Source organism: Copadichromis virginalis, linkage group LG22 (genome assembly GCF_057382275.1).
Source record: "Copadichromis virginalis isolate Kocher_CV1m ecotype Utaka linkage group LG22, C_Virginalis_male_GT1.1, whole genome shotgun sequence".
NCBI lineage: Eukaryota > Metazoa > Chordata > Actinopteri > Cichliformes > Cichlidae > Copadichromis > Copadichromis virginalis.
Genome location: NC_140638.1, coordinates 3,502,247 through 4,011,153, shown reverse-complemented (window position 1 = coordinate 4,011,153; position 508,907 = coordinate 3,502,247). Strand labels below are relative to the sequence as shown.

Here is a 508,907-nt window from a genome sequence, read left to right as displayed (position 1 = left end):
GTTCTTTTTCCAACATCTTGTCTTTCAAAGCTCAGAGATGTAAACTTTTTAAACTGTGTGGGTCCAAGTGGAGGGATCACATTTTAGTCATTCAGTGATTCAAAGAATATGACCTTTTAATATTCTTTCAGATGTTTTCTGACTCTAAATATTCTTTTCTCATTTCTTAGGTTTTTCTAATTTACAATTAAAACATTTTCAGCTTTTTTCCAACTTCTTCTTCTGTGTAACCTTCAGCTTTTAGCAGTTCAGCACTGTTGTTTTCAGGTTAAATTCAGGTTGTTTTTTTTTTATTTTTTATCTCATTCAAAATTTTTAACTCAAAATTCAGCAATTAATTCATTTCAGTCCATACATTCAGATTCAAGCATTCACACTGCAGTTTCTTCAGAAAATGCACTTTCTAGTTAGTGTGAATGCTTGAAAAGCATTCACAGTATTGTTCTTCTAATCTTTATTCTATTTTATTCTGTATTCCGTACGTTTTTTGTACTCCTACTCCTTCAAAACCGTTCAACTTAGAAAAACCATTCAAACACCATTAGATTCCTCTTCTTTTGGACATGACTGCTTCTATTTTTCTCATTTTTAACATTTATATTTTTAATTTTATTCAACTTTATTCAACAAAAATTTCCCAAAATTTCCCATGTATTTCAATGGGGAGACCCTTCAAATCCTCATTCAACTTACTCATTTTTAAACTCTTACTACTTCCACATACATTGACATAGAGCCACCATTCAAACTTTAAAACGAAGACAAGACATTCAACTATTCAACTTGTATTTATCTTTTCAATATCTATTATACTTTTTCTTCAGTTCCAGTTTAAGTTTCATGATGTTTTTTCACCCGTTTCAGAGTTTATAATGGGTGTGTATGGGACGGAATGTTGGGGCTAGAGTGAGGCAGCTCAACTGCTAGAGTGAGAGGAGCAAAAAAATTAATCTTAAAATATTTTTTAAAACTGCTGCTGTGTCCGCAGCGTTTGCTCTACAGGTATGATTTTACCCTCAAAACGTAGCCATGGCTGTCCTCTTTCATCCAATGTGTTTACTATTGTCCTAGGTGTTATGGTTCTTTCATAAATGTCACCAATGCACAGCCTCCTCCCTCCAACTCTTCCATAGACTCTAATGTTAAAATGGCTCAGAAGGTTCGTTTGAAAATCAGAAGAGCATGGTGTCTTTCCACTGTCACCACGTCCATATAATAAGCTCCACAGGCATGAAAACTGAGAATTAGGTAGACTAGACATGGCTGTCGCTCACGGTGAAAGAATTTTGTCAATACGACTTTTACTTTTCATTTGGGAACGATTTGTTTCGGCCTGACTTTTCTGTTCATTTTAAGCAGCAAAAGTGAGGCGCATGTCTGTGTACGTGTGTATGGAGCCATTGGGTGCGGTCACTATAGCAACCAGGCTCACACCTGCCTGCTTAACGAGCTCTCTCTGCCACTCTGCCAAGATTCATCTTAAACACTTCTCTTTCAACTGCTGCTGTGTCCACAGTGTTAAAGCCATCATTTTACCCTCAAAACGTCGCCATCGTTGTTCTCTTTCCAACATCTTGTCTTTCAAAGCTCAGACATTTAAACTTTTTAAACTGTGTGGATCCAAGTGGAGGGATCACATTTTAGTCATTCAGTGATTCAAAGAATATGACCTTTTAATATTCTTTCAGATGTTTTCTGACTCTAAATGTTCTTTTCTCATTTCTTAGGTTTTTCTAATTTGCAATTAAAACATTTTCAGCTTTTTTCCAACTTCTTCTTCTGTGTATCCTTCAGCTTTTAGCAGTTCAGCACTTTTGTTTTCAGGTTAAATTTGGGTTTTTTTTGTTTTTTTTTAATCTCATTCAATATTTTTAACTCAAAATTCAGTAATTAATTCATTTCAGTGCATACATTCAGATTCAAGCATTCACACTGCAGTTTCTTCAGAAAATGCATTTTCTAGTTATATTTTATTCTGTATTCCGTACGTTTTTTGAAAGCCTACTCCTTCAAAACCGTTCAACTTAGAAAAACCATTCAAACATCGTTAGATTCCTATTATTTTGGACAACATTGCTTCTATTTTTCTCATTTTTAACATTTATATTTTTAATTTTATTCAACTTTATTCAACAAAAATTTCCCATGTATTTCAATGGGGAGACCCTTCAAATTCTCATTCAACTTACTCATTTTTAAACTCTTACTACTTCAACATACGTTGACATAGAGCCACCATTCAAACTTTAAAACGAAGACAAGACATTCAACTATTCAACTTGTATTTATCTTTTCAATATCTATTATACTTTTTCTTCAGTTCCAGTTTAAGTTTCATGATGTTTTTTCACCCGTTTCAGAGTTTATAATGGGTGTGTATGGGACGGAATGTTGGGGCTAGAGTGAGGCAGCTCAACTGCTAGAGTGAGAGGAGCAAAAAAATTAATCTTAAAATATTTTTTAAAACTGCTGCTGTGTCCGCAGCGTTTGCTCTACAGGTATGATTTTACCCTCAAAACGTAGCCATGGCTGTCCTCTTTCATCCAATGTGTTTACTATTGTACTAGGTGTTATGGTTCTTTCATAAATGTCACCAATGCACAGCCTCCTCCCTCCAACTCTTCCATAGACTCTAATGTTAAAATGGCTCAGAAGGTTCGTTTGAAAATCAGAAGAGCATGGTGTCTTTCCACTGTCACCACGTCCATATAATAAACTCCACAGACATGAAAACTGAGAATTTGGTAGACTAGACATTGCTGTCGCTCACAGTGAAAGAATTTTGTCAATACGACTTTTACTTTTCATTTGGGAACGATTTGTTTCGGCCTGACTTTTCTGTTCATTTTAAGCAGCAAAAGTGAGGCGCATGTCTGTGTACGTGTGTATGGAGCCATTGGGTGCGGTCACTATAGCAACCAGGCTCACACCTGCCTGCTTAACGAGCTCTGCCTGCCACTGTACCAAGATTCATCTTAAGCACTTCTCTTTCAACTGCTGCTGTGTCCACAGTGTTACAGCCATCATTTTACCCTCAAATTGTCGCCATTATTGTTCTCTTTCCAACACTGTATCTTTCAAAGCTCAGGCATTTAAACTTTTTAAACTGTGTGGATCAAAGTGGAGGGATCACATTTGAGTCATTCAGTGATTCAAAGAATATGACCTTTTAATATTCATTCAGATGTTTTCTGACTCTAAATGTTCTTTTCTCATTTCTTAGGGTTTTCTAATTTACATTTAAAACATTTTCAGTTTTTTTCCAACTCCTTCTTCTGTGTAACCTTCAGCTTTTAGCAGTTCAGCACCTTTGTTTTCAGGTTAAATTCGGGTTTTTTTTGTTTTTTTTAAATCTCATTCAATATTTTTAACTCAAAATTCAGCAATTAATTCATTTCAGTGCATACATTCAGATTCAAGCATTCACACTGCAGTTTCTTCAGAAAATGCACTTTCTAGTTATTATTAGTGTGAATGCTTGAAAAGCATTCACAGTATTGTTCTTCTAATCTTTATTAGTGTGAATGCTTGAAAAGCATTCACAGTATTGTTCTTCTAATCTTTATTATTATATTTTATTATTATTATCTATTCCGTACGTTTTTTGAAAGCCAACTCCTTCAAAACCGTTCAACTTAGAAAAACCATTCAAACACCGTTAGATTCCTATTCTTTTGGACAACATTGCTTCTATTTTTCTCATTTTTAACATTTATATTTTTAATTTTATTCAACTTTTTTCAACAAAAATTTATAATGTATTTCAATGGGGAGACCCTTCAAATTCTCATTCAACTTCATCCTCTTTAAACTGTATCTACTTCCACATACATTGACATAGAGCCACCATTCAAACTTTAAAACGAAGACAAGACATTCAACTATTCAACTTGTATTTATCTTTTCAATATCTATTATACTTTTTCTTCAGTTCCAGTTTAAGTTTCATGATGTTTTTTCACCCGTTTCAGAGTTTATAATGGGTGTGTATGGGACGGAATGTTGGGGCTAGAGTGAGGCAGCTCAACTGCTAGAGTGAGAGGAGCAAAAAAATTAATCTTAAAATCTTTTTTAAAACTGCTGCTGTGTCCGCAGCGTTTGCTCTACAGGTATGATTTTACCCTCAAAATGTAGCCATCGCTGTCCTCTTTCATCCAATGTGTTTACTATTGTACTAGGTGTTATGGTTCTTTCATAAATGTCACCAATGCACAGCCTCCTCCCTCCAACTCTTCCATAGACTCTAATGTTAAAATCGCTCAGAAGGTTGGTTTGAAAATCAGAAGAGCATGGTGTCTTTCCACTGTCACCATGTCCATATAATAAACTCCACAGGCATGAAAACTGAGAATTCAGTAGACTAGAAGCTGCTGTCGCTCACGGTGAAAGAATTTTGTCAATACGACTTTTACTTTTCATTTGGGAACGATTTGTTTCGGCCTGACTTTTCTGTTCATTTTAAGCAGCAAAAGTGAGGCGCATGTCTGTGTACGTGTGTATGGAGCCATTGGGTGCGGTCACTATAGCAACCAGGCTCACACCTGCCTGCTTAACGAGCTCTGCCTGCCACTGTACCAAGATTCATCTTAAGCACTTCTCTTTCAACTGCTGCTGTGTCCACAGTGTTAAAGCCATCATTTTACCCTCAAATTGTCGCCATTATTGTTCTCTTTCCAACATCTTGTCTTTCAAAGCTCAGGCATTTAAACTTTTTAAACCGTGTGGATCAAAGTGGAGGGATCACATTTTCTTCATTCAGTGATTCAAAGAATATGACCTTTTAATATTCATTCAGATGTTTTCTGACTCTAAATGTTCTTTTCTCATTTCTTAGGGTTTTCTAATTTACATTTAAAGCATTTTCAGCTTTTTTCCAACTTCTTCTTCTGTGTAACCTTCAGCTTTTAGCAGTTCAGCACCTTTGTTTTCAGGTTAAATTTGATTTTTTGATTTTTTTTTAATTTCATTCAATATTTTTAACTCAAAATTCAGCAATTAATTCATTTCAGTGCATACATTCAGATTCAAGCATTCACACTGCAGTTTCTTCAGAAAATGCACTTTCTAGTTATTAGTGTGAATGCTTGAAAAGCATTCACAGTATTGTTCTTCTAATCTTTATTATTATTATATTTTATTATTTTTCCGTACGTTTTTTGAAAGCCTACTCCTTCAAAACCGTTCAACTTAGAAAAACCATTCAAACACCGTTAGATTCCTATTCTTTTGGACAACATTGCTTCTATTTTTCTCATTTTTAACATTTATATTTTTAATTTTATTCAACTTTATTCAACAAAAATTTATAATGTATTTCAATGGGGAGACCCTTCAAATCCTCATTCAACTTACTCATTTTTAAACTCTTACTACTTCCACATACATTGACATAAAGCCACCATTCAAACTTTAAAACGAAGACAAGACATTCAACTATTCAACTTGTATTTATCTTTTCAATATCTATTATACTTTTTCTTCAGTTCCAGTTTAAGTTTCATGATGTTTTTTCACCCGTTTCAGAGTTTATAATGGGTGTGTATGGGACGGAATGTTGGGGCTAGAGTGAGGCAGCTCAACTGCTAGAGTGAGAGGAGCAAAAAAATTAATCTTAAAATCTTTTTTAAAACTGCTGCTGTGTCCGCAGCGTTTACTCTACAGGTATGATTTTACCCTCAAAACGTAGCCATGGCTGTCCTCTTTCATCCAATGTGTTTACTATTGTCCTAGGTGTTATGGTTCTTTCATAAATGTCACCAATGCACAGCCTCCTCCCTCCAACTCTTCCATAGACTCTAATGTTAAAATGGCTCAGAAGGTTCGTTTGAAAATCAGAAGAGCATGGTGTCTTTACACTGTCACCACGTCCATATAATAAGCTCCACAGGCATGAAAACTGAGAATTAGGTAGACTAGACATGGCTGTCGCTCACGGTGAAAGAATTTTGTCAGTACGACATGTACTTTTCATTTGGGAACGATTTGTTTCGGCCTGACTTTTCTGTTCATTTTAAGCAGCAAAAGTGAGGTGCATGTCTGTGTCGTGTGTATGGAGCCATTGGGTGCGGTCACTATAGCAACCAGGCTCACACCTGCCTGCTTAACGAGCTCTGCCTGCCACTCTGCCAAAATTCATCTTAAACACTTCTCTTTCAACTGCTGCTGTGTCCACAGTGTTAAAGCCATCATTTTACCCTCAAAACGTCGCCATCGTTGTTCTTTTTCCAACATCTTGTCTTTCAAAGCTCAGACATTTAAACTTTTTAAACTGTGTGGATCCAAGTGGAGGGATCACATTTTAGTCATTCAGTGATTCAAAGAATATGACCTTTTAATATTCTTTCAGATGTTTTCTGACTCTAAATGTTCTTTTCTCATTTCTTAGGTTTTTCTAATTTACAATTAAAACATTTTCAGCTTTTTTCCAACTTCTTCTTCTGTGTAACCTTCAGCTTTTAGCAGTTCAGCACTTTTGTTTTCAGGTTAAATTCGGGTTTTTTTTTTTAATCTCATTCAAAATTTTTAACTTAAATTCAGTAATTATTTCATTTCAATGCATACATTCAGATTCAAGCATTCACACTGCAGTTTCTTCAGAAAATGCACTTTCTAGTTATATTTTATCTATTCCGTACGTTTTTTGAAAGCCTACTCCTTCAAAACCGTTCAACTTAGAAAAACCATTCAAACATCGTTAGATTCCTATTATTTTGGACATGATTGCTTGTATTTTTCTCATTTTTAACATTTATATTTTTAATTTTATTCAACTTTATTCAACAAAAATTTCCCATGTATTTCAATGGGGAGACCCTTCAAATTCTCATTCAACTTACTAATTTTTAAACTCTTACTACTTCAACATACGTTCACATAGAGCCACCATTCAAACTTTAAAACGAAGACAAGACATTCAACTATTCAACTTGTATTTATCTTTTCAATATCTATTATACTTTTTCTTCAGTTCCAGTTTAAGTTTCATGATGTTTTTTCACCCGTTTCAGAGTTTATAATGGGTGTGTATGGGACGGAATGTTGGGGCTAGAGTGAGGCAGCTCAACTGCTAGAGTGAGAGGAGCAAAAAAATTAATCTTAAAATCTTTTTTAAAACTGCTGCTGTGTCCACAGCGTTTGCTCTACAGGTATGATTTTACCCTCAAAACGTAGCCATGGCTGTCCTCTTTCATCCAATGTGTTTACTATTGTCCTAGGTGTTATGGTTCTTTCATAAATGTCACCAATGCACAGCCTCCTCCCTCCAACTGTTCCATAGACTCTAATGTTAAAATGGCTCAGAAGGTTCGTTTGAAAATCAGAAGAGCATGGTGTCTTTCCACTGTCACCATGTCCATATAATAAACTCCACAGACATGAAAACTGAGAATTTGGTAGACTAGACATTGCTGTCGCTCACGGTGAAAGAATTTTGTCAATACGACTTTTACTTTTCATTTGGGAACGATTTGTTTCGGCCTGACTTTTCTGTTCATTTTAAGCAGCAAAAGTGAGGTGCATGTCTGTGTGCGTGTGTATGGAGCCATTGGGTGCAGTCACTATAGCAACCAGGCTCACACCTGCCTGCTTAACGAGCTCTCTCTGCCACTCTGCCAAAATTCATCTTAAACACTTCTCTTTCAACTGCTGCTGTGTCCACAGTGTTAAAGCCATCATTTTACCCTCAAAACGTCGCCATCGTTGTTCTTTTTCCAACATCTTGTCTTTCAAAGCTCAGAGATGTAAACTTTTTAAACTGTGTGGGTCCAAGTGGAGGGATCACATTTTAGTCATTCAGTGATTCAAAGAATATGACCTTTTAATATTCTTTCAGATGTTTTCTGACTCTAAATGTTCTTTTCTCATTTCTTAGGTTTTTCTAATTTACAATTAAAACATTTTCAGCTTTTTTCCAACTTCTTCTTCTGTGTAACCTTCAGCTTTTAGCAGTTCAGCACTTTTGTTTTCAGGTTAAATTCAGGTTGTTGTTGTTTTTTTTTTTATCTCATTCAAAATTTTTAACTCAAAATTCAGCAATTAATTCATTTCAGTCCATACATTCAGATTCAAGCATTCACACTGCAGTTTCTTCAGAAAATGCACTTTCTAGTTAGTGTGAATGCTTGAAAAGCATTCACAGTATTGTTATTCGAATCTTTATTATTATTATTATTATTATTATATTTTATCTATTCCGTACGTTTTTTGTAATCCTATAACTTCAAAACCGTTCAACTTAGAAAAACCATTCAAACACCGTTAGATTCCTATTCTTTTGGACAACACTGCTTCTATTTTTCATATTTTTAACATTTATATTTTTAATTTTATTCAACTTTATTCAACAAAAATTTATAATGTATTTCAATGGGGAGACCCTTCAAATCCTCATTCAACTTACTCATTTTTAAACTCTTACTACTTCCACATACATTGACATAGAGCCACCATTCAAACTTTAAAACGAAGACAAGACATTCAACTATTCAACTTGTATTTATCTTTTCAATATCTATTATACTTTTTCTTCAGTTCCAGTTTAAGTTTCATGATGTTTTTTCACCCGTTTCAGAGTTTATAATGGGTGTGTATGGGACGGAATGTTGGGGCTAGAGTGAGGCAGCTCAACTGCTAGAGTGAGAGGAGCAAAAAAATTAATCTTAAAATATTTTTTAAAACTGCTGCTGTGTCCGCAGCGTTTGCTCTACAGGTATGATTTTACCCTCAAAACGTAGCCATGGCTGTCCTCTTTCATCCAATGTGTTTACTATTGTACTAGGTGTTATGGTTCTTTCATAAATGTCACCAATGCACAGCCTCCTCCCTCCAACTCTTCCATAGACTCTAATGTTAAAATGGCTCAGAAGGTTCGTTTGAAAATCAGAAGAGCATGGTGTCTTTCCACTGTCACCACGTCCATATAATAAACTCCACAGGCATGAAAACTGAGAATTCAGTACACTAGAAGCTGCTGTCGCTCACGGTGAAAGAATTTCGTCAATACGACCTATACTTTTCATTTGGGAACGATTTGTTTCGCCCTGACTTTTCTGTTCATTTTAAGGAGCAAAAGTGAGGCGCATGTCTGTGTACGTGTGTATGGAGCCATTGGGTGCGGTCACTATAGCAACCAGGCTCACACCTGCCTGCTTAACGAGCTCTGCCTGCCACTCTGCCAAGATTCATCTTAAACACTTCTCTTTCAACTGCTGCTGTGTCCACAGTGTTAAAGCCATCATTTTACCCTCAAAACGTCGCCATCGTTGTTCTCTTTCCAACACCGTGTCTTTTAAAGCTCACACTTTTAAATTTTTTAAACTGTGTGGATCAAAGTGGAGGGATCACATTTTAGTCATTCAGTGATTCAAAGAATATGAACTTTTAATATTCATTCAGATGTTTTCTGACTCTAAATGTTCTTTTCTCATTTCTTAGGTTTTTCTAATTTACAATTAAAACATTTTCAGCTTTTTTCCAACTTCTTCTTCTGTGTAACCTTCAGCTTTTAGCAGTTCAGCACTTTTGTTTTCAGGTTAAATTCGGGGTTTTTTTCTTTATCTCATTCAATATTTTTAACTCAAAATTCAGCAATTAATTCATTTCAGTGCATACATTCAGATTCAAGCATTCACACTGCAGTTTCTTCAGAAAATGCACTTTCTAGTTCTATTTTATTATTATCTATTCCGTACGTTTTTTGAAAGCCTACTCCTTCAAAACCGTTCAACTTAGAAAAACCATTCAAACACCGTTAGATTCCTATTCTTTTGGACAACACTGCTTCTATTTTTCTCATTTTTAACATTTATATTTTTAATTTTATTCAACTTTATTCAACAAAAATTTCCCATGTATTTCAATGGGGAGACCCTTCAAATTCTCATTCAACTTCCTCCTCTTTAAACTGTATCTACTTCAACATACATTGACATAGAGCCACCATTCAAACTTTAAAACGAAGACAAGACATTCAACTATTCAACTTGTATTTATCTTTTCAATATCTATTATACTTTTTCTTCAGTTCCAGTTTAAGTTTCATGATGTTTTTTCACCCGTTTCAGAGTTTATAATGGGTGTGTATGGGACGGAATGTTGGGGCTAGAGTGAGGCAGCTCAACTGCTAGAGTGAGAGGAGCAAAAAAATTAATCTTAAAATCTTTTTTAAAACTGCTGCTGTATCCACAGCGTTTGCTCTACAGGTATGATTTTACCCTCAAAACGTAGCCATCGCTGTCCTCTTTCATCCAATGTGTTTACTATTGTACTAGGTGTTATGGTTCTTTCATAAATGTCACCAATGCACAGCCTCCTCCCTCCAACTCTTCCATAGACTCTAATGTTAAAATGGCTCAGAAGGTTCGTTTGAAAATCAGAAGAGCATGGTGTCTTTCCACTGTCACCACGTCCATATAATAAGCTCCACGGGCATGAAAACTGAGAATTAGGTAGACTGGACATTACTGCCGCTCACGGTGAAAGAATTTCGTCAATACGACCTATACTTTTAATTTGGGAACGATTTGTTTCGGCCTGACTTTTCTGTTCATTTTAAGCAGCAAAAGTGAGGTGCATGTCTGTGTGCGTGTGTATGGAGCCATTGGGTGCAGTCACTATAGCAACCAGGCTCACACCTGCCTGCTTAACGAGCTCTCTCTCACTCTGCCAAGTGGAGGGATCACATTTTAGTCATTCAGTGATTCAAAGAATATGACCTTTTAATATTCTTTCAGATGTTTTCTGACTCTAAATGTTCTTTTCTCATTTCTTAGGTTTTTCTAATTTACAATTAAAACATTTTCAGCTTTTTTTTCCAACTTCTTCTTCTGTGTAACCTTCAGCTTTTAGCAGTTCAGCACTTTTGTTTTCAAGTTAAATTCGGGGTTTTTTTTTGTTTTTTTTTATCTCATTCAAGATTTTTAACTTAAATTCAGTAATTAATTCATTTCAGTGCATACATTCAGATTCAAGCATTCACACTGCAGTTTCTTCAGAAAATGCACTTTCTAGTTTATACTGTATTTATGCTTTCACTGAATCCACAGTTGTAGTTGCTGTTTTTAAAGTGCTTTACAAATAAAGTTTTCTTGGGAAGCAGTTTGCTCAAAGATCGTGAAGCAGACTGTTGGAAGGGCAGACAGCTGTTTAACCAACCAGAGCAGAGGCCACTTGTGCTGCCATGGTGAAGATCCTCTTCTCTGTCATGTCACAAGAAGGCTGTAAACCTGAGTTATCCTTCAGTGGGAGAAAGGTGTAAATGTGTCAGACTCGTTACATTCAGAAAGTAGACATGTTACTATAAACAATCAGTCTTAGTGAGTATTCACTTTGAAAGCTCTGAGATCTTTCCTCTCTCTTTATGGATGTTCATAATTAGCTCCTATCCTAAACCGTACACCACTAGACGAGGACAGACTGTAACTGTCAGGTTATTCAAATCTTTTCAGAAACAGCTTACGTTGCACTATACTGCCCCTCACAGGCAGATGGCTGTAATTACTTCAGTCACCATTAAGTTTAGAGTTCATAAGCTAAACATTATCCTTCTATATAATATGTGATTAATATTGTATTTATCCCGTTTACTATGTTTAGTTGGTATAGTGTTTTTTATGTTTAACCTCAAAAGGTTTTCAGCCAAACTCTTGGGTTGAATGATGTATTTTACCATTAAACTGTGACTTAATTTATTTTTCTTGTTTTGTTGCTCAATTAGCAATTTTAAACTTGAGAAACCATTACATTATAATTTGGAACTAAATACTATGTTATTGTTTTATATTTAATTGTGTTATTGATCCTTTTACTTTGCATGCACTGTGGCAATTCTTGTTACTGCACTGTAAACTTTACTCCCAGAGCATGCTCAGCGTCATGAATAACTAATAGGTTGCACTACCTGTCTGCATCTCCACAGGAAGCCCAGCAGGTCTCTCTGCTGTAGCTCTTCCACCACCATGACTAAAGGGGACTGCGCTGACATAACGCCGAGCAGCACAGGTATGAAGGGATGCGGCCCCAATCCAGACACAAAGGAAGCAAACCCCAAAAACTTCTGTTTCTCACTGCTGGTGGCTGTTTCTGGGAAAAATAAATATTTGATAACAGAGTTAGACTTAACATTTCCAGTTACTGTCAATAATTGATCATTTTTGACTTTGAAAAGCATTTTGGACACAAAAAACGGAAAACACTTGTTTGTAAGCCATTTTGCAGGTATACTTTGCAAAACCAAAACTTGGTTCAAGCAGCTCAGTTTACCTTTCAGCACCCTCAGCACGACGTTCTTGTTGTCCGTGCGTGCTCTGTAGAAGTTGACTGTGTCATTAGGGTGGATGGAGAAAGTCTGCGGCAGTGCAGCAACCTGGCTGAAGGCTTCATGATGCCTTTCTGTGGACCTCTGTGGTGCTACAGCCATCGTTGGCCTGACATTCTGCCGCACTTGTGTAACAGACATTGGCAGCTCTTCATGTTCCAGTGGGTTGATGCCAGGGGGCGCTGTTTAAGGAAAGAACAGTGGACATTAAGCAGATGTGCATGTAAAGATGAAAAAAGTTAAAATATTGATTAAATGTGCACAAAGAGACTTCTGCATGCTGGCTCACCATCAATGCCCTGCAGATGAGATCTGTGATGTTGGTGCTTGGTGCGATGACTGTGGTGGTGGTTGGTGCTATGCTGTTGCTGGTGATGCCTCTCTGTCTGTCTGTGTGATGAGCTGTGGTAGTGCTGGGCCGTTCTGACCCGTGTCCGATTACGATCACAACAATACCTCAGTATAAACAGGGGCACTAAGGTGACCAGGGTGCCGAAGAGCAGCAGCGCGGGGACGATAATAACTTCCACCTGATATTCTTTTATCGCTTAGAGGGAAACACAGGAGTTCATGTGTAAATTTCAGGTCAGATATGCACTTGTTTATTAGACTTGCAGTTTCCTCGTTGCACTGTAGAAGAGGGTGTGCAGGTTTATTTTTGCTGTTAAGCGCAGGGCATGTTAACAGGTTAAGTATGTTGGCTGTTACACCTCCTGCTGATAGAAAAGTCTACCTAGACAGTGCATCATTTTCCATTTACGCCTACGTGAAATGTTGGTATTCAGCTAAACAAGACTGTAATTTGACGAAGCGGCTTTCACCATCGATCTGTCTATTTTAAAGATAGAAGCTTGGGAAGTGGAAAACAAAGCTTGGGCGCTTCATTTATCCCTGATATGATAACGAGGTTACATTATTTCAGGGCATGCAGGCATAGAGTAATGTGATTGTTGTGTTTTGGCTTTGCTTTCTATTGCTGGCCTAACTGGCTGATAACCAGCACAGTTTCCCACAGATCTGGATTCTTTAGTGGGGTCAAGCAGGTATTGTGGGAAAGGCAGGACCTTTCCCACAATACCTGTTCATTCCCAGTATGATAAAAATAAACCTTTTTATGAATTTGCTGCTGGCAGCAGCAGTCATGGTTCTAGTCTGCAGCCTCGGTGAGTCTGGTGTAGAATCTTGTGAATCAATTCTCCACCTGCTTTAAGTTGTTGTTCAGCAGACCTCCAGAGCACAACCAGGACTAATTGTCACTGATCTAGCAGATATGAAAACCTAACAGTGGAGGAGCCAGGGTCAGCTGAACTAAAGTAATACAATTTTCACAATCAGAGTGTGGCGATTGTTCACCTCGATGACATCATCCTGCTATATTGGTATTGATACACCATAGATGGCAAGTGAAGTGTAAAAGGCAAGTCTCCTGCTATACTGTCCCATCGGGCTGTGGTTAGATAGTAAAACTGGTTTTGACTAACTGGAATGAGTCACTCTGGCATCTGGAAAGTTCAAAGAGCATGCATTCTTTGAGTCCATGCATTTTGATTAGAGCTAATGAACTAATTATTTTTGATAGCTGTGAGAAATTCAACTCGTTATTGAGCTAGTTGATTGCATCAGATCTTTAATTTTAGCTCTGGCTCCACTCCCTTCCTTTTTAACTCACATATAACATCAATACAGTGATCGTTAACTGTAGTAATCATTAATCCATCACAGTTGATGTTGAAATCTTGAGCTTAAGCCTTGTTTGTTTTTTCTTGTACTACAATAGATCTGCAGAGCTTTCAAAAGCCCTGCCCTTTTTTTTTTTTATGTTGTTTGGCATTCATGTATTAGATTTGGGGGCTCAGCCTTCCACTGATGTTTTCACTGTTTAAGCTCTACCTGCTTTTTCCACCTGCTTTAACCTTTAACCCACGTTGTTAGAAAGAGCAAACTGGAATGTAAAACTACTGGTACATATAGTCTCTATTACATTCTTAGGTGTGGTGAGAGCCTTACAGAGTACCATAAATCATTTCCTGTCATTTTCATTTTTTTTTTTTTCTTTTTTTTTTTCTGTATGTTTGTATTTTGTTCCTTGTTTAGGCTCTGTTTCCTGAGTTGCCCTGTTGTGTTGTTCCCTGAGTGCTTTTCCTTTGTGACTCTCACCCCCTGTGCGCCCCTCTGTGTATTTATGAGCCCTCGTCTCCCTTTGTGGTTGTTCCATGTTTCCCCAGTCCGTTATGTCTGTGTTTTCCCCGCGCTCTCTCTCCTCCTGTCTGAACCTCTGTACTTCCTGTTTTACTTTGCCCGTCTCCTGCCAGTGTGGTGTTCACTCCTGCCGTGTCTTGTTATGATTATCAGTGTCACCTGTGTTCCCCGTGTGCTCCCACTTCCCTCGTTAACCCTCTGTGTATTTATGTCTGCGTCTTCCTCGGTTCTGTGTCGTGTTCTCCCTCATTGCTGTGTGGATTCCCTGTGTCTCCCTACGAGTGTTAGTTTATTGAGTCCCAGTTTAGTTGAGTTCTGTATTTCCTATGTTCTGCCTGTCAGCAATAAAGCTGCTTTTTTTTTTTTTTTTTTTTTTTTTTTTTGGGTTTCTTAGATACTGAGTTTCAGGTTTCAACTCAATCAAGTACAAGCTAAGCTGTTAAGTTGGTGTCATTATAGTCAAAAGTTCATAATAAACAAGATGTCTGGAGTAGAATAATTTGTAAGGTCGCATAAGCTTAATAGAAGCGTCTATGTGATCGCCCGAGAGAAGAACTGAAAGGTCCAGGTGGGAGAGATTGTTCAAGGAGGAAGCAAAGGAAAGGAATAAGTAGGATTAGAGCACTTACTGCACAGGGTGTCGTTCGATGCACACACAGTAACGTTTGTAGAGCTGGATGATGACATGCTGGAGAGGGAAAGCAGAACACAGATCAACGTTACTATGAGCTAGATATCCCTGCTCAGCAGCAACCTGAAATCCTCACACCTTACACAGTCACTCAGCTAGTGACTGTATGAACAGTGAAGTTCAGTCCAGCAGGACACACACCCACAGACATACAGACTGTTAGTGATCAACGTTAGCAAATCAATTCAATATTGACTTTGGCCTTTTATTCCATCTAGATTCACATAACAAATATTAGCAGTGACCTTTTAATCTGGACTAACAGAGCAAATATACCAGGGTGTGCTTGGTGAACGTGTGGTGCTGACCAGCTATTGGTTACAACAATAATGGAGAGAGCAGATGTCATTATAGCCATCAACTAGCAGTGACCCGAAACCCATAAAAGCCTCGTGACGTACAGCAGCCGGTTCAACTAATTCAATCACACAGGTGATATAAAAAACGTCTTTAATTTGAAATGGTAAATGGCCTGTACTTGTATAGTGCTTTACTAGTCCCTAAGGACCCCAAAGTGCTTTACACAACAAGTCATCCACCCATTCACACACACATTCACACACTGGTGATGGCAGCTACATTGTAGCCACAGCCACGCTGAACATTTTTATTAAAACCAGAGTTTTTCAAATATTATTCATCTGAAGGTGGCTCTGTACATCATCGTCATCTTTATTTATAAAGCACTTTAAAAGAAACCACAACTGATGCAAAGTGCTGTCCATTGGAACTAAATAATGAAATTATTTAAGGTACAAATAAAAACTAAATAAAGGAAAAAAGTAAAATAACTAATTAGTTAATAATTCATTTAATTACAAGAAACCGTGTCCCGCTGAGGCCAAAAGCCAAAGAATAAAAATGGGTTTTAAAACGTGTTTTAAAACTTGACAGTGAAGGAAAAAATGGGAAAACAAATACTGATGTAAAGCACAACACTAAAGAGGAAATGGGAGATCTGAATGAAAACATTTGCAGCATATGTCTCTGCAAATGTCTCCCATGCACGTTTGACTGCGCGTATTTGCATGTGATGGCTGTTCATTCCCAGTACGATTACAGTGCTATTGGGTCATAAATGGGGGATTCAGACACACACTTCTACAACCTTTTTCTTCTCAGGGAAGCACACTCTCCTGTTTGTTTAATTTGTTTAGCAAATATAGACATGAGTGTTTCACACTTGGCGCCTGATGTTCAGGTGATCACAAGAAGAGCATCATTATTTACTCACAGATGCGATAAAGTCATTAAGCAAATAAAACCTAATCACATGACTCGGGGATTAAAGTCACTCAGGTCACGATATTGGAAACAAAGACTTTTTTCTGCAGATGCTTAAAACAGGTTATTCCAAAAACAACCTCGTTCAACAAGTTTGAATAATCCTGTTTGTAGCAGATGAACAAAAATCAGCTTATCTTAAATTGCTTAAAAGTTCAACAGTTGTCTGTAATTATGGTTGTTGTTATATAAATTTATGAAATTAGTCTCATGGTTTTCTCAGTAGTGCCATAAAACAGACTTTTGAACACTGCTGAGACTGTTTTTAGATTGCTGACCTTAACTTAACGCTGCAGTTTTGTTTCTGGTTTGGTTTCTATCTGCAAACTATTGGATCAATAGTTTCCAATGTGTGGTTGGGGGGTCCGTGGCATCACTTGGTAACCAGAAAAGCTTTGTTCATGAGTCTTAAGCTGTCAGAGAAGACTGCGCCATACAAATCATCTGATAGTTACTTTGTTTTCTTTCGAAGAAGCACAAAAATAGTCAAAGGAGCTTGCAAAGAAAAGCGTCTGGACTTCTTTAAGTTGCTTGAAGACGTTTCACCTCTCATCCGAGAAGCTTCTTCAGTTCTAAGGTCAAATGGTGGAGAGTCCCAGATTTAAACCTCCTTTCACACCTTGGCTCAGGCGATTAGAGGATCATCAGGGGGTCCTTTTGTCCCTCTGTGGGGGGATACTCCCACTCATAGTGCGGCACTCAATCGTGATATGTATGAAGTTATTAACATCTCAAATGAGTTGTACAGTATGACTTGTTAATATAAACCAGTACTTCATGTCACCATATTGAATGTATTTCTGAATGGAGAGGATTGTTTGAGAAGTTTCCTTTAAAGTCTTCTAAGTCAAATAATGTTTGTTAAAAATAACACGCGTGCCTACCTTTTTCTTTTCAGTCATTCAAACAGCAGTTTCAGCACCACAGGCTGCCGTGGTGAAGCAATGGGATCAAAACCATCAACTGCGACTGATCTAAAGGTACGTGTGCTTGTTCAGGTTCTGTAAATGAAATGTCATCCTCATCCATCAGAGCTTATTACTGACTGACTGCTGCTGTGACACATGCACGCACACACCCTTACAGAGACACACTGGTATGTGGTAAGCATTTTTAAAAGGCAGAACATGCATGCACACATATGCGTGCACGCACAGTCTCTGTAACTTGTGTCAGTGTCACTAAACCAGTTTGTCTGCATTGTTCTGTCATAGTCACACACTATGACAAAACCAAAACACGCCTGCACGCACAACAAAAGGCTCTGCCATCTCTCTATACACACATGCACAGTGAGAACAAACAGGAAAAATTTAAGACACACACACACATATGTGCAAATGCTAGTGCACAAAATTAAGGCATCAGAACACGTAGCCGGTGTACTAAATTTACAGTGATGTGAAACTTCTTGTTCAGTCTTCAATTTAAAAGGAAAGAGAAATCAAGCCTCAAATTAAAAATCTGACCACTGTTTAATATCATTTCATTTTATTTAGTATGTTAGTCTGACACATATATATTTGAATCATACCTGCTGGTTGACTCTCTGGTGCTGTGTACATATCAGATTCTGGATGCTTCTTGTATCCAAAGCATGTAGTTTTGTCCTTAGTCTCATATAAGCTACGAAACAAATACAAATCCTCCGTTTTCATGGTTTCCTGATGTATGGAGAGAAATCCACACACAGACACATTTCCATTGAAGACATCAGTGAAGGTAGGATCTGTGTTTCAGTTCTCTCACTTGTGACTTTTCTCCAGTCTTTCTCTCTCGGTCTCTCTGCCTCAGGTTAGCCACACCCACCACCGACACTTTTTCTTTCTCAGCTTTATCACCTGCACATAGTCTGCAGTCAGTGTTGTATTTGTTTTTGAGTGTCACTGCTCATGTTTTCTCTCTGTGTATGTGTGTATGTGTTAGCTGGGTGGATTTATTAGCTGACAAACTTGGAGTTTTCCAGTGGGTGGAAATGCGTAATAATTTTTATTCCATCAGCTGCAGAAAAACTGGACTACATAGCAAACAGTCTGTTTAATTGCAGACTTGGCCTGCAGTTAAATGTAGTAGTTGTTGAATATACACAGACAGTGAAAGCTCAAACAGTGCACCTGTCCAACTATCGTAGCTGAATAAATAATGATTCCTCCACTATACTGCAGTACTGAGATTTATTTACATATTAAACAGGCAACTCTCAACTTGATCACACCTTTCCACTCTGTTTGGAAAGGTGTGATCAAGGGTGGTTAGTTTGCACTTGTTAAAGCAGCTGTGTCTGTCCCATATGATGTGTGGTCCAAGCACAAAACACAGCAGAGCTTTCTCACCAGTGCTTCTGCGGGACTAATGCAAAGATGCACACTGGGGAGTTAATTTAACCCTTCCAACACAAATCCTGGTTTAGCAGCTGTAATTAGAGTGTATAGGTGGACTATTCTGGTATTAATTAGTGACATTTCCTCTTTGTTTTTCTTTAGGCCTACACTTCAGATGAAACAAAAAGATGAGCAAAGTAAACCACATGCAGATCCATTTTGAAGAGGCCTGAAGTCTCAGTAGGAACAAACATATCCAAGGCACACTCGAATATTTGTAGCTTTTGTGTGAAAGCCTGTGTGAAGTGTCATTGTAGTGGCCTTGCTATTGAAGGCCACAGGTTTAATCCTTCTTGATTTTCCACTTTTACCTTCCTTTAGGAGCACGGTGAAACTGCCGTGGCTGTTTTGGTTTCAACCATCATGGAAATCTCTCCTGGTGCTCTCACTGCTGTCTCTGGTTTCAACCTGCACAAGTTCATCAGGGCAACACAGAGGTAACCAGCACTACATATTGTGTGCCACACCTCAGCGTATGTTGTTGCTGTTTAGGCTTTTTATGTTTAAGACACAAGCAAAGATTTTATGTTTTGCTTGAGTTGTTTAAAGGTTTCTGATTGTGTTGTTCTGTGTTTCTTTTAGCTGCTTCTGTTCTGAGAAAGAACTTTTGATATTGTTTACATTTCTGAGGTTTTGCTTAATCATGATTATTGTTCTGTTAGGCAGCCCATCTGTTGCTTCAGTCACTATTTCTTTGTTTTCCACCTCTAGTATGCATTGGAATTCTGCAAATGTGTGTTTGAAAGCAGATTACTTCACTGTCTGAAGCTTGATTTGTACCACAGCATTAAATATTACACCCCACATGCTGTAACCTCTGCTGTAGCCTGACATACACGCTCCAAGAAAAGCAGCTACATGTACACAAAACAGATTATTATGTACACCTGATTATTACAAGGGTAATGCCCCTGCATCCATTTTCTTAATTGCTTATCCAAGTTAGGGTCCCGGGAGGCCTGGAGTTCTTGTTGTCATAGAGCTGGACAGGTTGGCAGTGCGTCACAGGGATCATCCAGAGAGAAATTATAGCAGCAATGGCTAATATTTTTAAAAATTTAGACATACACTCATCTGCACTTTTAGGTGCACCTTGCTAGTACTGCATTAGACCCCCATTTACCTTCAGAACTGCATCAGTTTTCCACAGCATAGATCATGTGAATCTCCGATGTGTTTTCCAGTCTCCTATTGTCCAGTTTTGGTGAGCCTATATGAATTGTATGAGTTTCCTGTTCTTAGCTGACAGGAATGGTACCGTGTGGTCTGCAGCTGTAGCTGTGCTCCCTGGTTAAATACCTGCTTACCTTTGTTGTAACAAATGGTTATTTGAGCTCCTGTTGCTCTCCTGTAAAGTTGAACCAGTCTGGGCATGTTTTCTGACATCAGCAGGGTATTTTTCACCCAGAGCTGGTCATCTTTACGTCACTGCCTGAATGCACTGAGTTGCTGCCATGAAACTCACAGTTTAGATATTTGCATTGACAATCAAGTTTACAGGCATGTCTAACAAACTCACTTGTCCCTCATTTTCATTCTAACAGGTCTTTGAGCCAGTTTTTCTTTCTTTTAAAGCATTTCATTTGTAAAGAAACAAATTCCCAGTGTTTATTTCCTCATTCCAGTTTGAATAACCCAGTTTCATGTGTGACTGGAGAGCAGAGCAAACCAGTTCAGCCATTATAAGTATCTACAGCAGCTTCCTCGTGCAAAACTGGTCCCTTGTGCATACACTGATCTTTTTAGTTCAAATTTGGCTTTGTGTAATGTAAGCATCTGGACCTTTCACAGAAAATATAGCAGAAAATAAGGAAAAGCATGGTGGGAAAAAGTGCATTGTTTTTCTTCTGATGTAATGGACAGGCTGTAAAACAACCTTTTTTTGCGCCACGGACCGGTTTATGCCCGACAATATTTTCACGGACCGGCCTTTAAGGTGTCGCGGAAAAATACAACAAAATAAAACTAGTACAGGTACCAAAAAAAAGAAGATTTATTCATAACACACGTGAAAAGACCCAGGAAGACCGAGTTAAAGATAAAAACGATAACAAAATAACGCTGAAAACCGATAAAAACCCTGAAAACCAGACATTTCACACCTGAGCCTCAACTCTCGCGGCCCGGTACCAAACGACTCACGGACCGGTCCGAGGCCCGGGGGCTGGGGACCGCTGCTCTACAGGGATCAGCCATAAACCATGCTGGACTGTGGTTACTGCTGATTAACACATGAGACAATTTATCTTTCCAGATTCTTTGAGAAGTTCTCTTTTGGTCCCTTCCTGCTGAAAGGATTCATTTTGAATTTCTGTGCTTAAACAGTCTACATGTAAGGAGCTAACAGACTGAAGAGTTTTGCTTTTTTTTTTTTGTCTGAGTTTTGAAAAGACACGTTGTTATTGTGCATGTTTTCACAGAATTTGCATAACAACGAAACAAATTAAACTATTTAGCATTCACCACCTGTTCTTTAGCACTGAAAACACAAAGCGCTGACCTCTAACACTGATAATCAGACTTAAACTACCTAGGCAGTCAAAATTAGCAGCTAGCTAATTAGTGGCATGTTTTAAAAACTGCATCTTATTTAAAAAAAAAACAAACAAACAGATCTCTTAATACTGTTGGATGGATTAGTAACATCTTAACCCAAGGTTGAATAACCAGGATTCCCCTCCAAAGAAACGCTGAGCTTCTCCCTTTTCATGACCTGGTTGACCTGCAGCTCTTTAAATATTGAGCAACAACTAGTTCAGTTAGTATATTATTCACTTGGTATTTAGTCTGTCTCATTAAATCTGAGTTCATTTTACAGATAGCTTGGAGTACTGCAGGGGTAACCCCAGCTGGAACTATTTGTGTTTGTGTGTGCGGTGTGAATCCATGCCTTTCAGTGTATGTGTGTATGTGCGTGTTTGTGTGTAAGCGCGTCCTGGCTGTGCGTCCACAGCAGTACTGGTATTGCTGAGACAGACGGTGAGCGGGTAGGTTTATTTTTGGGTCAGTGACAGTGTGTCAATGGCTGCAGATGCGTCGGAAAGGAAAGCTCTTAGATACAAGCAAACCCTGGTCAGTGTCCCTTCTCTTTCATTTCTCTTTCGCTCTCTGTCTGTCTCTGTCCTTGTGCCATGTCTACACCAGCCTTGATGTTTCATATCTAGCATGCGTCTGCAGTTTTGTTGCGGGAGTCCTGCATAACGCACCTGTATCGTCCACACTAATCTGCGTCCTTGTGAATGAACAGCATGTGACAAGGTGATGTGTAACAGCAGTATCAAACACACGGGCGTGCAAACAGGTGCTCTGATGCTGTGCAGCTCCTTCGCCCCTGTGACGCTGTCTCGCTACTTGTTTCCTACCGTCTCTGCTGGCCACCTGTTTGCTACCCTCTCTGTGCCTCGCTTCTTAAGCCCTGCTTGGTCTTTGCACATGTGGGACAGGCTTCTGTGACAAGTGCATGACTCTGCATGTCAACAGTTTCTGTGTATTAGGGGGTTTTGTGCGTGTACATGTGTGTGTCCCAGGTGGTTTTCCATATGTTTCCAAAGAGGGGAAACCTGACCATGCATTTCCAGCATTCATGTAGCTGCTCGTGTCTTTTGGGACAAAGCAGTGTGAAGAGCGTCTCTCAACATCTGGCGGGTTTTCATTACAGCTTTGAGAGGTTCTGTTACACAACTCTGAATCGTCTTTTTCTTGTTGTTGAGTTGTTTAGGAGACCAGAGAACTGGAAACATTTTTGTTTGTTGTTTTTTTGTTGGTGTTTTTCTTTTCTTAATATCTGATTGTTCACTGTTAGCTTGTAATTTCTATTGAATAAATGTTTTTTTACATCTACAATAATAAGCAAAAGTTTAGTTTTTTGAGGTGGATCAGTGACGCTCTATATTTTTATTGTGTGACTTTAGTAGAGTGGCTGTCATTGATTCATAGCTGATTCATTGATTCATGTCATGGGTCTTGGCCTTGCTGTAGCTCATCAGTTCATCCCCTGTCTGAACCAAGCTGTTCGAGCTCCCTTCCCTCTTTTTGTAGGACATCTTTCTTATGAATAGCTTCCTCGTGCAAAACTGGTCCCTTGTGCATACACTGATCTTTTTAGTTCAAATTTGGCTTTGTGTAATGTAAGCATCTGGACCTTTCACAGAAAATATGGCAGAAAATAAGGAAAAGCATGGTGGGAAAAAGTGCATTGCTTTTCTTCTGATGTAACGGACAGGATGTAAAACAACCTTTTTTGCGCCACCGACCGGTTTATGTCCGACAACATTTTCACAGACCGGCCTTTAAGATATCGCGGATAAATACAACAAAATAAAACTAGTACCGCTACAAAAAAAAGAAAAAGATTTATTCATAACACACGTGAAAAGACCCAGGAAAACCGAGTTAACGATAAAAATGATAACAGAATGATGATAAAAACCCTGAAAACCATAAATTTCAGCCTCAAGGCCCATCCATGGCCCCGGACCATGGACAGCTACTGTAAAAGATAGTTATGGTTTAATTGAAACATTTATTCTAAATGATTTCTGATTTTTAATGAAATTGAATATTATAATGATAAGAAAAGTTAGAAACCCTGGTACACAACTGGGAAACAGAAATCTCCCATGCTGTTACTGACACATACATGCCACATTATACTGGTTTGTGAAGCGAGTGGTACACATGAGTGTATTTCAGTGTGTTAAGAAGAGAAATGTTAAACTCTTTTTGGCTTTAGTTGCCAGGATAACAGTTTTAACAGTCTTTTAAACATCATAAATGTTCATTAGGTAACAAACAGTGGAACATAAGAGTGATGACTGCTGACAATATGCCTTTGTACACATATCCGTATACTGAAAATTGTTATTATGAATCCATGAATTCAATTTCATGCTGTATTAGATGGAAATGAACATTCTTTGCTTTCATAAATAATGACTCCTTTAAGTGACATCACAAGTTTTAGAGGTAGCTTGTTTTTTTTACTTTACACTGCTGAATATTTAAAGCCTATCAAATTAGGATTGAAATCCCCACACTCTCAGACCTTTCTGAAGGTCTATTTTATTTATACTTTCTGTATTTTTACTTTGTGTACTTGTAAGATACTCGTCCGTGAAGCTGCCTTTGATTGCAGTGCTGTCTTTTTAATCTCCTGAGTCATTTTCCTGCTTAAATCATGGTTAGTTAAAAGCAAATAAAAAATATATATTAAAAAATCACTCTGACAGACTAAGCCATACAGCAGCCCTCCTCAGTGGTGTTGAGAGCCTGGAATGTGAAGGCTGGTGATCAGAGTGACCTATAGAATTTAATGGCTGTTGAAATCGTACGCCTACGAGTACCTGAGAGAGTGCAAAGTTATCTAATCTGTCGTGTGTGTGTGTTTGTGCTTTTGGATACTATGCATGCTGTGGTAACATCTTTCCCATTTCTTATGTGTCCTTTTTTAAATTTGATAATAAAAAAACTCTGACAGCAATTTCTTACAATCAGGACACGTGGCCAGAGAGCTGGCAGTCATGCAAAGAATGCGTGGAGTTAAACCGGCCTCTATTTTAGAAACGCTTCATATGCGTCGGCTTTGACTGCACATGACGACATATAGTGGCTTAACTCACATTGTTATATAAATCCCTCTCTGTACAGAGCGATACCTGCTCATGATGTGACATAATTCAGTTGGGAAAAATATTAGTAAATTATCCAAAAAGAACAAAAAAAACCTCTATCTTCCAGAGCAGTGTGGTTAGAGACAGAAAATGTATCAGATTTATGGTTTCCTGATTTTCTTTTTTCTGTTCTGTTTATGAAATGCACAGAAAATATGAACATTTCATTGAGTTTCTTTTGCAATATTTGTATAGATAATCAGTGGTTAGCACTGTTGTGTCACAGGAAGAAGATCCTGCTCCATCTCTGCTCCTCCATCTGGCCTGGTTTTCCTGTGTGTAGTCTGCATGGGTGGGTTCTCTCTGGGTTCTCCAGCTTCCTCCCACAGTCCAGTTCTAAATTGGATATAGGTGTGAATCTGAGTGTGAATGGTTGTCTATCTCTGTGTTAGCCCTACGGCAGGCTGATAACCTGCCCAGGGTGTGCCACGCCTCTCGCCACGTGACAGCCCGTCCACCATATGATAGGTGGCCCAGTTCCAGTCTGTCCTGGCTGGCCCTACCAACTCCTTATTATAAGAAGTTAAGTTGCCACTGTCCAGCTGTAGGTACTTCATGCCAACAAGCACAACAACAGATCAAAAACCCATTTAAAACATTTGCCAAGTTAAGAGGTCAGTCTGACTAAAAAAGCCTGGACACTGTGTGCATATATGGTGATGACCTGTCAATCACAAAGTAACCACACAGGTTTGGCATGGCATTCTCTATAAATGTTATATAATTTGAAAAATAATATAGAATTTCTTAAATGAGCCTCAAAACTAACCACCGAGCCCATGAGCTCATTAGGAAAGTGTTTACTGAGGTCATAAATCAGTGCAGAAGTAGTGTTGTTTCTCTATTGATTGTTATGAAAACGGACGTCTTTTCTTAATAAGAGTCGCTCCCTGTTGGCTGTTTGAAATATTGCATTTTTTTGGCAATTGTCCCACTTTTCAGACCCAGAGGTACGTCTGTCTTTGATATACTGAGTGTTTTGGAGCAGTTTTAATCCCTTCATACTTCCTTTCGATGTATTCCCAAAGCGAACAGGACCCAGTTAGAAGAACACAGAGTAAATGAATGTGAGACATGGGAAAAACCGTGGAATACGATGAGGCATTGAAATGTACGATGGTAGGAGAGAGGTGTGGGAAATGTAATGAGGAATATTGGATCACACTGGTCCTAAATTTAGCCCAGAGTAGTGTTTCAGCGGCAAAGAGAGAGAGAGTGGTGAAGAAAGGAATAAGAGTAGGGTGCAGTGAAGGAAGGGGGCACAAGTGATTAGTGCAGAGTAGAGTTTCAGTGGTCAAGAGGAAAACAGGAAAGAGGTAAAGGGGACAGTGTCAGATTTCTGACAACATACAGTACTGCGCACAAGTCTTGAACCACACCTCATGTCTTTGATTCTTGCTTCCAAGCAGCCAGACGTTCGTGGAATTTTTAAAAGTAAGTAAAGAGCAGTAATTCTCCGGGATTTCTTAAGGTCTTTCAAACTTTGTCTTTGGACGTTGGCTGCTTTTTCATTAGTCCTTTTACTTTTCTTACTCCAGTTAATCGCTTAACACTGGCCTATTTAAGCACTTAAGGGATGAATGAATGTTGTGTCAACACATAACAGACAACTTAGCAAAGAAACAATTTTAGTTGGTCAGTTGAGCCAAAGCCTCATAAATCATCTCAGGCTCTCAAGAAGGAAAGAGAAGAAGGAAAGTAAAAGGAAAGGCTAAGGATGCCAAGTTATAAATAAAGAACATTTTAAGGCCTTCATTTCTATTGATTGCATACTGCCAAGTGTGAATCTACTGCCACAAGGTGTCAGCAGCAGCAGCAACATTGTAGCAGCAGTGACACAGCAGAAGTCAAATCTGGCCCAAGTAGAATTTTCCCTGAAAATTGGATGTAAAAGTAACTGCTTAACACTGTTTTTTAACAGGCCGTGTTGAAGGATAAAGGCAGTCATACCAACTATTGGCTTTCATGCTGGTTGGAATTCTACAACCTCCGTTTTTGCCGTGTATACTCTTTTTACTCTTTTTCCAACTTTATTTGCCTCTTATCCATTTTCCTAGCAAAATACAAGAAATGAAGTGTGACTCAAAAACTTTGCACATCATTAGTATGTGTGAGATTTGAATCTCTTAAATTCAGAATGTTTTTTATTGTTTGTCATCCTAATAACCAATTTGTCCACATTTTTTCTGTTATAGTATTGATTCAACAATTTTAATTCAGGATTCCTTCGCGCCATCTGTTTGCATGTTATGGAAATTATGAGAAACTTCTTATGTAGAATGCACAAAGCATCTTTTTGTAATGTGCTTTTGTATTTTAAAAGCTTGTTTCACCCAATTTTACTGCTGCTTAGATTAAAAGAGTGCTACACGTGTGATCCTTTTAACTTTTATCACATGAGCTCTGAGTCAGGACGTCCGTGCCTTGCTCTGTTGTTTGAGCCTGTGCTGTGTGCAGGCATTCAGTTGTAGTACTTTGTGTGTTATGCTGCTCAGGTTTCACCATGCATTGACTGCCATCTATGCACACAAACACACACAGACACACAGCATGTCCAGCGCCTTATGTGCACGTGTGTCTGTGTATCTAAATCCATCCATCCGTCAGTCGGCCTGTCCGTGAACCTGCTAAATCAGAAGGCGTTGAAAGGATCACACGTGGACGTGATATAAGCGACAACTTACCAGCTTGTCACTTATATTCCTGGGTTGCTATTGTCTGCTGTTCATGTACCAAAGCACATATGAGGCTCGGTCCTGTATTTGTGGGGCAGTGCTGGAGTTTTTTATGGTTCAAGTGTAAATGGGTAAATGAGCTGGAATCTCTGTATCCACTCTGCCTTTTGTATCTATGGAGTGACAATGAAATTTAAAGAATACACAACCTCTGTGACTGTGGTGACGACTAGGCCTGATCCACCTGTCAGGGAGGTTTGTACACATTTGCATCACATTTGCACCGTAACAGAGTGAAACCATGGTAAAGGTTTCACACTCAGATTACATTAAGTGAAGTCAAACTTTACATTCAACTACTAGTTTTAGTAAATTGTTACATTGTGATTTAATACTATATAAAAAAACTAGTAAAAATACTTTTTATTTGCAGCTGTATGATGTAAATATATGACATCAGAGAATATGATGAGCGTATTGACTGTGCACCAAAGCATTTTTTGTCAGTATGCAGTTACACTAAGGTGGCTACACTATGTGTCGTTGAGTTTATGTGACTCTGTTTGTTGCATTTACAGTTTAGTATTTTTGCTTTCCTTGCAGCTGCATTACTTCTGTGTTTTAACTACAAAAAATCTTTTCTTTATTTTGTCTGTCCTTTCATTGAAGTGAGATTCCCACAGAGAGACTGAATGCACCTTCCCTCTGTTTGGTTTTGCAGCAGATGACATTTTACAATAGTTAGCGATTGAAAACAGAGGCGGAGTTCTCAGTACAGCACTCCAAACTAGTCCTAAACAGTTCGGCTATGTGAGAAAGAATAAATTGAGAATTGTGATAGCAGCTTTTGCAGCGTTCAAACTCATCCCGTGTACATTGAAAATGTAGTTTAGATACAGATATAATATTTGTTGGTAGCACTTGAGACAGGACAGACTTTGAACACATGTAAAAGAATTTCACACATGTGCATATCAAAATATTTGAATATAAACACATTTTACTTCTAGTGGGTTATTTTTTTTATGCTTAATCAAATGATGAGCTGCTAGTCTGTCTCCCATTGATCTTCTTTTGTCTGCAATTATTGTGTAATTTCCCAGCAGAAGAACCATAATCTAGCTCATTTAAAACAACATATTTATGTATTAAGTATGCTTGGGCAATTCAATAACATTTTCACCATCAATTCAGCAGCTCTGCTTCGAACGTGTGTGTGTGTGTGTGTGTGTGTGTGTGTGTGTGTGTGTGTGTGTGTGTGTGTGTGTGTGTGTGTGTGTGTGTGTGTGTGTGTGTGTGTGTGTGTGTGTGTGTGTGTGTGTGTGTGTGTGTGGTGCAGAATCTCTGTCAGTATCTTTATACAACCCTGCACAGGATGTACTTGGCCAATCACAAGCAGTATATTTATCCAGACTTATGAACCAAATGTATAGGCTGGTATAGGAGTGACAAGCCAGACTGAGTAGTTAGAAGAACGTTCCTCGCACTTTGATTTAACTCATCAATCTCACAAAAGCAGAGGTGTCCTAGTTTCCCCAGCATTTAAGTGCATCGTGCATTAATGAATCTGTGTGGAGCTGAACTGTGGACACATTTAATAACCTGAAATGAAGAAAATGATCACAAATATTTTTAGGCATTAATGACATTAATTAAATCTGAGTTTGTGTCCATAGATCAGGCATTACATTATATTTGCCACCACTTTGAGTCCCGTCGGGTCTTTATTGAAGTGAAACCCAGACACTTGTAAATGCGACAGAGGAGAATTAATCTCTTCCCCAGATGTCCCGGACAGTTTTCATGGAGTCTGTCCAGCGGTGATAAATCTAGAGGCAGAGTCCATGTTTCCGTTTCCATTAGAGCCGTTTGGCTCAACACGTGGTCCTGTCTAATTTTAAAGTGAACCCTTCTTTGCCAGGCTGCCAAAAGGAAAACACTCCTCATTCTCACTGTCTCAGGAACTACCTGTGCATGTTCATGTCTGATGGAGTCATGAAAAGACAAAAAATTGTTAACTGATCATTTGGCAGCTCTATGGGGAGTACCAAGAAAACCAAGGAGGCTCCGGCAGACGGGAGGCCACACGCCTGCTGACTGAGAGGCAGATCAAGAAACATGGGACCCACCACCGCAGCCACGCCAGGACACGGCACGGACATGGGCGCCGTGGCCAAAACGGATACCACAGCCGCCATCAATACAGCTACTACAGCAGGCAACGGAACAGGCGTCAGTCCAATATGGAGACCGATGCTGCTGAGGAGCAAACAGCTGAGCCCGACCTCGCGTCCTCTGTGAAGAAGAAGCGCTCCTACTCCAAGTGTAGAGGTGAGATGAGGCAAAAGTGAAGACAGAAAATGATGCTGTGTGAGTGCCACGTTTAGAGCTTCTGGGATGTGTTGGTTTCTGCAGACTGCATAGCACGAGTGCAGCGATTCCTTGTGACCAGGTTGGGAGAGGACTGGATCTTCCTGGTTCTCCTGGGCATCACAATGGCACTGGTCAGCTGGACAATGGACTACGCCAGTGCAAAGAGTCTACAAGGTAGGACTGTGAAGCAAAAACACGAGTCAGGTGTTTGTGCAAGAAGCACTTTTCTTTCTGTCCTCTTTTAATATCTAACCATTTCCCTTCCTCCCTCTCCTTCTATCCATGTAATTTGGTTCTTTTACTTCTTCTTTTAATTTACTTTGTTTTTGCTTTTTTCTGCCTCTACACTCGTTTTCTTTTCCTCCTTAAATTTCCTCCTGCATCAGCCTATAAGTGGATTCACGGGGAGCTGAGGGGGAACATCCCCCTGCAGTACCTGGCCTGGGTATCCTATCCCCTGATGTTTATCCTCTTCTCCTCCCTCTTCTGTCACCTGGTTTCCCCTCAAGCTATTGGTCTGTACCCCTGTCTTTCTCATGCTTCTGTGTGTTTGTCTACCGTAACGTGTAATCCATAGATTTAAAAGTGCATTTCAAATTTAGTCTGCACTCTTAAATACTGGGACAGGATCAGACATTTAGGTTCTTATTGGTTATGAAATTAAGAAAAAAATAGGGAACTGAAGCTGAGGGAGAACATCTCCAACTCATTTTCTCTGCAGCCATTAAACAACCGATCAACAAAATAGTTTTTCATTCATCTAAACTATGCAATTTTTCACACTTTCAGCCCTTTATGATGCTTGTTTACCAACAGCAGCTTTACAGAGGAAAGTTTTTGCATTGCTATTGTTTTCTGTCTGTTTTCGTTCTCACGGTGTCACACAGTACTGCTGTTTTGTTGTCTCACAGATAGACACAAGGTTTTCCTTTGGTTTGGTGCCTTGGGACATATGGATGTTTGTAAAAGATCTCTCACATTTGTGTGCAGTCAATATTGTGCTTCATATGGTTAATACTGTGGATTTGATTTGATGTCTAAACCTAAACAGCAGGTACAATGAAGAAAAAGAAAGAATCCACCAAGTGAAACAAAGCACAACAAACACACAACATAAATGAACCACAGTCTCCTGGCTGGCAAACTTTTGACGCTTTCTCCAACCTGCAAATGTGGAATTATTTTGTAACTTTTTCCCTCAAGCATCACTAACTAATTGCAAAGGAAAACTTGTAATTATTTCTGCAAGCAGCATTTGACATAAAATGCCACTTGCAGAAATGTTTGATGCCCTGAATGAAAATTAATTGAGAATTTGCAACAAATTATTCAGAAAACAGCAGCACCAAAGCCATCTGAGACAAGTGTAAGGTTAGGAAAGTGTGTCGAGTCATAAAAGGTTCAGAACAGTTATTATTATTTTGTTATATAACCCTTCTGTTCTAGGTTCTGGTATACCAGAGTTGAAGACCATCCTGAGAGGTGTGGTACTAAAGGAGTATTTGACTCTGAAGGCGTTCATCGCCAAAGTCATTGGTCTGACGGCTGCTCTGGGCAGCGGCATGCCTGTAGGCAAAGAGGTGGGTCAGCCCAGATAAATGAAAAAGCTTCTCGCGGGCTGTTTCATTTCATCGAACCATTGCATTGTTTTATTTGATTAACCTTTTTCTTTTTATGCTCCATTCCTGCACTCAGGGCCCGTTTGTTCACATTGCCAGCATCTGTGCAGCAGTTCTCAGCAGGTTCATGTCCTTTTTTTCAGGAGTTTATCAGGTAAGCTGATGTCAGGAAACACTCGAATTTCCCTCTGATTGAATATTCCTTATTTATATGTTGTTTCAATGCTGACTCCTCCTCCTCTCTGGATCAGTAGAATCCATACTGTTACACAGACATCCTGACGGTCGGTTGTGCTGTCGGGGTGGGCTGCTGCTTCGGTACTCCGCTTGGAGGTACACATCCTTTTCCCTGTGCTCCTCTGCTCTCTTTGTCTGACTCATATCCCTCAGGAGTGCATGTAAGACAGTCAGACCTCTGCTTTGGGTATTTTCATCACAGTCTGGTGCACACAGGAAACCGAAATTCAGAGTCAAAAACGGAAAATATCAGAATTCTTATGTTCATCTACAGTCAGTTTTCCATATTGCAGAGGTTTTAAATGTAGATTAGTGTGATGATGGAAGTACACATCTGATACATGACTAATTCTCTGCTCTTTTTTTCTTCCTCCACCAGGTGTGCTCTTCAGCATAGAGGTAACATCTACATACTTTGCTGTAAGAAACTACTGGAGAGGATACTTTGCTGCTACATTTAGTGCCTTCATATTCAGAGTGTTATCCGTGTTTAATAAAGATGCAGGTATGTGTGCAAATATATATATACTACTTTCCAAGACATGAGCTAGAGGGAGCCCTCTCTCCACGAAGCAAAGTGTCATGTCTTTATATGGACACTGACAATATGTGTGTACTGTAGTTACAGCACTCTCCCTCCACTAGATGGCGATCTCCTCCTTCATGTAGCAGCAGAGTGTTTCAGTGCCTCGCTCGCGTCTCCGTGGATGTTTAACCAATCATTTTGCTGTACAAACACATTCCTGTGACTTTGCAGTACACCACATATTAGCTTTGTGTTTGTATGTCACAGTAAATGTGTTATCTGCTATTAGTCTAAGTACTAAAATAACCACAAGCTCCAGTTCATTATTTAAATGAATTGAAATGAAAGCCGAGGGTATAAATTTGGGCACTTTTTCTTTTTCTTCCAGTAACCATCACGGCTCTGTTCAGGACAAACTTTCGTATGGATTTCCCTTTTGATCTGCAGGAGCTGCCAGCATTTGCCATCATTGGGTGAGCAAAGAGAAAGCAAACACACACACCCCCCGGCAAACTCGTTAGGTACACCTGTTCTTTGTGAAGGCATATGTCCAACTCACCAGTATTTGGACAGAAAGTGCATCAGAACAAGGAAAAGCGTGATTTAAGCGACTCTGATTGTGGCATAATTGCTGGTCTGAATATTTCATAAACTGCTGATCTACTGGGATTTTCCCCACATAGCCATCTGCAGGGGTTACTGAGAAATGTCCAAAAAAGAGAAAATATGTAGAGGTCAGAGGAGAATGGTCACTCTGCTTCAACCTGACAGGCAGCAGTAAATTAAACAAACACTCGTGACATGCAGAAGAGCTCACCCTGACAGTGTTTGAAAAAGTTTGGCTGCAGCAGCAGAAGACCAGACTAGATGCTGCTTATGTCAGCCAATAAACTCACACAGGCTCATCAAGACTGGAAAAATGTTGCCTGGCCTGATTTGTCTCGATTTCTGCTGCAACATTCAGATGTCAGGATCATAATTTGGCATAAAAAACATGGATCCATCCTGCATTGTATGATTGGCTGCTGGTGGTGTAATAGTGTGGGGGATATTTTCTCAGCACACTTTGGGGCCCATGTCTGTCTCTTTATGATCACATAGTGTCCATCTTCTGATGGCTGCTCCTAGCAGAATAATATGTCGTGTTTCAAAGCTCGAGTAATCTCAAACAGATTTCTAAAAGATGACAATGAGTTCAGCCACCAGATTTCAATCTAATAGGACATCATGGACGTGCAGCTGACAAATCTGCAGTAACTCTGTGACATCATGTCAATGTGGACCAAAATCTCTCTCGAAACATTTCCAACATGTTATTGAATCTATGCCATGAAGAATTAAGGCAGTTCTGAAGGGAAAAGGTGGCCCAACCTGGTACTAGCAAGATGCAACTAATGAAGTAGTGAGTAGAGTATGCATGTCTTGATGCATGCTCAATCATCCAGGTATTTAAATCGTAAAAGGTTGATTCTGTTCATCTGGACGTAGTGTTTTCAGTTCCAGATGAACAGAATCAACCTTTTGGGATGAGAGTATATATGTTTGACCATTTTCACTCTGCATGTCCAAACATGTCCTCAGGGACCAGACTGAAAATGGAGTAAATCAGTTGAATAATAAAAATGTAGTTGCAGCTGTTATGTTATGATTTCCTCTACTCGATGAGTATTTACACAGAGTTTGCTACAGTTAGGTTGACATGAGAAAATGAAGGTGATTGCTAGTTACGCAGTCATAACCAGTTACTTGCTGAGGGGCTGCTGATTTGTTTGAGGCTACTGTGCTTCGTGTGCTGAGCAGTAAAGACGAAGCACCACAACCTTGAACCAGGTGAAGTGTCTTTCATAGATGGGAACGCCAGCGCTCTTTACAGTTATTACAACCAAAACCATCCAGTATAAAAAACCACAGCAAACCATCTGCTCAGAAAAAGCCTAAACATGAAACAGAAACGTCATTTTTCCCTGACATTCATTTTGAAGCTTTTACTACTTTTTAAATTGTAAGTGCAGTGTTGTTCTACACCAGTGATGTCCAACTCCAGTCCCTCAAGGGCCGGTGTCCTGAAACTTTTCCACGTGTCCCTGTTACAACACACCTGAATAAAATTAGTAGGCGTTAACAAGACTCTATAGAACTTGACTGCAGGTAATCCAACCATTTGGATTCAGCTGTGTTGGAATAGGGATGCATCTAAAAGCTGCAGGACAGTAGCTCTCGAGGACTGGAGTTGGACGCCTCTGTTCTACACGATAGAAACTGCATTATAAAGTAAGCAAAATCACCTTTTCCCCCACTGGCCAATGAAACTTCCAGTAGTGCCCAATGTAACGTCAGACACTGGACAAATGTCTTGAGACTATGCTGATATGTATGACAGCAACATGTATATAATAAATGACTTAAGGCTGTAATTAATGAGTGTCCGACTTTCTCGTTGGTACAGGATCTTCTGCGGGTTCTTCGGCGCGTTCTTCGTCTACCTCAACAGACAGGTGGTGCTGTTTATGAGAAGACCCAATGCCATGACCCGCTTCCTGACTAAACAGTGAGCCTCTCTTTGCTGTGGCAGCTTTTAATTTACTTTAGCCCATGCTGCCTGTGCCTTACTGTGGGTATTTTAATTACTTTAATGCACAGGTATAATCAGGGTAATTACTGGTGCTTGTTTCGTTCACAGAGCTTTGACTTTCCTTTTGTTTTCCCTCCCAGCCGACTGCTTTTTCCCGCTGTGGTAACGCTGATAATCGCCACCTTGACCTTTCCACCTGGATTTGGACAGTTCATGGCAGGAGAGGTCAGTTTATAGCTTGTTGTCCTGTTTATTATGTAAGCACTATAGAATATTGAATAATTGATTTACATGCTAATTTATTTATTTTAGTAATCATTTGTTTTTACATCAAGAACACAAAGTTTTGGTGTCCAGTAACCATCCTCATGTAGTCGTATACGTATCGTAACCTGAAAGCTTAATCTGAGCTTCTTTGGCCTGAAGTCCACAGAAAGCCGACACCAGTGGTCTCTTAGATCTTCGGTTTCCTTTGGTGCAAAGCATCATCACAGTCCAGTAGCCATGATAAATGTGAGCCTGCTGTGTCCCCTCCACTGATGTCACATCACACAAGTTTTGGGATTTGAAGTTCAGTATTTACAAACCGTGACCTCTGAGTGCCGCAGGGTGCTCCTAACATGAACACTTAGTTTGAGCACTAATGAGAGACAAACCAGCGAACTTTAATCATGCAGTGTAATTAGACTCCAAAGATGAATTCAGTTAAGTTTGTAAAAGGCTGAAAAGTTTTCAGATATATAGAAGTTTATTCACTGGTTGCTTGAAGCCAAATTTCTCTCACTGTTTAGCAAAGTCGTGCAGAAGGCTGGAAAATAATGAGACACCCGAATGCACACATAAGCAAAACAGAGCCTGAGGGCTTGAACTGGCCTGTGGAACAACTCAATCCGACCCCCGATGACCTAAAAGAAAAAGTAAACAAACCACAACCCGTTCATGTTACTGAATATTAAGGAGGATGACTGTAGTGAGTCTATACTGCTTTCTAATTTGATTTCAACATAGGACACGGGTGTGAAAACGAGTGCGTTTCCTGTGATGAGAAATATGACAAGAAAGTAAAAGTTGATTCTCATCTTATTGCATATTTTTCCACTTGGATTCATGGAGTTTGGTGTATTTCTGCTCTCTGTGTATCAATTGGCTCTTTGCTTACTTTATCTAACGCTACGTCCACACGTACACAAGCATCTTTTTCTATGCGTTTGGACCTTTCGTCCACACGTAAATGGCGTTTTGGGTCACTGAAAACTGAGATTTTTAAAAACCACGTTATTGTTTACATGAGATGAATTTCTGCAATGGCGGATAGAGACAAAATACTGTTGCTGTTAATCTGACTATCTGCAGTTTTTACATGCTTACATATAAACATGCAGTTACTGTCCGTCCATTTACAAAGACAGAGGCGTCAGAGTGAACTTCTACATTAAACACAGACGCTCTTAAAACCCAAATCCCGACGCCAACGTCGGCGTTGGTTTTGAATAAATGTAATTTTTTTAAAAATTGAATGTATGCATGCTGTATGCATTTTGTTCATGCCTAAGTTGTGAGTCTCCACCAGCCATATTTCACAGTGCTGTGACTTATGATTATGAGTCACTCAGAGTGACGTGAAATTTTCAGTTTGTCTGGCCAAGAGACCCAGTGAGACAAAATCCAAAATACTGTCTTTAGTTATTAACACTTTAAATGATGAAAGCACTTGAAAAGTAACACAAAATTAGCTGCCTTTCCAGAAAAACTACTACTTATCAGAAGTACTCAAGGTTTTGTGAGTGCCTGTTTACTCTTTCCCTCACAGGCTTCTAGTCTTCTGATTGGCCAACATTACTTCACGGTTAGGATTTGGCATGTTCTTGACATCCTTTGACTTCATGTTTTGTGTTTACATGTGGACAGAGATGTTTTCAAAACTGTACGTGTGGACAGGATTTTATTTTATTTTATTTTTTTAAACAAAAACAGAAAATCTCAGTTTTCAAAAATAGCCGTGTACGTGTGGATGTAGCCTAAGTCAGCATGACTCACTGAGGCAGAAAATGCTACCCATCCCCTCCCGAATGTTTTTAATAATTGATATAAAAATTTGGCATATCAGTTTTTAGCCCTGTTGTAAGGTTAACTTTGAAGCACGAGCCACACAGTATGATCTAGTAATATAATGTGAATAACTGTAGTATTATGTTGTGTTTCTTTTGGAAAGCTGTGTCAGTGTTTACGGCTCTTCACTCAACAAAGTCTTGGAGCCCAGGCTTTCAAAGTTCCCCGGCATGGAAAGAGACACCGCGGCCGTCAAACAATAAATATTTTAACATAGATGTTAATGCTCCACTTATGTGTGGCAACAGTTGACAAAATTGGTTGATTTATAGAAATAACAAAGAAAAAAAATCAAGTTTTTCTGATACCCAAAGACTTACTGAGAATGCACCAAACTAACTCAACCTACTCAATAATAAACCAACTCCTGTGTTTTGTGAAGTAAAATTCATGTTTTTCTGTTATACTCGGTCCTTTTCTTCCATGTCTATTTTCATCTCGTACTTAAGCCTCCTGACTCGACCCATGTTCTCCTTCTGCTGATCTCCTTTCTCTCATTTCCTGCCTGCTTGGCAGTTTGTTGACCACGGTGGAGAAATGTATGTCTGCATCTGTTTCCATTTTCATGGGAAAATATGAACTAAGACTCTTCAAGACTTTTGCACAACACTGTCTATTCTGTTTTACCATTTTAGCCTTAAAAACTTGTTTTCCTTATACATCAGAATATTGCACATATCCCTATGTGCAATATTCTGAACATCTTCGCCATATTAATGCACATCTGTGGCCCTGCTGTGTGCAAATGGATTTTCAAGGTAAGAAAAAAGATCAACAGCTCACCCACCCAGAGCTAAAAGCTAATCATGTGTTTCACACGCGCTCAGAATAGACCACTTAGTGTGAACCAGGTATGTGTTTTAATGCATATGTCAGTCAGTAACACCCCAACATGATTCACACACTCGTTGTAGAAATGCGTCACACCTTTTTAATGAAGACACACTGTGGGTTTTAACACAGGCGATGCCTAAATTTTAATCATTTCTCCTCAGGAAAAAGATTAAGTTGGTGAACAGGTCCATGTTTGACAGACACCTCTTCTTTTCCTCAAAGACTTTATCCACACCCTTTGGGGAATGAAATCCTTCCAATCCAACGTGGCAGCTCGGTGCAAAGTGACAGAAGAAGCAACTCACTGAGAGGAGATTAAATGCTACAAGGGTTGTGAACCAGACATGAACCCGCAACTTCAAAAAGCAGCAGGAAAGCCTTTTACATCCGAGCCCTGCAGAGGCCCACAGCAGCCTTTCACAGAACCTCAACAGTTCCACTCACACTTGAAACGGTGGATTTCAGGGACCACGATTCGAGCCGAACTCAAGCAGGAAATAGAAAAGTAGAGAAATCAAAATGACGTTGGTGCTGTTTCTCCCCCCGCAGTGGCGTTATGCAGATGCGGGAGGCGCTGCGTTTTGTTCCTGTGAGCAGTTTCAGAGGCATCTATGCAAATGTGGAGCAAAAACGGTTGAAGTGAATTAGTCATTCATGAGTCATCAGAAGTGAATGACTCATTGGACACGGCCACCCATACCCGTCTGCTTCCAGCCTTCTGGATGACTTCCTGCCTGTTTATCTCAATTGACTTTCTTCCTCACTTCACTTTTTTTCCTCCCTTTTTCCCTCTTAAACTTCTTCCTCTTCTTCCGTGTCCATTTCCTTCTTATCCCTCATCCTCCTTTTAAATTTCACTCCGCCTTTAACCATATTTCCTCCTTCCCTTGCTCTCCTTTCCTCTCTCCCTTCACCGTTTCCTCCTTGTTTTTATTTTTATTTTCACTTTTTATTGCTATAACTTCCCCCTATATCCCTCTCCTTTTTGACTTTCTCATTAATTTTCAATAATTTTCTCATCCTGTTCTTTTTTTGCTTTACCTTCTCCCCTTGTTTTGTGTAGACGACCTCTTACATATCTTCCCTGTGTTCTAATCCTCTATTTCTTTGGAAAAAACGAGTTTTGTCACACTTTGAAAATGAAAAGTGTGAGGGTACTTTTTATTTCACAGATTTGTGAATGCATTGTTACGTTTGACTGACTCCTGTAAATAAAAAAAACTATAGATGGTGTAATGAAATTGGTCACATTTACTGTAATATGTAAAATGAGCAGGCAGAGTGCTAACACTTGCAATCTTGGTTAGCAAGCTGCACTCATGAACTGCATGGGTGCAAAGGACAAACGCACATATAACACACAAGTAACCATCAAATAAAATACTTGAAGTTTATACAGAATATAGTTTGCAGTGTGTGCCACACGAAAAGTCATCATATTTGTTAGACAGTTGGAGGTTGTCTAAAAAATGAAGGTTGTTACTTGGTGAAAATGATTGACAGGAGGTCCGATTATCAGCTGATTTAACAGCTGATCAAAAGAAGAAAGCTTTGTTAGCCACGCCTGCTGTTTTTCAAGCCAAATTTTAAGTTTGGCAAAAAATGGTTAAAGTATAACCGTCTCTGCTGTCGGTTGAAACCACTGCCTGGAAATGATTATGAATCAACTTCAGGGTGTGTCAAAGGTTTTTATTTTATTTTCACAATAATAAACTAATTTAAATCATTTTCCTAAACTTATCTAATTTTTATGTTATGGTTAATTTTGAGCAGATATCACATTTTCACCTTGATGCAGGTTTGGCTTCACATTTTATTTAAAGTGCCTTTAAAAAGATCTTAAATGTAAATCAGGTACATTTGTAGATATTCTGCTTTTCTCCTCCTGCACCAGTTTCCCCTCTGTCCATCTGTCTCAGAGTTTGTCCCTTCTGCCTCTCCTCACCTCATTTCCCCCTCTGTCCTCTTTCTTTCCAGCTGATGCCCAGAGAGTGCATCAACTCTCTGTTTGACAACTTCACATGGACAAAGATTTCAGGGTCTCCTCCACCGGTCGGTCTGGGCCGCTCTGCTGCCTGGCTGCACCCTAATGTCAGCGTCTTTGTCATTCTGGTGCTCTTCTTCCTCATGAAGGTTTGTGACTGCTAGGAAATTTTGTTTTGTCATCCTTTCTGTGTATTTGTGCGAAGTTGCGTTATGCATCTGCATGTTTATGTGAGATTGTTTGCGACACCGTGTGTGTGTTTGTGTTGGAAGGCAGGCTCCGACTGACGTCAGCATTTTCGTCATCCTCCTCCTCTTCATTAGGGACATTTGTTGCAGGTCACTCATGTTGTGTGTTGGTGAAGGGGACATCTGTGTTTGTCGTCTTCCTTTTCTTCCTGTTCAAGGTCAACAGAGCTGGCAGGCTGCCAACACTTCTAGCTTTCTTAGGTTTTCTTTAGCGCAGCCACACACACACACACACACACACACACACACACACACACACACACACACACACACACACACACACACACACACACACTCAAATCCCAGAGCTTCAGAATTCCCACTGTCTTCTTAGCTGTTTGCTTAAATATTTTATGAGCATAGATGTGTGTGTAAATCCGTTCTAGGTGCTTGGATGACAATGAATCAGCGAAAAAGTTGATGAAACGCTGTAAAAAAAATCCCAGTTTGCACAAAGGTGGGCAAATGTGCACTAGAACATGACAAACAACCCAAATAAATCCTAATAAAGAAGAAACCTGTGATACAGACCAAGGTAAAGTCCTTTCAAAATAACATCAGACGTCTAACAGTTCAAAGGAGCCAAGCAGAGTGATAGGTCGTATAAAATCATGAAATTCAGACAATTAACTGATACAAAGAAACCCTTTGTCTATAAAGCTTGGGGACAATGACTGGTGCAAAAACCAGTGAACAAAGGATAAAAAGATGAACCTGACAGCCGTCTATTGGCCTTGAATACAGATGGCTGTCTGGTTAAAGATCTTATGCAGACTTTGAAATGATCGTTTAATGTCCAAGGCCATCTTTTCAGATTGCTCCCAAGTGCAGAAACTGCTCTCACCCATACAAATTAATGGGCGAAGTCATTAACATCCAGACAATGTCAGAGTAGAGGACAGCAGTCAGAAGGAATTTTGACAACAACCAGACAGGGTCCGAACAGGGTTGAGAATAATTGTGAAAATTATACGTGATCTGAAATCTGAACTGACTCTGGTGTCGTTATCGTCTTCACAAATGATGTTTGGGAGAACAAAGTTGAAGCATTTTCCAGAGTTGTTCTTTCTGGACTGAAAAGTCTGTTCGCAATCAATATATACTTTACTGGTGTTAAAGTGGAGTGTGGACCCTAAATGCAGACGTAGCACATGAACAGACAGACTGTAACTCAAAATGAAGACAATTCAAGTCCAAAAGGCAACTTAATCAAAAAGTCAGGGAAAACACAAAAGCAAACTAACCAGAAACATCACGAGACAGGAAAACTAAAGCGCTGCCAAAGGATAAAAGGACTGGCTGGGCTTACTGTATGTACACACTGAGGATAATGAGAGTTGGAAACAGCTGAGGAAAACACATGAGTGCAAACAGTCTGGGAAAATGAGATGATGGCAAGCAAAACTCAACACAAGGCATGTGAACAAATAACTATCAGTGAAATAAAACGTGATAACTAAATGATGAAACCAGCGACACGAATGAACTTAATACAAGGGAGCTGATACTAAAACACAAAACTAACAATATAAACAAAACTATAACCAGGAACTAAGGAGAGGGAGACATTAAGCAAATGACACGACAAACGGAGAGTTATCAGAAGACGTTAAAAAAACCCTGTAAGGTTCATAAACTCAACATGCTGAGTCAATGACCCAGAACCAAGACAGCTGGTGCATTGATGTACAAGGGCTTGAAACTTACATGTTATTTATACATTTAAAATGTCTCATGAAATAAAATGGACCTAAAATACAATGTAATCTTCAGAGGACACTCGTGATAATGACCTATACCTTTTTCACACCTGTGTGACGCTCGTTATTAATAGTGGGTGAACAACCACCTAAAGCACAACCCCCGTAGGGTTTAAATCCCTGGGACTCCCTCTTGGTTTCAGAAGCCTCTTGGACGAGAGGTGAAACATCTTCAGAGTCTTTTAAGAAGTTCAGCTGCTCTCTTTTCAAGCTCTTACGACTACCATGACCTGGATGACTGAGAATCTACGCAGATATCAGAGCACACAAATTTCTATTTAACTCTGGGCATTTCCAAACAAATCTTTAAAAAAAAAACCTGCAATGCTGTTCTTCCTTTTGAAATGCTGTGACCAGAGCTTCCAAAGTCACGTAATGCTTGCTTTTTTATAAAATAAAAAAAAGCCCAGACAGACAAAGTCTGGTCTCTAAATACTCCTGAGTCATGACCAGCCTACAGTCTGTTGGCTGGTGCAGAAAATGGTGCCAAGCTGTCGATGCCTCCTGTTTGGTGAAAATCTGTGACTTCTCAACAGCTCAGGCACACAGCAGTGTGAAAGCACATTACCATTTCACTAAATACAAAGTACAAACTGCTACATGGAAGTCAGTTCATGTTTGTCTTGGTGATGTGTTATTATGCTATATGTTTCTGTCCACTTAAAACCACAAATATGTTCCTGTTTGCTTATTTTTCTTCAAAATTACGAAGCTTTTTCATGTGAGTCCAGCTGGAGGCAAACGATTATAAAGCCTGCATCTTAAACATCAACACTTGCTGTCACTGATGCTTAAAAATCAATCCAAATAAATAGTATACAGAATGTTTTGTAGCTCTATACATTTCACCATTTAAATTAGATTAAGTTTTCTTCAGGAAATTAGGTTAAATTTCCAAGATGACTCCAAAGAAAAGGTATTCTCACCTGTTTCTCTTTGAAGAGCCTCGATCTGTTTTTCTGTCTAAAGTCAAATTAGGCAGTAATGTTGTACAGATAATTGTATCAACAGGATATTAGAGGCTGTCACTCAGCATCATTCACTGCATTGGTTCAGTTATGGTGTTTCTCATTGGAGCAGAGCGGCCCCCTGCAGTGCAAACTTAATTCAGCCAAAACTGAGAGCAGCTGCCTGGTGAAACTCCCAACACACACACACACAGAGGTTTTTTTCCGGCTGCTGTCAGCTTTTCTCCACTACACACTCAAAATCTGCCTTCCTCTTTTGTCCTTTACCTGATTTGACTTTCCGTCGTTGTCTATATAAAAAGCTCCGTGAATGTTAAATTTAAATGCACATGTGAGCGTTGCAAAAGTTACTTGTGACAATAAATAAATGAGCGTAATCAGCTGTATCTTCAGTGAGTCCCTCATCCTGCATAGTTGTTCTCCAGCAGCTCAGAGTTCAGCTGCTTTTGCTAAATGAAGCAGGTTCTCCAAGTTCTGGTTAGAGAAACACTCCAGGTTGTAATGAATATCCAGAAAAGAGCAAGAAATTCTCTCATTTTCCAAGAGAGTGTTCGACAATTAAACATAACCATCATAACAATAACCTAGGCCAATGGGTGGGTCACGGTGGCAGCATCCTAAGCAGAGAAGCCCAGACCTCCCTCTTCCCGGCAACTTCCTCCCAGGGAAACACCAGTGCATTCCCAGCCTAGAGATACAATCTCTCCAGCATGTCCAGGGTCTGCCCCAGGGCCTCCTCCCCGTGGGACACCTCATCTAGGGGGTGCCCGGAGGCATCCTAGTCAGATCCCCGAACCACCTCAACTGGCTCCTTTGGATTTGGAGGAGCAGTGGCTCTACTCTGAGCCCATCTCAGATGGCCGAACTCCTCACCCTATCTCTAAGGGAGAGCCCAGCCACCCTTCAAAGAAACCCCATTTCCGGCACTTGTATCCACAGTCTCGTTCTTTCAGTCACTACCCACAGCTCGTGACCATAGGTAAGGGTAGGGATGCAGATCAGCTGGTGAATCGAGAGCTTCGCTTCTACACTCAGCTCTCTCTTCTCCATAATGGACCGGTACAGCGTCTGCATCGGGCAGCCGCAGCACCAATCCATCTGTCGATCGCCTGCTCCCTTCTCCCCACACTCGTGAACCACCCTTTTTCGGCTGAAAACCATGGCCTCAGATTTGGCGGTGCTGATTGTCTCAAACTGGGCTGCAAACCAGTCCAGTGTGAGCTGGAGGCTGTCACCTGATGAAGCCAACAGAACCACATCATTTGTGAAAAACAGAGATGAGATTCTGAGACCAAACAAGTGGAAGCCTTCTACCACTTGCCTACATCTAGAAATTCTGTCCAAAACAGTTATGAACTGTGACAAAGGGCAGCCCTGGCAGAGTCCAACACCTACCGGAAACTCATCCAAATCACTGAATTCCGGTGTTCCAGTCACTTCCACGGACACGGGTGTATAAAATTAAGCACCTAGGCATCCAGACTGCATCTACAAACATGGGTTGCTTTCAAGAGCTCACTGAATTATAGAATGGTACCGTGACAGGATACCAGCTGTGCAAGTCCAGTCATGAAATTTCCTCATTTCTAAATATTCCACAATCATCTGTTAGTGGTATTATGACAAAGTGAAAGGATTTCGAATCACAGAAACTCAGCCAGAAAGTGATAGGCTACGTAAAACCACGCGATTAAAAACTATGCATAGAAATGTGATATCACTCGATATCACTGCACATGCATTGACTCACATATCCTGCTTTATCCTCCTTGCTGACTCAACTGAGAATCTTAATTACAACAATTTTAACTTCTTGCAACAACAGAGGTCACCCCCTGCTGGCTTTTAGAAAGAATGCAGGCGTAAAACGCTTCACATGTTATCTGAAAAATGGACATCTTTTATATACAGTCTATGGTAGCACCTGTCTCTGAAGTTTTTTACTTAAATCTCTTTACATTGCTCTGTACTTCTTTCCCTTTTCTCCACTCCACTCTGTATTGGCCTCTCTGAAACACTGAAGCAAACAGAGTGTTTCAACTCCCATTTATCTCGGGATTTGTGACACTGATGAAGGAGCGAGTGCTGGGTGACACTGTGTTTGTATGTGTGAGACTCTCTTTGTGTGAGTTTCTGATTGATTGTGTTTGACTGTCAGGATTAAAAGAGAGCAGAAGACCGAGCGCAGTCTCCTCTGTCATCAGGATAGCAGCCACCCTGTGAAAGACGTGCTAATGAGTTTTTATCTTGTTCCACAGTAATTAAGTTATCAAACGATGATGACAAATTATGTGTAGAATTGGTAATCTGGATGGTTAAAATGGTAATGTAGTGTTTCCCACCAATCCATTTGAATGAAAAAGACAAAGCTTAGCATCTGGTGCCTGGAACAGACAGACTTTCACCCCCGCACACCAAAAATCCAGGCCTTGTCTGAAGGTATTCATTATCACTGATGAGCTCTCAGCACCCGAGTAGAAAGCATATTATTAGGAAAGCTATTTTGGAGTTACTTTCTGATGAATACAGAAATTATTTGGACGCGAACTGTGCAAATGACATTTGAAGGGTGAGTTTAGCTTTAGTTCACCCTGCAGAGGACCGTGATCTTTTCACGCACACGTCGAGTTGGCAGCCACCCAGTGCAGCTACGTCACTATCTACTGCAGCTTCACTGGAGCAGCTGTTGATTAAGTGCCTTGCTCAAGGACACCCAAAGGTGATTGGGTCCCCTTCCTCACAGCATACATGTATACACGCTTTCAAGATTGGCCACTTCTGTAACACAGCAAGCGAATGCCAAATTGGATATTTGAGACAACAAGAGCTAAAAAGGTGCAAAGATGTTCTCCTGTTGCTATGCACCCAACATGTTGGTAGCAGTCTAATTAGTATTAGATGGATGTGCTGCACTGACAAAGGAGATGTATTGAAAATGAAAACAAAAACAAAAAAAAGACCTCATGTGTTTTCTTTTGAACTTGAAGGTTTAGAATTAAATTGTGTGTTTTGTCTGATTGTCTTGTTCAGCTTTTCAAACTCTGAATAGTGCTTCTCATGCTAATAGCTAACGTAATCAAACTTGGTTAGCAAGCTGCATTTATATACTGTACACATGCATCAGAAAAACACATAGCCTACCTGCTAATTAGCGCTAACAGATAAAATACGGAAACTGCCTTCACTGAAACTGAGCTACATACTTCTTAAATGGTAAATTTAAATGCACAATAAGCCATATTACACTCAACAAAAATATAAACGCAACACCTTTGTTACTGCTCCCATTCCCCATGGGATGGACGTAGAGACCTAAAATTCATTCCAGATACACAATATAACCATCCCTCCCAAACAGTGGTCACAAATCAGTCCAAATGTGTGGTAGTGGGCACATCTGCCATATTGAGATAATCCATCCCACCTCACAGGTGTGCCACATCAGGATGCTGATCTGACATCATGAGTAGTGCACAGGTGTACCTCAGACTGCCCACAACAAAAGGCCACCCTGGAATGTGCAGTTTTTTGCGCTATTGGGGGTCTGGGGACCCAGAACCGGTCAGTATCTGGTGTGACCACCATTTGCCTGATGCAGTGCAACACATCGTCGCATGGAGTCCATCAGATTGTCAATTGTGGCCTGTGGAATGTTGGTCCACTCCACTTCAATGGCTGTGCGAGGTTGTTGGATATTCGTGGGAACTGGTACACGCTGTCGTATACGCCGGTCAAGCACATCCCGAACATGCTCAATGGGTGACATGTCTGGTGAGTATGCTGGCCATGCAAGAACATTCTCAGCTGCCATCTGCCCTGAACAATGTGAACCATGATTCATCCGTGAAGCGCACACCTCTCCAACGTGTCAGACGCCATCGAATGTGAGCATTTGCCCACACAAGTCTGTTACGGCGACGAGCTGGAGTCAGGTCAAGACCCCGATGAGGACGACGGGCATGCAGTTGAGCGTCCCTGAGACGGTTTCTGACAGTTTGTGCAGAAATTGTTTGGTTGTGCAAACCAATTGTTCCAGCAGCTGTCTGGGTGGCTGGTCTCAGACGATCTTGGAGGTGAACCTGCTGGATGTGGAGGTCCTGGGCTGGTGTGGTTACACGAGGTCTGCGGTTGTGAGGCCGGTTGGATGTGCTGCCATATTCTCTGAAACGCCTGTGGAGACGGCTTATGGTTGAGAAGTGAACATTCAATGCACGGGCGACAGATCTGGTTGACATTCCTGCTGTCAGCATGCCAGTTGCACGCTCCCTCATTGCTTGTGGCATCTGTGGCATTTTGCTGTGAGACAAAACTGCACATTCCAGGGTGGCCTTTTGTTGTGGGCAGTCTGAGGTACACCTGTGCACTACTCATGATGTCAGATCAGCATCCTGATGTGGCACACCTGTGAGGTGGGATGGATTATCTCAATATGGCAGATGTGCCCACTACCACACATTTGGACTGATTTGTGACCACTGTTTGGGAGGGATGGTTATATTGTGTATCTGGATTGAATTTTAGGTCTCTACGTCCATCCCATGGGGAATGGGAGCAGTAACAAAGGTGTTGCGTTTATATTTTTGTTGAGTGTATTATACCAACAGCACAAACATGATCCAAAACTACAGTTCATTGACTTTAATGAGTACAGGTGAGGCTAATCACAATGTCACACATTCGTACCCTGATGGATGCATTGGGAGAAACTTGGGGTTAAGCGTCCAAACATACTTCATGGGTATGACATGCAGACTAGAGGAGCCGGGGATCAAATCCCTGACCTTCAAATAGGTAAACGATCTATTCTAACTCCTGAGCCACAACTGCCACAGGTCACAACTGTGGCTGTAAACATATTTATTTCTCTGTAAAGTTTGTAATTTTAGGTATTTTAACATGAAAGTGTAGATTCTAGATCAACGCGATCCTGAGCATCGAGTGGCTGGGTGGAGGAATTTTAGTTTTTGGCACTTTGCATTGGTGTCATTTGGGTTAAAGCACATTATTAAGTTGTGTTAATATGTTCTCAAAAGAATGTCACCGAATGTCTTCTGTAACCAGCTTTTAGAAAAGAATGATTTTAGCACATGCACATAATGTGCAGTATTTCACACGCAATTATTCCTACAAAGGAAAACAAAACTAATGAACCAAAGAAAGTTAAAAATAGACGCACACATGCATCATATGTGCTAAAAATTAAATAGCTATTCATTCCCAGTGTTGTTTTCTGCTCCAAATCAAACTTCAGCCCAATACCACAGTTCGGATTCATATCACTAAGTTATTATGTCCTTGGAGGCTTTATTGTCCAAATGTCAGGCACACACTCATTTCATGAATCCAGTATAGTGTTGTAGGCAGATATGTGAGTTTCCAGTGTGAAAGCAGAGTGCCCTAACATGACTTAAACGTGGTTCACAAGCCAGTATTTCTCCACAGGTGGAGGTGGAGACACCGATAAGAGGCTGAACTGTAAGAAAGTTAAGTCTCATCTGGTTTCTATTGGTTGCAATCGTCAGCTCTGAGTTTTTGGCTAAAAAGGGTTTCATGTTGTCTCTCCTGCAGTTCTGGATGTCTGCTGTGGCCACCACCATGCCCATCCCATCCGGAGCTTTCATGCCGGTCTTCATCCTAGGTGAGTGTTTTGAAGCTTTGCGTTGGTTTAAGTCTTCATCCTCTTTGGTTGTCACTATAAATACTGACTCTGTAAACAGTACAGTTCAGAAACCTTTATCTAAACTTTAATGATTCACATGCTTCGTCAGTGACGTGATGATAATTAATGTATTTTATTTTTAAACTATATTTACTTTTAGCCCCACTTTCGTCCTATAGGAGCTGCATTTGGCAGGCTGGTAGGGGAGATCATGGCCACTCTGTTTCCTCATGGGATCGTGTTTGATGGCATCCTTTACCGCATCATCCCTGGAGGGTACGCAGTCATCGGTTAGTTTCTTGTTTCTCCTCATAGCTTTTCTCCACATGTTTACTCTTTAATCACAGCTATGATCCACCTTAGCAACTAGCCTATTTTTTAGCTTCACATATAAGTCTTACTGTCAAACTGTCCTCATCTTTTTCCCCCTTAACTGTCAGCTTCCTGTGCCCTCAGCTTGTCGGGCGTGTTCCACCCTCTTCCTCTTTCTGTACTGTCACTTCCCTCGTCTTCTTTCTCCTTCAGCTTCTCCTTCTGTCAGCCTCTCTCGTCCTCCAGTCGTCACTCATTGTCAACTTGTCCTCCCCACCTAATCCGCTACCCCACCCCCATTCTTGTCATCTTCTCCCTCCATCCATCCCAACTCCTCTTCCTCCTTTCCATCAGAGCATGTGGTCGCTGTGCTCTGACAGTTAAATGTCACCCTGGGTTTGCTCTGCTGTCCTCACCTCAACAGCTGACCCAGAAATGTGGCCTTTTCTTCAATCCTCGCTCCCATTGGCCTACAAAAGCCCGTCCTTAATTTCTCTCCTCCTTTTCTACCTTTTTTAACCTCTTCTTCTCTTTTATCCTTCTCTCGGTAGCCTCCCAGTATCTCCTTACATTGCTTCTCATTAATCTACTCTTGTGCAGCATGGTTTCCTCTTCCTTCCACTGATTTTCCTTTTCTCCCTCATTCTTGATTTTCTTTTTTCTCTTAATTTTATTTTATTTTGAGTCTGTTCCTATCTGCTCCCATCCTATTCTGCTCTGCTTTTCCAGTCTTCCTTGTCTTCTACTTTCCATCAGTATACTTTTACTCTTCCTCCTTCCTGTTACTCTGTGATCCATCTCTTCCTACTGTATCTTGTACTGTCTTTCCTTTGGCACGTCTCCCTTCCCCCACCCTCATCATCCCATCCCGTTTCTCTGGCAGGAGCAGCAGCGTTGACTGGGGCTGTGACTCACACAGTGTCCACGGCGGTTATCTGCTTCGAGCTGACAGGTCAGATCTCCCACATCCTGCCCATGATGGTGGCAGTAATCCTGGCCAACATGGTGGCCCAGGGCCTGCAGCCCTCCCTCTACGACTCCATCATCCAAGTCAAGAAGCTCCCGTACCTGCCGGAGCTTGGCTTCGGACACATGAGGTCTGTTTTCTTTTTACAAGCCAGTTGTGGGAACGATGTCAACAAATTTAATATGATGCCCTCCATAACTCCAGCTGGCAGGGAAATAAATGGTGTAATTGTTGGTGGATAAAAAAACATTAAGAATTACATTTCTGCATAATTAATAAATGTTTGCAAGAAAATAAAAGAAAGTGACAAAAAGAGGTTTCCAGTTTACCCCTTCAGATGAGGAAACCGTACAATTATAAAGGACCCTCAGCATGCAGAGATGCCATGCAGCTGAAACATGTAATTTGTGCCTCTTGGTAACGATGAAGGGTAATTTTCTTGTACAGTGCTTTCTAAAATTGTGTAGCAGTTCCATCTTTGTGTATCTGTTTCACAGCCAATACAACATCTTTGTAGAGGACATCATGGTGAGGACGGTGAAGTTTATGTCGTCTCAGTCCACATACCGAGAAGTCAAACTCCTGCTGGACTCCACTTCACTCAAATCGATCCCCCTGGTCGACTCAAAAGGTAAACAGACCGATGAAGCGCCTTCCTTGCTATTTCGACTGGGGATTATAGAGATCAGGGTTCGGCAACCTTTAACACCCAAAGAGCCATTTGGACCCAGTTTCCACAGAAAGGAAAACACTGGGAGCTGGAAATACTTTTTGACATCTAAAATGAAGATAACACTGTATATATTGTTTGTTTGTTTTTACCTTTATGCTTTCTATAAACAACTATAGTGTGTTGCGTATGAAATCCACAAAATGCTACAGAGAAAATTAAATTTTATTTATGTAATGGACACAAACATTTTAAACTCTTAAAAAATTATAACAAAAAAAAGAAACATGCCGAGTTGAAGGTCTCTTTTAAATGAATATAAAGCTAAACTTAAATTATCCATTTACCAAATAAAAAATGTTGTGAGCTGTCATCCTTATGTCGCCTTTGGGCTTTCGGAGACTGTAGCCGAACCTTGACCTGAATTTAAAAAATAAACTGGAAAAAATGCTACTAAACAATGAAAAATAAATATTTGCATAAATATTTATTTTACCTGATTAATGTGTGTAGCGGAGCGTGGTCTGCGGTGCCGCTGCAAGGAGGCGGATGCACCTGAGCGGCATCCGAAATCATGCCTCGTGCTCTCTCTGCTGTTGTGTTGTTGTTGTTGGTACGTGTCAGGCTGTGAGCTGGAAAGCTAAAGCCAACTGCATGTGTGCAGCAACTGTGTGTGAAAAGTGGTCAATAAAGAGATGCTGAAAAGCGTGTTCATGCAAACATCGTCGGGTCTGCCGTAGTATGTTTACAATGGGACTTCTGCTCCTGAACCTCTGCGCACAGCGTCTGCAAATCGGGGCTGTACGAGTCACTTTCAGCTTTACGCAGGACTGTCGTTGGTGAGGCGTGAGCTGTGTTTGTTTTTAACATAGTTCATGGTGGAGAACAGCTGCTCACATACGTATGTGGATCAACAATCCACAAATCATGCATGCTGGTAGGCTTCTCACTCTTGTCAGAAGTAAATGCAAATGAATCTGCCCCGGCATCAACAAATGTTCTGTTTTCTTCAGATATTTTTCTTTTCTTACATTTCTCCATACTTGGCCTACCTGGGGTTGAAAGTCTCAATAAATGCACAACGTTTTGGAGGGCGTACCAGCTTCCGTGAGTGTGACGCTTATTTTGAGCAACAAAAAATAATAAAATATAATTTTATTTTAATATTTCAAGATAAATCAATAATTTTCCAGTCTCGAACTGCAAGTTGAAAAAAAGAACTAACACAAGTAAAACACACTTCTGTTAAATAGTTATAATTTATTTTCCCAAGCCACGCGGAGCCGCAGTTTAATGTTGGGCCACGGGTTGCCGACCCCTGATGTAGATAAAATAGAACTGGATTGGATGAGTGGATGAGCCAACAAAGTGTCTCACAGAAATTTGTTTGGTAATTGAAAGAACACAAAGAGTTGCTGCTATCACATTAAATACAACAGTATCAAATATAGGTATTTAAATAAGAGTACTTTGCATTTTTAATGGATTTTATAGGAATCATAAGGCATCGTGATATTAATAAAATTAACATTTGTTTCTCTGCTTCCAGATTCTATGATCTTATTGGGCAGCATTGACAGGGTGGAGCTTCTGGCTCTCTGTGATTGGTGGTTGTCACCAGAAAGAAGGCTCCTGATGCAGGTGAGGACAGTCACAGGGCAACCACCAACTTAACAACCACCAAAATTTGTATCTGGGACATAAATTGTTCACCTTACACCTAAATCCAGAATGAAGAATTTCAAACAAGCCGTGCAGATCTGGTAAAACTGCCCACAGGGTGGGTTTTTGCTACTTTCCATAGTTTTAAAGAGAAACACAAGTAAAGTTTTCTCAGTTTTACTTCAAGCTGAATAACAATGATGCATTTAAATGATGCAGAACATGTAAATGATTGTTATAAATACCTTGTGGAGCGCTGCTGTGTACAAGCACGATTTCATGTATAAACACAGGAGCTAACATCCTGTGGATTTACTGGGTTTTTTTTGAAGCACTTTGCTCCCTAAAGCAGATGTATAATTTATAACTAGTGTACAAACATGGTTGTTAATGCAATAATTCCATTAACGTTTTACCGAAATTACATAATGTTGAGTTTACAGCATGACATTGTCAGTGAATTAGCTGCTCGAGCGCCTCTCGAGTTCAGCTGAAGCTCTGTGTATTCATGCAGAGGCAGAGCCTGAAGCCAGACATTAAAATAACAAGTGTTTACAATTGTTATTGATTTGGGGCACTGAAAAGTCAGCTGGTACTGAGCAGAGTGAAATCTAAAACTGGAAAACATTATGGAAATTATGAAACATTCTAGTAATCGCTGTGTTTTTTTATGTGATGGTGTTAAAAATCTCTCTGCTCGTTTTTCTTGATATAAAAATGAACATTTTTGGAGAAGATTTTTCCCATGAAATCACCAATAGTACCAATCTGTGGTCTACCAATCTAAGCCAAGTGATTCCCACTGAAGAACTTTATAATGATGTTTGATATTATCACACTATTATTAATGTATTATTATTACACTATTCAGCATTATTAAGTGTTTCATTCATGCAGACATGTTTATCCTCTGTTACTGTCACACTATGTAAAGCTATCACTGCAGTGCTACCACATCACTGCTATTAACAATCATAATTATAAACATAAGATACCTTAATAATGCTTACTAGTGTGACATTAGTATGTAGTCCTAAAATTATTTCTGATGTTGATAAATATCTTAAAACAGAAATTAAATATACTCAGTCAGATGCTGGAAAGGAAAAAACATGGAGACTGAACCTTGACTGTGTAAAAGATATTGATTTTGTAGTGAGTGGAAGACCTTCTGTACAGTAATGATTCACCTTAAAAGCCCACAAGGAGAACTCCGTGTCTTGGATTTGCTAACCCATTCAAACGGGTGAGGTAACAGGACTTAAAATAAAGAGCAGGTGCTAAAACAACATCGACGTTAAGCAGTTAGATTAGATTTAGTCTGACGCAGGTACAGCACCGCTCTGTTTTAATGTGTTTGTCTGGATGTGAGTTCAGGGTCGCTGCCTACAGGAGCAGAACCAGTCTCAGAAGCACAGCTGGGAGTCCTTCGCCTTCGTAGATGAGGAAGAGGAGGAGGAGGAGGAGGAGGAAGAGGAGGAGGGAGAGAAGGTGGGCGTTTCATTTAATATATTCATAGGGATTATTCCTTTATTGTGTATGGGTTTTCTCTCTGTAGCTGCTTTCCTCAGTTTTAATTTGTTTAACGTTTAAGTGAAAGATTGACCCCAGTCATAGATTTATGCCAATTGTATTCAGCGTAAATATATGCAATGCAAATTCCTCTGTGTTACAGTTTTCCTTCCAAATTTAACTGAAGCTATCAGCAGAATGTGAAAAAGCAACGACTTTGACTTAATGTCCCAAACATCTGTGCACTGTGCTGAAGGAATATCAACTGAATGTGAATTTAGTTCCATAAGATGGTGCAGAGAGTAAATGTAACTTTTATTTTAATCAGGCAAGTGATTAAAAACTCGATTATGTTCAATGGCTTTTGGGAAGATGCACGACCTTTTGAGCTCATTTGTTTAGGTCTAAAAGAATATAAGGAGTTAAAAGACCAACATCCGAAAATATTTCAGAGCATCCAGAGGTAAAACGCTGCCCCCTGGTGGTGAGGAATGAAGTTATTATTAATTAGATTTTGCACTTACAAAAAGTACCTTTAAAATATTGCTGCTTGTCCCTTGCATTAAATCCTAGTTTAACCTTTACCACTTGGTCTGCAGGTTCTTTATTAATGCTAATTTCCTTAATAACACGTGGCCGTCGTCTGCAGGGTAGTCCAGTCCAGGAGGAGAGGAACGGTCCCCTGCCTCCTCAGAAGCCCCAGGAGCCTTCCTCAAACCACACTGCTCCTGCTCCTGGTGAGTTGAGAGGATTACATATTTATGAGAAAACATAAATATTTAATATTGGCAGAGGTGTAGTAGTCATACATTATCTCTAAACATGACTGTGTATAAATTTCTCACCCTTACAGCTGCTTCAGAGGAGGAATATATTACCGTACGCCGAATATTAAAAAAGGATGAACAATTTCTTCACCTTTTTTGTCTGTTATTATTGTAATAATGTTATTCTTATTTGTAATGGTGGTCTGGGTAAAGCAAAGCAGCACACGTCCAAACATTTTAACACATCGTGTATTCGGAGGGTGATTCTTTCGCTGTTGCCCAAGTTTCTGTTCAAGTTCAGCATAGGGTTAAAGGTCAATTTTATCTAGACAGAAATCAGATTGCAGAAGACAATTACAATTCCTGATCTCTCTTCCTTAGCTCGGTTACACCCGTGGAGTTGTGCGGCATGGAGGCGAGGCTGGGGAATGAAAGCCTTATGGCTCCTGTCACAGTAATATTGATTCTTTCAGACAAGTTTTGCTCACTAGGATGATGTAATGGGATTTATTCTTCGCTATGTCTCCCCTTCTTCTCCTTGAAAAAAAAAATCTCCTCTGATATGACTAAGCATTTAGTCACATCCCAGATGGTGTATGAGGCTCACCAGGTTCTCATATCTGCTGAGCAGATTACTGCCCAGAGGACACAAACACGTCTTATTGGTGCTCGTGAAGTATGAAAAGGGGGACCCATCAGAATTAATCAAATCATAAGGAACAATGTGATGTTACACAACGTGTAAACAGCAGTGGCAGCATTAATGCTAATCCAAACACACAGGGGTCAGGAGGAACGGCCCTCTGAGCCGTTTTTAGCAATAAAGCAGTTTAAACAAATTAAAGACATCACGCAGGGACTGAGCTTCTTACTCTTATAACACTCACAAAGATGGTCACACTTTGAATTGTTCATGTCATATTTATTTGGGAGGCTGAATTAGGACTGAAGCTGGTCTTTGCACTGATCATAGACAGTACAAAAGCTGCAATTTTGGGAAATCCGAAGTAAGAACTTCAGTTTAACACACAGTTCAAAATGGTAGCTCCATTTCTGCATCTCACAGGCACATTCGAATAAAAGTTTAATTATCCCACTTGGGAGGATTTATTCAGGAGTCTTCAGAAAACAAAGAGGTGAACGCACAGCAACAAACACCGTCGAGCTAAATGTGAAATGAAATGAAAAACATCTATAATAATAATAATAGATGACTGGAGAAATTGTTATAAATAATATTTACTTCAAATTGAAATTGAAAAGGCGGTGCAGGTTTTAGTCGTGGAACTGCTGACAGAGTGAGTCGTTTAACACAACTGTTAATACATGAAGCCAAAATATGTGTTGCTTTTAGATTTGTTGGTTTAAAAAAAGAGTTTACATCATTTGTTAAACAGATTTCAGCTTTTAATGGTGCTTTTTGAGCCTTTTATCTGTCTTTAAACTGGAGCTGTTATGCTCAGCTTCCCTTTTTTATTTTTAAACTATAATAAAGGTGTTTTGTATGTTTTACAGTTTAAAATAATAATTTTCTGCTGGGATGTTTGCATCCCCTCAGTTCCCCCACTTCATGCAGCAGACAGGTGGGATATATTAGAGATATCCCTGTTGGACATAAAACAGATCCATATTTTTTCTTCTGGTTATCCAGTTTAGTGTCACAGCGGGTTTTTTCCTGTCCCACCTGTCCAGGGTGAGAAGTGGGATACAGCTGTCACAGAGAGACAGACAATTATTCACACCTACGGTTAATTTACAATCTAATAACCACCTAGCCCCACTTATGTCTTTGGACTGTGGGAGGAAGCTGGAGTACCCCGAGAGGACACATGTAGAGTAATGGACGTCGTTAAGGATGCCATCAAACAGGGTGGCTTTGATCTCTCCTCCAGTCTGCCACACAGTCTCTCACTGACATGATCGAGTCAAAAGTAGGAAAAACAGTGTTTAACACAGTCTGAAGCTTTCAGGTCAAATGGATTACTTACAAATAATGACCTCATTGTTTGAACTGACCATGTTTAATATAAGCATCCATAATTTTAACTGTGTGTATGTATATATGGCAAACAATTACAAAAAAAGCATAAAAAGTCCACTTAATTTTAGTTGGCTGAGAGAAGAGAAGCGGTAAAGAAGATGAATTCAAGATAGGGAAAATGCAATGCATATATATTCTAAAGCATTTTGCAGATGACTCACGTGAGAAGAAATGCACAGGCTTGAAGTTGTCCTTTAGGAGTTGACTGCACTTCAGCACAACAGTATAATCTTTGCAAAGAGTCTGTTTGCTTAGTGAACAGAAGTCTGTGCATTATTCCTGTTGTTTCCAGTAATTTGATACATAAAAATATACTTTATGCATTAAAACGCAACTTAAAATGTGTTTTTTGCAGCTTGCAAAACCCTGAATGCAAATTTGTTAAGTTCACGAGAAAGGCTTGTTTACAGAAAGATAGCTGTGTTTGATCATTAAATAACTCAAGGCAAGCCTAGCTTTACCTGTAACATATTTATTTTCTCCATCACATGTTGGTGAGACTCCCGATGGTGACAAACCAGAAGACTCCCCACTAAACTCAATCATGCCCTGCAGCAATAAATATGTTCTTCTAGCTTTTTAAAGGTTAAAGTTAAACCTGTCTACTCTTTTTGTTAGGTTACCAAATTGACTTCAACATGTTCATTGCTGCCCTCAACAGATGTCAAATGTTTGGAATTAATAACTTTGCAACCCAAACAGCAGTGAGCGAAGGTTTGGCAGCTTGTTCACTCCAAGTATCCAGATGGTGTCTGTGCCTATTGTGGCACAGCAAACTGCTCAGTAGCCCATCAAACATAACAAGAGACAGACAATGTCCCAGTGAAATGGTTTCCAGGCAACAACGAGGTTTTTTTTCCCTGCAGTCTCTAAAAGTCTCCATTTACTCTTGAGTTATTTTCTCCAAAGCTGCATTTGTATAATTTATTGACCTTTTACCCACTGAGTCTCCTTCTCCACTCCTCCCTCAGAAAAAGGTTCTCTGCAGTCTGTGAGGAAAACACTCAGGAATATCTTCACCTCTAAGAGCAGGCAGACAGAGGGCCAGTCTCAGGTGTGTCTGCACGTCTCATTGCATGTCTAGTGCGTGTGCTCTCATGCATCATCTGCATTAAATATGCTTCACATCTCCACTCTGTATGTCACGTCTTTGTAGGGTGGGATGGTTTTCTACAATAATTAATTCGTGCATTGCTCTCGGTCTCATGTTTTGTCCTTTCTGCTTAAAAGACATGATAGATACAATCAAACAAAGGAGAAAAGATTAAATTCTGTTTAAATATGCAGTAATTAAACCCCTCTTTCACGCAGGGCTATTAGACAAGGCATGACACCTTAATTCAATGCAGTATCATCTCTGTTGTCACATGGAAACCACTTAAGAGAAATGTGAGTGGCTATTTTTCTTTTTACTGCAAAGGCAAGAACAGTCATGTGAACCTCTGAGAGCAGGCAGACACGTTCAGGTGTGTCTGCACTTCTTATTGCACACTTCAGCAGTTTGTAAAACCAGCTTTACCAGTAATAACTTTTTCTGCATGACTTTATCAGCCTCTCACATTGCTGTGGAGGAGTTTTTGCCCATTATTCTTTAGAACATGGTGCCAGTTCAATGAGGCCATGCACAGCTCTCTCCACTGCATGTCAGTTAGGTTGTGGTCTGGACTTTGACTGGGCTGTTGCAGCACCTCAATTCTTTCCTTTTTTGTAGATTTGCCGGTCAGTGTCGGCTCATTGTCCTGTTGCATGACCCAATTTCCTGGCAACCTTTCCAAACAGGCCATGCTTGTTCAGGCTTTTGTGCTGTCATGCACTGTAACATTCAACATGCTAACTGAGGCCTGTAGAGTCTGGGGTGTTTGCTCAGATGTCGGCTCCTGGGAGGATTGCGGCTTTGTGTTAAAGCACACCTGAATGCCCCTAGACGTGCAAACAGTCAAAACTTATTTATATTAGATGATGATTTGTGTTGGAGTCACAACTCAACAATAGTAATATATTATATATTACTCATTAATTTTTTTTAAAGTAATGCAGTATGTTACTTAATTAGACACCAGAAAAAGTGACCCACTACATTCCGTAACATGACATGAATCGCATTTTCACAAAGTTACCAGTTAACGATATAAACCTGAGGCTACAGTTCCACACACTGACAAAAATCCCTTTTTTAAAATAGATTTTTCAAATGCAAAGTTGAAAACCATCCAAAGGGACTTAAAGCTACTGCCGCAGTGATTCTACTGTACAAACATGCACAGTAAAAACAATGGAGGCTACAATGCTGCAAGCATGGCTGCTCATCACTGCCTTTGTTACCTACTGAAGTTGATGTGATCATTGTTTAGTACAATAATGCATTATGTAACTGCATTACTGATTACAGTAACATGTTACTTTTGAGCACATTACACCCAACAGTGCTGATGTTTAATAAATCTAGTTCATCAGATTAGCTGCACCTCACTGTTACTTACCCTCTTAATTCCTATGGAAGCAGTTAGGGTGTCTTTATTTTTCACTGAACTATATATGTAGACATGAGGGGAGAATCTCCTTTCTCTGCTGTCTTTCCCCGAACCCTGAAATCTCTTGTATTATATGGCGTCCCATCCCTGATCCTGGTTCTGCCAGAGGTCTTTTACAGACTTCTGCTGACTTCTTTTTTGCCTGATGTAGAGTATTGCCTGCTTGTCACATAAATAAAGCCAAAATGAATTAAATCCCAGCATCTTTGTATGTTTCTACATGTCTGTGTATTTAATGCCTTTGTAAGCCTCTGCGCTCTTTCCTCCAGCCAGCTAATTATTAAGCTGTGTCAGGAGTGTAATTTTCCCATGTGTCGCGAACCATTCAACGCTTTCTCTAAAAGAAAAATTCCTGAAACCACATCTTCCAGGCGAATGGAAGATCCAGTCTGCTTTCTATTCAGGCAGATGCATGCTTATCTGATTGACAGAAGCACATGAATTCACGTCTCATCCACAGGAAAACTCACTGAAGTCGAGCATCTTTCTCTCGCTCGCTCTCATGGAAATGCAGATGCTGGTGGCAGAGTCATTATATTCAGCTTGGTGGTGATCTTGGCTCGCAAGGAAGGCAGTACATGCAAGAATGAAAACCACCCTGGAAATAAGCATATGCTTGTGAACTGGCAAGATTAGAATTTGATTTGTGTTGTGCCCACTGCTGTGGCTGGTGAATTACCAGTCTGACTCTCTATTATGTTTTTGGATTCAATCCTGTTCCTCGGTGGGGATTGTTTTTACATCAGCCACACTTCTACAACCATGAATATCAAATAGGCACACAGTGGGATGCTGCTACCAGCAATCAAGCCAAGCTGAGGCTGGATTCTCTCTGTGACCCAGGTATTGTTTATTTTACCAACTGCCGAGTGCAGGTAACCAAACAATGACCTTTAGGACAACATCTGGCAGGTGTAATAATATTAGCATGCTGCTAATCCTTGAATAAAACAATAGTTATACTTTCAGTGATAAACTATAGACTGTATCTAAAAGACGGATCTAGCCACAGTGCGGCGATTAGCATTCTGAAGCCTCAGCTTTAGCTTCAGGGCTGTTGCCATCTTGTAGAAGAGAAGTTTAGCTCCAGCCGCCTTGAATTTGTATCAGTGAGCAGGCCTCGCATTTCTGATTGGGAGACGTGCTTATTTATTGTAATGCAAAGAATTGCATAGATTTTATATGTAATTACATAGCACAAAAACATCACTTGGTGTTTTGTGTCTATGCACCATAAGACAACCAAAGCTGTGATTCTCCTGATATCGCTGACAAACCACAGCTGGAGGTTTTTGGTGCAACTTTGCTTTGATGTAGACAGACAAAATATGAGGTTAGCTTAGCGAAAAGTGGGCAAAATCATAGTTCAACTTACTCCATCTTAGTCCATCTCTTCGTTCTGGCTGTTAGGGTTAAAAAAAAAACTTGTCTTCAAAATTGGTGATAAAGCACCAACTCCACAAACAAGGTGGGGAGTTGTTGTTTAGTGCAGGTCAAACCCAGCAGCTGATGCAGCTCCAGCCCTTCAGTCAAAGCAGTCCTGCTGCTAATAAGTCAGTGACATTTAAACAAAATTCATCTGTCATACAGTTGTAGTGAAGTGAGAATTAAAAACGGACACCAAATGACTTCCCAGAGCTCGTGACGATGGTGAGGGCAGGACGGTAGACTGAATGCTAAATCGAGAGCTCCACTTTTATGCTCTTGTCAATCTCACGCTCCACTCTCCCCACACTCGTGAACAAGACCCCGAAGTAGTAACTCGTTCCTGACCTGGAGTGGGCACTCCACCCTCTTCCAGCTAAGGACCATGGCCTCAGATTTGTCTTTCCTATTGCTTTACACTGAGCTGCAAACCACTCCAGGGTGACCTCCATGCAATTTTGCGTAGGCGTGTCAACCAAGATAGCTCTACAACATCCAAAGCCTTCAGGAACGCAGGGAAACTCTTATCTACCCCAGGGGCCCTGCCACCAAGGAGTTGTTTAACTGCCTCGGTGACCTCGTCCCCAGTGATAGGCGAGTTGTTCCCCTATCCCCCAGACCCCGTTTCCTCTACACAAGATGTGTCAGTGGGATTAAGGATCCTCAAAGTGTTCCTTCTACCACTTGACTATATCTTCAGTTGAGGTCCCAGTAACACTGTATGCAGTTTGAGTAGAGCACCACTCCCCCCCCCCCCCCCCCCCGAGACATCTGATGTTTACCAGAATAACTTTGAGGCTAATCAAAAGGTTTTTTTTCCCCATGGTTTCACCACACTGCTACCACATCCAAATTATTGTGTCAGCCACTGCCAGAGCTGCTCTCCACTTGTCCTGCCAGTACCTTTCTGCTCCCTCTGAAATCACACAAGGCAACGGAGCGCATTTAGAGTCCTCCTTCAGTACAAAATCCATCCACAGACATGCAAACGCACGTTGAAGCACCCAAAACTGGATGTTTTGATTGTTCCTGTTGCAGAGTGTGTCTCCAGGATCACATTTTGCCACAATAACACACCCACAGAATCATATTGTTTCCACAAGGTGAAAGCAATATTAGCTCTGCGATCGCAGCTAGTAATAAATTCAGTTTCACAAAACAGGTCGCAGCAGGTGTTGGCCTGAATTTCACCTGCTGCATTCATTTAACTCACAAAGCTGCTGATGTGCTGTGGGAGTGAAACACGAACACAGGAAACTGGATGACAGAAGCCTGAAAACAAAGAGACAGACAGAAATCTAATGTGAGACTGTATAGAGTTCAATACATTCATTTTAAGAGTTATGAGTAGTTTGAAATGTGTGTTTGCCTAATATTCATGGTATGAAACAGGTTTTCTTTCAGTTGCTGGTAGTTTCCTCCCCTAATGTAAGATTCAGATGAGCTTCTAGAGTTAGAAGTATCACCACGACCTGTTTCAGAGGACAGGGTGTTTTTATAAAATCACTCCAAATCATTTCTCTTCTTTTCCCTGTTTTTTCGTCTCCAGGAGCCTTGTCCTCCTCCGCTGTCAGACACAATGACACCAGAAGAGGTACAGTAATGAAGGATTTGCATAATTTTACAGAATAGTCTGCTGAATAATTTTAAGCATGCTATTTGAATGCTTACTCATAGAGCAAGTGCTGAGTCACAAGACATTATCCCACAAAGTGGGAGCAATAATCTTTGACAGCAGGTTTTTGTATTTGCAAGTGATGCAAGAACCACACAGGCTTCCTGGGGTCATTAAAAGCTCAAATATTAAAAAGTGTTTAAAAAGTCTTATTTGTACTACAGTACAGTAGCAATTGGCCAATAAGATTAATCTTAAAATCAGGGGGTTTTTTTTAGGTTGTTGTTGTTTTACTGTTACTTTATCTGTGTTTCTGTCTTCGGTACAGGTTAACACAATGGGGTCTAACTCCTCCATGAATAAAAAATAAAAAAATAAAAATCACTTTTTGGTATTAAAAAATGTAAAACGCAAAACTATTTCAGAGGAAAACTTTTGATTGTTGTCTCTCCATAGCATTCAGGTCCACAAAAAAGTCTCAAAGTCTCCAAAACACACACAAACTGCTCCACTTTCCTCCTCCTGCCACTCGAGCACCTTAAATGCTCATTAAGCTTCAGTGTTTGCTGGCAGGGAGCCTGCAGGGACAAACAAGTATATTATGTTTTGCACATTGATTTGATTTTATAAAGCCCAGTAGGCTTACAAGACTCCAGTAACAGCAAAACAGAGCCAGATAGTAACACAGATAAAGAATCCAACCTGTCTAAAAGCAGCTTTAAAGATGATAAAACAGCCTTTCTTTCTGTCTGTGCACCAAAACATTTCTGAATTCATTAAACATAAAGTATATATAAACTCATCAGAATAACGGGAATTATGGAGATCAAAGAGTACAACCGAACATGTTTGATTCCTTTTTATATTTACAGGTTAATTACCTTAATGTTTATGTTTTGTGATGTATATTAAGAGCTCTATAACCCACTGGAGACTTCCTCCAAAGAAAAGTCCATTTAAATTTAACAGGAGGCTCCACAGTCTGATTATTTCACCATCTTGCTTTATTGATGACGGTGATATGGGAATCCATCCTATTCTGTATAGATTATACTGTTTTACGTCTTTAACACAGTACCACTGTGGGGTCATTCAATCAGGACAGCTACATGGATCATACAGCTGTAATTGGATTACAAAGATCGTTACATATTTTTAACAACAGACCCCAGTGGTCTCCCAGAAGTAAATAAAATCAATCTTTATAAGCCCCAGTAGACCTCATCCAAATGCCAAATAACAGCAGTGCGACTACACATAAAAGAACAAGTAGCCATAAAAATATTAAGCTTCATAAATAAAATTAAGTCTATGAGGAACATCAGCTAAGACTGCAGCTTATGTCTAAATCTTAAAAATACCAATTCCCGGTTGCTGAGGGTCATTTTAGCTGCATTGGTCTCCAAGACGGTAATACGCTGGCAGAAGCTCTACATAAATACGAACTATAGAGCAAATGACTTATTTTACCTGAGCAGCAGTTTAAAATCCAGAGATACTCACTTTACAACCATGTGTGTCCAAGAAAAGCATCAAATAACCTTTTGAAGGGAAAGCTGAACTTTTCAGATGTTGCATGCCGAACATGTAGTTATTGCTTGTTCGTGAAAGCATAAAGCAAACATATGACTTTAAATTGTTTTGTCTCATATTTTATTCATTCATGTATTAAAAACACTGTGCAGAAACCTCCCACAGTCAAAATTCAGTGGAAGTGAAAAACCGAATGTACCTTCATGTGTGGAAATGTCACCAAAGAGCAAGAAAAACTGGTTGAAAATGTGCAAGGAGAGAAGTGAAAATCAAAAATGAAGAGCGTCACTTTGACGGGAACTGACACGAGATTAAAATGTAAAATGTGGGCCTGAGTTCATTAGTTCTGACTTACTGTCTCTGCCAGCATATATCAAGTTGCTTTAGACTTATTACCATATGACTGATGCAGGCAAATCTCTATTAGCTTTCGAATCCATCTCAAATGTAGGTCAGCGGTGTTACAGATCTGTGTCACGTTTGAGGGGAAGACACTGAATTGGGGCACTTTTAAACTGTAGTGTGAGCACAGGCTGAATTTTAAATGAGACATCAAAACAGCATCGTGCCCTCCAGTCCTGTTCTGTCTGCCGCTCCGCTTTTACTCTTCCTGGCACTTTCCCAAACTGCCCCATAACACAGGCCTGTATATTCTACAAGACTGCTGCTGCTGTCACGGCAGGCTGAGGTTCGTAGGTAAAATCCATAGAGAGGCTAAAAGGTGTCAGACATCCTAAATCTCAGAGGGGTTACCGGTGACATGCAAGGACGCAACGCAGGCTTTCAAGGTTTTTTACTGCTCAGACTTCTCCGCGGTGGTAGCTAATTAATTGCTCCATCCTGCAGCCACACACAGACTGTGAAACACACACCTAGACTTTTACCTAGAGATAGAGCTCATGATTTATGCAACAGTTCTTATTGTTGCCAGATATATTTAAACACATGTGCATGACTCATAGCGAAAACACATCCGACTGTTTCCCCTCTAGTTGAACTCGTATGTTTGAATAGGTGCATTTTTCCCGTCAGCAGAGGGAATGTGAACTAACCACAGCAGATTCACCTCTGTGACCTTGGTTTTATTTGTGGCTGCAGATTAAAGCGTGGGAAGAGGAAGAGATGGACAAGCCGATGGAAATCGATGAGATACGAGTGGACCCTTCCCCTTTTCAGCTGGTGGAGAGAACATCGTTACACAAGGTTGGTGGACAACATGTATGTGTGAATCGCAGTTTGATAGTCTTTTTGAGACCACCTTGTTTTCGACAAGGTGGTGGATGTTGTACATTAAAAATGTTATTAACGTTTGGAGAAAGACGCGTTTTAAACTGCTAAAAAGTCATTCTACTGTTTAAGTCATCTCTATGTCTACCGGAGCATCACTTCTCGTGCTCCTGGTATTCTGTGATTGTTCAGTATAAATCCTTTTCTTACCTCAATGTGCGTCTGCGATCCATCCTGGAATTTCACTTTAAGGAAGAGAACAAAGTAGCAGGAGCCAAACATGAGCAAAGACTCAGTCGATTCTCTTTTCATTGCACCCTGAGTGAATGCTCAGTGGGTAATAGTTCAGGCAGTTTGCACTTTTTGTTCTCACCTGGACGTTTACATGATAGCGCACAACCCATGACATTTCAAAACAGCAACTGTGTTACTGACTTGATTGTCAAACTCTGTGCTTGGACACTCCAAACTCTTTGCAGCCAGAGACAGAGCTTGCATGTCCAGCGATGACTGATCAGAGATGAATAAGGGAAGGAGTTTGAAGTGGTGTTCAACAAAATGGGCAGAGTCATCGAATGCAACAACAAAAGCCTTGTTTTTAAAAACATTGCTTGAAATCACCATCAGTGGTCATAAACGCCAAAGAATGACCACATGAAAGCAATGCTGAAGCAACACGTGGTATTACAACAGTAATTCAATAAAACCCTTTTTTACTTCAAGGTGGTTTTAAAAACACTTCACTGTAATATCAACTTCCAAACACTTTCCATACATACTGACATCTCTTTATTAAATTAAAATAACAACATTGACCAACATAATTGTGATTATGATGTTTTTCTATTATCAAGGACTCGTCTGCTGCACTCTCAGCAGCAGTTTTCTTTTTCAGTGTCTTTGATGTTCCCAGTATTATAAGAAATATGAAATCAAATGACCATGTTGTCAACCTCCTCTGTTTTCCAGTCCTATGGCACCTCTATAAAACACTGAGATCCTTCTTACACATTCAGAAACATCATTTCATACACCATTTACTGCATTTTGTCTCAATGAATGCACATTTTTCTTTATAGGAGGTACTGTCTCCAAAGCTTGTTTCCTAAAACAACCATTGAAACCATTGAAATACTGGGGAAAAGCTGTTACTCAGCATGTCAGGGTCCCCCAGAAATCTTGCTGTTAGACATCATATGGCAAATTACTGCAGTACTAACTGTAACCTGTTAACAGTAAATATAATCTACAGTCATAAAGTAGCTGATTTATTGTTGTTTACTGTGAGTTTTGTGGTATTTAACTGTAGAAATTACAGAAAACTAACAAGAAAAATAATTTTTTTCTTAGAAACAGAGACAAAGTTGCTTTATTTTCATTTTATTAATCATTGTCACACAGTCTGCATTTATTCCAAAATGTACAGTTGCCTTGAAGAAGAGTTCATGTATTTTATCACATGCATTATGCAAGCAAATATCCATATAAATGTAATTCAGCCCCACGGGCAGTGGCAGTCTTTTGTTGGTGTTCTCACTCTCAGCTGCTAAGTTGTTTACTTCTGTTACATCTCATTCAGCTGAAGATGTGGATAACCTTGACAGGGGAGTAATGGCACATGAAAAACACTTAGTGAGGACGGTTTTTTATTCACACAATGTCGTCTGAATAAATAGAGATGGACACGACAGTTTTTCATTTTTGACCGAGAACAGAATCTTGTTTCCTGAGGTGCTGTTATATAAACCCAACATTTATATGTGGGAGCTGGAAAGTGTGGTTCCTGGTGCAAACACTGAAACGTGTTTCGTGCTCTAAATCTAAAAATGATTTAGAGCAGGCTGCCTCATCTTGTCAGCCTGCTCTAAATCATTTTTTGTTCTACTCTTGTCTCTTTTGTAATGTCGCAGTGAGGGGGTATCCCTAATGTGGTTATCTCAGTCATAAAAGCCCCGCCCACATGCTATTCAAACCTTCTGTTTGTTGGTGGCAGCCAATCATTGGCAGGATCTTGGTATTATTAATATGTATAAATTAATTCTTATTTATATAATACGGAGTTAGTAAGGTACCGTTCGATCTACGTCCCTACTCTCACCTATGGTCACGCGCTGTGGGTAGTGACCGGAAGAGCGAGATACAAGAAGCAGAAATGGGCTTCCTCTGAAGGGTGGCTGGCCTCTCCCTTTAGAGATAGGGTGAGAAGTTCAGCAGGAGGGCCTCAGAGTAGAGCCGCTGCTCCTCCACATCGAAAGGAGCCAGTTGAGGAGGTTCAGGCATCTGAAAAGGACGCCTCCTGGTTGAGGTGTTCCAGGCATGTCCCACCGGGAGGAGGCCCCGGGGCAGACCCAGGACACGCTGGAGAGATTATATCTCTCGGCTGGCCTCGGAAGGCCTTGGTGTTCCCCCAGACAAGCTGGAGGAGGTGGCTGGGGAGAGGGAGGTCTGGGCTTCTCTGCTTGGGCTGCTGACCCCGCGACCCGGCTCCAGATAAGTGGAATAAGATAGATGGAGTTAGTGAGGTAGTGTGCAAGAGTCTTGAGCTATTCCTCATTTTTTTGCCAAGAAAATACAAACTTTTGTGAAACACGCACACATAAATGGAACTGCAGAATATGAGACCTGTTTCCAGTGATTTTCAGTGCAGTTCTTCTGTAATCTGGCAAACCTCAGCCTTCCCTCCCGGTTTCACTTCCATAAGAATGGCTTCTTGACAGTAACCTTTCTCTGAGAACAGTGATGTGCCTTCACTGAACAGGATCAACTGAGCGGTCAGATGCATCCCTCCGACCCCACATCAGGTCTTTGTTGGATTTTTTTTCCCTCTTTCATAAGGACATGACTCACATGTACTGATTTTGTGCTGCAGATAGTTTTTTCATAGATTCAACTAAAGAAATAATGTTTTATATTAAAGATCTAAGTTGCCTCTTATGTGTGGTCACAACACTGCTTCATCCCTTGAGTTGGAATCTTTTTTTGTTTTTGCTTGAATGATTGGAGAGATGTCTCGGGACTTTTTACCCAGCACTGTTAGTTTATGCTCAGTATTATCGTGTTTGCGCACAGCACACACAGCAAGTGTGACTTTGCTTTGTCTCCTGTTCTGACTTCTTCTATTCCCATTATAACTGTGAGTCTGTGAAGCGAAGTTTCGATACCTGTTGTTTAGGAAGCTCCAGGCAGTGAAGTGAAAATGATTTTTTAAAAAATAAAGCGATCCACCATGGAGCTGTTGCAGAGGGAGAAATCTATTCATAGAGACCAAAAGCCTGTTGTGTACCAAGCTGTAAACATGCTGTGTAATGCTATTAAGTCAGTCATTTTTAATTTTGTCGCTGTGCCAATCTGGAAATTGCCGGTCTGTTTTAGGTTTGGCAAGAATTTAGTCAAATGAGAAAATATCAGCCAGCCAAGCCTGAAACCACAGCTCTAAAAGCTCTTACACTGCCTAATCAATATGCACTCCATAATGAGTTACAGCAGTTTAATATAGGTTTAATATGAACTCTGGATATTCCCGTTTATCTTATTTGCTTTGATGGCTTTTCATTCAGTAATTTCCTGCAGCTTTTGCTGTATTTTTGTTTTGAACAGTGACGTTTTCATTTGTCTCGTTGCAGTTAAAATGTCCCCGTACAGCTGAATGCAGCCCGAGCATGTCCGAGCTGCCCCAGTCGGGGATTTACATAAAATCTCTTGTAAATCTATGTATTTCTAATCATTTCCTGCCTTGTACAATCTCTGTGACCTGCTCACGTCCTTATTATGATTTTCAGATGTTTGCAGCATAGTGAAGCGTGTAAACACCTTGTACCATTCCCGTTGGTTTCATTGTCATGGTAATATTTGTAATATTCTGCTTATTCATGCGCAAAAGGGGGCCTTGTGATGGAGGTGTGCCGATGCATACAAAGAGCTCATCCCAAAGTGTGACCTTGGCTGGGTCGTGAACACAATAGTTTGTGCTTACAAACACGCTCAAGGACTTTCTCTTCCGGTGGTTCACCTGGAGCCTCGAGACATTCTGTCTGCGTGACTTTGTGTTTGGAGCAGAAAGCAAAAAGTTTGTGTAATTTCACAAGTGACCTTTTCCCCCTGTCTCCACAGACCCACACCTTATTCTCACTGCTTGGCTTAAGTCATGCTTATGTGACCAGTACTGGCAAACTGGTGGGGGTGGTGGCACTAAAAGAGGTAAGAAACGTTACTTTATTTCACCCTGCAGTTCGTTTTTCTTCCAGAAATGGACATTTACATTCCTGTGTGTGCTGTGAACAGCAGTATTTTTAGGTTATTTGTCTAACAGACAGACAAACTAATGCTGGCTTTATATACTTGCTAGGAAAAGAAGGTGAGAGCATATTACCCCGTTTTAAAGTCTCTACATTAATGTAAGGATGCACAGATAACTTTTTTTCCATTTGTCTTTGTATATTTGAAGAAACTAAGTACTCCAATATTTAAAAAAGAAGAAGAAAGAGACTGACAATCTGTCTTTTACAGTCTGGAGAAAAAAAGGCCTTCACAGCACTCTGTCAAATAGTAAGCACACCTTTAATGCTTTCATAGGATTTAAGAGTGTAAGTAGCAGTCAGGTGCTGCTAATTAAATGCTCTTTATTAATGGCAATGCTCAGAGAAGTTGCAAAGAACCCCAAGAGCTACATCTGAAACGCTACAGGCCTCCGTTAGCATGTTAAATGTTAAAGTTCATGACAGCACAACAAAGAGTTTCCAGGAAAAAAAAGCCTCTTCTCTCTACAAAGAACATGGCAGCACAGCGTAGGTTTCAAAGTCGCATTTCAACAACAACAGTGACCTGTGGAATAATGTCCTTTGGACAGACAAAACCAAAGTGGAGACATTTGGCCATAATGCACAGAGTCGTGTTTGGAGAGAGCAAAGCTTCATCATAAAGGACTCAGGTCAGGCTGTAGCGCTGCGGTGCAGGAGTGATGAGTCGGGCTTGTTTTGCAGACACAGGACCCAGGACACTGCAGTCACTGAGTCGACCATGAACTCATCTGTACACCAAAGTAATCCAGAGTCAGACATGAGGCCAGCTGCCCAACAGCTAAAGCCCAAACTACCCACAGCAACCAATAATCAATCATTTTAATAACAATACATAAACACAGGATTGAAGCTAAACTGTAAACTGCAGATGTTCATGTAAAAGCTACAAGTAATCAGCCTCCAGTAAGCACACCGCTCCTTTTCACCAAATATTTTTTATGTTGTTGCTTCATTTTGATTTTGGTAGCTCTCTGCAGACTATTGCATTGGGAGTAAAAGACAAGTTAACCTGCTCTCGACGATAATCAAGCTATAAAAACGTAAAAACGTAAAAAGCCAGACTTTAGAAAAGGTCTGCATCCTACAGAGCCAAATTAAAATGTGGGACGCAAGGTAAATATGCTGTGCAGTCCCAGATAAGCAGGAACATCTGGTCACCCTATAAGCAGTAAGTGTTGTAGTTAATCACAGAGTAAGAGTGTTTGTGCGCTCTGTTGGAGTCATGTTAAGTAGCAATAGAGACCTTTAAAAATTAGCTTAATCGTGCCTTTTATTAAATGCTAGAAAGGTTGGTTTATTGTTTATAAAGATGCATGAGACAGAGCTTCATCTAATGAATAAATAGCTCAGACCAAACGGGCATAAAGAGTAAGCGTTGAACTGGATTAAAATTAACATCCTCCTCCTTTTATATAATCAGGGATTAAATGGTATTCCCCTTAAAATGAGTGCAAATGAACACACTTGTACTTGTATGAGGCGTTGCTGAAGGCAAACAAAAAGGTTGGGCACTGCTGGTCTGGATCTCAGCAGCACAGCCACAGCATGGCTAAAGCAGCCAGACCACAACCAGCTAATGGAAAAACTCTGAAACTATCTGAAGGTCTCCAGAACTGAAACCTAAGCATTAAATGAAATTAACTTTCCTGATCCAAGTCCAAAAAAAGCTCCTTTTTTAATACACTCAACCTTTGGAAGTCTTCTCTTGTTTGTCTTTAATTTGGAGGAAAAAAATCCAATTTGTTTTTGCTCCTAATTTCCTTGGAGTCTCGTAAAGCTTTTTGAATTATGTGTGAGCATAATCAATAAGCTCTCTGTAAGTTTTGGGCTCCTGTCTTTATCCATAATGGTCTCTGACTCATGCTCCTGTGTCGCCTCATTTTCTTTAACTTTTCTTTCCTCCATCTGTGTAATTGCTCACCACTGACTCTGTCTAATCCCTGCTTGCTTTCCTTCATTTCGTCTTTACATTTTCACCATTCATGTATGAATTCCGCTCATTTCTTCTTGTTTTTAATTCTTCCCCTCACTCTTCAAACCCTGCCTCTCCTTCTTACTCTTCTTCTTCTTCCTCTTTCTCTTTCTCTTCTTCTTCTTTCTCTTCCTTTTTCTCTTCTTCTTCTTTCTCTTTCTCTTCTTCTTCTTTCTCTTCCCTTTTCTCTTCTTCTTCTTCCTCCTCCAGCTCCAAAAGGCCATCGAGGGCTCCACACGCTCTGGTGTCCGGCTCCGCCCTCCTCTGGCCAGTTTTCGTGATATCAGCAACCACAACTCGGTCTCTAAACCTCCACCTCCATCTCCCAACGCCCCTTCCTCTCCTCCCTCACCTGAAATTGTTGCTCAGGCTCCTCCCCTCTCTCCCCCCTCCCCCTCTCAACACCACCACCATCACAGCCATGAGAATGAAACAGAGGTGTTGATCGAGGGTGTGCCGAGGGAGGTGGAGGAAAGCACCAGTAGCGCTTCGGGGAGCGGCAGCAGCACGGTGGCCTGCAGCTCGGCCAGCAGGAGCTGCAGCTGCAACAGCAACCTCACCCTCCCTCCTTCTTCTACTCCTCCCCCAGTCCCCTCTTCCTCCACTCCTCCTCCCTCTCCTCCTCTCTCCTCCATCCGCCTCTCCACCCTACAGAGACTCTTTGAGGAAGAGGAAGACAGCGATGATGAGCCTATGGTTTAGCTTACACAAGAGTGATGCTTTTTTTTTTATAATGGAAAACTTTTATAATAGTTTGAGTTTATTTCTTCTGTTCTTAATACATTTCTCCGGTCTTTGTACTTCCATTTACCTCTTTTTATGTTACTGGTACAGCTTCCACACACTGGTTTCACAGACCATCACCTGTTTGGTGCAAAAAACACCTTAAACTGCAATATTCATCTAGTTCCTTTGTATCAGGTGCGATTAGAAAGTTCGTGGTCTCCGCCCACAAAAGAAAAAAACAAACACTGACTTAAATATGGCTGATCTTTCCTACAAGATCAGGTCACTGTGCACTTCTGAACCTCCAGTGTGCCTGTGCTCCGTCTGGAAAGCCCCCTGGAAGCTGTGGTACGACTGCACATACACGTTTGTAATTTCAAAATGCATGTGAAGAGCGCTCATCCCCTTCTCTGTCACAATGACCCAACTTTAACATAAGGATCATCACTGGTGATAACGACCTGTTCATTTTTATACAGAGGTCTATTTTTTCTTCAGTTTAAATCAAATGCTCCCTTTACCAGTAAAGCATGGCTGAGGCTTCTCTTTGTCTGCACCAGCACCCTGCAGTAACATCCAGTTACAGCAGGCCTGTGGGGATAGTTTGCTTCCCTTGTGAGACGAGCTTTATGGTCACAAACACCCCCTAGTTGTTCTTGTGGGGACCTGGATTTTGGTTCCCACAAGTATTGTAAACTTGCAATTTTTGGTCCCCACAAAGATATGAATACACACTCACTCACACATGCACAGAGACCTCTCCAAGTGAAAAAAGTTAAATGTAAGATGCTTATTATTTTAAAGAATAACTCTGGTTAATAATCGAGAATATAACATTGGCCAAAATGACCGTGATTATAATTTTTGCTGTAATAAAACAGGAGCTCCACACGGCGATCTAAAAACAAGCAAACAGTGGATGTGTGTCCAGAGATGTAAAGTGAGGCGACATCGAAGCTGAAATCAACCAAATTAAAGTCGCGTATGTTGTTTTCTTTTTGTGGGCGGATTCGTTGAGCGCTCTGATTGCCACGCGTAAGCTCTGAAGCTCTGTACGTCTGTAACGTTTGCTCGTTTTGTTTTAATTTCTGCTCATTTTCTTTCTCTTGTTGTTTCACACTTTGATTTTCATGGGTTAAATTGTAGATGCTGCCAAGTCCACAAAGTCAGGTATCTAACTGTGATATGCTCTTTTTGAATATTTGATAATGACGGTTTTAGCACTCTTAAACTTATTTCGGAGATCCAGTAATATCACTGGTTAAGGTCAAATAACCCACCTGTTCAGCTGCTAGACATGTTGAATGGCCCTGTGATGAACTGGTAACTGTCCATAGGCTCCAGCCCTTCCACTAACCTAAACTGGAGAAGCGGTTAATAAAATGGATGGATGGACATTACTGTAGATTGATAAAACACTGCTACCATTTCTACTGTCTGAATCCAGACTGCGATTGATTAACTGTGCCTCTGTCACAGCTGTTTCCAACACCACACACTTTACTGTATGTTCTGTGGGGTTATTTTGACTGTAACGCTCTCTGCTCAGCTGAATCCGAATAATCAATCAAAAGCTTTGCTTCCCAAACAAGAGGTGAACCCGGTGAACTGCCGCACAGTTGTCCTGTGTTAGCCAATCGCTTAAGTCTTAAAAAAGGTAGGATTTTATCAGATGAGAGCAGAGGGTATTGATTTATTTTAACTGGCAACGAACCGTGTGGGTAGCAGAAAACTAATGGAGCTGCTCAGTCCACTGTGGAAGATTGGCCAAAGCCCCACAACGACCTCCAAATTGTGCGGCGACCTTGTGGATGCAGCCTCGGAGCTCATCTCATCACAGTTAAGTTGATAGATGGTGCGGCTGGAGGCGGCTGACGACAGCAAAACCTCGCCGTGCAGATCCTCAAGATTCTCCTTTTCTCCTCAAAAAGGAAGCCTTGCAGATTTAACCCTAATCACTTTAATAATTCTAAATGGGATTATCAGAAAAATCTACTGAAGCTCAGAAGCTCATTCTAATATGATGATAGCCAAGGTTCTCTGACAGGGAAGGAGACATGTACAGATGTGTTGCCAGAGAAACGTTTCCCAGTTAATGCTGTTAAAGATGCTAAAAATAGCTTCTTTTTTAAAGCTGTTGTGATGGTTATTATAAGAAGCAAAGCTGCTCATGTAACATTTTCAAAGAATAAAAGTCAAGAAATTTAATGACTATTTAACCTTAATGTCTTCCTGAGCTTTTGCCTTCTAGGCAGCTGCCTCTGTAGATGGTTCAGGTGTCTGGTTCATATATAAGCTTCAGTTAATCACATACAACTGAAAACAGGCCTGCTTAATACAAGCAGCATCTGGTACCTCCACGTCAGAAATGCAATTCTTCAACTGTTTTGTGGTTTCAACACAACAGCAGGAACAAAAACCAAACGCTTTGCAAAAAGAGGCTTTGAGCTGTGAAGTTTGGAGTTGGGTGAAAATCACAATCTCAGTGTCCGTGGTCTGTCAGCATCAGGGTATTAAAAAATAAAGAAGAATCAGGCAGTATGTATCGGTGGGCTTCCACCAGGTCTGCTGGAGGGATAACACAGCACTGTCCTCCCACAGTACCACATACTGTGTGTCACAGTCATGCTCACCTCTCACACAGACTGCAGACACTCTGCTGCTGCTGCAAGAGAAGAAAAGGGGATGACTTAGAGTGAAGAGGAAAAGAGTTAGATCACAACACTCGTCTGGTGGTTATATCTGTCTTATTTTTACAGTTGGTAAAACATCTCGATGCTTCAGGTCAAGAGAGGAGAGGGTGGGGATGTTTGATGGGGTAAGAGGTGTGACGTGATAGTCAAATGGTTTGGCTTCGTGTGGAGTTTTTGAACATGATCTTTGGTTATTTTTTTGACAGCACTATTGTCTGTTGACTAAGCCTAAGTGGAAATGTGGACCCTCAGGTATATAGCAGGGGATATCCAAGCTAAGATTTTATGAATACATTACTTTAGTATAGTTTATTTTTAAACAAATGACTAAAAAGCTAAAAAAGAAACAAATCTAACTCGAACATGATTGCTAGAAGCACTCGACTACATGCGTCTGTTACCTACAGATTCATCTGCAGATATCTTTATCTGTTTGTTGAGATTGTTTGCTAATGTCAAACACAACACATAATGGGACTTCATAACCAAACATGTAAAATAAATGGTCTCTAAATGACCAGATTTTCTCCCCGTCATGAACAAAGGGTGGGAACCTCAGCCATTGCATCCATGCACCGTTTCTCCATTTCTCCTTCATCTCTCTCTCTTATACGGTCTTCTTATTAACTCCTGGTATCAGTTTCTCAGGTGTTGCCTTAAAAGTCTTTAAACCTTCAGATTTGACAAAACATTTCTTTATGTCTGTTTCTTGGGTGTGGAGGGACATCGGTGCAGGTCTCAGTGTTTATTTGTGGTTGTGATTAATGTAGTATTTATTTCTGTTTTAGTCATTATCTTCAACTTTATAAACTGTGAACAACTTAGCTAAATAAAGTTTTATTTGAATGCTTTACTGTGTTTGAATTTGGTTTATTTATCCAGGTCAGGCTTGTTGCTAAGAAAGGTCTGAAGGCAAAAGTGGGGCCACCTTGGTTCTAGCAAGGTGTACTTAATAAAGTGGCCAGCTAGCAGTTGTAGCTTATCTAAAGCATCGATAGATTGGCAGACAGGCTGTGGTGCTAGTAATTACAGGATCCAGTGTAGTGAAGTGACTGCCGTCTGTTTCATCATTGTTTTATTTCCATGTCTGCATAAAATGAAATCCTTTCTGTGAATTACTCTTTGTGATGGAGTTGTTTTTAAGTGTCTTGTTATCATTAAAAAGTTGAAATGACAGGTAAAATTACGCTACGACAGGATCTTTACGACCTTGTCTGTCACCATGACAGACGAGAAAGTCGAGTGCGACCTCTGCCCGGCACCATCGCTGCTTGCAGCTAAATTATTAAACTTTACTTTATTCTGACAAGATGACAGGATTTTATTTTTCTACTTTAATTGCTTTTTATCTCGTGTTATTTGCAAAGAGTAAGTGTCACTTTGATACGAGACTTTGAAAGAATTTTTTAGGCTTTCAATTAGTCTTTTTTGGAAGATGCCTGACTCATTTTAGAAGAAACCTTTTCTGGGTGGCGTGGACTGTGCAGAAATTATTTTGAAAGACCGAGTAATTATTCAGCACGACGGACACCTCGTGCAGTTAAATCTGACAAAAACTCTATATTAGGTTTCATAGCTTTAATAACCTTGTGGCCCTCGTTTCTTTGTCAGTCAGGTGACACCCTTTCGAGCGTGCAATCATTTGGCGTTTTGGGCGCTAGAACGATTTACAGGATGAGATCTCAAAGAGGACAAACAGAGGACAGATGATTATCAGAGCAATTAGGGGCATCAGGGTCTTAATCACAGGAGGGTAAGACTGAATCGTTCTCAGTAGCTCTGTCTCAAAGAGACGATGTGAAAAAATAACGCATAATTACATTGATTTGCATTGATTTTATCAGTGGCAGCTGGTCCATGGAGGCAGAGGAGGTTGTTCCTCTTTGGGGGGTTTTGAAATAAAGATGAGGTCAATGCAAGAGGGGAAAAGGATTGAAATAAATCCTTCCCAAAACTCAGCATCATTTATAAAATACATTTTGTCTCTTTCATGCTGACCCGCCCCAACAACCATTCGCACTCACATCACATCCACACCTATAAGCAATATAAATTAATAATTTAATCTAATCCCGACTAACTAAATGTCTTTGGACTGTGGGAGGAAGCCAGAGGGAACATGCAAACCCCACACACAAACACCCCGGCTGTGGGGGAATCAAACTCTGGACCTTCACGCTGTGAGGCAACTGTGCTAACCACCGTGCTGACCAATGTTTCTCAGGTAATGTCTTGATGCACGCTCAATCATCCAGGTAAGTAAATCCCAAAACATTGATTCTGTTCATCTGGACATTTTCAGTGGGAGGAACGTTTCCTCATTCATCCAACTGACTTCCTCAGTCTCAGCTGACTGCAGGTTTCCCCAATCTTATAAACAGTACATTTGTACAAACACTGAATGAATTCAGTTTGCTAGGTTTCTCAAGTAACATTTAAGATTCATCATGAGCTGATGATTCATCTGTTGTGAAATTAAACCCTCAGAACGGCTCCCAAAAAGCTTAAAATGATAAAAGGACTTGAACATACAAGGACACTCTTCTACCTCCCAACGATAATGGAGTCCTCACATGAAGGAGGCTGTTGATTGTGATCAGAGCAGCTGAAGTGTTTTTATGGAACTGCTGGCGACAAGAACGCTGCCACAGGTCAGTAAAGAAACTGCACACTGCTGCTTGAAACACAGCAAGATATTCAAGTATTCAGGCCTTTGCTTTCTCTGACTTGCTTAATATATAATGGGCTCATATAAAAGCTCATTTAAGACAACCTATTTAAACTACCTTACTTTGTAACACATTCCTAACCCAACCTGATGCCTATTCTTTTTTGTACTGGCGATCTTGCTGCTATATCTCCCCAGTAGGGCCAAAAAAATCAAATGCTTTGCATTAATGTAAAACTGTCTTTAAAAGCTGCTGTTAAACACCTGTAATTACATGTTTGTTACAGGTATAAAGACGATGCAGTGCCAAGTTTGAGACGAAAAGGCATAGACACAGATTTTTGCAGGTGACCTTATTGCATATGTATTTATAAGAGCACAAATATTTCAGAGGCGAGAATTCAATGAAGTTAGATACATTTGATTTTTGTAATATTATTTAATGGCAAAAAGGCACTTATTTTCTTATTTTGTGCCAGATGTGGGGCAGCATGGTGGCACGGTGGTTAGCACTGTTGCCGTACAGCAAGAAGGTCCTGAGTTCAATTCCACCTGTGTGGAGTTTGCATGTTCTCCCCGTGTTTGCGTGGGTTCCCTCCAGGTACTCCGGCTTCCTCCCACCGTCCAAAGACATGCAGCTTGTGGGGATAGGTTAATTGGATAATCCAAATTGCCACTATGTGTGAATGTGTGAGTGAAAGTGAGTGCGAATGGTTGTCTGTCCCTGTGTGTTGGCCCTGCGACAGACTGGCGACCTGTCCAGGGTGTACCCCGCCTCTCGCCCTATGACAGCTGGGATAGGCTCCAGCGCCCCCCGCGACCCTGAAAAGGATGAGCAGAAGCGAATGGATGGATGGATGGATGTGCCAGATGTGGGTGTGATAGGTGCTGCTAAGAGTTCAGTTGGAGTGATAGAGGCAGATGTTGGAAACACGTTTTTTGGGATGGCCTAATGCACGGGGCTGTAGACGAGTTAATTTTTAAAGTGAGCAAAGCATTTTGCAGTGTTTCAAGTTTTAGTGTCTTGTGAATTGCAAATAAAGAAAACCGCAGAAAGCACAAAAGCTTTTGTGCATCTTTATTCAGCACAAATCACATTTATGCATTTTGCTCTGTATGCCTCTCTAGTATTAGATCTATTACATAACTTATAGAGAAGTCTGGCAAAATACGGCTAATAATGTGACTCAGAGTTGAATTGTTGAGTTGAGTCTTGGCATATGTTGTGTAGCCATCACTGAATTTAATGGGGATTTTGTAAAAAGAGGTTTGTTTATTGCCCTCAGGTAGCTGAGTCAGATTATTTTCTCTGACTTTGAATAGCTGCAACATCACATGGCATGCAGGGAAAAAAATGTCTGTATTTAACGCACATGGAACAAAAGGAGTAATTTATTAATTCCTGGATTAGTCGGGATCATGGGGTAATTTCTGCACCGTGTTATTCCTCTACACATCCTATAGCCCGGCTGTTATACACAGACTTATACACAGTCCAAAGACAGCCCTTATACTAGAACATATCAATTCACCTTCCCCTCCTGCTCCCACATTACTTCATTTGCTGCTTCTGGAGAGAAACACATGCGTAAAGCTTGTGCTCGTTCACTCTCACTTCCTAATGGATCACCTGCAAACATCCCTTATGATCACTGAGACGTCACTTTTATTTGTCCCGCCTAGTAACTCTGGCCAAATATAAATTCCTGCACATGGCAAAAATAAAGGAGTCCCTATTGAATCATCAAAAATACTTTCTACATGATAACTTTACAAGTGTAACTGTGGTTGTGGTAATCAAATGTAACTGCATTACTGGTAGATACAATAAATGGCAGTTAAAGGAAGAGTTATAGGAAGGTGTTTTACTACAATAAAAGCCATAAAATGAAACTAAAAACTAAGACATAATTCAAATGTTTCAACAATGTTTAGCTCTAGAGTGCAGCGCCCACAGTCAAACGACAGACTCTCAAAGGAGATTCTGAGAGCTTGTATTTCAGTTAGTGATTATTTATTTGACAGTGAGTTGATTCCTTGTGATATTCCAGTCTGTTTTTACTTCAGGGTTTTCTAGTAATGTCCTCTTCTAGTTTGGGTTCATGCGTTCATTGTTACTCCAGTGTGTTGAGCTTTATTTTGACCTTTTTTTAATTTGAAGTCTGTTTTCGTGGCTTCCTGATTCCTGATTAGATGGTTGCTGCTCTAGCGTTAGTTTTGAATTCTTCATCTGTGTTAAGCGTCAGCTCCTAGTTTGAGTTGGATGTTTGTGTGTTTGGTTCTCTTGGTGTTCTCGTGTTTGATCCTCCTCATGTCTCATTTTGTGGTTAATTGCCTTTCATGCGTTGGGTAAGCAGCCGATAAATGGCTCACTTTTCCATCATGTCTGCCTTCGTGTCCTGCATAAACCTTGACAGCTCTCCCCTGTTTAGAAAGTTGCTCATTAAGGCAAAGAGGTAACACATTATCTTAATGAAGGCATCACAGGAGAAAAAACGTTTTTGGCACAGAACAGCACAGAGAGGAATTTGTTTCCCAGAATATATATTTTACACACAAACAAAGCTACATTCATACAAACATACATACAGTGTTACATTCATACAAATACATATCGGTTTATTTGATTTTTTCCCTTTTATTATAAAAAGCAATTTGATATATTATTACTTTGTATTACTGTGTTATACTGTTAGGGCTAGTTCACTGTTAAAAAGCATGCACGTTCTTTTGGTTGTGTCCAGAGCAAGTGTTTGCAAATAACTCCAAGTGCATGCCTCAGGTTGCCATGAGTTCTAGATTACGCCGTCTTTACCTCATCAAGACATCTCAGCCGTCAGTCAAACCTAAACACATTAATTAGCCAATCAAACTGCTCTCTGACCAGGTATTTCTGGCCTTGAAGGGGTGTTTATTTTTGCATACAAAAGCCTATTTCTGATGCTGAAAGCATCTTGAAACAGCCACTCTGAATTATTTGCAAACCCTGATTGTGCCCATGTTTGTTGTATTGCGCTGAATTTATAAATAGGCCCTTAACTTTTTTCTTCTTATCCTTTCTTTTAATTTTCCCCCATCCCTCTGTTGCCAGTTTGGCTTTCAGTCCTGGTTCTTTGTTCCAGTCAGTCCAAACTGTTTATTGAATACATCTTTATTCTCAAACAGCTTGTTTCAGCAGTCACTGAATTCAAGTCTCTCTTCTGCCTTAAATTAAAGTTAATTAGTCTCATATATGTGATATTCCAGATTTCCCATACTAGACTGGTGGTAGGGGTGTCTCCTTGGCCATAGTGTACATTACATCCCACATTCTCATCGAAAAAAAAGTCGCATTTCCTCGGCCTCAAAGTAGGTAAATATTTGGGAGAGGGAGGGGTTGGGATAATAGCTTGACTGATTATTGAAGTATTAATTTCCAGTTTTTGACAGTGTTTCGTCCAAATGACTCAGTTGGTTGCAACAACAACAATGGAGCCCTCGTCTGCCTCTTCATCTTTCTCTTCCAATGACTGGACGACGCAGGGCGTGACGTCAAAGGGTATCCTCTCTGCGACGGGTTCGGTGGTCTGTGCTGGTAGTCCTGGGCTTGAACCTCTGGTCGAAGGGGCATCTTCCCTCAGCGGGGAGGGCGTCAAAGAGCACGGCTCTGGCTCCAAAGTTAATGTTACCTCTTCTACCTGTGAAGGCAGGAAGTAGAGATTTTTAAGGACATTTGTTCTGTATCGCAGGTGAGTGAAGCTCTGTTATTCATTCTTGTAAGGTGCTTACATGTTGTTCTTACAGATAAGAGCCAATTTTTGAAATAATTGTGCTCTCTAAAATGTTAGTCATGTGTCTGATTTGGGGCAGTAGAACCAATAGAGCTTGCCCGGTTAAGATGCCACCATCCCTTCACCCAAGGGTTTGTCAAGTGGCATTACGCAGGCTTCATTTAGGCATACTGGCCGTCGTGAAGTTTTGGAACAATGGGTGGTTATAATTAGTCAAGTGCTTAGTTATAAATATTTATAAGCAAAAGATTTGACTTTCACTCACCAAAACTACAGCACAGATTTCTAAAACAGTCACTTTTCATGCTGAACTGTGCAAGCAATAAAATTGTCATATAATTTCATTAATAAAAAAACACAACAAACATGGTCAAGAAGTTCAGTTCGGTGACTCGGATAATCTGAAATAATAATAATAGTTATGAAAGATGAAACTGGTTATGGAGACCAAAACTGTTCATGATTTTTTATTGTGCACAGGGTCTATGGAAATTTGACAAAACTGCAGTTCATCACATGGCCACTTGACTCAATCCCCATAGGTTTCCATATTAAATATTCAGCTTTTTAGCATAAAAATGTAAAACACAGTTTTGGTCTCCATGGATACTTTCCTGTTTGAAACAGCTGGGTTATCTTTTTTTTAATAAATTGTCTCTTGGAGATTGTCAAAGCTTGGCTGCTTTGTTTCCAGGCGGCTGGTAGGTGTGTCTGTGTGATGCAACACGCAGTTTAAGACTGCAGCTTGTTAACTAGTTGATAACCTAGTACTCCACCATGACCACAAATATTAAAAAAAGGTATGGGCTGCTCTTTTATGTACAATATTACTGTTTTAAAATGGGATTGACTTACCTTTACACCCAAGCTGCAGTTTTTAATAATAACGTTTTCCTGATTCTTCAGCGTTTTTAGTACAGTGTATTGTTTCTAACTCACCTTTGTTAGCTCCTCCTCTTCCTCTTCACGCTGTTCAGGGAAGTCTTCAGACTCAGGCTCTGGCTCTTCTCCGACCGTCTCCACCACGCCTCCGACCATGTCAGCCATCTGTGCATTCAAGTGTCCAACGATCTCCACCTGCAACCAGTTAAATTTGACTGAAGCGCTTGTTGAACGGAATTTAAACTGGAAAGGGATTCAACAGGTTAGTGGCATTTTCACACGTAATTTAAACTGACATCCGTCCTTCACTTGGGCTCCAGAAGTCCCTGATAACAGGTAAAATAAAAAGACAAATAAAACAGAAGACGAACAGGAGATGGCCCGACCCAGCATGGTTTTCATCTGCAGGTGGTCGGAGCAAAAGAACATACACTTTAGCTGGGTGCAACAGATACAGATGCCGATTCCAAACGCTGAAACTTGCGGACCTTGTGGCATGCCACTCTGACGACCAGGCTGATTTACACATCTCTTTCAAAACTCATCAAATCCACTTCAGGCAGTCATGCTGAGTGCTCCATGCAGACCTCCAGCCTGTCTCCTACCTTGCAGACTTTCCTGGCAGTTCATCTTTCACTGCTCTACAGATGTGTGCTAAATAGGCCTGCTGATATAAACAAAGCCAGATTCATAAAACAAAGAATTAGCAGAGAAAACACAAAAATATATCAGCATTCAACCTTTATCTTTAATCGAGACCAAACATCATAAACCGTAGCTTCCAGCAGAAACTAGACATGCTGTCACGGCTATGATGACTGCATTGTCTCAGTCACTCTGTAATAGTGACAGGAGACAGAGTCCTATCCTTGCAACTGCATATATAGTCACGCACCCTTGTGTCCTTGCAAACTGTCATAGCCGCTCTGTCAGAACATATTAAACCACCATCGAGTCTGCAAGCTCTGTAATCCGAGCATTTGGATTCAGCAGGCGAGCGCCTACCTGATGTGCCTCAACCTGTGCTGCTCCCCACAGGTCAGCTAGCCGAGGGTGAGTGGGTGGACCGAGGCTGTGGATGGTGCTATTGGGCGTGGCTTGGAGTGAATGGGAGGCACTGTGTAGCCTGTGCTCCATAGACTGTAAAGGGAAGCAAGAATAAAAACAGAATATTCAGGATTTGGCCGTTAATATGTAACCCCGATCAACAATCTCTTGGCTTGTGGCCGCTTATTTTTTAAACTTTTGTTTTTCTCTGGAACAATAAAATTGCCTCCCACTAGGAATCTAAAAACACCCACAACCAACTGCTCCTGACATTTGAATAATGGACGGCGTAGTGCTGTAACGCGCACATATCGCCAAACAAAAGACGAGGCCGCTTTTTTCTTCCAACATTTATCCCAAGGGCTTTTGCAGGAGGTGGAGGACACATACTCTAGTATTTTTTTTTCCACTCTCTTCTAGTTTGGCTTCTACTTTTAAAATCTCTCTAAATTATGAGGTTGCTGCAGGGAACGGTGAGGAAATGCCTTGACTGGAAGATTTTATTCTAAATGTAACACGTTCAATAGTCTCCTTCTCCGGGGAAGGCATATAATACACACGGTAAAGCTAACAAGCTCATTTCCATTGTGGTCTCGGATCAGTACACCTTTTCTAAGACACAGTCCCTGACCTTTTCAAGTATGTATTTCATAACTCGCAGTTATTTAATGAGCTCTGAGAATGCACCCAATGCAAGAGCAGCCAACAAAGTCTCGGGGTGTCACAGTTCACCGTGACTCACTTCGTTTGCAGAAAACCTTCCAGCAGACTGAGAGCTGAAAGTCAGCAGCTGATTTCAACAATATTCAAACTGTCTGCACAAAATGAACCCATAAGAAACTTAAACAAGGTCAGCAAGCGCACATGTTGTGGGAGCAGAAACATGTGGTGTATAGATTTAATAGGACAGCAGACCTAAGGCTGTGTGCATGCATGATTTATACTGGACTGTGTTAGTGTAACAGTTATCTGTGAAGGTGCTTTGAATCTGCTGAGTGGTATTTGTGTTTTCCATTTTAAGAAGCTGCTGCCATCAACACTGCAAAATCTCACCAAACAAGGTGGAAACCTTTCCTTCATGTTGAGAAAGTTAAAGTTCAGCCATCATGGACTTTTTCCCCTAAAGCAGAGGTGTCCAACATAAGGCCCGGGGACCAGAACCAGGCTTAAATCCAGCCCACTGGACATCTTTGGAAAATGTAAAGGAGGGTATTATAATAAGGAGGGCTGTATTTTTATCAGTTTTACAGCTTCACCTTCTGATAAAGACCTCCCCCATGGCCTTTTTTACTACACCAAAGTAACAAGTAAAATATAACAGAAATTTCTATATTATAGAAATTATAATAATTATTATATTTTTTATTTTGATTCATTAATTATGAATTACTAATTTAATTGTGACTGTAGGAGAGTCTAAGTAAAGGCCATAACCCTTTCTATAATTTTCCACATTTGTTTATTTGTCCTGACTATAATTCACTTCTTTCACTTCTTCTTCTATCTTTCTTATATCAAATGGATTGAATGTGTAGTTAAAGATCCTTACACAGACAGAAAAGAATGATTTGGTTCGGCCCACTTAAGATGTAAGTGGGGTGTACGTGCCCCATGATGTAAAAAGAGTTTGATATAAGTATACACAAAGGACAAATTCAGCCTCTAGGTCTGAAAAGTAATCAGAACCTACATCCTTTCTAATGGCCACCAGGGGGCGACCTCTCTAAGTCTGTCTGTAAATAAGTCTTTGGGAAAACGTCTGTACTTGTTGCTTCATGTGTGACCTCAGTAGATGTTTTTTGGATGGGTTTATGTTATGAATTACTACTTTTAAATCTTATTTAATATAACATGTAATTATTTTGTTATGTTATAAACTAGGGTACAAGCAAAGACGTGGCTAACTTGTGATTTACGAGTTATTACCGTATGAGCATTAAATATCCTCTGTTTGTTGTTTTTGTCTGTCCCACACCTTTGTTAAATCTATTTTCAGAAACCCAAGCTGGTGATGATCCTAACACTAAGCTTCAGGCCTCAATCAGCAATGCAGAAACCAGTTGGTGAATAAACAGTGGATACATCCATTTCTTTGATAGAAATTTATCCCTGGTGCCGACATGTCTGATGCATCTGCCGCTGTGTTTATATGAAAAACAGTGCAAGGCTTTATAAAAATCACTTTCACAGACCTGCTGCTGTTGTTGGTACTGCAGAAACTGTTGCTGCTGGTAGTGATGAAGCTGTTGGAGATGTTGGAGTTGACTCTGCTGCTGCAGGGCGAGTTGAACCTGGTGCTGCTGAATGTAACTTCCTACTGTCCCCTCGTACCCCTCACCAGGTGTGCCTCCTGCTCCATTGCTGCCACCTGCAACAACCACAAGACACCCAGTGTGCAGTGCTCAGTGACACAGTCTGGTGCTTAAAGCCTGTAAGAGAGGATGATAAATCATCACCGGCAGCCATGATGTAGGAGCCTGCAGCAGGCGATGCCACGCCCGAGGGCTGGCTGGTGATTGGGTCCCAGGCGTCAGAAGACGACAGGCAGTACAGGCCCTGCGAGACGTAGGTGTGAGGCCAGACATCCGCAGAGGAGTGATGGAGCACCTGGTCTGTACAGGGAAGCACAGACAGATGGTAGGCGTTGTAGAGGAAAACACAGACAGAGAAGACGCTGCTAGGGTGGAGAGGCAGGGGTAAACCAAGTCATGGGCAGAGAAAAATCAAGACGTAGCTGGAGGAGCGGAGCTGGAACGTTCTGTAATTTGTCTTTTTAGTTTGCAAAAGTTTAGGAGTTGGATTAATATGGAAACTTCAATCAGTTTAGATTCAGAGGTTTTACCAAACTATTAACTGTCGCATACTTTTTGGATAAAATGTTACCTATTCTGAGATTTGAAAGCCACAAAAATTAAAAATACCCTAAATTACATTATTTTAGAATAAAAAACAAACAAATTCAGATCTTTCATTTCTCTGAGCTAACTGACATTAAACTGAGATTAAAGCACCTGAGCTGGCGTTTCTACCATAGCTTTGAATGCACAGAGAAAGTTGCAATAAGCAAGCAGCGTGCTCTGAGTGCTAATTACAGCTTAATTATTATCCATGATTACAAACTGTAGTTATGAGGATTTTTGTGTGTGGATGTGTTTAAAAGCTGTTATGGTTATAAGTGGTTATATAATAAATCCTAACAGTTCCAGAATGTTCTTGCTTCTTTCACTTTCAATAAAATATAATCATTATAATTAATAATCATATTATAATTTTGGCTGTTATGTTTTCATGTCTTAGATATACTGGGTCTGGTTTTATTTTAAAACCTAATAATTACTCTCCCTGCACTCTGAAACATTTATTAATGATTAATCATCCATTTATTAAAGTCAGACAGGAGAAAAAGATCTGTAGTTCAGAATTTGTTGCAGATACATTTGGTCAAAATTCACCCAAACTGTACTGTAAAGGTAAACAATGAAATGTTCTTCTTAAACATATGATGGAAATCAACAGATGACTGTTTCTCTTCACTTTGTGACAAACAAAGCACGAAAAAATACTTTTGATAACTCCGCAGCAATATCAGAACCACGCTGTTTTTAATTGCAAACCTTGTTGTGATCTCTTATGGATACTATTTCCTTTCTAATGAACTAAATCTAAATCAGAAGATCTAATATTACACCTCAGCCATTAGTGTTTATCTAGGCTGATATAAAACAGGGTTAAACCTGACCTCAGCCAAAAGAAACATATGGTAATAACTTTAATAGCAGTATGATTAGCTTATCTACAGAGCAGAGCCATGGAGGGATGCAGCGCTGTGGAGGAGAAACATGCCCTCAGTCCTAATGTGGATATGAAGTAGCTGTGTAACCGTTGTTGTGTGTGTATCCCTTGCACGTGTGTGTATGTTGATGTTGCATGCTAGATAAAGCACTGAGCAGAGCCCATATGGTGGTGTTAATGAGAGCGGGGCTAAGTCCTTGTGCTAACCTACAGGCTCCCTCAGGGCTTGGACAGTGCTCTGCTTTACTAAACACCAGTCAGAACAAACATTTACCTGCACAGAGAGTTTACAGTGTTACTCTGTATGCAGGTAAATGTTAAAGCGTACACATTAGTTTTACTTTATCTTAGAATGGGAAGAAAAATATGGGAGTATTTCTTGTTTTGCTTTGATTTTTATGAGGATACACAGCCATTCCTGTGAGGCCAGAATGTGTTTGAAACAAATATCTTATCACCCGAGGCTCAAATCAGGATATGAGTTTGCCAACATTTTTCTTTAATAAAACCTTGTGCAAAATTTAAATCGTCTCAACTTTCATCCAGTCTGTTTCTGCCTTTGATGCACGCAGCTCTTTTGGGCTACAGACATGAAGCCCTAACAGAATGTGCTCTGGTATTTCAGCACTGGCAGGCTGTCATCTGAATTTGTCATTTGGAAGTTATTGAGTAAGTGCCCGGTCAGAGTGAAAGGCAGACATGTGCAGCTGTGAGCCTGCCCTCCAAAAGTCCTTTACCCCTGCTTTGGAGACAAACTGACAGGACTCTTTTTTTTTTTTTTACAACTCACATTGGAGTAAAACCCGGAGTTCACTGTGTGGTCCAAAGACGTGAGTTTGAGACCTGTTTGAATCTCTTGCACAAAGTGAGTCCGTGTTTTACTTTAACAGCGTTCAGGTTTTAGACACAGTGAGTTAATTTATCACAAATCTCTGTCTCACATTTAACTCTTAGATCCTCTCAGTAGTTCCACATATTGTGTCATCAACATAATTAATCTCTATTGTGTTGATGGCACCAAATGTAGCACCATAGCACCTAATTTACAAGGACCGGGCTTGACATCTAAGACTTAACTGGTCACTCTGCTGTGGCTCACAGCGACCGAACAGTGGGACAAAACAAACGCTAAACCGAGTCACCAAATGGGCCGGCTGGTGATGCACTGACCTCTGCTGGTGATGCTCTCTTGGTTGACCTCACTCAGGTGGGCGACGCTGCCCTGGTTGGAGCCGGCTCCCATGCTCTCCCCGTCCATCGAGTTCCAACCAAACAGAGTCGCCTCAGAAATTGCAAACTGTTGCATGATACCTGAAGATGGAGATAAACAATGCATGTAGCAAGAATGAAAAAATCCCCCGACTCGCTAAAACATCATGAACGTGAAGCAAATCCCAGTCCCTGCTCTGGTACCACATACACATGTTAATTAATGATACAACAACAGTCATTAATATGGATAAACAGCAGGTTTGTGTTGGATTGGAGGAGAATACTGAGGGTTTATTAGACTCATTTTCAAAGAAAGTGCATCACCCTGTTTTTTCTCTGAAAGTGCTGCAGTCATCAATTACCAGCGACAGCTCAGCTAAATATTACCTAAAAATCTGATCAATGTTTCATTTTCTGAAACAACACAAGGTCGTCTAATAACATTTCAGACTTCGTTTTGTTTTAATAAATAGCTGCAATGTTCTGAAAGTGACTGCCAAGTATTTGTTATAAGTTTATTAAATCTTTTGTATTCATGTAATTCTAGCCATTAATCAGCATGAGATGAACAAATTTGTAGGATAGATTGATTGTGAATAAAATATGGACACACAGTTATGGTCTCTGAAAAAATTGGAAAGGATGCAAGTTGGCTTCACTTTCCAGACTCTTTATATCCTGTTTACTGACTTTTTTTTTTTAAACAATTTGCCATTTGTTATTTATGTTTACTAAAAAGTCTACCTTTAGTCTTATATACATAATGACAACCTGCTCATGCAACAGACAACCAAGAAGTCATCCAGTTATTGAGCAACACTTTCAACCTCTGGTTGCACGTCACAAGTGCAAGGTAGTTGCAGAGGTTGTCACCAGACAATGGTGGTCTGACTTGGACTCACTGCAGTTTCTTTCAGAAAGATTAGTGATGATTTGCAAACGCAGGCACTTCAGCAACTCAGTCTGCGCTGAGCAAAACTCATCTACGATGCAGCTTTTTGCAATATAGGACTCAACTCAGCTGTTTGTCCTCGTGGTTGTATTCTGGGTATATTTCTAACAAAAGCAAGATTTCTAAGCTCCTCCTTTCCTCACAGCAAGAAGGTCCCGAGTTCATTTCCACCATCAGGCTGGGTTTTCTGTGTGGAGTTTGCATGTTCACAGGTGTGAATGTGAGTGCGAATGGTTGTCTGTCTCTATGTGTTAGCCCTGCGACAGCCTGGCAACCTGTCCAGGGTGTATCCTGCCTCTCGCCCTAAGTCACCTGGGATAGTCTCCAGCCCCCCCACGACCCTGAACAGGATAAATGGAAGAGAATGGATGGATGCACTAATTAATCATTTTCAATATTATCATAAATAGATTGCAAGCTTGACTCCATTTAATCACAAACTGATAACATACTGATTGCGAGTAATCACAGAGCCGCTGTCTGTCTGTGAATCAACCACTTCAAAGGCGACAAGATTGCAAAATCATTGCACAAGTTTCCTCAATGCGACTGAAGCATTAGTGTAGCATATTTGCAAATTCAGCACTCAGGTGTGTCCTCACCTGCAGCAAAGCGAGCCTCCTTCTCGCCATCGCTAAGGTCACTGTAAGCGTCGTTCTCCATCCTCCTCTCCTTTTCCCTCTGAAGGTTGGTATGGCCCGCTCCCCCTAGCGGCCCCGCAGATGGTTTGCCCCAGCTCTGCCACTCTATCATGTGGGCCACTCGACCCTGGGCCATGGCGGTGGGCTTGGTCACCTTGTCCTTCATGGAGCGAGTCACACCTACAGGAGGTATGAGGGCGGCAGGAGGGGCAGACCAGCAACACACACGTACAACACACACCACACACACACACACACAAAAACTCTGTCAAAACTACTTCTGGCCCCTGCAGTTGACTACACCTCCATCTGAGGCTCATGTGGGGGTTGGGGTGGGGGTAGGAGTAGAATGATAATGAGAAATGTGAGGGTCTGTTTAACACTTGAGATGATGATAGGAAATGTTAGCTCAGTAATAAATGAATTTGTGATTGAACGTGATTTTATGACAACAACATGGCACCTATTTAATTTCATTAATCTATAAAAACGCATTCAGTAGTATGCTAGGATCATCAGAATGAGCATGGATGTATTTGTGGGTGAACTGGTGTTTCATTATTTCCAAAGAAGCTCTGCTGACTGCAGTAATATTCAGTCCTTTGGACAGCTTCTAGTCACACCGGCCATGTTTCAGAAGCATTTAGTCTGCACGGGTCTTTTTGTTATTATAATAAGCCTTCCTCAAGAGGAACATGCTAATATTTATCTCTCTGTGGACCACATTAAACTCTGACCTTTAAACCACTGCTGCCTTTGATTTTCTGTGTGTGGACCTGAGGATATCAGCTGTCAGCAGTCAACTCGTTTTAAATGTGTCACCTCGGTTATTACCCCAGTACTAATCACCACAACGAGCGTGACAGTCACTCCTCGGCTTCTATAGTGAGACAAATTGTTTAAGATAATAATGATACGTGCTGCGATAGTACAAGATGTTTGATTCAGTATGAGACTTTGTTTGGCATGTGAGTACTCCCCACGGAGACCCAGATGTGTACTCATACTGGTCAAAAAGTTGAGTGTAGACACTCAGTGTGGTGGAGAAACTTCTAGCAACCACTCACCAACCGTTCAGGTTATACACATTTTTCAACCTGTGGTTGCCATGGTGAGGGGATCAGCCAAAAGAAGAAGCAATCACTGACCAGTCTACAGGCCAGTGCAGCCAGGATCTAAGCAGAAGATTTGAACCAGAGCTGTGTGCCCTCACAGATCCTAAAACACTAATATTTTTTTCCATTTTTTTTTATTTGTCTTTTGTAAAACTGAAACATGGCTCTTAAAAGCCATAACTCCACAAATACGTTGTAACTTGACTGATAATATGGGAGAAGCCAGCATATCAATGTGACACAAATTGAAAATATTTTAAAATTAATAATTGCAAGATGGTTTATTAGCTATTAGCCCTAGCATAAAAATAAATATACATTTTTGTATCATATAACTCTCTATCATCTTTATTCACTGCTGAATCTTCGTTTGTATGCACAGCAAACCATGCTTAATCTTTGGTCAGGTGATTGCCAGGAATGATGAGGTCAGAGGTCATCGTGGTTGCCCATGTGCTTGTTAAATTTTGCTCATTTTAACAAAGAACAAAGGATGTCGAGTGAAATGCTGACGAACCCACATTAATAATTACAAGAATTGCTCATCTTCTTGTAAACAGAATGAATGAGGTTCATTAGAATTTACGTGATTAAAAATGTTTTACGGAGCCGAAGAGAGGCAGAAGAAATAGTCCCTCGGTGTAAACAGAACAGGGAGAAGTGTCCACCGGCAAATCTCTGTCCAATTAAGATGCAAATATAGGCTCCAAACTGGGGACATATTCACTGACTCAAATGGGTACGGAGACACTGATCGATTAAAAAATTAAATTAAAATCCAGCAGGCATGAATAAACAAAGAGCGAGCTTTGGAAATTGCTCCCCCGGTCCATGGGGCAAGTAACAGGCTGGGCTAAAAATAGAAACACTTTTCCTCTTAGACAAAGCCAGCCAATCTCATTTGAAAATCAAACAGTCCCTGCAGAGCCTAATTGGGGATGGAAATAGGTGGAAAGAATGGGGATGAAGGATGAGGGAGGGTGTTGGGGTCTTGGCTATTCAAAGGCTCAAAAATATAACACTATACACTGTTAAAAGATAGCTGCAGATGTATTTAAAGTGCACCAGACACAACAGAAAATACATTTTTTACATAAACACTCTGAGATGCTGCACTCAGACAAAAAAGAGCACTACAGTTTGAAGCACAGAGCAAGAGAGAGCACGAAAGAGGCACCGGCCACTTGTAGTCACGACACTGCACAACAGAGTCACAAATATCGGGCCACACCACCAACACCACCACCAGCAGCAGCACTGCCACGGTACAAATACACTACATTTACCAACACACCTGTGGAGATGCTTCAGTAAGTAATTAAAGTAAGTATTCTTACTTACTTTAGTTTCTTTGAAATCAAAGATCTGATTGAATTTCCATCAATGACTCTGAAATGTGTCCCGTCATTGACGTCTGCTGTTGATATCAGTGGAAGAGAGAGGAAAGTAGGGAGTGATATAGGAAGGGGCACCCACAGGGGCGGCCATGTTGGTTCCAAGCTCCTCCTCCTCCTTCGCCTGCTCTAGAGTGAAGTTGTTTGTTAAGTCAGAGTTTCATTTACAAAGTCCATTGCCGTTTATGGCAATTTGAAAAGATAATTAAACATGTTTTCTTCGAGGGTGTCAGATGATTCTTTGGCCTGCAAGCAGTGCAGAAACCAAGTGATGGAAGAAGCAGAGTGGAGATTTTATCAAGCAAACAGATCTCAGAGGCTGCCCTGGAGGTAAAAACATGTCCGTTTGTTATGTTAAACCAAGGTTCAACTTAACAAAGAGCATTTGACATGTAAGATGTGTAACTGTAAGTTCTGTGGTTTCAGTTTGTGAGGCTCTTGTGTTTTTCATATTCGGTCTAATGAAAGCACAACTTCTTCACCCTGAAGTCCTCCTAAACTCCTTTGTTCACAGGCTACCGAGGTGCCATGAAAAATGTTCCTTCTTCCCATTAAAGGTTAAAAACTACCTGATTTCCATTTGGCCCATATCCCTTTCAAGGTCTTCTCCGGGTGCATCTATGGACTGCTGCCAGCACTGCTAATAATTTTTAGAGATCTCCTTGAAAGTCTTGCTCTGACCACCCTCACAAGTGGTTCTTACCTTGGGGTTCTTTCTATAACATCCGAGGATATTTATCTTACAATATAAAGCACTTTACATGACTATTGTTGCTATATATGAAAAAATGAAAGTAAATTGAACTGAATTTTGGTTAAGATGGAAACACATCAGACACGTGGGGCAGGTTTTCATTACGTCAATGTAATGAAAACACTCCTTTCTGAACCATGAATGGGCAGGAAATGGGATGTACCACAGTTTTTGGTTGTTTGATGCTAATCGTCTTAGAACTTTTCAGGATAACTCTGATCCCGGTTGATGAGCACGCTTCTGTTTTTTCTAACTTGATGGACGATTTTTGAGGAGCTTGGACATCATGAGCTCATCTACTGATATTTGATGTTTGGACCCTTAACATGGAAGCCGGGTTGATGCTTGGTCTGTGTGTTTGAGGTCTGTGGTAAAACTGCAGATGCACACATGCAGACGGTCAGAGCGTGACTTCCATCAAGCAATCCCAAAATTAAGCTGTGCCGTTGACATGTTCACAGGGAGACATCCTTAAAAGGAAGACTGACCGAATCTAAATGCGCTCAAATATTATAGTTATTTGGATTTTGGATAGTAAGCCAACTGTTCTTCTTTGGTGTTGGTGTTGTTTACAAAAAGCTTTAATAATCACAGGTTGATGGGGGCATATGCTAACTACCACTGATGGTTCAGGAGGGGTTGTCTACACTGTATTAGGACGTAAGAAATTATTTACTGTTCAGAAGTTCTTTGATCAGTCAAACGACTCTTTTCACTGCATTTTTGCATTTGTTATCAAATTGCATGGGCAGAGCTTTTCCAGATTTTATTTCCAGACTACTCTTTCTATTTTGTAGTTTATTATAACTGAAAGGTCAGCCTGCACCTTCTGTCTAAACCAGTGTGACTGCCACCGCTTTATCACCCTCTGAGAAAAGTTTGCAGAAGGGAAAAAAAAACCCACTCTGCAAAGAGGAATGAATGGTTTGGTTGCCTTAAATAAAGGGCAACACAAAGATTTAAAGTTAAGTCAAAGTAATTACCAATTAGAAGAGAAAAATGACAAGAGATTACACAGTCCATTTAGCCTCATTTATACTGGTGATTCCCATTAAACCAAACCACACACTGATCATTTGGCTGCTGCACTAATGTGTCACCAACCAATCATCTGAATAACACGCAAGAAGAAACCAAAAATTATCTTTTGCACAGCAGGGAAAGGAGATGCAGCCCCTGCCAGAGCTCAACAACAACTTCACTCTTGATCCACCGTGGAGCATGTGGAGGCAACATGGGGGCTGTTTTACCATCTAGCAGCACAGACACACACCTGACACACCTGACAGAGAGGACTTAGCCAGGGCACCGATCCCATAGGTGTTGGTGGGCTTCCTCTTGAGACGAGGCAGAATGGAAGTAGTGTCCTCCATGGACAACTAAAGAGAGAGGAGAGGTAAATGTGGTATTGGTGCAGCACAGGGGTGGACAGAAGGAGGAGGAGAGATAATAGAACCAGAACAGGTGAGAGAGATAAATGCAAGAAAGGAAAAAAAAGGGAATAAAAGAAATTGAGGTGAAGAGGGCAGACGATACAAGACTCAGAAAACAGTCTGATGGAGTGAGAAAGAGAAGAGAGGTTGTAGCAGAGGAGATAAGATAGAAGGGTTAATTATTTGAGCACTTTGTAAATGGCTTACAGGGATCGTTGAAGAGAAGAGAATTATTGATATTCTGTGTCTCAAAGGAAAAATTAATGATAAAGTGTTGATTTAAAACCAAATTAAAAGGGTAGCAGTCTATTGTGAGCTCAGCAGCTATTATTTGACATAAAACCATCCTGAAAAATGTGATATTGAACAGATATTGAAGGCAGAGTGTTGTCGCATTACAAAGATTACCTGTAGCGCATTTTGCTGTGACTCCATTGTTGGATATTACTCACTGTATCGTCTATCACCGTGAATGTTACCAACCCAAATATGCTCAGCTGTTTCTGCATTTTACCAGGAAAACGTTGGAGGCTTGTTGTGAATACATGAAGTCGTGAGACTGACACCAACAACCGCTCCTCAATTTACAAAATCAGGTCATACAATTAGTGTCAAACACCACTCTGTTGGATATCAGATGCCGTATATGTCGTATCGTATCTACAGAAATCCTGAACACTGAGCAGTAACCTTTTTTCAGGTTTAAAACTCTGTGAGAGAGTGAGTTGCACGTTTTGTAAGTCGAGGAATGGTGGTTTGTGTTTTTTGGGAGCTTTGCATTTTGCATTTGTTTTGTTTTCATAAACTTTATATCTACGCTTTCTGGGTGTAACCAGACCCGATCCTTACTAAACCTTTGGTTTTCTCAAGCTGCAACAGTGCTTGTGTTTTTTTTTCACCCAGCAAAGACTACATGTTAAAGATGGCGTCTAGCTCAACTGCTACAATGGCACGCTCTCAAATCATTGGTTAAAGGTGTGGTAAGATTCAGCCAGGCACCGAGTGGTTCTTGGGGGCCTGGAGCCCTGGGACCCTGATCTCTGCTCGCACCGGCCTCTCGCGGCTTCGACTGCCCTTTGCCTCCGGTCCTTTGGGAGTCCCACACCTTAGCCGTGGGTGCCCCACTTAAGGCCTCACTCCTTCTCCTGCTGGGATGGGCGTGCAGATTTCACCAGGATGTGTGGCCTTGGGTCTTCAGTATTCGTGGCTGCCAATGGCCCGGTTCTCCCGGATCCATCTCTGTCTTTCTCTGACTCCTTAGGGGCTGTTATTACGACTTCCCACCCTCATTTTTAAGTGCATTTCATCACAGAGACACACACTCTCTCTTTCACCCTCTCACACACACACACACACATTTTTTTTCTCTTGCCTGTCCTCCCTTAAACATCGTCATACTGTATACCAAATATAATAGAAATAACACGAATAGAAATGATGAAATAAACAGATAAACCCTGAACAAGAGGAGCCTTGTACACAACAGTTCATTCAGCTCATTATTCTGCCCCACAGGACGGGATTTGTTTTTCCTCCTTTGTGCCATATAGCCCACATTCACACTTACAAGCCGCATCTTAAGATTTCTCCAGTATTTAGTCAATAAAATAATGTGTAGAAATAATAATATGTTGATTTCAAGCTATGATCATTCAATGTTTCTTTTGACATTTATTGACAGGAGAGTAGAGCACGCAGGGAAGCAAAGAGAGAGCGAACAGGAAAGAGCAGACTCAAACCGAGGCCCCTGCAGTAACCTTTTCATCTGTGGGTGTTCTTGACTCAACCCTCACGTATCTTTGTGTTCTGATATAAGAGGAAATCACATTGTTGGCGCTATATTTTTACGCTGATTTGAGATTTGTCTCAGGGATGTAAACTACAAGTTTATTTAATCAGGAAGTGAAATTATTTAGATTAGGAATCCTGAGCCGTGATAGGCTGAATTAAACGGGCTTATTTGAAAAAAAAAAAACCCACAAGCAAGAACGGAGGAGAACATCCAAAATTCACAGAGAAATCAGCTGTAGTATTGTTAACATCCAAAACATCCCCAAACCTTGTCACCACCGCCACTGTTATAGGAACTTTCTGCTGAACTGCCAATCAAAAGATGTGCAGACAACCCAGCTTAGCCAAGACCAGAACAATTGACATGGATAACTACCAGCACAAACAAAAGATGCATGTTTGGTTTTCGGAGTAAACGGTCCATTAAAGTGAGATGTTTTGTCTTTTATGAATCAACCAGAAGGTCCCCAAAGGAGAATAATTTAAAGTGAAATTTCAAACATAAGTCAACAACAACATACTAATAATGAGAACCTAGATGCTGTTCCTCTCCTTTACACTTAAATAGCTGAATGTTGAACAGTTTTCAAAGCTATAGTTATTCCATAAAAACACTCATGTGTACAGTAAACTTGTGTTACTTCCCGGCAGCAGAGCTCCTGGCAAACAAAGCCAAAAATTAATGAACTCAGAGACTGAGCCCGGCTCTTAATGAGGCCCTCCCAGCGGCTAATTACAGTAAGAAATAATAGGGAAGCACATGGACTCTGTTACACGGGAGGATTTTGTGAGAGATATGATGTAATATTTTGAGTTAAGGTGTATGACTCACAATAAAAAGGCAAACTGATATGATCTGGTCCCTCTGTGGTGTGCAAGTGGAGCATCATCCACACGCTCCTACTTTAAACTGCCTGCATGCACCAGTAACATTATATGGTGTTGTTGCTGGGCAGCCAGAGAGTCAACAGGCATACAGATGAAACTATTACAGCAATCTTCTTCCATTAGTCGTGTATCTGCTTGACTCTGTTTCTCCTCAAATATAATAAACCACAGGTGGACGCCTATTTTGCAACTAAAACCATTGTTCTCCATTAAAATCCTCCTCCAGTCCTTCCAGCAAAGCACAGCCATAGCTTAACCAATATGGCAGAGAAGTGTTTTAATGTGCATTAATCAGCATTTGGTTTTATTTGTAAGGTTAAAAGGGTCACATATTCATATTCATATGCTACATAACTTTGCCGCCCCCTTTCGCTTATGGTTTTTCATTCACTGCATTGTTCAGGCTCACAGCAGGCACCCTCAGCTGCTCTCTACTGCTTTGATTAAACCACTGCAATCACTCCACTCTGTACTGCCAAACAACAGATTGGAGCTGATGGAATATTGAAGAGTGTATGGAGCCAGGATAGGAGCTTAAAGGATCCCGAACTTTAAGATGTATGAACTGACGTTCTTTGCTAACAGCAGAAACAACTTTCTAAAGCAGTAATATGCAAAAGACCCTAGCCTCATTAGCCTGTTTCATGAGCTTTTAATATGCCTTCATATGATCTTAAAATCACTCTACACTAACATTCAGAATGTGGTTTCCTATTAATATGCCATAAACCAGAACAGAGTTCACACAAACACAAACTTTCGTCTTTTTGGAGAGTTTTAAAATGTACTTAAAACAAAATGTACTCTGAAGTAGCTGAATAATGTTTCCCAATTTCCAAATAGCTGAACATTGAAGCTTTCATGCAATGGTGTGTACTCCCTTCATCCTTATTGGTGAAGCTGACAGATGAGAATGTGTGACGGATGTGTTCCTTAGACCTGAGATTATGATGCATTTTTCCCTCATCAGTTTGGCAGCACTGGTGTTTTCCTACTGTATTTAGTTTGTGTTCTTCTTTAAAGGGAGTAGTACACTCCAGTCACCCAGTTCTTAAAAGAAATATAGTCGAGTTTCAGTATAAAGCTCCTTTGCTCTCAGCTAAACAGATTAATTGGTTTTCGCTCTGCAAAGTTGTCTTCATGTATGCAAGTATGATCCGTTAGCATTCTCCCAATAAACTCAAGTGAAGTAACACAATGTGCCACTGGGACTCAGGATGTTGGGTACTGAAAATATGTATGCCTACATAATACACTGTGATATAAAAGTATTTACTGTGTATTTTACATTTTTGTACTGTTCATTTTTGTACATATGCATAGTTAGATTGTTAAAATACACACATGTATCATAATTTCACAGATATTTGTCCGTTATTTGAAAGATTGAACTGTTAAATTCAAATGTAATGCTATGGAAATATATATATATAAATGATTCGTATAAACTTTTTTTAAATCAAATAATAATAATTATTATTATTGTTATTTAGGGCGATCGTGGCTCAAGAGTTGGCAGTTCGCCTTGTAATCAGAAGGTTGCCTGTTCGAGCCCCGGCTCGGACACTCTCGGTCCGTGTGTCCTTGGGCAAGACACTTCACCTAAAGTGCTTTGAGGGTCTCAAAAAGCGCGATATGAATGCAATCCATTATTATTTAAAGCAACTGTTAACTGTATATTTCTGTACATTTAAGTATTATTATTCATATTGCCGCATTCATTGACCTTGTTTATAAGTAATTTCATTGTTTAATCACATTAAAATGTTCCTAATTTAATGTTTAAAAGCACTTGAAAAAGGCAAAATCCCATGTAAAATTAGGGCAACAAACTGTATTGTCATTACTGAAAATAACCATATTTTCATGAGAAAGTTATTTTCTGTTATTTTCTGGTATTATTTTGGCGCCACAGCTGCCGGAATATTACTTTTCTTAGGATTTTTTTTTACGGTGTGTAAGTTACTTGCACAATCATGTGATTCCTAATTAATGATCCCATTAATCGTTGCTTGTACTCCTCTCATGCAGCAGGGACTCCCACTACTCTTTTCATTTAGTTGGAGCTAAGTCACTGTTCTACAAAGGGTTTACACATTTGTATGCAGCCTTCAGTTTTTTATCGGTCTGAAACAGCCATAAATTTTGCAGCGATGAAATTCATTAGCCCCATAATGATTTATGTATTTGTTTGCTATATATCTACATATATGAAAAAGTCTAAATGACTGCCATTAACATTTGCAACATTTAAGATCAATTAACACTTACATGGAGGAAGTTTAAAAAAGAAAACACAGGCATTTCTTAGTGACTCCAAACTTTTAACAAGTAACTTTCAAATAACTGGTGCTGTTGCAAAAAGCTGTTTTTATTATTCCCTACATCACTTTACTAAAGTGCCACACCAGTTTATCACTTTAAATAACAGTAAACAAAAACCTCCTTTGTCGGCTGTGTTGCCGATTCATCCAGGATTCTTACTCCCATCTTAAAATCAGTCGGTGCTTTACATCAGAAATGTCTCTGGACCGTTGTTGCATAAAACCCAAAATATGTCTACGCAAGATTATTTTCCTCCAGTCAGCTCCAAGTTGAACAAATGCACATGGTGCAAACAAATTCTGCTGAAGGTACATAAACAGTTGATCCACCTTATCATCCATTGCTTTCAGTTAAAAAAGAAAAAATGACTTGTGCAAAGGCTTCAGCTGTGCATAAGATAAGCTTATTACAGCCTGTTATCTGTGACTCTGTATATATATATATGCAGTATATAAGATAAGATAAGATAAGATAAGATAGAACTTTATTAATCCCTCGGGTGGGTTCCTCTGGGAAATTCGATTTCCAAAAAGCACAGCAACGACCGAAGTTACAGTTACAGAATTGTTATATATATATATATATATATACACACACACACACACACACACACACATATATAAATACAGAGACAAATATAAATAAAATATACAAAGGGGATAAATAGAATAAATAGGAATAAAAAATAAAAATACAAGTGAATTGCACATTTCAAGTATTGAGTCTATTGCACTGTTGACTATTTACAAAAAGTATTGCACAAGGTATTGTACAGTGAGGTGAAGAGGCACTACAGCTTAGTTGTTGTTCCCCCCTCCTTTGTCCTCCTGTTTCCCCTCCCTCTCCCCTCCAGAGAGGAGTTAAACAGTTTGATGGCGTGTGGGACAAAGGAGTTTTTAAGTCTGTTAGTTCTTGTCTTGGGGAGAAGCAACCTGGGAGAAGCAACCTGTCACTGAACAGACTCTTCTGATTGTTTACAGTACAGTAGATTAGCAGAGAGCTAAGAGTGGAGACGGATGGGGGAGTTTACTGGGAGGGAAATAAAAACTAGGGGATAAGAGAGAGGCAGTGGGAGTGAGAGATAAGAAAGTAAGAAAGAGTGGCAGGAAAAGGTGGAAGGATAAACGAGTGGGATGTCAACTTATGTACTCCAAGTCAAAGCTCAGGTAGTCGGTTAAGTGATGGAAAGGGAATTGACAGGTAGAGGAGATTTGAGGAGAGAAAGGAGATTTAAACGAGGAGACTTACATTGATTCCTTCCCAGGAAAACTCGGCACGGCCATGCTGGGGAAGGAGGGAGAGAAGGGCGGAGGAAAGACGGAGGACAGAGGGGGGAGAAAAGTACAAGAAGGTGTAGCAAAGGAGGGAAGAGAAAAAGGCAGATTAAAAGAGGAGGATGTCAGATATAAAAAGTGCTATTAATTCTGAATTTGAATATTTACATTTTGGATGTGAGGCTTTCGTATTTCATTTTTAAATGCACCAAATTATATATGTTTGTTGCTCTTGTAAAATGAAGATTCACATTTATTTTGAAGGTCAGAAAGGACTAAAGCTCAAAAGGTCATTTTAGTTTTTTATTTTCTGGATGTCAGGACCATATGTGGTTGGACTCTGGCTATATTTCTAGAGAACTGGAAGGTTGCTGAGTGCAAATGTAATCTTTGAATGTGAATTTGTGTTAAATGGGAATTTTTGTCTACATAGACAGTAACACATAGGTGATTTTCTTTGATTTATCACAGTTTATTGCTGTAATACCACAAACAGATTGGATGTAATTGCCAACTTGACTCTATTAAAATGCCAGCTGATCTTCATCTTCATCTCATGGCAACATTTGTAGCGGATTTTAGTGATAGTGTTGCTCGACAATCTCATTTTGCAGCAAAAAGATAAATAAATAGCTGAAGTGAGATAACTGTATCTTATTGGATACAACAGATATTGACAAAGTTTAACTTTAATATCTGAATTTGCTTTCAAGATCAGATTCCTGTTAACCTCAAATCCACGACGAACTGTTGCAGATTAATATTTTCCTTAAACCAGTCTGCTCGGTCCGGACTGTGTTTGTGAAACATACGCTGGAACCCACAAACTGAACTACATGGCTCTTTATGTGAGTCATACAGTGAACATTACTACAACAGTCTAATCTCACAAGACTTAAAAGGCTTTATTTTAATCAGCTGAGTCAGACTTTAGAGAGGAACAAGTAGACGAGCGGGAGGAGAAAGTGCAATCGCGTGTGAGTGTGGCGCTGTGAATGCGATCAGCTGCACTCGCCCTCTTCACTTATACACGCTGCATTGAATGTTTAGGTAACCAATGGAACCCACCGAGGAGTGACACTGTTGCTGGGGGCAACAGCAAATCTGATGGGTGGCCAGACCAAAGTGCCATGTCCTCACATGCACACACACGGATGCAATCATGCACATTCATCACACTGTACAGCAGACACAAAGAGTGAAAGAGGAACACGTTGAAACTGTGGTTGCTCCGGAGGATTCAAGTCGACAGCTGTCAAAAGGATTTTTTTCTTTTCCTTTTTTTTATTTGTTTTTACGTCAGACTCTTTGTCACGGTGCCCTGAAGAGTTTCTCCACTGGCACTCCGAGCTTGTTATCGCAGTTGTACCGTTCAAAGCCACATATCAGACCGCAGGAGAGGTGAAACGGAAAATGCCCTAAACTTTATGTCAAAGTAAATGCCAAACTTTATCTTCTGCTCCCCACACTGCAGCCGCCGCTGCATCAACACAGGTTTTTAACATTTACATTAAACATAAACTAGAATTTATATGATTCATGGAAAGAGTAGCTGGTTATGCTGCACACTGATCCTTGTATTATTTTCACACAGCACAGAAATTTTACACGTAGATGTTCACAGAGTTTTTAAATATAGATATTTGAAATGTAAATATGTATCCTCATCATCTAGATCATCCAGGTACTCTGACAATTGGGTCTATAATGATCTACTAATGGCATCTGATGCAGGAAATTGTTCCGTGATCATTTTGCTAGATCTTAGCGCAGCCTTCGATACCATCGACCACAAAATCCTACTCAACAGGCTGAAGGTTCTGGCTGGTGTATCTGGCACTGCCTTAGACTGGTTTTCTTCCTACTTATCAGACAGGACTTTTTCTGTTAGGACTGATAGGTTCTCCTCTAACACTGCTGCCCTAACCTGCGGGGTTCCACAGGGTTCAGTTTTGGGTCCATTATTATTTTCTTTTTATATGCTTCCTTTAGCTGGCATTATTCAGTCTTTTAGTGACCTGTCTTATCATTTCTATGCCGATGACATTCAGCTGTATATGTCCTTTAAGCCTCATCAGCTGTCCACCCTAGTCCAGGCTTTAACTCAAATCTCTGATTGGCTTTCTAACAGTTACCTTGTTTTAAACATGAATAAGACAGAGACCATGATCATAGCTCCTCCTGATCTATATTCTAAAATCAGTCAGGTTCTTGCCCCTTTCTGTTCTTCTGCTAAATAAATATTCAAAGTCTTGGAGTAATATTTGACTCTTCTCTGGGCCTTGACTCACACGTGAAATCTCTGTCTCGTTCCTGTTTCTTTCATTTAAGGAACATTTCTAAACTGCGACATATGGTCTCCTTAGCTGAACTGGAAAAAATTGTCCATGCATTTGTGTCATCGCGTTTAGATTATTGTAATTCCCTGTTTACCAGCTTGGATAAATCATCTCTTTCTCGCCTCCAAGCTATACAAAACGCAGCAGCCAAAACAAACTACAAAACTAACTCGCTCTAGCAAGCGAACTCACATCACTCCTATTTTATGTTCTTTACATTGGCTCCCAATAGATTTTAGAATTCGTTTTAAAATTATTGTTTTAACGTACAGAGCACTAAATGCATACATTTGACTGCTCAGTACTCGTGTAATAATGTAACAACAACACATGTTTTAGGATATTTTGCATCATTTGAAAGTCCTATTAAACACCATCTTACTACTTACATGAATAAATTGTGCTGCCTCTCCTCTAATTTCAGTGGAATTAGTGCTCCATACCAATCAAGGATAGACTACACTCATCATGGAACTTAACATCTTAAAATCAGCCAAGTCATTGATGACAAAAAACAGGATGGTCATTAACCTGGATAAGTCGTTTAAGAGGTTAACTACACGCCTGTAAGCTTCCTGACTGTATCTTTGATAGTTATGACGTTGTTGTCTTGACAATATCTGTCAACAGAAATTAACATAGCCACCATCTGCGGTAGTTCTCGCTGCAGTAGTTGTCAACAGGATTGTATTCTGCCACAGCGAGACACAGACAGACTCACAAGGTGAAAACGATACCCCCCATCCTGCCAGTGTCAGTAATATGGCTGGTGGACACTCATATTTGAAGATGGCAATAAAAAGGAATAAAAATGGAAAGCAGTGCACCAGCGGTAATAAAATATTAAAGCGCCCGGCCTCTACTTTATTCATGCTTTAATCAGCAGCTGCTGCGCACAGAAACTCTTTAGCTCTACATCTCCATGAATGAGTGTGAATGTGACTCTCACTTGGTTTTAAGCCCTTACTGCTCTGATTAACATTTTTCATCTGGTGTCAAATACTGACGACGGTTAGCAAATTGAAACCACGGGCGAGCAGAAACAGAATTACTACTGGCTCCTTTCACTTCCTCAGCAGATCTATATTCACATCAGATGTTTATTTTCATGACAGGAGAATGAGGAATAAGAATAATCCTTTTCTAACAAAGCAGCTTCTGAGACGGCAGAGGGATTTAACAAAGACGGTCGTGTTAGCGGGTGATTCATTCAGATGCAAGCACACCTTGCTCAGTGTTAGATGTGAGCAATAAATATGCTAATAAGTTACATTTGTTAACCTTCCCGTTGATTAGAAACTCATTTTCCTGGACAAACATGTTAGTTTGGGGTGTTAATCACTAAAACTTTGCGTAAAGCCAACACAGCTGACAGATTACACCGATCTAATTGAATAATGCTTCGTTTAATCTCAAATGCTAATGAACGCGCTCGGCAGTGCGTCGCTCACAGAGCCGAGGCAACAAAGAAGGTATCATATCGCTGTAATCACTGTGTTAGTGTATTAGAGTATTAGCCAGATGAGAATATACACGAAAACAGCAAAATATCTGCGGTTTCTGTTTAGGAAATATTCGGTTAATAGTTGATTCAGTGATGGGACGCGCTGATCCAACTGACTCTACCTCTCCATGCTGAATACTAACCTGACATCACTTTCACTCTCTGAGACTGAAAATCTTATTATTTCATAACCTTGTAAAATAAAATGTAGCAGAAAGTGAAGCAAATAGATGGGCTTCATAATCAGTTTATAGTCAAAGACAGTTGAACATCTGCTGGACTCACAACTCAACTAAATGTCATACACTAAACAGAAATAAATTTAAAAAAAACCTGTCATCTGGTATTTTACACCTGTGTCGTTTTTACATGGATTCCAGCTAAATGATCACTTTGAGTATAAGTATCATTATTTTGGTCTTTTCAGTATCTTATCAGTATTTTTAGTCTTTTTAACCATATCTCGACACAAACAGTACTAGTGACTGACTGACCCAGTTTAGCCCCCAAAATAATGTTAGTGGACATAATGAATAAGTCTTTATTTAATCTCAAACAGTAATAAACACACTCAGCAACAAGAAGCTTACAAATTCAAGGCAAAGAAGAAGATATCGTCTAATTGTAATCTTAATAAATGTATGACTAACACTCATGAGAGAATACGTTCAACAGCAGCATGAACCGCTTCTGTTTTAGGAAATGTTTTGTTAGCGGCTAATGTATTCAGTGTTAAAGGCCCATTGAGTCACTTATGACCTCTGTCAGCTTCTGTTTGCATCCTGCAGGAAATCATGCAACTGTGAAAAAAGCCATCTCCTCTTTAACTGAAGCACATGCCCATATTAGTACAACAATGCAAACTCAAGCTATAAGACTTTGCACCCACGTTGATAATTCACAATTATCTGTCCTCTAAGCTTAAAGCCAATCAGCGATTCATAGATGCTTTCAGTATTTACGCTTTTATAACTTTCTTTATCCTTTAATGTGCTATTTGCTGGTACTCGTAACTCCTAAAAATGAGAGCCGGGCTTATCTTTAGCCTAAACTGCTGGTTAATCTTTGAGCATCCTGCTCCAGATCTCCTCCCCGCAGCGCTAAACACACTTAGTTATTCTTCCTGAATCACAGTTCATTTGTAAAATTATTATTTCCCATCCTGCTTCTGCTCTCTGTAGACTACATCTGGGTTCTTATGGGACAATTATACCTAGTGCAAACAGCTCCGTACCGTTTATACCAGCTATGAGGGCACGAGTACTCGCTGAGTATTGAACTGAATACTAGTTGTCACCACGCAGACAAAACCTCTACATCAGTACACACACATATGAGGTGTAACTGGTTCTTTACACTCAGTGAGACCTACTGACCGTAGGACCAGCTGACAAATATCTGCTAAGAAAATGTTTACGCTCATCTTTTATTGGTTTGGGGTGGAGCCTTACTCGCGGATAAGGAAGATATGGCTTTTCAAAACTGAGAAACCCAAAGTTACCCCTCAGATCTGCAGTGTAGCGTGTTAATAAAAAAATTAATGAAGCTCTTTTCAAGAGGTCAGACAGGAAGAAAGAAATACAACAAGTCTTATTCTCAAATTCTGGGCCTTTGAATAAGTTACTGCTTTCACAATAAGGTTATTAGTTAGAAATCACCGGTCTTCAGTATTTGCCAAACAATTCTAGGCATTTACACCAATGAGCAACACCAACAAAGTACTGAGTGGTGATGTGACCACACTGTTTATCTTGTGATAAAGTTGTGTTCTGCCTGCAAATGTAGGTCCTGGAAATACTGTGTAGGTTACTTTGACAGTCCAGCCCTTCCTCTCCAATTCCAGCCGATTGCCAAAGCAGGAAAAACAGCTGAGAAATGGCTCAGAGAACATGACCTTATCGTGGTTAGGGAGTTTGGAGCCTTGTTTGTAAAGTCTTTATCTTACACTTTAGTTACTTGTACTTGTAGAGTTTTTCTTAATCAGCCAGTTTCTTATCTGCACCTCGGCCTATATTCTCCCAAATTTCCCTTTGTTCTCTGGTGCATCGTGTGTTTCCCAGCTGTCAACCTTTAATTACTTATAAACCTGTTTTTCTTTATTAACCTCACGACTTCCATCTTCCTGATTGCCTGACTCTTTTTGCTTCGTCATTTTGACCGAAAGTTTTGGACTTTGTTGACTTTTTACTTCAGGCATCTGCATGTACGGCCTCTTCTCCATACATTCCCAAACAGGAGGATCCTCTGAATCTAATTCTGGTGTCTCGACATCAGAAAGCACAGAACAGTCCTGGAGGCCGCAGCCTCACCTGTACCATCATAGTCAGGTGGTGTTAGGGATGTAGTTTTCTGATCTAAAGGCATGTTGTACTTGTAGGCAGAGGAGTCCTGTGCACTGACTGCTAATGTCAGCATAGCTTAACTTACATGCTGACTTGGCATAGTTGCAATTGTCACACCATGACCATCTGCATTTAGTGTGATGACGTGCTGACATTTGCTAATTAACACTAAACACAATGTTTGATGGTGCTAGATGAGTTTTCATCTTGAGGAGGGCATTTAACTTTATTTTATAACAATCTATCCAGTTGTTGTTAAGACATTTCACTCAAATTTGAATACGGCTGATGTTTAAATCTATGCAACAACTGGTTCACTTTCAGTCTGAATGTCTCACATGTAACAGAAGAAAGCAGGAGCCTTGAAATCTTAAAGTATTAGCCTCTGAATTATTCAAGGTTCAAGGTCGGACAATCTAATTAATAACTGTGAGTATAAGTTTGAACTATAAATTTACAATAATCAAAGTCTCTCTGTTATTGGACATTTCAGAGTTCGGAGTCATAAAGAACGCCTCAGTGTGTGAAGGTGGAGGTTCAACCAAAGGCAAAAAAGGTCTAATCATCAGTACGTGTGTATGTGTGTATGTTGTATTCAAATCGACTCTGTATTTGTATCTCTGCTGAGCTCCAGCTCAGTAGCGCATTTCCCTGAACTGGAGCGAGACGTGTGTGAGCAATGTGTGAGCTGAAACTAAAATCCCTTCAAACACGATAACGGTGAACGTCTCTCAATAAACTGACATTCTCAGCTCAACTGTTGAGTAAATCAGCGCTTTATGCTGCAGTCCTGCTTCATGGCTTTTTCCCTGAAGGACACAGTTTATTCAATAATAACTACCTCCTATCCAGCTGTCAATTTTCTACATCTATTCATCCTCCAGGGTCACAGTTAGTCCAAGTCTATCCTGACACGAGCTGCATCAGACAAAGATATGGCTACTTGATAATTGGGGTTATTTTCTTCTTTCTTGAAATATAATCAGAGGTGCACACATCCATCACTCAAGTAGAAGTACAGATACATGTGTTAGAAAATACTCTGGTAAAAGCTGAAGTACTGACTCACATTAAAGTGAAAAAGTTCAGACATATACTCAAAGTACAAAAGTAAACGGCAGTTCTTTGGAGGTCACTTCTACCAGCTATTTGTGTGCGAGGCTAACTGAACCTCATGTTGTATAAATAGAATAATACATCTTTCTCCATCTCTGAGAGTGAACTGTGCACTGACCTTTCATTTGTCTCCCTGGGAAATACAGAAACTGCACAGAAACAGTTTGTGTGTTTGCTGATATCTGCTGGAAAGTTGCCTTTTTAATTACCTGCCACTTAGAAAATGTTACTACATTTACACTTGCCGAAGCACCGCAACCAAAACTGATTGACATCTACACCTTGGCCTGCGTATAGTGGCCCGAGTGTAGTGCAATAAATGATGCATAAATGATATGTTTGTGGCCTCTTTCATTTTACATCAGTAGCATTGATAACGGAGTATAATATCATTCTTTCCAACTGCTTTGACATAATTAATAACTCCGCTCAGATGTGTTGAACCTAAAGTAATGAAGCTGTTTTGAAGAGAAATATTTTGATATTTGTGCTCAAATGTAGGGAGTACAAGTTAAAGAAAAACAGTTATCCTTCTTTCTTTCTTTTACTGCCCTTTGAACTTCTCAGCTATTAACGATTTGCCTTTTCTCATTTAACTTGATCCATGACTCACTATGATGCTTTTACTTGGGAGGGACAGAAAAAATATTTTAAATAATACAGTTGAGGATGTAATTAAAACTTTGGATGGCATTTGGGTTAAAGGGGTTAAAGCAGCTCAGTGGGTGCATAACAGTGAGTCACAAACAGAACCTAATGGTGCATAATTAAATCCGGAGATCGGGCTTGTACTACGTGTCATTTCAAAATCAGAGCCGTGGGATCATCTTTCTAAAAGACGAGCTAATCTTCTTTAATTCTGGTTTCAAATGATGTGAAAATGCAGTTTCAGAAGCTTTTTTCGGTTTTACATTCCAATGGGAAACATTACAGTCGGTACAGATCTTCCAGCAGTTTTCAAGAAACTTGTTTTAAATCACAAACTAATGAAGACAAAATAGGTCCTGTGACTGCAGCTGAAACTCCGTCTGATCTGTTTGTGTTTTCCATCCTGTGACTCAGATTCTGGAAGGCTTATATCCTCGGAGGAGATCTGGTCGGAGCACTCGGTATTGATCAGACAGGCTGATGTTTCAACTAATGCGCCTTTCACCGAGCCTAATGCTGCAGGGATGTTTTCTGCACTTTTGTATTTAATGTGCAATGTGAGTCCAGCATGATGAGCTCATTCCTTTGATTTTCATGTTCACTGGTTTGTGCTGTAAAGTTTTAGTTTATCTATGATCCTAACCTCACCTGTAGCCACAAGCTGTGGGTTTCACTGATACATGCACTTAAAATGAGTGACTGTCTGAGCTTTCACTCGGAGCTTTATTTAGATTTATTTTATCTTAGATTTATTGCATTCTCATTAAACCTCCACCTGTGGTCAAAGGAATGAGGCAAGTTGTGTAAAGCCTTGAGTGCTAAGATAGAATAGAAATATGCTATATAAGAACCAGTCCATTTACCATTTCAGACATGTCCAACTGGGAGGAGACAGCAGGAAATGCTGAAGAGCCGTGCTGTAATAGCCGTGCCTGCACATGTTTGAACCCAAAAATCCAGCTTGTTTGGCTACAGTGATCAGATGCCATGCTTGGGTAGAGTTAAATAAATCGCGCCCTGGTCTGCTTGAAAAGCTGGACCTCAGATGTACTCAGGTACATCACACAGTGTGATCACTGTCCTCACTCCAATGCTGCCTTCATGAAACTCACTTTAACCTGTGACACAGGGCAGCGTGTCACTGCTTCCCCAATTAAGTCCCAAAATGCATACAATTGTGAAGAGAACTGTGCAAGAGCACATCTCAAAAGAGAGAGTGTGAGAGAGAGGCTGAGATGCTGAGACAAACTCTCGGGCCCAGATCAGTGAGCAGTGTGAGTACAGGGGAATTTAGAGGCGGGGCAACTGTGTTTGAGCACAGTATACAGTGAATCAGTGCTTAGTGCGAGCACTAATGTCTGGCTTGGAAACACCCCTTTATTTCCCCAGAAGGAGGAGGGGGCTGGTGAGAAGGAGGTGTGGGCACCTGACCCAGATAAGCAGCAGATGATGGATGGATAATTAAGAACAGAGTAGATCAGATCAGCAGTGCCACTGGCTCATCTAATAGGGTAAGAATTATGAGTTCAGTTGGGCACCTTTTATAAAAAAGGACTTCAAATGCTTTTCTGACCGCAGCATCCTGAGTGACAGCTACAGCTACCTCGGGTGCCACTAATTAAACGTGATGGACAGAAAACCTCCTCTGGGCTACTGTTTGGAAGCACTAAACATTTTGGCCATTTTGGTCATTGCTTATCAAAGGATGGTACGATATTAATAACTTGTTCACCACGCTCTAACTGGCAGAGTTTTATCATCTGTTTTACAGTAGATGGTACCAAGTATTTGTTTTTAAATTGAAAGTGTTTAAGACCATAAATTAATCTGAGAAGTGTTTAGTGAGGTGAAATGAGATGTAGGCTCATTTTTCCATACAACTGCAACCAGACGCAGTCTCCCCCTGCAAACCGCTAGAAGGAATTCAAGCTATAGACATTTCTGCATTAGCTTTGCTGCAGGCCTGTTCCTTTTCTCATTTTTCGCTTTATACATGCTCCCCTCGTCTCTTAGTCCCTTCAACCAGAGCAGGGCATAGGAGACGGGGGAGGAGTTACAAGGAGAAAGGAGCCGAGGAGACAGGCTTTTAACTATGAGACAGACTTGCTTTGGAGCTCATTTTATTGCCATATCAATAAATTATGACATTTAGCACAGCTGCATTATCTGCTCTGCTTTGTTACAGCCTACATCTGTATTTATTGATGTCTGATGTCATACGAGCGTAACAGTGTTCATGACAGCTTTTATATTTAGTGCTGCTTTTAATTAAATTTACAGCGCCGTCTGAAAAGATACATTTTTTTTTAAATCACACAAACGTTCAAGAGCAGAAAGTTTCATCATGGATGTGACCACCTTAAATAACTGAAACATCTTATCAAACGAAGGACTAACTGCTCATAGATCGCTCCGAGTGCCGCTGTTTGGATAATCCAAAGATTTTGCAGGCGTCTTCTAGAGGTAATAAATCTGCAAAGAATATACCTGTGTATCTTCGATCCTCTGTCCTCCAGATGCATTTTAGGAATTGGGACATCCTTGAACATGTGGGGTGATTGTGGCTCAAGAGTTGGGAGTTCGCCTTGTAATCGGAAGGTTGCCGGTTCGAGCCCCGGCTTGGACAGTCTCGATCTTTGTGTCCTTGGGCAAGACACTTCACCCGCTGCCTACTGGTGGTGGTCAGAGGGCCCGGTGGCGCCAGTGTCCGGCAGCCTTGTGATGGTGGTCAGTGCGCCCCAGGGTGGCTGTGGCTACAATGTAGCTTGCCATCACCAGTGTGTGAATGGGTGGATGACTGGATATGTAAAGCGCTTTGGGGTCCTTAGGGACTAGTAAAGCGCTATATAAATACAGGCCATTTATGTAGACAAGTTCAAGATGTACTGAGATTATTTTTGATCAGAAGCAGAAGGGAGGAGGACAGAGGAGACTAGGAGGCAGAAAATAAAGCAATGAGAACATTCTGTTAACTTCCAAATTTCTATTTAGATCAAGCCATGAGATCATTGTCGATGTTTCGATCTTCACGGCCTGAATTCTTCTGTTTTACTTGCATTTGAATCTAGTTGAATAGGATTTATTCTGTCTGTCAGTCTGTAGCGTTTGGTTTGTCGCACTTGGTCAAGAACTCCCTGTTTCTGAGTCTGAATCATCTCTCCGAGCTCCTCATCTCTCTCCACCTGCTGGCCTCTGTGCAGGCCAATAAATTACACAGAGGAGTCGTGTTTATGGAGGTAAACAACTCAAAGGCTGCTGCGGGATCAGAGCTCAATGCAAACAGCACTTGATCAAAACTGAATTCTGTTTCTGATGCCGTGACCGCTGAATAACAACTATGCCTTGCAATGCCAATGTTCCAGGTGCTTCTCACGGTGGCAGGCGGGTGCAACCCATGCATTTATACACGCTGATGTAACAGGCTTGCAGGATGCATTTCTATCACAGCCATGTTGTTGGCTGGTCTGATGTATTCCTGCATAAAACCAGTGTTTTTGTGCTCGTTCTTGATGTTCTGTTGACAGCAACAGGAAATAATGTTTTTTTTTTATTTTATTTTAAAACAACAAGCAAAGTTATTTTAAGCAATTTGGGAAACTACGTTGAATTTTTATGTAAATGTCCATTGTGTAAGTTTCCTTTAATAGTGGCTCAGTAGTTTATGGTTTACACATTCACCTAGTATGTAAAAGATCTCTGGTTCAATCCCAGAAGGCGACACAAGTCTTTTGTGGCGTTTTTCAGGAAGAGCATCTGGTTTATAAAACAGCTCCATGCTGTGGTGACCCATGGTGAAAAAGGGAGCAGGTTAATGTAGCTTGCTTTATTGAAATTTCCTTTTACACCAGTGGCTATGTGATGCACACAGATACAGACTTCTGCAACCTTTGTGGAGATTTAACCTTCTCCTGCCATGTTAACTGCTCTTTAATTCTCACTTTTTAAAAAGAAATAAATTTCACTGATATGTCAGGATAAAAAAAAGACAAGAAATGTGGAGTAAACTGAGTGTGGCATCTATTTAATGGATTTATCATAAAGTTATGTGAACATCTATGTTCATGTTACTGAATATGTTATGTTCTAGTGGCTCTGAGTTTGTTTTACATGCAGCTTCTGATTTCTTGTTTTATTTTAGCTCCTCTTTCCTGTCCAGTCCGTCTCCGTCTCGTCTCCGTGTTTGTTCACCTCCAGTCTCCACAGTCGTGCCCCCGTGTCTGTCTGGTCTCTCTGTGTTCTGTCACCGTGACCGTCTGTGTTCCCCGTCTTGTCTAGTTAATACATCTGCAGTCCTGGTCCCATGTCCATCTCAGTGTTTCATCAGTCTGTCTGTTTAGTCAAGTGTCAGGGTGCTCGGTCTGTGACCCAGCATTTTGAGCTTATTTTGTATTTTTGATTTCTTAGGTTATATTTGAATATGTTAAGTTCTTATGTTACTTTTAATTAAGGTTTAGTATAATCTATGTTATCATCAAGGTCCATTTAGTTTTGAGTTTTTATCTGTTTTGTCCTCTATGTTTAACTTTCAGTTTTGCCCGTGCTTTCGTCTCCCTTATCTGTTCTCATGTGTCTCTCCTCATGTTTCGCGTCTCCCCAGTTTGTCACGTGTCTCATGTCTGTGTGTTCTATGTTGTCAAGCTCTTGTTGTCATGTCCCATTATGTTTCCTGTTTTATTTTGAAGAGTCCCGCTGTGGCATCATGTTCATTTGTGTCAGCTGTGTTTCCCCAGGTGTTTCCACTTCCCTCATTATCCTTTTGTGTACTTAAGTCCTCTGTCTCGCTCTGTTCATTGTCAGGTCATCTGTTTAGCTCATCTGAAGCATTCGGTTTCTCAGGTTCGTGGTTTATGTTTGTATGTAGAGTTTTCCATGTCTAGATTTAGCTTTCCCAGTTCAGGTTATAATTTAGTTTTCACCATTGTCATTTTGTTTCTACGTCTTTCTGGTTTCTGCTTTTGGGTACGCTCCTCAAACACACCAACCAACCCGGCTGTGACAGTCAAGTCCACGTGTCTGAGTCTCAGTGTGCGTTACATCTTGTTTTATTTTGTTAGTAGTCTGTCCTGTTAATCAGATTTAGTTCACCTGTGTTCCCTGGTGTGTTCCAACTCCCTGATTATCTCATGTGTGTACTTAAGCCTCTAGTTTTCTTCACTTTCTAGTTGCAGTCCCCCCTCATGCTCTAGTTAAATAAATCTGCCATTTCCCAGCCAATGAAGCTGTGCTTTGAGTTCACGTTTGTCACGATTCCTGCATTTGAGTCCACTTCCTGCCTGCTACACTGTCCCGTGACAGTTTCATACCAGAATGCTGATCGTATCCATGACTGTTCAGTTATACAAGTCTGAAAATGCTGGGAATGTTTTGTTGTAAAAGCTCAAAGCTTCTGTAAGTGTACATCACTTCAAACAGGGAGAAAGCAACAGGGAACAGGCTTTAAGGGTTAGAAAAGTTACCTGGACTAACTATTACTATAACAGCACTTAAAAGACAAAGTGACAGCAGCACATACATAAAGCATCAATCACTGATGGAACAACAAAAAGGACGGACGTCTCTGTTTTGTCTCCCTTTCTTACTCTTTCTGCTCCTCTCAATCTCTCCAGGGTCCACAGCTGAGAAGTGATACATGGCTCAGTAATAGCCTGAACCCAGGGGACAGCAGCTCTGTGGCCTTGGTAAGAGACTATCAACACTGGCACACCTTCACACCCGGTCACACACAGACAGTCAGAGAGTGCCGGCGTACACACAGGAGTACACACAGGTTTGACTAATAGTAGCTCCTGCAGGCTGTGACACCACCATTTTCTCCCAACAGAGCATCCCTTTTCCTTTTTCATGATGTTGTGACACGTGCAGGAGTTGAAATTAATATTCCTTTTGTCTGCTTTCCAAAGTCTCTGAAACAGCATTTAAACTGGGGACGTACGTCTGTGTAGCTTCTCACTCATCCGGGTCAGTCCTGAGAGCTTAGAAAGGAGAACACTTGCATTTACAGGACAAAGGACAGTCTTTTGAGGATGTCAGTGTTCACATTTTGGACAGAGAAGACAGATGACCTCCTTTACTCCTCTTTCACACCATCTATGTCCACTGTGAATGAGCATCATTGAACAGAGGCAGTGACTTACAACATCTGTTATAAGCCACTGACAATGCAGTCTTGAAATCCCTTCCAAGGTGCTTCAATCACCACTTACACTTTGCCCAGGTGACCTCAACACATCACACGATGGGGTGGACATCACCCCTGGAGATGGTCTAAACCTACACCTTTTTCACACCTTAGCTCATGTGATGAGTCACAGAATCAATAGTGGGTCATTGACATTAAGGATCACCTTAAACAAAGACAACCCGACTTGGAATAAAATACCCAGGACTCTCCACCATTTGTTTTTAGAACTGAAGAAGCCTCTACCACGAGAGATTACATCTTCTAAAACATAAGCAATCCCATTATTCTTTTTTAAATCCTCAAGACTACACTAGGGATGACTCAAAATGTTGGGGTGTCCCTTGTGTTTGATTGACCTGTCCTTTAGACAAGGAACAGAAAACGGACTCCTCAACTTGTCTAAAAGACAGAAAAACCTTCAGAAGACATTTAAAAATGTTAAATCGATGAAGTTAAAAAATGTCCAAACAAATACTGGGTATTTTAGGGGCTATACGAAACTGTTAATCACATTCTCCGTTAACCAAATCGTGCTTTGAACATCGCAGAAATATGCAGCTTTTAGTGTCACCAGTGCACCGAGAGTCAGATTAGTTTCTAGAGTTTAGCAGTTTGTTCCATATCATACATCCTGATGCAGAAGAAACAGAACCTGGTTACATGTAGCGTTGGTTATATTTGACATGCAGCCTTTTTTTTTCAGTGTGGTGTGTTTTCTTTTCTTTTTCTTTTTTTTCTTTCCCCACCTCTGCTCATTTATGACTTTCGTTAATGGAGACAGTGAGTGACACTACCCGGGGTGGAGCCATCTGTCAGGGATGCAGACTCAGGTAGTGGTCAGCGGCCGTGTAACACCCAATAACTGCTATTTTACATTAATAAAATATGAGTAATACATTTAACAAGTACTATCGCTGGCACCGACCAGCAAAGGCTGCAGTCTTTAAATGACTAGTGGACATCCTCAGTCCACTAGTCGTTGCTGGTTCAGGTTCAGATGGCTCGTTTGGTCACTACACTGTAATGAAGCCCATTAGTTTTGGTCACACCTGTGGCTGTTTGGCAGTACACTGTATGCAATGATTACAGTATGTTTTCATTCACTAAAGTAAAGGAAGTGTTGGTATATGTTGCTTGTTTGCTGTAGAACAGGTGTAAGAGTAAGGTGGAGACATTCAGCTTCATCTTCTGGTGAGATTTTGTTCAAGTGACACATGGAGACAGACAACTATTCACACCTCTGCCAATTTAGAGGCACTAATTAATCTGAACTACAGTCTGAGGCAGGAAGGTGGAGCACCAGCAGAGTCAGACTGAAAATGAAACCCAGAAAAGCCTCGGCTGTCTGGAGGTTTCAGACCCAGTTTATAGGTCAGCAAAGCTGATCAATTAATAATAAAATACTGAGATGAATTATGAAATTTAAATGACATGTCACGTGTGCCTCAGCCACTTGGTCACTCCACCTTTTTTAATGTTTCAGTGACTCTCTGAAGTCTGTGACTCACAGTGATGGTGCCAAACCAACACAGCAGACACACTACTGGGGCGTTTTTGCCTTGACTCTGGTTTTTAGCAGTAAAATTAATAATCAGTTGAATTGAGGGCAGATTACTGACTCAGCCAGATGAGACCATCCCACTGTCCATGAAAGAAATCCTTGGCAGGCTTGCATGTTTGTTAGAAAGAATCGTGTCCAGATGCACTGACCGACATATTAAAAGGCTTGTGCTCTTAATTAAAATGTTTATTCACTTATTTACAGCGATACACAAAACAGGATTATGGACATAAAAGAGTGTTTTTTGCTTTATTCAGCTTTCTTTAGTGCTCTGATTTTGTCTTGTGGTATATATACTGGGAGTCACAGATTTGGGTGTTTTATCCTAATCTGCTCACTGAGTCTGGCATCATTTTCAGGTCCAAATGCTTGTTGAGTTTTTAGAAACTTAGCTTAAAGACGAGCGACACATAAGCAGTGTAGATAAAAAGCTGGAGAGGCCAAAACAACACCTCAATAGTTTTTGGAGTGCTTGTGTTAAAAAAAGAAAGCACTGTAGAAGGTAGAGATGATGGGTCTTATCCAAACTAGCAGACTGGAAACGGGGTCGATTATTATCACCTAACAAGCTTTGAGCCTCTGGGCTCAGGCTGCGATGGAGGCTTCAGAGTTGGGGTAGGTTCACTTCTTACAGATTCATTTTCACATTTCAGCACCAACTCGGTACATTTGAGGATATAATTCAGGCTTCACAGAGCTCCCTGTGGTGCCACCAAACTCTTTTCTTACTTTTGATAATGCGGGGGAGGAGGATGCCCCAAAAAGGAGTGCTTTCCCTTTAACTCAGGTAAATTCCCATGTACTGAAACAGACTGTCTGAACACTTTACGCTCAATACACTGCAAACACACACACACACACACACACACACACACACACACACACACACACACACACACACACACGCAAATACAGTGCTGTAAGAAAGTATTTGCCCCGTTCTGAATTTCTTATTTGTTTGCATATTTCTCACACTTAGATGTTTCAGATCATCAAACAACTTTATGATAACCAGAGTAAAAATATAATGCAGTTTTTAAATGATGATTTCATTTATTAGGGCAAAAGCTACCAAATCTACCAGGTCCTATGTGAAAGTAATTGCTGCCTGTTGTTATATCTTGAATTAACTGCAATTAACCACATTTTTCAGAAACAAGACTTAAATTTCACCAGGTGCACCCCGGCCTGATTACTGTCAGTTTAATCAATAAATCACATAAATAGAACCTGTCTCACAAAGTGAAGTAGGCTAAAGATTACACTCTGCAGGGGATGCAAACAGCTGGAAATGGCCAACGGCCGAGTAGCCATTCCTGACTTATTTGATGTCTGCAGGCATAGTTGAGACTTCATCACAAAAAACAGGAGGCATACAGACATCCATCCGGACCCTGGTGCTGACTCTCTAATGAAATTTATACCACTGGGACCCAAGCAGACCCTAGAAGTCTCAGAAAATATGATCCCAACTTTACTATCTCAAAAAGCAGCACATCATGTTACATCCACGAAAGAAACTAAGTAACTGACATATATCATCCTGAAATGGGTTACAAAGCCGTTTTTAATGCTTTAGCACTCCAGCAAACCACAGTAAGAACCATTATCCACAAACGGAGAAAACTTGGAACAGCAGTGAACCTTTCCAGGCTTCCCAAGCAGATTTACTCCAAGAGGGTCACAAAAGAAACCAGAACAAAACCTAAACAACTGCAGGTCTCACTCATTTAAGGTTAGAGTTCATGATTCAATAGTAACAAATAGACTGAGCATGAATAGTGTCCATGGGAGAGTTCAGAGGAGAAAACCACAGCTGGCCAAAAGGAAAACATGAAGAGTTCTGGTAAACTTTTCTGTGGACTGAAGGTTTGAGTCCTGTTACATCTGGTGTAGGATTAACACAGCATTTCATAAAAAGAACATAACAACATGGAGGCGGTAGTGTCATGGTCTGGGGCTGCTTTACGGCTTTCAGGACCTGGATGAATTTATGGAACCATTAATTTTGCTCTCTAACAGAAACATCTGAAGGAGAATGTCTGGCCATGAGTTTGTGCCCTGAAGCTCGATAGCACTCGTGCTATACAGCAGGACAGTGATGCAAAACACACCAACAAGTGGCCTAGACAAAGTCTGGTCTTAAATCTGATTTGGCGTGACCTTAAACAGGCTTTAAAATCCACAGTCTGCCTCAATTAAAGCAATTCTACAAAGAACTGTGTCAGAATTCATCCTGAGTGATGGGAAAGACTCATTGTCAGTTACTGCACTGCAGTCCGTACTGCCAAGGTTGAAACAACCAGTTTTTAGTTTTCGGGGGTAAGTTTGGATAACTTTGCAAAACTGCATTTTTTTCATTTATCCAGCTTATTGTTGTCCAATATCAGAAGTTGTGTGATCTGAAACATTTAAGTGTGACTCATATGCCAAAAATGAAGAGATCAGGAAGAGGGCAAACATTTTTTTTGCAGCACCACGTATCTTTGGGGGCGGGTCTTTAACATTTCTAAGGGCTACACTGTGTAACAACAGGAGACAGTTCTGGATGAGTAACAGCGCTTCTTTCTCACCTCCATAATATTTGAGGGGCCAAAAATCAACACTCATGCTACCACTCTCACGCTGGAGAGCGCTCAGATGTAACAGGAGAGCTGAGGACGCCAGCACCAGAGTGTCTTTTGCATTCTGTCACAGAGGCTTTCAGCAAAATGGAAAAATAGATTGAGGTGTGCAGCAAATGGTGCAGGCATTAATTTTTTTTTTTTTTTTTAAGAGATAATAGCACTTTACCTGATCCCCATCTTTCCGTACCGGCACGGCATCCGCTGCTGGAGAGGCAGAGAGGGAGAGAAAATGAGATGAATTTAAGATTTCATTATCAGGTGCTTCAGTAGTTACAGGTATGATGCCACATGCAGAAAACAGGAATCGGTTTAAGCTGTCTGTGATAGGAGAAGGTGAGACAGGAAGATACAGTGAGGGAGAAACACTGACAGCAAGAGGGAGAAGCAGATAACAGTATGTCACACTGAAGCCGCCTTCGGCCTGCTCGCTGTGGAGGAATGACAACGGCGTCCAGTATTTCTCTCTCACACACACTCGAGCACAAACACACCGAGCTAAAATTAGATTAATTATCCACGCCAAGCTTTGGCACGCAGAGGGCACAACGAGTGTGAGTCATAGAGGCCAGAGATGACTCTGAAATATCTGAGGGTGATAACAGTGGATGCTTATTATTGCCAGTAAAGTTAATAATTTAGTGCTAATAAAATAGAAAACAGGGACCACTGTTCTCTGGTGGAGCAGAGTAGAGAGACTGTGATGACAGCTGACTCACCACTCGTCTTGCTTTCCTTGATGACCTTGAGCATGACCTTAATGCTAAATTAAGTTATCCAATGAATCTGTCAGTGTAGCAGCTCATGCTAGCACTCTGTGTGAGAGCTAGCAACAAACGAAACAATGATGAGACACAACAGGCTGCCCTGCATTATTTTTGCTACATTACTGGATGTACTGTGCACCAGAGCAGCATTAATACCCCGGGGTACTGTGCAAAAGTCTTGAGCCACCCCTTCATTCTTAAATTTTTCTATAAAAATGGGAAATAGGTGCAATTATACACGGGAATACAGTGCATAAGGCAAAAGGACAGTTTTTTATGAGCTTGAAAATTAATAGTCTGAACTCTTTTCTGTTCATCTGGACTTAACGTTTTCAGTGGAAGAAAACATTAAGTCCAGATGAACAGAATCGACTTTCTGGGATTTCCTTACCTGGATGATTGAGCGTGCATCAAGACAAGATCTTTTAGATATGATTTCTTGTCATTTCAGGAATCATTTTCCAGGCTTCTTGAAGGACATCCAAAGCTGTGTTTTGGATGTCGGCTGCTTTTTAATGCACTGGCAGTGTGTTTGGGATCAGCGTCATGCTGAAAAATAAAGCTGTTGCCAGTCAGATGCTTTTCAGATTGTAATGCATGGTGGAAATCTGAGAAAAGAAATCTGATAGCGCTTTACTGTCATTCACAATGACAATAAATTGAATCAGAATTTTTACATTTGGATCAATCACTCTATAAAACCTGCTGCCACTGATTTTCCACCCAGTTCTTGTGTAGTTTACCTCGGCCTTTTCTCTCTGGTCTCCAGCCTTAAGAATGACATCTTGACAGTAACCATTTCTGATCATACTTCTGTGAACAGTAGAAGAGCTAAGTGCCTCTTTCAGATCCTGTGGTAAGTATTTTTCTCCCCCCCCCCCCCCTTTTTTTTCTCTCTTAGACCTGCCAATTCCTCCTCCAGTTGTCCAGTTTACCCACATAGTTTTAACGACACACTGCGCACCATGCCAGGATATGCCAAGTTTTCAGCTGTCTGAGAATGAACTTGTTGGTGCAAACATACCATTTTATGATTGTCAAACTGTATTATCGTTGGCATTTTTTATATATTTAACTAAAGAAATGGGAAGAAATTGTGCTGTTTTAACAGGCTGCCATAACAAAATGCCAAAAGCTAAAACTTTAAATTGCTTCTTTGCTCCTTTGTGAAGTCTGTAGACATAACACTGATGTATGCCTTGAGATAGATTCCTTTTTGTGTGCTTAAATGACTCATAGGTCAGTGTCAAGTGGCCTAACAAAAAAACGAAAGCATTTCTCTGAAAATGGTCAAGTCCGAGGACTGGACTGAGGCTTCAAAGACTAACTGGAAGCAAAATATGATGAAAGGATGGCTCAAGACTTCTGCACAGTACTGCAGGTGCCTGAAGTTGTATATGTAGTGTGCCAGCTCAGAGATTACAGTAAGCAGGCAGTAGAAAATGCCACAGTAATTTGCATCCAATGGCAGATTTATACCAAGTGTCAACATTCTGCAGTAATGAATTATTTTTCTGTAAATCGAGGAGTGTTTACTACATTAAACTGCATGACTTTATTCAGATTTGGTGCTTGAATTAGACTTTTCCCACCAAATTTATTAATGTTTATTAATGCATTGCACTGTATATTAACGATGCCAGAGAAATGTTAAAGCATGTTACTGAAAACCAGGTAAAAAATGAGGCGCTTGTGTTACGCTTGTACTGCTCATCCATCTCATCAGCCATCGTGCTTGATTACATTTTCCCTGATATCGGTTTTCCATCACCTTTTATATGTTGATGAAACCTTTTCGCATTCCTGACATCGCCCAAATTTTGGTGGAAAAAAGTCAAACAAGAATGGAATAAGTGCATCTTCAGTGGCAAACACGGCGCAGTTCTCTACTCTATAATTGCCAAGGAAATTCCAGACAACATGCACGAATGCTTCCAAGCTGCTGGTTCAGTGGGCTTCAGCTCCTTTTGAGTTCATTGTCAAGCATCAGGTCATAGATTTCAGGACCAAGAAAGACACCTTCCTTAATTATTGGTTAATTAAATGTATTTCTTAAAAACTGAAGCACATCACGTTTCCGTCAGGCTATAATAGCTGTCCAATACTTCATAAATAACAAAACAGGATGTTCTAGATGAAAATGGTTTTTAGATTTTGAGTCAGTAAAATTTGTTCCAGGTGCAGGTGAAAGAATCCCAGGAGCAAAGTGCTTGTTAACCAGTGTTACTGGATAATAAAATTAAATAGTTAGATCCTGAATACAGCATAAAGCTGTTCAGTATTTCAGGTCAATATAATAAACCAAATCATTCTCAGCAGATTGTATTGATACAAAAAAGAGTGAAAACCGGGCTACAGACACAGAGGGCTGAACAGAGACTTCTTGAGCTCTAAATCATGTTAACAGGAATATGAATGGCTCTTTCCAGTAAGCTGTCCTTGATGCTCCTGTTATGATTCAGGAGCCTTGGGAGGGCTGTCAGCTAATGTGGTTCACCTGGTCATCCTGTGCCCTGAAGATCGTAAAAGCTTGTCTCTAAGCTCATTCTCTGTCTCAGCACCAGCTGGCATCAAGCTTTTAGCTCATTTATTTATTTATTTTATATTCAAGCACAAAAGTGCATACATTTAATTATATATTCAGCAACCAACATGCTAATAAAAAATAATACAATCATATATTTTATGAAAGGGATGTGCATACATGTGCTATGCTAACCTTAATAAATGACCTTGGTCTTATTTCTTGTGTGAACACTGTGGCAGTCGCTGAGTCAGTTTGTCGCAGTATGTTTCACGTAGCAAGCATCACATCCTAAATATGTAAACAAAAACAGGATATGAGTCATAAGCAGGGAACTGAAGTGCACGGAAAAGTCTTCTTTTCTTCCTTCTTGGAAGCACCATCTTTTATTGCAGCATTAAGATGATTGAGAAGCAAATCTCTGTCCAGTATATCACTGAGTGCCAGCGCTAAAATTAGATTAATTATCCACGCCGTGCCTTGGCGCAGGAGGGCGTGACCTGTATGAGTCAGTGATGCCTGGGATATTGAAGGATATTAGAATTAAGTGGCACTGAAAGGAGGGGGCTCCCCCTTGTTAACACAGATTATAACCTACATCTGTAATATCTTTTGGTAGAAAGAACTGAGATAAAATCACTGTTTGATCCAAAGGGCTGCAGGAGGACTAAAATACTTCAAGTCAAGTGCTATGAAATTAGTCCAACTTCAGCTAGCAGAAGTCAGGATGAGAGTGCTTATGAAGAAAATTGCCTAAGTTGTTGAATATCAATCTGAGGAGTAATCCTGGGCGTTGTACATTCATCATTAGAACAGTTCATTGCCTAAACCTTCAAAATCCTCCTTTAGCGCATCACCTCTCTCTCGTCTCCTTGCGAAAGGCTGGTTGAAGTGGATTTAACGGCTGCAATCAATAAGGCAGATTGGACTCACTTATCAGGCTACGCTGCTCAAAGAGCCGACATTTCTTATGTATCGCATTCTGAACATATGGCCCAACATGCACACCGATGCTGTCTGCATTGATTTTAAACTCTCTCCCTGGTCCCGCCTCACTGGTCCCAAGCACGACAGTGTCTAAAAATACCTCAGCCTCCATAACTTCAATGGAGACCTAAGTTGTCTCTCCAAGGAGTACCAACAAAGACCAAAGGTGTAGGGAGGGTGTAGCTTTTTGCTCTTGTTCAGGGGTGGACAACACAGATGTTACACTTTATGTCAAGGGACAAGAAGGTGATAAAAGCAATTGATTCAGTTACAAAAGACCCTAGTGCTCACCAAGCTCCACTTGGAGGAAAAAGGTGTTTCTAATTATTTTTATTCCAAAACACAGATGTTTCATGGAAGTGTAGATGTGCCAAAAACTGCATTAATTGTACTGGACAGCAGGGGGCGACTCCTGTGGTTACAGAAAGATTTCCAGTTGCGCAGACATCCATAGGAAAATGATCGCCGTTTCTGTTTTCTGTTGGGATCTTAGCAAACACTTTCCTGATGACTTTATGATCTCAGTTTCTAGTTTCATGTCTTACTGAATCAAGCATGATGTTTATTTTGTGAATTGTGGTCTCCATCAGTCCCAGAAGGATGTTAAAGCAGAATATGGTTTAACACATGTAACTGGCAAGTTGTTTGCTGTGCGAACAACAATCTGTCCCTCACATAGAAACTATCCATCCATTCTCTTCCACTTATCCTTTTCAGGGCGGTGGCGGCGGGAGGGGGACAGGTCACCAGTCTGTCGCAGGGCTAACACGTAGACACAGACAACCATTCACACTCACATTAACACCTGCAGGCCATTTAGTGTTTCCCATTAACCCTTCCCTACTAACTTTAATTGGTCCCTCGCTATGACGCGGTTCACCTTTCACGGCCTTCCTGTGTGCAGTTTTATTTTGTTTGTTTTTTACAGCGCATTGTGTTCTGCATCCTGATTGGCTGTAGACCACTGTCAATCAATCTCCTCCTTGCTGTGTCTCCTGTACAGTACAGAATGCGTTCAGCTTGTCAAATTTACATAAATCTTCAATCGCTCGCAGTGTGACTCTGAAGTGCTGCACTGTATGTTTGTAAGTTTTCTCCCCAAGAAACAACAATGTCGACGAAACGTTTTGCACCGTCAAAGGGACCTGCGATAGCGCCCAAAAGGCAGAGGAAGATGTTAACCGTTGCACAAAAAGTTGGACTTCTGGACATGCTAAAGGAAGGTAGAAGTTATGTTTTTTTTCTGACCATAAGGCGCATTAAGCGAACAAAACAGTCATATAAGTCAAACTTTACTCAACTCATTCTTCTTGCTTCCTCTATTTCCATAGTATTGATTCATTAATGTTGAATTCCCTCACAGCTGCTCTATTCCCATGTTCTGGACCTGAAAACAGAGTTTGATCTTTGGTTTCATTCTGTAATACTGGACTTATTTTTTACAAAGGTTTGAACTTTGAGAGTTTAAACAAGAGAGGAAAGTGTGAAAATGTTCATGCCTGTCTGAGAAAAGTGTATAAAGTGTGTAGTGAGGGGTTTTACAGCCTTAAAACATCTATAATAATTGGAAAAAATAAAGTTGGCTACTTCGCGGATTTCACCTATCGAGGGTTATTTTTAGAACGTAACTCCCGCGATAAACGAGGGACCGCTGTATTTGTTTAGAAATGTCTCTTAATAAAGTGTGGAGCTAGAGCTAGAGTCAGTCCCATAGGGTGAGAATCCAGGCTCTCCAATTCACCATTCAACAGCATTACTAATAATTACTGATAAAAATGTGATAATGTTCTAAATTATTACTAATAAAACAAGATGAAGACTAAAGGTTTGTGTCTTAAACAAAGAGAAGTCATGTTGATTCAGTATTACTTCACCTCACCTGCAGTGGCTCCATGCACAGCTACTGATGCCCAAGTTTAGAACCACTGATTTAAACACATCAAGCTGTTAATGCAGCAGGCCTTCACACACTCTGTGATTGTGCAAACATCAAAGCTCACTGAAATGTGGTGCACATCCACTAAACCAGTAAACAGAGCGAAATAGGCTGCGCGCATTCATTCTCTGTAGGATTCCAGATAATCACCTCTCAAGACTAGCGGGAAATCAGACAGCATGGAGCAGACTGAGAAACGGGCTCCACACACAGTTTCAACTTGGAAGAGGATGAAAATTTAATATTGTAAAAAATGTAAGTTATCTAAATACTCTGTAGGTACAATACACTGTAATGTAGCTGATCAAACATCAGCTCACCAAGTCCTGTGTTGTTGACAGAATTAATGTGATCAGATTTTATTAAAACATCTTTCTTATGTAAACAAAATAACACTGACTTTGCAGCAAGTTGACCCACACCCACGCATGTACTCTGACATGTACTCTGACCCACACAATGCAAACTTGTTCCTTAAAGACATTTCTTAGTCTTAGGCACATTTCCACCAGAAGAATAAATTGACTTTTTCAACTTTGTTAGACACGTTTGCTCTCTCTCTCTCTCTCTCTGTTAATGAAAGGCATGCAGTCTTAGTCATGACTCTGCTTCTCTGTGAGTACATTTGAGATGCAGCCCTGGGGATCCTGGAGGCCATTTACTCCACACAACACAACCACACACACACACACACACACGCACATACAAATTCACACACACACAGCAGAGACCTCAGGAGCTGATGGAGCTCCCTGCTGGAGAAGTGGTGGAGGAAGGAGAGAGTGAGGAGAAAGGCACAAAGGGAAGCTGAAGACTCAGAGAGTCTGACAGGAGGAAACGTTGAGAGCTCAGGACATCAGGGGATTAGGTATGTTGGGTAATAACACAGACTCATGGCGGATCTTGAAATATTCATGACATTTAATCTATTAAGTTGTGTTTCTGGACAGGAATTTTAAGTAGTCCAGTCTCATACTTAGTTATTGGTCATGTCTGTGGTTACAAAGTAAAGTTTAGTCTCTCTTTAAGGCCAGAAAAAATCCACAGTAAACAGTTGGAGGCTGTGACATTAATCAGTCCACTCATTCAGAGACCACAGTCCCTGAGGGGACAAGATATTTTCACTATACATACATTTGATTATTCATTATCATTCAGGATAGTTTAGGTTAGGTTCAGGGAGATGCTTCTGTTGTGTGGAGAAAAAAAAAACGTGTCTAGTTGTGTCCAAGGACATAAACTACTAGACTGCTGTAACCATTTAATGTTTTACCGCTTGGCTGTAGGGAGACAGCAGCAGGGCTGCTGGGAAGATGGACAAAAGGTAAACAGAAGAAGAGCCAGAGGAAAATATGGGAATGAAAGGAAGAAAGAAGAGCAGGGAAAACGTCATGTCAGCAGGTGGTTGTTGTGGCAAAACACAAAGAAATCTCTGTTATTTAACCTCCTAAGACCAAACTCCTTCATGGCATGCATTTTTAATTTCTCTTTGCTATTTGGGCTTTATACTGTCGACAGAACACTATAAAGTCACGCTTGAGTAATGATGTGCAAAACTGTTTATTTGGTGTCTGAACACAGCAGCATTTTTCCTGAGTACAAAAACAAAATGAGAAACAACAATTGTGCCCCTTTGAGCAATATGGCTCATTTGAAAGAGCAAAATTTAGTATTGTGGTCTAGACAACCCAAAATGTGATGTCCCCATATGTGGACGCCAGGTCCAAGGAGGTTAATGTTACTGACACCATCACATCTGTACAAACCTGAGAACCTGCAGTTTTCATCTAATACCAAATAACCAAAATTAAAGATCCCCTGTAACATACAATCATTGAAATAATGCACACATTTATATTTTCAGTGAGAAAGAAAACTGCACTCATGAAAGTGAGACTGCGAGATAATCTGTGGAATAAATCAAAGCCGTCACTATAATGCAAGGCCCACACTGGCATACTGTGAAATAATAACAGCTGCTTGGACTAATATGTGTAAGTCGGAACAGCTGGCGGCATCAGTGATCACTCTGGTGCCATTTGATGGACATTTACCCAGAGTTCCCTGCAATACCAGGAGGGACTGCAGCGTACATCGCAGTCATTAGTGTCAGTCAGTGTCAGACGACTTAATGACCATTAACACTTCAACTTCTTTTTTAGCATCTGTAGTGCTGAATCATTTTTAAGAAACAAGGTCTGTGTCCTTACAAGCACGTGCTGTTTTAAAAGAGTGAACATAGCCTCATAGCCTGGGAAGTGAAAGTGGTTTAAACCTGCAGGTTCCTTTAACGGCCAGCAGGGGGCAACACCTGTGACTCTAAAAAGAAGACGCATTGTATAGAAGTCCACGGGGGAAACAGCCTGTTTTCACTTGATTTATTCTGTCAACAAATGTTTGTCTCATGTTTGTGGTCCGGGGGCCCGTTCTTCGTACCTCGCTAAGTAGGTTAGCCGGATTAGATTGTTGACGATTTCGCGTGATCCTGGATCAGTCGGTTCCCCGAAGCTCATCCGGGACTTGCTGTCATAGCAACAGAGCCGTAAGCGTAAACCTGGGGCGAGTTCTTCGTACGTCGCTTACTACATCCAAGATCAAATGACACATCCAAGATCAAATCATCGCGCTAACCGTGAGCTCGCTAATCCGGTTCCCCGAACACACCTGCTGTTGACGATTACTACAGCTGGACGCAGGAATGTGACATCACTGGGTGTCGTAAAAGGGGCTACGCATCGATAGTAGAAACATTGATCGGCAACCCGCTGATTGGTCGGCGAAAATGTCCAAGGGGCGTGCACGGTATTTTCCGGCAGCAGAGCAAGAACTCATGAGTGAGGGATTTCAGGAGTTTCAGAGTTTAATTAAAACGCAAGAGAACACTGCAAAGGCTGCAAAAGCAAGGAGAGAGGGCTGGCAGAAAGTTGCTGACAAATCAAACTCGTAGGTAATTTAATAATAATAATAATAATAATGGATTGGGTTTATATAGCGCTTTCCAAGGCACCCAAAGCGCTTTACGATACCACTATTCATTCACTCCCACATTCACACACTGGTGGAGGCAGCTACGGTTGTAGCCAGGCTGCCATATCGCGCCATCGGCCCCTCTGGCCAACACCAGTAGGCGGTAGGGTAGATCTATCATATGACACTATATTGTCCAATATCATATGGCATTATATTATATTATATTATAATATGTTATATTATATCCCCTTTCACATTAGAGCCACAACAGGACCCACAAGAACATGGGAACAAGTAAAAGTGGAATACAGGAGTATTCTACAGAATGGTAATATTTATCTCTTAGATTGCTTTGCGTCTCTTGGCAAGGTAATACTGGCCTGTAATACTCTGTTAGTTTGTTCATAACAGCAACCAAGAAAAGGGCAGAGGAAAAAAAGACAGGTGGTGGTCCTGCACCCCCTCGTCAACAAGTTGGTTAAGTAAATAATACCCTCACGGGAATATCGATATCTCTCTATGAGCACACTGTCGCGCTGAGCTAAAGGATCCTGTCTGTCCCGCAATATACGCTGAATTCTGAGGACTCTCCTTATCAATCTTGCACCTTCCGCAATGGGTTGGTCGCGTATACGGACAGGACATGGCTGCGACAGGCTTCCCAAATCCACCTTCGCTTTTATAGCCGTGGTCTCTCATCTTGATTACACGAAGTAATTTACAATTACTACTCTGAAATATGAATTACATCTGTAATAATCACATACATGTAATAGAATGTTAATAGTACATTTCCCTTTTTTAGGAAATGACCTGTATGTATCTGTGTGACATCAATAAAAGGATCAAGTGCTGCATTATCTTTAGTTACATTGATAATATTTATTTATGGTGAAACAGTGGAAAAATATCGCTGTTGCTTTCGTATAAATGAAGCGGACATACCTGCGTGGCCGCGATCTAATCCTGTTTACATAAAGTAAACCTGCTCCCGAGCAGGTTTACGCTTACGGCTCTGTTGCTATGACAGCAAGTCCCGGATGAGCTTCGGGGAACCGACTGATCCAGGATCACGCGAAATCGTCAACAATCTAATCCGGCTAACCTACTTAGCGAGGTACGAAGAACGGGCCCCTGCTCGGGAGCAGGTTTACTTTATGTAAACAGGATTAGATCGCGGCCACGCAGGTATGTCCGCTTCATTTATACGAAAGCAACAGCGATATTTTTCCACTGTTTCACCATAAATAAATAACATCAATGTAACTAAAGATAATGCAGCACTTGATCCTTTTATTGATGTCACACAGATACATACAGGTCATTTCCTAAAAAAGGGAAATGAACTATTAACATTCTATTACATGTATGTGATTATTACAGATGTAATTCATATTTCAGAGTAGTAATTGTAAATTACTTCGTGTAATCAAGATGAGAGACCACGGCTATAAAAGCGAAGGTGGATTTGGGAAGCCTGTCGCAGCCGTGTCCTGTCCGTATACGCGACCAACCCATTGCGGAAGGTGCAAGATTGATAAGGAGAGTCCTCAGAATTCAGCGTATATTGCGGGATAGACAGGATCCTTTAGCTCAGCGCGACAGTGTGCTCATAGAGAGATATCGATTTTCCCGTGAGGGTATTATTTACTTAACCAACTTGTTGACGAGGGGGTGCAGGACCACCACCTGTCTTTTTTTCCTCTGCCCTTTTCTTGGTTGCTGTTATGAACAAACTAACAGAGTATTACAGGCCAGTATTACCTTGCCAAGAGACGCAAAGCAATCTAAGAGATAAATATTACCATTCTGTAGAATACTCCTGTATTCCACTTTTACTTGTTCCCATGTTCTTGTGGGTCCTGTTGTGGCTCTAATGTGAAAGGGGATATAATATAACATATTATAATATAATATAATGCCATATGATATTGGACAATATAGTGTCATATGATAGATCTACCCTACCGCCTACTGGTGTTGGCCAGAGGGGCCGATGGCGCGATATGGCAGCCTGGCTTCTGTCAGTCTGCCCCAGGGCAGCTGTGGCTACAACCGTAGCTGCCTCCACCAGTGTGTGAATGTGGGAGTGAATGAATAGTGGTATCGTAAAGCGCTTTGGGTGCCTTGGAAAGCGCTATATAAATCCAATCCATTATTATTATTATTATTAAATTACCTACGAGTTTGATTTGTCAGCAACTTTCTGCCAGCCCTCTCTCCTTGCTTTTGCAGCCTTTGCAGTGTTCTCTTGCGTTTTAATTAAACTCTGAAACTCCTGAAATCCCTCACTCATGAGTTCTTGCTCTGCTGCCGGAAAATACCGAGCACGCCCCTTCGACATTTTCGCCGACCAATCAGCGGGTTGCCGATCAATGTTTCTACTATCGATGCGTAGCCCCTTTTACGACACCCAGTGATGTCACATTCCTGCGTCCAGCTGTAGTAATCGTCAACAGCAGGTGTGTTCGGGGAACCGGATTAGCGAGCTCACGGTTAGCGCGATGATTTGATCTTGGATGTGTCATTTGATCTTGGATGTAGTAAGCGACGTACGAAGAACGGGCCCCGGGTCACTGGTTTCAAGCCGGATTTATTACAACATGATGTTTCTTTAATAAATTGTGGACCCATTCAGAGAAAAATAAATGAAAAAGCAGGGCATAACCAGCAGTGGCTACCTTGTGATTGATAAGTGACTTATGCTCTCCGTTTGTCTAGCCAAATGTGGACACTTCTGTCTCCAGAAACTGAGATGGCAACAGGAAAAATATTGCAGACTGACGGTAGCACGGAGCAGGTATTCTATCTTCTCTTGAAAATGTTTAATCAGCAGCAAATAATTCTAATATGATAACACAGCTGGTGCATTTCATTCAGCATCTAGCGGGTGAACCATGATGGTGGTGAAATTACAGTTAGAAGAGTAAATGTTGAATTAAAGGGGAGAAAACTTTCAGCAGCACGCAGCGCTGCTCACTCGCTCAGCTGTTCTGGGTCTGATGTTAGCGGGCACTGAGAAATCGATTTCTGAACACAGAGAGAGAACAAGGCAGTGTGGCAATCAGAGAAAGAACGAGTTGGAGCTGCTGTAGCTGTTTTATTTAGATCGCAAACAAACTTTGAAGTGAAACATCATCATTACAAACACTGGTTCTCCTTTCTGTGAAACACCTCATGTATCTGAATCTATAGGATAACTAAAGCAGAAGAAATGCTATGCAGTCTCTCTCCATCAAAGGTGACTTTAACCAACTCTAAATACGACCACTACTTGTATAAATGCAGGTGCTGATGTGAAATCCCACCAAGAACGCACAACATTTGAATGAGACCAGACTGATATTAACGCTAGATGAAACTCAGACAACAAAAAGCCACTTTAGCTCATTGTTTTCCTGCTCCTGCCCATTTCCATCATCTACTTGGTGACTAAGAGGCAAACTAAAGAGTCATTTATCTCAGGACCCTGTTTTCTTCGCCATAACAACAGTATAAAGCTGTAAGCATCTCTACATGTCATTACAAAGGATTTGGTGGGTTTGCCATCACTTGCGAGAAAAAGTGCTGGCATATTTGAATCTATAAACCCTTCTCTGTCTAAGCTACAGAATTACCAGCGACGTGGCTTAGACACTCTGCAGAACGATCCAGACATCAGCACGGTTGTATCGACTGAAAGAAAATGATGAAGCCGGCATGTTATTTTACTGAAAAGCTGGTATTCGTATGTCATGCTGTATATTCTGCATGTTAAGCTGTATTTGTTGCAGCTTTTTCATATTTATAAATAGCTGCTACCAGGTTTCTTCTGTATATTAGATTATTCTCACTGACACTTCCTGATGTCATGGATTTTAAAAATGTTTCAACAAACAGCACCTCTGACGTTGATACATGTGCCCATTGTCATCATTTATGTAAAACTTATTGTGACGCGTCTAATGATTATTTCTGCCGTTGGTTAATCTGCTGTGTATTTTCTCTATTACTCAGCTGATCTCTTAAAATATCAGACACAAGTGAAGCATAGCCGCTGAACTTTCAGTTTACAAACGCAACACAGAGTTGAAATGCTGAATTTAAGCAGTGTTTACAAAACTGTTACCGGTCATCAGAATGATCAAACTGCAGATTCATTTTCTGTTGACTCTCTGACGTATAATCAGGCTCCCAAATTCTAATTTATTCTGCTCAAACTCGAAATCTTAACCGCTGTGCTGCAGTAGATCCACCCAACAAACAGGCGTTGAATCCATTTGTGTAATTATGTAACTGGTTTTACTAAAACAGCGAGGCAATGGATGCTAAATCTTTTGCCGAGCATTGTACTTGGTAATTAACCTGACTCCGAGTCTGATTATGAATTACACAGTGTGGAGCTGCAGCGTGATGTTTGCTTGTTAGCCTGTGAAACATGCAGCCCGGCGCCTCTGAGGTTTGGTACAGTATGTGTGAGGCTACTGACCTTTGAGGAAAAGGTTGTTTCTGTTTGTGCACGTACCCAAACTCTGCAGCGGAGTCGAACAAAAGCAAATAACCATCAGATACAAAACGAGCCGCCTTCTTCTTCATGACCTTTGGTGTCGTTCATAGATTTGTGTTACAGCAGCTACCACCATTGATGAACCCCCATAGCTGCTGTTCTTCATATCTAGAAAGGCCATGTTTTTGTTAACTGTGATAATCAGTTTTGTTTTAATTAGGAAATAATCAGCAGTGGATAATTAGGATTGGAAAACAATATTCATTCGTTTGCATTTGTTACAAGTCACACAAATAGCAGGGGAGTAAATAAGCGTGTAGATGAGAAGAAAACAATTAAACTGAACTTTTAAAAGATTGTTATTTTTAAACAAACGATTCACAGATGAATAAAAACAATCCATTTACAGCTTATATTTCCTGCCCTGCAAAGCAGCTCTTTTTGTTTGTTGTTTGTTCATTTATACTGAATCTTGAAGTCCTTACAAAGCTCCTGCTGCTTGTTCCTCAGGCTATTCTTCTGTAGTCTGAAGATTACAAAGGCATCGGTGTAGATGTTGATGCTGCTGTGCCTAATCTGTTTGGCAACAAAGCAGGTCTCAAGGAAATGAATCGGAGACGTCAGTGGATGACAGAGAAGTGCCGTCTGCCAAAAGCTCTACTGCAGCTGCACGCTTCATTTAGCCAAGAACAGTTTTTACTTCAGTCAATCTGCTGCAGTCTTGGCAGCACATTTCTGTTCTTTTTTTTTTACTTTTAAACTAATGAAATATGCTCATATGAAAGAGGGAGGCAGAGAGATATTTAGGCCATTTTATTTAATTAGTCTTCAAAGCTGCAGCAGAACAGATTTTTATCCAGAAATATACCCAATAAATCAGCAGTAAATAACTGAAGAGGAGAGACAGCTGATCGGGAAACCCCGGCGCCGCTCGCTGCAGGTACAATTCAAAGAAAACTGGGATTTAAATGCAAACGTTCAAATTGTCTTTAATTTCTCTGCAGAAAACAAACTATAACATATCTCCATGTGAGACTATTATGCCAAGAACATGCCAACAAATAACTACACGTGCCAATGAAACCACTTGCAGGTGATTCATTGCAAAGACACCTGCTAAATGTCTAAAGCAGGATATTGTATATTAGGTAGCAAGTAAACAGGCGGTCCTTGAAGTTGAAGTACTGGAAGCAGGTAACTGGCTGTGGACTAGAGAACTAAGCAAGTGCATTTATACTATGAATTGGTTAGTACTCACTAAAACAAGACTAAGGAAGCCACAAAAGTGAAAGTGGTGCTCATGGTGGTCACGGCCACTCAAGGCTCACTTATGCGAAAGGGGAGCAAACATGGTAATGAATCCCCAATGCATGGCCAGAAAGCATCTGCAGTGAACACATGACCATCAGGTTTTTCTTTTATATCACATGGAAGGCCACGTGAGTGTGCATTAGTTGCCTTTGGAAGAGAAGAGAAGCCAGGAAAGGCATCACCACAGGTAATGGTCTGCTGGAAAACACTGGGTCCAAGCTTTCTTTGACATCTGCCAGCTATCTAAACATTAGTGCAGCCCACATAGACCCTTTCGTTCCAATAATATGATGCCAGTGCCCTCTTTCAGCACAATAATGAGTCCTGCCTCACCATAAACATAGCTCAACAATAGATTGAGGAACAAAGATTTCTTAATGGTGTCACATCTAGTTGGTACAAGGCTTCTCTGACCTTTTTGTGATGATGGATGATGTGCAAGATAATGTTAGCCCTCCACAATAACCTCTGATTTCTGTTATGTGCAACAGTGAAACACAAAAGGATTATGGTCAGTGTAAACAAAGAGTGGAGAACCAAATAAAGAGATGTTCGATCTCTGTGTCAAAGGCACCAGTGATCTAGCTTTAGCACATAGGCTGCTGAATCCCCCCTCAATGCAATCCTGAACACAAGAACAGAGAAAGAAATCAGGTTTATTAACGTTACTGTCAGAACAAAAACAGTGTGTTACGTCAGAAAGGGGGAGTTTGAAGACTTTGTGCTATGGATGATTTGAGCACTCAATCTCTTTCTGCTCCAAAGAACTTTCAGTACCATTCAAACAGCATGCTGCTTGATTGGGACATACATCAATGTCATGTCCTAATACAGTGTGTGTGTTGGCACATTTGAACATTGATGGCACATCTTTGAGTGTCAGTGTGTTTTCTGCTCAGCAGTGAACCAGAATATGTCCATCATTATTGATCAACACGTAACCAACAACAGCAGACAACCAAAACTAAAGCAACGCAACCTATTTCACCTCTTTACTGTGCGTGACAACTTACAACCTCAGTAGTTTCATCTGCAAACGCTGAGATTTATGTTTCCTGTCTAGAGTACAAATGACAAAGTCATTCAATATCACTCGGTTTTCTTTTGATAGCACAAAGGTACTTAGTCTCAAGGCTGGAAACAACACAGACTCTTAGACTGATGGTTTTCCATTAACCGTTTTGCTACTCTGGAAGCATCATGGTGCTCAAACAGCAACTTCATAGAACATAACTGTGAGCAGACACCAAGAACCCCTGTGGGCACATGGGCTTGTTGGTCTAGGAGTGTTTTTAAACCTAGGGTTCGAGAGGTCCTGGGTTCAAATCCCAGATGAGCCCACACTTCTGACATACCCCACTGAAATGTGATGTAGTACATAACATATTCTGTTGCCCAGTCTTTGCTATAAAGAGCCCCTAAAAGCAAAGATATGGAACTAAACTCAGCATTGTTTCTGTTTTTCCAGTATCAGTTAGAGAAAAAACACTGTATACTGTTCTTGCTGTCCTTTAGGGTTGTCTTTGTGTATAAAAATCAATGAGTGCAGCTTTAACGTCACCATTTAAAAGAAGAAAAAAACTGAGATGGTGAAAAACCACCGAGGGAGGAGAAGATGAAGAGAGTGAAGGGGTGGATTTATGCTACAAAATGGTTTAACTGCTCCATGAGGACTAATGAAGCTAAATTGCACCACAGGGACACAGGTGGGAGAGGAAAGCGTGGGAGCAGGGAGGGCTGATGTAGGACTTCACGGCACAGCCCGGGAGACGTTACAATAAACACAAAGATCACTTAACGGAGGATTTTCTCAATAGTCTCTAAAAGGCCAACACTTTGCAAAAGTTTATGATATAAATGACTCTTTAATTAGACCAACAAACCATGGAGGGTGCATTTTATAAGCCTATCACCTCAGCTTACACACGCTTGTCACTTAACAGGTGAAGCACAGCAGCTTTACTGTGCAAGGACTGTGTGTGTTTCTTACCTGCACATAGAAATGTTTTTGAACTTGGATGCACACACGGCATCACCCACACATAAAACAGGTCACTTAACAGGTTTAACCTTGTAGCTTCCAACTGGCCATTAGAGGACACTTGGTTGTGTGGATGAACTCTCTGATGTATTTATTTCTGTGTTATGTCAAGGATTTTCTTCATGCCCGTTAGCCGTCTCTCTAATAACTTGTCACAAAGGTCAGATAAATTTAATTTGGTATCCATTCACTTCATGATGTTTTCTAGTCTCGCAGTCTCCTCCTGAGGATGCCCCTTGAGCCTGATATTAGGCAAAGTTGTCAACTCATACACAGAGTTTCCTTCCTCAGTCTGACATTGCCTCCACTCTGACTGATACCCATGGGAGATGGGAAGAATATATTGTCTTGTATCTAATGTCGTCTTAGGTTAACATTGACTGTAGGAATGCCAACATACTGACTTTTAAGACTAAAAGCAGTTCAGCATTCTTCTCAATCTGTACAGCAGCAGTGCTTCAGGCCCAGTGAAAACAAACAAGCACAAGACGATTAAAATCACTGTGACAGCATACCGCGTGACATGAGAGTTAGCCCATGGTGCTAGTAAGTACCCAAATAGCCAATATAGAATTGAGTTTTTACATATCTAAGTATAGAAAGCAAGAAAGGAGGGAAGCAAGGCTTGGCAAGTGTGAAATCTGAAATGTGCTCTTGGAACAATAAAGGCAACATTGAATCTTGATGTAATCACAGAAGCTATCGGTCTAATATCCCTAAAGTGGAATGAGAGAGAGTAAAGAGAAGGAATCGCTGTAATTTATGGAAAATAGAAAGAAAAGGAGGAAGAACAAGGGAAGGTCAGGCTTAAGTGTCACCAGGAAGTCAGGGGTGGGAGAGAAGGCAGAAAGGGAACAAAAAGGTAAGAGTAATGTGAAGGTGACCAACCGGGCAGAAAAGAGGACACTACACTTGAACACAAATACACACAAGCACAGACTCTAGCACACACACATACACAATCTGTCTAAGGAAGGTAGGTATTGTGAGACCGGGCAACAATAGGTCCTGACAGCTCTCTCTGGCAGACCATCGCCTGTCTCCTGCTATCGCTCTGGGTATTGTGTGTGTGTGTGTGTGTGTGTGTGTGTGTGTGTGTGTGTGTGTGTGTGTGTGTGTGTGTGTGTGAGGTGACACACGGACTGTGACAATGATCCGAAGTGAAGTCTGGAGTCTGACTCACCTCCGCTTCAGTGGCGGACGCTCTGAGCCGACACCAAACACTGAGGGAGTCCTGCTCACTACAGCTCGTCGGTCGGGGTAATACCTTCATCCATCCATCCGTTCATTCTTCTGTCTGACTCCGTGTGTGCGTGCGTGCATGTTTAGTATTTCATTAGACGTCTGGGCCACCCCAAATTCCCAGAGGACCTGGAGGTTTCCATGATGCCTCTCATAAGGACAAACCTCACAAACCTCACCTTACATGTAGTAAATATAACGTCGTGTATTAAAAACAGCCAGTGGTTATTTTCTGTACATTTAAAACGCATTAGTTGTACTTGTTTCATGTATTTATGACTGACAAAAAAACATTCCATTTCATTTAGTACTAAAATTATTTCGTCGATATCTGATTTAAACATTTGACATAAATATTTTTTGTGGTCTTTTTTTTTATTTACATTTTCTCCATGCAAGCGCTTGGAAAAAATACATAAACATCTCATCTTTATTTAAAGCTGGTGATAAAATATAATAACCTAGAAGGTCATCCATGATACAAGGGCGTGCAGGTAACAGATGCAGGTGTGTTATCCACAGATGGTACAGGACGGACATAGTCACTGTGATGTCACCCATTGGTTAGTGAAGTTATGAAGCCTTGATAATTCTCACCATTACCTTCTCTCTTTTTATTAAACTAGATGTGACGAGTAACACGTGGGATACATGCTTATTAACAGCTTTCCAATCACACGTTCTTAGCCGAGAGTGTATCATGGATAAATAAAATCTACAAAATGTACCTAATGTTATTCACTATCAACCTAAATAATCATCAGGAAAGTCTATGTTTTCCCCGTAGACGTCTACAGGAGTGGAAGTAGCGGTCACAGGAGGCGCCCCCTGCTGGGCTTTAAAAGAATTTAGGTTTAAGGTATTTCCACATTGGCTTCCTTTTCTGACCTGGAAACTCCATCCATCGTTTTTACTGCATGAACAGACAATAAATCACATTAATAACAGTGCTACTGTATCTATGTTGCCAAAATGAGTCCTAAAAATCTAAAGATTTGGTTAGTTTTTGTTTATTTCTTGTTCATTTTCTTCCAGAGTGCAAAACTATCGAGATTAAGAAGAGAGTGTCTTGGGCCTACAACAATAGAAAGAAACTGAGAGACGTTGCATGTTCATAGGCTACCAACATGTCAGTCAAGGTAAAGCATAGCCAGGTTTATGATCCCCCTGAACACTGACTGGGTCCGGTGGAGTCAGCCCCTGCTGGTCATTAGAGAAAACGCAGATTATGAATCACCTGGGAAGACCATATATGATAGATAGTGTTGCAGTCCACCACCTCTGTGACAGCAATGATCCATGACTTAATTCACACCTTGGTTTATTTGCCTCCATTTCAAGTTCTTAAGACTACCATGACCTCGATGACTGAGAACCTGGACAGCCACCTGTGCATCACCTGTACTGGACACACCTTGGTGTGAGGAGTATGCTTTAAACTGAGCTCTCTGGTCTCTTTTAAGGGTTGTGGATTCTGCACTTGTAGACTGTAAAATATTTATTTCTTCTTTTATTACTTCTGAGATGTTTTTGCTTGATTTCGATTGCTTTATCCTCATGAGATTTCAACGGTGTCCCAGCTGCTGTAAGCAGTGCTCGCTTGAAACGTAGACTGCATAAATCTGCAGCTGATCAGTTATTGTGTTTGACAGCAGCCTTGTTTTTACAGCCAGAGACTCGTTTTAAAGGCTTGCGTGATAATCTCAGGTCATTGTAGGTCTCTGTCCTCTTGGAGCTTTTAAATTATTCTGTGTGAGATGCTCAGTGATGTCGTCACAGTGAGTAACACACAAGTGTGCGTCCAGTTACAAGAGCGCAATCCAATTTTATCTTTTACAATCTTCTTAGCCACTAAAGACAATTTCACACACAAGAATGAACTTAGAGTAAATTTGTCTTCATAAGTTGAGCCCACTTTTCCTTAAACTCTTAAAACTAGCATCTCAAATTTATCCAAGAAAGCAGTTTAAGGCAATTCAAGGTCCAGGCCGGTGCCTGAGCAGTTTGGGAGGTTTTATGAAACAAAGACGTGCTTTCTGGTGTTAACTGTAACAAAGAGAACTCAGGGAACTTGTTTTAGTTGTGTTGGTTGTTTGTGTTCCCAGATTTAATGGTGCCATTTCAAGGAAAGCAGGAGTTTTTTTCCTAAATTGGAAATTTCTTTTTGGCAGATGGCTACACACATCAGCAAGATGATAAGAGTAACTTCATACTCACCATCTAATGAACAGTGTTTGACTAAATTAATTCACAGCTAGGGTTTGTGCTGTGGTGGCTCTCAGCAAGAAGGTTTTATTTTATTTAACCTTTATTTAACCGTACGTAACACAATAGGCCACTAGGGTACACTCAGGTCAGAGTGACAAAAATGTTGTCATCAGACATTGAGCCTGAGGATCTGTGCAGATTTCTGCATGCCTGCTAGTTTTTAGTGAATGTGCCGACTCATCCGTGCAGAGTTTGCATTACAATGCACCGATTACACGTGAGCACCTCATGTGCTCTTCTCTGAATCTTATTTCATGAGAATTCTGTTCTACAAAGTTCAGAAAAAATCCTGCATACCCAAAAACAGAATCATCAAGAAGACTGCAAATCATGCCAGTTGTCTATAAGTGTTAACAGAGATGTAGGGAGCTTGCTCAGTATGACTTTGTGCATTAAAATATACCCGTCCTGGTATCTCCTTAGACTTAATGAAGGTCAAGAAACCAGATTGCAAAGTACGCAGTGATGTAAAGAGCTGCAGCAGAAAGAGTCTAGACAACAAAGTGTGGAAGAGGCATGCATGCAAATAATATCCCCATAATCAAAAACCTTTAAGGATGCAGCTGTTCTTCCTGAGCCTGCGTGGGTTCACCCAGAGTGCTCGTTGGTCGTAGATGTGAATCTTTGGCCCTGTGACGTACACCCCCTCTCACCCAATGTCAGTCGGAGTAGGTTCAACACCCTCCTGCAGACCTGAACTGGAGATGTGGTTGTTACTTCAAAATACATGGACATTTCACCCTGACTCTCCATGAAATTTCTCTGTGAAGAAAAAACCCTGGAAAGTTCTTTCCTATTTCAACTTCCATGTCTACAAAGCCAGGTTTGTAAAGAAATGGCTTCCCCACCATATAAACTGAACTGCCACGCTCTACAACTGTCCACATGGCTTGGATGAGCTGAAACTTAAAATGTGGGGCTATCACCCTACATAATGTTCACCCTGAAACCCATTGTTTTTGTGCTACACCTGTGTCTGATCACCTACCTCACTGTGAGGCCCTGCTTGCAATCTAAGCATCTGTGCCTGCACGGAGTGTTGAAATGTGTTCTTTGTTTATCCTTTATTGGAAAACGTAATCTTTTTTCTCTTTTCCTGAGGAATTACCTCAGTAGGAAGCTGAAACGGTTATACCAGCAGATCTAGTCACACTATAACTTAGATCAGATGTAGATAATGTGATCTAAACGTTGTCCGGATTTCAGGATGTATTTCTCTTTCTCTCTCTGCCTTACAGCTCAGATGATCCTGGGAAATCCGTCAATCACATTATTGACTGGTCACCTCATTCCATGTATCTGTCACCCTTTGACTCGGCAGCAAGATCACACAATCCATCAAATGTGTGCATTTGTGTTTTTCTATGCACACACACACACACTGCTTAGTGCACAGAGCATTCGTCAGTCCGTCTGTCAACAGTGGTATCAAAAAGTCAATATTTTTAGTGTAGGGAGGGATGAGGGCTTTCCTGTGTAAGGTGATACCTCAAACACACCTGACAGAAGAACAAACACAAGGGAGTGTTTGACAGTTTAAAGACCTCTTTGTGTTCATTCACAGGTTCATAATTTTATTTTCAGGGTCCAATGGAAGGTTTAATGTCCACAAAACACATCACGTTTGCCTTTGCGCATCACCTCTCTTCACCCCTTGTGACTTTAGTGCCCCACTTCCAAAAAGCCCACTCTGCTGTGACGGGTTAGCTGCCAGCAAATCCCAGAGGTCAACCATTCACGTTTGAGCCAGAATCTGAAGTCACCGTTACACAATGCAACATGCTTTCATGCAGTGAAACACAATTACTTCCCAGGTCACTAGTGTTCACATCCGTACCATCTGGGGATGTTAACACAAAGTTAACAAAGATGCACTATTGTGCTGTTGTGTGGCACAAAACACACGTCCTTGTTCTTGTTTCCAATCATTCTTAAAGTTTGAACAATATCTGATTACTTAATTTCTGCATTACATTTTCCACACAGTTCTGGGTTTATTTTGATTAATACTCGAGTCTGACTAATTAAAGACATTTACTCACCAACTCAACAAGCACTGCATATTTACAGAACTTAAAAATATCCTTTTTATAGGAGACTTCATTAAAGTTTGAGTATAATTCAAAGAAAAAAATAAAAACAGGTGATTGTGGAAGTTGCAGCGTAATAAAGAGCGGAGGCAGACAGAAAACACACCAAAAAGAGGAATGACAGTCTGGATCTGGAAACAGGGCAGCCAATATGATTAGCAGACCTTGTTAGGGTACCTGTGTTCCAGTTTATCTTGTATTCCTAACTACCAGCAATAAACCAGCTGAGTTTTTTTAAGTTCATCTTTGCCTCTGCGAGTCTGCGTTTGGGGTCCTTTCTACCAGCCACACAGCAGACGTGACAGACCTACAGAAACCTTCTAACAGTTTGTACTTCCTCTAAATAACCTTCTGAACCTATAAGTGATAAACAGGCCAGACAATATGACCAAGGGAGACACTCCGTGCTATCAAAGTATGTGGAGAGCCAACAGATAAGCTTTAGTGCTTTTCTTGATGGTGTTTTTTGCATAAAAGGACAATGTGTGCTGGGACAGACTCCAGCCTAAACCTGTGACCTTGGCGAGGGGTAAGTGGGTTGATGCAATTAATTAAGAAATGTCTGAGGACGCTTTTGGCTGCTGAAGTCTGCAGTCTGTAAATCTGATCTCTCCTTTACATGTGTGCTGGGATCTCTGTGATATGTATAAATTATGTTTAAATTACATAATTTGAGCTTTAATCACGTTTCTACTGCAGTAAAATTAAATATTTTCTCAATGCAGGTCAAACTGACTCCTTTAATGTGCATAAAACTGCAGCGACAAGGGGGGCCGTGAACGTGAGTGGTGCGCAGTCTACTGACGTCACCTTTTTTGGCATTGAAATTCAAGCTGTTGTCTCTGGATGCCATTTATAAGTTGCTTTTAGTTCCTTTCCAAGCTGCTCGTCACATCTAAAATTCATCTGGCATGGCAGCTTCAGGCTTCCGTGTTGAGGACCGGGAGCAGGAATGTAGCCACTGTGATGCAGATTTAGTTGAGAAAACTGAGAAACGGGCGAGTCAGAAAAAGGCATCACCTTCGTTTTCCATTAGTGGCCTGAATCGATTTAGCTAAAAATAAAACCAGCAGGACTCCACTGTGATCCCACTGCATTCACAGATGACCGCACAGGCCAAGTGTCACATCAGATGCCACTTGCATTATCCAACCTGGGTGTATTTATGTGGAAATCGAGCTGCTGTCTGCCAAACACCGAGTCTGCTCTCTACTCTCGGTCAGAGCGTCTTCCTCTGTCGTTGTTTGCTGCCAGATGAAACAAAGAAACGAAAGCAGAGCAACGGATCACATAACATCTCAGGTTGCACCAGCGTGGACAAACAGAAGACTGTAAATGTATAGATTCCAGGATTAATGTTCCTGTAATATTGATATACACAATGGAAATGTGACGGTAAATCTGTTATATGATCACTGCACATCAAGCTACACTTCATGAAACTTTGTGGAGAAGAGGCCCGCAGACAACAGAAGAACCCTTTGAACTTCAGAGTCGAAGGATCCTTTCTTTACAACTGCAAAACAAGACAGCGGCCTTTGCAGAGAGGTGCGGTCCCTGATTGCCACGGTAGTTATCAAATTTCCAGACCGACATGCCATTAAATGTTTCTAATTCCGCAGCAAACCTCAGTAACACTACAATGTTGCTGCTCACTGAGCCGACCAATGCTCCATCGTGGCCATGCTGAAGCAGTAAAATCTGTTAATTAAGGGCTTCACAGTGGAAACGTGAGCAAAATATTCATGATGCTCACTCAGAGGTGACTCGGTCTCTGAAATCTCCACATTTTTGTTTCCACAGCTCTGCTCATTAAAAGTGTGCAAAGTGGAGTCTTTCTAATGAATTGAACTCCTTACTAATAATGCTGATCTCTGTGAACTAATTGTGGATATGAATATGAAAGCCAGCGTACCCTTTGTCGTCTACTCCTGAGTTCTGTTGACCAATCACGTTTGACATGCTGATAAAAAGTCCACGTGCAAAGAAAAAGAGAGAGAGATTCCAAGTTTGGCCTTATAGAAGTTAGTTTTAATTAACTTATCCACTGATTGGTGGCTTCATCTTTCTACAATGAGAGAATGTTTGTATATACGTCAACCTGTATCTCCTCAAACTGAACTAAACTTTGCACAGACATCGTTACACATGCACCGATTATTAGCATCTATATGTTTAAAAAGAAAAAGAAAACATTTATTATAAAGTTCCCAGTTCTTTTGATTTTGGTAGTTGTCATCCCCCTCTGACAACTTTTGTGTTTATCTCACGTTCAGCGTACGTTGCCAACTTAACAGTCTTTAAAAAAACTTTCCTATGGAATTTTATGGAATGAAGAATCTGAAAAACCACTGCAGGCCTGGTTTGCAATTATAAAATATAATTATAATTTATATAATTAGATTTAAATTGTATACCAATAGTCTAAATATGCAAATTAAAAACAACTAAAGCTTTGAAATAAATGTAGTGCAGCCTCCTTGTGCCCTCCTTTAGGCTCACCCCTGCATGCTGCTGGTCTCACTGCTAGAGAGAAAAAGAGAGAGAGGACGGGTGCATCAAAGTCTACAAGAAATCTATGAAACTTAAAGATATTAAACACGCTTTAATCTGAGCAAACCGGCAATGCACAGCAGCAGCTAAGAAGACTCTTCTTTACCTTTGTGCTTGCTGATGTGGTTGTGTCATAAAGGACTCTTACTGGCTTTTTACTCACAAAGCTTTCACGGTAACTTGCGCTTCTGTTGCTGACTCTTAAAAACATCATCTTTGACTGTGTTCGCAGGCATGGTACCACCTCCACATTTTATAGTGTGCATGCATCTGCTTTTAGTCAAATGTGAATGAAATCCCGTACTGTCCAGCCCTGCACAACCAGAGTCTTCATCCTACTGTTTTACGGGCCACTAACACGAGTCTCTTTTTTGTTATTAGCCTCATAATGTAAAAACAAGCTGCCAACAAAGAAAAAACATCTGATAACCTTTAGCTACAGTTTAGCTTTTATAATTAGCATTTTGAAAACGATCCACTTTTGGAAACAATGACAGTGATAAAATCTTGGCCCGGATGGAGGCTATTGGCTCCAGACAGTGGAGTAGTTAATGGGTTCCCAAATCGAACCTAATTTAACTGATTCTTGCTCCCTTTGTTAAGTCTGACTGAATGACCAAAGCAGGTAAAGCAGTTTCAGAGCAATGCAGTTCAAAAACATCAACAAAAGAAATTAGATATTGGACTTGAGCTGGGTTTTAAATATTGGACTATGATCATTTCCCCCCTTTTTTCTAACTTCCAAGTAACAGAAGTACAAACAGTAAATGTACTAACTGCACACACACGAGCTGTAAGCCAGCTGGCACTGCATGCTGATAGGAAGAGTGTTGCCGTGTGTGGAGTCTCAGCCTCAAACTACGGCTGCCAACTCTGGCACTTTCATGCACCAGCTCACACTCACAGTAAGTATGAGGGAACTGCAAAGCCACTCCATAATGGAAAACCACAGATCCATGGATTATATAGATCTCCTCGAAGTGCATCATCTGGCATGCATCTGCACTTCATTTCAGCACTGACAGAGGACACCTTTCACATATTTCCAGTTCTGCCCATTAACATTTTTTTTTTTTAAATCCTGCATCAAAATGTTAATTGGAAAACATGCAAACCTAAAACTTTCTAAGGCTCTGCCCCTCTCTCTCTTTAGTTTACCCAGGTTTCACGCTGCCTTTGGCCACTTTTTAACAACCTCCTCGAACTCACGACATGTGTTTGAAAGGTTCAGAGCATTTCTAAACTGTTCTGAGACCCGAGGAGGGGACATCTGACACAAAGAGACACCTTTCTTTCATCACCGTTCGAAAACAAAGATGACTCACAACCAAACTTTGTCCTCCTACCTACCATTAAGTTCCAGTTTAAGGGGCACTGTTGTGACAGGGGAGGAGATCCAGCATGAATCAAATGAGCAGATCTAAAAATGACAGGAGCACTGGGAGTGGTCTGGAGCTTCTCAAGGGGAAAACCTTGAAGGGATTAGTGCCAGATTTACGTCAAATTTAGTTTTGTTATTTTTCATGCCCCAGGTGATTGAATCCTATGTGGCTTTCTGAAAACCTTCACAAAATTGTGGAATCACCTCACTTCTGTTTTCTTTGTATAAAAAAACAGCTATTTTTTTTTTCTTTAATAGTTATCCTGGCATCATAACCATCAAACAAAATGAATTCTGTTTAATTAATGGATTTCCCGTTGCTAATTTGTGCTTCATCATTAAAGATCACTTTCATCCAAACACAGCACACAAGCTTGTCTTGGTTCTCTTTAGCTCATTGTTACCTTGATTTTTTTTTTGTTTAACTATTAGTGTTGGTTTGAATTTGGCTTTCCTGACCGTGAATCTGAATTTCAGCTAGTTTGTTGCAGTTCTGTCACAAACTCTGATTCCTGTTTCTGCACTTTTCTTTTGCTGTTTATTTTCTTTTGCTGTCTATTTTTCAGGTCATATTTATTCAGGCTTTATGTCCAGACTCTTTGCCCATGTGTTTTGCTTTTATAACCTTCTCACTTTGTTTTCATGCAATGAATATTTTAGGCAAAGCTTATGAGAAACAACTGAAATCTTTTCTCGGATTTTCTACCTGAAAGATTTGTATAATCCTTTGAGTTGTTTCAGCTGGCAGCCCTCTTGTTGGGGCCATGCTTTCCTTCAATCAGCCAGGTGCAGCCACTCATTGAGGCCTGCAAACACTTTCTTTTATTTGCAAACCTTTTTGGATATTTAGCTTTGTCCTGGTACTAGTTTGCATATTACAAGGTGATCCAGTATATTATATGTCCCTCTACTTGATATAATTACATTTTTTTGGATGTTTCCTGAAGCCAGAATGTTGAGCTATTAAACAAAAAAAATGTCTTATATCTGTGGTTTGATTATTTGCTACAAAGTAAAACAGGTGATGTCTTGATGCATTCTCAATCATCCAGCAAAGTAAATCTCCAAAAGTTGATTCTGTTCATCTTGACATAGCGTTTTCAGTGGGACTAATGTAATGCTAAATTAGTGTTGCTTTGTCTGTGCAGGTATTGTTCAGTGGGTTTAGGAAAGCTTCCAGCAGAAAACAGATGCTTCCATTTTTTGCTTGTAAGAGCAAAAATTACTGCAGGACGGGTGAAAAGAAGAATGGCTTTAAAAGTTAAAGAGTTTTTAGACGTGATACTTTGACATGCCACATCAAAGTGTTTATCTGTACATACATACTGTGACAGAAAAGCACCAACATAAAATCTGAAATTTTTGCAATGCTCAAAACAACAAGTGCCAAGTGCTGATCTGCCTCAATGTGATGGTGACCAGCACCTGTGATATTCAGTTTCCTGCATCCAGCTCCAAGTGCACTTCACTGTCAGTGCAATTATTGTAAACAAGAAAGCAGTAACAGTGAAATGCATCCAGCCTTAAACCGTCTCTGTTCTGCTCTGCCTTTTGTCAGCCTCTGGTCTGGATTTAGGTGGAGAGCTGCTGGTTCAAGAAAGAAACCGCTCTGAGCTGTTCCTCCCATCAAAAAGGCTCAGGCTCATTTCTCATGATGGCAGATGGTGGACAAATTGAAAGGTGAAAAATAACCAACATGTTTGATCTGTTCTGGAAGGTAGAAGGTGAACGTAACATGTCTGCTTTTGCCACTTTCACTTTGAATTTCGAGGCATTAGCAGTAATTTGATGCTGCTCAGAGGCAACTCTCTTCCACACATTTGCTGTAAATGTATCCTAAACTACAAGCCAAAGCATCAGCCAACACTCAGTCCCATTTACAACTTCAAAAACTGGCATTTGCCGTCCAAAATGGGTCCACGACTCAGTTGCTGCTCTTTGTAGCTGGAAATCAGACGTGTGAGTAAACATTTATTCAGTGTTATGCTGCGGTGATGAAAGTGGTTTATCAAACTCTTACCTCGAACAAATGTCCTGATTGACAAAGTCTTTTAACTGCACCTTAAAGATACCTTAAAGCACCTCCTCTTCAAGGAAACCACATTTTAATCCTTCCATTGTTACCTATTTTAAGAGTATTTCTAAACCATTACACCTCCACCACCAGACTGCTCCGCTGATATGGGACAGAATGGACCCATTTTTCTTGCCAAATTCAAACATCACAGCAGAAATTGAGATTAATCAGATCAGGCAACATTTTTCAAACTCTAGTCTCTGTTTCCTGTTCTTAGTTAACAGGAGAGGCATCTGATATGCTCTTCTGCTGCTATAGCAACCACTTCAACTTCCTATCACCACTGGCCATTTTCCTCTGACCTCTGAATTTCTCTTTTTTTAGACTAGTCTCTGTAAACCTAGCTGGCTGTGTGGGAAAATTCCAGTACATCAGTAGTTTCTGAAAAAGTCAGATCAGCCCACCTGACAACAACAATCATGTCACATGAAATCACCTGTCTTCTCCATCCTGATGCTAAATTTAAACCCCCAGAGGTCATTTTGACCATGTGTGTCTAAATGCACTCAGTCATGTGATTAACTTTGCATTAACAAATAGCTGAACAGTTGTTAGATGCACCTAACCTAGAGTGGATGTCCAAAATATGACGCATGGACTGAAGAAGGTCATGATATTGATGCTTTTCTAGACTTTAGCTGCATGTAGTGGCATTAACGTAGAGCAACATGTTAGAAATACTAATTAATTTGAATTTCTCTTTTGGATTGTGTTTCATAGCTTCTCTGCATAGTGAATTTTTTTATTTAGGAGGGCGCCAGTAATGTGAAGGCTCAGCAATTTGGAGCCCAAACAAAAGATAACGTTGTATTTCCTTTACATCGGTTTTCTTCCATCTAAGACAGAGAGGCATTGTGTTAAAATTGTTCCTGTTTTTCCCCAAACTGCTATTTTAGGGTCTAAACTAGAGTCTAATGCTTACAGAGGTTGATTGAGTTATTTAGCTGACTTTGTTTGTCATTGGAAAAATCCCTGAAAATAAGGGCTCAGCACAAAAGTGATTTTTATTCCTTTTAAAGATTTTTCCACAGCCTTGATTCCATCATCTGCCATGCAAAGCTTGGTTTGAAAGTCTCTCTTCAAGGCTTAAATTAAAAATTTAGTAAAACATTTCCTTAAACCAGTGTATTTAGCCTTACACTACTAACCCAGTTTGCTGCTTTTGATTTAGTTTTCCATGTAAAGTGGTCTTAAATCTACTGTGGTGACAATTTATGGATGTGAAGCGCATCAGCCAGACGACGCCTCGATCCTCTGATGCGAGATCGATTTTATTAGTGCGAGTTTCTGCAGAACGTCTTTCTGGGCCTGATTGGAGAGTTTGGATATAGAGATCCTGCAGTATGCCTGAGAGCCTTTCTGTGTGACTGTCCTGCTGTCTGAGTGATGACTGTTAAACATCAGCTCTAGTGTTGCTGGAGGATAATTGAGTGTAATGACAGGCGGTGATGCTTTGGTTAAATGGCACTCTGCAGGAAACACACAGCTGAGTGATGAAAGGCTTAAGCACGATGATACTGCGGCCTCATGTCTTATTTTCTTTTCTGCAGATCACCTGACAGAAGCTCAGAGTCAAGGGTGAAAAGTGAATGTGACACAAAGGAACACGGAGAGCAAGCTGTTGACCCATATTTACTGTAACATTTTCCCTCCTCTCCCTCCCTCCGTCTCTGATTGACCTCCCTCTTTTACCCCGGATCTATTTTTAGCAGCCGCCGCTCTCACTCAGGCCGAATATAAGAATAGATGTTCCTCACAAGTAACGCAGCAGGAAATATTCTGCAGGCAATAATTTGGAGGGAGGGGAGGGCTGTCCAATCACCCTGACCGATTTAACAAGCTCTGTCATGCAGCGTGTCTCTTCTAGGTCCCATCACTTTTCATTCAACCCTCCAGTCTGATTTTTAGAAGCATTCTGATCCTTTAAAGAAAATAAATAATGTGATACGACAGTAAAACTATCCTGATGGTGTTCATCATGGGGCTCTTAGAAGACTGTTTTTGCCTGCTTTGATGCATCGTTTGTTTTTGTTTTTTTTTGTTGTTTTTTTGTTGTCCTCTGTGGGCTGCATCATTATTATTACTATTATTATACACTGTAATACATATTAGGTGGTAAGCATCGTTGGGCAACCTTATTTTTTAAAGTTAACTTGTTGCATTGCAAGATTCCTGCCATTAAAAACTAATCAGCCACATTATAACATTAACTACTAAGAAGGTAACTAATTAGAGCACTTTCAAATGATCAAAAATAAGCAAAAGTTCACATTTACAGTCAGAGAAATACAGTTTTCATGGAGTTCTGTGCAGTTCTGTGAAAGCTAAGTCCACCCTTACTGCCTCCAAAGGAAAGAAGAGGGTATATAGCAGCCTGGTGCTGCTAATTAAATGCACTAAATTAACTGATCATCAGTGAGTGTGAGCACCTCTATAAAAGCAGACATATTGGCAGCGTGTTCGTCTGGAGTATTTAGGTGTGTGATAACACAATGCTACAATCGTCCCAGCAAATCCAATCCAAGGTCAGACCATGCAATGCTCAGAGAAACTGTAGAAAACCCAAGAACTACATTTCACACTCCACAGGCTAAAGTTAGTTAAATTCATGACCATACAATTAGAAAAAGACTGAAAAAATGTGGCTTGTTTCAAAGGGCTGTCAGGAGAAAGCCTCTTATCTCTAATAACAACAATGCTGCTCAATTAAGGATTGCAAAGCTACATCCGAACAGAGCACAAGACAAAGGGACAAAGCTCTTTGGACAGACGGAGACTGAACCAAAGTGCTGATGTTTAGTCATAATGTAAAGCACCACAACTGGAGAAAAACAAAACACACAATTCAGCACAAACATCTCAGGTCAGGTTGTCAGCAGTTGTGCTTATTTTGCAGCCACAGGACCTGGGCAGCTCACAGTGACTGAGTCAACCATTAACTGCTGTGTGTACCAGAGTAGTGAGGCCATCTGTATGACAGCTAAAACTTGGCTGAAACTAAATCAGCACAATGATCCCGAGCAAAGCAGAAAATATGCAACAGAATGGCTGAAAAAGTAAAGAATCAAGGTGTTGTGCTGACCCAGTCAAAGTCCAGACTGCAACCTCATTGAAATGCTGTAGCAGGACCTTAAGAGCTCATAAATGAATGTCCACACACCTCAATGAACCGAAGCACCGCTGTAAAGAAGAGTGGACTACGTTCTAAGAGACTGAAAGTCAAACAGAAAACAATTGCTTCAAGCCATTACTGCTATAAGTAATAGTGCAAGCTCCTGAATGATGTGATGCACTTAGAAATATGACTAGTTTGATGATGAACTGGTGCCTGTGTAACATTTTTCAGGCATCTGTCTAGTGGGGAAAAACTGTACCCTACTCTGAGTGACAAAGAATAATTAATTCAAAAGTAGTGCATGCAGATCTCAGAATATAAATGGAATGGAATAGTAACAGTGAGCAAAGGAAGGGGAGTTCATTGTATATCTGACAGTGGACTCATTTCTGTGCATGTTCTGCAGGACCGCAGTGCAGCATTCAATAGTGTTGACCACAATATCTTATTAGAGAGATTAGCAAATCCCATAGTTATTAAAGGTACTGTTCTGCAGTGTTTTGAATCATATTTATCTAAAAGATTTGGGGAGTGCAAATCACACACTAAGGTTAACTGTGGAGTTCCACAGGGTTCTGTGCTGGGACCAGTTCTGTTTGCAGTATACATGCTTTTCTCGGGGAGTGTGCAGATGATATTCAGCTTTATGTATGTAGGAAGCCAGATGTAAACTGTCTTACTGAATTTGCGCAAGATCTCTACAATGAGACGCATCCCCACTAAGAGCAATGCCTAATAAATTAGTTAATGACTTTATATTTTCTAGGGTGAACTACTGTAATTCATTATTATCAGGCAATGATGCAACAAAAATACTGACAGGAACCAGAAAGAACCACATTTCTCCTTTATTAGCTTCTCTTTGTTGGCTCCCTGGCTTCTTCCTGTTACAAGGGCTTTTTTCCTTCCTACTGTCACCGAGTGCTTACTTGTAAAGGGTTGTTGATTGTGAAGCGCCTCAAGTGCCTTGAGGTAACGCTCGTTTTGATTTGGCACTACATTAAAAAATAATTGAATTGAATATCTAAGTAACTGTGCAGCAAACTGTGCGTACTGAGTCATGGCCAATTGTGCCCCAGTAGAACTTTACATCTACCAACATGTGCAGGGGTACTGTGGTGGTAAGACCAAACCTAAGAAGCAGCAGAAATTAAAATGTCAAAGTCTGAGCTATTGCTTGTTCTGCGCTGGTAAACAATGACAAGGACACAGAAGTGCAATAACAATAACAGTGTTTTTTATTCTGCAAAGAAGCAGCTTTGCTTTCTCTTTTTGATGTACTCAGCAGCTGTGAGCCTCCACCTTTTCCTTCAGTTCTTCAGCGCGCTCGTCCCAACAATGCCGCCACTGTGTCCCTGATCAAGGTCACACAATATTCATCCACAGAAGTTGTTTTATGTCTGTCTCATTGTAGTTTTCCTAGATTAACTCTTTGTTTTAGACTGACTTCCAAAACCTAGTTCCTGTTCAGAGACAGACACCTAATACTTGCAGAGTTGGAAACAAAATTAAATCCCATTAAAGTGGAGATACAGTGAAAGCAAAAATTTCTAAAAACTCTGTTATTGTCAGTGTAGGTTTAGCTCTGATACTTTGCTAAGATATTTTTGGTCTCATTTATCCTCTGCGAACAGTCCCACTTTTTATTGCTTTGTCTCCCCTGCGTGCAGACAGTCAGCTCCAGACCTCACTCTCAGCTCACTCCTCACAGCGTCTGGAGCACACATTTCCAAAAATGAAAATATCAACTGGAGTTAGATAACGTGGCCGGCGCATAGCTAGCATAATGTGCTTTGATCTACTTCTGACACAGCAAATAATAGAGAGAGAAGAAGAGGAAGGGAGGGAGAGAGAATCAGCCAGAGGAGATAAGAAAAAAAAAACCTAACCACAAAGGGGAACACACCCACTTATGAGACCAAATAAACGCTCCAGGATATTATTTTGGATCTTCACACCACAAGCTTCTGCTCTTCTTCCTTATCATTCCTCACCCACTACAGTCCCTGCCCCAGTCCCTCGCCATCCTTTACCGGCTCTGCTCAATGACAACCAAAGGTCAAATTTTCCTTTATTTAAGTCCTCCAGCACCCTCCATTTGTTTTCATAAAGGAGCTGATGAGGCTGTGATAGTGTAGATAGAGGGAGGGGATCATGGCTCTGGTACAATGTGTGTGTCATCACATATGAGCATGTGAAGGCAGGACACAACAGCTGGATGCTGCACATAATGGGAAATGACAATACACATGCAGAGAGGTGACCACACTTTTCTTTATCAGCAGTTTGGGATATCTTGGGTTGTGGTATTTGTAGTGGAGAGAGACTTTAGTGGCACTGGCATGTGGGAATTTTCACAGAAAGCACCACCTCCTAAACTACAAATGACCACACTACTGCTGCGTGTCTATGCTGTGCTGAAAGTCCTGTATCTGCCTGAACATGTTCACCTTGCACTCCTTCCTGACTGACTTACAATTTAGTTTTAAACTGGCACTGAACATTTAAATGTACAATGAGCACATTTGTACTCTTGTCTCTTTGTAGACCAGTTCCAGACCTTAGGAGCAAGAGCGCTTTCTTTTAACGTTTTAAACACTGAATTTAAAATTTGATTATTGAAGGTTTAGCCGAAATTCACTCTGAGAGACTTATAGTGTCGCATTGGCTACAAACCACCAAAACATTTTCAGCCAGTAGAAGGAGGTTATGTCATTGACATAGCTGTAAGTTCTAGTTAGCTAACTGCACGCCCATAACCATCTATAGGGTTCAAGTACCAATGAACCCAAAAAACATTAGCGTCACTAAGGAAGTGGGTAAGTTTGTTCTCTCTTGTGCTGTTTTAATTTCAAGAACACTGGAAAATTGCTAATTTACGATAAGCCAACAATTCCTGGCTAACAGCATCTGATACCAACACTGTGAAACTGAGATAATATTCCAAATGATTTTGATGCAATGATACAAACGAGTCCAAAAAATCGGAAACTGGAGCAAGAAAATTAAAAGTAACAAGAAGGAAGAGTAGCGCACTCTGGAATGATAGTGTAGGGGGCGCTCTAAGCAAAGAAATGGTTTTCCTTTTTTTCCTTGTGATTTCTGGGCAAAAATGTAAAAAGGTGAATCCAGGCTGTTAGAGCCTAAACCTTTGGAAGGGAAAGATCAATGCATAAGGTCAACAGGGGTCCTCACAATGGTGTGTGTGCGCGTGTGTGTAGCATTGACTTCACAGAAATGACCTACATGAGCTGAGCGTTCAGGCGCACACCTGAGTGCGCCGAGCCCGGTTCTGACTCATCCTGCAAGAGTCAATCTCGGAGCTTCCTGTTCATAACTCTCACCGTGTGTGTGTGTGTGTGTGTGTGTGTGTGTGTGTGTGTGTGTGTGTGTGTGTGAGAGAGAGAGAGAGAGAGAGAGAGAGAGAGAGAGAGAGAGAGAGAGAGAGAGAGAGAGAGAGAAACCCGGTATCCACTGCCTGCGTCTTCAATTTATTACGTCGCAGCATGACGCACAGAAGAGGGAGAGTCAAGAGGAGAGGATGGATGGAGGGAGGGAGGGATGGATGGAAGAATGGAAGGAAGGAAAGAAAAGAAGGGGTGAGTAAGAGGGGAAAGTGGAAGAAGGGAGGAGGGGGGAGAGGGGGATTTTGTCAGACACCCAGCATGCAATGACCTTAGTCTTGTGTCAAGGCGGAGGTCTCTCTCTCTCTCTCATCTCTCATACACACACACACACACACACACACACACACACACACACACACACACACACACTGTCTGCATGCCCAGTGTCATCCATGTGGAGACGAAAAACGTCAAAGCGCATCTTATTCCGCTCACATCTCTGCTGCCTGTCTGTCCTGCCTCTCCCCTCACACACACACACACACACACACACACACACACACACGCACACACGCACACGCACTGAGATGCGATAGTAATCCCTACAGTAAACTGTGCAGACACTACACCCTGAAAACAGACACCTTTATGGGCACGAAAAGAGCAGAAGACCACCGAAGCGCTGCAACTTCCTGCGGGATAATTAGCGATAAGTAAACCTGGAAAATCACACATGTGTGTCTGTTTCATCTCATTTCTCTTCTTTTAAATTCTCCACATGCATGCATCCATCCATCTCGCCACATGGCGGGATATAAAGAAGCGTGTCCTTACTGATTGTCCGGGATCCTATGCAGCCCATGTTGTCTTACAGAGGCTCGTTCAGCTCGGGGAAAATAAAATCCATCCGTCCAGCAGGCATTTCTCCCCGGGTCTCTTTCTCTGCGCGTTCCCCCTCTCCTCCGTTCTCCTCTCTGTCTTCTTCACTGTCCTCCTCTCCTCCGTATGTGAGAAGCAGAGAGGGTGTGTATGTGCGTGTCATCCGACTCTCTCTCTCTCTCTCTCTCTCTCTCTCTCTCTCTCTCCGCCGTACCGTCGTCACACACTCCGGTTTCCCCCAGTCACTGCTGATGTTGCTCTATCGCTCTCCCTCGCTTTGTCGCTGGCACGCACACACTAACGCGGACACGAACACATTGTCTTACATGGAAAGACAAACACAGTCATGCAGAAACATGGATGTGCACACACGTAAAGGACGGGCAGCAGAAGTTTCTTCGGTGCTCTTATTTCCGTAAAGGTTACAAAGAACTTTCATCCAGATTTTACATATTTAGTCGCCACTACCAATGCAATGCAACACTCCCATTCCGGGAAAGACCCCAGAGCATGAGTCATGAGGGACACCCTCATAGCCTAAAAGTAGGACGCAGATCTGATCTGATCGGGATATTTTGCATATGTTGAGACCCAAACTCAACCAAAGAACTGCACCTTCTACTTCAGTGATTTTCATCAACAAAATATCTCTGAAATGTGTTTATTGGTTCTCTTTATTTCTTTAATTTGGCCAAAATTTTTACTTTTGCTTCAGTGTGTAAAGGTTTGAGAGGTCATATGTGAAGGTCAAGGTCAGTATGTGTTTTTGGCCATAACTCAAGAATTATGACAAAATCTCCTACAAATACCTAACAGGATCAAATGAAGCCATGCCCGGCGTTTTGTCTGTTTGTCTGTGGTTTTTTATGTCCTGAAAAAAAAAAAACATTTGTGGCCAATTTTAAATGGCAGCCTGAGGAACAAAAGAAAGGTTGACATTTAAAAAAATCTAGTCATTACTCAAATCAAAGAAGTCAGACCTGATTAGAATTTGGCAGATTTCCCCTTCAACGGCATTTCCTGTTGCATCTCCAGACTGCTTTCAGTGTGTTTGCTATTTTTAGATCTCTCCATGAAAGCCTATTATGACCATGTGTACTTGTGATTTCAACTATAGCCCACTAAATGTCATGGTCGGACGGTCCTTCCCGGAGCGACCTGTCTGTGTGTGTATGTGTGTGCTTCTCTCTCTCTCCTCCTCCACCCAGTGGCTGACACACCTGCACCTAATTTGCCATCCAGCTGTCACTGATCATCCTCGTTGTGGACTGAGGTACTTAACTATGTGTCTGGATGGCAGTCAACGCTGGATTGTACTGGAGGCTCGGTAGTAAAGAGTGTTTTCTTACTTTTAACATAGCCTTAGCCGGCTACCCGTCTCACCTGTAGCTGTCGTCACTTGTTTATAGGAGGAAGTGATACGGAGCAGAAGGTTGGAGAGAAGGAGTCCGCTGGATTAAGCCCTCGGAGGAGAAACACACTCAGATAATCACTTGGGAGACTCACCTGCACACCACTGGGAATTTGGAGATGATCACCGTTGGATTTTTGTACTTCGCTTTGTGACTGTTTTGAGCACTGTAAATAAACGCACTGTTTGCTTCGCATCCAGAGCTCCGCGACTGAGTCTGTATTTCCCCCATTACCCGTGACAGAACAATCCAGCCAGCTATGGACTCAGCGGACTCAACCCCCGTCCAGCGCGAGCTCGCGCTTCAAGCTGAACGGTTGGAGCGGCATGAACAGATGCTGCAGCATGTTGCCAAGGAGCAGTCCGCGCTACTACAGGTGGTATCTGAACTGAAAGGTATGTTGCTTGCTACACCTAGGGCACCCATTCAACCACCAGAGCCCAGTACACCACCACAACCACCAGTGGAGCTTCTAAATATAGCGGCGGCCTGTCCCCTTCCCCCATCTCCGCCTCAGCGAGAACACACGTTCCCTATACCTGAAAAATTCAGTGGAGAGTTGGACAAGAGCCGGGGGTTTTTGGCTCAATGCTCTCTGATTTTTAGGCAGCAGACTCGAGCTTATGCCTCTGATATCGCCAAGATCACCCTCATGGTGGAGCTCATGACTAGACGAGCGCTACTCTGGGCTCTAGCAGTCCTGAGCGCCAAATCCTCCATCTCATATAGTGATTTTTTGAGCAAATTTCGGTGTGTGTTTGACAAAGGCTCTAACCCTGACAGTGCTGCTCATCGCATGTTTACTTTAAAGCAGGGCCGGCGAAGCGTGGCAGACTTCTCCGTGGACTTTTGGATCCTGGCCGAGGAGACGGGTTGGGAGGAAAAGGCGCTCCGAGGAGCATTCCTAAACAGCTTAAACGAGAATGTCAAACGTGAGTTGGCCACTAAAGAGCTTCCTAAATCGTTAAGTGCCCTGGTTAACATGTGTATCAGTCTAGACGACCATATGCGGGAGTTTGGCAGGCGGACTGGAGATGGGCGACGGTCAGTAGGGGTCGTAGGAGTTTCGACTGGACTCCCCTCTCTCGAGTGGAGAGAGGAGGGAACGGACTCACCTGCTGACGAGGAGCAACCCATGCAGCTCGGACGGACTAAATTCACCCGGAGCAGAAGACAACTGGTGGGTGAGTGTTTTGTGTGCGGGAAGAAGGGGCATTTCGCGGACTCCTGTCCCTCACGGCTAAAAGACTCAGCCCGTCAGTAAAGGTGGGGATACTGACGGGTGCGCCGGTGAATACATTCCTCCACCTCAGCTGCCCTGCTAAATTATGGTTTCTTTCCCGCACCCATTCTTGTGATGCACTAATAGACTCAGGAGCTGAACAAAGTTTTTTGGATGAGGCTTTGGCCCACAAGATGGGTTTGCCTGTTGTTCCTCTCCCGGAAACACTCCAGGTGTCAGCGCTTAATGGCAGGCCTTTAGCCGCTGTCACTCACCGCACTCAAGAAATCACACTCACTCTCTCCGGCAACCACACTGAACAGATGTTCCTGTTTCTCTTCAAGGCACCTGACACACCCTTAGTTTTGGGATTCCCCTGGCTCCAGCGACACAATCCACAGATTGATTGGGCCAAGGGATGTATCGTAGGGTGGAGCACCCGTTGCCATGAGCAGTGTTTACGCTCTGCTGTGCCGGGTTGCATGTCAGACGATCTTGCATGGGGTTCGGTGAGTGATTCTGGCCTAATGAGGGGGAGGAGGCACTCCGACCATGGGACCTGCTCTGCTGCTGCTGTGCTTGTCGTATCAACATCAGCTTGCCAGCCGATGCCCGCTTAGGTCGCCCTCTCGCCTCGACTTGTCAACCGTGCCAGCCGAATATCATGATCTAGGTCGAGTCTTTAGCAAAGACGGGGCCCAATCGCTGCCCCCCCCATCGTCCGTACGACTGCGGGATTGATTTGCTCTCAGGCGCCCCTTTGCCCACTAGCCGACTCTACAGTATCTCGAAACCTGAGCGCGAGTCTATGGAGCGCTACATCACAGACTCCCTGGCAGCAGGCATCATCCGTCCCTCCACCTCTCCCTTGGGTGCAGGCTTCTTTTTTGTTAAAAAGAAAGATGCGTCCCTACGCCCCTGCATTGACTATCGGGGACTGAACAAGATCACTATCAAAAACAAATATCCTCTACCTCTGCTCACCTCAGCTTTTGAACTCCTTCAAGGAGCCACCCATTTCACCAAACTTGATCTCCGCAATGCTTATCACCTGGTCCGCATCCGCGAGGGGGACGAGTGGAAGACGGCCTTCAACACCCATCTGGGCCACTTCGAGTACCTGGTAATGCCGTTCGGACTCACTAACGCCCCTGCCATTTTCCAAGCCCTGGTAAATGACGTCCTACGAGATTTTTTAAACCACTTCGTGTTCGTCTACCTTGATGACATTCTGATTTTCTCCAGGTCCGGAGCTGAGCATGTTAAGCATGTGAGACTGGTGTTGCACCGCCTGCTGGAGAATCGGCTGTTTTGTAAAGCGGAGAAATGTGAGTTTCATGCCTCAACTGTCTCTTTTCTGGGTTTCATCATTGAACAGGGCCGGTTGCGAGCAGACCCGGCTAAGGTCAAAGCTGTGTTGGAGTGGCCTGTGCCCGGCACTCGGAAGAAGTTGCAAAGTTTTCTGGGATTCAGCAACTTCTACAGACGCTTCATCCGGGACTTCGGTAAGGTGGCATTGCCTCTTACCCAACTCACGTCGCCCAAACAGCCGTACCAGTGGTCTCCAGCGGCTCAGCAAGCATTCGACCGTCTCAAGAGCTTGTTTGCCTCGGCCCCCATCCTGGCCCAGGCTGACCTCGCCCTGCCGTTTGTGGTGGAGGTGGACGCTTCTGATTCTGGAGTTGGGGCGGTTCTCTCTCAGCGCAAGGCAGGTAAATTACACCCCTGTGCCTTTTTCTCCCGTCGGCTCACTCAGGCTGAAAGGAATTATGACGTGGGCGACCGGGAGCTTCTTGCCATCAAGTTGGCGCTGGAGGAGTGGCGGCACTGGTTGGAGGGGAGCGAACATCCTGTTATCGTGTGGACGGACCACAAGAACCTCGCCTACCTCCAAGCGGCTAAGCGCCTGAATGCCCGACAGGCCAGGTGGGCACTGTTTTTTGCACGGTTTAACCTAACCATCACCTACAGGCCCGGGTCCCGGAATACGAAGCCAGACCCCTTGTCGCGCCAGTTCGCGCCAGACACGGACCCTGAGGAGAAGGAGAAACCCATTCTGCCAGCCTCATGCATCGTGGGGACCCTCACCTGGGAGATAGAAAGGGTGGTACAAGATGCTCAGCGACAAGAACCCGACCCCGGCACCGGTCCAGCAGGTAGATTGTACGTTCCCTCAGCGGTCAGGGGTAAGGTCATCCACTGGGCACACACCGCACGGTTTACCTGCCATCCGGGCAGGAACCGAACTGTCACCTTCTTACAAAGGCTGTTTTGGTGGCCCTCTCTCTCTCAGGACGTCTGGGAGTATGTGGCCGCATGTCCTGTGTGCGCCCGAAATAAGACGTCCAACTCCCCTCCATCGGGACTCCTCAGACCACTGCCTGTCCCCAGCCGGCCGTGGTCGCACGTCGCTCTGGACTTCATCACTGGCCTCCCTCCGTCCTCTGGTAAAACTGTTATACTCACCATCGTTGACCGTTTTTCTAAGGCTGCCCATTTTGTTGCCCTTACCAAACTTCCCACCGCTCTAGAGACTGCCCAGCTCTTGACCCAACATGTTTTCCGCCTTCACGGCATTCCTCTGGACATTGTTTCTGACCGTGGGCCCCAGTTCACCTCGCGGGTATGGAAGATGTTTTGTACCGAGCTGGGGGTCCAGGTCAGCCTGTCCTCTGGGTTCCACCTGCAGACTAATGGGCAGACTGAGCGAGCGAACCAGGAGCTGGAGGCCATGCTGCGCTGCGTCGTTTCCTCCAACCAGTCGTCATGGAGTGAGCAGTTGGCGTGGGCCGAATACGCCCATAACTCTAGCACGTCGGCCGCTACGGGTGTCTCTCCCTTCGAGGCGTCCCTGGGGTATCAACCCCCGCTCCTCTGCATCACGGAGGGAGAGGTGGCCGTGCCTTCCGTGCAACATCACATGAGGCGCTGTCGACGGATCTGGCGGGCAACTCGAGCGGCACTGCTGCGTACGAGCGCTCAAAACAAGAGACTGGCTGACCGCCGCCGCGTCCCTACACCGGCCTATCGGGTGGGCCAGCAGGTGTGGCTTTCCTCTAAGAACATCACTCTGCGGACTGAGTCCAAGAAGCTGGCTCCCCGGTTCCTTGGACCCTTTTCTGTGCAAGCCATCCTGAATCCAGTGACTGTCCGACTGGCCCTCCCGCGCAACATGAAGGTACACGACGTGTTTCATGTTTCTCAAATTAGGCCGGTCCGGACCAGCCCGTTGTGCCCGCCTCCCGGGCCCCCGCCACCCGCCCTGGATATCGCTGGCGCTCCGGCGTATTCCATTACTCGCATAATGGATGCCAGGCGCCGCGGTAGGGGCTTCCAGTTTTTGGTGGATTGGGCGGGGTACGGTCCGGAAGAGCGTTCCTGGGTGCCGCGGTCTGCGGTTCTCGACCACGCTATGGTGAGAGAGTTCCGCCGTCGGCACCCTGACAAGTTTCGTGGGTCGCCCGGGGGCTCCCGTTAGAGGGGGGGTACTGTCATGGTCGGACGGTCCTTCCCGGAGCGACCTGTCTGTGTGTGTATGTGTGTGCTTCTCTCTCTCTCCTCCTCCACCCAGTGGCTGACACACCTGCACCTAATTTGCCATCCAGCTGTCACTGATCATCCTCGTTGTGGACTGAGGTACTTAACTATGTGTCTGGATGGCAGTCGACGCTGGATTGTACTGGAGGCTCGGTAGTAAAGAGTGTTTTCTTACTTTTAACATAGCCTTAGCCGGCTACCCGTCTCACCTGTAGCTGTCGTCACTTGTTTATAGGAGGAAGTGATACGGAGCAGAAGGTTGGAGAGAAGGAGTCCGCTGGATTAAGCCCTCGGAGGAGAAACACACTCAGATAATCACTTGGGAGACTCACCTGCACACCACTGGGAATTTGGAGATGATCACCGTTGGATTTTTGTACTTCGCTTTGTGACTGTTTTGAGCACTGTAAATAAACGCACTGTTTGCTTCGCATCCAGAGCTCCGCGACTGAGTCTGTATTTCCCCCATTACCCGTGACACTAAACTTGTACAGAGAGCAAACATCAGCTTCTCTTTTAAAACTGGCCCGACCTTCAGCAGTTTCCATTTTGACAAGTTCACTATTTGCAAGTCCAAATACAGCAAAAACTACAAATGTAAATGTGCTGTTGTGGACTTTCTTTGCCACAACACCAGTTTCCTTTACAACATGCCCAGCTCACTGGATTGGTTTCCTGAGTCTTCAACATAAAATAGAAAAACAAGTCTAAATGTTGTCAGAGAGCTTTAACGATAACTAAGTAGGCTCTCTACTGTCACCTTGCACAAAAACACGTTACTTCGTTTATTGCACTGATACAGCAGCAGAACAAAGCTGCTCTCTTTGGCAAATATGCTTCTTTAAATCTAAAAGCCATCCACCAGACAGAAATGAATATTTAGCTCAAATGATTCCCACACGTGCAGTTTTTCTTCACAACAGTGTTGACAAAGAAGAGTTTCAGCTACAGAGTGTCATAACATTGGAACCAAATCTGACCAAAACAACATTTGCATAATGAAAGTATCCCAGAATAAGCCTGAGAGTCTTTGCTGTCGGCCGCTGTGATGCTAAGTTTGGCAAACGTTACTGTTTCACTTTGTCCACACAACCTTTCAGTGTGAGAATCATTTGGTGCTTTGAAGTATACTTTTCAAAAACATAATTATATAGTAATGTTTATCAGTGGAGTCATTAAGCCATTGTCTATGAAATGATATGATCCATAAATTAAAATGATGAGTAAATAAGCTGTGACTCCAATCATTTTGACATTTCTTCACAGCAAACATTTTAAATGTCAAGAAAAAAAATGCCATAAAGTAATTAATGACATTAAAGATGAGTGTTTTACATTTAGGGGAGTCGGGTAAACTAAGAATCTCTATGAGTTCTAAGTTAGCTGTCAGAGCTTCTGCATTGGTGTAAAAAAGCAGTCTGTCTTTATCTGAAAAATATGACAAATAAAAGATGTTTAAACATATTCAGCTAAGAGTTTTAACGTGACCAGTAAAATGATAAGCATGGGGTTGTACTGCAATATCCTCACATCTTCAACTCCATAATCAGCAGAGAATTGATGGTGTTATTAAAGGGCGATCGTGTGATTAGGGGCTTCAAACGTTAGTCGATCTTGATAAACTGCCTTGTTGAAGTAAACATGTTTATAGCAGTGAAACACACATTTGATCTCTCCTAAAACATTCCCTCTTCTTAACAACTGTATGGTGGGTGGAATTTTTATAGCTCATTTATTTTCCAGAGCCTTAAGTTAGGGGGTGACCACTTTGACTGACCACTGTCAGCATGCTAGGCTTCACCAGTCACTTCCTGTTTTAATTGGATACAGATATCAGTTTAAAATCCTCACTCTTACTTTTATGTCTCTACAAGGAGAGGCCCCCATTTATATCATCGAGCTTCTTCACCCTTACTCTCCAAACCGGATCCTTAGATCCACTGATAGCGATCTTCTGACTATTCCATGGACCCGTTTAAAAAAAAAAGAGGGGGGGGGGGGGGGGGGCGGTCGTGAAGCCCATGAAGCATTTTTGATGCAATTATCTGCATGATGTTACATCTTGCTGTGTGGTACAGACATCCAGGAAGTTTGTGGTTCAGTCCTGTTGAATGAAACTTGAGTATTTAATTAGTTAGCTGATAATTAGCAGTAAGAAGCAATGTGTGCATGTGCATTGCACCTGTACAGGTTATGGATGCAGCTCGATAACCAAGCATGTAACTTTCTCATGCAAATGTGGTCATTTCAGGCTCCACAAAACTATGATTCCATTGACCAGAGCAATGGTTGAATTTTTCCCTGTTGCCACTGAACACATCTGTTGTCAGGAAAACGCACATGACATATTTTTCTGATTTTTTTCCATGAGTGGATCACTTAAGTGCAAATCTCTGTGTTTAACTTTGAGAACCTGAGACCAAAACTGTTCATATTTTGCTGCACTCACAGCCCATGAGCTGTACATCTTTTCATGGCTTTATCTGCACCTTTCAGCTACTAATCCACTCATATTAAACCTGTCTGCTCAGCTCTGACAGCGACATCCTTACTCATCGTTTGCACCCAGACGCCCGCCCATGAACCATCTGATGCACATTTCTTTCACCATCATCGTTGCTGGTAGGTCTGGAAGTTTTCATTCCACTTGGCTAAAGGTGAACAAGTGTTGATACGAGCGGCATCTCATGCATGTAATGTGCATCACGCTGCAGCCTGTTTCGGTTGTCCTGTTTGGGCTTTCCTCCCACTCCCTCATCTGTCTCTCACTAACAATGCAGTACAGTTGTTCCCCTCCTCCAAACATCTCTGCCCTGCCTCCCTTGCTGCCTCTCCCACAATATGAATATGAAAACACGCGGTGATTCAGCTAAGCAGTGCAGCAGGCGAGGAAGGACGGGGCGCTCTGGACTCTATTAACTCAGATCTCCATTTCAGACGGATAACAGAACTCGACTCTCTGAACTCAACACTCAATAGATATCTGACCGAGCTGGGGGATTGGAAAAATAGAGTTCAAAATATGTTATACTGTGACAATAAACTCACATTTTATGCAGGAAAAAGCATTTTGAAGCTACTGAGCAAGCATTTCTGTCATCTCTCTTAACACTGATGCATATCATCAGACATCAGAAGAATATATTTAAGCTTTATAGGATCATTTATCTTTATTGCAGCTTTGCAGTTTTGTTTCGTAGCATGTGCCATCATTCATAGCCTTTCACCTCTGTGTTGGGTGGACCTGTTCTTTGATCAGTCCTGTTTCCTTTTGCTTGATGTAACTGGATGAAAGCATCAAAACCACCTGAAGAAACGACAGCTGACGTTATCGTGATTAGTGACAGGCCTTAAAATCTCACGTTGTTGTGTTTGAGTTTTGGTTCCTGTGTATTTATCTACTTTAGTTCCTCATGTTTCTTATTCTTGTTTCTATCGTTCCCTTCTATCCCGTCTTCTTCTGTCTCACTTACAGTCACTTCCTGTTTTAATTTTCTGCATCTTAAGTAGCTCTACTTCCTGTCTCTGGCTTCTGTCGCTTGTCTTCTTTAATTCCCTAATTCTTTTCACCTACGTCTGTATCTCATTCAGCTCATTTTGTATATCGTCTACCTCTCTGACTGTGTTTGTCAGATCCTGGTTTGTGTTAGGCTTGATTTTTGTTTTTTCTACCACTTTTATAAACAGATCATCTTTGCCAGAGTAAAGATTGACTTCATTTCTTCATTCAGTTTCTCTGCAGATGGATCCTCTTTTGAACAAAAACATGACAGCAGAGTATAAAAGCTGATATTCAGTACTGTACATCATTGCCTTGTATTTTGTTTCCAAGGATCTAGGCATTCTTTAAAAATGTTTAAAGTGGTCGTCAGAAACAGTTCTCAAGGTTTTTCTGAAGATTTGCCAAAGTTCTTCTTTGGACATCAGCTGCTTTTGGACCTATTTTAATGCCATGTCAGTTCTTGTACTTGTTCATTTTCAGAGGAATGTGTTTTAGACCCAGCGCTAAAGTCAGTGGCCAATAAATAACTCAATCATAAAAAGCACCCTCACTCAAGTATTAGTATTTAGTATTTATTTATTTATTGTCATTGTCAAGAACAATGAAATTGCGTTTGGGGCTTCCATACAACCCAAAAAAAAGAAGAAAATAATAAATACCCCTTAAAACCCAAGTGTACATATTTAACCCAGTGTGACTCCAATGCAATAAGACAATCCTTAGCAATAATGTTCGTAGAAAGGGATGAACAAACATTGGATATCTTAGCATGGTGTGCAAAGTGTCTTTGAAAGGATGAGGAAACTAGACAAGTACAAAACTACAGTTGGATTTTAATCCACCATGCGATATTTTGTGGCAGCATGGTGGCACGGTGATTAGCAGTGTTGCCTCATATCAAAAAGCTCCTGAGTTTGATTCCCACCACCTGGCCAGGTGGAGTTTGCGTGGGTTCTCTTCCTTCCTCAGACATGCAGTTAGTGGGGTTAGGTTAATTGGAGACTGGTGATCAGTTATGGATCGAAACAGAACCAATACTAGTGAGAATCCAAAGAAAAGCTTTGAATTTCCTTTTAAAAAGCTGGAGAACTTTTCCAGAACACTACTTAAAGAAAGCCTGTCTCAGATAGTTCAGACTTTGTTGAAGATTAAAGGTGCTCATACTAAATATGGACTTGTTAGAATTGAACAGAACTCTGTTCGTACCTTATATACTATAATTTTCATGTATGTATCACATTTCAACAAATTCCTGCACTTGTTTCCCATTTTTCATAGTAAAATATAAAGAAACGAGGGGTGGCTCAAGACTTTTGCACAGTGCTGTATAAGGCCCTGAAAGCACTCATACTCACAGGGAGCTAGTCAGAGTCAAACAATACTCTGAAACTGTCGAACACAGAATGAGTCATTCTGCTTTTACCTTCAGCTTTCATAGCTGAAAATAAAATGAATGGGACACTGGTGGGAAGTGACGTCTGTGCCCTGAGCTTTGCCAGATGTGCCCTGAAATTAAAAAGAATAAAAATATCAAGTCCAAAGTTCAGCATTGCATGTAAAAACATGGTTTCGGGAAGCTGGGTGCTGCACGTACTGTAGTGAGGAGACTCGTGGTCTGATGATATTTGCAAATGCTCCCGTTTACTCTGATCAGAGGAGAAATGTTGACTCATATCAGCAAATTGAAAGTTGTCTTTGGCGGAGAGATGCAGAGCATATGGGAGGTTTTCTGTTGAGAATTATTAACAGTCATGGGTAGAAATGAAGAGATGAATGGGAATTAGATGGAAGGGGAGCAACATAGAAAGAGCAAAAAAGGGAGGTGAAACCCAAGCAACTGTGGATGCTTTCCAAATAAAAACTCGCCTGAGAGAGTGAAGTGATGGAGGGATGAAAGAGAGGAGGAGGGCGAAGTCTGAGTCATGCTGAGAGATGAGGAGAAAGAATTCAAGCAGAGAAAATTTATGGGGAATATGAGCTTCTGTAGGAATAGAAAAAAAACTTCAGATGGGTAAAAAAAGTAAGAGACGGAGGAAAAGGGGTTATTAGTATTCTGGCTGAGAGAGGAGAAGGGAAGACAAGAAGGAGGTAGAGGAGGAGCAATGAGAGACGGGTGAGGTGACGGTGCAAAAGGAGCAGAAAATTAATGGGAACTGACAAGAAGGAGAAATGTTATGTGTCTACATAAAGACAAACAGTGCTAACTATTTATAGCTGGGAGTGTGTTACTGAGTGTGCATGATACTTAATTGTACAGCTGGTTGTGTGTGTGTGTGTGTGTGTGTGTGTGTGTGTGTGTGTGTGTGTGTGTGTGTGTGTGTGTGTGTGTGTGTGTGTGTGTGTGAGGGAGAGTGAGGGACGTATGAGCACAAAAGAAAGTGATGAAAGGCTTTTCAGAGGACAATAGTTGTTAAATTGCTTTTTAGCACCAAAACAAATGGAAGAAAACCACATGACGGAAACGTGTTGAAGCGGAGTCCAGTTGTTTTCTCTGTTTTTTCCAGTCCTGCAGGCCAGATGTCCCCACAGTAGTAAAAATGTCCTGCTCATTTCCAGCACTTTCATAGTCCTCATCTTATGCTGCTGCTCAGTTTGTCTTATGTCTGAAACAAACTGTTACTGGCTCCTTGCCTTTTAAGACAGCTTTATTCTGATTGGCTTCCCTTCACAAACACAGGATCTGATGACCTTATTAGGAATGTCTTTTCTCTGTGACATCACAGAGTGCCAGGAGTAGAAAAAAATTATAATTTGGAGTGTAAACCAGGTCTTTTTATCAGTCTGAGCTCCTCCTCCCCTGAGCTCTTTAATCAAGGGACATTATACATGTTACCTAATGCTCTTACTCTCTGTCTTTTGTTGCCTTTTGTTATTGTTGGAGTCAACTTGTTAAATGTTGTCATTGTGTTTCTTAAATTTGTAAAGTCTTAGTTTCAAACTATAGGATCAAAGATATTCCTTTGTCTCTGACCACCTCTCCAGCCACTCTGGTGCTGGGGGAGGTTTTATTTTAAGCACATCCTATCTGAAAGATCTGTTTCTTGTGTGGAAAGCTTCCTGCTTTTATGATCCTTTTGGTGAGCAGGAGATCACACAAAGGCAACCCCAAACACATTCTCACGTACACAAAACACACACATTCTTGCACATGCATAGACGTGCACACACCTACACACATAGTGCCTTCTTTTAGAACCATAGGGGGGTTTACGAGGGGAGGTGCTTGTGTAAACTGTTTTCAATCAGGCTCAGGGAGGGGCCACCATCCTCCATGACTGGTTTGGGGTGAGGGGAGTTTCAGCTGCTTGTTTAAAAGTTGGTGGATAAACTGTTTTGGGTTTCTGAAGTGGACACAGTTTGAGGACCCGTGCTTTAACCAAACGCTCTTCTGATTGGCTGACTCCTCATTTATGTCACACATGTCTTCTCTGCCAGGAACAAGCTATTGTAGCTCCTCCCCCTTTAAATCAACTTATGAGCGGTTCACCCAGAAAGCCAGTAAAGGCGTCCTGGCCATCCGAGAGGCCAACAACAAACGTAAGCACATGCATGCATATACCTGTTCAGGTATATGCATGCATGTACTGCAACAGTGTTTTTTAAGCACAAAAAAATATTGTGCTGTATTGCTAGTGGTGTGATAATTGCTATACCTATTTAAGAAGCGAAACAGTTTTTTCCCTGTGTGTCTTACTTTACTATGCAAATTCTGACTTTTAAGGTGCCTGGAGCGCAGCATGACACCTTAAAGGTGGTCACCGTGGAGCTGGTCAATGGCCCACCCTGTCATCATGTGAGTCTTTGGGATCATATGAGCAAAGATGTGAAGTGAGGGGAAAAGTCCAGCTGGCTTTAACTCAACCACTAAAATTACTGAGAACTCACAGAGAGAAAATATCCATTTTAGCAAATTTCATCAAAAGATCAAAGTGTCTATTTCTGGCTACCAGCTCCATCCTATCTGTAAAAATCAAATGACAAAATGAGGATCATTAATCAAACACCACAAATATATGCATGTGCAAGAGTTCAAGGTCTGATCAAAAATGTGATTTGATTTGTTCCCACTTCATGAAAGTCTCCGAACCAATTCAAATCAAGACAAGTAAATAAATGAATACATGTTCAGATTAGGTTGATGCACTTTTTCCCTTTTACCTAAAACTAAACAAAAAATAATAATAATAAAAATACAGCCACTTCTTTTGGATGGAAGAAGAAATAAAAAAAAGAATATATGTGAGTAACAAAAGTAATTTATTTTCTATCTAAAAGTAGCTCAGCTCCAACCAGATTTCTGTCTGTTGGTTTCTTTTTGGTAATAATGTTTTTTGCAGAACATCAGGCTGTCTTACTATGATCAGAATTCATGCAGTCGCCTCTGGCTGGTTTTTGGAGTTGCTAAGATTAGCTTGGGAATTAGCTTAAGGTTAGAGGTTTTTGAGGGAAAGGTCGGGGCGGCTCGTCTTCAGAAGATGTGTTTAGATGAAGGCAGCAGTGTGGCTGTCTGCTGAGTAATCCTGTCCTTGGCAGCTGGAGAGGAGGACTTACTCCTTAAATACTCACCCTGACTGCTTAAAGAGCTTCAACACACGGGGTTTCCTCTGCGGGGCGGGAGGGGCTCATCAGCTGAATATGTGGCTTTACAAACCTGTTGCAGTGCAGTAAATATAGAGCACACCCTTCATAAGAGCAAAATGAGTTTGCTCTGTTCATTTATTTTTACAAATATCACCTAAAACAGTCTAAACGATCATAAAAGAGTTACAAATCAAAGAAGGGGACACAAATGCAGGATGTTCAAGTAAAATCCAAACATTTCATGTTTACCATCAAATTCTCCCTGCTGGCACTGTCCTGGAGAATTGGATGAACCCAGAATCTCAGTTTCTAAGTTATCAAGTATTTTTATTTTCACTTGTCCTGGTAATATGAGCAGCATTCACTCTAGTTTAGCTTCATTTTGAGTCCTGAGTACCGTTTCTGCTCATTTCCAGTGCCGTTTATTGTTTTTCCTCTCATAACAAAGATAATTATGGCCTCTGTAGTAGCTTTAGCATTTGCACATCCTATAAAGTTACCCTAAAGGTTTCTGCTTTAATTCAACCTTGACACCTCAGCATCATTCTCTGTGATATGAATGACGATTACACAGTCACATACTAACACACACACACAAGGCCCAGCAGCAGGTTATAGGCTTCACAGAGCTCACAGTAAATGCCACAACGATTGATCCCATACTTGAGTCCGGCAGAATCGATACTCTTTGTTTTCAGCTCACAGTGTCGTCCCCGCTGCTCGGCTCCCCGCTGCCGCCAAAAGGCCTCCGAAGCAGCGTTTGGGCTGCTCGTCAGGCTTCAGAAACCTAAACAAAACGGCTCCAGAGGGTCGAGTTCACCGGCTCTGTGCTGAGCGGGGAACCAAAGTGATGTAAACGAAAGTGCGAAAGCATCCAGCTGAGGAGAAAAAAGTAGAATCCTCCATTCCCGGCTGTTTCCGTGTCTGGCAAGGGTTTCATCTGGATAAGGTCCCATTAGTCAAGCACACCTGAAGCCTTCACTATGTAATCTATTCTTTTTCATGTTTTATGTGCCATACTCTGAAGTACATTTAAGATATTTAAAGTGATATTTTGTATTTAATGAGAATTTTGAAGGTGCAAGCATTTCATGATATTTCCTTTCTTGTATCTTGTATCTGTCCTATAGTCACCACTGTCTAGAAAAGACAAGTTTTAGGCAAATGTAGAGAAGAAGTAACTCCAGGAGGTGTTTTTTTGTAGTCAAAGTCATTGTACTTCTGGCACAGCAATGAATCTGAGGTATATACATTATCTGTAATACCTCAGATTGCTTCCTCTTTCTTTGGGTTTAGCTAAATCACTGTTAGTAGCTGCAACACTGTTAGCAGCTGAGTGGTGCAAAGCTCAGAGAGCAGCGCTCCCCTGCTGTTCTCTCATCTGACTGACACTGTGACTCTGAAATAAAAGCTGCAGATATTAAATTATCAGCTCTACTCCTCCTCACTTTGCTCAACACTCAGGCGTCAGAGGCAGAAAACGGCTCCGAAAATTTAACTATCTGCTCGAAACACATGTTGTTCACCATCTGGCTAAATAAATTAGCTTTCTTTCTCCCATTTGCGGCACACAGAAAGCCATAATATATGATGATAAAGAACATGTGGCCACGTCCAGGTTAGTGCCTCCTGTTAGGAGGGGTGAGGCCGATAGCACACAGCCTTCAGCCACAACTGCCTGTGCTGGCACACTTTTCAGCTAATGCATCTCCGCCCCTGACTCCAGTATCAAGGTGGATGAGTGTGAAAAAAATATAAATAACCCTATAAAGTTGTTATGAAGGGCGAAGCAGTCCACAGACACCAGCACTGTTTTTGTACACTCAGAAAAATTATGGTTCTTAAATGGTTCTTCAGATGTCTTCATGGTTCTTTAAAGAACCATCATACGTCAAAGAACCTTTTTATTTTGTGGATGGTTCTTCAGCTATTACAAATGGTTCTTTAAAGAACAAAAGGTTCTTCATCCTTAGCAATCTAAGTTTGATGGTGTAAATGGCATAAATATTTATTCACTATAATGAGGCTGTGAATTATACTGTGTGTTTTCTTTGTGTGCATGTGTGTGCGAAGGGGGAGGGCGGGATACCTGGCAATTACCCTTTAAGAGAAGATGGTAGGAAGCTGAATATTCAAATAAAAGTTAGAAATATTTGCAAACAGTAGACACAATACACACATTCAAATACTGTACTTTAGTTTTAAATTTTAATAAAGCATTACTATTTTCTACTCCAAGGCATTGCTTTTGAGATTATTATATATTTTTGAAAATATAGCATAATGATAATACTAGTTATTGTAAACTTTACAAACCACCCAGCAGTATGTAAAGTCAAATTATAAAATACAAGTAAATAACAATTGCAGAACAGAATGTCAGTGTAATGAACACACACTTCGTTTTGACAAAGCGCACTGCTTAGGTAAATGATCTGAGTAGTTGTTCATCACTGAGCAATTTGTTGATGTTTCGAGCCAAATAAATGACAGGGAGAGAGAGAGTGACGTCAGAACACGTCATACTATAACCTCCCGGGAGCGGACGGAGGGGTCCGTCGTTGGGATGCGCATGCGCAGACAGAGTGTGCGAGCGGCGGGCCTTGACCTTTCGGGAAAAAAAACCTCACGGACGGTGACAGCGAAACGGATAACAGTCTTCAGTACCTGCTGGACTTTGAAGCTGTGGATTCTGGGACTGTTAGAAAAGGTAAAACATTTTCATTAAAACCTTATTACTGTTTTGTTTTTGTTACTCGTCATTGTAGCTTGCTGTTAATGTTGTGCTAACAGTAGCGATTAGCTAGATACGTTAGCCGTTGATGTCAGCGCAATTTAGTATCCAACTGTTTTCCTAACAAAACCACTGTTATAATTAAGTGAAGCTGCTCCCAGCTAATTTGAACCTTTGGCTTCTAAAATATGTGGTTCAATTGCGTACTGCGTACATAACCTAATGTCAGCTAGACCGAAATTAAAATGTAATATATTGTTAAAGTCACTAAAATGGCGCCTGAAGCCTGTTGTGACGTGAGCTCTGTGTCTGCTCTAGAAACTCTGAAATTCTGTAGATCTGAGCCGTACATTAAATACTCACATGAACCTGTACTTTGAATTCTGTATGAGCTGTATAAAATGCAGCTATGCATAAGAGTTTTGAATGAATAATTCGATTAGATTAGATAACTCTTTATTGTCTAATCAAATTATATAGAAATGAATAGAAATGTGACATGAGAAGGTGTGTCTTTGACTGTTCCTGCATAACTTAGTTTCGGACTAGTTGACAAGTTATGCTCCGGTCATTTGATGTTGACAAGTTATGCTCCAGTCATTTGATGTTTCCAAGATAGATGTTCTTTTGTAATATAGTTAATTTTTTTTTATATTTCATTTATCCACCATCATACATACAAGCTAAGAAGAGGTCGTTATACTAACAAGAGGTATCAACGCTGGGCCAAAGTTCAGCACATGGTTAAAGTTTGTAATCCAGCCAGGGTGTAAATATCACTCAGCAGCCAGAGCTGAAGCAGGTAGCATCAACAGATAAATCTACTCTACCCGGCTTAAATCACAAGAGCACCTCTGACCAAAAAGCTGTAGATTTTTCTTGTTTGCACAAATTAATCCAGATTCACATTAATTGTGTTCACAGCTCCAACAAAATGAGGAAGAGGAGGGGGAGAAACACAATTAGGTTGAATTACAATTGGATGGAAGGCGAGGACAAGGAGAAGGAAGCTTAGGATGAGGAGGAAGAGAAGCAGCAGGAGCATCTTTAGGGCTCCCTATGATGAGGTTTGTTTCATTAATATGGTCCTCTCACAAAGAAAGATGACTTGTTTTAGTTCACCTACTTCCTGTATTAAATAGTGATGTGCAAAATGTTGTGAAAAACCATAGAGCAGGCACGTATAGTGCATCTGCAGGTAAATGAACATCAAATCTCTAAGACAGACTGAAATCTGTATATTTATCACCCTTATGATAAAACCCACGTCAGCCATTGGTTTATGGACTTTGTATTTTGAAGCCTCAACATTTGCTTTATTGCTGTTGCTATGTTGGGACCATATTAGGATGAGGGATCAGAATCTGGAGTCATGCACACTATTGTTTCATTTAGTGTGTATTCATAAGATTCGTACAGCAGATCCAAGTTGTGCCTTGAAAACAGGAAAGTCGTCTGCATAGAGGAGAACTGTAATAGCAGGCTTTTACAAAGTGAGGCTTTGTGCACTCGTTTTACTTCTGTCACCCTGTTTTGATGCAGATTTCACTTGAAATCAGGCAAGAACTGGACTTATTTTTTATAATGTGTTCTTGTGAATTAATTGTGTATCGCATATGTTTGATTTGACTTTCTGCAAGACAACAGTCGTCCACTGGCCAAAAAAGTTTTCCAAATACCTCCACGTGATCTAGCCTGGATTTAGAAAAGAATAGCACAAAAAATCTGCACCTCCTGCTTCAGATGAAATTTGTGTTTCTGTGTTCAGAGGCAGCGGTGAGAGGGGAGACCTCGGCTCATCCAGCTGGAGAGCCTGACCAGGAGGAGTCGAACATTAACTCAGCTCTTCCAGGGCACCCTGCAGACTTGGCTGTTGGCAACAACGAGGGATGACGTGAACGCCAAACAGGAGTCCATCACAGGTCAACTGCAGGTATGCGAGTCAGACCTTCTGAGGAGGGTTTCACTTCTCTCTCTTCTTTATAATTGACTCTTTTCTCTCTCTTTCAGCTCCTTGTCTCAGAGTGGGAGGGGTTTGAAGCACAAAGGGAGGAACTTGTCGTTTGGTTGGCTGATATGGATGTCTGCCTGAGTGAGGTTGACCAGCTGACAGGAAACACCAGTGAAAAACTGAAACAACTGCAGGTGTGGGCTTGTTTTGATATGACATATATTTGATATGAAACATACGTCAGAGACATTGTCCTAAACTGGACTAACAAAGGACCATGAGTACAACATGAAATGTACATTACATAGCGTAAGGCTGAAGTTCATTGATCATTTTAATCATAAACTTGTTGAAATATTTTTACTGAACATGCAAACATCTGCTGATGAAAATGTGTTGATTTATTGGTCTGTTATGAAGCTATTGCTATTTCTAATGTGTTTTATCACTTTCTGATGTTTTATTAATTAAACAATACATGTATTATTTGTTGTGTTATCTGTAGCTATAGTATTTATATATATTTATTTATAGTATAGCAAATATATTTAATTATTACTGTTTAAAACACTAATATGTGACATGTATTAGTAGTGATGTTGTGCTGAGGGTTAAAATGCCTTTTTGTCTTTTGGTAACTACAAAATGACAATAAACCATTAATATATGTCTATGCTGTGCTAGTATTTATTTTGCCCTACTCAAATTCAATTTATGATGCATTTTATTTTGAAAGATTTAAAATGGTTTTTTTAAAGAACCACTCAAAAAAGGTTCTTTAAAATGGTTCTTTTAAAGAACCATTTGAAGGACCTTTTTAAAAATGGTTCTTTAAAGAACCATTTTTAAAAAGGTTCTTTGAAAAACCATTAAAGGTGCCCCAAAGAACCATTTCTTGATGGTTCTTTGGGGCACCTTTAAAGGTTCTTCAATGAACCACTGAAAGAAATGGTTCTTCAAAGAACCATTGTTTGAAAGGTTCTTTGTGGCACCAAAAAAGGTTCTTCTATGGCATCAGTCTAAAGAACCACTTTTGGTTCCAGTTGGCACCTTTATTTTTCTGAGTGTAGGAGGCTGCTAAGATGTTTATTTCTGCTGGAAAGTTGGTCATTTTAACAGGAGAGTGAGTGGGGCTTGACTCCCTTTTGAACAGAGCCTCTAGTGGCCAACTGAGGAACTTCTGTTAATGAAGCTTAAGCGTTGCTCAATAAGGATGATCTGTAATCACTCATCTTCCTGCTTTCCTAGGTGCTTAGTTTACATCACTAACACTTTCCCACAACGTCTCAGTCCTGACATCTAGTCCAATCATCTTCTTGACTTCTTGTCTTTGGGCCAATCGGCCTCTCCTCTGCATGGCTAAAATCTGTGCTCTCTATCGTCCTCCGCCATGTCCACCTCACCCAAGTCACTGAGAGCGCCATCCAAACCTCAGTCTTCATCTTCATCACCAGTCTCCAGACTCAGGGGGTCCTGTCCTCAGTCCTGTCACTGCTGGGATTCCTTTCTGTCATGGTGGATCATCTGAGTTAAATCAATTTCTCTGTCTCAATAAATCTAGTTCAATTCTTCCAAATCATCTCTCGTTATTAAACTTTCAAACTGGCTTCATGTATTTTTCAGCCCCAAAGATTGCTGCTTGGGTAATAACAGAGAGACATCCCAGTGATCTGAATATGCCCCAGGAGCAAGTGCTTAGCGATGATGAGGAAGAGGAAGGACTCCCCACTGGAAGAAATTTAAATATTTATATTGATGTAGATATTGAAAGATTGTCCCACAAACAAGGTCATCATTTTTCCTTTTCCTAATGACTTACCTGATTAATTAAAGGTTTTACCCTCTCCACCTTCTTGTAGTGCAAAGTGGCACTACACTACACTACACTACACTACACTACACTAACAGATTTTGGGGGGAATAGAAAGTCACAGAGATTGTGTCTTTAGATCATTTTATGTTTTATAACAATTTAAAACAAGCACCAATTATCTGCTGTACCAGTCACAAGCCAGTATTGTTTTAACCTACACTTTGTCTCTTTTTTGTCATCATTCCAAAACAAAGGCCCATTTGTTGTCTCACTGCTTCAAATTTAGTTTTTGGAGTGTAAGCTAATAAACTGGGCGAATGAATTATGAATGAAAAATCCCACACAGCCCACACCAGCCTTTGCCAGCAGCATCCATCCCATCTCATTTACCTCTCCTCTCACCTGGTTTCCTGCCAGTTATCCAAGCATCCTCTCCGCAGAGCTGATTAGAGGCCCCTTCCTGTAAAAGAGGACAACACAAGGACGACGCGCTCATCGTCTGCCAGCACAGCTCTTAGATTTTAGCCGGTCTGGCCGAAGCAGAGGCTGCAGCTCGATGAAGATGGATGGTCTAATCCATCGTGCGGAGAAAAGGTGGGTTAAAGTGGTGGCTTGCAAAACTGTCTGTCACACGTTTAATGAGCTAATCACGCACTGCTCCAAGCTTGTGCTTATGATCTGCAAGTCAGCTGTTATTTCACTTTATTTATCTTTGTGTGTGCATGTTTGTTTCTCCTCAGCTGAAACCTAAAAATGTGTTTCCTTTCTTCTAAGCAAAAGGCTGTGCTGATTATTAGGCATGAAAAATGATTTAGATTTGCTCCAGAAACTTACAAGATTGCTGTTTAAGTCTCATTTTTTCAATATCAATCAATATTTTTATATAAACTGTGAATCACAGGACATGTGAAACTGTTATTGATGAGCCGGTCCTGCAGTTCTGTGCAGGTTTATAGTGATTTATGTTGCTTTTCTCTAAACTGCTTTTTTCTTTTTCTGCTTACAGATTCTCAAAGCCCTGTTCTGTGGAACCGGGTACAGAAAACCCTCCAAGCATGACCTGCTAAGGACAAAATAACTGACAGGCAAATTTAGAGATTATATCTGGTAAACCTGGTGGAATATTTAGAATATTTGTATTTGTATAGAGCTTTACTAGTCCCTAAGGACCCCAAAGCGCTTTACACATCCAGTCATCCACCCATTCACACACACATTCTGACAGAGGCATGGCTGCCGAACACTGGCGCCACCGGGCCCTCTGACCACCACCAGTAGGCAACAGGTGAAGTGTCTTGCCCAAGGACACAACGACCGAGACTGTCCAAGCCGGGGCTCGAACCGGCAACCTTCCGATTACAAGACGAACTCCCAACTCGTGAGCTACGATCGCCCAAAGTAGAGTTAAAAGAAAGATAATCTTTTATATTCATTCCACATTCATCAAGTAGCATAAATGGCATTTTGTGAATGGATGACATCTAAATGAGTGATCACGCTGCTCTGTGACTGACGAGTGTATAAATAACCGAGTGTTTGTGAAAGAAATGCAAGTAAAAAAACAAAAGTTAACTGAAATCATGTCTAAAAGTTGTTATTAAAAGGTGATTTTATCTTGTTTTTTGTAGGATTAATTGCCTGTCAAAACCAGAGACGAGAGTGGGTAAATGTCATAAAAGTCAAGATAAAATCTACAGTTTCACTCAATGCAAGTTTAACAAACTCAAACTATTACACAACAATCAGCTAATCTGGCAGTAATCAAAGTAACAGGTGCCTTTTTGTACATGAAACGCCAGATTTTCATTCTGCTTTGCAAAGAAACTGTGTGCTGCTGGAATCAGCCATCAGCAGACGCGTACACTGCAGCCATAAAGGACGGACACATACAGAAAACAATACTCTGGTAGTCTCCGGTGTTTAAGCGATGCTGAGCTGCTACTAAGGGATCCAAAGTGTGCCATGACAACATCGCCTCCACCATCACGTGCCTGAAATGTTTGAGCTTTCAAGCTCATCAGACCAGGCACTGAATTTCCAATTTTCTGTTGTTCTGTTTTCAGTTATTGTTCAGGTGAAGCTGTGTGAAAACATTTTCACCCAAACACTCACTGCATATTTTCTCTTTTTCTAACAATTCTCCATAACAAGATGGTTGCGACGGAAAATCTGTGTAGATCAGCAGTTTGTGAAATGCTCAGAGCTTCCAGTCAACTCTGAATGTTTCATGGTTGCTGCAACATTCAGAGTCACACAAGTTACCTTTTTCCCCCAATTAGATATTTGTATTAATGAGCAGTTGAACAGGTGTACCTAATGAAGAGACTGGTGAGTATAAGCATCAGAGAATAACAGCTCCTAACAACAGGTTGGAATTTGTTTCTTTAAATTACCCTGAACTACTTTCACCGTGTTTAACTGTTCTAACCTTAGACGTATCTAAGCTGTCTGCCACTCGGACTGCAAATGCTAAATCCAAAGTAAGATGATATTTCTGCAACATGCTGGTTTTCTTTACAAGGAGCTGTCATATTGTCCATATTTTTCTACAGTGGATGCTTCATCATGTCTTCCGTTTATAATTAGGGCTGGATGGCTTCTCCAGTCTGCAAGTTGAAGCTTTTTTGGCAAAATAATGAGCCCCGAATTGTCCCCAATGGTCCATCAGATTATATGTGTGTGTGATAGTTAGAAAGCTAAAAAAAAAAGCACTTTATAAGAAGCCTTTATAAGCTTGTAGCAGCAGTTTGAAAGCTCAGAATACAACAAACTGCTACATTTATTTAGTTCCTCATGCCACAACTGTCAGCTGATGTTGGTGTGCTTGTGTGGTCTACTCAGTTTGTTTGCTTTAAATTTAAAAGAAAAATTATTTAAAAACTTGTCAGTCAGAAACAGAAGTTTCCAGCGGAGCTCTTAAAGTTTTGTACTTTAAACCACATCTCAGAATCTGTCTGTGCGGTGAGGTTTACTCAGATGTCCTGTTGGCTTCAGCCGACCTTTTTTCCGGTAAAGAAGTAACTTTGAATTCAAGTTAATTGAAACATTTTGATTCTTCATCATTTTGTTGAACTAATGAACCCATTTGTTTTAGCTTTTTAACATTTCAAACATTTGGTTTCATACACTTTAGTCATGTGACCAGAAAGTAAAGATAAAAGCTAAAAAGTAGTATAAATAAATAACAATTATTTTTTATCAGGAAGGTTTGACTTGAGCTGGTTGCATGTGGTCTCACTAGAGGGCGCCAAACAGCAGTGAAAGAGAGGACCGTTGATTTATGTGAGACTGGAAATGTTTTTGTCTCCTTGCTCGTCCACTAAAGTTTCAATTCTAGAGTCTAGAAGAGGAAAGCCTTCCCTCCTCGATTCCTTCTCTGTCTCTTTTCTCTTTCTCATCACCGGTGTGTGTATTGATCATTGTCTCCTCGCTGGCTCACATCTGTTCATAAACCTCCTCGTCCCTCTTTTTTTGTCTCTGCTCTGTAGTTTGTGAAATTAGATCATCTCGTTTTATTCACAGGCTTCAATTTGTCTTGATTGGGATTTTTAAAAAACATCTACAGGCCAAATCCTTTTTTTTTCTTGAACTAATAGATCATTTATTTATCATTATAAAAATTGATCTATTTGATGTAGCCCGCCTGTCATACAAATCTTCTCCGTCTGGTCAGTTAAAAGCAGCACGGTGTGCTTTGCTGTGCATATTCTCACGATGGTTTTCTCTGTGGCTTTTCTGGTCTTCCCATCACACACCTGCACTTGTTCTTAGGAGGAGCTTTTCTGTCCCCTTTATTATTTTCACTGGACACCAGCTGCTCCAGTTTTCCCCCCAGAGGATTTTATCATGTACCTATGAAGATGATGCAATTGCAGAGCAACAAAGATCAGCAGTGCCTCGTTCTGACAGACGTCTGCTGCTGTTAGAGAAGGAGCTTGATAATGTCTGACACGTCTTACTGGAGTACTGGAGTGGAGTTGCTGGCCCTGGAAATGTAACCATGCACCGAAGAGTCATTTAAAATTCAAACGCTGTTGTTTCTACCTGCAGAGCCTCAAACGTGGCTCTCTGTCCTGGTAACAGTGAGGGAGGAGCCTGCAGTCGTTAATAAATAGGTGACACTTCATGTGTGTTTAAGGCCATCAGATAAGAATCTGAATCGGTTTTAATTTACAAGCCAGTTCCAAAAAGCAGAAACACAATTCAGTGATCTGCAAGCCCTTTTTAGCCAGAGGTGTAGATTTCAGTGAGGAGCAGGGGAAACATCCCCGCTCCTTCCCCACGATAAAAACACTAAAGAATCAAAAGACTCAGAAAAAATGTTAATGAGTATTTGTAACATGACAGCTCTTCATTAGAGTTCTGAGAGTTTAAAGTTGATCCATTAACACATTAAAGGCTACTTAGTCTATTAATTTCTGACACTGTCCCAGTTCAAGGAAATAAGGAAATCTGTTTAGTTTGCTGCCAAATCAAAGTGAAATTCATTGTAATCACTCAATATTTTTGGTGACAAATAACCAACACAAAGATCAGTTTTCTCACAGCTGTCATTCCAACATGTTACAGAAAACTGATCAAGGACCCATTTAGGATCAAGCATAAAAACTAAATAAATGTAAATTCCTGCGACCATGCAATGCATACTCACGTCACGTCTTCTCCATGTGGTGTTAGTAAGGTGCAGCTTAACAAGGAGCATACACACAATCCTTCAGCAGAGAATCTACACCACACTCAGATTTCATTGTAAATAAAACGTGGCACTTCCAACTGATTTTTAAATCAGTGCTCTGAACATGACCAGGTAATACTTTCAGCGTTTAGTTTCCATGGTGATCTAATCAGATTAAAAAGGAGACACCTTTGGGAAGCAGAGGACTGTGACTCCAAACTCAACTTGGCTGACTTCCCTCGCTTTGAAGAAGTACACCCTTCATAAACAAGAAACTACAGGAAATCTTGAAGGAAAGAATAGCAGCAAATAATTTATATCTTTTTTTCTTACAGAGAAGCTGAATTTGTCCATAAATTACTTCTGATTGATACTTTCAGGATTCATGAAAGCCCACACTCGCTTGATGTACCTAAGTGAAAGTATGTCTTCTTCTTCTTCCTCCTCTGCCTCCATCTCACCGTAGCATCCTCTTCTGTCGTATCCACCCTCTGCATGTCCTCCTTCACTACACCCATGAATCTCCTCTGAGGTCTTCCTTTTTTCCTCCTGCCTGGCAGCTTCATATTCAGCATTATTTGTCTGTTGTCCTCTCTCTTCTGCTCACACAGCTTTGTCTCCCTTACTTTGACTCCAAACCAGAGAAAATCATCTGGCTGTAGTGCAAACCAGTATTATAACTATTATCTCAGTCTGTTTTACTAAACAACTGAAGAATAGAAGAAAACATTTTTCCTATTAAACAGGAAGTCTAAATAGCGGGAGCTGTTGATTATATTAGAAGCTCTCAGGATGATTGTTTAGCTCCTGTCATCAGTAGATCCGTGTTTCCTTCTGCAGAGTGATACAGTTGCCATGAAACTGCTCACAACAAGGCCGAGATTTCTGGAAAGAGACATCACTGCTCATTTTTTAAGCATACTTTTGGTGCTTTGAGACAAAATGTAATTTTATTAAAGGAAACAGAGAACTATATCTTTACAGCCAATTATTCCAAAACTGGGCAACTTATAACAAAGTATCTTTAAGGATGAAAAAAACTAAATGCAAAAAGATGACCCGTCACTTTAAACTGGATACCAGAGATCGTGGTTCAGGAGAAGCAATTAGCAGTTTTAAGCTAAAATCTCTGTTCCCAGCATTTTTGTAGACATTATCACTTGCATGTGTTATAAGGCTCTAAGAGTAAAGCCTTAATGCCACATCACTCCGTGTGCCTGAATGAAAGCGCAGGCTGTGTGTTTGTTGTTCTGGAGGCTCAGCGGGTTTAATCGCCCACTCTCGTTCTTTGGGTTTAAATCTGCTTCTTGACCTTTGCACTGCCTCTTTCTCCTTCCTTCTACACCCACAGACACATCCATTCTTTAATAAAAAAGGGGAAATGTTATAAATGTCATCAGCTTAAAATGAAATCATTAAAGGTCACTCATACAAACACTTTGAGCCTCCTGCAACTTCGAGTCAGCTGCTCGGTGGGAAAGGATGAAGAAACAGCAGAAGGTCATGAAGATGATTTCAAACTTTCTTCATGTATTATTTTTAATGTGTTCTGCTCCTGATGCTCCCGATGTTCTGCATTCCTTCTGCCTTTTGTTGACTGTCATTTTCTTTATTTAAGTTTCTGTCATAGCAAATTCAAATACTGATGCACGGTATAGCAGAATACTTTTCTGAATGCGTTTGGGTAGAAGGTTTTAATCTCAGCTCCGATGGAAATGAAGCCAGAGAACGGGGCAGTGAGAAGATCGAGAGGAAGAGCAGCTCATTTCAGGAGCTTTGACTTCCTCTGGAAATGCAGTGACATAGTCTGTGAATTTTAGACAATGTTTGTACAGTCTGTGCAGCAGAAAGACAAATATCAGACAGGAGCAAGCGAGACTTGAATTATTAACCAGCTGTCTAACCACTGGGGTTGTCATAGCAACCAGGTTTCCTTTCTTTTTTCCTAGATAAGGCATGGCTGTGTTGGATCATGGGGCTTATCTGAGCAGCTAGAATGCACCCCTAACCAAAGACAAAGCATTTATCAGGCTCTGCATTACATTCAGTGCAGATATGTGCACAGTTACACCATCACGCACACAAAGGACGCACATTTATCTCACCTGGGCTCTGCTTTTGAGAGCTGTCCGGGCTTCATTCAAACATACAAACCAACCTTCAGTCCCTTTTTGTTTCAGAGACGTTCTTGCTAACCCTCTGGTGTGTCTGACCCCGAACAGAGGTGCCCAGCTCACCTAAATGTCACACTCTTTAACATACTGTCTATATGAAGAGAGTTCAGAACAGGATGCCATATTTATAGGCTGACCTTTATATGTTACCCTCCACTGACTGACCTGTAGAGCTGTATGTTCTTTGATCCGCAGGGCTAGATTGTTCTTTTGCTTTGTGAGTACTAAAATACACCCATGCAGTCTGTATAGAGATACGGTATCTGGATAATTATCTACCTTTCATTTATTATTGGTTTCAAAATGTGTTCTTTTTTCTTGAAGATGTGGTCATGCTGCATAGATTGCATTTGTACCTTCTAATATCTGATCAAAGTATGAACTATGTTCTTGGACTTAATGTTCTAGGCCAAGCAGTAATACCAGGTATGAATGGGGTGCAAATGTCACAGGTTTGGATGCATGTATTTGGTGATGTTTGTGGTTTAGACTGAAAGTGTTAAGTCTTATTTATTACAACATGATTTGACTTTATAAATTATGGTCCCTTTGAGAAGAAAACAGATGATAAACCAGGCAAATCTTTATGATGTGTGAAAACTCTCCACACATCATGTCAAGTTTCAAAACACCAAAATCTCAGGGTCAAAACGTGCAGGCTGAGGCTTCAAAAGAAGAGCTTGAAAATCAAAATGCAACCTCATGACAGCTACGTTCATCTTTTATATACAGTCTGTGCATTTGTAAAACACAACAGTATTGTGTGTGCATTCATAGCCTCAAAAGTCTTATACCTGCGGGTTTCTGTCGGTTACCAAAATCTATTTAAAACTTCGGTGAGCCACGCTGAGTGACATTCCTTCATTACTCCATCGTGCTGCTGAAAATACTCACAGGACCACCATATGTGGATTCCAACCATACCGTGTCTTCTTGTTTGATTAACATTAGATGAAACTTACAGTGATAAGCCGTATCAGATTACTCAGCCTCGTTATTACTCATTATTATTCTATTTTTACAAGGGGAACTTCATTTGTAACATGTTTTCAAAGCTTTAAAATAAATATCCAGCCATTCTCTTCTGCTTATCCAATTCAGGGTCGTGGGAGATAATAATATTTTTGGATGAATTAATTTTCCATATGATCCAATTCTCTGGTTGCTGAATATAACCGTTTAGATTTTCTGGCTGAAGTGGAAAGCTTAGGACCAGATGTGTCAAACATACAGCCCAAGGGCCAGAATAGACCAACAAAAGGATCAGATCTGGCCCAGTGGACGGGTTTGCAAAACATTCAAATCTAAGCCAGCATCGGCATCATTTTTGGAGTTTTTGTCTCTTATTTTTTACAAAAATCTGAGCGACACCTGTAAGCCAAGACGACATCCCGATGCAGTTCTGCAGCATTTTTCTAATGATAGTAGACTGACAGAAAGAGGAAAACTGGCACTGTTGAGACTATACTCAGTTTTCCTAAGCCATCTCAGGCTGCTAATCATCTATTTTATGGTACATTACATATGAATGTTTTCAGAGAGTACATGCACATTTTTACACTTAAAAGAAAATATATTTCAATTTCTATATGTTTTTATAGGTTGGACTGTTTTTTCTGAGTCTCCCCACTTGAGATCAAGTTGAACTGTAGGTGGTCCATGAACTAAAATGAGTTTGAAACTCCTGGGGTAGAGATTTATTTGGTCACCAGCACATTTGGTGACCAAATTAACGCGACTGCTGTTAAAGTTCAGAGGCTCTGCCACCCCTGTAGTTTTTGCTACGAACACACAAGCCTGCATTCAGAGATTTGTTGGGGGAATTCAAAAAATCATTGTGATTATTTCCCTGTAAGTTTCACTGTAATATTTCTTCATTTAAATACATAAAACTAAGCTTCAGTGGGATTAGCACTAGACTGACTATGAAAGTTGCCCTCCTGTCTGTGTGTGATATGCTTCACGTAGTGGTGGAAACCCGAACATCACATGACCGGCAGGATCATCCTGTGACTGAGCCTGGACAGGGCAGCAGTGGGGGGGTGTCCTAGGTCTGACTTTGGACCGAGGACCAGATTAACACATCAGTGCTCTCACCTTCCTCATTAAACTCTCTTATGTAATTTTTGACAGTTGTCTTTTTAATAAAAATAGATTCTTTGTGCTTGCTGAAAATAACACAGCTACAGAGATGGATTTATACCCAACTGATCACAGATTTCTGACAGTACTAAAAGGTAAATCACATTTCAGTTTTATAACATTGAGAAATCCGTTTTGGTAATTGTGATTTCAGTTGATTAACCTATTATTTAATTTAATGTATGATATAAATAAATTACACACAATCATCAATAAATTGTGAGTAAATCTTTGATTAAATTAGAAGAAAAACGTTTTTGCTAGAAAATGATGGTGGCCTGGAGCAACAAAGCAAAAGCCTTTCACCATTTGAAAGGATGTTATTCCAGATTTTCTGCAACATGAAGTAACAAGATGTCGTTATTCATGATATCAGATTTTCATTTCATGAGTCTGATTGTAAAATAGAAAAATAAATACAGTAACATAAAATTGACATTGGCAACATCATTGCAATGCCTGCAGAAATTATGGGGGAAATAATGATAATATTAAAGCTGTTAATGAAATCTGCGATTTTGTGTGTTGTTTGCTGTCCTTTTGGGCAAACGAATCAAATGCAAAACAATTGTAAGTGGATGTTTTGTTATTTATGTTATTATTATTCCCATGATATTGGTATTTCCTTCCTAAAATTCCCAGTTGCCACAACATGGTTTTGTTCTTGTGTTTTCCTGTGGAGCTCCTTCCAGGAACTATTCTGAAGAGTGGCGTTTAATTCTAATTATGCCATTACAGATTGCACATTTGCACTGTGGTTCTGTTGTATAGCGACCTCTCAGACTGAGCAAAGACCGCACAAAAAAACGACGCTCTTAATTAAACTCGTTCGCAGCTTCACGTGACCTTTAAAGTTGGGCCACTGAGGAAGGGGGCGTGGCCCGGGAGGACAGCTCATATAAATGGCGTGCCTCGAAACTTCTTTCCCGCTCTCGCTTCTTCTCCGAAGGACGTTCGTATCCCAGTGTTCTCTCAGGTAAGGGTTTGGTTTCCCGCATTTGTTGCCTTTGTTTAGTGGTTGAGCTTTGACAGTTTTACCTGCTGCTCAGAGTAACAGGTGAACGAAACACACAGAAAGTAGCGTTTTTATTACACGGTTTCTGCTTCCTGTAAAGTTTTGTTTTGAGTTTTTTGAAACGTTAATCTTTTAATTCTTGAATGTGCATCTTTTTTTTTTCTTCTTGTATAAGTGAATTAAAGGCTAAACTGTTTCCTCCCTCTCAGTGAGGTGTAGACCACATCAGGCACAATGGTGAAGATTGGAGTCAATGGGTAAGTTTCTACACCTGTCATTGTGCAGGTGTCCTGGCAGAGGTTTCCTTCTCATCGGCTTAATTAACAATCACTACCCCATGTGTTGCAAAGGGGTGTTTGGTTTGATGCTAGTAAAACTTGAGTAGGTGCAACTAAGTCTTGCATTTTATTTGTATATCTTTTAATAAAGTTCAAAGCAGGCATTTCAGTATACCCCGGATAAGATTCTTGGATTTCTTTGGATGCTTGATTTGTATCCAGGTATTTTAACTTCATCCCCTGTTGTCTGAATGCTGTATTGACACAAGTGTTTATGTCAAAGGTTGAAAGTGTTTCTAAAATTTAGATCAGTGGGCAATTTAATTGAATTGTAGGGCCTTCGATTTGGTTTTCCTCTAGTGACATGTTGTCCTCTTGTGGTTTTACTTATTGGCTCATGAAGTAAAGATTTAATCAAGTGGCAAAAGCAGTTTAAACTTAACACCTTGTTGGAAATGTGCTAAACCAATGCCTTATGGAGGCCAAAATACAAACTGATTGCCAATGTTTGAAAGCTGAAACGGCAACTTGTCAAGATGGTAAAAGGGCAACTTGTTAAATGAACATAAATTAAACAAGGCTTGAAATCTAGAAATGCCAGACACTTAAAGGTGTCTAAATATTTAGCTGCCTCACAGAGGACTGCTGGAGTGCTGCCTGAGCATCATCTGAACCCTAAAAGCAGGACAGGACTGCGGTCTGGACCTGTCTATTCTCTGGTTATTTATAGTCTGGTGGTGTCACAGTTGGCGTCCGCTCTTCAACAACGCCCTTCTGTCAGTATCGCTGCTCTCTTCAGCTGTCACATTCCTCTTCATTCTCCCCTCATCTAATTTTAACTCCTTAACCTTTCCACTGGAGATCAGTGATCGGCCGACTCTGTGTGGACACTGCTCAGACTCGGAGATCACAGCTGAAACATTTTCTCTTCCTCTTGTGAAGCAGCAGCAGCTGCTGCTGCAGAGCCGCAGGGTGATTTGGCTCCCTGATTTTGGACACGTACCTCACAATGAGGCTCAGAAACAGAAGATGGGCTCCAGTCCATTTTGGCCTTCTGGCTGCTCAGCAGCTTTCCAAAACAAAGGAAATCTGCATGCCTGTGGCTCTTCCCCCTCCTGTCAAACTTTGTCAATGATGGCAGCGCCTGACAAAGAGTTTGAGAGGATAACTTGAGGGTTTCTGCACCTGACAATTAAAATGATTCACTAATGAGACAGTAGTGAAGCTGCTTGTGTTTAAAGCTGCTAGAATTGCCAAATTTCATAAGTGTCCCCCAATGGTACAACATTAGTGTTTTGTTCTTGACCCCTTACTAACTTTAAGGATATGTACACTACTGACTTTGCCACAAACTAGACTGTGCAAGCAGCCTCCATGGCAGCATGCTGTCATCCCACCTGAAGTTAAACTTGCTAACATTTTACTGTGCTAGTGATTTCTAATATCAGTTAAATGTGAAACTGTTACATCTGACTTGTGATAATTTTATATTTGACAAAAGTAAGAACTTTATATTCAGTAATTACTTTACATTTAACTCTAAATTTCATGAGGTGAATGGCTTTAAGAGAACACCAGTTGATGAACATGGACTTTATCTGATATGAGCAGGTTCCTACAGATATGAATTTTCAAATTGCTCCCCTTAAGACTTTCCTTCCTGTTTTGCTATTGTCCAGATTTCCTCTTACTCAACCCATAAAGTTCTCTAGCAGTTTCAAAGGAGTCTCAGCTTCCTGATACATCAAAGCTGATAGTCGTTTTGTGTGCATGTTGTATATTTGTCTCCTGTTGCAGGATACAGTTGCAAACAAACTATGTAATGTGACTCGTGTGAACTGAAGGCATGCAGTGTTGCATGACAAAACTCTGGTGCTCAATAGTTCATGCCACAACTCACTGTCTTCAGCTTGATCTAAAGCCAAAGCTAGTGGTGGCCTCAACCCTGAATTTACTATCGGCTTCCCTCTGACACAGTAGTTGGTATGCTCGTCCATAATGGCAACGTTTAACTTCTGCAGGCTTTTAGCAACTTCTTTAGGAGAGTTGCATGTTGCTTCCAGATCAGTTTACATGAAGAAACATGTTTCACCACATCTTTAGAAATCTTGAATTGAGCAGCCTTGTTTGCTCTGATAGAAGCTGAAATACAATAGAGCCTAAATGCAGTATTATTGAAAGGCCATGAATACAATCAAATTCCAACTATGTGCTTTTGGTTCATCCACATATGAAATCCCACTTTAAGTTTGTTCAGAACTTAAACTTGATGAGGAAAATTTTGCCATCTTGGACAAATTTTTTTTTTTTTTTTTTTTTTTTTTTTTTTTTTTAGTTGCGTTTTGTTTTTTTTGTATGCCTCCAAATCTACTTGGAGGCAGCAATTCACAAGAATGGCCTAATCTGTTTGGGTAACCCACAAGCAACTGTTGTACTCAAACACCTCCACACACTCAATTCTGAAGCACTAACTCAACTTGTCACAAAACATGAAAAAGTTAGAGACAAATGTTTGGGTGATTTAAAAACTTGTCTTTGTAGCATATCTTGATTTCTCTCGGAAACTCTTACTTCACAACCCTCTTTATCTCCATTACTATAACGTGCTCTGAACTTTCGACCCTCATGCTTCCTTAGTTCCACACTCTTCAATCTGCCTCACTGACAATGCCCATATTGGGCCTAAACAGGCTATCAGCTGCTGGTGCCAGCCACTGTTATCTTCAGTCAAGGTTGGCAGGCCTTGCATGGCAAAGCCATCCTCTGCAGTGACTCAGATTAAACCTGCTGGTCAGACAGGAAATGAATAAAGTGGACATAGTTGCAATTTAAAAACTTGGGCCTGGAACCTGATATTTTAATTGGACTATGCAGACATTACAAGGGTCTTCAGTTTGAATTCAACAAAATATTTCATCCTTACTGTCTCACAACAACCTAGTCGTTCTTGCTCCCTTTCATCTGTACTGATTCTTTAGTCTGACCTGCATTTCAGATTTGGACGTATTGGTCGTTTGGTGACTCGTGCTGCTGTTGCTGGTGGTAAGGTTGAGGTTGTAGCCATCAATGATCCCTTCATTGACCTGGAATACATGGTGAGAGGATGAGTTTCTTCTGCTCTATAAATTGATGGTACTTAACAAGCCTGTTTGCGTTTCCTACATTACTAAACAGAATCAAAGTTCTTAAATGAAACATTTTAAGCAAAGACTGCATTGTCAAGGACACCAGGAAGTTTTAGAGACCTCATGTTGACTTCTCTTAAGAAATGGCAGGTTTTGTTGCATTTTTAATGGTCACCTCTTAATGCAGGCCTACATGTTCAAGTACGACTCCACTCACGGCACTTGGAAGCACGGAGAGGTGAAGACTGAGGGTGGCAAGCTGGTCATCGGTAACATGCACATCATGGTCTTCCAAGAGTACGTAACTGTCACATGTGCACTTTGTCCAGCAAGTTTGCCTCAGATTGAATAACTAACTTCTCTGAACTGCATAGGAGGGACCCCGCCAACATCAAGTGGGGTGATGCTGGTGTGGACTATGTTGTAGAGTCCACTGGTGTCTTTACCACCATTGAGAAGGCTTCTGTAAGTTGGCTGCTGTTGTGCTTTCTCACCTGTCTAAAGTGCAGTTTCACCCTGAAGATGACTGGATTGTTTCACATGTTGAAGGAACAGTTTTCATCATCCTGACCTGTATCTCTAAATTAATGCAATCTTTTTGGAATCTAGTTTGCATAATCTTGGAGCTTCCTGAAGCATCAGTGATTGTACAATCAGTCTTAAGCTCTATTTTGATTTGTTAGGCTCATCTGAAGGGTGGAGCTAAGAGGGTGGTGATCTCTGCTCCCAGTGCTGATGCACCAATGTTTGTAATGGGTGTCAACCACGAAAAATACAACAACTCATTGACGGTTGTCAGGTGAGTGTTGGTACTGAGTGCTTACAGATGCCGTGCGTGCGTGTGCGTGCGTGATTCTATAATGGCTGTTTGGACAGCTGGCTGCAGATGTCTAGATGGCTTCTTAAAGTTTGTTTGGTGTAGCATCTCTGCACTTAAGCTGTCATACATTAAGTTGACATGTGCTTTCTCCATAGCAATGCTTCCTGCACCACCAACTGCCTGGCTCCCCTCGCCAAGGTCGTACACGACAATTTTGGCATCGTGGAAGGTCTCATGGTAAAGAACTGATACTGCTTCTTTTGAGTGAATCTCTTATAACCAGAAGATTTTAGGAACTTTAAGAGCAGTCGGCCAACAAACTGTACAATGCGTTCAGCAACAACTTCATTTAGTTACATGTTGCTAGTACTCGCATATGTATACATTGCACTTTTTTTTTTTTTTTTTTTTTTTTTTTTTTCCCCCCCTCATTGTATTTTGTCTTTTGCACCTTTGTGGTCCAGCTACCCAATTTCGCTGTGCAAAAACTGCACAATGCCAATAAAAAGCTCAAAGTCTCCTCAGTTTGACATTCTGGGGAGGGTCATTCTTTGTGGCAGACTCACCAAATTTTAGTCACTGATGCTGGAGACTGATGGCCCTTCACAAACATCACATGATCAGAAAGCTTGGATACTGGGTGTCTATATCAGGGTCCTGCTTTCCAGTAGTTCTCTTGTCACAAAGTGTTTCTGCTGCATCAAGTAAATGTGGTCCCTCTACAACATCAACAAAGCTACTTGCCTCTGAAATTCTGTTTAACTTGTCCGACAGCTGCTCAGATTAGCTCACATTGTTGGGACGATCTGATTCTGCCTCTGAATAACCTTTACCTGCTCTTTCAGAGCACAGTCCACGCTGTCACTGCCACACAGAAGACTGTTGACGGGCCCTCTGGTAAAATGTGGAGAGATGGCCGTGGTGCCTCCCAGAACATCATCCCTGCCTCCACTGGAGCCGCCAAGGCTGTTGGCAAGGTCATCCCTGAGCTGAACGGGTACTTTTCCTCTAATTCTCCATTTTAAAATGGCACATGTGTCTTCCTGAAAAGGATCAGGACGGTGTAATGACTAAAACTATCAGCAAAATGCCCTGAGCTTTGAATGTTTGTTACAGTAAACTGACAGGTATGGCTTTCCGTGTGCCCACCCCCAACGTGTCTGTCGTCGACCTTACTGTCCGACTGGAGAAGCCTGTAAGCGTCTCATAATTGACATAAAGCTGATTCATGTTCCCTTATCTAGAGTTTGCATTTGTCTAATCTGAGGATTATAATTTCTCATCTCAGGCAAAGTATGAAGACATAAAGAAAACTATCAAAGCTGCTGCTGAGGGACCCATGAAGGGAATTCTGGGATACACAGAGGACCAGGTACAAAACACCCACATCTGAAACACCAGGCTACATTATACTCTTAAAAGGGGAGAATGAGACTGTTTCACTTGTGGCCACACAGGAGTCACTAGGTGGCAGCATTTGTCTAACTAGCTTTACAGATGTGCTCGAGGACTGGCACACTAACAGAACAACTACACTTGCACTCTTTCTGTTCAGGTTGTGTCCACAGACTTCAACAGTGACCCTCACTCGTCAATCTTTGACGCTGGAGCTGGCATTGCACTCAACGACAACTTTGTCAAGCTGGTTTCATGGTGAGACTCGATGAACATGTCTCTAGTATGAAACTGCATTTATTAAACTCAGTTGACCAAAGCTTGTTTGCTGCATTTAAATGAATTGATTACTACAAATGGAAATCTGAATCTCATGTAGTATGAAATGAGTAAAAATGTAATAGACTGGTATTCCTAGTCACCGAGTTTACACCTAGTGCCCCAAGAAGACAAACTTCTGTGATTTAAACAGTTAGCCATTATGCACTAAAGCCTGCAGCTTTCCCATCTTCATTCACGTTTCCACTGTTGAACCTTCTGCTCTCATTTTTGTACCTGCAGGTACGATAATGAGTTTGGCTACAGCAACCGTGTGTGTGACCTGCTCGTGCACATGTTCTCTAAGGAGTGAAATCCTGATTCATCATTCCTTCACCTGGATGTCACAGCATCTGCAGAAAGGACAAACTGAATAACCTGACCAATGGGGAGAGAAAATGTATTGTCCTGCTTAAAATAAGCTTGTCCCCTGTTCTGTCAGAAGTGATGTTTGTACAGATTCTTTGCAGTATTGTTACTAATCTTGTGGCTCCTTTGCACTTGAAAATAAAGAACACAATTCATGAGAAATGTGTAGTTTCTTTTCCAAAAGGAAAAACGAAGCAGGGAGAAACTTTGCTGCCTATGCAAACTTCATGGATATTTGAAGCCTTATTTCAGATCATGTTTACATTCGGTGTAAGAGCTTTCAGCATTAACCCTGGTATAAGGCATTTAAAGCACATTGTGATATGCAATTTAAATTGTATATAGTTTAGAATGGACAGGTGTAGCATTAGACCTGTCCAGACTGGCTTCTTCATACAAATCCAGCCCTTCAATGACATCTAGTCTGTAAAAGTCACTTTTGTGACTATGGAAACACCTGACATGTGTAATGAGTGTAGTTGACAAACGCTGGTTGTAACTGAACGTGAGCTGGCTCTATAATGTGCTTAGTTTTCTCCATGTCACCAAAGTGGTTTTGCATAAAGTTGAAATGCATTTGTAGTCTGACTGCTGGAAGGTCGTTAATGCATCTGGAGTTGTTCAAACTGTCTAGTTTCTATAAGTGTCATCTCTGTAAACAAGTGCGCAGATTGGCGCTAGCTTTCTCTCAGATTTGTGCTTGTTAAACTATTTTAAAAGGAATTTTGGCTAATTGAGGAGCTCTAAACTTCGGTTGTTGGTATTTATACCAAAATGCTTTCATTTACGTTTAAGTAGATTCTCCTTTAGTCCGGTTATTACTGTAGTTGAAACGTCTTGGTGTCCTGCTTTCAGAATGAGTACGGTAAGCTGCAGCCGCAGTCACTCGCTTGTTTATTCCTGGTCTGTGTCGCACCGCTGATTCACTGACTTCGCCTGATTACCTGGAGCCACAGTCGGCGTTTACACCTCGGACTGTAGGTACGTTGCATAAATGTTCATAAAGGCAAAGTAATATTTATTTAGCGTGATGGGGTTTTTTTCCCCTCCAGTGCTTGAATTAAGAGAAATCACGTTTTGGTAGTGCGCATCGCGGCTCTATCTCGCTTTAGAAATTAGTCCTGCCTAAAAGTTTACCGTAATTCTGCTGCAGGGTGCAGTGGTGTATCTGCTTTTACGAGTTTTATGCTCCATTGTGCGCGCACAGCTTTACTGCAGTGCTCGTTTTGGATTTGATCATTTTGCTGCCATTTTGGGCCCTTAAAGCATCATTTTAAAACGCATCCTCTGACTTTCAGCGCACAGCTCCTCCGCATAAAGAGGGTCATCGGGTGTAATCGAGAAGAGGCTGCTGGGCCAAGTTCCACTTTGGGATCATAAATATATTAAATTGCCTCTCCGAGTGAATCTATAAAAGTCTGGGTTCATGCCGGATTTCGAGCACTTCAGATTTTCCTACTCTAGTATGAATCCGGTCCTGGAGGAGAGCGGTTTCCTGGCACCGCAGCAGCAACATCCCCAAATGCCGAGCCAAACAGATTCCGCCATCCCAGACCCGGGCTACTTCCTGGGGGACCACGGCAGGTTCGGGCTTGATGGGTTGTCCGGGCTGGACCTGGGCGCTCTGCCACCGTCGGGCCTCGCCTACCTGCACCTGAGCAGCCCCTTGCACCGCGTCCCCCCGGCGGCCACGGCTCTGCGCAACGACCTGGGCTCCAACATCAGCGTGCTGAAGACCCTGAACCTGCGCTTCCGCTGCTTTCTGGCCAAAGTGCACGAGCTGGAGCGCAGGAACAAGGTGCTGGAGAAGCAGCTGCAGCAGGCTTTGGAAGGCAACAGCGGGGGCGATGGACACCAGAAGCCCCTCACCAAAGACATAGGAGTCCAGACCGGATTCATCGGGCCTATCCCTCCAAGGCCGGGTTTCATCCCGCTCCTCAACGCCAACAATTCTGCCTACCTGCCCGGAGGCCTCCTTTCCCCCACCTTGAACCCCCCTCCTCTGTTTGACAACAAATACCTGAGCACGGATTCAAACTCCAACCTCACCACCTCCGGCTTCTCCATCAGCCCGGCTCTGAGTCCCATGGACCCAACCAAAACCATCACCAACATCAACGAGAAGTACTCCACCCACACCGGGACAAACACCTCCAACGCTCCCCCACCTCCCCCTCCTCCGCCACCTCGCTTCCTCCCCGGGACGATCTGGTCTTTCAACCACACCCGCCGCTTTGGCACCGGGAGGGAGTCGTGCGTCACGGGGCCCGGGGTCTCCTGGACGCACCCGGACGGCGTTGGAGTCCAGATCGACACCATCACGCCGGAGATCAGGGCTCTGTACAACGTGCTGGCTAAAGTGAAGAGAGAAAGGGATGAATATAAAAGGAGGTAAGGGGCGCTGGGTGATAAGATGCTTTACCTGTGATGTGGAGTTTTCACCATGGTGTGTGTGTGTGTGTGTGTGTGCTCGCGTGAGTGTGCGTGCACAGGTGGCTGATTACAGGTGGTTTATGACATCATGGGTCTGATTTTTGTCTTGGAGATTAAGGATTCGGCTGCTTAGACATTCAGAGATTTCTTCTGCATCACTGAGCATATCGTCAGGTTCCAAACAGTCCAGTTGGGCCAGCAACTGCAGATCAACTTCTCTATTATACTTGTCTAATAGACCTTGGCCATGGGGTCAGTGGTTCTGTTGAACTCTTAGTTAAATAATAGCTGTAATTCACAAAATAATAAAAAAAAAATAAAACTGTGTTATAAAACAATAGCTCATTTTTTTAATGTATTTTTTAATCTTAATAAAATTAAAGAAAAATAACAATTTGCTTTAAATTTACAATTGCAGCAACAGATTTGTATAAAATAATAATGCAATTTGGTCACACAAAAGAAGCAGTGATTCAGGTAATAGAAATTATTTATGCAGCACCTTTGAAGCTGAGTTTACAAAGTACTTCAAACCATCAAAAGTGATATTCCCAGAAATAGCAGCGTAATAATGAAAGTTGCAGTTTGCTTCAAAACCTCAAACCTTTGGCTCCATGTCAGTGCGTGGTGCAAGTTTCAGTTTCAGTAGGTCTACACCCAAGAGCTACAGTGAAAGAACAAACTTACAGTGAAGCTGAGTGAAAATAACAAGAAAATAGGAATGCAAAATGCAAAATACACATTTTCCTTAACAAATAAAAGATATCAAACATTGCAATAACATCAGGCAGTTAGTAAAACAACAAAAAGCCCAGAAGACACAATATGAACAAAGAACTAGTTTATAAAAATATGTTTTCAGATGTGATTTAAATCAACTTTTTTCTTTTTCATGTTGCTGTGGTTCATGTGTGTCTTTCTTCACTGACAAATGCACTCACTGATATTCAGCATTCAGTAAAAGGTGACTCAGTTTCTACAACCACAGTTTCTAAAAAATGACACTGTGTAAAATGTAAATAAAAACAGTGCTTTGCAGATATCAAAAACACACATGAATGGAGAAAAATATCAAAGGTTTAAACTGAGAAAATTTAGCATATCAAGAAAAATATTAGATCATTTTGAATTTGATGGCAGCACAACGTCTCAAAAACGTTCAGGGAGGGTTGTGTTTACCCCTCTGCTGTCTGTGAACTGAGGAGACCAGCTGCTGGACGGTTTGGAGAGGAATGCTGTCCTGTTCTTGTCACAGGATTCTAGCTGCTCAACAGTCCTGGGTCGTCTTTATCCTATTTTCCATTTTATGATGGTCCACATGTTTTCATTGGTGAAGGTCGTTCAACCTCGGGCTTTTTTACCGCAGAGCCATGCTGTTGTATTTAATGCAGATTTAGTATTGTCTTCCTGAAATATCCAAGACCTTCCCTGGGGAAAAATGAATAGGGGCACATGTTACTCTAAAACCTGTATATACCTTTCAGCATCGATGGTGCCTTTCCAAAGGGGCAAGCTGCCAGTGCCTTATCGGCACTAATGCACCCCCATACTGTCAGAGATGCAGACAAAGATTCTGAGTGCCAGGCTGGATGGTCTCTCTTGTCTTTAGTTTGCAGACACAGCATCCATGCTTTCCAAATAGAATTCCACATTTGGATTGTTTTGCTTTACTTCAGTCCATGTTAAATGAGCTTTGACCCAAAGACGGCAGCAGTGTTTCTGGATGTGTCTTTCTCTGTACATGACAGAGATTTAACCCAGATTGAACTGTGCTCACAGGTAGTGATTTCTGGGAGTGTACCTGAGCCCCTGCTGTGATTTCCATCACAGAATTAATGTCTGCTTTTAACGCAGTGCCACTCAATGACCCAAAGATCCAGCATCCAGTCCACATTTTAAGCCTTGCCCATTGTGCACGGAGATTTCCAAATTCTTTTGATGATATGATTTACTGTCACTTGATGTGAGATTTCCATATTAAAACAGAAACACAACAAAGTATAAGATAACATACGGTTTATTGAAAGTTGAGAAATTCCTGATAGTTTTTGTCTGTTTAGCTGAGGGTAAAAAAACAGAAGGATGTAGTAAAAGATGAAAGCATCACTCTGAGTGTTTCAGGGTCATCTGACTCCTTTTCTCAGAATCATATCGACCTGAAACCACAAAATATTGATGACGGGCCGCAGCAGCAGCACCTGCCCTCTGATACCAAGAAAACACCAATGCTGCTCATCTTTAATTCAAAGTAAATAAGACATCATTTGAAGCCCTTTTGTTAGGAGGAAAAGAAACTCATCATCGATGTAAAACTGATTACATTTCTACTACTAAACAAAGCTAAGTATTGGTTTCCAAATACAGATAAAAGCACCACTGATATCTTAGATGAAAAATAGTGAAAAGGTACAGCTGAGTAAGAAAATGGCCGACCCGATCACCAAGCTGGCTCCTGTTCCTCTCTGCAGTGATTGATTGGTCAGAAAAACATGAAACCTGATAGTTATTATATTTAAGTGCAGTCATAAGTCACCCTGCGAGGATGGGCGCTGCCATTAATGTCTCTGGCTGTACGGGGTCAGCGAGGGCGATGCTGCTGATCAATGAGCAGGGCTGCTTTACAGGATGTTTTTAGTCGGTCGCTTTTTAAAAGTGCTGCAAAACTCCGCAGAAACACTGTTTGAGTCATAAAATCTGAAAGTGCTTTGCCTTCATTTGTCAGCTGTTTATTTCTCTGGATTAATCAGTGAACTCTGGTGCCAGTAACTGCTTTATTTTGAGGACTACTTGGATCTTTTTATGAGCTTTATCACAATTTACATGTAATTTTACGACATCTTATTTTTCATTACCCTGGGGAAATATGTAGTTGGTGCAGAGCAGGGTGCTTCAACACTACCTGCGTTTTTGCTAATCTTCTGCAGTCGTGGTTTCTTTTAGGCAGTAGATTTGTTGTACAGCTCGCAGAAAAAACAGTTTCACTGCTGACCTGTTCCCCTCTTAAAGACATTGAAACACTATTTTGCACCGCTGCTTTATGCTGAAAAAGCACTGACCTCACTGCTTTGTGCATCAGCCTGCTGAGGCAGGAGGCCTCGGCATGACAGACCTTCAGTCACATCGATTTCACTCAACAGCAGTGACTCCCTGACCTGTGATGTTCAGATACTGCTGAGCTTTTAGTTTTTGCACTGCACTAAATTACATTAAATTCTTGTCTTTTTAAGACCTTTGAGAGTGACGTGCAGATAGAAACGATTTAAAAATTTGCGGGCACCAGTTTGAATCATTTTAACATGTTTTCAGTCATTTTGTCATGACAGGATAGATGATTACTGCAGTGTCCTTAAGCATTCGCTACTCTGGAGCACAATAAAGTAAAAGGTTAGGTGAGAGCTCAAACGTTTAATGAAGTAAATGAAAGTGAAACTCAGAAAGCAGCAAGTTCATCAACAAAAATCTGACATTAATGGTTTATAGACATATTAAACACGACGTGCTTGGTTTGGGTATTAATGTGGGACTGCCACTCCTGAGATACTTGAAAAGACACTTTGTTGCCACATTTAAGTGCAGTGGAACTTAAATGCAACATTTTTCAGTGTGCTGGGTTAACGTTGCAAAGGGGAATAATTTAACCCAAACCACGGTTAGCTGTTTAAATTTAGCGAGTAGATTTTGGTGTTCAGAACTAAAAACCTCATTGTCAAAGATGTAACCTAACCTGATAGCTTTTGGTACCGGAGCCTCGCCAGTAAGGAAAAGCAAAAGTAAATCAATCAAAGAAAAACAAAATCCTAAACCCTTCCATCCTCCTAATCAGGACTTTTATTTGTGTGCAGGGAGCTAACGAGGGTTTTTATATATTATTTTACAAATGTTCTTTGCAAGTTTAATTATCTACCATGGAGAGGCCTTTAAAAGCCTGAATCGATGCAGCTCTGACGGACAAATGTGAAAGTCTTTCTTTTATTTATTTCCTTGCTGGCAAAACTGTGTCGCAGTTACATGGGTTGAGCATAGAAACACCAAAATTCACTCAAAAAGCAAAATTACAAATACATAACAATATTCTTCCTGAGCTGACTGATTTTCTTTCCAGTGAGGATAAAGGTCTTCAGTTTCCCTTTCATGTGACACGTTCAGCTTCATGTGTGTCTGCAGGGACACGCTGTCTGGGGACAAGTTGAAGATGAGCTGTTGTTTTTCTCTCTCATGAGTCATCCCCTCCTTTCTTTCTTTCTTTCCTCCTCCTGTTTGATCCTTTTTTTTCTATCCCCCCTCCTCCTCCTCCTCCTCCTCCTCCTCCTCCTCCTCCTCCTCCCTGCCGGGTCTTGTTTTGGTACCTGCAATGCAGCACCGGCCTGTGACTGCCAGCAGTGATGTCACTCCACCTGACACCTCCCTCTCTTCCTTCTCTCCATTTTATCTTTTTACCCTCTGCTTCCCTCTCAGCGTGTGGCATCTTATTACATTTCTCCATTTCTAAATGCTCTCACTCTGCCCGGTCTTCCTCTTTGAGTCTCTCTGTCCTCGCTGACTCCTCATCCCTCTCTGCACTCCCCACCTCCCCACCCAGTGTGTCCGAGGCGAGCTTCTGCAGCGTCAGAGAGGCGCTGACATCAACATCTTTGTCGTCATCATTAGCTCGTCTCCAAACTACACAGCTGCAAAATGCTCGGGTTTCTTTCTCCGACGTTCTGCTTTTTGCAAACATTAATAATGATTAATAGAAGTTAAAAGTATGCAGACACGTATGGATGGCTGAGCGTGCCATTTAATAAGCACAGCATTAATTCTACTCCCCGTATCTGGGAAGTTATCCAATCAGATGTTGAGTAAACTCTAAGGGTTAAAACAATAAAGCTGACTGTGTGCAAGTGCCAATAACTGCACTTCCTCTACTGTCCACTTGAGGCTGACTGCAAGAGTGAAGTTCAAACAGGAAGTCTATGAATGCAGCTGTACAGTTTATGAATGGAGCTGGCAAATCATGCTTTAGCCCTCCACCATCGTGTCCCAATCTCTGGCTCCAACAAACGAAATCCAACATGGTGGTAACCCAAATGGCAGTCTTGAGTCTTTAAAACGTGCGGTCCAGAAGCACTGGTGACATTATAGAGGCTGCATATGAGGGCAGTTTATTTGACACCGGGTTGGGAGGTTTTTCTCCCAAACAGCGTTACTGAGATGATGTGAGCTGATGTGCTTTCACTGGTCAGACCAGATCAAACATCTGCAGATTTTCAGCCACATATTGCACATAAATACACACTGACACTGTTGTGTTATCTCCTCTGGCATTAATCGCTCACTCTGTAACAGAGAGCAGTCAGTGACTCATACTTTTTTGTGTGCTGGAGGAGAGCGAGATAGCATCACCTTGCATACAGACGCAGGTTTCCTGATAGTGTCATGTCTTCACTCTTTACTCCTTGAGAGCCTGTTAGGTTTAACCCTTGAAGCAGTTTTCTGCTCTAAGCAGTTTCTGTTTATTTCAGCCTGCTTATTGAACAACATGACTGGATGTGCATTCAAACTTTTTCAGGGTGGACGCTGCCTGTGCAGCCATCATTGTGCACATACTGTTCTCATGGCCGTCAAATCACGTCTTTGTTGACGTGTCAGAACCTCATCATTAAAGGTACAGGAAGGTCGTCACATGCATCTTTAAAGGGGAAAGATTTAAGGAAGAGTGTGTGTCACTGTTTATCTCCCTTTAACTGTTATAAGTTGCACTCACTGGTCACTTTATTAGGTATACTGGTACCTTTCCTAGTACTGGGTTGGACCCTGTTTTGCCTTCGTTTTCATGGCATAGATTCAACAAGGTGCTTGAAATATTCCTCAACGGTTTATAAACCGTAGTGGGAAATTCCCAGTGGGTCAGCCGTTTCTAAAATACTCAGACCAACTGGCACCGACAGCGATGCCACGTTCCAAGTCACTTAAATCACCTTTCCTCCTTATACTGCTTTTTCCTTTGAAATTCAGGGCATCGTCTTGATAATGTCTGCATGCCCAAATGCATTGGCTGATTAGAGCTGAACTAAAGAGGGTGCTGATGAGTTTATAACTGTATGTGAGGTGCAAACGTCCCGTTTTTTCAGGAAAAGTTGCTCATTTAAATGTGTACTAGGTAGTTTTTTTAGGTTTTTGTGAACCTGTTGTAGGTGTTGTCACACTTTATAAGGAGATCCACTGTGTGATGATGAGATGGTAAAAAGAGGTCAGGAGATTGTAGGTCGAGCAGTTTGCTTTTCCACAGGCTGTAGGTCAGTTTAGCATAGTTTTTAGTTTTTAGATGTCAGCATGTTTAAGGTGGTCAGAGTAAATCCGATGTTTGCCACTTTTGACAAGGATGTTTTTGTGATTTTTTTTTTTTTTTTGTCACAAGCTTTGTGTAACTTCTCATTTTTCTCTTTGTCTCTTTGAAATTGGAACAGTTTTAAAATCACTTTGTTGGTGAGCTTGATTTTGCTCCAGGTGCCGTTCACCTTGATTAATATTTAGCAGCTTTGCTGTGTGATGCTGCAGCCATGGTGATTTTACTTTTTGGCTTCTGCATCTATAAATAAATGACAGAGCTGCAGTTTGCTGTTTACTGAGGTGTTTTCTGCCCGTGTGTCACTGATGCTCTCTCTAAGGACAGAACAACGACCTCTGCAGATGTAACTTCAGTGTGAGGATGGTGAAATTCACATTCACAGTATTGCCCAGCTCTGATGAAGGTCGGCAGCTAAAACCTCATTGGAGATAAAGATCACAGTCTCACTTAAAGGAAATCAGTATTAAATGGTTCTGAGCCTTTCAGTCGATATTGGCTCGCTCTGAGAACAAGTCGGTTTCAGGTGGTTTGATCAAACGAGCTGTGTCGTTACTGCAGAGGGCTTTTCAAATTCTTTGACGTCACATCTGAGTGCAGCACAGTGGCCTGGGCTCATTCTTAAAAAGTAAACGGTAAACGGTTTACGAAGCGTCTGCATCACCCAGCAGTTAGGACGTCAGCGCAGGTACACCGGCTGCTGTGTCTTTAATCAGTCAAACACACCGACCACCAGCAGCCTCACTGCAGAGCTGCGTGTTAGGACTGGCAAACAGACGAGAGCGAGGACAGCAGCTCGCTCTCTCTGGTTTTCATATCTGAGCATCTCTGTCACACTGACTCGTGTCGTTGCAGCTGAAACACACCAGCTGCTTCATAGTTAATATTCAGGCTTTGAGTTGGCTTGTTGGTGCCTCTCCAGAGCACCTGTTGTCATTGTCATTGGCACCAAAGCAGATCGAATGGACTCACAATGGTTTATGCTTCCTTTTTTTTTTTTTTTTTTTTTTTTGGCCTGTCCCGTTTGGCTCTTTTGCATCAGAATTGTTGTCTAAAGGCAAAGAAAGATGCCCAACGGATTTACTTTACCAAACTGACCATCCCAGCCTTGCCGTAATGGTCCATTTGATTCACCTTTTATTGTTTATTTTATTTTCACTTACTGAATACGGGACAGACTTGACTGGGGGAAAGAAGGGGAGAAAGAAAGAGGGAAAGAGAAACAGCTGAGAAGAGGGACGGGGGAGAAGGGCAAAAGACAAAAACCAACAGAACGGGCAGAGAAAAAAAAATGCATATATCAATCACCTGGATCACCTGCTGAGAAAGAAAAAAGAAAGCAAGCAGAAGAGAACAAGAGTAATAGAATAAACAACATCACAATGATATATGGGAATATGACAGTAAATACTAAATGTTAAACATTATTGTGCAGCACATAAGATCAACAGAACACAGTGTGCTTTGAGGTAGGAGCCAAAAAGGGTGTAGTTTGTGGGTGTGATCACCCGTGTGTACACCTGTGAGCATGGACGCGCTTGTTTTTTGTTTTTTTAAAAGGTTCCTTCATGTAATAATCTGCTAGAGGGTGTGGGGGGGGCCACAGCCCCGTCCTCCAGGGCGTGAAGCAGGTGTGGAGGAGATCAAAACTCCAGACATCCAGAGGCCCCCAGAACACAAGAGACCAAGGAAGACCAACAGAGGGGCAGCTGCGCCACTGTCCCGGAAAGAGCTGAGGAGAGTCCCAGATGAGGGCTCACTCAGCAGCCGCGGAGCAGAAGCCAGGGGGAGTTGCAGTGACGCGCCCGTGAGCTCCGCCGGCAGCCAGCTGCGCCTGAGTGACCGAGCCCCAGGCCGAGAGGCCGGGGGCACCCCACCTCCGAAGTGGCCCGAGCGAGCCCCAGGCTCCAGGCCCCGATAAGCGGCCGCCAAGGAGTGAGCCGGTGTGTACCTGGACGCCCATCCCCGGACACAAAGAACCACCAACGCACCGATGTCTGAGGGAGTCCGCCACTGGCAGGGGAAGTGGTGGTGGGGGGAGATAGGCCTCCAAACCTTGGAGGGCCTGAGATGTCCCCAGAGAGGTGGCGCCTGACACCCAACCTGACATATAGACACAGACATACAGGCACACACAGATACAAACATCCATTCCCACCCTCATGCTCTCATATGCACTTACTCCACACTCAACCAACGTGGAGACAGACATAAAGAGACGTTGTACACACGATCACACTCCCCAAGCGTACTCTACAAACCGGGTCTAGGTGCCCCCGCCCCTGGAGGGGGGAACTGCACCCAGACCCAGGTGGTGTTTCCCTTTTCCCTGCGGTGGGGAGAGGCAGACCGCCCCGACTCCGCAGCAGCAGGAAGGCTCCACACTCCAGACCGCAGTCGGACGGCCAACTCCTCCTCCTAGCCCCCCTGCTCCAGCAGGTCGCAGAGAACGGGGGTGAGAGAAGACTCCAAACCTCCCTCCACCCGCTCATTGTAATGTTGATGGATGTGTGTTCTAAGGTGCATTTAAAACCCAGGAGGGCATGGAGCTACCTGCCAGAGAGCAGCAGGTAAGCGCATGGTCCCTCCTGCTAGCCCTCAATGTCTACGTGTATTTAAAATTGAGAGGTGGGCAACGATGCCAGGGGTGGGGTGTACACCCTGATGGTACTTTGGACTCCGTGTATCGTGCCCACCCCCAAGATCCTATATGTATGTGTAATGAGAGTGTGAGTAATGTGAATGTCTAAGTTGTGGGATAAAATTGAGGCAGAGGCAGCCAGAAGGGGACAATGGTTAAATGGTTTATGCTTCCTGACAGTGCAGAATAATAACCCTGGAGTTTAACTGACTTTGTGTTGCACTGATGGTGTGTTCTCTTGATCAGCTGTTCAGGAAGTCATGTGATACATGTGACTGCAGAGATTTTACCCCAGTTTAAACTTTCATGATCTAAAACAGATTAGACCATATGTCCTGCTATCGTATATCAGCTTTATCTAATCCACTGATCGGTCCACATCCAGAAGGGTTTCTTGTCACAGTTATTTTTGAGGTCTTCAGAAGCTTCCTCTGATCTCATGTTACTTTACATATGTGAGGAATGAGTGCAAAGACATCCGATCAATACTATACATTAAGCTTTAGTGTCGTATCAGGAGAGATGGTTGAATATTATTGAATATACCCTCTAGCAGATCATTACGTGAAGGAACCTTTTAAAAACAAGCGCGTCCATGCTCACAGGTGTACACACAGGTGCTCACACACACAAACTACACCCTTTTTGGCTCCTACCTCAAAGCACACTGTGCGCTGTCATTATTACGTGCTGCACAATAATGTTTAATATTTAGTATTTCCTGTTATATTCACATAGATCATCGTGATGTTGTTTATTGTATTGCTCTCATTTTCTTCTGCTTGTTTTCTTTTTTCTTTCTCAACAGATGATCCAGGTGATTGATATATGTATATTTTTTATTTTATTTATTTATTTATTTTTTTGTCTGCTTATTTAGTTGGTTTTTGTTTCTTTGCCCTTTATCCCCATCCCTCTTCTCTGCTGTTTTTTCCCCTCTTCCTTTCTCCCTTTTCTTTTCCTCATTCAAGTCTGTCCCGTATCTAGCAAGTGAAAATAAAAAAATAAATAAAATAAACAATAAAAGGTGAATCAAATAGACCATTACGGCAAGGCTGGGATGGTCAATTTGGTAAAGTAAATCTGTTGGGCATCTTTCTTCGCCTTTAGACAATAATTCTGATGGCAAAAGAACCAAACGGGACAGGCAAAAAAAGAAAGAAAGAAAAAAAAACAGAAAAAAAATATATATATATTATTGAATATAATCTGATTTTGTCTGACTTTATTACATGGTGGTGCTAATAGTAAGACAAACCATTTTTCTTTTAATATCATCCTGAGGTCGTATTTATATGAGGCAGAAGAGGCATCGCACCACAACACAGGAACCAGATATGAGCCGGTCGTCCTGCTCTCTGTTTGTAGTGACTGCAGCGTGCTCTTCATGCCTTCATGCTCCAAATGCACACTTCTTGGTTTCTCCTTATGTAACACATGCTGAGTAATGACAGCGGTGGAGCTGGGAGGGGCCATGATGCTGCACAGTGTGGGTCTGTGTCAGGTGATCATGAAGGTTTTTGCCTTAAAGCTGCAGACATGAAGATAAAGAAGCGAAAATTCATCGCCTGTTTCAATCCATCTGAAAAAATCTCCACGGTAACCTGACAGACTAATTATTGTGACGTCAGCTAACACACACACAAAATCAAACTGTATTTCCCAAAGAAGTCACCAGCTGCAGTTGAAGGTGGTGGAGGTGGAGTAAGTTGAGTCAGGAGATGAGAGACTGCGATCAGGGGCAGGCGAACGCCACCAAGGAGCCCAGTGTGAGAGTGAGCTGTCGACTGAGTGCTCAGTACTACTCATGAGGACGTTTAGTGCAAATGAGTTTTCTCCAAAGAGTGTCTGAGTTCAGTCTTAGAGATCAGGCGAGGAGCTCAGGTAGAGCTGCTCATCATCAGCTAAGGTGGCTCAGTCTTCTGACTGTGGGACACAGTAGGCGGAGTTAAACTCTGTAGGAAAGTGTTGCTTAAACTAAACAGCTGATGGCCGTGGTAATGCTTTGTGGAGTATGAATGCACTCACTTTTTTTTCTAGTGTTATTGCATTTTATTTTGTCACACGTAAACGTGTCTGTCTGCTTCAGAGAGTTTCTGTGCTTCACTCTGTGTGAGACGTCTGCTCTGCTTGTGTTTGCAGATGGGAGGAAGAGTACACAGCCAGAATGGACCTGCAGGAGAAGGTGGCTGAACTCGAGGAGGTAAAATTGACATAAAAATATTAGCTTGTGTTCAGATTAAATGTTTCTCATTTTAAAAGTGTTTGGTTTTACCGACACAGTCAGCTTCTCATCATGAACTCGGGTCTGATGATAGTCAGCTTTTTGAAGCTGAAGCATCAGCACATCAGTGCAAATTTAGCTCGTGTCATTTTCATGAAGCTGGTAAAACTGTTTTTACATACTTCTCTCTGATCCTTAAAGTAAGACGTGTGTCCTTCGGTAAACTTTGTCCTCTCAGTTGGGGATAGTTCAGTTTACCTGGAGCACACCTAATATTAGTGAGCAGCTCGAGAGCGGGGCCTGGGCTGTGTGAGTTGGAAATACAGCATCAAGCTGGACCACTATTTCTATTTCTGTTTTGAAAATGCACAGAGCAGAGAAAACAGCTGTTCCAGGGTTTTTACAAATCCTTAAAAAGTTCTTAGATATGTAACCTCAGATGTTTTAAATGTTCTAACACTTCATCAGATATACAGATATTTTTAGTGCTTAGAGTTTGCATTCACAGAACATATAACCTGCTCAAACTTTAAATAAAAAGAGGAGAACAAGGAGATAGGAGGAAATGTGGGTTTAAAACGTATGGGTCCAAGAAAAAGCACCAGGAATGGGATGGGATTGAGATGAGCTGAAAAAACATTTCAAGTTTTTGATTGAGGTTGAAGAAAACATCACGTGTGGACATAAAGACCTCACGGATGTCTTACACTTGCATACCTGTGCAGAGCTGATTGATCTGACCCACAGATGTTTGTGTTCGTAGGACCTGCAGGAGAGCGAGGTGTGTCAGGACGAGCTGGCTCTGAGGGTGAAGCGGCTGAAAGAGGAGCTCGTTCTCTTCAAAGGACTCGTCAGCAACGTGAGTCTGCTACAGCTTTATAAAAAGAAATGAGTCACAACTTCATCCATTTAGTTTTTAGGCATTAATTACATCTAATTACATGTGTCGGCCTGGGACTGTGCACATAAGCTCGATTGGTCCATATCCTGACAAAGGTTTTTTTTTTTAAATGGTGAAATGCTCTTTTTTCCCTTTTATAGACAGAGAAAAAATACACAGAAAAAACATGATATTGTTAGCTTTGTGTTTATTTACCAGAACAAGAGGAAATATGACTAAAATGAAAACTTTTCTGTCTTTGGGTCAGAACCTGTCAGATCTGGACACTAAAATCCAGGAAAAGGCCATGAAGGTGGACATGGATATCTGCCGCCGGATTGACATCACCGCCCGCCTCTGTGACGTTGCCCAGCAGAGGAACTGCGAGGACATGAATCACATCTTCCAGGTAGATCCACAGCCACAAAATGTCCTGAACCACAGTCTGCTGCAACTTTCAAACCAACCCGTCTCCACGCAGCAGGTGCCCACGCCGCCCTCCACTTTGAGCCGCCGGGTCAGAAAACACAGCGGGCAGTCATTGAAGGGCGGGGACGGAGACGAGCTCAGCGTGTCGGAGAGCGAGGGAGGTGGGGCCAAAAGCGAGGATTCATGCAGCACGTCGGCCAATCAGATTAATGAGCAGATGCAGAAGATGCTGAACCAGCTGTAGGTGTTTTTTGTTCTTTATTTAACGTCTGAAACTTTCAGAAATGATGCTTAAACAGCTTGTGTGTGTGTGTGCGTGTGCGTGTGCGTGTGCGCGTGTGTGCGTGTGTGCGCGCGTGTGTGTGTGTGCGCGTGTGCGTGTGTGCGCGTGTGTGCGCGTGTGTGCGCGTGCGTGTGCGTGCGTTTTCGTGTGCGTGTGTAGGAGGGAGTGTGAGTTTGAGGATGACTGTGACAGTCTGGCCTGGGAGGAAACTGAAGAAACTCTTCTCCTGTGGGAAGATTTTCCAGGATACACACTAGGAGTGGAACCACAAGGAGAGGTACGCGCACACACACACACGGGCATTGACAGGATTTAACTTGATTAAATGCTCCTTGCTTTCTACCCTTGACAGACAACCAAGCACAGTGTGATAATACTGTATGTAATACGGGATATAATACATGTTGTGTATCTGATAGTATTTAGCTTAAATGAGAAAACATCTGCACATTTCATGCTTTTCCATATAAAAGAGTTAAACCTGGAAGTGTTGAAACACTGCAGCAAACGTGTGTGCTGCGGGCGGTCTATCCTTCAAGCTCGGGTGCTCTACCAGAGGCCTGGAGGTCCTGCTGCAGTATCTTAGCTGTTCCTAGGATTGCGCTCTTCTAGACAGAGATCTCAGATGTAGTTCCTGGGATCTGCTGGAGCCACTCACCTAGCTGCACTGCATTTAGTGCACCAGTTACCACTGGGACCTTCCCCTCCACATCTTCTCTGAGCCCTTGGTACTTTTCTAGCTTCTCGTGTTCCTTGGTTTTGATGTTGCTGTCATTCGCTATCAGTATGGCCGTGTATCTTCTGCTTCTCCACCACCACTGTGTCCGGTTGGTTAGCCACCACCATTTTGTCCGTCTGTATCTGGAAGTCCCACAGGATCTTAGCTCAGTCATTCTCCACCACCCTGGGGTGTCTCGCATTTTGACTTCAGTACTTTCAACCCATACTCAGCACAGATGTTTCTGTATACTATGCCAGCCACTTGGTTATGGCATTCCATATACGCCCTGCCTGGTAGCATCTCCAGTCTCCCTCTCCATGCTGATGGTGGTTAGTCTCTGCAGGTATCGTCTGTAGTGCTGCATTCACATCATCTAGTAGAGCTTCTGAGGGTACTTCATGTAGTCTTGGTCACCGGCTACTGGAGGATCCAGCTTTCAAGCTTCACACACTAAACAATCCTTCTTCCATCAGGGACCCAATCTCGGGTGGGGTGGGGGTGATGATATCTCCCCCTGACCCCTTGCCGTAACATGTGTGTTGTAGTCTCTAGCCATAAAAGCACCTACAGCTCAGTTCTCATCAGGGTGCCCTGGTTCCTCAACACCTGATGCGGACCTTGTTGATCCATTATGACTTCATAGTTATCTCTCTGCAGTAGGCTTGCTTAGCATGGGGGGACCCTTACTGGATACAGATGCCTCAGGTGGGAATTAGACTTGTAACTCCCGCTCCCAAGGCATGTAGTCATACTACTACTATGCTATCCAGCTGTCTGTGTGTGTTAGAATTTATCTAAAAATAAAACATTTTTTATAAAATATGAGCAGTAGCATCCTGAAAAGTTGGATTATGGATTAAAGACACTGCAGCATCATGCTGTCTAACAGAAGGTGTTCGGTGTTTCCTGTCAGCAGCAGTGTTATTTTGTCCCACTTGGATGACCTGACCTGGTGGACGAGCTGTTTTTAGTCTGCAGCCGCGTCAGAGTCCATCCTGCTGACCTGTAAGCTGCTTTTAACCAGATAAACTAAACAAGGTTAATGACCCGCTTAGTTAGGAAACAAGGAAACTAAACAGAGCTGCAGAGCTCATCTTCACACATTTAATTCAATGAATCCTCTTTAATTCAGTGTATTTATTAAGTGTGCCTATGCCAAAAGGCACACTTATTACTATTCGTCGGATTTATTATTATTATTATTTTCCTTTTTCCTTTTGTGCGGCTGGGTCTGGACTAGTATGCTATGACTTTTGGTGTTTATGACTGTTATAGTTTTTTAAATATTTAGATTTTAGTGCAAATTTTGGCCCATTTCTAGGCCCATGAGAAAGATTCAACTTTTGGCCCCATAGAAACAGATTTCAAACTTCATTTGTGGTGTGTTGGCTCTCTCTAGTGGTATGTCGGGAGTGGTACGGCCTGTCTACCCGTATTTGGATTACCGTAATGACGACAATATCAACGGCGCGCACAGCGTCGCTGCTTTCAGGAACCATTGGAATTTTTAAGGTTGCGCGAACCATTGAATAGTTACGGTAACCGCAAGGGTGTATGCTTGGTGGAACACTCCATATCCCACAATTCATAGCACGCCTCTACCGAGTCAAACAATGGCGGCCACCATTTCGTTTAATATATTCCTCTTATTTGTGTTTCTAGGTCACAAAATAAACTTTTAAGATATTTTCAGGTGAGAATGTAGGTGCGTAAACGTCAAATATCTGCTCGTTTTGTCAAAACATCCCATATTAGCAACAGTTTTCTCACGATGTTGCTGCTAGCCGGCTAGCTAGCGCGGCTAGCGCTGCTTCGCTCAAAAGCACCCGGGCTTGGCTTACAGTGAGGTGGCTGACACTCGTTTCACCACCCGATCGCTCACCAAGAGACTGTTTTTCAGCTGGACTTATTTTTCGTTTATATGAGCCGATAATTCATTTATTCGTTTTAGTAACGGTATAAACAGTGAAAGGTGGTTGTCCAGATGCTGGTCGATGTGGGAAAAATAACTGAGTTGTTTGGTGGTGGCTAACGCGGAGCTCAGTCGTGGTTAAGGGAAACCGAAGGCAGGAGCGTGAGGTGGTGGCTGACGCGGAGCTACAACAGAGGGCAGCTAGCCACCGGTGTATGTCTCTTTCCCCTCGTATGCGGGGAAAGAAACATGCGAGGCGGCCGCGGATCGACCGGTGGTGGCTAACGCGGAGCTCAATCGTGGATAAGGGAAACCGAAAGCAGGAGAAGCAGGCGGCTGCCGGTCAGAGCGTGAGGCTGAATTTCAGGTAAGAAGTTATGAACTGCACTCTATTTGGGTCAGATATAAACAGAGTTTAGGTGTGGTTTATTTTCGTTGTGCTGACAGTTACAATAACTGTACTGCGTGGGAAGTTATGAACTGTTTCTGAGAGACAAATAACACCAGGATCCTTTTTTTGTGTAGCTGACAGCTGGTAACTGTGCAGGGGCGGATCTAGCAAAGCTTTTGCCAGGGGGCCAGGTAGGGCATTAACAGGGAAAGGGGGACACAAAGATATACTTTTCTTTCTTGCTCTCATATAAAATATTTAGCTTTTATTAAATAGTTATCTGAATCTTACAACCAAAGTTTGTATAATAATACACAAGATTGGCTGTAGACCATTGTTAATCATTCAGAACACTGTGTAAAAATAACAAAAAACAAAAAGTGAATGAAAAGTGCATAAATATTTATTTTACGTGTTTGATGTGTGTGGCAGGCCGTGGTCTGCAGTGCCGCTGCAGGGGAGGTGGACCCACCTCAGCGGCATCTGCAATCACGCCTCTCAGGCGTAAAGTCTGTGCTCTCTCGGTTGTTTTTTTTTTGTATGTGTCGGGCTGTGAGATGAAAAGCTACAGCCGGCTTTTTTGGGTACAGCAACTATGTGTGAAAAGTGGTCCATAACCCAATGCTTCAAAGCGTGTTCATGCAAACATTGTCGGGTCTGCTTATGAACCTCTGTGCACAGCGTCTGCAAATCGGGGCTGTACGAAGTCACCTCATCTTTACACAAAACTGTAAGCTGTCATCTGTGAGGCGCGAGCGGTGTTTGGTTTTACCATAGTTGATGGTGGAGAATGGCTGCTCTGCTGAGTTTTGCTCTCGGTATCCGTTTGAATGGCAAACTACACTGATTAGCGGCGGCATAGGCACACTTAAAATTTCTTCCGAAATTTTCGCTTTCTAGTTCTTTTGTTATCCCTTTATTATTTTTATTATTCTTTTTATTAGTCAATGAGGTTCTTTTTTGAGTGTCATTCTGTCTGTAAACATGAGAGCTCAAAAAGCTGTAGGTGGATTCAATAAAACTTCGGTGTCCAGAGGAGGGTCATGTTAAAAATCCATTCAAATCTGGCTTACGTCCTTCAAGCTCTTCAAGGTCAACTCATTGATTTATTGATTGAAAATGGACAAAAAGAAATTATTCTTACACGTGTAGCATTTACTGTCCACTTATACATTAGAAAGTAGTGTGTAAAGATTGTAAGTGTGACCTCTCCTTTAAGGATCTGATGGTCACAGCTAATAGAAGCTAATAAATTCAGTTTGCTTTTTTGTTTCAATATTGACTCAAATATATTTGTTGGTGATTTCAATCTTAATTATAATTAAAATAATGCAGAGCAGTGGTTCTAAAGAGTGCTCAGCCTTCACGCTGTGACTGGCTGATTATTAGAAGCAGAACTAATCTAATGCAGTTAAATCTCAAAGAGGGAAACACGTCTGGCTGAGCACTCACAGGAGGCTCAGCCATGAACAGCTGTGTGCTTAATGTTTTGGGGTTCCTGCAGGGACAGTATTGATTTTGAAATAGTCATTAAGTTCTGAAAGAAAAGGTTTATTTATCTTTGTAATGATCTTTGTAATGTGTAATGACCTGCTAGTGCCACAGGGTGGCAGTATTGCACCTAGAAGCCGTTTGTCAAAGTTTCACACAGAAAAACAATATTTATTATTTTATATTATTATTATTTCTATTATCTTCTACTCCTTTATATATTGAGACTGTTGACTAGTTTTCACATTTGGACTTTGACCCTGAAAAATGTCAAACCTGAAGCAAACTTGGACTTTTTCGTTTTTCTTTTTTCTCTGCAGGAGGAGTCCATTGAGGAAGTGATCAAAGACACGGAGTCTCTGTTCAAATCCAGAGAGAAGGAATACCAGGAGACCATCGACCAGATCGAGGTGAGAAGGTCAGGTGCTGTTGGACGTGTTAAATAAGGGAAGAAGGACAGTGAGCTGGAGGCAACTCTCATACCTATAATTGTCCCTGCTGCAGGGACCTGCCACACATCGCCTGCATGTGTCTCCCCCTCACTGTCCAAAAGCTAAAATAACCACAACTAAAACTTAAGAAAAGACAGAATAAGATCCCCTTAAAGTTAGCAGCAGTCATGAAACAGCAGTGGGAATGTCAGCATTTCTGCCTCTCTGTGCGTCATCAGCTGGAACTGGCCACAGCGAAGAGCGACATGAACCGCCACCTGCACGAGTACATGGAGATGTGTTCAATGAAGAGAGGCCTGGATGTCCAGATGGAGACCTGCAGGAGGCTCATCACACAGAGTGGAGACAGGTAACACACACACACACACACACACACACACACACTCTATTAGATTCACTGGTCGTGCTTGTTTACATGACCTGTGCAAAACACCAGGCTAGAGCTCATGCTGAACAAAGACCTGGGTATTGTAGTTTTACTATGGCAGACGTCCAGTGTCATGGTGTTAGTGTGAGCTAGTTCAGATTCTCAGCACGCCGATCTTCTCTTTTCCAAAGTCATAAATTCCCTTTCCCACCTTTCTTTGGTGTTTCTATCAAGGGCAAAAAAAGAGATTAGGAGATTGGTGCTACGTTTGGAACGTATCCATAGAAATGACAGATGCTGACCTCTGGTTGGACAGCAGCAATACCAGACTTTTTATTGGGTATACATACAGTGGGGCAAAAAAGTATTTAGTCAGCCACCGATTGTGCAAGTTCCCCCACTTAAAATGATGACAGAGGTCAGTAATTTGCACCAGAGGTACACTTCAACTGTGAGAGACAGAATGTGAAAAAAAAAAATCCATGAATTCACATGGTAGGATTTGTAAAGAATTTATTTGTAAATCAGGGTGGAAAATAAGTATTTGGTCACCTCAAACTAGGAAAATCTCTGGCTCTCACAGACCTGTAACATCTTCTGTAAGAAGCTTTTCTGTCCCCCACTCGTTACCTGTATGAATGGCACCTGTTTGAACTCATCATCTGTATAAAAGACACCTGTCCACAGCCTCAAACAGTCAGACTCCAAACTCCGCCATGGCCAAGACCAAAGAGCTCTCGAAGGACACCAGGAAAAGTATTGTAGACCTGCACCAGACTGGGAAGAGTGAATCTACAATAGGCAAGCAGCTTGGTGTGAAAAAATCAACTGTGGGAGCAATCATCAGAAAATGGAAGACATACAAGACCACTGATAATCTCCCACGATCTGGGGCTCCACGCAAGATCTCATCCCGTGGGGTCAAAATGATCATGAGAACGGTGAGCAAAGATCCCAGAACCACACGGGGGGACCTGGTGAATGACCTGCAGAGAGCTGGGACCAAAGTAACAAAGGTCACCATCAGTAACACACTACAACGGCAGGGAATCAAATCCCGCAGTGCCAGACGTGTTCCGCTGCTGAAGCCAGTGCATGTCCAGGCCCGTCTGAAGTTTGCCAGAGAGCACATGGATGATACAGCAGAGGATTGGGAGAATGTCATGTGGTCAGATGAAACCAAAGTAGAACTTTTTGGTATAAACTCAACTCGTCGTGTTTGGAGGAAGAAGAATACTGAGTTGCATCCCAAGAACACCATACCTACTGTGAAGCATGGGGGTGGAAACATCATGCTATGGGGCTGTTTTTCTGCCAAGGGGACAGGACGACTGATCCGTGTTAAGGACAGAATGAATGGGGCCATGTATCGTGAGATTTTGAGCCAAAACCTCCTTCCATCAGTGAGAACTTTGAAGATGAAACGAGGCTGGGTCTTCCAACATGACAATGATCCAAAACACACCGCCCGGGCAACAAAGGAGTGGCTCCGTAAGAAGCATTTGAAAGTCCTGGAGTGGCCTAGCCAGTCTCCAGACCTCAACCCCATAGAAAATCTGTGGCGGGAGTTGAAAGTCCGTGTTGCTCGGCGACAGCCCCAAAACATCACTGCTTTCGAGAAGATCTGCATGGAGGAATGGGCCAAAATACCAGCTACTGTGTGCAAACCTGGTAAAGACCTATAGTAAACGTTTGACCTCTGTTATTGCCAACAAAGGTTATGTTACAAAGTATTGAGTTGTATTTTTGTTATTGACCAAATACTTATTTTCCACCCTGATTTACAAATAAATTCTTTACAAATCCTACCATGTGGATTCATGGATTTTTTTTTTTCACATTCTGTCTCTCACAGTTGAAGTGTATCTCTGGTGCAAATTACTGACCTCTGTCATCATTTTAAGTGGGGGAACTTGCACAATCGGTGGCTGACTAAATACTTTTTTGCCCCACTGTATTTAGGGAGGATGTTGGTATTGCACTGCAGTCTTTTTAGCATTGTGCTGCTAATAAACTGGGAACTAAGCGTGTCTTGAACTTTTTTCCCCTCATATATTTAAGCTTTGAAATCTGTGAGGCCTTCACAATGATTTAAAGAATATTATGTACTGTGTTTATGAGAAGCTGTAAGTAAATATCAGCCCTCTTCCTGCAAAACTATGGTTTCTACAGGCCTGTTAATCTGCTGTCCTGGGATGAGATATCAAAATATTTTCAAGGAACTCAATAATCTGTCATTGTGTTTGATTCAGCTCCACTCCTGAGGGTTTATATTCAGAGAGCAATAATACCAATTGGCTTGAAGGACCTGGTCTCTACCTTCATCCTGAAATTGTGCTGGTAAGGTTTGCTCGGGCAAACCTGCGACGGTCAGGTTGGGTTTTTGATGAGCTGACAAGGAAACGCACAAAAAATATCTACCAAGGGTCACAGGGAGGGCAGGGTGAAAAGGTGTCGCAGGTGCAGCTTTTTGTAATTTACCTGCATTAACTTCATATCCTCATCACAGGAAGTCCACCTCGCTCATCTCGCTGACGGTGGATGACTCTGACAGCGAGGAGAAGGACAGGAAGAAGCCGGCGCTCCCCGCCAACTCGGAGATCAGCGACTCCTGCTGCGGCGTCAACGCCGCCATCCCACCTCTGACCTGGAGGAAACCCTAATACACGCTTCCTCTGAGGAAGAACAATGCAGAGCTTCCACACGTCTAAAATCATGTCTCTGTGATTTCTGTCACATTTTAAGTCTCCAGTGTGATTTTTACTGATCGTAAAGTCAGGCCAACATGGCAGCCGGAGATTCAGAGCCAAGCATGGAGGTTTTTACTGCTTTGAGGAAGAAGAGCTTCTCCTTACTGATGAACCTGTAGTTTCTTTGCAATATTAGTTATAGTATATGAAGTCATTTTAATTAAAAAAGCAGCAATAGTAATAGAGTGTGCGAGTGCTGCCCTCACATGGTTACCAGCTGTAACTGCACATCTGGAGGTCAAAACTTTACCGCACTTTAAAGAAAAGATGAGATGCCTGTGAGCTACATTATTGTATTTGCACACCGAGCTCACCAAAACCGTTGTTTGTAAAATGTCTCTAACGCTGCAGGATTAAAAGGACGCACATACAGGCTGTAATGCAGAAAGAAAGCAGTTTGCACAGCTCACTGTTCCAGCTCCATATTAAAGTGCAGTGGTTTTATATTACACTGACATTAGCAGCAGCTTCAAAATGTTAAAGCTCACGTTTAATTTGATTCTTTCTAACTGTAGTCAAGACAAAAATCCAGTGAAAGACCAGCTCGCCTTAAACCGATTTCCAGGACTTTTTTTGGTGTGGGGGCATTTTGAAGGTTTAACCTTCACAATATTTACCTTACAGAAATCTTACATAAGTTTATTGATATGTACTTCTTCTTGAATTTGAAGTTTATTAAAAGCTCTGCTCCTGGTTTGTCTGTAAAAACTGATCCTTACTACAGTTTGGAGTTAAAATACTTCATTTTCCTCTCGGCGTAACATCAGCCGTGATATTTGAACAGATTTTGATACTGTGTAGTGATATACATGTAGTAATATAGATAATTTGGGGGTTTTGTAAGCTTTTGTACAGTTGTGGTTTCAGACCTCTCTCTCGCCTCCAGATCCATCTCAGTTTGAAAACATCAAAACGGTGCAAACAGGATCGGTTTGACAGTAAATGCCATTTAGATTTCTCACATTTTCTACAGATGATGTGATGCTAAAAGGTAAACTCTTATATTATGACAGTAATACTGTTTTTAAAAACCAGGTTAAATCACAGTTAAACTGATTTATTGTGGAAATGCCATTTTTAAACCTCGGTCTTGAAGAAATATTTTTTAAGTTAAATAATGTGGCAAAATGTACATTTCCACGTATTTTGGTGTCTGTGTTAAGATTCTATCTGGAATTAGTTCAGTATTTTTAGGATAATGTTAAAATGGACCTAAACAAATGCTCACATGAAACATGTTTTTAAATCAGGGCGTCCACGTAATCCCCGCAGGACTAAAGTTTAGACTGACAGTTTTTTTTTCTACTCGTGGATCTGTATGATGTCATAGAGAGAGGATATCCTGATATCTCCTACAGAAGCCTATCACACAGTTCACAGTTTAACTTGTATGTCTTTTTATGAGGGGCAGCCAATCAGAAGACGGTTGGCTAATAGGGGGAGGAGCTACAAGAGACAAATAAGGATTATTATCAACTGAATTATGCAGAGCTACTCTGACATAGCCCAAGAATAACAAATACAGAGCTGGAAATGATTGAAAAAGGCCCCCTTTAATCTTACACTTTAGGTAACACTCCCTTTTTTTATGTTATTTATTCTTAATACTGTTAATTAACAAGGCAATAATAGGTGTAATACAAATGTTATTTTTGCCTTTGATTTTCTGGGATCGGGAGGTATTTTGTCTTAAAGATGAAGATGCCACATTAGGTGGGACATACATGAGGATCAGTCACTGTTTATCTGTGTACAGTTTGTAAAGGACAAACACTGTAATTAATGTACATACCAATGCTGAAGTTGTGCTGCTGCTGGAAGCTTCATGGTGTAAATTTGGCTGAAACGATTCATATTTTTTACTTTATTTTTGTGGGTTTTTGTGGCCTTGCTGTTGCTCTCAGCTAAATCAGACCTAATGTTAGTGTCTCAGCAATAAAGCCTGCATCGGTGTAAAGTAAGAAAAGTCGAGCAAAAAGGCCTCCAGATGTGATTCAAAGCAAAAAGAAACAAACGTGTACAGGATGCTGCAGGAAAAGAGTCCTCATCACGACTTTAAATATGAGCGTGCTTCTGTCTTTGCTGATGCTTTGAATGTTTTCACTCCTTCAAATGTCATCACATCTTTGATTACTTGAATGTCTGCTTGTTAAGTAACCGGCCATATTCACCAGAGAAAAAACAGACCCATTAAAGGAACAGCCTGACCTCCAGTTTTCTTCACTGAGCACATCAAAAACATCCAATTTAAAATCTTTGTTCTTTTATGTGATCTCAGTGCAGGGAGAGAAATGGGCAAAGAGTCATTTTGTTCCTTTAATGATGAGAAAACAAAGCAACAAACTGCTATCGTTCAAAGCAAAGCTATCACTCACCATAGGAAACAGTGCAGACGCTCCGTTAGCCGAGTGCTTCATATCTATATTATCTGAATGTAAGTGGAATCTGTGGAGAGAGAAACGTGAATTTAAACATTTCAGGAAACACAGGAATGAAAGTGTGACTCTGATGAAAAAGAAAAAGCAAATAATCGAGCTGAAGGATGAAGCCATTTGTAGGAAAACCTATGAACGGAGTGTTTGAGCTGTCAGGGGTTCAGGTTTGAGTGTGTGGTGCACAGAGCTGTATGTATGTTTGATGAAATGAAAAGATGAGCAGAATAAAATACTTTGAAGAAACATAATTCTTTGGTTTTGTTCCCATGTAGCTACTCTGTTCACTCATCAATGAAAGGTTTTGTTTTAATAAACTTCTACACAAACAAACTTTACATATTCATATAAAAAAACTTCATCAATTCAAAAAGCTCGAGAATTTTTTTAAACTTCCTCTTTTGTTCTGATCGACTCTCAGTACGAAACTTTTCCAAGTTATCTTTGTCTTTCACGCCGTTTGTTCTTCCATTTAGAGGAAGTTTTGTCGTCACTTTATTATCCACTGTGCAACATTTGGTGTTTTTTCTGGCTGTTCGTGTTAGTGAACAGAGGAGGTGGGCTACAACACCTGCTATCATCATCCACAGAGCCTTTTACAGATGAAAGTCACATCCTGACACCCTGATCTACACGATGACAGCAGCTGTGCGGATGTCCAAGGTCACAACCTCACCAGAAAATACCTGGTTTCTCCTTCAGGTTTTAGATCTGAAGAAGCGTTTTGGATGAGAGGACTGCTTTTGATATAATTTGCTTACACAAGTCTGATCTCAGTGTCTGATCTCAGTGGATTAACTGGGCTGAAATTACATGTATTCAAATTAAACACTAATCAGTTGTACTGTTAGTCTGAAATGTGTATAGAGAAGCACACGCTTAAAAAATAAATGCTTTGTATTCAGATTAGACGTTTCACTCCTTCAGAGACATCGCAGTTTGTCTTTACAAGCCCAAAGTTCAAAAGCAGGATCCACTCATGACTTGCTCTTTTTCTTGGTGTTTGCCATTGCAGAACTTTTCCATTCAAAAAAGAAATCAATCAAGTGGAAATTATTCTAATAGCTATGCACTCTATGCACTACAATGCTGTGCAGTGTGCACAAAGTCCAGGGGGGAAAAGCACAGAAACCAGTGGAGATGAAGGTAAAAATGAACCATTTTAAAGTTAAGAAATCACGCAATTTTGCTGAAGAGTGACAAAAAAACAGCCACCTGAAAATCTAAACCCAACATTTTCGACTTTAGAAAAATGTGGAAAAAAAAATCGGAAAATCCAGAAAAAGAGCGCAGTTATGCCGCACAGTGTGAGTAAAAGGAAAAGCAGAAAAAGACATTTAAATACTCACATAAAGACGCCGAGGACAGAAAACACCGGATACCTCGCTGCAGTCAAACCAAACAGAAGCAGCAGGAAACAGTTACCCCACCTGTACGTCTGATTAACGGAGGGGCGTTTGATTTTCACCTCACTTTGCTCAGTATTGGTCAGGTGACAACCCACGCTACCTTCAGCTAACATACCACAGACATGAAAACTTTACTGTTTTGCACACAGCTTGAATTCTGTAAAACATTTAATTCTTCAAATATATTTGTACAAAGGGAACATAACTGTGTTTCAGTCAGTGTAGAAGGAACCTAACACCGCTCCAATCTGTGGTGACATGCAAATGAGTTATGGAAAAACTATTTACAAAATGCTTAAATTTTGTCAACACAAACTCATGAGGGAAAAACAACATGAGAAAGGCTAAAATTGTGGTAAAAAAAAAAAAATCTGGGAAGAGGATGTGGCAACTTCAAAAAGTACAAAGAAGAAGAAATCCAGGAAAAATAACAATAACGTGTATTAATTTTAAAAAAAACTCAAAGTCAAAAATTCATAAGAAAAAGTTGTGGGCTTATGAAAAAAGTCACAAAATAACAAAAATAATAATTATTGTAACATAAAGAGAGAAAGAGAAAGAAATTTTTAAATATATGAAATAAGCTGTAATTTACACACACAAATTATTTTTTATGCACGAGAAAAAATGTTCTTAGAATCTTCCCAGCCTGATCAAACATGAAATATCAGGTATTTTATAGTATTTATTGCCACCACACAAAGTCTGTTATTCAGAGTCACGTTCAGTCCCGAGTTTTTACTGAAAAAACATGAATTAGGATTTGTTGGAGTGGCTGAGGTGGAGCTGATGGACCGCAGGCTGATGATGTGACGTTTAAATTTACTCCTGAAAAAGTCAAATTAAAATAATAACAATAATAAAAATCCAGAAATGCATGTTTCAAATGCTCAAACGTAACCCATGATGTCAGGTTTGTGTTGGGATTAACTGAGAGACAGAGGAAGCGGGCATGCGTGCGTGTGCGCGCATAGGGGCGGGACTTGTGTCTGACGCGAAAGGTTTTTTCGGTCTGTGCGCAGCTGCTTCAGTTGTAGTTTTTCTACGTGTTTTAAGAGAAAAAGTGAATGAAGACATCAGACAGAGAACAGAAGTCCTCCTCCTCGGTTTAGGTCCAGCCTCACCCTCTGTCAGATCATCTCCATCATCCTCCAGCTCAGATGTGAGTACTCCGACTCATTTTTATTTATTTCAGGCTTTTTAAAACCTCTAAAATCTTTCAATCCATGTCTGCTTTAAAAAACAAAAAACAAAGTGTAGTTAACAGACTAAAGAGATTCCTCATTAAATTCCGTGGTGGGTACAGCTACAGCACAATTCAAACTCCTTTTTTCTTATTAATTTAATTTTTAAAATCAATTTTTATCTCTAAATTTATGGATCAAAAGTGAAACTTGTCTGGAAATGTCAGTGCTGAGACTGCAGAAGTACGACCGTGACTCACCGGGTGACTCACCTACAAAACTATCATCAAACAGTGTGATCGGCTGAGCTGTGATGCTTTAATTTCCACACACACACACACACACACACACACACACACACACACACACACACACACACACACACACACACACACACACAGAGAGAGAGAGAGAGAGAGAGAGAGAGAGAGAGAGAGAGAGAAAGAAACAAAGACTTAAACATATCACACGAAGCTACAAACACCTGGGAGTTTTTAGAGTGAAGAGAACCCACTGTGGGAATGTTTTTGGTGTGTTTTGTCCCGCGGGGGGAGGGGAGTGATTACTTAGTGCATGTTGATCTCCATCAGTCAGTCAGACTCCTGCTGCTGCTGCTGCTGCACTAATCTTTCTCCATTTTGCGGGTGGAAAACAAGCCTGCTGGCAGTAACACTGTGTGTGTGTGTGTGTGTGTGTATGTGTGTGTGTGTGTGTGTGTGTGTATGTGTGTGTGTGTGTGTGTGTGTGTGTGTGTGTGTGTGTGTGTGTGTGTGTGTGTGTGTGTGTGTGTGTGTGTGTGTGTGTAAACTGTTTATTTTTTATTCTTTTAATTTGTCCTTTACCTCTTCTGAGCTGCTGAGGCTGTTTCATCCTCTGAGACTCTGATTTTGTGGACGGAGGCCAAACTTTGATGAGTCATGTTTCTATTACTGAATTAGAGTTTGTGTTTAGAATTCAGGCGGCGTTCCTGCTTTTAAGGTCTAACAAATTACAAGCTTCACTCTGTGAAAATCATCTGAGATCTTACTTCAGAGTTTAAAACATAATATTAGTAGCACACAAAGGTTTATTATATTTATTAATTATATTGTATTTATTGTCTGAGCCAAACTAAAGACTGCTGTGCTCCTCCCAAACCTGCAATCACGATCCTGATTCATTCATCAGCTGTGCTCATTGAGGCTGGCGCTCCATGAAAACCTTGCAGCTCTCGACTGTCACAGCTTCACTGCTGCCTCGGCCGATGAGCAAGGATCAAAAGTAAAAAGGAGAAAATCAAGAGTGCTGCACACCCTTTAAATCTGTTGTTTTTCTTTTTTCTTTCTTAAAACAAATATTTGGCCATTTTAAACCAAGTTCATCTCATTATTATTATTATCATTACTATATGTGCAGTTCCTTCACACAGGGGCGTTTAGAGGGGCGGCACCAAAGGAAATCAGACTATTTAGTCAGAAATATTTCATCAGTGTAGAAAACTGAATGTCTTTCATGCTCTTGTGCAGCCATGCGTCTGATTGCTGATTTAACATTTGAGATTTGGAGCTGCACAAGAATGAAAAGTTTTGCTGTTTTAAACCTGAAACCTTTCTGGAACTCTAACTACACCTCGTATCATTGTTCTACACCACAGAACAACCCTGATTGGTCCATTCAGCACCGTGTTTCCTCCTATGTATTTCCAGCTGCTACTTTTTGTTAAACTGAAAGAAAAAGAAGGAATCAACAAGTATGTTGGTGGTGAAATCACTTCTTCTTCTTAATAAAGTCTCTTCTGCTGCCTTTGCATACACATAGACACTTTGCTACATGACAGTTTCCTTCCTATTGTTGAGTTCTTAGTTCCTAAATGCTTTTTGAGCTTTAAGTAAACTTTTGCAGCTAAAACATGTTATTTTCTAGAGAGATCCACGTAGAACCTTTAGCTATAGATCTGACCTACATACACACTATCTGTTTATATACAGTATTTCAAAAGTCAAGGCAGCAGTCGGCTTTGAAAAGTCAAGGAGCTGCAGTGCCTTTAAGCAGCATTCTTTAAATGGCCTTCAAGCTGTTTTTCCCCTCTGACATGTCAGTGCTGCTGTTGCCCTGCATCACTGTCTGCTCTCTCAGTGCCCCCACAACCCATACATCCACCTCTGGACGCCACAGGGATGTTTAGTCACCACTCCATCTTTATATATATTGCACATAAGCCTGAAGTTATGCGCTCAAAGCCTAGATGCCTACCTCTAACTGTATTCTACTGCTGGGATAAATGAGTCATTTTTGACTGAATTCTTGTTACAAAACTCACATTTTCCCTGCAGGTCGACTCCAGATGCAGCAGGGACTCCAGGAGCTCCCGGGGCCCCGGAAGGTGAGGGGGGTCCTCCAGCTCAGGCCCCAAACCTGACGAGCAACAGACGACTCCAGCAGACACAGGCACAGGTGGACGAGGTGAGGACTGCAGCTCACTACGAGCAAATGGAAAACGTATCAGAGATGCTGATGGGTGTTTTCATCCCTCAGGTGGTGGACATCATGCGTGTGAATGTGGACAAAGTCCTGGAGAGAGATCAGAAGCTGTCGGAGCTGGACGACCGCGCCGATGCCCTGCAGGCCGGAGCCTCGCAGTTCGAGAGCAGCGCTGCCAAACTCAAGAACAAGTACTGGTGGAAAAATTGCAAGGTGGGTGTGACACAAGGAGATTTTTCCACGTTTCCTTCCCATCACCCCACATCCTCCCCTCCGGTTGGTTTCTTGCAGCAGACAGTGTGGCCTCGGATTTCTGAGTAGAAACCACCATTAAAGTGTTTTTTTGTTTTTTTTTATAGATCTTCACGCATCAAACTCTAAACATAACATTACTGAAATAATGATCACAACACAGCTGAAGTAAATATATAGAGTTACAAATCAAGATTGCAGAACATTAGGTGCACCTGTAGAACTGGGCTGGACCCCTTTTGCTTTCAGAACTGCTTTAATACTTTGTGGCATTTATTCAGCGAAGTGCTGGAAACTTACCTCAGAGATTTAGCTCCACATTTTCACGCAACCTGGTCCCCAAGGTGCTCTGTTGGATTGAGATCCGGTGACTGCGGAGGCTGTTCAAATACACTGAGCTCACTGTCATGTTCAAGAAATCAGCTTGAGATCATTTTAGTTCGTGGCATGAGGTGTGCTATCTTGCTGGAAGCAGAATATGGATGTACTGTGGCCATAAAAGGATTGGCATGGTCAGCGACTATGGTCAGACAGGCTGTGGTGGAGAGATGCTCTTCTGCATACTTTAGTTGGAATGAGCAGTTATTAAGTTACCGCTGGCTTGCTATCAGCTCAAAGCAGTCTGGCAATGCTCCCCTGATTTATGACATCATCAGCAACCATTACTGCTCGCTGGATATTCTCTGTTTCATGTCATTCTTAAACTCTAGAGATGCTTGTGCAGGAAAATCCCTGTGGATCATTTTACACGTCTACATGCTTCAATGCATTCAGCTGCTGCCGATTAGATATTTGTGGTAACAGGTGTTTAAACAGGTTACATCCCTTGTTGTGGAAAAGATTTCAGAAAACTTTGAAATTATCTTTACATAATCAATGTGTTGTTTTCATGTTAATCTGTGATCATAACAGGTAGAAATGAAGCTGCACGAACAGTTTCAGTTTAATGTACCGATTAAGTGCATTTAACTTATCCATCACTACCTCACAGCATCTCCTCTTCATCCATCCAGCCTCAGATGCCAGGTCTTTTTTTATCTCAGCGTCAGTCCATCAAGCCCCGCCTCCCCTCTGTACAGTTCAGACCGTCCAATCGCTGGATAGCCTGAGGAGGAAGAGGATTACATTAGAGGAGAGGAGGAGAGACTGTTTGACTGACAGCAAATCAGAGAGAGGAAGAGGAAAATCTCAATCTGGATTAGAGTGACAGTCAGGGATTAAAAAGCCAGCTGTGATGTGTGACGTAACTCCTCCTATCCAACACACACACACACACACACACACACACACGTTTGTACATGGATACATCCGAACAATCATATGTGATGCATTTTATTCTGCTTTAATGACCCACACTGTCACCATAAACACACTCCTGCTCTCACAGTGGGCAGAGAACAAATGTGGATTCATACGCCGCTGAAAATAGACCCAAACAAAATGCTCTAAAAACACACAAAAACATTTTCTTTTAGCTTTTTCAATGACAGTTAGGAGATTTTCTTTCTTTATATGTAAACACTGAACAGCTCTGAATACACACACACATTTCAAACACACACAGTCACCACCAATCGCTCTCTCTGTCTCTCTCTAAACCTCTTGTTCTTGTTAATCTCTCTCGCCCTCCCCCCATCAGAGGTGATTTCCTGCCTGTTTCACTGTAATGTCATCATGTGGATTTTATTTATGGGGAATTTAGATCAACACACACGCACACTGTGCAACATGACATATATTAAAATCTGCAGGGCGTCGTCTGCTTTATATTTCTAGTTGGCCACGCCTACTCGGCTCATTTAAACTCTTTTTATTTTTATTCTTGGCCTCTGCTTGCAAACTTCAAAAGCTTCCTTTAATGGCAGTTATTGTAATTTCTTGTATTTAAAAGAAGTTCAAAACCTCCCAAAAAACTTACTGAAGCTTTAAAAAATAAAAAAGTCAACGAGATATCAGCTGAAGTTGAAGTATGGACAGGCAGTGCCACAAGGACAATGTCTTTATTTAATGATGGAAATAATTAAAAAATGCATTCTATTTCAAACGACAGCCTGGGAAAGGACATGGGTGACAAAGAAAAGTCCAAAGTTAAAAGAACAGCAGTGCACATCTAAAATCTATAAATGCTGCCCCCTGGCGGTGAACTTCTTAGTCCAAAGTTAACTTTTAAAAAGTACCTTTTAAAATGAAACCACACATTTCAAAGAGAAACAAGCACTAGCTCAACAAAGAATGACTCAGTATTATCAAAGTTATATGAATCTCTATCTCAGACTCACACAAGAGTGCAGAAACAGCTTGTTTAGCATCAAGGGAAATGCAATTAGTCCATCTTGTTATACAGAAATAGAAAGAAAATTCAGACTTTGAGAAGAAAGGAAGAAACATATGGGACCACCTTGCAGCTACAGACAGATCATCGCCCAGCTGTAAAATCCAGTTCTCACTGAACTAATTCAACAAATTTGGGGGAATAATTACAAAAAAGAGCGTTTAAGGCCACCCTCAGCTTACACCATCGTTCTCCTGATTGACTGCTCCCTTTAAACTAAAGGTTTGAACAGCAACACAGCAACAACTGTGTGTCTCAGATTATCATATGAAGACCATCAGATCAAGAGCTGAAACAACACTTTAGGCTTACTGGGATTGTTTGTACCGCTGAGACTGAATACATGACCGAGAATAAGTAAAAGAATAATCGCTCTCTTTTGCAATTACCTTCTGCAAATTTTAATAATGACCTTCACCACCAGGGGGCGGTGTTTGGCCAGTTGAAGTTGAGCTGATTTCTCTTCAGCACAGTCCACAGATGTTCACATGAAGTCATTGCTGTGGTTTCTTCACATTTTGTTGAAAGCTGAAACGTAATATGAGAAGGTTTATACCTATTTTAAACACAGTAATGTATATTAAGGACCTTAAAATGTATATTTGCAGGTAAATAAACTGAGGCTATAATTAATTGTAACTTCTACTTGTGCACTGTTTCTACTTAAAATTAAAGTGAAAGATTATTTCTAGCTAGGACCACAGTGCTCCGGAAAGCGCTCAAACAGGAGCCAGCGCTTCTCAACAAACAAGCCAGGTTTGGTGGACACATGTCTGGGTTAGAAGAGACCCCGAGCAGACTGAAGACAAGCTGGAGAGATGATGTCTCTGCTGACCCGGGAACACCTCAGTATCCCCTCTGAGGAGCTGGAGGAGGGGGTTGGAGGCTGATAAGCAGCAGACGATGGAGTGATTTATTGTCTCGGTGGAATTAAACGGCTGTTTCATCTTCTTAAGTTCATCTTTTGTTTCTGATGGCTCTGTTTGTTTTGTCTTTCTTCCAGATGATGATCATCATGGCCATTGTAGGTGTTATATTTGTTGGCGTCATTTTCTGTGAGTAAAATAAAGCCTTCTCTTATTTTTGCATGTGGTTTCTTGGCCTCCTTATGTGCACCTGTGGAGCATTTTCAGTATGGAGGTTCAGCTTCCTGGAAGCCCTGTTCTGCTTCTTCTGCAGAAACATTAAAACCCATTTTAAGGAAAGTTTGCAGACACACTCTGCCGATTAGGTTTTTCAAAGGCTAGCAAATTTTACTTTACTTTACTTTCAGAGCCGGTAGCTGCACCCATCACTGACTGCTGTCTGCACTCAGAGCTGCAGATCCTCGTGTAAAATCAGAGCAGTTTGATGCAGAAGTTGATGTTTGAAAGTACAGAGCAATCAGAGCAGCCTAAAAAAAGCAGACAAGCAGAAGATGATCCAGAGCTGCACCAGGAGACGTCCTAGGAGGATTTTACAGTCTGTTGCACTCTAAGGGTTATAAAAGCTTCTTTTTACTTTTAAATATCACTCAGAGACAAATATCTGTGTTTGCTGTCCTCAGTGTATTTCTTCTACTGAGCTGCTCTTCAGGGATGGACGAACAAGTCACAGGACGAGTCTGCACCACCGAACGCCAAATCCAGCCTCTCCTCAGTGCTCCTCCACCCCAGCGATGCCTTCCTCCAAAGCCTCCATGCATGCTCACATAATGTGCTCCACTACCTCCTTATTGTGCCTCCGCATGAGGCCGGTTTCCTGACTTTGTTACCGGGTTGGGTTTACTGCAGGTGTAAAATCTGTTGACCCAGGTTTGTCCTTTAAACACTGAAACAAAAAGAAAAACCTCCTGCTGCGCCTGGTTTTTCTGCAGCTCAGTGCATGCAAGATTCATGGACAGGAAGCAGTGTGAGGTTTACTGGACACCAGTAAGAGCTGAAGTCGAATAGTCAGCTGGCTTCTCTTCAGAGGGCTTCTGAGTGACCCAGAGGGATGTGAGCAGCATCCAAAAGAGCTGTTTGAGTTCCTTAAATACAAAGGAAAGGAGCAGCATTGCAGACTAATCTTGAAATAAAATGAGGTTTCCGTGTTATACTAAAAATCTCTACAAAGTTAGGCTTTGTGCTTTAAATATAAAATCATCTATCCAAGTAAATTTAAACGTACGATAATTCAGTTCACATAATGCAGCCTTTAGGATTCTCATCGTCAGTCATGGAAATCTTAATAAAGGCAGGAGTGACACTGGATCGCCAGATCAGCAGGAAGGGAAATTAGAGATATTCATCTTTTCTGTAAAGTTACAGCTTTGTAAAGACGAAAGCCTGCATCGAACTTTGTTATCAGGCTTGAAACCCATCGTCTCTGTCAGGCTTTGAGGTTTCGATGATCCAGCAGCAGAGGAAGCCCGACTATGATGAACCTGCTCACCTCTCAGAACAGTTTGTTGCCTAAATCGACCAATTCTGACTTTCTCGCTCTTCATCCTAACGCTCACGCCACGAATCCTCATGAGTGACACTGAAATCAGGTTTCCTACTCGAGCTTGAAACATTTAAGCACAGCTGCTCTTTCTGTGTTAAACCTGGGTTTACAGATTCCTGCTTGGCTCTTCTCTCGGTGCAGACCATTACTGAGCAGAAATCTGACTTCCTGCGTGATTAACCCACCTGCTCGCGTGCCCAGCTCCGTCCGGCTGTCCTGCATTTGTTTCATCGTGTTGTGAACCAGCCTGAGTTTTGTTATCTGTGGTTTGAATGTTCAACATGTTTCTTTGTTCAGCCTGGATCGGTCCCCTGTGTGTGAAGGAGCTTTGAGGCTGAAGTGATTATTTAACCTTTGAAATATATTAGTCCATCTTAGACCGAATGGTGGAAGGTGGGAGTCGCTCATCATCATCATCGTCAGTGTTTCTTCTGTACTTCTTTGACACGCTCAGAGAGAACAGCCTGGACTTTCTAATAAAGTCATGTTTGCTACACACACACAGCGTCTTTGTGCCCTTGTTTGTTTGGCATCTTTAATATTCTTCAGCCTAAATACAAACTATAGGTTTTAAAGGGCTTGTGTTTTAAATGAGTCCACGTTGAATGTGCAGCAGTCGCCCACCTGAGCAGGCACATTTTAATAGAGCAGAAGATTTTGCCTTTCAGGTGAAGTCTCATACAGTGAGAAACATTAAACCAAACTAAAAATACGAACACCGCGTGGGTCATTGAGGACTTGGTGACATTTAAAGGAGTTTAAAATACAGTTACCTGATAAATATACTTTCGTGGTCACACCTTACTCGTACTGGATTCAACCCTCCTTCAGTGCTGCTTCGGCTCTTCGTGGTACAAAGGTACTGGATACACTCCTGAGATTTTGGTCCATATGAATACGATGGCGTCACACGGTGGAGGCCTCGAGTACAGTGAACTCAGTCATGAGAAACCAGTTTGATGACGTGTGGACAGAGACGTACCTGAGGACTGCTTTTCTTCAGTCTTTGGGCTGTGACTCGTTTCCTGATGGGAGAGATGCATGCGTGCATTTGTTTCCAGGCTGCACTCGGTTGTATCTGGTGGTCATTTGAGGTCACTGTTGCATTCCTGTCAGCTTGAACAGGCCAGCTCCTCTGACATCAACAAGTACTCTGCTGCACTCTGGACATTTTCTCCATTTTGGACTCTGATTTACCCACGTAGCCTCTCCAAAGCAGATCAGCAATTTCTTTAAAAATAATCAGAACAGCCCATCTCACGCCATTCCACATTCACCTCTCTTCCCCACGCGTACATGCCCGAATGCACCAACCAATAACATGGCAGCCATTTAATTTGATATTTGTGTTAATGAGGAGTTGAACAGGTACAGCCAACAATGCGGCCAGTGGCTTGCCGTCAAGTACCTGGAGCTAAGCTTGCTGGCTGGTGGAGACTCCTGTGAGGTGAAGCGCTAAAAATGCAAATCACAACAAGCCGGAGGAACTTTAACCGCGAGAAAGTGAACAAAAACAGTAAAGTCATAATGTGTGTAAAGCTTCAACAGCAGTAAACACCTTTCATCCTTCCATTTTCTTTCACTCGACCAATTAATTTTTTAAATTCTCAAAAACAAATCACATCTTTAAGTCACAAAGCTGCCACATGTGCAGGACTCACACCTCCTCCTTTAACATCATTGCTGCTACAACACAGAGAAAAACAATTATACCGGATATAAAAAGTTGGCAGAGTTTTTATGAGGATCACTTAAGCTCCAACAAAACTTCATTTAATTTTTTTATTTTGTTTAGGTCCCAAAAAAAACCATCATAATAACATTATATCAATAATATTAATACAGAAGTTGAAAAAAATGGAGGAAAAAATAAAACAGCTTTTCTGTCCACAGCCTCGTTCTCGGTGGGGAGGGGAGGGGGATTTGATCCTCCGGGGGGGGGAAAAATCTGTAAAGTCCTTTTTTTCAGGGGTGGGGGTAATCAAAACAAACAAACAAAACCAAAAAATGTGAAGTGGGCGTGGCTTCAAGCTTGAGGCGCGAAGTCTGTCTTACTCCTGTGCACCAATCAGGAATGTCGAGGTGAGGCAGGGGGTGGTTTTCGAGGTAAAGAGCCGACGTTCAGTCTCACTGCTGCGACATCTGCCGGGGGAGGAACGGAGAGGTGGGGTCAGAGAGATGTCGTGTGTGTGTGTGTGTGTGTGTGTGTGTGAGTTACCTGCTGTGTCTGCGGCTGTGGTTCAGGTGCTCGGCTTGCCAAGCGGCTCAGGATGTTCCTCTCAGACATCTGGAGTCGGACTGCAACCGGCGGTATCCGGGCGATGGTTGCAGGCAGCCGGGTGACGTCCGCCTTCATGTCACTCAGCAGCTCCTCCAACTGCTTCAGCACTGAGGGAGGACAGACACATACATTAGAGTTATTTTCGAGGTTCTTCACAACTTATTTTAATGTTCTCAAGGTGCTTTTATCTTAAAAATCAGACAAAGTTGACATTTTTAGCAGCGCGACTCTAAAAACAAACAGCTAAGCCTGCTCGCCGACGTTACCTTTGTGCAGGACGGCGTTGGCCGGTTTGTTCCCGGACATGGACTCCTTGCTGAGGTGCTGGTGAGACTCGGCCAGACACTCCACCTCGCTGAAGCGGGTGTTGAGGGCCATGGAGGGGTGGGAGGGGTCCTCCGACATGTTGAGGTAGGCGGCGCGTCGCAGCTGCTCCTCGATCACCAGCGCCTGTTCCAACAGCTGCAGCGGAGGCGAACAAAGAGTCATTTTATTTTAAATGTTCTGCTCAGTTCAAAGATCCATCTCCTCTGTAACATCGAATATCAGATGAGTGGAAGAAAACGATCAGAAACACAAACAGTGTTGATGTCGTCCTTTACCTGAAACAAGTCTTTATCAGAAAAAAATATCTTTAAAGTCAAATCTTTCATACCTTGAATCTTCTGGCGAGGAACTTGTTCTTGATTTCCAGGAAGTTTCCTCTGTTCATCTCTCCTTTAAAAGGCTCGTTGAGGATGGCGAACTTGACGTCGTTCTGGATGTCCTGCCAGCGGGCGTAACCGTGTCTGAAGGAGGTAGAGGTCAAAGGAAACAACAGACTCTGATCTCACATTAAGTGCTATTGTTTTAGTCTCCAGGGAAGCCAAACAGACAGACAGGTGTGCAAAGGATACTGTATGATGCCGGCCAGCAGCCAGTAGTCGTGGCGGCGATGCCAGATCTCGTTGGTTTTCTTGGTTACCGTGGCAGCGCGCTCCTCGTTCTGCCACAGTGAGTGGAGCTCTGAGAGAAACACGTGAGTCAGCGTTGAATTGAAAACATTCGAATGAGTTGTGCTCGAGTCTGAGCCAGCGTGTACCTGTGAATCCTCCGTCTGCGATGTTGAACATGAACCGAGTCTTGGCTTTCTTCTTCTCCTCGCTGGCCCCGCTCGCCGTGGCAGCGGCGGTCGATGCCGTTCCCTCCTTGTTGCCGTCTCCGTTCTGCAGTTTGGCCGCCGATTCCACTGGTTTCTGAGTCTCCTTCTCCTCCTTCACATCTGCGGGAGGATGAAAAAGGAATCACAATTAACGACAGCAGAGCGTCAGAGAGCGCCGAGAAACCCTGCAGGAAACGTCATCGGCACCTTTCTTTTCATCTGCGGGAGGCGTGGTGTCCATCTTTTCTGTCTTCTCTTCCTTCTTTTCTTCTGCTGAAATCAAGATTTTTTAAAAAAAGGAAGAACTTAGTAACCAAATAACAAGGTGTATCTCTATCACTTACTCTCTAAAGTTTTATTTAAAAATATATTAAAACAGGAAGAATCCCGAGTGACTAGTTTTACCTTTGACCTCTGCATCCTCAGGTTTGACCTCTGACCCCTCTGTCTTTGCCTCTGAGGGGGGCTTCGTTTCCTCCGCTCCCTCTGGACTCTTCTTCTCACCCTCTCCTTCCTCCATCTTCTCGCCTTCTTTCTCTTTCACGCCCTCCGTTTCGCCATTGCTCGGTTTGTCCGTCTCCATTGGCTCCCCGTTCTTCTTCTCCTGCTCGGCTGACGGACTCTTCTCGTCATCGTCTGGGATGGCGATCACCTGCCGCAGACGTGGAAGATTAAAAATCTTTCCTCCTTCCGACTCCATAAACCCGATTTCATTCACAGCACTCAGTCTTTACCTCGTTGCTGGTTTTTCCGGCCTCTTTACCGTTCTTCTCTGCCTCGCCCTCTTTCTTCACGTCCTTCTCACAGTCCTTCGAGGAGTCGTCGACTACAAACAAAGTATCTCGTGATATTGTTCTATTTTTATACGCTTTATTTTTCATCACAAACACATCGAGTATCCTGTATGACTTGTGTATTTGTTGGTTTAGCTCTAGTGTGAGTGTTACCTGGCACAGGTGTGTTGGGCTGCGTGTCGGCGGGGGTGCCGGTGGACGGCGTTTTTGCAGGAGAATCGGGCTGAGCCGCGGCCCTCTTGTTCTCCTCCAGCTCGGCCATCCAGGGCATCGACCACTGGCCGTTTACGTGCTCGAACTCCTGAACCTGGAAAACAGGCGAGCGCGTCAGCAAGACGTCTCTACATGTTGCTCAAACTAAATAGAAACAAAATAAAATAAAAATCTCAAATCAAGCATTTCTGGGGAACATGACATTACCAAGTTTATTTTCATCCTTGTTTTTCTAAATAACTTCTGTATATTTTAACCAAAGCTTTCACCACCAGGGGGCAGCATTTTACCGCTGGGTGTCATGAAATTGTTCAGTTTTGACTTTTCGCCTACCAGCTTCTAAATGAAGTGGCATTTACTTCAAACACATTAGAAATGCTGCATTTATAAAACAAAACCAGAGTTTCCCCCCTGAGACCAGATTTAACTCATTTAAGCTTCAACTCCATTCGTTCACTAAAGACGGTCTCTGGAGCCCAGCCTGCAGCTAACAAGTACAACAGATCTCCTACAAGCTCTGGAGTTCAAATCAAATCAAAATCAAATCAAATCACTTTTATTGTCACATCACATGTGCAGGCACACTGGCACAGCACATGCGAGTGAAATTCTTGTGTGCGAGCCCCACAAGCAACAGAGATGTGCAAACACAACAACACAAACGAGCAAAATACAAGAATGGCCAACCTGAAACTAATAAATATATGTACAATATATAATAGTGTATGCATTTCTGGATGTGTATACTAAATATTTTCGTGTGTGTGTGTGTGTGTATACACACACATTTTTACAAATTAAATAGTAAAAAAAAAAAAAAAAAAAAAAAAATTATATATATATATAAAATATACAGAGTTGAATATGTGCAAAACAAGTGGCATTTATATACAGTGTGGAGTGCATAATGTTGAGTTCAAAACAGTGAAGATGTTACAGGCGCAGAGTTTTATTTAACTCTAAAAGGTTGTTAATGATTTTTAAAGAAAATAATTAAGAAAAAACTGAGAAATATTCAGACAAAGTTTCTTTTAAGCGTAATTTGTTTTCCTTTTTCAGTTATTTGTGTGTCCAGGGTCCCTGCAGGTAAAGTCAACCTAGATTTAAAAGCAAAAATTGCAAAACCCTGTTGAATAAAATGTTATACTGCTATACTCCAACAAACCCAGTCATCCCAGTTTAGTAAGAAAAAATAGGAAAGCTTGACTGAGTTTACACAGAGAGAATAAAAAGAAAACATACACTCATCCTCAAATACCTCTCATTAGTTGAAGATGGAAAAAAGTTTTGTTTTTGGTCCGATGAGCCAAAGTGTCGGAGGTTAACTGTACTTTTAAGTGACTGGTAACAGTTTTTACACATAGAAAGAGCCTGAAAGCACAAGTGGAACTATGAAGACAGCAGAGAATCAAATTCCTGCTGCAGACTGCTGGTTCATTTCTAGCTTCAAATGCATTTCCAACAAAACAAACAAACCAAGTTCTTCAAAACAAGCGTATGAACCAACCCTAAGGCGATCTACAGCTGTTAGCCTCTTATTACAAAATGAAAGAAAGAGTGCCTTCATTACCTTTTTGCGAATAAGTGACATGACTCCGATGCGGGTGAGGACGTGCTGCCGAGACAGCCCTTCTCTGGGGACGCCGTCCGCAAAGGTCTCGGCCCCGTCGGCTCCGGGCTCACAGAGGTGACGCATAAACAAAGACACGTAGGCCCTGAGGGAGTTTAAAAGATGAAGCAATAAAAAGCTTTATTACATCAGTTTAAAATGTGGCAGAAGACCACCTTGATGAGCACTTCACTGTCTTCAGTGGAAGCCACGTGTTTGTATTTAAGCTGCGATCCTCACTTGAATTCTTTCTCAGATTTCCCTCGCAGGTCTCGGACCAGCCACTGGGTGGTGAAGGCGTCTTGTGGGGGCATCCCATAACGCATCACTGCGTTCAGGAAGGCCTTCCTCTGCCGAGAGTTGAAGCCCAAAACCTGGGAAACGTCAGAGGGGTAAACATCAGAGTTTACATACAGAGAACAAACAGTCATAAGATCCACGATAGTTGAGTTTTGAGATATACCACCATTATACCTTAAAGACTATTCAAAGAACAAGGTCACCACTGATACACTTATAATCTGAGATGTTTGAAGCTTTGAGTCTCTGAGACGCTCACCTCGATGTTGCCCCCCACCCTGGCCAGCAGGGGAGGCAGCGGTTTGTCTTTGTCGTTCCTCAGGCCCTTCCTGCTCGGCCTGCGAGAGTTGGCTGCAGAGAGGAAACAACGCTGGTGATTTTACAGATGATAAGAAACACTCTGCAGGGAGGCAGACTGTGCTGCAACACTCAAAATTAATGTTTCCCTTTTCCGTCTACAGAATGACATTCAGAGTTTATTGAGTTAAAAGCTTAGAATACATTCAGTTTCTCTTGTCTGTCGTTTAAACCTTTAGTTATTCTGTTCTGCAGGTTTAACATGAGTCACTTTTCCAAAAAATATTTTTTAAAACAGAACAATTTTGTGAGTAAGTGAAGCTGGAGATCCTGTTTTTATGTACTTGTGAAGTAACCAGCACTAATTAGACTGCTTTAAATGTAGAGAGCAAATCTTAAACATTTCATCCTGGACCTCAGGAAACAAGTTAACCAAGTTTTTACCTTCTGATCTCTCGTCAAAGTCCTCATCGCCCTCCTCAGATGCCACCGAGTAATCTGATTGGCCATCTGACTGGTCATCCTGCCAATCAGCTTTGAGACAAAAGTAAAAAGGAAGATTTAAATTTCATCATTTCTCTATCTGCACGTACGCACACCAACCACAGCTTGTTTCATGTAATCTACAGTTTTTCTTATAAATCAGGCTGAGATTCTTTGAGCACTGCTCCCCTTCACCAGAAGTCCCATTCAAAGGGGGAGGAGCAGGAGAAATGAGGGAGGTGGGAAGGAGAAAGAAGCAGTAGAGCAAAACCCTGGGGAGAGGGAGTGATCAGTCTCCTAGTAGATGTTATAAATTTGAAAATCCTACAAGTTTTTCAGAAAAGTTCTCCTTTTTTTTTTTTAACCAAAGGTCAAAGGTGAAGTCAAAGGGGGGGGGGGGGGACTCATCATAGAAATGGGTAATGGGGAGGGGTGTTAGAAGAAGAAGAAAAAGGGGAAATGGAAAAAGAAGGTGAAACGTGAGGAGGAGGAGAAAAGGGGGGAGGGGCATGTGAGGAGGCAGCACAGGAGGATGGATGTTCCCGTTTTTATTTTTCATTAAATGTTCAAAATCCATTTCATCAGGTGTTTTTCTTTTTCAGTGAGCCATGAAGAGAAGCGAAAACCCTTCTTCCTTATGTAAAGCGACCAACGACATCATTAGAGACACTTGAAGAGAGAAGTGACCTTAAACTCAAGCTTCCCCCTCAGCAGAGGAGAAACTCCTCACTGAAAACTCTGAACTCTAATACACCCGTGCGTTTTCCTCAAATATTTTGAGCACAAAATACTAAATCTGTTCTTAGACCATTTTATTTTATACATATAAAACACTGTTTTCCCCTCTCTAAAAAGTAAGAGGAGTAGAAGAAGACGCCCTCTCACCTCTGTCTTCTTGAGAGCCGTCGTTGTAGTTGACCTGCTTGCGGATACGTTTGCCTTTGCCCAGGTTTCGGGCCAGATCCTCCTGCTGCTGCTCGTAATGGTGACGCAGCAGCTTCTCCCAGTAGTCTGGATCCACGCTCTCCTCCTGCTTAATGATCTCCCGCTGCACCTCCTCCTCCTGAGCAACAAGAAGGACGAAGGTGGTTAAAAGGACAAAAGGGGAGCTGGGTGTATGAAGGTCACTCCTGATGGGCTCAGGCGCTCACCTCCTCCTCCTCATCTTTCACCACATATTGAGCCACTTTGAAGGAGCTCAGGTATTCATTCATGCTCTGCAGCTCCGTGTCGTCAGTGGCGTCCTGGTTCCTGTCCAGTAGTCGCTCTATGGCTTTGTCATCGTAGTGAATGATGCTGCTGTCCTCCTCTTTGTTCTCACCTGCAGACGCACAGACTTCAGTTCACATAATTTTCCCTCCCTCTCTCTTTCTGTTGTCTTCTCCCAAGCTTCCCTCCACCCTCACCTTCTCCCTCATCCTTGAACAGCTCTTCTGTTCCAAACTTGAGGATGTCATCCAGCTCCTGCTTGGACATGGAGCCCGTCTTGGATCCGAGGCCAGGCCGGACCACCAGGTGAGTCAGCATCATCTTCTTCTTGGCAACCTGGAGAGAGCAGAGCAGGTAAGGAGAGAGGGAAATTTTATAAGAGCAACCAGCCAAGATTTCAACTCTGTGGGACTCTGCTTATATTTACCTGAGTAATCCTCTCCTCCACTGAGGCCTTGGTGACGAATCGGTAGATCATCACCTTCTTGTTTTGACCGATACGATGAGCTCTGCTGAAGGCCTGAAAGCAAAAATACACGTATGAATAAGCAGTTTGGGTGAATGTGTGAGTGATGACTAATGTCTCTGCGACTGTACCTGGATGTCATTGTGCGGATTCCAGTCCGAGTCGTAGATGATGACGGTGTCGGCAGTAGCCAGATTGATTCCCAACCCTCCGGCTCTCGTCGACAGCAGGAAGGCAAATTGCTGAGCACCAGGAGCTGAAGGATGAAGTAGGAAAGAGAATAAAGTTGCTTCAAGAATCAGATTTAGTGAATCAACTGGAACAATCCTAAAGCCGGTGATGTTTACATTCTGCCCCCTATAAAAGGACCCAATTCGACCCCCTGGACAGCGTTCCAAAAAAAAAAAACCTGCAAAGCTTTCATTCGTTATTCCAGTTTTTCCAATAGGAAAGCAGTTTTTTCCAGGTGTGATGAATCCAGCGTTGATACACAGGAGTGTAAAAGATATGAAAGGTGAAGGAAGAGAAGAGAGCAGGTGAGATAAGGATCAACTCACCATTGAATCTGTCAATGGCCTCCTGTCTCATCCCTCCTGTGATTCCTCCGTCAATCCTCTCGTACTTGTAGCCTTCGTTCTCCAGGAAGTCTTCTAGCAAGTCCAACATTTTAGTCATCTACAGAAAAAAAATAGAAAGGTTAGTTTAAGATAAAGACTTCCAAGTTGATTTATCTTTAGTATCAGATTGTTTGAGACGTCCGGCGTTGTACCTGAGAGAAAACTAGCACTCTGTGTCCTCCCTCCTTCAGCTTCCTCATCATCTTTTGCAGTAACATCAGTTTCCCTGAAGACTTGATGAGAGCATTTCCATCATACATCCCGTTGGGCATCTTTGGAGCTTCCTGTTGGGACCAATCAAATGTTAAGGTTTCATAAATTGCATAAAAGGTTTGTCCAAAGGTAGAACAGTAGGAGCCGTCCACAGCCTCCTCCTTAAATAAATGGTCTCTCCCTGGTGTTTGGGTCGTACCATAGCAGCCCCGGGGAAGAGGTAGGGGTGGTTGCAGCATTTTTTGAGGTCCATGACGACGTTGAGCAGTGAAACCTGGTTTCCTCCTCCTTTGGTGTTCAAAGCCTCAAAGTTTTTCGTCAGGATAAATTTGTAATATTTCCTGCAAACAGACCACAAACATTCAGCCTCATGTCCACTCCTCTGACCTCTCTTCTACAGCTGCTGCTGTACCAACCACCCCACTCACTTCTGCAGCTGGCTGAGCTCCACTCTGACGATGAGCTCAGTCTTGGAGGGCATGTGCTTGAAGACGTCAGCCTTCAGCCTCCTGAGCATGTGCGGACCCAGCATGTCGTGTAGCTTCTTGATCTGGTCCTCCTTGGCAATGTCGGCAAACTCCTCCAAGAAGATCTCCAACTTACTGCAGAAAAAGAAATGACAGAGAAACCAGATCACACGTGAGGTATTCCTTTACTTATCTGACAGTAAAGCGATACATTTTTACAACAGAGCTCAGGCTCACCTGAACCTCTCGGGCGTGAGGAAGTTGAGCAGGTGGAAAAGCTCCTCGAGGTTGTTCTGCAGAGGAGTTCCAGTCAGCAGCAGTTTGTGCTGCAGGGAGTAGTTGTTCAACACCCGGAAAAACTACAGCAGGGGGAAACAAAAATGTTTATAACAGGATCAGGCTGAGTGAGAATTCACAGGCAGCTGCACATGTTTTCAATTCAGACGCACTCACAACAGATTTATTACAGCTGTTTCAAGTAACCATGCCGACAAGCAGACCGATGATTCAGATAAACTTCTGATTCAACCACAGAACAGCTTTTCTTTGTTTTGTTATTACAGTCTGGGATTTTTATTGCCCGCGTTGTTGCTGAAAAATGATTCGCTTGTGCGAAAGCGCCCATCCCCTGTGTGTTGTACCTTTGATTGGTTGTTTTTTAGCCTGTGGGCCTCGTCCACCACCAGACAGGCCCAATCTATGGAGCCCAGGACGGCCATGTCGATGGTGATCAACTCGTAGGACGTCAGCAGAACGTGGAACTTGATGGATACATCTTTCTGTTGGAGGAAATCGCCAAAACTCAAACTCAAGTTTGAACACACTTTTTTTCTGCGGTTTCTTTTTTTTGCTATTTGTTTTACGGATTTCCACTCACGCCGCCATCTCCTTACCTTCATCCTGGAGGCCTTCTTGCCTCCTCGGACGGCGTTATCCTCGAAGGAGAACTCGTTCTCCCGGATGACGGCTCTGCTGTCCTTGTCTCCGATGTATGTCACTACGTACATGTCAGGCGCCCACATCTCAAACTCTCTCTCCCAGTTGATGATGGTGGAGAGGGGCGCGCTGACCAGGAACGGCCCTTTGGAGTGACCCTGGATGAGGAGACGAGAAGTGAGTGTAAAGCATCATACAGATGAAGGTCACCAGCGCTTCACTTAATGACCAACGACCTTTGCCCCAGACCCACTGGTCTTAACTCCACCTGGTAAATAAAAGTGTTCAAACTCTTGGGATTCCCAAATTTAACTAATCTGTAAAATATTCTGTGCATTACAGCATATTTAAGCTGCTTTTCCCACAAATCAATAAAGAAACTAAAAATATTGTCAATAAAATCCTAGTAAGTTCAGTTGGAGGAAGTTTGCAGGAAGTGCATTCTGGCCTCCCACCTTCAGGTGGCAGCAGCCGCACATATGATGAGTGGTGGTTTACAGTTTCTGATCCAGCTTAATGTCGTCAGATTTCACCTGGTTTATACAAAATGGCTGGATGGCTGCTAGCCAATAGGATGACAGCCACCTACAGACATAACGTAGCCACACAGAGCACCGCTGAGTTGTAGCACTGAACGAAAAATTCATTTCATTAATTCATCTCAAACTAAATTCAACAAAAAAAAGAAATAAAAATCACATAAGTAAAACTGTTTAAGTCTAGTTCGAGTAGAAGCTCAAATTTCCAACAAAAAGGCGGAGAAGAGCTAGACCCAAAGCTTTCTAACCACAGAAGAAGATATACAGTTACAGCTTCAGCATGTGCGGCGCCACAGGGGTATAACAGAATCCAGCTTCTCACAGCCACTCACCTCTTTATACAGCGAGTAAAGGAAGACGGCGGTCTGCACCGTCTTGCCCAGACCCATCTCATCGGCCAGGATGGTGTCGGTGCCCTGAGCCCACGAGAACCGCAGCCAGTTGAGACCCTCCAGCTGGTAGGGGTGCAGCGTCCCCCCCGTGCTGTCCAGATATTCTGGCTGACGCTCAAATTTGATGGTGGGCTGGAAACGGAAGAATTACAATTTATAAACAAGGGCAGACGCAATCAAGGCGCCCTACAATCAGGAATATCAGGAATTTTTTTTATTTTATTTAAAGAAAATATAAATTTATAACTACAGGAAGTCTGACATCAAGACCACCCAGAAACTCTACGTGGGCACAGCAGGGACCCACAGTAGTGTAGGAGCTGAGGGACAATGAACAGACCCACAGCCCAGAACTGAAACCAGCTGGCACCATTGGGGTGCCAGGACACAGCCGCGGTGGCACAGGACAGCCCAGCTCCAAAGAGCTGATGCCCGACCCCCACGCTCCCACAACAGAGGAAAAGAAGCCCACCTCACCAAAGACAGCCAGGCCTCAGGAATGTCAGGAAGAGTTTGAGGGCACATAACCTCATTTAAACATTTTCTTCCCTCTGGTTCTTGTAGGGATTTATTCATCTGCATTTTGGAATGCGGCTCATCCAGTTCTGGAGGTACTGGCTTTCTCATGAATCATATGGAACTAAATGGCAATTGACCTCAAAGTTGCGAAAAACCAACCACGAAGATGTCAGTTGATGGATGTCAATGGTAGAAAGAAAACACTTCCTAGTTGAGTGCCATTTAGTTTTACTGTATTAAAAAAACAGTCCATTTTAGAGGCAAACTGAGCAGTTTTGGAGGATGTTCATGCATCAGGGTTATTTTTGTGCTTTTAGATAATTGTTGTTGAATTTGAATTCCCAAATGTTCCAGTAAATGGTAACCAGAACTTAGAAAGACCAACTAAATTCTTTCACCTTTTAAAAAACGATCAGCATTGCTGGTTTACCAGGTGTAACTATGAAGTTTAACATCCAGGCATCCATGGAAACAGCATTTATTACATTTAACGGAGTTAGAAGTTAGCAGGAAGTTAGCTCGCTTGTTTTGTTAGTTACCTAAACATGATATAGCATGTTCTGACAGAGAGATTTCTGAAAAAATTAAAAGGTACAGCTCTGCTATCACTTCCAACATAAATGAAGACAGAAAACTAAACAGCAGTGACGTTTGTAGGGTTACTGAAGTTGGGCTAGCTGGTATATAATGATGTGCTACGTGATCGCTAGCGACACAGCTATGTTAGCATAACATAAACAGTGAAGCTGGAGGATGAACACTAACTTTTTTCCACTCAATAAAAGTTAACGTGAAGGTTCCTGATGGTTAGAGACAAATACAATCGCATGGCAGGATGCTGTAAACGGACCAAACTTCAGTCAGGAGAACAACTGAGATAATCCATCCACAATACGAAGTTAGTCATTAATATACTGCAACCACATGGGAATAGAGCAGCTGTGATAGAATACAGCATCAATGAATCAATGGTACAGAAGTGGAGGAAGCAAGAAGAATGAGTTTAATAAAGTTTAATAAAGATTTATCTGACTGCTTTGTTTCTCTTAATGTGTCTTATAATCCCGTGCAGCTTATGGTCCGACAAATATGTATTGGACTTTTTTTTATTTTTTTATTTGGCACACTGCAGTTTATTGTTGCAAAGCACCTTGTTTTAACTTCAGTGGATATTATATATGATTATGCTCAGGATATGTCAGCCCATTTCTACTTTTTATAGAGCTTTAATGCACATAAAAACAGCTGCTTGTTTAAGTGAAAATAAATGGATGGGAGGGGGGGGGGGGGGGGGGGGTGCGCGCTAGTAAAGTTGTGGAGTTGTATTTTGTCTCGCATCAATTATATAGTCAGTTATATCGTTATCGCAAATTTTCAAATCTATATCGTGATAAAATTTTTTTGGCCATATTGCCCTGCTCTAGTTGTGACCAGTGCAGCGAGCATAAAGTCACCTAAAACCCACTGACTCTTGGTAATGTCTGAGTTTTAGGACTCATTCCCTCACAAAGACTCATTAATTCCAACTTACATCGATCACCGGGTTCTCAGGAGGCCTTTCAGGCCGCTTCACTCTTCCTTTCACCTTTATCTTCTTCCCAGGTCTTCCCTCCTCTCCCATCATCAGCTCTCTGGAACAAACACGCACTATGAGTAAAAAGCGGCAAGTTTCAGGTTGTTAACACAGCTGTGCAGAACTTAACTCACCTGTGGTTCCAGTACTGCTGTTTGTACGGGTCATACTCGGGTATGTCCATGTCCTCGGCCTCCCAGGTCGCCTGGTCGTACGGCAGCTCTCTCCACTTGATCAGGTAGTGGACGTTATTTTTTCTGTCCACACTGGGGGGGGGGGAAGAGCCGGCACAGAAGATTTAATCAAAGTTACTTGTTGTCTTTAGTACATTGTTCACTCCAGAACAGTGAGAATGACAAAAATTAAGATTGAATAAGTTTAGAGATAGTGTGATTACTTCATTAGTGTTTACACAATCTCTACTTTTAAGATTAGGCTTCAAACTTAACTATATGCTTTAGCAAAAAGGAAAGGCTGGACCAGGTGACCCTGAATCCTCCCTTAGTTATGCTGCAATAGACGTAGGCTGCCGGGGGATTCCCATGATGCATTGAGTTTTTCCCTTTCCAGTCACCTTCCTCACTCACTATGTGTTAACAGACCTCTCTGCATTGAATCATATCTGTTATTAACCTCTGTCTCTCTTCCACAGCATGTCTTTTATCCTGTCTTCCTTCTCTCACCCCAACCGATCGCCGCAGATGGCCCCACCCCTCCCTGAGCCTGGTTCTGCCGGAGGTTTCTTCCTGTTAAAAAGGGAGTTTTTCCTTCCCACTATCGCCAAAGTGCTTGCTCATAGGGGGTCATATGATTGTTGGGTTTTTCTCTGTATCTATGAAGCGCCTTGAGGCGACTTTTGTTGTGATTTGGCGCTATATAAATAAAATTGAATTGAACTGAATTAAAAATCTAAAATCTAAAAAAGTTTATAATTAAATCAAAATAATTTATTCTGATAGAAAAAGTGACTCTTTTTGATGGTTTATGAATAGTACAGAATCAGAGCTGAAGTCTAATCTGTGTAACATTGTGTCTGTAAGAAGGTCAGACTGACCTGTGGTTAAGGATTCGATGAACCATCAGCCACTCCATCTTAATCCCAAAGCGGAGGTATTTCTCCTCCAGATGTTTATACATGGGGTCCTTGCTCTTCCTCTTGACACACTTGTCCTCCTCTCCTTCCCCAAAGTCGATGGGGGGCGGCTCCTCCATGTCGTTCTTCCTCTGGTAGTTCCTGAACATCACTTGGCAGTGCAGCTCCAGCTACACAACATGCACGAGAAAAAGTTTAGGATGAGGTTCAGCTATCAGAGAGATTTAAAGCTTTCCTGAAGCTGTACACACCTGGAGCTCCGTGACCCACGAGCAGTGCCAGTAGGACATGTTGCACCATTTGGCGAAGAACTCCCTCTCGGGCCGCCCTGCCAGCGGGGCGGGGTCGGGGGCATCGGCTGGGAGGTCTGGGGGACGGGGAACCGGTGTGGGAGGAGGGGGGTCTCCCCAGCGCCATGTCAAGATTTTCTGGACCTTCCCCTTCATGGGTGGACACTGGAGGGGAGGGGGACAGTAAAGGTTTAAGTCTTTATGGATGCTTTTAATTAAAACTGGTGAAAAAGAAAAAAAATTCAGTTGAGCCACTAAAATTTAAAAACAGTTTCAGCTTTAAAAATAAGTTATCGCTACAAAAAACTTCAAAGAACTTTTGAGAGGACAGATGTTTTTTTAATGCCTATGACAACAACATGATCGGTTTACTAGTGGACAATCCCCTCAATCACTGCTAACCAGCTAACACCACTTCATCCCATCTAGTGTTTTCCTACTGGCAGGTTAGTCAGGTCACTATTGTTGTGGTCCCTGATGTCACTCATTGGCTTTGAGTATCCAACAAACAAACTCCACCTCTGCCGTTTTGGGCCACCGCTGTAGTTCTTGTTCCCTTGTGTTCTGGAAGATCTCCCCAACCAAAACCTGCACTGGTGGAGAACTTGTGCCACTATGCCAAAACTCAACAAGGGTACTGACAGGAAACTAGTATATTAACATAATGCACAAGGTATTATATATTATCAAATCCTTCCTCCTTCTCGCTCTTTTATTTTTAAAACCACTGTGACTTAAAGAATCCCATAACTGACCACATGATCAATAAATAATAATAACGCATGTTAGTACAATCACCACGTTTAACCCTGACCGTCCTGTCGCTCACCATGCAGCGGGGGCAGATCCACTCCCCGTTGGGGATCTCGGGGAGCGGTGGGTTGAGGCAGTGGATGTGGTACGACGAGGGGCACGAGTCGCAGCAGAGCAGCTCTCCGCCATCTTTACAAACTCTGCAGAACTCCATGTGGTGGTCGTCCTCCTCCATGTCACCCGCGTCTCCGTTGTCCTCCTCACCATCGGAGCCGTCTTCTCTGGCTTCCCACTGGATGCCCTCCTTTTCCTGCAATCGCAGGACAGTTTATGCTTTATGACCTTTAATCACAACAGTTTCCAACTATTTTAACTGGTGTCTAATGATTTAAAAAAATGAAACTGTGTTACCAGTGACAAATTAAAGAAAAATGGTAACCGTTCCACACTGAAAATCTGGGTATTTTTTAAGTCGCTTAAATGTTTGAACCCAGACTTTGTGATCGAACAGATGCACTTTTATTTAAACATCAGAAAGCTAGAACCTCCTGATGTTACCACTATAAAATAAAATGTCCATTATTAAGCAACTGAAGCCACTTTATGTGCTTTGTCTGACCTTCAGAAGGGTAATTTTTTTTTTTAAGGTGGAGTAAGTTGTCAAGAAGTTTCTTACACAGTGCGGGCAGCTCCAGGTGCCCTCCGGTGCTTTCTCCATGTCAGGGTCCAGGCAGACCATGTGGTACGCTCTGGGACAGGTGTCGCACAGGATGATCTCCCCACCCTGCTGGCACACCTCACAGTAGTCCTGGTGGTCCGTCTCATAGCCGTCACCATCTTCTACGTCTGATGAAGAAGGACAAAAAGTATTACACCCACTAACGTCTCACGTTAACAGAGAGTCAGGAAGTGATACGCGCTGTGATCCGTGATCGGTGTTTATGACACTGAGCTGTGTGTTTATGTTGCTTGTCAGAGAAAAAACTACTCAGTGAGTCACTCTTTCCCCTCAAGCTCAGATTCTCTCAATGACACCAACAGACTGAAACTGACGGGCTTCACTAGGATGAAGTAACTATCTGTTTTAGACAGAGATCCCACCGAAACACCTAAACACAGCCAGAAACAAAAACACTGAGATTTTCAGCCTGCTGACCAAAGTCAACAGTAACATGAAGTTTGGGTTAGTGGGGAGGAAAGAAAAAAAAAAAAAAAAGAGCTAAAAGTGTTTGATCAAAATCTAAAGTGTCACCAAAAACAAAACATTTGCGCAAACTACAGGAGTGTGTTAAACCTCACTTGCCTGAATCTGGCTGAACAAAAGCCAAAGAAAAGTTGCAGTGCCTTCGACGGACAACAGTGAAATTAAATAAAATAAATAAACTGACCATTTGTATTTCAGTACACTTAGGGTAGGGCTGCTCAAATATGGTAGAACCCCAATGATCATTATTTTGATAAATAACTAATCTTGATATAAAACATAGTTAAACAGTTATAAATCAGTAGGGAGAAACGGTCTACAGGAGGTTGATTTGATTGATTCGATTCCTGGCTACTCCAGTCAGCACGCCAAAGTTATCCTTGGACATTCAAATGAAATACATAGTACACATAGTAGGAGACAAAGTCTCCCAGTTTAAGATTGAAGGTTCAAATAAGGATGTTTTTGACAGGAAGGTGTCTCGCTGGTCTCCACCGGGGCATCTGTGGATGGAGATGAGCCGACAAGAGGCCTAGATAACACAGGACCAACCATAGAGCACGGTGGTTTCTGAGGATCTTTAGACATCCAGATGGGGGGAAAAAAAGGAGCCACAGGCAGCCTTTGTAATTTGTCCACAGGTTCTTCTACAGGAGTCTTACGTCCCCTACAGAAACAGGCTCTCCTTCTCATCTGGCAAATGTCCTCAAGATGATCAAAAGTGCTCACAAGTCTGAGTTTCTACAGCCAGAACCACACAGCTCTACAAGAAATCTGTGCATTAGATTTATAAGGAAAAAACAAAAACAAAACTGCTTTTTAGTGAAAATGAAAGGTTGTAATAATTATATTCCGACTATCTTACCTTCATAATCACTCGCGGCCAAAAACTGTAATCCAATAATCTCCCAGTGCAAATTTTACTTTCCATCTGCAGCTAAAACCTTAACCAGTTAAAAGCGTTTCCACGCCTACGCAGCAGGGTGTCTGCGAGGACTCCGTCCTCTTTCAGTTCATGTGACTCCATCCACTACGTCATCCGACCGGTGACAACAGCTACAGAAGAGGCATCAGCAGGCGACAGGCCTGATGAAGACATCGTCCTTCTAAATATACCAAACTCCTCTGACTCAGTCGCAGTGATTAATGTGTGTGTGCACACTCCTCCTCATGTCGTCAAGAAGGCCACACGCTTCTAATACTTCACCCCGAACGCAGTCATTACCGCACAGCTAACCAGCAATCTTCAATCGCTACGCCCCATCAGCAACTGTTTAAGCAAGCACAGGAGCACTGGCTCATCACACCTGAGCTTAGTTTCAGTCTTAAAGACGCACCTTTCTTCTTCTTGGGTTTGCTCTTGGATGGCTTCTTTTTGCTGCGGCTGCTGCGACTGTTTGACCCCTCGGAGACCGCCACACTGTTGATGCTGCCGTTATCAAAATCACTGTCCACGTCGGGCTCATCCTCCTCGCTCTGTGCACACGGGACAAAAGATTTTAAGATACGTTTAGGATACAACAGGGTTCCCTCAGCTTAAGAGAATAAGATTTACGATTTCTTCTGAAGCTACGTGGAGTAACGTGTAACACAAAGTTAATTAAAACGAATAAACGCAAAAGCAAAATAAATTCCTCATGGTTAGAGGCACAGACAGCTTTGTTCTTGGCTTCAGGGTATCATTAAACAAGCTGATGTAACCTGACTCGTCGGAAATGCTTGAATGAACTTTGACCTGTGCCTCTTACTGCACTACCTTATTGAACAGCTAATTTTCCAACTAATACCCATTCCCCACTTTTTTAATAAACTGGTTAAAAACACTATTCTATACTGGGCACAGTGGTGGGCTTAATAACAAAAAACGCAGATGATGATGATGATGATGATATTTTGATACTTACTGATGAGCGTTTCCTCTTGCTGTTGAGGCCCCCCAGTTTGATTTTGAGAGGAGCCACTTTCTTTGTTTTCGTATTATTCTTCTTCTCTTGTGGTTTTGGTGCAGGTTTTGACTTCCTGCGGGCGTTGGGACCTGCCGGGGGGAGAAAAAAAAAAAAAGAAAAAAAAAAAGAAGAGAAGAAAAACTCAGTTTAGCGTCACACAGATACAGGAGGCTGATATTTTAGCCTTTCATGTGACCTCTCCTGCTCAGGATACCTTTGCCTTCCTTGGTCTTGGCCTTGCGGAGCGGGGGAGCAGGAGCCTGAGGAGGCTCCGCCGGAGGTGGCTGTGCTGCGGCGGGCGGCGTGACCTCTGCTACCATGGTGTCAACAGCAGCCGGCACGTTGGCGGTAGCCAGGGCAGCGTTGGCAGCAGCAGCTCCCCTCAGAGGGTTGTTGGTGCTGAACTCGCGCCACTTTGCGCCCAGAACCATCATCATCTTAGACACGGCGATCTTTGGGTTCTTGGCAGCGATGAGGGGCCTGAGACGGGTGTCAGGAAATAAAATTTTAAGAATGGGTACGAGTTCATTTAGCATCAAACGAATGGTACACATACAGCTGATTGCACGCTGATTACTGATCATGATGGGTTTCTTTAACAGAGTTTATTTTAGTCAAAGTTCAATGTTTTGGTGGTTTTGATGCTGCTGTGGGTCACATGTGTTCACTAGGTATCAGCTGCTGTGCAGACAAGTCTGCACGGTTACATCCTGAACAGTGAGTAACAGAAGCAATGCTGGGAGTTAGAGATGGTTTCTGTTGTTTCTGTGCATTTACGGTGTAAATTAGCAGGAAACTGAATTATCATTATTTATATTTTTGCTGTTCCTTCTTTCCCTGCAACTGGACGAGTCCATGCAGGTGATCCTGGACTGTGGAAGTGGCAACTTTCCGTGAGATGGTAAAATTAACTTTGCCACCTTTTTGTTGCACTCTTCTCCAACATCCCTTTAAAACCCTAAGTCAACAAACAGTTACACCTGCACCGTGTACGAGCTCTCGATACCACACACTTGAACTTTTATTTATCTAGCACTTTATATCACATCCGTCCATGTACCTGACAAACTGGCTGAAGGCTTTGTAGTTAGTCAGAGAGCGGTAGTCTTCCTCGGTGAAGACGTGGTCAATATCCTCCATGCCCCAGTCATCCAGCAGCTGAGATGACGACTTTGGCTCCTGCAGAAACAAAAATACAAAAACAAATTGTTAAAATCAAATAAAAAACAAATGGACACAAATGAAAACACAAGATAATGTATTAATGCCTCTCACATGTTTTGTTTTAATGTCCCACACTCGCCACAAAATGAATCCAACTGTGGGAAACGCTAAAGTCTATTCAAAAGAAAAGATCTCCCCACACAGTAAAGGCCTGTTCCCTGTTAGTGTATCACACAAGGAAATGCTTAATGTGCACTTTAATAACACCACACAATAAAAACAAAAAAATAAAACAAAAAAACAAAATGGTTGTATCCATCCTGCGAATTGGGTTTGGGTCGTAGACGACACCACCTGTGCTCTTTATTTAATATGACAAATACCTTGAGTGGGAATGGGCCATTACTCTGACAGGTAAAACTATGAAAACGTAATCATTTTGATATGCAAACAACAATGAGTCAGGTCCACTTGGTGCCTTTATTGAAACAAAATTCATTCTTCATTACAAAAAAATAAAATTAAAAAAAAAGAACAAAACATTATTGCTAACATCCTGTGACGCAGGTAAAAAAGCCCACAGTGTCTCAAAACCTGGCATAATGCAAAGACCAGAACTTCCTGTTTTCTCAAAACCACGTTAGCGCTGTAAAGTGTTATCAATATGGATCTGATCAGATAACAGAGCGCGCAGATCAAGCACCCGCTGAATAGAGCGACCACAATTCAGTACATGCCACAGACACAACACAACGGGAGGCGTGTTTATTTCGGAACATCATTATTCCCAAAAAAAGAAGCTTTACGCAATAAACTCCTGCATCAACTGATCACACACAGACCGAGTGACCAACATGTGGGACCATCTGTGACTTATGAATCTGAAGCATAAAACCAACCAGCAGGGTTTCAATTTGATTTTTAAAAAAGGTGCTGCTGTGCCCTTAAGCATCATAAAAAGCCCCCCTCCTACAAAAAAGCACTTTTGTTCCCTTTCTGCACATCAGAAAGAGTCCAGTAGGTGGTTTGTGGCTTTATTTTACCCCACAACATACAAAATTATTATTCCACAGACTTTTACATTATCCATGGAATAACATCCTTTTCACAGCAACTGAAATAACAACTCCACTGACCCGAGGGGTTTGAGTGGCCCGTGAAGAAGCTCCAAAATGAGCATCGAGCAAGCAACCGAAATGCTGAAACAAAAGTGACACTGACCATTAAACTTAATTACATCAGACTGTTTGTTAATTAAGCTGATAATTCAGTGTGAGTAGAGTCAATCCATTAGATCACCACCAACCTGATGAGAATCTTTACAATTTACTCATTTATTAGTTGTTCTGCTGGTTTTTTTCCTCACTTTCCTGTCCTTGTTAAACAAACCTCAATCATAACTTGTGTACGCGATTTAAGAGTTTGATGGAAATTTGTCCTTACTTTGATTCTTTAATGACTAAATGATAAATGAAAAATAATCATTAGTTGCAGTGTGATGCTGTGGTTACAGCTGACTCACTGATCACTCCACATCATTACAGCCCTCCCATTCAAATACCTGCAGATCAACCATTTGTCTTAGAAAGGTTACAAAAATCAGGAGGTGCACAGCAAACCAAAACAACATCAAAGGGAACCACATGGTGGGAGTCCTAAGTCCCTTTTGGCCTGTGCCACTGTTCGGAAGGATGACAACAGTAAACACTGTCACTGAAGTTTTGCCCCTGCTGTCCAACTCTTATCCTACCAAGAGCCTGTTTTATCAAAATAAACAAACTATTACTAGAGAGTTTCAGCATCAAACATGATTTTTCCCTGAAAAAGGCCTCTGGGCAAATAGATCAGGCTTTTTCTGGACCACAGAAATGGACATTTTAATAAATTTGTACGCAATTTGTATACTTCAAGGAAAACAAGTAACTAAAGCCTTGAAATAAGCACAGTGGAGTAAACACTGCCTCCTGTATGCTGCAGCTGGATACTGCAAAGTTTCTAAGAAATTTGAAGCAGTTCATCTGCATTCAAACAGCTTTTATGGTGGGTGAAAACTGAAAACATCAACAGTGGATGGGAGCAAAAAAACAACAAACAATACTTTTCAGATTTAAACTACCCGCACAGGTGGTTTAATGAAAGACGTTCAGTGGTATTTTAATGTGAGAACACCAGGTGGGAGAAGAAGTTACTTGGAGAGGCTTCATTTCAGTGAGTTTGCTGCACAGGATCACTGTACTTCTTTACTGGCCCAGGGCAATGAGGCCATTCATGAGGTGACGTTGATCCCTTTGATTGCTTAAAATACAAACTGTTTAATGGTGCAAATCTAAGAGTTCAGGCGTCTATCATATAAGATGACGAAAAGCAGAACTTTTCACAATTTAGAAGCTGGAATCACAAAATGTTTGGCTCATTTTTCCAGAAAAGGGACTGGAAATCACTCATCACAGTAGGTAAACCATTTCATCTCTACAGCAAGCAGACTTCAGGCAATTATGGCAAAAATGCTAATCAAGTATTTAATCCAATTATTAGAGTGGTGAGGGACACAGGGCAGCCCCATAGGGAGCTGGGCTTTATGTTCAGCTTCCACCAAGTTATGGGGAGGCCACAAGGCTTGTGCAGCACAGTACTCCCACACCTCAGGAAACCAGTACTGAATATCACCAGCTCTTTAATGTTTTTTCCCCTCTTAAGGTTGATAGAAATTCAGTTAATTCAGACAACTGATTTTTCTCCATTTTGTCTTCCCTGCCTGCTGGATGGCTCCTTTCCATCAGCAGAGGTCGAAGTTTAGATCTGCTGAACTTTGAACAAGATGTCCGAAAAGCTCCGAAGCTGCACACTGTGGTCGCTGCAAAGCGCAAACCAATAAAAATAACTCCATCTGCAGGCAGCTGCTAATGATCCCTCCAAAAGTTTAAAGCCTTTTCTTCTGTTGTCTAAAGATGTTCTCTTTCTTTAAAGCCAGAATCATAAGTGAAATTTAACTTCTAAACTGCTGTCTTCTAAAGCCAGTTTCTTTTGAAGTTTAAATGCTAATAAAAAGGTGAACAGTTTGATAAAAACACCTGGCTCCGTTCGCTTCCCATCTCACAGCCTGAGCTGCAGACCTGATGCAGGGCAGCTCTCCCAATGAATCAAATTGTGTTTATCTAACCACAAAGAAGCAGGGTCAAGTGCGTAGTGCAGCGTTGGGTGATGTTGCCATAGTAACAGCATATGTCTTCACACACCCCAATCCACCCTCTCTTATGTTGCACTGAGTGTCATTAACTACAAGGACCCCGATTGGCTGGCGGCCTCAGAACTGGCCAGAATCGGCTCTTTGTTTGAGCACGTCTTACATCAAATCTGTTTGTTAAACAGCTGCTGACTCCATTACAGGTACAACTATCAATACCTGCTCTTCGCAGAGGAGAGAAGGGTACTTTAAACCAATAACAAACCTTTTAACTGTACAGAGAAACTATAGCAAGTTTTGTTTTTTACTCTGTTACTCATAACAGCGATGAATAACAGAGCTGTTGTCAGCAGCATTATTTTTGTAACAAAGTATTTCAAAGTGACCAAAAATTTCAACAAGCACTAAATGTGTTATAAGTGCATGGACCTTCTTTGCTCGCCTTTCTTACCATGCCGTCATCATCATCGTCATCCTCATCCTCCTCTGGTTCTGGTTCTTTCTTCTTGGAGGCGCTCCTCTCCGCTGCGGCGCTGTTCCTCTTCTTGTCCTTGCCGCTGCTGGCTCTCTTCTTCTTCTTGCGCCCGGGAGTGTAGTCGCTGCCCTCGCTCTCTGAGCGCTGGCCAGGGCCGCCATCTTCACCATCATCTACGCCGCCCAAGTCCATGGGCTCTGGGGAGCTAATGGGCAGCTCCTGGAAAAAGGAGAAAGGCAGTGAGCAAACAGAGACCCAAAATGACCGGAAAACAAATCGTCAACTTTTAGTAGGTTTCTGTTCTAGAGTTACTCAGCATCACATGTTTATCTTTCTAATCCAGAACTGAAACTAGATCTCCAGAGACCCCCATATATACAAACACCCCAGATTAATTGGATAATCCCCTCACCTCTCTGCGCGACCGCCGCTTGCTGCCCTTGCTCTCTCTGCTCTTCTTTGCCTTCTTTTTCTTCCTCACCTTCGGAGTCTCATTCTCAGAGATCTCTCCTTCCTCGTCATCTGCAGATCAGGCCAACAGAGAAATTTCATTGTTAAGGTGTACAAAGGAGCAACTGTGTGTCAGTGTTTGTGCCGAGAGATAACAACAATGAACAGCTGGCCGTGAAGATGACATGCGTATCGGAGGACACTTGCATATCCTGCTGGAAACTCAACACCAGCTGTAGGCTGCTAAATACTTGCATCGACTGTTTAATTCTTGATTCAGCTATTTCACAGGTAAACGGCACGTGTTACAGATCACAGTGGAACTATGAAATGACAGAATTTGTAAAGAAGCTTTGTTTCCGGATGTCGACTTTTATGATCCCAGGGCCTGAAATTCAAATATCTTAAAACTAGAGGGAATTCCCCTTTAACTGCTTCCCACAAGGCAGATTTATATTCTCTGGAACATGTTTGAGTCTGCTACGCTACTCTTAGTTTATGCTCGCTTATGCCACCTTCATGCTGGCAAGTTCCCTTGTTGGTGCCGTTTGGTGTGTTTTTTTGTGCAACTCTTGATTTTTGTAACCAGGTGACAGATGCAGGTGTCTGCGCAGTTTGATCTTTGCGTACAGTTGTGTCAATCAATGCAGAAGCAAAGAGATTTGTAACTGATAGAGGAGGGCTAATACAACAATTTACTTTGGAGAAAAATAAAACAATAAACAAACAATCATTGGGTTTTCCGTTTCAACATTTTCTACAACAACACTGATCAGCTACAGTTTTCAGAGAAGCAACACCTATCGATCAGCAGCAGATTGTCACAACTGAATCTCTGGCACCAGCTCATCTAAACGATGATCTCAAGCTTCAGGGTGCAGAAACATCTGAGGTTTGAGTAGCCAATGAGTAACCTGCAACTTGCTGTAACAGTTCAAATTATTTCTGGGGTGCTAGTGAGATTTAAGGTCATTTTCATCTGGGTCTTGTTTTGTTTACTTATCACCCTGTACACTGAACACTTGACCCTTGGCTCAACAGTCGTGTTAACAAAAGGACAAAAGTGTTGAGAAGACTTGATTGTTTCTATTTGTACAATAAAATAGAAAGTAACCAAATTTCTCCTTTTTGCAGTAATCAAAAACAAAAAATAAAGTCTGGGTTTTCATCTGTCTCACTCAGTGTCAGAAAGCATTTAAGTTATCCACAGTTAGATGTCTGGAATTAAAGACCTGTGATGTTAGCAGTTAAACTAGTAATCTGAGTTACTTTCCAGTTACACAAGTTGCCCTCAGAGGGGGAGTGACTAATGAGTTTGGCTCTAGAGGTTAAAAACATCATTTACAACTGATTCATCAGGATGATTTAACCACACCCCTGCAGGCCTCACAAACAGCAAAAATCTCGATCCAGTATCTGGCACTGAGCGCTTATTAATGTAATGGACTACAGTAAGAAGCAAATGGCAAGTCGCCATCAAAGATGCACCTGGAAAGGAAGACAATTTAATGAGATGGGACTTTTTGGGTCAATAGAGGTAACTGAGCTTTGTGTAGGTAGGTGGAAACACAGCTGTAGCTGATAAGAAAAATTATTCGAATCTGATTCAAGTGTTTAACACAAAGAGCTCCTTATGAGCACAGTGATAGAATTTTCTATTTGATGCAAAGCGTGAGAAAAGCATGTTTTATGGACAAAGACCAGATTTTGCGTCACAGATGATTTTACTCCACAGATATAAAGACCTAATTTTGTGTACTCTGATTTATCCCTGTGGGATCTGTGCTTGTGAAGACCTAATATGACTCCTGATGGAAAACAAATTTTAAATTAGAAGATTTTCACTTAATAGAAACTCAGAAGTTTGAAAAACTAAAGACTGCATATGACATTCATTCTGAGCTGTGCAAAAAAGGACACTAACAAAGACACAAAAGGAACTTTGACAGATTAAAAAAAAACTGTGTCAAGAACTTAAATTCAATCTATAAATTGCACCAAACTCTACTGCAGTCAATAGAAAATAACTCACCAGCTATTCAGCTACATTATTATACATCCTATATACAATTCCAGTGCAAAATTAATAACTGGCTGTTGATTGTGCATGAGTAATTCAAAGGCATATTTCTGGACTCTGTTTTTGTCCTCCCTTTGTTGATTATCTGTCATTTTTCTTTACAGCTGCAGAGATTTTACTTTTACTCTCATGAATCAAGATGTGTTTATCAGAAAAACATTTTTGAACCACATTATTTTGTTTTTGTCATTTTTGAAAGCTTCAACTAATGGTAATTTTCGATTAATTGCACTGGTGATTTTTTCCCCACTTGTCTTTTACTTGTTTGGCACCTTTGCTGACAATCAATTAGAAACCATGGTTGATCACTATATCTTATAAGCTGTGCAATTTTTAACCGTCTTTTCAGCTGCAGCATCTATTAATAAAAGCTGAATGCTGACATGTTTTTTTACTAAAATGGAAACGATTTTCCACAGTTTTAGCTTATGCAGTATTAGACCCCAAAAAAAATAGTTAAAACGTGTTGCGGTACTTCAGAACCAGTTAGCAGGTACTGACACTAGAAACAACAAAATATGAATTAAAAGACAAAATTATTAGAAAATGTTTGACCTTTGTAAGACATCTGAGCATAAAGGCTAGCCTGAATAATTGGTTTCTGTATGGCTATTAATGAAAAGAAGAATGATTTTACAGTGTGTTGTCTTTTGCACCGTTTGTTTTATTGCTGTTATAAAGCTTTAAAACACGTGAACAAAAAGTGGACCGTTTTTGATCGATTTTTAGCATTTGCGGCTAACTTGCTGAATGTTTGTTCTCAACGGTTCTATCGCGGACGGTGCGCCTGCTCGTCGGAATTAAGCACACTGTAAACATCGGCCACACCTGCACGTAAAAACTAAAAGGTGATCGGGGATAAATAACGGTTAAATAAGAAGCTGGGTGTTGTTTTTTCCTTTCCGTATGATTATTATTATTACTTTTCCCCCCTTGCACACTCAAACCGAAGGCGCCGGCCATGAGGAGGGGGACGCCGCTGAACGTCATCCGCCAGCTTTCAAGCTAACTGGCTGCCTCCATCTTGTCATCGACACGTAAAAATACCGGTAGCTGGCTAACGCTAGGCCCCGGGAACATGCCGGTTTGTCGGCGTGACTTCACTCCGATGCAACCACCAGCCATGCCGTCTCAGGTTGTGGTAAAAACTGGACTTCTTTCTAAAACGATACTCAGCCGCGAATGAAGCCGGTTTGCTACTGTTAGCAACCCGGTAGTTAGCCGCATTGTGCAGTTAGCATTATGCTAACAAACATGATTGATGTGAATGTCAAAAACATCTGCTCATGCTAGCGCATAACCCAGCGTGAACATTAGCATTCTCTGCTAACAAATGAGCCTCGCCTTACCGTGCATTAACCGGTCCTCGGGGGCTCCGTATTCATCCCTCTCATCGTCGCTTGCAGACATAGCGGACAACAGAAAACTTTCTTTCTTTAGTTAGCTAGCAGTTTAGCTAACTAAATAAAGTTTCCAGGGTAATCCAGAGTTCTGACCCAGGCTTGAGTCCGTCCAAGTCGAGGAGGTGTTGTAGTGTAGGGGGGGTGGGGGGCAGAGAAGAACAAAAAAAAGAGAGCGGAAGGAAGTGAATATACATAAGACAGCAATCAGGACAATAAACAATCCCCACACGAGGTTTCTTTTTGGACAATAACTCTAACTTTGGACAGCTCGTAAAGATTAGCCCACACTCCATCTCCGCTAACATGCCATCTTGCCATTATCGTTAGTTTCCGTCTCATTAGCATGCGTGCTAGCCGAGCTTGACCGGCGGCCAGGTTCAGATCAAACACAAGACCCCCTCACACGCTCATATCTACCCCATAAAATACCTCACGGTGGGTTCTTTTATAACCACCCGGCATCCCAACCAGCCTGACTCAAGTAAAACCCACAAACAATAAAAACTGATACTCACAACTTGAGTCCCACACCGGCTCCAAAAACAGTAACTCCGGGCTCAGTTTGTTCGCCGGTCAGCACTTAGAGGCTCTTTTTTCTTGTATGTACACCGTTATCTTAACAATTTAAATATATTTCCGTGGTTTTTTGTGTGTAGCAGCAGCGTGTGCGCACGACGCCGTCTCCTCTTTCTCTTCCTTGCACACTACACACACCCCGCTCGCGCGCGCGCGCACACATACACAAAGAGATCAGGGGGCAGGCATCCCATAATATGCCCCCCCTCCTCCACCACTACCACACATACACACACACTTCACTGACCCCTCCCCCACTCTGCATAGTTACCTTGCAACGTACAGACCATAATAGTCAATCCACCCCCCCCCCCTCTTCCCCATTCCTCTATGCATACACGAACACACACCCCCCTCCTTCCACACACACACCTACACCCCTCCCTTAGCAACCGGGGTTACCATGGAGACGTCCCCCTCCCACCCCCGTGTGGCATCCCATAATAGTAATGAGCACAGTCACTGACATCCCACAATAAGCATAACTCCAAAAAGAGAAAAAAAAGGAAAAGGCGTCACATGGCAACTGTGTGTGCCACATGACTTGCTGCTTAACTTGAGCGTGCACGTTTGCATGTATGCGCACGCGCTGTACTGTATATGAGCCAGTGCACAGGTTGTAGGTGCAGCAGGGGGGGAGGCTGGTATAAAGCAGCAAAAAAATAAAAAATAAAAGTAGGGGTGACACCAGGTGAGTCCAGGTGTTACCCCCCTCCCCGCCTTTATAACAGCTGTAGTATTACACTTGTTTAACTTCTTTATATACACAAAGAAGGCCACATTACTTTTTAACACATGCAGACCAAAGAATAAAAACTTGTGAGCAGGTCAGTGTGGGGTTAAAAAGTCAGCCATTAGAAGAAGGTCAGAGGGGTCAAACTGTAGTCAAAACTTTGACGTTTGCAGCTTAAAACTGAGAAGAAGGCACTCAGGAGTGCAGTGGTGAAGGCAGCAGCTGCTCTCACACACACAGGCTGGAAATGCATTACAGTCAATGGTGGGAAAAATGTCTGGGTCCTAGACAGATTTTTCCCACCATTGACTGCCTGTGTTTCATTTAGAGGTGCTTGTGCATCCACACGAGCTTGTGCATGATGGTTTTCCACATGGGAAATAAAATGTGCAGATGTGGGCTAATGAGGAGCTGTTTTTTGTTTTTGTTTTTTTTTGTTGGTTTGTTTATTTTGGGTTTTTTTTTGGGGGGGGGGGGGCGGGGGGGTCCCTTGTGAAGCATGAAGATAAGAGATGTGCTGTTATTTATTGTAGAACCATGGGTATGGGTCCCAGAGGCTAATAACTAGGGTTGTAACAATATTAGATTTTTACTGCATGATCATCATGGAGCCTCTGCCAAGGCCAATGGCCTGTTATACAATTTCAAATAAAGTTATTCCGATCCTTACTAAAATTTCACAGATTCTTCCTTTTTCATTGCTCTGTCTCTTTACCAAGTTTCAAGAAATACAGCTGTGTAGTTTGAACTCAAAGCTTTCTGGAAGGCATGCTTTCTAAGATGAAGTTAGTGTTTTAAAAAGTGTTTTCATCCAAATCGGATTTTCCCTAAATCTCATCAAGTTGTCTTGTTGCCTGAAGGGGTGTCCACAGAGGGAGACACTAGAGACTGATAACTTCGTCTTAAACTTATCTCAACACTGAGCTGAGTGATTTAGACAGCTATCAATGGGAGTGGGAAATACCTTAGAGAGTTACCTACCAGCAAGAGACCAGTGTCCTCGAGCAAACAACCGTCAGCTACAAACTCGGTTGGCAGGGAACCCTTTATGTGTGATTTCTTCTTCTGCATTGAATCTCAGTAGAGTCTGAGAAAGCTGAAAATGCATACGAGGACACAATGGTACTGAGTGTGCCGATCACAGTCACTGTGAGCTTCACCGATGCAATGTGTAGTTGTTACATAATAGGCTCGAGATAGATTCAGTGCTGAAGTATAAAGGTGCACATCAAGTTACATCATGAGTTATAGCTTACAGTTTTAGAGAGGTCTGCAATTATAGTCTACCTAAAGCACACCCAGCATAAATGATGATGTTAGACCCCAAACCCTCATTGAATACAGATACCTGCAATCTATTGATTCTTAAGAGATAAATAGTAAGTATAAAAAACAGACATAGCTTCCAAATCTGAAAAGTCAAGCTTACCTAAAACCTGTATTTTTTCAGTGGCCTCCAGAGGGCAGTACTTGTGGATGCAGAAACACTTACAGTCCTATATAAGTCTATTGGAGAAGCAAGCCTCTGGCTGAACCCCTGTAAGCACTTTCCTGGTGAGTTTATGAGCTCAGTCAGTCATTTTGGGTCATATTGAATAAGGTGAGGTCAATTTTGGTCATTCCAAGTGTTAGAAAAGAGGATTATCCTGGATATCCTCCCGGCTGCTAATGTAATCAAGCCAATGAGCGTGCAGTTCCACAGTCAGATCCACCACCAACAAGATGGTAACGGTAAAATCCATCTCTTTGAGTCTTCAAAACAAGAATTTGAAACCAGAGGGTGACATCATGGTTGCTACATCATATATAGGTGCAAATAAAACCGTTCAGCACAGTGTTTCAGTACAGGTAGGGTTGGATAGGGATGTAAAAGCACCTAAATAGTACAACATAACATTTTACTACCTAATACAACAGACTACCTGCTTCCACAGTTTGTACAAAGTATGAACTTTATGTGAGGCAATTACAAACCACTGGTCCAGTGCATAAGAAGTTGGCCTTTCTGTGTGTTAAAATTTCTGAAAAAAATAAAATGAGATAAATAAAAGAGCAAGATCCGGCCACTTTGAACCGAATAAGCAGTTAAGAAAAGGGATTGATGGACAAAGTTGCTTAGTTCAAATTCTAAAAAACATTCTCAGACCCAGAGATTCCCCCAAACCTTTGATTACTAAGTACGTTTTAAAATATAAAAGACAAAAATCTTGTTTGGCGCAAAGCTGCTAAACATTAGCTGATATTTTCCAAAGGTAAGCGTGAATTATTCATCCGTTAGGAACAACATCTTGTCGTTGAGCGGTCACTGCTTCAGCGGGATAAAGAAGGATTCATCGTAATGTTGCAAGGCATGAAAAAAAAATGTCTGCATAATTTTTCCCCGTGAAATTGGAAAATTGGTGCTATTATGTGACAGATTCAATCAATGGAGGATTTATGAATGGCTTCACACATGATTCATGTCAGCATATTGTTGCAGTGCCCTAACCCTTTGGCTTTTCACCCACTTCAAGCTGTCCCTGTTTCTTTAGATTCAGCTGGAGGGCTCTCTCTCTCCCCTGGTTTTTTTGTTTTTTTTGTCTTACAGTTGCATCTGACTCAGCACACCTTTATTTTGACTCTTCTTTCCTTTCCTTTGTCCCTTACGCCTCTGGCCTAAACAAAGAGCAACTTTATTTCCGTCCATTTCTGCCTCGTTTTCTCTCCCCCATGCTTTGCATCTTCCCCCCTCCCCCACACTTTTCCCTTCCTTGACTGTGGACACAGTGTTCATGTGTGCATTTGGAGGGTGTAGGATTTTTTTTTTGGGGGGGGGGGGGGGGGGGGGCATATCCCATAATCACCAATCAGAAGGTTCCTGGGGGCAGTTGTCATAGAAACCTCGTGCACGGCTCTTGACGCTCCTCCCACCCCTTAACGCCGCCATCACACTGGCAGAATTGCATATCTCATAATGATAATAATATCATATCTGAGGCAAAAGGAAAAAAGAAAAGGAGGAGGGAGGGAGGGTACAGACCATAATAGTGTTCCTGTTCGGCTGGTCGCCATGGAGATAAGCAAAGAGGGTGGTGGTGGTGGTGGAGGGGAGGAGGGTAACAGGCGGGGTCAGATTACCATGTATGTCAAAATACATACCATACTACTTCTTGACACCCCCCCCCCCCACGCCATTCCCTCCGTTAGACACCATCTCTGCTCCACCCGTCCTGCTCCTCCGAAGCACCAGAAAGAAAAGTGGAAATGGATTTGATCAGCCCCAACATGTCAGCCATATGAGATAACACACACCACTACAGAGAGGCTGACACATGGAGAAACAACGATGATGAGATTTGTAGGACGGGGCAGTCTGTGATGGTCTGGAGTTCACATCTTTTTATCTGCCATATTTCAGCCAATCGTGTGACTTAAAACAGGAAGTTCACTGATAGAAACTCATTGATCGCTTTAATATATTACTGACAGATCTGTTAGACCTGTCTCATCACATATAAAGTGTGCAACTATGCATAGTATTTAGAAGTAATTACTGTGAGCCACAAGCTCAGGGTTCAAACTGCCCTAAATCCTGTTTCAGGCTCTTTTTTTCTGCTCTCAGATATGTCATGGGGGTGCATATCCCTAATATGGTTGTATAGAACAAAAAGCTTTGACTGTGAGGGGCAACCAATCAAAAAAAGGTTGGCTTAAAAGGGAGTTTGGTATAAAATAGGATTATTTTGAACTATGAATCATGCAAAGCTGCTCCAGTTAAATCCAAGAATTAAAAGATAGAGCTAAAATATGGAGTGTAATAGATCCCCTGTGAATAAATTAGCTATTAACAGGAACATAGCTGTTGTAAGAGAGACATTGAAGAATCCTGAATTGAAATCTATGAGAGAAATTTAACACAGCCAAGGTTTTTGTAGAAGTATATCTTCTTTGGGACAAAGTCAGCAAACTTTCTGATAATTCTGTAGATGCAGTGTTTATGTCCCAGTCGTCTGCGTCATGTTTCAACAGCACGTCCTCCTCCTGGGCCTTCCCAACATCCACATCCTGACTGGCTACCAGTGCTGTAAGTGAGAAGCTACACTGGAAACACTCACTCTCTCAATCCTCAATGACTACTCCCCTTAAAACTTTCTTCTCGATCAGGGATGTCAAACTCATTTTACATCGTGATCCCACTTTAATCTTAAGTGGGCCAGACCAGTGAAACTCTTCTTTCTGTCACTGTACAGAAGTTTAATTGCACATTTAATCCTGGAGAAATCTTAATAAAAGAAAAAGAAGCATAATTACTATGTCATTTTTCTACATGACAGAGAAATGCTCCTGTAGTAAATTAAAGAAATCTGTCAGCATTACTTTTTTTAAATTGTAAGAAATAAATTACTAAAATTACTAAAAGTTCTGGTAGGTTATTGTTGCAACCTTCCTGTAATTCTAAAACTAATAGATAAACCTGATAGATAGTGAAAAAAATGGAACTTTTGTGTCATATAATTGCTTATCTATTATTATGTAGTATCAATGGCCATGGAAGAGGTCTTTATCAGTAGGAAAAGGTGTAAAACTTATGAAAATACAGTTAAAAGTCCATTCCTGGGTCCTTCACATTTTCCAAAGCAGTCCAGCGGTCAGAGTCTTTGTCAGGCCCCCAGGCTTTATGTTTGATGCCCCTGATGTAGACTCATGTCTTAGATTCAGAATTTCTCTGTGCTGACTTACCAAACCATATCACATTGAGCACTGACCGTTCTTACAGACTGGATATGTTTGTGCCATTGTAAACAGGAAACAGAGGATTGGCTGCTTGTAGAAAATACAGAGGGACAGCAGTGGCAAAAATATAAAACCAGAGACTTTTTTTGTCTGCGCTGATGATGAGGTGGAGTATTTGGCGGACTGAGACACAAAAAAGGAATGTAAGCTGGAGTCTATCCCAACTGATGTTGCAAGAAATAGGATACACCCCGGACAGACCATCACAGAGGTTATAACATTTCATCCCGAGGAGAACATGCACCAAATATTGTGACAGTGCATCCATCAATTGTTGAGACATCTCAGTTAGAAATGCAAATGTCAAACTGCTGTTGGCGCAAGAGAAAACACGAGAGGATGACCAAAGTAAGGACAGTCTGGGCGACCGACCAGCTGGCATTGCCTTTCGAATGGCTAGGCTACTAGCATGGCTAAGGGCCAGGTTGTGCTAGAAAAAGGGAAGGTTCAAATGCCATTTTGTCTGACCATGTTGGAAAAGAGGTGTTTACAGATGGTTCAAAATGCCACACTTCAAAGTGGAGTGATATGCCAGCTGTGTGGAAAACTCTTATTTTTTTTTTTTTGCAGATATAGTGGTGCAAACATTAGCAAAAGAGCTTGAGAGCCTTTACCAAACTGGCAGATGGCATTGTAAAGTGAGCTAAGAGATGCCAGGTTCTTGAATGATTTCTCAGATTTATAAAGCTGTAAACTACAAAAAAGTCTGCAGAGCGCATCTTCAGGAATTTGTCACACAATTACACAAAGATGAAAATCTTCCAGTTCATCTCTCTGTTCCCACTTGTCCCTTCTTGTCACAGTCGGCCTGCTTCCAGTGGCGAAGGAGGGAACAATAGTGAGCAGGGCCGAGAGCCAAAATCCAGTTGTGACAAATAATTTTTGTGCAGTTTTGAGTTCATGCTGACCAAGAAAAACGCCAACAACTCCTGTGTGATGTTACAGACAAGTGCCGTCACTTAATTGGTCTGACAGCCTGCTGCTGTATATATAAATAATATATTTCCCGAGCAGGACAATGCAAATCTGCAAGAGTTTAGGCAGTAAACACAGCAAATCGCTGCACATAAACACGGTGCGTGCTCCACTGCTGCCTCAGTAATTTTCATTATGGTGGACAGGGAGTGTATTGTGCTGCTCAGATACTTTGCCAATGAAGTTTTTTGATGAATTCCCAGCTGCTGCTACTTCGCCTCACTGCCTTTGTGCTGCCTCCTCTCTCGGGTCTCACTCCCTCCTTGAGTCACCTGAAGATAGATGCCCCCTCCACCCTCACTTGCCCACCCACCACCGCCACCACCAGCAAATATGCAAAGTCTGTGCACGTCGGGCTGTGATGTCAACACGCGCCTGGAGGGGTTTGGCGGGATTGCACTGCTCACAAAAACAGGCCTAGGCCACAACATAATACCCCCTCCCCCCATCTGACAACACAGACATCCCATAATAAGCATTTGCCTGCCCCCCCACCCTCCTCGCCACCACCACTTCCTCCTCCTCCTCCTTTCTTCAGCGCTTGGCCTGCCAGTCCATAATAATCACATGGCTAATTCTCCTCCTCTCTCTCTCTCTTTCTCTCACTCTCAGCCCCTTCCTCCTCCCCCTCCACTAACACCATCATCACTTCCTGTCTTATAGCTTATAGGTTCCTCAAGTGCACAGTATATTATGTCTCTCTAAACGGCAGCCACCGCTGCTCAAAATACCCAGCCTTCCCATCTGTGACGTCTTTGTCGCACTTCGTCAGGCCGGGGTTCCTCTCGCTCTCTTCCTTTCTCCCCCACAGCCTCACGGAGCTGCAGATCATCACAAACAGATATGATAAACTGTGTATTTATTTGGTTCTAACCACAGAAGGAAAGTTCACCAAAATCAACAAAGGACTGGAAAAAAGTCACTCCCACACATCTTTTTTAAATGTCAAGTTCAGTTATACACAATTGTCTTATTAACAGATGTATTATTGTCTATTGTTATGCCATGTTTGGTAGTGTAAGGCGTAATGCATTACTATAATCACATTACATTTGCCAGTACTTTTCACCCATCCGTCCAAGTTGGAGTTGGATTCTAGCCGTCATAGTTCGAGAGGTGGAGTACACCCTGAAAAGTATTAACATAAAAGTAAAAAGCAAATAACAGTGAAACAAGGTGAACAACACAAAGGTCAAGTGGGACATCTTTCATTCTTCTGGCTGACAAAACCGACCACCACAATCCATCTCTCTAATCTCTTGATGTGGATCGTAAAACTGGACTGCAGCAGGTTTTACATGCACGATACCAAAGTACACCTTGTTTGTTTGGGGTGAGGCAGGAGGCAGTTTATCTGGCAGTTATGTTCTTCAATTATCTGCATGACCCACTTGAGCTTGTGCAACAATTGGTTGACATCAGTTGAAGTGAGAGAGAGGACAAAAATAAAGCGTGATTTACAACTTTTGAGGAGTGATGATTACATTTAATTTACTGCATAAAACCACAACATTTTTCTCTCAAGTCCTCTATGAGCTGTTTTTCACCCTCTCTGTCAGCTTTGTAGTAAAACTTAAATATGTTACTGAAAGAAAGATGTTTGTCATCCTTGATAGAAGAAACACAGAAGTAAAGAAGAATAAGAATAAGAAAAAAAAGAACATGTAAAGTAATACATTACTTAAAAAGTAGAAGATAAAAATGTCTTTTATTGTTTTTGAGTAATGACCTTTAACACTAAACATAAATATACTTTTATATATACTTTAGGGTCAGAGGATCCTCAGCTGGACATCAGGGCCAGAATCGACTTCCCAAAGGGTTTCATCCGGCCCACTGGATGAATATGTGAAATTACAAAGGAGGGCATAAATTTTGGACTTGCAGTTCTTTTCTTAAGATTTCATCATCAGTTTTATAAATGGGGGCTATTAAATGAGAACATTTTCAGAAGGTATTGCACTAGAAGAAGCTGGAACAATTTGAAGCTCCAGGCTAAATTGGGTTTGACACCTATTTCTCTGTGTGTGTGTGTGTGTTCTCATGTTTGCTGAGGAATTTAAATGTCAAACTAAAACTTGGAACAACTGAGAAATGGAAGTCCTCGATGCTGGGACCACAAACAGACTGCAACTCAGTCCTATGTTTGCACTTAGATCAAAATGTCAAAGTCATGGTGCAAGGATGTTTGGAGGTATACACATTGATTACTGAGCCAATCAATGGCAGAGCTGCTCGTGGGAAATTACTTAAACATTGAGCTCTGACGCTGTACAACAGCTGAAGGAAGAGTCAGTGTCAACGGCACCTTTGCTGTAAATCCGTGAGGTGTCCTGTGTCGAGCGTGATGTCAAACAGGAATGTTATTATTAGGCCAAATTGGATGTTGGTCACAGATGCCGTCTGTGAGGCTTCCTACTGAACCAGGTATCATATGCTGCTCTATTCACATTTCACTGTTTCATTCTCTTGCAAGAGTCCATGGGATTTATTTGGTGTTAACTGTACTATCTGAAAATGTCCCAATGTTTGAGAAGTCCTGAAAAACTGTTAGTCTTAGTGGAGCCTTTAGAAGTCCGATGGAAATTTGATCACCTATTTTGTCAATGCAGAGTGAGACCTTCCACTTGGACGCCGTCCCTTCTAGCATTGACAGTTTATTCTTTGACATGTATGTTTTGGTTATCGGGCTTCTTTCTGCCCCATTTTCAGATCCCTTATTAATATTTACAGATTGTGTTCTTTGTTAGGACCTGCCAGAGAGTTGCTCTGGGAGAAAACTTGGTTTCTAATATTCTCTTCAGATTTTCCAGTCTGCAAAAATAAAACTGAGCAACTCATCAACATAAGTATGAAACTTATAAATACACTTTTGATTCCAGTACTGCTATTCCACAACTCGATTAATCCCTGAATGTAACGTTACAGGTTAATATGACCTCACAGAGAAGATTGAGTGGAAAATCAGTGTGTATAAGTGAAAAAATGCTACAATTCAACATTATTAACCCATTCAGGTTTGGCTAGTAGGTCAAATGATACTAACCTATCATATTATGCCATATGATACCTAAACATATTTTTATTCTTCTTTGCAAGCTACATATTCATTGTATAAGACGAAGGAATCGGTGATCATCACCATGTCAAAATATGACCTCAATGTTTTATGCTGATAGTTTTTTCTTATGCAAAAACAAAAAGCTATCAGGAAAATAGCAGACGCATTAACATTTACATTAACATGCTCATGAAATGGTCGTCACAGTTTGTAAAAACTGTTTCCATATGGATCAATCAGGCAAGTCATGAAGTCCAATGGGATGTGTTCCAATGCTATATGTGCCACCTGGAGATTGTGGGAGTTTTATGGGAGAAAATAAAATATACAATATAAAATATACTGCTGAAGTAGTTCATTGTTCTGGCACAGAATGTCCAGAAAAATAGGTAAGTATGCGAGAGACCAAGAGGGACAAAGTTAAGTCCAATTCCTCAGATCTTCTGCAATTTGGAGAGCACTAAATCCCAATATTTCTGCAATCAACGGCAGGACCAAAGGCAGCGCGTTAACCCGGTGGTATTTATTTTACACTTAGGACATTAAGGTTGAGTGCCAGCCTTGAATTTTGAAAGGAGACTGGGTGGTAGATGAGCTGAATGCAAAAATGTCTTACATTAACGGGATATCAACTAAAGTTGAAGTAGGGCTAGGCTGTACTTTCTTGTAATACCAGTTTGTACCAGGAGATGGTGTAGTGAGACAGGTAAACTTTATATACCAGTTAAGTAAGTAAATAAAACACCTTTTTCTTTATAGTAGCCTGGCGAGGATGTAAAGAGAAATACCAACAGTTATAATAACAATAGCAACATTATATAATGCTGAAAATGTGCAGAGGTTAATTTTTTAAAAAGTACTTTTAACCTTGAAAAAAAAAATACATTACAGTCTGTATATTTAGTGCCAGCTGGAACTTCATGAAAAATAAGTAAGTAATTTCTTTTGTAAAGACACGTTAAAGAGTGAAAATTTTAAAAACAAAGCAAAATCTATTAAAGCGAGTCACGCCATATATGCATAATGTCAGATGTGTGTGAGAGGGACTATGTAATAACTGATATTAACTGATCACAACTTCCAGAATCAACAATTGAATGATTGATAAACACAAACAATATCTTCAGAAAAATCCAATGGACTCAGTGTAATGTCACAAAAACAATTCCTCTCATCACTGGACCAAAATCCTTCTTTTGACATAAACACCTCATCGTACCATATTATCACAGCACAGTGCTTCACTCTCAGACTGCTGGATTAGCTGTGGTTCCTAGGATATTTAAAAGTCGAATGCGAGGCAGAGCCTTCAGCTTTCAGGCCTTCTTCTATGGAACCAGCTTCCAGTTTGAATTCACAAGGCAGATACTGTCTCTACTTTCAAGATCAGGCTTAAACGTTCCCTTTTGATAAAGCTCATAGTTACGGCTGGATCAGATGACCCTGAACCCTCCCCTGGTTATGCTGGTGCAGGCTCAGATTGCTGAGGTACTTTCCATCATACACTTATCATTTCTTCTCTTCTTAATTCTTTTCAATCAATCAAATCAATGAAAACTTTATTTGTATAGCACTTTTTATAGAACTTTGCAGCCCAAGTTACTTAAAGGAAACACAACAGCATAGCCTCTCTTTCACTTTCTCTCATACGTAAAGACAAAAATCACTGCTGAGCCCACCATAACACATTAAAAACCGAACAGAGGAAACACTATCAGTGAAGCAAAAACATTAAATAAATAAATATATGATAACAAAGCACAATATATAAGAAAACAGGGTAAAACCCCCCAATTCTGATTATTTCACTCCCCGTGTCATTAATTTGATCTTCCCTCTTCCATAGTTATTGTTATATAGATGACTCCCCCTCTCTTGTTCTGTTGGAGGTTTGTTCCTGTTAAAATGGATTTCTTCCTCCCTGCCATCACCAAGTGGTCGTTCATTCTAGTTGTGTTAATAGATGAGGTTTTCTCTGTAATACTGAAGGGTCTTTGACTGCTGCTGTGAATTAGTGCTATATAAACAAAGTTGAATTCAATCAAGGGTCACCTTTTGAATATATCCAAACCCCCACAGTCCTGGATTAACTCATTTCAGGAGGAAAATGAGGAGCCAAAATATCAAAAACAGGGTAATTCTGACTGTACAAACTGACTTCTGGGTGTGAAAGCAGCAAAAGTAAACTTTACAACCAGCCTTGCACACGCACACACAGGAGCTGCCATTTTATCTTACCTTCTCAAACACATATGCGTGCACTCACTCTCTCTCTCTCTCTCATGCACTTATTATAAGCTCACACGTCTGCGCAGACACGCACGCCCAACCCCCACACAATCTTCTGCTCAACACACACATACACAAACCTGACACGCTTTCCCTGCAACACTCCCCCAAACACACACATACTTCGCGCGCGCACACTTGTGCACGCCAACACACACCCTGATCCCTTCCCCCCTCCCATTCCATACCAGGGCACGTCGTGACAAAACAAAGAACACCCCATAATAGTCAGAGTCGCACAGTATGCATGGTAACCAGTTATGTCAGAGATGAAGGCAATCTCTGTGTCTGTGAATCTCACTGTATACTGCATATGAACACACACGCACACACACACATACAGCAGTGTGTCTGCAGATAGTTCATACAGAAATAAACACACAAACATTCCACAAACCCACATATATACACCTCCCACGCACGCACGCACGCAAGTAAGCACATACACACACATACACACACAAAATTACAGGCCGATGGGTTCGTATCCACACACACACACACATGCAGCATGTACACACCCAGACACAGACACACACACCCATAAAAAAGTACACTGCACATAAATAATGACTCACATGAGCAAGAATATGGAGGCACAGACACAAAGAAAGACGCAAGATTTAACATGTGAGCACAAAAACGAGGAAGTATGGAGTAAAGATAAAGAAGTAGACACAAAGAAACATGGAAGATGAATTAAAAAACAGGAGACACAAACATGGAAACACAAAATGAAACGCACTGTGGATACGCCAACATGTACTCCATCAAAGAAAAAACGAAACACACCAAATAAAAAGAAATAATGCAAAAATACACCTGAGTGCAGACAAAAATTAGACACACCAACATGAAATCACTATAACACTATAACACACATGTTTTTTTTAACAATAAAATCTGAAGGTAAACACACAAAATAAAATGATAGAAACACAATATTTGGAAAGACGTACAAAAATACACCAAACTTTATATGCAAACATGATATGGATGAATAAACGTGCACAAGGTATGTGGTTCAATAACACTACAGCGCCGATACACTACACAGTATCGCTGGAGTAAGTACAATAAAGAGACAAAAAAATTTAAATACAAGCACAAAATGTTAACACACACTAAAAACGGTAAACACACACACACACACACACACACACACACACACACACACACACATTGAAACATAAAACTCAAAAACAGAAGCAGCTTTATTGCCATGTTATATAAAAATACACACATTACAACACCGAGAGTATAACTGTCATCTGAAACCTCTTCAGTTCTTCTTTTATTTCTATTTTGTCAGATGAAGGGACTTTTAATAGCTCGTTTGAACCGACTATAACAGCGACTATTTAATTAGCTGTGGTTCGCACCGTGCTTGAGAACGATCTGTTTTACCGCCTCATTATCAATAAGACCCTTTGAAATGTGCTAATTTCAACCTTGTTCGTTACTCTCTAAGCAGTTCAAAGAGTGATGTATGGTTGACACAAAAGCCAAAAGCACACCTGGACTTTGCACTGGACACACCATTGGGAACCAACGCAGCAGTGACATATAAACAATAAGAAATGGTCAGTGGGAGAAACAAACACACAGCGTCCCTCTATTTCACAATCTGATCCACCCTGCGCTCCTGACATCCAGATTCAAAATGTTTAGATTTATGTTTTATCTTTTAAGTCTTCTGATTGGCTGCCCCTCGGAAATCCAAGATTTCCCTCTTTATAACTTCATCTAAACATAAAATTGAGTGTTCAGATCAGCTTCAAGCCTAAGTTTTTGGCCTTGTGCATACACTGACCTCACTATTAGAAACTTTAGTCATGTTGTAACAATGTACACATAACTCACCTCTCTTAGCTATATTTTGCATGGTGTAAATGAACCTGACAAACCACAAACAGTGCTGGTTTCCTTCAACAGAAGTGTCCACTGTGTGCAAGTTCATCACGAGTCTTGTGGTTTTTTCTTTACATTCAGCAGTAAACGGATATTATCTTTTTCCTCCTCCTCTTTTATGTATCTATGTTCAAACAAACCGTGTGTGTGTGTGTGTGTTTGTGTGCGCGTGTGTGCATGGCTGCACATGTGCGTCCACAGAGAGAAGAAGAAGAAAAAAACAAAAAAACAGGCAGAGGTCAGGTTTCTATCCCATGATGCAACTCTCTCTCTCTCTCTCTCTCTCTCTCTCTCTCCCCTCCTTGTTCTCCATGCTGGTTGCCCATAGCAACACACTTATAATGAGGTCAGATGGACATCCAATAATATTCACCAGCCACACTACCAAGCAGTAGCGGCAGTGAGAGAGGCACTTTGGGACAGACAGCAGTCAAAGTGTCAGAGGCAAGATGGCCGCCACACAAATGTAATAAATCATCAAGTTCCTCAAAGTAAAAGTGAAACTGATCTGGAAACAGTTTGATGTGGGTTTTCACGTTGATCGGGACTTAAATTCTCTGAAAATGGAAAAAAAAAAGTTTGGATGAGATGTTGCTGTGTTTACAAAATATGAACAAAAACTTCAGAATACCTGAAGAAGAAAGGCAGCGCTCGCTGTAAAAGGCAACTAAAGTCAAAAGTCCTTAGAACTGAAGAAGCTTCTCGGATGAGAGGTGAAACGTCTTCAAGTAACTTAAAGAAGTCCAGACGCTTTTCTTTGCAAGCTCCTTTGACTACGATGACCTGGATGACTGAGAACCTTCACAGACATGATGTGAAAATTATTCATTTAAAAAATATTTGATTTTATTTTACCTACAACGATACTGAGCTGCAGTTATTCCACTCACAAAAACTTGTTTTTAGTTATCAAAGTTAAAAAGATTAATCAAACGATCAACTGTCAGTAAATTTAAAGTCTACTAATTTTTTCAGCTCTGTTTGTATTAGAGTAGCTTTGCATGGCCTACAAAAATAATCCTTATTTATCTTCTCAGTTCATCTGTTTTGTTGTATGAAACAAGCTGTTGCAGAAGCTAAATCTCTTATGAATGGTTGCTATTTACAAACAGAGGGTTCTATCTAATGTTCGAGTCCGATACTGGTCACAGTTTGCTGATCTATTCAGTTCAGTTCTGGTTTATTTTGTGATATCTGCACAATTGCAAAGTACTTTTCCAGTCTTACTGGCCAAACAAGGTGCTCTACATCACAAGCTGCATTTAACCACACGTTTCTGGTTCCTGGGCTTTCTGTGTGGAGTTTGCATGTTCTCCCCATGCTTGTGTGGGTATTTTGGCTTCCCCCCACAGTCCAAGGACATGCACGGGTTAGGTTAGTTGCTCATTCTAAGGTGGCCATGAATGTGATGTAGATAAAGTGCTGGAAGTGTACAGAAAAACACGCGGCATGAATGTGTGGTTAAAATGTGACTAAATGTGACTATATAAATGCAAATACATCTACTTTGGAGAATATCCAGGCAGATACAAGGAAAACATGCAAACGCTGCACAGAAACCACTGCAATGCTGTGCTATCCCAGAGAAGATCAAAGTCATGTATCGCCATTACACATGAAAAATTCATACTGGCGGATTCTGTCATGAATCGCTGTGTGCAGGCAACAGATGCAGCACTCGCAACACGGGAATCAACTCAAAAAGGCAGTTTATTGTAGACTTATTGTAGATTAAAGTGGTGCACTCACATTGCAGTGTAAAAATTCTAAACAACATAATTAAAAAAAAAAACACCAAATAATAACTTTGTCTTCTGTAAAGCACTTTGGTGCACAGGTGAGTGCACAAAGGGGAAAATGAGGTCGCACCAGCTTTAAGGTGAGAAAAGGGCCATGCACTAGAGGGGATAAAAAATCTCCAGCATTAGAAGTCTGCAAAGGTGGTCCCCTTCACCTCCATGCTGGCAGCCACTCATATTCATCAGGTGATACACTGAGATCGCTCTGCCTCTCTGTAATCTTACTGCATGTTTGCAAATGTATTAACTTTGTCCTTATTAACTACAGACAAAGAAAGATACCAAACTTAGTTTCCACACATTGTTGCAGCTTCCACATGAAGTCTCATCGTTGTAATACTTTCCTGTAAATGACAGTTTTTTCACCAGTCTCTGTCCCTTACATTTATTTACAACCGCAATACAGCTCCCTCTCGCCAAAGGACTGATATGAGCCAGAGCAAAGTTCGCTGAGTCAAAGCAGTGCAGACTCACTGTTGTCACTCCTCTTGACATATTGCTACATCTTATTGATGTTGGTTTGCAGGCCATCTCTGACCCTCAGGCTGTATTTAGTCCCTGTATCATATAAAGTCATTAATATCATGTACATTATTCTGCATGATAAGTACTTTTGCTCCAGATACTTTAAATGGATTTAAATGAGCATTAATGCATCTTTTACCTCCTTGCAAACTACCTGGTGTGGAATGACCTTTAATTTATTATCATCTGCACAACAAGGACACATTTCTGCATATAAGCCTGAAAACCAACATTTTATACACTGATTTTCTACTTTTTCTATTTCCTCACCTCTGGGAAGTCTCACTTGAAAGTTTTTCGGTGGATAAAAATCTGCATGTTTATGTGGATGGGATTGTGTTCAGGTTATTTTTATCCAGAGGTGTAACTGCATATAACAGTGTATTAAATGAGATCTGATAAATGGCCTTTAAGCTCATTTGAGTGGTTTATGTCTCGAACATGATGAGGGTAGAGCTCCACATAAGACAACTGTAAACATGTTGCTCCTGCAGTTTGTATCAGTGATCACTGTGGTTAGAAACTGTTGCGAAAGGATGATGACTCAAGTTTTTAGATGAGCTGAGAGGACTCAAACACAAAGACCTCAAAGGCTCAGACAAAAGACACAAAGACGCACGGAGAAAAGGCTGATGGGAGAAGGCATTGAAGAAGAGGATGGGAGTAGGAGAGAGAGATCGGGCTGTGCTGTGAATGAAGGGCTAATTCATTTTTTCTTTTCCGTCTGGTTCACGCCTGGCTGCTGCTGTTAGTCAGACAAGGGAGTGAGCGGGTCTCAGCCTCCATGCCATGTTGGTCTGAAGGATCCATTTTAGTCTGCCAATCAAAATGAACCCAGGTCATTTACATACCAGATCCACCAGGGCCCACTGAAAACCTGTGGAGCAGCTCCCCCTAGAGTTCTGTGAGTGGACACTGCATCTGCTCTGCAGACGTAAACCACGTGTCCACTCTCATGTAGGGAGCATTTGATCTGCAGATTGAATTAAACACATTTCAAATGTTTACTTATAATCAGTAAATGAATTCAGACATTATTAGAGAGGAACTTTAAAAAAATAACCTTGCCTGACTCTTATTTAGGGAGGAAAAAGTTCCAGAACCCTGATTTAACAGCTCCCAGAGACACAGCAGGGATGTGTGCTCTCTCATGTATCGAGTACTAAATGTGTCAAATGTATTAAGCACTTTTAAATGTTTAGCTCTAACCAGGAAATGAATTCAGATAATTTAAGAGAAGCTTTACAATGTACAGTTTAAAGGATTCAAGGATTCTTTATTGTCATTCACCACAAAGAAAACACGACAGTGCAGTTACTCAGTTCTCTGACTAACAATCAAAAATAGTAAACAGCCAACTAAAAATATAATCATTTATATATGAAATAAACAAGTAAATAAATATATTACCTATTAAATCATTTCAGAGATGTGGAGGTTTAGCACAGTTTAACATTGTCACAGTATCCAGAAAAGCAGCAATTCTTCGGCCTCACCAGGATGCTGTGCAGCCTCCATCCCAAATGGAGGAGGGAAAACGGTCCATAGCAGGCAAAAGATTACTGCTGTAAAACTGTTTAATTCTCTTCCTAACTTAACCCCCCCCCACACACACACACACATCTATTTTAAAATGTAAAACATTTTAAATTTAAAATTAATTAATAAATTATGATGTCGATTCACAGACTCCAGCCTATGCCATTATGGCTGAACACTCATATGGGCTAATGATTCCGGGTCCACCTCCCCTTCTTCCTCCTAAACCCTCTTTTCCTCTTCTACTTCTCCTTCTCCTTTTCCGTTTATAGCAGAACACAGAAGTAAGTGGATTTTTTATCTGTAGGATTTCGAGTTGCCAGGATGGCCTCTTCAAACACCTCCCTCACTCCTTCCTGAAAACGAGACAGAAAGAGACACTCAAATTTAACAAGAGGAAAAAAAGATTTCTACTTCAGAGAGAGGTGGAGGAGTTATCAGATCAAAATAAAGATCTATTTCCTAGCAGAGTATCAAGATAAACAGGAAATATTGTGAATATAAACTGTTTATTTTGATACTCTACAAGGAAAAATCTAAGATGTGAGAAATCATGATGGTCTCTGCAGTCCTGCTGACGTGCCTCTGAAACATTGCATGGACGTTGAGTACAGCGCCTCTGTGCTGGCACACTGGGGAGGTGGCTCCCCTGTTTGCCACAGACTGTTCCTTCCTTGAAAGGCACTGATCAAACCTCAGATTCAGGAAGAGAAAGGCAGTTTTTATCCTGGTCCTTGAACACACTGCATCAAGTATTTATCCTCTGAACATATTCAAAGGTGCGTGGCAGTTTTATATTGTAAGGTAGAGACCTGACAATAATACAAAGAAAACAGAGAAATACAAAGAAAACCCCAACAGTCATATGAGCCCCTATGAGCAAGCACTTTGATGACAGAAGGAAAAACTCCCTTTTAACAGGAAGAAACCTTCAGCAGAACCAGGGTCAGGGAGGGGCGGGGCCATCTGCCGTGGCCAATTGGGGTGAGAGAAGGAAGACAGGACAAAAGACATGCTGTGAAAGAGAACCAGAGATTAATAATAACTAATGATTCAATCCAGAGAGGCATAGTGAGTGAAGAAGAAACACTAAATGCATCATGGGAATCCCCCAGCACCCTCGACCTATTGTAGTGTAACTAAGGGGGGATTCAAGGTCACCTGTTCCAGCACTAACTATATGCTTTAATAAAAGGAAAGTTTGAAGCCTAATCTTGAAAGTAGAGATAGTGTCTGTCTCCTGAATCCAAACTGGAAGCTGGTTCCACAGAAGAGGGGCCTGAAAACTGAAGGCTCTCCCTCCCGTTCTAATTTTAAATACTCTAGAAACAACAAGTAGGCCTGCAGAGCGAGAGCGAAGTGCTCTAATAGGGTGATATGGTACTACAAGGTCATTAAGATAAGGTGGGGCCTGATTATTTAAGACCTTGTATGTGAGGAGCAGGACTTTGAATTCAATTCTGGATTTAACAGGAAGCCATTGAAGGGAAGCCAAAACAGGAGAAATATGCTCTCTTTCTAGTCCCTGCAGCAAGAGTACTGAAGCCGTCTCAGGGAGTTTTCAGGACATCCTGATAGTAACGAATTACTGTAGTCTAGCCTAGAAGTAATACATGCATGAACTAGTTTTTAGTGTCACTCTGAGAAAGGTTCTGTTCATAATTGTTATTAATTTTTAGGCACAGAGGGTTTCCTCTTTCCCTGCTGAGGATGCTTTGGTTATTTTGGCTTCACTGCGTGATGAACTGCAGCTCGCAACTAAGGCCACTGTTCTCAGTTAGAAATGGGAGAGGAGCTGCTGCCTAAGAACAGGTGTGAGGTGAGAGTGGAGCAGGAGGTTGGCAGACTGATTTGTAGGGCAGTGGCTGCAGATACAAGCAGTGGAAATGAGCTTCCCCTGTGGGGTCTGGGCTCACCCACAGAGAGGGGATGCCGAAGCCTTCTGGGTGAGGTGCTGCGGGTATTAGAGTCATAGAGGGCAGTATTTTACTCAAATATGTTGAGCCATACTTAAAAATTTTGTTATGATCTTTAATTTTTGTGAATTGTAATTTTTTTTATCTTAATTATTTAGTTTATGTTGCAATTTTAAACAGTATCATCGGTAAATTCACCATGCTTTGCTGATCTATTCTGTTTTAAGTTGGTAGATGTCGTAAAACGGGTGCACGTTGAGCCTCCATGTGGTGATCGTTTTTTTGTTTTGTTTTGTTTTTTCGCCTGTCCCATTTGGTTCTTTAGCCGTCAGAATTGTTGTCTGAAGACCAACAAGGATACCCAATGGATTTACTTTGCCAAATGGATCATCACGGCCTTGCCGTATTGGTCCTTTTGATCGACCTTTGTTGTTATTATTTATTTTATTTTATTTTCAGATGTTACAGACGGGAGAGACATGAGTGAGGGATAGGAAAGGGAGAAAGAAAGAGGAAGGAAAAGAAAAACAGAAGGGGAGAGGGACAGTGAGAAAGGGGGGGAGAAAAAAAAATTAAAATCTCCTGGATCACCTGTTGAGAGAAGAATAGAAAACAAGCAAAAAAAAAAAAAAAAAAAAAAAAAACCAGAGCAACATACTAAACACAACACCATCACGTTAATCTAGCTAAGTGTAAACAGCAGTAAATACTAAATATTGAATGTTGTTGTGTAGCAAGCAGGACCGACAGCGCACAATGTGCTTGGAAGTAGCAGCCAATGAAGGTGTAGTTTATGTCTATGAACAGTGAACACCCGTGTGCACACCTGTGTGGATCAGCGCGCTTGTATTCAAAAGGTTTCTCCATGTAATGGTCTGCTAGAGGATGTAGCGAGCCATAGCCCCGTCCCCCAGGGCATGAAGCAGGCATGGAGGAGATCCATGCCCCAGACATCCAGAGGCCCCAGAGTGCGAGAGCCCAAGGAGGACCACCGGAGGGGCATCCGTGTCACCCTCCTGGGAAGAGCTGAGGAGAGCCCAGATGAGGGGTCACCCAGTAGCCACGGAGCAGAAGCCAGAGGGGGCTGCAGTGGCGTGCCCGCCGGCTCTGCCGGCAGGCAGCTGTGCCAGAGTGAACCGAGCCGCAGGCCCAGAGGCCACTCCCCAAACAAACTCTATACCCCAGGTCCAGGTACCCTCGCCCCTAGAGGTGGAAACGGCACCTAGACCAGTTACCCTTTCCCCCGGGGTGGAGGCAAGCAGACCGCTCCAGGCTCCGCAGCAGCAGGGAGGCCCCGCATCCTAGATCCCAATTGGACGGCCAACACCTCCTCCCAGCCCCCCCGCCCCAATGGCCAGCAGAGAACAGGAGTGTGTGAAGACCCCACACCTCCCTCCTCTCGCTCATGTGTAGTGTTGCTGCGTGTTGTTCGAAGGTGCATTTAAAACACGGGAGAGCATGGTGCTGCTGCCAGAGAGCAGCAGGTGTTAGCACGGCCCCTCCTGAGAACCCTCCATGTCTACATGGATTTAAAACTGAGAGGTGGGCACCGGCGCCAGAGGTGGGGTTGAATACACAGACCGTCCACTAGACGCTGTTAATGTGCCCACCTTCAAGGCCCTATATGTATGTGTTATGAGAGTGTGAGTAATGTGGATGTCTAAGTTGTGGAATAAAATTGAGGCACAAGTGGCCAAAAGGGGGGAGGGGGCACTAACCAGGTTATGACCACAACCCCTGGGTTAAGTCCTCCAGGGATAACGTCCCTAGGGATTCTCCAGACCCCGTAAGCCCGTCCCTACCTCCACATCAACCACAATGGCGAAGGCGGGACCAGACCACGACCCCCCGTGGTGGTGATTGTTTTAGATATATCAGGAGTATGTAACCAGGACCCCGACCTGAGATGTTTTGTAGTTATTTTTTACTTCCACTAGGTTTTGACAAATGGCTTTTGATGCCTTTTTATTAAGTGTAAAGACTTCCTGTGACTCTGTGAGTAATGATGATGTTCATATTTCTTTTATTCTTATTGCCCAAAACGTATAGATACCAAGGCTTCTTTCTCAACAGAGAATCCCACCAGCAGACTTATTTTTCTCTCTCTGTACCTGAGTCCGAGCCGAACACTCCATGTATTTAACGGCCTTCAGCTCATGAGCCAGTTCCTCGCCACTCGTAAAGGTCAGGGCTTGTTCCAGGGTGTTCTCGTTATCTCTCAGATCCACCTGAGTCCCAACCAGCAGGAATGGCGTCTTTGGAGAGAAGCGTAAAATCTCTGGCACCCACTGTAAAAAGACAAGCTAAAGGTTTGATGCAGTTTCACTGCAACCCTAACGATCTCTGCTCTGTGTGTGTTTATCCTTAGAGTTTGGCTCATTATATTTCTAGTTATGGAAGTAATTAAAGTGAAGGACATGAGCATCAAATTAGAAATAAAACACACAAACCATCTAAACGAACCTTGTCTGTGACGTTCTCAAAGGTTGAGGGCGATACGACAGAGAAACAGACAAGGAAGACGTCGGTGTCAGTGTACGTGTTAAGTCGGATGTTTTCGTAGTTCTCCTGACCTGCAGAGGCAGACACACACGAAAAAGATCCGCAACAAACAGAGCAACCAAAGCAAGGCAAATATAAGCAGTTATCTCCGAGGCTGAAAAATGTGAAAAAAGAAACACTGCAGTTCCTTTAATATCCACTTGGGGCTAAAACTTTACAGCAGAAATAATTACATTCTCAACCTGATACAAAACACAGTTTTGTCATCTCTGGACTGATTTATTCCCTCATAGAAACTGTATGGTGGGTAATGTTTTTCTAAATCACCCATCAAGATACTGGTGAGGCTTAAAGTCAGTGGCATGGCTGCTTTGATTGACAGCTGTTGCCAGATAACTGTTCGTGTTTCATAAGTGCCGCAACCCAAAAATAAAGATTTCATAAGGAACTTCATAAGGACAGTGTAGTAAGATTTCAAATTGCTATAGGATCCTATCCATCACCAGCAGCTCCGAACATTACAGGAAATACTGCTACTAATATAAATATGCTACAGCTGTTGCTATTAGTATCTGTTTTGTTTCAGTTTATGTGTATTTTTTACCTGAAGTGTCACACAGTTGCAGATTGTACTCCTCGTCATTGATCTTCACTGTCTTCACACAGGTAGCAAACGACTGGGGGGACAGAAGGCAAGGAGTGAGGAAACAAAGAAAAAGACAGTAAACCTGTGAAAAACCTTGATTGCAGATGTACTCCAAACAAAACTGGAAGTAGACTTCTGGACTAGTTAAACCTCTGAACGAGTGTCGTCTCAGTTAGTCTGTGGAGCTGAACCAAAGCCACGTAGTTCCAGTGTTAAACAAAGATTACACTGCTGAAACAAAACATGTTTGTGGATGCTGACAGAATAAACTGGTGAAATCTGACCAAGTTTTGTTTAAGTGCCATAAATACACGAAAAGTTTCCCACTCTTATTAAACCTTAAAGGTGCTCATACGTTCCACACACTCACATAAATGCGTCAACGAGTTGGAGGTTCATCATCTTGACAAAGGACACCCATGAACTAGAGCAGCCAGAGATTGAATCCCTGACCTTTCGTTTTCACAGAACTGTAAGTAGATCTTGAGCAGTGTTGGATCAGATACTCAGTGGTCTGCAACCTGCCAGGTCTTTAGCACAAAGTCACTATAACACCTGAGCATATTGTGTGAGGACATAGCTGTCGAGAGGGAGCAGCAGGGTTCTCCCTCTGTATAACAAGCTTGGCAGCACTCCGGCTCATACTGATCCCCAGCAGATCCTCTAAATTCAAAGCTATAGCTGTTACGTTATACCTGCTCTTCTGTTCAAGTCTTAAGTCTTAAATCAGTCTCAAAGGGGATGGTTAGTGAGGGGTGAGTGTGCATGTATATATTTATATTATACAGGACCTCGTATGGGTATTCTGCAATTGATACATCAATACGTTTATATATCAACTGTTATGCAGACCATATGTAGTGAAAACTGTAAATGTTAATACACAGAACTTTAGACATATCCGCACATCATTAACAGACAGCAGCGATTACATTCCTGCGCTCTATGATACCGGCTCATATTGAATACTGTATTACAAGTTGGTCCTATACAAGCTTTGCTGCTATCGGGCCAATCGAAGTGTGCTACAAAGATCATTGAAAATATTAGATAAGGAACCTTTTTCATATCACCATTGTCAAATTTTAGATAAATACAAGTTTCAAAATTTTACTAATTTCAAATTATTTAAATCTGCCTGTCTAATATACAAAGTTCTTGTCATTGTTTGTTCTAGTATAATGTGATCACTGTTTTTGTCCTTGTCACATGACCTGTAAATATTGTCTCTGTATGTTATTACTAACTTGTGTTTAACACCAACCTGCCAGAGAGTCTGCAGATGGAAATTAGCCCAAGGCTATTTGTTAAAATATTCATTAATATGTATTGTCCCTCTTTCTAAATAAATAAATAAATGAATGTATTATCACGGCAGGGCTGCTGTACAACAAATGCGGAGTAGTAGTACTTCCAAATAAGCCGTTGAATGGTGTGACGGGGTGCCCAATCCCACTCCTCGAGAGCTATTGTCCTGCACCTTTTAGATCCATCCCTACTCCAACACAGATGAAACAAACGGTTGGATTACCTCTTCAGCATGCCATCAAGTTTGGCAAAGGCCTGATAACAAGCCATTCATCTGATTCAGGTGTGTCAGAACAAAGATGCATCTAAAAGCTGCAGGACGGTAGCTCTCGAGGACTGGAGTTGGACAGCCCTGCTCTAGGAGAAAGATTTGACACATTCACAGAGCTTCATCACATCATCACTACACTTTATACTGCAAGAGGCCCTGCAACACTACAGAGAAAACTGAACCCACTACCAACCCCCCCCCCAAAAAAAAAGAAAACAAAACAAAATCTGATGACCTATGAGCAAGAGCTTTGGAGACACTGGGAAGGAAATACTCTGTTTAAATAGGTAGAAACCTCAGGCGGAACCAGGCTCAGTGGGATGCAGAGATTAATAATAACTATCGATTACCCTCTTAAGCACCTATGTCCCCAGATACGGGGCAAAGGGGAGGAGATCACATTTACGGTTATGCGTGGGTGCTTAAGAGGTTAAATGCAGAGTGGTGCAAAAACACATAGTGGGTGAAAAGCTGACTAAAGGACAACTCGGTGCATGATGAGATCTATCACAGATCTACTGAAGGAGGTTTCAAGGTCACTGGCTCCAGCCCAAACTATACCATTTGCAAAAAAGAAAAGGAAACCTTCTGCCTGTGCTCAAAACTTCTGTCTGCGTAGGGCAACCCATCAGAAGGCGATGGCATAAAAATATGATAGCAATAGACATAAAGTCAAATCATATATTGGTCACATGCCAACACCGTGGTCACGCACAGACTAAATGTTGTGACTGCTGCTTCCTTTAGATTGACATCCTTGGCTGAAAGGCTCTCTTTAGTGGTTTTGGTGGGAACTGAACTGAACATCGAGTGAGTTCGATTTTTTAGTGAGAGGTAAAAACGCACCACTGTCAACTAAAGAGATGTTTTGTGTTACCAAAACAAAAGCTTTGCAGTGAAATGAATTCCAGTGACCAATCCTTTGATCGTGATCATCTTGTTTTCAAGATAACGGCCAGCAGATCAAACGGGTTTGTCTGCAGCGACGATTTTCACTTATTATGGTTGCTAACACTAACAAAACAAGCACAGAAACCAGAGTACAGCACTGTGATTCTGGATTTGACTTCCAAATGGTAGCACTTCTAGTTTTAGGGCATTTCAATATGTCGTCCACATTTTTGGTTATCTTGCAGGCGCATCGAAAAGAACTGGAGGAAAACAGACGTATACCCTAGAGCATGTTTTTAAATGTATTTATATGTACTCATTCTCAACTGTATGCTATGTTTTAGTTATGGCGTGAAACAAGAGTCAGAAATACTCTGGAAAAACAATGTTACAGGTGACCTGTTTTCTTACTGCGGTGGTTATTTGTTAGATGAGTGACAGGAAACACCACCACAAGAGCCAGCACTGGCATGAAACAGCTCAACACAAAGCAAAGATTAAAGAAAGTATGCAGGGCACAGCTGGGAGATTAGAGAGGACACTCTGGTTATTCAACTTAAGGCCTGATGACTTAAAGGTTTAAGATACAACTACAGCACTGACAACGAGTTGTTAGATAGTTAATAACAACAGGAAAATATAGGCAGGAACAAGAAGGTTAATATTTATACAATCAATGAGACAATAAGCAATTAAGAGTGGCAGTGATGTAGTCACAGCCCATCACAATTCACAGGTTATTGCCCAGGAAACGAATGTGACCTTGACACTGAGCACAATTTAGGTGAAGAGCCGTAAGGTGAACACCATGTTTGTTTTTGTCCAGGTACGGCTGTGTGGCAGGAAGAAAGAACTCAAAATCATTCTTAAGCCCCTTTTCCATTAGTACCTACTTGTGTTTTCAGGGTTTTTCCTGTAGGTCATAGTACCTGGTACCAGCTACTTTTTAAATACCTACTCCATGGGGTTTTGAGCGATCCAAGGCGACCTGAAAATGTGACGTCAGAAGACTTCATGTCACCAAAAAACAACATTGTGGTTCTCGAGTCTGAAAAAAAGCCACAGACTGTGCGGCAGGTAGATCGTTGCCTCGACGTCTGCCTTTGTTGTGGCGTTCGTGTCACATACTAATCACATCGTGAGACTGTCGGCCGCGCTGCTTTAATAACCCCACGTGCATTAGGTGGTATCCCACTGTAATGGAAAACGAGTTGTGCCGCTTCGAGCCGATCCAAATAGGTACTAATGGAAAAAGAGCTTTAATGCTGCTGTTTTAACAGAATACAAAAGGCCAACACAGAAGCAGGGCAGGAAAGGGGAAACTGAAAACTCTGAAACACAGAGCAGGGAGACACAGGACCATGAATGAGGACGTGACAAAGGACAGGGGGAGACAAAAAATACTTACAAGATAACGAGGGGAGAGGAAACAAGTAGGAACACAGCTGAGGGAAACTAACATCATGATTTGGGAGGAAGTCGTCATGGTCCTGCATCTTTGACCCAGTGTCTTGAGTTTTTGTGTGCTCATGATGTGATCTGTGTTCAGCTCTGCTTCGTGCTTGTGAGTATTATATTATTTCCTAGTGCTTTTCAGTTTTGTTTTCTATGGTCTTCAGATGACAGCAGTTTCCTTTCTCTTCCAGTCTGTCCTAGTTTCTTCTCTGTGTTTTGTGCCTCATGTATGATGTCAGTCTTCTCTCCGTGTTGGTTTCCCTTCTGTCTTTGCGTTCTTCTGTTTCCGTGTTCGATAACATCTCGTTTTATTTTGATAGTCTTTCGTCTCATGTGCGTTATGTTCAGTTTTGCCCGAGTCGTCTCCACTCTGCCCTCATCTCCTCTTGTGTATTTAACCCCTCATTTTGTTTCTGTTCTTTGTTTTGCCCTCCATTGTCACGCATTTTCTAAGAAGCATTTTTTGCTTTAAAATATAAAAAATAAAAATCTTTTTGGCCCTTTCAGTAAATAGCGACAAAGAGAAAGGAAATAAATGCACCGAAGAGCTGTGGGTCAGACTCCAACCCAGGCTGGCCACTTCCTGCCACTCAGCACATGGTCACCTGCTCATCCCAGTGATCTAAACCGGCACCACTGACCTGCCTTTTTGATGCATTTTTGTAAGCGCTTATAAATAATAAAACAGGTTTTTGAGTTTTATATCTTCAGTGTCCTTCACTTTTGGTCCCATTGCCGTCCACCACACAGTGAACCTTGATGGAAGTTAAACTAAACACAGACTGACCTATTCGCCCATTCGTTCATTTTCATTGCTGACACTGGATTGCCCAATCAAATCTCCTAATGCGAGCGGTGTTGTGCCAAAAAGTGATTGTCTGCCAAAAACTGATTTCTGGTATTTGCCAAAAAAAGATTGCTCGTATTTAAACTGCTATAAATAACTTGTTGGTCTATAATATGTGAAACATATGTCAAACATATCCCACATGAATGATACCAAGTCATCTTGAGCCACAAACAACATTCCTGTAACAAGGTAGAAGCCACGATCAGTTTTTGGCAGTGATTGTTATATATCATTTATTTATGCAGTTAAAAAAAAATCCTGTTGACATTAAAAATGTCTTTTGTAAGAGTAATCTGGCCAAGACGACAGCAGAAAGTGCAACAAATATTAGTTCTGTAAACATATTTTAAGTGGACAAAAAGGACTGAATTGGTTATAATGTAAGTACAATAACACAGAGTTATAAAGATACTTAAAAAACAGGTAATTTTTAAATTGTATATATAACCCCTTTGTAAACTCTGTTCACCAAACTCTATTTACCAACATACGTAAAGATATCACACATAAAAAACACACGGAAACATTGGAAATCAGTTTTTGGCAGGCGATCACTTTTTGGCACTACACTGTCCCTTCGCCCACCTGTGCGCTCACGCCGCTTAAGTTTCAGTGTTGAAGAAGTGGTGAAAAGCTGAGAGACAATGTTAGCTGTCAGGGTGCTGATGAACTTTATTACCAGTAACAACTAGAAAACAGACCTCACAGTCACAGGAGGCTGCTGCTGGCACCAGCTGTGGAGAAGTGAGGAAGAGACAGAGGAAGATGAATTCATGTGTTAAGAAAATAGATGGAGGGACAATTAGGAAGGGAGAGATTTCAGGTAAAACCAATGGCTACTCTGACCATGAGCCATCGCTAATAGCGAAAGTGTAACTTTAAGTTATTGTCAAGTGTATTATATCCGTCAATCAACAGAAATGATCCCCAGTCCAGCCCTTTGTCAGCATTACAATGACTGCACAGAGCCTTGCTTTCACTCTTCTACCTGCAGAGATTAGATAGTTACAACCATTTACCACTTCCTGTGTGACAGCATGGAGCCAAACACCGAGTATTCCAGAGAACACTCTTAAGTTAATAACAAGCTGGCTTTTGAGCCGTTTCACAGCTGGTGAATGGAAGCCACTTGACACTGTGCTGTTTTCGGATACTCACCGTGGGGAAATCTCCAATGGGAAGCTTGTCAGTTGTGTAGGAATTGAGCAGGCAGGTCTTTCCTGCTTCATAGTCACCCACCACCACACATTTAATGTCTTTCATCTGAGGAGAAGGAAGACACAGAATTTAAAGAAATAAAAAGGACAATATGAGGAAATAACACCTCTTTTCCACTAGCACTTACTCGGCTCGGCGCGACTCGCCTCGACTCGACAGTGATGGATCAAACAATACCGAAGCATCGGTGCATGTGTCAAACACACACCTCGCACCGGTGCGTGTATGGCTTTAAGAAAAACCACGTGACAGAAGCTAGGAGGACGATAGGAGCGCGTTAACAGTGCCGTTTGTGTGTTTACGGGTTTCACTCGTCATGAATGAATTCCAGCGATATCTGTAGGATGTAAACATGGCCGCAAAATGCGACATTCGTCTTCTTTCTTATTAATAATAAACCGTAAAGCCTGTCTTCTCCCCTCACACACAGATACACATGAACTCCCACTTTTACAAGCACGTATTAGTCATTCCTATTATTTTTGTTCTGCTCCGTGTTATTCTATTTTGTCCAGTTAGAACTCTATCATCACTTGGTTAACTAAACAGGATTACTCATCACTCGTTTGCTGTCCACATGTCAAAGTGAACGAACTTCAGTCTGTCTCCAGGTTTCCTGCAATTACTTTTTAAACCGAGCAGATGTCGCTGTTGAGCGATTCACGGAAACAGTGTCAACAGCAAGCAGAGGATTAGTTTGTCATATCCTCCCGAGAATAACAGCCTTTTCATTTATGTCCTCTGTGATCGACATTAGCTTTGACTTATCTTATCCACTGACTTATTTGCTCTCTGGGTACTCTGGGTTTCTGCAACAGTCTCAAGATGTGAGTAACCCAAGTTAAATCACTAGACTTAACGCTCTAGTCCTATTTGAGTTAATATTCTCTAATCAACAAAAATGTACCCTTAGGCCCCCTCCTCGATTCAGAGATTTATGTAAATGGCCTTCTTGACTCCCTGCTCATACCAGCGTTCTTCCCTGTCCAGGATGTGTAAATCCTCATCATGGGGAGGCTACATCTTTCTTCATCTTACAATGCTGTGATTGCAGCAATTCTCTGTGAATGGTACTCATGGCCATTGATCAGATCAAGGAACTGACTTCACAGCCCATTGGTCATTCAGTGGTGCTAGTTTCAGTCACTGTGTAAATGTACTGTTAATAAGGTTTGGGGAAACCTGCAGTCAGCTGAGACCGAAGAAGTCAGTTGGATGAGTGACGAAACGTTTCTACGTCCAGATGAACAGAATCAACCTTTTGGGAGTTAGCATTACTTCTGTTCTAACAAATAACATAAAACAACAAAACACGACATTAAATGAGAGGTCATTGAATTTATTGCTAGTTTTAAATACATTTTACTTTTAAAGTAAAATGATTGTAAAGCATATGAAAAAAAAGATCAAACAAGCTTGTAAAGATTTTGGGTTTCCAGTTAACTTAAGTCTCCCTCTCGTCTCTAACTCTTCTTGTGTCAGTAAAAAACTGATGACTGACTGCACAGTGTTAGATAAAAGTCTACACAAGATGCAACTGGTTGTAAAATACAATATGCAGAATTCAAATAATACAAAACAAACAGATGCTTGCCTGATATATTCACAGAGGAGATTTGTGGGCTGTGGCCTACCTCAGTATCTTCTCCGGGTCAGTCAGGAGCTTTTCAGTATAATTCCAGCATCAGCGTCCTCGTGCTGTCACGCTTCATCAGAATTTTAACACTGATCTGAAGGTTGTTTGGCCTCGAGAATATACTCTCCGTAATAATAGTGACTCAGAGGAAATCTTCTGAGTGTGCTACTGTTTGATCATCCAGTCGGTCCTGTTCTGCACTCTTTTCAAAAACGAAACTATTTCAGTTCATTCCAGTTTTATCTCACGTGGATCAAACCAACAACGCATAATCTAATCTACATTTTGTTTACTTACTTACTTTCTGTTTTCTTTTATACTTTGTAGGAAGAATTTTGTAAAAAAAAAAAAAAAGAAAAGAAAAGAAAAGAAAAGAAAAAAACATTCAGGAAGTGAAAACTGATCGATATTATTTAGATTATGGTTTTGGGTTAAATTACAATCATTGTCACAGAGCTCAGGTTCTTTGTTTGCCATGGTGACACTGACCTTGAGTCAGTGTCACCTTATGTTCTACCTGTTCACACCTGCTGGAGTGTGACGCATTCAAGTTCCCTTCCTCCCTTATTGCATGAGGTATAAACATTTTAGTGCTTTTGATCTATAAAAGTTTCTCTTCATTTTTGTGAAATGTGTACATAAGGTTTTAATTTTGCTTTTAAGAAAGGAAACCAAGACCATCTCCTGCCTGGCAGCTCTATCTTCAACATCCTTTGCCCAGTATATCCACTATCCCTCCTCTGGACATGTTCAAACCACTTCATCCTCGCCTCTCTAACTTTGTCTCCCTCTATTATACTCATTTCTAATTCTGTCCATCCTGGTGACTCCCAGTGGATGGTATCTGCAGCCCTGCTTCCTCAGTCGCTGTGCAAATCTCACAGCAGGAATGTCATTCTCACCACTCTTAACTCAGCTCTCAAGTGGTTAAAATGTTGTTGTTGTTTTTTTTAATTTTATTGAAAACGTCCTGACCTTGGACAGAAAACTGCAAAAATATTGGCCTAATGTACAGTAAAAGTGTTCAGACACAAAAATGAAGTGTGAAAGATTTATTTCAAATCATAATAACGACAAAGACAATGCGTAACCAACTACTGTGCAGTTCACTTAAGTCTCACCACATACATTCAGCAGCCACTTTATTAGGTTCGCCTGTTCAATTCAATTCAATTCAATTCATCCATCCATTCTCTTCCGCTTATCCTTTTCAGGGTCGCGGGGGGCGCTGGAGCCTATCCCAGCTGTCATAGGGCGAGAGGCGGGGTACACCCTGGACAGGTCGGCAGTCTGTCGCAGGGCCAACACACAGGGACAGACAACCATTCACACTCACATTCACACCTAGTGGCAATTTGGATTATCCAATTAACCTATCCCCACAAGCTGCATGTCTTTGGACGGTGGGAGGAAGCCGGAGTACCCGGAGGGAACCCACGCAGACACGGGGAGAACATGCAAACTCCACACAGAAAGACCCCGGCCTGATGGTGGAATTGAACTCAGGACCTTCTTGCTGTGCGGCAACAGTGCTAACCACCGTGCTGCTCAATTCAATTCGATTCGATTCGATTAAATTCAATTCAGCTAACATTTTCTTCAGCTTTTGACCTTTTCCTTCAGCTGCGTGAGCACTCAGCGAAGGTATACGAGGGGCTGGTTGCATTAGGAGATCTGACTGGACAATTGAGTGTGGGCAATAAAAATGAATGAAAGGGCACATCAAGGCAGCTAGGATTTACCAGCTGTACGCTGGCTTTGTGCAACAGTCTTAAGCTTACGAGTCAGTTCCTTTCCACTCGTGAAGGTCACAGCGTGTTGGTTTCTCTGGGCCAGCTTCTCCAGGGTGTGGCTGTCATCTCTTAAATGCACCTGAGTCCCGACCAACAGGAAGGGCGTCCCCGGGCAGTGGTGTGAAATCTCTGGCACCCACTGTGGAAAAATCAAGGTCAGGTTTGATGGGCTTTTACTGCAACAACTGACCTGTAGCTCTGTGTGTGCGCGAATATCTCTGAAGTTAGAAACCAAACAAAATTAACTTTGAGTTTGTCAAGACCAAATTTGAATTTAAAAGCAAGCTGAGTGTATTTTTGGACGAGTCTTTGAACTGAGGAGAAGAATTTCACATTTTAGTTTGTTGATTATTATACAAACGATTCTCTCAGACAAGTGCCCGTTTACTTTTTACCCATTATGAGCATCACTCATTATTCTCTGCCAGTAATTAAGGTTAGGATATGTATTTTTTTTTTTTTATTCCAATCCATTCAGCATTTAAATAACCTTTATCAGATTTAATGGTTCTGTTACAGACTTTTCAAAAAAGTGTTTTGCTTTTCTTTCACAAATGTGGGGATTAAATTGTGTTAAAATGTACAAGACAGTGATGTCAGTGATGAGGACCCAGGCACAGAGAGACTTGATGCATTTAAGAATCTTATGATTTAATAAAGAAATTTGCAGACTTGCACAGAGAGGGTAAATTTATGACGACTGATAACGGAGACGAAGATAACAGACGATGAGGACAGGGAGGAACAGGGGTTTAAATGCACCAAGGAGACAGTCAGAGGGAACTCGGGACAACTGGAGACATTTAAGGATGCAGGGACTGACAGAGACAGGGAAGAAGTCTCATCGTGATGAGTAAAGGTTATGTTGCCTGGCTGGGCAGCTCTCTGGGTGCTCAACATCCCCAAAGCTCTGATCCTTGAATCGCTCCTGGTCCCAGCTGTGTTTCCCTCCTGTCTCTCATTCCCTGATTGCTTCCTGTGTATTAAGCCCTGTGTTTTCTTTGGTCTGCGTTGCAGTCTACCCTCATCCTCTGCTGTGTGTTCTCACTGTCTGTATTGCGTAAGTTTATTTTGCATTTTCAGTTTTGTTACTTTTTGAGTTAGCATTAAAGCTGCAGCTGTGTGTCTGCACTTTGGGCCCTGTCCTACTTGCACACAGCCTTCACATGACAGAAGATCACGGCCATTACATGGACCCAGCAGGTGAGCCCGTCCAGCCGTTTTCCTCATGTTCTGGAGGCTCAGGAGAATTCACTCAGCTACCTGATTATCATCCACCATTACTACATCATCTTAAACTTCTATCCATAGGTCAAATATTAGCTCACTTATTAACTCAGTCACCAGCTCAGTCATCTGCTCAGCTGCCTGTTCAGCTAGAGGTCTCTGCATCTGCTGGCCCTGTGTCTGTCTCTGCAGTTCAGGAGAACAGTTTCAGCTGCCTTCCTCCTCTGGAGGGTCCGAGGGATCGCTCAGCCATCTCCTGTTCAAGGGATCGCTTCAGCCGTCCTCTGTCTTCGCTGAGGGGCCTGTGGAGCAGCTTCAGCCGTCCATTATCGCTGAAGGGTCCAAGGAAGGATTTCAGCACCTTGTGTCCGCTGACCGCTCTGAGTCCGCTAAGCCACCTCCTGAGTCTCCAACTGCAGCTTCCACGCTGTGTGGTCCTGCCTCATTTGGTCCACAACATGCTCGGATGGCACATCCATGTCCAGTACACCTGGCTCTTTTACGGCCGCCAACTCAACGTCGCCGGCTACTTTAGGGGCCACACTGGCTGGACATCATCGCTGTCATGGACGGCCTCCTGTACTGCGTCGCCACCGCTGCCTTCTGCGCAGCCATTTTTGGACTCTGTATTGCATGTTTATTTTGAATTTTCAGTTTTGCTACTTTTTGAGTTAGCATTAAAGCTGTTTTTGAGTGCTCCTTCAACCTCAAACTGAACTTGAATTAAAAGGATATGAAAGTGAGCTTTAAGATGACATTTGAAAGATTCTGCAGTATGAATATTAAGCAGCAGTTGTCCTGATTCTTGGATATTGAGGATAGGAACAAACCAACACTGGCCCAGATGAGTTCAGTCAAATGATGATTTCATTAAACACACGCGTGGGAAGATGTGCACTGTAACACGTCAACATAGATCTCCGCTAAAAAGCACACTTCAAAATGGTTTTAATATGTCAGGGTTCAGCCCCTTCTGCGTCAGCAAAGAATATAACATGCATAAGTTGCAGTTAATGACGGTTAGACAAATTTCCATTATCAGCAACATTTTACCATACATGGCTGTTTCTTTCAACTGTCTCACCCCCAGATGTTTCCCGTTGACTTGTCCAGTTTTCATCAACTGTTGCTTATGCAGGCACAAATGCAGTTACCAGCAAAATGTCTTCCTGGCCTCTGGCCCAGACTTTCTTCTGTAATTAACTGTGTTTGTAAGCATGTATGCATTAACCTTCTACACTCGAAGTTACTTACACAATAAATCGTTGGGACCATCACGCCAGACAAAGCTTATGACCTTAAATGGACTGAGCGTCAACTCTTCATGAGCACATTTGCAACGTGTACATAAAAATAACTACAACTACACCTTTAATAAAAGTTTTAATAAAATGCCAGTAATGAAAGCCATGTTTAGCAACAACATATTTTCTGTTATTTCCACACAGTTCATTCCAGAGTCTTAAAACTGTGACTGCAAACTCCCGATCCAAATTGAGACCTCTGCTGCACTATGAGCATCTGGCTAGAAGATCTTAGTGCTCTTTTGGGGTTAAATAAGTTGAGCTGGTTGGTTAAATAGCTGGGTACGACACCATTTAAAACTTTAAAAGTAAGGAAAATCTTAAAACCAGTAGAAAAATGGACAGGAAGCCTGTGAAAACCTGCTAAAAGTGGAGTGATGTGATCATGCAGCGGCATTTTGGACTAACTGCAAATGATAAAGAGAAGAGTGTTTCAGACCTAAACACAGAGGATTACAGTGGTCCAAACTAGGCCTGAAGGCATGAACACATTTTTCAAGGTCTTTTGGAAGAAGATGTGATTTTGTTTTGGTGATTTCACATAACTGATTAACATCTGGTCTTTACAACTGCGGTCGGTTGCTTCTCAGATTTAAAAGAAGTATCGAAAAACACTGATTTTTAACAATCAGAGAACAATGAGAAGCAAATAATGCAGCAACAACGTTGCTGACAGGTGAGTGTTTTGTTTTCTTCTCCTCGGTTTCATCTGTGATTTCAACATATATGTGTATATATAAAAAAAAAATTAAAAAAAATTTACACATAACATATAATATAATTGCAAGGAGGTATTTCTGTAGTCTATTGATACTAGATAGTGGAAAAGGGGTGGGATTAAATAAGCTTATGCTTCTTCCTGCTCCTTTTTGAACATGAACGTTATTTGGAGTTGTGGTTGCTCGTTTTCCTTTTGTTTTGCTTTGTTCATTTGTCTCTTTTAATTCTATTTTTTTGTACTTTTTCAACATGTTCAAAATAAAGATTCAATCAATCAATCAATCAATCAGTGGTATGGTATGACAGTTTAAGCAAATAGTAAGATGTGTATAAATATTGTCATTTTATAGATAATCAACTTTCAATTGATCTGTAGAAAAATATATAAATTAATTATTTTGATAGTTATTTAAAGTTTTAGTAGTAGTCAATGTTGATGTATGTTCTGATAAGGAATTTTTAAACTTTTTTTTGTTGTGTTGTTGTTGTTGGTTTTTTTTTTTTTTTTTATAAATTAATGTTTTTAACAGGCACACTGAGGTTTCCTTTAACTGACAGTCTTTGAGAGTTTGAATTTAAAGGGAAGCCTGTGAAGAGAATCACCTCATTAAATTAAGTCAGTATCTCCATCAAATTAGAAACAAACACAGATACCAGCTAAACAAACCTCTGTGACGTTCTGGAAAGATGACAGTGATTCAAATTGGGACAATGGCTGCTTTGACTGACTGGTGTTCCTCAGTGTCTGTCATCAAAGGTTTGACTGATACAGGATTTTTCCACACCAATGACTTCATCAAAGGTGCTGATGAGAATAGGGCTCTGTGGAAATCAAGTCAGAAAATTGAGATTTCATGGGTTAAACACTGAGACAATATTGTTTAAGTTTAAAAGTTGGATTAGGTAGAGGATCAATAGGATCCTCTAGGTCCATGATCCTGTTGGGGGTGACATATCTACAAGAAACCTACAGAAGTCCAGACGCTTTTCTTTCTAAGCCCCTGAGACAACGATGACCTGGATGACTGAGAACCTTCACACACACTGTACAGTAGAATTTTTTAATTTAATAAACTGAGCTTAGATGTATTTTTTTTTTACCTAATTTTACCTTGTCAAACATTCCCAGAGTGTACGTCTCTCCACCAACAATCACTGTCACAGCATACCTGTCAAACACCTGGAGAAAACAGGGAACAAAAGACATAAACAAAGATAAGTAAACATGCAAATGCAGCAGAATCGTTACAGCATGACTAAACAGAGTCAAACTGATTTATGAAATGAGCTGAGCACTTTCATGAATATTAGTTTGCAGCTGTTCAGGTAAGCAGATGTGTCATGTCTTGCGTTACTACTCCTTACTCACGTTCAGGCTTCTGCCACGTGTGTTAACAAGCAGCTTATCCCAACATTCCTGGTAACCTCGGCTCTGGACGTGAGTGGATGCAGGAAGTGTTTTATAGCTGCTGCGCTTACTTGAATACTTACTTTCAAACTTCAAACACACAACAACAGAAATTGGTCCACACTGTATTTGTGAGAACACAATACACAACCCACTTCGATTGGTTTTGCATGTATGTGCGTTTGTACTGTCTGTCTTTAGTGTCCTGTAGAGTTCAGTCACTGGTCTGTAAGTATCACAACCTGTGTGACACAAAAGAGCAGTTCAGAGCAACCTGAAATCTGTCTGGTTTATGTCTGCAGACTTTCATGCCACGAGTTTCCTGCAGAGAAAAATGTTTTTTTATTTTTTATTTTATCTGTGGTATTTAAACCACATAAAAATTGGGAACAAAATAAACTGTAAAGACAAGTAACAGTAACTGATTTGTGTATAGTTAAACTCACTATCCACATTAACCTTCTTATGGCAGCTGACTCTGGTTTACTTTCTATTCTTATTCTCCTCGATCTGAGTTCTGCTGTCGACACCATTTCTCACTCTGTTCTCCTCAGTAGGCTAGCCTCCATCGGTTTCCCCCATACTCACACTAGCTTGCTTTAAATCATACCTGTCTGATCACACTCAGTTTGTTCGACTCAAATCCTTCACTTCTCAGCCCTTTCCTCTGGTCACTGGCGTGCCCCAGGGATCTGTCCTGGGGCCCTTCTTTTCATTATCTACCTTCTTCCGCTTGGACACATTTTTCATAAATATAATATACAGTTTCACTGTTATGCTGATGACACCCAGCTTTATCTGTCCACTAAACCTGACTCTGCTCTCCCCCATCCTTCCTCACCCTCTGCTTAGCCGAACTAAATTCATGGTTCTCTTCTAATTTTCTCAAACTCAATAGTAACAAATCCGAGCTCCTCTTGGTCGGCTCTAAATCAACATTATTCAGAACCAACAGTTTCTCTGTTACTATCAAAAACTCGCCGGTCTTCGTTTCTTCCTCTGTGAAAAGTTTGGGTGTCATCCTCGACAGTACTTTATCTTTCAATTCACACATTAACAATGTTACTCGGTCTGCATACTTTCAGTTGCCAACATTAATCGTCTCCGTCCTTTTCTCACCCCACATGCCGCTGCCATTCTTGTTACTTCGACGGGTTTGGTTACTGCAACTCTCTTCTTTTTGGTCTTACTCAGAAATCCATCCACGAGCTCCAATACGTCCAGAACTCTGCTGCTCATATTATCACCAGGACCCCTTCTGTCCATCACATCACTCCTGTCCTGAAGCAACTTCATAGGCTTCCAGTCAAATATCGCATCATTGTTAAAACACTCTTGTACACATTTAAGGTAATTCATGTTCTCTCCCCGCCACATCTGTCTGATCTGGTTCAGATCACCATCCCATCTCAGTCTCAGATATTTTCTTCTCTTTCTCTCTCTGTCTCCTCCCCCCATCTTGCCGCCATGGGGAGCTGGGCATTCAGCTGCTCTGCTCCTTGACTTTGGAGTTCCCGACCTCCTGATTTAAGAAAAATAACTTCCTTCTCTCTCTTTAAGTCTTAACTCAAACATCAATTGTACAAAATAGCTTATCCCAAATATCCTCTCCACTCTGCTATTTTACATTTGTTTTATGTCTTATGCCTTTATGATTGTGTAAACTGCTTTTATGTTGCTTTTATTATTCTGCTGTGTACAGTGTCCTTGAGTGTTTTCAAAAGGCGCTTTCAAGTAAAATGTATTATTTTATTTGAAAAATGTGCAATTCAAACAGGATTTCAAAGTAAAGTTTAACATGAAAGCTTTTAATAGAAAATGTAAACATGATGTTAACAGTGCGTTCTAAAATAAATGTTTCTTTATAAAGGCATAGTAAGATATTAAATCATCAACACTTACTTGAGAAGTGCAAAAGTCAAGTTTCAGGTCTACAGAGCTCCACTGCCTCTTTGTCTGTTTATTAGAGTTTAATCATACTTTGCAAAAAACAAAAACAAAAAAAACTGTAAATAAAACAATGCTAAGTGTCAAAGTGTCAGTACAATGCAAGTCTTTATTGCCTGGTTAAAAGATAACCAAAAAGTTAGAGATTAACTGCCCTTCCAGTAATGTGTAATCAAGGTGGAGTTTAGAAACCTTTGTGTGTGGGTTAGTGTGGGACTGCAAACTGCTAGTGTAATTTTTTTATTTTATTTTAACAGAGGGACGTTACAACATGCTTGTGTTAAACATTATTCTCCACATCAACTCTGTAGACAGTTTTATTACAACTCAGTTAATGATGAAATTTAATTTAAAAACTATATTGGTGGTAATAATAACTGAATTACTTTGCACACTCATCAAGAGCCAGCAAAGCAAAGAGCTCATCATTTACAGGAGCATAAAATTGTACTTATCCATGAAACTGTGGCCACAAAGATGCACAAGTGATGCAGCCAGTCATAAACAACATGGTGCTTTGTATTCAGATAGCGACACGCTGCACCAACATACTCAAGCCAAGTTACCTTTTAGATGTGCATATTCTACACTGATAATTATAATTTAACTAAAAATGAAGAAAGATTAATCAACAGTATGAAAGTAAAAGTATTTTCAATGCTGAAAAAAAATCTCAAGAAGTCAAGGAAATGCACACATTTGATCTTGATAACTGAAATATTCAAAATTTAAATCTTTACTGACATAATGCTCTTGTCATCTTTTCAGTGTGAATGCAAAGCAGACAACAAATAGTTTAGATGCTTTATTAAAAGAGGTATAATCAAAAGACAGGGCATGTGGACAGGTAGGCAGCAATTCAGAGAAAATGAGAGAGGCTTGGTGGAGACTTTGCAGGCATGCGAGTAAAAAAATGTGTCCCAGAAGTTCTTAGTTGGATTCAGCTCTGGAAAATGTCAGAGACAGTCAATGGTATCAATGCCCGTATCCACAATGGTTCTGAGGAGGTCATCTGTATGATCCTCCAAGGATATGCCTCCCAGACCATCGCTGACCACTGCCAAACCATCATGCTGGATGATGCTGCAGTCAGAAAAATGCCTACACTGCATCTCAAGACTCTTTCACATCCATCTGTATGAACCTGATAGACTCTGGTGATGCATGACGTGGGACTGTGAGCACAGGTCCCACTAAAGGATGTCAGACCCTTATTCCAGCAGATGGAGTCTGTTTCTCATAGTGTGCGGCCAGAAAGCACTCCGGAGGCCATTCCTTAGGCCTCTGTCAGTGTTCCTCCTGTTATACTCGCTACACTCCAGTGTCCTGATCAGGCGTCCTTATTGTTACAACCCACTTGCTTCCTGCACCTGCTTCCACTGTGGATCACTAGTTACCATTGTAAAGACACACCTTTACTCGTAAATGTCCAAATTGTATTCTTGAGCAAGCAAAACCCACCTCATTAGTCTCTGCTTGTGAAGTGTTTCAGAAACACCAAAGGGCATAGAGAGCACCTAGAGGTCAGCTTGCATCGATATGCCATTCTGGAGAAGTTGTTCTACCTCTCCAACCTGAATGTGTTGGAAGCACCATCTCATGCTACCAGCAGTGACAAGGACATAAACAAAAAGTTGAACTGGAGAAAAAGATCAGATGTAAGGACAGAGCAATGGTTTTTGGTTACTATCTGTAAAACCAGTCTCTTTTTTCCCCTTTTCCTATTTTCCTGTTCCCTCTCCAGTGAACCTCGTGTCACTTTCATTTGCACCAAAGGAAGCAAAAGTAAAGTGCATCAGCGCCCCCCGATCCACTTTACAGCCCAAATGATCCCAAATCACACACTGCTTCTTCGTGTGACAGCTTTGTTAAATAAATAATATGTCATGTGTTGTTGTTCATCTACGGTTGTAATTAAATCATTTTAAAACCTACTAAGGAATAGATGGTTTCCTGCGTGCAGTTTCCTGCTCACATGGTTGTACCTTAAACACAAGCTGCATATGAACAGGTCAATGCAAAGCTGTAGAGGCTGAGAATGATATTAGTTGATAGAAGTTTGTGTCCATTAAAAAAATGAGCGAGTGAATGACACTAATTAATACTGCATAAAAATTACAATGTAAACATAAGTTCAGAAAAACCTAAACTACTGTATATAAAGACTTGCCTGCACTCATTAATAATAAATCTGCATAAATTATTTATATTTGTCCAATATACTTTTGTATTTTTATTTTTAGAGCATTTTCAGCTCTGCTTGCTAAATAAAGAGATATTTATATTGTTTTTGGTCTAACTTTTGAAAAGATGCGGGTGAAACCACGGAGAAACAGACGAGGAAAACGTTGGTCTGTGGGTAGCTGAGGGCTCGCAATCTGTCATACTCCTCCTGACCTGAAGGGTGAGACACAAAAAGCCTGATTAAAAGTTAGATTAATGCTATTATCTGAAACATTTAAGTGATTAATGGAAAATTATTTTTTTTAAGTTAGCATGGGGCAACAAAAGGCTGGAAAATTACATTTTTTGAAAAGAAACAGCTGGAGCAATATTTCCGACTGATTGGGTTAATTTGCAACAGATCAGTAACAGGATTTAAAAATATAAAAGGCACATTTAATAGACACAGTTTCTCAGAATGTTCATCAATCTGAAAATTGTGGAACAATTTCAGAACAATATTCCTTAATGTGAAAACTGTGGTATCTCGTCATTTACAGTAGAGTGTCATCAAATGTTTAATAAAACCTGGAGTAGTCTCTCACCAAAAAGGCTGTTCCAGATTATTCCTCCCCTGTTTATATTCTTTCATCTCTTTTTTGGAAAAAGCCCAGTGATGGAAACACCAACAGGGTTGTCTTTTATGTCTTATTGTTCCCTCAATGATGGCTTACATCAGTTTGATGATTGAAGGCATGTAATGATGTGAAATAAACACTTCGCTCAAATGTCTTGAACCTGTCAGAAAAATACATACCGCGGTAAACTACAAAAAAATGTAATTAAATGCACTAATGAAGTATTCAGACTTCTTTACTTCTCACCTCTCTTCAAAACTAAAAGTATGAGTATTACTAAAGTAATACTAAAAGTAATTTATTAACAATTCTTGTTTTATTAATGTTGTTAGCATGGAAAACACTAGCCGGTATTCAGGCTGTACACGTGCCCTTTTACAGTTGAAATTATCCTCAAAGTCTGCTTGTAGTAGAAAACAAAAACATACAAACATTTATTTTCACACACAATCCTGAATTCACAGGAATTAGCTTGAATGTCCTTGTAATGCACCAGACACGGTATGAAAAGTGTTTCACTCCACAGCTAGTTAATGCCTCTCTACAGTGCAGAAGTCCAACAACCCACACTGCACGACTGTGTATTAAAAAACAGTACATAAAAATTAAATAAGTGGGAAAATACAGTTTAGCAATAAACATTACACTAAAAGAAGATTTTAAAGCAAAATTAAATTACCCATCCTACACTTAAATGTATTCACAGTAATTCAACTCAAAATTATTAACAAATATACATTCTGCAAAATGCGAGTGAAGTAAGAGAAACTTACAGACCTTTATCTTATACAAATGTGTTCATTGAAATACATTTTGTGAATGACATTATAATTGCCCCTAAAGGTTTGATCTCCTGCTGCTGCTGCTACTAATATAAATATTACTTAACTGAAATTTTTAGTATTTATTAAACTGAATGTAGATTTGTTTTGTTTTTTTACCTGAAGTGTCCCAGAGTTCCAGATTGTACTTCTCACCATTCGTCACTGTAGCAAAGTAGTTATCAAACACCTGGGGGAGACAGAGGGCAAGGAGGACGAGGGTTGGTTAATAAGATCAGTGCCTCAGGTCTGGGCTGTGTGGATATCTCTGGCTGTGTCCCAATTCAGGGTCTGCACGCTTGAAGTACGCGCACTACGTACGGTGCGTACTATAAGTACGAGAAGTGCGGAAGTGAGAGGCTTGTGAAATGGGACGGTATACGCTTCGTCGCGCTGTTCAGGTTGCCTAGCAACCATGATCCTAACCGCGAGACACGTTACATCCAGCTTTGTTTGACAGGAATGAAGGAGAAAAATGTTTTGTTGGTCATTCATTTTTGTCATGACATCACTTTGATTAGTTGAGTATCTGAGGCTGAGACCACGGGACTGTAAACATGATTGTTGGGCTTCATTTCTGTGCTGAACAGTCATTTAAGATTAGTTAGTAAATAACAATTAGTTAATGTTGTTCATGAGACTAAAGTCATCTCACTGTGGTAATGTAAATATAATATGGCCAATATTATAGTATTGTCAGATTATTTTATATATAAAAACACCCAGCACGCCCCTGCGGGCGGTTTATCCTTCAAGCTCGGGTCCTCTACCAGAGGCCTGGGAGCTTGAAGGTCCTGCGCAGTATCTTAGCTGTTCCCAGGACTGCGCTCTTCTGGACAGAGATCTCCGATGTTATTCCCGGGATCTGCTGGAGCCACTCGCCTAGCTTGGGAGTCACCGCACCTAGTGCTCCGATCACCACGGGGACCACCGTTACCTTCACCCTCCACATCCTCTCGAGCTCTTCTCTGAGCCCTTGGTATTTCTCCAGCTTCTCGTGTTCCTTCTTCCTGATATTGCTGTCATTCGGAACCGCTACATCGATCACTACGGCCGTCTTCTTCTGTTTGTCTACCACCACTATGTCCGGTTGGTTAGCCACCACCATTTTGTCCGTCTGTATCTGGAAGTCCCACAGGATCTTAGCTCGGTCATTCTCCACCACCCTTGGGGGCATCTCCCATTTTGACCTCAGGACTTCCAGGTTATACTCGGGACAGGTGTTCCTGTACACTATGCCTTTGACAGTTCACTCTTCGGCCACTGCATCTTATTAGGGAAATTCCACATACATAAATGGGCGATCGTGGCTCAAGAGTTGGGAGTTTGCCTCGTAATCGGAAGGTTGCCGGTTCGAGTCCCGGCTTGGACAGTCTCGGTCGTTGTGTCCTTGGGCAAGACACTTCACCCGTTGCCTACTGGTGGTGGTCAGAGGGCCCGGTGGCGCCAGTGTCCGGCAGCCTCGCCTCTGTCAGTGCGCCCCAGGGTGGCTGTGGCTACAATGTAGCTGCCATCACCAGAATCAGAATCAGAATGGGTTTATTGCCAGATGTTGAGGTTTACAACATTAGGAAATTGCTGCGGTGCTTCAGTGCAGACAATAAGAATTAAAGTGCTATGTAGAAAGAAAGATATGTGCATGAGATATACATGAGATATATACATGAGAATAAGAATTATGAGTGCTACGTAGAAAGATATATACATGAGTGCAGGTGGTGATCAGTGCCAAACATGAAATGATGCAGTGACACAGCGTAGGGTCATGTGTTAGTGGCGGGGACAGTCATGTGGTTATTGTTCATGTGTCCAACAGCAGAGGGGAAGAAACTGTTCTTGTGGCGAGAGGTTCTGGTGTGAATGGACCGGAGCCTCCTGCCTGAGGGGAGCAGGTCAAACAGACTGTGTCCAGGGTGAGAAGGGTCAGCTGAGATCCGGGCTGCATGCCGCAGTGTCCTGGAGGTGTACAGGTCCTGCAGAGATGGGAGTCTGCAGCCAATCACCTTCTCAGCAGAGCGCACAACACGCTGCAGTCTCTGTTTGTCCCTGATAGTGGCTCCAGCGTACCACACGGTGATGGAGGAGGTGAGGATGGACTCGATGATTGCAGTGTAGAATTGCATCATCGTCCGTGTTGGCAGGTTGAATTTCTTCAGCTGCCTCAGGAAGTACATCCTCTGCTGGGCTTTCTTGATGACGGAGGTGATGGTGGGCTCCCACTTCAGGTCCTGGGTGATGGTGGTACCCAGGAAGCGGAATGAGTCCACAGAGGTGATGGGGGTGTCAGTCAGGATGATGGGGGGGAGTGGGGCTGTGTGAATTCACCAGTGTGTGAATTAGGGCTGCTCAATTAATCGAATTTTAATCACGATTACGATCTGGGCTTTCAACGATCATTAAAAATGACTGAGCCGATTATTAGCCCCTCCTTCATTTATCCGCGACACATTAAAGGCGGGTCCGGGAAAATATTGTCGGGCATAAACCGGTCCGTGGCGCAAAAAAGGTTGGAGACCGCTGATTAAGAGGACCCGAGGGAAGCTCGGAAAGCTAAGCAGAAGTTATTTGGAGAGGAGAGTGACTGCTGTTGGTTGAAAAGAGAGGTAAAAAAAAAAAAAAAACTTCAGTGGTGTTGCACACTATTTTATATTATTTTTTAAAGTCATTGTTAACCCTTTAAAGCCGTCAGAGCAGCACGCTCTGTTTTGTGTAACTATTTTTAAATCCCTGTAGAACCTGAACCGTGTAAGCTAGCGCAATAATTTGTTTGCATATGAAACCAGAGGAGTTGTACTTACAACTTATGCCATCAGCTTGTCCTCGGTCACGGTTTCCTTCCACATAAATTGCATAAAAAGCTCTTGCAGGAACAAAAACATAATATTCCAGAAACACGCTTCGCCGATCCGATCAGCTGTTCGTAACACTTCCCACATTGAAAAAGTGGTCAGCACGAACTATCACATGTCCGCCATTTCCTGGCCGAAACCGGAAGTGATGTCATTTTTGCGGAAATGTAGTTTTTTTTACTTGTAGGCCTTAAAAACCTATACTGGTCATGTTTGACTTTTCTGAATAGTTTCTGGGATGCTTAGAACTCGAATTGCACTGCTGGAAATAGTTTATTTTGATGCACATGCTGTTTTCTTTGCAAATTTGCATCATAGGATTGTTTTTTTGTTTTTCCTGCAGTATATAAAAATTGGTGTATCTCCAAAATAAAACTATGAAGACACTCAAAATAAGTTTCCTGTTATTGTAAACTATTTTTTGCAACTTTTTTGTATTTAAAGTTTTGAGGGATAAGCCTCTTAAATTTCTCCAAGTAGAAATATATGTAAAAACAAAAACGATTTTCAATTTTTTTGTAGTATATTGCACTTTTTTGCAATTAATGTAGTTACTATGGACTTAATGTATACATATTATTAAAATATGGGCTATAACAGTTATATAGCAACTTGAAATGCTCCCACAAATGGCACTACAGCATGTAAAAATATAATATAAGCTCTGGCGGACTTGGTGCTATAGTAGGTCTTAAAGGGTTAAATAAATATCGTCAAATAATCGAGCTCTCAATTTCAGTGAAAATAATCGTGATTATCATTTTTGCCATAATCGAGCAGCCCTAGTGTGAATGTGTGTGTGAATGGGTGGATGACTGGATATGTAAAGGGCCTTGGGGTCCTTAGGGACAAGTAAAAGCGCTATATAAATACAGGCCATAAATGTAAATTTCAAAACTCAACCCCATCATTTAATTTGGTTTTGATTGAAATTGAATATTACTTAAACTCTCTTAAATTAACTTCCAATAAAAAAGGTTTATCATTGATTGAAATTCATTCAGAAATGTTTAACGAATGAGCTGTCACAACTTTCAAGTACAAAGTTGTTATGAAGTCTGTCACATCGCCCCCCCCCCCCCCCCTTTTTCTTTTTTTCTTTTTTCATCCTTTATTTATTCATCCTTCTTATTTCATTGTGCTGTATATTGTTACTCTTATTTGCCTTGTATGTCTACTGTACAAACTGAACTGGAATGACTGACTGTTCGCTTTATAAGTTCAATAAAGTTTGGAAAAAAAAACCTCTTCGGCCGCTCCCTTCTGCCGTATTTTGCGGCAAAATTATCCACACCCACCACCGCGCTATGAATTGTGGGATATATGGGACCACGAAGCGTGCACCGGACCACGCTTGATATTTGGGGAAATCGACGGCGCATTTGGAGTATGCATTTGAAGCACACTTCGAATTAGTATTTAGTATTTAGTATTTATTTATTTATTGTCATTGTCAAGAACAATGAAATTGCGTTTGGGGCTTCCATACAACCCAAAAAAAAAAAAAAAAATTGGGACAGCCGTCGTCGCGTGGCGGTGACGTAACCGCACTTAAAATGCGTACTTCAAGCGTGCAGACCCTGAATTGGGACACAGCCTCTGTCTGCCTCTGAATCCACAATAACAGCCCCCAGGCTGTTATTGTGGATTCCCACCTCCGTTTTCAAGTACATTTCATGACAAAGACACAGGCCCTCTCTCTCACTCTGTCTCTCTCTCTCTCCTCACACACGCACACTTTCATTTCAGGCGCTGTGTGTTTTTCTTTTCTTACAGGTGCAGCAGTTGGTGATACAGTGCGCATTTCTTTTGTTCTTTTATTATATTTTCACCTATTGTCACCCCTCTTCCCTTTTTCCTGCCTGTCCTGCCTTACACATTCTCAAACTGTAACACATATAATGTAATAACTGAAATAACAGGAATTGTAATGAATAAGTAAAAAGATAAAATAAACACCTGAACAAAAGAAGCCTATGAATAATTTATAGAGCCAATCTTGGAAAAGAAAAATTTGTTTGCACAACAGAACATTCGGATCATAACTTTGATTGTAAAGCTGTCACACAGGAGAGGATTAAAAAAAAAAACCAAAACAATTATTCAAAAAATAAAATAAGATCTTGAGAAACATTGCAGGTTGTTGACATGGACTGAATAAACTGATAAAACTGGGATTTATTAGCACACTACTCACTGTGGGGATGTACTCAGAGGGATACTCTTTGGTTACGTATGTGATGAGCATGCAGGTCTTTCCCACTGCACCGTCACCCACCACCACACACTTTATTCCCTTATCCTGAGAGAAAGAAAAAGAATTAAGGGAGGAAAAGAAGAAATGTTGGGAAGCAAATGAACTGTGTCAGGTAAAGCAGTTTCACCCCAGTTCTTTTTATTCCTCAGGCCTCCAGTAGTCATTTCACAAAACCTTAACAATACAATACAACTTTATTTGTATAAGACATTTAAAAACCAAAGTGCTTTACAGTAAAAACAGGAAAATTAAGACATGATTAAATAAAAGACTATTAACAAAGTACCACATATGTCATCAGGTTGAGGGCACAATTATACAGGAATAAAAGGGGATAGAAGAACAAAGTTACTAAGAACAGATATAGCCAAAAGATAAAGTACATAGATAAAAAATTGAACCAAATATAAAACAGGGATGCTAACGAGATGGAAAAGCTATGTTGAATAAATGAGTTTTTAAACGGGATTTAAAAGATAAAACGGAGTCTGACGCACAGATAGCGATAGGAAGGTTGTTCCACAGATTTGGTGCAACCAGGGCAAAAGCACGGTCACCCCTAGATTTAAGTCTAGATCTAGGCTGAGCCAGGAGTAATTGGGCTGAAGACCCGAGGGCTCGTCCAGGGACATCTAGACTAAGGAGATCGACAAGATAACGAGGGGCTAAATCATTTATAATTTTAAAGGTGAGCAACAATATTTTAAATTCAATGCAATATTTTATGGGTAACCAATGCAACTCAATAAGAACAGGGGTGATAGAGGCATGCTTTCTAGTGCCAGTCAGGAGGCGAGCGGCAGCATCCTGGACAAGCTGAAGTCTGTGAAGGAGAGCGGAGTGAAGACCAAAGTAGAGGGAATTACAGTAATCCAATCTAGAAGTCACAAAAGCATGAATGAGCTTTTCAAGATCTTTATGAGGGACATAGTGCTTAGCCTTAGCAATAAGGCGCAGTTGGTAAAAGCTAGATTTGATTACTGAAGACACTTGTTTGTTAAATTTAAAAGAGCTATCCAGCAGGATAGCACCTGAACGTGCTTCAACAACGTGGCCTGCGGCGAATCCTGAGAATTTCCTACCAGGACCGAATAACAAATGAGGAAGAGCAGGCACCCGCCCATAGCCGATGTTGTTGCAGAAAGGGGCTTCCGCTTTGCGGGCCATATTTTACGCCTACCCCCTCATCGCCCAGCTAAGATTGCCATGACATGGCGTCCACACACTGGCAAGCGAAAGCAAGGCCGACCAAAGACCACATGGCGTCAAGCATTCATGGACGATCTGAGAACTGTCGACATTGCCTGGGACGAAGCTGAAGCAGTTGCTGCTGACCAACATCGATGGAGATCACTAGCTGCCCGATGCGCCGCTGCATCGGGCAGCTAGTGATCTAATCCAGCAGGACACCTAGGTCACTAACTGAGTCAAAGAAAGACGTGGCAAAGGAACCAAAGGCTAATAGGCCCCAAGGGATATGGTTGCCAAACACCACAATCTCCGTTTTCTTTTCATTCAGGATAAGGGAATTGTCTGAAAGCCATGCTCTGACTTCTCTCATGCACTCGAGGAAGCAGTGTCATCATTAGTGGTGCAACGGATCAAAAGTCTCACGGTTTGGATCGGAACATGTTTTTTTTGTCACGGATCGGATCAATTTTCGGATCAGCAGAAAAAAAGAAGAAGACAAAAATTTAACTCGCCGTTTACTTATTTAAGTATTTTTTGCCTTTTAAAAAACATTCAACTCAAGACTCATTCCACGCAATTATATAAAAACAAATTAATATGCAATATAGGGCAGTACAGGGCTTTCCATCTCCCACTCCGCTGTGATATAATGAGCAGTCACGGTCACGTAGCTTTCCGTTGCCCTGGAGGTCCACCCATTTGTAGTTAGGGCAACAGATGCCTGGGACATGCGACGGGATATCATAGCGTGGCTCAAGCACGTTCATCGTAGTTTAAACTGGTACTGTCAGCGTAAATCTCGTTAAAATGACGTTAATGCCATAACTGCATTAACGTGGAAAATCTCCGTTAACTAGTTACCGCGGATCGCCCCATGCATGGGGCTGCACGGCGTCAATGCGTCAACTAATGCGTTGACTGGTTTAAACACCTTGTTTTGCACAACAGAATACGGCCTCCCGTCTGCAGCTAAACACCCCGATAGCTTCTGAAATAGCTTTAGCCCGGTCGGATTGGGCAGCAAAGGGCTGCTTAAATACCGCAAACTCCTCTGCTCCTCCACTTGGACCGCTAGCGCTGACCATAGCTATCGCTTGACAGACTGACCACGCGCACCATACACATACTTTTTTCTTCTTTTTCGAATCTTCGGATCACGTGTGTGCCGAACCGTGGAGTAGGATCGGTTCGGATTATGGATCAACTGTGCTCCATTGCACCACTAGTCGTCATCATCTAATTGAAAATATATCATTGGCATAGAGGTGATAAGAAATGTTATATTTTTCAAAGATTAAGCCTAGGGGGAGCATACAGTATGTAATGCCGTTAAGTATTTAAAATACAAAATACAGTGGAACCCCGACTTACGAATACCCCATTTAACGAAAAATTCAAGTTACGAAGGCGCTGAACGGCAATATTTCTGCCCGTGTAACGAAATCCGCTGGCTCTGATTGGCTGAGCCTACAATGCCCACAATGCCTTCCGAATCATGTGACAACCCCTTGGCTTTCGTAATTGCGCTGCGCTGTTCCACTTGAACGACGTATTGTTGTTCTAATTAGTAATTAGCCTATAGCCCATCGTTCAGCATCGCCTCACTCAAAAGGCGCGATGGGTGCTTCGACTTACGAAAGACCCTCGGGAACGAATTAATTTCGTAAGTGGGGGTTCCACTGTATGAGTAACTGTATTCCGTTACAGTTACCATTCAAAAAGTTGGAATTCAGAATGCAGTTACTTTGTTGAAATAAAGGGATTACACGGCGGTCTTTTCCCGTTTCATATGTTCGGCTATGCCCTCTCTAATTTTGGTCATTCCACGTCGGTGGAAACCCAAACAAAACGCGCATTAAAAGGCTCTAATGTCTGTGTCTCAATCTCGCGTCTCATAATGATGTGAAGAAATATTTTTAAAAATGATTTAATCTGAAGGCAACAATCAGAGTGTTACAGGCATCGCCCTAATGCATGTAGCCTCATGGGCAGTGTAGTCCATGCTGCAGGGAGAATGGACCGTCATACCCGTTATGTGTCTGTGAGCGAGGGAGAAAAAGGAGAGTGGAAAAGTACGAGCTGTCACTGAGCAGAAACGGGAGCTGGAAGCATGTAAATATAATAATAACCACTGCAGCCAAAAAGAGTGCCTGACGAGCCCAGCTGTAAGTAAGCTGTTAAGACTCGACTGTACACAGTGTTCGTGTTTTCCTCTGAAACAATAAGTTTCGTTGCAGCAGCCTTTCAACGCCTCTCTCTGTCTCTCGCTAGCAAAGTTGACCCAGACAACAAAGTAAAGCTATTTTTCGGCTACAAGCCCGACACGGAACCCGAAGTATTAGCCAGAGGTCCCTTTACTACGGTTGGGAGGCATGTATTCTGTAATCTGTAGTGGGATACATTTTAAAAGTAACCTTTCCAATATTATGTGTGAGAGACAATAATGCTTATGCTAGGCCTTCAAAAGGCTGAAGTTTAGCCAGGAAAGACCCTGACATGCAGTGCATGACACCAGAGTTCTTGTTCTCAATAAATGCAGCGGAATTTATCGAGGAGTTTAAGATGATGTCATCCTGCCCTTTGCACCTAACAGCAACAACTCTTCTGGGAAGGCTGAGTGTGTTTATGGGAATCTTTGATCTGCATATAACCTTAAAATTAAAGACTTTAATAAGTGAATATGTACAGAAAAATCTTAGTTTAACATTGGTTTAAGTGAATTCAGTCCTACACTTTGTGATGTCATGCCCCCACCACCTCTGGGCATAAGCTGGAAACTCTCAGACTGACACCGGCTTCATCTACAAAAGAAAACACAAAACATCCATAAAATGTGAGCAAAGCTTAATTAAAACAGATGAACAGAGCACACTGTGTTTAGAGACACACAGACTATATTAAAAAGTGTTTAGATACTAATATAACTTATAATGTCTATTACAAGTCATTACTAGTCATACTATTAATGACTATGTAATGACTGATAGTCTGCACATCACTGGATACACTATACTATCTTCTAAAAATACATTTTGCACAATTCAAATATAGAAAATAATCGAATGCTTACCTGCTTACTCCCAGAGAAGATGTGTGGGGCACAGCGTAGCACAGGATCTCCTCCCGATCATTCACGAATCACTTTTCAGTATCATCAGGTCTGATGTTTTACTCAGCACTGAGATTTATTTTCACCATGATTCAAATGCTGTCTACGAAGTCATCTCACTGTGCGCAGTCCGTCAGGTGCATCCAGTCGATCCTGTTCAGCGATCTGCGGCAGGGAAATGATTTTCATGATATGGCTCATGTTTAAAAGCAAAACCATTTCAGTTCAATCCCAAGTGAGTCAAACCAAAAACGCTACAAAATAATAATGTATATTTTATGTTACTGGTTTATTTACTTACTTTTTGTTTTCTTTAGGAGTAGTAGTATATCCACAATGTCAGTTTTTCAGTGTAAACTGCAGATTACGTCTCTGAGAGCGTCTACCTTACCTGGAGGGCTGGTGATATTGTGTTGCATTTAGTTGCTTCCAGTAAAATTCAACTCCTCACCTGTTGCAGAACTTGTGACTGTGACTTTCGGCATTTGACAGCTGGGATAGGCTGATCCTGATTTGGATAAGTAGAAGAAAAATGATGAATCTCTATATATAATAATATACATAATCTAATCTATTAATTCTTACCCATTTTCTGAGTTAAAAGCCCTCTATAGAATAATTCCTGCGGTGATTAATGTTTCAGCTGGTAACGCGTTGTTGAACCGATGATTTCTTAAACAACCATGTCTAAGGCAGGATCTTTTTTTGAGTAACCAGCTATTGAGCTCTAAGAGACCTCACTGCTGTCTAATACTAAAATACTGAAAAAATTAGATGGGACTTAATGACACCAGTGACCAATATATATATATATATATTTAGTTTGCTCCCTTATTCCATTAATCAAGACAAGAACTAACAGACTTAAAAACTCCTTTGTCCCACACGCCATCACACTGTTTAACTCCTCTCTGGAGGGGAGAGGGAGGGGAAACAGGAGGACAAAGGAGGGGGGAACAACTAAGCTGTAGTGCCTCTGCACCTCACTGTACAATACCTTGTGCAATACTTTTTGTAAATAGTCAACAGTGCAATAGACTCAATACTTGAAATGTGCAATTCACTTGTATTTTTATTTTTTATTCTTATTTATTCTATTTATCCCCTTTGTATATTTTATTTATATTTGTCTCTGTATTTATATGTGTGTGTGTGTGTGTGTGTGTGTGTGTGTGTGTGTGTGTGTGTGTGTGTGTGTGTGTGTATATATAACAGTTCTGTAACTGTAACTTTGGTCGTTGCTGTGCTTTTTTTGGAAGTCGAATTTCCCAGAGGAACCCACCCGAGGGATTAATAAAGTTCTATCTTATCTTATCTTATCTTATCTTATCTTATCTTAATTTTTTGTTTGAATGGCATAAAAAGGTGAATAAATAACAAAAAAGGTAACTACAAAGCTGAATAATTCCCATGTTAATGACTTTCTTCAGTTTTTGTGTGTGTGAACAACATAAAACCACTAAAAACATTTTCAGCTTTTTTACGGTATCAGAAAAAAAACTTGAACTTTGATCAACCTACAGCTGACACAAATCCAGTGTTTCAGCTGATTTGTAGAAATCAACATTAAACTATCAGGTTTTAATTTAAGACAAATCTTCATCAACAAAGGTGTGAAAGCTGCTGAGAGAAAGATGGCTTCTTTATGACAGTGTTCATACAAAAAGATAGCTGCACCCAGGGCTGGACTGGGACAGAAAATCGGCCCGGGCATTTTGACTAGAGACCGGCACACCAGGTATTATGGGAAAAGCCATAAAGCCTTTGAATGAAAACAAACTGTTGTGACAGTGATGTACACTGTCACTGTCAGTAAAACAGCCTGCTTACGGGAAAGTAACAGTAATCAAATTACTTGTTTGCAATAGTTATCCCTTACATTACTTGTTACTTGAAAAAGTAATGGGGTTAGTGCCCGTTTGTGGCCTACAGCAAGCAGAAGAAGCTCTGGACCCAGATCAGTTTGTCATATCCTCCTGAGAGACCCGGCTTTTTCATCTATGTCCTTTCTAATGAACATTAATTTGGTCTATATCTATTGACTTATTTAAGCGACACTACTAAGTCCTGATGCGCTCAATAAAACACAAGATATCTCATGATATCTCGTGTATTGGTGGACTCTTTTAGCTCCAAACAGGCAGGAAATCGCAACAGTTAAACAGAAAATACATTCTTCCTTGGTTCTCAGGAAGATATTTTATTCAATTTTTCTCTCACTTTGATGTGTATTTGTGGAGTTCCATCTTCCTGTAATGTGAAGGCAGCAAACATCAATGGCCTGGTGACTGCAGCTCTTGCCAGCCACCTTTGCAATGGAGGCCAGAACATGGTCCATTAAGACTCTGTACTAAACCCACAAACAGAACTGATTGCATACTCTCTCCATTTATCGCATTAACAAATGACAAAACCCCAATCAGCTGATTTCTCATGTGCAACTTTAGTCCATTTACTGAAGCCGCACAACTTTCAGTCTGTCATTATGATTATTTTCTGACTTACAAAGCCTTGGAGTAAATAGAGATGGGTATAGAATTAGATTTTTATGTTCCCCGAGAAACTTCTGAAAAAGTGTTCTAACAAATAAATAACAAAACACAACATTAAATAAGAGGTCACTGAATTTATTGCTAGTTTTAAATACATTTGACTTTCAAAGTATAGTGATAGTAAAACATGTGGGAAAAAAGATCAAAGGAGCACGAGTTGTAAAGATTTTTGGTTACCAGTTAATTTCAGTCTCTAACTATTATCTTACTCATCTTGTCAGTCAAAAACTGATGACTGACTGCACAGTGTTAGATAAAAGTCTACACAAGATGCAACTGGTTGTAAAATACAATATGCAGAATTCAAATAATACAAAACAAACAGATGCTTGCCTGATATATTCACAGAGGAGATTTGTGGGCTGTGGCCTACCTCAGTATCTTCTCCGGGTCAGTCAGGAGCTTTTCAGTATAATTCCAGCATCAGCGTCCTCGTGCTGTCACGCTTCATCACAATTTTAACACTGATCTGAAGGTTGTTTGGCCTCGAGAATATACTCTCCGTAATAATAGTGACTCAGAGGAAATCTTCTGAGTGTGCTACTGTTTGATCATCCAGTCGGTCCTGTTCTGCACTCTTTTCAAAAACGAAACTATGTCAAGTTGTAGTTGATGTCACTGACAGCGCCTACCTTTCGTTCTACCTGTTCACACCTGCTGGGGTGTGATGCATTCAAGTTCCCTTCCTCACTTATTGCACGAAGCATCACTGGCTGGCTCCCAGTGGATGGTATCTGCAGCCCTGCTTCCTCAATCGCCTTTTTGCAAATCTCACAACAGGAATGTGCAAATTCCCTGCTGACTCGGCCTCAGGATATCTACAGGCAAGATTCAAGCGCACCCAAATGAGCGCATTAGTTGTCATATGCGCATCACGCAGAGGGAGAGACGAAAGGCGCAGCGGCAGAGCAGTTGTAACGCAGTTTTGTGTGATTCCGTGTGAGTTAATGAAACTGTAAGTGTTATTACCTTTGATGGGTTAACTGGTGTGATAATAGTTATAGTTGTTTGTGCAGGTTAAAGTTAAAGTTGTGCCGCTGTAAACTGATATCATGTTAGTAGGTTTATTTAATTAATTTGCACCAAGTAAATACCAGTGGCCTAAATCTCCTCCAATAATTACATCCCGCGGTTAAAGGATTTTTCTGTTGTTTATTGTTTAGTTTAATTGTTGTTAGCTTGCCACCTTCTTGCCTTCCCACTAGCAACTTGGAAGAGATGTGCTATTTAGCCAACTTATGGTCTTACAGCGACCCCTTGTGGACATTGTGAACTATTGCTGTGTCTGAGTAGATGATGTGTTCTGATTGTTTCTTAGTTATCTTTGACCCTACTAGCTATAGTATTACCTGTTTCTGTTTCCAGACAACCATGCTTATAGTCACCTATACTGCATCTGCTACAATTATAAATTCATGTCTGGCTGCATCACAGTTGGATTTATCATGGCAAGCCCTGCTGTAACCAGTTCTTCTGTGAAGCTTAATTAAAGACAGTGAACTAAACTCCAGGACTGCTGCAGTCTTTCTGACCGAAGACTTAGGCCAGACTTGTATACCCAACACGTCCAGTATATATATACTCTACAAGGAATGTCATTCTTACCACTCTTAACTCAGCTCTCAAATTGGTTAAGGCATTTTTCATAACAGTTTAAAAAAAAATATTAAAAACTTCCTGACTTTGGACAGAGAACTGCAAACATATCGGCCTAATGTACAGTAAAAGTGTTCAGACACAAAAATGAAGTGTAAACAGTTTCTTTGAATAATTGCTGAAATGGAGAAAACCATTAAAAAGACAATATATAGAATGTGAGAGCAAATACTGTACAGGCCACTAAAGTCACACTACATACATTCAGCAGTCACTTTATTAGGTACACCTGTCCTACTGCTCATTAATACAGTTGAACCTCGAGGCCTGCTTTCTAGTTGTTGCTGTTCAGCAGCAGCCTTGGCTGGTTGCATTAGAGATTTGATTTGACGATCCAGTGTGGACAATGAAAATGAATGAATGGGCACATCAAGGCAGCTATGAAAGCTAGAGGGTTTACCAGCTGTACTCTGCCTTTCTGCAACAGTCTTAAGATGTGAGTAACCCAAAGTTAAATCACTATGACTTAACCCTCTAGTCCTATTTGAGTTAATATTCTCTTATCTCTAATCTACACCTCCACTGTCTCCTCCTTGTTCTCTTCTTGTGGCATCTATAGCAGGATGCAGAGCTTCTTGGATTTAGTATCTGGAGGCTCCAGAGCAGCAAGAATAGCCTCATCAAACACATTCTTCAATCCTTCCTGAGAGAGAGACAAAAAAGAAAAACAACAACAAAACAAGCACATGAGAGAGGTTTAGCAAGTTAAAACCATTTGAGCTGTTTGTCTTGCTTTCTTCACGGGTGATAAGTCCTTGAACCAGCGGGCCTGCGAGGCGCAGACCCAACAGAGAGGCTCCTCTTGGTGCCAAAATGACTTCCAGTTCTATAGAAAACAGCCCTCTTTGACCTTAGTAAACACTTTCCTGGTGCCTGTACTGGGTGTAAACCCTAAACCAGATGACTCAATTAACTCTAAAATACTAATATTGAGTGATTTTCATCCATGTGAACATTTTACAAAACCTGCTTGTTAGTGTTCCGGGGTTAAAGAGATCGATCGAGCTGAACTGAGTGGGAATATACACCAATATACACATCTGTTGGCTTCTGTTGGTAGTTTAAAGCCAGTGTGAAGCATCAGGAATGAGAATCTGCACCATTAAGGCTGAGGCCATGGCTGTGATTTGGTAAAGGGCAGCGTGCCCAGTCCCACTTGAGTATGAGTAGGAATGGGCATGACTGAGTGGAGAAGTTTAAATGTCCCAGTGTCATGAGTGAGGGAAGAAGAATGGATTGGTGTGACACCGACAGTGACATGGACACAGTACCAACCTGTTGTGATGAACAGAGCTGAGCATGTAAGTAATGCTGTCAATATACTGGTCAATCTACACCAACACCCTCACCTATGGTCACGAGCTTCATGTAGTGACTCAAAGAATAAAGCTGCAGATGCAAGTGGCTGAAAAGTGAGATACTATGTGATAAAATGTCACGGTCATCTTCCTGTGGGCTCACTGTTTAAAAAAGAAGTCAGTCATTCGAGACAGACTCAGCATCATGGGTGTCATGTGCCTCAGTCTGGTCACTCTTTTCATCTTTCTTCTTCATCTGTGTGTGGATGTGATTATCTACTAACCAATCTCTGGAAACCCAGGAGAGGCACACATGTTTCCCATCAGCAATCAATACAATAATTAACCCTGGGCTCCACTACCGCTTGTTAACCCACCCTGACCTACTCGTGCTCTGCTGGCTGAATTAGCACACAGCCTTGGATTTTAAGGTACCTTTATCACTAATGAAGACGTTCATATTTCTCTTAACTTTGCACCCAAAAACTTATAGATACCAGTGCTTGTTTCTCAGCAGAAACACCAGCAGACTTCTTCTCCCTCGTACCTGTGTCTCAGCTGAACACTCCACGTATTTGACTGCCTTCAGCTTACGAGCCACTTCCTCTCCACTCGTGAAGGTCACAGCGTGTTGGTTTCTCTGGGCCAGCTTCTCCAGGGTGTGGCTGTCATCTCTTAAATGCACCTGAGTCCCGACCAACAGGAAGGGCGTCCCCGGGCAGTGGTGTGAAATCTCTGGCACCCACTGTGGAAAAATCAAGGTCAGGTTTGATGGGCTTTTACTGCAACAACTGACCTGTAGCTCTGTGTGTGCGCGAATATCTCTGAAGTTAGAAACCAAACAAAATTACCTTTGTGACTTTGTCATAAAGTGCACATGCGCCATTAGCATGCTGCCTGCTGTAACCCTTAATTTCCTTCAAGATTAATAAAGTATTCTGATTCTGAGAATATAAAGCGCCTTGAGGCGACTGTTTTGAAAAAATGTTACATAACTTAATCTGATATTGGATTATTAAATTTTTGGCAATGAACTTCCCCGTGTGAGCATGAAAACATAATATTCATTAGACGTTTATCTCTCCCTGAAGTCCGTTTTGAATTAGAGACTGCAGTTATTTGTTTTAGAAACATCATCATTAGATGTCCCAGTGGTTAAAGACCGCTAATTAACCAAAACAATCCAATACAGATGCCAACATAAAAAGCTGAGGTAGAAAAATGAGTTTTAAAACTAGATTTAAAAGATAATGTTGATTCTGCAGTATGACTATTAAGTAGCAGTCTTAAAACTGTGACTGCAAACTCCCAATCTGGAGATCGCAATCGAGACCTCTGCTGCACTATGAGCATCTGGCTAGAAGATCTTAGTGCTCTTTTGGGGTTAAATAAGTTGAGCAGGTTGGTTAAATAGCTGGGTACGACACCATTTAAAACTTTAAAAGTAAGGAAAATCTTAAAACCAGTAGAAAAATGGACAGGAAGCCTGTGAAAACCTGCTAAAAGTGGAGTGATGTGATCATGCAGCGGCATTTTGGACTAACTGCAAACGATTAAGAGTGTTTCAGACCTAAACACAGAGGATTACAGTGGTCCAAACTAGAGCTGATGAAGGCATGAACACATTTGTCAAGGTCTTTTGGAAGAAGATGTGATTTTGTTTTGGTGAATTCACATAACTGATTAACATCTGGTCTTTACAACTGCGGTCAGTTGCTTCTCAGATTTAAAAGAAGTATTGAAAAACACTGAATTTTAACAATCAGAGAACAATGAGAAGCAAATAATGCAGCAACAACGTTGCTGACAGGTGAGTGTTTTGTTTTCTTCTCCTCGGTTTCATCTGTGATTACAATAGTTTGGCATTACAGAGTTTATGCAAATAGGAAGATGTGTATAAATATTGTCATTTTATAGATATGTAGAAAAATATATTTAAAATGACTTTTTTTTTTTTTTTTTTTAATTTTAGTACTGGCCAATGGGAACATGTTGATGGATGTTCCGATAAGGAATTTTTTAAACTTTATTTTTGAGTAGAACAAGAAGACTTTGTGTTTGTTTGTCCGTGTGTTTTTTTTTTTTTTTTTTTTTTTTTTTTCCTAACAAATTAATGTTTTTTACAGGCATATTGAGGTTTCCTTTAGCTGACAGTCTTTGAGAGTTTGTTGGACTTAAAGGGCAGCCAGTGAAGAGAATCACCTCATTAAATTAAGAGTCAGTATTTTGAATTCCCGTCAAATTAGAAACAAAACACAGTTACCAACTAAACAAACCTTCTCTGTGATGTTCTTGAAAGATGACGGTGATACGACAGAGAAACACAGAAGCAAGATGTCAGTCTGAAGGTAGTTGAAGGGTCGCAGTGTATGATAATCTTCCTGACCTGCAGGGGGAACACAACACAAGTGTCTGAACAACAAGTTACCCCTCCCCCAGAAAATGAATTTCCAAGTGGAAATGACTGCATCTAAAGGACAAAGGTCACTCTTTCGAGGATGCCAATGTTCACATTTTGGGCAGAGAGGACAGATGGTTTCAAAGAGGAGTGAAAGAAGCATCTATGTCCACTGTGAGCGACCATCTTTGAACAGAGGCGACACCAACTCTCTGCCATCTATAATCTAGTTTTGAGATCCTTCCCAGACGCCTTAACACCCACTCACATCCTGGGCCATCTGACCTCAGGAAATCACATGATAGGGTGGGGCCAGGTTTCACAATGAGCTCACCTGAAACCCTGGCTGATTGTGACGCACAACCGCTTTCACACCTTGGATCATGTGATTAGGTAGAGGATCATTAGGGGGGACACTCCCACAGGGGGACACTCCCATGGGGCTTAAATCTGGGACAATCTGGGACTCTCCACCATTTGACCTTAGAACTGAAGAAGATTCTCGGATGAGGGGTGAAACGTCTTCAAGCAACTTATAGAAGTCCAGATGTTTTTCTTTCTAAGCTCCTTAGACTAAGATGACTGAGAACCTTCACAGACATTATACAACTGATTTTTTTGTATTTAATAGACTGAGTTTCGATGTACTTTTTACCTGTAGTGTCATTTAATTCCAGACTGTATATCTCTCCACCAACAATCACTGTCACAGCATAGTTGTCAAACACCTGGAGAAAACAGGGAACAAAAGCCATAAACAAAGATAAGTAAACATGCAAATGCAGCAGAATCGTTACAGCATGACTAAACAGAGTCAAACTGATTTATGAAATGAGCTGAGCACTTTCATGAATATTAGTTTGCAGCTGTTCAGGTAAGCAGATGTGCCATGTCTTGCTTTACTCCCCTTTACTCACGTTCAGGCTTCTGCCACGTGTGTTAACAAGCAGCTTATCCCAACATTCCTGGTAACCTCAGCTCTGGATGTGAGCGGATGCAGGGAGTGTTTTACAGCTGCTGCGCTTACTTGAATACTTACTTTCAAACTCCAAACACACTATAACAGAAATTGGTCCAGACTGTATTTGTGAGAACACAATACACAACCCACTTCGATTGGTTTTGCATGTATGTGCTGTAAATACTGTGTTTGTATGGTCTGTCTTTAGTGTTCTGTTGAGTTCAGTTACTGCAAGTATCACAGCCTGTGTGACACAAAAGAACAGTTGAAATCTGTCTGGTGTATGTCTGCAGATTTTTGTGTCATGAGTTTCCTGAAGAGAAAAATCTTGTTTGTTTTTGTTTTTTAATTTGTGGTATTTAAACCTACTCACTATGGGTATGTGTTCTTCCTTTAAGGCTGTGCCTGTATAGGTCAGGAGCAATTCATGCTTTCCTGAATCACGATCACCCACCACGACGAGCTTTATAGTCTGCATCTGAGAGGTAGGAAAAACAATTTTTAAAAAAGGAGAAAATTGGGAACAAAATAAACTGTAAAGACAAGTAACTGATTTGTGTCTCATCATCATCATCATCATCACCTTTATTTATAAAACACTTTAAAACAACCACAGCTGACACGAAGTACTGCGCATTGGAACTATATAATACATTTACATAAGATATAAATAAAAGCCAAATAAAAGGAAAATAATTAAATAACTAATTTAATTATAAGAGAAACTAAGTCTCACTGAGAATAAGACAAAGAATAAGTGGGTTTTAAGACATGATTTAAAAGAGTACAGTGAAGGGGCCTCTAACATGCAAGGGCAAATTATTCCATAATTTTGGAGCGACATTAGAAAAGGCCCCGCCTCCTATGGGTTTCCGCCTGGATCTTGGTACCTTCAGGAGCAGCTGGTCAGCTGACTTGAGAGACAGGGTAAGGATGAAGAAGCTCAAAGAAGTAAGGTTGGGCAAGAATGTGAAAGCATTTAAAAACAAACGTAAGAATTTTAAAATGAACCCTAAAAGGAACAGGCAGCCAGTGCGGAGAGGCCTGCACAGAGGTTATACAGACGTGGACAAAATTGTTAGTACCCTTCAGTCAATGAAAGAAAAACTCACAATGGTCACAGAAATAACTTTAATCTGACAAAATTAATAATGAATACAAATTCTATAAACCCTAACCAATGAAAGTCAGACATTGCTTTTCAACCATGCTTCAACTGAATTATTTAAAAAATAAATGCATGAAACGGGCCTGGACAAAAATGATGGTTGCCCTAGCAAAGAATGGAAATTTTAATTGAAGGTGTGTCCACTAATCAGCATCACAGGTGTCTACAATCTTGTAATCAGTCAGTGGGCCTGTATGTATGTCTCCAGGTAGTCACTGTGTTGTTTGGTGACATGGTGAGTACCAAACTCAACAGGGACCAGAGGAAGCAAAGGAAAGAGTCGTCTCAGGAGATTAGAAAGAAAATCATAGACAAGCATGTTAAAGGTAAAGGCTATAAGACCATCTCCAAGCAGCTAGATGTTCCTGTGACTACAGCTGCACATGTTATTAAGAAAGTTAAGATCCATGGGACTGTAGCCAACCTCCCTGGACGTGACTGCAGGAGGAAAATTGATGACAAATCAATGAGACGGATAATCCAAAGGGTAACAAAAGAGCCCAGAAAGACTTCTAAAGAGATCCAAGCTGAACTTCATGCTCAAGGAACATCAGTGTCAGATCGCACCATCCGTCGTTGTTTGAGCCAAAGTGGGAGACGACCAAGGAGGACACCATTGTTGAAAACAAATCATAAAAAAGCCAGACTGGAATATGCAAAACTACATGTTGACATGTCACAAAGCTTCTGGGAGAATGTCCTGTGGAAAGATGAGACAAAAATGGGATTTTTTGCAAAGGCACATTAGCTCCATGTTCACAGACGGAAAAATTAAGCATATCAAGAAAAGAACACTGTCCCAACTGTGAAACACGGGGGAGGCTCGGTTATGTTCTGGGGCTGCATCTGGCACAGGGTGTCTTGATCTGTGCAGGTACAATGAAGTCTCAAGACTAACAAGGGATTCTAGAGAGAAATGTGCTGGCCAGTGTCAGAAAGCTTGGTCTCAGTTGCAGGTCTGACAATAGGAAAATGACCCGAAACACAGCTTAAAACACCCAAGAATGGCTGAGAGGGAAACACTGGACTATTTAAAAGTGGCCTTCTCTGAGCCCTCACCTCAATCCTATTGAGCATCTTTGGAAGGAGCTGAAACATGCAGTCTGGGAAAGGTGCCCTTTAAACCAGAAACAGCTGGAGCAGTTTGCACATGAGGAGTGGTCCAAAATACCTGCTGAGGGGTGCAGAAGTCTCATTGACAGTTACAGGAATCGTTTGATTGCAGTGATTGCCTCAAAAGGTTAATCAAAATATTAAGTTGTGGGTACCATCATTTTTGTCCAGGCCTGTTTCATGCATTTATTTTTTTAAATAATTTAGTTGAAGCTTGGTTGAAAAGCAATGTCTGACTTTCATTGGTTAGGATTTATAGAATTTTATTTATTATTACTTTTGTCAGATTAAAGTTTTTTCTGTGACCATTGTTAGTTTTTCTTTCATTGACCGAAGGGTACCAACAATTTTTGTCCACGTTTGTATGCTCTCTTTTACGAGTTTCTGTTAGGAATCGCGCAGCAGCATTTTGAAGACGTGAGAGCAATGACTTACTCACCCCCACATAAAGTGAATTACAGTAGTCCAGATGGGAAGAAATAAAAGCATGAATCACTGTTTCAAGGTGCTCTCCTTAAATGATAAAAACTGGACTTCACCACTGTTCTGATTTGGTTGTCTTTAAATTTAAAATCACTCCCCAACTTAAAACCAAGGTCAGTAACAACAGGATTAAAATAAACTTCCAGGTGTCTGAAATCAACAGAGGACGCACAGGGACCACCAGGTCCAAACACTTCTGTTTTCTTTTCATAAAAATTTAGAAAGGTTAGAGCCAACCAAGTTTTGGTGTCATCTAGACATGTCAAGAGAGGTTTTATGGAGATGCCATCCTCCTGCTTTAGTGGCAAATAAATTTGGCAGTCATCAGCATAATGAGATCCTAATGAAAAGAGATCCCATGCCTTCTAAGGATGGAACCCAGAGGCAATAGATACAGCAAAAACAGCAGTGGCCCTAAAATTGAGCCCTGTGGGACGCCGAATGACAGAGAAGCAGAAAATGATTCGGAACCGAGAAGGCTGACAGAGAAAGTTCTGTCTGCCAAATAAGGCCTAAACCAATTAGGTCCAGTCCCAAAATTACAATTTTTTTTTTTGTTAAGGCAAAAAATTGCGTGTAAAACTCTGCGCTCAGGTTTCCTGGCTGTATTTATTTCAACTTAAAAGTACGAATTTTGACCCAATTTTTCTGTCAATTACAAATTTAACAATCCAATCAAAGAACAGATGGGTTTGGCTGTTGGAGGGGTGCTTTACTGAGCTTCATGTCCTGGAAGGGTAATATAGGGTAATATTTCTATGTGAATATCCCATAAGGGTCATACAAGCAGGGGCGGTCCTGGCCTGTTCGGTGCCCTGGGTGAACACTCAGAAAATCTAAAATTTTGTTATTATTATTTTTGTACTACTCAGTTTTATTCTCTTTTATCCAGTTGGCACTTTATCATCACTTGGTTAACTAAACAGGATTACTGGTCATGACTCGGTTGCTGTCCACAGTCAAAGTGAATGAACGGAGACTTCAGTCTGTCTCCAAGTTTCCTGGAATGACTTTTTAAATCCAGCAGCTGTCGCTGTTGAGCGATTCATAGAAACAGTGTCAACAGCAAGCAGAAGGAGCTCAGTCTGGATCCAGGTTAGTTACTCAAATCCTAGTGAGAGTCCCAGCTTTTATATTTATGTCCTTTCTAATGAACATTAATTTGGTCTATATCTATTGACTTATTTAAGCTACACTACTAAGTCCTGATGCGCTCAATAGAACACAAGATATCTCATGATATCTCTTGTATTGATGGACTCTTTTAGCTCCAAACAGGCAGGAAATCACAACAGTTAAACAGAAAATACATTCTTCCTTGGTTCTCAGGAAGATATTTTATTCAAATTTTCTCTCACTTTGATGTGTATTTGTGGAGTTCCATCTTCCTGTAATGTGAAGGCAGCAAACATCATGGGTATAGAATTCGATTTTTATGTTCCCCGAGAAACTTCTGAAAAAGACATCTTCTTTCAGCGGCTCCCCTCAGAGGCTCACCCTGTTCTCAGCATCATCTGTCACACCAACCCTCTGCATGTCCTCCTTTTCTACATGTATGAATCTTCTCTGAGGCCTTCCACATTTCCTCCTGCCTGCCAGCTTCATCTTCAAGATCCTTTGTCCAATATATCGACTATCCCTCCTCTGGACATGTTCAAACCACTTCATCCTCGCCTCTATAACTTTGTCTCCCTCTATTATACTCATTTCTAATTCTGTCCATCCCGTTGACTCCCAGTGGATGGTATCTGTAGCCCTGCTTCCTCAATCGCTTTTGTGCAAATCTCACAGCACTGTCATTCTCACCACTCTTAACTCAGCTCTCAAAACAGTTAAGGCATTTTTCACAACACAGACAGTTTAAAATAAATTATTAAAAACTTCTTGACCTTGGAAAGAGAACTACAAACATATTGGTCTAATGTACAGTAAAAGTCTTCAGACACAAAAGTGAAGTTTGACAGATTTATCTGAATAATTTCTGAAATAGAGAAAATCATAATAAAGACAATATATACAGTCTGAGAATGTGTAACCAAATACTGTGCAGTCCACTAAAGTCACCTATTTACTTTCAGCAGCCACTTTATTGGATACGCCTGCTCTACTAACCTGTTCCACTTGTTAGTGCAGTTAACCCATATGAGGCCTGCTTTCTAGTTATTGCTGTTCAGCAGCAGCCTGGACAGCTAACGTTATATCTCAGCATTTCATCAACGTTTCTACGTCCAGATGAACAGGAGATGAACAGTTAGCATTACTTCTGTTCTAACAAATAAATAACGAAACACAACATTAAATAAGAGGTCACTGAATTTATTGCTAGTTTTAAATACATTTGACTTTCAAAGTATAGTGATAGTAAAACATGTGGGAAAAAAGATCAAAGGAGCACGAGTTGTAAAGATTTTTGGTTACCAGTTAATTTCAGTCTCTAACTATTATCTTACTCATCTTGTCAGTCAAAAACTGATGACTGACTGCACAGTGTTAGATAAAAGTCTACACAAGATGCAACTGGTTGTAAAATACAATATGCAGAATTCAAATAATACAAAACAAACAGATGCTTGCCTGATATATTCACAGAGGAGATTTGTGGGCTGTGGCCTACCTCAGTATCTTCTCCGGGTCAGTCAGGAGCTTTTCAGTATAATTCCAGCATCAGCGTCCTCGTGCTGTCACGCTTCATCAGAATTTTAACACTGATCTGAAGGTTGTTTGGCCTCGAGAATATACTCTCCGTAATAATAGTGACTCAGAGGAAATCTTCTGAGTGTGCTACTGTTTGATCATCCAGTCGGTCCTGTTCTGCACTCTTTTCAAAAACGAAACTATGTCAAGTTGTAGTTGATGTCACTGACAGCGCCTACCTTTCGTTCTACCTGTTCACACCTGCTGGGGTGTGATGCGTTCAAGTTCCCTTCCTCACTTATTGCACGAAGCATCACTGGCTGGCTCCCAGTGGATGGTATCTGCAGCCCTGCTTCCTCAATCGCCTTTTTGCAAATCTCACAACAGGAATGTACAAATTCCCTGCTGACTCGGCCTCAGGATATCTACAGGCAAGATTCAAGCGCACCCAAATGAGCGCATTAGTTGTCATATGCGCATCACGCAGAGGGAGAGACGAAAGGCGCAGCGGCAGAGCAGTTGTAACGCAGTTTTGTGTGATTCCGTGTGAGTTAATGAAACTGTAAGTGTTATTACCTTTGATAGGTTAACTGGTGTGATAATAGTTATAGTTGTTTGTGCAGGTTAAAGCTAAAGTTGTGCCGCTGTAAACAGATATCATGTTAGTAGGTTTATTTAATTAATTTGCACCAAGTAAATACCAGTGGCCTAAATCTCCTCCAATAATTACATCCCGCGGTTAAAGGATTTTTCTGTTGTTTATTGTTTAGTTTAATTGTTGTTAGCTTGCCACCTTCTTGCCTTCCCACTAGCAACTTGGAAGAGATGTGCTATTTAGCCAACTTATGCTCTTACAGCGACGCCTTGTGGACATTGTGAACTATTGCTGTGTCTGAGTAGATAATGTGTTCTGATTGTTTCTTAGTTATCTTTGACCCTACTAGCTATAGTATTACCTGTTTCTGTTTCCAGTAGGGCTGGGCGATATGACCAAGAATTCATATCTCGATATTTTTTAGCTGGATGGCGATATAAGATATATATCTCGATTTTTTTTTAAAGCCATAAGTTAAGAACAAAAAGAGAGTTCTAGTCACACTGTGTCCCAGATGTGGGCGCTTTTATTTACATACAGCGTAGATGTACATGAAGAAATTATTCAAAAATAAATTATCAGCATTTATTAAATAATCATGGTCCATAAATAAAAGAAAACAATGTTTTTTTGTGCATAACAAAAAGCTCACAATTGTGCAGTCAAAATGTAAACTAATAGACGCTGAGCATAGTAACAAAGAGACAGATTTCACAGCTGCACCACGTCTCTGAACAGGTGCCGTTTGTGGTCCTTATACACACACAGTACGGTAATATTACGTTGAAGCACAGTACGTATCACTCCGCGAGGCTCCTCCCCGGTAGCCCTAATCCTCCAAGACAATCCATCAAGCGGTGCAGCTCCGTAGCTTAGCAAAGTCATATTAAAACATTTTTTGACAGATTGCTGAGCGCTGTATACCACATAAAATCGGTTCGCGGTCAGTAAGCACAACCAGAATTCATACATAAGGCGCACTGTCGAGTTTTGAGAAAATGAAAGGATTTTAGGCCGTGCAGCCCCTCCTGGCTGCATGTCGTTAGCGCGGTTAGCTCGTTAGCGCGGTTAGCTCGCTAACACGTTGACGCCGTCCAGCCCCACGCACGGTAACTCGCTAACGGAGATTTTCCGCTTTCATCTTGTCATTGCCTGCAGGTGAAGCTATGGGGGAGGCGGAGTTGTGTTCAGTGAAGGAGAGGTGAGGCCGAGTAACGTTGCGTAGAGACAAAAGTGGACGAAAGAGAGGCAAACCTGCGGCTCCACAAGTATAATTATAACGTAACATAGACTATATCGATATAAACGATATTGTCACATCTTATATCTCGTATGAAAATATATCGATATTTTTAAAAAACTCGATATATCGCCCAGCCCTAGTTTCCAGACAACCATGCTTATAGTCACCTATACTGCATCTGCTACAATTATAAATTCATGTCTGGCTGCATCACAGTTGGATTTATCATGGCAAGCCCTGCTGTAACCAGTTCTTCTGTGAAGCTTAATTAAAGACAGTGAACTAAACTCCAGGACTGCTGCAGTCTTTCTGACCGAAGACTTAGGCCACACTTGTATACCCAACACGTCCAGTATATATATACTCTACAAGGAATGTCATTCTTACCACTCTTAACTCAGCTCTCAAATTGGTTAAGGGATTTTTCATAACAGTTTAAAAAAAAAATATTAAAAACTTCCTGACTTTGGACAGAGAACTGCAAACATATCGGCCTAATGTACAGTAAAAGTGTTCAGAGACAAAAATGAAGTGTAAACAGTTTCTTTGAATAATTGCTGAAATGGAGAAAATCATTAAAAAGACAATATATAGAATGTGAGACCAAATACTGTACAGGCCACTAAAGTCACACTACATACATTCAGCAGTCACTTTATTAGGTACACCTGTCCTACTGCTCATTAATACAGTTGAACCTCGAGGCCTGCTTTCTAGTTGTTGCTGTTCAGCAGCAGCCTTGGCTGGTTGCATTAGAGATTTGATTTGACGATCCAGTGTGGACAATGAAAATGAATGAATGGGCACATCAAGGCAGCTATGAAAGCAAGAGGATTTACCAGCTGTACTCTGGCTTTCTGCAACAGTCTTAAGAGGTGAGTAACCCAAAGTTAAATCACTATGACTTAACCCTCTAGTCCTATTTGAGTTAATATTCTCTTATCTCTAATCTACACCTCCACCGTCTCCTCCTTGTTCTCTTCTTGTGGCATCTATAGCAGGATGCAGAGCTTCTTGGATTTAGTATCTGGAGGCTCCAGAGCAGCAAGAATAGCCTCATCAAACACATTCTTCAATCCTTCCTGAGAGAGAGACAAAAAAGAAAAACAACAACAAAACAAGCACATGAGAGAGGTTTAGCAAGTTAAAACCATTTGAGCTGTTTGTCTTGCTTTCTTCACGGGTGATAAGTCCTTGAACCAGCGGGCCTGCGAGGCACAGACCCAACAGAGAGGCTCCTCTTGGTGCCAAAATGACTTCCAGTTCTATAGAAATGTGAACATTTTACAAAACCTGCTTGTTAGTGTTCCGGGGTTAAAGAGATCGATCGAGCTGAACTGAGTGGGAATATACACCAATATACACATCTGTTGGCTTCTGTTGGTAGTTTAAAGCCAGTGTGAAGCATCAGGAATGAGAATCTGCACCATTAAGGCTGAGGCCATGGCTGTGATTTGGTAAAGGGCAGCGTGCCCAGTCCCACTTGAGTATGAGTAGGAATGGGCATGACTGAGTGGAGAAGTTTAAATGTCCCAGTGTCATGAGTGAGGGAAGAAGAATGGATTGGTGTGACACCGACAGTGACATGGACACAGTACCAACCTGTTGTGATGAACAGAGCTGAGCATGTAAGTAATGCTGTCAATATACTGGTCAATCTACACCAACACCCTCACCTATGGTCACGAGCTTCATGTAGTGACTCAAAGAATAAAGCTGCAGATGCAAGTGGCTGAAAAGTGAGATACTATGTGATAAAATGTCACGGTCATCTTCCTGTGGGCTCACTGTTTAAAAAAGAAGTCAGTCATTCGAGACAGACTCAGCATCATGGGTGTCATGTGCCTCAGTCTGGTCACTCTTTTCATCTTTCTTCTTCATCTGTGTGTGGATGTGATTATCTACTAACCAATCTCTGGAAACCCAGGAGAGGCACACATGTTTCCCATCAGCAATCAATACAATAATTAACCCTGGGCTCCACTACCGCTTTTTAACCCACCCTGACCTACTCGTGCTCTGCTGGCTGAATTAGCACACAGCCTTGGATTTTAAGGTACCTTTATCACTAATGAAGACGTTCATATTTCTCTTAACTTTGCACCCAAAAACTTATAGATACCAGTGCTTGTTTCTCAGCAGAAACACCAGCAGACTTCTTCTCCCTCGTACCTGTGTCTCAGCTGAACACTCCACGTATTTGACTGCCTTCAGCTTACGAGCCACTTCCTCTCCACTCGTGAAGGTCACAGCGTGTTGGTTTCTCTGGGCCAGCTTCTCCAGGGTGTGGCTGTCATCTCTTAAATGCACCTGAGTCCCGACCAACAGGAAGGGCGTCCCCGGGCAGTGGTGTGAAATCTCTGGCACCCACTGTGGAAAAATCAAGGTCAGGTTTGATGGGCTTTTACTGCAACAACTGACCTGTAGCTCTGTGTGTGCGCGAATATCTCTGAAGTTAGAAACCAAACAAAATTACCTTTGTGACTTTGTCATAAAGTGCACATGCGCCATTAGCATGCTGCCTGCTGTAACTTTTAATTTCCTTCAAGATTAATAAAGTATTCTGATTCTGAGAATATAAAGCGCCTTGAGGCGACTGTTTTGAAAAAATGTTACATAACTTAATCTGATATTGGATTATTAAATATTTTGGCAATTAACTTCCCCGTGTGAGCATGAAAACATAATATTCATTAGACGTTTATCTCTCCCTGAAGTCCGTTTTGAATTAGAGACTGCAGTTATTTGTTTTAGAAACATCATCATTAGATGTCCCAGTGGTTAAAGACCACTAATTAACCAAAACAATCCAATACAGATGCCAACATAAAAAGCTGAGGTAGAAAAATGAGTTTTAAAACTAGATTTAAAAGATAATGTTGATTCTGCAGTATGACTATTAAGTAGCAGTCTTAAAACTGTGACTGCAAACTCCCAATCTGGAGATCGCAATCGAGACCTCTGCTGCACTATGAGCATCTGGCTAGAAGATCTTAGTGCTCTTTTGGGGTTAAATAAGTTGAGCAGGTTGGTTAAATAGCTGGGTACGACACCATTTAAAACTTTAAAAGTAAGGAAAATCTTAAAACCAGTAGAAAAATGGACAGGAAGCCTGTGAAAACCTGCTAAAAGTGGAGTGATGTGATCATGCAGCGGCATTTTGGACTAACTGCAAACGATTAAGAGTGTTTCAGACCTAAACACAGAGGATTACAGTGGTCCAAACTAGAGCTGATGAAGGCATGAACACATTTGTCAAGGTCTTTTGGAAGAAGATGTGATTTTGTTTTGGTGAATTCACATAACTGATTAACATCTGGTCTTTACAACTGCGGTCAGTTGCTTCTCAGATTTAAAAGAAGTATCGAAAAACACTGAATTTTAACAATCAGAGAACAATGAGAAGCAAATAATGCAGCAACAACGTTGCTGACAGGTGAGTGTTTTGTTTTCTTCTCCTCGGTTTCATCTGTGATTACAATAGTTTGGCATTACAGAGTTTATGCAAATAGGAAGATGTGTATAAATATTGTCATTTTATAGATATGTAGAAAAATATATTTAAAATGACTTTTTTTTAAAAAAAATTTTAGTACTGGCCAATGGGAACATGTTGATGGATGTTCCGATAAGGAATTTTTTAAACTTTATTTTTGAGTAGAACAAGAAGACTTTGTGTTTGTTTGTCCGTGTGTTTTTTTTTTTTTTTTTTTTTTTTTCTAACAAATTAATGTTTTTTACAGGCATATTGAGGTTTCCTTTAGCTGACAGTCTTTGAGAGTTTGTTGGACTTAAAGGGCAGCCAGTGAAGAGAATCACCTCATTAAATTAAGAGTCAGTATTTTGAATTCCCGTCAAATTAGAAACAAAACACAGTTACCAACTAAACAAACCTTCTCTGTGATGTTCTTGAAAGATGACGGTGATACGACAGAGAAACACAGAAGCAAGATGTCAGTCTGAAGGTAGTTGAAGGGTCGCAGTGTATGATAATCTTCCTGACCTGCAGGGGGAACACAACACAAGTGTCTGAACAACAAGTTACCCCTCCCCCAGAAAATGAATTTCCAAGTGGAAATGACTGCATCTAAAGGACAAAGGTCACTCTTTCGAGGATGCCAATGTTCACATTTTGGGCAGAGAGGACAGATGGTTTCAAAGAGGAGTGAAAGAAGCATCTATGTCCACTGTGAGCGACCATCTTTGAACAGAGGCGACACCAACTCTCTGCCATCTATAATCCAGTTTTGAGATCCTTCCCAGACGCCTTAACACCCACTCACATCCTGGGCCATCTGACCTCAGGAAATCACATGATAGGGTGGGGCCAGGTTTCACAATGAGCTCACCTGAAACCCTGGCTGATTGTGACGCACAACCGCTTTCACACCTTGGATCATGTGATTAGGTAGAGGATCATTAGGGGGGACACTCCCACAGGGGGACACTCCCACGGGGCTTAAATCTGGGACAATCTGGGACTCTCCACCATTTGACCTTAGAACTGAAGAAGATTCTCGGATGAGGGGTGAAACGTCTTCAAGCAACTTATAGAAGTCCAGACGTTTTTCTTTCTAAGCTCCTTAGACTAAGATGACTGAGAACCTTCACAGACATTATACAACTGATTTTTTTGTATTTAATAGACTGAGTTTCGATGTACTTTTTACCTGTAGTGTCATTTAATTCCAGACTGAATATCTCTCCACCAACAATCACTGTCACAGCATAGTTGTCAAACACCTGGAGAAAACAGGGAACAAAAGCCATAAACAAAGATAAGTAAACATGCAAATGCAGCAGAATCGTTACAGCATGACTAAACAGAGTCAAACTGATTTATGAAATGAGCTGAGCACTTTCATGAATATTAGTTTGCAGCTGTTCAGGTAAGCAGATGTGCCATGTCTTGCTTTACTCCCCTTTACTCACGTTCAGGCTTCTGCCACGTGTGTTAACAAGCAGCTTATCCCAACATTCCTGGTAACCTCGGCTCTGGATGTGAGCGGATGCAGGGAGTGTTTTATAGCTGCTGCGCTTACTTGAATACTTACTTTCAAACTCCAAACACACTATAACAGAAATTGGTCCAGACTGTATTTGTGAGAACACAATACACAACCCACTTCGATTGGTTTTGCATGTATGTGCTGTAAATACTGTGTTTGTATGGTCTGTCTTTAGTGTTCTGTTGAGTTCAGTTACTGCAAGTATCACAACCTGTGTGACACAAAAGAGCAGTTGAAATCTGTCTGGTGTATGTCTGCAGATTTTTGTGTCATGAGTTTCCTGAAGAGAAAAATCTTGTTTGTTTGTTTTTTTTTTTAATTTGTGGTATTTAAACCTACTCACTATGGGTATGTGTTCTTCCTTTAAGGCTGTGCCTGTATAGGTCAGGAGCAATTCATGCTTTCCTGAATCACGATCACCCACCACGACGAGCTTTATAGTCTGCATCTGAGAGGTAGGAAAAACAATTTTTAAAAAAGGAGAAAATTGGGAACAAAATAAACTGTAAAGACAAGTAACTGATTTGTGTCTCATCATCATCATCATCATCACCTTTATTTATAAAACACTTTAAAACAACCACAGCTGACACGAAGTACTGCGCATTGGAACTATATAATACATTTACATAAGATATAAATAAAAGCCAAATAAAAGGAAAATAATTAAATAACTAATTTAATTATAAGAGAAACTAAGTCTCACTGAGAATAAGACAAAGAATAAGTGGGTTTTAAGACATGATTTAAAAGAGTACAGTGAAGGGGCCTCTAACATGCAAGGGCAAATTATTCCATAATTTTGGAGCGACATTAGAAAAGGCCCCGCCTCCTATGGGTTTCCGCCTGGATCTTGGTACCTTCAGGAGCAGCTGGTCAGCTGACTTGAGAGACAGGGTAAGGATGAAGAAGCTCAAAGAAGTAAGGTTGGGCAAGAATGTGAAAGCATTTAAAAACAAACGTAAGAATTTTAAAATGAACCCTAAAAGGAACAGGCAGCCAGTGCGGAGAGGCCTGCACAGAGGTTATACAGACGTGGACAAAATTGTTAGTACCCAGTCAATGAAAGAAAAACTCACAATGGTCACAGAAATAACTTTAATCTGACAAAATTAATAATGAATACAAATTCTATAAACCCTAACCAATGAAAGTCAGACATTGCTTTTCAACCATGCTTCAACTGAATTATTTAAAAAATAAATGCATGAAACGGGCCTGGACAAAAATGATGGTTGCCCTAGCAAAGAATGGAAATTTTAATTGAAGGTGTGTCCACTAATCAGCATCACACGTGTCTACAATCTTGTAATCAGTCAGTGGGCCTGTATGTATGTCTCCAGGTAGTCACTGTGTTGTTTGGTGACATGGTGAGTACCAAACTCAACAGGGACCAGAGGAAGCAAAGGAAAGAGTCGTCTCAGGAGATTAGAAAGAAAATCATAGACAAGCATGTTAAAGGTAAAGGCTATAAGACCATCTCCAAGCAGCTAGATGTTCCTGTGACTACAGCTGCACATGTTATTAAGAAAGTTAAGATCCATGGGACTGTAGCCAACCTCCCTGGACGTGACTGCAGGAGGAAAATTGATGACAAATCAATGAGACGGATAATCCAAAGGGTAACAAAAGAGCCCAGAAAGACTTCTAAAGAGATCCAAGCTGAACTTCATGCTCAAGGAACATCAGTGTCAGATCGCACCATCCGTCGTTATTTGAGCCAAAGTGGGAGACGACCAAGGAGGACACCATTGTTGAAAACAAATCATAAAAAAGCCAGACTGGAATATGCAAAACTACATGTTGACATGTCACAAAGCTTCTGGGAGAATGTCCTGTGGAAAGATGAGACAAAAATGGGATTTTTTGCAAAGGCACATTAGCTCCATGTTCACAGACGGAAAAATTAAGCATATCAAGAAAAGAACACTGTCCCAACTGTGAAACACGGGGGAGGCTCGGTTATGTTCTGGGGCTGCATCTGGCACAGGGTGTCTTGATCTGTGCAGGTACAATGAAGTCTCAAGACTAACAAGGGATTCTAGAGAGAAATGTGCTGGCCAGTGTCAGAAAGCTTGGTCTCAGTTGCAGGTCTGACAATAGGAAAATGACCCGAAACACAGCTTAAAACACCCAAGAATGGCTGAGAGGGAAACACTGGACTATTTAAAAGTGGCCTTCTCTGAGCCCTCACCTCAATCCTATTGAGCATCTTTGGAAGGAGCTGAAACATGCAGTCTGGGAAAGGTGCCCTTTAAACCAGAAACAGCTGGAGCAGTTTGCACATGAGGAGTGGTCCAAAATACCTGCTGAGGGGTGCAGAAGTCTCATTGACAGTTACAGGAATCGTTTGATTGCAGTGATTGCCTCAAAAGGTTAATCAAAATATTAAGTTGTGGGTACCATCATTTTTGTCCAGGCCTGTTTCATGCATTTATTTTTTAAATAATTTAGTTGAAGCTTGGTTGAAAAGCAATGTCTGACTTTCATTGGTTAGGATTTATAGAATTTTATTTATTATTACTTTTGTCAGATTAAAGTTTTTTCTGTGACCATTGTTAGTTTTTCTTTCATTGACCGAAGGGTACCAACAATTTTTGTCCACGTTTGTATGCTCTCTTTTACGAGTTTCTGTTAGGAATCGCGCAGCAGCATTTTGAAGACGTGAGAGCAATGACTTACTCACCCCCACATAAAGTGAATTACAGTAGTCCAGATGGGAAGAAATAAAAGCATGAATCACTGTTTCAAGGTGCTCTCCTTAAATGATAAAAACTGGACTTCACCACTGTTCTGATTTGGTTGTCTTTAAATTTAAAATCACTCCCCAACTTAAAACCAAGGTCAGTAACAACAGGATTAAAATAAACTTCCAGGTGTCTGAAATCAACAGAGGACGCACAGGGACCACCAGGTCCAAACACTTCTGTTTTCTTTTCATAAAAATTTAGAAAGGTTAGAGCCAACCAAGTTTTGGTGTCATCTAGACATGTCAAGAGAGGTTTTATGGAGATGCCATCCTCCTGCTTTAGTGGCAAATAAATTTGGCAGTCATCAGCATAATGAGATCCTAATGAAAAGAGATCCCATGCCTTCTAAGGATGGAACCCAGAGGCAATAGATACAGCAAAAACAGCAGTGGCCCTAAAATTGAGCCCTGTGGGACGCCGAATGACAGAGAAGCAGAAAATGATTCGGAACCGAGAAGGCTGACAGAGAAAGTTCTGTCTGCCAAATAAGGCCTAAACCAATTAGGTCCAGTCCCAAAATTACAATTTTTTTTTTGTTAAGGCAAAAAATTGCGTGTAAAACTCTGCGCTCAGGTTTCCTGGCTGTATTTATTTCAACTTAAAAGTACGAATTTTGACCCAATTTTTCTGTCAATTACAAATTTAACAATCCAATCAAAGAACAGATGGGTTTGGCTGTTGGAGGGGTGCTTTACTGAGCTTCATGTCCTGGAAGGGTAATATAGGGTAATATTTCTATGTGAATATCCCATAAGGGTCATACAAGCAGGGGCGGTCCTGGCCTGTTCGGTGCCCTGGGTGAACACTCAGAAAATCTAAAATTTTGTTATTATTATTTTTGTACTACTCAGTTTTATTCTCTTTTATCCAGTTGGCACTTTATCATCACTTGGTTAACTAAACAGGATTACTGGTCATGACTCGGTTGCTGTCCACAGTCAAAGTGAATGAGCGGAGACTTCAGTCTGTCTTCAAGTTTCCTGGAATGACTTTTTAAATCCAGCAGATGTCACTGTTGAGCGATTCATAGAAACAGTGTCAACAGCAAGCAGAAGGAGCTCAGTCTGGATCCAGGTTAGTTACTCAAATCCTAGTGAGAGTCCCAGCTTTTATATTTATGTCCTTTCTAATGAACATTAATTTGGTCTATATCTATTGACTTATTTAAGCTACACTACTAAGTCCTGATGCGCTCAATAGAACACAAGATATCTCATGATATCTCTTGTATTGATGGACTCTTTTAGCTCCAAACAGGCAGGAAATCACAACAGTTAAACAGAAAATACATTCTTCCTTGGTTCTCAGGAAGATATTTTATTCAAATTTTCTCTCACTTTGATGTGTATTTGTGGAGTTCCATCTTCCTGTAATGTGAAGGCAGCAAACATCATGGGTATAGAATTCGATTTTTATGTTCCCCGAGAAACTTCTGAAAAAGACATCTTCTTTCAGCGGCTCCCCTCAGAGGCTCACCCTGTTCTCAGCATCATCTGTCACACCAACCCTCTGCATGTCCTCCTTTTCTACATGTATGAATCTTCTCTGAGGCCTTCCACATTTCCTCCTGCCTGCCAGCTTCATCTTCAAGATCCTTTGTCCAATATATCGACTATCCCTCCTCTGGACATGTTCAAACCACTTCATCCTCGCCTCTATAACTTTGTCTCCCTCTATTATACTCATTTCTAATTCTGTCCATCCCGTTCACTCCCAGTGGATGGTATCTGTAGCCCTGCTTCCTCAATCGCTTTTGTGCAAATCTCACAGCACTGTCATTCTCACCACTCTTAACTCAGCTCTCAAAACAGTTAAGGCATTTTTCACAACACAGACAGTTTAAAATAAATTATTAAAAACTTCTTGACCTTGGAAAGAGAACTACAAACATATTGGTCTAATGTACAGTAAAAGTCTTCAGACACAAAAGTGAAGTTTGACAGATTTATCTGAATAATTTCTGAAATAGAGAAAATCATAATAAAGACAATATATACAGTCTGAGAATGTGTAACCAAATACTGTGCAGTCCACTAAAGTCACACTATTTACTTTCAGCAGCCACTTTATTGGGTACGCCTGCTCTACTAACCTGTTCCACTTGTTAGTGCAGTTAACCCATATGAGGCCTGCTTTCTAGTTATTGCTGTTCAGCAGCAGCCTGGACAGCTAATGTTATATCTCAGCATTTCATCAACGTTTCTACGTCCAGATGAACAGGAGATGAACAGTTAGCATTACTTCTGTTCTAACAAATAAATAACGAAACACAACATTAAATAAGAGGTCACTGAATTTATTGCTAGTTTTAAATACATTTGACTTTCAAAGTATAGTGATAGTAAAACATATGGGAAAAAAGATCAAAGGAGCACGAGTTGTAAAGATTTTTGGTTACCAGTTAATTTCAGTCTCTAACTATTATCTTACTCATCTTGTCAGTCAAAAACTGATGACTGACTGCACAGTGTTAGATAAAAGTCTACACAAGATGCAACTGGTTGTAAAATACAATATGCAGAATTCAAATAATACAAAACAAACAGATGCTTGCCTGATATATTCACAGAGGAGATTTGTGGGCTGTGGCCTACCTCAGTATCTTCTCCGGGTCAGTCAGGAGCTTTTCAGTATAATTCCAGCATCAGCGTCCTCGTGCTGTCACGCTTCATCACAATTTTAACACTGATCTGAAGGTTGTTTGGCCTCGAGAATATACTCTCCGTAATAATAGTGACTCAGAGGAAATCTTCTGAGTGTGCTACTGTTTGATCATCCAGTCGGTCCTGTTCTGCACTCTTTTCAAAAACGAAACTATGTCAAGTTGTAGTTGATGTCACTGACAGCGCCTACCTTTCGTTCTACCTGTTCACACCTGCTGGGGTGTGATGCGTTCAAGTTCCCTTCCTCACTTATTGCACGAAGCATCACTGGCTGGCTCCCAGTGGATGGTATCTGCAGCCCTGCTTCCTCAATCGCCTTTTTGCAAATCTCACAACAGGAATGTACAAATTCCCTGCTGACTCGGCCTCAGGATATCTACAGGCAAGATTCAAGCGCACCCAAATGAGCGCATTAGTTGTCATATGCGCATCACGCAGAGGGAGAGACGAAAGGCGCAGCGGCAGAGCAGTTGTAACGCAGTTTTGTGTGATTCCGTGTGAGTTAATGAAACTGTAAGTGTTATTACCTTTGATGGGTTAACTGGTGTGATAATAGTTATAGTTGTTTGTGCAGGTTAAAGTTAAAGTTGTGCCGCTGTAAACTGATATCATGTTAGTAGGTTTATTTAATTAATTTGCACCAAGTAAATACCAGTGGCCTAAATCTCCTCCAATAATTACATCCCGCGGTTAAAGGATTTTTCTGTTTATTGTTTAGTTTAATTGTTGTTAGCTTGCCACCTTCTTGCCTTCCCACTAGCAACTTGGAAGAGATGTGCTATTTAGCCAACTTATGGTCTTACAGCGACCCCTTGTGGACATTGTGAACTATTGCTGTGTCTGAGTAGATGATGTGTTCTGATTGTTTCTTAGTTATCTTTGACCCTACTAGCTATAGTATTACCTGTTTCTGTTTCCAGACAACCATGCTTATAGTCACCTATACTGCATCTGCTACAATTATAAATTCATGTCTGGCTGCATCACAGTTGGATTTATCATGGCAAGCCCTGCTGTAACCAGTTCTTCTGTGAAGCTTAATTAAAGACGGTGAACTAAACTCCAGGACTGCTGCAGTCTTTCTGACCGAAGACTTAGGCCAGACTTGTATACCCAACACTTCCAGTATATATATACTCTACAAGGAATGTCATTCTTACCACTCTTAACTCAGCTCTCAAATTGGTTAAGGCATTTTTCATAACAGTTTAAAAAAAAATATTAAAAACTTCCTGACTTTGGACAGAGAACTGCAAACATATCGGCCTAATGTACAGTAAAAGTGTTCAGACACAAAAATGAAGTGTAAACAGTTTCTTTGAATAATTGCTGAAATGGAGAAAACCATTAAAAAGACAATATATAGAATGTGAGACCAAATACTGTACAGGCCACTAAAGTCACACTACATACATTCAGCAGTCACTTTATTAGGTACACCTGTCCTACTGCTCATTAATACAGTTGAACCTCGAGGCCTGCTTTCTAGTTGTTGCTGTTCAGCAGCAGCCTTGGCTGGTTGCATTAGAGATTTGATTTGACGATCCAGTGTGGACAATGAAAATGAATGAATGGGCACATCAAGGCAGCTATGAAAGCAAGAGGATTTACCAGCTGTACTCTGGCTTTCTGCAACAGTCTTAAGATGTGAGTAACCCAAAGTTTTATTTATATATATATATATATATATATATATATATATATATATATACACATATACATATATATATATACACACATACATATATATATATACACACACACATATACATATATATATACACATATACATATATATATATATATATATATATATATATATATATATACACATATACATATATACATATACATACATATACATATATATATATATACATATATATATATATATATATGTATGTATGTATGTATGTATGTCCTTCCTCTCTCTCTTCTCATCCAGGCTAATAGTCCTTTTTCTACGTCCACGTACATCTCCACCTTCTCTTCCTCTGCCCTTTACTCCATTTGTTCTTATTGTGATGTCTATAAAAGGACACAGCGACTGGATTTGTTGTGTAGAGTCTCCAGCACCACCCGGATGGCCTCTTCAAACACATTCTGAACTCCTTTCTGAGAATAAGAGAGAACACCACACTCAGCTTAAGAAATAAAGGAAACACCATAAATCAAATGGAAAGACAGAATCTTTCTTCGGATAACTACAAATATTGCAAATGTGTAAAATGTGATCAGCTGCTGTTGTCTGTCTCTAGAAACTGAGAATCTGGAGGGAAGGGTCCCAGAAGCTTCTGGTTTCTATTTGTGGTCACCTTAAACTGAATAGCATTCAAGAGAATGAAAATGATTGTTGCATTTACCACATGGGCAGGATAAAAGAAGGCTGAAGCTTCTGGGTTTGAAATGTAAAGTAAATGCAGAAGTTCATTAAAGCTGTATTCTCTCTAATGACCAGCAGGGGGCGACTCCTCTGGTTGTAAAAGAGTTGCAGCTATATGGCGGTAACCCCGAACCAGATGATGGACACCAGAGGTAAATGTGTTGCTACCCTAGCGTTTGACAAAAGGCTTTTAATTCAGAGAATTGTAAAGACTTCCTGTGATTTCAGGAATGGAATCTTTCACATTTCTTTTATTTTTGTGTTGAAGGCTGACAGAGACTCGTAGGAGATCACAGCAGCAGACTTCTCCTCTCTGTACCTGTGTCAGAGCTGAACACTCCATGTATTTAACGGCCTTCAGCTCATGAGCCAGCTTCTCTCCGCTCTCAAAGGTCACCGGTTGCTGTTTGTTCTTGGCCAGCGTCTCCAGGGTGGCACCGTCGTCTCTCAGATCCACCTGAGTCCCCACCAGCAGGAAAGGCACCCGTGGACAGTGGAATAAAATCTCTGGTACCCACTGTGAACAGATAAGTTTAAGATTATGATCACTTATTCTTTATGCCTTTCTTTTTTAGTACCAAATTCAGATTTTCTTTCTTCCAGCTTGAGTCTCTCTTTAACCATTAATTCTAATAGTTAGTTCTAAATATTAATTATTAAGCAACCATTTTATTGCCAACTTTGCCTCATTGTTTTCCCCTTTCAGCTTTTTTCTTGGGAGTAATAACAAATGGGGGCTGATCCAGGATTGTGAAAAAAGCATCTGGAAATGGTAGTATTTGTTTGTGAGTTGCCACCTGTTTGTCATATTTCTGTTTTTCCTGATGGCCAGCAGGATCACGTGCTGTGTGCAACTGCAGGTTCTGCTTCAGGTAAGCAGATGAACAATAACCTGGTCATGTAGCAGCTCCTGGTATTCTCTGCTTTGTGTTGGAACCTGAAGCTGATTGGAATCATTTGAGGGACTAACACGACAGGATCACAATCAAAACTCATTTTTTGCGTTTTTCAAATTTGGAATTTAAAGCTAGTGGATTAATTTTTTGTACATTCTTTGAACCGATTTAAACATTTAGGTGGTCTGCTTATTATTCTGGAAACAATTAAAATAAAAGTGAACCAAACAGACCTTCTCTCTGATACTATAAACTGTTGAGGGTGATACGACAGAGAAACAGACGAGGAAGATGTCAGTGTCGGCGTAGCTGAGGGGTCGCAGTCTGTCATAATCATCATGGCCTGCAGGGGGAGACACAAAACGAGTCTGAGTAGCAAAAAATAGTGCGAACAAATGAAGGCTGAAAAATGCCTCCCAAGTGAGGACGTTCCCGTAGATTCTACATGCTAAAATGTCCAACCTCACAACAGACACAAACATCCTCCTGAGGCTGCATTTGCAGGCCGATTACGTCACAGCGACGCGACAAAAGCCGTCCAAATGCGTAGACTCCTCCAAACGCAGCCGACAAATGCGTTCTCCTTTTCCCGAATTTGAAGGATGGGTCGGGAGTATCCTTCGTGGCCCACCATATCCCAGAATTCACAGCGCGGCCCAGCCAATTTCAGTTTCAAAATGACTCTTATTACTCTTTCTGGGTCACAAAGTAAACTTTTAAGATATTTTCAGGCAAGAATGTAGCTGGGTAAACTTCAAATATCGGTTTATCAAGATATCACATATTTGCAAAAGCGCTCCGACATTTTTGGAGACATCTGTTACCCACCACTCGATAGCTAGCCGGGGCGATAACAGCGTACTCCCGCACATCGTTTTTTGTTTCCTCCGTGAGTTTCTCCCTTTGTGGCTTCCTGTGGATTCAGGTTTTAGTTCTGTTTTATTAGATTTCCCAGTTTAGGGTTTCTGTGTATGTCATCTCCACTCCTGCTGTATCCTGCTCTCCTTGTGAATAAAGCTCACTCACATCTAAGTCACTGCCTACGTTCTGGGTCCTTATCTCACCTCCAGCTGGCTTGCCTCGCTGATAAAAGAATGCATTTCATGGGTAAAATCAGCTTGACAGTGGGAAAAATAAAGACACAAGTGTCATTTTATTTCAGTTTGGACATTAGCCTGCCCATACTATCAATTCTGTATTTGTAAAACCTAAAGTTTTCCCCCCATTTTATCTGCAAGGAGATGTAAATAAATCACGAGTTCATTGAGGACTGTACACAAGTAGATAAAGAATGTCCATCTTTTATGTACAGGCTATGTCAACACTAATCTGCAGTCTAAACCTTTTTATCTAATTATAGGTTTGTTTATTTAATTTGTATCACTTGAATTTCTAACAGTGAAAACAAAAATGATGATTATCTCTGACCTGTATGTTTGCATTTTGTACATTTATATACAATATAAACAATTTTAATATTGCATATTCTGTACATATCACCACCTCAAATTCTGACTACAGCCACGCATAACCTACATAAGCACTTGTTTTACTTTATGTATTATTTTCTATGTTCAGAGTTAAGTTTGTTCTTTATTTGAGTCAGCTGTTTATTTAGTTGTGTGATGGGAACTTGCAAAGTAAGAATTTCATTGCTCTGCGTAACCACTTGTGTTTTGCGGTTTATATGACAATAAAATTCTTGAATCTTAAAATAACGTGTGGGTTGTCTCGTCAGCGGTGGGGAAACTGCTCATCACAATCAGCTCTGAGCGTTATAGGAAATATTGCTCCGACTATATGTATGTGACTGCTGCTGGTATGAAGATTGATATTATACAACACAGAGTTTCATTAGTTATTAAACTGAGAGCAGAAATGTTTGTCTTTACCCGAAGTGTCGCACATTTTCAGAGTGTACTCCTCCTCTCTGATCATCACCGTCATGGAGTAAGTGTTCACCACCTGGAGGAGACAGAGGCTGAGGAATGAGAACAAGAAAGAGACAACAGGAAGGAAGTAAACCCGCCAAAAGGACTTGATTACAGATGTTCTTCATAATAAAATTGGATTTATTCCATGCACTCACACTGATTTATCAAAGCAGTTTGGGCTTCAGTGTCTTGACCAAGGATCCTTACACAAAAAATCTTTTTCATCATAAGTGGTGTTTAACTTGTATGTTTTTCAACACAACACAACACAAATAGGTCCATTAAAAACACTCCTCTGTGTAATATTATGGGTTCATAAATAGTAATAGCTTCATCACAGTGTTGAAAGGGGGCGCTGACAGTTCTTCTATGCATAAAAACCCTGGAACAGCACAAGAGCTGCACACTGTGTTACATGGAATAAAGTGAAATGAATGCTGCTGCATGTCTGCAGACTTTCACCTCACCGTGGGCACGTATTCAGAGGGAAACTTGTTGACCGTGTAGGACATGAACAGGCAGGTTTTTCCCACTTCAAGGTCACCCAACATCACGCACTTTATAGTGGACATCTGAGGAGGAGGATGGAAGATGATGAAGAAGCAAAGAATGAATGAACAGTAAATGTGAGGCAGGGGAACAGAGGGAGTCTCTGGAGTGTCATCTACAGTATGCAGCTGATTTTAATTAGACACTTGTGCTTAAATAGACTTATTATATGTATGATACTGTAACAGTTATGGTTACAGTAACAAACAATAAAAGTTGTCACTGTAAATTTGGAACTGATGTCAGTACAAACAGAACAAGACCAGACTGCAGACCACCAACACTCAAGAAAATATTCATGCTAAAAATGCTGATTTTAACTAATTTGATTACTTTTAATTACAGAGTAAAATCTTAAATGTAAATGAATCTGGTCAAATGTACTTGACTGGTATATATTCAGTTTAGACCAAACACATTATTGCTTCATGTTTAAGAGGCTACGTATCTTCTTTCTTTCTTTTTTCTTCTTCCACATCAGGCACGAATTGATTTTGCGCATCCAGAAAGAGATTCAGATTAGTGTGTCATAATCTCTTGGCACAACTTGAAAGTATTTAGAAATATAATATAAATATTGATATTGGACTCCTAGAACTTCTCTCTCCTAAGTCTACCACAACTATGCTCTGATTGGTTGATGGTTCCCAATGACAAGGCGATTCTGAGGTGAGCAGAGCATGTGATGATGCTCATTGACGCCTTAAATCATGGTAAGTTCATGAACCTTGGGACACACACATCACTGGTTAAGTGTGTGCGCTGCCTTTACCATTAAAGTAATTTTGTCCTTTTTTAAAATGTCCATCGCCGAGTGCAGCACAGAGATGTTTGAAGGGCTTTTCACTTTGGAGACTATTCCCCGCTCTCTGCCCTGCACCTCTGGCCTCTGCCTCCTTGGTGGGGTAACCGTGGCAACAGAACACCTCAGACAATATGATAACCATGTTCATTTGATACAAAAGCAGTCAAATCTGAGAAAGTTCCCCATGACCCCCTCACAATTAGCTGACTGTGTTGTTGTTGTTTTAATTCAGTGAAGACAGTTATACATTCATCATCTTCTTCTTTTGGCTGGTCCTTTTAGGAGTCACCACATCTGCCAACATCGCACCCTATCACAATATCCTCCTCTGTCACACCAAGGGTTAGGGTGACCAAGGGTTTCAGGGTTAAATATCATGAGGTGTAACTATGATACTTTAAACAGCAAAAATGCACTAGTTTAATGATGTAGGCGAACAGAGACGAGGACGTGTAACGATCAGTATCTGAAAAAGTGCTCAAAAAGTGTTTTTTATGTAAACGTCCGAGGATCATCAGTATTTTAAAGTTGATCTGACCTTTTGTTGCACTAAGATTCCACAGTCGACCGTAATCATGACTCAGGTGACAGGCCAACATTTTTCTAAATGTCATCTTCTTATCTGGGAAGTCAAACATTGTTGTTTATCAGGTGCATCCAGATACTCCTGTTCTGCAGACTGCAGCAAATGACTTTCATCATTGAGCTCATTTTAAAAATGAAACTATTTAACTTCAGCATAATCTGATTTCAAGTTGGCCAGACAAACAACACCACTGAATACATGACCTATGTGTTATTTTAATTATATTTTGTTATTTACTGAAGTTTAAGAAGCGTATTCTCAAAATGTTCAGGCAATAAAAAATAATTTAAATAACAATTTGAGTTAAAACGCACACATTACCATCATTTTTAAATCTCCAATGTCTTGGTTGCCACAGGTACCCTGAAGATATTTGAGTATTTATTGTCAGTAAATCGCAGTTTATAATAACTGGCAGCTCCTACCTTTCCTGTTCACAGCCGGTGGACCGCTAGGTCTTATTCCGGGAGTGGGTTTAGCGATCAGCTCTGAGTTTGATAATCCAGGGTTGAGGCCAAGTTCGGGTTTTCTGCTCCAGACCGAGTAAACGTCAACTCCAAGTTAGTTACCGGGGTAACAGACCCCGTGAACTAATCCTGCTCGCTGTCAGATTTTCTTCAGCAAACTGAGTGTCCCTCTATCTCCTCCCTTCCTGCTGTACCTGAGCCAGCTGATTCATTTCCTCATTCACAGCCGCTGCCAAAGTGCGAAGAAGAGCTGATTCATTTGCAAAGGGTTTTTTTAAGGCACAGAACACATTGATCAATAATCAATCATTTGTCGTGTTGGAATCAATCGAAATATCCCAGTTGGATTTTGGACATAATGTAAATATTTGAGTGAAGATGAGGCTTAAATAACTTTAAGACGCTAAAACTGATTTTGTTTACTTTGGAGGTAATTTAAACAGCTGCAGACACTCTGTGCTCGGATTATTTTCAGGTACAGAGTCTGAACCGCGACACATTTCCCACTGAAAATGCGTCTTTGAGAGTCCACTAAGAAAACGCGAGGTGCCAAAATATAATTTCCAATGTTTCTGTGTTTCCCATGTGTAATAACTTTGCTTGTATTGGTAAATAGTCTGTGGCCAACAGGGTTTAAAGGCGTTATAAGTAAAATAAAGAAATAACTTGTCCTCTTGGCCTGATTTTTCTGATCTCGATCCCTTTTTGACACTTCACATCCGCCCAAAGGGATCACCGGCTCCATATCGGCTCCTGGAGCCCAGAAGCCCAAAGTGACTTTAAACAATTACAATCAGCGCTATCTAAAAAAACGAAAAAAAGAAAAAGGAAATCAGTTCATGCTCCTTTGTCAGTCAGAGAAAGCGCCGTGTGGGTCCTGTACTAACCAGCATTATTGAAAACCAACCGTGTATTTACGGAGGACTAAATGTGCCAAACCAATTGAACACTTTTTTAAAAGTCTAGCTTTAATGAGCAAACTGATTCAGTTATTATTGCAGATAATTTAAAATATCTTCATCATCTCCTGTGTGAGTGAGGACCTCAGTTTCCTGTTCTCATGTCTGTTTATGGTGTTTTTTTTCCCTACGGTGAGTAATAGTTAATTAACTATATGTCTATCTCAGGACCAGTGTGGTCTTCTACCGTAGCTCTACTGCTCATCTTGGCTGTAAGGACTTTGGAGTTACTGTTGCTTCTCTATCAGCTCTAAAAAGTAATTTTTACCCAGAGACCTGCTGCTTACTGGATATTTTCTGTCATTCAGACAATTTTATGTAAACCCCAAAGATGGTTGTGCAGGCATATCCCAACCACAACCATGAGTCACCTTTCTTCTGACGTTTGAACTTCAGAATGTCTTGCTTGTGTCTGCATGTCTAAGTTATTGAGTTATGCTGATGAATGTTTGCACTTAAAGTAGCCATGCAGGTGGACCTAACAAAGTGCCTGTTGAGTGTGGATGTCGGTCTGTTACTAATTGGAAAACAATTACTTTTGTTATTTAGTTAAGAAAAAGTGTCATATCTTTAATTACGCTGCCCTTTGCTTTTGAAGTATTTAAAGCATCTTTCACTTTTTTTTTTAAATAAAAGGAATAATTAGATATATTCATACAACCAAATTAATATTCCTTCTGCTAAAGTTCTCAGACAAGCTAACTGTCCTCACATCTTTTGTTGTTGTTTGTTTTAAAAAAAACAAGAGCAAAAGATTATACATTCAGATTATTAAGACTATTTGAAAAGAACAACTACAAATCCTCCATCTAATTTTGAAACATTTATACTTTCATCCATGAAGAGGCAGTCTGATTTCAAATGAACAAATTAAAAAGATCCTGGCAATCACACGGATAAAAAAGCAGTTTTCTAATTTCAACAAATAAAGTCCCAGTGAAAAAAAAACATTCAAGTACTGGTTTTATTATTTCCAAACACCCACCACTTCCAACATTCATCTTTTAAAACATCTTTAATTCTTGCTTCGGCTCTCATGTTTCTCTCCTGCCATTAGAAGCTTGTTATCACTTAGTTTCAACCCGGCCAGCAATACTCGAACCAGCTGTTGGCACTCAACCATCAAGTGTCAGAAAAAACGTCTAAAGAGAAAAGGAATTAAAAATCACCAGGAAACAATAAAGAAAAAAAAATCTATATAATACTTATAATCATCCATACATAATCAGAATAAACCATCATCAACCATAGAAAAGAAACAGGAGGGAAAGTGGAATTTCAGTTCATTTGAATGGGAAATGATTTCAGTTTAAAGGTTTCAAATGTGTTACTGACTCCTGATCAGTGTCAGAGAACTTTAACATCTCACCAGTCATACCGCCTTAAACCATCCTCAGATCAGAGGTTTGTTGATTGTAGCTTTAACTAACTTTATGAAAGATGAATAAAAACAAGCAGCACCGACTCTTTCAGTCCAAGTTTGCTGTCAGAGCAGCAGGTTTCAATAAATGACTGGGAAAATTCAGTCACTGAGGAGGGTTTTTTCTAAAGGTCAGCGCAGCACTTCCTTATTTAAAGGTAGTAAAATGAAATATAAAAACTGTAAAGCCGCTAGAAGATGAATGAAGGTAGAACTGATGTCTTTAAAAGACTCAACTTTAACTTCTCAAACACTGATCAGTCTGATTTTAGCCAATGAAATGACACACAGAATCCTTTAAACCAGCCTAATCCCCTTTAAGGCCTCCAGGAGGAGCCAACGAGTCACCAGAGAACCACCTCGGGTTCTAGCCTGGAGCAGCGAAGCAGGAGTGAACAAAACAAGAGGAGGTCACACGTGGGCCGTTTGTCTGTGTCGACTTTAACAGTTTAATAAGGTGGAAAACATTTAAGAAACTTAAAAAAGGCGCGTCTCACAGTTTTCACACAGTGACTCGTTCTAAAGGAACATTTCGCCCAATCTTTTTCAATATCTCTACTAATGTTTACAGTTAAAAGTTATTGTTAGGAGTTATATAATGTTGTGTGCAGTTGCATGCAAATTCTTGCAAAACATTCCCGTTTCTGTGGTCAGGTGAAAACTGCATGACTTCAGATTTCCTGAATATCCCACATTTGTCCTGTTACCAGGTGGAACTTGAGAAATCTCAGACAATTCAAGACTTAAAGAGTCTGAATATTATTTTTGTTACTTTGGAAAGCAATGCATCCACATGAGAACATCGAGTTTCTAACTTCTCTCAGCTACAGATTGAGGCACTGTTAGCTACTGTGCACACCAATGCATGTGTTGTCCTGTAACGTGCAGCTTCTGCCCAGTTAGTAAATGTTTAGTCTCAGTTATTCTTTTTGACACGGATGAAGTCAAGTTACAGAACTCGCACCTACAGCACGCAGAGGCGTTATAAGGAGGAGACACGGCTCTCAAACAATCCTAAACTGAAGGCTACTGGAGCTGCAGCGGTTAGCAGCGTTGCCTCACAGCAGGAAGGTTCCTTGTTTGAATCCCCTGGTCGGTTTGCAGGCGTGAGTTCACTCCAGCATGTTGGGTTAAACGCTCATTCTTTCAGTGTTTGGAGGAAACAGCTAGGAGGTTTTTTTTACTGCCCAAAGGTGTCGGCTAGATGTTTGTTGATGCTCTTTTTGTTGCTTTTTTGAAACCAGTGACCGAATAAAACAGCACTAATGTTGACTTTCTTATGATCAACACTTTTGATTACATTTAAATCTACAGTTTAAGCAGAGGTGGATGGGTTTATCTACTTTAGGATTTATCTGACCTTGTGTTGGGATCAAACTACAGCTGCTTGGAAAGATGTCCTGCTTTCTTCAAAAGGACTTGCTTGAATTGTATTGTGGATACATTAAGAGCAAACTAGCTCCTTTACCTCAAGTTTCACAGGATTTTTCGCCACAGGATGAGAATGTCAACAAAGGCTTTCTAGAAGCAAACACAGCCACTCAGCAGCTACGCTGAAACACCTCTGGACAATTATTTTAAAGCACTACCTTAAATACTTTTAACTTCACCGCTGACCAGGACATCAAAACTGCACTTACAGAAGCAACAGTCAAATCTAATCAAAGCAGCTCTACAGGTTTGACTTGAAATAGGCTTTTTTCTCCTGTAGGTTATTATTTTTTGTATTTAGAGAGTCCTCAGCTGAAAATCTACGAGTGCCACGTGTCTCTCTTATGTCTTACACAAATCCACAAAGCCTGCACAACTGCATATGATTTTTTGGTTTAAAGGTTAAAAATAAAAATTCAAAATCTGTAAACAGAGTTAATCTTTATGTTAACAAAAGAAAAGGGAAAAATACTGCTCAAAGTTTTTTTGTTTTAACGTGGAAAAGTTAACAAATTAAAAAAAGCTATTGTTGAGATCAACAGTGTAGCGCCCGTCACTGCTACTGTACACCACAGCCGTTCAAACTCTGATTACCAAATTATTTCAAGGCTATGAAATCAACAGCAGATCAATCACTAACACAAGTGTCACAAATATAAAGCAGCAGTTTACTGACCCAACACATTGTTCCCAACATTTATTTCAGATATTTTATACAGTTCCTTGTAGATTTTTTTAATGATTTTAAAAGTTTTTGTTAAGTTTCAGCTGCTAACGTGACTCCATCCATTGTTTGTATCTTCAAGGCATCTGAGGTTTAAACTACTATTGCTCAATCTGCTTCCTGCGATTATTAAAACCCTGTTTCCAGGTTAGCGAAGAGTGTTGCTCAAACATGTTAGTCATGTTACGGTGATGAAAACAAAGCGCCTATCCGTTCTAACACCACACCCACGTTAAGTCACTATGGCTGAAGGCACTGTTTAAATGCGTCTACCCTCCCCCCCTCAGTTCCCATCTGGGTTAATAATCTCCTCCTGGTCCACCTCCACCTTCTCCTATCCTCTTCTTCTTCTTGTCGTGGCGTCTACAACAGAACGCAGCGCTTTTTGGGTTTGGTGTCCGGAGGCTCCAGAGCTGCCAGGATGGCCTCGTCAAACACGTTCTTCAGTCCCCTCTAAATAAACAAAAACAACCCATTACTAAATAAATAAATAATAATTAATTAAAAAAAAAAAAAAATGAATTCAAATTTAAATTTCAAAATTCAAAATTCAATTCACATTTAAAAAGAAAGAAAATTCTACAAAGGAAACTAGAAATGAAAATAGACGACGTCGCCATCCTTTTAGACCGAGGTGGAGTTCTGCCACAGATCTCTGCATGCCTCAAATTTACTTGCAATAAAACAAAGTAAAATAACAAATACTTTTTTCTAATGACCGGAGCTCCTGTCCTCTCGCTGAATGTGCTAGGGGAGGCGGTTTCTGTCTAGCTCTACCAAAAAATACATAAAAATAAATAAAAGAATTTGACTAAATAACATGACCGTATGTAGAATAAGTAGATTAACATGTAGGAGGAAAGTCTTCTGTTTTTAACTAATCAATTACATTTAAGAAGACTTTTTTTAAAGCAGGTAAACACTTGTTCAAATACTAGTTTCAGTTCCTATTTAATACTCACAGGTAATTGTCTGATGATGATTTATTTTTAAAAGTGCTTTTTAAAAGCTGATTAGCAGTTGTAACCAGAATCATGCCTAGTACACGGAGCCACGTGGAAATGAGCCGTTTACAGTTTCACATCTGGACACAGACAGTTCTGTAGCTACACGTCGCCACGCTTATTAGACTTAACTGTGAAACTTCCTTTGACCTCATCAGTTTATCTTTTCAGACCTGAGCTCACATGGATACTAAAGGCCTGTTTCTCCCACTCAGACGACTATTTCTTTCTCCGTACCTGCGTCAGAGCCGAACACTCCACGTATTTGACGGCCTTCAGCTCACGAGCCAGTTTTTCTCCGCTCTCACAGCTCAGGGCTCGCTGTTTGTTCTTGGCCAACTTCTCCAGGGTGTTGCTGTCGTCTCTGAGATCCACCTGAGTCCCCACCAGCAGGAAGGGCGTCCGTGGGCAGTGGTGTGAAATCTCTGGCACCCACTGTGAAAAGACAAGGTCAAGGTCAGGCTTGATGGACTTTAAATGCAACTCCAACTGACCTGAACCCTCCTCTGTGTCCTTAAAGTTACACTGTGAACAAATTTAGATCTAAAACCAAGCTGATGGTGTTCTCAATTAATTTTTACTGAGAAGACAATAACTTGTCATAGTAAATAATTTGGTTTACAGATTATTCTGACAGCCCTTGTTTAAAAAGGTAAAATGTACATGTGTCAATCTTAATCTAGAAACAAAAAACACAGAGAGAGCTAAACAAACCTTCTCTCTGACGTTCTCGAAAGATGAAGGTGATACAACAGAGAAACAAACGAGGAAGACGTCAGTCTGAGGGTAGCTGAGGGGTCGCAGTCTGTCGTAATCCTCCTGACCTGCAGGGGGAGGCACGAGATGACAAAATTAAGCTAATAGAGATAAAAAAAACAAAACAAAGCTTCAGGCCCAGTTGAGGTGGGCTCCAGAACTGAGTCAATGCCCATATTAAAGTGTCCAACTTTGGACCACACATGAACATGCGCAGCGTGCTACAAAACAAAAACCTTCCACCCTCTTCACCATAACGACGCAGCGGGTATTTTCATTTAAACATATGGATACTGTAAAGGTTTAATCTTAGGAGTGTGGCTTGTTTATTTGACAGGTAAATGTGGAGCAGATCGCAGTCCACTCAGTCTCACCTCCACCAGCTAACATCTCACACTACCAAAAACTCTCACTCTCTGACTTCCTGTTTTACCAAAAGTGGTGGTGAGATGTAGCCAAAAATTAAGATTTCATGATGCATTTTTTTCCCCAGGAAGTTTTCATCATCTTTTTGACAGAAGAGGGTTAGCACATTGACTTAGTTTTATTTTTAGGTTTTGTAGTGCTTTTAACGCCACTAAAAAAACCTTTCTGTAAATATTAGGCAGTCACTGCTCGTGGGAGTGTGTTCGGTGTTCCTACAGTGAATTAACTGAAATGGTTTTAGATTTTTTTACCTGCAGTGTCAAACAGTCCCAGAGTGTACGGCTCTCCACCGATCATCACCGTCACGGCATAGTTGTCGAACACCTGGGGGACAAAGAGGGGAAAAGGTGAGAAAACAGAAGCCGGATGATATGACAGAGAGAGCAGAAAACAAAAAAAGGAAGTAAAGTGTAGACTGGAAGAAGACTTCTTGAGTTGTTAAATCGTTGAAAAAGGAAGTGCTTTCCTAGTGATTATGTTTGACAGACGTTCAGCACCGCTGTCATACAAATCAGACAACTCCAGTGTTGAATGTGCAAAGTTAAAAAGGCTAAAATATGAGCACATGATGCTCCATTAAGCAAATCTTTAAGTCATTAAACAGTGGATGAGCGCACCCATCAGCGGTTTCACACCTACAGTTTATTTCCTCCGGTCAGAATCAGTTCAGTTTCTAAACGTGTCAACTGAAAAAGAACAATTTATGTTGGGCGGCTAGTTGCTAGCCTGTGCACATCTATAGTACCTCATGCTTCACAGAATACAAAGAAATAACCGCACGTGACTACGGGAAGTTGTTTTTTTTTAGCTCAAACTTTCAACATCTACATGGTAATTGGGCCTGACTGAGCTCGTATCCTGTTCACACCACAAACGAACTGCTGAGTTCATTTGGAACCGCACAGAGACGTCCTCCAAAGGGTCTCGGTGCGGTTGTTTTGGTCCGCACTCGAGTGCGATTATATTTACATCTGCACAAACGAACTGCAGCAAGAGGGAAAATGAGAAAGTGATTTAAACTGACTAAACACCGCAGGCGTTCACCTCCATGAAACCGATCATTTCCAGTGTTGAGAACGTGTGAAGTGGATTTCTTAACATTGTGTGCTGTATCTAAGACCACTGTCTGGATCTGTATGATGTGATTCAGAGCTGTTATTCTCAAAATTGCCATCTTGGCCAGAGAAATCCAACCTACGTGCTGTTCAACCCTTCTTTTTGAGAGGTGCAGCTACTCGGCCTGGTGTAAAAGAAATCAGGATTATTGTGAACTGTGAATCATGCAAAGCTACTGCAGTAGGGTCCAATGATAAAGATATGGAACTGGAAATGGGTAAAACAGCTGCCCTTTAAATAGTTTATTGCATACATGATCTTTACCAAATTACATGAAATGATGGAAACTGAATATTGTTTTGTTGTTGTTCAGGTAAACAGACCTGCTGCATCTTGGTTCAGTCCTTCCTTTTATTTAATCACAGCCATACCTTCAGGCTGCTGCTGTGTACAATAAAACAGTCCAGTCCCAACACGCCTGCTAACCTTGGCTCGGCGGACGTGCGCTAAAGCAGGGAGTGTTCACGGTGATGACCTCATGCAGTATAAAACAAGGTACGGTCACAGTAGCTGACTGGAAATGCTTGTTGCCCGACGATCTTCATAGAGACATGTTTCATCAGCGAGTTTCAAGCTGCTCGACTGTTTCACAAAACAATCAGCATCATTTTGAACTATAACTGTAATGTTATTTAACACAATTATTCATTAACTTAAAAATACAGGCTCAGCTTTTAGTCTCGTCTTGGACTGAAAACCGTTTCGGTCACTTAAAGCAACAAGTCTTCACAAGGAGTTTACTTTAAATACTACTCAGATTGGAAACACTGCAAATGAAATGATTAAACAGGCAGAGCTGATTGACCTGCAGACCGTTGGGTGCACACCAGTGGGTGTTTGTGCTCGTGAAGCCCATCTTATTTGGGAGCTGCTGGTCACTGCTGGCCCACAGCCTCCATTGTGTCTGTTTGTGCAGACGGCTGTGAAGCGAGACCCTCGTGACAGCAGACTTGGAGGCATCAGAACAATTGGATGGTAGCCACAGGTCGAGGGAGAAACAGCTAAAGCAGACAGCCAAAAAACACTTTGGTCGCACGCCACCAAAAGTGAATCAGGCGAGATGAGTCAGCAGACGACAGCTTTTCTGGCACGCAAAACATTTTGGGACCCACCAGAGGTTCTGGTCTTCCATCAAAGTAAAATGTTTTTGTTTAATTGCTGAAACTTAACAGAAAGTTCAGTCAAATGACCGAGGATAGCAGGAAAACGCACTGACGTCTGGAAAAGTCACAGACTTTTCGCCTTAGTTATATGCAGACAAATCATGATTATGTGTAATCACGCTCAAAGATCCTGAGCCAGTAAGAAATCCCAGTTAACTGTTAACTGGTTTTACAGGATTTGGCATTAACACGACGGTTTACCATCTTTTTTTAACCCAATGCTAACCTAATGTCCAGAGAAGCTGCTGCTACAACTGTTCAAAATTTCTTCTACTTGTCTGTTTGTTGGTTGTTTATTTTTCTTCCGAGCACAGAGAGGCAGAATTGACCCGACGTTTGATAGACTGATGAAACAGTTCAGAGTGTGCGACACACACGCAGAGAAATGGACAAACAGAGACAGAAGTGCCCTTCAGGTCAAGTTTGGACAGAAACACTGAGTAACTGGCCCCTCCTCTCAAACATCCACCACACAGACAGAAGAAGAGACACAGGTTTGATGGTAAGAGCTTTGGATGGAGCTCAGACTACAGAAGCTGCTGGAAACAGATCACAGCAGACACAGTGGGGAAAGAAAGCGCTGTGCCGAACGGTGTCCCGACTGTGCTGTTACGATAACTGTATTTATATGCCGTTTCAGTTTCATACAGAGCCAAACAACAGCCTGAAATTAAACAATAAACACACTCCTTGTAAAATGTGACAGGTTTGACATCAGATTCCTGTAAGGTGACTTGTTGGTGAGGAATTACTTCCTGGAGAAGACTTACTCTCTCCTAATTTCTTACTGTGTGGCTTGTTTGTCAGCAGATTGACAGGAAACGATGCAGACACATAATACAGCACTGATGTATAGTTGCTCAACACACACACACACACACACACACATACGCACACACAGAGCAAACATGAAACAGAAAGCGTACAGGAGAATAAAGTGTTTTGTCTAAAACAAGACATTGCTCAACTTAATGCTGCATGATGACTAGTCTCAAAGATTAGGGTTCATTAAGTACGTTGGTGACATTAAGTAATAAGGCGGTGATTAACAACAGGAGAATGCAGGTAGGAACAGGATGTTGCACAGGAATAACAACAATGTGACAGTAAGCAATAAAAACAAAATAACACAGCTTTTGCTGAATCATGTTGGAGGTGTATAAAATCGTATTACTATTCACGGATGATAAAAAATAATAAGCATAAAAAGTTGCATTTATGAGGAAAGAAAGTAAAATTTTACAATAAAACTTTGTTCTTGATATCCTTTTTTACATTTATATGAAAGTATTTCCACTTCTGTCTTGAAAAGCACCTTTATTCTGAAAATATCACAGTAATTATAATCAGCATTTTGATAATAAAGTTAAGTCTTTAGTACTTATATATAGGTTTTCCTACATGTAGCGCTAATAAGGAAAAAAAGAGCTCTATGCTAACAGCAAAGAGCTACTATGCTAATGTTTTCATTAGTAGGAAGCCACAGACGAGCTGAAAACTACATACAGCTAATACGTTAAGATATGTTTTTACATTATTTTTTTCAGTGGGTAATAATAATAATAATAATAATAATAATAATAATAATAATAATGGATTGCATATATATAGCGATTTTCAAGGCACCCAAAGCGCTTTACAATGCCACTATTCATTCACACACTGGTGGAGGCAGCTACAGGTGTAGCCACAGCTGCCCTGGGGCAAACTGACAGAAGCGAGGCTGCCATATCGCGCCATCGGCCCCTCTGGCCAACACCAGTAGGCGGTAGGGTAAAGTGCCTTGCCCAAGGACACAACGACCAGGACAGAGAGCCCGGGGATCGAACTGGCGACCTTCCGGTTACAGATGCGCTTCCCAAACCCCTGTGGTGACCGTGTCCTGTTTGAGCCTAATAAAAGTGCTCAAACAGGACTGAGAAAACTAAGAAGAGCAGACAGAAAGCAAACAGTCCAGTCTCGGCAAACAGAGGTGGTCACGTGATGCCCTCACTTCTACTCTTGTTGACTGAGTTTAAGAAGAAGCAGAGCGCATTTTTAAATATGAAAGGGAAAGCTCATAACAACAATGTGGCATTTAAACAATGCATTTGAAATAAAGTAGTTGTACATAAACAAATAATAGATAGATAGTGACATGACCATTCCTGCATATACGAGGTACGCCAAACATACAGCCCGGGGAAGAACGAGCCTATTAAAGCAGCGGTCCCCAACCCGTGAGCCACGGACCGGTAAGGGTCTGTGAGACGTTTGGTACCGGGCCGCGAGAGTTGAGGCTCGGGGTGAAATTTATGGTTTTCAGGGTTTTTATCATTAACTCTCTTTCCCTAGGTATTTTCCCATTAAACTTTAATGCATTTAAAAGACCAAAGTACTTTCTGATCTTGATAAGGTTTTAGAATCATAAAGAGGTAAAATGGCAAATACTACTGTTGTTTAAGCTGCAAAACAGTCTAGATGTGAAGGTTGTGCTTTTATACGACAACAATAATCAGTAACAGCCGTATTAATACTGGAAAAAAAGTGCATTTTTTAACATTAAAAAAAAAAAAAGAAGATCTTGTTTTAGTAATTGGTGGCCGTCAAAAATCGTAATAAAAATTCAAACAGAATTGGTTGAACGACATTTGTACTGAAGAGTTAAAAATAGTGGAGTGGAAGCGAGGTGAGTGAGATGGACAGTCTGACAGGAAGAGAAAGATAAAAGTTGAGTCAGCACTGTTGCTTCCGCAATTCTCAAACAGTGCTGACTGCTGACAGACCAAGCAATGGCACCAACAGAAAACAGAAGACAATTACTCATCAGTTTGCAGTCCCTACTCACAGACCCTACCCATCATCAATTAGGAGGCATTTCAGATATTTCTAGCAGGGCTGCAGAGCCTGTCAACGCTCAGCAAGCCGTTTTCTGATGGCAACAAACCACAGAGTCAGAGAATGCCGGATCAGCTGAGCTGAGGCGCACATGGACCACATTTGTGTCACGCTGCAGAGCTTGCGAAGCTTCTTCCTCATCGTGCTGCTGCAGCGTGACGCAACACTTTTGAATAGTCACGAATCAAACAGGATGTCAGGAGACAAGCACACATTTCTAATCCTGCAGGTACAGACATGAAACCACCGACTGCACGCACCAAAAACGACACAAACGTGTACAAGAATCAGAACAAACAGCGAGCGCTAGAAAGTTTACAACTTCAGGAAATGACGTGCAAAAACTCTTGAAGGTGTGAAAAAGAACTTTTTACCAAAATATCATCCAGGTTCATGCTTGAGTGCAAAAGGGTGCTGCTACCAAGATACAATTCACTGTAACAAATTAAAAGAGGACAGCTTAATGAATGCAGTAGGAGCTTGGACCCAGTAGCAGGGTTTATAAGTCATCATTTAACAAGCGTATTGTAAAAACTTTTAAGCCCTTCATTTTTATATGCAACATTTAACTTGTAGCATTTTCTGTGTGTGAACTGTCACAACCTCTCTCTGCCTAATGGAGAAGCTGTAGCTCAGGAGGTTAGGAGTGGTTCATCTGTAATCGCAAAGTTCGATCTGCAATGCGTTCATTGCAGTAGCAGTGTGTGTGTGTGGTGGATAGAAAGCACTAAAGTATAAACAATAAGTGTTTGTATGAAAGGGCCATGTTGTATAAACAGAGCTGAAAAGCACTACATAAGAACCAGTCCACTTACCATTTATCAAGATGTCAGCTTAAATCTAAGGTGGAGCTTAATCAATATTTGGCTCTGTTGGCTCAGCAGTATGAGAAACAGACCTCGAAGTGTAACGTAGTGTCTCCTTTTCTAACATTTCTTACTCTCTATCAAGAACATTTAGTTTTTTTTTCACCGTGTTTTTATAGGTATAAAGAAAAGTCCAGCTTGATCATGTGTCAACCTTGAAAACTGTAACATCAGCACAAATTTAATTTAGGAACCATTTTTCAATAAAGATTAGAGGAAAGTGGGTCAACCAAGTTATTCCATGTAAAAATGTTTGATGACCATTACTGGTTTAAATCTATATTGAGAAAAATATTCCATGAAAGACAACTGACCTTATATCGCCTTTGGGCTTTTGGAGCCTTGACCTGACTTTTAAAAAAAATAATTGAAAAAAAAAAAAAAAAAAAAAAAAAAAAGCACTGTGCTGCTGAAAAATAGATATTTGCAAAATTCTGCCTAAATATGTATTTTACCTGGTTAATGTGTGTGTGTGTGTGGGGGGGGGGGGGGGGGGGGGGGGGTCTGCAGCACCACTGCAAGGGAGGCGGACGCACCTGAGCGGCACCCGCAATCACGCCTCGCCGCCTTAACGCCTGTGCCATCTATGCTGTTGTGTTGTTGTTGGTGTGTGTCGGGCTGTGAGCTGAAACGCTACAGCCGGCTGTATGCGTACAGCAACCGTGTGAGAAAAGTGGTCAATAAAGAGATGCTGAAAAGCGTGTTCATGCAAACATCGTCGGTCTGCCGTGACATGTTTACAACGGGACTTCTGCTCCTGAACTTTTGCGCACAGCGTCTGCAAATCAGGGCTGTATGAAGTCACTTTCATCTTTATGCAGGACTGTAAGCTGTCGTCTGTGGGGCGTGAGCGGTGTTTGTCTTTAAACATAGTTCGCGGTGGAGAACAGCTGCTGACATAATGTGGATCCGAAGATCCATAATTGGCCTGCCTGGGGTTGAAAGTCTCGATAAATCCATGGCGTTTCGGTGGGTACACCGGCTTCCGCGAGTGTGACGCTTATTTTGAGCGATGAAAAAATAATAAAATATAATTTTCTTTTTATATTTCAATATCACAATAATCTTCCAATTTAGAACTACAAGTTAAAAAAAGAACTAACATAAATAAAATACACTTCAGCAAAATACTTTAATTTATTTTCCCAAACCACGCGGAGCCGCACTAGAAGGACTAAAGAGCCGACCAATTGTTTAAGATATTTGAGAAAAATATATGTGATGTAATTTCAAGGTGCTGCTGACCGAAACAGTTATAATAACACTAGAAATGTTATTAGAAAACACTGGATTTATCTGGAGACCAAACATCACGTCTCATACAAACTTTGCCTACTATAAATGAACACAGTGAGACCAAATGCAAAAAGGAGGTTTGTTTCAGTATGAGTGTCTGAAAAGGTGTGTTTTATTGTTCCTTGAATCCACCTCACCTCTGCTTGAATGGCACGTGCATAGTTGATGCACATATAATAACTGAGGGCAAAGCTTGTGTGAGCACAGAAAATTTAAGGGGACATGGATGTGTGCACATGTTCATCATCGGATGAAGAAATTTACAGCACTCAGTCTTAAGTTGTCCTTACCAGACTGGTACAGGTAAGTATGATTGGTCTAGGTAAACTAAAGGGGACGGGTCTTTAACTTATCTGATGAAATTTCACATATTTTTGTATCAATTATGACCATTTGTTGACCAAACTTTAGTCGTAGCGTTCCACATGGTTCTGTGCTAGGACCAATATTTTTCTCATTATACATGTTTTCTATGTCACAGAAACACTGCACATATTTTGATTTATTTGGCAATGATACACAATTAGATCAGGAAACACATAAATTAGTAAACTACAGGCTTGTCTCAAACAATTCAATTCCTGGATGACCTGTAATTTTCTACTTCTACATTCAGACATATTTACACATAGAAAGCTTTGAAATGACTACTGAAGTCTGTTGATTTTATATTAAAAAAAAAGACATATTTATATGTGCTTCACATCAAGAAAGTTTCACATCACTAATTTGCCAATGCACTTCTTCTACAACTTCTCAACCACTACATGATGTTTTGCTGTGGAACACTACTAACAGACCTAGAGAAGTGAGAGTTACTGCTGCAGCACGTTTCATTTTGAATTTATCTGCACAAAATATTTGAAATGTTACAGTTACAAGCAAGCCGTTTGCTTATATATCGTTTTACACAGCATAATGAAAATAAAGGATGAACAAACAGCCTGACTACAATGACTTGATTCAAACTTGTTATTGATCAAAGTAAAGTTCATCCTGTTTTTTTATTAAAATGATACACTTGTACCGCAGTACATGCAATACGTTTATGTACATATAAATGAAATGTAATCTTCTTTGAAGGTGATGTGTGTTAACGCATTTTCAATAGAACTGATCCAAGCCCATCAAAAGCCATTAAAAAAAATTTCAGTATAAAATATAAGAGTCATAAACGACCCAACTTGGTACTTTCAGTTCTTAAAAGACTCCAGAGTTTTTTACAGTGTACTACTACCAAGTTTTGGTACCCATTCCCATCTTTTAAAAATAAAAGTGAAGCTGAAATATGAGTGACACTCTCTCACTGAACTGGAAAGGTATGTGCATGCTGTAAATACAGTGGCGTCGATACTGACGATACTTTTTTCAGAAACCTGTTTATGTAACCTACGTACAGCATTTACCCATCTATCAGTATCACTCCACAGGAAAGACCTGCACACTGGGTGTTACAAGGAATAAAGTGGCCCGTGCTGCTGCTGTGCGTCAGCTCTCTGTTATTTCAAGTATTATTACTTTGGGGAAGTGAAAAAGTTAATCGTGTTATTTAAGACTACTCACCGTAGGAACGTATTCAGAGGGAAACTTGTTTGTCGTGTATGAGATGAGCAGGCATGTCTTTCCCACTGCACCGTCACCCACCACCACACACTTTATAGTTTGCATCTGAGGAGGAGAAAAGTAGAAAACCTTCTTATTAAAACAAACACAATCTCCATCTGTGTGTTTGTTTCTTTATCCCTGAACTGATCCTAAAACCACAAGGAGCTAGCTACCAAACCTGGCACACAGGTACACCTTAGATCCCTGAGGTGTTCCTATGTATGTCATATATTTAAACGTCATCATGTTGCCTAGTAACCACCTACCAATGGGCTGATATGGCTCATTTATCGCATTTTTGCACCTTACAGAACCTTATAAAAAAATCACCATATCATTTTTATTTCACACAAAATTTTATTTTTATCCACAAAATTGAACTGTGCACTGATATAATGCACCTACAACACCTTATGAAAACACCTTCTTGTTTTAATTTCATGATTAAAAACACCACATTTAAATCCACAAAAGTTAGCATAGTAGCATAGTGAGCATATGCTGGTTAAGAAAAAAGGACATATCAGTAACTAAGTGTACAACAGATGTGAGACAGGGAAGTGGGGTCTCTGGAAGACTGCTGGAATGACAAAATAAGCCCCTGACAGACCTTAATCAGGTGTTTGTCCATAATGAAAGTAATTAGATATGTTATACATAATGGAAATCACCTGATGAGTGTTGCCTTTAAGACAAAAGCAACTTTTTGAGACAATCTGTACCAAGTCTAAAAGGATCTATGAGAATAATCTAAGGTTTAATCTACTTGAATCACTGAGAATGAAAGTATTAATAGGCTGTAGTTGTACTTCAGTCATTATCAAACTGAGCATCCGGTGCAACTGCTACATTTCAGGGGCTTTCCATAAGCGAGGTGATGCCCTGCTCTTGATTCTGCACCTCCCACCAATGCTTCATGTGCAGAAGGGTAACCATGGCAACATAACTGTATACAAACAAGCCTTGACAATATGAGACAAAAGATTTCAGTCATTACAGTCGATGCTTACGACACAATTTCCAGTTACTTTTAATTAAGTTTTAGTGCAAGCAGACACAGCTGCTCTGTAACAGGTTGATTTTATACAGAAGCAAATAAATGTGAGAAAACGACTTCTCCAACCACCCTCTTAATCAAATGATTTTTATCTACATGTAATTTCCACACAACTTTAGTATATCAAATGAAGTCATGTATAAATTTTAGCTTCATACTGTGAGTGTTTTCCAAGTTGCAGGCCCTCAAAGTAGACAACGGGCTATATTTTGTGTCGTTTCATCTGTATTATTTTTTCACCTTATCTTCAGGGCTAAAAAACACATTTAGGTGTTGTTAAAAACATCACTCAAATCAATCAAGTGTCCAAATCTCATGCCAAAATTTTGTTTGAGAATTGTTTTTCAACTTTGAGCACCAGTTTATAGGGATATATCACCAGCAAAATCTCACACAGTAATGCCAGTAGGCATTGTTACACTGGCTCTTTGGTCTGTTTTCTTATAACTCCCCTGGACAAAACCTACATGCATTTCTGGACAGCTTTAAGGGTCATATTAACATGCAAGATTTTCTATGTAGTTATGTTTTGATACTATGCTCAACTTGCCACTGTGTTGTGTCAAGTAAGAGGGCGAAGCATTAACTAATTTACTATGTATAGATGCTTATGGGTGATCAAAATGTAGATTAAATTACTTTTCCAAACACCTGCTCAGTTGCAGGTTTAAGAATTATTAAATGGTTTTTATGCCCTTTTTTCTCTGCCTGTTTGCATCAGGTGATATGAAAATGCAGAGTCAGTATGAGACTGGCTGATGGAAACACTGCCTGGTCTGTGGCGCGATGTTTACTACACAATGACTAGAGAACCTGTGACCTCTCTGATGCCGAGCAGCTCTCATACCCACTCTGCGGCTTCATTAAGAAGGACAATGGTTAGAGGGCTATGGCCTGCCACTTCATCACTGGCTCTTTGTTTGGGTAAATTTGCAGTGCCAGAATTCAGCTGAACTCTGATGAGTCAGAAACAAGGTGGCCAGTCATTTGCAGGCATGAAGACACCAGTTATGTCTGCAGAATTCATTTGTCAGCAAAACATAGTTTTGGGAAATTAGCGCTAGCTGAGTCTTTTCAATGCCCCTTTCTGCCCCAGTTGCATCCAGATAATTTTCATTACAGGGCTCATTTCTAAAACCCTAAGCATTTTAGCTTAGGGGTGGGCTGTAGCTCAGGCGGTAGAGCAGGTCATCTACTGATCAGAAGATTGGTGGCTTGATTACTGGCTTCCCCCTAGTCTACATGCCAAATATCCTTGGGCAAGATACTAACCGACGCATCCATTGGAGTGTGAATGTGCATGAATCTTAGATAGGCACTAACAGCTTAGAAAAGGTGCTTGTGTGAATTGGTGTGACTGGCCGAATGAATTTGTTGTAGAAAGCTCTTTGAGTGCTCAGATAGAGTAGAAAAGCGCTATATAAGAACGAGTCCATTTACCATTTAGCAGAGTTCAGTTGGACTACAAAGACCAGTGAAAGATAATGTACAATTAATATTTAGTATTCTATATATGTTGAAGGACATTCTCAAATCGTCTAAATACTAAACTACTTTGGATGTCAGTTTGCCTTAAGATGCAACTACTGCTACAACTTTCAATAGCTCAGTTTTCTTGGTTGCCCGTATTGATGTCCTTATTCAAGACTAGCGAAATACTTATTGTTGAAATATGTTAGTTTAAAAGACTTGCTGTTAGACTGAACTGCTGTATTCTTGTCAGTTTACTTTGCTTTTATGGGAAAACAGAAAATATGTTTTTATAGAAAAATAACATTTTTTATGTCTGAAGAAAACTTCAATTACACTTGAGGCCAACTCCAAAAATTAGCCAAATTCATTAGCTAACATCTTGTCAATCATAAGTCATTTGCCAATAACTGCAGTTTAACACTTAGATCCACCCATCACCTGTAATGCAGTGTTTCAACACACCAAGATGGTAAACGCAAGCTTGGGACGGGACTTTTACTAGAGTAGGATGTCACGACAGCTATGTCTTTTATCTATCTGTACTGTAATAATGGTTGTGGCTGGCCGACACATTTCTACTACTGTTTGTGAGTAAAAATATTTTGTTTTCATACTATTTGGTATTTGAATAATATCAACATTAGCAATACATCAGAAATAAAGCAATGGACTTGTGTTAAATATTTTGGGATATTTAAAATTTTTACCCCTGATTTATCACAAAGGTTCTGGATGGCGCTCATTTGTAGTGAGTGTAGGCCATCAACCTGCTGTTTACTACAGCTTTTAAAATGCCGGCTGTAAAGCGTCCACATCTATTTACTCAGGAGGAGGTTGTAAAGCTTTGTGAAAGTAGTCCGATATGAGTCGATGAGTCAGTGAATCTCACTTCTGACCAATGACAGCTATACTGAGGTGAGATTAACCTTTCTGCCGGTAAGCACTCCTGCGTTTGCCAGTGTTACCTGGTATTACTGAAAGCTTCTTTGAAATGGATCAGTTGTCAGACTCTAACACTAAGCAAATAGCCTCTCATACCATTTAAGAACATAATCAAGTTGTTTATCAGAGGAAAAGTGTTATTTATACACACTCAAGCCATTAGCTGACATAATATTAGCCTATATCCGGTAGTTGTTATAGGCGGCTCATTGTCAGCTGCCCAGAGATGGGACAGTTGGATGTGTGATCTGCTGACATGAATCATATAAATATGCCTGTCGACATACACATTCCTATGCTAGAGCCCTGACTTGAGTCCAGGAGATCAGGCTTTAGGTGAAGAGGATGAGATGGAGATAAGAGAGGAGAGAGCGTTAGTGGAGGGTGTAGAAGAAGGAGGAGAGGATGAGAAATGTATCATAATTGACACTTCACAGTAGTACTCAGGAATCTGGAACGTGCTAATAGAAATACAGTGGGATACAGAGAGTTATACATCTATTATATAATTTGGCACTCCCCCACTTAAAGTCACTTCTGACTCTAAAAATAAAATTACATTAAAAATAACAGCAGGAGCCAAAACAGCAACTTTGTGGCTTTAAAAATCTAAGCAGAATGCAAAATTAATGATGCTGGTTGCATCTGTCTTTTCTATACGGTCTATGGAAACAACAGACAGACAACAGCACCTGACATTGATAAATTTTATCATTTGTTCAGATAATTAGTCAATGCATCCCATAACAATACTAACAACTGGAGTTCACCAACTCAAATGAACGTGAGCAAGAATAAACCATGTAGATAATGGTTTATTTATGCTAAAAAACAAGATACTAGTATAGCTTTATATCCTACATATCTTTCCATCCCGTTGCCTCACCCGGCTGCAGCAGATGCAGAGTTTTTTCCTTCCCTATGTGGCCAAAGGGTTGCTCATAGGGGGTCATCTGATTGTTGGGATTTTCTCTGTATTCTCTGTATTATTGTAGGAGCTTTACCTTACAATATAAAGCGCCTTGAGGCAACTGTGTGATTTAATGCTATATAAAAAAAATTTGAACCTAATCGAATCGCCTTTAAAAGCTAAAATATCCAAAAATTTTAAAATGGTAACTTCAAGGAAAGCATAGTGTTTATAAGTTTTATATAAGACACTTTCAACTTTCGTTGTCAAATTTAAGATAGATTTTGTATGAGGTACTACCAACAGCAGTTTAATAACACCGACTCGTCAAATAGAAAAGTCAACAGAACCCTGAGCAAACACCGACAACTTCAACTTATTTATGGCAACTTTTTCAGCTGTAAATGGTTAAAAATCCATTCAAGTGTTGCTGCTTTTCACTCACTTCCGCATGTGAAGCTGTCCACTTACTTACAGTAAGATTTTAATCGCAGGCCTGCTACTTGTACAGTAACTGAGTACAGATTTCTTTATGTTTTAACGCCTAACGTCGCTACCTGCTGACAGTTTTTCACGGAAATAATCTGCTAAAAGTTTATCATTAAAAGTTTTACTTCTTCGAAGCTCGCTAACTGAGGCTAAGCTAACCTAAAGTTACATCCGCCCAGACCCCCACCCACAGCAAAATAACCTGCTTAGAAGTATTTTAACATAAAGATAATGACAAAAACAATCTTAAAAGACGCGTGTGTAAACTTTATAAATAAGAGGGTTAAACGTTGTAGTTTACCTCCCAAAAATATAAAAACAAAAAAACAACGTACCGGTAACTTTGGGCAGAGATTTAACAGCGAAGCTAGCTTAAAGTTAGCTCAAGGAAATCATTTGTTTTGACAACTACCGTATAGGAGAGTGAGCTGTCAGCTCACTAACAGCCAGTTTTAACTCCGGGAAGATGAGCCCAACACCTCCCGGTGATTTTTGTGGATATTTCAGTATTTACCACCGATAAATCGTTAACGTCACTTACAGCGCCTACCTTTTCAAGCCACAGCCGCTGGACTTGCTATAATGCGGTGCTACGTTCAGGTGCTTCCTGTAAACTACCCCTCCTCACCCGAGGCGGAAGGCGGAACTATGACCCATGTTATATTCAAGTTCCTCTGTTTTTATTACTCTTCATGTATAAAAGCGTTTGTTAATTCTAACTCGCTTTAATTTAGTTAACATCACAAAAATATATAAATTAAAAGTTATGGTACATGAGTTTTTATTCATTATTTATTTAGTTTTTATTTCCGGTTTTAATTTTAAAAAAATCAAGCTTTGTGTGGAAGGTATGTGAGAATTTTTATGGCTTAAAAATTACCACGTTCCTGTACTTAAACCAATCACTGTAAAATACAATCTTTATTAATCTTTCAGTCTTTCTTTTATTAGTCTTTTATTCTGTAATTGATTTAAAACAACACGGCCACAGGTAATAGGTAATGTATTTATTATTTAAAAAAAAAATCTTATTAAAATAACACTGTATTACATTATAGTTACATTACAGTGCAGGTGTAATGTAAATTCTTGTGCAATCACAAAAAACAGGCAGGCACTCAAAGGTCTGCTCGTTATGAAATTTACATCACTGAGAAATTTTGCATCTGTAAGAAATGCAAATTTTATATTTTTTAATTTTATATTTTTCTCAGAAAAATAGAAAAATTTGCTTAACATGATCAAACACCCAGTCAGGCCTTCACCTGTCCAAGCCTATGAGGGCATCATGCTCACCACATTGGTGGCTTTGCGCAGTGACATCGTCACAGCTTGGAAACATTTATACTCCCAGTGAGAGCATGAGTAGGAGTAAAGATTTTTAAAGTTTCATCGTTTCAAACTGTTGCAACATCTCTTTCATTAACATTGCAGTAAATGCCAACACGATCATAAACTTGTGTCTTTAATTTGGCTGTGGCAACAGGGGCACTTGCTAAAATGGTAGGAAACCTGGGAGGTCAGCATGGCCAAAACAGTGCAGCTAGTGCCTGCGGATGTGACGTCACTTTGTCTTTGTCGTCACTTTGTCTCCCTGCAACAACCAGGTGTAAATAGGTTCTTATATTCACCACCTGAGCTAGAGCACAAGCTTATTTCTAATCCTCTGCTCAGTTTTCAATTTTCAGAGCTTATATTCTACGGTCTTTAAACATTTTCTTTCTTCGAGATTTGTGGTTAAATTATGTCTCTTCTTTCTGTTATTATTCATTGTGTTTTTTGTCACTGATTTTTTAAAATACATGTCTAAAATAGAAAGTAAAACAGTTTTATCGTGATCAAACAAAACCAGGACAACAGAGAAGTGGTTTCACCCATTTTTGGTTGAGAAGAAAATGATTTAAAAGATAATCTAAAACAGTCCCTGGATGCACAATCAGAGGTCATCTTAGCATTAAAAGGTACAACATAGAGCCACATAATCGAATTTAAAACTGATATTTTAGGTTAACAGTAGAGATTCGCATTAATAACCTGGCTCCAGTTCAATAAAATGTAAAAACCACACATAGACTGACAGATTTTCCTCAGTGATCACCAGAGGGAGATAAAGTACACACTGAGGATACTTTTGTTTTTCTTTTTAGGGTCACTGCAATGCTCATTTTCAAGGGCCATTTTACACGTTTTAACACAACCAGAGAGCGTCCTGGTGTTCTCTGCTACTTCAGAAATCTCCATGGATTCATACACTCCACACTTGCTGACATTTCCATTTGAGCAACGAAAAAATTAGGAAAAGATTTCAAATTCAAGGCACCTTTAAAATGAGCAATTCAGCCTGTAACGTGCTACATTTTTTGTATCTGTTTAACAAAACATGTTAAATTTCATTGTATATGATTAGTATTAGCCACTGAATGCGCGCCCTGCTTGTTTAATCTATAGACAGCATGGATGTAACACTGTGAAATCGCTCATCGGTTAATGAAATCCTGTTTTGGAGTCTCATGCTGATAGTTTTTGCCTTCGTTATCTTTGCTAACAACTATACTTTATTTACAAAACAAAACTCCCTGATATAATATTTTATTCAATATGACCTGAAATGAGTGGCTAAGGCAGAAAATGATTATTTACTGCAGTAATAGAGCGAAGAGTCCAAACTTTTTTCCAATAGTCTTCTGTGCAAACAGATTTCTTTTTGCAACTAGAGGTGTTGCCCCCTGCTGGTCATTAAAAATGCCTTTAAAAAAGTTTAAAATAGATTTTAAACATTTATATGATACATTTTAAGTCATCCAAGAAATAACTAAGTATATTATAGTATACTATACAAGTTCTTACACCAATCCAATCTAATTTGTTTCCCTTGACCGCAGTGGAAAACAGCGTGAGGTCAGGGAAGAGCTGTTCTGCTGTGTCGAAATGATCAGACTCTGGTCGATAATGAGTTAGGAATTGGATGTGGACAGTTCATAAGCTTGTAAAAATAGCCATGTAGATGAGTATGAGTGAATATGCAAGCTGGTCCTCTGTATTATGTCTTTAATAGGGATAAATCTGTTTGTTTGGTTGGCCTGGTCAGCACTGATGTGCTGGAGGTGAAGGGAGACCTCGCCGAGGGAAAGGCTTGTCAACCTTCAGCGATAATGCAGCAGAAAATGAGATAATTACAATGCGAGGTGCTCCTCTATTACTCCGTCCCTCTGGATGGCCTCGCTGTTTTGCTCACTTCACATGCATTTCATTGCTTTTTGATCTCATCAGTGCTTTTTGGGGAAAAAAATCCTCTTTGTTGCTCCCTCATCTTTTTTTCTCATCTGCCCCCATTTCTCTCTCTCTCTCTCTCCTTCTGTATATATGTTTCTCTTAGTCGCTCACCCATAGCTAACCACAGGGATTGATGCCAATGACGATGTGCCGCTTGTCTCCCAAAGATAATCCCATTAAACTCAGGAATTTAATTATAGATTATCTCACACTCTCGCACACACACAGAAGTGCACCCAGAGACGTTCGCACAGGTGGATGTATGCACCTGCCTGATAATACTCTTGCATGCAGGCAAAGACACACCATAATAGACAACCGTGACACACACTGAGCACACACTGGCTTCACCCTTTTGCCCTATCAATGTGTATCAGTGTCACTCTCAGCATTAGCAGCGTCACCGGTCTGTTTTTAGAGCAGCAAGGACACAGCTCAACACGATTCTGCACAGAACAAAGGAAGAACAATGAAGTTATGGTGAGCTCTGTCCAGAACGCAGTCACAGTTCCTGTAAACTCATCAGTTTAGAAGCATTTTCAGGACACGACGGTGGATTTGCACCGCAGGCCAGAATTTGATTTGGTGAAAGTAAAATTTTATTGGTGAAAGATCACTGGAGTCTTTGGTTACACCACCATAACTTAACCAAGTTACAAACAAATTGGGAAATATCACACAACACCAGTGAAAATATAGAGATACAAGTTTTAGTTAAATCATGAGTACAAGTTAATATGGAAAGCACCTTCGCTGTGTGGTAAAAAGTGGATAAATTAGCGTGTACGTGCATTAAAGGGACAAAACTAAAAATCAAAACAGAAGAAACAAAGCTGGTTAGTTTCTCAAGAGCATTTCTTTCATCTCTCATTCTGTAAAGAGTAAACATGCTTTTAGCCTTCTGCCCTACACATGGATATCTACTAAAGAAAAACATCTGCTGGGTAAAAATGAATAGGATGCACAAAATATGAAATCCAGGCAATTCATTTTCTTTTTTACAGACTCCCAAACAATCAGTAAATTAGCTGCTGGAACTGACAGCCCTCATTATAAACAGCTTCAATTTAAGGCTCGGGGTTTTATTCAAGCACTGAATCATCATAAATTTAGGTTATATATGCTTAAATGCAGATTTTTGGTAATTACGCTCTGAAAACTTTACATTTTCACCACCAGAGGGCAGCATTTTGTCAGTCGGTATGTTGCTACTGTTCTTTAATTTCTTTAATTTCTTTTTTAGTCCTTCCTCATGTCCCCACAAGGATTTTCCCGTTTTCAGGCAAACATTGTAACTAACAGTTGATGTGTTTAATGACCCACCTGGTTAAACAGGTTAAATCAGTATCACAGGAAAGTACAGCACGGCCATAGTTCAACTTCACTTGATATCTTTTTAGTGCAACACACAATTTTTGCTTGTTATGTCATATTTATCTCCCTACAACATGAGCATTACACACACTGAGCATCATGTCGTGTGAGTATAGTGGAGAAGGCTCAATTATGTAACCATATATACATCAGCTGAACCCCACTGCAGCACCAGAGAGAGGCAGGGAGACACGCAGCGCGAGAACCGGTCCTGCCTTCATCTATTTTTACCTCCTCTGTCAGGCAAAGAGCCTCTGCACCCCATCATCATCCCTCCGTCCATCTCCTCCTTTTTAATTAACCCTCCTCTTCCTCTCCCCATCTCCCTTCTGAGTCATCTCCCTCCCCTCCTCCCTCTGACACACACTCGCACATATATATCACCCCCTCCTTCTCTCCTCTTCTCTTCCTCCTCCCCTCCTGTTTCTCTCTCTCTCATCGCTCTGCCTCTCCAGTATTTTCTCAGTCGCCGTAAAAGGCAGAACTCACTCACACACACACACACACACACACACACACCGGCATCAGGTAAAGGCAGGAAATCCTCTCTTCCTCTTTGCATCTTTGTGTTCCTGCATCATTGTAATTGCGTGTCTTTTCTGTGTGCTGCATAGCGGATACAGAAGGTTGTGCACGAGAATGAAATGCTTCAGTTTTAGGTCTTACTGCATGTGTGTGTGAGAGGTCGTAGTCCAACTGTGTATGTGTGTGTGTGTGTAAGACCGGAAGTCATGCATGTGTGTGCATGTACTGAAAGATGTGTGTAAGCGTCAGTTTTAGATGTGTGTCTAAATGTTGCATTGTTGTGGCTTTCAAAAATGTGTGTGTGCGTATACAGGAGGAAGGAAATGATGTGTATTTGTCTGTGTGTGTTTTGGCAACATGCACATAATCTGTGTGAACAACCTCTTGCAAGAACGCATTGGTTTGATGTCTTGTGGCAGCTTGTGTGTGTGTGTGTGTGAGAGAGCTGCAGTTTTAGATACTAATTTGTGGTTTATTTATGTGTGTCATGGCTTTTTGTGTGTGTGAGCTGGTTTGTGAGAGGGGGAGGAGGGTTAAAGCTTTCAACTGTCATTATGAAGTGTAAGTGTGTGTGTGTGTGTGTTTGCTAGATGTGTTATGACAAACTATCTAACAGAAAATGTGTGTGTCTGTTTGCTGCCTGCATTTCCTTTGGTTTCTTGTAAAATGGCTGTCAAGTGTATTGCGTGTGTATTTGGTCATGTGAGTCTTGGCTGTAGGAATGCTATGTGTGTGTGTGTGTGTGTGTGTGTGTGTGTGTGTGTGTTTGTGTTTGTGTTTGTGTTTGTGTGTGTGTGTTTGTGTCTGTGTGTATGATCCTGCAGTCAATTACGTTTGAGTCCTCGGTACATCAACCGTGTATGTGTTTCATTGAGAGGCACAAATAGGTGTGTGTGTGTGTGTGTGTGTGTGTGTGTGTGTGTGTGTTAGTGCTTTTGCAGCAGGTACATTTATGAGTGGGGGTTGACAGAAGCAACAAATATTAATCAATAAATAAAGTACAGCAGTGAAAATTGATATGACATGAGATACAATGAGATGGTATTAAAACAACAATATTTCATAACTTGTCCTACATTCAGCTTTTACAGCAGGAATCATTATTTAATCATTCCAGGAACGCGTCCTCAAGGGAAAAGTAACAAACAATAACTGAAAAAAGGAAAGTTAAGGGTTTTGAAAGTCTTTACAGACTAGTGAAATGAATATGGGCGACCTGGTGGTGCATGCTGGCTTAAATGGCCTTAGGTGTGGATGTGAGGTGTCCGTGTGTGATGGACTGGTGATCTGGGTGTGTCTCACCTCTTACTGCATGAAAGCTGGGATAAATTCCAGCTACGCTTTGTCAGTAAACTACAGAAATGGATGGATGAAGTATATATGATTAAAAAAATAGTGAGATATAGATTTTAATTGATTTGAAGCAGCGATAGATGTTTATTTTTTGCTGTTTGCATGTCACATTTCAAGCAAAAAGGATGAATGCATCATGCATTTGTCTTACTTTGTGGCTAGCTTCTCTCTTTATTGCAGCTGGTTTGTTGTTTTTCATCCTTTAACCAGCGAACATCTCAGAATGAAAGAAGCTCTATCTCGTGCATTTGAGCTTCCAGCATGAGCACCGTCCTGATGAGTTTATGGTCCCATCTTAAGTCGATAGTTTTAAGGCTGATTGAATACAACATGAGGCCTGTTTTGTATATTTCAGTAACAATTAGAGCCAAGGAGGACTGAGGGTAAGCTTTGCTGTGTGACCGACTAGTTGCTAGCCTACGGAGTGTCCATCGATTTCACAGTCAGCTCCATGACAGCTAGTTTTAAAAAGCTGACATGGCTCAGCTTCGGGCTTCACAGCGGGACTTCAGAAACCAGTGGGAGAGGCCATGGTTGCTTTGGAAATCTTATATTTACTGTATGTACATATAATGGCTTCGAGGCCTTTGTGGGATTGCACTTTGAAGTCTGTGACTTCCTGAGTTGAGTCTCCAGGTTCAGAGGTTTATGATTCTTGAGCATGTCACACTGGGAAATAGCCACTATGACGTTCTGCCATTTTTACTTATATATCCAATAAGATCACAGGTCAAGTGAGAAGTAGCGTCATTTCCTCAGACTTCTATAGAGCCAGACATCTTTTTTTGAAACCACAGGATTTACCGCCTTCTGTGCTGACTCCACTTTCCAGAAAGAAAAGCTACGTCAGTCTTTGTCTACAGTCTAAGCACCATCAGCTGTTCCTCTCAAAGAGCCAAGGGTTAGGAGTAGCACATCAGTCAGTTTATCAATTTGGCACATTTACAAAAATGTTGTTTAATATGTTTTGTAATTTTAGACTGAATGAATAAAAGTGCATCCATCTATCTCAAAGGTATAGCATCTGTTTACACACTATAGTGACTCAACTTCCCTTGAGGGAGAAGAGGCATGATTCTGTAACATGAATCATTAACACTTCGTTTGCTTATGGTCGGAGTGGATCTGAGATTGTGAATCGAAGTCATATTGCACGATGATCTTTGTGTCTCAGGAAGACTATTTGTTACTGAAAATTTTAATCAGAATCAGCATACTTTATTAATCCCGAAGGAAATTAGGGAGTGTATCTCAAATTTCAGGATGGATGGATTCTTTATCATTGCACATATACAGCTGTATGAATAAATATTAAAGAGACTTTTATTTTTGTTTTTAAAAAATATGTTGAATCAATCTGAATGCAAGAATCCGTCTCCAGCTTTCCTTGGTGGGGTGATTTCCTGCTAAAATGTGTTTGTGTGATTCTACAGTCAATCTTTACTGTGTGTGTTTTCTGTCTGATGCTTTTTAATATGGCAGCACTGAAAAAAACCCCAACATGTCTCTGATTTCTTGGAAAATGGCTGTACAGAGCGTGTGTGTGTTGGCAGCAGGAGTCAAATGCGTGTGCGTTTGTGTTTGATCCGACGCTTGATTGTGTTGTGGTCTGGTGTAACAGCAGCGCGTGTTCGGTTTCTGCATCTCCGGCTGCCTGCTGTGACGCGTGGGCGGACGTTAAGTGTGCGCGAGTACCTGCGACAATCGCCAGCTGAAGCTACATGTGTGTAAACGTCGACACATTATCAGCATTACATACAGTATGTGTGAGACTGCTTCACTTCCCAAGTGTGTGCCATAATCAGCCTTCTGTTCCCTGCCTTCCTCCTCCTCCTCCCCTTCATCCCTCCATCTCCCCTCTGTTCTCCAGCCAAACACAGTCATTTAATTATTTATCTTTCCCTCTTTTCTCCTCTTTTTTTATCTCTCTCTATCGCTCTCTCGCCCTCCCTCATTTCCACTCACTCTCCATTTTGTCCTTCATCACTCCCTCCCTCTCTCCTTCCTCCTGGCCATTCCCTATGTCTCTCTCTCTTTCAGTTTGCATATATTTAAAGCCACATTTTAGCACTTGTTCCTCTGTCTTTGCCTTTTTCTCTCCTTCTACGGCTGCTTTCATTTGTTTTGTTTACGTGTTATTTATGAAAATAAATGAACTGAAAGTGTTAAAAATAGACTGTAAATAATCAGGGCTTTCACTCACAGGAATAAATACTGACCTTTGCATCTGTTTGCTCTTTGCTGTATATAAAAGATGGCAGCATGAATTGCATCACCCAGTAATTTGTGCACTCCTGTTTGAAGCTTTTAGTTGGACATTTTGTCGCCTTGTGTTTTGGTGCCAGAATGAGTGATCCTAATTGGTTGAGAGCTACATAATTAGCTAATGCTAGCTAGCTTGGTTTGCAACCATAGACTATACATAAAAAAGATGTCTTTAAGTTCATTTAGAAATATGTTTACTATTAGTCCAGAAGGGAGATGAACCAGGGGATGTTTTCAGTGTGACTGACAAGGCATTAACCAGTAGGTGAGCAGCATGCACAGCCAGATGTTGTCCAGTTCCAAACCAGCTGAGACTTCATAGTGGGACTTCTTTAGTTACTGGGTGATGTCATGGTCACTACATTCATCTATTTATATAAAGTCTATGCCCGCGGTCCCCAACCATTTTTTGCACCACAGACAATATTTTCACAGACCGGCCTTTAAGGTGTCGCAGATAAATACAGCAAAATAAAATAAAATGACCAAGACAAAAACTGTGGTATTTTGTAAATATAATAATAAACATGAATTGACCGTGTAATTGTGTAACTTTATTAGCAGCGTCCTTAACATCCTCCTCTCTGCCCCTTAATGCTCTCTGGTCGCTATGGTAAAAACCCTGGAAACCATAAATTTCAAACCCGAGCCTCAACTCTCGCTGCCCGGTATAGACTCAACCGGTACCAGTCCGTGGCCCGGATGTTGGGCACCGCTGGTCTGTGCCATGAGTCAGTTCATGAGTCATATAAAACAGCTAGAGACCAAAATCATTGTAAACATGTTTATTTCTGCTGTAGAGATGAACAAGTTGAACACTGTAACATTGGAGTCCATGGGGAATGTCTCTGTTTGGAACCAGCCTCCAGTGGTCATCAGGGGACCTGCAGTTTTTGGCACTTAAGCGTTGCCTTTATTTCTCAGCCTTGATGGGTGCCATTTGATTAAAGTACAGTCTACACGGGCACATAGAGTAGGAGGGAAGGAAACAGATGGTAACGTTTGCCACATTAGCCATGCACCGTGCAATAACTAATGCTCCTGCGAAGTGGGAAAAGCCATCAAAGTCCTCAGCTCCTCAGCTGCTAGCAGTGCAGGAAGAACATTAGTTACGTTAGGTTTTGGATTGTGGAGCATTTTGAGCACCATTAAATTAGATCATTGTTCATTTATGCAGTCTGAGGGCTTTCAAATGGGAATTTGTTTCTTTTAGTGCTTCAAAATGTGGAATATCTTAGGTACAGAAAGTGGTTGTTTTAAATATTTTGTGAGTTTATGAAGAATTTGAGGGTAAAATGGGTAGGTGGTGTTATTTTTATAGGCTGTATTCTTCCTCTCGCTCATTTCTCTCCTTCTCTTCTGATGATTTTCATCACATCTGTCTTGCTCTTTTTCCTTTGATCCTTTTGTCCCTCCAGCCACATGCAGAGACACACAGAGTTGATGTTTTTCTATTTCTTTCCTTTCCTTGTGTGCCCTCATCTCACTCTCCCTTCTCCTCGTTCACTTCCTCTCTGGCACGCCCTCTTTTGGTGCTGGTACATTTTCTGCTGAGCTCTGCAGTCTCTGGTAGGTGTGGTGTGTTCATGGGTTCCATCCCTCTCTGCTGCTGCTGCTGCTGCTGCTGTAGAGCTTACGTAATACACAGCAACGTGCCCAAACAGCACCGGGCGAGATGGAGAGAGAACAAGAGCGAGGAGAGAAAAGAGGGATGGAAATGAGGGTAATGAGATAATCCCATTAAGGTAGTGACAGATCAGGAAGCAAGAACATGTGTGTGGATATGAGATTGCTGCATGCAGTTAGTAGTGATATTAATGCACAACTTACATTCAAATGTCTTTATATTAAAAGAATGCATCGCCTCAGACTATGAAACATAAACATAATTAGGTTTCTCGATGCATTAAGACACAAGTCTCTTTTCATTTGCAGGCTGTAGGAGGCACTGAAATATTTTTTCTCTGCATAAATGAGTGAAACCATGACTGGGAGGCCACACAGCAGATGACGCAAGACCTATATATCTGCAAGGCCCTTGAACAGTCCTGACACAATAATGCTATAATTAAATCTCCAGGCAGTCACTCGGTCGCCTTAGGAAAGCAAGTTTTACCTCGTGAAACTAAAACAGTTTAGATGAAAACTGGGGATTGTGGGGTTTCTGAGGAGGTATCTCATGCGCTGCTGCTCCAGCCCAGGGAGGAACTGTTTGGAAAAGTCTGCAGTACAGCAGGGTGGGGCTCCAAACAGCACCAAAACTTTAAAAAAAGAAATAATTAAACCACCCACACATCCAGAGTGAGCTGACGCTTCAGTATGCTGGTGGCACTTTACAGTATCTGCTTTCTCTTCTGCTGAGCACCATTTATACACTTTACTCATTATGCTGACACTTTTATCTCCTGTGACTTACGAGTGTAAGAACTGAATAAGCATAAATTTTCATAAATGCCACAATAAACCAATGGTGAGGGGAAAATGGGTGGAAATAATGTCCCTGAGCTGCGCAGAGGAATCGTGATAGAGCAGTGCTGAGCGAAGGAGTCAGAGGACAAGAGGAGTGATGTGACTTTGCATTGGGTTAAAAGGAACACACAAGGGAAATGGTGTACCTGGTGGAAGAGAAAGAAGGTGACACCTGGAATTAAAAAAAGAAACAAACGCTGCCTGATGTTTGCAGGAAAGATTCACATAAGCAGAAAGGGTTTGCATTCAGGATGTGAGTCAGATAAATACCGGGGGAAATAACAGAGGAAGAAGAAAGATAGCACAAGGACATAAATTATATAGAGAAATAGAAAAAAGTGACAGAAATCACTTTTTAAAATGTGCTCCCACAGGAACACCGGCAGGTTAACTCGACAATAAAACGAATGAAGATAGGCCAAGGAGACCGTCTTTATTTATTTCACCTGGCTCGTTTTTCTGTTTATGTTTCTACAGTTGGGAGATTTGGTCTCATATTACATGTTAAGTATATTAAATCTCAGACTTTAGTTTATAACCTGTTAAAAAAAGTTAACCAATGAGTTCAGAGCATATTGTGTAGATGAACTCATAATTAAAACAATCATTAGTTGCCACCATCATTTCATACAATTATTTTCCACCATGCTTAACAGCAGGACTCTGTTTCTTTGGTTGTTTGGAATCCTTAACATCAGCATTTTAAACACCTCCATGTTTTTCTTCTGGAGCCAGCAGTGACCGTAGTTGGACTAAAGGGTGACCTGCTAACTGATCAACTAAGTCTAATTACATCCAAGTACCAGTCCTATAAAACACAACAATCAGACACATGTGGAGCACAAACCTTTTCAGACAGGATTCATCCGCAGTTAGAGGCTGCCTGTGTTTGCGCTGGTCGATGAAAGTGGCCGTGATCCTAACAGTGATGGCTTTAAAAGCATTTATCGTACTAGGCTCTAATCATATTATTTTTCATGTCTGCGCATGTCTGTTTGACAGGTTGCTGTAGTTTTACAATTTCACTGGCAGCTGGAAGCCGGTAAGCTACTGTAAACCTTTTACAGTAAAGCTCCTGTGAAGACTGCAAATTTCATTGTCTTTGCATCATTTCCAGTGACGTTACTCTAAATGGCATTTACAGAAAAACCTTCCCTTGCTGTAAATGTAATGGAATTGGAGTAGTGAAGACTTACTTTAATGAGACAATATTTTCCCACAATTCTTTGCCATTTATGATTTACATTCAAATTACTGCCTGTAGCTATGGCAGTGTCATAGTATTCAATCAGCAGAAATGAGCTACAGTGAGACTTTTGGAGCCAACTTTTTGGGGAAGTACAATTTTTTTAATTTGCATTTTTCAACCCCAACTTTTTTGAAAAGTACTCTCATCCCAGATCATACTCTCTGAAACATATTTAAATCTTAATATGACCACAATTTACACAACAATCATCACATTGTGTTAAATAAGACTGTGATATGAGTGTGATATGAGATACAGGGTGACTCAAGATTTCCAGAGAAAGTTGCTCTCTGCTGGTCTTTAGGTCTGGAAGCTTCTTCCATATTTCAGAGATAGAAAATTAAAGTGACATACCCTCTGTTGTGCATTCATACAACGTGGAGCTGATTTATCATTATTGGGATTCAATTGAACTTCTAAAACAATGTTGCCACATCTTATCTATACGTCTGTAACCAAAAAAGATGTATTGTACAGAGATATGAGGATGAGCTCTTCCTCCGAGCCTCCATATTTCTGTCAGTGCATCTGAAGAGGACAGCCTCGGCGCCAGGTTTCTGCAAGCTAGCTGGGAGCCAGATTTAGCTCACAGATCAATAAAGTATTCATACAGTACGGAGGGATGAGGACGGCATAAAAAGCCCCTTTTTGATGTATCGCTGCAGTTACAACGCTGAGTGCCTGGACTGTCAATGAGAAGGAAGAGGGGAAACACCACCGCAGGAGAATAGAATTAATGAAAGCTTCAAATGCTCTTGAGGTTATGGCAATAATGTCACAGTGGTACAGAAATTAAAAATTCAACATCAAAGTGATGGAATACATTTTTAATCTTGTGCTGTGGAGTTCAGTCTCTCTGGCTGAGAAACAGAATTTGAAAGCTTTAAGTTAGTTAAGGGTACACGAGAGATTGAAAGGCCAGTGAAAGAGGCTCTCTTGGTTCTTCGTGAGCCATCTTTGACTTTTGTGTTTTTAAAAGCTGATATTTAAATCATCTTAATCGTATTCTAACATTTGCTCGACTAAAGGAAACCTCCTTCTCTCTGGTTTGCACAAAAAGTCACAAAACTCTCGCCTCCATCTAGTTCAGAGTGCAGCAGCTCGGCTTCTTTCTGGTTTTAGCAGATGGTATCACATCACCACAATCCTGGCTTCTCTCCACTGGCTCGAAAATGGGTTTGAAAATTGAAAAGATGGAATTAACATAAAAAACAAAGCGAACCATGAGGTGTAAAAGTAATACTGACAGCTGATAAAGGAGGGTTAATGCTTCCTTTATTAGCTCATTTAGCAGAGGATACACTAGACCATCCTTTATGAAAGGAAAGGAGATAATGTCACCCCGCAGTCGATGGTTACAGAAGTATAAATAACTTATTCACACCAAACAACATGAATGACAAGCAGTGCACATCATGTAAATGTTAATTATAAGTGTGCTTGCCATTGTCTGCCATAAGCTGCTGATATGTTTTGAACCTCAACAACAGGCTGTTAAACCCACAGCTGATCTCTGAGCATCACAGTGTGGTGATAAAATCTGCTTTTCTATTTAGTGTTACTTTAGTTGTTGCTTTATTGCCAGATTTTTAAACACCATGACAACAAGCATCAATCATCAGTGTGAAGGTTGACCTCTAAATTCAGATTCAAGTAAAAGCACTAAAAAAGCAAATAAACAAACCAACAAAACAAACATTTCAACCTATTAAAAGTTAAATACCAAGAGAGTTTGTGTCTTGTTGCACATAGCATCTGTACCAGTGTAACATACTGTATAGGCACATTCTGAGCGATAGTCCAGTCACTCCTTCTGTATCTAATGCACATAACCACTTTTAACATGCATGGATTTAGAAACAGCATTAGCGTTCACGTGCTTTTTTTCTTCATGTTTTAATTCTAGCATTTAAACAGAACAAAGGTCCAGAAACAACCAGAAGAAAAGTGTTGGCTGCAGTGGCCTATTTCGAAGAATACCATGTAGTCAAGCTGTGTTTTTTCTTTAAGTGTCAGGTTGCCCACAGAGGAGCATCCTTCCTGCATTAGCACTGAAAGATTTTCCGAGATCTCTCTCCTGGGATACAAGAAGCAGCAGTAAACAGCAGCGGTAGAAGCCTAAAAAAGCTTTGCCAAGGTCAGACTGATGGCTAAAACCCCTGCTCAAAACCTTTTCTCTAGTTTCTTTATTGAAAGAGATCAAAGTTTTCAAAGTATATTAACTTAAATAGATCAGTGATCGGAAGGGTTATGAAGGCAACATCATTTTTACTTCAATCTCTTTTATGTATTAATGTATACATGTGTTTAATTGTTGGGGGTCTTACTGTCTGAACTGCATTTATACAAACACAGTCATTAAGTATTCATTATATATCATGATGCAGAAAAATACACAAACTCAAAGATTACTGTAAGAAAGGAAAGAAGTAATACCGTACGCAGTCGCACCAGTGTTCGTTTGATTACATTTTCCACTTTATATATTTTTCTTGGACTCTAATAAATTAGCTTTGCATGATTCCTCGATCAATATAATCCTTTTTGATTTAAAGTGGACCTCAGTGCATCCTTTAATTTCATTCCAGTTTAGCTCCTCACCTTTAAACAAGCTCTCCTCTGATTGGCTGCCCCTCATAAACAGAAAGTTTGAACAGAAGGTGGGTGGAGCTTCTCTGCTCAAGCTACATGACAAATATATCACCTTCTAATGTAACATCTGCCATAAATTCATGATGTGAGGAATAAACTGATACTAAAACATTTCAAACAGGATCAAGCCCAGTGATTATAGCACCTATTCTCAGAGTTGTACTATTTAGCAAATGTTTTGAAAGGCATGTTGCATTTGTTGGGAGCTTTCTCTGTAGTAAATTAACAGATTGTTGGTGCCGTGGAGAATATTCCTGGCTGCAGGAGGCTGTGTGCAGGAGTAAAATAACAGAGCTTTCAAAGTAACAAAGGAAACTGTGAGCCAGCGAAACAGAGAGGGAGAAATCGGCGTGAAGAAAGAAAAAATAAGATCTATCAGGCTTTGATTCACAGTACTTGTTTGTATGATCAATGCCTCGCTAGTTTTGTTGACAATGAGAAAAATATAGCACATCACCACGAAACCAGAATAAATCAGCAGATTCCAGTCTGGATAAAAGCAGCGACGAACTGATGCATTATTTAAAACTCCTCTCTCTCCTACTGAAGTTTTTCTTTTTGCTGCTTCCAGAAACAGAAAAGTAACTGCAGTGTGTGTGTGTGTGTGTGTGTGTGTGTGTGTGTGTGTGTGTGTGTGTGTGTGTGTGTGAGAGAGAGAGAGAGAGAGAGAGAGAGAGAGACAATGCACTCCTCTGTAGTGAGCTTTGATTTCTGCATTGATGTTGCTCGCCGTCTCCCCTGGCAGGCTGCCGTGTGTTTGTGTTCACTGTAAAAATAGATCTTTTCATCCAGGAGCTGAAGTTTTCTGTGTTTCATCTCCTTGGTGCAGTTAAGGTGAAGTTATAAGTTAAAAACAGTTAACGGTGGGCTGTTTTTCTTGTCTGTGTCTTTCAGGATGTCGATCGTCAGCATAGTTGCCAGGGAGATCTTGGACTCCCGTGGAAACCCCACTGTTGAAGTGGACCTCCGCACAGAAAAAGGTGACCGCTAAAGAGCCTGTCTGAAAATGTCACAGGAAGAAAATAACACAATCTTTACCACCAGGAAAGCAGCTCACACTTACCATGCCAGAAAGCTAAAAAATAAAAATAAAAATGCAGAGCTTGGTAGTTTGAAGCAGCTGTTTGGGACATCAAATCCCCTTCAGCTGGCCTGTAAAATGAAGCTGAGCAACTGCAGGGATTATTAAGAAATGACACAAGGCATAGGGAAAGCAGTCTGAGATGAAGACTTGTCTAATATCTATCATATCAAAACCTTAATTCTTTCTCTCTTAATTCGTTTTCCAGGTCTGTTCAGGGCTGCGGTGCCCAGCGGAGCATCCACGGGGATCTATGAGGCTCTGGAGCTCCGAGATGGAGACAAGAGCCGCTACAAGGGCAAAGGTATGAAGATGCATCAGCTGAGCTTGCACAGACCGTTACATTCGATGAGAACTTAAAGCTGCATTCAGTATTTATGACCACAAGAGGGCGAACAATGAAGAGATCACTGACTAACAGAAACAGAGTGCTGTTTTCAGTCACTAGTGCTGCATTTATATGATACCAACACACTTCACATTTTATAAAAACCCTCCAAAACAAAATAAAAACATAATAGACATAATATAGATTTTTATAAAAGCTTTATATACCCAACAAAAGTAAAAATACTTAAGAAGAAATAAGCCAGATGTGTTGACAATGACAAAAATATAGAACATTCAGAGACCTTTAAAGTATAAATTACAGTTTTCTAGAAGCTTTCTTTAATTCAGTGTTTGTGACGCTGTTAAAACCTTTGTCCTGTCGACGTATTCCTCTCACAAATAGTTTTGCAGTGTAGATGTTTGGACATCTTATTTTTATTCATAATATGACGCTAAAATGCCACAAAAGTCTTGATAAAGTCCAGCATTTTAAATTTGTCTAACAAATCATTTTTACTGCTGGCGAACACTGAAAGACACTTCAGTGACTATAAAACAGCCATTAAGGCTGCGGTGCTCACCTAACCCTCAAACAAATGAATCCACAGTAAATCTCACCCTAGAGTTGCTGCAAAAGCAATCAGTGCTGATATGAAAATATTTCCAAGTAATTTGGAAGAACACTAATAGATAAAACTGTGCTCTGTTTTCACTACAATTTAACATTATTTGTTATTGATAATTCACGTGTTCACCTCACGTTTTTGTGATGCTGTGCGTCTGATTTCCTTCTTTGTCACTTTAGGTGTTTTGAAGGCAGTTGGGCACATCAACGATACTCTGGCTCCAGCCCTTTTAGCCTCTGTAAGTCCTCACATCACTTATTATACTATAGAGGATTAACGTCAATCTTAAACCTATTTTTTGTTATGTACTCAGTTTAATATAGTACTTTCTTAATCGAACTGACCGCTCAAAATAATTTTCAGCTACAAGCACTCTGTGATTCCTGTGAGCTGAAACAACAGCTGCAAACATCTGCATTAAAGCAAGGATTTCTGCTTTTTTCCCATTATGATGGGAGTGAAAGGGGATATCTTTCATATGGTCATCTCACACACAGATGCCCCACCCACATCCTGTTCTGAGCAGCAGCCAATCAGACAAAAGTTGGCTTAAAAGAAGGAAGAAAATAGCCAAAACATCCAAAACAGCTTGATTATCATGATTATTGTGACCTTTTGATCACACTAAGCTGCTTTAGTTGGAAATAATGGAGCTGGAAATAAATATAATAGGTTCCCTTTAAAGGGAAATTTAATTACCATTATGAATGTCTTCTAATTAATCATTGTGTTGGGAGCCGTGCATTAAAAACTGCACACGTGTTTGTGTGTCTCCACATTTTATAGCCTTAATTAATTAGCTGTTTGAGTTATTGAGGCTGAAAATGTTAAGACTTAAAATGTGAATAATTGTCTTGGAACAAACAATTGTCATCAGACGACAGCTGATGGATTACCATACTGACTATTTAGTAACTCCAGAAGTGGATTTTATATGTGGTAAATGTTCCCAATATGTCATACTGGTGGGATGTTACACTTTTTAAATAACAAAGCATGGTAGTTTAGCCTACATAATGAGTGTTTGTCTTATTATGGAAAAACGATCTCATGTCTTTTACATTTACTGCAACTAAATGTATGTATGTAACACGTATGACTGTAGACTATATGTGAATATCACCACTTATTGTTCTGCTTTTGTCTGCAGGGCATCAGCGTGGTGGACCAGGAGCAGCTGGACAACATGATGATCGAGATGGACGGCACAGAAAACAAATGTGAGTTGAAACCCGACAGGAGCAAATCAAGATGACTAACAGCACATCATCAGAGTCTAGCAGCCAGCTGGAAATCTCCCCGTTTCTGCAGCTCAGCATCCATTCGTGTGAAGTCACACACATTTTGAAAAATGCTTTGCGCAGAGCGCTTTGCAGAGCGACGAGGGGCATAAATACAGATTGAGCAAAGAGATTTGTGTTCCAAACAAGCTTTGGCACGATCAATGCAAACTCACATCTTTAATAAATAAATGCAGTGCTCATTTATTATAATTTAAAATCATGTTCAGGCAGCAGTGTAATCAGCCCTCAAAGTAATGTCGTTTGGGAGAAATTAATCTCCGCCAGCACGGAAACCTGTCAGACTGAACTGCAGCTGAATGTATCGGCTTTCAACAACAAACATGCTTATACCCAAAGAGCCGTGGCATTTCACTTTGCTTTAGTTTTTACAGCTACACAAATTTAAACTCATTTTTTAAATCTATGGTTAAAAAATAGTGAGATAATCTTTTTAAATTAAAGCAAAAGATAAAAGAATTTAAAGCAACAACATATCGAGGAATAAATTGTGTTTTTCAAAAGAATAACAAAATGTAAGGTAGCATGAAAAAAATGTCAGTAAATAGAATCTGATTTGAATTATGGAATCTATATCAGAAATGCTAAAGTTTGAGTTTAAAGGTTTAACTTTTAACTCTTTAAAAATCATGTAAATTTGAATGGATCCAATACTCACTACAAAATGTTGCAGCTACAGTTGTAAGGTGACAGATACTTCTGGATGTAGGCTTAATCCAGGAAAAATCCAGGAAAATGGCTGTAAATGGAATCTTACCTGCCAAACTTGGTCATGCCAAATACGATCTACATTTAACATTATTTATTTAAAGTTTACTGAAGAAAACAGCATTAATCATCATAAAACCCCCACATCTACCTGTGTGTCAAAGAGGCCACGCTCCTATAATGTAGCCAGGTTGTAAACATGCTTTTTCTGCTATAAAATTGGACCTTTAACAGGAACCGACTCCTTAAAATAGTTTTTCAGGGTAAGTGAACTGAGACACTAGACACTGTGGATGCTAACACCCATCACTTTCTCTCTTATGACCTTTCAAACAGCCACGTTTGGGGCCAACGCCATCCTGGGAGTGTCTCTAGCCATCTGTAAGGCTGGCGCAGCAGAGAAAGAAGTCCCCCTGTACCGCCACATAGCCGACCTGGCTGGAAACACAGAGCTGGTGCTGCCGGTTCCTGTAAGCATTTAAATCACTGCAGAACACCTACAGTGCTGTGGAAACATTCACACGGCACCTTGTTGTTCAGTATGTCACTGAAGGATTATTAGAACTCCATGTAATGTAACATTTCATATATTTAATGCTTCTGTTTACACCACATTTAAATACTTCTGCACACTGGCAAGACGTTTCTACTAAAAGTCTTTTTGATTAGCTGCTATAGAAACACAGAAAGTGATGAATTCGAGGACCTTTAATCGTTTTTAAAGCCTTCTTTCTGCCTTTTTGTTTCCTTTCCTCTTCTTTTCGCTTCTCTTCAGGCCTTTAATGTGATAAACGGAGGATCTCATGCAGGAAACAAACTGGCCATGCAGGAGTTCATGGTGCTGCCAGTTGGGGCTGAATCTTTCAAGTAGGAATTCACCTTTAAAAGCATTGACTGTTCATAAAAGTCTGATTTCTCAGCTGCTAGATTTATTTGATTTAATGCATTTCTCGTTAAATCATCCTGCTTTGTTGTTTTTGAAACCACAGCTGGTGTTGCTCCTTGCCTCCTTGTTCTTGCATCCTGTCACAGTCATTAACAGGTATCTCTTCTGTCTCTCAGGGAGGCGCTAAGGATAGGATCAGAGCTCTACCACACACTGAAAGGAGTCATTCAGGAGAAATACGGCCAAGACGCCATCAACGTTGGAGACGAGGGAGGATTTGCTCCCAACATCCTGGAGAACAGTGAGGGTGAGGAACAGATATTTGAATAATTAACAATATGTTTGGGTCTGTTTGCAGCAGCTTTTAAGCCACCTTCTTTAACTGGAGTGGGAATCAGTAGACAGATCTGGGAAAGCTTTGATTATGGAAAATTTCTGTAAACATGATCTTTACTTGACTTCCATTGGTAAACAAAACAAAATCTAAAATGGAATATTTACTGACATGTAAGTTTAATATTACTTAATAGGTTTAGTCATCAGAAATGCTTTCGATGTTTTCCACCTCTCAGTACTGCCTGTCTGCAGCCTGAGAAGCTAACTCATACAGAAGACACGTTTGAGCCTAATCTGGCCTACTTTCAGCACTTACAGCTCAGTTATAGTACTCACACGGGTTGTGGCCAAATATGGACCAAACATACCTGAGATGTGGCCCATATATAAATTGGACCTGAGTCAACGCTGTCAGTCAAAGCTAAATGTGGCCCTTCCACGTGGACCACATTTGGGGCAAACATGCCTGCCTACCCGAGAAGCCTGGGGGCAAAAGATTCACTCCATTCCTTATTTTATATCCCCCCCCCCCCCTTGTCTCTTTCTTTGTTCTTCAGCTCTGGATCTGCTGCAGACAGCCATTGAGAAGGCTGGCTTCACAGAAAAGGTAGTAGTCGGGATGGACGTTGCCGCCTCGGAGTTTTACCGTGAGGGGAAGTACGACCTGGACTTCAAATCCCCACCAGATCCAGAGCGACACATCACTGCAGAGGAACTGGCTGACATCTACCAGGGCTTCGTCAACAGCTACCCAGGTTTGCTTATTTAAATTTGTACAAAACGCAACCAGTGTTTGGTTCAATGCAGTTCAGTCAATGTCAAATGGTTAAAAAAGTAGTTCTTTATCTAGTGATAAAATAAGTTAATGTGACATAAAGGTGAAATGCTTATTTCTTCAGTAGTGTTGCTGGACTGCAGAAGCACGACATGCTTTTAAATCCAAGGTTGCTGACTCTATGAAACCCAAAGAAAAACGGCTTGGCCTTTTAGCTAGCTGACATTTTCAGCTGACTTAATGATTTGAACACAGGACTTCAGGGCCAAATGCTTTTATCTCCACCCTTGTTTACGCATTGGGACGGTGAAAATTCAGCATTTTCTCCATTAGTGGATTACTCTCAGGCTCAGTAAAATTTCTGGGGTTTTTTCGGGGTACTTTTAGGTGGATATTTCTGCTTTATTATTTTCCCTAAAATAATACAGAAGAGATACAGAAACCCTTCAACAATAATAAAGACAATAATAAGGCCAACTGGATTTGGAGGATTTACAAGTATTACAGGTGATATGAAGTTTGTAGAGAAGTCACTTGGAGGGGTGACTACTATCAATGTCAAACTGGATTAAACTCTGTTGCATTAGTCCTTCTCCAGATGAGGCTGACTTTTTTCTGCCGCTGTTCTCTGCAATAACGTTTAATGTCCCCTCTATGACCTATTATATTTTTCCCCATTTAAGTATGTAAGTAAAGATTTATTTATTTCACAGACAGGCAGTCACAAAGGGCTGTGCACAAAGATAAAAATAAACAGAACGTTAAGTAACAAAGTAGACAATATACACAATATAAATACAATAAATACAAATGTAAAAATAAAATCTATCATATATAAACAGCTTCAGTGGTAGAAGCTCAAATGAAACACTGTAAGACTTAAATGGTAAAATCAGTGAGTGCAGAAGTAATCCCTGTGAGCCGAGCTCTGTATGATGTCATTGAGAGAGGACATGTAATCAGATCCATTCATCCATCTTCTTCTACGAATCCAAACTCTCATGGGGCGAGAAGAGAGATAAATAAGGGTTGTTTTGATTCCAAGAATAGCTCTGTGTAACCAGTTGTGCCATGTGTCTCACTTCCTGTAGGGATCTTTTTACTCTGTAACACTCATCTGATCTGGCCTGAAAAGACCTGTGAGTTGTCTGCTATGTGATATACTTTGAAAAGTCTAAAAACGGAGTTCAGGGCAGCTGAAAGAGTTCCCTTTATACCACTTAAATGATGATATCTTGAAATTGTCCAATAATTTCAAGGACTTGTGTTGTGTTATCTGAAAAATTACATTATTGGTTATTATTATTAAATCACTAGTTAGCACTAGCAGTCCCTCTATTGATGAGTAACAGACCTCTCCTTTTTCACTTCCAGTGGTGTCCATCGAGGACCCGTTTGACCAGGATGACTGGGAGGCCTGGTCGCGCCTGACGGCCCAGGTGGGGATCCAGGTTGTTGGGGATGACCTGACGGTGACCAACCCCAAGAGAATAGAGAAAGCTGCTGAGGAGCGAGCCTGCAACTGCCTGCTGCTCAAAGTGAACCAGATCGGCTCTGTCACCGAGGCCATACAGGCGTACGTCTGCTTAGTCCACAGTTCAATGAGAAATTTCAGTGTGGACACGATTCACATTGTGGAAATAAAAACAAGGCCATTTAATAAATGAAAGAAGTTACAAATTCTTACATATTGGGTATTTAAAGATGCATAAATTCAATTTGTCACTGACACAGTGTTGTCCTGGAGCTACAGAGTAACCCTCCACCCCCTCAGGCAGGTCCGTGACCTCGAAGCCTCGGATTGGCCGAACAGCGCTTTCAATCTTTGCTGAGGTGACAGAGAGAGGCACAGCTGTCCAGCTGTCAGTCAAAGATGTGGAAATATAGACACACACATACCCAGTGGATGTCGCTATAGTGTCAGTCACATCGGTCATTACCTGTCAGCCATGTTGGCCTTGTTCCATTTATGGCGGATAAATGAAGGACAGGAAGTGACAGAAGATGTTTAGGATAAGGTTCAGCTATCGGTCAGACATACTGCTGACGTGGGTTGGCACTGCTGCGTATGTTTCTGTACACTTGATGATAAATTTGTGAAGAGTGTGTTTGCTCCAGTCTTGGATGTGTGTATCATCTATAACAGACTTACCAAACTGTCACTCAGGGTTATGAAGCCATCAGTCACAACAGTGTAGCTGGATTAGAGCAGGAGGGGAGGAGGGAGATTAAATGATAGACACAGAGCTGATGACAGTAAAGGTGATGTATTACATCCATCACATGAAAAGCTTCCTGCATCGTGAATCTGATACATTAGCTACTTTTTTTTATAGCTCACGCGAACCCCGAGGGGGCAATACACTTTATGTCTTAATCTTCATGTTGTTAGCAGGTTAACATGCGAGATGAGCCGCAGTTACAAATGAATTATATCAGCTTAATTAACTTGTCCAATTAGCACAGCGCAGTTAATATATGCAGCACAGTGTGGCATCAGTGTGTAGAGGGAAGGTGAACTATGTGCTCCCACGACCTTCAGTGCTGCCTCGTACTGTGCTACAGTGGTTAGCATCCAACCCTCTTCAGTAGTCCACCTAAATAAAAAGTGACTCTTAGTGGTCGCTTTTAGGGATTTATGTCATTGTTGGATTTTAGGGTTGAAAGAAAGCAGAGTTTAGCCTTTCTTGTAGGCATAGCTAAAATTATGTTGTCTCTTGGCTTTTTATGTTCTTGTCCCACAGTGTCAAACGTTACCCAGTGAACATTTCAACACCGGGAAACCGCTGTCTGACTGTCTTTTGTAGCTGTCTAGTTTTGGTTAGAGAAAATTTAAGTTATGACGGCTTTGGAGATGTAACTTTGCTATCAGGTAGAGATCTTTCTTAGCAAAGGGAGGTTTGTCTATGGGAACAGTTTTATTATCAATTATTATCCTTTTATCAATTGGAAGAAAATGAAAATGACTAACAGAGTGCTTTGAAACAAACTTTGTCCTTCAGGTGTAAGCTGGCTCAGGCAAATGGTTGGGGTGTGATGGTCAGCCATCGCTCAGGAGAAACAGAGGACACCTTCATTGCTGACCTGGTGGTGGGACTCTGCACTGGACAGGTAAGTTTAGAAGCTGACTCCAACGTTCAAGTCTCTCCTCCAAACCAAAGTCAATGTTATGGCTGATGTAGATATAGGTTTCAGGTTTTTGTCCTTGTAAGGATGTAAGAATCCACAATCGTTTAGCTATTGTTTTTTTTCTTGTTGCCTTTAAAATGTCAGTAAACTAAACTTACAGTGAATATTAAGTTTTGTAAGTTTGTTTTAAATATATAAAATAAATTGTGAAGTAAACTGAACAAGATAAAATAAAGATATTAGTGCATTTCTTCATGAGAAATTTAACTTCAGCCTTATATTGTTTTGTATTATTCTTTAGACTAACTGACTATAAGTGAATGGAACTAAATGTCTAAAATAATTATCAATTCTCTTGGCTTCTAAACACAGAAACACACATTTTATTTTATCTTTTGCTAATACAGTAACAATAAGCAATTTAAATAATTTTCTCTTATGACCTTAATTCTTTAGTATGACCTTTAGCCCATAAAATATTAGCATTGTGCTAATGCATGCTGATAATTACACAGCTGAAGTGCAGGTACACCACAATACAAACTTCCATATTTGTACAAAGAAGCTGGTTAGGGTGGCTGAATGATGCTATCCTCTAGCTAAACTTCTCGTTCACCTCACTAAATTTACATTTTTGGGCTACAGCTCCACAACTGTCCAGCTTCATTCTGAACTATCATTCAAGTGTTTCCCTGTGAAGCCAGAAGTCCAGAGAGTTCTTGGTGTTATATTTTAATATTCTGTTGGTCACCTGCAGGATAATGTTTATCTTACTGTTGCAGATTAAGACTGGCGCCCCCTGCAGATCTGAGCGGCTGGCCAAGTACAACCAGCTCATGAGGTCAGTGTGCTGCAGACAGAGAGGTCTCTCTCTCTCTCTCTCTCTCTATATATATATATATATATATATATATATATATACACACATATATATATATATATATATACATATATATATATATATATATATATACACAACACCCAGCACGCCCCTGCGGGCGGTTTATCCTTCAAGCTCGGGTCCTCTACCAGAGGCCTGGGAGCTTGAGGGTCCTGCGCAGTATCTTAGCTGTTCCCAGGACTGCGCTCTTCTGGACAGAGATCTCCGATGTTGTTCCCGGGATCTGCTGGAGCCACTCGCCTATCTTGGGAGTCACCGCACCTAGTGCTCCGATTACCACGGGGACCACCGTTACCTTCACCCTCCACATCCTCTCGAGCTCTTCTCTGAGCCCTTGGTATTTCTCCAGCTTCTCGTGTTCCTTCTTCCTGATATTGCTGTCATTCGGAACCGCTACATCGATCACTACGGCCGTCTTCTTCTGTTTGTCTACCACCACTATGTCCGGTTGGTTAGCCACCACCATTTTGTCCGTCTGTATCTGGAAGTCCCACAGGATCTTAGCTCGGTCATTCTCCACCACCCTTGGGGGCATCTCCCATTTTGACCTCGGGACTTCCAGGTTATACTCCGCACAGATGTTCCTGTACACTATGCCGGCCACTTGGTTATGGCGTTCCATGTATGCCTTGCCTGCTAGCATCTTGCACCCTGCTGTTATGTGCTGGATTGTCTCTGGGGCATCTTTACACAGCCTGCACCTGGGGTCTTGCCTGGTGTGATAGACCCCAGCCTCTATGGATCTTGTGCTCAGAGCTTGTTCTTGTGCTGCCATGATTAGTGCCTCTGTGCTGTCTTTCAGTCCAGCTTTGTCCAGCCACTGGTAGGATTTCTGGATATCAGCCACCTCCTCTATCTGCCGGTGGTACATACCGTGCAGGGCCCTGTCCTTCCATGATGGTTCCTCGTCTACCTCCTCTTTCTTGGGTTTCTGCTGCCTGAGGTATTCACTGAGCACTCGGTCAGTTGGGGCCATCTTCCCAATGTATTCTTGGATGTTCGTTGTCTCATCCTGGACTGTGGTGCTGACACTCACCAGTCCCCGGCCCCCTTCCTTCCGCTTAGCGTACAGCCTCAGGGTGCTGGACTTGGGGTGAAACCCTCCATGCATGGTAAGGAGCTTTCTTGTCTTTATGTCAGTGGCTTCTATCTCCTCCTTTGGCCAGCCTATTACCCCAGCAGGGTACCTGATCACGGGCAGGGCGTACGTGTTGATGGCCCGGATCTTGTTCTTACCATTCAGCTGACTCCTCAGGACTTGCCTGACCCTCTGCAGGTACTTGGTGGTTGCAGCTTTTCTAGCGGCCTCTTCATGGTTCCCATTCGCCTGCGGGATCCCCAAGTACTTGTAACTGTCCTCTATGTCTGCAATGTTGCCTTCTGGTAGTTCAATCCCCTCAGTTCTGACTACCTTCCCTCTCTTTGTTACCATCCGACTACACTTCTCCAGTCCGAACGACATTCCAATGTCATTGCTGTATAGCCTGGTAGTGTGGATCAGTGAATTGATGTCTCGTTCACTCTTGGCATACAGCTTGATGTCATCCATGTACAGGAGGTGGCTGACAACTGCTCCGTTCCGTAGTCGGTATCCGTAGCCAGTCTTGTTAATGATCTCACTGAGGGGGTTCAGGCTGGATAGCGTAGTGGTTAGACTACACGCCTTTGGAACAGAGGATCGCAAGTTCGATTCCTGCCTGGGGCGTCTGTATCCAGTAAGGGTCCTAAGGCTAGACCCCCTATGCTAAGCAAGCCTACCGCAGACATGAGCGAGACAGATAAATATGAAGGCATGCCGGCTCGGACGTCGCCCGGATCAACAAGGTCCGCGTCAGGTGTTGAGGAACCAGGGCACCCTGACGAAAAGTGGGCTACTGGAACAAGAAGGCATCGGTGGGCAAGGGACGAAAACAGGGCGTTGTTGGAATGCTACTACGCAAGTAACCCCGGCGGAAGGGGCTACATGAATAGGATGAGGGACCTATGGATTCTTCGATACCCAACATCCACAATGACGGCGAAACAACTAGTAGCTCAGTGTTCCAACATTCGAAAGAAGGGACTGCTCTCACAGCTAGAGATTGACGAGGTACAACACAAATGCTACGGCAAGGAGGAGTCAGGACGCCAGGTCAGGGGGGAGATATCATCACCCCCACCCGAGATTGGGTACATAGCCCCAAGTGTGATAGGAGAAGGATCGTTGAGTGCGAGAGGAACTGACCTGAAACATAGGATCATGGCCAAGCTTGAAACCTGGATCCCCCGTAGCCGGTTACCAAGATTACGTGAAGTACCCTCAGAAGGTCTGCTAGATGATGTTAATGCAGCACTACGGGCAATACCTACAACCACGATTACCGACACTAACAAGCTGATCTACAATACGGCAGCAGTGATCAGTGAGATGCTTGGCTACAAGTTGAACAGCCACAAGGGGCAGTACCCTCCATGGAGAAGGAGGCTAGAGGGCAAGATCAAAGTAGCACGGAGAGAGGTTAGCCAACTAATGGAGTTGCAGAAAGGTGCGACGAATAAGGTGCCTAAGAAATACAGCAAGCTGTCCATACCTGAGGCCTTGGAAACTGCCAAGCAAAGACTCACAGCCTTGGCCAGCCGCTTGAGGAGGTACACCAGAGAGATAGAAGGCAGGAGAATAAACCAGCTGTTCTCCACAGAACCAGCAAAGGTGTACTCTCAGTGGCAAGGGAACAATAAGAGAACAGCACCACCAAGGCTGGAGACGGAGCAATACTGGAAGAGCATATGGGAGAAGGATGCAACCCATAACGGCAATACTCAGTGGCTAGAGGATCTGAGGGCAGACCACAGCGACCTCCCTGAACAGGGTCCAGTAACCATCACAGTGGCAGATATCCAAGAAAGGGTCTCCAGTATGAAGAGTTGGACAGCACCAGGGCCCGACATGGTTCACGCCTACTGGCTGAAGAAGCTGACTGCACTCCACGAGCGTCTGGCAGCACAAATGAACCAGCTGCTAGTTAACGAGAGACACCCGGAATGGCTAACTGAAGGCCGGACGGTCCTGATCCCCAAGGACCCCAAGAAGGGACCGGTCCCCTCCAACTACCGACCAATAACCTGCCTCAGTACTACATGGAAGCTCCTGTCAGGCATCATATCGGCTAAGATGAACAGGCACATGGGTCAATACATGAGCGGGACACAGAAAGGAATTGGCAAGAATACCAGAGGCGCAAAACACCAGCTACTGGTAGACAGAACAATCAGCCGAGACTGCAAGACCAGACTGACCAACCTGTGCACTGCCTGGATTGATTACAAGAAGGCCTATGACTCAATGCCCCACAGCTGGATACTGGAATGCCTAGAATTGTACAAGATCAATGGGACCCTAAGAGCCTTCATCAGGAACTCAATATATATATATATATATGTATATATATATATATATATATATGTATATATATATGTATGTATTTAATGTGAAAACATTTTGAATCTAGAATTAAAATAACTCCAAAAACAGTCCTTTTCTTCAGTATTTACTCATGAATTCCTAATTGGTCCTCTGGCCTGTTGAATGTTTAGTAGCCCCTTTTTTTAGCTTCAGATCAGGCGGCAGCATTACAGCGCAGCTCCTCAGGTGCCTGCTCTGTCCTAGTGCTTACCATCAGAGAGCTAATTGACATGACAGGCGACAGGAGCGCTGGTGTCACCCCATGTGCCCAAGCCAGTCAGTGGCAGGGGGAGGTGGGAGGAGGAGACAGGAGGGAGGGAGATTGGATCGGCTCAGCGGTGTAATCCCATTGGACTGCTGAGGACCTGTTAAGGGTGCAGAGACTTAACGGGGGCATTAACGAGCAATAAATGCTAATCAGCGCAATCGAGCGTGAACACACACACGTGAGAATCTGTTGTGCAGCAGGTAGATGCTGTAACATGAGCTTTTTAACAATGGAAAAACTGAGTTGTGATTTGCATTTTCGCATACATCCTGTTTTATTTTTTATATGACCAATGATCTTCTAAAGTTGATTATTTTGCTTTTATCTAGGGATATAAATGGATTATTTTGCCTGCAGCTGTGGTGCAGTGACGTGGCAGCTTGTCAGATTTTTGTTGATTTGTTGAAGTTTTTATGCAAAGCAGATTATAAGTAAGAAGGCTGTGCTGGACATGCAGATATTATTTTCAATATATATGATCACATGTCGCCAGTGCAAAGAATATAAACTCTTCCTGGTTACAGGCTGACCTTATGAAGAAGAACAGAAATTATTTCCTTCAAAAACAATTAAAAAATGTTGTTTTTGTTTCTGTCTTCCTGCCACTGTAGGATTGAGGAAGAGTTGGGCGACCAGGCTCGCTTTGCAGGCCATAACTTCAGGAACCCCAGCGCTCTGTGAAACTGACTGACGAATGACTTGCAATGACACACACACACACACATACACACACACACACACACACACAAGGAACGAGCCATGTATAAGGACAGATTACAGATAAGCAAAAGAAAATAGCTAAAAATAACTAAATAAATAAATTATGCACTGAACTTAAAGGTAGGGAGATGAAACTGTATGCACACACACACACACTCACACACACACACAGTGAGCAGATGCAACACGTGTAACGCACATGCAGGGGAATAACATAAAATCTGAATATTTATAAGCCAGACATGCACTGTTACTGTAGTTTTAAAGGAGTAGTTTATGTACAGCCAGAGGACAGACCTGCAAAAATAAAGATTAACATTGTAAACACAGAGAAAATAATGAGTAAAGATATCAGAAAACCATGAAGACTAATGCTCGCAACTGACAGAGAACGATGCATTTGTAAGGAAAGCAGCAGTTTCAGGGATGGAGTGAGGCTAATAACTACACACTGTAAACACCTGAACACTTACACACTCTGCTATGTCACACTCTTACCTGGACACTCGAGTACCTGCACTCCTCCCACTTCTGTCCTCTTCTTTCTCTCTATTTTCGTCTCCTTGTTCTTCTTGTCGTGTCTGTCTCTCGGTTCCAGTTGCTCCCTTTTCTTCTCGCCCAGACGTGATTCTGATTATTTGTCCTTTGTCCATGCTTGAGATCCTGCCTCTTTCTCAGAGAAAAAGAAGATAGAATATATGAACCCCGAGTCCCTTTGTTCCTTCGGTTCCTCCTGAATGTCTTTAGAATAGCTGTGATCAAAAAAAGAAGAAAGAAAAAAAAACACTTAAAGAGAACGCTTGTCGTTGAAAATAATGTGAAAATATGTGAAATAAAAAAGATGGTAATTTACAATTTCAAACACAGCTGAAGGAGTTTTGTCGTTTTGTGTCTGAATCTTTTTTTCAGTGAAATGTCAGAATATGAGCATGTGGAGGTTTTTTTGTATTTTTTACAACTTGTTCAGCTCAACAGCCAACGAGCTCTGCCAGGGTGAGGCATCTGTTTCCCCTCAGTCCGCAATTCACACAATTCACCGCTTATTTTACAGTAAGCATGTGAGCAATGCAGTCAAACCTGCACACATTGATCACTAACGGGTCATCACTCAAACTGTGAAGATCAAGATCACATTTGGTGATATACTCGCAAAAGCTGTGAATTGTGATGAATATGAGCTCCTACTGATCTTCTGGTTTTTAGGTCCCAGTTTAGTTCAGTAAGTTATGTATTTTGCTATTTGATGTGATAATATTTAAAACTGCAAACTGGCTTAAAACTATAGCATCTGCTTGGGGAACTTATAATCAATATACCTTCGACAATACAGGAGACTTTTTTCCATGAAATTAAAATTGTACCATTAACATGTGACTGAAGGACCAACGGTGTTCAGCCATTATTTTGTTGCTCCAGTCCGTCCACGTTTCTTCTGAGAGCTCAGCTTTATCCTCTGGTGACGACTGCTATCATGGAGTCATGAAGGGAGCTCCTGGAGGGCAGTGCCTCCATTCAGAGGAATCACTGAGAGGATGGAAACAATGTCACCTGATGGAACATCTACGATCTCTGGCCATTTCATTAGGTACATCAGTTCAGCTGCGTGTTAACACAAATATCTAATGAGCAAATCACATGGCAGCAACTTATTGCATGTTGACATGTTCAGGATGACCTGCTGAGCTCAATCTGAGCAGACGGGGGGAAAAATTTTATTTAAGTGAACTGAAGCTATTTACCAGATTAAAATTGTTTTTTACATTTTCTAAAACATGTATTAAATCAAGAGGATTTATGAAGAAAACCAGTTTTCAATGATTAAAAACAGCCTGGGCAGCAATACATGTGACTAAACAGACTCAATCAACTTGTCAACCAATATGTATTTGATCAGATATGACATCGGTCAGCACAGACCCAGAAAGCAGAGCGATTTCCTGTGATGATAACGGAGCCAGCTCTGTTGTGAACTCGTGATAGAGCCAACAGTGAAAACGTTTGTGTCTGACATGATGAGTTAAAAAAGAAGAACAAAAACGCAATATGACCCTTTAAAAAAACCTTTTATGAAGTACTAGTTTCAAGGATTCTATACTAATCAAATATTATTCTAAAAAAATATAAATGCAAAGGAAAAATGCTTTAACTTGTTTTAACTGCTCATAAGTCACATTTAGGTTTCTTTAAAAGCATTTGAAAAGGACAGTAAACCACAAAATAAAATACACTTTTTCCACATTTATTTATTTTGTCTTTTTACTTCTTGCATCATTTATTTCCCTGATTTCTTCAGTCAGTGTTAAACCACAACTCCTCACAGCTCAGTACCTGCAGACATCTTTGTTTTATCATTTCAAGTAAATTCTGTCTGAAACTTTATTTGTTAAAGACCTAAAGTATCAGTTAGTGCAGTTAGGTGAGACACATAAAGTCAAACACATGAAGCAGCCTGGGCTGACCGATCCCCTGATTCTCTAAGTTCACCTCAGTTTAGCAGCAAATAAAGAATTTAAAAGGAAACTTTACATGGATCACATGAATCACATGCCTCAGTGGATTTCCAGTTTTTAATCTTAATTATCTAAAGTTTCCTTATTTATTGAAGTCAGGAAAATAAAGAATGGAGTGAAAAACATCTTTTCTTAAAGGTATTTAGTAGTTTAAATATTCAACATGTGGTTTGTTTTATGAATGCAAACCTCCTCTGGTTTAACTGGATCAGTCAGCCCAGTTTGCAGAAACAAGGTGATACACGGTGCAGATCTAAAGGGCAGGGTGTTTTCCATCGATCCTGCTGTAGTAGTTGTGCATTTGTTATGCACGTGCGTTGATGATGTCGACAAACTCTGGCTTCAGAGAGGCCCCGCCCACCAGGAAGCCATCCACATCGCCCTGAGACGCCAGCTCTCTGCAGTTTGCTCCTGTGACCGAACCTGGAGAGAGTAGCAAAATTAAACCGACCTGTGACGTCTGCAGAGGTTGTACATGTTAATAACACCATTATTTCATGTATATGAAATTGTTGCACCATCATTGAACCTAACACAATCCTACTGTAAAGTTTGCTTTAGTTATGCTCACTGACCTCCGTAGATGATGCGTACAGAGTCGGCCACATCATCGGAGACATTTGCTCTGAGCCACGCCCTCAGCTTCTCGTGGACCTCCTGAGCCTGCATGCATTGATTAAAATGAGACCTATGCATAAATGAATGCTCCAAACCTCAATGAATTGAAGCGATGCACAATAACATGAGAGACTGATGAAGTCATACAGAAAATACTTCATACCCTGTGTAAACTCTCTTTTTCACATGTGACTGCAAAACTAAAAAGACTAGAAAAAAATGAGTTTGTGTTCATGAACAGAATCATTAAACAGTCACATCTTCAAAATCAACTCCCAGGATTCATTTCCACGGAGCACAGACTTAAATCATATAACAATTATGTCACGTGTGCAGCCGATTTGCCCGTGTGTGCAGTTATGTAAAACTAGATATTAAAACATGACAAAGATAAAAATTGGAAATAGGGCTAAACATCCCACTGGACTGGATGTAATGTGAGAAGTTATGATTATTTATGTGCTCACTTATGGGCCTTGTAGTTATGTGGCTGCGGTATTACCTGCTCAGGTGTGGCTGTCTTTCCTGTGCCGATGGCCCAAACAGGTTCATATGCCAGCACGACATTCCCCCAGTCTTTTACATTCTCTGCAACCAAACATCATTCAGGCATAAACACCGATAAGTAACGGTGTGATCGCAGACCCGCATCTACAATCCATTCTCAAGGTGCTTTATCAGCTGCCACCTGCAGCCAGTCATTTGGGCTGCAGCAATATCATGTTAAAGACCTGCAAAGTCTGTATAAAGAATATGGAAGGATAATGGTGGAAAAGACAACAGTTTATCAGCCGAGAGGCCACATTTCACATACATCACAATGCCATAAAACAGGATTATGCCTGACCTCTACCTTAATAATTAACATGGTTATCATTTCTTCAAAAACAAATCTGTCTGGTGTGTTTCTTCTTTAAAAGGTTTTCCTACCTTTCAGAAAGAATAAGCAAACCTTAGTATGCAAACTCAAAAGGTCCTTTCTGATCAGGCAACATCCTAAAAGCAGACCACGGCTGCAAGCTGCCATCAGTTCTCCACCTTTGTTGGCTTTAAAGCTGCAAAGCCTGCTTTAACAGAGGCAGCTGTGTCTGTTGAAGGCAGAGACCACTGACCTATTTACATTTTAAATCAGTACGTGGCCTACTTTCAGTACAGAAGCAGAATACAGGAGGCCAAGATGGAACCAGGGAAAAGATCATCAATCAGGTCTTGTAAAGCCTCAGTGCAGACAGAACAAATCCAGAAGCAAAAGGAACTCGTTTTTCTATCTTTATGCACAGAATAAAAACAGAGTAGAATCCAGCAGTTCACTTTTATGTTTCTGTAACAGTTTTTTTGTCATTATTCATAATCAGAGAAACATTTGAACCATTAAATAACCAAACTTTTGATCTAAAGAACATAATAGTACAAAAAAGGTGTAAATACATCCGATTTATTTCAAACTGCTCGTTTTCCTTCAAAATATTATGTAATGACTCTCGTTATTAGTTATTACAACTTTGTTTAAATGAAATATTTGAGTAAATAACTAATTATTTTAATTTTACATATATATGTAGAAAAAGTACAAACATAATAGCGCAACAATAATCATGAATAATAATAATAATAATAAAGTAATAAAACATTAGAATAAGAAACTTGAGAAATGAATGACTTATTTTTTTTCCTGTAAAGGTAAAAACAAAGTTTTAGCCATAAAAAAAGATGCAAAAATAATATAAAGCAGAAAAGCTAAAATAAAACTTAAAAAAAAAAACAGATCATGAAAGCCTACAATAAAAAAAAAAAAAAACATAGAAAAAATGTTAATATTTCTCTTGTATTTACCTGCAATGACCTGCGTCTGAGCATAGACGACTTCTTCGGTGGTTCCTGCCTCTCGCTCCTCCAGCTTCTCACCAATGCAGGCGATCACACCCAGATCGTTCTCCAGAGCATGAGCCACCTGAAACGGCAACAAAGTCAGAGTCTACCTGCGCGAACAAGCTGCCATCACTGTGGTGGCATCAGATGAACATATGAACCTGTTTTATGCTGATACAAAATTCTGTTGTGCAAACTCTTACAAAGAAATGTGCCCTTGAAATCCAGATAATTGGAAAGTTCTGTGATTCTCACCTTCTGGCCAATCAGCTCGTCACTTTCCCCAAACACATGACGGCGCTCCGAGTGTCCCAGGATCACCCAGTCTGCCCCGCAGTCCCTGATCATGGCTGGGCTGGAGGGAGAGGAAACATGTAGGACAGCCCATGTCAACTCTACGTATATTGACGTGAAAAATTTTAATGCAATTTGGCTCTTGAAGTTCCTTTTTTTGTTAGGGATGGTTTGTTTTTTGTTGAGTACAATGTTAAAATAAGTTCTTTAAAGAGCAAAAAATTATTTAATATGAAGGCAATGTGAGCAGAGAGTCCAAACATGTTGAAGGATTAGCTGTGTTAGTTCAGTGAAAGAGTTAACACTAGCAGTCAAAAATAAAGAACAAATTATTTCCTTTCATATGTGCAAAATGTGCACAAACTTGCTGACGTCAACAATTTAATTTGTTTTCCAGTGAGTGTCTCATAGAGCAACTAGTTTAAATTATGCTCAGCAAGCAAAACAAAAAGGTGGAGGAAGGAGAAAAATCAGGAGCAAGAACAGGACTTTGTATGTGAGAGAGAGACTTTAAAAGCTGCTCCACTGGAACTGATTGTTGAATAAGAAACTCTATTAATGAGTGTGTTTGTTATGCAGTGATCCATCCCGTCAGTTTGTGAGGACCTGTGGCTGATGGGATTCTCTCTTTTGCCCCATGTTTATGGACATTACAGCTGTCTTTCTTGATGTTATGAGTCTATAGCACAAGCTTAAATAATAACCTCTGGCTGTGGTCGCTGTCCGTGGTGCTGATCAAAAACTGTAATGGTTCTATTGATATTATTTTTACACAAATTTTGTGTGTGCATGTTTGTGTATGTGTAAGAGAGACAGCAAATGGGAGATGCTGTGTTTGCACCTGTACAACATAACAGCTATCCCTGGGGGCAGGGATAGCTCAGTAGGTAAAGTGGTCACCCCATGATCGGAAGGTCGGCGGTTCGAATCCACTTAACTGAGGTACCCCTGAGCAAGGTACCGTCCCTACACACTGCTCCCCGGGCGCCTGCTTAGTGGGCTGCCCACTGCTTCACTGAGTGAATGGGTCAAATGCAGAGAAAAACAAGTAATTTCCCCATGGGGATCAATAAAGTATCCATTATTATTATTATTATTATTATTATTAAATAATATCCGCCCCAAGGCCGATCACAGAGTGGGTATGCCTGTGAGCACAGCATTATATATAAAGTATTTGAGTTAGGAGAGATACCTGATCTCTCCAGTAAACGCTCCCTTGGCCACCTTGTAGCAGTTCTGTGCTGCGACGGAGATCCTGGGATCCAGATTGGATCGGGCAAAGTCCAGGTAGATGGAGGGAGCGGCACAAACCACCTCTGAAATCAGACAGAATGACTGGTGTTTGCTGTGATGATTGTCTGAGTTTTACTTTTATTCATTAGTTAAACCAGTGTAAAAGCTCTAAGAGCATTATTGTTGATGTAAATGCTTCTTTGCTCTGATCGTTTTCAACTGTTATACCTGAATAAATGAAGGGAAAACCTGAATTCTGCATTTACAAACACCTACTGCATTTGAAACAATCCGGAGACCCTGAGAGGCAGTTAAATGGACATAGAGCTAAACTGTGATTCTGGCTGGAGACTGAAATGATTTCATCTAACTGAAGATTACGATTGCTTTCATCACCAACCGCCTCCAGCAGCCTGCCTCATTTTAAAGACATTAAGAAACAGTCATGAAGACACTGTAAGAGAAAATAAATTAATGCAGAGCTGCTTAAATATAGCAAAGAGAATCGGTTACTTTGGTCAATAATTATTTAACACAGAGAAACTGTGTGTTTTAATCATCGTTTCATGCATATGTATCTGTTCTGTTCTGGACTGCGTGAAAGCAAAAGAAAAGAATTCATTTTTAAAAAGTGCTTTATCTCAATTGTCTGGTTTTAAAAACTCCTTGAATAAAATTTGAGTAGTTGCACACTCCTATGTACAAGCCCTTATCATAAGCATATGTTGTTGTTCAGTGATGCAGCAGGCTTGTTCTTCAGTAATTGAGCCTACATGAGCATGAATGAGTGTGTGAAGACAGGCTAAAGACTTTGGTTTTGCAACAAAAAAACAACAACAACAAAAAACATCAGTGTGTAAAAAGTAAATAAACTGCTGGATCACACAGTTTTATGTCAGAGTACAGCATATTAGTACAAAAAAATCCTTGATTCAAAGATTTGGTGTTCAGTATTTGGTTCTTTGTCTACTTTAAGTCAGGCGCTCTAAAACGACCAAACTGAAAACACAAATGAGCCTCAAAAATGTCTGACTGGTGGAGGGAACCCAAGCTGTGAACTGTGTGAAGACACAGGGACTGTTCACAGACTCAGTGGACTAACCTCAGCTGTCAAGCACAGCAATAAAAACCATGATTTAGGTTCCATTTGATGGGGAAAAGTACGAAGAGGCAGAAAATTAATTCCTCAAAGTGAAGTGAGAGAATGAGGCCTTCATGTGACGCCTCCTGATCACGTGACTTTCAATGTCACTGCGTCACCTGTGAAGCATCAGCAGCATCCCCCCCCCCCCTCCTCCTCTGTCAGCCCCTCCCACGTCACCAATCACAATCGCTTTTATTGATCCCCTCTAACCGCCACACACAGTCAGTCAGCGGTCCCGGCAATAATCTGGGGCTGTTACCGGTCTCGTCGTGCAGGCTGGCGGTGTTCAGGGTGCTGATGAGCTCTCCAAGACTCTCTTTGTTCCCGTTCATCTTCCAGTTTCCACCCACGAAGAACTTGCGAAGCGCCATGGCCGGCGAATATTAGCTGGTAGCCGGTGAGGAGAGGAGCTGGAGGTCGATCTGGAGTCCGGCCGGTGTGCAGGTCAGGTGATGCCAGAAATATCAGCTCCAAACACCGGCAAACGTCCTTCTTCTTCTGCGTGGGATTATGAAGGCAGTCGCAGAGCTTCACGGGACGTTACCTCCACCTGCTGTACAGAAGTTGTCCTTCCCACCATGGATGCAAAAGTATAAAGTACACGTACATTCACGGGGTATTCTCATGGAAACCGCTCAGAAATGTTAAGATTTTGCATTAAGCTTCTCGTGGCATTTTTTGTTCGTTGTTTCTGTTCTCTGGTTGTCTCTACTTTCAGTTTTATTTTTTCCAATAAAAAGAGACAAAAGACACAAAGTCAAACATGAGTGTTGACAATATAACAATTTTATTGTTATTTATATTTTCAGTAATATTGTTATTGTGAATCACTTTGGGCATGATGATCATGTAAAATAAACCGTTTACACAGGATTTAAATGGATGGAACTTGGAATAATCAGACCTCCTTTAAAGTTATCAATATTTTACTTTGGTCAGTAATATTTAATTGATTCAGTTCACAGTAATTATAATACCTTGAAAATATATTTTCCAAATTTACAATCATAATATGTAAAAATTGGATGTTTTTATTGTGAAAATCATGCCAAAAATACCATAAAATCACAAGCAAGTCATTACTGTAACATTATATTCTGTCTAAATTATACATTTTGCTAAATTGTACCTTTATGTACCAAACTTTTGACTATTCAGAAAACTCGTACCTTACATGACGTTTATGTTTGTTAAATAACTTAAATCCATCCATTCTCTTCTGCTTGTCCAATTCAGGGAGAGGCGGGATACACCCCGGACAGGTCGCCAGTCTGTGGCAGGGCTAACACATAGAGACAGACAACCATTCACACTCACATTCCCACCTATGGGCAATTTAGAATGACCAGTTAGCCTAATCCCACTAATAGTCTTTGGTCTATGGGAGGAAGTCAGAGTACTCAGAGAGTTCCCACACAAACTTCACACTGAAAGACCCTGGCCTGATGGCGAGTTGAACTCAGGACCTTCTTAGTAATGTGAGCAGTGGTCTTTTTGTGAGCTTTTTAAACTTTTTGAATGATATATATATTTTTTAATTTAGCTTCTCTTCATTGATTTTCTGAAAGAGAATGGAGGTTTTCTGGAACAACTTCAATGACGCCCAAAGTGCATAGAGAAGAACAAGGGTCTGAAGCTCCAGCAACACTTATAGTATAAAGAACAGCTTTATTATTTGACCAAGGCTGTTTCGGCCTGTGGCCTTCATCATGGTCATCCATCCATCAGGTCGTTGTCTTCATTGGTTGACTGTACATTTTAGAATTTACTTTAAAGTTTTAGTTTTTCCTTTTAGGGTCCTTGTTAGGTTTATATTGTTGATTGTCATTTATGCTTAGAAATATTTAACCATATATGCTTAGAGGTGTATAATCGATTGTGTAGTGATAGGATGTGTGATCCTTAATAGTCTGCAAAGGCTTTGTGTGCATTCCAGAGTGTTCTGGCATTCACACCCACATCCTGGGAGCATGGGAGAGGTCGTACCTTCTCTTATTGTTTTATGGTAGGATAAACGTATATGTCAGTTTTAGTCTAAGTGCCTTTTGTTTAGATGAACTGCTGGACTTCCAGACCAGCAGGTTTAGGGAAGTCTTTATGGGGTCACACACTGACCCCCCCCCCACACACACACACACTTACACAACGCACAGGCAAGGTACTCTTTGTGTGTATGTATACATCGTATGCTAATGCAGCTATGCATATTCATGTAACCTCAATAAAAGAGCAGTGTTACGGGGGAGCAGATGAGAGCAACTGGGGTCAAGCGAAGGGACGGCGTTTGTTCACTTCTCTCCCGTGCATGAGAAACATAAAGAACTTTGCCTACTCGTGTCTTGCTTTGCTGTGTAATTAAATTGTCCTTAACGTTCCAGCGAATAGGTTTATGCTACAAACCTATCAGTCCTACATGGTCAAACTCCCTCGGTATGTCTGTCACCGTGAGGAACCTCATTGAGCTTACAGGTCATCAGGTCAAAAGTCGCCGTTGGCTTCACTGTCAAAGTTGAGAAATTGTCTTTGTGCTGTAGAGACTCCACTGACTCTTTTACAAGCTTGTAATTAATTTGATGTTTTATGTTATGAATCTACTTGTGTTTTTCTTGTATTTTTGTGAAGCACTTTGCAGTTTTTATCAGTGAAAAGTTCTGTTTAAATCAGTGTTACATACTTTAACTTATTTTCTGATTCCAGTACATGTGATGCAGAACATCAGCACTTTGTCTGGAGACAATTCAAACCTCCTCGTTCACTGTAGAGCTTCATTTCTGCACCAGCATCTCTGTGTCTACCCTGCTGCTGTTTGCAGGTATGACTCACATTACTGAGGTGTGCTGACCTCTAATGAGATTCCGCTCCAGGCATTTTTGCCCTCTGATGATGAGAGCAACAGCTGCAGGGACCAGTCTAGATTCTGGAGGACTGTATGTGCATGTTAATGTAAGAAATTAAAACTAACCCTCATAACTAAAGGTCAGACCTTGTCATTGAAACAAAAAGACTCTGACATAGTCTTAATGCATAATTCTATGTTTATTAGAAAGATTTCCAACAGAAATCTTGTATTTTTTTGTACAGAGGAACTGCTCAAGTTTAAAAGTACAACAAAATGCAGCTGAAGCCAGAGGAGTAAAGAAAGCTTACAGGAGTGTTTTACAGCCACTCTCACAGCCAGGTTCCACCTTCAAACCATCATCCACGAGCCCATCAGTGTTTTTTTTACCTGTGAAGTGGGGAAAGCAGCCATCTTGGATCAAAGTCAGCTGGTGGTAATATGGGACCCGAGAAAGCAGCTCAACCATACAAATACACACTCAGAATATGTGCAGCCAAAAAAGCAAACAGATCAGATACAACAAAGAGACTCTGTACATAGACATTTCTAATGTGTTAATCTATAAAATATAAATAAATATACATGTCAGTCTTTTTCTTCTAGATGATTGCAGTGCTCTTTTAAAAGGTCAAAGACCTCGAAGACAATAAAAATAAATCTGTAGCTCTATCTTCATATTTTCATTATTTACTGTTCTTTATTCAGTTATTTTCAGAAAATCTAGAGATTTTTATCATTTTCAATAAGAGCTTATTTTCCGCTCCGTTTTGATTAATAATCTATTTTTTTTAAGATTGACTTTTTTCAGCAAATAAATCCACAGTAAAGCTTTCTTGTACATGCAGTGGGATGCATCGTGCATTGTTTAACTGATGCCATTTGCACAATATGACTCATTCGCAACCTTTTAAAATTTGCATACATGTATGAGGAAGAAGCAGAGCGGGAAAAAGAAAGAGAGGAAGGTCAAATATCTGCACCAAATCTCCAGCCTCACTTCTCTGCCACTATTTTCCTCTCCTCTCATCCTGCTCCGTTTCTTCTTCGTCTCCTGGCGTTATTCTCTGCAGGGACGCCTCAGTTCCACAGTTTGAGGAAGCTGTCCCAGGATCCTGTGCAGACGCCCATACCGTCATCAGGGACGCCGGTGCAGCTCACCCTGTTGTCATGACCGGAGAGCACGCCTGGTGTTGTACAACAAGATAAAAGACATGAAAGAGTGCAGAAGGAGTGAAGGAAAAGTAAGAGGTCATGGTTGTAAGCAATGGAGATGAGTGAATAAAAGTAATTATGACAGAGAAATTAAAAGGAGAGTAAAGAAAAGGAAAAAAGATGCTCAGAAGGCACAAGATGAGTCAATGAAAAACAAAAAGAGTGGAAAGTACAAACAGAGGAGAAAGTGTGGAACAAAAATAAGACATCACAAGAACAAAGTATATGAGGAAAGCAAAGAAGAGCAAATGGCCAAAAAAATCAGGGAGGGGAAAAAATCATATGAAAGTGACGAAAGAAAAAGAAGAAATTCAAGGAGAGGACATGGAAAAGAAAAGAGTGGGAAGCAGACAAGAAAAGAGGGGAAGTAAAGGAAAAAGATGAGCGAGTGAAGCACATAAAGGAAGGAGAATTAAAGACGAGAAGAAAGAACATTGGGGAAAAAAAGGGAATAACATGAAGTGACTGTAGAAAGTAGAGTGGAGTGTAAGCAAACAGCAAAATGGAACAACATGTCAGAACAACACCAAAAATAGAAAAATAGAAAAAGAATGGCAGAGAAGAAAGGGAACAAGGAGAAAGAGCAAAGGGAAAATGGTGGAAATGATTAATTAAAGGAAAGGAAAAGAAAAAAGAGGGGAAAACAGCATCGGGAAGAGAGGAAGCAAGGGAAGGAAAAAAAATGACGGCAAGGAAAGAGAGTAAATGAAAAAATTTAGGAGACGAATTGGAAACAGCAAAGGAAATAAATGTATTTTCTTTTTTAAGAAATAAAATATTCATTTTTGAAAAAAAATTAATGAACTGTTCCGTTGGAAGCAAAGAGATCATAAAAATAGTGCATCAGCACCATCTACAGGTGACATGTGGAAGAGCACCAACGTTAATGAAAACGTCACTCCCTATGCTCCCTTTTAAAAGTCTATAAATTAAGATATCCATCCATCCACAAGATATACATATTTAAATTTAAGTAATTTTGAATAAACTGTGCTCACCGACTTTCTCTCCCTTCAGTGAGTCCCAGATGTGGCAGTTGAAGTCATCGTAACCTGCAAAGATAAGGCGGCCTGAGCTGGAGAGAGCCAGAGATGTGACCCCGGCGTTCAGGCTGGCGTCCTGGTAGCTAATCACCTCCTGGTCGGCGCGCAGGTCGTACATCTTGCATTGGCAGTCATCGGCGCCTGTGATGATGGCATTACCACTTTGGAAGAACTACAAGTGGGACGAGAAGAAGCATTTGAGTTTTAAACCAAGAGGAAATAGTTTTGCTAAGGCAGCCTTCAGACCACAACTGTCCCCCTATAGACTAGAAATAGTGTGATTTGTGTGTGTGTGTCGTGAGTTTCTGGGATATCCTCACAGCAATGGCGTTAATGTCGCTGGTGTGTCCGGAGAAAGTCTGCTTGCAGGTGCCTTCCCTCAGATCCCACAGCTTGGCCAGAGAGTCACAGGCTCCAGAGATGAAGGTGTTCATGTCGGGGGAGAGAGCCAGCGACATGCAGTCCCCAATGTGGTTGGTGAAGTTGACCTTCAGCTTGCCGGTCTCCAGGTCCCACAGACAGCTGAAGATGAGAGGAAGAAGACAGAGACACAAATCAGAGGTTTTTAGACCAGACGGCGTTCTGATTAACTGTCTCAGGTCTTTTTAGCTTACCTCAAATCTAATTTCTTGATGACAGCTCTAAGTTCGTTTGTATCTTTGTTAATATGAATGAACAAATAACATTAATTTATTTGTTAATTCATATTTTCAAGCAATGATCTGAGATTAATGTTATCTCCATCTTAACTGTTTAGAGACATCTGCCTGATAAAATACACAGCATGCACACAGGTAGCTACGGTGGCCGAGCCCTGTAGGACACCGTGTGCACATGTCCATTTTTCTCTGAACCATACAACATGTTCTAGTCAATAAACACACTGCGAGAGTTTCATGGGATCATAATGAAGTGACAACTACAGTCGTTTTCTTATAGACTTTTATAAAATATGACTTATTTTTAATTTAATTTAACTTAATTTAATTTATATAGCACCAAATCACAACAGTCACCTCGAGGTGCTTTGTAGCGTAAGGCAAAGACCCTACAATAATGCAGAGAAAGCCCCAACAATTAGACGACACCCTATGTACAAACACTTGGCAACAGTGGGAAGGAAAAACAGGACAAAACCAGGCTACGTGAGGGCCAGCAATTTGCAGCGACTGGCTCCGCCCCCCACTGGTCATTAGAAAGAGTGCAGGTTTAAGGCACTTCCCCTTTACATTTTAGAAATATTGCCTATAGTATGTGGTAATATGAAGACACCATAGAGCACATGATTGGTGAACAAGTGTCATGGTTTTTTTTAATACCTTCAGGCTAATGGGAGAATGCACAGCCTTGATACTGATTTAAAAGCTGCTCTTTTTCCCTTGTTCACTACTTTAGGTGGGTTGATAGAAATGACTGACATCAAACACTAAGAAACACAAACTTTAAACTCACCAGGTGGTGTCACCGGAGGCTGTCAAGATCTCACTATCGCTAAGGAAACGGCAGCAAGACAGGTAACCTGGGCGAGAGAGAGTTTTGCGAGCGTCTCAGGTTGGCTGTGCATGCATTCATTGGTTTTGATGCTGTGAAGTAAGTTGAAGGCATTTAAAGGAAGCTCCCTCCTCACCTGTGTGTGCGTCCAGCTCTCTGAGGGTTTTGGGGCTGGCCGCCTTGATGTTGTAAACTGTGCAGATGTTGTCCAGACCACCGCTGGCCACCAGGTTACCAGAAGGGGCGAAGGCGACACTCATCACCCAAGCAGACTTCAGTGGAACAGCAACCAACTGGGAAGAGGGAATTCAGTTTAAACAACCAGGAGGTTGCAGCTCTGCGGTTTAACAAGCATGGACAGCGTTTGAAGGCTGGGGAGACGATGTTCCTGTTGGCTGTCTGTGCTTCCACTCAGGTCTAAAGGCCTGCGAGGAACCACTGCAACAGCAACAACAAGCTTATCGTGACACTATTAATCTTTGTTTACTGCTTTAGAAATAGGTTCACTGAGTCACCGCAGGAAAGCAGATGAACAGTCAAAGTAGAGTCAAAACACACAAAATGCTAAATGTAAATGAAGAGATTTTCACAAATGTTTGTGAAGATTCATCACAACAGACCAGTTGTTTCTGGACTCCTGTAAAGCACTGACCCTCAAACAGGGGTGCTTTGAAGGGTGCTCAGAAATGAATTTAAACTGTGAAGCTTGCTCATCCATTGGCTAATTAGCTCACTGCTGAAATCTGCTCACTGGGTAATCTAATTATGTTGGGATGTACTAAATAAATACTGAGCTCCAAGCTCAGATTGAACATTTTCTCCTTGTTCTTCTCTTCTTTTGTTTTTAACACTTGTTCTCAGTTTCTGTTATTATCCATTTGTGTTAGTCATTGTTGATATATCTAAAAGAACATGAACTAAAAAGTACTAACTTACTAAATGAAATTAGCAGTTGATGACTGATTGTTTCATTGAGTAAATATGCAGTTTTTGTCTTATTTTGCAGGTTGTGTGTGGTTCGTTTTACTTGGTCTATTATATATTGCACTCCACAAATAACATGCCTGCACATTCAGATTAATTATGACATATCCCATGCAGTCCTACCTTGTTCCCTGTGAAACAGTCCCAGACGAGCAGCTTTCCATCCTGTGATGCACTGACCATCTGCCTGTGAGAGAAAGGAAGTGTCACTGTGTTTGAAGAGCACTTCAATCTTCATTAAATTAAAGATTTAAAAAACATCTCAGTGAGATAATGTCTCACTAATGATGAATATTTCTGTGGCTGTTAGAAAAGAGATGTCGTGTAGCAGTAACTATTGTGCCTTTTAAATTCACATGGATTGACTGTATGCTGGAGTTTATCTCGTTTCTGCATCTAAAGTTTGTTCACATGCGAAATAGTTTGGCTGTTATCACAACTAATGTTTGCATCCTGCAAATTCTGATGTCAAAGTCACAAACATATTAAAAACACACACACATTAATATGGATAAAAATCAGCAGTTTATAATCTTCAAGACACACATTCATTTTCATTACAGCACATACAAATAAATCAGGTAATTTCAGTATTTCTTTAATATTACAAGTGTTTTCTTCAAACTGTCAAACAGGCGATGTTATATTTACATATTACGTTTTTTAAGCATTAAATAGAGGTTTTTAAAAAGTAAAGGGATGAAACGAGTATTCATATACAACCTATTGTTGAATTTGATTACAGAGCTGCTCTTTTCTTACACAAACGTGCCACCCTTTCATCCTCACCTGGAGTCAGCTGACCAGTGCATGGCATAGATTTTAGCCAGGTGACCCTTGAGTGTCTTCCTGAGCTTCAGCTGGACCCGACCCACTGAGTCCACCCCTGATGCTGCTGCAGACATGCTGCCGTCATTCACAGCTTTGCGGGCCGCCTATTGGTCACACAGAGAATTACAGGTTTGGAAAAAGAAAAACTGTGTAGTCGGTGTTTTTCCTCACTCCTTTCCTCTGTGATGGCATCACAGCAATTCTAGCATTAGGAAAAAGGAAGGAGGTCCACTAAGTCCTCCACTAAGGCGAATTAACCTCCACAAATTATAAAGGAAAAACTAAGAGTAAGTAAGATCTGCAATCAAAAGAAACCTCTTCACAAGGGTAATATAAGCACCATGGGTCCATCCTCTATAATTATTAGTTTTTACCTGTCTAGTGAAACATGTTTAAATAAATATGATTATTAAGGCCATCCTGAACATTTTCCTGTTGTTTTGAACTTACAGTGACTCAGACAGACAGATATGTATGTATATACACATGTGTCTATGTGTTAACAGACCTCTCTGCATTGAATCATATCTGTTATTAACCTCTGTCTCTCTTCCACAGCATGTCTTTATCCTGTCTTCCTTCTCTCATCCCAATCAGTCGTAGCAGATGGCCCCGCCCCTCCCTGAGCTGAGTTTCTTCCTGTTAAAAGGAAGTTTTTCCTTCCCACTGTTGCCAAAGTGCTGCTCATAGGGGGTCAAATGGTTGTTGGGTTTTTCTCTGTATCTACTGTACAATATAAAGCGCCTCGAGGCGACTGCTGTTGTGATTTGGCGCTATATAAATAAAACTGAATTGAATTGAATATCAAAAGACCTCCAATGGACCTCCAATGGAGCTCTAACACCTCTGCGGTCTTAAAGAAGGCCCAACAGCGTCTCCACTTTCTGAGAATCCTCAGAAAAATGGACCTGAAGAAGGAGCTGCTGACCGTCTTCTACCGCTGCTCCATTGAAAGTGTGCTGACATATTGCATCGGTGTGTGGTTCTCCAGCTGCACCACAGCACACAGAAAGGCACTCCAGAGGGTCATCAACATGGCCCAAAAAATCATTGGACATCCTCTTCCCTCCCTGAAGGACCTGTACAGCACTCGCTGTCTCAAGAGGGCACGCAGCATCCTACGGGACTGCACACACCCAGGACACCGGGTGTTTAAGCTGCTGCCGTCTGGCAGGAGGTTCAGGCTGCTGAGGTCCCGAACAAATAGACTCAAGGACAGCTTTTACAACAGGGCAATAGCCCTGATCAATGTAAATAGCTGACCTGACTGGATACCTCCCTGGACTTTTTAGGGGGAGTTTACAATGTTTAAAACGATAACAATAATATTTATATTTATAACAAGGTGCAATAATAATTAATGTGCAATAATAACAGTGTGCAATACACATACACTTATTCTTCTTTTTTATACTAAGTTAATATACTGTGTTGTGTTGTTTGTTACGTTGTGATGTGTCATATCGTGTCGTGTTGTGTTATATGTAGTGCCGACGTAGGACAGTTTTTCCAATTTCATTGTACTACTGTACTATGTATGACTGTGCAATGACAATAAAGAGTTATCTTATCTTATCTTATCTTATCTTAAAAGATTACATGCATATCTGTCACGTGACGGATGGAGAAAGACTGATTACTTGAGGTTAGTGTTAAATAAATACAATAACATTAATATACACGCTAGATAATATGAAAAATATGGTGTCACGGGGGTGAAATCAGGATTGTTTTTATGGTGTTGAAGATAAAAACACCTGGAACTTCCTCCCACAAGAAACGCTCACCTCAATCTGTGCACGGAGGCCATCACACTCCTTTTTCAGTGCATCCATTTCAGCCTTCTCAGCTGCCATGGCGAGAGTTGTTTGTTGATGTTACTGATGAAAAACCAAGCGACACTGAGAGGAATAGGAAATGGGGAAAAACACAAAAAAAAATATAATTATTTACTTGGAAAATATTCTGAAGTCCACGTGTGGACTAGACATATTTGCACAGACAGCAATGTTTGGATGTTTGTTGCAGCTCATTGTGAAAGATGTTAATGCTGTTAGTGGAATGACTCCCAGCCAAACGTATCCTCACGTTTGACCCTGCTGTGAAATAAAGTAGGTACCACTCAGTGACCCTGATTCCTGAACTGGAACGCTTCGATTCTTGTTGCACCACCAAGTCTACAGAAACAATTAGACACTCAGGTGTCAGCTGTCCCTGAACAAAGAGAGGAAGGGAACCGTTTAGAAGTATTAAAGAAGACGGCACAGAATCAACAATGGGTAAAAGAGGACAAGAGGAATGAAGGATAGATGTGTAGGACTTAGGAAAGAAGGAAGCAATTACATTACTCTAAAGGTCTAAAGGGCACTTAGTACATTTATTTTTGCGTGATTTAGAGGATAAAATACACGTCTTTAGTTTTTACTGACTCCTTTTATTCTTTATGGTTTTAAAGAGTTGGATCAGTGTTGAATCTTCCTTGTAAGGAATTTATGGTTGCCTTAACTTCAGTGTCCATTTTGACCTCACCAACACCCTTCCAGTGTAAAACTTTAAACCCTCAGGTTACATCATGTTACATCACCAACATCAAGGTCAAACAGCTAAAAGTTAACGGTCAGAAGCTGAAAAAACAAACAACAATAAAAGAAAAGCTGTTATTTCCAATCAGTGTCATCGTTTTTCTTGGTTTGTTCTTTTACTTTGAAACTTAGTGTTTACAATAAGTGTTCGGCTAATACTCTGTAACAGGATGCTGATGACTGACTAACTGAACACCGATTAACTGTGTGCACGTTTCTGCACATCATCAAACTATCGAGCTAAAAGCCTGAACCCCCATGAGTGAGGTAAAAATTACTGCTAATGCAAAACACAGAGATTCCAGTGAGGAATATTAAAACTTCCAGAGTTGTGCTACAGTTTTAACCTTGCCTGACTTGTTAGTCACAAACCATAAGTAGAGCTTGCACAGTAGTCACACAGGAACATGCAGGAGCTTTTACAGAAGACGGAGACATGATTAAGAATAAACGTCCACTGATTAGTACAAGTGATCGGTTGCATCAGTCTATGTGCAGGTAGCAGCTGCACATAGACTATGGAAGGTCGAGGATATGGTGGGGGCAGAGGTGAGGGGAGTTTGGGATGGGTTTCTACAGGACTTTAAATCCCTGCAGGAGAGCTTAAGAGAAGCTTTAGCGGTCAAATCTCCTGTCATCTGATTGCTGACTGCTCTTTACCCTGAGATCAGAGTGAGAGGGAGGGACTGCGGCGTGGACAATAGAAGAAATGGAGCTTCTGTTAGAGTCAAGACCAAAAACTGCTCCTCCTCTACTGTCCTGTTTATTCATTTGAGGTGCACTTATTGTTCAACATGTGAATGAAACACATGCGGCCATTTTCCAGAGCTTAAAGCCAGTGAAAATCTGAAACCTTATTACACCACTCTCCACCACTATAAGGACAACTTAACACCACAACCTCCTGTCAGTGTGTTATTCTTGCACGCACACTTTAATGTGCAGACTGGAGGAGTCATGAGTTGACTCATTACACTCATGGACTGAGCCATCTGATTAGCAGACCACCTGCTACCACCAAAGATTTCCACAAACAAAGTGAGCTGGATGAGGTTTAGCTCTTTGTGACCGACCAGGCTGCAGCTTACTGCTGCTCCACCTCAAGCTCCAATCCTCTTTGGCAGAGTTGCTACAATCCAAAGATCACCTTCAGAGGGTTTAAGGATGCAGTGACAAGTTATTCTGTTGTTTGAAAGAAATTGATGACTTAACTCAAGTTGCATTGGTCAAATATCCTGAATTTGATCAAATCATGTGTTAGAAAATACAGAAATTCCCCAAAGTTGCTGATCACTTTTTGCTTTGGTAGCACAGCACTGCAAAAGTTCACTTCCTGTTCTTCCAAATAATAAAAAGCAGAACTCCACTTTTTTTCTTCAAACGGTGACAAAGAAAGATGATGAGTCCCCACAGCTGACTCAAAGCAGCTCCAACTGTTCCCCAGCAGCATTCCTTAACTTTAAACTGTCACAAAGAAGCACCAGAAATGCTGAAACTCACCTTTTCTCTTTTTCTGCACCTGTGCAGATCCCGATCGCAGACACCTGTGTTCCCCCTTTGAGCCGTTTCAGCTTCCACAGCTCTACAGGGTGCACAACCTGCTCGCTGGCTCCTCTGATGCTCTCCCACCGGCTGACTGCTAGTGGCTGTACTAGTGAAAAAGTCTGAGCCTTCCTCCACGGTGACGAACAGATGAGGATTGGAGGGGATGAAGGAGATAAGTGATGAAGGGATAAGGCTCAATGATGGAAATAGGGAAGGAGAGAGAGAGGAAAAAGGAAAGGGAGCGTGGCGAGAGGAGGTAGGTAAAGCAATTGAAGGGAGAAAATCAGGTTATGAGGTCAAAAGATGAGAAGAGGTGAAGAAATCCAAGAACAAGACAAGAAGAGGAAGGGAACAGATGTCATAGCACAAGAGTAAACTAAAGGAAAGAAAGACAAACACAGAGATTTGTCTAAAGCAGGAAGATGGGAACTCTTCAGAGCACAAAGTTGGTTCCACGAACAGAGCAGTGGTTTCTTCTTGTGTTTAATTTATCCTATTAAAGGTTCAACAAAATATAAGGCAACGCCAGTTAAAAATGTTCATTTTAATTTCCACAGCTGTTTGTTCTTTTTTAACCCATCCACAAAGTAGTTTTATTCATTGGTGCATTGGTACGTATGCTTTGAATGCCCTGTGGTTGCAGAGAGGTGACATTGGTGCCTTGATTCCTGACATTGCACTGCATGTTTTTGGATGCGGGCGCAGGAATGGAGAGATGGACTGAGGCGGAGGTTTACAGGAGGGGTGAATTGGTTTGTCGGAGCTAATGAGCTGAGCCCAGTTAATCAGGGTCTAATAGGATATCCGGGGACGGGCAATCTCATTAGGGAATTAGAGCAGGTCAGGCTGAACGCGCGTCACACCTGACACACAGCAAAGGCACGGACGGAAAGTGGATCAAGAGTCAAAGGTTTTGTCTCAAAATTTAAAACTTTGATGCTGCATTTTTATTTCAAGACTGGAAGAGATTCAAGTTCCTTATAAAGATTCAATTCTTCAAATCAAGCAGTCTTTCTCCTTTACTATATGGGAAAAAATAAAATAAAATCAGCAGTAGACAGACGTGCAGGAGAGCAGGACATTAGATCTGTTTGGATGCAGACACTGAGAGAGAACATGGGAGAGGTTTTGGGTCGTGTCCTGCAGAGCAGGTACTCGTCTTCCACGTGAGCTGATCTTGGCTCCGCCCTCTTAGCATCTTTTAATTAGACTTGCAGCTTCAGGGCAAAGTTCCATGATTTTTATCCAAGAAAACTGGGGATAGAAAACTTCCTTTAGATCAGTCCCCTCATTCAATCCAGAAGAAGGTCAGAGGTCAGAGTGAGCACACGGGCTGTGCCCACGTTGGGATGCTAACATAGTCAACTAGTGCATCACCTGTAAACTGTATGAATGCAGTGCACAGATGCAGACAGCTGTGACACTGACACATGCAAATATAAAACAAGAACTAATCTCTTACTTCTTGTCCAGTTACAGCACAACGAGCCACATTATTTGTCAGATAATTAAAAACCCTCCAACAGCACTGATGCCACAAATGAGTGATTTGCTCTGCAAACAGCCAGGGTTAAAACTATCCTCAACAATTAAAATGTATAACTTTGTCTACAGACACCAAAACGTTTTGTTTATTTCTGCTACGGGGAGGCGTTGTATTCTGTAGTTTGTTTTTATGGTTTGTCTTGACTTGAAATAAGCCACTAAACTACTTATTTACCACATATGTTTTATTATCACGGGGCTTGATGTTCTGCAAATGAGTACTTCAATTATTCACTTTCCAAACTGACTTTTCCCTTGAAGTGATTTCATGTGAAATATTTTAAGCTTACGCCTGTTTTTATAAAACATTTAACAAGCATGTGTGTTGACAGACGGTCATTTGCACAGCAAACAGTGACTGAAGTTTGATCCTGTCATGACACTTTTAAGCTCAGCTGTTTCTTACTGACAGCGTTCCAGTGTCTGCTGAACATGTTTAAACACTTGGAAACTGTTTACAACTCTGCTCAGCAAATGTAGTCCAGTTACTTCACTCCAAGTTGCAACTCACATCCTATTGGTTAAATATCCAGGTAATCCATCCTCTATGGTCATAGGTGCGTGCTGAAATCAACAATGACGTTCGACGGCCTCCTCTAATGAGGACTTCTAGCTTAAGCTTCACCTCGGGCGGTGTCCTGTTTTAAGCAGTTGATGCAACAGGTTTAGGATCTGGTCTGATGATGTCACACAGCAACATCAGTGTTATGCAGCAGTGCTTGTTTTTTCTTAACAAGTCAAACAAAGTTTTAATGGCCTTTGTGAACCAACTATCAACACTAGGTGTCCTTAAGAAAGACAGGAAAGCCTTTCAGGAACAATATAATCAAGTATATTATATGCAATATGAAGAATACACTCGGCACTTAAGAAAATGTTTTTGTAAACTTTTTCAGATCTCTTTTAAATCCATTTAGACATGACGCCTGAGACAAATCTACAGGGATGTGCTCACAGCTGGAGGTGAATTTGTAAATTGATTTGTAAATCTCCTTTTGTTCTTTCTCTGCCTGTGTAGAAAATAAAGTGTCAGTGTCTGATTTTTAATTCTCAGTTCTGAAGCCTGAATGTCATCACACTGACCATCTTATTTTGAGTCAAAACTACAAAATAATGCAGGGCTCAGTTATCAGATGACATCAACATAGACGGTGCAGGTGCATTGCACAGAAACCTGCTAATTAGTGCAACATAACATAAAAATAACATTAAAATGAAATCTACAAATACAATAATCCATAAAAAATCCATAATATCTGTGAGCTCCTGAAGGCACCAACACCAGGGGTCCAGTCTAGTGAGTGGAAATAGGCCACACCCCCTAATAATGCAAACTTCCACACTCAATGAGTGAGTTATTAAAGAGGTAAATATAAAAAGTACAGTTGTTATGAATGGTGTGAGTAGTCATAGAGATGAAACAGACTGTAAATATGTTGATTCGTGCCGCTGAGTGTCGTGCAGTGAACTTGTGCTGAAAATATGTGTGGTGTTTGAAATTATACAACTTGTATATTTTTTTATATTAAATATTATCTAACTGAAATCTGTTCCCTTCATTATAAAGCAAACCACGAGCTAGAATAAAACCCCACCAAAAACACCTCTTGTTAATCTGTCATGTGATCTGTTTATGCTCCAACATACTCGCCACATTGTGACCTCAAAACGAGCTCTCAGCTGTAAAGTGGACGACAGCCATGACGCACCGTTACCTACTTATATAACCTTACTTCCTGAAAAATAAAAAATCTGACTTATACTAACTTATACTAATACGTTCATAAACAGAAAAATTATGACTGTCATAGTGTTCAGTTTGGATGACTGTAGATGCTATTTGAGCTCTTTGTATAATAATTTTCATCAGTGATCTCTTGAAATCTTCCTGGTGTGATTTGCTGGTTGAACATTATTATAACAGTGTCAGTAAGGAGTCAGGGTGTTCCTCCAACCCAAGCTAATGAACCATGACAGAAAAGGGCTAATTGACTTCCTGAAAACTCCATGTGGTAACAAGCTCAGGAGCTGGAGTACAAGCGCAGGGCTCAGCAAACACTCTTCATTCAGGGCCACTTTAACAGGAAGCAGACGAGATGAGGGAATGTGGGTCTTTCAGCTCGGCAAGGATGGAATGAGGCGTTTGAGGCTTGTTTTTTGTACATGTAAATAATAATGATAATAATAATAATAATAATAAAAGAGCTGATATAGTGAAGAAGAAGTGAAATAAAAATGAATTAGAATAGATAACTAGATTTCTTTTTCATCATGATCTTATATATCTAAATTATATTTATACTCATTTTGTTGACCAGATAGAAAATCATAAATCACAATGAATTACTTTTCCCTCAGGGAACGACTCTAAAACTGATTTAATCTAAAAACACAATTTAAAACATTCAAACTGTTTTTAATTTCAGCAACTTTACAGGAAATTATTTCCTAGCAGGAAGAAATTACACACATAAGTTATTTTAAGTGACTTATTTTAATTTATTGTAATTTTAGTCCACAGACCCTTCTGTTGTTAACATCTTGACAGGCTGATTGTGGTAGCAGCGCCACCTGCAGGGCAACAACAGCAGTGCAGGGAGGAGACGTTACAAACAAGCCATCATGTTTCATGAAGAGAACAGATAGATTCATCGTTAACAGACTGCTCATGTCTGCTGCTGGATAGGTGCACGTTTTGTATTCACATGGCAGATATGAGTGACAGCAACAGCTTACACCCATGGAGAAAATACAGTCGTTATTTACGCCACGGGACAACAAACATTTTTACTTCTCAAAGCACATCTTCAAAGAGGGGAATGTTACACATGTGGCTACATCACGTATAGATCAAACATGACGTGTATTTTATGTACAGTATATACACACAGACATCTGACACATAACATATCTGATTCCAAATATAAAACAGACATTTAAAAGCATTTATCTTGATTCAACTTGAATCCCTGATTTAAGTCTGAAAGTGAATCATATAAAAATATATAAAAATATTTCTGCAGTTTAAGGCACAGAAACACTGAATAGAAGCTAGCGACAGGTCCAGAGGAGGGCGGCTGTTATTCCTGTTAATGCCACTGAGCACAGAGAGCCCAGTGTACGCTACTCCACTATGCTTTGAATAAAACACATTTTTTTAACTTCATACAGTTTCTTTAGTTTTAGTTATTATTTACTGCAGATGTTAAAATAAAAGTCCAGGGATTTTTAATGCTGTGATGTTATAAAGCTTACATTTAGAGTGAGATACATGCAACTAATCAATAATCAGCAATTTTTTTATGTATATAGTTCTACATAATGATTGTTTTAATTTAAGTATAAATGAATGCTGAAGGTTTTGTATTATTACCAAAGTAGAGTTATAATGTTTTAGTTTCTCGCACCACTTTTCAAAACCTAAACCAAAACCAAAACTATTTCATACATGATTAAGCTTTTGCAGAGACCCAGTTTCCTTGTGTTACCGTCTGTATGAGGGCACAGAGATACGCACGAGTCTGAAAGATCAGGGCCTCATCTGGACATGAACCTGGTTGTCAGTCCCTACTGCAGTCCTGACTGCTACACGGTACTTCAGGGACTTGACAGCACTGTAAATGTATTTTGACACTCCATCTCTGTTGCGTTCATGCTTGTGGACAGAGCAAACTATCCACACACACGTCACAAATAATGAGCAGTGAGCACAAATGGCACATGTTAATTAAATGCAAAAAGGTAAATAAGTGTTGATGACCTGACTACACTGTGACAGATAACCCAAGCAGCCAGTACAAAATACTAACTGGTTTTCTTAGTGTGGTATGGCAGTACTCGCGCCGGGGCCCATCTCTTTCTCACAGATGAAGGGTAAGTACATGCTGCAGGGGGCGTCGTACCAGCTCCGGATCGCCACGCGCTCCATCACACGTGTTTTCACGATGTAGCCGCAGTCTTCATCGATGTGGTTGTTGGGCTCACCCTCCTCCCAGAAACTACAGTACGGAGAGAGAAAGGGAGCGAAACACATCGACATGTATAAAAACCTTGAACATACATTCATGTTCACCCTGGATCTGATGGTTCACGTTAAACATGTCAAGAAGAAGAGCTAGGGCAGTTTTATTCCTATAGTGCAGTGTACTTTACAAAACCACCACTTCTAACTATAATCCTAAGATTATTTTTCAAACTGGACAGTTTGCTTTCAGCATCCACTGACAGCTTCTGCTCATCTCTTAGATTTGAGCAACTTTGGTCTAAATTCATGTTTAGTCTATTTTTATGGCTGGTTACATTTTCCTCCCTCCTATTTTTGTTTCCCTGAACATGATCATCACACACGTGGAATTAAAATGCCACATTTTGAAGCTGGAGGTATCATCGTGCTGCTTACCCCAGAGATTATAGTTTGAGTCCTTCAGGAAACTTTTTTTTCTTCATGGGCTCATAATTGACTTGTTGGACCCTTTGTCCTGGTGTAGCAGAGCAGCTGTGTTGAATCAAGGACACATCTAAGACCTGCAGGACACCGTGCTTCCTGTAACTACATTTAGCGCTATCTCTAGCAATTAAAAGGCGTGCTCTTTTGAGATCAGCTGACTGACTTGGCCATTGTAGAACGTCCCATTTCTTAGCCTCGAGAAGCTCTTGGGTCACTTTTGGCACATGCTTTGGGTCCTTTGTCTGAACCTGAGCAGAGACTGCAGCCCTGTACACTTTCATCCTACTATCAGCAGTCACGCCTCAATAATTACTAGAATTTGGTTCCAGTGGCAGCCATCTGTGGTCATGCAATAATGCTACTTCCACCATGTTTGACAGATGATGTGACATCATGAGTCGTTTCTCTTCTTATCCATACTGTTGTCCTTAAATCTTTCTGGTGCAAGCTCATCTTGGTTTCATCTGTCCAAAGATGTTTGTCCTTCTTCGCTTGCATGTCTGCACTTTAATTTAATTCAAAAAAAATTTATTCATACACCACCAAATCTCAATAACAGTTGTCTCGATGTGCTAATTGTTCAATCAATTGTTTTATTTTTAAACACTGTGGTAGTGTATAGTCATACTATACTACTAAAAGTGTGTCTTTGTGCAACAGAGTGTGGACCTAACTGCAGATTATTTTTCTTTGCATCTGTACTGAAATACAGTCTGGACAGTTTAAGGCAGAAACAATAAAACAAAACGTCAAATTATACAAAAATATCTTACATGAGTCAAAACGTCTACAGAAATAAAACCTAAAAAAATTTACCCTAAAGAGGAAGAAAAGGACAAAACAGGAATGTCAACAGGTTTGTCATCTACAAATAGAGGAAGAGAAATCAGGTGGCTCTTAGAAAATCTGTTGAGTTTGCACAAGTTGGGAAAATTTTACAGTGAGTCTGTGATGTGAAGCAGAAGTAACATCCAGAGCAAATGAAGCAACTCAGAGATATAATGCAACATTTTGCAATAACCAGGAGATGAAGAAAACCACACTTTGCATTTTCATGAAAAACAACCTTTGCTGCAAATCGGGCAGCCCTGACCTGCTCTCCCTCCAGCTGTTATCTGACATGTGGCGCTGCAGCACAACATTTAACTCTTTAGTGAGTCTGTCGCGCTTTTTGTTTCTCTATTGAACATCTTTACTTTCAATAAGCCAAAGGAACTCAGTCTAGAAAAGGGTCATGTCTAGTGACTTTGAGCACGAAGGCAAGACGAGGACAGCAGCAGTGCGTCACAGTGTGTCCAGTGTTCAGTGCATGCAGCGTTAGACTTGACCACTGGGATGTTGCTGGTCAGACTGGTAACCTCTGTCATATCAATGATAGAAATGATTCTGTCATTGTGCCCTTTAGTTTTCTTCTGTGGTCTTTCTGTGTTGCTGAGCCGACCACTACATTCATTCTTTTTAAGAATGTACCAGATTGTTGATTTGGCCACTCAGTCGTCAAATTAATCTTCAGTCTCTGAAATGTTAATGCTTTCGTTAAACCCTTAAAACTGAAACTGAAAGGCTGCATTTCCTGAAGTGTGATAAAACGAATCAAGTGAATATAAATTTGGTAAAAAGCAAAACATGAAAAATCAAAGACAGAAAAGTTCTTAAGATTCCACCTGAATAGGGCCAAATTTTCACACTGATTCATGCAATAGTTTAGGGTTCATAAGACCACAAATTGCTAACTCTGAATATCATTTTGTCCATGTCCCTGTTTTTATCTGCTGCCTGCACCAAATTTCTTCATTTGTCTTTTAGTTTAAATAAGCTTGGGAGCCACCACTGTGCAGAGTAAAAATCATGCGTGTGTTAAAGGTCAGTGTTCAGCTGCATGTTTGTTTTTTAAGTACACACTGTCTATTTACTCTACAAGATAATCAGTCACTCTTTACAAACAAAGAGCTCCAGGTTTTTCTCCTATTGAAGTCGACATACAGAAAACTAGACGCATATTTCAGCGCATCAGTGTCAAATAAATCTGTTGGCCTTGAATGATTGAATACCAGTTGTTCTTAGACTGCGGGGGCAGAGACAATAATAATAATAATAATAATAATAATAATAATAATAATAATAATATATGTAAGTATAACCTTTTGTTAATGATTAATTAGTCACTAATTAATCATAAATCAGCATTCAAAATCAATCAATCACAAGTGAGGTTACAGGTAAAATCATATTTGGATTTAACCTATAATGTGATATTTAGACTCCCCACATCCTAAATGGTGCCAATACAAACAAAGACAGTGAGTTTTAAAGATAAAAGATATAAAAGTTTTATCTGAAGATGAGTTCAGAAGTCCTGATATAAGTAGCCTGATATTCAGAAGCCTTATACGGTGTATCATTGCCTTTAGGAGGTCAGAGGTGTGGCATGATATTTTAAATCTTTATATGGGATTGTGCGTATGTTGGCAATACACACGGCACTTGTAAGAATTATAGTTTCTAAGTTAGAAGACTTCTTTTTAATTTTTGACCGATGGATCATTGAGTTAACCTCTTGAAGACACGCCTGCAAAGTTTTATCAGAATGCATTCAAAACTTTTACACACTGTTGTGTTTATTGTCGCTATAGTTGCGTTATTGTCCAAAGAAGGACCAAAAAAAAGAAACTGAACCAAAGGAAAAATGAATCTGCCGAACTGCTTTGCAATATTGCCCAATAAGTGAAGCAACTCATTTGGCACCAAACTTGTTTTGCATTCACTGTTCTGTTAGGACATTGCATCGTGTTGTAAGGCAATGCTAACATGACCACGTGTTAAGTTTTAGTCCTGAACAGGTTGGGAAGAAGGTAAGCAGAGAAACAAACGACCTACCCTCCGATCAGCGGAGTGCCGTCGACCCATTTCCACTCATCTTCTGTTTTTTCATCAGTTATTCCAAACCAGTAGGAGTTCCAGTGTCCTCTGGGAAGAAGATTCCAAAGAAATGTCTGAAAGGAAACATACAGAGGAAGCATTCACATTCAAGAAAGCATTAATCAGTAATGACTTTATACAGTAAAGGGCGTTTATAGAGTCAGCTCTTTCCTTGCTCTGTTTACAGGAAGTTTACACAAGAAAATTCCACAAAAGCCCAAATGAGGCAGAAGTAATGTTTTCTTGTTGTCAAAGAAAAAAAGCCAGAAATCAGTGTATCCCTCCTTGGCACCACATGCATACAGCATGACTGCATCTTTAGTGGAAAACACAATGAACTTTATCAAACTGTACCTGCTCCTCAGGTGTGTGGATGATGGCCAGGTGAGCGCCTTTGCTCTCACAGAATGACTTGCTCTCTGGCCAATCCCGCGAGTTCCTGGAGATTAAGTAACAGCTGTTGTTAAAGAGGTGCCAGTCGTTGGGGCAGACGATAGGAGCCGACGTCACCACAGCAGGAGCTGATGAGACAAGAAAGAAGGAAATTGGTGCAACCAAAGATATTTACTTAACGGCTGGTAAATAGCTGATTCACTATGCTTGTTAGATGGGTTACAAAAAATGTAATCTTAAATTAAATCAGACTAAAGTCTTATTGATAGGATCCAGGCTGTATTTGACAGCTCATAGAGGAGATGATTCATTCTTGTGGCTTCACAAAGATGCATGAATGAAAACGATAAAGAAAAATGAGGAGTCTACCTTTAGTAGCCATCTTTGCAGCGAGCTTGGCCTGCAGCTCGTCCTTCTCTTTCTGCAGCTGTTGTTTCTCCTGCTGCAGCTTGGCGATGGACGCTGTCAGAGCTGACACATTTGCCTCCTGCGTCTGCTTCCCTAAGGATGCCTCACCACCACCCTGAGGTTTGTTTTTATCTGTTAGCAGTATGAAAGTAAGTTACATACAGTACTGTATGCTGAAGGATTACAATATACTGCCAAAAGTATTTGCTCATCTTCCTTTACACATGTATGAACTTGAGTGACATACCATTCTTAATCCATAGAGTTTAATATAACATGGGCCCAGAAAGCTTTCCACAAGGTTTAGGAGTGTTTATGGGAATTTTTGACCATTTTTCCAGAAGCACGTTTGTGAACTGAAGTTGGAGGCTTGGCTCCAGTGTCAGTGACTGACCATCCGTAAATGAATTAGAGACCCCGCTCTTACTCGTTGCAAAGTGTTCTATCGTGTTGAGGTCAAGACTCTCTGCAGGCCATTCATGTCTCATTCATGACTTTGTGGACCTTGTTTTGTGTTTAGTGTGCAGTGATGTTGGAACAGGAAGGAGCCATGGCCAAGCTGCTCCCCCAAAGTTGGGAGCATGTAATTGTCCTTAATGTTTTGGTATGCTGAAACATTAAGAGTTCACTTCACTGGAACTAAGGGGCCCGGCTAAATTCCTGAGAAACAACCCCACACCATAATCCCCACTGCTCTCAAATCCCAAACCCGAAATCTGTAGCTTCTGACTCTGCACCTCAGCATCCACTGATCGTGGCTGTAATCCACAATCACTTTCACTTTGTTGTAATAACACTAACAGCTGACTGTGAAATATTTAGTAGTGAATAAATTTCACAGCTGGACTTGTTGGTTCGGATCTGATCACAGTTTTAAGTCAGATAAATTTTCAGATCAGCAAAAAAAGAAAAGAAGACAAGAAAAATTTAACTCGTCATTTATTTATCTATGTATTTTTTTGGCCATTAAAAAACATTCAACTCAAGACTCATAAAAAACAAATTAAGGTGCAATACAGGGCAGTACGGGGCTTTGTATCTACCACTCCACTGTGATATAATCAGCAGTAATTGTCACATAGCTTTATGTTGCCCTGCAGGTCCACCCATCTGTAGTTGGGCAACAGAAGATGCCTGGGACAGTTCAGCCATAACTTTGGACTTTTCCTACACATACATGCTCGGAACGATGTTGTCACTGAAGTGGACGCACGACAGGATTATGATAGCGTGGCTAAGCATGTTCATCATATGTTTAAACCCCTTGTTTTGCACAACGGAATACGGCCTTATGTCTGTAGCTAAACACCCCAAAAGCTTTTCTAACAGCTTTCACGGATCAACAGTGAGTCATTGCACCACTAATGCATCCTATGGTACGATGGAGGAGCTCCTGAGAGCGACCCATTCTTTCACAAATGTTGGCCAAGGAAGTGATCCAAATGATTCAATAGTTTGGATGGGTGAGTGAATACTTATACACCATATAGTGAATTTTCAGCCAACATGAAACACATACTGGAAAAATACCTGTTTGTGAGGCTGTACTACCAGCAATGCTAACATGGTTACAATGACATTATTAGCTTGGCGGTATAACGGATTCCATGTTCACCATGTAGAGTCTCAGCACGCTAGAATGTTGTGATTAGAAATAAAAACTCTTCCTGGAGTTATTTCTTTCACAGGAACTTAACAAAACACAATTTTGACCTGATGATTCCAGTAACTTAAAAATCAGTCGACCAAATCAGCCATGAGTCTGCATTCTTCCCACTGGCCAGCAGGGGATGACTCCTCCAGTTTCCAAAAATAAATTGGATGCATAAAAATCTAGAATAAAAAGCTACGTCTTTTTTGGTCTGTGACTTCAGAGCACAAACTCTACAATTTATGGTTTTAACCACGAGTTTCTACATGTGGTCAGAGGTTTACAAACACTCATCACAGGCATTCATTTTTCATTTTTTCATCGAATTTCTTTGAATGGTTGTTTTTCCAGTGATTGTACAACATACATCTTTAACGACTTAAAAAACAAGAATTGCGTGCAAAGGTTTTTCAGTATAGTTGTGTACTCACATTGTGCAGTGACAGCTATGATGGCGATCACGAGGACGGCGCACAGCGTTGCCAGGCAGATGGTGGCGAGGCGGTACAGCCTGGGACCACTGGGCCTGGGGAACATTTGCATCACAGGATGACCTGCAGGTGATGGGAAGAGAAAGACGGTTTATTAAAACCCTGCTTTAGCACAATTTAGAGAAGTTATTTTCACATATATGGATGATAGTTTCAGTTGATTCTGCAAGATTTAAAATAATCTTTAAACAGGAATTTATAGTAAGAACCTTTAAGAAAAAAAATATTTTTTTGTTCTGCAACACTGACAACAGTGACCTTTTTTTTAACCTGACATATAAAAGTATTCACACTTTTTGATGACTAAGTAGTGCGTGCAGTGGAGCGCTTTGTCCACAGAGGACTCTGATCTGCTCAGACTTGTAAATGTCAAACATGCTGGAACGCATTCAGGGCGATGCGTTTGACATTTTTAATTATCTAACAAAGCATGATGCAGGTAGGAATTTATTATTTGTTTTTGGGTAAGTGAAAGACTTACAACTAATGTATATTCATCTATCTGAAAATTATAAATGTTAGTAAATAATAGATTTTAAACGTTCTACTTCATTATTTATCAATGATCACTTTTATATTAAAAATAAAAGCATTATGTCACCAGACAAAAAACACCATGTCCATAATATAAAAACACAAAAGCAAACAAAACCATCACAAAGGGCCTTAATATGCACACAAAAACATGAAAGCAAGCTATTCTAGTAGTTACCAAAAACCAAACTACAAGGAACACGTTACAAGAATAAAAGCTCATCTGAAAAAAGGAAATCCACAAACTGAATTGAAAACAAACAAATAAACATGAGAGCTTTGATTGGGCCCTTTGACACACAGTCTGTTAGTGACTGAGCTTAGCCTGCTGCTGCCATGGCTGCATTTTGAACTCATAATCAGTTTCTGCATGTTATTTTAATTAATTAAATTAATAAATAAAACTATATTTTGACTTCACAGTTTTAGTCTTTTATTCTTATTGCAGACTGACTCCAGTGTGTATAAAAGTTGGATTTAGTATCTAAAAGCTCAGGGCTGGTTCAAAGAAAACCACTAATGTTCCCACGGAAGGAGGAAGGAGGAGGCTCCGAGTATAAAACCCTATACTTGAGTACGTAAACCTTAAAGATTGAATTCACGTTTACACCATCATGTCTGTCTGTTATGTAACACAGAGTTTGGGACTTTGTAAAGCACTTTGATAATATATCTAAAAAATTTTCTGTTGATAAATGTTTTTTTCCTTTATCTTTTTATTATCCTTATAACCTGTAAGTAAACAATTACCAGTGAAAGCCTGCAGAACTATGAAAATTAAATGACTGATACGAGAAAAACAGCACTTTCATGTGAGAAGCTGCAAAGTGAATCCTGAAGATAAACATGTACAAAAGTTAACGTAACAAATCTCAGTTTGACATTTTGCTGTCTCCATAGTGATAACACACCGTGTCTACAGGACAAAGTCAGTTATTTTAAAGCAAAGATAAACGAAACCGTCTGCATTCCTCCACAGAGGCACATCTGCAGGGTTAAAGTTTAACTGCTTACCACGGTGTTCCACATCTGGCCTGTGGGGTAAGTCGTCATGACAGGACTCGTCGTCTATTAGTTGGGAGTACATCCCCTCACAGTTCAGGGAGCTCCCGGTGGTCGACATTTCACCGCTGGAAGACAAATAGAATTAAAGAAAACTAAAGTTCTTGGTGGAGGGTGAGGCTCTGAGTCAAAGCTCCACCACAGCTGTGATTATAAACAGCTGGGATTAAACCAATGACTGTAGAAATGACTGCTTTCTACAATCATCGGGGGAGGGGGGGGGGGGGGATTCCGGTTATAACTTTCAAAATAAGACTTTTCGGTAACTCGAGTGATTACTGCTATGAAAATCCTTAAAAAGACGACAAAGAGACATCCAAACCCCCACAAAACAAAAAAATAACAATTATTATAACTACAAAAACCAAAAATCACAGAGGAACTAAAAAAAAACCCTGCCCAAATAACCAGCAAACAGACTGATAATAAAGCAACAATATGTACACAAAGGCTACGTTCACACCGCAGGTCTTAATGCTCAATTCCGATTTTTTGATCAAATCCGATTTTTTTGTCTGCTTGTTCACACCACAAATAAAATGTGACAGCAAACGCGCTCTAGTGTGAACGCTCTATTGTTTGACTGATGGCCCTTAATATAAAGACTTCGGACTTCACGTTTCCCAATTTTTGCTTTAAGTTATTTTGTTATTTCCATAATAATGTAGATAACCTAATAATTATCCTTATTGCTGTTTTAGAGAAGAGCGGTGCTTGCTGGCTATACGTTCACACTGCAGGCGAAAGCGCATGAAATCCGATTTTTTTGACCCTATGCGTTCCGATCATGCTATGACAGTGTGAACGGAACAAATCCGATATTTTCAAATCCGATCTGGGTCACTTTCGTATGTGGTACTGAATCCGATACATATCCGATGTTTCAGAAAGCGACTGCTGTTTGAACGCTCATGTCGCATTAAATCCGTCTTTTACGTCACTGACACAAGACAGACGCCAATTATCAGCGCCAGAGAAGCGCCCGATAAGACATCGCGAACGCTTGCTGGCTATCCAGTGAAACTGCTGGGAAGACAACGTTGGAGAAACGTTAACATTTTATTTGTACTGTATAATCTGCAGATTCTGACAGAAATCTGCAATGGCCAGTCAGAGGTTAAATTCGACCTCAAAAACATGTAAACAAACAATTAAGTCCACGAAACAAGAAGTGAAATAACTGAGAAAGACTAAAAAACAAATGTTCTTTAAATGAACCAAATAAACACTCTAAAGTCAAGAATAGAGTCACGACTACATTGCAGGACATTTGAGTGTCACCCACCCGGTTGTTCACCAAACCCTATTATGGTCTTCACACTCTTATTTTATAGCATTAAATTTGCTGACTTTTCTTAAAGTGGCCTAAAATACAGACTCAAAAAGGGCATCTGGTATAAATCCAAACCAAATGTGCTGGAAGCTAAGACAACCTTTCAAAATAGTCTTTTGTCTTCACAATACTGTTTTATAAAAAAGAAAAAGAAAAAAGGAGCACATCTATATATATTTTCAAACTAAAAGAACCAAAAACATTTTGAATTCAAAGCCTAAACTTCACTTTTTTATTTAAAACGAAACATATTTGTCTTCCCGTGTTCCCATAGTTTACATTTTCTCTGGTGTAAAAATAATATAATTCTAACAATATTTGAGGATTTTTTTTAAGGAACCATTTGCATGCTATAGCGGATTTTTACGTGACAGAGGGGGAGAGAAAGAGAGCCAGAGGCAACAATCAGAGACAACATCATCACATTAGAAAGGTATAGTAATCATCCACAACTATTTTCAGTTGCAGATGATAAAAGATTCATAAAGTTTATCCATGTAGTGAATCCTATGTATACAATTCCCAGCAGGAAAACACTCTCCCAAATAATCATCCTAGGCCCATATGACAGAGAATGTGCATCCTCTTTTTGTTTTGCATATTTTAATTTATATTTTATTTTGTTGTGGTTTGCATTGTTTTGTGTTGTTTCACTTTAAATTTCTTTAAAAGGAAAAAGCTGAAAATTCAAATAGTTAAAAGTTGAAATATAAATAGTTGTTTTTGTATTTTATAATTTATTTATAACATTTTATGTGGAGTGAATAAATAAAGCATATTCACGTGGCCCCTAAAACACAATAGAAGTGCTCCAGGATCCTAGTGGCTACAAGCCAGGAAGTATAACAGGATTTGGTGTGTGGTAGTAACAGGTAAATGAACATATTTTTAAATTTATTTGAATATATATGAGTGTTTGTGTATAAAAATGCAAACAATACACATATGCTTTCAATTGTGTCATGTAAGTAATCTAGGTAGCTCTGTACGTGCTTTGGAGTTTGTACTTGTTTCGGAGTTTGTATGTGCTTTGTCTCTAGGGGCCACCGTATATATTTTTGTATAAACATTTATAAATAAAACCACTTTTGTTTACATTAGTAATTCCTTTTGTGCATAATTTTATATTGTTGTTGATAATAAATTAATTAAAGTGACAAAACAACCTGAAGAGCCGGTTGGGAGCTGAAAGAGCTGGTTCTCTTGTGTCAGAAGCATGTGGTGACGCGGGAAGAGTTTGGCTGCAGACGAATGGCAGAGTTTTCTGTTACAAATTTTACCTTTATGATTTATTTCCCTTGGAGATTTTTTTCTTGATCTTGTTCCACAATTTGAATCTATCAGCATACATATTTACTCCTTATAGGATGACTGCAACTAAAATACCCTTAATTAAATTCGTTTAGTCTGTTATTTGATGACTTTTCCAAAAAGTGGCCCAAAATACACATGACAAAAATGTTTACAATTTTACATGGGTGCACAGACCTTTGTACACTGAGGCTGTTCCTGGTCTAGTTGGACTTGTATCAATAGAGATGGACTTTAGATCCACTGGTGTGGGTCAGATAAAACAGTATGGTGATTATAGGGATTCTTGAGATTGTGAACTAACTGGAAACTGTCTGTTTGTATATTTTATGGAACAATGTTAATGTTCAAAGCTGACCTTGACACTGTCACAAGAACAGAGACAGAAACCTGCTGGTCTTTGAAGGATCATGGTGGAATCTCCAAACAATGCGATAGTAAAACAGCACAGGGGTGATCATATCTGATGCACATAAAGGATAGTGACCATGTGAAGATGAAGGAGAGGGTGCCTTGGCACAGACATGAAGCCTGACATGTGGTGGCATGGTGGACTGACAGCATGAAGCTTCCTGGTTCCTTTATAGGTGGAGTTTGCAAATGTACCACGTTACATTTCTCTTGCTTCCTCCCACAGTGCAAAGACATACACGTTAGGTTAATTTAATTCTAGAAAGGATGTGGATGTGAGGTAGATAAAGTGCTTTAGGTGCATAGGGTAAAGTCCTGTATTAATTTATCGCCTGTAAAAAATATAAAGTGTGACTTTGAGTGGTCAGTAAGAATAAAACATAAAAGTGAGTTTATTATATTACAGGTGGCAAAGGCCCAGCTCTAAACAGCACGGACAGATCCAGTCCTTAAATGCAACGCAGTAGTTTTAGAATAGAACAGAATTTAACTTTATTGTCATTGCACATGTCACAAGTACAAGGCAACAAAATGCATCCATCCAGAAGTGCTTTAGCCATAATATAGATATATTACAAAATATATATTAGCAATAATATAGATATACAGCTATATTACATAACAGTATGTTATGGGTATGTTATAATGTACACGGTATGAAGGTATGTTATGAATATGCTATAAATATAAGTATGTACAGGCTGTAGTGGGTGTACAAGCTATGTACAGGCTATGAACAGGATATAAGTAGGAAAACTACAGAGAAATATGAACTACACAAGTTATAAACAGTTGTAGAATGGTATATCGTATTGTTTTGCAGAAGCACTTCATTGAAACACAATTCTAATGCACTTTTACTTAAGTATTTGTACATTTTACTGTGTTATGCTTTGTTCTATATACTAATATATGAACCTGTCTCCATAGCCATGACCACACCCAGGTCATGGCTGCGTGTGTCAAAGTCATCTGGTCTTTCAGGTGATAGAGTTAACTGAGAGGAAGACAGCTGAGTATGGGAAGTTTGCAGGGGACCGTCTAAGCAGGAGCAGCTATTGCTACCCCACTGAGGTCCTGCTAAGGTTTTGCCGGGCAGACACTTCACACTTCAAGCTGTTGTGATTCAGGGGACTGCACAATAAGAAGTCCCCTAAATCAGGCGCATCAATATTGCAAAGAGGGCATCAAGTCTGCTGTGGATTAAAAGAGGCAACCCATGGATCACATAAGCTACCAAGACATGAGTCAAATATTCATCACTCAGGCTGGGCCACCTATGGCTTTATTTCCCATCAAATTGCAGCCACATTGAAAAAATTCTCTAATCATGTGTGAAGATATTACTGGACCAGAAGATGTCACCATTACACAGTTTACTCAACTTTCAAACCACCAAGTTTCTAATATGAGGCACTGCATGATATCAGGAGCTAGCCCAGATTGTAGCATCAGCACTCTTGGTGGTCAGACGTCATGACCTGCTGTGGTTATTTGAAGGTGATGAGATGACCTGCCACATCTGTTTGAGGTGATGTCACAGCCTGTGGAGCAGAGGTATAATGCCCTGTTTAGTTTTATCTCCATTGTACGGCTAAAAAAGGCAGCAAGTTTAAGCAGGTAACACTTTTTTAAAAATGTATTTTATTTTTGTTTAATTTTCTTTGACTTATTAAAAAGTTTAATAGTATCTTATGTTAGATTTTTCTAATCTAGACATGTACAAAATCATCCATCAATATATTTATGATATCATATGGTCAGTTTTCAAATGTATTAAATTAAAAAAAAGCTAATACACACAAAGAAAGTATAAAATAGAGAGGGTCTAACTTGCATCATAGAGCAGAAAACTTATTTATTCATAGATAAAATGGTCAAATCTGAGTAGACAATCACAAATGAATGGGAAAATTACTATACACAGCTGTAAGCACTGAAAGAATATCAATCAATATGTACCAGCGAGATTAAGTGACAGTCTTTTTAATAAAATGCATTAAAAAATTACACATGCAAAAGTTTCTGGTTTGCAGAAAACAAATAAAAATTACATTTTCAACCACTCTTTGATATGGTGTACTGATTAGCTATTAAATCATTACCTCTAGCATCACTTTTAAACTCTATTAGACAATTTAAAATAAAATCTTGAAATTGGAAATTTCTAAACATCTCCTTCCATAATACATTTGAATAATAAGTGTTCTTGTCATGTTTGTACAACACATGATGGCGCTGTTTACTCACAGAAGAAAGATTTCTGCATTGAAACGAACTGAGTTGTTATAGTGATGGAGACTGTGCCATAAATAAGCAGTAGTTTTGTGCAGTATTTGTCACTATTATTTATATACAACAGTTATCTTTTCTTTACAAGAGGTTAAGAAAATATTAAACAGTAACAAATCAACACACAGTGTAAAGATATCTGACTTTCAGTGTTTGAAACAGTCCAGTCTCAAACATCAGTTTCAAAAGACCAAAAAGTGTAATGTTTCATTTTGTTAACAGTTACAAGGTCACTGTTCATTTATTCTTAAATGAAGCTTTCTGAGATTCATTCTCTGATATTTTATAATCACTTAGTGGGAAAATTTCCTGATTCATTTTTTTTGCTTCTGTTTGCTTCAAATCCCACGAGAATCAAACAAAAGCATAAATCAGAGGCCACAATATTCAGATTCTATAGAAAACATGGAAACTGTAGAGTATTTACACTAAACATGTTCATTGGTTCCCTTCAATAAAAATCAATCAGTTCATCAAATAAAATCTGTTGATTGACTCGATTTGATTGACAGGACAGTTGATTAGAGGAGCTGAGTTTTCACCACCATCATTGAGACAGGGACTGAAGTATGGGTGGAGTTTCTGAATGAAGGAACAGCCAGTAAAGGAGTAGATAAGAGCTGCAGTATCCACATCATAAAAAGAGACCAGACCCTCCTCATAATCCACAAACACCCCCACCTTCTCAGGACCAGACTGAAGACAGAGACGGACTGAAGGGCTAGCAAAAGCTCTGTACTCATTTCTATTCCTCAAGCCTAAACTCCAGAAACCATCCTGAGGAGTCAGCGTGATTTTTCCCTTCCTGTTGACCAACTCGCTGGCCACTCCTAAATCCCAGGCAGTCTTTCCTTTAACCTGAACCTCGAAATAAAATCTGCCTGATGATAAACTCTGCTTTCCTAAAACATTAGGACATGGAGAGAATCTCTGTGGGATGTCTGGAAGATTCTTCCTCACATCACCACAATGCACCTGTTTTCCATCATCAGATAGGATGAGTCTCGAACTTGCTGTATCAGGATCAAGAGTCACATCCACTGCATACTGCTGGACCCTCTCCAGCTCAGCCTCAAGCAGCTTCTTCTTCATGCATTTCCTGAGTTTCTCCTCCAGCTGAGCCACAGCTCTAACCACAGTTCCCTCATATGAAGGTGGATGAACTCTGATCTCTGTCCAGTCCTTTGTGGGTAGAACAGTTTTCAGGGATGAGAAGCTTTGGAGGACGTGTAGGTGGTCTTCAGAGTGTGAGAGCTGCTCCATCTGAGAGCTTGTCTTCTTCAGCTCAGAGATTTCTTGTTCCAGGTCCTTGATGAAACCTTCAGCCTGTTTCTCTGTTGTCTTCTGTTTGCCTTCGATCTCCTTCATGAGCTTCTTCATTCCTCTCTCAGCAGACTCCTGCAGAGCAGTGAACACCTGAAAACCTTCTGCTTTCTCTCTGTCTGCAGAATCTTTACTCATCTTTACTGACTTTTTGATCTCCTGAATCTTCAGTTGTCTCTTCTGGATCATCAGCTGAATTTCAGCCTCTGTCTTCCACAGCTCTGCCTTCTTTCCCTCATATTCTTCTCTCAGAGGAACAAACTCATGAGTCTTGTGTTTGAAAACAGAGCAGAGCGTGCAGACACATGTCTGGTCAGTCTTACAGAACAGCTCCAGAGGTTTATCGTGCTTCATACACATCCTGCCTTCCAGGTTCTCCAAGGGCTCTACCAGATGATGTCTTCTCAGACGTGAAGCTGTCAGATGAGGCTCCAGGTGCGCCTCACAATAGGAGGTCAGACACACCATGCAGGACTTCACGGCCTTCAGTTTGCTTCCAGTGCAGACGTCACAGGGAACCTCTCCTGGTATGGCAGCTTGTTGCTCTGAGCTGGCAGACAAACTCTGCAGCAGATCATTCCTGCAGATTCTTTCTAAAACCTTCCTGGTCACCTCCACAGCTCCAGGAAGAGTGTAGGTGTGCACCATCAGGTCCACGGTGTCCCGTCTTTTTGCCGTCTGCAGTCGGCTCTTTTTGATGGTTGGTCGACTGGCAAGGACTTCTCCCTGCTGCAGGCGCCACTTAAAGCCTTCAAACTCATCGTCTGTTAAATCTTCCAGGGTGTTTAGGAGCTCCTCTGGTCTCATCATGGCTTTCTGATGAAGTCAGAAGAATATTTTAGCAAATATACATTTGGGAATATCTCCCGTACACGTTAACAACAAGTATACTTTTTTCCTTTTTTCTATGGGTCTTTTACATCGAATGAATTAAATTGTGTAATTTAAACTCTTTACTCAAAATGTGTTCGATGAAAAGCAAGGCAAGAAATGAAACCAGACTTCTTCCTGGTGAGTCACTTTTTCTGGCAGGGACACAAAGGTTGATGATTCAAATCCTGTGTTTTCATGACCTCACTGAGATCAACAAATGCAAATAGCTGCATATCCCCTGATGATGCTTGCAGATATACTTGAGTTTTGATTTGTTCTGTCTCTGTGTCACGGTCCCGGGTTTGGATCCACAGTTTTCAATTACAAACTTTAAATTCTTGTCTTTATTTAACATTCTGGTTCTCAGTCTCATTGTTCATTAATCTTTGAGTATTTGTTTCAGTGTTTGGCTGCTTTCAGCAGGTTCAACTTTTATTTTGTAGTGTCTTGTTGTTTCCTTATTCTTCTGTGTGTCCGGTCTGTCAGTTTTGTATCTTTGAGTCTTTTGTTTCCAATAGTTACTTCCTGTTTTATTTTGATAGTCTTTTGTCACCTGTGCTTTATTTTGTGTTCTACTTCTCTTGTCTCATCATCCCTGATTTGTTCCTGCTCCACCTGTTTCCTCTTACCTCTCTACCTTTTGTGTTTATTGTCTCAGTTTCCCATCATTCCTTGTTGGGCATGTGTTTCCTGGTGTTTTCTCTCCCTAAGTTCCAATAGTATTATTCCTTAAAGCTCCTGGTTTTGGGTTTTGTTTCTTGTGTTTTTTGGACTGTTTTTTTTTTTTTTGAACTAAACAGTAGTCAGCCCTGCGACAGACTGGCGACCTGTCCAGGGTAGCGCTGTACCTTGCACTATTTTATCAACTGATTCACACTATACCCAGGGTTTGCCTCTTATCTGTATTTTAATTTTATTACAGTACAGTACTCAGTTTTTGGTAACCATTGTCCTTCATGTAAATATGTAAAAATTGTGTATGTTTCTGCTCTGTGTCTTGTGTACTGTTTGTTTGTATATGTGTCTTTCTCGCTGCTGTTACACCCAAATTTCCCCTTGTGGGACAATTAAAGGATTATTCTATTCAATTCTACCCTGCCTCCCGCCCTGAGACAGCTGGGATAGGCTCCAGCACCCCCCCGAAAAGGATAAGCCGAAGCAAATAGATGGATGGACTAAACAGTATTAAAGACTCGCTTTATGTTCACCTCCATCTCTTGCATTCTGTATTTGCATCAGCAGACTACAAACTTCATTCAACAGACACCTGATCGTGACAACTTTATGTATTTATTGCCACATTTGGCAGATTTTACAGACTCAGCTAGCGAAAAGAAAACGACTTTAGGCTATAAAAACTGTAGTTTGTGACACTGACTTTCGCTACAAATAACAATAAAATGAATAAGCATAAATGAATGAAACTTCCTGTTTGATGAAAGCTGGAAGTTTTCTGTTAATTCTGGTTAAAACACAATAAATATCAGGTGTACTCACCAATAATCAGATTCAGGTCAGATGCTGGGAAATAAAATATGAACTCAGTTGGATTTTCTTCAGAGAGAAGCACAGAGATGTGTCTCGACTGCAGCTCTGTCATCCACAAACTTTAAGGTGAATCTCGTCTGTCTCGTCTCGCTCCGCCTCTTACTGCACCTCTGTTTTCAGGTTTGTTTCCTTCTGCAGGTTCAGACATGATCACAGATACATACATGTGAAACAAGCAGAGTTTAAAATGTTCTCATTTAATGGGATTTTTTTGCAGCATAAAAGAGCCAGTGTTGGTGAAAGCACTTTGGAAGCATGAACCTGTTAAACTGCAAAACTCCTCAAGTGAGAAAATGTAGCGAAAAAGAAACATTTGACATTTTTCTCCATGTACATTTTTATATTTGTGTTCTATATGATCACTTGGGGAGTAACTTTACAGCAACACTGCAGAAATGACTGACCAGAGAAAAAAAACCTGAACAGTCTAACTCTGCATTAGATTCCAGATGTTTTTTGATCTTCAGTTTTTCACTTTGAACACTTAGTGACTGTTAATGAAGTGACTGCTCATTATTGCTAGATTTATTTTTTTCCTTTCTTTTTGCCTGTCCCGTTTGGCTCTTTTGCCATCAGAATTATTGTCTAGAGGCAAAGAAAGATGCCCAACGGATTTACTTTACCAAATTGACCATCCCAGCCTTGCCATAATGGTCCATTTGATTCACCTTTTATTGTTTATTTTATTTTCACTTGCTGAATACGGGACAGACTTGACTGGAGGAAAGAAGGGGAGAAAGAAAGAGGGAAAGAGAAACAGCTGAGAAGAGGGACGGGGGAGAAGGGCAAAAAACAAAAACCAACAGAACGGGCAGAAAAAAAAAGAAAAGAAAAAGAAAATGCATATATCGATCACCTGGATCACCTGTTGAGAAAGAAAAAAAGAAAACAAGCAGAAGAGAACAAGAGTAATAGAATAAACAACATCACAATGATATATGGGAATATGACAGTAAATACTAAATATTAAACATTATTGTGCAGCACATAAGATCAACAGAACACAGTGTGCTTTGAGGTAGGAGCCAAAAAGGGTGTAGTTTGTGGGTGTGATCACCCGTGTGTACACCTGTGAGCATGGACGCGCTTGTTTTTTTAAAAGGTTCCTTCATGTAATGATCTGCTAGAGGGTGTGGGGGGGCCACAGCCCCGTCCTCCAGGGCATGAAGCAGGTATGGAGGAGATCAAAACTCCAGACATCCAGAGGCCCCCAGAACACAAGAGACCAAGGAAGACTAACAGAGGGGCAGCCGCGCCACTGTCCCGGAAAGAGCTGAGGAGAGTCCCAGATGAGGGTTCACCCAGCAGCCGCGGAGCAGAAGCCAGGGGGGTTGCAGTGACGCGCCCGTGAGCTCCGCCGGCAGCCAGCCGTGCCTGAGTGACCGAGCCCCAGGCCGAGAGGCCGGGGGCACCCCACCTCCGAAGTGGTCCGAGCGAGCCCCAGGCTCCAGGCTCCGACAAGCGGCCGCCAAGGAGTGAGCCGGCGTGTACCTGGACGCCCATCCCCAGACACAAAGAACCACCAATGCACCGAAGTCTGAGGGAGTCCGCCACTGGCAGGGGAAGTGGTGGTGGGGGGAGATAGGCCTCCAAACCTTGGAGGGCCTGAGATGTCCCCAGAGAGGTGGCATCTGATACCCAACCTGACATATAGACACAGACTTACAGGCACACACAGATACAAACATCCATTCCCACCCTCATGCTCTCATATGCACTTGCTCCACACTCAACCAACGTGGAGACAGACATAGAGAGACGCTGTACACACGATCACACTCCCCAAGCGTACTCTACGAACCGGGTCTAGGTACCCTTGCCCCTGGAGGGGGGAACTGCACCCAGACCCAGGTGGTGTTTCCCTTTTCCCTGCGGTGGGGGGAGGCAGACCGCCCCGACTCCGCAGCAGCAGGGAGGCCCCACACTCCAGACCGCAGTCGGACGGCCAACTCCTCCTCCTAGCCCCCCTGCTCCAGCAGGTCGCAGAGAATGGGGGTGAGAGAAGACTCCAAACCTCCCTCCACCCGCTCATTGTAGTGTTGATGCATGTGTGTTCTAAGGTGCATTTAAAACCCAGGAGGGCATGGAGCTACCTGCCAGAGAGCAGCAGGTAAGCGCATAGTCCCTCCTGATAGCCCTCAATGTCTACGTGTATTTAAAATTGAGAGGTGGGCAACGATGCCAGGGGTGGGGTGTACACCCTGATGGTCTTTTGGAGTCCGTGTATCGTGCCCACCCCCAAGATCCTATATGTATGTGTTATGAGAGTGTGAGTAATGTGAATGTCTAAGTTGTGGGATAAAATTGAGGCAGAGGCAGCCAGAAGGGGACAGAGGGGGGGTTAGCCTCCTCTGCATCCTGGTGACATACCCCTACTCCAAGGCCCTGCATGTGTGGGTGGTTGTGGTGGAGCGGGAAGAGGGAGGCAGCTGGAGATGGGGAGGGAAGGAAGGGAGGGGCAAGTGACCCCTCCCTGGGGCCAGCTCCCCCGCTGACCCCAGTAGGCACCCCCACACTCCGCGACCCGCCAGGGAAAGGGGGCCCAGTCCCATCCAGACCGGATTTTGCCAGATTTTCTATCATTAAAATGAACTGAAATCCCAGACTTGAGGGTTGAAATAAAAGGAAATAAGTCACAATGAAACACTGGAAGTGAGGTGACTGATTAAAATCTTTAGCGCTGATTCATTTATTGTAAAGAGATGTGAAATTCTCAGTTTTCCTTCCCTGCTCTGTAACATTGTGAGACCTACACTGATGTTGAAATAGCTGTCGCCTCAGTGTTCAGCACTAACCTGTCATAATCTAAATTGCATTTACGTAGCAGAAGTAGTAACAGTACAACACATTTAACAACAGGAGGCGTCATCGTGACACCAACCTGAGACAACAGCAATAATGGAAAAGACATAATTTTTTGGAGAAGTCAGAGAGTTAATTTTCTGCTAATTTCTCGTGTAATTGTAAGTAAGATTTGACAAAACAAGTGTTTAAGATTACTAAAATTAAAATGCATTGTGGTAATATAAAGAACCAAAATTAGACCAAGGTTGTCCAAATATTTATGGAAGTAACTGTAGTTCCAGCTTTATGTAAATATTTCCACCTGCAAATAACTCCACTCGCAAAGCTTCAATGATTATGTGTTTTTAAAATTGTGTTCTTTAAATTAGTCTTAATGTTGGCCAACAAAATGGACAAACAGTGAATTTGTTTTTAAATTGAGACTGTGTGTTTATTGATTCTGTCTTCAGAGTAAAATCTTTGTCTCACTGGAAATAGAAAATGTAGAACTTAAAAAAAGGTTTATATTTGTTACATTTTCATAAAGGTTTTTTTTCTCCAAAGTTTTCAGCCCCCCTCTGTCCCAATGATTCACCTCTGACTCTTAGTCTTGCCCCACGGCCTGGCCTGCCTCCAAATAAACCAGTAGAGTTAACTTTATGGTAATGTTACCCAATTTTTCTGAAAGTTTGTTCGCTTATGGAAGCTAATTAGGTATTATTATCTTACTAATAAGGAGTAATGTAGTTGTTAAAACTATTCCAATATACACGTGACAATGATATTTTCTCAGCAGCATTTAGAAGAAATAAATAGTTAGCATGTTTTAGGTTAATCTTAACTCAGTGAGAGGATAATGAACATCTGAACTGTTAGCAACTGTTAGCACGTAACTAACTCTTTTTGTTGCTGTTGATGGGTTCAATAAACCCCCACCCCAACTTTGCTTTCCTAAAAAAAAATTTTTTGTTAATAGTTTCTTTTTTAGATAGATCAGCTTAGAAGACCTTTTTAAAAGTTTGTTCTAGTTATATAAGTGTATTTCACAGTTAATCTGGCAATAATATAAGAACAGTAGGTCATTTTGGTGAGCTTGTTTGCTTCAGAGTCAGAGAACCGTGTCTGTGAAGGGAGGTTTCTGTATGACTGTTTTTCACTGTGTGAATGAATACTGACTGTTAATGCTGTGTCTGCCCTGACAGTAATAAACTGCTGCATCTTCAGCCTGGACTCCACTGATGGTCAGAGTGAAGTCTTTGTCTGATCCACTGCCTGTAAAACGACTTGAAATACTTGATACTCGCCGGTTTGACCAGTAAATGAGTAGATTAGGAGGTCCCCCTTGTTTATGTTGGTACCATTCAACAGAGTCAGAATTAATGACAGTATGACTGATTTTACAATCCATGTTCACAGATCCTCCCACAGCAGAGCTCACTGCTCCAGGCTGAGTCACTGTGATCTGTCCTCTGGACTCTGAGGACACAGAGACAAAAACATAAAGCAGCTTCATGGTTTTGTGGGCTTCATTTCAGAGGGACAGATGTTGATAGAGGAGAGGAGTTTGATTCTCTGGACTTTACCTGTGAAGCAGCAGCAGAGGAGAGTCCAGATGAGGACGCAGATCAAAGTCATGTTTTTGATGAGGAGGATTTCTGTGGCTTCTGTTGTGATGAAGGACAGCTGTCAGTCATCCAGTGTTCAACTCTCAGGACTATAAACTCTCCCAGAGCACTGGAGCATGGTGCTGCTGATGCAAAGTGCCTCTCTATGGAAATGATCTGACTGACTCCAGCAGGACTTCTTTAAAAAATGTTTTTCACAGCATATTTAGCATGTGACACACATGAACCCTGTAGAATTTATAGACAGTTAACAAATGGTCTTTGAGCGCAAAATCTCCAATGGGAGATTGAGACACCCGTGATGGACATTTAGATCGACTGTAAAATTGACATGCAGTTGTTAGAACTAAAGGAAACCACCATCATTTCATGTGGCTACCATATCGGCGCCAGCTGTGGTCTCAAGGCTGGAGCTGACCAACAAAAAACTCTGTACCTGATTACAGACTCTGTTTAGACTTCCCATTCCCGTTCCCATCCTGTGTCCCCCATCCTGGATTCCAAACACCTTTGAACGCTTATCTCCAAGGCTGAGGTCGAACGGCGGGTCTAGTCCCAGCGCATGCTGCAGGACCGGATGTGCTGTCTACACTGACTTACTCTCACCCCTTACCCACACCTGTTGCTTGTCATGTGCTTCTATGGTGTATTAAGATTCATGTGCTTTTGTGCTGAGGTGGTTTTTTTTGTTCTCCCATCAGAAGCTCAGTCTGGGTGGAGCTTTTTTTTCCTCCTCTCGCCTCATGTTGTGTATTTTTGTTGTTTTTCTTATCAGCCTACCTCTCTGACCTGTCTCCCCAATGTGATGTTTGTTTTGAAGTATGTTTGGTCAGAGGGTTCCTTTGTGTGTGTGCTGTGAGATTATTATTTTATCATGTGTTATCCTATGTCTATAATCGAAATGAGTGAATCATTGTACTGCTGTAAGCCACACCATACTCCTTATTATAGAGAGTATAATTAGTATGTAGTTGTAGTTCTAGTTTGCACTATGCTTCTGAATTACAAAAGAATCATTAGAAAATCATTAGATTCATTAGATAGGTTTGTACTATCCTATACTTTTGATTTACTGTGAGTGAGTTACACTGTTTCATGGCATTTCATACTGCTGAGTTAAGAAGAGAATACTGTGTGCAGAGAGCACAGAGCACATTCCACAGGAGCTCACCCCCTTGTTGGAAGAAGATAGGCAGGGAGCCAAGGTCATAACACAGGCTCACTGAGAGTTAGAGGGTAAGTTTAGGCTTTTTACGACTAGGTGGGGGTCAACAGAGGCTATAAAAGCTTTGGGTAACGCTCCACCATTTTGAGACTTGCTGTGACCCTCTTCATGCATGTCTCCCCATCCGGATGGTTTGTGCTCTTAAAGTGTTGAATTGTATGGAATACAGGATTGTTGACTGAGCATTTATACACAGAGTATTGTCCTTCCTTCAGCCCATGCACAGTACTGGAATGTAAGCGTTTCAATGTGGATGCACAACTCTGTGAAAACGACTGAAAACCCTAGTGTGGACGCAGAGCGTTTTCAAATCTATCCGGGCTAGTGTGGACGTAGCCTAAAGATGAATAGCAGCCCTCTTTAAATACAGTCAAGAAGAAGGCATTTCCACAGTTGTTGTTCACACCCTTGAACCCTCAGAGAGAGAGTTTACAACCTTGTCTCCTCTTCCAGTGTCACATAGAGACTGCTCCTTGCCTCTTCACCCCATCCTCAAAGAATTGATTAACAAAAGACTTCACCACCTGTTGGATCCTCCCCCTCTGGGTGTCACCAACTTTCTCACGAAAGTTAACTCGCCTAACTTTGTGCAATAGAGTTAAAGCTGAACGCTTCTCCACATGTGAACCTTGAAGTGACCCAAAAGTGATATTACTAAAACATGTGACAAATTCATAAAATAAAAGAAATTTCCAGCACATTCCCACTCTTTGGATTACTCTGCTAATCACCTCAATAACAGACATTTCTTTTCTCACATTCTGTATATCACATCAACACCATTGTACACTCAAAGAGGTTTCACTATGTGCATCCTCACTTCACTATTCTCCTCTCCAACCTTTTGTTCATCTCCAATCATCCTCATAGCCTAAACTTCCATATGCAAAAGATAACAATAATGATAAAAGGAAAAAAACTTCCAAAAATATCAAATTACACATGGAAACATGATGTTCATTCATGAGAAACTGTGGCTAAGATAACTGGTGTACTAGAGAAACAGTCTAGCTGTCATACAAAATGTGCACAAGTAATTTGTCAGTCATTTTTAATCAGGATCACGACTCCCTGTATTTGTGATGTGTGGAGAATCATGTAAATGCATATCATTTGTAAAATGACTAGAAAAGTCACACCAGTGACCACCAGAACTGAAAAACACACTGAACCTTTCAGGCAAGACCAGCCTGACTGTTTAATCAGGTGTTATCCACATTCCATCGCTGATCCCTCTCTGCACGTTACTCAGTTGGAGCTTGGCACTCTCTCGTTGGAGGAGGGCGCTCTTTCACCCCTCACTCTCTGTTCCAACGCAGCTTTAGGTTGAAAGGGCAAAGTACATAGACCCTTGTTGTCTTCCTCAACATCAACACAAGAATCCTTTCCATCTTTGGATTATTACTGTGGTTCTGAAAACTTCTTGTGACAACTGCTAGGAACCCAAGTGGCACAACCTTCCACCTTAACCTCTGTCTGGGTTGTCAGCTGTGACTGGAATGGTCCCTGCTTCTCACTGGTTTTTTGAAGACTTCTCATCCAGTCTCAATCTGGAGTTTCCACCTTGGGATGAGTTTCTGCTGTAACACTATCTGGTGTTAAAGGTCCTTGCCATGCATCAATTTAACTTAATTAGCAGAACAAGAAAAGGGACAAAGCTAAGTGCATCATCTCTTAAATAATTTCAGGATTTCTCCTCTGGAGCAGCCTCGCTCCGGGCCTGTAAACCTGTGTTAGAAAAGTGAAAAGAAAGAAAATATGTCTGTGAAGGTCATCGTGGTCTAAGGAGCTTGGAAAGAAAAGCGTCTGGACTTCTTTGAGTTGCTTGAAGACGTTTCACCTCAAGAAAGAAAGAAAAGGAAAGTTGTGTTTTTCATGTTGACTCTGTGTAACACCTGGTTCCTCCACTGCATCCACACTATAGTATAATCAAAGACCACTGATCAATGGCCATGAAAATTTGCATATTAATGATCAAGGAACTGACCTCACAGCCCATTTTTCACTCAGTGGTGCTGGTTTCAGTCATTGTGCAAATGTCCTGTTCATAAGGTTGGGGAAACCTGCAGTCAGCTGAGACTTAAGAAGTCACTTGGATGAGTGACGCTATGGCCAGATGACCAGATTCAAATTTTGGGGATAAAGTCAACACAGCTTGATACCTTTTGTTTGTGTATTCAATTGTGTCTGTATTTCAATTATTTCAAGTTATATTATCTGTCATTACAGTGTGTGTGTGTGTGTGTGTGTGTGTGTGTCCTCAGTGAACTGTATCAGTCTCTGCAGTATCTTCCAGCTGCAGCAGTCACTTCAGTTTCTGTTCAGTCTGACTGAGGGAGGTTTTTGTACGACTGTTTTTCACTGTGTGAACACATACTGACTGTTCAACCAGTGTTCACTCTGACAGTAATAAACTGCTGCATCTTCAGCCTGGACTCCACTGATGGTCAGAGTGAAATCAGAGTTTGATCCACTGCCTGTAAAACGATCTGGAATCCCTGATTCTCGAGTGGTAGCATGGTAAATGAGCAATTTAGGAACTCCTCCATCTTTCTGTTGGTACCAGGCTAAAAGATGGTTGTTCTTCCAAAAATTAACATTCTGACTGGTCCTACACTTGATGCTCACAGATCCTCCCACAGCAGAGCTCACTGCTCCAGGCTGAGTCACTGTGATCTGTCCTCTGGACTCTGAGGACACAGAGACAAAAACATAAAGCAGCTTCATGGTTTTGTGGGCTTCATTTCAGAGGGACAGATGTTGATAGAGGAGAGGAGTTTGATTCTCTGGACTTTACCTGTGAAGCAGCAGCAGAGGAGAGTCCAGATGAGGACGCAGATCAAAGTCATGTTTTTGATGAGGAGGATTTCTGTGGCTTCTGTTGTGATGAAGGACAGCTGTCAGTCATCCAGTGTTCAACTCTCAGGACTATAAACTCTCCCAGAGCACTGGAGCATGGTGCTGCTGATGCAAAGTGCCTCTATGGAAATGATCTGACTGACTCACACAGGGAGTTGGGTGGATCTGATGATGTTGTTTTCCAACATATTTGGAGTTTTAGTGGATCAAAATCTTGTCTCTGGCATTGATACACAGATAACAGATTAAAAAACCTAACCCTAAGATGCAGTATAAGGATCTATTTTTTAGCTGCGGGGAGCTTTATTTCTTCACTGGTTTAGGAGCTGTAGAAACAATAGATTGTTTATTAGGTATTGAGGTCATAGGGAATGCAGTTTATTAGTGGGTGTCGTAGTAGGATTTTGTTGTAGGATGTAGGAATACAAAATAGAAAATAGTCCTGGAAGGGAAACAAAGAACTGGGGTGCAGGGCAGTGGGGCATTTAACCCCCACCCCCAGGACAGTAGCAAGAGTTACTGAGGGTGAGGGGCAGACAATGGTCAATGGACATTACCTTAAAAGGAGATGGGGGTCAGGGTGTCAGCACACCTGGCCACTGTACCAGTGTTTTACAATGCAATACAATATAACTTTATTTGTATAGCACGTTTAAAAGACCAGCGGTACACCAAAGTGCTTTACAATAAAAACAGGAAAATTGAGACAATAAAAAAAGACTATTAACAAAGTACCACATATGTCATCAGGTTAAGGGCACTAATTATACAGCAATAAAAGGGGATATAAGAACAAAGTTACTAAGAACAGATATAGCTAAAAGATAAAGTACATAAATAAGAAATTGAACCAAATATAAAACAGGGATGCTAACTAGATGGAAAAGCTATGTTGAATAAATGAGTTTTTAAACGGGATTTAAAAGATAAAACGGAGTCTGACGCACAGATAGCGATAGGAAGGTTGTTCCACAGATTCGGTGCAACCAGGGCAAAAGCACGGTCACCCTTAGATTTAAGTCTAGATCTAGGCTGGAGGAGTAATTGGGCTGAAGACCCGAGGGCTCGTCCAGGGACATATAGACTAAGAAGATCGACAAGATAACGAGGGGCTAAATTATTTATAATTTTAAAGGTGAGCAACAATATTTTAAATTAAATGCGATATTTTATGGGTAACCAATGCAACTCAATAAGAACTGGGGTGATAGAGGCATGCTTTCTAGTGCCAGTCAGGAGGCGAGCCAGAACATTCTGGACAAGCTGAAGTCTGTGAAGGAGAGCGGAGTGAAGACCAAAGTAGAGGGAATTACAGTAATCCAATCTAGAAGTCACAAAAGCATGAATGAGCTTTACAAGATCTTTATGAGGGACATAGTGCTTAGCCTTAGCAATAAGGTGCAGTTGGTAAAAGCTAGATTTGATTACTGAAGACACTTGTTTGTTAAATTTAAAAGAGCTATCCAGCAGGAAACCTAGGTCACTAACTGAGTCAGAGAAAGACGTGGCAAAGGAACCAAAGGTATCAGCTAATAGGCCCCTAGGGATATGGTTGCCAAACACCACAATCTCCGTTTTCTTTTCATTCAGGATAAGGGAATTGTCTGAAAGCCATTCTCTGACTTCTCTCATGCACTCGAGGAAGCAGTGCAATGAAGGAGCAATGTCGTCGTCATCTAATTGAAAATAAATTTGTATATCATCGGCATAGAGGTGATAAGAAATGTTATATTTTTCAAAGGTTAAGCCTAGGGGGAGCATATATAATGAGAATAACATTTTTCCATTGTGGGGGGTTTAGTGTAGGAGGAGGAGACCAGAGACTATAGGGCTTTGGAGTGTGATATCACGAGAGGGGCGTGGCCATGATTTTTGTTTGAGGCGCCATGTTTCTGGGCCAAACAAAGCGCTAACGAAAGAAGAGCGAAAGCACTCGGATAACACCAGCTATGGTTTGTACTTGCTGTGAGGTCGTTGTAATGTTAGATCGCACGACCGGCAAGGGAATAAGCTTGAAAATGGTTTATCTTTTCATTCTTTCCCCACCTGGAAGCAACATGAGGCAGCTCATGTATCGGATGTTACCAAAAGAAGGCGTCTAGTCTGGATAGCAGCTGTGAGATGAGCTGATATGCAGTTCTCTTCCATCTCCAAATATCCGTAGGTGTGCTCCAGACATTTTCATTCCGGTAAGTTCTAAATATGTTCATATTGTTTTTCTTGTGACATTACCAATTAGTTTGATGTGTCACATGGCCCTCTTCCTATTGAAAAAACAAAAGTTGTATCCAAGATGGCCGACTTCTAAATGGCCACCATGGTCACCACCCATCTTGAGGAGTTTGCCCCCTCACATATACTAATGTGCCACAAACAGGACTTTAATATCACCAACCATTCCCGTGTTATTACGGTGTATCCATATAAATGGCCCACCCTCTACTTCATCATAAATGTAACAAAGTGTTTAGAAAGTTAGCACATACATGTAATTTTTCAGTTTTTAATGCAGTCTGTTTGACCTGCTTCCGTCAGGCAGGAGGCTCCGGTCCATTCGCACCAGAACCTCTCGCCACAAGAACAGTTTCTTCCCCTCTGCTGTTGGACACATGAACAATAACCACATGACTGTCCCCGCCACTAACACATGACCCTACGCTGTGTCACTGCATCATTTCATGTCTGGCACTGATCACCACCTGCACTCATATATATATCTTTCTACGTAGCACTCTTAATTCTTATTCTCATGTATATATCTCATGTATATCTCATGCACATATCTTTCTTTCTACATAGCACTTTAATTCTTATTGTTTGCACTGAAGCACCACAGCAAATTCCTAATGTTGTAAACCTCAACATCTGGCAATAAACCCATTCTGATTCTGATTCTGATTCTGATTCTGATCCATCTATAGAACGCTGCATGTTATAGTATAAATCTGCCTGTTCTCTTTCAGAAACCTGCCTGCAGAAAATGAACCTAAAGCATGTAATGCAAGGATGTAATCACTTTCAAGATGGAGAAAGCATAAAGTTTGACTTTAAGTGACAATTATGGACACCTAATATGATAAGGAGATTCTGCAGGTCATTAATCAATGTATAAAACTATAATAAAATGTATTTTTAGTGACACAGGACTCAAACACGGAAGCAAGATGTATAATTAGAATTATTTATAATAAATATGAATAAATCATTGGAATTTCTTTAACCATAAAGAATAACCAAATCCTTCAGGACAATGTCACATCAATGCACTGAACTCACTATGTTATCAATCTAACAGCCTCCACATGTTCTCACTTTAATTTCCCCCTCATGAATGAATTTATGCTTGCACTAATTCGAATGTTTGGGGGAAAATCAAATGCATTTTACTCGCAGTACTCGAGCTGACTTACCTTTGAATGACGACATACTCACAAATCTTGTACCCAATCTTTGGTGATTTAGATGTGTCCTTCCAGAGATTTATAATTGCGAAACTGGTTCACCTTGTACACGCTGACGCCACAGACAAGGTACGAAAATATATCAAGCTACGTCAATAGCGGTTGGTCTTCAGGGTTTCTACTCCACGGCCGTATTTCATACTGCTCCACATTTCCAATGCACGCTATTTTCTGCAAGTACCGTCTCTTTGCATCTGTAAAATACGTAAAAAAGATGACACACACACACACATGACTCTGTTTACGCTGAGCAATTATTGTGAGTGCGCACGCACTGCGACACATATGACTATGAAAGTCGGAAGAGGAAGTAGTTTCTTGCAAGTTAGACATCCAAATGATATAGTTTCTTTTTCCTGTTAATGATAAACTATCAATTTTCCACAAATTAGTAAAATATCAATATTTTAATAAGTGAATCTATTCTAGAACATAAATAACTGGTATCAGAGGAATGGATATTTCAATATTGATCCTCACACCAATAGTAAAAATTGCACAGTCTGACCTTTCTTTCAGAACATTTCTGGGAGGTCTGCTCCTGGAAAGTCTTGAATGTTTTCCACTCAGAAACACAACTTCTGATATTTTACTTGTTAGATTATGTTAAGAAACACCGCAATGATCCAGATCATCAGACAACCCAAACTTCTGTGTTTATTGAGCTGCTCACACTTGCTGGTGATACAAAATGCATTTGAATAAAAGCATTTGGCAGCTACTTACTTTCTCAATTCCTTTAGAAGCAGTAATTGTATACATAATGTTTAACAAACTGATGCATTTTGGTTTCATTTGTGTTAAGAAATAATGACAAAATGTCACTGTTAGCTTATAGCATTTTTCAGGTTATAAGGCGCACTTAAAATTCTTTAATTTTCTCAAAAATCGACAGTGCGTCTTATAATCCGGTGCACCTTATGTATGAATTCTGGTTGTGCTTATTTTCACGGCGCTCAAAAATGTTTTACTACGACTTTGGTAAGCTATGAAGCCGCACTGCTTGATGGATTGTCAGAGCATTACGGCTACTGTAGTCAGGAGCCATGTCGAGTAATCTGGTTACAAACTCTGGTTACAAACGAACACTGCGGCATCAGTGAGAGTTTAAACTGTCTAAATTCTTTCATCTTCAATAAAATGGTCAACATTGCTGCTTTACCAGGTGTAACAACTAATTTTAACATCCAGGCATCCATGAAAACAAGATTTATCAAATTTAACGGAGTTAGAAGTTAGCAGGAAGTTAGCTCGCCGGTTTCCACATAAACATGATATAGTATGTTCTGACTAAGAGATGTCTGAAAAATTAAAATGCACAGCACTGCTATCACTTCCAACATAAATGAAGACAGGAAACTAAACAGCAGTGACGTTTGTAGGGTTACTGAAGTTGGGCTAGCTGCTATATAACGATGTGCTACGTGATCGCTAGCGACACATGTTAGCATAACATAAACACAGTGAAGCTGAAGGATGAACGCTAACTTTTTTCCACTGGATAAAAGTTAACACGAGGGTTCCTGAAGATTAGGGACAAATACAATTGCATGGCAGGATGCTGTAAACAAACCAAACTTCAGAACAACTGAGATAATCCATCCACAGTACGAGATTAGTCCTTAATATACTGCAACAACATGGGAATAGAGCAGCTGCGAGAGAATTCAACATTAATGAGTCAATGGTACGGATGTGTAGGAAGCAAGAAGAATGAGATGAGTAAAGTTTAACTTATCTGACTGTTTTGTTTTGCTTAGTGCGCCTTATAATCCGGTGCACTTTATGGTCCGAAAAATAGGGTAATTCAATATCTAATTTAAGACCAATTTATTTTTTATGTACTGATACATGAAAATTTGCAACTACAAGACATAATACTTTTTTTGTTGTGACTGTCTGTGCATGAAGTGTGTTGGACAAACAGTGAATTATTTTGTTGAGTTTGTTTGTTTCAGAGTCAGAGAGCCGTGTCTCTCTACAGTCAGAGGTTTTTGTACGGCGCCTCAATGAGTTTGTATCACTGTGGTTCACGTTTGGTGGAGGAACCAGACTGGAATTTGGAAGTAAGTTAAAAATAAAGCTGAATTATTCATTTTTTCTTTTAATTTTTATTCCTTAATTGAAAATGTTGAATGTTAATGTTTAGCTTTCTTATTAATATTTTTGCTCCAAAAGTCATATTTGGAAATTTATATGTGAAAGGTTATTACAGTGAATAATTGAGAGTGGGGTAGTTCACAGTATGAATGATTATTTCTAGTTTCCATGTAAAGTTTTATTTTGAGGGCTTGTAGGTTTAGTTCAGTCTAACAGAGTCAGAGAGCCGTGTCTCTCTACAGTCAGAGGTTTTTGTACGGCGGCTCAATGAGTTTGTATCACTGTGGTGGACTTTTGGTGGAGGAACCAGACTAGAATTTGGAAGTAAGTTAATTAAACTGCTTTTATTATGAAATTTGAAAAAGGTGGATCTTAAAATTAGTCTTAGAGAGCTTGAAAGATTAATTTTTAATTTTTTATGACAATTTTGATATTTGTTATTCTGCTGTTATATGATGGAAGGTGACTCAGAGCAGATGGTTTTTTTGTCTACATTTCTGTCACAGAGAAAGGAAATTTTTATCTGGAACCAATATTAAACTTCATTATCCATCGATTAGTTTCTAAACTTTCCAAATAATAACTCTTATTTGAAAAGGGGATTAGAAAATGTGTAAAATCCAAAGTGTTATTGTGTCAGATGGGCCTTTGAATCGAAAATGCTTAATGATTGATATCTAATCGTCTATGATTCAGACTTTACATGGTTTTAAAGAAAAACTTGTTTCCACATCTGCTTTTATTTCCAGTGTAGTTTGAACACATTTCAGGTCAAACTGTGTGATAATTCTCTCTGTGCTGATATGCATGAGAGGTTTCTTAAAGGGAAGTGAAACAATATGTGAGTGAGTGACTGGTGGAGCAGAAGAAACACCTGACAGAAACTTCTTAACGGAGACAAACAACTTGTGGTTCCTGTCCTCTAATCTAATTGGTGTTTCCTAGATGACACCCGTCCCACCCTGACAGTGCTGCCCCCCTCCGTTAAGGAGCTGGAGCAGGGGAAGGCCACATTAACATGTCTGGCCAACAAGGGCTTCCCCTCAGACTGGACTCTGTCCTGGAAGGTGGATGGAAGAAGCAGCAGTGACGGGGAGGAGAGCAGGACTCCTGGAGTGCTGCAGAATGACGCCCTGTATAGTTGGAGCAGCACCTTGAAGCTCTCTACATACCAGTGGATGAAGGTGGGCTCTGTGACCTGTGAGGCCACCCAGGGCTCCCAGACTCTGGTCTCAAAGATACTGAGCAGAGATCAGTGTTCACATTTGTGACCTGACTCACTGAGACTCTGCTGCTGCCCTCAGTCTGTTCTCTCTCTGTCTCTGTTTCACTCTGATTTCAAATCTCATGTTTTACTGCTTGTAGTATTGCTAATGATTTAAAAAAACAAACAATAAAAAATCTTCAAATGGTGATTTTCATGTGTTTCAATTTAACTGTTGTTCTGTCTGAAAACCATCCTGAGGTTTCAGTAAGGATGTTTCCACAGATCAGCACATCTGTCTCTGACACACATTTATGACACTCACATGTGCTCTTTCACTTTACATCAAATTCTTGTTAATTCGGTTATTTATAAAAAGTGACGAATAACAGAGAACAATGAATTGCATCCACCAGCTTCACCCAGGTATGAGTAGTTTCTTTGTTGTAGTTTCCATCATGTATGACTGTGACGGCTTCATCTGTTGGGTTTAACAGAAACAGTAAAAGATCAGAATGAGTTTCTGTAACCTGTATTTGACTAGTGATGACACACTTCCCCACTTTCTTCAGTCAAATCAAGACTTTGGAAAAGATGAAATAAAACAGGAGATATAAACAGACTCTCACTAACTTACAGAGTCACCAGTGAGTGGCTCTGAAAGGCCTGGACAGCCACTGATCAACACTGGCCTCTTAACAGCTGTGAGCAGAGAGGCAGGACACATATGCAAACACACAGAGTCAGTCAGCTGCAGCTGTTTACAGCTCAGAGCTGAGAACATCACAATATTTACATTATTTACAACTTGATATTTTGATTAGATTAACCAATGAGCTCAAGGATTAAAATGAGAGATAAAGATAAAGTCGACTAATTCATCTAATTGTATTTTTTATGTGATTGACCTTTGACCTTTGAATTTGTGTATTTATTTTAAACAATGTCAAACGTGAAGTCAGTGTTTGTGTTTTTATCTTTAGTACTGAAACCTTCTGTTGCCATGGTTCAGCAGTGATGCCTGTCTGTTGCCATAGTTACTGAGCTCAGAGTGGGAAATGAAAGATCAGCAGAGTTGAAACTTCTACTGAAATCCACAGCTGGCAGTCCTTCTCTGAGCAGTGGTTGGAGCTGCAGCAGGTGAAGATCATGCTCGTGTCTGACCAACAAGGTCTTCTCCTCAGACTGGAGTCTGTCCTGGAAGATAGCCGTAGCATCAATGCTAACTTCTAAAGTGTTTCTGTTTGAGTGCAGCTGTTGGTCAGAGTGAAGTCAGTCTCACACTGATGCCCACTGAAATCATCAGAAACTCCAGACTGTTGGTTTGATACATGAAGAGATTAATATATTAATAATAAAAAAAAACCCACTTCCACTGTAACCTCGTGTGGTCTAAGTCATCACTGAAGAGTAAAGCTAACCCTAACTTTTCATCTTAACCTTAACACTTTTTCAGAATCTGTGATTTTTAGCAGTCAGTGAACAAAAAGAATGAACACAAATGACAAACATTAAAATATAATCCTGAGACCATCAAACATCAACTCACATCTATAAATCATTTATATAAAGGTTATGAACAGAATTGGTGAAAAGGTTCAGCCTATCAGGAATCAGTCTTCAGTAAAGTGAGGAAAACTCTGAACAGCCCATCAACAGGTCTGATAGCTCATACTTCCAGCTTCTTCCCCACAGGACACTACAGGGGACGCAGTCAAATATCTGCAAGTCCACTGAACTGAACTGCTGGGCAAACTCTCCATTCACCTTCGAGTGTCTTCAAAAGTGTAAAGAGCTGATCCTGTGATCCACAAACAGGACTAAGCACCTATTCTTCCTCATGGATCCAAACTTTGACTAACTTTGTGAAAACCCTGCTGTAGATGTTTTAGAGAGACTGAAGAGTGTGACCACCTTAAAAGATCCTTTGTCTGGATTTATTTGTTTTTATATTTTATTAAAGGAGAAATATGACTGATTCTAAGAAATTCTATTAATGAAGTCAAACTTACTAATGAACAGATGTTAGTAGTTTAATTTAAACCTGGTGTGTGTGTGTATGTGTGTGTGTGTGTGTGTGTGTGTGTGTGTGTGTGTGTGTGTGTGTGTGTGTGTGTGTGTGTGTGTGTGTCCTCAGTGAACTGTATCAGTCTCTGCAGTATCTTCCAGCTGCAGCAGTCACTTCAGTTTCTGTTCAGTCTGACTGAGGGAGGTTTTTGTACGACTGTTTTTCACTGTGTGAACACATACTGACTGTTAGGATAGTGAAAACTCTGACAGTAATAAACTGCTGCATCTTCAGCCTGGACTCCACTGATGGTCAGAGTGAAGTCAGAGTTTGATCCACTGCCTGTAAAACGAGCTGGAATCCCTGATTCTAGAGTGCTAGCATAGGTAATGAGCAGTTTAGGAACTTCACCATCTTTCTGTTGGTACCAGGATAAATAGTTGGAACCAAGAACATCCTGACTGGTCGTACACTTGATGGTCACAGTTCCTCCCACAGCAGAGCTCACTGCTCCAGGCTGAGTCACTGTGATCTGTCCTCTGGACTCTGAGGACACAGAGACAAAAACATAAAGCAGCTTCATGGTTTTGTGGGCTTCATTTCAGAGGGACAGATGTTGATAGAGGAGAGGAGTTTGATTCTCTGGACTTTACCTGTGAAGCAGCAGCAGAGGAGAGTCCAGATGAGGACGCAGATCAAAGTCATGTTTTTGATGAGGAGGATTTCTGTGGCTTCTGTTGTGATGAAGGACAGCTGTCAGTCATCCAGTGTTCAACTCTCAGGACTATAAACTCTCCCAGAGACTGGAGCATGGTGCTGCTGATGCAAAGTGCCTCTATGGAAATCATCTGACTGTCACAGAGACTTAGATGAATCAGCTCGCATGTTATTGAATATAAGTACAGGGAGCGCAGAATTATTAGGGAACTTGTATTTTTGAGGAATAATTTTATTATTGAACAACAACCATGTTCTCAATGAACCCAAAAAACGCATTAATATCAAAGCTGAATGTTTCTGGAAGTAGTTTTTAGTTTGTTTTTAGTTTTAGCTATTTTAGGGGGATATCTGTGTGTGCAGGTGACTATTACTGTGCATAATTATTAGGCAACTTAACAAAAAACAAATATATACCCATTTCAATTATTTATTTTTACCAGTGACACCAATATAACATCTCCACATTCACAAATATACATTTCTGACATTCAAAAAGAAAACAAAAACAAATCAGCGACCAATATAGCCACCTTTCTTTGCAAGGACACTCAAAAGCCTGCCATCCATGGATTCTGTCAGTGTTTTGATCTGTTCACCATCAACATTGCGTGCAGCAGCAACCACAGCCTCCCAGACACTGTTCAGAGAGGTGTACTGTTTTCCCTCCTTGTAAATCTCACATTTGATGATGGACCACAGGTTCTCAATGGGGTTCAGATCAGGTGAACAAGGTGGCCATGTCATTAGTTTTTCTTCTTTTATACCCTTTCTTGCCAGCCACGCTGTGGAGTACTTGGACGCGTGTGATGGAGCATTGTCCTGCATGAAAATCATGTTTTTCTTGAAGGATGCAGACTTCTTCCTGTACCACTGCTTGAAGAAGGTGTCTTCCAGAAACTGGCAGTAGGACTGGGAGTTGAGCTTGACTCCATCCTCAACCCGAAAAGACCCCACAAGCTCATCTTTGATGATACCAGCCCAAACCAGTACTCCACCTCCACCTTGCTGGCGTCTGAGTCGGACTGGAGCTCTCTGCCCTTTACCAATCCAGCCACGGGCCCATCCATTTGGCCCATCAAGACTCACTCTCATTTCATCAGTCCATAAAACCTTAGAAAAACCAGTCGAGATATTTCTTGGCCCAGTCTTGACGTTTCAGCTTGTGTGTCTTGTTCAGTGGTGGTCGTCTTTCAGCCTTTCTTACCTTGGCCATGTCTCTGAGTATTGCACACCTTGTGCTTTTGGGCACTCCAGTGATGTTGCAGCTCTGAAATATGGCCAAACTGGTGGCAAGTGGCATCTTGGCAGCTGCACGCTTGACTTTTCTCAGTTCATGGGCAGTTATTTTGCGCCTTGGTTTTTCCACACGCTTCTTGCGACCCTGTTGACTATTTTGAATGAAACGCTTGATTGTTCGATGATCACGCTTCAGAAGCTTTGCAATTTTGAGACTGCTGCATCCCTCTGCAAGACATCTCACTATTTTTGACTTTTTGAGCCTTTCAAGTCCTTCTTTTGACCCATTTTGCCAAAGGAAAGGACGTTGCCTAATAATTATGCACACCTGATATAGGGTGTTGATGTCATTAGACCACACCCCTTCTCATTACAGAGATGCACATCACCTAATATGCTTAATTGGTAGTAGGCTTTCGAGCCTATACAGCTTGGAGTAAGACAACATGCATGAAGAGGATGATGTGGACAAAATACTCATTTGCCTAATAATTCTGCACTCCCTGTATTTTAAAGAATGATTAGCGGTTCAACTTAACGAAGATAAAATGGAAGCTCTTGTCTGTTTCCAGGACAGATTTTTGCCAGTGAAATAAAAGGTCTTTGTGTCATTTAATCACATTTAAGTCGTGTGTACGGACTCTTGGGGTACCTCTCGACTCTGCATACATTTAGGATTTTCATGTCAAATCTTTGGTTCTCTCTTTTGTTATTCATTGTTATTCATTTAGTGCCCTGCAATAGACTGGCGACCTGTCCAGGGTGTACCCTGCCTCTCAGCCTTAGACATCTGCGAGATAAGCGGAAGTGAATGGATGGATGTTATTCATTTATTTCTTCATTGTAATTCATTATTCACTCATGTATCATCATGGGCGAGCACCAGCTTACATCATTGAACTTTTTCAGCCATACGTCCACAGCGGGTTAGGCCTGTGATCAGGGTCTGTTTACTCTACGTCATACGAGGCTGAAAACTAAAGGAGACAGAGCTTTTACCAGAGTGACCCCAGACTCTGGAACTCTCTCCCTCTGAGGCTGAGATTAGTGGACGCAGTGGTCTCTCTTAAGAAACAACCAAATGTCATGTTATTAGACTTGAATTTAGTAAACGCTTTTCTTCAATGCTCTGTTATTTACTTTTGTCTGCAGTTGAATGAGGGATTAGCCAGTTTGTCACAATATTGCAGGTGTCAATATTTTATATGGATAGAACTGAAATGAGTAAACAATATGGAAAAATAAAAATCGGGTGTTTTTTTTAAAGATTTTACAAAAGAATGCTTCATATCAGCTATCAGAATTACACAAGGAGTAAATCTACCGAAAAAAAAGGAAAGAGAAAAAAAGGGCGTGGATAGCTCAGTACGGAAATGGCCTGTATTTGTATAGCGCTTTACTAGTCCCTAAGGACCCCAAAGCGCTTTACACATCCAGTCATCCACCCATTCACACACACATTCACACACTGGTGATGGCAGCTACATTGTAGCCACAGCCACCCTGGGACGCACTGACAGAGGCGAGGCTGCCGGACACTGGCGCCACCGGGCCCTCTGACCACCACCAGTAGGCAACGGGTGAAGTGTCTTGCCCAAGGACACAACGACCGAGACTGTCCAAGCTGGGGCTCGAACCGGCAACCTTACGATTACAAAGCGAACTCCCAACTCTTGACCCACGATCTCCCCGTAGTGTGCTTGGCCTATGATCGGAAGGTCAGGCGTTTAAATCCACCAAACAGCCACCTGAGGTACCCCTGAGGTACCCTCTACTAACTGCTCGCCAGGTGCTGGATTGGCGGCTGCCCACTACTTCACTAATTTAATGGGTTGCAATGGTTCCGGGTCGCTGCTCATGTGGTCGACCGGACAGTCAGCTGAGCAGTTTTGCATTCTTTTTCTAACTTGAATGCTCTTTTCGTTGTTGTTTTTCACCGTCTGCTCGGTATATTTGTATTCTTTTCCTTTTTCCTTTTCCTGACCCTGACCCCAAGTCTCACCTACACCAGGGACTCCCTCATCCAGCTGCAGCTGCAGCCCGGCGTCCGGCTTTCCTCTCCGCTCCTACGGACTACTTTCCCGAGGAAATACTCCGTGGACACGGAAATCAAAAAACTCACAATAACAAGGTAACCAGGAGGAGATCAAAGAAGAGTGGGGTGAGAGCCAGACTCAAGAGGGAGACACACAAACAACGAGCACTCCCGTCCATTATCCTCGCTAATGTGCGGTCGGTCCGCTCCAAGCTGGACGAGCTGCAAGCCTGCGTCAACCACCTGCATGAGTACAGAACTGCCTCCATTCTGGTGTTCATAGAATCGTGGTTAAACAACAGCAACGACAACAGCACGCTTCACATTGATGGCTTTTCACCACCCCTTCATCTGGACAGAGACCGCGAACGCATCAGGAAGCAACATGGCGGTGGCGTGTGTCTGTATGTAAACAACAGCTGGTGCTCTACAGTCACTGTGAGGGAGAAGCTGTGCACTACAGACATCGAGCTTCTGGCTGTTTCCCTGTACTCCTACTACGTCCCCAGAGGATTCCCACAGGTTTCGATCAAACTGGTTTACATCCACCCCAGAGCTGATGCAGCTAAAACCACAAAGTACTTCATCAACACTCTGTACAAACTAGAGTAATTAACTCCGGACTCTCCCAAGTTCATCCTGGGTGATTTCAGTCACTGTTCCCCTGACAATTCGCTTAAAGGATACCAACGGTATGTCAGGGGAAGACTCTGGATAAATGCTATGGCTCTGTACCAGATGCACTTAAAGCCCTCCCCCTTCTCGGCTCAGCAGACCACCACACCATCCTGCTGGCCCCTCAAGAGGATTAAAAAGGTCACCAAAAACATCAAGCAGTGGGCAGCAGAAAGTATCCTCACCCTACAAGGATGTTTCGAAGCCACTGACTGGGACAGCATTCTTTCTCCCTCGACAGGGAGGTGAAGAGGGCCATAGAAACTGCTAAACTGCAGTATAAAAACACTGTTGAAGAAAAAATTCACCACAGGGGATCTCCGCTCAGTCTGGCAGGGCCTCAAAACCATGGCCTCTGTAAATACTGTGGTCACCACCCCCAGAACCATCCAGGTGGAGGGCAGCAACCCCTCCTCCCTACCTGACGACCTTAACGCTTTCTACAGCAGATTCGAGACGGACAACATCACCCAGCTTGAGGAGTCCAGATCCTCACTCACACCTGGCAGCTCTGCACTCACCTTCAGGACTGAGGACGTGGTGAGAGCCCTCAGGAGGACCAGGGAGAGGAGCTCACCCGGCCCTGACAACATCAGCAGTTCTGAGGCACTGTGCAGGGCAACTAGGAAGCGTGTTCCGGACTCTATTTCAACACTCAATTGGCAGTCAAACCGTCCCCCAGCTGTGGAAACACTCCACAGTCATCCCCATCTTCAAAAGAAACAACCCAAAGTCTCTGAATGATCTTCGTCCTGTGGCCCTCACCTCCCTTGTGATGAAGGCCATGGAGAAGATCATAAAACAGCACATCGTAAGAGCAACTGACCCCCTGATGGACCCACTCCAGTTTGCTTACCGTGCACGCAGAGGTGTCGATGATGCAAAAATCTTCATCTTGGACTTCATCCACAAACATCTGGAGCTCCCTGACTCCTCCGTCAGACTTCTGTTTGCTGATTTCTCACCACCGTTCAACACTCTGCAGCCTCATATCCTGGCCACTAAACATTCCTCCCGATTTCACCTGGATGATCAGCTGATCCTGTGGCTATTGGACCGTTTGACCAACAGGACTCAGAAAGTTCGGCTCAACAAGTCTCTTTCCAGTCTCTGTTCCACCTGCACTGGCTCCCCCCCAGGGCTGTATGCTCTCCCCCCTGCTCTTCATCCTCTACACTGATGACTGCAGATCCACACAGCCCAACTGTCACCTGGTGAAATATGCTGACGACACAGTTCTCCTGTCACTGCTGTCAGGCCCTCTCGACACCACGGGCCCGCTCTGCAGGAGTTTGTAGAGTTGTGTGACAGCTCCAAACTTGAACTGAACGTGAGCAAAACCAAAGAGATGGTGGTGACCTTCTCCAGTAGGCAGAGGGATCTGGCTGCTTCAGTCACCACCACCATCCATGGGAAGCCAGTGGAGGTAGTTGAGGAGTACAAATACCTGGGAACCATCTTTGACAACCTCCTGAAATTCTCTGCCAACACAGAGGAGATTCTCAGGAGGTGCCACCAACAGCTATACCTTCTTAGGAAACTCAACTCCTTTGGAGTCAGCACAGCCATCATGATGACTTTTTATAATGCCTTCCTGGAAAGCATCATGACCTTCTCCATCACCTGCTGGTTCCACTCCCTCAGCCTTCAGAACAGGAACAGACTGCAGCACACTGCATCAGTGTGCTCTAAAATCATTGGCCTGCCTGTCAGAACTCTGGCACAAGTTTTAAGCCAACAGGTCCTTAGACAGGCAGCCAAAATCATCAACAACCCCTCTCACATTCTTCACCCCGGAATTCAATGGCTCCCCTCTGGGCGACGCCCCTGCTGCATTTCCTACAGGACTGAGAGGAGGAGGAGAGCCACCTTTGTCCCCAAAGCCACTCTGCTTTTTAACTCCAGCCAATAAGAACATTTCCCACACCCATAAACATAAACTACTCTACACTCTTTTTATACTGCCGACACTTTACTCACTTTTAGTCACTTACAGTTATATATTTACTTATTCAGTCACTTTAATTTAAAACTGTGTACATAATGTATATTCTGTGTATTTATTATCTCACTCTATTGCCTGTTTATGCCCTGTCCTTATCTTCAACGTCATGCTGCTCTGTTGTATCTTAATTGCCCCGAGATGATAAATAAAGTCTTTCTGCTTCTGATTCTGATTCTAAATGCAGAGGACTTATTCCCTACAGGATTAATAAAGTGTGCAAAAAAATTATTTGTTGAGTTTGTTTGTTTCAGAGTCAGAGAGCCGTGTCTCTCTACAGTCAGAGGTTTTTGTACGGCGGCTCAATGAGTTTGTATCACTGTGGTACACGTTCGGTGGAGGAACCAGACTGGAATTTGGAAGTAAGTCAAAAACAAAGTTACTTCTATGTCCTATTTTTTTTTTTTTTTTTTTTAGAAAAAATGTATATCTTGAGTAATGTCCAAGTTATGTTTAGCATTTTTATTTTTTGGGGGTTTGGTTTTGGTAGGCTGAGAAACAAACTGACTTTTAGAAAAGTAACCATAAAAAATTATTTAAATTTGGAAAACAGAAGGTTATGCACTACAATTATTTGCTTTAACTGGTTGAGCCTGTAGGTTTAGTTCAGTCTGACAGAGTCAGAGAGCCGTGTCTCTCTACAGTCAGAGGTTTTTGTACGGCGACTCAATGAGTTTGTATCACTGTGGTGGACTTTTGGTGGAGGAACCAGACTGGAATTTGGAAGTAAGTTTATACTGTTGTAAAAATAATATCTTTTATTTGCTTCAATTGTTGACTGTTGGCTTAGAGAAAAACATTTAAAAACTTTTTTCCCCTGATATATCAAGGAGGCTGACAGAAATTTATGTCTAAATTTGTGTTTGAAACGTTAACCTACTTGCTGTTGATAAAACTGTTCCTTCAGTGATTTTTCTGTATATGATCTTCACGGTAAGTTGTGGATAAACAACATTTACTTGAATAAAAATCTTCAAATGAAATTAAACAGACTAAACTTAGATAGTTTCAGATCAAGGTTAACTGTATAGTAAATATCTCTGTTTATGAAGTAAATAGTTTGAGTTGTTTTCTAAACGTATTTCCCAGTAATACTTAAAATCATGAGTGAGTCAGATTTTTGTGAGTTTAACACTCTTTTGTAAAATGTTGCACTTTTTTCCTTCTGTATGTGGTTTGGACATATTTCACTGCTGTTATTTCTGTGCTGAGAGGTTTCTTAAAGGGAAGTGAAACAATGTGTGAGTGACTGTTGGAGCAGAAAAACATCTGACAGAAACTACCTGTTACCCGTTCTCTAAGCTGATTGGTGTCTCCTAGGTGATGTCCGTCCCACCCTGACGGTGCTCGCCCCTTCCAGTAAGGAGCTGGAGCAGGGGAATGCCACGCTCACATGTCTGGCCAACAAGGGCTTTCCCTCAGACTGGAGTCTGTCCTGGATCGTTGACGGCCGCAGATGCAGCGGCATTGGTTGGGAAGTGAGCAGGAGCCCCGGGGCGCTGCAGACAGACAGGCTCTACAGCTGGAGCAGCACCCTGATGCTGCCTGCAGACCAGTGGGAGAAGGTGGGCTCTGTGACCTGTGAGGCCACGAGGGGCTCCGATACTCCACTCTCAGAGACTCTGAGGAGAGACCAGTGTTCCTAGTCCTGAGCTGATTCACTGGGGGCATGATGCTGTTTTTTTTTTGTTTTTTTTGTGTTGTTTTTTTTGATTGTTTGTTTGTTTTTGTGGGGGGGGGGGGGGGGGGGTGTTGTTGCTTTTTTTTTTTAACTTTGCTACAGCTCTCAGTCTGCAGTCTTTTTCAATCTCAGTCTCTTTATTTTTAAGTTCTTAGTTGCCTGTTTTAACAACTTGTCTCAAGATTTTACAGCAATAAAGATTTTTCACCTGAACATTGCTCGTTATTTCTTCTGTTTGTTATATATGTATAAATATATTAACATGGATTTCAACATTTTTAATGTCAACACATTTTATTAGATAACATTTTCAATCTGGTTACAAACAATTAAGTTGACTAATTAAAATATATAAACCAGTTAAAGAAAAACAGGAAAATGTCAATGAAAAAATATATACTGGAAAAATCAACAGGCTGACACAGTAAATCATGTTTGTTTGTAAATAATCTGCATTCATATGTGAAGGAAATTGCCTTCCCGGGTTTCCTCCGTGGCGTGAGCGATAAGCAGAGTTCTGTCCTTTCCTTATAAGATTCCTAATTATTTAAAGTAACACTCAGGTATGCCATTCAGCTGGGTTAGTTACGACGTCGGGAGCAGCTTGGGAGAACAAGGAAACACAGACTGCTTCAGGTTGTCTTCCCAAATCGACTCAAAGGTTTATTTGATACACAGCAGTTTATATAGATGAAAAAAAGGTTCGTGTGTCAGCTTTCCCAGTTCAAACCGGTACAGACTAAATAAGGAAACGTCTTCCTGCCTTGTGAGCAAAGAAGTATCCTGTGTGTAGTTTATCAGCTCAGCTACAATTTATGATCATCCCAGCAAAATACACTCCTAGACATAAAATACAGAGTTCTTTCATTAGTGAATTCTGAAACAAACCACCTAGCCTTTAACGAGCCTTTTCCAGGAGATAAAGAAAAAGGGAGGATGGGAGTAAGGAAGTGGTCTCATCTCTGTGGTGTTTTCGACCTTGGGGTACCAGCCTGTGAGTCTTACACATCAATTCTTGGGTCAGAGAGAAAAATAACTAAAACAAAGGGGCCTTATTGAATGACAGAGTTTTCCTGCATAATGTCACTATAAAACAATATCCAGTAAATGCTACCATGGTACTAAAATACCTAACAATATGTATCGTGTTGATAACAACAATGATGATATTTGTAAATAAAAATATTATATTTATTAATGATGTAATTTTCCTGCACCTGTAATTAGTGGTGCAACGGATCACGGTTGATCCGTAATCCGAGCCGATCCCACTCCACGGTTCGGTACACATGTGATCCGAAGATTCGAAAAAGAAGAAAAAGTGTGTGTATGGTGTGCGTGGTCAGTCTGTCAAGCGATGGAAAAGATATATATAAATCTTATAAAGTTTGTATCTGTCTTGTGTGAAACTGGGATGAAAGCATGCAAGAGTGAAAACAGATATAAGATCCCTAGAAAAATTATATAAATGAACCTTGTATGTTTTGGATACTTACTAAAACAATATATGAAAGTGGCCACTTTCATGAGTAAATCATATAAGCCTTATATGATTCACTATATGAAGTAGGCCACATCTGATGCAAGTTTTTTTCTATTTCTTTTCCATATGGGTATGGTCAGCGCTAGCGGTCCAAGTGGAGGAGCAGAGGAGTTTGTGGTATTTAAGCAGCCCTTTGCTGCCCAATCCGACCGGGCTACAGCTATTTCGGAAGCTATCGGGGTGTTTAGCTGCAGACGGGAGGCCGTATTCCGTTGTGCAAAACAACTAGTCAACGCGTTAGTTGACGCATTGATGCGGTGCAGCCCCACGCACGGTGTGATCTGTGGTAACTAGTTAACGGAGATTTGCCGCGTTAATGCAGTTATGGCATTAACATCATTTTAAGCAGATTTACGCTGACAGCACTTGTTTAAACTATGATGAACATGCTTGAGCCACGCTATGATATCCCGTTGCGTGTCCACTTCAGTGAAAAGATTGTACCCAGGCATGTATGAGCAGGAAAAGTTTAAAGCTATGGCTGAACTGTCCTCTTCTCTTGCCCAACTACAAATGGGTGGACCTCCATGGCAGCGGAAAGCTACGTGACCGTGACTGCTCGTTATATCACAGCAGAGTGTTAGATACAAAGCCCTGTACTGCCCTATACTGTACCTTAATTTGTTTTTATATAATTGCGTGGAATGAGTCTTGAGTTGAATTTTTTAATAGGCAAAAAATACTTAAATAAGTTAATAAGTAAATGTTAAATTTTTGTCTTTTTTTCTTTTTTTTGCTGATCTGAAAATTGATCCGATCCATCACTTAAAACGTGATCAGATCCCAACCGTGAGATTTTTGACCACTACCTGTAATAGACGTGCACATGATGTCTGAAAAATGACCCAGTCCAAAGTTTAAATGTTGAAGGTCACATTGACGTCCAGGTTGTCATAGTTGGACAACCAAATGCCCAGAATTGATCATGGACCGGCGGACCCAACATAGACATGATCATCACGTCTGTCTGACGTTCACTGCTCCCTTTATGGGTCACCAGAGTAGATCATCTTTTTCTGTCCCACCAACTCTCTGCATGTCCTCCTCCATCCATGAACAAACTCTGAGATCTTCCTCTTTTCCTCCTGCCTGGAAGCTTCACATCACCTCAGCTCTCTTAGGTGTAATCATTCTAATCTTTGATGTGCTTAGTTATAATCTTATCCATCCTGGACACTCCTAATGGAAATCTCTGTCACCTCCACCACGGCCTCCCGTCTTTGACATTTGGATTCAAACTTTTATCATTTTAGACATTTCTGCTTCTTTGATCTGATATTTTAAATTAACTGTTTAAACACAAATATGTGAAATGAACCAAATGTCTGCTTACAACTTTGTTCTGATTTGGCAATGATGCCTATCTGTTGCCATGGTTACTGAGCTTAGCAGGGGAAGTGAAACACTGAACAGTTTCTCTCTCTCTTTCTCTACAATGGGTGCTGACCCCCTACAGTGAGGATACAAGGCTACAGTCTTGTGTCCTGTTCCATCCAAAGCAACGGAGAGTGCACACGGCAGGTGAAGAAGAGAGTGCAGTCAGGGTGGAGTGGGTGGAGACGAGTGTCAGGGGTAATTTGTGACAGGAAGACCTGCTGTGATATATGGTTAGGAGACGAGGGCACTAACAAAAAGACAGGAGGCCGAGTTCAAGGTGGCACAGGTGCAGATGTTGAGCTTTTCACTGGGAGTGATCAGGACGAACAAGATGAAAAATGAATACATCAGAGGGACAACACAGCTTCAGAGTCTTGGAGAATTTCATTATGGATTAATGTGGATACACTGTTTATCTGTACATGACAATAAGACCTGAAACTTGAAACTTGACCTTGAACAGCAGTGGGCTAAGGAAACAAACAACCCTGAGGAGCTCCAGGGCTCAGGGTGGTGGTGTTGGAGATGCTGTAACTCAGCTGGGTGGTGTTTGGCTTGAAATGCTACTGATTTAGCATCAGTGTGTGAGCTAATGATAGTGAAGCTGTTTATGAAATGTGTGCCTGAGTTCTTCTGTGGCTGATCTAAATGAACAGAAGGTCCTCTTTGCAGAAGGCAGATGAGTTCACACTAATGCACTAAGTGACTTTATTCATCCTGAACTCTGCTCTGATTGGCTGTTCAGTTTCAGAATCCACTGTTGCTGGAGGAACCACACTGGAATTTTTCATTATAAAACTTAAAAATCAAAAGTTCACTGGAAAATGATTATTATGATGGAAACTGCTTTCTAGCCACTCAAAACTCAGGAAATCTCCGTTTCCACAATAATAATCATTAAACAGTGAACTTTAGATTTTTAAGTTTTATAATGAAAATTTCAGTCTCTTCATGAAATTGTGTTTGTGCTCATTGAACTGTGTCAGTCTCTGCTGCAGCTGGAAGTCACTTCAGTTTCTGTTCAGTCTGACTGAGGGAGGTTTTTGTACGACTGTTTTTCACTGTGTGAACACAGCTTGACTGTTGATCTCATGATAACTCTGACAGTAATAAACTGCTGCATCTTCAGCCTGGACCCCACTGATGGTCAGAGTGAAGTCAGAGTTTGATCCACTGCCTGTAAAACGAGCTGGAATCCCTGATTCTCGAGTGGTAGCAGCATAAATGAGCAGTTTAGGAACTCCTCCATCTTTCTGTTGGTACCAAGCTAAAAAGTGATATGGGCTGCTATAATAAACATTCTGACTGGTCGTACACTTGATGCTCACAGATCCTCCCACAGCAGAGCTCACTGCTCCAGGCTGAGTCACTGTGATCTGTCCTCTGGACTCTGAGGACACAGAGCCAAAAACATAAAGCAGCTTCATGGTTTTGTGGGCTTCATTTCAGAGGGACAGATGTTGATAGAGGAGAGGAGTTTGATTCTCTGGACTTTACCTGTGAAGCAGCAGCAGAGGAGAGTCCAGATGAGGACGCAGATCAAAGTCATGTTTTTGATGAGGAGGATTTCTGTGGCTTCTGTTGTGATGAAGGACAGCTGTCAGTCATCCAGTGTTCAACTCTCAGGACTATAAACTCTCCCAGAGCACTGGAGCATGGTGCTGCTGATGCAAAGTGCCTCTATGGAAATGAACTGACTCTTTTGTTGTGAGTCAGTTTGCTGCATTGACTTGGAACCAGTTGTCCTCTTAGAGTGAAGGGTCACTGAAAATGTATTAAAGTTGCTCTAAGAAGTCATCACTATCCCCTAATTACATATTTATATCCTGATGGTTTTGTTTCTTCTTTTTTATGCAAATGTATAAACAGAGCTCTCTGTCACATCAAATGAGGGAATATGTTTGGGAAAAAAAATTTCCATCCCTTCATTCCTCGTATACCACGGAGACTCTCTCACATCAGCTGTTTTCTCTACATTTATGTCAAACGGATTTTTTTCTGTAAACAAGATTACAAAACTACATCCTCATATGATTCATTTTGAAATTTGTACCACATTAGTTGTTCTTTGGGTTCATTAACTTTGCTTTATTCAAATAAAACTTTTTATTTGTAAATATATAAACTCTCTCATATTTGTATGATTGAAAAGTACATGAAATATATTTTATAGCAGTGAGTAGCTGTAGTACTTGTTTCCTCTAATTCCTTCAGTCTCATGTATGATCCAGACTTTAAATGATCTCAGAGAAAAATGTTTCAGTAAGTGTTCCCATATCTGTCATGCTGTATAGTCCTGCCTACATGTAGGGGGAAGAATGAAGAAGTCATCACACAAAACCACATAAAGTCCTACCAGGACAAAGACAAGGCACCTGTCTGCTGCTTTTTCTCACATGTTTCTTTGTCTGAAGTTTATATATCAACATGTGTGTACAGCAACGTGAGTGTTGTGAAGCTCTTCGTGTTTCTTTAAGAATATTTCAATCATTCTGGACTCTTGAGGATACAGAACAAGTTCATGCTTGATGACAAAAACAACACATTCTAGAGCCTCATAGTTCTGCCTCTAGTTTCCTGTGATGGGTCGAGAACATCTCTGTATGTTCACGCCTTCAGTGGAAGCAGGGTGGACATTCAGAGGACCAGCATTTAGAGCTGGGCGAGTCTCCTCAAGCCAGACTTCCTGTACTGGGGCCGACTGGTCGAATCTACATTGTAATGCAGCACGAGCGATGAGCCGTCATTGCAAAGGGACAATGCAACAATGCAATAAACTGGATCATCACCTTCATATTTATCAACATTCATGAGTTCTTTGCACTGACTGTTTAAAGGTTCAATATTAGTGTTTAAAGGGTGTAATATGAGGCTAATCATTTCAGCTGGACTGTGATCTATAAAGAAATGTTTTTATTTTTCTCTTTTAGGACAAAATATAAAACCTTACAGTCAATATGGACAAGAAATAAAACAAATGTGTGACACTGTGTCCTGACTGGAAACTGAAAGGTTCGGCTGTTTGTATTTTTGTTATCTGTGTTGTTTGTATCTGTGTGTGTCCTTGTATAAGGTTTAGAAGTTTTGACAGTGAACAATATGTTCAATAATTATTAAACATACAGGAGGAAACTTTAGCTTCTATATGATTCTGGTTGACACTGAGATTTTCTTTTCCATAAATATAAATGTTATAAAAGGACATTTTGAGCATCGTCTTATGTTTTTGTGTTGCTGACTGTGAAGGATTCTGATGCTGATCTTTGTCTTCATGTGTGTCATTTTTAAGTGTGAGTAGCTGAGACGTGTGTGAAGTTCAGGTGAAGAACTGAACATTTTCTCATTAGGTGTCACAGCTCAGTTCATGTTGATATTTTTGGAAATGAGATAAAATGTGGGATCATGATGGGACAGAGATGGATGCTGAGAAACTGATGCAGAGAAATTTCCTCGAATCATTCATTTTAAACAAGTTTTAGTGTCACCTCAGTGTGTGTGTGTGTGTGTGTGTGTGTGTGTGTGTGTGTGCGTGTGTGTGTGTCCTCAGTGAACTGTATCAGTCTCTGCAGTATCTTCCAGCTGCAGCAGTCACTTCAGTTTCTGTTCAGTCTGACTGAGGGAGGTTTTTGTACGACTGTTTTTCACTGTGTGAACACATCCTGACTGTTCAGCCAGTGATAACTCTGACAGTAATAAACTGCTGCATCTTCAGCCTGGACTCCACTGATGGTCAGAGTGAAGTCAGAGTTTGATCCACTGCCTGTAAAACGAGCTGGAATCCCTGATACTCGTCTGCTAGCATAGTAAATGAGCAGTTTAGGAACTCCTCCATCTTTCTGTTGGTACCAGGCTAAAAGAGGGTAGCTGCTATCAACACCAACATTCTGACTGGTCGTACACTTGATGCTCACAGATCCTCCCACAGCAGAGTTCACTGCTCCAGGCTGAGTCACTGTGATCTGTCCTCTGGACTCTGAGGACACAGAGACAAAAACATAAAGCAGCTTCATGGTTTTGTGGGCTTCATTTCAGAGGGACAGATGTTGATAGAGGAGAGGAGTTTGATTCTCTGGACTTTACCTGTGAAGCAGCAGCAGAGGAGAGTCCAGATGAGGACGCAGATCAAAGTCATGTTTTTGATGAGGAGGATTTCTGTGGCTTCTGTTGTGATGAAGGACAGCTGTCAGTCATCCAGTGTTCAACTCTCAGGACTATAAACTCTCCCAGAGCACTGGAGCATGGTGCTGCTGATGCAAAGTGCCTCTCTATGGAAATCATCTGACTGACTGATACAGAAACGTGTATCAATGTGATGATGCTGTTTACTAAAGAGAGAATTTTTCACTTGATCTTTGGCATGTGACTTACACAAGCCATTCATAATCCATCAGGCTGTTCTGTTTCAGGGGCATTTTCCTGAACCACTTACTCCGTTACAGTTCGTCTAAATGAAGTATGAATGGTGACTTCTTGGATTAAAATGTCTGAGGGATCATTGAATACTCTAATGAGACTGGAATTGTCATGAATCGTATGCTGTGTACTCCAAGGATACCAGACAGTTCAAACCATGTTTGATGACAGGGAGATGTTAGATAGATGTGTTAGAGCTTTGTGTCACCACCATTATTATGTCATATGGTGAAATCTTTTACAAGAATGGTCTTCTTCTCTTCAGCAGTGTTCAAATAACTGGAGAATCAGTAACAAGGAGCAGTGAAGCTGTTATGTTCAGTGGTGGCTCACAACCACAATCAAACATTTTATTTAGATTTTTCCTTTTTTGGCTCCTTTGTTGGGACTTATCTTATTTTGTCACTGCAGAATAATGAACTTCGGATTCTTTGAAAATGGTCTTATAACCATTCCCAGGTTGACGGGCAGCAACAGATGCTTCTATAAAATTATTATTATTATTATTTCACTGTCCTGTCCGGCACTGTTGCAATCAGAATTATGGTCTGAAGGAAAAAGAAAGATGCTGAAGATTTATTTTCCCGCGTGGATCATTACGGCTTTGCCAAACTGGCCCACTTGATTGATTTTCATTATTTATTTCTTTATTTTTTTACCTTTAAGTTATTACAATCAAAACAGACGGGACCGGGGGATAGGAAAGGAAAGAAAAACAAACGACAAGTTGGGGAAGAAGCTAACACAAAAAAGAAAAACAGAGAGAAAAGACACTAAATCAGCTGCTGGGAAAAAAAGAAGAAAACGAGCAAAAAGAGAACAACCAAGATAAGCACAAGTTACAGTAAATAATAAATACTGAATGTTACTGAGCAGCACACAAGACCGATAATGCACAATATGCTTAGAGGCAGCAGCTAAGATAGTGTGTGTCTGTGAGTACCTGTGTGTGAGCACGTTTGTATTCAAAAGGTTTCTCCATGTAATTATCTAATACAGCACCAGGGGCGATGTAACCACAGCTGACCATGCCAGAGAAGACCGAGCCCCCGTGCCCCCCACCCCCCGGAAAAGGCCTACCTGAGCCATGGGCCTAACCCTAACCATAACCATAACAAATATTCACAATGACTTAAAAAAATGAAGTAAATATGGGTTTTGTGTTTTGCGCATGTGCAGCGTATGCGCAGAAACAACGGGTAGGATGGTTTGTGAAGCAGGATGGATTCCCAGGACACCGGATGTGGATTGAATGAAAACACACAGACTAAATGCACACAGGAGGTGATCAGGGGAACTGGAAACATAAGGGGAAACAGCTGATTAGAAGGAACATAATGACACCACGGGGAAACAAAACACCTTGAACATGGAACAACAGACCTCTTTAAATTAAAACAGGAAACAGGCTGTATCACAATTCAGGGTCCGTAGCCTTGAAGGCCGATTACGCCACAGCAACGCAACAAAGGCTGTCCCAATTTGAAGGCTGCTCCAAAAGCGGCCGACAAATGTGTCCCTTATTTCCCTCAATTTGAAGGATGGGTCGGTGTATGCTTCGTCCCAGGATTCATAGCGCATCGGTGGGTGTTGATATTTTTCCGAAAAAAAAAAACTGCCGGATGACTGAAGTTGGTGTCGAACAGTAAACTTTTGAAAGTAAGTACTGAATATTATGTCACTTATTTATGTGCAAATGTTTAATAACAAAGAACATTGTTGGCCAGATGTCGGCAAAGTTATGTGACATTAGTGATGTTTGTCTAACTTGGTTTTAAAGCCTTTAGTTTAAAATCTACGCCGTTCGATCGTCGACCTTAATCTTGAAGAGAATCTGATGATTTTGTGGGTAATTAAAGTCAGTCATATATCCACAAACACAACAAGCTGAAAGTCGGTGATGCTGCTCGGTTTGCAGTCCTGAATATCACGGCACAAGCAGGATCCACTGCACTGTTAATGTTAGCTATGTTATATTGCTGCCTCTGTTCGGTGGTGTCGAGCCAAACGGACTTTAACGTGTGTTTGAACGAGCTGACGGTTCACTTGTTAAGCTGAAAGAAAGATGCTTTAATCACAGCAGTCACACATGTGTCCACTGCACCATCTGGAACTCTTCTTGTTTAGCACTCGTAATAACACAAACACTAAATCCTCCTGTTTGTAGCAGTGTGTACACCTGAGACTGTCACCTGTCTGTCTGTCCTGCACTCTCTCTCTGTTTCTTTCTCTCTGATTGTGTAATAAAAATATGAACATGTGTTTATAAGTTACACTTGTGTTTGAATCCTGCAGCTTATCACACATTTGATGTCCATGTGTGACGACTGCAAGTGTCCAGAGTGAGGACAGACTGAGGGACCCACTGCTGCACATCATCTGTGAGGCTTTGCAGCCCTGATGATCCACCAGGACAAACTCAGCAGTGTGTGAGGAAGAGGAGGAGGAAGAGCCAGCAGCAGCTGACAGATGGAGAGAATAGACAGACTGTTCCCTGTTTGTGAAGGACTGCTAGGAAAGTTTAACATAACTGTCTGTGCTGAATCAGTCTTATTAGGTAATGTTCAAATAATGTGATCATCCCAGTGTTTTCAGTGTGGGAGAAAGTACTCAGAGTACTCAGGGCCTTCAAGTTACACACTATGAAAGGCAGCAACAAGTTTAATGTTCAGAAACCTAAAGTCTGTATCAGCAGCAGAATGGAGCTAAAAATAAATGTTGGTTTCATTTCTATGAAGCTTTGAGTATTTTGGATCAGTAGCTGCTGTGTTTGTTGCATCATGTTGCTGTAATTGTTTATATGCTTTATATATTCTGAGCTAAGTTGATCTATAGTGTTACATCATATTCTATAAGGATGTTATGTGTTTGTTTACTTTCTGCCCAGTTTGACCCATTTAGCAGACGTCAGCCTGTTTAAGGCTCTGATATCTATTCTGTATGACTTAAAGCAGTTATGACATGGTCTGATTTTCTCACCCAATAAAGGAATATTTCATATATCAGTCTACTCCTCATTCTATCAGAAACAGTTATCACAGCTCGTACATTTTCTTTTTACACATGTATGTAAGCATTGAGCCAAATGTAATAATGCCAACATATTAAACGAACAATATTTGTCTCTTATATATAATACATCTGTATATACACTGTCACAGATACTTGTCTTTGAGTGAAGATTTAAGGTGAACGCTGACAGGAGTCGTTTAGATGAATGTTTCTGTGATTCTTCATTTTCAGACATTTACCCTTTATATTCTGTTTATTTATTTTGAACATTTATGTTCATTTTGATGTATTTATTTACTTTTTCCTTGACCTCATTGCTTGTTTATCTCTGCCTTGACGTGCAACAGTGCTCGTGATTATTGTTTAAAGACTGTAGGCTGTGTGAGTTTGACCATGTGAGCAGGTAGTGTGGGAAAGCTGCAAACAAACTTTGGAATTAATAAAATTATCTGAAGTGTGAATCTAATTTTAAAAATGCAATTTATAAAAGCATGTTGCACTGTTTGTTTTTTAGTTTTTATATTTATAACATTATGCAAACAGTGAATGATTTTGTTGAGTTTGTTTGTCTCAGAGTCAGAGAGCCGTGTCTCTCTACAGTCAGAGGTTTTTGTACGGCGCCTCAATGAGTTTGTATCACTGTGGTACACGTTCGGTGGAGGAACCAGACTGGAGGTTAACTGTAAGTACATTTCACTCATTTATGAAGCTAAATTATATATTTCTTAATGCTGATTTTATAGTCTTATAAAAAGGCTTTATTTTATCTCATAATTATGCAATTTACTATCATAGTTTATCTTCTGCCTTCATTTTAAAATCTTCTTGAGCATTTTGTTTCACTGAAACTCAAAATTTTAAAACCTTTTTTAGAATTTTATCTTCAAAAACAGTTCATAGACGGTACGTTTTTGTTTCAATGTTTTAACCTTTTGCTCTTTGGTTCTGTCCACCAGTTCAGAAGTTTTGGCGCGAGATATGTGAAGACTTATCGAAGTGTCTGAAATGTAACATTCCAACTTTCCCCTTAGTGTGTTTGTTGGGCAGCTTAGATAATGTCACTTCAGAAAAGAATATCGCCCATATGGTTTTCACTGCCCTATGCATAGCCAAGAAAACAGTCCTCATGAACTGGAAAAATAAAAATAATCTTAATTCTAACCAATATAGAAATTATCTATTAGATTACATTAGTCTTGATACAGCCTCTGCCACCACATCAGATCAATTGCTCTGGGCTCCTTTGATCAGCTCCATCACCTAGTGGGGGTGGGGGGTCATAGTTTGGTCCCGCCTTCACTGTTGTGATTGGTGTGGGGGTAGGGACAGGCTTAGGGCGTCGGGGGGTTCCCCGGAGGCATCTTCCTTGGGGGGCTCAACCCGGGGTAGCGGTCATGTCCGGTTGGGGGCTCTGTTGGCTCTCCGGTGACTGTTTCCTCGCGGCTGCGTGCAGCGGGGCTAGGGGAGGGTCTGTGCTGACGGACGTGGGTTACTGACCTGGTAGCCTGGCTGCCCCTGGGTGGGTCCGGGATGGGCGTGAGGTTCTGGGGGCGCTCTGTCTCTGGGCTGGGACCCGGACCGGGCCTCGGGGGCTTGGGTCCTGGTTGGTGTGTTGCCGGGGTTGTGGGCGGGTGGGTGCATGGGGGCCCAGCCCTGGAGCAGGGTGCCGCCGGTGCGTCGAGCCACCTGGGGGGCTCTTCAACTGGTGGGGGAGATTGTCACATCTTGCAGGAGCTTTCCTCTCCTCAGGAGCTCCCTCTGCAGGAGGGGGAGATACAGGAGAGGTGGAGGAAGATCTCAGCCTGGGTGTTTATTGTCTTATGTAGTCTGGAAGATGAGTGGATGGTGGGGTGGGTGCAGTTTTCTCTGTGGTGGGGTTGGGTGGACTGTCCCGGGCTCTGTGGGGCCGGGCGGTGCTGCTGCACTGGGCCCGGTCTGGATGGGCCTGGGCCCCCTTTCCCTGGCGGGTCGCGGAGTATGGGGGTGCCTACTGGGGTCAGCGGGGGAGCTGGCCCCAGGGAGGGGTCACTTGCCCCTCCCTTCCTTCCCTCCCCATCTCCAGCTGCCTCCCTCTTCCCGCTCCACCACAACCACCCACACATGCAGGGCCTTGGAGTAGGGGTATGTCACCAGGGTGCAGAGGAGGCTACCCCCCCCCCCCCCCCCCCCTGTCCCCTTCTGGCTGCCTCTGCCTCAATTTTATCCCACAACTTAGACATTCACATTACTCACACTCTCATTACACATACATATAGGATCCCCCCACCGCAGGGAAAAGGGAAACACCACCTGGGTCTGGGTGCAGTTCCCCCCTCCAGGGGCGGGGGCACCTAGACCCGGTTTGTAGAGTACGCTTGGGGAGTGTGATCGTGTGTACAACGTCTCTTTATGTCTGTCTCCACGTTGGTTGAGTGTGGAGTGAGTGCATATGAGAGCATGAGGGTGGGAATGGATGTTTGTATCTGTGTGTGCCTGTATGTCTGTGTCTATATGTCAGGTTGGGTATCAGATGCCACCTCTCTGGGGACATCTCAGGCCCTCCAAGGTTTGGAGGCCTATCTCCACCCACCACCACTTCCCCTGCCAGTGGCGGACCCCCTCAGACATCGGTGCGTTGGTGGTTCTTTGTGTCCGGGGATGGGCGTCCAGGTACACACCGGCTCACTCCTTGGCGGCCGCTTATCGGGGCCTGGAGCCTGGGGCTCGCTCGGGCCACTTCGGAGGTGGGGTGCCCCCGGCCTCTCGGCCTGGGGCTCGGTCACTCAGGCGCAGCTGGCTGCCGGCGGAGCTCACGGGCGCGTCACTGCAACTCCCCCTGGCTTCTGCTCCGCGGCTGCTGAGTGAGCCCTCATCTGGGACTCTCCTCAGCTCTTTCCGGGACAGTGGCGCGGCTGCCCCTCTGTTGGTCTTCCTTGGTCTCTTGTGTTCTGGGGGCCTCTGGATGTCTGGAGTTTTGATCTCCTCCATACCTGCTTCACACCCTGGAGGACGGGGCTGTGGCCCCCCCACACCCTCTAGCAGATTATTACATGAAGGAACCTTTTAAAAAAACAAAAAACAAGCGCGTCCATGCTCACAGGTGTACACACGGGTGATCACACCCACAAACTACACCCTTTTTGGCTCCTACCTCAAAGCACACTGTGTTCTGTTGATCTTATGTGCTGCACAATAATGTTTAACATTTAGTATTTACTGTCATATTCCCATATATCATTGTGATGTTGTTTATTCTATTACTCTTGTTCTCTTCTGCTTGCTTTCTTTTTTCTTTCTCAGCAGGTGATCCAGGTGATTGATATATGCATTTTTTTTTCTCTGCCCGTTCTGTTGGTTTTTGTCTTTTGCCCTTCTCCCCCGTCCCTCTTCTCAGCTGTTTCTCTTTCCCTCTTTCTTTCTCCCCTTCTTACCCCCAGTCAAGTCTGTCCCGTATTCAGTAAGTGAAAATAAAATAAACAATAAAAGGTGAATCAAATGGACCATTATGGCAAGGCTGGGATGGTCAGTTTGGTAAAGTAAATCCGTTGGGCATCTTTCTTTGCCTTTAGACAACAATTCTGATGGCAAAAGAGCCAAACGGGACAGGCCAAAAAAAAAAAAAACAAAAAAAAAAAAACCTTTTGCTGAAGAATCTGCAAATAATTTCTGATCATTTTTGTTTATTTATTTAAAATTACTGCCATATGGTTACCATTTAACCATACTCTATGCTGACTGAGTTGGGCTCAGTTTATGAGATTTAATTAGACCCCCGGAGAGCAGTCATTTTGGTTTTCTACCTTAGACCCCCGCGGAGTCATCATTTTGCGTTTCTACCTTTAAAAGCCGGAGAGCAGTCAGTCAAATGCTGGAGTCATTCATATGTATATTAGGTCGTTACCTAGGAATTCTGGAGGGAGGGGAGTGGGGGTGAGTGATTGAGGGGGTGGGGGAGTGGAGTGTTTCAGTTTGCCATCTTAGGGAGAAATCAACACATGTCCTTTGTATGTCCTTTGTTGCTGACATTTATTGATGAAAACAGTACAAAAAACCAACCATTTGTACACATATTTACAAATAATGATAAAAAGTGAGTGAGTACATTTCAACATTTTCAGCAATCACTCACAATCCTGGCACTGCCACGGTATCTGTCGTCTGCATTTACCACATGTGTACCTGTAGCAGTGAACACATCGCACAGTGGCCTGATTTTTTTTGCATCTGTGTTTGACCTGACACGTGGCCCTTTTTCCAGGGCTCGGTGTGGAGTGGCATACCTGAGTGGTGAATTCATTGCGATCTGTCTGTCTAGTGGATTGAGGAATTTCCCTGCGAATCTTGTTGACTGTGCCGAGGATGGTGGTTTTCCGTCCAAGAAGTTTTTGCGCAAGTGAAAGCGATGTGAAGAAATTGTCCGTGGTAACATTTCTGCCCTTGTCTAGGAATGGTTCCATCAGCCTCATTACTACATTTTCAGAAAGTCTCTCCCCAGTGGGACGATTGGGGTCCTTGCCAAGATATGGGAAGACATTGCAAATGTACTTGGATTTTAGGTCGCAGGCCACCCAAAACTTGATCCCAAACTTGTCCGGTTTACTTGCAATATACTGCAGGAAACAGCACCGAGTCTTTGATGGGAAAAGCTGTTCATCAACGGTGATATGTAGACCAGGGTTGTAGCACGTGATGCAGTTGGTGACAAATGATCCCCACACACTGGAAATTGCAGCGAACTTGTCAGTCTTTGCTCGATCACAGCGGGTGGACTTGTCATCAAAGCGTAGGTGTTGCATGATGTCTTGGAAGCGGTTTCGTGCCATAGTTCCAATTATCTGTGGGTTTCCCAGGTTTGCTGACCAGCAGTCATTTACCGATGGAACCCTGTAAACCCCCCGCAAGATGACAATTGCAATAAATGCCATTAGTTCAGGGAGGTCCATGAACCAATGAACATGCTCCGTTTGCTGTGCATGTTGAATAGTCCATTCTTGAATGCTATGAAGCATGTCAAGAGTGATGAAACACAGGAAGCTCTGAAGGCGACTCGAGATACTTCTCCTGGCCTTAGCCGTTGGCTCTCCATCTGCAGCGTACGCTTCTATTGGGGTGAAAGGTAGTGTAAATGACTGCTGGTCAGCAAACCTGGGAAACCCACAGATAATTGGAACTACAGGGAGTGCAGAATTATTAGGCAAGTTGTATTTCTGAGGAATAATTTTATTATTGAACAACAACCATGTTCTCAATGAACCCAAAAAACTCATTAATATCAAAGCTGAATGTTTTTGGAAGCAGTTTTTAGTTTGTTTTTAGTTTTAGCTATTTTAGGGGGATATCTGTGTGTGCAGGTGACTATTACTGTGCAGAATTATTAGGCAACTTAACAAAAAACAAATATATACCCATTTCAATTATTTATTTTTACCAGTGACACCAATATAACATCTCCACATTCACAAATATAAATTTCTGACATTCAAAAACAAAACAAAAACAAATCAGCGACCAATATAGCCACCTTTCTTTGCAAGGACACTCAAAAGCCTGCCATCCATGGATTCTGTCAGTGTTTTGATCTGTTCACCATCAACATTGCGTGCAGCAGCAACCACAGCCTCCCAGACACTGTTCAAAGAGGTGTACTGTTTTCTCTCCTTGTAAATCTCACATTTGATGATGGACCACAGGTTTTCAATGGGGTTCAGATCAGGTGAACAAGGCGGCTATGTCATTAGTCGTGTCGATTTGTGTCGTTTACTTATTTTTTATTATGTCCAAGTACAAAAAATAAGTTTGTTTTTTCCCGTTTTATATAATAAATGGTTTAAATATAGAGGTTCGATAAAATTTTGACAAATTAATTTTCTGATTATTTTAATTCTAATTATAAAACTAAGTAATAGTTCACAGATTACAGACTAGGACATCAGAAGTCAAAGAAACGCTTTAATATTTTTATCTTTGGTACTGAAACTCGTCTGTTGCCATGGTTCAGCAGTGAAGCCTGTCTGTTACCATGGTTACCAAGCTCGGAGAGGGAAGTGAAACAGCTGAAGAGCAGTTTCAACTCCCAGTTTCTCTAACATCTCTCTCTCTCTCTCTGCAGTGGGTCGAGTCCCCCCCTCCCTGACCGTGCTGGCGCCCTCTAGTGAGGAGCTGCAGCAGGGGAAGGCTACAGTCATGTGTGTGGCCAACAAGGGCTTCCCCTCAGACTGGAGGCTGTCCTGGAAGGTGGATGGAAGAAGCAGCAGTGGAGAGGAGAGCAGGAGCCCCGGGGCGCTGCAGAATGACGGCCACTACAGCTGGAGCAGCACCCTGAGGCTCCCTGCAGACCAGTGGGAGAAGGTGGGCTCTGTGACCTGTGAGGCCACCCAGGGCTCCCACACTCCACTCTCAGAGACTCTGATGACAGACCAGTGTTCCCAGTCCTGAGCTGACTCACTGGGACTCTGATACTGGCTTTAGTCTGCAGCTTCTCTCAGTCTGCTCCCTCTGTGTCTGTATTGCTTTGATAGTTTTCATGTTTTCATGCTTGTGGCACTGTTGATGGTTTTAATACTTCAAATAAAAACTGAGGTCTTCAAATAGTGGTTTTCATGTGTTTCCATTCAGCTGCTCTTCTGTCTGATAATCATCCTTCAGCTTCAGCAGTGATGCTTCCATACACTGAAAATCTCTGCTTCAGTAACTTTGACTGAGAGAATCACATGTGCTGTATCACATCAGACTGTAAATGTAAAAAAATGAAAACAACTAAAAAAAAAGAAAAGAAAAAGCAATAAGTTAAAAATAGAATCACAGCCAACAGCTGCTCCCTGTTATAAATAGTTTTAAAGTCTGTTGCAGCTGCATTATTTTCCATCATGTTGGATTTTGTGATGATATTTTATTTTGGGTGTAGAAGAAGTAGAAAACATGGTGACAGATTATTGTAACCTGCTAGGGATGCACCGATAGATACCGGTATCTGGTATCGGCTTCGATACCACATTTTCTAAAGTACTGGTACTCGTCAAAAGTCCCCAGATACCGGGGACCGATACCATGGTCTGAGAACTGTCTATGTTTGAGCGGCATGTAAGGGGTTAATAACAAGCGCTGAGTGCCCACCCCCCGGCCCCGGCTGCAGCTCAGAGCGGGGAGAAGGCGAGGCGAGTCATGTCAGCCGTGTGGAACTATTTCAAAGTGAATGAAGACGACAAAACAAAGACGGACTGCAAATTGTGCTCAGCAAAATTGTCCAGAGGAGGTTCAAAAGGTAGCGCATTTAACACAAGTAATTTAATCAATCACCTAAAATCCCAACACGACAACGAGTACAAAGAGTTTACCCACGCTTCTAAACCAACTCAACCCACGCTGCAGCAAACTCTTGCAAGATGAGAGAAAATGTCCAGAGACAATCCACGTTCTGTGAAAATAACACAGACAAATATCAAGTACATTGCATTGAGTGACCAGCCGCTCTCAGAGGTAGAAAATGTGGGATTCCTGCGTCTCCTCCATGTTCTGGAGCCCAGATATGATGTCCCAAGCTGCCACTACATGACTGACACGGAGCTGCCTAAACTACACGACTCCGTGAAAAAACATATCCACAGCCTACTTCAAGCCTCCTCTGCGTTTAGTTTCACCTCGGATATTTGGACAAGCAGTGTTAGCCCCGTGTCGCTGATTAGCCTAACCTCCCAGTGGATAGACGAGAGTTTCACGCCGCAACCAGCCATAACAATTCCGCGGCTCGCACACCAGCCAGGCTATAGTGCATGTGTTTGAGGAAATGCTCCAGACATGGGGTATACCTAAAACATCAGTACATGTTGTGCTTCGTGACAATGCCAAAATCATGATTAAAGCCATGAATGACGCAGGGCTCCCAAGTCTGCCATGTGTCGCGCACATGCTCCAACTGGCTGTTCACGAGGGCTTATTAGCACAGAGGAGCATAGCTGATGCTATAGCAGTGGGGCGGAAAATAGTTGGGCATTTTAAACATTACGCCTTAGCCTACTCCCGCCTCGAGGACATTCAGGGACAGCTCAACCAGCCAATAAAGAGACTGCAGCAGGACGTACAGACGCGCTGGAACAGCACGTATTACATGCTCCAGTCCCTCATAGAGCAAAAGCAAGTGCTGGGGGTGTCCGAGCACGAACTCCCCTACTATCTCACCAATGGGCTCTTATGGAGACGACTGTTGCCATCCTCGCCCCCTTTTGAGGAACTAACTAAAAAAGTGAGCAGCTACGACACACTAGCCTCTGATGTCATCCCAGCTGTGACTGTGCTAGTGAGACTTCTAAACAGAGAAACAGACGAGGACCACGGCGTCAAGACAATGAAAGCAACCTTACTGGCAGCTGTCACGAAGCGCTTCAGTGACGTCGAGACCGACCCACTGTACTCCACCATACTCGACCCAAGGTAAAGTCTGTGTGCTATAGGTATTCAATGAGTATAGCTACAGTACTAAATGTAAGATTATTTTCCATCTGAAATATTATATATTTGTAACTAAAATACACAAATACAAATGTATGCAATATGAAATATATTTCATATTTCAGATTTAGATTTAGGATCTAAATCTCTTTTATGCCCGTTTTGACAGGGAGAACACCGACCCTGTCCTGTCCCCTCTCCCCTCAACCGACCCTGCTCCGGTCCTGAGCACTCATGAGCTGAGGCGTGTGTTCCGGAGCATTAACACCAGGAAGGCGGCCGGGCCGGATGGAGTGCTGGGCCGGGTGCTAAAAGACTGTGCTGCGGACCTGGCGGACGTCTTCACCTCTATATATAACACCTCGTTGTCCTGTTCACTGGTACCATCCTGTTTCAAAGCAGCAACCATCGTTCCCATCCCAAAACAGTCAAATGTCACATGTCTGAACGATTTCAGACCTGTGGCACTCACCCCCATTCCCGCCAAATGCCTGGAGAGACTGGTCATTAAACACATCAGAGCTGCTTTTCCACCATCCCTGGACTCGCACCAGTTTGCATACAGGGAGAACCGGTCAACCGAGGATGCGATCGCCACAGTGCTGCACACATTACTGAAGCACTTGGAACACAGGAACACCTATGCACGGCTCCTCTTTGTAGACTACAGCTCGGCTTTTAATACCATCCGGCCATACAAACTACGTCCCAAACTCCACCAACTGGGACTTAACTCCTCTCTGTGCAACTGGATTGTGGACTTCCTCACTAACCGTAGACAGAGTGTCAGAGTGGGTAAGAACACCTCCTCCACCCTTGTGGTCAACACCGGTGCCCCTCAGGGGTGTGTTCTGAGCCCTCTGCTATACACTCTCTTCACCCATGACTGTATTTCCTCCTGCGCGTCCAATCTCATTGTTAAGTTTGCAGATGACACTACAGTGCTCGGACTTATTTCCAACAATGATGAGACAAACTATAGGACAGAGGTGCAACAACTAGAGTCATGGTGCCACGACAATAACTTGGTCTTAAACACCAAAAAGACCAAGGAGATCATTGTAGATTTCCGGAAGAGGGGTCATAACAACCATCTGCCTCTCTTCATTGGCAGTGAGGCGGTGGAGAGGGTGAGCAGTTTTAAATTCTTGGGGGTAACTGTGACCGAGGACCTGTCCTGGGGCAACCATATCACCTCAGTTGTACGGAAGGCCCAACAGCGCCTCTACTACCTGAGGAGACTGCGGAGCGCACACATTCCCAGATCTATGATGTTGAACTTCTACAACTGTGCCATCAGCAGCGTTCTGACGTATGGATTTCTAGTGTGGTTCCCCAGCTGCACCAAGGCCGATCAGCAAGCACTCCAGCGGGTGGTGAAAGAAGCTGGCAGAATTATTGGAACAAGTCTGCCAGAGATCAGTAATATCTTCCCCACTCGCTGTCTGAGGAGGGTGCACAGTATCCTGCGGGACCAACATCACCCTGCGCGCCACCTTTTCCATCTGCTGCCCTCAGGGAGAAGGTACAGGTCTATACAGGCCAGAACATCCAGACTGGCCAACAGCCTGTATCCACAGGCTGTGAGGCTCCTGAACTCTCTGCCCCCCTCTCACGGACAATAACCATATCCAACTTCTTAATAGCAATGAACTGGTCTGCATTGGTGCATCATATCTTTATTCTCTTCCCCCTCCTGCCCCCCCCCCCCTCTTTCTTAAATAGATAACTATCATATCTGATATCATATCTCACAGTACAATAATATTGAATGGGTTGCATTGTTGTATTTTGTCATGTTTCTCAGGTCTTTGTCTGAATTTCTACGAACATTATTGCTAAGGATTGTCTTATTGCATTGGAGTCACACTGGGTTAAATATGTACACTTGGGTTTTAAGGGGTATTTATTATTTTCTTCTTTTTTTTTTTTTTTTTTGGGTTGTATGGAAGCCCCAAACGCAATTTCATTGTTCTTGACAATGACAATAAATAAATAAATACTTTAAATACTTTATTTCCCTTATTACTACCAGAAAGTCAAATGGCTGGCCTTTGTGACAGTGGTTTAAGGGAAACTGAAATCAGTCCTATTTTTCCACATATTAATACATTTATGAATTTTGTGCAGGTATAAAGATCGCTTCTTCTCCAACAACACTGCTCCGGAGGCCAAGCTGCACCTGAAGCAGGAGCTGCAGATGATGTCCAATACTTTTTTTAATAAAAAATATTTATTTTGTAATATGTTGCATACAACATGCTTTTCATTTTAAATAAATGTTCTTAATTCCAAACCAGTCCCTTTTTTTTTTTTTTGTTAAATTATATGACTAAAGCTGTTACCTGTAAAATCATGTTTTTATTAAGTACTCGGTATCGGCGAGTACTGAAATGCAAGTACTCGTACTCGTTTTCCAAAAAAGTGGTATCGGTGCATCCCTATAACCTGCATGTGACCCATGATGAGACCCGTCCTGGTTTTCTTCAAAGTCAGAATTGATAAAATAACCCAAAGAAAAACTAAACTTTCTTTATCAACATAGGAGACACTAAAAATGTCTCTTTCAGAACATCAGTGCAGGTTAAAAAGTGTAAATGTCAGAATAATTTATGTCACAAAGATGAAGTTAAAGACTTGATGAACTAAACTTTAAATCTTCAGATCAAATCATGTGAAATATTTCTGTGACCAAGAATGTAGTTGAGCAATCTACATACATACATATATCAGTACTGCAGTTTACTAAAATATTCTCATTTAATAACTACTTCCCAGTTTGAATATTTACAGGAGAGTTTCTTCATCACAGATCTGACTCACAGTATCAACTGTTTTGTGTTTCACATGTTCTTCTGTGCGAGCTCGTCAGGATGGACACAAGTCTGATGTTTTGAGTCAAACCCACATAAACATTAGTGTGTGTGTGTGTGTGTGTGTGTGTGTATGTGTGTGTGTGTGTGTGTGTGTGTGTCCTCAGTGAACTGTATCAGTCTCTGCAGTATCTTCCAGCTGCAGCAGTCACTTCAGTTTCTGTTCAGTCTGACTGAGGGAGGTTTTTGTACGACTGTTTTTCACTGTGTGAACACATCCTGACTGTTGATAACATGAAAACTCTGACAGTAATAAACTGCTGCATCTTCAGCCTGGACTCCACTGATGGTCAGAGTGAAGTCAGACTTTGATCCACTGCCTGTAAAACGATCTGGAATCCCTGATGCTCGATTGCTAGTAGAGTGAATGAGCAGTTTAGGAACTCCTCCATCTTTCTGTTGGTACCAGGCTAAAGTGTGGATGCTGAACAAAGCATAAACATTCTGACTGGTCGTACACTTGATGCTCACAGTTCCTCCCACAGCAGAGCTCACTGCTCCAGGCTGAGTCACTGTGATCTGTCCTCTGGACTCTGAGGACACAGAGACAAAAACATAAAGCAGCTTCATGGTTTTGTGGGCTTCATTTCAGAGGGACAGATGTTGATAGAGGAGAGGAGTTTGATTCTCTGGACTTTACCTGTGAAGCAGCAGCAGAGGAGAGTCCAGATGAGGACGCAGATCAAAGTCATGTTTTTGATGAGGAGGATTTCTGTGGCTTCTGTTGTGATGAAGGACAGCTGTCAGTCATCCAGTGTTCAACTCTCAGGACTATAAACTCTCCCAGAGCACTGGAGCATGGTGCTGCTGATGCAAAGTGCCTCTCTATGGAAATCATCTGACTCCAGCAGGGAGTGGGATCCATCTGATGATGCGAAATGTTTGTTATAAATAACAAATTTTTCAAAACATATTGTTATGGAAATTGAATTAACAAAGTCCACAGACACAGTGAGCAGTAGGTAACACCTTCAAATCTCAGCGCATGTGTTTTATTGAAAGGAAGAATGGTTTTCATCCTTCCAGTCGAGCTCAGAGAGTCAGAGCATGAATGCAGAGGAGGTGATCAGACACTTTATTTTGAATGATCTTTTTCTCTCCTTCGACATTGCTTAATAACCTTTGTGTCTGCGTTTATCAGGGGATCTACTGGAAATATATCTACTCTTTTTTTTTCAGTATTTATGAGTGTTTATTTTATTAAATAATCCCACTATCCAAAGTCTTTTATATCTTAAAATCCCATAATTTAGAAGAAAATGAAGGACTTATTTTTTGAATTCTAGAAAGTTTTGCCACTCACTATGTTATTGTGAACTTTTGATTTTGTGAAACATTTAAAATAAATGAAGAGATTCTAGAAAACCTAAATAAAAATTAGTTAGTTATAGGAATACTATCAGCAACTGACGCTGGCTTTACTCTGATACTGGTTCATATACAGTTAAATAATTTTGGGTGAGAGGTTAACCCTGACCCTAGAGGTTAACCCTGACCCTAACCCAGAGCAAACATGTTGTTCAGGTTATTTGTTCTTCTGTTTGATCATCATCATCACGCTTCTCTCTTTTTCAGTTTTTTGGGACATTTTACAACAAGGTGGATTCACAATTTAGGGCCTTATTTCAAAATATCATCTTGTTTCCAAATATCTAATTATTTATTTAAAAATATGCTAAAAAGTTTATTTTGGGGGTAGAATATCCTGTTAGAAGACCAGTCGATAATATTTGTCTCATTTTAAAAGCCAGTTCTCAAAGCCAGTTTAGCTCCTCAGACACAAAGCTCAGTGCAGAAACCTGGGTTCAAGTCCGACCCAGATCCTGTTGCTGGAATTTAAATAAATGTACTGTTTATAAAACTTTGTTGTTTATATTTGTTTTCATGTTGGCCAACAAACTGGACAAACAGTGAATGATTTTGTTGAGTTTGTTTGTTTCAGAGTCAGAGAGCCGTGTCTCTCTACAGTCAGAGGTTTTTGTACGGCGCCTCAATGAGTTTGTATCACTGTGGTGGACTTTTGGTGGAGGAACCAGACTGGATGTTCACTGTAAATATGTTTAACTGTTTTATGAAAGTAAATTACTTTTATTTAGTTTCATTTTATGATTCTAGAAATTACTACTTTAGAACAATATGAATTATATATAAATGAAAATATGAAATATGAGCTGGTTATTTAATGACTTCAGACAAACTAAATGTTTGACATTTTCTGTCTCTGGAAGTAACTGCAAATTATTTGTCATCCATTTATCTTGATCTGTCAAAAAGATTTCAATTAATAATTACATATTTAACAGATTTGAAGAGTTTTATTGTCTACTTCAGTGCAGTTAATACTTATCTTTCTCAAAAGGAGCAAAAATTCATTTTTGTTAGTTCTCTGTCTGTTTCACATATTTATTTGTTGAAAGTAAGAAGAATAAGAAGAATAAGAAATGTTGGTAGTTTTATCAGAGGTAGTTTGTTTTTTTTAACTGTTAGATTAAGAATGAGTTTATAGATGGGGATATATTGAAAAACAACACAATGTTTTAAGTTGTTTGTACTGTAACTCGTCTGTTGCAAGGGTTCAGCAGTGATGCTTGTCTGTTTCCATGGTTACCGAGCTCAGAGAGGGAAGTGAAACACTGAAGACCAGTTTCATTTAAACTGTCAACTTCTTTAAAATGTATTTTCTTTCTCTCTCTGCAGTGGGTTTAGTCGCCCCTCCCTGACAGTACTGGCCCCCTCCAGTGATGATGCGCTGAGACCGGAGAAGGCTACACTCATGTGTCTCGCCAATAAAGGCTTCCCCTCAGACTGGACTCTGTCCTGGAAGACGAGCGACAGCAGTGGCAGCAGCAGCATCAGAGGGGAGGAGAGCAGGACTCCTGGAGTGCTGCAGAATGACGGCCTCTACAGCTGGAGCAGCACCCTGACGCTCACTGCAGACCAGTGGGAGAAGGTGGGCTCTGTGACCTGTGAGGCCACCCAGACTGTTGTCTCAGACATAATAAGCAGAGACCAGTGTTCCCAGTCCTGAGCTGACTCACTGGGACTCTGATACTGCTCTCTCTTTGTCCTCTTGGTCTGATTATTCTCTTTTTGTCTTGTTGTAATGCTGATGAATTTATTAGCCCAATAAAGATTAATTCAAATATTTTCATGTTTATTGCCTTCTTTACTCTTTCATGCGTTTGGAAATTTCCTGCAGGTTTGTGTCTTATGCAAAACGGACATTTATTGTCACTCTTACAAAATATTAATGATCATTTTAAATCATTGATATCTGTTATTGGTATTTGTGTAATTTATGAATAAAGTTTGCAGACTACTGAGAAAAATCCACCTTAAATTGTTCATCAATGGATCAGTTGATGCTTATGGAATATAGGCTTTGGTACATGACTTCACTCCTTATATTTACATTATCTACCCAAACAATTTTCTTTCATTTTATTATGTACTTGTAATAACTGCCTGTGTAAAATTATCAGTGGTGCAGCAATAAATGATTAGCCTCTCTATATAACATAGGATTTACATGTATTCATAATATTTATTTTTCTCTTTGAAATATGTTGATTCCTACTTTTTCGACTTGTGACAAAATTCTAAAACTACTGACATTGAAATAATTTAGCAGTTAAATCACAAATTTTTAACTTGTCAAAAATATTTAATAGTCGACTGTATTTTTTTCCCTAAACTATAGAGTTGAAAACGTGTGATACTGCTTCTATTTTCATTTTTTTAGTTTGTATCACTGTGGTTCACGATTGGTGGAGGAACCCGACTGTGAAACTTACATCCAACATCCCAAGTAAAAGCTGTTTTATACATTTTAACCCTTAATTTATTAATTTATTTTCAGTTAGGAAAAAAGACCCAAATGTTTAAACTGACATGTCTCATCTCTGTAAGCCGTCCACAGCTCTACAACATGTAACTAATTGGAAATTGAAATTGAAAGCCTTTATTGTCATTATATATAGTATAACAAGATTAAAACAGCTCTATAAAAGTGCACTTGTGCTTTAGCACATTATACAAACTATACAACAATTTATCTACAGACTTAATATAAATATAAATACACAGTACAGTATTACATGACAGAGACAGACAGGCAGAGAATTGATGATATTTCAGTGCAGATTACTTTTTCTGCAAGTTTGAGTTGAGTATGGTGATAGACTCAGGGACAGCTTCTTCCCCAAAGCTGTTTGTTCTGGCCCGTATGGATATGAAGCCCCTGCCAGAGGGCAGTAGGTTGAAAAGATGGTAGCCGGGGTGGAGAGTGTCCTTTAACATGTTTCTGGCGCTGCTGAGAGAACGGGAGTTGTTGATGGCAGACAAGGAGGGCAGGGGGCAGCAGATGATTTTTCATGCTTTGTTTACCACCCTCTGCAGTCTCTTCTTGTCTGCCTCCATGCACCTGGCGTGCCACACTGCGACTGCACAGGTAAGCAGGCTCTCGATGGTGGATCTGTAGAAGGTCACCAGCAGTGGGGCGTTTAAATGCTCCTTCCTGAGCACCTTAGGAAGTGTAGCCACTGCTGGGTTGTTTTGACTAGGGCCGTGGTGTTAGCTGACCAGGAGAGGTCTGCAGAGATGTGGATGCCAAGGAATTTTGAAGGACTCCACTCGCTCTATACATTCTCTGTTGACATGCAGGGGGGCAGGGGCAGTTCTGTTCCACCTGAAGTGCAGGATGAGTTCTTTGGTCTTGGTGATGTTAAGTGCCAGGTTGTTTGATGCACACCGTTCTTGTCATGATCCGGAGTCTGCGACTCCGTGTTTATTCTGTGGTTCTGTTTATTTTGGGTTTCTTGTACGTTCCTTGTTCACGTTTCATGTTCCTATGTTCTGTGTTCCCCAGTCTGTGTGAAGTTTGTGTGTTGTGTCAGTGCGTGTATGTGTTTCCTGTTTTATTGTGAAGGTCTGCGTCTTATGTGAGTGTTTTCAGTAGCCTCCCCTGTCTCGTCATGTTAATCACTCCCAGCTGTGTCCCCCACCTGTGTGTAATCTCCCTGTGTTCTCTGAGTGTATTTAAGTCGTGTCTTCTGTCTTAGTAGTTGCTGGTTCGTCTGTGTTGTTCCCCTCCATGTTCTCGTGTATTCTCCCTGCGTCTCTGTTTCTCAACTCAAGGTTTCAGGTTTGTTTTTGCGTAGCTTTTCCCAGTTTAGTTTATTCTTAGGTTTTGGTTTTCATCCTGTGTCCCCGAACCAGTTTCTCAAAGCACTTGGTGATGACACGGGTTAGTGCAATTGGACAGAAATGATTGAGACTGGTTATGAGTGGCTACAACAGTTACATGTGCTGGCATTATAACTTACCAACAGAGCTGAGATCACAAAAACATGTTTTCTGAAATATTGTTTTTCCTTCTTCCAGCTGCTACCTGAGCCTTGTTGATGGTTCCAAGCTTTGAGCACAAAAATTAGTCCACTCCATAAAATGCTTCTGTTCGGTCAGATGAGCGACTGCATCATTTTGCAGCAGAGCAGCTAATCTCCAAATTTTAACTTTAAAACACCAAACCAACCTCTGCCTCCTTTTTCCATTATAAACTCAGATTTGCGTGAACAACAGTCCCATAATGCATTGTGTCGGTCACGTCAAAATCCAGATGGACGCAGCAGTTTACATGTGGTGGTGTGGCTGCTAAAATTAGAAGTGTTAGCGCTTGATCCTTCATGTGTTTAAAGATTGGGATACAAACTTCTCAGTGAATCTGGACAAAAGCTATTTTTAGCACATACATGTCAATAATAAATGGACGCTTCTATCTGATCGTGTGTTGTCACTGAAAGCTCCTCAACAGGTACTGACTGTAACTCGAGGTGAGATTGTTTCATCTGAAAGTCTAAAGTGCAGGATGAACTTTGAATCTCAGAGTAAGGGTTGTATACATGTGACAAACATGTCACTGCATATGATTTGGATGTCATGTATATGTAGTTATGGACACATGTGATTTAATCATGAAAGCAACTCATGACTTCTGTTTTTGAGCCGCAAACTTAAGTTTAGATTATTTAAAATAAAATTTATTTTTTATGTCGAGCTGTATGATATTTAATGATTGTATTTTGTATATGTTAACAGGAAGGTCTTATGTTACTGATGATTGTTCAAATTTAACAAATCATAGATGATATTGTGGTGCTGGTAGTATGAAACTGAGGTCAAAGGTCATGATCAAGAGTTTTCTCAACTGTTCTCAACTTCAGAACATCTTGACTTATTTTTAGTTAAATTTAAAGGAAAAAGAGAAAGAAACTATTTTTAGATTGATCTCAAATGTCTCTTTGTGTGTGTGTGTGTGTGTGTGTGTGTGTGTGTGTGTGTGTCCTCAGTGAACTGTATCAGTCTCTGCAGTATCTTCCAGCTGCAGCAGTCACTTCAGTTTCTGTTCAGTCTGACTGAGGGAGGTTTTTGTACGACTGTTTTTCACTGTGTGAACACATACTGACTGTTGATCTCATGAACACTCTGACAGTAATAAACTGCTGCATCTTCAGCCTGGACTCCACTGATGGTCAGAGTGAAGTCAGTGTTTGATCCACTGCCTGTAAAACGAGCTGGAATCCCTGATTCTAGAGTGTCAGCATCATAAATGAGCAGTTTAGGAACTCCTCCATCTTTCTGTTGGTACCAGGCTAAAGCGATGGAAAGAAAAACATCCTGACTGGTCGTACACTTGATGCTCACAGATGCTCCCACAGCAGAGCTCACTGCTCCAGGCTGAGTCACTGTGATCTGTCCTCTGGACTCTGAGGACACAGAGACAAAAACATAAAGCAGCTTCATGGTTTTGTGGGCTTCATTTCAGAGGGACAGATGTTGATAGAGGAGAGGAGTTTGATTCTCTGGACTTTACCTGTGAAGCAGCAGCAGAGGAGAGTCCAGATGAGGACGCAGATCAAAGTCATGTTTTTGATGAGGAGGATTTCTGTGGCTTCTGTTGTGATGAAGGACAGCTGTCAGTCATCCAGTGTTCAACTCTCAGGACTATAAACTCTCCCAGAGCACTGGAGCATGGTGCTGCTGATGCAAAGTGCCTCTCTATGGAAATCATCTGACTCTAACAGGGACTTGCTTCAATCAGCTCGCATGTTAAAGAATGGTTTTCACAATTAAATCCTGTCTGGACTCTTGGGGTAACTCTCGACTCTGCATACATTTAGGATTCTAATGCAAACCTCCAGTTTTCTGTGTTGTTATTCATTTTTATTCATTTATTTCTTCATTGTAATTCATTGCACACTTTTGTAAGCATTATGAGCAAGCACCCGCTTGTCTTGAAAGGTGCTACATAAATAAAATTTCACTTACTTTTGTCGTGTTGTTGAATGATGGATCAGCTAGTTTGTCACAATACTCCACGTGTAACATGTTATATAGATAGCTTTGAAATGAGTAAGCAATATAGAAAAATTACAATAAAGGTTGTGTAATTTTACTAGAGAATGCTTCATATCAGCTGCCAGAATTACACAGGGAACACATTGAATGTTGGAAGTAAGTTTTTACCCTTTAAAATTATAAAAATAATATGTAAGAAATGTATGTCTAAATTTGTGTTTGAACTTTTTACCTACTTGCTGTTGATAAACCAGTTCCTTCAATGATTTTTCTTTGTATGATCTTCACAGTAAGTTGTGCATAAACTAAATTTTACATGAATAAAAATTCTTCTGCATCATCTTCCTTGGTTTCAGATTAGGGTTAATTGTATAGTAAATATCTCTGTTTATGTAGAAAATTGTTTTAGTGAGTTGTGTTTGTAAACGAATTTTGGCCAACAAGGGCTTCCCCTCAGACTGGAGTCTGTCCTGGATCGTTGACGGCCGCAGATGCAGCAGCATTGATTGTGAAGTGAGCAGGAGCCCCGGGGTGCAGCAGACAGTCATGAGCTGATTCACTGGGGACATGACGTTGTGTTGTTGTTGTTGTTTAAACTTTGCTACAGCTCTCAGTCTGCAGTCTTTTTCAATCTCAGTCTCTTTATTCTTCATCTGTTTGTTGCCTGTTTTATGAACTTGTCTCAAGATTTTACAACAATAAAGATTTTTCACCTGAACATGTCCTGTTATTTCTGCTGTTTGTTATATATGTTTATAAATACATTAACATGGATTTCAAAAAAAAAAAAAAACCAAACATTTAACACATTTTATTAAACAACAGTTTTGATCTGGTTACAAACATACTGATTCATTGAAATAAATAAACCAGTTTAAAAAAAGAAAAAAAAGACGTATAATGGATAAATCAACAGGCTAATTAGATTTATTGTGTTAACACAGTAAATCGTCTTTGTTTGTAAATAGCTTGTATTCCTATGTATTATCTTGATAACAATGATAATGTTTGTAAATAAAAACATTATGTTTATTAATCATTAATTTTCTCCCTTCATTTTTCACAGCTTATTAAAACTGATTATTTCAACATTTTAATGAATGAAGCAAATATTTTGTGTTGTCAAAAAGGTCGTACCAGTATTGAGATACAATTAATAAACAGCATCAAAGTAAACAATGAAGTAATGTTGCAATTTGTACATTTTCAGACTGAATATGTCACGGGGTGGAAAGGGACAAGTCATCTAAGTTTTTCTACTATGCATGTTTTGCTGCGTTTTACCTTTTTAATATTTTAATATTGTACACTGGTTTATTTTTATGAGTTTTACTGCATGTTTTAATGGTATTTATTTGGTGACTTGTCCTGGAAAGACTCCGCCCCTACCTGATAATAAACTGATCACACCTGCGAGAGATCCCAGAGAGGCCAATAAGAGGGCCTGGCAGACCAAAGGAAGGAGTTCGACCGAGAGGCTTGAGAGACGGCCAGGAGTAAGTGGTGCCAGGCGGCAGCGCCTGCAAGCCGAAGGGGCTGGTGGAGCTGGGCGTTAGAGGAGGACGGACAGCACCAGCGACTAGGGACGCGGAGCAAACAGGCGGACGGCAGTAGTAACGAGAGCCCAGCTTGTGCACTGCGGGAGAGCAGAGGCGGCGAGACAGCTGGTGCCGATTTGCAGTTTTAAAGAAGCGGCGGGCGGAGTTGAGAGCTCTGTCCACCCGGGGTAAGTCTTTGACTTATCCCCTTTTATTGAATGAAAATTGCCGAAAAGAATAGTGACTGCCGCTCCCTCCCTTTCTTCAGCGTACCAGGACGCGGAATGCGGGGAGGAAGGCGAGGACTCCGCTGGGTTTCCCTTTTACATCACTTCGCTGGACTTTTTTAGTTCTTTGTGACTTTTATATCGTGGCGGATGCCACTGGACTTTTAATGTTGTGTTTTATTGCTTTTTATTGTGTTACCCCTTGGCCAAGGTTGTTTTAATTCATTTTGCATTTTTAACTATTTAAATATAATAAATTATATTTTAATTATACAGTTTTTAATCGTGTGCTTTTCCCTTGGCGGCTCCACTGCTCTGTCCGTTTGGAGGAAGGTTTCCTTCCTTTAAAAAAAAACGACACTGTGGAAATAAAATCACCCTTCGCTCCGTTACAAATACATAAAACTATTTTCTGACTTTAATGAATATTTTTGATATCAGTATTAGCATTATTGCTATTTGATTGGGGATCAGCCATCTGAAAAGTGTTTGGAGACTCATTGTTTTTACAAGACTTTAAATATTTTTGACTTTATCAAAAATAAAAAAAAATACTAATATTTATGTAATAGAAAACAAAAAGTCCTGGTTTAAATTGATATGATTATGAGATTTGGATATCATTGCTCTGTGTGTGTGTGTGTGTGTGTGTGTGTGTGTGTGTCCTCAGTGAACTGTATCAGTCTCTGCAGTATCTTCCAGCTGCAGCAGTCACTTCAGTTTCTGTTCAGTCTGACTGAGGGAGGTTTTTGTACGACTGTTTTTCACTGTGTGAACACCCACTGACTGTTAACATAGAATTCTCCCATACAGTAATAAACTGCTGCATCTTCAGCCTGGACTCCACTGATGGTCAGAGTGAAGTCAGAGTTTGATCCACTGCCTGTAAAACGAGCTGGAATCCCTGATTGTTGAGTGCTAGCATAGTAAATGAGCAGTTTAGGAACTCCTCCATCTTTCTGTTGGTACCAGGCTAAACGGTCATTGACATAAACATCCTGACTGGTCGTACACTTCATGCTCACAGTTCCTCCCACAGCAGAGCTCACTGCTCCAGGCTGAGTCACTGTGATCTGTCCTCTGGACTCTGAGGACACAGAGACAAAAACATAAAGCAGCTTCATGGTTTTGTGGGCTTCATTTCAGAGGGACAGATGTTGATAGAGGAGAGGAGTTTGATTCTCTGGACTTTACCTGTGAAGCAGCAGCAGAGGAGAGTCCAGATGAGGACGCAGATCAAAGTCATGTTTTTGATGAGGAGGATTTCTGTGGCTTCTGTTGTGATGAAGGACAGCTGTCAGTCATCCAGTGTTCAACTCTCAGGACTATAAACTCTCCCAGAGCACTGGAGCATGGTGCTGCTGATGCAAAGTGCCTCTATGGAAATCATCTGACTGTCACAGAGACTTAGATCAATCAGCTCACATGTTATTGAATATAAGTCTTTTAAAGAATGATTAGCGGTTCAACTTAACGGAGATAAAATGGAAGCTCTTGTCTGTTTCCAGGACAGATTTTTGCCAGTGAAATAAAAGGTCTTTGTGTCATTTAATCACATTTAAGTCGTGTGTACGGACTCTTGGGGTACCTCTCGACTCTGCATACATTTAGGATTTTCATGTCAAATCTTTGGTTCTCCCTTTTGTTATTCATTGTTATTCATTTAGTGCCCTGCGATAGACTGGCGACCTGTCCAGGGCGTACCCTGCCTCTCGCCCTTAGACATCTGCGCTCCCCGTGACCCTGAAAAAGACAAGCGGAAGTGAATGGATGGATGTTATTCATTTATTTCTTCATTGTAATTCATTATTCACTCATGTATCATCATGGGCGAGCACCAGCTTACATCATTGAACTTTTTCAGCCATACGTCCACAGCGGGTTAGGCCTGTGATCAGGGTCTGTTTACTCTACGTCATACGAGGCTGAAAACTAAAGGAGACAGAGCTTTTACCAGAGTGACCCCAGACTCTGGAACTCTCTCCCTCTGAGGCTGAGATCAGTGGACGCAGTGGTCTCTCTTAAGAAACAACCAAATGTCATGTTATTAGACTTGAATTTAGTAAACGCTTTTCTTCAATGCTCTGTTATTTACTTTTGTCTGAAGTTGAATGAGGGATTAGCCAGTTTGTCACAATATTGCAGGTGTCAATATTTTATATGGATAGAACTGAAATGAGTAAACAATATGGAAAAATAAAAATCGGGTGTTTTTTTTAAAGATTTTACTAAAGAATGCTTCATATCAGCTATCAGAATTACACAAGGAGTAAATCTACCGAAAAAAAAGGAAAGAGAAAAAAAGGGCGGGGATAGCTCAGTATGTAGTGTGCTTGGCCCATGATCGGAAGGTCAGGCGTTTAAATCCACCAAACAGCCACCTGAGGTACCCCTGAGGTACCCTCTACTAACTGCTCGCCAGGTGCTGGATTGGCAGCTGCCCACTGCTTCACTAATTTAATGGCTTGCAATGGTTCCGGGTCGCTGCTCATGTGGTCGACCGGCCAGTCAGCTGAGCAGTTTTGCATTTTTTTTCTAACTTGAATGCTCTTTTCGTTGTTGTTCTACTCGGTATATTTGTATTCTTTTCCTTCTTCCTTTTTCTCATTTTTGTGATTTTTGGACTTGTTTTCGACACTTGGCATGACCCCAAGGCTCACCTACACCAGGGACTCCCTCATCCAGCTGCAGCCCGGCCTCCGGCTTTCCGCTCCGCTCCTACGGACTACTTTCCCGAGGAAATACTCTGTGGACACGGAAATCAAAAAAACTCACAATAACAAGGTAACCAGGAGGAGATCAAAGAAGAGTGGGGTGAGAGCCAGACTCAAGATGGAGACACAAACAACGAGCACTCCCGTCCATTATCCTCGCTAATGTGCGGTCTGTCCGCTGCAAGCTGGACGAGCTGCAAGCCTGCGTCAACCACCTGCATGAGTACAGAACTGCCTCCATTCTGGCGTTCATAGAATCGTGGTTAAACAACAGCGACGACAACAGCATGCTTCACATTGATGGCTTTTCACCACCCCTTCATCTGGACAGAGACCGCGAACGCATCGGGAAGCAACATGGCGGCGGCGTGTGTCTGTATGTAAACAACAGCTGGTGCTCTACAGTCACTGTGAGGGAGAAGCTGTGCACTACAGACATCGAGCTTCTGGCTGTTTCCCTGTACTCCTACTACGTCCCCACAGGATTCCCACAGGTTTCCATCAACCTGGTTTACATCCACCCCAGAGCTGATGCAGCTAAAACCACAAAGTACTTCATCAACACTCTGTACAAACTAGAGTAATTAACTCCGGACTCTCCCAAGTTCATCCTGGGTGATTTCAGTCACTGTTCCCCTGACAATTCGCTTAAAGGATACCAAAGGTATGTCAGGGGAAGACTCTGGATAAATGCTATGGCTCTGTACCAGATGCACTTAAAGCCCTCCCCCTCCCCCTTCTCAGCTCAGCAGACCACCACACCATCCTGCTGGCCCCTCAAGAGGATTAAAAAGGTCACCAAAAACATCAAGCAGTGGGCAGCAGAAAGTATCCTCACCCTACAAGGATGTTTCGAAGCCACTGACTGGGACAGCATTCTTTCTCCCTCAACAGGGAGGTGAAGAGAGCCATAGAAACTGCTAAACTGCAGTATAAAAACACTGTTGAAGAAAAAATTCACCACAGGGGATCTCCGCTCAGTCTGGCAGGGCCTCAAAACCATGGCCTCTGTAAATACTGTGGTCACCACCCCCAGAACCATCCAGGTGGAGGGCAGCAACCCCTCCTCCCTACCTGACGACCTTAACGCTTTCTACAGCAGATTCGAGACGGACCCAGCTTGAGGAGTCCAGATCCTCACTCACACCTGGCAGCTCTGCATTCACCTTCAGGACTGAGGACGTGGTGAGAGCCCTCAGGAGGACCAGGGAGAGGAGCTCACCCGGCCCTGACAACATCAGCAATTCTGAGGCACTGTGCAGGGCAACTAGGAAGCGTGTTCCGGACTCTATTTCAACACTCAATTGGCAGTCAAACCGTCCCCCAGCTGTGGAAACACTCCACAGTCATCCCCATCTTCAAAAGAAACAACCCAAAGTCTCTGAATGATCTTCGTCCTGTGGCCCTCACCTCCCTTGTGATGAAGGCCATGGAGAAGATCATAAAACAGCACATCGTAAGAGCAACTGACCCCCTGATGGACCCACTCCAGTTTGCTCACCGTGCACGCAGAGGTGTCGATGATGCAAAAATCTTCATCTTGGACTCCATCCACAAACATCTGGAGCTCCCTGACTCCTCCGTCAAACTTCTGTTTGCTGATTTCTCATCAGCGTTCAACACTCTGCAGCCTCATATCCTGGCCACTAAACATTCCTCCCGATTTCACCTGGATGATCAGCTGATCCTGTGGCTATTGGACCGTTTGACCAACAGGACTCAGAAAGTTCGGCTCAACAAGTCTCTTTCCAGTCTCTGTTCCACCTGCACTGGCTCCCCCCCAGGGCTGTATGCTCTCCCCCCTGCTCTTCATCCTCTACACTGATGACTGCAGATCCACACAGCCCAACTGTCACCTTGTTAAATATGCTGACGACACAGTTCTCCTGTCACTGCTGTCAGGCCCTCTCAACACCACGGGCCCGCTCTGCAGGAGTTTGTAGAGTTGTGTGACATCTCCAAACTTGAACTGAACGTGAGCAAAACCAAAGAGATGGTGGTGACCTTCTCCAGTAGGCAGAGGGATCTGGCTGCTTCAGTCACCACCACCATCCATGGGAAGCCAGTGGAGGTAGTTGAGGAGTACAAATACCTGGGAACCATCTTTGACAACCTCCTGAAATTCTCTGCCAACACAGAGGAGATTCTCAGGTGGTGCCACCAACAGCTATACCTTCTTAGGAAACTCAACTCCTTTGGAGTCAGCACAGCCATCATGATGACTTTTTATGATGCCTTCCTGGAAAGCATCACGACCTTCTCCATCACCTGCTGGTTCCACTCCCTCAGCCTTCAGAACAGGAACAGACTGCAGCACACTGCATCAGTGTGCTCTAAAATCATTGGCCTGCCTGTCAGAACTCTGGCACAAGTTTTAAGCCAACAGGTCCTTAGACAGGCAGCCAAAATCATCAACGACCCCTCTCACATTCTTCACCCCGGAATTCAATGGCTCCCCTCTGGGCGACGCCTCCACTGCATTTCCTACAGGACTGAGAGGAGGAGGAGAGCCACCTTTGTCCCCAAAGCCACTCTGCTTTTTAACTCCAGCCAATAAGAACATTTCCCACACCCATAAACATAAACTACTCTACACTCTTTTTATACTGCCGACACTTTACTCACTTTTAGTCACTTACAGTTATATATTTACTTATTCAGTCACTTTAATTTAAAACTGTGTACATAATGTATATTCTGTGTATTTATTATCTCACTCTATTGCCTGTTTATGCCCTGTCCTTATCTTCAACGTCATGCTGCTGTTGTTTTTTAAATGTATATATATTTCAGTTTATCACTGCAATAATTTCATTTTTTTAGATCAGTTGGTAAAACTGAAAAGGAAGGAGTGAATTATTTTGTCGAGTTTGTTTGTTTCAGAGTCAGAGAGCCGTGTCTCTCTACAGTCAGAGGTTTTTGTACGGCGGCTCAATGAGTTTGTATCACTGTGGTGGACTTTTGGTGGAGGAACCAGACTGGAATTTGGAAGTAAGTCAAACTTAGAGCTTTTTTAAATATATATTTTTTCCATTCCTTTCATTTCCTTTAATATTCAGCATACTAGGAAACAATTTATATTAATGAATCATTACTTTATAATTTCATAATATTTTCTGGCCTATGAACAAAGTTTGCTTCTAAAATGCATATTCAAAAACTCATAACATTTCCTAATGAAAGCCTAGGATGTTTCATAGTATTAATTATTATTTCTGGTTCTGATGATAAAGTTGTATTTTGAGGGCTTGTAGATTTAGTTCAGTCTGACGGTCAGAGAGCCGTGTCTCTCTACAGTCAGAGGTTTTTGTACGGCGGCTCAATGAGTTTGTATCACTGTGGTGGACTTTTGGTGGAGGAACCAGACTGGATGTTGGAAGTAAGTTTATACTGTTGAAAAATAAGATCTTTTATTTGCTTCAATTGTTGACTGTTGGCTGAGAGAAAAACATTTAAAAACTTTTTTCCCCTGATATATCAAGGAGGCTGACAGAAATTTATGTCTAAATTTGTGTTTGAAACGTTAACCTACTTGCTGTTGATAAAACTGTTCCTTCAGTGATTTTTCTGTATATGATCTTCACGGTAAGTTGTGGATAAACAACATTTACTTGAATAAAAATCCTCAAATGAAATTAAACAGACTAAACTTAGATAGTTTCAGATCAAGGTTAACTGTATAGTAAATATCTCTGTTTATGAAGTAAATAGTTTGAGTTGTTTTCTAAACGTATTTCCCAGTAATACTTAAAATCATGAGTGAGTCAGATTTTTGTGAGTTTAACACTCTTTTGTCAAATGTTGCACTTTTTTCCTTCTGTATGTGGTTTGGACATATTTCTGTGCTGAGAGGTTTCTTAAAGGGAAGTGAAACAATGTGTGAGTGACTGTTGGAGCAGAAAAACATCTGACAGAAACTACCTGTTACCCGTTCTCTAAGCTGATTGGTGTCTCCTAGGTGATGTCCGTCCCACCCTGACGGTGCTCGCCCCTTCCAGTAAGGAGCTGGAGCAGGGGAATGCCACGCTCACATGTCTGGCCAACAAGGGCTTTCCCTCAGACTGGAGTCTGTCCTGGATCGTTGACGGCCGCAGATGCAGCGGCATTGGTTGGGAAGTGAGCAGGAGCCCCGGGGCGCTGCAGACAGACAGGCTCTACAGCTGGAGCAGCACCCTGATGCTGCCTGCAGACCAGTGGGAGAAGGTGGGCTCTGTGACCTGTGAGGCCACGAGGGGCTCCGATACTCCACTCTCAGAGACTCTGAGGAGAGACCAGTGTTCCCAGTCCTGAGCTAAATCACTTGGGCATGATACAGTTTTTTTTGTTTTGTTTTGTTTTGTTTTTTTTTTCTTTTGGGGGGGGGGGGGGGGGGTGTTGTTGTTGTTGTTTTTTTAACTTTGCTACAGCTCTCAGTCTGCAGTCTTTTTCAATCTCAGTCTCTTTATTCTTAAGTTCTTAGTTGCCTGCTTTAACAACTTGTCTCAAGATTTTACAGCAATAAAGATTTTTCAACCAAACATTCCTCGTTATTTATTCTGTTTGTTATATATGTATAAATATATTAACATGGATTTTTACATTTTTAATGTCAACATATTTTATTAGATAACATTTTCAATCTGGTTACAAACAATTAAGTTGACTAATTAAAATATATAAACCAGTTAAAGAAAAACAGGAAAATGTCAATGAAAAAACTATATACTGCATAAATCAACAGGCTGACACAGTAAATCATGTTTGTTTGTAAATAATCTGCATTCATATGTATCGTGTTGATAACAACAATGATGATATTTGTAAATAAAAATATTATATTTATTAATGATGTAATTTTCCTGCACCTGTAATTAGTGGTGCAACGGATCACGGTTGATCTGTAATCCGAGCCGATCCCACTCCACGGTTTGGTACGCACGTGATCCGAAGATTCGAAAAAGAAGAAAGAGTGTGTGTATGGTGCGCGTGGTCAGTCTGTCAAGCGATGGAAAAGATATATATAAATCTTATAAAGTTGGTATCTGTCTTGTGTGAAACTGGGATGAAAGCATACAAGAGTGAAAACAGATATAAGATCCCTAGAAAAATTATATAAATGAACCTTGTATGTTTTGGATACTTCCTAAAACAATATATGAAAGTGGCCACTTTCATGAGTAAATCATATAAGCCTTATATGATTCACTATATGAAGTAGGCCACATCTGATGCAAGTTTTTTCTATTTCTTTTCCATATGGGTATGGTCAGCGCTAGCAGTCCAAGTGGAGGAGCAGAGGAGTTTGTGGTATTTAAGCAGCCCTTTGCTGCCCAATCCGACCGGGCTAAAGCTATTTCGGAAGCTATCGGGGTGTTTAGCTGCAGACGGGAGGCCGTATTCCGTTGTGCAAAACAACTAGTCAACGCGTTAGTTGACGCATTGATGCCGTGCAGCCCCACGCACGGTGTGATCTGTGGTAACTAGTTAACGGAGATTTGCCGCGTTAATGCAGTTATGGCATTAACGTCATTTTAACGAGATTTACGCGGACAGCACTTGTTTAAACTATGATGAACATGCTTGAGCCACGCTATGATATCCCGTTGTGTGTCCACTTCAGTGACAAGATTGTACCCAGGCATGTATGAGCAGGAAAAGTTTAAAGCTATGGCTGAACTGTCCTCTTCTCTTGCCCAACTACAAATGGGTGGACCTCCATGGCAGCGGAAAGCTACGTGACCGTGACTGCTCGTTATATCACAGCAGAGTGTTAGATACAAAGCCCTGTACTGCCCTATACTGTACCTTAATTTGTTTTTATATAATTGCGTGGAATGAGTCTTGAGTTGAATTTTTTAATAGGTAAAAAATACTTAAATAAGTTAATAAGTAAATGTTAAATTTTTGTCTTTTTTTCTTTTTTTTGCTGATCTGAAAATTGATCCGATCCATCACTTAAAACGTGATCAGATCCCAACCGTGAGATTTTTGACCACTACCTGTAATAGACGTGCACATGATGTCTGAAAAATGACCCAGTCCAAAGTTTAAATGTTGAAGGTCACATTGACGTCCAGGTTGTCATAGTTGGACAACCAAATGCCCAGAATTGATCATGGACCGGCGGACCCAACATAGACATGATCATCACGTCTGTCTGACGTTCACTGCTCCCTGTATGGGTCACCAGAGTAGATCATCTTTTTCTGTCCCACCAACTCTCTGCATGTCCTCCTTCATCCATGAACAAACTCTGAGATCTTCCTCTTTTCCTCCTGCCTGGAAGCTTCATATCACCTCAGCTCTCTTAGGTGTAATCATTCTAATCTTTGATGTGCTTAGTTATAATCTTATCCATCCTGGCCACTCCTAATGGAAATCTCTGTCACCTCCACCACGGCCTCCCGTCTTTGACATTTGGATTCAAACTTTTATCATTTTAGACATTTCTGCTTCTTTGATCTGATATTTTTAATTAACTGTTTAAACACAAATATGTGAAATGAACCAAATGTCTGCTTACAACTTTGTTCTGATTTGGCAATGATGCCTATCTGTTGCCATGGTTACTGAGCTTAGCAGGGGAAGTGAAACACTGAACAGTTTCTCTCTCTCTTTCTCTACAACGGGTGCTGACCCCCTACAGTGAGGATACAAGGCTACAGCCTTGGGTCCTGTTCCATCCAAAGCAACGGAGAGTGCACACGGCAGGTGAAGAAGAGAGTGCAGTCAGGGAGGAGTGGGTGGAGACGAGTGTCAGGGGTGATTTGTGACAGGAAGACCTGCTATGATATATGGTTAGGAGACGAGGGCACTGACAAAAAGACAGGAGGCCGAGTTCAAGGTGGCACAGGTGCAGATGTTGAGCTTGTCACTGGGAGTGATCAGGACGAACAAGATGAAAAATGAATACATCAGAGGGACGACACAGCTTCAGAGTCTTGGAGAATCAGTTTCTACTGCTAAATTCTGTTATTTTCTTCTTAATATAACTGCACACTCTCTATATGCTCTTGTAAAGCTGAGGAGCCAAAGAATTTCATTATGGATTAATGTGGCTACACTGTTTATCTGTACATGACAATAAAACCTGAAACTTGAAACTTGACCTTGAACAGCAGTGGGCTGAGGAAACAAACAACCCTGAGGAGCTCCAGGGCTCAGGGTGGTGGTGTTGGAGATGCTGTAACTCGGCTGGGTGGTGTTTGGCTTGAAATGCTACTGATTTAGCATCAGTGTGTGAGCTAATGATAGTGAAGCTGTTTATGAAATGTGTGCCTGAGCTCTTCTGTGGCTGATCTAAATGAACAGAAGGTCCTCTTTGCAGAAGGCAGATGAGTTCACACTAATGCACTAAGTGACTTTATTCATCCTGAACTCTGCTCTGATTGGCTGTTCAGTTTCAGAATCCACTTTTGCTGGAGGAACCACACTGGAATTTTTCATTATAAAACTTAAAAATCAAAAGTTCACTGTAAAATGATTATTATGATGGAAAATGCTTTCTACCCACTCAAAACTCAGGAAATCTCCGTTTCCACAATAATAATCATTTAACAGTGAACTTTTGATTTTTAAGTTTTATAATGAAAAATTCAGTCCCTTCATGAAATTGTGTTTGTGCTCATTGAACTGTGTCAGTCTCTGATGCAGCTGGAAGTTACTGCAGTTTCTGTTCAGTCTGACTGAGGGAGGTTTTTGTACGACTGTTTTTCACTGTGTGAACACAGCTTGACTGTTGATAGCATGAACACTCTGACAGTAATAAACTGCTGCATCTTCAGCCTGGACTCCACTGATGGTCAGAGTGAAGTCAGAGTTTGATCCACTGCCTGTAAAACGATCTGGAATCCCTGAATATCGAGTGCTAGCAAAGTAAATGAGCAGTTTAGGAACTCCTCCATCTTTCTGTTGGTACCAGGCTAAAAGATGGTTGTTGTTCCAAACACCAACATCCTGACTGGTCGTACACTTGATGCTCACAGTTGCTCCCACAGCAGAGCTCACTGCTCCAGGCTGAGTCACTGTGATCTGTCCTCTGGACTCTGAGGACACAGAGACAAAAACATAAAGCAGCTTCATGGTTTTGTGGGCTTCATTTCAGAGGGACAGATGTTGATAGAGGAGAGGAGTTTGATTCTCTGGACTTTACCTGTGAAGCAGCAGCAGAGGAGAGTCCAGATGAGGACGCAGATCAAAGTCATGTTTTTGATGAGGAGGATTTCTGTGGCTTCTGTTGTGATGAAGGACAGCTGTCAGTCATCCAGTGTTCAACTCTCAGGACTATAAACTCTCCCAGAGCACTGGAGCATGGTGCTGCTGATGCAAAGTGCCTCTCTATGGAAATCATCTGACTGTCACAGAGACTTAGATCAATCAGCTCACATGTTATTGAATACAAGTATTTAAAACGGAATCCCTTGTCTGTTTCCTGGACAGATTTGTTCCCAGTGAAATGAAAGCTCTTTGTGTCATTAATCACAATTAAATCGTCTGTCTGGACTCTTGGGGTAACTCTCGACTCTGCATACATTTAGGATTCTCATGTCAAACCTCTATTTCTCTGTCTTCTTCTTCATTTTTATTAATTTTTTTCTTCATTGTAATTCATTGTACACTTTTGTAAGCATCATGGGAAAGCACCAGCTTACATCATTGAACTTTTTCAGCCATACAGCCACAGCAGGTCCCTGATTTCTTGTGATCAGGGTCTGTTTACTCTACATCATACCAGGCTGAAAACTAAATGAGACAGAGCTTTTTCCACAGTGATCCCAGCCTCTGGAACTCTCTCCCTCTGAGTCTGAGATCTGTGGATGCGGTGGTCTCTTAAGAAACAACCAAATGTCATGTTATTAGACTTGACTTTAGTGAACTCTTTTCTTTAATGCTCTGTGATTTTCATATGAAGCACTTTGTGATGCTTCAAATGTGCTACATAAATAAAATTTCACTTACTTTTGTCATATTGTTGAATGATGGATCAGCCTGCTTGTCACAATACTGCACATGTTAACATTTTATACAGATAGGATTGAAATCAGTAAACAGTATGGAAAAATAAAATAAAGGTTGTGCAATTTTACTAAAGAATGCTTCATATCAGCTGTCAGAATTACACAGGGAGTAAATCGACAGTGCTCGCCCCCTAATCATAAGTTCGGGGATTCAAATCCACCGAATGGCTACTCTGAGGTACCCCTGAGCAAAGTACCATCTCTACTCACTACTCCCCGGGTGCTGGATTGGCAGCTGCCCACTGCTTCACAAAGTCAATGAGTTAAATTTACAACTACAAGACAGTATGCTTTTTCTGTTGTGAATGTCTGTGACTGCATGAAGTGTGTTGGACAAACAGTGAATGATTTTGTTGAGTTTGTTTGTCTCAGAGTCAGAGAGCCGTGTCTCTCTACAGTCAGAGGTTTTTGTACGGCGCCTCAATGAGTTTGTATCACTGTGGTGGACTTTTGGTGGAGGAACCAGACTGGATGTTGGAAGTAAGTTTATACTGTTGTAAAAATAATATCTTATATTTCCTTCAATTGTTGACTGTTGGCTGAGAGAAAAAAATTAACATTTATTTTGATGTTTTTCCTGATATCACAAGGAGGCTGACAGAATTTTATGTGTAAATTTGTGTTTGAAATCTTTACCTACTTGCTGTTGATAAAACTGTTCCTTTACAGTAAGTTGTGGAAAGATAAATTTTACTTGAATAAAAATTCTTCTGCATCATGTTCCCCCATTTCAGATTAAGGTTAACTGTATAGAAAAAATCTCTGTTCATGAAGAAAATTGTTTTAGTGAGTTGTGTTTTTAAACGTATTTCCCAGTAATCCTTAAAATCATGAGTGAGTCAGATTTTTGTGAGTTTAACACTCTTTTGTCAAATGTTGCACTTTTTTCCTTCTGTATGTGGTTTGGACATATTTCACTGCTGTTATTTCTGTGCTGAGAGGTTTCTTAAAGGGAAGTGAAACAATGTGTGAGTGACTGTTGGAGCAGAAAAACATCTGACAGAAACTACCTGTTACCCGTTCTCTAAGCTGATTGGTGTTTCCTAGGTGATGTCCGTCCCACCCTGACGGTGCTCGCCCCTTCCAGTAAGGAGCTGGAGCAGGGGAATGCCACGCTCACATGTCTGGCCAACAAGGGCTTTCCCTCAGACTGGAGTCTGTCCTGGATCGTTGACGGCCGCAGATGCAGCGGCATTGGTTGGGAAGTGAGCAGGAGCCCCGGGGCGCTGCAGACAGACAGGCTCTACAGCTGGAGCAGCACCCTGATGCTGCCTGCAGACCAGTGGGAGAAGGTGGGCTCTGTGACCTGTGAGGCCACGAGGGGCTCCGATACTCCACTCTCAGAGACTCTGAGGAGAGACCAGTGTTCCCAGTCCTGAGCTGATTCACTGGGGGCATGATGCTGTTTTTTGTTATTGTTGTTGTTTTTTACACTTTGCTACAGCTCTCAGTCTGCAGTCTTTTTCAATCTCAGTCTCTTTATTCTTAATCTGTTTGTTTCCTGTTTTATGAACTTGTCAAGATTTTACAGCAATAAAGATTTTTCACCTGAACATGTCCTGTTATTTCTTCTGTGTGTTATATATGTTTATAAATATATTAACATGGATTTCAACATTTTCAACATACTTTATTAAATTAAAGGGTGGCCTTTTGTTGTGGGCAGTCTGAGGTACACCTGTGCACTACTCATGATGTCAGATCAGCATCCTGATGTGGCACACCTGTGAGGTGGGATGGATTATCTCAATATGGCAGATGTGCCCACTACCACACATTTGGACTGATTTGTGACCACTGTTTGGGAGGGATGGTTATATTGTGTATCTGGAATGAATTTTAGGTCTCTACGTCCATCCCATGGGGAATGGGAGCAGTAACAAAGGTGTTGCGTTTATATTTTTGTTGAGTGTATATCCATATATAGAGTGCTGTGGAGAGGAACCGGAGTCAAGGGCAGCCAGGGGAAGGTCTGAGGGAGGGAAGGTCCAAACTCCTCTTCACACAATCAGTGACTCACGTTTATCCACTCAGGGTCCATAGGGAAAGAAAAAAGGCCAAAGTCCAGGGAATCTATACGCAAATAGAGATTGATGTTAGTGAGGAGCACTAGGAGAATACAAGGAAATCACGAGGCGAGCTGGATTACACTGACGGAAGTAGCAGAATGATCCAGCGCGAAATCAGACTCCACTGAGACCTTAAGTAGTGTGGGAGCAGTCAATGATGATGGATGGCAGGTGAGTTACTATCCATGACAGGTGATAAGGCTGCACAGAACAACAGATTTTCCATCCACAATACGAGGTTAGTCATTAATATACTGCAACAACATGGGAATAGAGCAGCTGCGAGAGAATTCAATATTAATGAATCTATGGTATGGAAGTGGAGGAAAATTTACAACTACAAGACAGTATGCTTTTTCTGTTGTGACTGTCTGTGACTGCATGAAGTGTGTTGGACAAACAGTGAATGATTTTGTTGAGTTTGTTTGTTTCAGAGTCAGAGAGCCGTGTCTCTCTACAGTCAGAGGTTTTTGTACGGCGCCTCAATGAGTTTGTATCACTGTGGTGGACTTTTGGTGGAGGAACCAGACTGCAAGTTGGAAGTAAGTTAAACCTAAAGCTGATTTATTTTATTTTTAAAAAAATTTTTATTCCTTAATTGGAAATTGTCAAATGTTAATGTTTAGCTTTCTTATTAATATTTTTGCTCGAAAACACAAACTCACATTTGGAAATTTATATGTGAAAGGTTATTACAGTGAATAATTGAGAGTGGGGTAGTTCACAGTATGAATGATTATTTCTAGTTTCCATGTAAAGTTTTATTTTGTCGGCTTGTAGGTTTAGTTCAGTCTAACAGAGTCAGAGAGCCGTGGCTCTCTACGGTCAGAGGTTTTTGTACAGCGGCTCAATGAGACCAGTGTTCCCAGTCCTGATGTCAATCACTGAGTCTTTCATGCTGTTTTTCTTCTGTCTCTTTGTTTCTTTTTGTTTGCAGATTTTAAAAGAAATAAACACATCAAATGGTCATATTTTCATCTCATAATGACAACAATCAGAGCAACAATCTCCTCTAGTTTCATCCTTTTGTGTCTGCTGTAAAGCTGATATTTCAACCTTTTAAAACAATAAAAATGTAACGAGGAAACATGTTCTTTGACTCTGTGAGTTTAATAAATGCACATTAAAAAATAAAGAATTTGAAATTTTATTTAAACAGACCAAAATAAAAATATCAACAAAAGACACTGAGTGTAATGGGCAGTGAAAATGGTTAAATATATTTTTAAACCCAAATATTTTTATAAGATGTTGAGGTCATGTCAACCATAGATTATCTGTGTGCTCTTCATAATTTCTAGTCTCAAAGCTGTGATCTAAAACCTAATATTTGAAATTAAAGAGCAGGGTGTCGTCCGTATTCAAATCAATTCAATTCAATTCAATTTTATTTATATAGCATCAAATCTAAACAAAAGTCACCTCAAGGCGCTTTATAGATACAGAGAAAAACCCAACAATAATGTGACCCCCTATGAGCAAGCACTTTGGCGACATATGAGAGCATGAGGGTGGGAATGTCACGGTCTGGCTGGGGCAGACCGTATGTGTTGCAGAGGAGGACTCAAACGCAGACCAAAACGTGGTGTGGATTAACAAAACAAGCCGTTTATTGAGGCTAGCAACGAGGGTACAAAATAATAGGGCATCGGTGAAAACTAAACAATAACCTAAACTGGGTGAACTAAAACAAAACATGAAAAACCTTAACCATAGTGAACTGACATGGGTACCTGGAGCGGAGACATGAACAGCAGGGTGAACAACAGCAGGGTGAACAACAGCAGGGTGAACAACAGCAGGGTGAACAACAGCAGGGTGAACAACAGCAGGGTGAACAACAGCAGGGTGCACAGGGAAGGAGCAACAGCGAAGTGAACAGAGAGAACAGACGACCTGACAACGAATGACTGAAAGCACACGGACTAAATAGACACAGGAGGATAATGAGGAAAGTGGGAACACATGGGGAAACAGCTGACACACATGAACATAACGACGTGACAAGGGGAGCGTAACAGTAACAACATAGAACCTAGGGACACAGGAACCCTTCAAAATAAAACAGGAAATCTAATGAAACGCAGACCTAACAACATAAGACAAATAGATAAGAAACACACGAAGCGAAGGGCAAGGGAGACTTCACAGGGTATGACAATACAAGGGGGAACTGATAAACAGATGCACATAGGAAACATAATAAGCTAGAACATACACTAACAGCATCAAAAGAACTGAAACTCAAAACACTGGGTCATAAGACCCAGGACCGTGACAGGGAATGGATGTTTCTGTGTGTGCCTGTTTGTTTGCGTCTATATGTCAGGTCGGGTACCCACACGTCTCTGGGGACATCTCAGGCCCTCCAAGGTATGGAGGCCTATCTCCCCCAGCTCACGGGCGCGTCACTGCAACCCCCCCCCCCCCCGGCTTCTGCTCCGCGGCTGCTGAGTGAGCCCTCATCTGGGACTCTCCTCAGCTCTTTCCGGGACAGTGGCGCGGCTGCCCCTCTGTTGGTCTTCCTTGGTCTCTTGTGTTCTGGGGGCCTCTGGATGTCTGGAGTCTTGATCTCCTCCATACCTGCTTCATGCCCTGGAGGACGGGGCTGTGGCCCCCCACACACCCTCCAGCAGATCATTACATGAAGGAACCTTTTAATACAAACGCATTTATGCTCACAGGTGTACACACGGGTGCTCACACACACAAACTACACCCTTTTTGGCTCCTACCTTAAAGCACACTGTGTTCTGTTGATCTTACGTGCTGCACAATAATGTTTAATATTTAGTATTTACAGTTATATTCCCATAGATCATCATGATGATGTTGTTATATTGCTCTCTTTGTTGCTCGTTTTCTCTTTTTTCTTTCTCAACAGGTGATCCAGGTGAGTACTATGTATTATTTTGTCTCTTTGTTTTGTTGGTTTTTGTTTTTTTGCCCTTTATCACTGCTCATCTTCTCTGCTGTTTTTCTTTCCCTCTCTCTTTCTCCCTTTTCTTTTCCCCAGTCAAGTCTATCCCGTATTTAGCAAGTGAAAATGAAATAAAATAAAATAAAATAAAATAAAATAAACAATAAAAGCAAAGGTGAATCAAATAGACCAATACGGCAAGGCTGGGATGGTCCATTTGGTAAAGTAAATCCGTTTGGTACTTTTGCCATCAGAATTATTGTCTAAAGACAAAGAAAGATGCCCAACGGGACAGGCAAAAAACAAAACAAAACAAAAAAAACCTATGAGCAAGCACTTTGGCAACAGTGGGAAAGAAAAACTCCCTTTTAACAGGAAGAAACCTCCGGCAGAACCAGGCTCAGGGAGGGGTGGGGCCATCTGCTGCGACCGGTTGGGGTGAGAGAAGGAAGACAGGATAAAGACATGCTGTGGAAGAGAGACAGAGGTTAATAACAGATATGATTCAATGCAGAGGTCTGTTAATACATAGTGAGTGAGAAAGGTGACTGGAAAGGAAAAACTCAATGCATCATGGGAATCCCTGGCAGCCTACGTCTATTGCAGCATAACTAAGGGAGGATTCAGGGTCACCTGGTCCAGCCCTAACTATATGCTTTAGCAAAAAGGAAAGTTTGAAGCCTAATCTTGAAAGTAGAGATAGTGTCTGTCTCCTGAATCCAAACTGGAAGCTGGTTCCACAGAAGAGGGGCCTGAAAACTGAAGGCTCTGCCTCCCATTCTACTTTTAAATACTCTAGGAACAACAAGTAGGCCTGCAGAGCGAGAGCGAAGTGCTCTAATAGGGTGATATGGTACTACAAGGTCATTAAGATAAGATGGGGCCTGATTATTTAAGACCTTGTATGTGAGGAGCAGGATTTTAAATTCACGTCTGCTGCTGTAATTTATTAATTTCAGGATGTCCAAAAAACTTCCTGAAAAGCCTTCAGTTAATCCAGAATGCTACAGCAAGAGTCCTGACAGGGACTAGAAAGAGAGCAGATTTCTCCTGTTTTGGCTTCCCTTCATTGGCTTCCTGTTAAATCCAGAATTGAATTCAAAATCCTGCCCCTCACATACAAGGTCTAAAATAATCAGGCCCCATCTTATCTTAATGACCTTGTAGTACCATATCACCCTATTAGAGCACTTCGCTCTCGCA

The 508,907-nt window shown here is 41.2% G+C and overlaps 18 protein-coding genes, 1 long non-coding RNA gene and 4 pseudogenes across 32 annotated transcripts in view; 9 read left to right on the top strand and 14 right to left on the bottom strand.

Moving 5' to 3' along the window:
- styk1a (ATY kinase 1a) overlaps window positions 1–18,250 on the bottom strand; it is a 51,101-nt gene extending 32,851 nt beyond the window's left edge. The window contains exons 1-6 of one of the 2 annotated variants that reach the window (XM_085446536.1): window positions 18,022–18,250; window positions 15,142–15,200; window positions 12,603–12,860; window positions 12,259–12,495; window positions 11,897–12,078; window positions 11,152–11,232 (exon numbers count right to left, since the gene is read on the bottom strand). In XM_085446536.1, coding sequence (XP_085302662.1) covers window positions 11,152–11,232; window positions 11,897–12,078; window positions 12,259–12,495; window positions 12,603–12,860; window positions 15,142–15,199 — 816 coding nt within the window. In that variant the 5' untranslated portion in view covers window position 15,200; window positions 18,022–18,250. Of the gene's footprint in view, window positions 1–11,151; window positions 11,233–11,896; window positions 12,079–12,258; window positions 12,496–12,602; window positions 12,861–15,141; window positions 15,201–17,371; window positions 17,521–18,021 lie in introns of those variants that run through there. The other variant, XM_085446537.1, reaches the window with a different exon arrangement.
- Window positions 18,251–21,847: 3,597 nt separating this feature from the next.
- LOC146682456 (chloride channel protein 1-like) lies at window positions 21,848–74,903 on the top strand. Of its 3 annotated transcripts, XM_085445195.1 has the most exons (24): window positions 21,848–21,940; window positions 29,246–29,543; window positions 29,628–29,759; window positions 29,972–30,100; window positions 31,032–31,165; window positions 31,281–31,358; window positions 31,459–31,537; window positions 31,821–31,946; window positions 32,356–32,440; window positions 34,414–34,515; window positions 34,680–34,764; window positions 39,460–39,615; window positions 48,011–48,080; window positions 48,281–48,391; window positions 49,297–49,510; window positions 49,878–50,011; window positions 51,600–51,691; window positions 53,090–53,203; window positions 53,874–53,961; window positions 57,004–57,086; window positions 61,538–61,582; window positions 64,235–64,339; window positions 68,474–68,560; window positions 70,844–74,903. In XM_085445195.1, exons 1-24 carry the CDS (start codon window positions 21,890–21,892, stop codon window positions 71,333–71,335), a joined length of 3,090 nt encoding a protein of 1,029 aa, XP_085301321.1. In that variant the 5' UTR covers window positions 21,848–21,889; the 3' UTR covers window positions 71,336–74,903. The 3 variants fall into 3 exon arrangements, with proteins under 3 accessions (XP_085301321.1, XP_085301323.1, XP_085301322.1); XM_085445197.1 differs by lacking the exon at window positions 29,972–30,100; XM_085445196.1 differs by lacking the exon at window positions 68,474–68,560.
- Window positions 74,904–77,781: 2,878 nt separating this feature from the next.
- Window positions 77,782–154,501, bottom strand: LOC146682455 (uncharacterized). 4 transcript variants are annotated; one of them, XM_085445156.1, is made up of 11 exons: window positions 154,235–154,501; window positions 118,475–118,512; window positions 99,965–100,000; window positions 93,562–93,658; window positions 88,978–89,196; window positions 87,382–87,522; window positions 84,876–85,031; window positions 84,612–84,787; window positions 82,378–82,512; window positions 81,430–81,567; window positions 77,782–80,397 (listed from the first exon to the last, which is right to left on the bottom strand). In XM_085445156.1, the coding sequence occupies exons 1-11, from the start codon at window positions 154,260–154,262 to the stop codon at window positions 80,167–80,169; spliced, it is 1,395 nt and encodes a 464-aa protein (XP_085301282.1). In that variant the 5' UTR covers window positions 154,263–154,501; the 3' UTR covers window positions 77,782–80,166. The 4 variants fall into 4 exon arrangements, with proteins under 4 accessions (XP_085301282.1, XP_085301281.1, XP_085301283.1 ...); XM_085445155.1 differs by having other exon boundaries at window positions 93,553–93,658; window positions 154,235–154,499; XM_085445157.1 differs by lacking the exon at window positions 99,965–100,000 and having other exon boundaries at window positions 93,553–93,658; window positions 154,235–154,498.
- Window positions 154,502–171,026: 16,525 nt separating this feature from the next.
- LOC146682454 (uncharacterized) lies at window positions 171,027–173,891 on the top strand. Its single transcript, XR_014917720.1, has 4 exons — window positions 171,027–171,243; window positions 172,192–172,334; window positions 173,036–173,200; window positions 173,278–173,891. It is a non-coding gene; the product is annotated as an uncharacterized LOC146682454 (long non-coding RNA).
- An 11,022-nt stretch (window positions 173,892–184,913) lies between these two features.
- Window positions 184,914–191,493, top strand: LOC146682453 (glyceraldehyde-3-phosphate dehydrogenase-like). The gene is made up of 12 exons (XM_085445302.1): window positions 184,914–184,998; window positions 185,247–185,294; window positions 188,311–188,410; window positions 188,628–188,737; window positions 188,815–188,905; window positions 189,124–189,239; window positions 189,416–189,497; window positions 190,106–190,257; window positions 190,377–190,455; window positions 190,549–190,632; window positions 190,816–190,913; window positions 191,217–191,493. Exons 2-12 carry the CDS (start codon window positions 185,272–185,274, stop codon window positions 191,284–191,286), a joined length of 1,005 nt encoding a protein of 334 aa, XP_085301428.1. The 5' UTR covers window positions 184,914–184,998; window positions 185,247–185,271; the 3' UTR covers window positions 191,287–191,493.
- A 727-nt stretch (window positions 191,494–192,220) lies between these two features.
- iffo1a (intermediate filament family orphan 1a) lies at window positions 192,221–217,501 on the top strand. 4 transcript variants are annotated; one of them, XM_085445660.1, is made up of 10 exons: window positions 192,221–192,323; window positions 192,641–193,733; window positions 204,884–204,944; window positions 205,729–205,824; window positions 206,114–206,254; window positions 206,330–206,514; window positions 206,717–206,834; window positions 211,393–211,482; window positions 211,743–211,873; window positions 214,401–217,500. In XM_085445660.1, exons 2-10 carry the CDS (start codon window positions 192,769–192,771, stop codon window positions 214,552–214,554), a joined length of 1,941 nt encoding a protein of 646 aa, XP_085301786.1. In that variant the 5' UTR covers window positions 192,221–192,323; window positions 192,641–192,768; the 3' UTR covers window positions 214,555–217,500. The 4 variants fall into 4 exon arrangements, with proteins under 4 accessions (XP_085301786.1, XP_085301785.1, XP_085301784.1 ...); XM_085445659.1 differs by having other exon boundaries at window positions 206,327–206,514; XM_085445658.1 differs by having other exon boundaries at window positions 192,221–192,319; window positions 206,114–206,514; window positions 214,401–217,501.
- Window positions 217,502–219,507: 2,006 nt separating this feature from the next.
- Window positions 219,508–227,668, top strand: vamp1a (vesicle associated membrane protein 1a). Its single transcript, XM_085445703.1, has 5 exons — window positions 219,508–219,644; window positions 221,979–222,108; window positions 222,181–222,339; window positions 225,714–225,765; window positions 226,257–227,668. Coding segments are annotated over exons 1-5 (360 nt in total). The 5' UTR covers window positions 219,508–219,642; the 3' UTR covers window positions 226,274–227,668.
- A 1,276-nt stretch (window positions 227,669–228,944) lies between these two features.
- Window positions 228,945–256,085, bottom strand: LOC146682450 (ATP-dependent chromatin remodeler CHD4-like). 2 transcript variants are annotated; one of them, XM_085445199.1, is made up of 41 exons: window positions 255,783–256,085; window positions 255,214–255,365; window positions 251,747–251,856; window positions 251,311–251,553; window positions 247,572–247,690; window positions 246,726–246,991; window positions 246,470–246,600; window positions 245,903–246,041; window positions 244,038–244,207; window positions 243,438–243,671; window positions 242,570–242,773; window positions 242,280–242,488; window positions 241,360–241,491; window positions 241,184–241,283; window positions 239,074–239,265; window positions 238,160–238,360; window positions 237,908–238,045; window positions 237,504–237,625; window positions 237,228–237,401; window positions 236,999–237,140; window positions 236,739–236,870; window positions 236,527–236,644; window positions 236,101–236,225; window positions 235,931–236,023; window positions 235,701–235,839; window positions 235,446–235,615; window positions 235,180–235,357; window positions 234,256–234,345; window positions 233,774–233,865; window positions 233,455–233,588; window positions 233,176–233,320; window positions 231,546–231,699; window positions 231,333–231,424; window positions 231,004–231,250; window positions 230,806–230,868; window positions 230,539–230,718; window positions 230,354–230,462; window positions 230,113–230,245; window positions 229,724–229,919; window positions 229,395–229,564; window positions 228,945–229,318 (listed from the first exon to the last, which is right to left on the bottom strand). In XM_085445199.1, the coding sequence occupies exons 2-41, from the start codon at window positions 255,272–255,274 to the stop codon at window positions 229,304–229,306; spliced, it is 5,862 nt and encodes a 1,953-aa protein (XP_085301325.1). In that variant the 5' UTR covers window positions 255,275–255,365; window positions 255,783–256,085; the 3' UTR covers window positions 228,945–229,303. The 2 variants fall into 2 exon arrangements, with proteins under 2 accessions (XP_085301325.1, XP_085301324.1); XM_085445198.1 differs by having other exon boundaries at window positions 230,806–230,871; window positions 255,783–256,084.
- Window positions 256,086–273,159: 17,074 nt separating this feature from the next.
- Window positions 273,160–286,336, bottom strand: LOC146682449 (cell division control protein 42 homolog). Of its 2 annotated transcripts, none has more exons than XM_085447097.1 (6): window positions 286,140–286,336; window positions 284,446–284,550; window positions 278,471–278,543; window positions 277,828–277,937; window positions 277,476–277,652; window positions 273,160–273,804 (listed from the first exon to the last, which is right to left on the bottom strand). In XM_085447097.1, exons 2-6 carry the CDS (start codon window positions 284,548–284,550, stop codon window positions 273,715–273,717), a joined length of 555 nt encoding a protein of 184 aa, XP_085303223.1. In that variant the 5' UTR covers window positions 286,140–286,336; the 3' UTR covers window positions 273,160–273,714. The 2 variants fall into 2 exon arrangements, with proteins under 2 accessions (XP_085303223.1, XP_085303222.1); XM_085447096.1 differs by lacking the exon at window positions 286,140–286,336 and adding an exon at window positions 284,633–284,721.
- An 883-nt stretch (window positions 286,337–287,219) lies between these two features.
- LOC146682448 (cdc42 homolog) lies at window positions 287,220–309,812 on the bottom strand. Its single transcript, XM_085446939.1, has 11 exons — window positions 309,789–309,812; window positions 307,870–308,076; window positions 307,530–307,733; window positions 307,191–307,260; window positions 303,209–303,313; window positions 298,283–298,352; window positions 296,841–296,937; window positions 292,677–292,683; window positions 292,297–292,365; window positions 291,853–291,930; window positions 287,220–288,073 (listed from the first exon to the last, which is right to left on the bottom strand). Exons 4-11 carry the CDS (start codon window positions 307,224–307,226, stop codon window positions 287,873–287,875), a joined length of 663 nt encoding a protein of 220 aa, XP_085303065.1. The 5' UTR covers window positions 307,227–307,260; window positions 307,530–307,733; window positions 307,870–308,076; window positions 309,789–309,812; the 3' UTR covers window positions 287,220–287,872.
- A 1,865-nt stretch (window positions 309,813–311,677) lies between these two features.
- LOC146682447 (cell division control protein 42 homolog) lies at window positions 311,678–322,757 on the bottom strand. The gene is made up of 6 exons (XM_085447095.1): window positions 321,812–322,757; window positions 316,807–316,911; window positions 316,128–316,200; window positions 315,351–315,460; window positions 313,622–313,819; window positions 311,678–312,419 (listed from the first exon to the last, which is right to left on the bottom strand). Exons 2-6 carry the CDS (start codon window positions 316,909–316,911, stop codon window positions 312,330–312,332), a joined length of 576 nt encoding a protein of 191 aa, XP_085303221.1. The 5' UTR covers window positions 321,812–322,757; the 3' UTR covers window positions 311,678–312,329.
- A 1,423-nt stretch (window positions 322,758–324,180) lies between these two features.
- Window positions 324,181–335,781, bottom strand: LOC146682446 (cell division control protein 42 homolog). The gene is made up of 6 exons (XM_085445299.1): window positions 334,023–335,781; window positions 329,022–329,126; window positions 328,340–328,412; window positions 327,563–327,672; window positions 325,842–326,039; window positions 324,181–324,751 (listed from the first exon to the last, which is right to left on the bottom strand). The coding sequence occupies exons 2-6, from the start codon at window positions 329,124–329,126 to the stop codon at window positions 324,662–324,664; spliced, it is 576 nt and encodes a 191-aa protein (XP_085301425.1). The 5' UTR covers window positions 334,023–335,781; the 3' UTR covers window positions 324,181–324,661.
- Window positions 335,782–335,978: 197 nt separating this feature from the next.
- Window positions 335,979–342,118, bottom strand: LOC146682445 (cell division control protein 42 homolog). The gene is made up of 6 exons (XM_085445301.1): window positions 341,670–342,118; window positions 339,772–339,876; window positions 339,263–339,335; window positions 337,604–337,713; window positions 336,794–336,991; window positions 335,979–336,206 (listed from the first exon to the last, which is right to left on the bottom strand). Exons 2-6 carry the CDS (start codon window positions 339,874–339,876, stop codon window positions 336,120–336,122), a joined length of 573 nt encoding a protein of 190 aa, XP_085301427.1. The 5' UTR covers window positions 341,670–342,118; the 3' UTR covers window positions 335,979–336,119.
- Window positions 342,119–346,168: 4,050 nt separating this feature from the next.
- On the bottom strand, window positions 346,169–362,853 carry LOC146682444 (cell division control protein 42 homolog). Of its 3 annotated transcripts, none has more exons than XM_085447090.1 (6): window positions 362,776–362,853; window positions 357,313–357,417; window positions 348,683–348,755; window positions 347,964–348,073; window positions 347,487–347,684; window positions 346,169–346,698 (listed from the first exon to the last, which is right to left on the bottom strand). In XM_085447090.1, exons 2-6 carry the CDS (start codon window positions 357,415–357,417, stop codon window positions 346,609–346,611), a joined length of 576 nt encoding a protein of 191 aa, XP_085303216.1. In that variant the 5' UTR covers window positions 362,776–362,853; the 3' UTR covers window positions 346,169–346,608. The 3 variants fall into 3 exon arrangements, with proteins under 3 accessions (XP_085303216.1, XP_085303218.1, XP_085303219.1); XM_085447092.1 differs by having other exon boundaries at window positions 362,767–362,840; XM_085447093.1 differs by lacking the exon at window positions 362,776–362,853 and adding an exon at window positions 362,638–362,739.
- Window positions 362,854–367,273: 4,420 nt separating this feature from the next.
- LOC146682443 (gamma-enolase) lies at window positions 367,274–392,754 on the top strand. The gene is made up of 13 exons (XM_085445077.1): window positions 367,274–367,400; window positions 378,280–378,365; window positions 378,675–378,770; window positions 379,602–379,660; window positions 380,573–380,642; window positions 381,768–381,901; window positions 382,207–382,298; window positions 382,494–382,624; window positions 383,211–383,408; window positions 384,803–385,004; window positions 386,431–386,539; window positions 387,340–387,398; window positions 391,780–392,754. The coding sequence occupies exons 2-13, from the start codon at window positions 378,281–378,283 to the stop codon at window positions 391,847–391,849; spliced, it is 1,305 nt and encodes a 434-aa protein (XP_085301203.1). The 5' UTR covers window positions 367,274–367,400; window position 378,280; the 3' UTR covers window positions 391,850–392,754.
- A 1,876-nt stretch (window positions 392,755–394,630) lies between these two features.
- On the bottom strand, window positions 394,631–400,086 carry tpi1a (triosephosphate isomerase 1a). Its single transcript, XM_085445078.1, has 7 exons — window positions 399,819–400,086; window positions 398,375–398,498; window positions 397,141–397,240; window positions 396,850–396,967; window positions 395,519–395,604; window positions 394,974–395,061; window positions 394,631–394,821 (listed from the first exon to the last, which is right to left on the bottom strand). The coding sequence occupies exons 1-7, from the start codon at window positions 399,928–399,930 to the stop codon at window positions 394,703–394,705; spliced, it is 747 nt and encodes a 248-aa protein (XP_085301204.1). The 5' UTR covers window positions 399,931–400,086; the 3' UTR covers window positions 394,631–394,702.
- A 2,501-nt stretch (window positions 400,087–402,587) lies between these two features.
- Window positions 402,588–409,815, bottom strand: gnb3b (guanine nucleotide binding protein (G protein), beta polypeptide 3b). The gene is made up of 8 exons (XM_085445369.1): window positions 409,747–409,815; window positions 407,918–408,063; window positions 407,252–407,315; window positions 406,281–406,437; window positions 406,106–406,172; window positions 404,974–405,175; window positions 404,609–404,825; window positions 402,588–403,582 (listed from the first exon to the last, which is right to left on the bottom strand). Exons 1-8 carry the CDS (start codon window positions 409,813–409,815, stop codon window positions 403,476–403,478), a joined length of 1,029 nt encoding a protein of 342 aa, XP_085301495.1. The 3' UTR covers window positions 402,588–403,475.
- Window positions 409,816–415,974: 6,159 nt separating this feature from the next.
- LOC146682440 (uncharacterized) lies at window positions 415,975–425,748 on the bottom strand. Its single transcript, XM_085446387.1, has 6 exons — window positions 425,489–425,748; window positions 423,881–424,003; window positions 421,760–421,930; window positions 421,352–421,518; window positions 420,956–421,071; window positions 415,975–417,629 (listed from the first exon to the last, which is right to left on the bottom strand). Exons 1-6 carry the CDS (start codon window positions 425,595–425,597, stop codon window positions 417,449–417,451), a joined length of 867 nt encoding a protein of 288 aa, XP_085302513.1. The 5' UTR covers window positions 425,598–425,748; the 3' UTR covers window positions 415,975–417,448.
- Window positions 425,749–431,329: 5,581 nt separating this feature from the next.
- LOC146682439 (E3 ubiquitin-protein ligase TRIM21-like) lies at window positions 431,330–433,016 on the bottom strand. Its single transcript, XM_085446925.1, has one exon. It carries the CDS (start codon window positions 433,014–433,016, stop codon window positions 431,349–431,351), a length of 1,668 nt encoding a protein of 555 aa, XP_085303051.1. The 3' UTR covers window positions 431,330–431,348.
- Window positions 433,017–466,803: 33,787 nt separating this feature from the next.
- Window positions 466,804–467,294, bottom strand: LOC146682438 (Ig kappa chain V region 120 pseudogene; annotated as a pseudogene).
- A 9,291-nt stretch (window positions 467,295–476,585) lies between these two features.
- Window positions 476,586–477,001, top strand: LOC146682437 (Ig kappa-b4 chain C region pseudogene; annotated as a pseudogene).
- A 17,413-nt stretch (window positions 477,002–494,414) lies between these two features.
- Window positions 494,415–496,276, top strand: LOC146682436 (uncharacterized; annotated as a pseudogene).
- A 1,198-nt stretch (window positions 496,277–497,474) lies between these two features.
- Window positions 497,475–504,094, top strand: LOC146682435 (Ig kappa-b4 chain C region pseudogene; annotated as a pseudogene).
- The last annotated feature ends 4,813 nt before the right edge of the window (window positions 504,095–508,907 follow it).

Bases quoted from the DNA above. Each gene is read 5' to 3' on its own strand.
- LOC146682456 (XM_085445195.1), top strand. From the start codon at position 21,890: ATGGCTGCAGATGCGTCGGAAAGGAAAGCTCTTAGATACAAGCAAACC. The intron at 34,516-34,679 runs GTGAGCCTCTCT...TTTCCCTCCCAG, and splicing joins ACCCGCTTCCTGACTAAACA to CCGACTGCTTTTTCCCGCTG. The intron at 53,962-57,003 runs GTGAGTTGAGAG...CTCCTCCCTCAG, and splicing joins CCACACTGCTCCTGCTCCTG to AAAAAGGTTCTCTGCAGTCT.
- LOC146682455 (XM_085445155.1), bottom strand. From the start codon at position 154,262: ATGGGCTGCATAGGATCCCGGACAATCA. The intron at 89,197-93,552 runs GTGTGTGTCTGT...TACCTCCTGTAG, and splicing joins CTCTCTGTCAGGTGTGTCAG to GTGTGACTCGCTCCATGAAG. The intron at 81,568-82,377 runs GTAGGCGCTCGC...AACTGGTTGCAG, and splicing joins CACAGGTTGAGGCACATCAG to GTGGAGATCGTTGGACACTT.
- LOC146682453 (XM_085445302.1), top strand. From the start codon at position 185,272: ATGGTGAAGATTGGAGTCAATGG. The intron at 189,498-190,105 runs GTAAAGAACTGA...CTGCTCTTTCAG, and splicing joins GCATCGTGGAAGGTCTCATG to AGCACAGTCCACGCTGTCAC. The intron at 190,914-191,216 runs GTGAGACTCGAT...TTGTACCTGCAG, and splicing joins TTTGTCAAGCTGGTTTCATG to GTACGATAATGAGTTTGGCT.
- iffo1a (XM_085445658.1), top strand. From the start codon at position 192,769: ATGCCGGATTTCGAGCACTTCAGATTTTCCTACTCTAGTATGAATCCG. The intron at 204,945-205,728 runs GTAAAATTGACA...TTGTGTTCGTAG, and splicing joins AGGTGGCTGAACTCGAGGAG to GACCTGCAGGAGAGCGAGGT. The intron at 211,483-211,742 runs GTGAGAAGGTCA...GTGCGTCATCAG, and splicing joins AGACCATCGACCAGATCGAG to CTGGAACTGGCCACAGCGAA.
- vamp1a (XM_085445703.1), top strand. The intron at 222,109-222,180 runs GTGAGGACTGCA...TTCATCCCTCAG, and splicing joins CACAGGCACAGGTGGACGAG to GTGGTGGACATCATGCGTGT. The intron at 222,340-225,713 runs GTGGGTGTGACA...TCTTTCTTCCAG, and splicing joins ACTGGTGGAAAAATTGCAAG to ATGATGATCATCATGGCCAT.
- LOC146682450 (XM_085445198.1), bottom strand. From the start codon at position 255,274: ATGTCTGCAAGCGACGATGAGAGGGATGAATACGGAGCCCCCGAGGAC. The intron at 235,358-235,445 runs GTGAGCGCCTGA...CTTGTTGCTCAG, and splicing joins TGAAAGATGAGGAGGAGGAG to GAGGAGGAGGTGCAGCGGGA. The intron at 230,872-231,003 runs GTAAAACTAGTC...TCTTGATTTCAG, and splicing joins TGAGGATGCAGAGGTCAAAG to CAGAAGAAAAGAAGGAAGAG.
- LOC146682449 (XM_085447097.1), bottom strand. From the start codon at position 284,550: ATGAAAGACATTAAATGTGTGGTGGTGGGTGACTATGAAGCAGGAAAG. The intron at 278,544-284,445 runs GTGAGTATCCGA...CTGTCCCCCCAG, and splicing joins CCATTGGAGATTTCCCCACG to TCGTTTGCTACCTGTGTGAA. The intron at 273,805-277,475 runs GTACAGAGAGAG...TCTCGTTTTCAG, and splicing joins AGTGTTCGGCTCGGACTCAG to GAAGGAGTGAGGGAGGTGTT.
- LOC146682448 (XM_085446939.1), bottom strand. From the start codon at position 307,226: ATGCCCAGAGGTGGTGGGGGCATGACATCACAAAGT. The intron at 296,938-298,282 runs GTAAAAAAACAA...CTCACCCTTCAG, and splicing joins GGAACTCTGGGACACTTCAG to GTCAGGAGGAGTATGACAGA. The intron at 288,074-291,852 runs GTTTGTTTAGCT...ATTTTTCCACAG, and splicing joins CTTTCCAGAACGTCACAGAG to TGGGTGCCAGAGATTTCACA.
- LOC146682447 (XM_085447095.1), bottom strand. From the start codon at position 316,911: ATGCAGACTATAAAGCTCGTCGTGGTGGGTGATCGTGATTCAGGAAAG. The intron at 316,201-316,806 runs GTGAGTAGGTTT...TGTTTTCTCCAG, and splicing joins AGGAAGAACACATACCCATA to GTGTTTGACAACTATGCTGT. The intron at 312,420-313,621 runs GTACGAGGGAGA...TCTCTCTCTCAG, and splicing joins AGTGTTCAGCTGAGACACAG to GAAGGATTGAAGAATGTGTT.
- LOC146682446 (XM_085445299.1), bottom strand. From the start codon at position 329,126: ATGCAGACTATAAAGCTCGTCGTGGTGGGTGATCGTGATTCAGGAAAG. The intron at 328,413-329,021 runs GTGAGTAGGTTT...TGTTTTCTCCAG, and splicing joins AGGAAGAACACATACCCATA to GTGTTTGACAACTATGCTGT. The intron at 324,752-325,841 runs GTACGAGGGAGA...TCTCTCTCTCAG, and splicing joins AGTGTTCAGCTGAGACACAG to GAAGGATTGAAGAATGTGTT.
- LOC146682445 (XM_085445301.1), bottom strand. From the start codon at position 339,876: ATGTCCACTATAAAGTGCGTGATGTTGGGTGACCTTGAAGTGGGAAAA. The intron at 339,336-339,771 runs GTGAGGTGAAAG...TGTCTCCTCCAG, and splicing joins CCTCTGAATACGTGCCCACG to GTGGTGAACACTTACTCCAT. The intron at 337,714-339,262 runs GTAAAGACAAAC...CTCCCCCTGCAG, and splicing joins GAAAATGTGCGACACTTCGG to GCCATGATGATTATGACAGA.
- LOC146682444 (XM_085447090.1), bottom strand. From the start codon at position 357,417: ATGCAAACTATAAAGTGTGTGGTGGTGGGTGACGGTGCAGTGGGAAAG. The intron at 347,685-347,963 runs GTTTGTTTAGCT...GTCTTTTCACAG, and splicing joins TCGAGAACGTCAGAGAGAAG to TGGGTGCCAGAGATTTCACA. The intron at 346,699-347,486 runs GTACGGAGAAAG...TTGTTTATTTAG, and splicing joins AGTGTTCGGCTCTGACGCAG to AGGGGACTGAAGAACGTGTT.
- LOC146682443 (XM_085445077.1), top strand. From the start codon at position 378,281: ATGTCGATCGTCAGCATAGTTGCCAGGGAGATCTTGGACTCCCGTGGA. The intron at 382,299-382,493 runs GTAGGAATTCAC...TCTGTCTCTCAG, and splicing joins GTTGGGGCTGAATCTTTCAA to GGAGGCGCTAAGGATAGGAT. The intron at 386,540-387,339 runs GTAAGTTTAGAA...TTACTGTTGCAG, and splicing joins TGGGACTCTGCACTGGACAG to ATTAAGACTGGCGCCCCCTG.
- tpi1a (XM_085445078.1), bottom strand. From the start codon at position 399,930: ATGGCGCTTCGCAAGTTCTTCGTGGGTGGAAACTGGAAGATGAACGGG. The intron at 397,241-398,374 runs GTATCTCTCCTA...CTCTCCCTCCAG, and splicing joins GCGTTTACTGGAGAGATCAG to CCCAGCCATGATCAGGGACT. The intron at 395,605-396,849 runs GTAAATACAAGA...GTTTGGTTGCAG, and splicing joins TCAGACGCAGGTCATTGCAG to AGAATGTAAAAGACTGGGGG.
- gnb3b (XM_085445369.1), bottom strand. From the start codon at position 409,815: ATGGCAGCTGAGAAGGCTGAAATGGATGCACTGAAAAAGGAGTGTGAT. The intron at 408,064-409,746 runs GTGAGCGTTTCT...TGTGACCAATAG, and splicing joins GCCTCCGTGCACAGATTGAG to GCGGCCCGCAAAGCTGTGAA. The intron at 404,826-404,973 runs GTGAGGATATCC...TCCCACTTGTAG, and splicing joins GCGACATTAACGCCATTGCT to TTCTTCCAAAGTGGTAATGC.
- LOC146682440 (XM_085446387.1), bottom strand. From the start codon at position 425,597: ATGTCGACCACCGGGAGCTCCCTGAACTGTGAGGGGATGTACTCCCAA. The intron at 421,931-423,880 runs GTGAGTACACAA...TACTGCTAACAG, and splicing joins CATAGCTGTCACTGCACAAT to ATAAAAACAAACCTCAGGGT. The intron at 421,072-421,351 runs GTACAGTTTGAT...GTTTCCTTTCAG, and splicing joins TCCACACACCTGAGGAGCAG to ACATTTCTTTGGAATCTTCT.
- LOC146682439 (XM_085446925.1), bottom strand. From the start codon at position 433,016: ATGATGAGACCAGAGGAGCTCCTAAACACCCTGGAAGATTTAACAGAC.